The following is a 451,339-nucleotide window of genomic DNA, read 5'->3' on the forward strand; positions in this document are numbered from 1 at the left end:
TTCCTAGGAATAAACCTAAACAAGGAGATTAAAGATCCTTCCAGTAGAAATTTGAAAACACTGAAGAAAGAAATTGAAATAAACACTAGTAGGTGGAAAAACATCTCACATTTATGTATCAACAGAAGTAATATTGTGAAACTAGCTTCATGGTCACAGCGACCTACAGATTCAGTGCAATACACATCAAAATCCCATAGACGTTCTTGCAGAACTGGGAAAACAGTCCAAAAATTCACATGAAAGTAAAAGCACCAAGTAGCCTAAGCAGTTCCTAAGAAAAGGGGCAATATTTGTGCTACCACAGTGCCTGATTTCAGATAATACTGCAAGACAACACTGTGTGAACATGAAAACAGACATGAGCTATCATGGCAGAACAGAAGACCTTGAAATATACCTGCACTGATGCTGCCATCTGATTTTTTTTTTTTTTTTTTTTACAATGGTACCAAAGAATCACTGACTGAAAAAAAGACAGCTTCTTCAATAAATGTTGCTAGGAAACTGAACATCCACGTGTAGAAGAAAAACATTAGACCCCTTTCTCTCATCCAGTGCAAATGTCAATGTACAAACTTTAATATAAGATTCCAAACTCTGAAACTGCTGGAAACCATAGGGATGACACAGCAAGGACTTCCTGAAAAGAACATTTGAGCATTGATTAGTGGTGATGTGTGAGACCAAAAAGAAGTGTATGTGTAGCAAAATAAATAATTGCCAGAATGAGGAGGCAGGCCAGGGAAAGAGACAACTGTTGCCAGCTGTACACCTAGCAGGAGATATATATATATATATATATATATATATATATATATATATATATATATATATATCCTGAATACTAATTTAAATCATCCAATTGATAAATAGACAAATCAATTGGAAAGACAGTTCTTAAAAAAAAAAAATTGTAGCTGGGCTGTGATGAAACATGACTTTAATCCCAGCACTCGGAAGACAGAGGCAGATATTTCTGAGTTCAAGGCCAGCCTGGTCTACAGAGCAAGATGCAGGACAGCTAGGGCTACACAGAGAAACCCTGTCTCAAACCACAAAAACAAAACAACAACAAAAAAGCTCTGACTCGCCCCATACATGCAAACACACACATGCTATAGTTTTTTAATTGCCAAAAAGAAAAAGAAATATGAAAAAGCAATGCACTATCTTTAGCAATCAGAGAAATACAAACAAAATCAACACTGAAATTATATCTCACTTTAGTCAGAGCGGCTACCATCAATAAATCAAAACAACAAAAACAAAGACTCATAAGAATGTTCAGAAAAAAGAATCCTATTCACTGCTGATGGCAATGCAAACAGCTACAATAGAAATAAATCTGGGTGTTCAAAAAAATACTAAAAATGAAAACACTATGTGATGCAGTTATACTACCTCTGGGCATGTATTGGGGGGAATACAAGTAACATTCCACAGAATGTTTACTGGCACATCCATTTTTATTGGGGCACCATTTACAATGGTTAAAATATGGACCCTACCTAGATGTCCATTGACAGATGACAGATAAACAGACAAACTGTGATACATACTTGCAATTGTGTTTTATTTAGCCATAAATAAATATGAAATAATTTCATTTGCAGGGAAATTGATAGAACTAAAAATCTTCCTGTTACACAGAATAAACCAGACTCAGAAAGATAATTATCTTTTTTCTTTCATATATGGAATCTAGATTGATGTATATATTTAAAAAAAGAACAAAGAGAGAGAGACCAGACTCAAACAATTACCACCACCTTTTTTTTCATATATGGAATCTAGGTTTTTTGTATATATAAAGGGAATTGTGTGTGTGTGTGTGTGTGTGTGTGTGTGTGTGTGTGTGAGAGAGAGAGAGAGAGAGAGAGAGAGAGAGAGAGAGAGAGAGAGAGAGTGTTAGAGACAGAGACAGAGGATTTCTTTATGTCCAACTTGTAAGTTTTGGAGTGACTTCCAGTTCTAATGTCCGAGTCTGAAGATATGGAAGGGAATCAGTTAAGTCTTCCCTGCTGTTTAGGTTTATGCTGAGCCCCAGGCTGGTCAAGTATAAGGCTGCCAGGGTTGTCTTCATTATAGCAATGTCCTTCTTCACACACCAGGAGCTCCTACTGACCACCCTTAGCTTTACAACCTACAGGTCAGATCACATCTCCCATGTTCCAGAAGCTCTCCCATTTGTATGCCATAAGTTGACTAATATAGCAAAGGCTATCTCCCTCCCAAGTACATTAGGGAATGGGAGACTAAAGCAAATCACTGAGAGCTATACTGACCAGTTTCAGTGCTTACAAATCTATGAATTATTAAATACCCACTAGGAGGGAAGAAGCTGCAGCAAGTGACCTGAGTGTTGACGTTTGGATGTGGCACATGGTAGACAGGGGTCTCAAATATTTGGGTCACACACATTGCTTGTGCTTCGGGCTTTCAGTTCTCATAGTTATCCTTAAATGATGGCACCTGGCTCTGAAAACCTGGGATGGAGATACTGATCACTATCCCCTTTAATGCTCATGTCCTATTTTCTTAATGTCACAGTATGTCCCCTTCCAGCTTTCTGCCTCTCTGTAACCATTAGCCACAGCTATTTCCCATCCAGGAGCTGTGTCAAGTTTCCCACAGGCTTCTTCCCTTCTTCCCAGGCCCAAGGGTAGCTCAGCTTTAAACAGGCTTCCTGTTAGGATGATCCCCACAACCACTGCCTCTGAGATGTGAGAGGAGCCCAAACTGACCTCCACTGCTGACCCATGTCACATTCTCACCACGTCCCTAGCTGGACCCAAGGATTGATTGTAAGAACTGTGGGTTCCTCCTGTGGAATTGCCAGGCTCTTTGCTACAGCTGTCTCAATTAGCTTAATGGAGCCTCTGCAGCTGGAGCAGGGTGCAACCCCATCCTTTATTCTGCATTGCCTTCCTGTTTACCGGCACCTTTCAACCACCCCCTTGGTGGTTGCTGGTACTCTTTCAGCCTCTGCCTCTTTGGGCTAGAGAGTTCCATATTTTGACCTTGCATCCTATGAAGATCACTTCTAATCTGCTACCTTACCTCAAACATTAGTTGAGGTTTTTTAAGTGAGTTGTCTTCAGCACTGAGTAAACCTGTGTATAAAGACATCACCAAGCTGGGGGTGGGGTAGGGTGTATATGACCACACATTTGAACACCAGTGACTACATTCAACTGCATGAGACCAGAAAGCCCTGCTCAACAAGATGACATCCCACTAAGGCTTTGGCCTTCTCTTTTTGCCCAATGGATGACAATCTATAGACATGAAGTAACTTAATTAAAATGTGGCTATTGTTACACAGTGATGATTATCTCCCTTTTCTACTTACCTCTTACTATTTTGTTATACAAATTATACAAAACTGATCATGTTTTGTATAATCTTTACCAATGGGCAGGACAGTTTATACCTTTAATTACAACAATTTAGAGATAGAGGCAGGAGATCAGTAGTTCAAGGCCAACATCTGATACATAGCAAGTTTGGGGCCAGCCCAGGCTACATGAAACCCTGCCTCAAACATAAGTAAATGATTAGCACCTGTGTTCATGCGAGTAAATTCAGTGGCTCAATTAAATAAAAATTAGACAGGAGACATGATCAGAAGAAAGACTCTGGCAGGAGAGGGAAGAAGTATGAGAGACAGTGGAAACAATCAAAATTCCTTAAGCACATGTATGAAACTGTCAAAGAATAAAAATGAATAAAGTTTCTAAAGGCAATCTAGAATTCCATAACCCAAGTATCTTTTGTGAGATAAAAAGAAAAAAACTGAACTAATTCATCACCAGCAAACTTCTACTATGAGCAATATTAAAGAAAGTCCTTCAAGCAAAAGGCAAGGGATGGTACTGAGAAACTGTAATTGCACAAAGGACAAACCAGCATGGTAAGTTAATATGTTGTTAAAGCAAGCCACTTCTAAAATGCTGTCATTCCATCTTCTTCAAAAGTAACTGTTAGCTCTAATAGTCTGTTGTCAAATCTGTTACTTATTTGAAGATGAATTATAAAGTAAAACAGCATGCAGACTACATAATGGAGGTAGACATATACCATTAGTTAAGTTCTTACACTGGATAATAATGTTTTTCTTCTAAGGCTGTAAAGATAAAGCCAGGCACTATAAACAAGGGTCAGCAAACTGCATCTTGCAGGCAAAATGCTACCTGACACTTCTTTCTGTAAATAACATTTTATCAGAACAGGAGTACATCCATTTATTTACAACTATGTGTTTATTTATTTATTGTCTGTGGCTCCTTTTCCAGGTTATGATATCAGAGTTTAGTAGCTTTAATAGAAATCAAAGTCCACAAACTCTAAAATATTTACTATCTTCCTTTTTACAAAAATTATTATCCCTGCTACAAATTTTAACCAACTCCTAAATACCAAGTGATTATGAACAACAAATAAAATCAAATGAAGGTATATTTAAATATCAAATTATGCAAAAGAAATTCTAAGAAGACATTCAGTTTGTAAAGTGCTTGCTGTGTGTTATAGCTAGTTTTCATTGTCAGCTTGGCTCAATTTAGAATCATCTGGGAAGTAAGTCCCAATGGGGACTTGTGTAAAATAGGTTGGCCAGTAAATGTACCCAATAGTTTTTTTTTTTTTTTTTTTAATGAATTGATTGAGGTAGTAGTATCTGTCTGTATGATAGCCTGCATCATTTCATGGGCTGCACCCTGGATTGAATGAAAAGGAAAGAACGAGTGGAGTATATGCATAAATTAGTTCATTGTCTTCTGATCATCTCTCTGTATGTAACATGATCATTTTCTTCAAGTTCCTGCCACTTTAACTTCCAAGCAATGATAGGCTAGGTCTGGTATTGTGAGCCAAATAAACTCTATCTTAAATTGATTTTGTCAGGATATTCTTAACACAGTAGCAGGAAAGGAAACTGAGACATAGTGTAAACATGAGGGCCTGGATTCAGCTCCCCAGAACTCACACAAAAATATCCATGTAGCAGCGCACATCAGTAGTTCTAGTACTGACACTAGCTGATCAATGGCACGCACTAGCAAGCCACCCTAGGTTAAGCAGTGAGTTCCAGGTTTAGTGAGAGACCCTGTCTCAAAACGAAGTGAAGAGTGCCAGGAGAAGATAACCAAGGAAAGAACAGATATAATAAAGAAGAAAAATTATAGAACTTAACCACAATAATTACACTAAATATAAATGGTCTATGCATTCCAAGTAAAAACAAAGATTATATGGATAGGTTCAAAAAGAGTAAGATTCACTTCTTTAGAGATCTGAAGAGATTCTCTGTAAATATAAGTACAGAACTAAGTGTACAGAAGCAAATGAGCCATGTTAAGACAAGTATCAAAATATCAATATAAAATTAAGACTTTATAGCCAAGAATACTACTATGGATAAATAGGACTTCTTACTGCATGAAATGAGTCAACTCTCAAAAGAGAGCTGGTGATGCCAAATCTGTGCATATTATAATGGAGCTTTAGAATTCATGAAAAGAAATTTATGAGGACTTGGATAATACTACCATTCAATATATAACAATTGATATTTACATAGCACTGCAATGCAGTACAAAATTAACTTACTTAGCACATAAATATAATAGCATACACAGTATATCATGAAATCTCAATACATTATAAAAATCTTTATGTAAGACATAAGTATCTTCTTTAATGAGGTTAAAAGCATTAATAAAAAGATATGAAGAAAAAACAAAAGAATGAAAAATAAATTATTAAAATATAATTTGAACCTATTTAGAAAATGAAATTATATATGTATATATATTTATAAAGATACAGATAATTTGTGCTACACAAGTGAGAAGTACTCTCCAAGTTATAGCACTATTGTTTTGCATTAAAACTAAAGAAACATCTCAAATCAACAACCACATTAAGAAAAAGAAGAGCCAATTAAACTTTGCATTAAGCAGGAAAAAAAAACCAAACACAAAAGGGAGAAATCAATGAAATAGAAAACAGAAAATCAATAAAGAAGATTGATGTAACCCAAATCTAGTTATGTGAGAAGATCAATAAAATTCATAAACCTCTAGCAAGACTAATCAGGAAAAGAATAAAAGACAAATTGCCAATATCAAATGACAGGTGCTATCACTACAACTTCAACATGTTCTAAAAGGGGAAGAAGAGAATATTGTGAATATCCTTATACTAGAAATTTTAGTGGTATCCATGAAAATAATGAATTACCTAAAAGACAAACCACTAAAGTACACTCAAGATGTAACTGATGTCCTTAGAAACTATACATCAAAGAAATTAAATTTTATAATTAATAGGTTTTCCACTCATTCCCTTCTTCCACAAAAGACATGCTAACTCCAAGAAGTATTCAACAGTATATCAAACATTTATAGTTGACAGCCAGGAGCACTGACTTACACCTGTAATGCCACCACTTGAAAGGTTCAGACCACCAGGAGGACCACTGTGACTTAAAGGTCCTTGAGTTACATGGGAAGTTTCAGGTCAGCTTAGGCTGCAGAGTGAGAACCTTCTCAAACAATTAAAATATTTAAAATTGGAATGATATTGATTCCACACAAAGTCTTAAAGAAAATTTAAGAACAGATATTTCTTGCCATTTTCTACAAGTTCAGCATTATCTTTTTATCACCTCTAGATAAAGATGCTGCAAACTAAGAAAGCCATAGAACTATACCTCATAACACTGATATAAATGTTCTAATTGATTTTGGGAAATTGAATATAATAAAACATATAAGAGTGTTACACTATTAACAAGTTAACAAGATCCCCAAAATGCAATGCTGGTATCCATTGGAAAACAGTCATTATGATTCATTATACTAACTAACAGAAGAATAACAAGAGCTGGAGACAAGGCTCAAGGGTCACACACACTTCCTCCTCCTCCAAAAGACATGAGTTTTGTTTCCAGCAGCTCACAACACCCTGTGACCCCAGTTCTAGGGGACCTGATGTCCCCTTCGGCTTTCATAACTATCTACACACAGAGACTACATTTGTGTAAATACACATAAATAAATTAATTAATTTTAAATCTTTTTAAAAGAATAACAATGTGGCCATGTCACAAGATGAAGAAAAAAATGGCAAAACCCAGCATCCATTATTACTTTACAAATAAAAAGACACTGACTCCCAGGGTAAAAATGGAAGACTGGAGGTTTCTGCCACATGAATCTTCAAATGAAGCCAGGACAACAAAGGATATATAATATTCTGAAGAGATAGAAGGAGAAATAGAGCAGTAATGAGGGAGGCAAGGGGCACAGGAAAAGTGGAAAGATGCTGTAGAAACAAAAATCACCCTACATTTCTAATCTTGAACACATGAGAGTTAGGAAACAAGATGGCACAGCCACAGTCAGCCTTGAGAGGTCAGGCATCCCTGGTGGTGGAATGAGAGTCCTTGACCCAGGAGAATCTGAGTTCTGTAAAGTCTTCAGATCAGCCAAAGGAGTTGGTCTGACTGTGACTTCTTCTCCATGGCGGGCTACCATTAGAAAAAAATGTCCATATTACCAAAAGCAATACACAGATTCAAAGTAATCCGCAACAAAATTCCAATATGTTCTTCACAAAAATATAACATTGATATAGACACACAGAGCCAAACAAACAAACAAAAAAAAGGCCAAAACAATAGAACAAAGAACCAAGTCCTACAATACTTCATTTCAAATTACATTGCAGAGCCATAGTGATGAAACCAGGGTACCGGCAAAAACAGATAAACTGACCAGTGGAAGAGACTAAAGGTTGCAGAGATGAACTTCAAACATCTGGTTTTCAACAAAAGGACAAAATCCATAACTTAAATAAAAAAGACTAACAAATAAAGCTAGGAAAACTCAACATCTATGGTTGAAGACTTAAAAACCAGGTTCCTACCTCTAACACTGTACAAAAATCAACTCAAAATGTAGCAAAGACTGAGACTTTGACAACACTGGAGGAAAGCAATTCAATATATAGAAACAGGTAACAACTCTCTGAGTAAGACTCCAATAGCCCAAGAAATACTAGTATATAGAGGAAATCAGTATTTCATCAGTATTTGTGTAAATGCTACTACACAATCAAAGGAAACAATCCACAGATTACAGAACATTGTTGCCAATTATTTACCTGACAAGGACTTAATGTTAAGGACATATGAATGACAAAAAAAAAAAAACCAAAACACTGAAACTGTAAGTTATCTAACCAATATATAGACCAATGAATTAAACAGACAATTCCTGAAAGAAACAAATATGGTCAACAAATACACGAAAATTTTTTGCATCCTTCACAACCAGTAAAATAGAAATCAAAACTGCACGGAGATTCCATCTCACCTCATCTAGAATGGCTGAAAACACACAGCAACAACTGTTAACAAAGAAGAGCAGGAAAGGGACCCTCACACACAGGAAGGCTCACAAAACAACAACGAAAATCAAAACAACAACAACTCTAAAATCAGACTCACTGTGTGATCCTGCCATGCCACTCCTGCAGACATAGCCCAAAGGGGCTAAATCAGCACACGATACTGATACCTGTTCACTCACACTTGTCATCGCATTGGTTACAGTTGGTAAGTTATGGTCCAGCCTAGATGTTCATTGACACATGAAGGGGTGAAACACTATAGCATGTAGAATCTAACTGGGCCATAAAGAAGAAGAAAATCATATCAGTTTCAGGAAAACCAATGGAACTACAGAGCCTCACGCTAAGTGAGATAAGCCAGAGACAAGTGTCACATACTTTCTCTCAGAAACATGGAATCTAGAATCAAGAAAGTAGGATGGAGATAATTAGGGGTTGAAAAGGGGATCGGAGGCGAGAACTGGGAGTATGATAGATGACTACGACTCAAAGCACATTAAGTGTATATGAAGCTGCCGTGTCTAAGACCCAGGATTTTGTAAAAATTACATATAGTTATTCAAAAATTAAAAATAAATATGCTCCCAAAAAATTAAGCAAAAAATAGAAGGAATGTCATCAACCACCCAAGAGGGTCTCAGAGACAGTTACAATGAAAGCATATTTGCTAATAAAAGACTGAATGTTTTTGCTTTCAGAAAAATAAGGCACAGTCTCTAATGCCCGCAATCCCGCATTTAGAATTAGAAGTAGGAGGATTGTGAATTTCAAAACCAGCTTGTGCTGCATAGTAATTTTTAAAGGAGTAATAATATCTAATTTCTGTACCTCAGTATCTTCTCAGAGATCTTAGACAATAAATCCATGAGAAAACAAGATCCAAATTGAAGGAGAAATGAAACTTTCGGTATTGACAGATGGCATCTACACTGAAAAACCTATGTCTTATACAAAAGAGTTACAACTCATAACTATTGGCAAGGCTTCAAGATAGATTCATAAATAAAATCAAATTTTATTTGCATATAATAACAGCAATCAGAAATAGAAATGTGAGAATTTTAATATAGGCACCAAAAATATACTTATATATATACTTTTATATATAAGAAATAGAAATGTGAAAATTTTAATATAGCACCAAAGATATACTTAAAGATAAACTTAGCAAAGAGTTCTTAAAACTTACACAGTAGAAACAGAAAAAAAAAAAAGTACTGCTAGATCCCAGAAGGAAGGCACAAGGAAATGGAGATACAAAGTATACTCATGGTTCTAAAAGACACAGTATCATTAACAAATCTGTTTTCTCCTAGATGGCTTTTAATAAAGTGTCTGCCACATAAGCAGGAGTGCACGAGTTTGCATCACCATTATCTACATAAAAGCTGGGTACTGTGAATCACAACCTCCACATGCACATGTGAACTCAAACACACGTTTATCACAGTGACAGAAAGGGGAAAAGAGCAGAGAGGAACCTACTCTCCCAGACTGATGTGTACATTCAGATCTTCAGTAAAACTTTGTAGGCTTCTTTTTCTCGTTTTCTGGCTCTAAAATTTATATACAATGAAAAATATCTAGAACGATTAAAACAACATTGAAAAAGAGGTGGCACATCTGATGTCAATGCTGGTTATGAAGGTACAAGGATCTAGTCAGGACAGTAAGAGTATAAACGTGAGCTCAGGCTAGAAAGATGACTAGGTGGTTACGAGTATGCACTGCTCTTGAAAAGGCCCAGGGTTTGGTTCCCAGAAGACCTGTCACGCCTCCATAGCTATCTATAACTCACATTCTAGGAGGATGTTACCTCTGGCCTCCAAAGGGACAGGGCACATATCCACACACAGGCATGCCCAACCACACATATTAAAATAATAATATTTTAAAGTAGAAACTTAAATAAATGGATAGTTTAAATAAGTAGAGCACACAGTGATAGATGCACACACATACAGACGATTATTTTTCTACAGTTTTCAAGCCAATGCAGTGGGGGGAAAATATCTGTCAACACATGATGTAGGACAGCTCAAAAGCAATATTCAGGGAAAGAACCCCAACCATATCTTACTCACAGGTGTAAACAAATACTCATAGGTCTAAACGTAAGAATCAAGACTGGCGGAATCTATGATTAGTGACAGAGCACGTGTGTAACCCCAGCACTCTGGAGGCTGAGTCAAGAGGATAATGAGTTTGAGGCCACCCTGAGCTAAATAGGATGAGGATCTCAAAAAGTAAATAAGTAAACAGACAATGAAACTCTTAGGAGGAAACACTATTGCCTAAAAGTTTGTTAACGTTTTCTTAGATATCAATTTTGGTAACTTAGGTTTCATCACAAGTAAAAACCTTTATTCTTCAAATTACACAGTAACAGAAATGAAAAGGCAATGTCACAAAGTGTGTGAACACATTTACAAGTGTATCTGAGGGATAAACAAAAATTACATAAAGTCCTATAGCTCAATAAGGGTGAAACAAATGACCCAATTTAAAACTGGTCAAAGATTTAAACAGATAGTTCACTGAAGAAAACACACAGAGAGCACCTGGACATAAAATTGAACAATCAACATCATTAGTTACTGGAATAATACGAATCAAGACTATGAGGTCTCATTACACAGATTCCCGACTGGCTAACATTTACCAATTGCTGTTAAGAGGGACGGACAGATGAAATGGAAAACTAAACAATCGCTTTGGCAAACAGGTTGGCAATTTCTCCTAAGTTAAATAAACCCCTACCACATACGTTATTCACTCTCCTGCTAGGAATTTACCAAAGTGGAATGTATATTTTCACAAAAATACTTATACATGAATATCTATGTTTGTAGTGAGCAAAAACTGGAAATTATTCAAACACCCAAGAGCAGATGAACAGATCATGGTTAATATCCATGTGGTCGAATACTATCCAGTTACACAAAGAAATGAACTGCAGGACCATGCAACAACACAGATATAGCTCAGGATAATTATACTGAATTTTTGTAAAGTTGATACACATATGATTACATTTATCCAATGTTCTAGAAAATGCCATGGAATCCATTATAACCTAAAGCTGCCGAGAGTGGAGAGTGCAACACAGAGGAGGAGCAAACAAGAATTACTAAGGGCGGATGGAACTTTGGAAAGTGGTGAGTACATCAGGATCCTGAGTGTTGCCATGACATTGTGAGTATATACATTTGGTAAATTTACTGTAATTCTGCACCTCAAACAGTATGCACTTTGTATACACTGTATAGAGTTCACTGTTTAAAAGTATTAATTATACATCAATAAAATCTGAAAGCATATACTTTTAAAAATACATAACCACACATACCACCTCCAAATATGTATGGGCATTCCTTATTCCTTCATTTTAAGCATTTTTGTCCAACTGATGAGCAAAAGTAAAGCTATCTCACTGTCATTTAAAATTACCTGTATGTGATAACAAATGAAATTTGAAATATTTGCTTTTCTTTCCTCATGATTCTTTCGAGGAGTCCTGGACTTGGATGCTTTTGCCCATTTCTTTCGGCTTGCCTGTTTTTCCCTGTTTATTTCTTATGTGATTATGCAAGTATATCTTTCCAGAGTTTCCTATGCAAATACACATACTTCTCTTAAACAAAAACAGGATCATACTTTATCTTGTATTGTGAAACCTACTTTACACTAACATAATGCAACTCTCTCTCCGTGTGGAGAAATGTGCAACCCTGTCCCCGTCTTAACGGTTAGAAAAGCAATTCTTAATCCTGCTTCCTAGCTTAAATCATATTCCAGTTCCAGGAGAGGGAATGAGGCCTCCCCTTAGTTCTAAGGGAGTAGAGAGTAACATCGTAAATCACTTTTTTATTTGCTCCAGCATCATAGAAATTAGAACAGATTCCTCTCTAGGTGACAGTCAATATCCCTCAGCCTGAAAGGGAGCTTTGTGGAGTCAACTAACTTTCTCTGTAATCCCCCTAGAACAATGCTATCCGACAGTGACATTTTCAGTCAGCCACACTTCGCTTGACAAATTCTGAAAGGATCAATTTTTTCCCATTACTCTCTTCCTCATTAATATCCAGAATGATGCTCACTCAGTAAATAGTGAACAACCTTTGGCTCTGCTAGGGATGTCTCTTTGTCAAGGTCTTACGAGGAGTAAATAAGTACATTTTCCTTAAGGTTCAAAAGAAACTTTGATTGGAATTAAAAACTGCTCCTCTCAAAGGTCATGCAAAAAAAAAATCTGGTGTTGTCCTGTGAGAAATAAAATTATTATTCATTTAATGCAACGCATTGCAGTGACATGGGGACTGTGAATTTCAAAGTGGCACAGCTTCGGAATGGAAAGTTACGGTTTACCTAGCAATAGTCATCTATCTTCTTTGCAAGTTACCTCTGAGTGACACTTAATATCCAGGCTCCGTCAACCATTGGTCTGAAAGGCCTCCTCAAATTGGGATCAGTAGAACTGTGCGTAAATTCATCAGTCTGCTCCCTTCTGGACTGTGCTTTGAACAAGCCAACCATACAAAAGAGGAAATATTCAGTCTGAAGGTCAGACTGCCTGACTGACCACACTGGCTAAGATTTTTATGTTTTGAAACCACTGATCAGAAACAAAGCCTTGTTTTTGAAAGGGGAAAAAAAAACCCATCATGAATCAGGCTGAAGTAACCAGTCCATAGCAGTCTAAGCCCTGCCCCAGCACATCCACCTCTGTTTGCCTTTATCCGGTCTCCACACACCCCACTCACGATCAGAAAGCCACCGAGCATTCAGTAAACATCAGGGGCCTCTCTGTGCCCCACACAATCTGGGTACTGGTAAGAATGTGAAATTAGACACACCATCATCCACAGAGTGGACGCAGAGATGTAAAGGTGGACAGTTTGCTCCCTGCTGAAGTTGATAAGGGGGTGAATACATTGAAAAAGATTCCACTGAAAGCTTAGTAGTACAGTGGCTGACTGACAGATGGGAGAAGTTCTGTGAAGGGCTGCCTTTCAGCATGAGAGCAGAGGAAGCATGGCTATTCAAATCTACCCAGGTCTCCACTTCCCTGTGCATAACATCAATGCCAGCAATGACTGTGGTAAGGAGTGGTTTTAAATCCTGATGGTAGATATAATAAATCAAAGGGGGGGATAGAGTGTTTTTCTGATAATACCCTTTTTTCATAAAGGTGATAAAAGGCGCTTACGCCTCTGTGAGAAAGCTCTCAGTTTGTCTATGCATGTTTCCTTCCCCAATTTAACATTGTATCAAGCACCCTACAAATGTTAGATGTTCCAAATACACTAGAAACTTCCAGCTCATTTGAGAGTGAGAGGAGTCCCCTGGACAGCATGACCTGCCTGTGAGGAAACCACAGATGCATAAGGACTAGGAAGCCCTCTGAGCCAGCATCCAGAAATGTGCATGGATGAGAAAAACCAGCCATATCCTAAAGAGCCATCCTTGGAACCAAAGACAGGTGCTCTGTAGGAAACAAAGCCATGGAGTTGAGGCTAAGAGATGGACTGAGAGGCTGGAATGGGCTTATAGATGCAATCAAGGGTGCAGTCAGTCTGGACACTGGAAACAATTTGGGATTAGGGAATTGGAGTCTTGGGATTGGGAGCTGGGTGACCCTCCCAGAGAGCTGAGTTGGAAGGAAAGTGGTATCAGGGAAGGGAATAGAAACAAAGAACTAAGGATATAGCAAGATCTGCCCAAGGGCCTCATGGCAGTGCTGAACACCTGGTGTGAAATCTCCAGCTGGCTTCCTATGGGAGGGCTGGTCCCTCTCAAACCAACAGGATGATGCCCTGGACTGACAGTATTTGGCACTATTTGCCAGGTATCCTTCAGAGACTGTGGAGCTTACAAAAAGAGACAAGAAAGTTGTCTAGGGGGTGTCTAGGACAAATATATTAAACTATGCTTTGTCAAAATGATACTAATAGACCAAGAGATAATTTGTATAATTCAAATAGAGACACGAGTAACTAAGAAAATTAAAGATCTATTACAGGCTGGACTTATTGGTCAATGGTAGAGACTCACCTAACATAAAAAGTACTGGGTTTTAGTTTAATCTCCAGCTTCACAAACTACAAACATGTGCGCGCGCACACACACACACACACACACACACACACACACCCCTAATCTTAGCCAAACGGCCAAGAAGTGATACACATACACAAACATGCATACATGTTCACACAATGCACTCCAAGAAATTTTTCTAAATGAAGGAAGAATTGAATTTTTGCATCAGAAGAACATTCTACATAGATCATGTTATAGTAAGCTCAATTAGAATAAAAATTGAAAGACAGGTCCTAGAACATTGTTGAGCAGAAGAAAGAAGGGAGGGGGAGAGAGAATTCTTCAGTTATTTAAAAAGAGGAAACAACAACAGAAGTATTTAAAAAGCAGAAAATAAGACTTTCCTCATGCTTCTCTATAGCAACATTAGAAGCTAGACCTAAAATGGAATGGCATCTGCAAGCTTCTGGGGAGAAAAATAAAAGCGCAAAACAAAAATCATGGGCCCAACGAGGGGTTATTCAAGTATAAAGGTGTCAGACATGTATTTGCAGACCCGTGAGTACTCAGAAAACGCAACACCCTTTAGTCCCTGATAGGGAAAAGGAAAGATAAAGAAAAGGAAAAAAAAAAAAAACCAAAAAACCAATGGCCAAATCTAGCCATTTAAGAATGAAGGGAGATGGGATAAAAGAACCCCCCTAGCAGCACTGAACTTGGGTGTTTCTGTGACTTGGAAGTCAATTTGGCCTTAGAATACCCATCTTAAACCTTGTTTCTGGGTGTGTCTGTGAGGGTGTCCCAGGCTATGGTCAGCATTTGAGTTGTGGGGTCTATAAAGTAGATAGCCCTCCCTACTGTGGGTAAGTACTCTTCAATCCTCCGAGGGTCCAAATGAAAAATGGGAAGAGAAACAATTTGCTGCTCTGGCCTCCTGCCTGTCTCCTGAGCTAGGACAGCTCAGCTCATCCTCTCCTGCCCAGAGACTGGGATTTACACCAGCAGCTCCCTTGGTTCTCAGGCCTTCAGATTCAGGCCTGATTTACAGCCTCAGCTCTTCTCTTGGGCTTCCAGCTTGCAGAAAGCAAATCATGACACTTCTCAGCATCCACAATCACATGTGCTAATTCCTCTCCTCTGCTTCCCCTCTCCCTATTCAGTGTGTGTGGGGGGAGGGTGCAGGTTCTATGCACACACTGTGTACATAAACATAGCCATATACATACCTAATTGCTCTTTTTCTCTGAAGAATGCCAGAGAAGCTTTTTTTTTTTTTTTTTTTTTTTTTTTTTTTTTTTTTTTTTTTTTTTTTTTTTAATAAACATACACACAGGTTTGGATGAGTACTAAAAAGAAAATCAGCAGGATGAGTCATGCAGCTAGTAGTGTAGTAGTGATTACCTTTAAAGGTGCAGGTAAACAAAATGGAAGCAGCAAGCTTGCGTAGCATTTTTGTCTGCCACAATATTTTTAATTTGGATGTAATAAACGTGTAATAAATACACAGATTTTAAGCTTATTGCTTGACTTACTGCTATCAGTTCTAATAATTGCACAAACCTATGTAATCACTGCCCCAAGCAAATGACAGACACTTTCTCTGTACCCAAAAATTTCCTTCCCTCTTCCCATTAACTATGTAGACCTCAGAGGCAAGCTGTGCTGATTTCATCACATCCCCCAGAAGTTTACATAAGTGTAAAAGATTCATGTACATTATTATACATGTGTGACTTGATTTTACTGTGAGTAACACTCTATAGATGTATGGTGTGTTCACATGTTCTCCTGTTGGCTTGTCTACAGAAAAAGCATTTGATTGATTGATTGATCGATCGATCGATAGGTTGATTGATTGATTTTTCTAATGCTAAAGCAACCTTGCATCCTTAACATATGTCCCAGTTTGTCCTTTTATTTATACCCTTATATGAAACCACCTAATAGATTTAGTAGTACCATGTGACTGTGCTAGAATTCTACAAGCTCGATGACCCTTCTCATCGCTATTAGATTCCTTAACTTGAACCATTCCACCTGCCGCAATTTTATGGTGTCTTATTAGTGCTGAGTTTTCTAGCCTTATGTGTTTATTGGCCACCCATGTTTCTTCATTAGAGAAAAGAAATCATGCAATTCTGTTTCACAAATCCTTCAAATTTATGCCAGGCTGTTGCTCTTTCTGAATGTTAATGAATATATATAATGTTAATGAATATATAATGAATATATTATTTTTCTCACTGATACAGAATTTTTTTTTGGTCCATTCAATAATTTGTCCTTGTTGTGAGGACAAGAAGGTAGAACATGATGACTTTACCACGTGCATTTTAGGTACACAGGCATCGAGAAGAGTTTGCTGTTGTGGAATGAGTTAGGCTTTAAAGTATATACGGTGTTTTTAATATGACTACCCAGTTGTCCTGATATTGTTTATTGAAAGAAGTTCTCCTCTCTGTAAAGTCCTATTATCATTGTTGGGCACCAAATGGGCATGTTCATATACAATTGAGATTTTTAAAATCTATACTACCGGTCCTTTTGTCTATAAGAACATCTTAGCATAACTTCAATTCCACCAACTTTATAAAGTCCTGAAATCAAATAGAGTAAGTCTTTCAATTTTGTTCTAGATTTTTTTAAACATTTTTATTCTCACTTTCTATAAAACTTCCAAATGAGCTTATCAATTTACTTTTTAAGGCGGATGTAACTTGGATTTATTTATGTTGAAGTGATTTTAGAAAAAGCATTTTTAGTAACTTTGGGCCTTTGAGTGTATCACCATGGCCAGCAGCACACTGGGCCTTCCTTTAACTTGTCCCATATTATACAGAAGACAGTATGAAAATCTAGCACTTTTGTGTAAAGGCTACTTTGATGTATTTTGCCTTTAGTTTTGTGTAAAATGGTATTTTATTCTATTTCATGTTTTTCATTATTTGTTGACAAGCCACAGAAGTGTAACTAAGTTTTGTATGTAGAACTTTCATGGGGTAGAATTGCTAAATTCCCTTATTGCTCTATAGGTTTTATAAAATTTATAAAATTCCCTATATACATTATTATATCATCTAAACCCAAGTTTTATTTCTTCCTTCCCAAACTTTCTATTTTTTTTTTTTTTAAAGTGATTGTCTAGGATCCGTTCAGTAAGGAAGCAAGGAGGTACGGGCAGACAGCTTGCCACTGCTCTTGGAGACAAGCAAGTGCTCCTGGTTTAGTGTATGATATTCAATGTTTAATGTATGACATTAGCTGTTGATTCTCCACAGATTCTTTTCATCACACTACAACATTCTTATCAATTTCTAATTTGTCACCAGTTCTTATCATGAGCAGCTTCTCATTTTCTGCCTCTCTGGAGAGGATCATGTGAGATTTTTTTTTTTCCTCAGATGACATAGCCAGCCACATCGATTGGTTTGCTGCTGCTAAACAAGCCTTGCGTTCTTGGGATAAGTCACAATTGGTACTTTTATACATTCCTGTATTTGCTTTCTGAGTAACTGGCTGATACCGTTTATCTCCCTGTTTGTAGGGATACTGCTCTGTAATTTTCTTATTTTGTCCCTATTAGGTTTGGACCCTCAGCTCATCATTACTGCTTGTCTTCTGTGGTGTCAATGTCTGTTTTTTCTCTTTTCCTAGCCTTTCATCTTAGTTTGGTGTAGATTTGCTTTTTTCTTTCTTTCTTTCTTTCTTTCTTTCTTTCTTTCTTTTTTTCTTTCTTTTTTTTAGTGTTCCCTGAGCCAAAGCTGAAATCATTGATTTTAAACACTTTGATTTCCAACACGGACATTGAGAGTTGCAGATTCCCCCACTGAATGACCTCAGCTCCCATGCTCACACAGCTCCCATGCTCGTACTGCCAACTTGTGTTTTTATGCTCACTTTTTTTTGATACGCTTTCCTATTTCTCCTGTTATTTTTTCCTCAAGGTTTTTAAAGTATAATCTTAGTTCTAAGTTCAAGTAATGAGGCTCTCGACACATTTAATTTCAAACCTTTGGAATTAGTCTTATTGTACAGACCAAGACATGGACTAGTGAAAATTCAAATTCACTTGAAGAATATGGAGACATTTTTCCATGATTTGTGAGATGAGGTAAATTTGGATAACACTGTTGGTTTAAGCATTCTATATCTTAACTAAACTTTTGATTGCTTCATTCTATCAATACATCAACTATAAGTGTTTAAAAGATCCAATTTATAGCTTAGATTTGTTATATTTCACTTTCTGTTTTCTCAACTTTGGCTCAGGTATTTTTGTTTTCAGATTAACCAATAGTAACTTGTTTCTTTTATAGCCTTATTGTGGTATAATTAATAAATAGCAACCATAATATACTTAATGCATAAAACTTGATAATTGTTGAAACATCTATGCGTGTGAACTCATCACCAGAATCAGGACAGTTAATGCATGCATCGTCACCAAAGACTTTTGAGATCTCTTTGTGCCTGGATTTCCTCACTCTTTCTTCATCTCTGGATATGCATGGATCCTCCTCATTCTATTTCATAAATATGTCACAGTTTACCCAACTATCTACCTTCTATATACATTTAGGTTATTTCTATATTTGAACTATAGCAAACAAAATGACTACAGTCTTGAAAAAGCCTCTGTGCGACTTGGGGGTACACAAAAAGGAACTGGAATAGCCACTTAACTTGAAACAAGATTTCCAAATTCATAAGGCCTTGGGTTTAAACTGCCAATTTTTTTCCTCAAATGTTTATATAATTTTACATTCTTACCAACAGTTATCAGAATTCTAGTATTTTCTTTTCCTCCCCAAGAATTAGTAGTTGGTTTTTATTTTTAGCTTTTATGGTGACTATATTACAAAACGCCATCATGGCTCTAAGCCGCCTTTCCTAATGACTGGCTGATGTTGCCAGGCATCTTGTTAAGGACTCATCTGACATCCATGTATACTCTTTGGGAAAGATACTGTATAATCATTGAGACACATATCTTTTATAATTAAGAGTGGGAAGTTTTCACAGACCCAACATAAAATCCTTTGTAAGATACACATTTTGCAAATAGTTTCTTAGAGTATAATACTTTGCATGGCTTGCTTTCATTTTTATGAGTAGATTTTTATTTATAGTTTGTTTCTATTTTAGAAATATTTTAGAAATATTTGCCAAACTCAAAGTTACAGGGTTTTTTTTTTTTTTTTTTTTTTTCATATGTTTTCCAAAAGTTTGTACTTCGGTGCTTGAATTTAGGTCTATGATCTACTTCAGATTTATTTTGGTATAGAGCATGAAGAAGGTGTCAACATTCATTTCTGTTCATATTGCAATTGTTCTGGATAGATGGCTCAGTGGTTAGGAGCACTGGCTTCTTTTCCAGAGGAACTGAGTTCAGTTCCCAGAACCCACAAAACAGCTTAGAGCAATCTAACTCCAGTTGCAGGGGAATCTGATGCCCTCTTCTGGCCTCTAGAGGCAATGCACACAAGTGATACACACACCCTCAGGCAAAATACTAATGCACATAAAATAGCAAAATAATTAAAATGAGTTAATAAATTGCTTATTTATTTGCATAAAGCTATTAACATATCAACACAATACATATCTGGGAGCAGTGAAAGTAGGTCTCACTGTGTAGACCAGACTTTGACCTGGCTGCAATCCTTCAGCTTCTGCCTCCTAAGTTCTGAAAGGCTAGGTGTGTGCCCCAATACCCAGCTCTATATGGTACTTTGATGTTTCCAGCTTGTGCTTTACACCCTTTATGCTCTACATGGTTTGCAGACTGTTAATTTTACTAAAGAATCATAGTATATTTTCATTATCTTTGTTAGTTTTGTTTTTCTCTTCCATTTGTTTTTGGCCTCTGTGAGCTTTCATTTGTTTTTTATTTTATTATTTTATTCTATTTTTAGATTGTCATGAAAGGTTAAGGAATAAATTACTATTTTAGGTTTTGATATGCATACCTCTAATCAACTTTGTTCTTATTCTGTGAAAACAGCTACAACTAATACATAAATGAATGAACATGGACTTGCCAAAAATTTGGCATTGGACTTGACTTACCTACTACAGTTTGAAGCCCCTTACAGGATTACTTCCCTCTTTTCCAATATAAATACTTAGGACTATAAATTTTCCTCTAAATTTTGTTTTAGCTGCATTCAAAAAGTTTTGATATGTCAAATTTTAATTTAAACCTTGCTTCTTCGTTGTCTAAAGAAATATTTTTAAATGTACCATTTTGTTCCTAAATATCTGGCTATTTTTCCAGATGCCTTGATACAACTGAGTTCTAGTTTAAGCCCGTTCTGTTTGCAGAATGTTGACATAATTTGTATTCTCTTAAATACTTTGGGATTTGTTTTATGAGCAAGAACATAAATTTGTTGGACTTTGTCTTCTAGTTTACCTTGGTAAGTGTGCCCAGGGCACCTGAGATGAATCTCTTCTCCGCTCTCACTGAGTGGTGTGCTCTGTAAGTGTCAGTTAGATGGCTGATTGGCAGGTCATTCAATTCCTCTATGCTGTTCTTGACTTTATGCCCGTGTTTCCTATCAATGACAACAAGGGTTGTAAAATACCAAACTATAATAGCTGATTCACTTGGAGTGTTGGATTCTAAAAGTATTTGATTCGCCTATGTTAAAATATTTTCTTTTAGATGCATGGATGCTGCTGTTGCTGTTGCCTGTTGCTCCAATTACCTCTTTCTCCTCAAAAATGACCCCACTTATCCACGATGATGTTGCTTGCTTCTTCCACTTGGCACTGTGGAAAACGGCCATTTCCTCTTTCTTTTGATCATTGTTAGTTAGCCTGACATCTATTTTCCTAAATTTTGCTTTAAACTACTTTCTATGATTTCTAGGAGAATACGCTTTCTCCTATTCACAGTTCTGCCTCTTAGTAAGCTGTGGCCTTCTTTTTAGAATAATCTCTTTCCATTTTGTAGTGTACACCCTTAATTTGTTACAGCCTTCGAGTGACATTATTACTTCGTTTACTTTACAGATAATGTAAGAATGCTTCCCTCCTCTCCTGGGTGTGGTACTATTTAATGTCTACATTATAACCTTCCCGTCCCCTGCCTCCTCATATTGTTCATTGCTTTTACATTAACCAGTTACTCTTTAAAACTATGATTTAAATAATAAAAAGCCTTTTCATTGTGCCTACACAGTTTTCACTTCCTACAGTCTTCATTGCTCTTTGTAGATTCAGATTTTCAAAATCACCTGGAGGATGTTTTTTTTTTTTTCAATTAATTTATTAATCCATCCACTTTACATCCTGCTCACAACAGCTGCTCCTTCCTCTCCTCCCAGTCCCACCCTCACAAATCCCTCCCCCACTTCCCCATTCTCCTTATCTTCAGAAAAGGAGAAGTGCCCTCTTGGGTACCACCCCATTCTGGGACATCAAGTCACAACAGGACTGACTGCATCTTCTCCTGCTGAGGCCAGACTAGGCAGTCCAGTTACAGGAAGAGGATCCAAAGGCAGGCAACAGAGTCAGAGACAGGCCCCTTTCTGATTGCTAGGAGACCCACATGAAGACCGAGCTGCATATTTGCCTGGAGGACTTTTTTACACAGCAGTAATTCAGCTAGTGATGATGATGTCTCTTCTCTCTAGTCAGACTTTTGTGTGCCTACATAAGTATCCGGACTTCATTTTGGAAACAAATTATTGCAGGGTATATAAGTCTAAGCTGATCTCTTTTTTCATTTTACTACTTGAAAAATATCGAGTTACTGTGATTTAGATTGAATTGCCCCCACTAAGACGTCTATTCCAGTTTAATTTGAGTTCTTTGTAGGTAATGAGCCTTTTGTCTCTTGCTATCTTAAAGATATTCTTCTACATTGATTCTCAAGACCACACAAAAATGACATTCTTTGTTACTGGTTCTGAATACTTGATTTTATGCACTGTGGTATAGTTTTTCTTGGTGTTCTCTGGATTTATGGTTCATTAATATTCTTGAAACTGTCTCCTTACTATTTTCCTTAATCAAACTTAATAAGGTTTATTTATTATTATTATTATTATTATTATTATTATTATTATTATTATTTTAAAATACTTTTCTGAGATCCACATCTTTCAGAGGATCCAGGCATTTGTGTGATAGCTCCTTCAAGTCATTACACCTTTGATGGTGTTCAGAGACTTTTCTCAGCCACTGTGTTGTTGTGTTGCATTGTGGGTACTGGGTGTGATTCTGTCTTCAAGTACTGTTGCCTTCTCTTCTGCAGTTATATTTACTATAAGCCCATATCACCAAGATCAACTTATAAATAAATGTGTTCTGTCACACTTTCTCTCATGAGTCTTTTTTTTAAATATAGAAGAAGGAAGAGAAAGCAGAGTAGGAGGAAGGAGGAGAAAGAGGAGGAGTCTTTGTTCTTAGTGCTCATATCATATGAAAGCAGACTCCAACTGTTTGTCCAAGAATGCTCATTGAGTGCATGTTGAGAATGAGCAGGTTATGTTTGGGAATATATGTGTATATACATATATGTGTGGCCATATGCATATACAACATATACATCCATATATACATGCAACGGCAATTAAAAGAGAGAGAGGACATGAATCTGAAACAGAACAAGGAGAGATATATGAAAGGGTTTAGAAGGAGGAAAAGGAGGGAAGAAATTATGTAATTATATTAATCTCAAAAAGAAAAGTGAGAAAAGTGGGGAGATGTAATATAAAGAAAAATAAAAATTTTAAAAAAGCAGGCTCCAGGCTTGATTTGGCTCACAGGCCTTTTTAAATAATCTTTACTCTTCTTAACCATATGACATGATTATATATATATATATATATATATATATATATATATATATATATGTATAATCACTCCTTGGTAGTGATGCTGAGGCTCAAATCCAGAACTTTCCTTGCATCCTGGATGACCTGGCTGCACCCAGTGGTAGATGGATCTCTAACAGTGATCCTTTGCACCTCATTCATTCTGTGGTCTGTTGTTTCTGGGTCTGTTTATATTGACTGTCTGATTAATGGATTTCTTCATTGTGATCTGATTTATTTATTGGTTAATTGATCCACTGATTTCTTAACTGTGGTCATGATTTCCTTATTACTTAAATACAAGATAATATAGAGGTTAAGTTGTTGAAAACATGAATTTTGCCTTGCTTTATACTTGATATATATATATTTTTTTAACATTCTTAAGCATTTTGTGAAGACCCGGTTAAGTTATTTAGGAACAACTTGTTCCTTTTGAGGCTCTCTCTCTTTAAGGCAGAGCCAGGTAGCTTAAGCAAGAGATAGTCTGGGTATACCAAGGAGGAAATAACTAGATATTTGGCAAGCTGAGTGTTCTATTTGATGTCTACATATTGTGATGTTTCTACACTCTGACAAGAATACTATCTACTTTTACTCCTTGTGATCAAAGCTCATCCCTTCCACTCTCTCCAATGCTTCTGTTTGGAGCCATATGTAGATCTTACTATGCGAGGCCCCTCAGGAGAATTCCCTAAATGACTCTCAAAGTCTCCTTCCACGTGCTTTCTCAGTTTTATGCTATCCCAGCTTCCCTCAGATTCTTCTAAACATCTCAGTTGTCTCAGTGTCTACAAAGTCTGAATTCTACCTCCTCAACTCCAGACCTTTCTGCCATCTTTGAGAACCTTCTCTCCCTACAACTGTGGCAGAAGCCTGACAGTCATAACACTGCCTTCAACACTTCTCTTCACTCAAGGTCAGTACCCCAGACTGACTATTAGACAGTGTCTGAAAACTACAATTCTGTGTTTGTCCCCTTCTGTTCAAGAAGGATGCTATATCTGGTCTACTTTACTCGATCCTGGCCAGTAGCAAAGTCCTGCTTTGTGTATTCTGAGGTAGAGATGGAAACAGCCTGTACTGATGCACATACTTTCGTGATTCCACACTATGTCTTATTCATGCATCTCTTTGACTTTTCTTTGGAAAAATCTAGAAAAGATTGCCTGGCTGTTGGTATCATGGGTAATATTTCTAGCACGTAAAAAGTTGGATGAGTTGAAAGGTGACCTCTCTGTTAGATAGTTCTATTATATTATTTGCAAATATTTTGCCATTCAATAAATGAACAAAACATACGAGCTGGTTATGGAATTTGGGAGGTCTCAATCTGTTGCTCACAAGTGCAGGCTGCTTTCTCTTCTCTCCTTAGACCCTCCTGGAGCAACTCCCAATCTATTGTCATTAGCAGTGCAATTGAGAAGCTTGAGAAGAAATGTCTCATGTTCTTCCACATCTCACTGGACAATACATCTATCCTTATTTAGACTTTAATGATTGCCACAGCACCCAGTGGTGAGACCTACCCTAGTGCTTTTGAGCCTTCTTTGCATTAACAGACACTAATATCTAGGATCTGCCATGGCAAGAGTAAGTCCTGTTGTATTTGGGGACTTGATTAATATTCTCAACCTCAAAGAACTGTTGTCTTCCTCAGATTTCACTTTTTCTGTAAAGAAACAAGAGTCCTGTGTCATACTGTTTTTTGACCAATTCCTGACACAGTTCTCATTCTAAAAGGCATGTGTGCTTGTACTGTGTCCTGACCCGCCAAACTTGGAGAGCCTTCCCGATCTTATTTGCATGTACATGGTCAGTAGACTCTCCAGAACACTGGAACCTAAGCTATACATGTCACCTTATTTCTCTAAATCACATTTAACCTGATTCATGTCGTCAACTAACCAGGATAGCTGTCATTTTTAAGAGGTGTCTATGCCCCATTAAGGTTGTACTTAAACTCTTGGAACTTCTGGAGTGTTTGGAAAATGACGAGTGTCTAGTGCCTACCATTCTCAATCACTGCCACATTTATGCCTCTGTGTTATTCCTCTCTGCATTTCGCTAAGTGATAGAGGCCACATTAGACACACTTTGTCACTCGTGACTAGGCTGCTGTATCAGACCCTCTTTGGATCCTGAATGTGAACCTTTGTCAGTTTCCATGGTTTTCACAGAAATCCCAGACTGCTTTTGAAGTTTCCCTTCTACGACCGTGCCTCTTCTAGGAGACATTTAATATCATCAGTCACTAACATGAAACATAAAATGCCATTTGCATAGACCAGAAGATAGATGGAATGGATAGCAAGGATGCATTTGTTTGTGTTTGTGTGGAAGCAGGCATCAAACCAGAGTGAAACATGCAAAAGATCTGCAGGAGAAAGCAGAAAAGTGGGGCAATCTTGTCCTGGATCTGATGTATCTGAAAGAAGAGAAAGAAAAGCCCCAGACAAGAGTACAGTCTTCAAAGCAGCTTGCTAAAGCCATTGGAGAGCTTTGAAGTCCAAGTCATACATGAGAGTCATTCTGCCTCTTGCTAGAATGAGCTGCCTCAGCGCCCACCCTGCACTCATTCCTTGTACGGGAGAACCTTTAGGAAGACTGCCTTTGTGTTGGTCCAGAAAGTCCTCAGAAGAAAATTTACCAACATTACCCACAGTCTCTAAATTAATCTTGTTAATCAAGAAAATAGATGGGGGAAAGATCTGTAGTGTTACCTTCAGTTGATTTTTGGCGGCCATCGTCATCAAAATGCAGCCTCGCTACTCCTCCTATGAGCCACCAATGCCAATGGTATCATCATACAACACTACAAAGAACCCCTCGCTTTCCCAGGCCTGCCCTCCATGTCTATGATCCCTGACAAACAATACTTGCCATACATACCTTTTTGCTCTGAAACAAATTGCACAAAACTATAACTTTGCAGCATTTTAGTGGCAGTTCCTAAGTGTGCTTTCAGGCACATTCTCACTAGAACAGAGTGGTGTCTACTCTCAGATGCATGGTAGCTATGGATTTCTATGTTGCCCAGCAATGAGAGGCACTGGAGCATCAAGAATGCAACCTTTCAGTGATACAGAGGTATGGGTTCTGTGTCTGCTTGGATGGAAAACTAGGTTGAGTAATACAGGTCCTTGAAGGTGCTGTAGTGTCTGAGTGTTTGTGTTTTACCCAAACTCATGTTTTGAATCCTCTTCTCTAAAATGATGGGATTAAGAGGTGGATTTGGGGAGACGATCAGGTGATGAGAGCAGAGCCTAGGTAAATCAGATTAGTACCCTCATAAAGATGCCCCAGAGCATTAATTAGCTTGCCCCTTTCACCACATGAGGCCACACAGGAAGGCACCATCTAAGAAGCAAAGAGTGAACCCTTACCAGACACTAAATCTGCTAGCAGCTTGGTCTTAGATTTCCCAGCTTCAAAGAATAAATAATGATACAAGCTACTCTGTTTCTGGTTTTTGTTGTTGTTGTTGTTGTTGTTGTTTTGTTTTTTGTTTTGGTTTTTGTTTTGGTTTTTTTTTTTTTGTTTTTTTGTTTGGGTTTTTTTGTTTGTTTGTTTTGCTACTCCAACCCAAATGGACTAAAACAAGATGCAGAACTGATTTAGCCCAGTGGAGTTTCTAGTCTATACCAAGAGTTAGGACAGCGAAAGTGGCAGGATCCAAACCAGCCAGAGGCCAGGCACCCATCCATGCACTTATTAAGAAACATTTCTCATGTACTCCAGGAAACCTCCTAGATTCTATAGCTTATTAGGTAAACTAAGACAGGAAAGTGACGCTGAAAGCATATGGCATTCTTTCTGCACTCCCTGCCCTCCTGAAGGGAACTACTGGACCACACTGCTGGCTCTTTCAGCAGCACTGTTGTTAATCTGCCTTGCAACAAACATCACTGAAGACCTAGCTTATCTCCACTTCCAATACTGAACTCTGCCTCCTGGTCATTCAAATGCTCTAATAGCACCTTTCCATCTTTCAAATCTCTCTGGTTCTCCAGCTGTGCATCCTTGGCCTGCAACTAGCCTCTCCTAAGGTGAAGGGTAGAGACGGTATGGACATACCTATCCATACAGATTAGCCCAGGGCTCTGACCAACTCCTGGCAAAAGCCACAGGTCAGAATTGATTCAATAATCCCCAAGGTTACTTCTCAGTGGCATACCTCACAGGCATTTTAACAACCTTCAGAAGTTACAACAGAATATTTTCAAGACTAGCTTTTCTACTTTTTAATTGATTCCTGTAGTCATCATATACCAGTTGGAAGTCCTCCTGCTCAGTGCCAAACCCTCCCCTGGGCACTCAGATTACATGAACCAAACAAACAAGGCACTGTTAAATAGTTTTAGATCTTGGTTCTGAGTGGGTTCTATGAAATGGAAAGGGAAGGGAAGCTGTATGGGTATGGGTGGGTTAAAGAGATAATTGGGACTATTGAAACTCAACCATCTTTGAGCTTGTGTGTCAGGCAGGGTCAACTACATAACTCATGTGATGGGTGGGGCCTCTTGCCACATAAAAATGTGAGGTTCATCTTTTCAGAAGCAGAAATGGTTCTTCCTCTTCCTAACTCTGTCTGCTCACCTCTTGGGACTTCAGCACGTTTACCAAGTGCCAGAGGATAGCTTCTTCCTATTAGAATGTAACTACCTTAGAAACACTAAGAGATGAGGCCAAACTCTTTTGATGTTTTGATCCCTGCCATGAGGCTCTACGTCATCCCTTTACTGAGGTTCTTACCGAGCCAAGGAAGGGGCAGAAATCTCAAGGTCAAACAAGAAGAGTAGACATGTGTAAACATTAAAGACTCCATCCCTGATAATTTGGTAAGAGGGTGGGCCCCCACCACATGCACCATTACCACCTACAGGACTTCGTGGCAAAGACAGGTATGGAGGTAGTTTTATTAAGACTAGCAGGTCAACCACTACAGAGCATGAAATCCCAGTTGCAGTGTGTACTTCTTGAATACAGCCTTTTGCTGCCAGACTGCTCTCATGACCATGAAGCAGGCTCTGATGCCGGCCACTGGGTTGGACATCCTGAGGAAATAATAAGTGAAGTTCAGTTCCCACTGGTCCCTGGGACCAACAAGTAAATATTAGAATATTCTGGTGACTTGAAGAGAGCTTTGACAGAAGATACAGATCTAATTTGTGAACTTTTATCAGCTACGGAATGAAAATGGAGGTGGCAGGGTTTGGGGGAACCATCCTGTAGGAGGAATTGCATGTGGAATGGTCCCTGGAAGAGCAAGAGAAAGCAGATCTGGGGAACTTTCCACTGCTATAACTCAAAGCAATTGTAAAAATGAGACAGACGATAAAGGACATGAAAAACATGCTGTGGATTGTTTGATGTATTCCAAAAGCAAGAGAGGGAAGCACTATGGTGCTGAGATTAAGATCATGAGCAAATGGCACTGTAGAAAGATCAGTGTGTCACTGTACAGCTGGATCCTAACTGAGCAGGGTGGGTGTCAAGGAAACTGATGTAAAACTCCAGGCAAATGATCTGATAGAAGGAAACTGCCAGGGTAAGACAGAGGAAGAATGTTACACCATGGAGCTGATGGAAGTGTTTCCTGGTCCAGGGACCACAGAGCAAGGAACAGACTAGAAAGAAGGAAGGGATGAGCTGAGTTTCTCCATGTTTGAGGGAACTGCTCAGAAGACATTCTATGGAGAAAACCTAGCAAGAAGCACCAGGATGGAGGGCACTGGACATAGAGGGAGGGGTATATTTCAGCATCATGGGGCTGAGTATTTCCAGCATACCTTTGGTGATGAGTGTGAGTAGGATTATGTCCCTCTTCACAAAAGACACTGACATCGAATTCCTCAGATCCAATGAATGTGACTTTCTTAAGGCTTTGCAGATAGACAGTTAAGGTGGGGTCATTAGAGTAGCCCAGAGCCCGTAAACACGTCCTGGTTAAACTAGAAAATTCTGTCACAAAGACAGACTGCACACAAGTAGAAGACCCTGTAAAGAGGAAGGTGGAGATGGGGTGATATAGCTACAAATCAAGAAATGCTAGGTACCAGCAAACCACCAGATGCTGGGCAGTCCAAGAAATTAGCATCCTAAGGAAGCATGGGCATGACGTCTTCCTCAGAATCCAAACATTACCCTGAGAAGATGTCCACTTCTCACCCAGAGAGCTATAGCCTCTTGGTATGAGAAACATCATCACTGATCCTTTAAAAGTAATGCTGGGGGGGGGCACATGACTTGAAGAGGCAATACTACAAAACTGCTAAAACTTCAGTGAAGCTTGAAAGGTACCAGCCTTCTCTACTGTCTACTTCATATTTTCCTTTTATGCTGCAAGAAAGTTCAATACAACTCTAGAATCAGATATTGAATTACAAAGGCATCTGGAATACATTTCCAAGAAGACCTCATATCTCAAGTGATGTGCTGGGGCTTCTCTTAGGAACTTGGATCCCTCTCCTGTCATCTTCTTCCATCTTCTTTATACCCTCACATTCTGATCTCTCAGCTGCCACCTCCCTCCTTCCAGCCTGGCTGCCCTCCTTCCTGCCTGCCCTGGTAATTCTCATCATACATCTCCGTGACTGATGAATAGGAAGTTAATCAGAGTGCAGCCGGCTGTTCCTTCAACTCATGGACTCATTTTGAGGTGTCTTAATTGAACCGTCTCGCAAGGAAAGCTGAACTGTAGATAACCATCGGAAAGGCTTGTGAAAAGGGTAAAGAGATGAGCCTTCTAAAAGGAATATATGTCAAAGCCAGGTGACAGGAGCCTTCAGTTCACCAAAAATCATTCAATTGGACAGTCATTCACTCAGCAAATGTTTACCATGGGCCCCCTCTGTGTTAGAACTGCTAGAGCTAAGACAGGGAGTTGTCACTACTCTCAAGCTTTCATCTCTGTGCTTTCTGGAGAAATCTAAGGACCATTCAGGTGAGCTTATCTGGGATGGGTGGTTCCTCTAACATCATAGAAAGAAATGACAGACTGAGAAAGTGGTCCAGGTTTTAAAGAGTAAAAGAGACTACAACCCACCCTAGCCAAGTGACTTTCCAAATTGATTCTCCCTTTGTCAAACTGGGCTGTCAGGCTACATTTGCAACTTCTGTATACAGTTCTGTCTATATAAGTCCTGGCCATCGAGAATACAAATAGAAACAATAGATACTCCTCTAAACCAAATCCAGAAAGCCTTCCATGAAATCTTTCTGCCTCTTTCCCTATTCTGCTGTTATAGTCAGAGACAAGACTAGAAATGACTTAAGACTATCAAAGAACAGCCCTCATGCCATCTCAAGCCACTGGTGACTCCATGTTGGATGTAGAATGTCAAGCCTTTGACATCCAACTCACAAAGGTGGGGGGAGCTGCCCCTTGAACATTGGCATACAGAAACTCAATAGCAGTGGTGCCAGGTAGATTAAGGTCAACCTTCCCCCAATAAGGGAGAAGCCAGAAAGTGTATGACCTACACAGAGAGGTTGTCAACATGCAATGCCTTCTATTCATCCACAGAACTATGCCCAGATAAAGCCAAGCTCTGGGCTTTCGGCTGCATTTCCAACCATTTCAGAAAGCAAAAGTCTAATCTACTTCCCATTTTTAAAATCAGGGTCTGCAGTCCTTGGAGATAGCAGCCCTCTCAGACTCTCTATTTCCTGATCAGAAGTCTGGTCATCCAAAATCAGATGGGGACAGAGGCCAGATTTAATTAAAGGTAAATTCCGGTCAGTATCTGCTCAAGAAGAATAATTAGTGGAAGCAATCAGATTCTGTTTATTCTTCTATCACAAGGACAAACCACTGGTTACTTTCAGTGACTCTGTGAACCCCCATTGTAGATTTCAGTCCCATAGAGCAATCATTTAGCCTGGGACCCTGCTATGAAAAGCAAGCCCGCTGATATTCAAACATGCATAAACATCATCATTTGCTAATAGTAGCTAATGGCTTTAATCACAGAATAAAACAAATCAATAATTAACCTTAGCTGTAGCAGTGCAAGTTGAATTCAAAAATAATGAATTCACTAATGGTTCTCACTGCCATTAGTACATATATGTCAAGGTAAATATGCAGGAATGTGCCCATTTGCAAGTAGCTAATCTGTTCATAAATGATCAGATTATGACTCAAATTGGGTTGTGTCTTAAAAGAGGGCAATAAGTAACACATCCACTGAGTTATCTCTGACTTATTAAGAAGACTATAAGAGTATATATAAAACCACTTGCTAGCCATCCCTACCCCATTATGTTTCTGGTTCAGGCAAGAAACACACAGCAGATAGTCACAAAGCCATTTGGCTGGTTCAGATACCTACTTTCTAGGATGTTGGGTTATTACAGCAAGACACAATGATGGTTCTAGTGGAGGGGTACTTGGATGCTGGGACTGAATGCACATAAAAAGCATATGACCTGCCTGGGGAAGCCTAAAAAATACTAGTTTGTCTTTTTAAATATTTTTAATTTATTCTTAGAAAATTCATAATTTAATCGTATCCATCAACCTCCTTCTAAATACAACATTGCCTCTGGTCTTGAAGAATGACTAAAAGGTACAGACACACAGAGATCAAAGGTCAAAGAACAAAAATAAAGACACAATGTGCCTCATAGCTTGAAAGTGTATCTACGTGGCTACAAATGAAGGGACTCCCAGGAGCAGGAGGTGCTGTGCTGGGGAGACAGAGAAAGTTCAGTCATCCATGGCTTCAGTGTTTCACTGATATTCTTAGGTTGGTTTTGTTTGTTTCTAATAGACAATGAAAGCACTGAAGGGTTGGCTCATGTGTAATCAGAAGACCCACCAGGGCTAAGAGCTTTAGTGCTATGCCTTTATGATGGGTAAAAGTAGGCTTTATGTAAGCAAATGTGTTTGTTTATCTCTGATCATAAGCGATTACCCTGAAGGCTCAAATGACTGAATAATTTTCAAGAGTTGGAAAGTGCTGAGCTGGAAAACCTCTATGATAAATGCAGAGGGTTTTTTTTTTCCACCTAAAGGCTAGCCCACATTTGGATCATAGTTCGATTTACATGTAAATATGATGTTTTTTATTTGTCTTTAACATAAAATTTGAATAGGTATGATGTCTTTGCAGATAATATGGAACCATCTCTCTCCCTTTTATGAGAGATTCTAAAGCAGATATCTGCAATTACCTACCTAGTGGCCGTCCTCTTCCTTCATGCTTGGAAAGCCTTGATTTTATTCCAGTGCTTATTTTCTCTCCTTTAGATGCAAATAAATCCTTATTGGTTAAACCTAACATGAAGCCTACATTATCCTTTGCTAGTGTCTCCTGTATATAGTCTTGTATCCAGTTTCTGACCAGATACATAAGATAAAATCTACTGGAGTTACTGGGTAAAGTATTTTTCTTTCTGAGAGGAATAAACACATCTTCTCTTTCTCTGTCTTAAGAACTGCTGTGAGGCTGTCTTGAGAGGAACAAACTGAAGATAATGCCAGATCCTACAGCAAGAAATGGGAGAATGAGATGAGTCTGCATTCTGCATTATAAAGCCAAGTGCCCGAACTTACTAGCTAGGAAGGATCCTATCTTCAAACCTCTTGTCTAGAATAATAAATAAAAACTAAACTAAAATGAAATCCTTTCTTGTTTAAGACAGCTGGATAAGAGTCCTCACTGGTTGCCTAAAACATCTTCACTATCGTAGGTGGCTTTGGGTAGTAGTGGGTGAGTGACTATATATGCAGAACCACCATGCTGGTTTTCTGCTTTTCTGATGAATCAGAATCTTCCCTTACTCCTTGTCTAGGGGACTTACAGGAATCTCTTGACTCATGAGCTCACATGAGCATCTGAGTTGAGTGTTTCCAGTTGACCACAAATTTTAGTTTATTACAGTTTTGAAGAAAAGTTGTAAGGAATCATAGATTCATTTATTAAAAAGCTCTTGGGCACATATTTCATATTAACCATCATTCTGAGTGCTAACGAAGACGTCTAGATATTTCCCTTCTGATATCGGACAGTTTATTAACACAAACAGGATAACAATGAAAAGAAAGCAAACATGCCACAGACCTTCAAGGACAATCCTACGGAAAGATTCAATGTTGAATTCAGTCTTGACTATTGAAGAACTAATTGATGAAGGACTTGCCAGAGTTCTCCTTCGTATATTCTGGATACAAAGAGAAAGATGGAGAAGATCAATACAAGTACTAACAACTAGCATAGACCAGGCATTTTAGTGAGAATACTAACAACTAATAAGTACTAGGTACTCAGTGGAGGTCAGACGGTTTTCTCAGACCTCTGTGTAAAAACCTCTTCAATTTTCACCCTGTCACATGAGGTAGGTATAATTGTTCATGCCATTTACAGTTTAAAGAGAAATGAAATCAAGAGGTAATTTACTTAACATCAGAAATCCCTCAGATTATGAAGCTAATATACACATTCATGCATCCTGGTGCAGGCACCTACCTTCTTCACCATCACAGAGAAGTGGGCATATCTGATGGTGAGCATAGCTTGAACAGAGCTTCAAAGCAAAGGACCAAGATATGGAAAATCTAAAGAGAAGTTCTGAGAGATGGGTGTTAAAAACTCATCAGAGCTAAATCCTGAGAATCCAGGATAAGAATGTGAGGTTTTAATGTGCATAGGAAAATAAAACATCCTGCTAACTTTCAGATCTTGGAAGAACATTATCAATCTGTTTTATCATGATCTATCTGGCCAGAGGTCTGAGAAGGGATTTCCAAAGGCCATCACTGGAAGCAGAAAACCCACATGCTTCTTACAGGAACAGTGGGAGTGGAGAACAGGAAACAGGCTAGAACAATTAGAAAGTGAGACCCTAAGTCTCGGCTGGATGGATGGGTGGCCAAGAGACAATTTAAACACACTCCTGAATGCACCTTGGAAGACATTTCCAAGGAGGAGGAGCTGAGGTGGGAGAACCCACCCTGAATGTAATATCACTAAGCAAAGCTGACATAAATAGGGAAGCAGAAGCCCAGTTCACACTGCATGCATTCTTGCTCCACTTCTAGACTCTCATGATTTGATCTATTTTTCCCTGCCGTTCCCTCCCCACCATCATGTATTGAGACCTCTAAAACCATGAGCCAGAATAAATCTTTCTTCTCACGTTGTTTATATCAGGTATCCTGGGATAGCAGTGAAAACTGATTGCTGCTCTCTGTGACTCATTGGGTATAGGGAACAGGAACAATGGAGTGACTGAGATCACCATCAAGTCTGAAGCTGGGGAGAAGGTTCAAAATGGTACCAATAATATATACTACTTAAGGAGTCAAGAACATGTGACTCAGCGAGGAAGGAAGGAAGAAAGGAAGGAAGGAAAGAAGAAAGGAAGGAAGGAAGGAAGGAAGGAAGGAAGGAAGGAAGGAAAGAAGGAAAGAAGGAAAGAAGGAAAGAAGGAAAGAAGGAAAGAAGGAAAGAAGGAAAGAAGGAAAGAAGGAAAGGTACATTTTGAGGACCTTGCAAACCTGGTTGGTTAGAGGAAGTGACTAATAGGATGCTGTTCCATCAATGCTATAATAGATGAGCTACACAGAATTGACCTGGAGCTGATCTGTGGAGCCACTGGAAAACAAATTGTATACAATCACAAAAGATTTGCATTTCTTTAAAAAAAAAAATCCTCACAGTTGATACTGAGAACTCTCTCAGGTTAGTGGTGTTCATGATGGTATTAGGTATTACCATTATCCAGTCCCATACTGCCATTGAGTTAGCAGCCAGAAGGGATTCTCTTAGCTCTTATAGAATAACGACCAATGGTTGTTGTTGTTTTAAACCATTTTTCAACCTTTTGTTAATATGGCATTTACAGTGTGCCAAGCATGCTTCTAAGAATTTCCATGTTCTTAGTCATAATTTCTTTCTGGGTACCTATCCGTCTTACTATGAGGAAGAAATATTATTCCCATTTTATGAGTGAATAAAATGAGGCACGGGAAATCCTATAATTGGTAGATGATGACAGAATTCAAACCCAAGCATTCTGCCCTTCTAGATCCGTGTTTCTTATTTATCCCAGCCAAGCTCTTAACAGCTACACAGGTGCTGCCTCTTCATCTAGTACATGTCCAACCATGAATAAAGTAACCCATCTCAAACTGGTTTAAATGTTCAAAGGACACTAGAAGCCTCCATAAGTTAGTAGATTATAGCTACAGTCAAAGCTTGAGTAAGAGGGGTGTAAAATGAACGTTATTCTCACTCATGGTATCTAATTATCTGTCCTGTCTTTGACTTTGTCCTCTGATGTCATTGCCTGGTTCTTGTCATTTTGCATCCCATTACTCCAGACATGCTTCTGGATTTTAGTCCAGTAGAACAGAGAGGTCCTCAAGTCTGATCTCAAATTGGTTTTGTGGTTGACATTGCTGGTTCTTAATGACTTGACTTGTCTCAGGAATCTTGCTTAGACTTAGACTTATGTAAACTTGGAGGATGATGTAAATCTTTGGGATTCACTGATCCAGTGATTCTATGGCTGACACCTACATCTAGGGAAAGAGGAATTAAAAAAACCTATAACCATTGTAATTTTTCATTTGGCAGAAGAAAGACAGTGGCAAAGCTTGGGGTAGAAACAATCAGCCATCTTACTGTCTTATCTGCAACTCCTAGATTAGGACATTGCAGAGAGTAAATGCTCAGGATGTGCTTCCTTAATGGATTGAGGGATTAATGGGTGGGATGGATGGATGAATGGATGGATGGATGGATGGATGGATGGATGGATGGATGGATGGAGAGATGGATGAGTGGGTGAGAGGGTGGATGGGTGGATTAATAGGTGTATAATTCATAAGGGCAGAGAAGCCACACTAGAACAATCTCAAATGTAAGAGACTCCAAGTAAGTTTCCAGAAAGAGTCATGTGGGCATAAAACAGAAGGAGGATGAGGTGGCTGAGGTAACCTGACTGAATGAGACATAGTCACCCCCAAGAACTACATTTTGACTGTAGTCTTTAGTAATCACATAATTAGGCTGTTGACTTGGGCAACCATTCTTGACTTTTACATTATAAATAGAGATATTTATTTGCATGTTCCTAAGGTTCATAGTGTATATAATCCAACACCTGAAAATGAGAGTTGAGGATCATTCTGAAGAAGCCCTACATGTATATTCTTTGGGTGTCACCAGGTCTCCACCTAGACTTAACAACCTTTGGGGTTTGGAGTAAGTGGCTATTAAATGATTCTCCTGGGTGTGTTTCACTCTGGGGCACATAGAAGTTTCTCAAGGAGAAATAGTATTAAGGGAAAATGTTCTTCCCTATTTTTCAGCTTGGTAAAAGGTAATCAGGTGTCCTCCATGCCAACCCTGTGAACTAATCCTGGCAAATTGGTCCCTGGACTAATCACAAGTTTTATATTATATAAATTATGTATTTATATAAATTATAGTTTAGACATGGAAATTTATTATAGTGACTCTGGTTCCTCGTTGTCTTTCTTCCATGTCCCAGTTATGTGACATGCTGTACTCTGAATCCCATGATTTTCATGAAGTAGTTAATTATGGGACACATATTTGGGCTTACCTTTCAGCTTTGGTACTGGATAGCCTACAAGACATGATTTTTCATAGTAAAGTCTCTATTCCTTGTTTACCACAGGCCCAGAGAAATTAAAATCTGGTAGATAACTGATTTATAATCCCTCCATCATACTAGAGTACATCAAAATGATGGAATGAAAGGTAGATGGAATCACAGACAGACAGATCTTTAAAATTATATTGTTAAGCATCAATTAGTACAATGGAGAAACACAAAATTCAAAGAAGGAAGCAACTTATCCAGGTCCACTAGATTAAAATAAGAACTGAGAGAAAAGCTTCCCATCCCCAGGCCAGGACTTTGCCATATATAATGCTGCATGTTCTTGCAAAATAGCTACATGGCCACCTTGTGTTATGCTGAATACCTCACACAGATCCTTTGTTCTCGCTGCCTCTCTCCTTTTCTCCTTTTCTCCACCTTTCCCTCTCTCCCCCTCTTTCCCTCTCCCTCTCCCTCTGTCCCTCTCACCCCTCTTTTTCTCCCTCTTTTCCTCTGCCCTTCTTCCTCTCCCTCTCTGTGGATATGGGTAATGGGGAGTGAAGGATGGAGGGGGTGGTGGTATGTGTACGTACATGCAGCAGAAAAGCATGAAACAGAGAGAAAAGATAAAAATCTTCAGAGGACAGCTTCAGAGGACATTTTCAGGACAGTACCAGCATCCCTCCCACCTGGCGATTCCCACCTACTCCAAGATCAGAGAGAACTGAAATTATGACAGCCTACCACTGGGCACAAGGACACAAAGCTGTTTCTACAGAAAACCCAAAGGAATCCAACACTCAGATTCCAGAATTCAGCTTCTGAAATTCCCTCCCCATCTCCTGGAGACATGCCTCCTGCCCTCCTCTCCCCAACCAGGAACACTCAAGTGGTCACACAAGCAAGGACTAGTGGCTAATGGCTAGGGAGAAAAGGTGAAAATCTGTCATGGCCTCTTTCCCAGTGTCTCTGCCCTTATTTAAAAGCTATTTCATTACATTAAAAGACCCAAGACACTTGTAACTGTATTGAAAATCAAAGTCACTTAGGAACAAAGAAAGCAGAGATGGCTAGAATCTGGTTTAGAGAAAGTTACAAGAACAAAACAAGTTACAAGTAGGAAACATAGTCCCTATATCCAGAAACTAAGGAGTTGTGCTGTTGTTTGGTTGTTGCTGTTGTTATTTTGTTGCTGTTTTGTTGGGCTGGGTTTGGGTTCTCTGTTTTGGTCATCTCTGTCAGTAGTGGCTATAAATTGAGAGTTTCAAGAAGCCCAGTAACACCCCTAGAACCACCTTACCCTCACACAGAAAGAAACAAAGGGCTGTGGCTTTCTGGACAGTGACAGACACCTCAACTCGAAATCTCCAGAGCATGCCCCGCCCTGGACTAATGTTTTCTGTTCTGCATAAACCTCTTCCTCCTTATTTGACTGTAAAATCCCTTGAGGCTATAATGAGAAATTCTTCTCTCTTTCCCCTTCCTATTCGTGCCCTGAAAATGGCTTTAGCCAGGTCGGGTGCGCAGGAGACATTGGATGGCCATGCATTGTCTGAGGGTCTGGGGTGGGGCATGGGTTCTTTCAGTTCTTTTCTACTCGAGGGAAAGAATTTAGTTGAGAGGCACAGCCTGTCAAGCAGAATTTTATTTAGCAACACAAATCATGCATATCAAGGAAAGACTGGAGTGGGCTGTCCTAAGAAAGGAAGCAGCCAGGTGGGATGTACAGTGTGGGCTTTAAATACAGTTTCATGAATACTTATGAGATTGGGAATGTGTTCATTGGGGTAAAGTAACCCACCTCCTACAGCCATGATAGTCTGGACCTCACTTTGTGCTTATTGCTTCCCATAATCATCAGGAAAAGCCCACAAATGGTAGGAAGAGGTCAGAATCACAAGGTGACTATGAAACCAGGGTCTTTGGAGAATACAGACCGTTTGTTAGCATGCATGTGTGGCAATTGGTACCTTCATCTCCAGTGGAGTAACAATAGCTTAACTTCTGTCTCAAGGATGTTTAAACATGTCCATTTTCACCATCAGAAGACACAGTGACCCAACATAGAGATGCAGCTACCCCACCTTCCCCATGTCTTACTCCATGCTTATCCAGTATTCGTATGACACAGAAGACCCAAGCAAAGGAACGAACAACTGCAGTTTTGTTCTCAGTGGAGGGCCCCCTTTCATGTGCCCTGTGTATAGCAGATATGTAGTAGGTTTTTTGTTTTGGTTTGGTTTTTTTTTTTTTTTTTTTTTTTTTTTTTTTGGTTTGTTTGTTTGGTTTTTTTGGCAAAAGTCACTTCTTTCCGAAAGCCACCTGGTGGATGGTTGTTTTCACTTACTCAGAGGCGCATAGTGTGACTTTGAAACTCTGCAATAAGAGGTAACAGAATCCAGTGAGAACCCTCTATATAGAAGAGACAGTGGATCTTTCCAAGTGCAAGAAGGGGGGAAAAAGTAATTTCCGGTCAACTCTAAAGCACCATCAGGCAATTAAACTCAAGGGGCCTGCTCTAAGGTCAGAAGTGAGTAAAGCCAGATTTCCAAACAAAGTTGGAATCCATTTAAAGGAACAATGTGTAGCAGCTCCAATGATGACAATAAATTACTGAAGAATGAAGCTTCAGAAACCCAGATTTAACTCGGCAAGGGGCAGTTCTGCAAGAGGAGCTGAAAGCCAGGCAATGAGGCAAGGCGATGAGCTCATGCTCTGGCCACCCACAGCTGCTGACCCCGCCTGCTGAGGCCAGAAGAGGTGGACACATAGACCAGCTTTTAAAAGGTGAAAGAAATGAATGTCACTCAGCTGATCCCAGGTCCAGAGGAAAGACTTACTTGATATAGCTAATGCCACTGGTTCTGAATAAGACAAGATTTTTAAGGTGGGTTTGTTTACAAAGGAGGCTTTTTCTAAAAAAAAAAAAAAAAAAAAAAAAAAAAAAAGGACAGAAATACAATTTTTAAAAATATTTGCATTGTGATAAAAATCAAATACAGTTTGGCTGAGTGACAGCTTGAAATTTCATCAGTCCTAGGAACCATCTCCAGAGTGGAGGGGAAGGGGCTGGGTTTTATCATGTCCAAAATAAATAAATAAAGCAATTTGGGAAAGATAAAAAACTGTCCTGCACTTGGGGCAGAGCCAAGCTGACATTTCAGCCCAAGATACATTCCTTTTAAGGGCCAGGATTTTAAAGAATGTGCTTTTCAGTCTCTTGCACAAGCTCACACAGGCAAAGCTGAGCAGAAGGAGCCATGTGTGCAGTGAGATGTGTTTTTCTCATTACTCTCAGATGCCTTCCAAGCTTTGTCCGTGGACTCCTCCTTCTTGGCACCTTTCCCAGATAGAGGGGCTTGGCTAGAGGTCTGCAGAGGGGAGCACTTTGCAAAGAAAGGTGAAAGAAAATGTTTTCGGGTCTAGCTATTCCGGGCACTTAACACAGTGGCATCTGAGCAGGTTTCTGACACACTTAGAAATCAAGGGCTGCCTACTGCCTGGCCTCAGCATGCCACTGATCTTCCCCACAACTGTCAAAAGGCTAAAGTCTGAATACTCCTCTAGGTGAGCGGAAAGACATCCATCCACTCCTCACTCATTCACTTGAGAAGTATCTCTCAAAACCTTCTCTTTACCAAATACTCACAGAAGATGTATATTTATGCCAGCCCTGGAACTGCTTCTCTGGTTCAAAGCAATCCTTGTGATGGTCTGAGCATGGGCTTACAGGGGTTTGCTGTGCTTTGTCATGGCTTCTTCTTGGAGTGAAAGGAAGAAAATGGATATCTATAAGGGGAAGAGTGGTGGTGGCCAATATCAAAGATGCTCTCAGCCAATTAAGCAGTAGATATAGATCTACCTGTCACCTAGGAGTTTATGAAATATAATACATCCCTAGAAATCTGATGTCAATATTTTAGATTTTTACATTGAAGATACATTGGACAAGCCTATCTCAGTGCACATTACTGGTGGTCAACTAACCAAAGACAGGTAGAATAGTGATTGCTATCAGTTGGGAAGAGGTGAGGGAGGGTCAGAAGTGGATAGGAAGAGACTAGATTTGATCAGTGCACCCCATATGTGCATTGAAATACTGCACTGAACCCCCATTCATGGGCAATCATTGATGCGTATTAATCTAATTTTTTTTTTCTTTTTAGAAACCAGTCATCCCAACCCTTCCAAGCACAGCAGACACTCAGAGTCGGTTTATTGGTGAGCTTTGGCTGTTACTCCTCACTTGAAGCTGAACTTTTTCATTATAACAATAGGGGTCCTTTTTTGCTTGCAGGCTTTGAAAATATTCAGCTGCTAAAAGGAAAACATCTCCAGGTAATTTGACAAGTGATTTCTGCATTGGCACCAAAATTACAGATAAAGCTAAAGTCTAAGAAAGCCACAAGCCAAATGTCCTAGAACTCGTCCTCCCACTTCTGAGGTACAGTATCGTGTGTGTGTGTGTGTGTGTGTGTGTGTGTGTGTGTGTGTGTGTGTTACAGTCTCTGACTTACGCTGCAAACATTATTCTCATTTGGCAAGTGTAACATCCCCACACAAAGCCTTTGAAACAGAAACTACATATTTGTTAGTGTCTATCAACAGACTTTTGGATACTGAAAGACATACACCATGTGACACATCTGGCAAAAATCAGTCCTCATGAGAACACACACACACACAAAATAAAAAAAAAAAAAAAAAGGAAATCATCAGAATCAGAAAGACCATTGTGGCCCCTTCCAATAACCTCTACCAGGTCCAGGCTATCCTCCATGTTTCTAAAATGGTTTTAATAGGTGCAAGATAGTAAGAGGTGTAAAGGCATTAAGACATTAATAAGCTTTCTGCCATACAAGTTTGGAAAATGGCACATTAAGCCAAGGTAAACAAGTCAGGCTTTTGTGTTTGTCTGGATATCTATTTATTTTTACTGCTAGTTTCCAGAACAGCTTCAATGGCAAACATTGGCTGTGAATTCCAGGAACTACACATTGCTTCACTACCATCCTTTTTTTTTTTTTTAAACAAAGGATAACACATTTTCTTCTGTGGGAATCACTTGTATAGAAGACAATTATCTTATTCATGAATATTTAAAAAATCATCCTGGCTCTGTGGAATTCTGTTTGACCCATCCATGTAAAATTGATCATTCTCTTATTGGAGTGCTCATAGCACTCTCCATGAATTACTCTGAAAACTGAATATTCTGCTTTATATACATTGCCTATATTTACACATCCAAATTTACATGTATGTATGTATGTATGTATGTACAATATGCATAGCCATCTCTCCTGTATCAGAATGCAATCTCTTTAAAGAAATAATGGTGTGTAATCGGTTCCTGGAACCTGCTTTCCATCATTACTCCTAGTGGAAACCACATGTAAACAAGTGGACAGACCTACAATGAGAAAAACAGCCAACTTCACTGAAGCTTCTGGTTTGTCAGATTCTCTCTATTACCTCACCTGGTATGTGGTTAATACTGACCAATTCATCTTACTATGTTCTCTTCTGTGACTTAGCATTCATGCTGGGTCATATACAGCTCTTTATCAGGTGTTACATGATAAAATAATATCCTTTCTGGTTGTTCTAGAGGCTCCCTGTGTCCTGACACCAGCTCCTCTGAGGTGGTAACTTTCCCCCACTTGTTTCATAGATCCTTCACACAGCATGATTCCATCACTCCTCAAGCTCTGTTTCTGAGTCTTATCCGTCCTGCTCTCTCCATCCACAGCCTTTTCACAAATGTCCACTAAGATCTGGACATGTTGCAATGCACTGAAGTTACAAAGACCAATGACTGCTATTTTCAAGAAAGTCATAGTAGCCACCAGAATAAGAAACGTACCATGTGATGTGACATGTGCCAGGACTGTTGAGGTATGAGGAACCAGTATAGCAAAGACAAACAGAAGTGATTTAGATAGGACCTTCATCGAACTGTATTTTGCTACTTGTTGGGTGTAATTATTGCCTCCTCTACTTTATTTCCATACAGTAGTTAACTATAAAGATAATGGGCATTGTTTTAGTTATGGTTTTTCTGCTGTGAGCAGACACCATGACCAAGGCAAGTCTTATAAAGGACAATATTTAATTGGAGCTGACTACAGGTTCAGAGGTTCAGTCCATTATAATCAAAGTGGGAGCATGGCAGCATCCAGGCAGGCATGATGCAGGCAGAGCTGAGCGTTCTACATCTTCATCTGAAGGCTGTTAGTGGAAGATTGGCTTCTGGGCAGCTAAGATGAGAGTATTAAAGCCCACACCCACAGTGATACATCTATTTCAACAAACCCACATCTCTTAATAGTGCCATTCCCTGGGCCAAGCAAATACAAACTATCACACAGCCTCATCCATGCATCTAATTCGCTGAGTTATACCTTAGACTGTTCTATTCATGGTAACTGTCTGAGACCAGAAGGGAAGGGAGTGGATTACCAGGTAGCCTAGTGCTGTATAAGTGATGGCATCGTGAACCATCATCAAACAATGTTTAAGTCATGACATGGTCATTACCCATACTTTAATATACCTGATTGCTGGTCTAATGGCAAGATTAGATGACTGCATACTTTGGTCTTGCATCCAACAAGCTTTTACAATGAGATGAATATGAATGTTGAGTTCTTACTCAGGAGACCAAGAGAGCTTCCTCTCTAGGGCATATCAGTGGGGCTCAGGGCTTGTAAAGAAAACCAGAGATCAGGAGGATATGTTGATGATGTTATGGCAAGCGTCACTACAAGGATGACCAACCAAGCCAAAGACTCATATAAAGAGTTGTCATGGGAAGAATAAACATCCCAGCCAACTTATTTCATTTATATGTTCATTTTAATATATGCAGATCAGGCTAAATATACATTAAAGAGCTTTTCCAATCAGCATAAAATAATACTTCTAAGTTTTAAAGCTCTATGGCGTAGTTTAATTGGCAATATTTTTCCCCCTTAGAGGTACATGAAACTAAAGGATCTTAAATTCAGTAGCATCCTAGATGCTCTGAGATACAGCATCTTCCCTGATTATCCAGTTAACCCACTGAATCCTGAGTGTAATTAAGTTTTCTCTTTACGTATCGCTCCAGTTGAGTTGAAAGCTTCTCCAGTCCATTAACTATCCACCTGAGCTCCCGAAAATATGTCAGTGTTCTTTGTGTTCTCTGAAAGAAAACAGCAAAATGTGAAGAAAAAAAAGGGACCTTAATATTTAATGCTGAGCTGTTATGCTCATTCCTGTGTTGGGAATTAGATAGGAATGGCTTCATTGCTCTGCAGGCAGTGGTATTGACGGAATGGGCTTCATTCTGTGCAACAGATGTGCTCCTGCAGAAGATGTGTTTAATTTAAATTTTCAAATTCAATTGTGTTTCTACAGAAAAACAGTTTGCTTAAGACATCACACACACACACACACACACACACACACACACACTACTCTCACACATACTTAGGCATACACACACAAACACATAGGCACACACACACACACACACACACACACAAACACATAGGCACACAGACACACACACACACACACTTTTCGCTTTGAAAAGCTTATAGATAAGGGTACCACAGGTAGTTAGCATGGCCCAGATCTCAAAGCCAGGATTCCTGCCCTGGTTCCCACTCCCGCTGTTTTGAAGGCAGTTACCTCTTTAGATTTACAAACTCAGAAAGATTGCCAACTTTTTCCATGTTACCTCTTCAACGTGGAGCCACACAGTGTTACTAACAAGTATGTAATTCATGTATCTACAAGCCGTTGCTATAGGCTTTTGTGTCAAGAAGTAGAAGGGGAAAAAAGAAACACGGATATTTGACCTCAAGGAGAGATTGCAATTGATGGGATATGAAAAAATGAGAAAATGGTGCAAAGTTCAAGGAAATGGTGTTCGGTCACAGTACCCTAAGAGTGTTCACTGGGAGGATTGTTCTCCTCCTGTCATTCTGAGAACATTAATGGATTTGAAATGATTCACTGAGCAATGCCATTGAAGAAGAAAAGAAATGTCAAGACCCTGGATTTCCAGCTATGCCTTTGAGGTCCAGACTGAAATGCACTTCAGTACTTTGAATGTTAAATATGTTTCTGAATAATAATAATAATAATAATAATAATAATAATAATAATAATAATTTCACCAGTCTTTCCAAGCACAGGTCATGTCCCACATGTCACAGAAGGTCCTTCCTTATGGAATGCAGAAGGTGAGGCTGACCTAGTTCCTGTTCTTAGGAAGCCAAACATGAGTATATGGGTCTCAGCTTCAGACTCCAGCTAAGGGAGAGCTGGAGTCAACACAGAAACCTAGGTTGTAATTGGTGCAAGACTACAAGGAGGATATGTCTGATATTCTCCTTCCACTGTGCACAAACACTTACTCCATGGAGGATGACCAGAAGCAAGTTGGCAAGTGAACATATGCAAAGAACAGGAGCAGGATCTATTCGCTGGCCCCCTGACATCTATGAAATCCCCTTAGAGCACCCCCTGTCATGCTCAGTGTTGCCGGTGATGAGTCTTCCTGCTGCCCTGACAGGCATTAGATACCTACATGTCCTCTCTCCCTTCACTGATTAACTCTCACCACCTTTCTGAAGACTTCTGATTGCCACTGATGTCACTATTTACACCAGGTGAGCACTGGTTCGAATCTGAGTGTGGGCTGGTAAGCCATGCCAGGAAACTTGGTAGGCTGAATGGGTTCGGAGTACCCTGAGACGGTAGGAGGGTCCCTGCTCTCTGCCAGACTCCTGGCCTGGAACCCATGCCACACTTCACACATAGGAAATGTGTCCTGTGGTCATGTAGCCCAGAACAGAGTTCTCCATGCTAATGAGGTACCTAGAAGCTCTAAGGGTTTAATCAGTAAACTTCCTTTCCTGGACATTCCTCCCTGCAAAGGGTATTTGATCTCTGAGGAGTTGATATGCATCCATTTTCCATGATGAACAGTCAATAAACGGTATAGACTGTCTCTTTCATCAAGAACTGCTGCCAGGGGGAACACGGAGAAGGCCTCTGCTTATAGAGCTGGAGCCTAAGTCCCCCGCAGAAGGACTCTCTGCGCTCCCAGACAACAGTCACTACTGATCTAAAGCCTTTTTGCTGATGAGCTAAGCCAGAGCTCCAATTCCTTCCCCGCACCTCCCCCCAAACTAGTCACTGTCCTCAGCCTCCCTCCCAACTCTGGTCCAGCTTTTGCCTGCACCTCTGCACCTGACAGAGGCGCAGGGTAAGCGCAGTGTAGCGCTCCCTGTGTTTTGCCTTGAAACTTTGGAGCCTGTGTAAAACTCATTTTATGAAAATAAACTCGAACAGTCATTAAAATGAATAGTTGTTTTAAACAAGACTCTAACTCCACGGACGTGCCACGGAATTTTAGATGCCTCCTTTATGGGCTTTGTTTTGAGTTCAACTCTGCATTTACTAAGACAAAATCAGGGCCCCAGAGCTAACTCTTAGCTCATAATTGGGAACCAAATGTATGATTCCAATGGTAGATTAGTAGAGGCTGTAAGAAATTGCAAAAGCTTGTACAGTGTTTATGTCCAAATAACAACACAAGTAAATAATCCTACTGCTCAGGGTTTTGTTTGGTTAGGTTTGGTTTGGTTGGTTGATTTGGTTTAGTTTGGTTTTGCTTTTGGGTTTTTTTGGTTGGTTGGTTGGTTGGTTGGTTGGTTGGTTGGTTGGTTGCATTAGTTTTTGTTTTGGTTTGGTTTTTGTATCTGAAACATTCTTTCTTATCGCCTAGATTATAAATGTTTAGTGTCCAGGGCATTGTTGATATCATAGCTGCAAGTCAGACTGCAGATGTCTTAAAGTTAATAATGAGCTGCCAAATTTCTTCCTTGTTGTGTCTTTTTTCCCCCTTATTGAAAATAGACTCTTTTCACACATACTATATCCAGACTACAGTTTCCCTCTCCTTCCTTATAATGGGGTGATGGGGTGAGGCGGGGAATCACCTTGCTGAAAACTCAGGCAAACTCTACAGGAAACAAGAATGTTACCCACCAAGGCTGAGATTCAGGTCAGTGCTCAGAAGTTAATCATGGACCTCGGCGTAAAGCTGGAAGGAAGTTGGAGTATTGAATCTCTCTGCATGCATCTACAGGGCCCCCTCTTCTTCCCTCTCTTGCAGGCTTTCATTTAAGTAACTGTAAGATCCCACTGCAAAGAAAGCATAGCCTTAAGGTCAGAATAAATACTCAAGACTTAGAGGAGAGATACCATGAGTGTGGTGCAGAGAAGAGAAGGGCATTTTCCTGAGGACTGGGGACCAAGCTTTCAGGTTCCAACCACAGAAGAATGTTAATTCCCTACCTGCTCCAGATCAAAAACTAAATTTACATTCCTCTAAGGTGTTGTTTTAAAACACCTTCTCAAAAATAGTGGACAGGCAAAAGCACAGCCTACCCAGAATAAAGCTCTCTGACCCAAATCTTCTCCCCTGTTGCTACAATCAACTCTATGGACTCCTCAGACACCAAGGGGGGAAATCCAGTTACAGGTTCTTATGCTGATGAACCCCAGTAAAGTACATTGTTTCAGCTCAAAAAGTACATTGTTTTAGCTCATTGTCTCAGCTAAAAAAGCCTCATCTCTGGACTCTTCCTAAAATGTGGAGAGTTTTAAGCTAGAGATATCCCATGTGACTTGCAGAGGATGAGAAAGCAGGGGTCATCCCTCCCATTTCTAACTTATACTTTGCCCAGGGAGTGTCCCGATCTGAAGCCAAAGTTTCATCAGCCTCTTGGTCTGAGGCCAAGCAACATTTCCTACTAATGTACTGGATTTCCCCCCCCAAAATAGGATTACTTACTTGTGAAGTTATGTGGACCTAAACACCATACAAGCTTTTTCAATTTATTACATCCCCTACTAATCTACCATTTTATTATACATCTGGTTCCCAATTATGAGCTAAGAGTTAGCTCTGGGGCCCTGATATTGTCTTAGTAAATGCAGAGTTGAACTCAAAACAAAGCCCATAAAGGAGGCATCTAAAATTCCGTGGCACTTCCGTGGAGTTAGAGTCTTGTTTAAAACAACTATTCATTTTAATGACTGTTCAAGTTTATTTTCATAAAATGTGCTTTTACATAAGCTCTCAAGTTTCATATACAATTAATTCCTTTCACAAAGAAATAGTGTTTCAAATCCAGAATGGTCATGCTGGTCCCCGGGACCGTGGAGCTTGTTCCTTTCAAGTTGGAGTTGCCTTTTTAACACTGTAATTAAGCTTGGGGGAAAAATCATAATGCAAACCAAATAAATCCTGCCCTTCATACAATTATGTATGGTATGTGGTGAGGGAAAAAAGTGATCTATGCTTTGTTCATCTTAAAATACACTTGGCAGCCACTTCACTTAATAAGCTCCTTTCTCTTTCTGAGAACAAGAGAGTCGTGAAGTCCAAGCAATAATGGAAAGATGCCGGCAACTCCAGAGAGAAGCGTCAGCGTCCCACAGCACACGCCCATTTGCAGGGGCTCAGAACACTGCTCCAGACTAGCTGATCCTCAACCAAGGTTTGTCTTGTCTTGAAGCACATCTCTCTGATTCTACCTTTCTTGTTTCCACCCTTGGTAGAACTCCACTGCCATCTGAGGAAGCAAGACCCATCAGAGCACTCACAAATTCCTCGTCCTCCATAAGTCTCCTGGACTTCTCTGGGCTATAACGGGCCTGTTCACACCTCACCCTTCAAACTTCACCATGTTGGATCTGCCATGATATCTGGTCCCACTAATCTTCACATCCCATGAGCTTCTTTTATACACACCCTGTCTGATCTCAAGTTCAATGCCTCTGTCTTTCTTCCCCTCCTGTGTTCACAGTCCTAGGAGCATTTGTGAAAAGTCCTGAGATGAGGCCACGCCCTAGAATCTATGCACCTGGTCCTACCTGGCTGTCACTGCTCAATGTCAGAAGTCCTAATATGGAATGCCCCATAGCTGCCCAATGTGTTTACCATCTCCAAGTTCTGTTCCCTCTACTCAATAGCACTGATCAGAATGGTTATTCTAAAGCATCTATTAGGTCAAACTACATCTTAGCAATTTTCACATTCACCCTGGTGACCAAAATGAGGGCAGACTGCTACAATGACATTCAAGAGCCTAGACTTAATGTTTTTGTATCTTTCCTCTTATACAGTGTATAGACAAATTAGACTGCTCACTAATCCCTGGAAGTAGTGTGATTCTCCTGTCTCTAGAGAGTCGTTTATGATTCTGTTCCCTTTTCTTGCAAGGCCAAGACAATATCTGTTTATTTGTATCCTCTTCATTATTCAAGGCTTAGCTCAAATACCACTTCCTCCCCTAAACAAATTTTCCTTCATCGTATGGACCCTATAAAGCTATAACACGGCTTGCTTAGAGCTTTTACCTGCTTCAACAACAGCAACAAGCATACTAGTCATGGTCTGGCATCTCTGCTATTTATGAGTCTGCCTTGCCTGGCATACCAATCCTTGGGGCAGAAGTCACTTCCTATTAATCTTTATATTTCTTCTGCATAGTAAAGTAGCTTGCATCTAATAGGCATTAAATATATATTTGTTGACTGAATAACTGAATGAAAGACTTCCCTGGAGTTCTGATTTGTACAGGAGAATGTGAGAGAGAGGAGAGGAAATAAGGCTACCTAATTTTATCTAGAATTTTTTGGCACTTATCATACTGAGGTAGGTAACCATTGTTGAAGTGTGTCAGGTTAAATGTCATTTCTGGCACATAAAGAGAGGCCTGCTGTTTCCCCTAGACTAGATGTAATTCTTTTCTTGTGCAACGAATCACACACACACACACACACACACACACACACGTATGCATACATGAATGCACACACGCACCTGTTGTGAGTAGTCATACCAGAGGAGCTGAAAAAGATATTTCTTTCCCACACTGGTTTTTCTCCAAGTGAAGTGTAAATGGAACAGCCTCATAGTCTCAACCTCTCCCCATGCCCACTCGTGTTTATTGCATTTATAGTCATCGTGATCTTGGCCTGGGTCAGAGTATTGTGGGGTCTCCTTCTCTTCCCTTTGTCATTGAAAAAGTTTCCATGAAACAAGCCCCTCTAACACATAGCTGTTCTTTTAGGCTGTGGGTTTTTAATCTAGATACAAGTCCTGCTGCATGGGACAGCCCTGCCCAAGCTGTCTAGGGAACAGTAGCTGAGTGGGATGGACTATGGGAGTCAGTATGAGGTAACCAACATACCTAAGACATAAGCTCAATCCTCCCATAGCCTCTTGGGTAATGTGAGCACTGATTGGATCCCCACTTGGAAGTCATTTTATCTCCTTCTCAGTTGCCTTGGGACCGTCAAGACATGCAGAAGCAATATTCTCTGGGCCTTCTGCAGACCATTCAATCTTCTCTTCTGATCCATGTGATGTCACCATCCATGTTCTTCTCTTGATTTCTGGCTCTGTGAAGCCAAGATCATCTCTCCTCGGTGTCCCCCAAGTCAAGCAATGACCAACTTATTGAATATTCATCCTCAATAACTATTAGTTTAGAGTGATATTTAATTAACCATGCTAGTGAAAAGTTGGAAGAATGAAACAGGGGAAGAGAGAAGGAAAGAATAGCTATGCTACATGATGCTACATGAAAGACTAGGGAGGAAGAAGAGGAGGAGGAAGAAACAGAGGCAGTAACAGAGGAAGAGAGAAATGAAAGAGAAAGGGGGGTCAAAGAGGAAAATGGTAAGAGAAGGGTAACCCATAAGACAAAAGGAGGATGCCCAGGGTCAACCCTGTCAGCTATAAAGCCAGTAAATAGAAAGGAGGACCTAGGTGCACCCCTCTTGGCTCTATCCTTTTCTTGTGCAATGAATCACATGCACATACACACAGAGAGAGAGAGAGAGAGAGAGAGAGAGAGAGAGAGAGAGAGAGAGAGAGAGATACATACACGCAAATGCACATGCACACACACACATCTGTCCTCCGCTAAAAAGCCAGTGAATATGAAAAGAGGACCTAGGTACTACACCCCTGGCCCTATCCCTTCACTATCTTGGCATCTATCACCCATCAGTGAGCAGTCACTTATCGCACCTCTGTCAGTGGGGTTCCTGGGACAAGGACAGGATGAATACAGATGAGAGTGTTTTGGAGGGAGGGAGCCTCACACAAGAGAAGGGTTGACCATGTCCAGAAAACATGAGTCCCTTGGGCAAAAGGTTATCTCTACATTGTGACCCTGAAAAATCAGACTACCCAGCAAGCTTAGAAAGCAGCAAAACAGCAGCTACCAGCTCCTCCTGCCTCACCTTCCCCAAGGCCATCCTGTCATCTCCCAGGCACAGACTCCCAGTCTCCTGCTGTTCACTTCTCATTATCTTTCTATTTATCCAGTAGAGCTGGGTACTTGATCAAAGCTATTGGCTCTGTAAGTCACTCAAATGCATCAAAAACTGAGACGTTTATGATGGTTCCCGGATATATATCTGTGTGATCTATCTCCTTGGTGAGGTGGCAGGAGGCTCCCCTGGAATCCAGAAACATCTCCTTTCCAAATGTGCATGAAAGAAGGAGCCTGAGGTCTGCTGTAGCTCTGCCTCCTAGCAATTCATCTCCCTGAGCCTGGTGACAAAGGACAAAGGGCACTAGAAGTCCTTGGAGCATACACAGGTAAAATAAGGTAAGCTATTTTCTGTTAGCCTGACGTATAGATGAACTAGCATGGTCAGGCAGCACTCGGTGATGAATATTGCCAGAGCCAGGTACAGATTTTCAAAAGAAATGCAGCTCTCCTGATAAGAAAGAAGCCATCTTGTCTCAGCCACAAGGTGTTTTCACCACAAAATGTCCTCTGAACATTTATAGCAATGAAGTTGATTGCAATGAAGATTAACATTGCTATTATTACATTTTTAATGTTCTTCTCTGTGCTTCAAGTGACACAAGTAGCTTGTTGCACTGGTTTTTCTGGGGACATCACAGAAGTAGTACAGATTGGCCAGCTTAAACAGAAATTTTCCTCCTCGTTGGAGAAGGCTAAGGTGTTACCACAGTTGGCTTCTGAGGCCTTTCTCCTTAGCTGGTAGATGGTTGTGTTCATATTGTGTTCCTACAGTTTTCCCACTCTTTGTTTCTCTGTCCTAATCACTTCTTTTTACAACAGCACCGTCAAAATTTCTTTATAGATACTACCACATTCTTAGGTAGTAGGATTTAGGGCTTTAACACTCAAATGGGCGGGGGGGGGGGGGGAGCAATAATTCATTCCATTATATAACTGTCTCCATTATTTCCCTCAACACAAAATAAAGGTATAGCTTTCAGTTTTTTCCACAAACATGGCAACAGTTCACACAGGTTAAGAACACAGCCATAGCCAGTCCCTCCCATGGTCATACCCACTGGCCTTTAGCGCAATTAAGTTGAACCAACTGCCCGTTGAACTAGGAGCCTGTCCAGCTGTAAGGCACTGAGAAGGAAGGGATAGCTACCACCAAAGGTGTTACCTTAGCAGCTCAAGGTGCTGCAGGCAATGTAAGAACACAGTGGGGAAAGAGCTCTAGAGCCCCAATGAGGTGCTCAACAGCCCTGACTCTCAGTCTTCTCATATGAAAGGATTATCTGTACTGTAGCTCATGGAGAGGACATAAGCATACCCTCATCTGCTTGACATAGTGCCTGGCACTGGGCTCAAGCTCACTGGCTCCAATAACAGTGATGGCGGCAGATGGTGGCAGTCTGGGGTTTTGTTAGCCTCCAAACCAACTGTAGCTCTGCCCTTTTTCATGGTCTTGTTCAGATCTTCCTGTCCATACCATATAGACACTGCGTTGAGGGCCGGTTCAAGTTTCCTTTTTCCCCCCTCCATTTTCTATAACTTTCTAATACAAACCATCTCTCTGAGCTGCAATGACTCAAGCCAGCAATGTGCATCTCTGGCCAAGAACACATGCCATACATGCAGGTCTTGGGCACTAACTTAAAGTATCTTATTCCAAGCTTCTTGCAGCTGAAACCCCACATCCCCATCTTGTTGTCTTCTCCATGCACTTTATCTTCCCACACACCCTGTGATACACCCTGTGCTCTTCTGACAGTGCAATCTGATGCAAAGCCTGACATCCTGGACATAAAAGTAGCTTCCACCAGCGTTGGCAGACCCAGGCAACATCCCAAGAACCTCAGCCCCTTTGGCAACCATGGTTTCCATCACTGAATTTTTGTTGTATCAAGAAATGTGACAGTGGCCTTACATGCACTGGGTCCTGTGCTCACCTTGTGATAAATATAAGTACCCCATTCTATAAGTGAGAAACGAAGGCTCCCATGTTAACTAACATGAGGAGAAAAAGTGGTGATTTTGAATGCATACCTCCAACCATACCAGTGATCCCAAAGGAGTAAATAGATACATCATAGTGGGGCTTTCTATATGCTGGAATATTACAGGAGCATGAAGAAGAATTGACCACAGACTGTTCACAACTTCTCATGCTTCAACCCACACACTCTGACTTACGATGGTGCAAAAGAGAAACATACTCAGTAGAATTTTTACTTTTCCAATCCTGTTAATATAATGTATAATTGTCTCTATCTGGGCACAGACAGGCAGTGAGGCAGTGAACTGTAGCTTCCAGCAAGTCACATGACCTCGGGGGAACAACTGGACACTGCAAAGTTACCATTGCTTAGTTCCAGTAATGGGGTTTAAGAGAACAAAGTTCACGTTCATTAGGATATTTTCAACACAAAGGGAGTTCTGAGAAGGGTCCCCCATTGTAAGAAGAAGAATCATCTATATACTCTATGCTGAAACCCATAGTGGAGTTAAGGAAGCCAGACAAACCATACCTTTGTGTATGTGAAGCTCAAGGGCAGACAAAAAAAAGTTGCATAGATATAAATCAGAATCAGTAATATTACATATGAATGGGGTCAGGATACGACTGACTTGGAAGGACAGTGGCAAAGCCTCTTGAGGTGTTAAAAACCTTTCTTAGCTATCTGGGTGGTGTTCAATCAAATGCATGTTGTGAGGAAATCCACTATATCATATGTGAATGTTATACCTCAAAAAGATTTTTAAACATCTCAGGGAGGACATCTGTAGGTTTTTTAAAATACACTCAATATTATAATTTCATATTTGGAAACCAAAAAAAAAATTAAAAACACTCCTATTCCTTTTGAAACACAAACTTTAAAAGAACTTTCAAGATGTATGTTTCTCCAAAAGAGACATATGTTAAAAACGACTGAGCCGCTGCACTGCAGAACACACATTCTGCCTCCACTCTCTCCATTCCTCTGGCTGTTTCACAGATTTAGGCATCTTTGAGGCACAGTAATGTGTTTCTATAGCCACAGGATAAATCTGCTTGATACACACTAGAAGAATCTAGAAGGTGGCAGCCACATGAATATCAGACATTGACTAGATGGCCATCTCGACCCTTCAGAACTCATAGCAGAACCAAAGAATCCAGGTCCTGGAATGTTTGCTCAGTCCTGCCCATCATTCAGCAGCATTTGCAGCTCAGTAAGAGAAGAAAACAGCTGCTGTGAAAAGTCTTTCCTGGAAACAGGGGTGGCTGTTCAGTGGGCCTGGAAGGGCACTGGGCTGCTGAGGGTCTGATCCCACCCCAATAATCATATAAAATTTCCCTAGACGATACCCCAGCCCGCTGTGGGTAGTTCACTCTGCATGTTGATTCCAGGCTCGGGAAGCTGCTGGAAGTTGCTCTTGTAGGCAAGGGTCTTTGCTGTTCTTAAAACAAAGCCTTTAATTTGTCTGGTGGGAGGCTTAGCATTTTCACACTGTCATTCCCATCAGGAATTCTCAGGGGCAGAGGGTGAGCCTGAACCTTCAGTATTTGCACACACAGCACATAAGGATTCTACAACATGAAGGTTTTACTGCAGAGTGAATGCTCACTCCTCCATTGTCATGAGAGAAATCCATAATTTAAAAAAAAAAAAAAGATGACATGCCCAGGATTTGGGATGTGCAGTTGGCCAAGACATAGATTTCCCTGGAGAACAAGCTCTATGTCATGGGAGCTGTCAAGAGGATGAAGAGTCAAGAGTCTCTAGTGGGACATATCCAAGGCTAGTGAGAAGCTGTGCCATGCTGAGCACTCAAGAATGCTCAAGCTGCTTGGCTGTCTTCTAACGGGGCACCGCATAGGTCTATAGCCCCATGACGTGGGTCTCCTTTTGTTTCAGATCTCATCAGATCTCCAGGAAGATGCTGCCCAGCTATCAGCTTTAAATTTTAGGTAGACAATAAGGCATTCCTGAGTTAATGGAGCTCTCTACAGTGCAGGCTCTTGCCTTCCAAACAGATACTCTGGTCTGCCAGAGTTTAGAATATTCACAGGTTTCTCCTTATTACTTTGTATGACTCTTTCAGAGAAGAGTGACAATCACAAAGTGATTAGAGGCACATTATGATCTCAAAGCTGAGGATCTCTAATCTTTCTTCCTTTGGGCCAGGTGGGCCTCTGTATATCCCAGGAGAAGCTGTGTGCAGTCAAGTGACTGAGTGGTAGGTAGAGAAGGAGATGGTAGACCAGAAGGCCCTATCTGGAGAGACTCGAAATGTGTATAGTGGACAGTCTTTAAGCAGTTTCTAGCCAATCCTCTTCTCCCAGAGCAGGGCAGTAGTGAATACTTTCCCAGAAATCTCCAGGTAGGAATGGACATAAGTCTAGGTCTAGTTTGACCCAAAGCCCAAATCTAAGAGCCAATCACAGAGTACCTTCTCCCTGAATAAAACTGTTTCCCCAGTTCTGTCTATTGAGCTCTGCTGTGCAATATTCAGAGGGAGTTCCTCGGTTCTCATCCAGATAAAAATAAATGTGGAGGCCTGGGTAATCTTCACTCCCACCTCAGGTTCACAAGCATGCTATAGAAGTTGCCTCTGCTGCTAAAAGATCTGAGGCCACCTGGCTAGCAGAGACAGTTCTCATAATTCTTAGAAGCAATTTTCATGTCAGGGTAAATATAAATCCTGCTCATATTCATCTATGATTATATGGAGACATCTCTAGTGGATGAGATAACCAGAAAACTGTAGAGGTAAAGTACATGTCTTCTCTGCCCACAGAATTTGTATTTGATAAGCAAAGCATGAGACAAGATCTTTCTGAGACATTGCTGAACCTAAGCAGAGAATGTGTGTGTGTGTGTGTGTGTGTGTGTGTGTGTGTGTGTGTGTGTGTGTATTGATTGGGACTAGGCTCTACAATCCTGCATTTTGATTGGTTGTGGTTTTCTGTAGTGGTCTCTATTGTAAAGAGAAGTTTCCTTGATAAGAAGTGAAAAGTACAGCTATCTGTGAGAATAAGGACAGATACTTATAAACCGTTGTTAGGGAATGGGCTCATTTAGTAAAAGAGTGGTTACAGATTCTCCTCCAATATCTACAACTTTACTAGCATGTAGTAGTTAGCTTTGATTCCAGAACCATGCATGCCTTCCCTCTTGTTGAGCAGGTCTCAAGTCCAATTAGAAAGCTGTTGGTTACCATCATGTCTTGGCAGTAATCAAAACACTGTTGTTATTACACAGGAGCTTAGAGCTATGCAATAAAAAGTTATCAAGGAGCATGATTGAGGCCAGAATAATAGGAGTTTTAGGAGTGGTTTGAATTTATTTCACCTTCAGAAGAAAGATCTAAAAGCTTTAGAATCATGGGCAGAAAATATGAAACCCCCATCTCAGAGGTCTCTGCTACCTTTCCAGGTTTTCACAATCTCCATCATTTCATGTTGTCTTCAGTGTATGTATCCAAACCCACCCCCGACCCTTTGGTTCTTTCCCCTCAGATCACAAGCACTCAAGTCTATCACTTATATTAAGAAAATCAAAGTACATAGACTTCTCATTCTCCCACCCCTTTCTTACACAAGTAAGCTTCTGAAAATAATATCAAATCTCCAAAATTTAAAAAAATGAATGATTTTGTAAACATTCCACTTCTAAACCATTGGGGAATTCATAACATGATTTGTTGGAGTGGGGATAAAAATATTCAAATCTTAACTTTTATTTATCTAAAAATGTATGAGTTAAATTATGTTTTAATAATTCAGTAGAGCTGTGCCATAATTCATAAGCTGATGCCAAAAAAGTCATTCATATAAAATTCAGAGTGGTGTTCTTATAAGTTTAATGAAAAATAAAATTAGCAGGTCACTTTGTACTACTTACTAAGAAGCATAGTAGTACCAATTGAAAAGGTGTGTTTCCTGAGGAGAATATCACCAAACTTGCTACCAGAGACTGTAGGAGGGAGAGGACAATAGAATATCATTTTCAAAGAGCTTCAATAAAAAAAAGTGATTGTTCACACAGAATTCTATACCTTTCTAACTTATCACTTGTACAAAGAAGTACCAAATTTAAATAATTTTTATTAGCCTGTTAAGGAATCTGTTAAAAGAATCATTTCTTCCTCTAAATATAAACAATAAAAATTAAGACAAGAGAAGTTGAAGCCAGAATAGTAAAGTGTAAGAGGAAAAGGCAGGAAAAAAAAGATGAGCAGAGAGCTAGAGACACAGTAAGGAGCATTGGAGTTAAACTTTAATGTTAAACATTTATGACTTTGTTTATTGGGAGGTTGTTCAATAGGAATGCTGGAAACAGAGAGAGTGGGGGGGGAGGGCTGATGTGTGACAGCTTACACAGCTTCCTCTGCTAAATTAAGTTTTTTAATCATGTCGTCCAAACTTATAGTGACTAATACATCCATTGCTGAGAGAAGTGCCTCTGACCTCTACTGACGCTCTTAATAATTTTCTGATACTCATTGTGTATGACTCTAGACAATATAATATCGAAGATGTGACTAATGTCAGAGTAGAACCGTAAGTACTGAGCAAAATGATGTGGAACTTTTTTTTCAGCTTTCTAAGTTCTCTATTTTGTTCATGATAATTATAGAACTATTGATTAATGTTGTTGGTCGAGGCTTATGTAGAATAGTTCTTAGGTAGTCATTTGTAAACGTGACATGAATAGGTGACTTTGAATCAGTAAAGGGCACAGAAGTAATAAATACTTTACATATACATAGGAAGAATTTCAAGTGAGGAAAAAGTGACAGCATAAATCCAAATATAACAGTAAGTACACAAAATTTACTGGTTAAATTCAGCCATTAAAATCCAGATTGTCAGACTGGATAGAAAAGCTAACCGTGACTATAAGCTGTGCACAAGAGGCAACCTCAAAACAGAGCTGTTGTGTGTTGGAAGGTGGGGGAAAGTTACTTCGGATAAATACCAACCCGTCAAAATAAACCTAAGAAAATGATATTTCAGGGGAAAGCATTCTTAGAAGCAAAGATGCTCACTACCAAACCCAAATGAAATGAAGAAGGTACAGTAATTCTGTGATTGTTCTCACTTGATAACAAAATGCAAGATTTGTAAAGCAAAGATGAAATTTCTATGCAAAACTGTGAGACCAGGTATCATTAATGGGATCTCCAGGAGTCTCTCTCTCTCTCTATCTATCTATCTCTATCTCTATCTCTATCTCTATCTCTATCTCTATCTCTATCTCTATCTCTCTCTTCCCTCCCAATCTATGTGTCTTTCTCTCAATCTATGTGTCTGTCTCTTTCTCAGACACACACAGTCTTTGTGTGTATACACATGCATACACTCATATGTGTGTGCATGTAAGTACACACATGTAGACGTGAATGTGTGTGCATGTGTTTCAACCTCCCCATATCCAGCATTGCCTTCAAGTGTTTAGCTGCATCTAGTCATGCAGTATCTGTCTTCGTCCCAGCTCATCCTCCCCTGACATATTCATGGCAAGTACATCTCACATTATACATTCTTATCTTCTCTACAAGTTTAAGGGAGAAGGGTTTTCTTAGGAGCTTCCCAGTTGCAACTTCAGCCCAAAGTGACCATCCTGAATAAACATCAGGCATTGTAGATGGATACAGTCTGTGAGACGTGGGGTGGTGACAATCTTACCCTAAATCCAAGACAGGAACCATGGGTACATAACTCATCTCCACAGACTGCTCAGTGCTCACCTATGGTAAGTATCTGACTGAATGTACACTAAGCTCCACGTATCCTCTGAATGACTCCAGAAATTGTCTTTTGAGGGTCAAAAAAGTAACTTCATGTAGGGCTTCAAACTAAGGCAAGTGCTCTAGTCCAAACAATAGCCAAGGTTATGGTCAAAGTGATCAATGCAAAGCAATGCTCTTACCCTGAAGCCCTAGACAAAGCCACTCTTAGAAAATCACATGACTATGCCTGTAAACTCAGAGTGCTGCCTTTACCACTGAGTGTGTATGCATTCTTTCCTGCCTCTCCTCTCCCTCCTTCCACACACATACATCTAAGAAGACCACCGGTCCCCAAGAGTCCAAGTCATGGGCATTTGGGGCACAAGTCACTGCAGACCAGAGGGAACGGTCTTCTGGCAAAGCAAAACGGCCATTTTTCATAGACATTTCATAAGTACATAAGCCAAACTCCAGGTTTCTGAAATATCTGTCTCCTGTCCTTTCGAATTCCTGCGGCAATAGAAGTTCATTTTCTCATCATATACTGTAAATTACACGCTGAAAAGGTGGGTCGAGTCTGACTTTAGACTATAAATAGCTGATCTTCCTTGTCCTCCTCAGAGGGGCCATACTTGACAGTGGCTTAGCTCAATGCATCCCAGCAGAGGGACAACATTGCAGGAATAAAAATCAAATCTCCCTCCAGTGAGCCCGGGGGCAGGACCCAGACTTCTCCATGCTTCCGAATTGGAGAAGCCCCTACCCAGTGCACACATATTTTTCTATGAGACAACACCTGGGTAAATCCACTTGTAGTCTCTCTTCATCTCTCTCACGCATCCCTTCTGCAAATAGCTCCCAGCACTGCCCTGGCATCTTGTAAAATAAAAATCAAAGCTGAGCAAATAATTTAAGACTCATGTTTAAACCTTTCCCAGGTCCCTGAATTCATTGCCTCTTAAAGTGAAAATGCCTGAGCCAGAGGCTCCTTCAACTGTTTGGGGGATTACAGCACTCTCCCTCCCACCCAGGAAGGATTTGGGGTTGGCATTTAAGGAGCGCCTCACAGGGCCCACGCAAGTCAGTTTCTAATCAATCAAATATTATTTATTACTAGCCTCGCACCCACCACTAAATAGATGTAAAGGAGAATGAAAGCCAGGACTTCTGTCCACAAGAGGCACACAGTCAAGCAGAGTAGACACAATACACTGGGCAAAACGGCAGTGAACACAAGAGAAGCAGGGATTAAGTGTTCAACCAAGTGGAACAGACGGGAAGCATGTTAGGCGTTGGACAAGCACGGGCTATGAAGACAGAAGGCTCCGTGCGGGTGGGGATGGAGCTGGCAGGCAGTGGAGAGGCAGGGGAGATTAAAGGAAGTGTGTACAGCTAGGGGAAAGGCACAAACAAGTGCATGGAATCCAAACAAAGATCATGTTCAAGATGTGTCACCTCCAGAGAAAATATATGGGCCACAGAAAGGGCTTAAATTGTTCCTCCCCTAAAACATCCATATGCCAAAGCCCTAAGCATCACCACTTGGGAATGTAGCTTTATTTGAAGATGAAGGCACTTGAAATATGAGATCACAGGTGGCCTCTAATCCAGTGTGACTACTGACTCCATATAGGAAGGGGAGATGAGGACAGATATGAAAGGAAGGGAGACTGTGAGGCAACAGAAAGGTGACCATCTGCAAACCAAGAAGAGAGATTGCAGACAAACAACCCTGCCAATATTTTTATTCTAGACATCTAGCCTCCAAGAGAGTGAGAAAACTAATTTCTGTTATTTAAACCACCCCACATTTACAGTGTTTTTTAATGGAGGCTCTAGTAAACACCAGGTTCTCCTGGAAGGAATTCCCCATGCAGTAAGGCAACAAGGTACAAGGCTGTGCTGGCCCAAGAGTAGGCAGAAGTGGTGAGAATGTAAATAGGCCTATGACAATGTTAGAGGCAGTACAGTCCATCCTAGACACAGGTCACATGCATCGTCGAAGGAAGTAGTGGAGGTAGGAGCCCTTTGAAACCCATGGAAGAGGGGTGTAGTTTTTTCTAAATGTTTATTTTTGTTCTTCAAATCCTTTATTTTATTGTTTAATGACTACCATGTTTGTGGGTTTTCTTTTATCTGTCTCCTAATAATGTCTTCTCTGGCTCAGCTCAGCTTCTCCTAGCTCAACTCTCACCAACTGTCCTCTCAATCTGCTAGCCCAATTTGCTTTCAACTGTCTCTTATTTTCACTCTGCTCAATCTCTCTTCTCCTCTCCTCTCCTCTCCTCTCCTCTCCTCTCCTCTCCTCTCCTCTCCTCTCCTCTCCTCTCCTCTCCTCTCCTCTCCTCTCCTTTCCTCTCCTCTCCTCTCCTTTAGCCCTACTCAATCTTCTTTCTTCCTACACCAACCATCTTCTCTGACCATACTCTTACCTCTTCCGTCTCCTGGACCCTACTTCTACTACTCCCCAATCCTACTACTCCCTCTCCTCCTCCTCCTTCTCCTCCTCCTCCTCCTCCTCCTCTTCCTCCTCCTTCTTTTTCCTCTCTCTCTCTCTCTCTCTCTCTCTCTCTCTCTCTCTCTCTCTCTCCTCTCTCCACCCTCACTCTCAGATTCTGCTGGCTTATATACCCTTTCCTGTTCCCAGAAGTCCAAGAGTCAACTGTCACTGAAAAACACAGAGTCATTTGAAAGGCCAAGAACATAAAATATTTCATACTACAGAAGGAGCCTTGGAAAGCGGGCCATTGCTTCGGTTCTCATGAATGACCTCCTTGTAAAATAGATGCCCTTTCACAACCTCTAACCTTTTACAAAATGAGATGTGTTTGGCTACATCGATACCAACAGACGGTCTACAGCACTTCACATTCCATGCAGGCCCCCCACTTGAAGCATCATGTTAGGAGAAAGCCCTAAGTCCTAACCATGTACCCACTATGTTATTTCCCTGAACAGCTCTGAGCTGGGCACAAAGTCAGGAGAGAAACATTTGTTGGGAACCAGTTGTGGAAAGCACTGTCTACTTTCCATTCATTCCCTAGAGCCCTGAACTCCCCAGCCACCCAGTTCTGAGGATTCCAGCTGTAGCCATGAATCACTCTAACCTCCTGATACCACAACTTTTGCTGGAAACAGGGAATCAGCAAATAGGTTTGACACTTTTTGGAGAAAAGTAGCATCCAGGGGCATCACTGACATTTTAAGACCTCTAATAAGCCAAAAGGTGTTATACTCTGTTTTGGTTCTAAGTAACTATATTAATTTTTAAATTTTATTTAATTCTCCAAACAGCTCTGATACCAAGTGAAAGCTATATCACCAACACCATGCCACTCTGTGCCCACAAGAAAAGCTGCCATCAAAGAAAAATGTCCCAGGTGTTGGTATAGACATGAACAGGTAAAACCTGCCTCATCATTAGTTGTAAAAGCTAAAAAGCCAGCAATACTCACTAACAATGAATATATGTATGCCTTATGATCTATCAATTCCATTTCTACAGAGATAGAGATATATACAATATAATGTGTGCATGAGTGCACCACAATACACATATGATAGTAGTACCGTTATACCAGAAAGTTCTGAATAAATAAGTAATTACAAAGTATATACTACAATAATCTGGAGGAATCTCATGACCTTAGTGTTGAAAAATAAAACAGAAGACTACACATTATATGATTATACCCATGAAGTTCACAGTCCAAGCTAATATCTGTGGATTTGAAGTCAAGTGGGTGAGAGGTCTGACAAGGTCTTTGGGATGCACCTGATAACGTGTCTCTTAAAACATGGAGCTTGGCAGCTGTCTTATGCTACCTCCTTAAAAAAAAGGAAAGTATTCTGGAACATGTCTGTACTGACTCCAGTACAAACCCCATAAAGCCCAAATCACATGCTTTATAGACATGCAGCACAGGGCTTGTGTGGACTAAATCCCACCAGGCATCACCTTCGATGGGTAACATAATGGCCAGTGTATAAGAGCCATATCATAAAGACAGACAGGAACATTTCTATCATGGATTCAGAATAGACCAGACCAAGTCTGGGTTGCCTCCAGGTTGAATTGAACACTTTGCTCTGAAGCAGATGATGGACTCCCCTTCCAGGGACCCTGGCAAATCTATTTCATCCTGGCATTTAGAAAGATATATCCAGGCCTCAGGGACCAACTCACAGGTTAGGAGGCTGCTTGGAGGATTTTGAACACATAATACGGGACGTAGAAGCCAGTAGAAATCAAATTGCATGATTTTTTTCTCCAGAAAAGCAAGCATCTGACTTCAGTCCATTCGCTTACACTCTCGGTCATTTACAAAGCAGTGGTTTCACGCACTGGTACACAGAGGTGGATAAGACACAGTCTGTGCCTGCCACAAGCTCAGGCAATGCAGAGGACTCGGATGGAAAGCCAAGTACTTGACCTCTGTGAGCCTCCGGAAGCTCTCACCTTGCCCTACCTGCTCAGGCAATCAGCGGTGCGTAGAGAAGAGGATTGATACATAGTAAGCCCTCTATCATTGGTGGCCGCTTCTCCCGTTAACAATTACATGTCCCAGAAGCGTGTGTGGGCTTTAATGAGAATTCAGATGAGACGGTGGTCAATCGGAGTGGAGTAGAATAATCAGAAAATATCTCACAGATCGGATGCCCCTGGCGCATTTCAAGGGCATAGACAAGCATGAGGAGAGTTCTGTCTGAAGATTCATTCCCCGCCCCTGCCCTGGGTCTTACACTTGCTCAGTCCACGGAAAACAAGGGAAACTAGAGCCCAAAGCTACAGTTAGTATTTAGCCTTTCATCAGAGGCTCCGCCCCCAGTGGCTGTGTTCTTCAGAGAGCATCAGTATTCACTGTCCCCACCCCATTGAAGGCTACCAAAGAGAGCCTGTACCTGCTTCTTTGACTTTGAAGAATCAAACACCGGTTTCTGCTGAGAGGCTGGTATAGAACAAACCAAGCTCCAAAGAAGGCATGCTGTCTCAAACCCCTGTTTGATGGGGAGGAGGAACCCAGTAAGGAAGGGAGATAAAATAGGGGAAGGGGAGATAAGAGTGGAGCATGAAAACAAACGTATAGGACCCCTGTTCCCACTGCCGAGTTCCCCTAAAGCCCAACACTAGCTCCTTTGCAGTTGTCCCGTGACCCAGAGAGGCTTTGGGCTGGGATACAATCTTGAGCACATGCAGAGTCTAGGAAGCCTGTCAACACCCACTCTGAGTTTTCCCAGGGGGAGAAAAAAAGTACCTGTCAGAAATGTGATAGACTTGTCAAAAGGACATCAGAATGGCTATATACATAGTGTAAAAATAACAAGATTTCCATCAAGATGAAAAAGAAAGACGAAGAAAGGCCCCTCTGCAGTATTTGAAAGGAATATCTAAACAAAACCCTCAGTTGTTTCCTCCTGAGCAATCTCCTAAATAGGGCGGCTGCTACTCACATCCAGTTCTCTCCTCTCTTCTCTTCCCCGTGCTCCACCATCACTCCTCTCTTCTCTTCCCCGTGCTCCACCATCACCCCCACTTCTTTTCTCCTTTCCTTTCCTTCTTTCTCTTCTGCTTGGGGCCTTTCTTGTCACTCTTTCTTTTTTCTTTGAATATATTCATATATAACATTCTGTTTACTTTTCACCTCCTTCACCCTCTGTTATCTTCCTTCCCTCTATTTTATCCCCTCTCCCTACCGGTTATCATGCTGTTCTCATATTAATGCCATTTTTTTTTTCATAGAAGTGTCCTGTTTAGGAATAAACCCATCATTTATCATAAACAAGATTTTTCATATATTTACTTATTTAGTGTGTGATATGTGGGCATTTGTATCGTGGCACACATGTGAAGGTCAGGGGACAAGTTTCAGGAGTTGGTTCTCTCCGTCTATCCTGTGAGTTCCAGGAATTAACTCAGTTCTTCAGCTTTGACTGCAATCACGTTTATCCACTGAACCATGTCACCAGCCCAGCTTAGGACATTTCCATACATGGTACAGAAAGAACAAGAGATCATAATCCCTTGGGCCTAAGACCAAATCAGAAAAATTCCCAGACTTTCCTTCAGCTCAGCTTCTATTGTACACACTTGTAATACACCATCCATGGCCAACACTGGACCCTCAAACCAGGAGAGTTCATATTAAAGTTGGTCTAAAAGAAAATTGTGATAGAAGAGACACCTCTGCAAGCCATTAATAGAAAATTCTCTCTTTATTATCTACCGTACCATTGGTTATCCACGGCATTCTGTTTACCCTCTAAGTTTGTGAATTCCACAGTTCTTCAAACTCCATCCTCCACACCCAATCCAATTGCTTCCCAAAGGAACAAAGAGCTCAGCAAAGTTCTACTGACTAAACAGATAACCACAGCTGGTATAAATGCTTGTGTGTGTCATCGATACATAATGCCTCCATCACAGGAAGGAAAGTGATTATAATATTTATCTTCAACTGGTGCTTATTTGTACTTTGATATGATTGTCAATAATGCATTGCATATATGATCTAAAATAATCTTGCATGTAAAGGAAGACAAGGCCCTCTTGTGCCTTCTGCCCTCCTCCAGTGCTGCCCTGAAGGCACAGACAACTATTGCCTTTGTTTACCTATTTCTTCTGAAGTCTACCTTTGAACACCTCAATTTATCCCTTTTAGACTTTATATGTTTGTTCCTGATTATACTGTACAAGGATTAAATGCTCATAAATACAGAATCCTTGGTTTTCCTCTTCCCATATTTCCAATGCGTTTACATAGTATTCAATTTTATTTTGACAGTATTTACATTATTTGTAAATAGTCCCTGCTGCTAAGACAATGAATCATGATTGTAAAGAGTGAATGACAGTACTCAAACTTCATATATGACTGTCAACCAACTCCTATTTTCAGACCCCTGTGGTCTTTCATTTCCAGCTCTTGGACATTTTTTTTTTCCAGAAGAATAAACCAACCCACATCTTACAGCTATCACCCTCTGCAAGCCCTTAAAATTATAACTCCTCTGCCTAGGTAAATTAGCTGCCAGGCCACTCTATTTTTTGTTTTCCGCATGTCTGTTGTAATCATTCATCCACTATTGTCTCCATTTCTATTCTTCTTCTTACAACATTCTCATTGCCTTACTCCCTCGCTCCTGCTGCCATAGTGTTTCATGGATGAAGGGAAGTGTATGGGAATACAGTTACATTTAAGTTAAAGCTAAATAGCATGCTACAGACTGTGTAGCTGCATGGTCAATAGAGAACAGCTCAAATCTTCTCCAACAGAACCCCAGTTCCTTTCTGTTCTGTCAGCAACCATGGATGGAATCTGCAGGATCTCTGCATTTCTGCACATAAAATGGCACACTAATAAGACCACTGTTTGATGTGTGCAATGACAAGAAAACAAGAGTGGATGAATAGTAGTCTAATGACATCTTCTCAATAAAAAAAAAAAAATTCAGGACCTTTTGGTCCTGATTTGGGGGATATGATGACTCAGGTCTCATATCCCCAGCCCTTTCACTAAACAAAAAGATTGTTCCCACAAGTGAAGACCACGCAGCTTTGTGTTCATATAGCAACAAGTCACCAAAAAGAAAGGCTGGTAGAGAAAGCATACCTCAGAGAAAGGGACGTACCTCAATGCTCCAAGACTATGACACAGCCCAAGTTGACACTAATACACAGGGAGCTGAGGTGGAGTCATGAGTCCTTGTTAGAGCAGAAAAGACAACACATAAAGTCTGCAATGCATAGAGCTATGGCATGTGCCCCTGGCATTCTACAGAAAGCCCATGTCCTTGCACTAAAGAATGACACTCCATTTTAAAACTAATACCTGCTCTAAGACAGAGTGTGACCCTGGGGCACAAGAAGGCCAGGAACCCAAACCATAAATCAGACTCTGTCAATTCCTTCAAGTCAGGTAGGTCTAACAGTAATTCATGGTGAGATCTGATTGTACCATCAAACTTCATGAAGAAAAGACTCAAATTCCATTGGCCTACATATATAGAAGTCAAAAGTGTCTGAGTTCTATTTATAGAAAGATCAGCTTGCTTTGTGAGTGTTAGGCACAAATGGACAGCTACCACAGCGAATCTTTCCGCGGGGCAGTCCTCACTGAGAATTCTCACCCTTGGCAAGGCTGACTGGTAAAAAAATGCCCAGATAGTACTTATGTCTTCAAGTTGCAATACCTCAGACTGCACTGAGAAAATGTAAGTTCTGGTAAGAAGACCTAAGAGCTCTACTAAACCCTCTGAAAATTGAAACTGGACTTCAAATAGTGCCCAGGGATACTAATTCACCCAAAGGCAGCACTTCAAATCTATTCTACCTGTGCTACACGTAAACCCAGGCTCGACAAGGCAGCAGAGTCTCTGCTTTCCATAGTTTTGAGGCTGCCTCACCATAGGCTCAAAATGGTGTCGCTGTTTGGAAGCTCAAGTTCTCATGATGGGAAAAAAGGAGAAATGGGCCAAAGGAGAAACTTCTTCTGACCTCCATCAACACACCCCCAGTGGATGCCTGAAACCAAGCATAGTACCAAGCCCTATGTAAACTATATCATATATGTGTGTGTGTATGTATATATATGCACATATATATACATATATATGTGTGTGTGTATATATGTATATATATTAGATATATAGACTATATATACATGTATGTCTTACTATACATATATGTGTATAAATATAAACTTAAGCATAGTAATTAGGAACACTAATAATAAAATATGTAAATATAATAAAATAAAACTATAACAATATGACTATAACAGAAGTTATAAGAATGAAGTCTCTTGCCTTTTAGGATATCTTATTATACTATGCTTACCCTTCTCTTTGTAATGTGAGGTGACCCAGTGCTTACATGATCAAATGAAGTAAGGTGTATAACACAAGCATTATGATATCATGTCAAGCTACTATATAGTGGTTACTTGATTCAGTATAATAACCAAGTCAGCTTGGAAGTGATTAATGGGTGAGTGGTGTATACATCATGGAACATACATAGAGGGACAAAGGTCACTTTAGGCAGAATGAAGCAAAGTGGTATGAACTGTTACACTACTCAGAACCACAAGCAATTTTAAGACTTAGGCATTATTAAACATTTGATCATGGCAGAGTTTGTTAACTACAATTTAATAAAACTTTAAAAAGTAAACACAAAGCTAAGGAGAGACCACTGTGGCAGACTTTCAGTTTTGGACATACTGTACAGATCAATTGGGAAATTTATCTATAATCCTTAGGTAAGAAATAGCATAATTGTTCGCATCCCTCTTCCCCTTCTACAGCAGCCATGGAGGTCATGTGTAAAACAAGACAGCATGAGAAGGTCGAAGTCTGGAGCCTTAGTCACTACTGACAGTAGTGTGGCTCTGGGAGGTTCCCAACACATAGGAAACTGTGACAGGAAAAGGAAATGAACTGTAAGTCATGCCCCCAAGATCAGAAGTGTACCAGTGCTACAGCAAAGTATAGCATTTCCTGAGTTACACAGACCTTCCCATCATGCCTGGATGACTCCCATCAACAGTAAACATTCCATCACAGCAGAGTTTGAGTTTGGCCTGGCTAAAGCATAATAGGACTTCAGAGTACATGAAACCCAACCATAAACCCAGATTTTACTAGCCAGCCACCCTCTTGGCTCAACTATAAAATAAGAGCAGTGAAGACGTTCATAAGAATGAAGTCCTACTTTGTTTACCAAAGTGTGGTCTACATTTGACAATGGAATATCTATGGTTTGTGTTAAATTGTAGCTATGTTTTTGATGGTTTGTTTTATGTTAAGTTGTATTTGGGCATGTGCATTTATTTGGAAAAAGTTTTCTAGACTATTACTGCATGCTGTGTGGCATATAACCAGGCACAGACTCATGTCACTCTGAGAATAGCTGCTGCAGCGTCTCTCCCTATGAACATGCTTCTAAGACTAACATTAAAATCAATCAGTCCCTGTGGAACTCTAGTCATGCTCTGCCTGAAACACACACACACACACAGAGCTTCATCCACATTTCTATTCAGAATGCACACTTCTATTCATTAGGTATAGTAGTAATTAATGACACATTTTGCAAGCAGTTAAGATGAATTAAAAATGTACCTATAATCTAACATTTGAGAGATCACAACAAGCCCAGAAATTTGGGTTCAGACACATAAGCCACAGGAAGAAGAAATAGGTGAGGTCTGGCAAGGTCAGAGACACTGACCCAGAGCATGAAGATTGTGCAGAAGCCAGTATGAACAGCAAAATACTCATTATACCACAGTAGCCAAAATAAACCACATGCATTGTATTCCCAGTTATGGGCTGGCTGAGTAAAGCAATTAGATCACAAGTTGGGGTAATGGAGGCTACCACTATGCCATAGGGAAATACTCAGAACTTTTATCTGCCATCACAGGAAGGCAGCTCACATGCCTACACAGAATGTCTGAGAATGGTGGGTAGGACAAGGGGGTATTTAACAAAGAAAAAGAGGAGCTTAATATCTAGATAGGGAGGAGAGAGAGAGAGAGAAAGAGAGAGACAGAGAGAGAGAGAGAGAGAGAGAGAGAGAGAGAGAGAGAGAGAGAGTGAGTTGTAAGGAAGAGGCAAGCATATAGAGACCTAAAACTAAGACCCAACTGCCGGACCACAAAGAGCAAGAGATGAGAATGAAAAATGTGTGCATAACTAAAGTCCATGAGGACTTCACAGTTAAGCACAGGGACTCCACCCTGCATCTGAGAGTAAATTAAGGGTGCCACCTTCCCACCTAATCTGTGTGAAAAAGTCTCATGGTCAGTTTCCATTAATCTTAGAGTCAGAGGCATGAAGAGAAATTAGCAAACAAACTAGGCTGCCTTCACCGTATGTGAAAGGAGGAGCTCTGGGTGACTTGGTGAACATCTTCCCCTGCACAATCCAAGTAAATGAGAAGTTTACTGAGATTCTGACAAAGTCGTACTAGCATACTAAAGAGATTATAATCCTAGCCTTTAAATAATGTATGAATCCCAAACTACTGTCAACACTTGTCTTTACACCATAAAGAGAAAATCAAGAACAAATGCCCCTTAGAAGTGTCAGTAGAAGATGGGGGAAGAGGGTGGGAATCTTCCAGATTACAGAGTCTAGGAGCAGGGGCAAGGTACACAAGAGGATTTCTCCCACAAAACAGACTTGGGATATTGAAGGAACATAATGTCTACTCCATGACATTCACTGGGTTGATGGAAAAGAGAGAGGGTCCAAGGCTTCTGATTCTCTGCTCATGGAGACACGGTGAGCCATACCCAGACCTGATGGCTCAGACTCTGGGATTTAGAGCTAGATGTGTGAACTGGAGCTGTATGGGAGTGCCCTAAAATGTAGAAGGCAGGATGTGATTCTCCAGGAGCATGGTGTAGTGATGGCAACTAGCTGTCTACCAAGTCTTGCTACTGAATGGAGCTGCCACTAGGAGGCAGCCATCATGACAGGGATTACATTTTCCATCTGACCCGTGCCTCCTTGCATTTCAGTGTGGTCACTCTTGTCAAAGCAATGTTCATGGAAGTGTTGCATGTCACATCCAAGCCAGGTTTCTTTTCAGTGTGTGTTTTCATCCCTAGTGTCCTTCTGGGTGCAGAAGATGGATGTCTTAACTAGTGGTGGAAATTAACAATGAAAAACATCCTCCTAAACCACCCTTTGGAGGAACTTCATTTGCCAATAAGAAATATCCCAAGTCGACTGTTGCATAGGTGAGACATAAACCTATTATATTAGGCCATTGACATTTGGGTAATCACTGTCAAGAGCTATAGTCACCCTAACCAATAGGCTGGCAGACTATCTGAAGTGGTATCTGTCCTCAGATTTGAGCACTTGTGGCACATTTTCAAATGGTAGAGTTTTCCCAGAACAATTGAAGTGACCACATTCCATACAAATGATCTCACTCTTCCCTTTAGCTCCATGTCACTGCCTGAACAAGTTGATTTACTTACTCCATTCCGTGCAAAGAAGAAAAAGTTCTCTTTAGCAGGAGCAGCCTCTGTCCCTTTGGCCCAGATGTGTAGTGATGCTGTCACTCCTGCAAGACATTCTTTCTCCCCTACCACATCCCATGGCCCATGCAGCTCATCAGAAAGGGTTGTCATGAATGTTAATTTTACGGACTGTTCAATATTTTGAGTTTACACCTGTAAGGATCCATGGCCCCCCCGCTCTGTTGTCCCTTGACACACTAGCTGAGACTAGCAATTTCCAAGGTTGTAAATAACAAGCAGAAGTCTAAGCATTCCCTCGAAGAGATTCTTCAAGTCCAAGGGGCAGGGTCTCAAGTAATTTGATCTGGGGTAATTCTAACTTCCACATACTTGTGAAATATTTCTGTGAAGTTCAGTTTTGCTTCATGGTTCAGGATGAAGAGGGGTTAAAATCTCTATTGCTATTTCTGAGGGGTAGGTGCCCTGGGGTGATGGGAGAATGGGAGAGCAGTTGCTAGACCCACAGCTAAGATGAAACAGGCACTAGCCTGTGGTGATGGAAGTTCAAAAATCAACACACATCAAAAAGATGAATGAAAATAACTAAAGGCATAAATAACTAAACATATTCATGCTAAGAATCAAACCAGACATAGGATTCACACTAAAATGACTTCACCTTCCAGAATATTCTTGCCCAAGGAAGTGAACTTTGTTCAAACCAGGAGCATATTGTAAGATTTATTGATTCTTGAGTAGAAAACAGCACATGGCAGTTTGTGTCCTAAGACCTTGGAATTCTTCCCCTCCCTCTTCTCAAGGCATTTTCATTGTCTCCAGAGGAAATGTGTCAGATCATGACTCTTGCTTAGTTCTAACCCACCTTCCACCTTGAGAAGTCCACCATGGCACTGATTTTTTTCCTTGGTAAATATGCCAGCTTAGCTCCTCCCTACTTGGCCAAGCTCTTGTTCTCTTACCACGACGCCACAGACTGCATGTCTGGGTCCCACTGAAATTCTTATGGGTGTCTAACGGCTTGTGTGACGGGCTATGAGGTGTCAGCTTAGAAGGTGTACATAATGAAGCAAGGCCTTTGGAAAAGGATGAGCACCTGATATGAAGAGGCCAGGGAGAGCTAGCTTAGCTTTTTCTTTCTCTACTCTCTTTCATTTGCAGACACAATGATAAGACAGCCACCTGCAAACCCAGAAGCACACCTTCAACACCTCGATCAGGAATGTATGGTCTTCAGAATTATAAAAACAAATGCTTTCTATTTAGGGATCAGGTATGGGATGTAGACAGGAGAAAGGCCAAAGGGCCAGGAGAATGAATGGAAATATGCAGCTGCTGAGGGTGAAGGGATGGGGGGAACCTCTAGAAAGTCCCAGAGACATGGGACATGAGAGGATCCCAGGAATCAATGGGGGTGGCCTTAGATGAAATGCCCAACAGTGGGGAGGTAGAACCTGAAGAACCACCTCCAGTAGATAGACAGGGCCCCCAGTGGAAAGATGGGGTCACCAATGCACCTTCAAATTTTTTGACCCAGAATTGTTCCTGTCTAAAGGAAATGATGGGACAAAAATGGAACAGACTGATGGAAAGGCCATCCAGTGACTGGCTCAACTTGGGATCCATCCCCCATGGGTGGGCACCAAACCCTGACACTATTACTGATGCTATGTTGTGCTTGCAGATAAGAGCCTAGCATGGCTGTCCTCTGAGAGGCTCTACCAGCACCTAACTGAGACAGATGCAGATACTCACAGCCAACCATTGGACTGAGGTCAGGGACCCCTATAGAAGAGTTAGGGGAAGGATTGAAGGAGCTGAGGGGGATGGCAAACCCATAGGAAGAGCAACAATGTCAGGTAACCCAGACCCCTAGGAACTCCCAGAGACTAAGCCACCAACCAAAGAGCATACATGGGCTGGTCCAAGGCCTCTGTCACATATGTATCAGAGGACTGCCTTTTCTGGCCTCAGTGGAAGAGGATGCACCTAATCCTGGCAATACTTGATGCCCCCAGGGAAAGGGGATGCCCAGAGAAAGAAGGGGGAGTACCCTCTCAGAGTCGAAGGAGAGGGGATAATAAAAAAACTAAAAACAACAACAAAAATTAGTCTATTGTATTATTAATGGTATTCATTAAAGCACAGTTTCCTGGTTAGTTAGTTTGGTGTTTGTTTGTCTGTTTGTTTTGTTTTGTTTTTAAGCTAGAGTCATCTGGAAAGTAGGAACCCAGTTGAGAAAATGTTTCTATCGTATTGGCCCATAGGCAGGACTACGGGGCATTTTCTTGATTAATAATTGGTAGGGGAGGGTCCAGCCAACTGGACAGGTGCTTCTGAGTGATTTAAGAAAGGCTGAGCAAGCCATGGGGAGCAAGCCAGTTAGTGGCTTCGGTTCCTGCCTCCAGGTTCCTGCCTTGAGTTCCTGCCCTGACTTCCCTCAATGATGGAACCTGATCTGAGAGCTGTAAGATGAGATAAGCCTTTCCTCCCAAAGCTGACTTTTATCCTGGTGCCTTATCACAGCCCTAGAAGCCTAACGAAGAACACAATCCAAACTGATTCAGTTGGTTGTTACTGTAATGCCTGGGGGAGGCAGTATGTGGTAACACTTAGACACATACATTCTGGTCCAGCTTCTATGACTGACTTACTGGCTATTTCAGGGAGAGTATCTTAACCTCTCTGTTGACTTGAAAGATATCTGGGGATGCTTCATAAACAAATCCTCCTTTAGCTATCTCAGACAGGACTAAGCATGACATACCGTGGCCAGAAGCAAAATTAAAAGAATAACCTGTCAGCAGCACAGGCATATGGCTAATACCACTCACTGAATGGTTAGATGATACTTAGAAGCACCATTGCAAAGCAGACCTATGCAGACTCTGGTCAATTAGAAAACAAAAGCCATTTAAACAGAAAAGGAGTTTTGAAACACAAAGACTAAAGGATTAGGAGTTATGTTAAGATGAGAAATCTGGAATATCGGAGCTGGAGAGAAGGGATTTATTTGAACAGTTTTATAAACTCAGTTATCATTTTTCTTCCCACAGCCAGCATGCTGCAGCTAATGGTATCAACATTAATTTATCATGAGATTTTAAAGATCTCTCTTGTCAGTAATGAAACAAACACGTGACAGGGTAGCCAGACGGTTATTGTTTGTACGGAGGTCATTATAATAATTAAGATTAATAGCAATCAGTTGTCATGTTTGTAGATTTTTTTTCCTTGAGAAATAATGGTGGTTATATTAAATAACTAATTAACACATCTCCATGACTGGCTAAGAATGCACAGATTCACAAAATCCTCTATATCCTCTGCCTTTGCAGAAACAAGTAAATAAAGGAATAAACACTGTAAATCCACTGTTCATATTTTAAAAAGAAACTTGGAAATTAAACCAGTTTCTAGATGGCACCCAAAGCAAAAACTGGGGCTTTTTCCTCTCTTTTCCTTCCAGGACCTTGTCAACCCCACTCACAAATAGCCAAATGGAACCTTCAGGTCTCATTGCTTAGGTATGCATTTATGTATGTGTTCACACACAGAAAAGTCTATCTCCGGTCTCATACATGTTGTGAATTGAAATTTGTAATTTTTTTTAAATTTTCGTACATATATACAGGGTATCTTGACTGTGCCCATCTCCCAGTCCCTCACGCCAGGTCCCCCCACTTTTCCCAATATATCTCCCATTTCCACCCAACTTCATATCTGTTTTTAAATAATCCACCAAATTCAATTAGTGTTGCCCATACAAGCATGTCAGGGTCATCCACTGAGGCATGAGAAAGTGACTCTCCCTCTGCAGCCATCAGCTGCCATCAGCTCCTCAGCCAGGGGTGAGGCGTCCTAAAGACCCTCCCCTATCCATGCTAAAAACTTTCATTTTTCCTGGTCTTGTGGGAATAGTGTGTGGCTAGCCAAAGCTTCCGTGAGTTTATGTGTGTACTCGCCATATCATGTTATAGGACAGCCGGCAGAGCGGCCCTTCCCCCACCCTCCAACTCTTGCATTCTTGCCTCATCTTCTTCCCTTATCGTACAAAATATTTTCGTCCATGTTTTTACTCCTCAGTCACAGCACGATACAGGAAATCATGGCAGTAATATTGCCATTCCTTCCCAGCCCTCCTTCCTTCCCGGTTGTACTCAATAAACCTTTTTCTTCCTGTGGGGGAGAGGCATCTCAGTGTTTCAAGTATTAAAACCTTAAAGCCATTTTTATTGAACATTTTCCAGAACAACATGAAAATAAATGAGAACCTCACATCAGAGTTCTTTGTTGTCTGTTTGCTTGCTTGTTTGAATTCTTTTATTTTATTTTATTTTATTTATTTATTTATTTATTTAGCAAGGGAGGCCTTGCCACTTACACAGCTTCCAGCTGCAAGAGAAGAAGGAGGTCAATGGATTCACTCATCTGTACCCCAAGAGGAAAGCCTCTACCAGGAAACACTTATGGTCATGGCAGCATCTTAGGGGACACAGAGAAGACAGGGCTACACATGGTACTGTAACCTGCTGCTGAAAAAAAAAGCAGAATATGTTAATAAAAACATGTTGGTGATGATCTCTCCTACTTGCCAAAATTAATCTCCATCACAACCTGAGGACTCAGAATGGTACACAGGGTCTGAAGGGCAGAGACAAGCCGAATAGTGAGAGTCTGTGTTGTCCATCAAGATGTGTCCCTTGACAGGTGGCCATTGACTTCATTCCTAAGGCATCTCTTTTCTCCTCCGTCTCACACACAAACATAGAATCACCACCTGAAAAAGCACACACATTTGATTTCTCCCAGAACTCTCATTTTCAAACAGGTAAATTATATTCATTCCACAGCAAGTGTGTGTTTATGTAGATGGGTGTGGGGAGAGAAAGGGAAGATGGAAGAAGATGAAGGGTATTTGGGGACCCTGCTGAGAGAGCCTCTGCTCCCCGCTTTGGGCTTAGGTAAAGGTGATAAAGATATAATTCCTGTTCTCTAAGAAGCTCTGAGACTGTCCAGGCAGACACAGTAAGAGTGGCAGCCTCTCAGGGGACACCACCAAGCTCTAAGCATGTTCTCTGAACAAGAGTCCTGAGAGGGGTCTGATGTGAAACCAAACCTCTCTCTGGCCTCATCACTTGAAGTGTACCAGGAGCTATTGGTGGCCCACACCTCAAGGTGAGCAAACACTCCCCTGGGGTTCTTAAATCTGAAAAACAACTCACTACACTCTGACAGAGTAAGGAAGTAGATATTGTGAGAGATGGGAAACCTTTGGCAGCCTTGGGATCAAGTCTTCTCCTTACCTAGTTGGTTCAGTCTCAAGACACAGAAACCCTGGACCACTCCAGCTCTCTAGCTTTGGCCTGGAACACCTATTTCACAGGCCTGCCTGAGTTTCTTGCTTCCAACATGCTTTGTATTACTGGTTCTTTAAAAACCTCAAAACTAAAATAAACGCATTCTATGAATCACTTGGGGGACAGGCAGTTTCTTGGAAGGTTTCCCCCTCACAGAATCATGAGAAGGAGACATGGTTTAGGATAAAACTCATTCTTTACATCTGTGAAATGAGCTGATACTTAAATTATCACACTGTCCTAGAGCCTTAACCAGCACAGCCCTTGTAGCAATGAGACATGAAGAACAGGGCTCATTTCCAAGGGAATATACAGCTGTAACAAGCCAACTCGAGTGGTGGCTGTGTAGATCAAAGGAAGGACCAGCTTCTAGGGAAAGCTGATACTGATGTCTTTGGACCTAAGGAATTCGATAAGAAGAGATGTTGTTAAGTTAACAAAAAAAGGGGGTGGAGAACGGGAGATAGCCAGGCCATGGTCCATGCCTTTAATTCCAGCACTCTGACAACAAATGCAGTTGAATCTCTGAGTTTGAGGCCAGCCTGGTTTATAGGGGAGGGGGAGGAAGGGAGGGATGGAGGGACAGAGAGACGGATGGAGGGAGATCAAGAATAGCCAGGACTACACAGAGAAACTCTCAATTATTTTTTTTTTTACTTTGTTATTGGTTCTTTTTGAATTTCACATTATGCACCCCAATCCCACTCATCTCCTCATCCCCTTATGCCTGCCTTCCACGTTGCAATCACTCCCCAAAACAACTCATTGTGGAAACTGTAGTGTGTCATAGTGTGTCTCACAATATACCGTTCTGTCCACACTTCTTTGCTTGCAAATGTTCATTGCAATGACTTGTTGATCTGTCACAAGGCCTCTGCCTTCTGCTAGACTCTCAGTACTGGAACCTCACTGGGACTCCTCTCAGATAACCTGCTGTTGCCCTGTGTCAGGGAAATCTTGTAGTTTTGGATCTGCAGGGCTGGCCCCTTCACACACCACAGCAGTTTATAGATGTTGGGGTGGTCCAATTCAAAGTCCTAGATCTTGGCCTGAGAGGTATCTGAACTGGTCAGCCCACCAGCTCTCCCACACCCACACCACCAGGATGAGCTCTCTTGCCCTGCTCAGGCTGGCCCATCTAATGCTGTAGCCAGCAAGGGGCAGAGCCAGCTCTCCCAGTCATATGTCCTTGGAACTGATTCATCCATGCCCACACCATCAATGTCAGCTCACTGTGCTATCCAGATGAGATGCAGGGCCTGCTCTCACAAATGATGCAGTGGGGGGGGGGGGGCAGCGAGCCCTCTGCCTCTCATGCCCTCAGGGCTACCTCACTGGCAATTCCTGAAACCAGGGGGCCAGCTCTACTGTGCTGCCATATATGGTGCAGCCCAGGCAAGGTTCAGAGATGCTCTCTGGAGTATTGCAGCAGGTGAAGGACATGGCCAGTTCTCCTATTCTCATTTCCCCAGGCCAGGTCTTCTGCCTGCCATAGGTAGCAAGGAATGAGGGAGAGTATCTCTCCCTTGTCCATGCCACCTCTGCAAGGGAGACAAGTGGCAGCTGGGCCAGCTCTCCCAAGCTCAGACCCTCAGGCTGGCTCACCAACAACCCCATATCCAAGGCCAGCTCTACTGTGCTGCTCAAGCAAGGTGCAGGGCCTGCTCTCCTCAGTGCTGCAGCTGGTGAGGGACAAGGACAGCTCTCCTGCTCTCATGACCCCAGGATAGGTCTCCTGCCTGCTACAAGTGGCAAGGGGGAAGGAGGGTATTTATCTCTCCCATGTCCATGTCAGGGAAGACAGAGGGCAGTCAGGCCAGTTCCCCCACACTCATACCCTTGGGGCCAGTTCACTTGCAACTCTAACAACCAGGGCCAGCTTCCTGGGCCTGCTTCCTAGGCCATATGCATGTACTCTCCTTAGTACTACAGCTGACTAGGGGTAGTGTCAGCTTTCTCTCACACCACTATGGCTAGTTCTCCCAAGATGTCCAGGTGAGGAGTGGGGCTGGTTCTGTACAGCCTTCAGACATTGATATGTCCCCAGAGTCACCCCAGACCAGGGACATCTGCTTGGCATTTGTGTCAATAAAACCCCTGCTACAGGTCAATGGACCAAGACATGGCCTCCAGTGGTAGTAGCACAGGGCAGGAGCCCACCATGGTCCCAGGTCACATCAGGCTGTCGTCCCTCAATAACCTGGAGTCTCCAATTCTATCTCTCTTCATGGTGCCCACATCCTTCTGTTTCTCTTTTTCTTTCATTTCTCCACCACTTATCTGCTTCTCTTAGTGGCACCCAGGGTCTCTGAGTGTCCGGGGTCATCTCTGGAGTGGTCTCAAGAGGGCAATACCCTATGTCCCGCCTTTACATTATGGCACCAGGCTAGGGTCATCTCAGGCATGGTCTGCCCCCACCCACACAACCCAAGGTCTGTGTGGCCCAGACTGGTAGTCATCTCAGGCTAGCTCCCTATCTGGTACCTCCTGGTACTAAACTGGTAGTCATCTTGAGCTTGCTCTTGGTCTAGGCGTGCCCACATGGCCCCATGCAGGGGTTCATCTGTTTCAGGCTTACTCCCAGCCAGGGCCTACAGTTCCTGGAGGGTTTCTTCTAGTCTCCAGCTCTTTCAACTGGCCTTAACGTTTTTCTAAAGGGAAAGATGGGGGATTAAGAAGTAAGGGATGGGGACAGAACTACAAGAGGTAATAAGAATCTACAAAGAAGTCTCCACAGAGACTTGGCAAGCTAGTGAGAACAGAAGAGAGGCATACTACAATGAGTTGATCATAAAATTAAGCTCTAAGCCCTTCATGGTGGCTCTCTGATGGAAACTCTACCTTCTTAAGGTTCTTGAGGAAATAGGACAGGTCCATGCACAGACTCATGCTCAAAGGATGGCACAGGCAGGAGGGACAGGAGGCGCTCATGTCAGCTACGTAGGTGAGCAGTTGGGACTGTGAATATGGCTGAGGTCACCACGAAGAAGACAAAGCCAGGTGAGTATTTATCAGAAGATGAACCCCAGAGAAGTATTGGGGCAGGCAGTGAGAATGGATGAGGACTCTGGGTGACAGGACAAGTAGGTGGCTAAGCAGCTTTAATGACTTAACAGAAGCAAGCAAGAAGTCATATTTGGGTATAACTAGTTCCTGTTCCTCTCCTCAATACATCCTCCAATCAGATGTCATATTAACCCTCCGGACCTGAGATTGTGACACCCGCTTGCAAAGCCTGCCTCAAAAGACCCTCCACCCAGACTCTCCATTATGGGCTGATGGTCTAGTCCCTGTGAATTAGTCTTTGCAGAACTCTCTCCACTTCCATCCTTCCAGCTCCTCCTTACTCCAGCTAAATCATAGCCTGCTACTTCTTCATCTCCCCAATGATCTGTTTTACTGTGATGTTCCACTTGAAGGACTGTCTTTCCTGCTTCACATTTTACCTACTGAAGATGTTAGTAAGCATGCTCCCTTCAGTCTATCTTGTGAGTTCATCCAGAGTTGCCTAGAAGCTAACATGTGTGTACTTTATACCATAATAAGGGCAGACATGGTCAGATGAATCAGCCTTTCCTCTGGTCCCTTTGGTTCGACTGATTGTGACTAGGAGAAAGGCCATGGGCATGACATGAAATAGCACAGACACTCATAAATGTGTGAGTATGAGATTATGCCTGACAACCATGGTCATTTAGGTGCTTGCTTCAGCCCCAGAACAATGACTCCCAGCAGCTATTAAACATCCTGCTGGCTCCTCTCTGGGTCTTCATTGTCTCTCTGGGCAAGAGAAGCCTATTTGGCATTTGCAATAGCTGGCTTGTGGCTCCTCCAGCTATTGCCTGGAGAAATCAGAGCTCCCCTACAGAGCACTTGGAGATCTCCCAAGGCGAGGCCCAGTCCTAGAATTAATAAAAAGCGTGTGTGACTGCGTTGCTTTCAGCCCTGACACAGTCTGGGAATCCTCATCAAACAAACACCAGCCCGGGAGGAGAGGTCACTGTGGATATTCCAGTGCTAACATTCGAACGCTAATAACTTTACCACATAGATTAATTTTAAATGTCAGACCATGTTGCTGTGTAAAGCTAAGGAGCTTGGGAAATAAGGTATATTTAGAGGCTTCCCGATGATCCCAGCACATGTAGTGTTTGATCACTGGTAGGCTGTGCAGGGTATAGGACCGTGTTTCTTTAACAGTTGCTACTCCTGTCTTGCAAACACGAGGTATAAACAGCATTTGAAAGCATGCACCGTCTAGTTTCTCAACCAGGAAAATGGCCGAAGTGACAGTAATGAGATTTTGCACAGAACCGCGAGGCTGTGCAGTCTGAGACCTTGCCCAGAAGGCTGGGTTCCAAGCCCACACAAATGTGTATGACTTGGTTAGAAGCCCCTGGAAAATAGCATTTGTAATGGAAACCCTGATAATGCACAGCTGCTGACCCCACCCTGGGGCAGAAAGCAGGGCTGGGTCCTGCCGCTGAGGGAAGCGCATTGCAGGGAATGAGAAAGAGGGGGAGAAAGGGGGCAGCCCTAGCCCAGGAAAAGGCTAGAGAGGGAAGGAGAGGCAAAGCAGAGACTGCAGAGGGACAAGGAGGAAGGGGCAGATGCTCACGCAAAACCCACCCCAGGCTGCCAAGATCACAATTAAAAATTCACATATTTTGGACTGAAATTCTCATATTTTAAAAGAACTTAGGCAAAACCCTCCTCCCACCAATATTAGCAATGCAAAACCAGCAGTCAAGACAGACCCAAATTATCATCCATTTTGCAAAAAGGATGAAAATTGTATAGCATGGAGTCCAAAATTCTTCAATGAAAACAATCATTAGAGTGCACCTGGCAGCCGTTGGTGTCACCCGCCCCTCACCCCCAGCCACCAGGGACCTGGGATAAAGTGCCTGCCTGCTCCCCCAAGAGTCCTGAGCTCCAGATCTGGCACTGTCAGAGTAGCCACCAATCACCAGAGGCATTCCCTGCTCTTCTGGTTGAGAAGTCAGCCTCTTGTGTATACAGGTACCTCTTGAATGGAAGAGAGAGAAAGGTGAGGGTACAGTAAATCAAAGGGATAGCACAGAACCTTGGATGCCCACAACCCTGAGCTAGACCAAAACTTGATGCACCTGGATTGGGCTTCTAATGTTTAAGCCATCAAATGGAGTGGGAACGGGGTAGGGGGACAACCAGAAATAAAAAGAGCAGGATTCAGACCTCAAAGAGTGAAACTTTCAACCACTGTGTCCTCATGGGGCTGAGAACATAACTGGCAAGAAGTGTGTGCTGAAGGACGCCTCATGTTGTGGTCCTTCATCCAAAGGGAATCTTAACCGCATCTTCCTGCCGCCTCTTCCTTACCTTCGCTCTTTCTACCTCCACCTTCTTCCTCACTGCTCTAGAGTAATCTTCCACAAATACCCATCTCATAATTTCATCTCTGTGCTTCAAAGATTCACACGGGGCACAAGAGAGATGGCTCAGAAGTTAAGAGCACTGGCTGCTCTCACAAAGCCCCAGTGTTTGGTTCCCTGCACCTCAGCACGCACATAGTCATTCACAATCAGCTGTAACTCCAGTTCTACAGGAATCAGAAGCACTGTTCTGGGCTTTTCAGGCATCAGACACATACATGGTATGTTGACATACATGCAGGGAAAATACCTGTACACATAAAGTAAAAGCAAATAAATCCCTTTGTAAAGCACTTGATGTGGTCCCCACTACAAACAGAATCCACTCTCATCTCTAGCCAGGCTCTCAGGAAGCAGATCCATGGGATTCTTCCTGCAGAAACAGTTGTAACTAAAGTGAGCTATGTGATCAGGGGAAAACAGTCATACAAAATACATAAGATAAATATATACATAAGTATTTATATATGTAAAGATTATGTCTATTAAGGATTATAAATACAATATTAATATGCATGGGTCTGAATTACAGGAGCCATGTTGTAAAGTCATTTACTCTTAGGACCCAAAGCAGGAAAGCTGCAGCAAAGCCTATATATCCTGATGTAAGGCATAGGAGCTGGAATGGCAACAGGATTGACATCATGTTCCTGTCTCCCTTACTGGGTTATCTTTCTCCTACAACAGTGGTTCTCAACCTATGGGTTGTGTTTTCTTCGGGGGGGGGGGGTGCTTAATGACCTTTTATAAGGGTCACATAAGACTACTGAAAAACAGATATTTACATTATAATGTAATGCAACAAAATTACAGTATAGCTCTAGGTCACCACATCATGAGGAACTATATTAAAGGGTCACAGCATTGAGAAGGTTGAGAACCACTGTTTTTTAAGGTAGTTGAAGAGACAGGGGAATGGAAAGCTTCCAGCTGCTGGCCCTAAATTCATGTACCTAAGTTTTAAACCCAGCCTAACACCCCCATCTACAAGACATCACCCATGTTACTTATTCTCTCTGATCCTATAAGATACCTTAAAAATAGTCCTTATTTGGGGAACTTGGGAGATGGTTCAGCAATAAGAAACACTTGTTTCTTTTTCAGGGTGTTCAAGTTCTGTTCCAAGCCTCTATACAGTAGCTGACACCAATTTGTAGCTTCAGTTCCAGAGGATCTGATGCCTTCTTTTGACCTCTACAGATTCCAAGAACACACTTACATCTGCACACACACACACACACACACACACACACACACACACACACATACACACACACACACACACATACACACACACACACACACTGCAGACAAAACACTCGTACACATAAAATAAAATAAATAATGGAAAAACAATAGCTACTTTGTAGGTTTGCTGGGAGATTTAAACAAGATAACCCACTAAAGTATTTAGTATACTGTCTCAGACCCAATCAATGCTTTTTATATTTTCATAATTAAAATATTGCCATCAAAAGGAAAGAGAATATTATTCAAGGTCACTTGAAACACTAGTAACTCGGCAAGGCTCACAATCTTGACTCCAGATTTCCCATCCTGGCTCGTCCTCTTTGCTGCAAAGGCTGCAGCAGAAACATTACATTAGGAGCCAGAAGATAATAAAGCTAATTGTGCCATTAGGACCAGTCACTTCCCTCTACATTGAGCCTTGGGGGGATGTTATGGGTGATCAATATAATAAATAACACTGCCTAGTCTGAGGCAGCTCTCAAGGGAGCATCTTGGAAACCAGGAAGAAAAGAAGATCAAGATTATAACAAGAGATTGGGATGAAAAGCATGACCTCAGAGTATTCCTGAGTTTCTCCCTTCCCTGCCCTGCATCATTCTATGTCAGACACAGGGACATGGGAGTGCCAAAGGTGGAGGTCACACAACCCAGTACTTCAGGTTCTATAATGGAAGACAGACAACCTGGGTGCCCTGAGTTCTTTAGTTCAGAGCTGTTCAAGATGCTGCTCACAGCCCAGGCACACCACTGGTGGTCAGGCATAGTCCCATGGCTTAGGAGACCTCAGCCTTGAACAAAGGTTTTCTTCTGTCTAGGAAGGTATGGTTTGAATGGGAAGCATACTGCCACAGGCTCATGTGTCTTAAAGACTTCCCATCCTTAGCTAGAAGCACTGGTTTGGGCTTGCAAATGTGGAGACTTAGTGGAGACAAGTAAGGCACTGTGGTAAGCCTTAAGGTTTTATAGTTTGGCCCAAGTCACTGTCCTTTTTTCTCTCACTGACTGTAGGCATGAGACCATATGCCTCACACATCTGCTACACATGCCTTACCATGACAGACTGCATAGTGTCTTATACTATAGGTGAAAATAAGCCTTTCATGCCTTAAGTTATTCTCAGGGATTTGGTAACAACAACAAGAAGAAAAATAACTAAACAACAAGACCACAGATTGTAGTAGGTGGTTCTGAGGTTCTGTTCCCCAATTGGTTCTTGATCGATCAATAAAGATGCCAGGAGCCAATTGCTAGGTGAAAGGAATGAGGTGGAACTTCCGGGTCCCCACAAGAGGCTAAGGGAAGCAGGAAGAGAAGAAGGATTTCACCATGCTTTGAAGGGAGAAAAAGTGACCAGCCTTGTAAGTTCTAGGGTGGAGTAGCCATTGGCCACTTCCCCAACTGGGCCTGGGGCAGCAGGTGAGATACTAGAAGCATAATTAAGCTGAGGGTAGACTTAGGGTGCTGAGCTGGGAGTGAAAAGAAGAGCACAATATAGCTAAGGAAGGCTTAGAAGAGTCCAGCAATTGAGCCAATAAGGCAGCTTGAAAAATAAGCTTGTGTGTGTGTGTGTGTGTGTGTGTGTGTGTGTGTGTGTGTGTGTGTGTTTCATCCACAGATCTGAGGGAATCTGGGCAGGGCTAGTAGTACGGTCCACCTGGAGCTTAAAGCAGGGTAGCAAAAACTACACATTACATTGGATGCCTGAGAAGCCCCACAGAGTCTAGGCACTCCTTTCAGTGTTACCCCTCATCCACAACACATGCCTGCACTCACTGGTATTCAAAACATGTCCTGAATAAACATTTCTCTAGTTACCTAGAATAACTCTGACCTCAAAAAAACATAATAACTTTTAGAACCACTTTAGAGTTGAGAAAAGATCCTCTTGGAATCCCTAACAAAACAAGGATCTGTCCCATGTACCAGAGAGGCAGAAGTACCCACCATTTCCTTGTAAAAGTTATTTGAGGCATGGCCACATGAACATAAAGGAAGGAAGCCCTTGTGAAACCCAATCACATCTTCCCAGATGATCCTAGAGGGCCTAAGTTTAAGTAGTAGTAGAAGTCATGTTTCCTAAGACATTCATGCTGCATATGTCTGCCAAAGGAAGACCGTCATGTGGGCTTAGTCTCCTGTGGATAGATTACTAGCGTACAGGTATTCATCATATGAACAGGGTCTTCTGGTGTGGCACATTTGGATAACTCCCTAGCTAGCAGGGATGTCCAAAACCAAAGTGGACAGATAATAGCCAAATACAAAGCTCCTTGACAGTATACAAGCAAACGTTGAGGGCACGGAGCCTTTCAGCAAGTACAGAACCAGCAAGAGAACCACCTCTGGGTCAAAATGGTAAAGTCCAGAGCTGGCCAGATGGGAACAGTGCTGGAATACCCCAGACAGGTGGAGTTTTCTTTTTCAAGATTTATTTTTATTTTATGTGTACGTTTGCCTTCGTATATAAATGTGCACCATGTGTATGCCTGATGTCTGTAGAGACCAGAAGAGGGCATGGGGTCCCCTCTGATTAGAGTTATGGATGGTTGTGAACTGCCATGTGAATTCTGAGAACCAAACCCCAGTCCTCTGCCAGAACAGCAAGTTCTCTTAATTGTTAAGCCACCCCTGTGCCCCCTAAAGTGGGGAAATTTTAACTAGATCAGAGCAGAGATTGGTGTATTAGCAAATCAGTAATGACCCGGGGACCTAATAGAAGAATCTTTCCTATTCTGGCTTACTGTCCCTTGACATCATCACTTGCCATGCTACTCTTCTTACTGTCAGGTAGCCATTAATGATTCTTTCTCGTGGAAGCTTTCTCCACAAGTCTTATCGGCACCTTCATGGAAAATACTTCTCTACCCACTCACCATTGACAAACCTGCAGTTGGCATGACTTCTGACGTCACTCCAGGACTGGGTCTCAGGCTGGGAAAAGCCAGAAAAGTAGCCTGCTTGAATAACTTGGTCACGAAGGCTTTCTGTCTGAAAGCCCTTTATTATCCACTCACCAAGAGTAGTACATCGTGACAAAGTATACACACAAACCTGTGAGAAATCTCACCCAGATCTTACCTCAGCCCTTCTGACACTCTAGAGCACAGGTTCTCAAACTTCCTAATGCTGCAACCCTTTAATACAGCTCCTCATGTTGTGGTGACACCCAGCCATGAAATTATTCTCATTGGCTACTTGATAACTGTAATTTTGCTGCTGTTATAAATTGTAATGTAAATATTTGTGCTTTCCAATGGTCTGAGGTGACCTCTGTGCAAAGGTTATTAGACCATCAATGGGCTTGTGACCTACAGGTTGAGAACCGCTGCTCTAGAGTGTCATATGAACCACAAATAGCAGTCTGCCATCTTTAGTTCCTACTTGATGGAGCACACTAAGTCACAAATCCCAAGGGCAAGACAAGAAGACCTTAAAGTACTGAATTCCATTGGTGTTCCCAGCACTGAACTTCAAGCTTCTGAAACACCTTCTTCAAAGAGCACCAGGCAGGAAAGCCTAGAAAAGTGAGGTTGCTGTATATAAAACTGGTTGATCCATATGTCAATCAATCTGAGGCTTTGTCTGCACTTTTTCTCATGGCAGTGAGGCCAGTCCAAGTGCATACCTGCCTCCAGCCCTGTTCTCTGTCCCCACAACCTGTGCCATTGTGCTCCGAGTTTCAAACTACCTAAGACTGGCTGTTTCTGTGATCCTGCCCCTGACTTCCCAAGTCTGGAGCTTGTCTTTGCATAATTGCTGCCTGTTCCTGGAATTATGATTGTTTGATTATACTTGTGGTCACTTCCATTTTAACTGTCTTGGTGACTGTTTCCTGCCATTGTGATTATACCTGTCTACAGAGGTGACTGTCAGAATATTTAACAACTGATCCAGCAGTGACCAATCAGAAAAAAATCCCTATCGTGAACAACTGGTGTGGCTATCTCAGGCAATTTCTGCAGGCTCTCGCAGCCTGTTAATCAGTCTCTCACAAATATGCTTGATTTTTTCCACCTACTTTCTTCACCTCTGTTCTATCAACCCCCTCCCTGTTTCTCAACAATATCTTGAGTGGATCTCTTTGCTTTCTGATCACGCTCTATTATAGATGGTCTAGTCTATCCCTTGGGCCCTCATCTGATTATAACCAACAATAGATAAGCTGATGTCCCCTGAAAAGAGAAAGCGCAGGTCTTTCACTCTTCTGCCAATATCTCCTGGAACAGAAATTAGGGAAGGGGCATGGCAGAGATGGCATGCACCCTCACAGAGAGCTGTGACCTGTGCTGGTTGGAAGGTCCATTTATTTTTGTCCACCTGGAGATAGTAGTCACCACGACAGGAGTCACCACAGTTCCCTAATTGCCAAGAGCACTTCCCTTTGTCCCTGATGGCAGTCATCCCATCCGCCTACCACCACGAAATTATAGTGCCAGTCATCTTGGCATCCCCATGGCTGATGAGTCCCACCCAGGTAGCTATAGAACCATTGAAGCTCCTTCCTTGTCCCATCCGAAAAAGAATAGACCTCAAATTCACATCCTCTTCTGCCAGCCATGCTCCAAGTCTCTTCCTATGAGGACACAGAAGGTCTGGACTGCCTACGTGAATGCTGACAGCCAACACTGGAGAGTACTGAGTCATTACAAATGTTAATCAGAGGAGTCAACACCCCTACACAGATGCTTAAAGAGATGCTTGCCTATTGAGAAATTCAAGAGACTAGACAAGAGTGTTGTTGAGCCAACATGGAGTAATGGTGTGTTGGTTTGAGTTAAGAATGGCCCTCGTAGGCTTATATATTTGAATGTTTTGTCCCAGTTGGCAAAAACTATTTGGGAAGGACTAGGAAGTGTGGGCTTGATAGAGGAGATATGTCCCTCTTTCTCTCCCTGTCTTTCTTCCTCCCTCCCTCCCTCTCTCCCTTTCTCTTCCTTTCTCTCCCTTCTTCCCCCTCCCTATCCCTAACTCTCTCTCTGCCTCCTGCTCATGCCTGTGGATCAGCTGCTGCCCCAGCACCATGCCTGCTTGCCCCTGCTGTGCTCCCTGCCATGCCATTGATCCCCCAAATAAATGTTGCCTTTTGTAAGTTGCCTTGTCATGTGTTTGCCACAGCAGTAAAAAAAGTACGTAACAAGAAAGCCTGGAGAAAAGTTGGGACCAAGACCCCAGTCTAGAGCCACTATGGACTCATTTTTCCACTCTTTGGGACCAGTCTTATTCCCACTCACTGTTGTATGGTAACTGTACCAGTACCCCACCTATAACATCTATAGCACCCACCCTTCTCACTTTTTTCATAAAGCAGAGGCTTTTTTCTTTTTTCATTGTATGTGCTGTACGTGTGTGTGTGTGTGTGTGTGTGTATGTGTGTTTACATGCTTGTGCACATGTACATGTGAATATCTAAGGCTGGTGTCAGGAATTATCCTTAACTGATCCCCTATCTTATTCATTGGGTCAATGTCTTACAATAAAACCCAGGGGTAGAGCCAGGTGGTGGTGTTACGCACCTTTAATCCCAGGACTCAGAAGGCACAAGCAGGCATATCTCTGTGAGTCTGAGGCAAGCTTGGTCTACAGAGCGAGTTCTAGAACACTCTGGGCTACATAGAGAAACCCTGTCTCAAAAAACCCAAAATGAAATAAACTCAGGGATGGTAGATATGGCTACTCTTGCTATCCATCTTGCTCTGAGGAAACCGTCTCTGTCTTCTGAGACTGGCAGGCAACTCCAATCACCTGCATTTCCACAGGTTTCTCAAGATCCAAACTTGGATCCTTATGCTTAGTAACTAAGCCTTCTCTTTATGCACCAGAGTTGGGGCTTACTAATAATAGTCTAATAACAGGCTTAAGTTTGAAGAAGAAAAAAATGAAACATTCAAAAAGATAAGACACATATCTGAGAGTATGGAGATGGGCATCTCTAAGGGAAATCCACAGAAAATAAGACACATCAAACTGCGTGTGCAGCCATAGACTCGAGAGACAGAGAGTCACACCTTCATGTTTTTAAACCTTACCTTCCAAAGATGACTTTAGGGACAGCTACTTCCAAGTCCTGTGTTCTTCCTGGATGCCCCTTCTCTAAACCCAGACTCTGAAATTATAAAACAGACCTCCAAGATACTCTGGCGCTTCAAGAGTACAGTCTGTTCTGTGAGACTAGTGCTATTCATAGATGCACATGAAGGGACACATGCCTCCTGTCTGATAAGTTTCAGGTAGACAGTAAACCTTGGGATCCTGGTATAGACAACCTGCCAATGCTTGCTGATTTGCAGGATAAAGGCTGACTTTAAAGCTAGTTCTAATCATTTCAGGGCTCTTGGCAGGAATGGCTCATGTGGACATAGCAAGGGAAAGTGATAAACTAGGTTGCACAGCGCATGACTGGCCTCCCAGAACAGGGTGAAGGCAATCCTCTGACCACCACCTAAGAGGGAAATAGCCCCCAACACCCACCAACTGCATTGTAACTGCATGGACCGTAAGGGAAGATGCGGCAAAATCAGCTCAACGAGTAGATCTTTCTGTCCCTTTCATGGCTCTACAGCCTTTTTTTGACTTAAGAAAAAGGTAATATGGCCCTTCCCTTCCTTTAGTTTACAAAGATTTTATTCCTAAATGAATTATGAATAATTAAAAACTCCACTCCATTTGTTCTATATTGTTGTTAATTGAAAAAATTAAAGATGCATGGGCTGTAACCTCCAAGGTGGCCCTGGAGAAGCCAGAGGATACCTGGGAGGGGGTGGGCAGAGACATGCCCTGATGTCTCCCAGGCCTGCTGCCAGCACTACCTTTACCAGGGTCCCTGCTGACTGCCCGGATCACCTCTCTTCCCTGTCCCCACCGTTTTTCATCAAGCTCACTGAGAGCATAATGTCACTTATTTTCTTAATGCACATTTCTCCTGTGCTTGTGTAAAAGCCATAAGGTGAGAGGTGTACAGTCATCATTTGAGAACTGGAGGGAGCTGCCCTCGTTTCTCTCCAGTAGCCTCTCAGGGTACACAGAGGCCCCAGATGCCAAAGTGACCTGCTGGGTGTGAGATGGGACCAAGTCTGAAGTATGAGGGCCAGACTGTCACACTGCCTGGCCCCTGCTACCCTCAAAAGGCAGATATAAACCTAGAGCTGCAGAAAGCAAGGGCCATTATTCCTCCAATCTGCACCAGTGTGGAAACACACTCAGTAGGGTCCACCTCTACCCTTGTGATCTTAACTTTTCTATCTGTAGTTCCCTCTGCTAATATCTGGTTGGGCTCACCTAGCTGCCCCATATTTTGTTTAGCATTTAGCTATTTGTACCTATTAGGCATGATAAACTAACAGTGCGACAAACAACCCATAATCCCAGTGGCCTGAAACAGTAAACACTCCTCAATTACGCCCAGTGCAACAGCCCAACTGTTCTCTGGGTGGCTTTCAAATATCAGCTCAGATGTCCAGGACCCTCTCTCTTCTTGTAACCTCTTTAATCCCTGCTAGTTCCTGGAAGCATTCTCTATCCAACTGGTGAATTGAAACGGTTGCAGAGATACTCTGACGTGTTCAGCCTGCCTTTCTATTCTCTCCTCTTCCTAGAGAGAACTGTGGACTCACACTGCCCTCCAAGATCCCAGGAACTGGCCTACTGCTCTGCTCTGCTCTGCTCAGCACCGATGATGCCCAGCCTCCAAGGAGTGTCGCAGAATGATCTCGTGCTACTTCAGGGATGTTCTTCTCAGGATTTTCCAGTTTGCTCCACCTTAGCCTGCTACCTATGGTATGAGATAAGTTGTTGCCACTGATAGGACCCCTACCACTTAAGAGGGAACTGGGCTGCGACTCAGGATGACCTTTTGGCAGAGACTCCATTATCTTGGCTGGAGTTCTTCATTGAGAGAAAGAAAAGAAAACAAAAAGGCCTTCCCTAACTATCCTGTACCAAAATGAGGCTTACATTCCACTACAAACGTGGGCAGCCCCTTCCCAGGCAAGTGTACAACAAGTGGGACCAGAAAACATGATTACTTCCCCCAGGACAATTGCCCAATGGGAGTTTTGTTTCCTTCTGCACTTTTGGCAGTCCTGGGAGGGAGAGAGTTGGAACTCACATCCAGGAGCCCAGGGAGAGCCACAGTCTAATTAGTTGCTTTTCTGCTTGGTTGGTGAGCAGCGCTTGCTCAAGGTTGTGCCTTGCTGTGAGTTCTGCTTTATGCATTTCACTCCTCCACCTTTAATGTTCCCGTGATCCAATTTCCTTTGCAACAAATAAATAAATAAAATTAAATGTTTTAGCAGAATACAAACCCACTCGCTGCAAGAGGCCTGGATGGCGCATTAAACTATGAAAGATTCTTTTTCTTCGTTAAAGTGGCCAGCCCTTAATCTCCACATTTTCTGCCTCCCCATAGTCTGGCTTGCTCATATGAAAATAAAATCCCAGCCTCCTCTGAGAGAGCTCAGTCTCATGGATTCAGACACTCTGAGTCTCACAGCCAGCCCAGGGCATAGAGATAAACAAGCAGAGGATAGGAACAGAGCTTCTAGAAGCTTCTCCCCAGAGTTTGTTTTTCTGTATATCTCTGTACCAGGAGGCTCCACGGGATGCACGATGCTATCTATACAGAGGAAGCAGAAAGCAGACCAGGATATGAGTCCTGGGTTCACTGCACCTGCTTGGAATGTCAACCTGCATAGCCTTGTGATGCTGCTATGAGCATTGCCTTATGACAACCCCACCTCCAGCATTTCTTCAACACAGCTTCCAGAACATTCTTTATAGGTTCCAGGGAGGCTGTGGCTTCACCCCAAAGGCCTGTCTCTCACTCCCACACTAGCAATATTGTCACCTGCTGCCAATTTAATAAGTGGATGGATACCAAGCTGCCTTGGATGGGATGCTTTTCAGGAGAACTCAGAAGTGCCTCCTGCCTCCTTCAGAGAACTGAGTGTTTGGATGAAAGAAAGGGTTTGGTTAATAATTATCACTGTTCTGTTCAGTGAAAACCCACCAGGCTTGGCTAATCAAGGCTGAATTTGAACTATTTGCAAGGTTGCCTTAATTAAACTGTGTAAGTCTTATTGACCTGAATCAATTAACCACCTGTTGGTGACTGTGTGTGCTAGGCCTAGCCCACCTAAGAAGGGGGAAGAATCCAGATGAAGCTGCTCCTCTTCCTTCTGAGAGCTCAGTTTAGCTGAGTGGACCAGACACATAATTGAAGAACAAGACGAAATGGGAGCAATTTAAGGCCAAATGAGAAGTTTAAAAGAAGGCAGAAAAAAAATTACAGCAATAGCAATTCCCAAACGCAGTCCCACTTTATGTCTCCGCGACCTTTAATCGTCACAAACAACCTTCTGAACTCAGGAGTAGCGCTAGCCCTGCATCACAGTGAACCTCAGGCCTAGAGATGTTATGTAATTTTACTGAGGCCACACAGCTAATGGGTGAGAAATGGGGCATTTTAATTCCACACAGTGGATTGCAAAACCCACACACCTAGTCACCACGCAGCTCAAAGGACAAATACCAGGGGACTACAGTTTCAGGAGTAGCTTCAGGTGACAATGACTCTTTAAAAAAAATGTACTTGTGTGTATGAGTGTGGGGATGTGAGAGTGTATCAGGAGAATATCAGGTTCCCTGGAACTAGAGTGATAGTTTTGGACCAGCTCACACGCATACTATAAAAAGAACTCAGGCCCTCTGCAAGAGCAGGACACTCAGTACTACCCAGCCCTAAGGACCCATTTTTTAAAAAGCATATTTTTACACATATTTATTATCTTTGTGTGTATGAACACCCTGGTCCTCACATGGAGGTCAAAGAACAACTTGAAGGAGTCAGTTCTCTCCTTCCACTATGAGGACTCTGGGAACTGGACCCAGGTCATCAAACATACAGGCAAGGGCCTTTATCGACTGAGTCATCTGGCCAGCCTAAGGACAGTCTAGGTTTTTGTTTGTTTGTTTGTTTGTTTGTTTTTTGTTTGTTAATGTTGTTGTTTAAGTTACCTCACAAATAGTCATGGGTGTGTTGTTACATTTTCTTACATATGTCATTTGCTTTGTTCTTTTTGCCCTTCCCACAGCCCTCTCTCCCCCTCCCCTACCTGCTGGTCCCTGGCCTGCCCCCAACTGTTCTTCTTCTGCTTTTATACCACCTAACCTCCATTATCCTCTCTTCCCCTTCTCTTTAGATACCTTCCCTCTTGCATAGTCTTGCATATGTATAACAGACAGAGATTATATAGACTAGAAATATATATTTGCTTTAAAAGTATATATATATATATATATATATACATATATATATTTGTAATATATATATATATATATATATATATATATATATATATATATATAAATGTTTTGTCTTTCTAAGTCTGCTTTACTTCACCTAACATGATCATCTCCAGTTCTATCTATTTTCCTATGAATGTTGTTCATTCTCCTTTATAGACAAATGCTATTTCACTGTGTTTATTTACCAAATTTGTAACCCATTCTAAACAATTCTTTATGTGTAGGTAGGAGAGTAATGAACATGGATGTGCAGGTATCTCTGTGGTGTGCTGACTTAGCATCCTTTGGGTATATACCTGTCACAGATCTATCTTCCTTCCTTCCTTCCTTCCTTCCTTTCTGATGAGCTTCCATCCTTACTTCCACAGGATGCACTAGTTTACACACCCACCAGCAGTGTGCAAGGATTTTTCTTTACCTACATTTTTACCAGCATTCATAGTCATTTGTTTTTCTTGATGGTGGCCTTTCTGACCTGGGTTTTCATTTTCCTGCTGGAGAAAGATCGTGAGCATTGTTTTCCAAGTATTCTTTGGCCCTTTTCATTTCTTCCTTTGAATACTATCTATATGGATTCATTGGCCCATTTGCAGATTAGATATAACAAAAAAGAAAACTATAGACCAATTTCCTTGAGGAATAGAGATGCAAACTGTTCAATAAAATTCTCGAAAGTCAAACTCAGCAACATATTGAGATCATACTTCAGAAAGCCATTGCTAACGCCCAGGATCCCAACAACGAAATAGGCTGTATGTGGAATAAAAAAGGAGCTCAGAGCCTGTGAAGTCCCCTAGCAAGTGAAGAGGAATCCAGCCTAAAAGGAGACTGGGCAAACTCATTCAAATGAAGATATGTCACTGTTAGAGACAGAACGTGACAGGCCCAAAGTAAGGAAAAGTAGACTGATTGGCGACAATGTAGAATAGAGATGTGTTTGTTTGGCAAAGCTGATGGGCTAAGTTAACCAAATCTCCCTCACAATGGGCAAGACCTAGCAAGATGCTGAGGTTAGGCTAAAAGATCTGGTTATGGAAATAGCTTGAAAACTTAGAAAGGAAGGGGAATGTGGGGAGAAATGCATGTTGCATCCTTGAGAGAGCCACAGCACAAAGAATCTCAGTATTCAAGGCCATCTGCTCACAGAAACAAAAGATCTGGTCAGCATGGAATTAGAAACAAGTTAATAAGAGGCAGGCTGGGGTCCTTGGAAATGCTGCTGCCTTCAGTATCTATTCTGTGGTCTTCCTGCAGCCATGTGGTTTGCAGGTACAGGGTTGAGAGACATACAGTATCACAAGTGGTGGATTCCCTTTATGCAGTGGTCTTACAATACAGGAGACAGATGACCCGAGAGATGCCTCCACCCACGGCACAGCAGAACCCTGGAATGATGAATAGACAATCAGGCTCAGAGACCAGAATGCCCAGCACAGCACAGAGCATGGTGACATGGCTCCTGTCCCAGAACATCCATCTGGGCAGAGACAAGGAAATTGCAGGCCTGAATCTGCTCTTTGCCATTTTCTAGAAAATGGCTTCGCTGGTTCACTTAGAAAAAGAAGGAAAGGAAGGAATACCGGCCAATTCCGAAGGCTAATTGCCTTTGCTCTCAATGACTGCCCATGCTTTTTCCAGCAAACATTCTCCCCTGTCACTGTGCCGCCAGGACCACTCTCTGTTTCCAATCAGCCCTGAAAATAGTCCTTGATAGAGATAATAGGAAGAACAAAGAGAAATTTGGAGGAGCAGAGAGAGGCGAGCAAGCCCATGTCTAACTGGCGTATAGGGCTTGCTTTCATAAGAGCTCTTCAGTTAGGCCCTGGTACATCTCCAACCACAAGGTAATAAGTAAACCCCAAGAAGCAGGCTTGGACTGAGATCAAGGGAACGTTGCATTTTTTTTTTTTAGGTCATTGGCTCTTTGGAGAATCTAGAAAAGCCATAGACCCTTTCTTGTTCATCAGGACAAAAATGCACGTTCACACACATATGTTCAACATATTAATTCAGAGCTCATGGATGCCCTGGAAGCCCAATCACAAACTGGTTAGAAAGCCAGGACATACACAATCTTTCCTAAAAGCTGTGTGTGTGTGTGTGTGTGTGTGACTATGTATCTCTATGTTCATGTGTATGAATATGTCTCTGTCTATATGTATGTACATGTGTTTGTCTCTGTGTATATGTATGCATATGTATATGTCTGTGTATGTATGTATGTGTATGCGTGTTTATATGTATGTGTATTGAATGTGTCTATATGTGCATATATCTGTATATGTATGAGTATGTGTGCAATGTGTGCTTAGGTATGTGTGTGTTTGTGTCTGTCTTTGTATATGTGTGAATGTTTATGCATATGTGTGTTTATGCTTGTGTATGTTTGTATGTGTGTAGTTGTGTCTGTATGTTTATGTGTGTGCATATCTGTATATCTATGTTACATGTATTTGTATTTATGTTTGTGTGTGTCTATATGTATGAATACATATATGTGTGTTTATATTTGTGTGTCTCTGGGTATGTAGAGTTGTATTTATCTCTGTATGTGTGTATCTGTGTTTATGTGTGTGTATGTATCTGTGTGTTTGTATATGTTGTATGTGCATGCATGTTTATGCTTATCTGTCTATGTATGTGTGTAGCTTGTTTGCATCTGTGTGTTATAAGAGAAAGGCTGAGTTTCATTTCTTCAAGCTATCTAGTGGCCACAGAAGCACTAAAAGCCTTTTTGCAAATAAATGAATGTGAAAGTCCAAGAAACACCAAGGACATTTGTTCCAAACTCAGCAGCTGCAGACACAAACAGTCAACCTGAGGCCTGGTACTCTAACAGGAGCCTATAGCCCTGACTGTCTCACTCACAGGCCTAAGCAAGAACAGGTGGTCCACTGAACAAGTAACGAGGACCATAGGCTATGAAAGAACTAAAAGAGCTTCAATCCCCCCATCTGATGAAAGGCTGTGATAGGGCTTGAAACTTCCTGCATGTAGGTGCACATGTTTAATGCAGAGGGTATAATTCAGCCCGGACTGGGGTTGCAGTCTTGTCTTTCCAACCAGCTCCTGGTTGATGTTGGTGCTACCTGGATCAACGGGAACCTATGCGATGATCAGGTCTAGCCAGAAGCCCCAGCAGAGAGACCTTGAACTTTTGTCCTAGCAGAACTCTCTCAGGATGCTACAGATAGAAATGTTTCTTCAGATAGGTGTAGTGCTGTGAAAACCCCTAATGTGTCCCCATCCAAGGATGAGACATCTTTCTTAGCCAAGCAGGTGTCTTAGTTAGCATTACTGTTATTGTAATGAAATACCATAACTAAAAGCAGTTTGGGGAGGAAAAGGTATATTTGGCTTACATGTCCTGAATCCATAGTTCACTGAGGGAAGTCAAGGCAGGAACTCAAGGAGTTCAGGCATCTAAAGGCAGGAGCTGATGCAGAGGCCATGGAGGAGTGCTGCTTACTGGCTTGATCCTCATGGCTTGCTCAGCCTGCTTTCTTAAAGGATCCAGGACCAACCCAGGGGTTGCACCACCCACAAAGGGCTGGGCCCTCCCCCATCAATCTCTAATTAAGATAATGCCCTACAAGCTTGGCTACAGCCTCATTTTACAGATGTTTAGGGTTCCCTTCTCTCAGATGTCTCTACTTTCTGTCAGGCTGACATAAAACTAACCAGTGTGGTGGTATCATGAGTTGTCTACAAGCTCCCTACAGTACTGAACTTCTGAGAGGAGGGCAGCTAAGGGTCTGCTCAGTCTCAGAAGTCTGACCTGGGGGCAAAGTACTATCCAGTAAGTCTCATTTTACCAGGCACCAATTGTGCAATCAATTCTGTTCTAGGATATGGGAGATGGGTGAAGAGTAAGAAGAAACCAGAAGTCCATTTGAAAATTCTGTAGCCCAATCTAGTCATTTTACAGATGGAAGGTACTGAAGCCCAGAAGGACATTTAAGACCTCATAGTTGGCTGACAGCTGAGCTAGGACCAAACACAGGTCTCTTGACCCCTTCTAATCTCTATCCTCTTCTGGGATCAGCTAAAGTGTACATAGTGGTTCTTAATGAAGGCAAAATGGCAGTTTAAACAAACTAAGCCTGGGGTGCCTGGGGTCATAGGTCATGTATCATTCATGACACCCTGCCAGAGTAGCCTGTGGCAGACAAGACTAAAGCTAAGATAGCTCAGATGGCCCTGATATGGCTGGGGTGTAGAGCATCTATTCACCAGAGGTGATCTGCCTGGAATTAGAGCCCTCTGTTGCCAAGCAGGTCTCCTCTCTAAAGCCTGAGGTCATGGAAGACAACTCCTGTCTCAGTTTGGCTGCCAAGCAGTCCCTACTCAGTCTGGCACAAGCCCCAGCGCATTGTGGGTGTCAGGGAGCATCCTGGATGCAACAGAATAGGGACAGAAGAGATGCTGACCCAGGAGCAGCATTGACACAGGCCTCTCTAGACACATTACAGACTGTCAGCCTATTAGGCCAGCCGCCAAGCGCCTGGGGGAAGATCAGCTCCAATCAGGCCACTATCTGTGGCCATCAGACAAACCCACAGTGAAGACAGAAGATCTAGCTTTGCAGTGAGAGTCAGCCTGGCCCTCCTGCTCCCTCAAACAAGCTCCGTTCCAGAAATGAGTAAGAAAAATGAAAATTGGATTTTCCCCACAACCAGTAAAAGAGCCTCTCTTTCACATTTTCTGTCCAAAAACAGCCTTTGGAAGATAACTGAAGGCTTGGCTCCCTTAAGACACTGAGATGCTCAAATATCAGTAAACCCCTAGCCAGTGTGGTCCAGGCTCAAACTCTTGACCTATGCCCAGGGGCCTCAGAGCCACAACCACAATCACAGCCCCTGCATGAATAGGCAAGTTTCTTATGAAAACAGAAGATAGTTGGCCACCCCTGAGATCTCAGATCACAGACACCTAATTAAAAGGAACATATGAAGAAACCAGGCAGGTTGGCGCATGTCCATAATGCCAGCACTGGGGTGGATGAGGCAGGAGGATTGTGATTTCAAAGCCACCCTGAGCTATATACTGACAATCTACGTAAACAAACAACAAAAGGGATCTTGAGAAATGTGGGTGGAGACAGGGACAGAGAAGAGCCGCTGACTTCTAAAACAGACTCAGAGGCAAGCGTATATCCCTAAGTAGTGAGCCCAATTAGTTCACAAATGCTTAACAGTGCCACACTGTGTCCTGCCTGGGCAGTCCCAAAGCTGACACAGCTTGCCTGAGCTGGTCTTCTCCGACGCAAATTGGAAGAATCTGAAGCTAAGCTGCCTTGCTTTCTATACCCAAAACATACTGCGAGGAACTTGACTGATGTGGCTGCTACATTTCAAAAGAACAGCCTCCTTAGCCTTTCAAAGGTGTGCACGAAATCCTTCAGAAACTTTCAGCGAGCCACTCTGTATCAGCCTCTTCCCCTGAAAACCATCTTTACCATCACTTCTTACTTTCAGCTTTGATCACACCCCCCCCCCTTCTCTTCGAATGCAAAAGTGATTAGTCCTACTCATAATCCCCCAAAGTCTTAGTTTCCTGGGGGGGGGGGGTGACTGGCACCTACACATTGGGACTGGTGTGAACACACACTTAACATGGGAACAGGACTGAGAAAACCCTCGTTAAATGTCAGCCACATTGTCAAAAAGATGAGAGGTAGCAAGCGACAGTAAAGATGTAGGGGAAAGGGAACTCCATACACTGGTGAAAACCAAAATGATAGTGGGCTGACGGGTTAGCTTTACTGATTCGCTTATTCTACAGTGAATAACCTCACATTGTACTCCATAAATAAATAAATAAATAAATAAATAAATAAATAAATAAAATAAATAAATAGTAGCTACGGCTGTTGTCCTAATGGATGCTGTTGAATGGAGCAGAGGTAGATGCAGACCCTAGCCCCTCATTTCCCTCTTCCTTTTCCATTATTTCCAGGAGTAAGAAATACAGAGAGTCAAGTCAGAACTAGAAGCCACTGGATCACATTCCAGATCCACCCTGAATTTTGGAATATACCATCCCAAGAATGACACCTCTCCCCACTCCAGAGGGGGAAACCAGCTCAGAGGAGTACCCTGGGAGGAGGAGACCTTGGGACAGGCCCCAGCCCTGTGATTGAGTTGCCACAGTTTGCTGGAGTATGTGATGTGCTCAGCTTTATTAAAACACAACAGAAAATGACTTTATCAATCACCTCCCGGGGAAGGGGCCCTGGCAGAACTCTAAGACTTCAGTGGCGCTGTTTTCAGAGCCTTGTCTTTTACACAGACTATTTTTAGCATAAATAATGTGTTCTCCATGTATTGTCAAACTGACAGATGAGCGTGTGTCTGGCACCCACAGACCACTCATTCACTCATGCTAGAGAGAACATTCAATAGGCTGCTGACGACTGTGCTGTATCCTGAGCACCACAACCTCTGAACTTCTACCAGGGACCTCTGCCCTAGGTGCCATGACCTTTGAACTCCGCAGCAGGGATTGAGAGCCTCAACCTAGCCGGAAGAAGGCAACTCCAGGAACTCCGGGCAGATAATACATTGTCAGAAGAGTGTCTTATAGAATAAAGAGGATATTATTAATTCTCCCCTGTCCTCATGGATCTGTGTGGCTCCATCACACAGAGTTGGATCACCTCCTTGGATTCAGCCACTAGTTAAGGTTAGTTAGAGAGCAAGCAACTTTGCTGAAGACATTAGCGCTTTTCTCAGATCCTGTTGAAATAAATGCTCTCTTTTCCTCTTTGATTAGTTGATGATATCATTTCTGTTTTCTCTTCCCTCTTCTCATTATAGTCCTTCAAACTACATACTCAAATTATAGAACCAAGTAGGCTATATCATGCCCAGAATGCCGCCCCCACCTCGCGCCCTCCAACCCAGGCTCACCCACTCTCCTCACTCTTTAGAGCTCTACAGGAATGTCACCTCTGCAACGTGGCTATACCTGGCCACCTAACCTAAAGTAGAACCTTTGAGTATTCACTCCCAGAGCACCCTGCAAAGCCTGATAGCAGTTTGCATTTATTTCTCTTGAATCTCCCTCATTAGCATGTGAGTTCCCCAAGAGCAGAGATACATTTGTTCTGTTCAACATGGGCTACCATCTCCCAGCACAGGCTAGCAGAGGCTCCATTGTGAAGCATGGATCCACTGAGTGACATTCACTGAGATGAATGAATGAATGAATGAATGAGTGAGTGAACAAATGAAAAGGGAAGACCAAAGTAGTCTAAGCTAAAAGTCTCAGTCTTTCCAGAATTCATCACATTGCTTAACCCATTTCATATCCACTTCTGCCGTCTATAACAGCTGAAATGTTAGAATGCAATTATCTATACTTGGAATGACGGAGAAAAAGCCCAAAGATGTGAAGACCTGAAACTGTTTCTGTAGACATTGAGGGATACAAGCAGATCCAGGGAAGACTACCTTAGGCTTATCACACAGTCTGCTTTCAACCAGATCTCCATAGACTATGCCTCCTCCAGACGCACACACACAGAATACTGAGAACCCCTCCTGGCTGCCACAGGTCTGCTGACCTCATCTCTTCTGGGCAACTTTCACACTTCACTGTGTTATAGTGGGGACTGGTCTCGCTGCACTTCTGCACTGTAGACCAGTAAAAGATGAACTCTGAGGACTATCCATTGTGACCTTAACTGGGCAGGGGGATGAGAAGCTCATCAAGGTTTGTTAGTTTATTGGTGAAATATCTGTTGAGGGACAGAAAGGAAAAATTCAAGTTCTCAATAACATTAAAGAATTAAAAATGTAAACCAGAAACAAAGAGCAGAAACTAGAGACAGTCCTTTCTGGCCACCTCTGTCAGCACAGATTCACATCTGGTCTCATTTTACTTGTTTATTTGAATCACAGTGTGTCCCCACTGCAGATCTGGAGACTGAGTCGGGGGAAGGCAAAATGCAGGTGGTGGGGCACAGGTAAGCAGGGTAAGAATCTGCCTGGAAGGGGCCCCAGTCTAGTTAGTGATACAATAGACATTGATGCTACAACATTTGGAGACAGGTTGGAGAGCCAGGGAAAATAGTGAATGTGTCTCACACATAGTAGAAGTCTCCAATGAGTGCACCTTCCATGGGGGCACCCCGGAACACTCCTTTCTTCCTGAGGGATAATCAGTCTGAAAATTATCAAATAGGAGGTGTAAGCTGGGCATGAGGGCAAATGAAAAGTCACAGATGGAATGAAAGAGGAGAAAAAACACAGGGCCACACCTGCTAGAGAGAGGAGAGGGAGAAACCAGACCCAGAGGAATTCATGCAAACTGTTTCTTGAACATCAGAGACATCTAAAATAGGTTAGAATCCAAAGACCCCTATTCCAAGATATAGCCCAGAGATGTAGAAAACACTAACAGGAAGATATAGAAGACAGGCCAGAAGAGAAAAAAAAGGGAGATGGAGCCAGAGACATGGCATGAGAGCTCACTGAAAGCTATTGCACGTGCCATTACCAGGCATGACAATGGCTTCCTACACATGAACAGAATCTTGCCCTCAGTTCTGGACAGCATTGAGCTCCTTTGATAGAGTTCACTGTGGAGGACTGTAAAGGAAAGAAAGGGTTCTATACATTATCCTATTTATAACATCAATACTCACAGACCATCAAGCAACAGGGTTGTGGCATTTTATGGATTCCTCATGCCTACTGAAATCCCGGATGGCCATGAGGCAGATCAAAGGACAGAATGTTGCACACACTGGGTTTGCTTCCCAGTTGAATGGCCTCGGGGTTAGGAAACCAAACCCTATCTAAATGAACAGGCACTTACTTGACTTTGGCTCTGAAGAAGACACAGTAAAATAAAGCACCCGCTTAACCCAGAGGAAGACGCTGTCTCTGTCCTTCAAGGCTGTTTGCTATGTAAATATCCCAGAAGAAATTATGTGGAACAAAGGTCCTCATTGCCTCTGCTTACAGGTGTGCAGACATACAAAAAAAGTCTATGCAGTAATGTCTCTCATATTTACTTGCCACAAAGAGAGAGGTCTACCTAACTCTGCACCTTCTCTAGGTCAGCACAAGGATGGAGAAACTAAGGATGCTGGGAGAAAAGAAAGTCCAGGAGCTCGAGCAGGAAGAGTAGCAGAGACACCTCTCATACTGGGACAGCTCCCATTATGTCTCCTCTGAGTTCCCCTCTAGAGCATGGGTCAGCAGAATGCAAGAGCAAGGGCCAGCAGAAGCAAATGAAATCCCTGACTTCCCCAGAGAGTAAGATATTCTGGGATTTATTTTAGGATTGCCTAGAATCTGAAGCATGTTTAAAATCATTCTTTGGGCACTGAATGAGCAACTCCTTGGAGACCCTGGTCTCTTTGCACTCTGGCTTTGGCAAAGCTCACTTCCATTGCCCAAGCATTCCAGCTATCTAGAGAAAGCCATAAGCATCCTGCTTGCCAGCCTTGTGGGCAGCCAGAGAGAGAGATGCAGCAAATGTGCCTGCCTCTCACGGAGAGTGAGTGCTAGTGTCAAATATAGACTCCTTCCACCGCCACTACCCACCTCCTTTTCTTTGAGACAGGGTTTCTCTGTGTGGTCCTGGCTGTCCAGAAACTCATTCTGTACACTAGGCTGGCCACAAACTAGGAGATCTACCAGTCCCTGCCTCCCAAGTGCTAGGATCAAAGGTGCCACCAATAACCCTGCAAATGCAAACCTATCAAATCTAGAGTTGCTTGCCTTCTCATCTAGACACTCCTCAGCCAGTGTTAGCTCACAGACTGCACTCTTAGAAGGCAGCTAGGAAGCCACGACAACGATTCTCTCATCTATCTGTCTTTTCCTTTGTGTCCTACCCAGAATCCAAATCCTGAGGCCACTCCTCTGATCTCCACATTCTAGGCCAGGAGACTCTGCCCAGCCCCCAGCCTTCACTGAGTTCACAGCAGGGAGTCTACAAGGCCCTAATCTTCTCTCCTGCTCTCCCTAGCATCCCTTAAATAAACGTTATATGATCAGTTACAGCATTGCCCTATTTAATTGATTTATATGCACTTTAAAAAGCTTTACACTGCACGGCAAATACATCTATCATAATGCTTGATTGAACTGAAGAAAGGAGAAAGGAAAGAGGGGATTAAAATTTATTGAGTGCTTACTATGTGCCAGGTAATGCACAAGGCACTTTTATGTGTGTTACTGACTTTAGTCTGCACCATAGTCCATCAGCCGGGTATTTCTCCCATACAATAAAATGAAGACACTGAAACCAGCAGAGGAGAAGGGACTTGGCCATGACAGAGCTACTAGCTCCAAGAAGGATTTACTAGCAGGCCAGCTTTGAAGCCTCTAGAAGAAAGACCACATAAGCCACAGTACTAATATTAAGTATCTCTATAAAATGGAGTAATACAAAGAGAGGCTAAGGAGATAGCTCCAGAGGTAACAGACCTGCTATACGAGCATGGGGACCTGAGTTTGGATCTCTAACACCCACATAAAAGCTAGGTATGGTGGTGGACATTTACAACCCCAACACTGGAGTTGCCAGAGACAGGCAAATCTCTGGACCTTACTAGTTAGCCAGTATAGCATAATGTCCAGCTATAGGTTTAATGAGAGACCTTATTTCTAAAACATACAGTAGAGATCAATAAAGGAAGACACCCAGCATTGACGTCTGGCCTATGCACATATATGCATCGCAGTAAACATGCATGCACACATAAGAAAATGTACACACATACACACTATAATCATATACTTATGTATATATCACATAAACAAAAAAAGCATGGTATACATAAAGAATGCACCCTGTATTAGTCAGGGTTCTCTCGGGCCAAGGAACTTGTAGAATGAATATGAAATTTATTGGAGTGACTTAAGGCTACAGTTCAACTAATCCAACAATGTCTAGCTGTGAAAACAATGCCCAAGATTCTAGTAGTTTCTCAGTCCCACAAGGCTGGGTGCCTCAGTTTGTCTGCTGCATATGCTACAATGGATGTGCTAGCAAGGTGAGGGCAAGCAGGCAGAGAGCAAAACCTTCCTTGTTCCAAGTCTTTATTTAGGCTTCTAGCAGAAGGTGTGACCCAGATTAAAAACATGTGTCTTCCCACCTCAAGACCTGGATTAGAGGTGTGTCTTCCTACCTCAAAGGTCTGGACTAGAAGTGGATTCACCAACTTCAAACCAAGCAGAGTATCTTCCACAGGTGTGTCCTCCATATCTGGATTGTAGTTCATTCTAGATATAGTCAAGTTGAAAACCAAGAGTAGCCATCACACACATCCCTTGTCAGAAAGTTTCATTGAGGAGGAAGATGTGACTTTCACTGATTCTTCAGCCCATATCTGTGCCTGTGACTAAATGTTTCTGAGTATACCGTTTGACCATGAAGGGACATAGATGGAGTGGGGGGATGAATTATAGACATTTCCAAAGCATGAGAGTTTTCTCTCTAAATAGTAACATTTCCACAAAATTTTAGCTACCAAAACAAAATCTTGGGGCCGAGGATATTGTTCAGTGCTTACTGTGAAAGCAAGAGACCTGAGTTTAAATCCCCAGCACCCACTTTTTCAAAAGCTGGGCACAGTTACTTATGCCTCAAACCCCAGCACTGTGATACTGAGACGAGAGAATCCTGGGGTAAAAACTTATGCTTCAAACCCCAGCACTGGAGAGCAAAGTCAAGAGGATTTAGGAGCTACCTGGCTAGTCAGCCTAGCCAAAATGGTGAACTTCAGGTTCAGTAAAAAGACTTTGTCTTAAAAAATAAAATGGAGAAAAACAGAAGATGACTCCTGATCCTCTCCTCTCATCTCCATCTGTGTGTGCATAGGCACATACACCAGCAACCACACACACAAACATACATACACATACACACAAATATACATACCACATATATATATATATATATATATATATATATATATATATATATATACAAACACGCACATACTATATACACCCACTACACATAAACACATACACACATACATACTACACACATACTATATACATATTACACTCAAACACATACATACAAATACACATACACTACACACAAACATACACACATACACACATACCAACACACATACAGATACACACACCCCAACCTCCTAAACAATTTATAGCCAATACTGCTGTGAAAAGGTAGAGAAAACACTGTTTTTGATCTGTTTATGAAAGACAGTTTGCACAGTGTGGGTACAATAATCAGCTATCTGAGGCCCTGCAAAGTTGGCATTCTAGAGCTGGAGAGACACACCATAACTATAGCAGAGAGCTAGGCAGGGGGCAAATGAGCAGGGGGGTGGGGACAGTGCTGGGCAACAAAGCAGAGTGGCCTTCACTCATGACACAGGGCGAGCACCTCAAATTCTTCCTCAAACAAAGCAATGCTTGCCACCTATTTGGCCCTTGTGCTGAAAAGAAATGAACTGCAGATTACGAAGACGAAATATACCACCGAGGAAATCGGATGGTCTAGCATTGTTTTTCTGTAATAGCCATGATGTTACTCATCTCTGCAACCGAATGCCTAATTTAAAGATAATTTTTTTAAAAAAGAATTGAAAAAGCAACATAAGGAAAGAGGAATTGATTTTGACTCCAGGTAACAATTCATCCTGGCGGAGAAGGCGTGGCCGAGGGAGTGGCTCACTGCTGTGGTAGCTAGAGTGGGAGGCTACCCCTCACAGCTCAGTGGACAACAAAGTGGAAAAAATAAAGCAAAGGGGGCCTACAAACATCAAGACCCACTCCCCGTGGCCTACTTCCTGCAGGTAGGCCCCTCCTCCGGCAGGTTTCACAACTTGCCAAAATGGCAGCACCTGTGCTCAGACAGCAAGCCAGAGGAGGCCATTTTATCTTCAAACATAATGGCTGTCTCCTAACACATCTGAGACTCTGCCTTTTAGTGTCTGTGCTTCTGATTGGAATCTGGTAACTCTAGATGTCCCTGCCCTGCACATACAGGAACCTTTCTTCAATTCAAATTCACTCTGGGTTTTCAAGAAGGAGCACTGTCCCTGGGATCATAGAATCTTGTCCATAGGCCTGCGAGTAAGATGAACAAATGCCTAAGATCCATAAGAAAAACCTATGTGGTCATCTGTTTATCTTCTCAGGGGATACTTTGCTTCTATCCTGATTCTTAGACCTATGATGTAGGGGGAAAACTGTTCTAGCTTGCTTTCTGTTCCTATGCTAAACACTATGACTAAAGCAAGCTGGGGAGGAAAGGGTTTATTTCATCTAACACTTCCGGGTCATAGCCTGTCACTGAGAGAAGTCAGGACAGGAATCTGGAGGCAGGAACCATAAAGAAAAGCTGTTTCCAGGCTTGTTCCTCCTGGTGTATGCTCACCCTGCTTTCTTAATTTAACCCAGGAACACTTGCCCAGGGATGGCTCAGTCCACATCAATCAACAATCGAGAAAATGACCCACATACCCACAAGCCAACCCGACAGAGGAAATTCCTGAGTTAAGACTCCCCCAGATAACTCTGGGTCATGTCAAGGTGGCAGTTGAAGCTAACCAGGAGAAGAGGTTTCTGACTCTAAGAAGGCTTTTTGTATCGGGATGAATCAAAACAAAAGTAGTGTAACAACATAGGGATAACTCTTTGGTGCAGATGTGTCTACCACTTCAGGTGGTAGGAACCCAAAATGGAGCAAATGTGAAATCAGCCACATAGAACTGACACCCTCATACCCCTGAGCTTTCGTTTATTTAATTTACCCCAGAAAGAATTAACCTGTTCTCAAGTCAACAGAAGGAATGTCCTCTGTGATTTCCCATTAGACTGCCAGACAGGTTTCACTAAAGAGTTTCCTGAAACAGTGGGTTTTTACTTTCATAAAAAGATCAGTACATCCGGTCCTTAACGCAAGAAGTGTCGTCCACCTCCCTGCTTGGCACCATTTTGTCAAGTGCGAGTGTCAAATTCTTCACAGCTTCAATTTAGCAGCACGGGAGCTGCGACTCCACTGTTTGTTTGTTTAAAGAAAAAAAAAAAAACAGCCGAGATTTTTTCTTTGTGTTTGTTTAAGCTTCATTTAATTCGGGCTCCAATCTGCCCGTCTTTGATTGCATTTCCAAATCCTAAAGAAAAATGATAACTCTTTCTGCCAATTGTAACAAACCAGTGGTGTCATTTATTGCTTTGGGGGAAGAAGAAGAAAAAAAAAAGCAAGAGGGAGAAAAAAAAGACAGAGAGAGAAAAAGAAAATCTTTTAATACTCAGCTGACAGCTTTATCCAAAAGCGGGGAGAAAACCCTGGCTTTTCAAAACCACCCGATATATTTGTAACAACCTCTTTACTGAGTACATGTATCTTCTTTATTGTTCTTCATAAACAGCCTATTGGATCTCTCGAGCTTGCAATGTGAAAAATGAAAGAATTTCCTCCCATCCGTGCCTCTCTTATCTCATAATTGTTTTGTTCTGAGAGGTAAGGGAGACCTGTATAAATGTGTCTGCTGTTTTATTTTGTCCTCTCCAAGCCCATTCAGCCCTTTCTCTGGGGCTTTGACTCCTTCCTTCAGTTCTGTTTCTGCCTGAATCTGAATCTCAACCTACTGTTCTCCACATCACACCGCCTTCAGCTGTTAAGAGATTTCATTTTAGAGAGTGAGGCAGGGGCAGTAAGAGGCAAGGGCGTTGGAAAGGCCCCGCCCCGCCTATCTGTGATAGGTAGGACGAAGGACGGTTGTGTTTACTTGGTATCCACCTCACATCACAAAGTATACCCCAGTTTGGGTGTGCAGTTCCTCACCTACCATCCTGGTGAGCATGCAGCCGCGCCTTGCTCTCTGAGGAGGCCCAACCAACCGAGTGTCTCTGTGCTTTGTTGCACCTTCAAAGAACCCTCATCTCTCTGAATTCCACTTGCTCAGTGTTGCAGTAAACCTGATGGCTTCACAGCATAAGCAAAGCCCTTGTCAGCCACAGATAGGACTGAGAGGCTAGAAGTGGCTCCATGGGAGGAGGTGGAATCTTGCAAATGTGGTGGATTATCTCGTGGGTCTGAACAATGCATACTTCAGGGAAAGGTCATGGAAGGAGTTCTACATGGAAAAAAAAAAATGGAAACCATTTCCTAAATCTCAATGGCTTGAAACAAAGCAATTATTCCTGCCTGACACCCTCCAACAAAGGTCTAGGCAATGCAGTCCATGCAAAAGACATTATAGCATGCCCATCAGTTCGTTTTTCTATGATAATGTTGTCTATCAGATAATCCCCAAGTCTTGGAGCCTTACAGTGAAATATTTTCTTTTCATTTGTGAGTTTGCAGAGTTTCTGGGGTTGGCTGCACTGGGTTGAGCTTGTGTTGGGTCCATTGCTTGAGTCTTTTCCTTCTGCAACTCTAGCGTATCCAGATTATCTCATGCTGACAGGAGAAGCACAAGAATGCAGACACCAGCAGCCCGAGCCTAGGCACACTCTCTCCTCCATACACTGTTCTCAGGGTGACAGGGATACTCCATCCTGGGGAAGAAGAAAGGGGAAACACTGAGTGGTTTTTTACTCAATAATAATCCAGTCTATAAATAGGACAGTCACCCAGCTGTGTAAACAAAAGGACCTGAGTTCGATTCTAACACCCATGCAAGAGGCCAGGCATAGTGGCACACAATCGTAATAACAGCTATGGGGAAGCAAAGACAGAAGGATCCCGGAGTTCACCCACTGCTCAGTGTATATCTCCAGCTCCCAGTGTCAGGCCCACCTCTCAAAACACAATGTAGACAATTCCGAAGAAACATCTGATGTTGACCCATATATACATGCACAAACATGTGTACACACACACACACATGAACACACATATACACAAAAAGTAGTGACCCTATCTGTTAAAGTTTTCTGAGGTATATATGTGTTTGGGGGGGGGCGGTTCTAAAAGACAAGAAGTAATAAATCTCTGAAGTGGGACTTTCTGATCTTCCTACGTTTCCCTGCTGATTGAAACTACCCTCCAAAGACATTTTAGAATCATTTTTGGATGTGCAGACATTTCAATCTGATAGAAGCTTCAAAGGTCATCCAGCCCCATTGCTTCCCCAAAGGAAATTTCTAGTATCATCTCCACTGATGAGATTACTTCCTTTAAGGACTTCCTTTAAGGACGCACACACACACACACACACACACACACACACACACACACACACACTGATCTCTTTGTACAATACGACAATGCTCCAGCATCTATGGGCAGCTGTTAGGGATCCCAAGCCTTCTGTCTAGTTACCCTTGCCAGCTGGACACAGCCTAGACTCATCTAAGAGGAAAGAATAAATCAGATTGGCTTGTGAGCATATCTGTGGAGAGTTGTCTTGACTGTTAATTGAGGTAGGGGGGCCCAACCCACGGTGGATGACATCATCCCTGGACAGGTGGTCCTGAGTTATATAACAATATATCTTGCAATAGTTTGGGGAGATACAGTAGTAAATATGTCGAATGTGGTCCAATTCAAATGAAGGCTACTTGGAGACATAGATAATAGGTTGGTTTGCTTGCTGTTTTTCTAAGTAACATGGGGAGGTGGATACCATAGCTAGGAAAGACTTCTCTAAAGAGGCAACATCTTGGCTGAGACCTGAAGCACAGAAAGGAAGCTGACCAAGGGGGTAGTAGAATGTAGGACATTCAGGGACATCTGGCTGAACAGCACTGGATCTTTAGCATGGGAAAGAGCCTGGGATATTCAGACACTGAAGCAGGATGAGCAGAGATGAGCACCACAATGAGAAGATGGGGAGCCATAGATAAGTCTGGCTGTGGGAAGAGCCCAAACTGTATTCTGTGCACAATGGGAAGTCATTGGCGTTAATGAAATAAGTAAGGGTATGACATCACCCAGATCCACATTTTCTGTACATGTATCCATGCTGGTGAGAAAGCCTACTCAAAGAATATGATAAATTTAGACCCCATTAATCCAGTCTGTTAGCCAGCAAGCACTACCTCCCCCTCAAGACACACATGGTAGCCACGTTTGCTCCATGACTTTACACAAAGAGAAGGCATGACCATAAAGAAGTGAGCAACTGTGCTCTTAGGAGAGAGAGGGGGGGGAGTAGAACAGTCTTATGGGAGAACTGAAAGGCAGAGTCTTCAGGGCTATGATTTTCAGGGCCAAGCAGTTCATCTTCTCAACTGGCCAGTCCATAGAGGCTGGGAATAAATCATAGGTGATGAGAACTGAGTATGCAAAGGTGCACACTCAGGAACCCAATAATGAGGTCATCTGTTCTGGTGGGCCATGCACAGCTGCTGCTTTCTCCCATCAAGCACCTCTGGATTATGGTCTTGCCCAGTCCAGGAGGTCCAGCCTTGCGCTGTGCTTCTCATCCAGGCCTCACCAGCATGTTGGTCAAGACAACCTGCTTGGTGGCCAGGGTTATACAAAGATGCTTCTAACTTCTGCCCCCTGTAACTGTCACTGCCACTCTTGTCACTGGCCACAATGCAGGCCTTGATGATCTAGAAAGAATGTGTGACATCAACAGTCCTTAAAGTTTAGACCATCAGCTAAGGAGACTCGGAATTCAGACAATAGAAGAATTATTAGCACATGTAAAACAGGCCAAGGAAGCGCTGAACATAACTACAGGCATAAGTGCAACAAGAAGGAACTCTGTATAGACAAGGAGACACCAGGAAGCCTTCGGAAGCCAAGCTGACAGGTATAAACCTGGATGCAGATAGAAAATAGACAGACATAGATAGATAGGTAGATAGATAGATAGATAGATAGATAGATACATACATACATACATACATACATACATATAAATACAGATGACAAATATATGGATTATATAGGTGTAGATATATATGTAGATATACATACATATATATATACATACATACATGATAGATAGATAGATAGATAGATAGATAGATAGATAGATAGATAGATACTAGGTGACAGATAGATGGATGATAGATAGATATCTTCTCTAATAATTCTATTTTGTTGTTGGACTATGGCCTCAAGAATCAAGGAACTCTGGGAAGTGGCTACCATACTCAGGAGCCACACCAAGGGACAGGCATAGCTTTTGCAGAGGTGGGGATTGCCCTGTGTAGTGGGACAGTACTGTCACTGTCACTCTGTTCCTTTCTTTGGCTCCACTCCTACTCAGCCCAGAGTGGCTCTGTCATAGCCCCAGTTCTCGTCATTCCCTTCCTGTGTTTTGGTTATGAGCCATCGCTCTAGCCTACCACTCCTCTCCTGACCTTAGTTCAAAGATGCACAGACTTCTGAGAATAAAACTCAAACTACGAGGTAGTATTTCTATTGATCAGTTTCACCATATTATATTCTTCAAAGAAGGGAAACAAGTTTCCTCTGTGTGTGTGTGTAGGTGTGTATGTGTAATGTATAGTAGATATATAATACAGTAAAGAGATTTTATATGGCACTGAGTTATACGTATGCACATATATGTCACATATGTATGTTACATAGAGTGGGTGAAAGGTGACAGGTATTTCTAACTTTTTGAGTGAATCTATCCACTTCCACAATCATGGGAACCTTCTATACTGGGCACAGCATAGAGTCTATGTGCCAAATATTGTTTGGCTTATACAACTGACTTGATGGTTTTTATTCTATTTTTTCTGCATAACTTTTCTTATTCTTTGAACATATAATGACAGTGTATCAAAAACAGAAAAAAGGGACAGCGTTGAAGCTGACCTTCTTGGCCTGGGGTGAACTCTGCACCTAGCACCCTGAGCTTCTGCCACTGAACAACACTCTTTTGTGACAAACAACCTTTAGCTTTCTACTGTTGTGCCAGAGCCTCAGCTTCTGGCTCCACCATTCTCCACTGATCTCACCATGCCTGTTCATTGCTCCCACGATGCCCCTCCTCTCTTAGGCTCTAGAACTCCCAGGGCTGGGGGTTAGACAGTTATGAAGAGCCCCATGTTTTCACAGAGCCAATGGAGCTCCTGGATCACCCAGCAATGAAGAGACAGCAAAAGTACTAGATGGAATTTCTGCTCCATGCGTTGATGCTGATAATAAACAAGGCTTTTTCTCTAAAGACCTGAAATCTGTCTGCTCATTCCAATACACAAAATTATTCATTTAAGAAATCCTCCTCGTTGACATAAAGTAGATACGGACTTACTAATTATTAACCCCATTTTGCAGACTGGAAAACCAAGATCTAGAACTGGAGCTCGTAAGCACTGGCAGTGCAGGTGTTTTGCATACCTGGACAGCATCCAACTTAGGGAGAGGGCAATCATAGCCCCCATGCTAGCATAGTAAACGAAGAACAGGAGACCTCCTCTAGGTCCCCAGGAATCTGTATTGAATCTATAGGGAGCTCTGTGACCACCTATCTTATCTCACTGTGAACTCACTGAGGACCAGTCCCTGCCTCAATCCTTCCCTCTTCTCAGTTCTCCTAGGACCTAGCAGAACAAGAAAAGGACCCCTGGCTTGTGGATCATCTGAACCCTTGTAAAATATCTTCTCTAATCCAGAATCTCCTGGCCCAGTGAGGTTTCCAGGCCATCTTCTCCTGTTCTGCCTCCAACTGTCAGAGCTCCCAGTCTCCAGGTAACCATGGCAATCACCAACATTCACAAGAGCAGTGACAGGAGCCTCAGCAGGCCCATTCTGACCTGCTCTGCTGCAGATGGGGTACCATCTTCCTGAAGCTTCCGTGGAGAGCAGTGGGTGGGCACATATACAGCATCTACTCCCTATACACCTGCTGCCCGTGTTCAGTGGATGCTAAGAGAATCTGCCTCCCAGATTCAAGAGCCAGTGCAGGAAGAAGATGGGCTTTGAGTCTCCTACTGTTGGAGTGGGGCTTCGGTCCTATGAGAGCTAGGATGTGGTTCAAGAGCATAGTGGTCATCTAGGTAGGAACCAAGAATGAAGGCTTTTGCTCTGAACACCTACCACTTCCAGTCTTAGCCGTGCTTCCAGAAGGGTCAGTCACCATGGGAGGCTAGCTCAACTGAATTGGGGGGGGGGGGGGGGCATCATGCCAAAAAACAGGGGCATGCACTAGCTATCCCATGAGCCTCTTACCCAAGCTTAAAAAGCCAAAGTAGAGCTACCTGACAAGCTGTAGGTGCTTGTCCCATAGCCGCCACAGAGTCTGCAGTAGCTCTACAACCAGGATGGTGCAGCCTGCTAAAAGCTACTGCAACCCCCTAGCTCCACGCCCCTCCCCACTTTCAGTTTTTCAACCTGTTCTCCAAGTCCTTTCCAGTTCTCTCACACTGGCAGGACATCTACCAGTCTGACCTCACTTTACTTCTTTGTGTACCCTCTTCCTATTACCACTCCAGGGTTACACAGGCCTCAGCAGGCATCCCATACCCAAGGTCCACAAAATGGGGGCGTGGGGCAGGGAGGTGCTCAAAGAACCCTGACAAAAACTAAGGATTTTCGGGTCCAGTTTCTTCTGAGAAATCTTTAAATGGGAAAGAGCAAAGGTGAAGAAAATGCGTTTCTTAAGAACATCCCCTCCCCCCTGTTGCCAAAGCCCTGGCTTCTGGCCAGTCGGCTTGGCTTCGCAGCCTAGAGAGCCCAGTGCGGGCGATGTAGAACGTCACAGTGCTCCCTCTAGCGGTGAATGTCTCGCACAGAGTCTGCCATAGCTCTACCTCCAGGAGCATGCAGCCTGCTAAAAGGTACTGCAACCTCTAGCGTGAGAAATACAATCATTTGCCACAAATCAGGCGTTTTCAGCTAGATCCTCTGCCTAGGAGAGGACTCCGCTCTATTCTACCCTGATCAGGCAAGTCAGGAATGAGAAAATCTACCCAGCCAGCCTCAAACTGAGTTGCCAACCAAACAAAAACATCTGAGCTACCTCACTGAGCCAACTATCTAGTCTGCTGGCTTGTTTTGTTTGTTTGGTTAATTGTTTTTTTGGTTGGTTGGTTGCTTGCTTGACTGATTGATTGATTGATTGATTGCTTTATCTAACATTAACAGGACGTTCTCCTGGAAAAGGCCCCACCCATATCCCAGACTTCTGGCACCTGTACATCATTGCTGTGTGCCCCACCCCCAGCACTAGAGAGGCCCTTTTGTCTCTAACCTCATTCATCCATAGAGTGGGTGTCTGCTGAAGTCACATAAGAATTCTTTTATCATATTTGCTGTGACTGAAGATGTTCCTAAACCCACATTCTCCTCTTGCTGAGCCTCCAGAATGCCCACTGGGCAGCATCCTATCTCTACCCCTTACGAAACTCTTTGCCACTCTGCGGCCACACCTCAGCTCAGCTCTTGAAAGATAACTCCCCCCACCCACCTGACCCATCTCTGGGTCCAGGTTCCAAAAGATTTAAATGTAAGACGGAAGGGAGGAGAGAGGGAAGGAGGAAGGGGTGATCAATTATCCACATCTAATCAAAGCTGGCATTTGACACAAAGCCCCACTCACTCCCTGCTCAGTCATGCTGTCATCAGAGCACCAGGCTGCTCTCACATTAATTCAATAAATTAATTAATTCGAACGGCTTTATTGAAATATAATTCACATACCATTAGAATTCACCCAGAAAATATAATTCTGTACTTTTTAGTATATTTGAAAAGTTGAGCATCTATCACCACCATCCATTTTAGAACATTTTCATTACTCCAAATAGAAATGCCACATCCATTAGTAGTGTCTCCAAATTCCCTCCAGACTCCATAGCCCAGGGCTAGGAGTGGTCGACTTTCTGTCTACTTCCAACTGCAGCATAGCCCGGCATCCTACATGGCTGACTTCTTTCCCACCATGTTTCAGGGTCCATCGATGTTGCGATATGTATCAACATCTCTTTTTTTTTTTTTTTTTTTTTTTTGCTAAATGCTATTCTATGGTGTGGATTCAATGCTATATACATATTATTCATGCATTCATCAGTTGATATATAATTGGGTTATTTCTACTTTGGGCTATTAGGAGCCAAATTAATATACATAACGATGAATAATCAAATGAGTATTTTTATCGTATTAAGAACACATGCTTTCCCTTCTCCCTCCAAGGATAAGAGGCAGTCTACCATGAAAAATGGTCAGGATATGGTAAAATATAAGAGTATTGCAGGACATTTGTATTTAATTTTGGACTTCTCTGTAAAAGGTGGGATGCTAAGTATTTTTAGATAACATCTATTTCTAACAGAAAACTTTGTGTTATTTTTTTTATGACAATTGAGTCCATGTTTATCTTTAAACAACTGAGACAAAAACACAGAATAAGCATAAGAAATTTTAAGTAACAAACTTGCCCACTGTCAGCCCTGTGGGGCTGCAGCCACATCCAGAACTAGGCCAGCAAGGGCGTCTTGTGTTTTCCCTCGATCTTAGCACTTCTTCCCAAATGTCACCAGCACCTGCTTGCTTCAATTTATGGGCTCAAAATTCATGGCGCTGTTTTTGGCACGATAAGGAGATACATACAGCATTGCCCTCATGGATCTCATGGGTCAGGCAGGGAGCCAGGCCATGGGGAAATGGACAAGCAGGTTGTTCCACAATGTGGAGCACTGTGAGTAATACACAAGGAATCTATGTCTGGTCTATCACAGTGGCCAGAGAAGAAACTCCCAGGGAGTGGCCAGGACAGACATACGAAGGATATATTGCCAGGGGAAGGATGATGCTCACTGCAGAGAAGGCCACAGGCAAGCAAATGCAGTTCAAACAGATGGAAGCCATTAGAATTCTCCCACTGAGAACATAGTTCAGGGCTAAGACTGTTTGCCTAGCAGGCATGAGGCTCTGGAATCCATTTCCAGTATAGTAAAGGAGGTGAGAGAGAGGTGGGATCATGTAACCAAGAACACAAAAGGGCCACTGAGGAGGGAGAGGAAGGGAAAAGGAGCACAGGACAGGGTCTCAGAGATGCTCAAGAGCCTTGCAGAGCTCTACACAGAAATCAGAGAGTATTCTAAACATAACAGGAATCCAATGATGAGTTTTGGCAAGGTGAATGTTCTGGTCCAACTTCGGTTATAAGAAGACTTCCATATAGAGAATGAAGCAGAGAGTAGATTCTGGAAGCAGAATCAACAGGATTTCCAGGTGTGTTGGCATACACCTGTAATCTCAGCATCTGGGAGGTGTGTGTGTGTGTGTGTGTGTGTGTGTGTGTGTGTGTGTCTGTCTGTCTGTCTGTCTGTCTGTGTCTGTCTGTGTGTGTGTGGTGGGTGGAGTCTTTCAGCTACAATGGGAAGTTTGAGGCCACACTGGGCTACATGAGACTCTGTCTCAATAAAATGAAATAAACAGAAGAATATTAGCAAAAGAACTGGCTAATGGATGGACCGAAGGGAATGGGGCAGAATCAGGAGGGAAGGGCTACAGACAGCTTCTAGATTCTGGCCTATGGAGCCAATGCTTTGAGGGGACATCCAGAGCTCTGTTAACAGAGATGGTGTTTTAAGAGCTGGTGCAGCAATCATGCGGAGACTCCAAGTGTGGCTGCATGCAGGAGTCAGGAGCACTGAGAGGAAGCTTTCCTGGAGAGGGAACTCGAGGGGGTTGGGGGAGCGAGTCAGGATGAGGTACATTTTAGGCATGGCTACAGATGAGATTTCCTCAAGAGAGATCACTGAAGCTCCTGAAGCTCTTTCTGTATCCCTCAGGTAGAGCAATGAGCCACCCCCATTCGTTTAGTGGAGGTGGGAGCATGGGGGGGGAGGGGGGGACTCACAGATGACTCTGACTGCTTGATGTCATGTAAATCTCACAGTCAGTTTTTCTTCAGCCAGTCATAAGCATCTTTCAATACAGGACACATAAAACATTCCCATTCCCTGGCCAGATGATAGTGAAACAGGGACTTGGCAGCTGGCCTGACTCCAGACAGCATGTAGGCTTGCCCCCAACATGGGGAGAAAAAAAATGTCCTATCATAGTTAGATGGCATTTCAACAGGTTACCACAGCAACAGAGAAGTTATCACAACACAACCATGGCTAACCAGCCTCGCAGATCAGGATGACACGTTTGAGACAATGGGAAAACAAGACTAAAATTCCATGTGTCATTACTCCATCGTGAAAGAGAAAACAGGTCCAGCCAGTTCTGACCACACACTCACCAGCACGCCCACCACCACCATCATCACTGTGGCTATTAATCTTGTAACAGAAGAGATCACACACACACACACACACACACACACACCCCTATGGAAAGATCATTTGCCCTGGCTTCACTGAGGAAAGATGGAATACTGTTATATTTCTGAGACATGGTCACAGTCTTTGCATTAGTTTCCCTTACTGTCTATAAGCAGGATGACCCAGCAGCCTCTCAGCCACGGAGACCCTGCCTGGGAGGGAGCAAGGCAGTAAATACAAGCTGAGCTGGAAGAAAAAGAATTAGCTGGGTCACGTCCCAATTTGGCTTCGTCCAATCAGTCTTTGAATGATGAGGGTGATTCAGATATAAGCGAACTAGTGTCAGTTGGGTTTTAGTTTATGGAGGGAAAGAAAGACGCCATCCATCACCCAGATGTCAGTTATTGATCTCCATGATGGACTGAGACCCAAGGTGGATGACAGAGGGACGGGGAAGAGAGAAATGTGATGGCCTACTCATCAGGAAATCAAAGAACACTAGAGGTGAGGGCAAGGCCCAAGTCCTCCATAGAGCGGGTGGTCGATCCCACTGCATGTGCTCAAAGTTCGGTCCTTCTGGATCTCAAATGGTAATGTACTGAGGGCAGAGATTACACCTTCTGGGACAGAGTTAGCAGCCCTGAGCTGCTGAGAACCTGGATTTGGAAGGCACTTTTAAGATGACTCAGAAAATGGGAGGTGGCTCCCCACGAGCAGGGAAGAGATTAGAACACAGTTCCACAGTCCTTTAACTCCACAGCTGGAAGCTGAGGCTGGGTTTGGGGAAAGCATCAGAAAAATCATCATGAGTAGAAGGGAAGGGAGCCCAGAAGGCCAAGTGATAAGGGGGGGTTCCCAGAGGAAGGACAAAAAAAAAAACAAACTCTGCATTCAGATGGGGTCTAATCGCCTGTTTCATTCTGTGATTCACTCTGTCCCCCAGGAGCTCCACAGTGGCCTGTTCTAGCTCCACATTCCTCCTCCAAACCTAGGCGGGTAGCCATTGCCAGTCTGAACCATGATGCAATTTGTCAAAAGGCATATCTGACCCTCTTCTGCTAAGCTCTGTAATTGCAGGTGCCAGGAATGAGGAAGCAGCTTGACGGATTTATGTTTCTATCCCAAAGTAAAACAAGAACTCCTCTGCCAGCCCTGCTTCTGTGATAACAGATTCTTATAGAACCATTGCGTGTATCCCTCCCACGATCCCTGCTCATGTGTAAAGACCGTAATGATTTACCAAGCTACGGGGCACAGACCACCTCTAGGGCTGCTTGTTTTCTAAAGGCCTGACCAAAAATGAACAAAAGCTTGTTATTTTGTTTAAAAAGAAACATATATAAGGAGGACACTTCCAGAATATTCTTATTTAGATGTAAGCAAAGAGACACCAGAAATTAGACAGTAAATGTGAAATCTTCGACATATATCAAAATTCCACTCTGGCATTACTCAAAAGCACAAAATTTGGGCAGCCATTTCTCTATTAAGCGGGATGTGCCCATAAAGAAACTGGGGCTGGAAGGGTAGTCTGTGGACTTGGTCTTGGCTGCAAGGCCTTCTGTGAACATGTAGGAAGGGTACATGTCTTAGCCAACCAGGTCTGGAGCTATAGGAAACAGCCTCAAAGGTGACTAAATGACCATGTCCAAGGGGCTCTTCCATCTATTCTGTCACTGACACGACAAAATACCATGGCATTTGGGAAATGACAGAGGGAACAAAAAGAAATTACATTTTGGAAATTAAATTTCACCAAGCCAGTTTCAGGGTTTTCATTTTTTTTTCTTTTCCCTGCATCCCTTCTGCTGGTCTAGATTAAAGAGTTTGTTGCCTATTGGAAGAAGAGGGAGGCACAGAACATGCAGGCAGCATGTGGCATAGATGTACCCCCAGTGAATTTAAAAATGAAAGTGAGCATCCTTGCCATGACAGCAGAACCAGGACAAGAAGAACAAAGATAAAGAATTCCAGGGTCCTTCTAGTACTTGGAAGTTCTTGGGTAGAATGAAAACTTGACAGTCAGCCTAACAGCTTCACTAGGAAATCCCAGCACAGAGCTAGGGAACTCCTGGACTCCCTGACATAGGCTAGGAAAAATCAGTACGCTGTGCCAGGTGTCCAGCATGGTAGAGAATGGTAAATTAGAAGAGGTTGGGGAGGGGGCTCTAAACAATCAAAGACACCATCTCCTCCTCATCTTCTCCTATCTTGAGTACTAGGTAGGAACTAAGAAGTTACCTGACACCAAAGGACTTGAGATCATTCACCAGGCTCAGCTTCAGTCAAGAAAATGGGCTACAAGGTTTCCATCAGCTGTGGCCAAGCAATCTAAGAGAAGAGGTGGACACGGATGCCCTGGGACAAGTAGGCACAGCACAGGAAGTGGAGCAGATGCACCAAATAAAGTCAGGAGACATCTTTTCAGGACAGGTGGGTGGAGGAGGTGGGGGAAAGCAAAAGCCTGCTTGAGAAGGGAGTCACAGATCAAAAGGGGAGGCCATGAACTGCCACTGACTTATTTCTCTGGGACCTTTTGAACTAGAAGAGATCTGGTTAATTGGCCTAGGTGGTGAGAACAGTTGGCATGGAGGGCATCTTTGCTGTCACTGCCATTTTTCCTACTGTCCTGAGAAAGCAAGATCAAACCAGTCCTGACAGTTTCCTAAAGCTTCATTCGCTTCCATCAGTCTTACCCTTGAAGCTTATTCCTTCCACCACCACCTACAATAGTCTAGAGCATCCATTACAGGCAGGATGCGCACCACCACAAGAAATTCAAGATTGTGCCAACTGGCAAAGTCCCCTTGGTGACAGCAGCTTTACTCCAGTGCAAGTCCAGCTTTGTGGAAAGAGAACTCTAGCATCAGCCACAGGCACGGGACAGGACCTAGACTTTAGCAGAACCAGGCGCAAAGTCCAGCCAAGCACTCGGCGCAGTGAGGAATGAAGACCCAGGCTGGAAATCAGCATAGACAACCTGTAGAAAACAGGAATGGCAGTCTAGAGAGACATGCTGGGGGTTCCAAGAAAAGGCAGTGTTGGGGGTGTGGGGAGAGGCACTGTCTTCTACTATATGTCCTCACCGAGAGTAACTTGAGTACCCACTTCTGGTAGCACACCACCCACCTTACAGGGCTTGACTCCTAGAGAAACAAAACTAGATAGTTCAGTCCCCGAAGAAGCCAGCCTCCCTGTTCTCACTCCTTCCATCTCCCACAGCACACGATGAGAGGAGATAATGGATTCAAAAGTGCAGTACAAACAGCATAAACTTCCAAGTGCCGTACAAAAGCTAGCATAATTATTAATATTAGCAGTGGGTATTTTCCCCCCAAGACACAGAGATGCCAGCACGCACGTGTTGATGAAACCATAAAAAGATGTTCTGCCTGGGCCTCTCTTCCTTTCCTTCTGTCTTCCTGTGACCTATGAAGTCCTCAGTGAATAATTCTAGTGTGTAATTTTTTTTTCTTATACTAAATGAAGAGTTACCCATCTCAGAGGCCCAGACCACAGGAGGCCTTTGATCCAGACAAGGGGAACTAAATAAAACCACCCCTGAGGTAGTATGGGAAAGCCTGGGCAAGCATCATGATAACCTTAGCCAACACTACCTGAAGCCTCGGGCAGGACATGGATATGAACCTTATCTCTGCAGTAATTCCTCAGGACAGTACCTCTCAACCCACCAGTGCCAATGCCCAGACATCAGGTACATACACACATCACAGATATCACAGGGGAGACATGGGGCTAAGGGAGATGTGTCATAGCTCTGGTTCTTAACTGCCAGAGATAATACGTAACTTCAGATAAACCCCCTCTGTTCTCTGAACTTCAATGTCTTCATCCCTAAACTTAAGAAAGTGAGCAACAGAACTGCTGTTGTGTGAACTCACATCCTAGGATCTCCTCTATGCCCCTAATCTCCTGGGTAATGCAAACAAAACAAAACCCAGCAAAATAATCTCCACAATTTAGAAGAAAAAAAAAAAAAAAAAAAAAAAAAAAGAGCAGCCCTCCTCTTAATGAGATTCCAATGAGGTTAAGGCTGGCTTTTATTAGATTCTGCAATTGTTTAATGCTATTAGAATATTGTTTGCAGAATGATTAAAATTATGAATAAAATGTAAATAAATGATTCATTGAAATCCGAATACAAAGAGGCGAGAGAGCCACAGAGGACCCAGAGTGTGGTCTATTAGGGAAGGCAGGAGGATGGTATGTCCAGGGCATGCAGGGCTGGCTCACCATGAGACTCACCTGCAGCCTCAAGAACGAACACAAAGAGAAGGAAAGGCATCTGGCCCCTTTCCCAGGTGTTTTTTAGTCAGAATTTACAACAAAATGTTAAATCACACTTGGCATATTTTGAGCCTTTGGTGATTAGAAATCTTCAAAGTTGATAATATTGTCACACACACACACACACACACACACACCACATCTAAAAATATTTGGAAATTTTGGTCTTAAGATATGGAAGAACTAAGTAACTAACCCTTGACTTCAGTTCTTACCTACATTAAGCCATAAGAAGCCATCATCAAGGGTCCACAGTGTGATGGGTGCTCAACAGATGCTAACAAGGAGACAGAGGAGAAGGAAGGAGAAGGAAAGGATGACAGGATAGTGACTGAAGTAACAGAAAAAGTACAAGACATTCAAAACAAGAAGATTAAGCCCAGATTAGAAGCCAATGATACTTCCTGGAGGAAGTGACAATTTGACCAAGCTAAGTAGAAAGAAGCCTTCCACTTCCACACACACACAGGAAAGGGTGGCTGTTAGCTGGCTGCCAGAAAAGCTTTTCAGTGATGTCACTTTAATCCGGTCACTGAGTGTCCCTCCTAGCAACCCCATATCCAAGCTTTGGACTTCAGCCCTTCCTGCTTTATTTCCAGGCTCACTCACTTCCAGCCTGTCTCACTGCACCCCTAGAAGCTGCTTTCAGAAATGAACCTTTGGTGTGAGTTTGTTTCCTGGGCATTTGTCTCTTTATCTACTCATGCATCATTGTCGCTGAGTCTGAGCACATTAGAAATGACATGAGCTGATGAACTGGGTGTTCCTCTGTGGAATAGGAAAATGAGGCACAGACTGGCTTAGCCAACTCTGTTGTTCCCTAGCTCACTCTATTGTCCCCTACCCAGCTCCCCGTCCTAGTTCAACACATCTTAGGCAAAGAATCCAAGGCTGTCCTGCCCACAAAGCTGTGACCTCTACAAGGTCACAAACATGACCTTTCTTGTCCACAGCTATATATATATATATCCTTTAGCACAATCCTCAGCTAGAGTATCCATCCATGTTTCAATAAATATTTGTTAGATGAAGAAATAATACTGTTTATCTTGGGAAGTGATAAAGGAATGGGGGGAAATGTGTTTCAGGGACGCTTATATTACATATGGATGAACATAAAAGATATCGTAAATATAGTATTCCAGTGGCTAAGCCAATCAAAATCTAAATAGGAAAGCAACAGCCCTCTAGGTACCCAAACAGAACATGCTGAACAGTGCTGATGGCTACTACACATGGTAAAGAAGTTGGGAAAGAACAGAGGTCACAGATGCTGTGGAGGTGAGCACAGTCCAAATCTACTGGTATCTTAAGATTGGAGGAATAAGAAAAGCCATGGGGTTTCTTGAGCTAGGATTCAAATCACCCAGTAATGTTCAGAATATCACTAGTCCATCTTGCAAGAGACAGGAGCATAGAAGTTGCAGCTTTTGCTGAGGACTAGGTGGGGAAGAGGGAAGACACATTGACTTCCCATTGCTTCCTGTTCTTCATCTCTTTCCAGTACTCCTTAGCTAAATCCAGCCAAGAACCACTTGAAAGGCAGCTTTGATCTGCCAACTTCCTGCACCGTGAAACTGAGCAGGGGAAAAGGAGCATCTCTGATGCAATGCCATGGCTGACTCCAAACCCAAGACTTGAACATGGGTTAGTATTTGGGGGGTGTGGGGGGAGTCTTCTTCTAACACAATGTATAAAAGACATCAAGAGGAAGATTCTTTAAACGAAGTTGGAAGTAGCCACTCCTGGATATGAGATTCCCTCAGAACTGGTTGAATGATGAAGTTTGGGGACCCGATGCTACATGAGGTGTTTATTATTCTCACAGGAGTCCCTCTGAGACCCACTGGCATGTTACATATCCCCTTTCCTCACTGATAACAGACCCCACAGTCACAAGGCCAGCCAATTTAAGAGAATAAGTTTCATGGCCCTAAGAACCATTAAAGTATCCTGTTGTTCACCAAGTTTCTTCCACCCAAATAGTAAAAACAGACTCATCAACAGAGCCAGAAGGACCCCATGAGTGTGGCTCATTGCCCGCTTCCTCTCCATCACCCCTGTTTCCAATAAGGACGCTGACAGCCAGGGACTAGAAGAGTCTTCATTGTGATCAAGAAGAATCAATGTTGACTGAAGTCAATGTTCCCACTGGAGGAAGAGGGTTAAGTGTATGTATACATGTGTGTTTGTGTGTGTATATGTTTCAAACTAAATGCTTCACAGTACTAGAAAAGAAAAGACTTTAGACTCTGTCTGAGGTGAGTTGTAAAGAAGGTGTTGGAGAAAAGCAAGCAATCCTGTGAAGCATAGTCATACCTCGGCATATCAATCTCAATTTTAAAGCACTGCTTGCAAATCCCACTCAGTGGTACTTACTAAGATGTGTTGTTGATGGCACTGAGGACACCAAAAGACCTTGCCAGCCCCCTGCTGGGGATGCCTCCCATAGATTCAGAAGATATAGCTGAATGTGCATGGCCTCAGGACATGTCCTGAAAACCACTTTTAAAAATAAATCTCTGGAGACTTTGCTTTCTGTCTGTGACAGAGTAGCTTGTGTCAGGTTAACTGTCCTGCAGAGAACAACTATAAAAGCTAAATATATTGCAGAAAACAGCTGTTAGGAGTCATCAGAGAGTCATAAAAGCAAGCAGGACTTTAGGGACCAAGATGCTGAAGCGGAGGGAAGCACAGTGAGAGAGCCTTCCATTCCCCTCACAGCTTCCCCTCCAGCTCCCAAGAGGTGTCACGAGACTGCAAGGAAATGATGGCCTAGGGCTACAGCACTTGTGACAGGACAAAACCTAGAGTTCATGGCCACAAAGAGGACCCTGACTCTGGAGAAAGAGATCAAGCAATTGTCTTTGATTTCCTCTCAAAGAATCTTCTGACTCCTGATTATTGCATGGATGACAGAAACCAGGAAACAAGCAGCAAGAAGTCTCTAGAAGGCTGGAAAGGTGGGTTGGAAGCACTCACAAAGTGATGGGGAGAAAGCTGGGGACACAAGAGGAGGAAGGGCACTGGTGACTAACCCAGGAGACAGCAGAAGGGTTATATGCCAAGAGAGAAGACAAGCCAGATGCAGCCCAGCCCCAAATAAGCCCCAAACCCAAAACCAGGCTCCAAATCTCTCACTTCCTGATTGGATCAAGGTGATCTATCATTTCTTAACCCCCAGCTAGGAAAAAGAAAAGACAGGAGGAGAAAAAAAGCCCTCTGTGAATGGAGGCAGCATCTAGGGGCTCAACAATTTTTCATTTGCAATGCCTAAGTTTCAGCAAGGCATGACCCAGCCTGACAGGAGACATAAAATGAAAGTGAGTTTTGAAAAATACACTAGAAAGAGACATATAGTTGAACCACCAGATACCTTAAATGCCTATGATGAATAAACTGTTAATATTAAATAAATATTTTCATCCAAACAAAATGAGAGGATGCAGAAAAGAAATATGAGTTCTGGAGCTGAGAAAAAAATAACTAGCTAATAATTCAGTAGATGTGTTTAACAGCAGAAGACAAGGTTTCTAAGCTGGAAATTAGGTCAGTAGAAAAACAGCGAGATAGAAGGAGAGGGTAAAGGACCAAACAGCAGGTCTATACTACAGAAATGGAGAGAGGAGAGGAAGAGGGGAAGAGGGAGGGAGGGAGGGGAGAGAGGAGGGAAGGTCAGAGAAGGTGAGGGAAGAAAAGGAATGAAGAGAGGAAGAGGGAGAGAAAGAGATAGGAAAGGAGGGAGGGAGGAAGGAAGAATGGGAGGGAGGAAAGGAGGAAGAATGGGAGGGAGAGAGGGAGGGAGGGAGAGAGGGAGGGAGGGAGAGAGGGAGGGAGGAGGGAGGGAGGGAGGGAAGCAACAGATATGGAATCCAGCAGGATAGAAGGACAGAGGGGAGAAAATGGTGCAGACAAAATATTTGACAAAAGGTCAAGAGCAGTATCAATCTACAAGTTCAAGGAACTGTAAGAGCAAGCACTTACAAAGAGGACCCTCCAGAGACTGTGTAGTTAGCACAACAAAAGCAAAGGAAAGCTGAGGAGCTGACCAGTAAGCAGTGACCTTCCCAACACAGCACCAGTAAGCAGTGACCTTCCCAACACAGCAGGCAACAGGAGAGGGAGAGGAAGAAATTTTATACCCAGTGAAAATATCCTTAAAAGCATATCTGGGCAAGTTGGCACATGCCTTTAACCCCAGTACTCACTGGCAGAGGCAGGCAGATCTCTGTGAGTTCAAGGCCAGCCTGATCTACAGAGCCAGTGCCAGGCCCCCTAAAATTATATTTTTTAAAATTGGTTTGAAGAGAATAAAAAACAAAGAAATGTGTTATTAATATTTTACACACTGAGGGGGAAAAGGCAGGAAAATAGTTACTTTGAAAGAAGAAGACATTTAGCAGAAATGGGAAGGGCAATAGAGGAGAAGGGGGGTGGATATATTATGAAGATGGGGAGGGGAGGGAAGGGGAGGGGAGGGGAGGGGAGAGGAGAGGAGAGGAGAGGAGAGGAGAGGAGAGGAGAGGAGAGGAGAGGAGAGGAGAGGAGAGGAGAGGAGAGGAGAGGAGAGGAGAGGAGAAGGAGAGAAAGAGAGAAAGGGAGGAAGAAGAGAGGAAGGGGGAAAGAGAGAGGATATGAAATAGTAGAGAAAGGGGGGAAGCAGGCCAAGGTGGAGATGGAGAAGGAGGGAAAGGAGCTAGGGGTTGCCTGTGGTCATCAAAGCTTATAGATAAATCATCAAAAATAATAAATAAATAAAATAAGGACATAGAATGAACTAAAAAAAACATCTGGAATTCATTTGATTTAAGTGGCCTCAACATCCAATTAAAATAGATTGTCAGACCACAAAGAAAAGCAAACAAACCAGCTACATGATATCTGAGACACAAAGTTCTTTTAAAAAATTAAGTGAAAAGATATAAAACAATATGTCATGAAGACACTAACCCAGAGAAAGCTGGCTTAGCTCAGCCGCTATCAGTGGAAACAAGGCTGTGAAGCAGAAAAGGCAAAGAAAAAGAAAAGTATTCCCGCAGATAAAGAGGAAGCGCTCGCAATGACAAAAAGTCAAATCAGCAGGGAGATTGGATCATCTGAAGCCCTTGCGTATCTAAGACATGCAAAGCAAAGGAAAGGCAAATCAATTATCATAGGTGATGATTTCCAACACATCCTTCAGTGACTGACAGAAAAGCTTACAGACAATAAGTCCAGAAAGATAAAGACTTGAGCTACATGATAAACAAACTTGACCTCCATGACATATGTAACAGGAAGCTCAACAACAATTGGGCTGCATTCTTTTCAAGTGTGTGTGTAACATCCCACAAAGGAAATTTCAAAGCCAATTTCAAAGGACTGAACTCAAAGTGTGTCCTCTGACAAGAAAGAAAATACACTGGAAATCAATAGGAAGTACTTTTAAAGCCCCCAAATGCTTGAAAAATGACTAAGTACTTCCAAGTAATCTATGTTTCAAAATTAGTTAATTAATTAATTTTTTAATTAAAAAATAGAAATGTCAACTGAAGTTAGAAAAACCATTTCTGGATGGAATGATAATGAACAAACATTTTCAGGTTGTGGGGATGGCTCGGTGCTGTGGAGTTCCTATGTAAAGGCAGGGAAGAGAAGCACCTAATCTCAGCCCTAAGGAGTGGAACCAGATTGAGCCCAGGGGCTTGTTGACTAATCAGTCTAGTCAGTGACGGAATGTCTCAAAAAAACAAAGTTGAAAGAAATAGAAAAAGACATCCAACATCAACCTCTGACCTTCATGCATGGGCATTTGGCAAAAACCCAAAAGAACCTACAGGATAAAACTGATACCCTTAAGCCAGGATGGGTAGGCTAACTAACACCTGTGATCCCACAATTAAAGAAGGAGGACTGTCAACAACCCGGGCTACAGAGTGAACTCCAGAGCAGCCTGGGCCACTAAGTGAGACCCTATCTCAAAGCAAGCAAACAAACAAAAAGAACTCTGCTCCCAAACATATATTGGAGACAGGAGGGAAGAATAAGAGAAAGGCAAGGAGCTGGAAAAGCACACCAAATTTAAGGCAAATAGATTGGATAGAAATAAACAGTAAATATATAAGCAGAAAAAGGAACTAGAAAAAAACAACATGAAATGAGAACAACAGTCAACATAGTCAAAACTTGGTTCTTTAAATCTAATGAAATTTACAAATCCCTAGGAAAGAGAAAAAGAAAACTATGAATAAAAATAATGAAGGAACTGCAGTCCCTAGAAACACAGATAGTAAACAGTTAGTGAGATAACATTATGAACCGATTTGTACCACTAATAAAATAGGCAATTGAGATGAAGTGCACATTTCCTATCATGCTCCGGTTTGATGTGTAATAGACTCATAAGCTCGTGTTTGAACACTAGTCCTCAACTGCTGCTTGGGAAGATTGGGAAATCTTCAGAAGATGGAAACAAGTTGGAAGAAGTGAGTTACTAGGGACTGATCTTGAGATTTTACAGTCCACTCCCACCCTTCATCTGCTCTGGGCCAATGTGGCCAGCTACTTCACGTGTCTGCAGCTACTTCACATGTCTGCAGCTACTTCACATGTCTGCAGCTACTTCACATGTCTGAAGCTACTTCACATGTCTGCAGCTACTTCACGTGTCTACTGCTGTGCCCTTCTCACCATGATGGGCTGCATCCCAGCATCCCTTTGTAAATTTAAAATAAGCCCTGCCTCCTCTCTTCAAATAGCTTCTTGTCAGCTATTTGGTCACAACGCAAGGAAAATAACCCATACAAGCCCATGGGTTCACAGACCATATACTACTATGTTAAAGAGGCCATTGAACAGGTAAAAGGCTTCAGATTACCCAAATGGCTAGCAAGAGAAGGAAGGCGTGCTTCTACAATGCAAAACCATACAATAATGCAAAACTGAGCTATTGCCAGCATGGTGGCACACAGTTATAATTCTAACACTCAGGAGGCAGAGGTAAAAGGATTATGTCAAATTCAAGTCCTACTTAGAGAGTTCTCGGCCAGCCAGGGCTACACAAACCCTGTCTCAGAAAAATTAAAACAAAGACCAACTGTTGTAGGGAATAGCAGGATGAGTTTTGCAGACACTGGGATTCAGTGAAAACAATCCCTTTTTTTTTTTTTTTTTAATTCATGCTGTGTGATTCTATTTATACTCCAAAAAATAAATCAGTTTTGATAGGAAACAGATGTTGGCGATTATCCAGAGGCAATGATTGGGCTGGACATCAGAGAAGTTGGGAGATATATTTGCTTCCTACCTTGATGTGAGTTTGTTCACAGTGTAAAAAATGCATTAGGCTGTCCCTTTAAGGTAGTGAACCTTTTTGACTGTGTGATAAACTTAGTTTTTGACTTTAAAAGAAGTAAGTATGAGAAGCAAGTTTAGTTTAGGGTATCTGTGTCTTTCTCATTTAAAGTAGACATTAGCACAATGTCCACTCTCCATATCCTCAGAGGCAGGACTTCAGTGCATCAGAAGGGTTTTTAACATAAGATGATGTGTTTTGCTTTGTTTTCTCAACTTTGATAGGAAAACTGATTCTGTGTCACCTAGGGGACAGGTTTCATATTTCATGAATAATCTATAGTCTAACAACAGAGAAAGCAAATGAAGGACAGGGATGTGGTTCTCTCTCTCTCTCTCTCTCTCTCTCTCTCTCTCTCTCTCTCTCTCTCTCTCTCTCTCTCTCTCTCTCTCTCTTAGGGTTTCCATTGCTGTGAAGAGACATCATGACCAAGGTAACTCTTATAAAGGAAAACATTTAATTGGGACTGGCTTACAGGTTCTGAGGTTCAATCCTTTATCTTCATGGCAGGAAGCATGGCAGCCTCCAGGCAGGCATAGTGTAGGAGGAGCTGAGAGTTCTACATCTTCATCTGAAGGCCACTAGGAGAAGACTGGCTCCCATGTGCTTAGGATGAGGGTCTCATTGCCTACCCCCACAGCAATACACTTCCTCAACAAGGCCATACCTCCTAATAGTACCACTCCCTGGGCCAAGCATATTCAAACCACCATACTTTCTCTGTGTCTTTCCTTCTTCCCTCCCTCCCTCCCTCCTTCCTTCCCACCCTTCCTTCTTCACTCCCTCCCTCCCTCCCTCTTTCCTTTCCTCACACCAGGGTTTGAATCCAGGTTCACGCATACCATACAAATGCTCTACCCCTGGGATATATTCCCAGTCCTCATTTTTTTTCTCAGTTTGAAGTAGGGTTTCCCTACCTTGAACCTGCTCTGTAGCCCAGGCAGGACTTGTACTTGTGACCCTCCTGCCTCAACCTTCTAAATAACTAAGATTACAGGACCATACCACAAAGCTGGACTTTCTATTGAGTTTTCTAAAATGTGTGTGTACAGTAGAAACTACGGGAGTGCCCACAATTCAGTTCTCTCTTCCCTCCTGAGGGCCTGGGTGACGACATGTCACCTTTCCTACTGTGAGTGGCCAATTTCACAGAGGTTTGGAATTGGGGTGCTTCTCACCCAAACAAGTCTTGCACCCAAATAGTCACTTCTGGAGAGGAAGAAAAATCTGACTGGAAATAAATACATGAAATTAAAAAGATTTTTAAAAGAAGAAAGAAAGAAAAGGAAAGGTAAAGCTGTTTTTACCATGGTAACGAAGGTTTGCCCAGACCTGCATCTCCTTCATTGACGAGAGTGGTTTTGTGGGTGTAAGTGATTTTTGAAGAGCAAATTAAAAAGACTTCTTATATGTCCCAATAGGCAACAACACAGCACTGGCTAATGGCACTTCCCATCTCTAAAATAATTACTTTTGTAATAATCTGTTTATTAATGAAGTGTTCCACAAAATAGATAATGATGTCTTAAGACTTTAAGCACACAATTTTACTCATTTCTCCCCCAAAGCATGCCATGATGTAACTACTCAAAATACACCAGCACATTTTCCTGGGTGTGACCATTTTCAGTAACATGTGTTCAAGTAACCCCAGCGAGCCCCCAACCACAGTTCTGTGCCCTTAAATTATTCTCTCTGATCACTGAAATGTTCTGAAACTGGATATGAAGGCAGTTGCACATTTCTATAAACTTGCTAGAATTCATTTCATTTCAAACTTAAAATGGCTGGATTTTATGGTATATGAATTATAGCTTAATAAAGTATTTTGTAAAGAAAATCAATTCAATAGCTTTAAAAGTTATTTCGTGTTCTTCCATCTTATCACACACATGCCGACTGTCAGGATGGGATCCTTCCAGGGAATGATGGTGATCGGGAAAAAAAGCTGATTAGACCCACACAGAGGAAGATTAAAGAGTCCTAGAGGGAAGAATGCATTACTACTACTATTTTGCTAAATGGATGTAGGATCAAACCGCCTTCTACATACCTATCCTTATACCCATAGTCTTGTAACTCTCACCCCTCATCAGAGAAGTTTCTTATAGTAGATGGTGGTTGTCACGGAAACTCACAACTGGTCAAAGCACAGAGAATAAATGCCTGTGGGGTGCTCATCCCTAAGTGGGCTGTCTCAAACTCTGCCCTTGCTCACGGCGTAGGGAACATTGCAGAAGAAGGACCATACACATAAAGAGCCAGAGGTCCAAGAGTGCCAGGCCCAAGGCCATCTACCAGACATGGCAGGACTGTTGCCTTCATAAACTCACAGTAGATGTGTTTGCCTGCACAAGATAGGCAAAAGATCAAGCCAGATAACATGTCAGCATGTTGGGGGTGGGGGTGGGACTCATTGACCTTGGAAAGGGAGAGTCATTTTTTTCAAGTGTGTGGCCAATGGTAGGTTGCCCATATTCCAGTAGCTAGCCCAATACCTATGCACATATGACAGGCAGTAATTGGATTCATTGGATTCAGAAAAGGGGGGGGAGAAGGAGAGAGGAAGAAAGAAAGGGAGGGAGAGAGAGAAGGAGAAGGAGGAGGAAGAAGAAGAAGAGAGGAAGGAAGGGAGGGAGACAGGGAGAGAGGGAGGATTTAAGGTAGTCTAGAAAGGGCTTAGAGGGGTGGTTAAATGAGGGATGGGTACAATCTAAATACATTTTATACATGTGTGTGTTGGGGCAACAGCGCAACTGAATATAAATCCATCAGTGGAAACGGCAGGAGGGTTTGAATCTTAAATGGAGTTCCCTTGGCAGATGAGTTCTAAAAGTGTCACCTCTGGGTTAGGGTGTGCGTAGCTCAGTGGCAGAGCATTTGCTAGCACGTGTGGTTCTAGGTTCTAGCTGCTGCAGTATGTGTGTGGCAGGAGGGTGTGTGGGTGTATGTGTGTATTTGTTCCCGCCATAGCCTTAATATCCCAGTGCTGGCATAAAAATAGAGGCGTGATACTCCCCAACACAGGTCTCCTCCACTTACTCCTTGTTGCTCTTGCTGTATCCTTTATCGTCACTGAAAAAATACCCTGTCCAGTTCCTGTGTTGTCTGAGGTCACAGCTTTAGGCTTCTGAAGCTTAGTCTATCTGAGTGAGCTGCCTTGTGTTCTTGCCTGTAACCAGAATCAGTGACAGTGAGTGTCACAAAATAGGTAGCCGGGAAGGACAGTTTCTGTCCTAACCCTGGGTCTGGAATTTAAAAATAAATAAAAAAAAAAAAAAATATATATATATATATATATATATATATATATATATATATATAAATGTTACCTTCCTTCCTAGAATCTGGGGCCCTCCATCAATGGCAGAGCTCGTGCTTGACAAATGCTCCGTGGCAGTGGATGGGAAGCCTGTCAACCGTCCTTCCCCACCGTAGTGGACACAGCCCCTAACTCGAAACTATCCCTTTCTGCGTTCTATGAACTCTTTCACTCGCTTGCTCGATGCTGGCAGACACTTCCTGATATCCTGCCCACCCACCCCCAGCTCGTATATGTGCACAAGGCCTTTCTCCATCCATATGCAATTGGGCACAGTCCGTATGCAATTGTGCTTTGTTCCAGGACCCAGGATAGCACAACATAGGCCAGATCGGGGCTGTGGGTAAATGATGAAGCCACTAGTAGTCAAAGTGGAACATGCTGCAAAGAAGACCAGAGAAAGGATGGAACACACTCTCTGTCCTGGGGACAGACTAGAACCCAGGTTCCTGAACTTGCCTCACTCTCTACCCTGAGTCAGATATGTAAGCAGCTGGGGTTTGAGCCTCCGGGTTCCATCTGTAGAATGGGACCCTCACTTTATCCTTTCTGCCTTTGCATGAAAGTAAACCAGGCCACTGACATTCAGATGTGGGAATAATTGTCCAGCCCTGGGAGCCTGAACAGCACTGCCTACCTCTGCAGGGCTTGAGTACCTGGGTAGGAAAAGCAGGAGCTTCCACTGGATGCTGGGATTTCCGATCCCCTACTCCAGCATGTGGTGATAGCATTGCTACTGTTGCCTGCCCTAAAGAATCTCAAGGCTTTTAACCAGCATTTCTGGAACCCTTGTAAACACACCCTGACAACTCTATTACTTTGGGTTAAAAACAAACTTAGGCAGCTGTGTAACCTTTAGTCCGCAAAGACTGTCAGATCCTAACTCAGAAAATAGCACTGCTCCAAACTCCTGTAGCTGAGAAGACCCAAGGTGACAAAATCCTGGAAGGGAAGAAGCTGATAGCTGACAGCAAGAGGAGACCAGTTAAATTTAATATTAGCCAGACATGTATGACTTGCGCTACAGTTCAGAAAAATAAACCACAATAATGTCACAAATAAATTAATACTACTAAAGAAGCACTATTATTAATGCTTGACATTTCTGGTTGAGCACAGGATAACTCAGTGATACAACTCTCCGTGGTTCAGGGCCTGACACTTAGCTAGAACCAGGTTCAAATTTCAGCCACACCTGAGCATGGCACTGGTGGGTCTACTAACCTTCCCTGAACTGTTTCTCTGTTGAAATGGAAATGATTCAAATCTAATGAGAGCTTAAATTAAATAAATCAAGATACAAAGGGCTAGAGTAGAAAGAATAATGGTTCTCTGAATTATAGTGTTAATTCCTAATTCTCCAAAGCTGTGAACGTCTTACTTTATATGAAAAAGGAACTACCCAGCGATGGTTCAAGGCCCTGAAAATTAATGGTAAATTGTGACTATCCAGACAGATCCACACAATACCAAGAATCCTTCTGATAGAGGGCTGGATGATCAGAATCTGAGACAGCAAAATTGAGATATGTGTTGCTGTGGGCCTGGAAGACACAGGAAGGACGAGGAACCACTGAATGGAGAAAGACACCTAAAAGTTTGAAGAGCAAGAGAAAGGATTCTCTCCTGGAGTACGCTGAAGGAACGATCCTGCAAATGCTGTAAGTTCTGAGTTCCCAATGCAATAATACATTTACAGTGTGTCAAGACAATGGTCCCATGGTAATTTGCCACACAACACTAGAAAACAAGTCAGAGCATTTGAGCCTGTCCTAAGTAATGCTGGACACACGTTACATTCTTGTAAATGGCAACCAGTAATGGCAGCTACTGATACCAGGAAGGATGTTGGATATTTTTCTCTTCTAAGTCACCACACAAGGGGACCACCTACTCCCTGTTCTCTCCATGAGCTATCTCTATGGTTAGCTGATAGATAGTTATATAGAATTCATTTCTCAGAAGCACCTCCATTGGCTACTAGGCCATTTTTTTAAGCGCCACTGCTTCTGACACCCCTTCAGATAAGTATGTACAGGTCTCTAGTGACCCCAGAGGCTTCCCTTAAACTCTGCATTTCCTAGATATTAGATCCACTTTGCTCAGTTCTTTAGATATTTTTCAAGTGTAAAGATTCCGACACCCACCAACATATCTCCACCAGGTGAAGCTCTGGTAGGCATTCTCTGAACATCTTAAGCATCTTACACAGGGGAAGAATAACTAATTCCAAATTCCAAGTAGAGCATGATAGAAGCTAAACAACATGGCTGACTAATCCCATGATACCATGTGCTGTGATCTCTTGTATTGAGGTGATGTCTTCTCTTGTATTGTAACTGATTGCTCTCAACCTAACCTTGCAGGGGAGTCTTTAAGGCTTGGATATCCAATAATACCATTTCTTTGTTGCATCTTATATGATTAGATTTAGCTTAATACGCTAGTCTCTTCTTTGGGTCTTGTAATGTTGATAAAAGTATTTTCTGTGTTTTATTTGAAAATCTGTTGAGTATGAACTAAGTTATCTATGTCTGTAATGCTAATAAGAATAACAATTGTAGTTTTTTACAGTGGTATTGGTCAGCATATTTGGGTATGGTCATAACCCAACTCTAAATTTACCTAATGGGTATTCAGGCATGCAGTTAAAATTACAATTGTTGTCTGCTGCTGTCCTGGGAAGTATTCTTGTATGTCCTGGGAAGGACCTCTGCAAATAACCCAAGAATGCTCAAATTTCTTATGTGCATTGCTACATACCATCCATGCACATGCCTCTATGTATGGTGTATTGTTTCTAGATCACTTATAATACCTAAAGCAATGAAAATGAAATAAAAATAGTCATTCTGTGATAATATTTAGGAAATAACAACCAAAAGCATTAATCCACTTATGTTCAACATAGATGTAATCCCCCCCCCAAGAGTTATGATTCTCTGTTTGTTCGACTTACAAATGTGGAAGGCCCACTGTTCTTGATCTTATGCACAGACTCCTTGTGAGATACTGTAACAAATATCCAGCCTTGGGATGTTTTATGTCTACCTACCTAAAACAGCTCCATGACATAATAATCTAGCAAGCTGTCCTTGTTTGCTTTCTACTGATGTAGAAACTAAGTTATCTATGTCTGTAGATAATGCTAGTAAGAATAACAATTGTAGGTTTTTTAACTTAGTTCATGGTGTTTGGTTCATAAAACACTATGACCAAAAGCAATGTGGGGAGGAAGGGTTTATTTAGATTACACTTCCCAATCACAGTCCATCATTGGCAGAAGCCAAGGCAAGAACTCAAGAAGAACAGGAGTGTAGAGTCAGGCACTGAAGGAGGAATGCTGTTTACTGGCTTGCCCCACCCCAACATGGCTTGCCCAGCCTGATTTGTTTATACAATCTAGGATCACCTGCCTGGGATGTCACTACCTACAATCTTTGTGCCTAAAGCACCTAATACTTTGTTGGAGCTTTGCTTTTCACTTCTAGAGAGTTCTGTTCCATTTTTTTTAATGGAGCTCATAAATTATTCTCAATAATATGATCTGGGAATTTAATGAGAATGGATAGGAGAAACTTGCCTCTTTAGTTGCAAGCTCTTTTCCCATCTTTAAAAACCAGAGCTGTTTTTGCCATCTCTAGCATTCCAGATTCTTTTGGGCTCTACATTCCTTAAACATCACCAGTGGAAGATCCATACATCTTCCGTGGTGAGCTCTCTCTACTCTCTGGGGTATAATTTGTCCTGGCCAAGAGACTTGAGCTCGATTACAGCAGCTTGGTGCTGTTAGAATATCTTTACTCATCTCAAACTTCAATTTTCTCTTACCCACGTTCTCTTTTCTTTTTCAGTCAGATTGTTCTCTTTGGCAAAGATAAGAAGGCAAAAATTCTTCTCTTTCCTCCCCATCCTACAAGGCTGATAGCATTGTGTTACTTGATCTGCCATAAATCTGCAAAGGCCTGGGTCTGCTTTGCCTCCAGCACTGATTCTCTCCTGGGGTACTTGCCAAAAAATGTATTATATAAACAAATAGTTCTCCAACTCTTTTCTCGGAGGCTGAGTCAATCGCTGTGTTAAGGGAAGAGTAGGTGTTAAAACTCATCCCAATGTGCATGGTATCTCAGTAACAGAATTTATTCTTCATTCTCATAGAGTACACAAATGAATGAACTAGATCAGTGGGCAGCCATTTCCAAAGGTTTCTCCAAATTTGATGATCTGCCAGTCTTCAGCACTGAACTTCTAAAGTACCTGCATTTGTCTACAACATGAAAAATGAGGAGGAGGAAGAGGAGGAAATGGAGAAGGTGAAGGTCAAATTTTAATGGATCAGATCAGGAGATGGCACAGGTTACTTCCACTTGCAGGTCATTGGCTAGCTCTCAGTCACATGAGTACACCTAACTGTAAAGTAGGCTATAGGAAATAGCTGCAAAGGTTGGTGGAAAATGTAGTCTAACTGCAAAGGAGCCTGGGAAATGTAGTCTAGCTACCCTAGAGCCTGGGGAGGGTAGTGTTTATAGGAAGAGAATTATGGTGAAGAAGCTGCTAACGTGGCTGAGAGGTTAGACTTAGGAATCTGTGTTTTCAGGATTCCCACTTGATCCTTAAAAGGTTCTAAGAATGTTTTGTACAGCTCTGCTCTGCCCATTCTAAACTCTGTTCAGTTTCCCAGGGATTTTTACAGAGTCCTCCTTGTCACTCTCAAACCTGTGATTAACATGCTGTAACCATACAAAGCTCCAGCAGCTCCCCAAGCTCATGTGTTCTGTTCTACCTACATGTTGGATGGCTCTTGTTTTCTCTGCCTTTCTTCCTTCTGACTGCTTGGAAATTCGTACTCTCTAAGATTCCTGGGCAAAGTCCTTCTATGATTCACCTGCCCCTGGAGGGCCCTGATGGAGCCTCTCCCTGGTCTACCTGGACTGCATCTCATTATGGTATTGATCATGCTGAGTGGCATTCATTTAAGTCTGCTATCCCATTAGAAAGGGAGATCCTCAAGGGCAGTGTCCTTTTCTTAATTATCTCTGTATCCTCAGCACCTGGCACCTTGCCTGGTACATGGTGGCACTCAGTAAGAGTTTGCTCTGCAGAAATCCTTACCATTAGACAACTTTCTGCAATCACTTATCTGTTTCTTTTATTTTCTACTCATGCCAAATAAGAAAAGGTTTTCATTGTGCTTACAATATCGCTGCCTTGATTAACCTAATTAGCAAAGGTTTATGTGACTCTGTTATATTTATGGCCCTTCATCCCCCCCAACCCCCACTGCCATTTCTACTCTACCCAAAGGTGACCTTCTACATGAGCCACTATGATCTCAACAATAGGCACTCCAAGACTAGTAATTACACAGTAAGAATTTTATTAAGAGCTGGAGAGATGCCTGAGCGGTTAAGAGCACTGGCTGCTCTTTCAGAGGTCTTGAGTTCAGTTCCCAGCATCCACATGGCAGCTCACAACTGTCTGTAACTCTAGTTCCAGGGGATCCTACACCCTCATACAGATATAAATTCAGATAAAACATCAAAAAAAACAAGAAATAAAGATTAATAGTAATAATAACAAGAAGAAGAAGAAGAAGAAGAAGAAGAAGAAGAAGAAGAAGAAGAAGAAGAAGAAGAAGAAGAAGAAGAAGAAGAAGAAGAAGAAGAATTTTATTAAAATAACCCCTGCTTTCTTGAGCCATCTTCATTTTCAAGTTTAACATTCCCTAATTTTTTGAAGACCTTTAAAATCCCGAATTCTTGAGATCCAGGAAGTACATCTTAGCTTATTCTTAACTGAATGCTTAGTCTTTAACTGAATGGATACAATGGAATCTAAGATAACTGTTGAAATGTCCAGCCTCCCTCTCTCTCTCTCTCTCTCTCTCTCTCTCTCTCTCTCTCTCTCTCTCTCTCCTCTCTCTCTCTCTCTCTCTCTCTCTCTCTCTCTCTCTCTCTCTCACACACACACACACACACTTGGTTCTACACCTTGAAGTAGCCATGTAAAGTCATATTCACTGACAAGGGTCTAAGGCCTACAGCCAACAGTCTTATGAATGAACTTGGAAATGAACCCTTTGACTCAGTCCAGCCTTAAGAGTTTAGAATCTCTGGTCAAGTGATGTGGCTCAGGGTATAAAGTTGATGTCCTGATTTTCATCCCTGGAACCCACATTGTAGGAGAGAACTGACCCTCCTCTAACTTCTAGAAATGTGTCATGACATGTGCATGCTCACTAACACACATAACACAAGTATACATATTCATATACAAAATAAATAAATGTTTGAAGAAAAGAGTTGAGAATCCCTGCATATCATCTCAAGGGCTGAATATCTCAATGTTCTTAAATTCTGTGAGCCCATGACTGGAAGACTGGGCATGGTACAGTACAGAGTTCTTCCTAGATTTCAGAAATACTGATTTTACAACTCCAGCTGATATCCAACTACAACTTTATCACCATCCCTAAGCCCCAAACCACCCATCTATGCTCTGGGATTCCTGGTACTATGGAAGACAATGACTATTTGCTATTTTAAGGATTTTTGGTGATGTCTAATAGGACTGAGACTCTTATATATACATTGTCACATTAATTTCCAAATTTTAGGTCATACTTCAGCAGCATCAGAGATACAACCATCATCCAAGAGCATCCAGAGGTTACCTGGGACAAGGTACAGTCCAACTTTCATTTATGGGTTTGAGATTTGTATCTACAAGGAACTAACCACATCCTCTACCTGTTGGATGGCTCAGACTCCCTGGTCATGGTAGGCTATGGTTCTTCTCTCTGTGTATCTGCACTGAAAATTTTATACTCAGAATTCATTGATTTCCACATGTTTTCATGTAAGGATTAAAAGGAAGAAATAAAAAGGAATTTTGAACAGTATCTGACATATAGTAAGTGCTAAATGAATGCCTGTTGTTATTGGCATTTCCATCATTGCTACATCTTTATTTTATATCCTTCTACCTCAACTCACAGGTCTGCTGCCTTTGAATAACACATACACATGTATCGCTGCATGTCACTGTTCCTAATAGAAGACAGTCTTGATCATTATAAGATCCTGTCTGCCACCATTTTAAAATCTTAAGTTCTGTTGAATTGAATTTATCCTGTAGATCATTGTACAAAGTTTCCAAAAACCAAACAATATTCAGTTTTTGAGACTTATGTCCAAGCTGTTCTAATCCCATCTATTTTGGGGTTTAAATTCTAATTGTTTCTATAAAACATTTATATAATCCAGAACTCTCAAGATAATCTTGAAATTGTGTAAAACTATGCCGACATGATTGAGGGCTTCAATACCACTGAGAAGATATCTGTGGCTGTCTAGGAAGATGCACAACCATCTACAGGAAGTGCATCTCATTTGCCCCATTCCCTGAATTGGCACCAGGACAATCTATAAAGGATCAAGGTCTTTTAATGAAAACCCTCTGATAAATATCGTTCAAAGCTTTGAGAGTCATGAAGAATGTGAAAGTGCAGGGTTGTGATAGCATGATTCTTTCTTTCCAGAAGGCTAGAGCTGAAACCTTTTTATCTCAAGAATACTTCATTCTTCCAGTGACAATAGTATCATGTTTAAGTAGTTTCCACTCAGAGCATTTTATGTCATGATAAAAAAAAATGTGCCTTCCTTTATATAATCAGATGATGTGGCATGCCTGCCCTTGTTTTCCAATACAGCCTAATTGTGATGGTTCTTATACTTTGACCTGAGGCTTCGCCTCCATCTTTTCCTTTTAGGTGCCATCTACTCTGCTTCAATCTTGAAGACCTCCTTTCACCGTGTGTCTTAACCTGAGTTGCTTCAGACTTCTTAGAAGTCGGTAAGTGGTAGGTCATAAATAAATAAAAATAACGTGTTTCTGAGCAGTTGTACATGAGTGAGATTTTCAGTAAAACGACCACTGATGGAGTATCCACGAGAATAGTCTCCCTTGGCAAGGGAAGCTCATGCATCCGCTGGGCATGCAAGCTAGCAGAGTTTCTGCTTTATCATTTAGAATTTCCATCTCATGTTTTCTTATAGCAAGGTACTCTTAGACCAGATGGTGGCTGGTTTCACAGATTTGGGGCTATTTTAAGACACTTGGTAGGATGCAGTGGACACTCAACGGTCTTTTTATGAGGCTAAATAAGTCATTTCTCCTCTTACTTGTCACCCTTGTTCCCCCGAGTGGAGCCTCTGTGCAACATTGTTGATGCGTATCTTTCCACTGTCCATGGACTCAGGACTTCTTCTTCTCAGGTTCCTCAGAACAGAAAATGTATGGTGCAGCTTCAGAAATTCTGAGAGAGATCAATATGAAGATGAAGAGAAAATTTACATATTCCCAAAGATCCCAAGTAGCTGAAACCATTAGGTAGATGCTTGGCACTGCAAAAACAGATGTATCTCAAAATTCCATCGACTGTTAGTCATCTCATGCTCAGCCTTTCCATTTGTGGGGAAAATAAAGGATCTGTTTCCTAGAGGAAGGACTGCCTGTTACTTATGTATCCCACAGGATACCTCTGCTTTGGGGATGCAGACAAACAGTAACTCCTTGGCCCAGGCTCAACTGTTAAATGACTGATAGAAATGAGATTTGTTGCTTAAAGCTGGACACTATGTCCTCCTACCTCTGCCTATTATTCCCCCAAAACACATAGGGACTGTGGCCTATAGTCAGACTGCCTGAATCCTAGTGAAGACCAGGGAACATGGCAATAAAGGAGTGGTTTTCAACCTGTGGGTTGCAACCCCTTAGGGGTCAAGACTCTCTTGGAAGTCCAATGACCTTTTCCCAGGGGTTGCCTCTCAGATATTAACATTGGGATTCACAATGGTAGCAAACTTGCAGTTATAAAGTAGTAAAGGAAATAATTTTATGGCTGAGGGGGGGTCATCCCGACACAAGGAACTGTATTAAAGGGTCTTAGCATTAAGAAGGCTGAGAACCACTGTTTTATTGAGTAGAAAGAGCAAAGAGACTCCAAGAGCTGAGGGATGGGAAAGTGTGGTGTGAACTCTGTCTTCTGAACAGGCATAGCCATTTCACCAACTCCCGACAGGACAGACAGCTGTGGTTACCTGCACAAGACCCACACAAGATTGGGGCCTGTTAACACTCCAGAACAGATTGGGGGATGGACTCCTGAGGGCCTGCACTTCCCAGAGCCAATATTGGCAATTGATGGCTGCCGGGAGGCATGAGTCGTTTTTCTTCCATGCTTTAGCCACTGCTTAGTTACCCATGCTCCAGAAAATAACCTCCCACTTGTGCAAACAACCCTAATTAAACCCAGTGGGCCACCAAAATCAAAACAAACAAACAAATGCCATGCGTGAAGGACGGGGACTCGGAAAGAAAGAGTTAAGTAGGAAAGGGTACATGGGAACGAAGGATAAAAATGAGCAAATTGTATTATGCACAGTTATTAAATTGTCAAAGGGTAATAAATAAGTGGATAAATAAATAAATAAGACAAGGAACAATCTGGGTCCCTGTTCTAGATAGGAAGCCACAGCCCTGCCTCTGGTCTAATTCAAGGCTTCAAAATGACCAGTCATGACAGGATCCCAGCCTTCAGCCCTGCCAAAAACCCAGAGGGAGTTGACAAACAGTGGCATCAATGGACTGGGGAACACAGCAGGGGTCAGGCAAGCTCATTGCCTCTTTATTCTTAAAAACAGCTCAGAAATGTCAGTAGCCATTGGGGCTCAATCCTCTCTCTCAAAAGTCTCTTGAATTTTATCCTCACTGTAGAGGCTTCAGTGAGTAAAACAATCCTCTAAAAGGCAATTAAATTCCCTTTCCCCATCCTACCAATCATTCGGGTTTTATTTTTATACTCCCTTATAAACACTGGCCTCTTCTTAAACATTGAAAAGTAAAGTTGAAGTTTGATCACTATAAATAATTCATCCCCCAATAACTGGGTTCTGAGCTGCATCCCTCCAACACCCCGCCTCCCCCAGTGGATGCGGCAAGGCATTGATGAGGACTGATCTCTGAGGCACACAGACCATGTCTCCTGCCAGTCTGGGAGTCAGAGCCACCCAGGAAAACTGTTGGTGGCTCTGTTTAATTAGCACTCCTGCCACCTGCAAACAAGTGGTACTAAAAAAGGTGCTGAATTCTTGCCATTGAGGATCCAAAAAAAAAAAAAAAAAAAAAAAAAAACCAAGACAGCATTAGCTCGGTTCTGAGCTTCAGAATCCAATATCTCACTGATTTAGGCAACTGAGGAGTTACACTTTCATTTGCAGACACCCCCATACACAAATTTTAACAATGCTTTATGCTTCAGAAACTGTCTCCAGAATCAGCCCCTAATCCAATGCTCCTACCATCCCTGATTTGCTAAATCCTCCCCTTCTGAGAAGTCATCCTGACCAGCCTTGCTCTTGGAGATATCCATGACCCCCCTTGAAGACTCTCCCCCACATCTGAGCACTAAGTTAACACTGTGGTTATTCTAACCCCCAGAATGAACAAGTCAAAAAATGTTCCCGAGTTGCCTTAATCCCTTTGGGTACGTAAGCAGGGCGAGAATGATGATAATTGAACAATCTGATGCCACTCAAGGTCCCCAGCTTAACTGGTTGGCATGTGCCTTGGTGTCACATGACAGAGTAAGGTAGCCCGAGAACAATTCAGCAACTGTGACTTACTTCCTTTTCAATCAGTGGTGTGGGTAGGATTGCAGGACACACAGTAGGTGCTAAACAGACTTTTATAGATTGATTTAGCCACTGGAAGAACAGTTGGTTAAGTAGGATTTATTAATGCTTTTGATGCCAAGCAGGGGTCATTTTAGTGGAGCACTGTTAGGAAAAAAACAGGTTGTGATGGAAGCACAGACTCCAGCTAGCACAAAGGCTGGCAGCTGCTCTCTTTATATCCACCATGATGCTGGAGACAGAAGTCCTGTCAAACCTGAGGGCTCTGGCAAGGCTTCTGCCCTTCCAAGTAACCCATGAGTTCACAAATCCAAGAGACGCTTACCCCTTGTCTACATGAGTGCTCCGTATTCTACAACTGTTTCTAGTTGTGAGTTCAGAACCGACTATGAATAAAGGCAAGAATCAGCATCCACAGAGTCCTCAGCAAGGGGAAGATGCTGAGCTAATGGCAAAAGAAATTGCATTGGTATTTTCAGTGGAATGAAAGAAAAAAACAAACAAACAAAACACCACCACCACCACCACAACAACAACAACAGCTTTGGAAGTAAGCAGGCTAAAATTCCAGTTCTGTTACCTGTGTGCTGTGTGACTACAGGAGCTCATCCTACCCTCCCTGGAATTAGCCAGTTGATCATAACAGTTCCATAGGTTGCCATGGCCATTGAAGTAGCATTAGTAAGAGACAGTGGTAGCCTTGGTATGCAATAAGTGTTTATGCTGCTGAAATTGTTGCTCTACATACAAATCAAATCAAATCAAAAGAAAAGTCTATCCTGGCACAAGAAGGTATATGTGACTCCCTGGTCATCCTGATGGTGACTTCCTATAGATAAGAGCAGGGGATTTCCAGCACAAAGCCCTTGTCTGCTTGGCTGCACAAAGAACGTCATCCACTCAGAGTAGGAAATGAATAGTTTAGAGGGTTCCAATGTACTTCCAGGAGTATTATGAGTCCCTTCTTTCCTATCCCACCCACTTGATGAGTGTGTATTAATCCTGACCCTAGAATCCAGCTTGTGACTCAGCACAGGAAGGGCTCTCTATGGGAATGCAGGCCTTGAAGACAACTGAGAAGTCCTCAACTATGACCAGAGAGGTCCCTGTGCAAAACCAACAGCTCCCAAGTCCCATGCAGAGAGCTCCATGGCAAATGTGGAGCTTGTCCCAGGGACCAAAGAACGAGGGAATGAACGACCCAGAAGAGATCTACACAGAAGTGACATTTATGACAGCAGGTAAGAGGTCTCTCTTACTGCATGGACACAAGCCCCCAGGTGCATTGGGTGTATTGGAATGAACTGTAGTGACCCAGATGAATGGAGTTCATGAGTGGACCAGGGCTGTTCTACTCTGCTTTCTATTGATGTGATAAACACAATAGGCAAAAGAAACCTGGAGAGGAAAGGGTTTTCTTCATCTTACAGCTAACAACACTCCATCGTGAAGGGAAATCAGGGCAAGATCTCCAGGCAGAAACTGAAAAGACACTACAGGAATGCAGCTTACTGGCTTGCTTCCCATGTCTTGCTCAGCCTGCTTTATTATAAAATTCAGGTCCACCTGCCCAGGGATAGCACCACTTACAATGGACTGAGTTCTCTAACATTAATCACTGCTCAAGAAAATCCACCACAGACTTGCCTGGAGGCCAATCTGACGGAGGCATTTTCTCAGTTAAGGGTCTCCTTCTTCCCAAATGACTCTAGCTTGTGTCAAGTTGAAAAAAAAAAAAAAACCAAAACAGCACAATTGATCTCTTGTCAATCTGAAACACAAACATACCACCATTAAACCGATAACCTTTTCTTTCTGATATATTCCAAGATCTCCTGCTAATATCACAATGTAAAACTCAGTATAACCATTTTTTTTTTAATTTTAAAAGTCCAAGTTCTCCATAAAAGCCCAATGTCTCTTGAAACTCACAGCCTTTTAATTGTGGATTTCTAGAAAATAGTAATAATTTTAAAGACATTAATACTTTCATACTGCAAGAAGGAAGAGTAGGGCATTGCCACAATCAAAGCAAAGCAAAACCAAACTGCAACATTGTAAATAACTCAGTGTTCAACCTCCTGACCTCTAACATTGTAAATAACTCTGTTTATCCTGAACTCACAATCTTTAGAGCTCCAAATGACTACTGACTTAGATAGACCCAGTCTCCAGCTCTGCCACCCACAGTACATGTAGCTTTTCTCCTAGGCTTAAGCCAGTCTACGCTACGTGTACCACTGTCCTTGGTAGTTATCCCCTGGTCCTGGGCTCTCCACTGTGACAGAGCTGCAAATTCACCAATAGCCTCTCCTGGACTCTCTAAAGACTCTGAGCCTGCCACATGTGACAAGACACAGACTTTCCTACTGATCATCTAGGTGGAAGTATTTTCTCAATCAAGGTTCCCTCTTAACAAGTGACTCTAGCTTGTGTCAAGTCAACAGCAGCAGCAACAACAACAACAACAAAACCTAACCAGCCCAAGGGCAGACCTTTGTATAAACAGTAAGCTTCACAGCAAATAGTTAGCAGCTAGACATAGTTCCACAAAAGTCGATGTGGTTTCTCGAAATCCTATTTGCATTCATGAGGGTAGGGTGAGAAAAATGTGGACACACCCTCTGGGATTCTAATCTCTGTAGCTCATCTCTTTTCCCCTGACATTTTGACCCCATTGCTATTACCAAAGAAAGCCTTCCTCTGGGTGGGCATTCCAGTCTGCTCCTCTTCTCCAACAATGCTTAGCAAGCCAACTGGGAGAATGTTTCTATCCTGACCTAAAGGGAGCCAAGAAAGGATTCCTGGAGTTCACTGCCCCTTCATTCACTTGAGGATCATTCAAAAACAATTGGTCAGAAGCTACACACATCCTAATAGCCAGGTTTTAACCTCTTCTAGACCCTACAGACATTAGCCATACCCTGTATTTCCTACAGCCATCATATAGGAAACTGCTCAGAATATAGCTGGTGGACTCCCTGTTCGCTCCTGGTAAGCACAGAGATTACCTCAGAGGATGGCTTTCCATGGAACTGGCATGTCTGTCGTTTTGTTTTTCTTCTCTTTGCACTGGGTTGCCTGAGATATTGCCTATGTGTCTATTTTAAACCCCAAGAGATCCCTGCCTCGCTTCCCTATTCTCTATACACTTCTGGTACCTTGTTCACCATCTTGCCAACTTAGTATTCAAACCACACTTAGTATTCAAACCAGTTCGCCTTCAGGTGTAGTTTGAGGACCCCTGGGGGCTGTTTTTCCCCCAACTGCCACCCTATCTCCCTTTGAGGAGCCTCTGTGCCTGTCTTAATGTCACACTGGCTGTCCTGCTGTCCTGTCGTGGTGGTAGATTCCTCTGGGATGCAAGCACTGTGCATTCCTAATCCACATCTCAAGCTTTCCTACACTAAAACTTCATCCGATTTTATTTTTCCAGGAAACTCAGTTACTCTAACACCAACAGCCCATCTCCCTGCTGTCTTCATCCCTCTTCACTGACAGTTCTCCTGCTACCCTCAGTAGATTATTATTATTTATTATTTATCAGCCATGATACTGTACTGTGCTTCCTACAAGATATTAAAGGATACACAACCCCTGCACTGAGTTTACAGCCAATACAGCAGAGCTGTGGATCGGACATCACAGGAGGCCCCTGAGAGAAAGGATCTCTGGCAAAGTCCTCCCTCCTCTCTGGCAAAGACATGAGTGGAGCCTAGTAAAGCCTTCCCAGGACAGCCCGCCCAGATTGGCCCTAAGAACCAGCTACATCCCTCCCCTATTACCTACCCATCCACCCCACCTCCACCCCCAGTTTGAAATAGGCCCCAGGGTATTTTCCTGGATGGGGGCGAGGGGATAATGGGTGAAGAGGAATGAAGAAGGAACTCACTGACCGTAAACTTCAGACTTTAACCTTCAGACTTGCCTGAAAGATGGAGGGGAACAGAGCCACAAGCTTTTCCTCTGAACCTCAAAACAGGTGAAGGGGTCTGGGAATAAGAAACAGACGTGCAGAGTTAGCAACCCAAGGAAGACAGGCACAGAAAAGAAGTGTTCTGGAGAGATGAAAAAGCTCACACCCACACCGAGTAGCCACAGGTCTCCAGCCAAAGTTTCCTCTTAGTGTTCCAGTTAGGGTCTGCGTAGACAGCATGCATAGGAAGAAGGGAAGGCTTGGTCAGTGTGGACCTTGGGAGGGTTGGCTGCAGCTGGAGTGTCAAAGCAGGCAGACAGGCCTGTGTGCTCTGAGCAACCCTGGGAGGTCAGTGATAACAAGAAAGTTCGCATATGCTCAGGAGTCAGGGCAGATGCAAGAAGACAGGACTTGTGTGGCTCGCGGTGGTCTTTCGGAGATGTGGACATTTCCTACTCCTTCTCGAGGCTGGAGTGTCATAGTGAGGGCGGAAGCTGAAAGACGATTAGACTTTTCTTTCTCAAACTTTTCCACCAGTTTCCTCAGGTGTTGAGAGCAGAAGGGAAGCTCCCTTCAGTCCGGATCCTTCAAGCCTGGGCTCTTGGAATCCGGAGGCCATGGCCCAGCAGCCCGGCCACGCGCCGTGAGTCTACCCGGCGCGGCCACAGAGCCGGGCGAGCCGGGAGTCATCGCAGGGGGCGGGAGCGGCGGACCGACCGTGGACACACCCGCTGGCACTGAGCCTGGGGCCCGGCGCGCGGCAGCCGGGGATCCCTGGGGCCCCAGGAGCCAAGCGCTGAGCCGGGCCGGGGGCGCCCCGCCTCCCCCACCCTCCGCCCCCGCCTACTCGGGCGTCTGTGATTGGCTCCGCCCGCCCCTGGCTGCGCGCCGAAGCCCGCCTCCCTCGCAGCTAAAGCAGACGGTACCCGGAGAGGAGCGAGCCAGAAGGGAGCATGGTCCCCGCGCCGCGGCCGCGCCAACCCCCGCGCCGCCGCCGCCGTCGCCGCTGTCCCTGCCACCGCCGATCTAGCCGCAGCTCCAACCCCGGCGCCGGCTACTCAGCGCACGTCCGCAGCCCCAGCCATCGCCGAGCCTGAGCTCAGCCCCCGCCCGGAGCCCGAGCCCGGAGCCCGGAGCCAGCCCCAGCCCCGCGGCCGCCGCGGCTGCGGGGAGAGGGCGGGGGCGATGCTGCCGGAGCCGCCGCCGCTGCCGCCGCCTCGATGAGAGCCGCGCCGCACCGCGCATAGCCGCGCAGGCTGACAGGCAAAAGGACTGACTTCCCTCTCCCGGGCATCCTCCCTGGGCTGCCGGGAGGCGGCGGCGGCGGGGGAGGAGGAGGGAAAGGGGGAGAAGGCGGAGAGCAGGAACGCGAGGAGGTGGACCTGGATCCGTTTCTCCCGGCCAGGACGCGAGCGGCCCCAGCTACCGCTATCCGCCGGCGCCGTCCCTTATCCATCAACCCTCCTGCACCCATCCGCGACCCTGGGCTCTCTGCGCGTCGGGCCGGGGCCGGAGCGGCGCGGCCGCAGGTAAGAGCCGGGTCAGGTTGGGGCTCTTGGGATGGCGAGCGGGGCGGAGGGGAGGGGGTAAGGGTTCCCTGGGTCCTGTTAGCTTCTGGGCCAGGCAGGACTTGGGAGTGGGGCCCAGAGCCTGGAACGCTGGGCTCGGCTCTGGCGGTGGCGGCGACTGGAGCTGGAGCCTCCCGCGTCTGGGCTCGCAAGCCTGCAGAAGCCCTTGCGCCTGCGCTGCTCCGGGGATGAAAAAAAAGGGGGAAAAAAACTTCCTGCCCCCGGGTGTGTTATGCAGGGAATGCCTAGGGGAACTATCGCGGTGGTCGAAGGTGCTGGAAGCAAATATGACACCGGAGCCGGGTAGCGCTGGGCCGGGCCGAGCCGTGTGCGCCCCTCTCCTGGACACCTCCCCCTGCGCGGCCCAGGGCCCCAGCAGTGCGGGGAGACCCAGAAAGCACTGGAAAGCTGGTCCCCAGGGCGGCCGTGTGCCCTGCGGGTTGGGGAGGTGCGCGCCTGTGTACCAAGGGAGGCTAGATGACGGGTTCTGCCCCTCGCGTTCTCAGACCCAGCATTTGGGGACCGGGTTTCTTCACTGGATCCCAAGTAACTTTCGAGGTGGAAGAGCTTGAAAATCATCTTGAATGGAACCCACACAGACCGTGTTGTGACCTCCCCCTTCATTCCCTTGACACCTTGTGGTTTCCAGCGGGGGTTGGAGGTGGGAGGACAGCTTCAGGGATGCGAAGGGCGGGGAGGTAGTGGCGAGTGGGGAGGGGTTGTTTATGTGTGGGATAGTGGACCCGGAGACACGTAGGTGGGAGTGTGGCCGCGCGCCCAGACTGCCACGGGCGTTGCGGGCTGACCGCGGGCTCACGTCCGGGTCTCCGTGGCCTGGAGCTGGCCGAAAGCAGGAGGGTTATCTGCGGTCGCACGCTGGTGCCCTCGCCGGGCAGTGTCGGCCCCAGGCCCCAGGGGAGAGAGGCGTGCTCGCTCCAGCCCAGATCTCGGAACCCGCAGCCCAGTTTCGTTCCGAGGCTGCTCCTGGGGCAGGTTCGGTGTGCGTTGCCTGGGGAAGGTGGAGACGCACTGCCTGCCTGCGGCTGTTCTCAGAGGAGCGGGCGACTGCAAAGCGCGTCTTGGATGCCTGGGTCCGCCTGCTGAGAAGCCCATTCTCTCTCATCGCTGGCCTCTGGAACCGAAAGGCAGCAGCGGTCAGTTGACAGATCTCCCGCGGGTCCCCAGGGATGATGATGGGTGAGAAGCAGCCGGTGCTGCTACACGCGCGGCTCTGCGAAGCGTATCCTCTCTCCCTGTGGTGTTTGCGACGCGGCGCGCCCGGGGCGAATCGTGAACGCAGATATTTATGTAGCATTAGGCGAGACCTCTTCGCCGGAGGGACTAGACGTGGAGGACGCTGGGCTGCGGCTGCCGAGAAACTTCCACTCCTCAGTTCTGGGACATTCATGCTCCGCCACTGCAGGCTCCAGTCATCAGCTGAGCAACACTAGGATTTGGACTCCTCTTGCAGTGACAGATCTGTCCTGGTTGCAGCTGTATTTATCCTCATTTCATTCTCTTTAAAGCCATTTGTCTAGTCGCTACTGAGTTTCTCCCCTGTCGTGGTCTCACTGCTAACTCAGCCCGGGGAGGGAGGGCAGATTTAAGAAATTCTTTCCGTTCAGGATGAGTGATAGCACGTTTAATTAGCCCACCTCATTCTTGACTTTTTAAATTTAAATTAAGTGTAGGGGAAGGTGGGGAGAGCTAACTTTCTAATTATTTTTCACTGGGGGGGGGTGGTGTTTAACAATTGTATAGATTGTTCATACTGACACTTAGAGAAAAAACGTATGTGGTAAGCACAGGGTAATTTAAGAGTTCGTTGTCATGCATGCATTTGATAGTCTGCCTGTTCCTACATGTTTGGAGCAGTGGGCCACAGTGTCTATGTTCCCATATATTGTTCTGGGGTGCATTGGATTTACCCTATTGCTACAAGTCAGGAAATCACTAGCATGTGTGCCTTTAAACCCTATATGAATCTTATAATGTTTAACTTGGCTTATGGGCTGATGCATTTAGCCAATTTTAATAGCTCTTCTGCACAGGGATCTTACGAGTCCACAATTAAGAAAAACATTGTCTTTGGTCCAGTCTTCCCATTTCTACTATAGTTGTGGAAATGAGTAGCTCTCCAACTTTCATTTGTGAGCCACAATCCAAACGAAATACCTAAGAGTTTTAGTGAAATAAAATATCCTATGGTAGCCATGGAAACAAATAGATTAAGGGTTATTGGTTTCTTCTGTATGTGGTGGGGGTGGGGTCCTAATGTTGGGTCTTTTGAGTTATGTTTCTAATGAATGGTGGTCACACTCCAAATACTCAGTATGGGAGATAAGCTGTACCAGAATTCAGTTTTGTCAGGGGTTTATTAGAACAAAGACTACCGAGAAGCCCGGGAGAATGACTTGTGCTAACTGCAGCTCCTCACATCCAGAACGCAAATGCATAAAGCCATTTTTGTTTTGTGCTCTTTCAAGTAGATGAGAATTGAGTCTGTATTTTTTTTTTTTTAAGACTGGGAGATGTAGTTTGCTTGCAAGCTATTACTAAAGGAATCCTTAAGTCCAGCCCCTATTTTCTAGGAATAAAGATGTTAAAGTGTAGACATTGGTGTGGATGGAGTGTGTCACGGTTACTATCAAGACCTGTCAGTCTAAGTGAGGCAACTCATTAGTCTATTCAAATCTTGCCTATTTCAATATTCATACATTTCCATGGTGATCCATTCTGGTTTTGTTTACTTAATCAACCTTATAAATCTTTGGCATCTATTTCTGTTGTGCCATCTTTCCCCCCTTCCATTTATCATTGGATTTGGCTGCAGCTCCTTCTATTTGAAAGCATTTCTCTATCTCCCTTAACTAGTTTCTAAAAGTTTATGTGAGTCTCAGTAACACAGAGATAAAAGAGTTAATTCAGACAACACCATCAGAATCTCATTTGTTACGGCTGTGGTATGTGTGTGTGTGTGTGTGTGTGTGTGTGTGTGTGTGTGTGTGTGTGTTTGTGTGTGTTTCTTTTTCCTCCCACAGACTTACTATAAAGCCTTCTTATTTAATGGCCAGGAGATGTCAGTTTTAATCTAACAGAATTGACTAAAGTTCTTCCTGCCCACTTTTTCTCCTTTTCCTCCTTCCTCCTTTCCTCTCTTCCCATTCCCTCCCCGCCCCCTTTTGTGGCATTAGGATTCTTTTGTGTCGTTAGCTCTATCAGGCTTGAAGAGCCATCAAAGCTGTGTATTAGAGTCGGCTTGTCCGACTGTAAGATCTTTTCTCTTCAAGTAATGGATCGAGGCGGAAGGTTCCGGAATATCAGAGGATTTTTTTCCGAATATAACATATATTTAGCCGTAGCACAGCGTCGCTGGGATCACAGTAACATTGTAAGTCCTCAGAACAGGCCGTTTTACTTAACTGCAAGTGATGATTCTGCTCATCCACTTTCAACTTTGCTTTCTTAATGATGCAATCCCATGCTAATCGCAGCCCTGTATATTTCAGAAATATCAAGGCAAGCATTTGCACGCTACTGACTTATTAGGATCAGGCAAAGTAATTGGAACACTTAAGTTCAAAGTCAGAAGGAGAAATGGAATTATAGCCAACCTTATGATTCTATAATCAGCCAACTAAGCGCCTACTTGGGGGTAGGAGGAGGAAGAAACACAAGGAATAAGGAATCCAGCCTTTGACGGCTGTGGATGAAGCCAAATTGATGTAGTTGCAGTGTAAGGTGACTAGAGAAAGAGACATCCCTGAAACAGATATACCCCCAAAGACCTTTCTTAGTGTTAGGCACATCTCAACAGAAATGTTTAAAAACTCAGGAAATACTTCTACTTGATACAGAAGAGTCATTTTTATTACTCAAAAACATGTCTCAGATCCTCTCATAGTATTTGTAAACAATTAGGTAGTATGATCCCTGCAAAGTATTTCACATGCAATGACTTTTACCCTAGAAAATGGATATAATAATTTTGGTTAGTAATTTTGGAGAGGTATAGATTAGAATTCTTCACTAGAATCTAGGATCAAAAATGTTTGCGATCACAGCCATCCTAAAATCAAACTCTAAAGCACTTCCTCCAACAGCTGCCCACTTGCTCTCCTCAGGTCTGGGGTCAGAAAGGCAGACCCTACTGTCTTCAAGGAAACCATCTGAAGCCAGGAGAATTGAAGCTTCAAATTAGGAAGAGGCCAGTCGATCATCCGATAACAGCTGCAAAAGAGGTGCTAGTGAAATGAACTTCATTGTTCAGGGGCATTTCCACCTTGGATGAGAAGAGTTTTCTCCTGTGAGACAGAGTAGCTTTCTGAAATTCAGATGGTCCCGAGACTCCATGCTGCAGCTTCACAGATGACTCGGATGCCTAAGCAGAACCCTGGAGCATGAGCACGGCAGGGCATCTGGGTTAGGTGAAAAAGACAAAGCTGCAGACATTAAAGGCTACTACTGGCCCTACAGGTGTCTCTTTTTAGCATGCGTGTTATGAAGTACTGTCAACATTTAAACCACTGACCAATTTGAGATAAGTAAATATACACACATACACATATATAGAGAGACATGTATTTGTCTTTATACACACACAAATATACTCTGCCTTTTAAAAAATACAGTTTAAAACATTAACAGAATGTACCGTCTTCGCCATTTTTATGTGAACACTGTAGTGGTATTCCTACTTACATTATTGAGCAATGGGTCTTGGAAACTTACTCATCTCGTCGTGTGGAAATCTGAAATGCCAATGTTTATTCTCTCCCTCTGCTGGGCAGCCACCATTCTATTTTGTGTTACAATAAACTTGACCGTTTTAGATGCCACATGTAAATGAAATAAAACATTTATCATTTCAGAATTAGCTCATTTTATTTAGCATCACACAGTCACGTTTCCATCCGTGCAGTTTCATATTGTCAGAATTTCCTTCCCTTTGAAGACGGGTTAATATTCCATCGAGTGTATGTATATTTTGTTTGTTCATCTGCTGGCGACTGCACGGGTCGTTTCCACCTCTTGGCTACTGTGAGTAATGCTGCAGTGTATTTGATTGTGTAGATATCATTTGAAATGAGGGTTTCCATACTTTGACAGCATATACCCGGAAATAAGATCACTGCATTCTGACACTTTGGCACTAACAAATGTAGATCTCTCATTTTAAGAATTTGGTAGGAATGCAGTCAGTTGAACAATGTCAAATATCGAATGCAGTATATATCACTGACATTTGTCTTGATGTGTGCATTTTGTCGAAAGCGTCTCCAGTTTCCCATGCTTTGCTTTGGAGGTTTCACTGAATTTTGGTGATTGTACAGAATGGGTGACTGCAAAATGGGTGGCTACGAGGGCTTCCTGTAGAAGTTAGAGTCCAGTCTCTGTGTAACATTGGGAAGAACCTTCATTTCACAAGGCCTCTGCTTATAAAAATGGAGAACATGGTAGCTGTCTGGGGCTAGAAGAAGGGACCCCCTCGCCCATTGGTCTGATGAGATGGCTTAGTGAAATACTTCTCAACAGGGGTCACATATCAGATATTTACATTACAATGAATAATATTAGCAAAATTTCAGTCATGAAGTGGCAATGAAAATAATTTTATGATTTGGGGTCACCACAACATGAGGAACAGTATTAAAGGGTTGCAGCACTAGGAAGGTTGAGAAACGCTGACTTAGTGAGTAAGGACACTTGCCGCCAAGTCTGACAACCTGAGTTAGATCCTCGGAATCCGCTGGTGGAAAGAGAGTTCCAAATCCGGCTGCGATGTGCCACGTGCATACACAATTAATATTTTAAAAAAGGCTCACATACACATAAAGCAAGTTAGCTTAAAATATTCTTTTGCAAAATGAAGAGGGAACCCTGCTAAAACATGGCCCACACAGAAATGCCCCACATAGCAGATCGCTGCAGCATGAGAGATGACAGCAAGTCATGGGGCTGATTGAGGTGGGTCCCCGAGCCCTCCAGTGTTAATCTTAAGTATTTTAACGATAAGTCAGGGTGTGTCTATGCTGCAGTGTGTGAGCCTCATATGATAATATGAATTCTGAAATGCATAAGATGATTTGCATCACAATTCCAATGGTTCAAAATACTTTTCATGGATTTGATGTATGAACTTTTAATTCCATTTTTAGCATCATAATTTTAGCATTGTCGTGGATTTCAGAGGTCAGCTAATCTACCTATTATTCAATCAGCAAACCTTTCTCAAACCCCAATAATAAAATAATAATAGCTTCCAGTTATAGCTGCCCACAATATTTTAGTTCTTTACATATATTATCTCTAATCCTCATATCAACACCACGAAGTAGGGATTATCCACACTTGACAAATGATGAAGAAGCTCGGAGGTAATCAACTGGCCTGTACTCACAAGCCTAGACATCTCATACTGCTGAGTTCGAACACAGAACCCTCAGCTACTAATTCTTGTGTGTGTGTGTGTGTGTGTGTGTGTATGTATGTGTGTGTGTACATGCATGTGCATGCATGAGCTACTAAGCTGGCTTATCTGGTGCTGAGGATGAAACCCAGGGCTTCATGCAAGGTAAACTTGTCTTAATTAGACCACATCCCCAGCCCTGTGTGCGTTTCTGATGGTATACACACAGGCTGTGTACTTGTCCTTGTTTCTGTTGCCTTTCCTGTATGGGGAGGTACCTCATTGTGTATGGCAGTTCACTTACTTTTCCCTCCTTTTGACACAATGTCTTCACTATGTGACCCTGACTAGCATAGAACTATCTATGAAGACCAGGCTGGTCTTGAACTCACAGAGTTCCTCCTCTCACCTCTGTCTCACGAGTACTGGGATTAAAGGCATGGGCTACCATGCCCCACTCTTGCTAATTAATATTTTATGTAAAATAATAACATTAGAAGGAATGTGAGTTTAAGACTGTTAATGTGGTCTTGCCAACATTCGTTGTCAGGCTTCTTCTTCGGATCGGTCTACCTGTTTCCATTTAACTCCTGGAAGACTAATGAGAACAACTTTCATATGCTTGAATGGGACCTGTTTCCATCATGAATCTGCGCAGAAAAAAAAATAGTTACAAAGAAAAATAAATAAAGAGTTAAAGATATACTTAGACCTTCTAAAGGCTAACTGGACTTAACTTTTTTTTTTTTTTTTTTTTTTTTTTTTGGCATGTCAGGATCATCTTGTACAGTGTCTGGCATTAAATTCCTCTATGAAAATGTTCGTCTGTGTGCATTTCCACCCAGAGAAGGAAGGTATCGGGTGATAAACATCAAAGCCTACATTTCAGATTTTCTTTTCACTCAGTGACTGTGTAGTTACACGTTCGGAGTTTGTCATTGTGTGGAATTTTAGATGCTATATTTGGGGGCTATATCTATTAAATATGCTTGTTGATGAATTCTAAGTCATCTAAATGGAATCTTGGAGGATTTATGACTTGAGACTTTGAAGACTAATTTTCTCTTGGAACTGCATCATTCCAGTGATAACTGGATCTATGTGGGACTTTGGAGAGCACACACAGAGTCTAGTCTTTCATATTGGGCTCACTTACAAAGTGTCTTCCCTGTGCAGATTTTTATAATTTGCGATGTTTCAAAACCAGTATTGTTTTAAAGAAAAATAAAACCGCTACAAATCACAGAGAGAGTGATGGGAGGCGGGGAGCACTGCATCTGCCATCGGTGTCTGTCCTGCTTTTTACTCTTCGCATTCGTCATCTTCTGTGAGACAGGAAAGGGTGTGAACAGAGTCTCCAGCACACACCGCAGAATTGTCTCTATTTCCTCTTTTAAAGCTTCCACCTCAGGGGCATGCAGGCAGACTGGAAGAGAGGCATTCATTCCAGACCTGAGAAAGCCATAATATAGGCAGTGCTAAGCAAGGGTGGCCACTGCAAGAGCTGTCCATCTCTGAGCTGGCAGGCCACTCCTATATGCCTTTCCAGTAGTCACCATGCCACCTGTGCATTCCTCCCTTCTCTGCATGTAGAACAGTGGTTTTCAACCTTCCGGATGCTGTAACCCTTTAATACCCCTCAACCATGAAGTTATTTTTGTTGATACTGAATAACTGTAATGTTACTACTGTTATGAATTGTAATGTAAATATCTGATATCTGATAGGTGATCCCTGTGAAAGGATCATCTAACCCCCAAAGGGGTCACGACCCACAGGTTGAGAACGACTGTTATAGCTGGCGCCTCTTTATTCTTAAGGCGTCCAAGTTTGAAAAGAAGGCTGAGGAGATCACACAGCAGGGTGCTGTGGATGTTTTTGAAAACCAAAAGCTAGTCACAGGCTTTGGATGAATCAAAGACTTAACAGCTTCTTTTTTGGTCATTTAGTAACATTGACAAGTAAGTGCCCAGGAATCTTGAAGCTTGGCATTGAGAAAAATGATACAATGTTACCTTTCTCTTTCACTTTCTGTGTTCACTTCCAGCCAGAGACACTTGCTTCTGAATCACAATTGCTAGTAAACCACTGAGAGAATTCTTACTGGTACATGTTTGGTACCTTGAAGGTAGATACAGTTCCTATTTGCAGAGAGTCACCAAGAGTGAATCCTCCTTGTCCTGTGGTACCTCATCCTGTTGCTCACCTGTGGTGTGTGTGGTGTCCTTCCCATTTTGTACATGAACTAGAAAGGCAGACATGTGACCACGGTCAGATCTAGTATGGAAGATAGGTATGAGCTATCCAGGCCTGTAGTCTACACAATTGCTTGCCTATAGAGAAAGGAGAAGGGCAGTGTGCCTTCTATAAGGACTATAAATGACCTATTGTATAACAAAAGTCCTCCTATGTTTAACCACATTGCCTGCTAATTACTACAGGTAATATCATAAGTTGCAGTTCAGTTAATTTTCTCTTCAAGTATGACATAAACTCAAAAAAACAGAGACCTACTATGTAAATTCAAATACTATCACACATAAACTTATTACCATTATCTTTAAATTTGAGAAAAAGTTTGAGTACAAGGTTACATCTGATGCTTAGGTCCCCCTGGTGCCTATTCTTTGAAGCCAGAGGCCCCTGGCATGCTCACTTGAATATATGAAAATTGAAGATTTTAGGATTAATAAATTCTTATTTGCAAAGTACTTAGTAGCAGCATATACCAAATATTGGAAATAAGATGTTGTTTCTGGATAGATAGAGTTTGTGGTCCTAAAGGGACAAAGGGTGCTTTTGTCATTAGATTTAGGTTTGGCCTGGCATGGCTTGATGTTTATTGGTCAGCTACACTGTAGAATCTTTGATCTACTTGGAAATGGAGATTCAGTGTTGCTCTGACCCCTGGAGTCCATTCTTGTACCATGCAAGTACAAGGACCTGAGTTCTGATCCATAGTCCTCATGTCAAAAGCTGGGTCTTGCCATATGTTCCCCAGTGCTGGAGAAGGGGTGGAGTGAGGACAGGAGGCTTCTTCAGCTTCTAGCTGCTAATTTAGCTGAAGACGATACACTCCGGGATTGTCGAGAGACCCTGTCTTCAGAGAGAAGACAGAAATGAATAAAGGATGATACCTACATCCCCCCACCCTGATACACTCAGTGAACACATGGAACTCAGTGCACATAGAAACACAGTGCACACATGCACACACACATGATTAAAGAGACCAGAAAGATGGCACATTAAGTAAGAGTACCAGCCATTCTTCCAGAGAACACAGGTTTGATTCTCAGCATTCACATAATGTCTCACAAGTGTCTCTAACTCCAGTCCCAGGGCATGCAGTTCCTTCTTCTGGCCTCTGAGGGCACCTGACATATATAAGGTCCACAGGTACGGAGTCAGAAAAATGCCCTTACACACAAAATGAATACATTCTGTAAATAAAAATTAAAAATTTAAAAATCCCCCACACCTGGTTATCACTGATAGAGATATAGAGCAACATAGAAACCTAAATATAGTTGTTTGGTTAGAGCATGGGCAAGATTTTTAGACCACTTGGAACATGGAATCCCTTATGATTGAAGCCAGGTTTTCCACCACGGGGGGTAACAACAGGTGGGCTGACTTCCGCCTAGTCCACTAGTGCCCAATTTAGCAGGGGCAGCTGCCTCCTGTCCTCTGCCTAACACATGACTACCATTCCTGGTAACTGCAAGGAGGACGTGTGCCCTGCCTTCCTGTGCATGCTCGGTAGTCTCTCTAATGTGACCCTGAGGCTCCTAGCTCAGGCACCTTGTACTGTACCCACCCACTTCCACATTGAAGCCATTTCATTAAAACACCTTGTCTTGAACTGGTGGCGTAAAGGAGGATTACTTTGTCATTGTATTTGCGTCTTGGAGTGATAGACAGAAATTACTCGGACCTTACTCAGAGAGCCTGAATCAGTTTTCTGAGCAAAACGCAAGGGCCACGGAGTTTGGGAGGTACAAGGGCCACATTTAGAAACTGGGCTCGTTAGACCAGGAAGCCTCGTGCAGTGGCATAGCTAGCCCATTCTTTTAGTGAAGAGCTTTCTGTGAGTGGAATGCTATAATCTATTTGGTTCATGCTGTTCCAACCAGCTTTAATCATCAAAACTGGAAAAATATTCCAACTGCGAAAGGAGCACAGCTCTTGCCGAAGCCTCGATGTGCCTGCCACAGGGACACGCCAGAGCTCTCAATCCTCCAGTGCACGCAGCATCCTATCGAAAAAGAGTGTGTGGATCAGTTCATGTGGTGTGAGGCAGCTGGCTTTTTCCACAGTGAAATGGCACAAAGGTTTAACAGCTCCTCTTCCCCCCCAGAGGAGAAAAATGGTTTTCCTGGAAACCATGTTTGAAGAAGTCACATTTTGCTCTATACAATCTTCATCTCTCTCGTGACAGGGAGGGAGATTTCCTCACCAGCCCCAGGTGTCTGGCTAGGTCTGCTCTGGCAGCCCCAGTGTCAGATGGTACAGTAGACAGAGCTCCCAGGAGAGAAGAGATTTGGCTGTGAGGCTGGTAGGCACTGTGGACGAGGGCACAGAAAAGAAGGAAGAAGGCAGACCAGTATACCCAAAGCAGCCCTTGCCGCTGTCTGGCTGACATAAAGATGCATCATCTCCATGCTGGCTGTGAGCTGTGTCCTCAGGCAAGGTTTTGCAGCCCTGGGTTCTAGCTGAGGGAGGTGATGAGCTTCTTGTCTTTTGACTGCTGCTCCTGACAAACTCTCCTTCCAATGCATGAGAGACCATGGTGGGCTCTCCTTACAATCCATGAAGGGGGGGGGGGGGTGGTGACGACAGGGCATTCCAGAGCCCTGGCCCTGATCTGCTTCTCACCTAAGAATTTACAATTGCAATTCAATATAGCAGAAACCACACAAAAAAGGCTGACTTTAGGAATCCCAGGGGAGGCTCCGGAGGTGGGTGGCATTCACTGAACTTCGAAGTCCCAATTCAAGGGCTTGACATTGTTCATATTCTTGGTTTGCCTCCCAGAATGTCTGGTCTCCAGACACTTTCTTTTTCCTTTTACTATCTAGAAGAGGCACCTGGGCCACTTGACTCTCCCTGGTCCTAAGAAAAAGGAAAAGCAGTTTACCACCTGGTGCTTGTTTCTGTGCTAGATGTGACCCATGGGATCAAGAACAGGGTAAGAAGGAATAGGGACAGAAAATTATTGTCTAGAGACTGAGCATGGGACAGGAGGGAGGATTCTGTCCTCATGACTTCCTGGTAACAATGAAACATTTTTTCAACTCAACAACAATATGATTAAAGGATGAACTAAGGATTTGACTGCACATTTCTCCAGAGAAGATAGGTCAGTATCCACTAAGCGCACAAAAATATCCAACATTGCAATGATGAGGGAAATTCATGTCAGAAACACAGGGAGATGTCACTTGATGCACATTAGGCTAACTGTTATCAAACAAACAAAACTGGAACAAGTGTAGGGAAGAATGTGGAGAAACTGCAAGCCTTGTGCACTGCTGGTACGAATGCATAATGGGCAGCCACTGTGGAAAACACAGTGGTTCCTCAAAAAAAGGTAAACATAGAATCACCATGTGATGTAGCACTTGCACTTCTGAGCAGCATGTACCACAAAGAAGTGAAAACTGAAACTGAACGGTGGTCCTGTACACCAGTGTGGCTCACAGCATAAGTAGCCATGATCCCCAAAGGTAGCAGTAGACAAGCCCATCAGTAGATGTTGTACCAGCATAGAGAGGAATAGCATCCAGGATATAGTACCTGCAAAGAGAGAAATAGCATCCAGGATGCAGTACCTGGATAGAGATGAATAGCATCTAGGATGTAGTACCTGCATAGTGAGTGAGGAATAGCATTCAGGATGCAGTACCTGCATAGTGAGGAATAGCATTCAGGATGCAGTACCTGCATGGTAAGGGATAGCTTCCAGGATGCAGTACCTGCATGGTGAAGAATAGCATCCAGGATGCAGTACCAGCATAGAGAAGAATAGCATCCAAGATGCAGTACCTGCATAGTGAGGAATAGCATTCAGGATGCAGTACCTGCATGGTGAGGAATAGCATCTGGCCTTGGGAAGGAAGGGAATCATGTGTGAAATGTAGGGGCATTATGATAAGTGGAATGCACCAGTCACCAAAGGGCAAGTGCTGTGTGTGTCCACTTACGTGAGGTACGTAAATTGCCATATGCACAGGAAGAGAGACAGAATGGTGGCAGCCAGGAAGCTACTATCTGATGGATTTACTCCATTTGGAGAACTGAATGTTCTGTGTAGAGGGCTGGTAGTAACCCTTACCCAGCAAAGAGACTATACAGAAGGTCACAGAACTGTACATTGAAAGATAGCTGAAAAGCTAGATTATTTTTATTGTGATGAAAACAGGCTTCTAAATATTCTCAACTGCTTGGTTTATAATTTTTATTTTTTAATTTTATGGGTGTTTCGTCTGCATGTGTACTGTGCACCACCTGCATGCAGTGCTCAAGGAGGCCAGAAGAGGGCCTTTGTCCCTCTGGGACTGGAATGTACATATAGTGATGAGCTTGGCTGGAAGTCAATCCCAAGTTCTCTGGAAGAGCAGCCACTGCTTCTAACCATTGAACTCTCCCCCCAGCTCACCCCCCCCAGATTAATACCTTAATTGCATTATTTTCAGAATTCATAAATTCAAGAGTTCAAGAACGTTTATATGTATACCCCATCCCAATCCCATGCTGGACATGTATTTATTTGATTTATTTTGTAACAGTTGAGGCAATATAATGAAATTCATAGATCTGGATGTTCATTACACCGAGTTTCAATAATTGCAAGTGCCTACATGATCATCATTCAAAACAATGAAAGATTCTCACTACTCCACAAGTTCTTTTGTGACCTCGCCAATCAATCTTTCTTCCTGGCCCAAACACTTCTGTACTTGACTTATCGGACTGCCTGCACAGTCAGCTAAAGGCATTTTGTTGCTATTTCTCTCTAGAAGGATAGCAACCAGAGGGCTAGACACTTGTGTTGTTGCTGGGCAGACGTCACCTCACAGGAAGCTACTAAAGCACACTCGGGAGGCTACCTAGTGACCACGCTGGAGATAAGGACTTAGTGGGTAGCCTCCATGTTGATCTCCCTGAACTGTAATAGTCTGATATACCCATTTATCCCTAGATAATTCTGACTGTTACCCACAAAACCAACCAGACAGACACTCGTGTCCGCTAGGTAGCCAGTTTCCGGCTCAGCATCTTGTTTTATGGCTTGAATCCTTGGGCCTGGTTGATACATTCCTTAGCGTTGTTGATGCCTTTAGTCTGGGAATGAAGCACAGAGCCCAGATCTGTAAGCCTAGGCCTGGATACAGGGTACCCATGGCAGGAAAAAAAAAAAAAAAAAAAAAAAACAAAAAAAACACCCACTTTTTTAAGAGATTTGCTTTCTTGGAGCAAATTGACCTCTGGCTAGCTCACTAAAGTAACTCAGTTCCACCTCACCTGCCCTCCCCTGCTCTCCCCCTTTTCTGCTATCCTGTTAGCCTGTTCAAGTCCTGCTCACCCTTCTAGGCTGGTGACTCTGATACAGGTGGCTGCTTCCCTGCTGGAAGCCTTCTGCTGGCTGGCTTGCCTTCTGCTCCTGGGGTAAAATGGTGACCTCATCTTTTGTGTATATTCCTTTGTTGTTTTTCTCTAAAGATCTAGGCCAATGCTTGTGTATTATAGTTTGGACACACAAGGCATAGAAAAGGCTGTCACTCTAAGATGGGCTAGGTAGAGCCAGAACCAGTCCCACCAAGCTAGCTCACACAAGAGCCAGGAACGGCCAGGCCTTATCTCCTGACTTCTCGGCAGTGCTTCCAGCTGTCCTGGGTGGAAAAGTGCAAACCCAGTAGAATCTCCTCTCTGACCATGTAAGCTGTTGTCACATGCTAGTAAAGGTGATTTCATAAAATGTGTGACTTGATAAGGGGTCCCTTCAGCAGGGTGCAAAATGACTCTGCATCCAAATCAGACCCAGGAAAGATAATCATTGGTCCATTTTTCCACAGGCTGGCTAACCTCAGGTTGGGAAGTCCTTGGAGTCCCTTGTAAAAGTCTAGCCTGTGTTTGTCTGTGTCCCCATCTGGTCTCTATCTTGAGATATGTCTCTCTCGAATCCACCAATACACCATTCTGCCTGATCATGGATCATAAAGCCTGGCTTATCATGGGAAGAACTTGTTCTTTTTCAGGAATTGGGGTACAGAGGTGAGGTTTTAAAAAGTAGCAGGATGAGGGGGGATGGGATAGGGGGTTCCTGGGTGGTGGGGGGAATGGGGTAAGGGGATAAAATCTGAAATGTAAATATAATATCCAATAAAAAAAAGAAAAAGTAGCATGAAATTTTTTCTCTAGGAGTCCTAAGAAAAACAGAAAGCGCTTCCTTGAAAATTGAGAATGAAGTTTCTAACGTGACTTTATCATATGTTTGGCCGAAAGAATAGTTTTTTAATTATGATGGAAACTTGGTTAATTAAAAGAAATCAGAAACATAATTACCTGTATACTGTGATGAAACTAAAGCACATACACCAAAAAAGCCTGAAAATACAATGTAATGCTAATACCAACTATCTCCCCATTTAAAAAACTTCCAGTTATTAAGATAGTCCTCATATTTTTTTATACTGAAGGGAAAACTTACCCAACCCTGGAATGAATTGTTGCCAGAAGAGTGAGGAAAATATTGCCACTTCTTTGTCCCTAGAGAGATCAATAAGTGGCTGTGCCCACATTAACACTAACAGAAACCGGGAAATACCAGCTCATAGTATAAGAGAAAAATTTAAACAGCCAGTTTTTTTTTTTTTTAAGGGAGGACCAATCAGCTTCATATAATCTACTGCAAAGAATATGTTCATCACAGCTATCATAGACTTCCCTTAAAAACTAAACCTCCAGATGTTTTTCCATTTTCGGGCTCTTAATAAGAGTCAGGTTTGTGGACTCTCTTAACTGTAGCTAAACAAGCTTCAAATCTGAGGCACCTGACTCTCACAACCATGGCGGTGTTCTCAAATAACTGTGCCCCCGAAGTGGTCACAGCGACCTGTAAATAATAGCCAGCACAAAAAGGTTGCAGTTAACCAGGTGTTGGATTGCAGAGTCTGCAATTTAATAGTCATAATGAAAATAGCAATACAGCAAAATGGGGTGAGGAAGTAAAAAGAAGAAGGAAGAACCCCCCCTCTTTGTATGTTTGTTTGGTATGTGTGTGCGTGTATGTGTGAACGTGTGCCTGTGTTTGTGTATATGTATGTGTGTGTCAAAGATGGTGAAAGGGAAGAATTGTCTCGATGTTTTCCTTCCTGTGGCTTATAAAAAAGATTTGTAAAAAAAAGGTCTCTCTCTCTCTCTGTCTCTCTCTCTCTCTCTCTCTCTCTCTGTGTGTGTGTGTGTGTGTGTGTGTGAATTGTCTCAATGTTTTTCTTCTTGTGGCTCCTCATAAAAAGGATGGTTTTGTGTGTGTGTCTGTGTGTGTCTGTGTGTCTGTCTGTCTGTCTGTCTGTCCATGTGCAGAAGTGTGGGACTGGCCAGCCGAGCTGGGGTAGGTATAGGCAAAGCCCTACCTAGAATCAGGAGGCTGCATCCTTTCTTGGGAGCATCCTTGGTGCCTTTGACAAACTGCTTCTCTGCAGCAATGGCTCCATGATAGTCTCCTTGGCAGTCTGCCAGAGGCTGTGAGCGCACCGAGAATTGTGTTTTAATAGAAGGCTTTACCTCTGATACAGATTTAAAATGAGGAAGAAACTTTCTGTTCCTCCGCCGGAGCAAAATGCATTTTGCTTCTTGTGAAATGCAGGTGATTACAAGCTCATCTTACATAATTTTATTATTTTCAATTGCTGCCTGTCAATCTCAGGTGATGGGTTCCTGGGAGCAGAAAGGAGGCAGATTCTGGGCGATGATTAGAGGGAGAAAAAAAAGTCACCCAGTCATTATCAAATTGCACAGAAGTTTAGAAAAGAGAATAATTATCTTTGTGACGACGCAGATCAGCAGAACTTGCTAAGTTAGACACGGCAGACATGAACTGAGGATCATTTAATAGCTTCTTGCAAAATGTATTTGCACTTCAACAAAGGGTTGGTATTTGAGAATTAAAAAAAATAATAATAATACATGTTCAAACCAAATGATGAAATTCTCTTGAACGACCAGATTTTTTTTTTTTTCAGAAATCTGTGACACTGTCGAGGTGGTCCACTGTCACGCCCACAAGAGGGCATTTTCTCATCAACTACTGTAAAAGAGATTTGTTTTCAAAGAGAAGCAGAGTCTGGGGTGAGGCGAGTGTTAATCAGAGAGAGAAGGGGGCTGGAGGGAGGCATGTGTCGGCCTCCGCTTACCGTGTCTTGCTGTGTGCAAGCCAGTGCTACCAGCCAGACATGCTCTCTGTTATATATTCACTCCTTCTCAAATGCCTTAGTCCTACAGAAACTGGGATCTGAAGGAATCCTTTACAAGAGTTATCTCTAGCCCAAAATCCCAGGGGCTCCTCCATAGCTAAACCCATCAGTGTGTTTACCACCGAATTTGACTCTCTACTATTTTAAGATTCTGGTCAAAGACTATCAGTCCTGTGAGCCTTCACCCTCTCCAGCTTCCAGTTCCTTCTCTATTTATTTAACACATATTTATCAAGTATCTACCCCACGTCAATATTAAGCCCAAATAAACTTATCTGCATGGAACGTATGCTTTCCATAGGGAGACTTGACATTAAAAAGAAAGAAAAATAAATAGATACCAATCAGAGTGCAATTTAGATGATTGTAAATGTTACAAGAAAATATAATTGGCAAAAGAAAAATAATAAGGCGTATTGTATTGAGGAGATAGGGATGCATCTTTGATGAATAACTAATATTCCAGTTCTGTTTAATTGGCACTAATATTTGCTTGCAAAGGTAATAAATTATTTTAAACTCCTTTCCATTAAAAAAAAAGTTAGCCTTAATATTTATTCTTTTATGAAACCGGAAACATGGAAAATAATAGAAGCAACGTGATTGCAAGGTATCAGTTTGATAAATAATGCTAAAAATTTCCCCTCTATACCTTATTATTTAAAAATCACAGTGTGTATTTATCACCAAGGCCCAGAGTTTAAGTAATTTTAGTGTTTTTAAAAATTCACTGTATTGCCTGGAATTTTCTCATCTTTCAGTTTTGTTTGTGGTTTCATCCTGGATAGGCAGGCTGTGATCAGCAGCCAACGTTCAGGTCCACAGCTTCTGCTCATGATATCATCTCTGCCGTCCCCTACCATGAGGACCAGACCACACTCAGCAATGGCATTCTGTGGGCGCCAGTTCTGCCAGCTTGCCGAGTTCACAGCCACAACATAGCAGGCTCCAGGGAACGTCTAGGGTTTGGTAGGGAGTTCAGTCCAAAAGCCACGATGTCGTGAGAGACACATAAGAGAGTTTCTGAAGCCACAAGTCAAAGCTTCACTTTGCTGTTGTCTTGGATATTTGTTCTTTGTTTGGGTGAGCACGGGCATGCCTTGGTGCATGTGTGGGACCCAGGGGACACCTTTCATGAGTCAGTCTCGCCTTCTACCATCTGGGTACCAAACTCAGGTTGTCAGGCTTGGCAGCAAATACCTTTAAACCGGTGGAACCATCAGTCCAGTCCCAAAGCTTCACTTGGAACTTCCTGGTCTGAACAAATCAAGGAGTGCTTCATGGAAGAAGTAAACCTGGAACTTGACCTTAGGGCATTTGTTAGAGATCAGGAAGAGAGGTGTGGGACTAAATAAATACTCACCATTTAAAATTAGTGTGGAACATATTTTGACACTTAAAAGTGATACCAATTATGTATGTAAATTTTCAGGTCTGAAGTCATAATGTCTAGTAAACTTGTTGTCTGGACATAGCTATTATTAATATATTGCATTATATTTTCTTCCAGCCTACTGGTTTACATTTTCAACAGTGCCATATTTGCATATGAATTTTTGCATTTTTTAAAATCAGTATAAGATAAATATCATTCCATCATTAAATCTAATTTCCACATATCCTTGTTGAACAGCTGTATGCTATTCTACCACGCCTCCCCATGCAGTTACGCAGCCATTTCCATAGAATATATATGGTTTTTGTTCCTGTGACACTATGGTGGATATTCTTATATATTGTTTTGGTTCAAAATTTTGGTAACAGGCAGATCAGCCAAGGCCCAGTTTTGAGGGCAATATTTGGCTTACCACATTAAGCTCCAAGATCTCTGATCATACATGTTAACTATGAAAATATTAAGACCAGGCTATGGGATTGTTGAGTATTAAATGACATCATATTTGGATGGAATTCTAGAAATAGAATCACCAAGATTTGATCTTCTGAAAATTATGTAACTTTCTAATTATAGAAGCAGTGTTCTTTATGGGAGAATTTGACAGAAAGAAAACCCAAATATAGTCTTATCACTCAGAGATAAAAACAATTAACATTTTACAATCTACTATGTTTCACCCTCAGCAGAATTAGGGTGAAACTATGTATCATTTTCTAGCCCGCTTTCTTTTTTTCTGCATCTTGTATTGATTTCACCTTGTCATTCATTACTCATGCAGAAAAAAATTTATCGTAGAAGGCTGTATTTCCTTATATATTTCACTATGCTATTGTGTAATGCTTTATTTAATTTTCTATTGTTGTATATTCAGATCATAGGGTTATTTAATACTATGAAAATTTACTACGAAGTACACTGCAGTAAGACAGCGTTGAACAAATATCTGTGGACACCAGCGTATCTCTTTAGGATTAAATCCTGGAAATAACAGTCACCACTGCAGAGATAGGCATACACTGAAGATCTGTATTACCATATTGCCCCGGAAGAACTGGACTCGTTCATCCCCTATCCCTACCCCCGTAAGCAGTGTGAACACCCTCTTTGCCCCACTCCTGCCTTTTGTAATTTTTAAGTTAGGTGAGTAATGGTTTCTCGTGGTCTCATGTAATACTTCCTTAATTACCAGTGAGCTGGAGCACTTTCTCTCGGCATTTATTGACATCCTTGTCCTTTGCATTTTTCTATTTATATTTATCCTTCTTTCCCCTATTGATTTATAAGAACTCTTTATGCATAAGAGGATATTAACCTTTTGGTGTAACGCTAGAATATTTCTCGGGTTTGTCATTTGTCTTTCCAATTCATTTATGGCTTCTTGGGTGCACTGAAGGCCTTGTTTGCTTCGTCCTATTCATCAGCTTTGTGTGCCGTGTGCCGGGTTTTCTCGTTTTTTAGCTTACAGGATCCTTCCCAGTCCTGGCTTTAGATATCTGCTCATTTGCATTTTCTTCTACTTGTTGGAGGATTCATTTTGCACGTTCAACTTTTTGTCCTGGTTTCTCATTTTGTTCTCAGACATAAGAGAAATTTAACTTTTTCTTAATAGCTAATTCTTCCAGCTCTGATTAGGAAAGGAATTTTTTTGTTGGCCCTGCTGATTTAAATCGCTGCCTCTCTTGCACTAAATTCTTGTAGGCAAGCATGTATTTTTAGCCCATTTATTCCTTCCAGTCTGACCAAGTACTAAACCACATTGTTTTAATTATAGAATTTTTATTTGTATATTAAAATCTGGTAGTGCAGACTATCTCTGTCAGTATTATTTTTCCAGAAATAATGGTTGGCTACTGTATCTGACACAACTAGAAGACCAGTTGAACTTTGGAGTCATTTTTTTTTTCAGACTGAAAAACAGTTTGTTGAGTTAGCATTACATGATGTCTGCCTGAGTTAGATGGTAGCTATAAATTGATTTATAAAGAATTGACATCCTACTGACAATATTGAGTCTTCTCCTTCAGAAATGTGCTCTTCCATTTACTCTGTTTATATGAATCTGCTTTCATATGCTCAGTAAACATCTGTGAGTTTCCTCATATGAGCTCTGCCCTGTTCTTTAAAAACCTCATCCCTAGACGTTGCATAGAGTGAGGGATCTGTCTGTCTCATCTCACCTTGTTCTCTAATGATTCCTTACAGACAAATATGAAAGCTGTTATATTTCTTTTGTTACTGAAGTTTCTTTTGGCTAGGCTAGGCTTTTTTTTCCCCTTGGGAAAGTTGGTTTTTCAAGACAGGATTTCTCTGTGTGGCCCTGACTGTTCCAGAACTCACTCTGTAGACTAGGCTGGCCTCAAACTCATAGATCTGCCTACCTCTGCCTCCCAAGTGCTGGGATTAAAGGTGTGTGCCATCACTTCCTGTCAGATGACTAGACTTTTTCAAGGCTCTGGAAAGATGCTAATAATATTGTTGTAGATTCAATCTATGATATATAGGAAAGCTGGTATTAATAGTTTTTAAGGATCTATATTTCTTTGAAGGCTAATGGTCTCTTGTTATGTCTTGTTATGTACACATTTCAGTGTAGTTTCTTTCTGACTCTAGACCCAAGCCCTAGAAATGCATTTTTCGGGACATACCATCTCATCATGAATCATACTTGCTTTTAGGCCTCCCTTCCAGTAGATAGCCACAGTGACTCTGACGGGCTGAAAGGGGGAAATCTTCACATAGGTGTTTGGGGTTCACAACCCTGCTTTGTGAGAGTAGAAAGAACTGATCATAAAGAATCATCTGGGGGCTGGTTCTAGATGTATGTATGAGTAGACAGAGCCTACTTACTGATGTTAGCATTGGGTTTCACTACACAGATGCTCACAGCCAGACAAACTGGAATGTGAAAAGACAGTCAGATATCCCTTGCTCCTCGAGTTGATTCCCAGTGGATACTCAAAATTGCCATCCACAGCATAAAGGGAACCAAACCCCTTGAAGGGAGCAACAGAGAGAAGAGATAGCCAGGAACGTGACTGTATTATCAATAGCACTTCATTCCCAGCCTCTTTCCCAGGCTCGCTTGGTACTGTCACCTTCACCACATTAAGACCTCCTCTCTCAAGAGGAGAAAGAGAATTTCTCCTACCCCGATTCTCCCTGGCATATGGCTTTGGGTGGGGGCGGAATCTCCCCACATCCCACACAGACGGCTCGCGAATGTTCCGATCATGTGCATTTCCTCTGTTGGACGAACAACTCATCTTTTACTCTTTGCTTTCTATGCCAGTGTGGGAAGGTTGTTTTTCTCCCACTTGAAAATCTTCCTTGGAAGGAATATGTTGCCATCAGCAATGCCTCTGTGTTGTAACTATCTCCTATGAAGCCAGACTGCAAGGCAGCATGTCGTCCCTCAATAGAAACCCAAATCCATTATTTCAAGCCTCAACAAATATCCGAGTGCCTTCTGGGTGCCCAACATTGTGTGTGGTACTAGATATGGACAAATAACACAAGGAGAGCTGGTCCTGTCACTGGAGGATAGTGGTTCTCAACCTGTGGGTCACAAAATACTTTTTTTTTTTTTTACAAGGGTTGCCTAAGGCCATTGGAAAACAGATTTTTACATTACAAATCATAACAGTAGCAAAATTACAGTAATGAAGTAGCAACAAAAATAATTTTATGTTATGGCTGGGGGATCACCGCAGTATGAAGAACTGTATTAAAGGGTCACGGCATTAGGAAGGTTGAGACCCACTAGTCTAGGTGCTTAGAGTTTGCTCGGGAAATATGTTTATCAGACAGCACCGGCAACATTGACGCCAGGAAAGAAGGTACTCTGAGCTGTTACAGGGAGCTTTTGCCTCGTCTCAGATTCAGAGAGTGGGTGGTGACTGATCTGAGACTTTAAAGAGCTGCTAACCTTGATTTAACTGTTACGGCTGAGTTTTAAAGGGTGGATGTGCTGGAACAGTGGTCCTCAACCTTCCTCATGCTGTGACCCTTTAATGCAGTTCCTAATGTTGGGGTGACTACCTACCTCCAATCATAAAATTATTTTCTTGCTACTTTGTAACTGTGAATTTGCTAGTGGTATGAATCATAATGTAAATCTCTGATATGCAGGAAATCTGATATGCAACCCCAGAAAAAGATCATTTGGTTCCAAAGGGGTTACGACCCACCGATTGAGAACTCTGTGCATGAGGTAGGGTAGTGATAGTGGACTAATCAGAGGGACCCATGCATGGGAGAGACTATGACTTTTAAGCAAAAGAAAGGCAGCCACTGGTGCTAAGCTAAGAAAGCAAGGAATTAATCTGACAGGGAGTGTGGGGCAGGGAGACGCCATTGTGGAGTCTTGCTGGCCACCTAAAACATGATCTGTCTTAATTGTAGGGATGTGGACTGACTTTGCTGGCTTTTAAGAGTGTGTCACTTTTGGCAGGTAAGATGGCTCAGCGGTAAAGGCATCTGTCTCTAATAGACCTAGCGACCTAAGTTCAATCTCTAGGTCCCACAATGGTGCTAGGAGAGAAATAGGTTTTTACTAAGGATGGAGCTAGGAGAGCCCTAAAATTCACAGTGAGCAGTCAGATGTTTGATCCGACTCACTCAGAGTGAGCAGGGTCAGAGACAGACATTTGGATAGATCATCCATGCAGTTTGGGGGTGCGGTGGGGGGGCAGACATGCTATTGGTCCCCGGTCTGCCAATGACTGGTCACTCTCTAATTTTCAGAGGCGATACTTTCCTAGGTATAGAAGAGGAAATTTCCTGTGTTCCATCAGCATGTGCTGCTTCAGCAAAGCTTAAGATAACACAGAAAGTACATTAGCTAGAGAACCCTGGCTACCACCTCTTGGTCACTTGCGCCCCCCCCACTGCACCCCCATACTGCATGGATGATCTAAATGTCTGTCTCTGACCCTACTCACTCTGAGTGAGTCGGATCAAACATCTGACTGCTCACCGTGAATTTTAGGGCTCTCCTAGCTCCATCCTAAGACTCCTAAGTCCTCTCTTAAAGTATATTCCAGGGTTCAGAGAGGAAAACCAGGGAACTTTTCTTTCTCTTCCTCTCATCTGTCTTAAGTTCACCCTCCCCCAGGGCCCAGTCCAGAACCATGAACTTTAAAATGTATTGAATATATTTAAATATATTCAGAATATATCATGTTACCTAGGCCAAGAAGAAAATTACATTTTCTTAAATATGAGATCACTTATACATTGGACATTCAATAAATACTCATTTAACAAAGCTGATGGGATTAGAATATTAATGTGACAAATACTGAAAAGGAAGGATATCCAAAATTCCTTGTGAGAACAGGCAAGGAAGTTACCATTCAGCTGAGCAGGAGGTAGCTGAGGATGTGTGTGATTAAGAAGGAGCCAGGGGTTAGGGTGGGGGCATGTGAGCTCAGGCAGAAGAAGCAGGAGGTACTGGGGGAACATGGTATCTGTGGCTGCGGTGTATCATGTCTCCTGGAAAGGGGTGTGTCAAGAAGAGAAGCAGAGGGCCAGGTAACCATCCATGGAGAGGATACAGGGGTGTGGGGTATGGTGTCTAAGTAGCCAAGGTGAACGGCATCCAGTTAAAGCAAGATCTCAAGAAGAGAGCCATGAGGCCAGCCCGATTTCCTTCTGTTACATATGCCAGAAGAGTTTGCTCAGTCTCATCCCTTCCTGCTGTCAGGAGATGAAACAAGACAAAAATATCCTTGTTCTCCCTGCACTGGGGCATGAAGGCTTGGGCTAGGATTTTAATAGATACTGATAACATCTGATGTCACTGTCCCCAGATGTGAAAGTGGCAGCTCCCAGGTGTCAGCAATGTTGAGTGATTGACTCTGAGGGTCTCCTAGGGCTCTTTTGGCAACGTGCAGATAGATTCTAGTCTGAATCACTTAAGCTAGTGCACGGGCCCAGTCTAGTAACCAACAAACTTGGGAAGGGCCAACATTTTAGTCATGGATGTTTTCTGACTCACAGTAACATTGGCATGACCTTCAGTTCCTTTAGGCTTCTTAGGAAATGTCACCGGGCTCTGACCTAGGACAATTAGATCTGGCCTTCCTCCAGCACTCTGAATGATGCTAGGGCATGCAAGGGCTGTTGAGTCACCATGTCATGCCTGGTTCTGTTCAGAGACTGTCGATGGTTGAGGAATTTTAGAGTTAATGCAAACAAGTCCACAACGTTCTTCTGAATCCGTGTTCCTACAGAGTTGATGCATCCTGGACCACAGAGGACAGCAGTAGGAGTCTGCTAACTGATGCTGATAGGTAGGTTAGTATTGCTTCATGGGTCACTCTCCAAAGCTGGGAAGAGGCAAGAAGATTAGAGTCTTGAAAGAAAGAAAGACCCAGAATTCTTAGAGATACTGTAGAGTTAAGAGAGTCAGGGGCATTGAACAGCACTGTAAATGGGAGGCATCTTGGAAAGTTTCCCAAACACCTGGGCCTGGACAAAAAGCATTTCACAGTTCCTTTAAAATGTGAATCATCCTGCATTCATCAGATGGGAAAGAAGGACGTAGGTGCCAGCATCAAGCCAATGCAGGGGTGAAAGGTCAGTACTGTAAAAGTTCCCTTCCAGGCTGGCCAGGCTGGCCCACACGAGGTTCTGAGGATCACTTGTCTCTCTTCAGGTAGCTTGCAACCCAGGTATCCATTTACAAATGGGAAAATAGCCAGTGTTGGGCCTGTCATGGGGGATGGCAGGTTTGGGCTGGCCCAGGTACCCTTTTCTCTCTCTTTCTGACTGGTTGTCTGTTTCTAAGTCACCTTTAAATGTTGTAAACAACTGCTTGTCACCTTGCCAAATTCCCATGCTCTTACTTAAAAGTGATTCACACACTAGATGTTTTTGACATTTGAAGATTGCTTGCTTCTTTGGGCAATTTTCTTGTTTGCCATCAGGAAAATGCCTGTAGTTCTCTATTCATTTGGGGGAAAGGTGAGGTGCAGGATGAGTGGAAGAAACTAGTAGGAGTAGGAAGGGGTCAGGACAAGTGACTTGTGGGCTGTACGTAAGGTATAAGATTCTTGCTAATACAAGGATTACAGTGACTTCTTGACGTCACGTTAGGGACCATTCATCTACAGAATCATGCTGACGTTGGCTTGGCCACATAAAGCCCATCTCTCTGAAGAAGCGAACCATGGGATGGGTCCATGGATGGAGAAGCAGTAAGGGATGGGTACCAGGCCTACCATTTCTACTCTAACAATGCTCCAATGCTGTGTGACCATATTTCTCTAGACCTTGTTGCTCCAGATCCATGACCATGGTTGCTGGGATATTATCATTTCCACTCTACTGAACTGGGATGATGTTAGTTAAGAACTATAGCTGGAGAACTGACCAGTGCGTAAAGCACTTCCCACACAAGCACAAGTGGCAAGTTTAAGTCTTCAGAACCCACATGATCTGGGCTGGATAGCACATGTCTACAATCACAGTACATCTACAAGAACTTGAGAGAAAGCCCCTGGAGAATCCCCAGATGCTCACAGGCCAGCTACCCTGGTAGGTATAGCTGTAAACAGCAAAACGACTGTCACAAACCAAGGTACAAGGCAAGGACCGACATCTGAGGTTATCTTTTGACCTCTACACATGTGCCTTGGCAAGACACTTAAGAGTGTATATGCAAGAATCCACTCACGCATTAAGGTCCCCCTTTCTATCCTTCTCTAAATCTAGACACAGGAGGGAACAAGAGAAGAATGACATGGCTCCCGACTTTTATTTAAGAAACCAGAGCAACTAGTGACATAGGGGTGAAAACCCTAGCTTCCTGGCTAAGTGGTTTTATCCCAAAATGTCACCTATTCCTTCTCCTCATCAATTCCCTGTTTATGCTTGCATTTCTTCCCACAAAATGCAGTGTTGAGCTTGGTATTGGAGGCTCTTGTTTTGTTCCTGGCTATCCATCCTCCCCTGGAGTTGATCCTCCTCCGTCATGGGTTCAGTGGGACAAGGTGCTCTGCCATGGAGCAGGGTATTATCAGGCCAAGAGATGGTAAGCTGAGGCTGGTTTTACTCAAAAGCAATGTCATTGCACCCAACAAATGGTGTGAGAAGAGGCTGCTCTTCTTGAAGATTCCTGTAAACCCTGTTCCAGGCCTCCTCAGCTCTCCTGGCTATGTTGTTCCCAGATGGAGTCCATTCCATAAAAGGACCAGAAAATAGAACTGTTGAGGACAGGATAAAGGGTTAGGGATAATTTCATTTTGAAAGAAACAGGCTGAGGAGGGACTTAATTGTCTTTGAAGGATCCTCCTGCAAAAGACAGAGATGGGTTGTTCTCCATCTCACCGAGACAAAAGACAAAGTGGATCTCAAATGGATGGGTAAAGCCTCCAGTCTCTTTCATGGAAAGCTCAGGAAGACTGGATAGACGAGGAGGCTGGTTCTGAGCCAGGATTTTATTGGAATGAAAACAATTTAAAGCAAGGAATTTGTACAGAGGGCAAGGCTGGAATACCTCAGGAGCTGGAGAGAACCTCAGGGGCACAGGCAGTGGGTGTGGAGAAGACTGTTAGTACTAGTAAAATGTGGGTTTGTGCTGACTGTCCTACAAAGAGTGGAAACTCCCTCAGATAAAGGATAGGATGGGAGGCAGGGTGTGGGGGGAATACATAGGGCTACAGAAGCCAGCTGAAGCCTCTACCATAAACACGACAGACACTGGTAATGCTTTACCCACTATGGTAAATGCTTTACCCTTGGTCTGACTTATAAGCCGGATCCTTTTGGGGAGGCAGACTAGGACTACTGTCCCAAGCTGCAGAACCTGGCCCGTCTCAGATGGGTCTGCAGCCAAAGGAGAAAAATGCAGACACAGCAATTTTGGTAAAACTGAATGCACTCCACTTGAAGTGCTGGCCGTTGTTCTGACGGTGGCCCGTCAGTCAGGACTCTTTGTTGCAAGCAACAGAAATGGATTCTAGCTAACTGAAGCAGAAAGGAGAATTAAAAGGACCTTAGGCAGTCCAGAGTCTTGAGGAAGGTAAAAACATCAGGCTCACTGGCCATGTGGCCAAGAATGACTGACACCCACTCACACCCAGATCTGGCCCAGTAAAAATCCCTTTGCTGCCCCTCCCCCAACCAACCAGCATGTTCCCAGATAGTGGCTGCTACTACCACAATCATGCCACAGACTTCACACTCCTTTGTATCATTGGCATTGGCTCAAAAGTGTGCCTGTGTGTCAAGTTGGTAGAACAGGGGAAGCAAGCTGACTTGCTGTTTGCGTTTGCAAGTCTAAGTGTTCAAAATGTTCTTTCTCCTGTTAAGATGACTGATTAGCCCAGAATTGTTACCCAGGACAGCCACTTATGAGAACAGGATTCTCTGAGTAACACAGCATCCTTCAGTCCCATTTCCCATCTGCAAATAATACTCACTGCTCAGGATCACAGTGAGCAGTGAATAAGAAAACATCAATAAAGTGTGGATAACCAGCAACCGGGAAGAGATTGCTGGGGACTGAGGATTGAAACTGATCAGACTAACTCTCTGGAGACAGACCCCAAATCATGCAGGACACCCATGAACCGGTTCTTGTGCCTGCTAGAGATATACCATTGCAGTTATTGGTCCTTAGGGACATCCAGAGTCCCCAAGGGAGCACACTTATTTCTTCTCTTCTTCTACCTGTAGGCTAGAAAGAAGCTGTTCTATTCTCAAATACTGTAGATCATCTCAGGTTCAGAAACTTTAACCCAAGAGACAGAGGGTCTCCCAGTGAGTGAATTGATGACAGAGTCCAGTCTCAAGCCCAGGCTTGTCCTGGCTGGAGGGCTCCAGGCTTCTTTGATCTGTGAGGTTCATGTTGTGTTGTTTAAGATACTTCCAATCTTCTGTCAGTAGGTCTACTGCCAAGATATGTATAGAAATCCCTCCTATAGCAGCTATTTAATACTCTGCTGTCTTTCCAATCCAGTAATTATCTGGATAGGTTGCCAGCTTCATGGTCCTCAACCTCCTGGCCAGCTTGACTTTCCTTTCCCTTCTGGGACCCCCATCTTTGTTCTTTTTACTCTGCATATTTTTCTTGAGCTTTATTCATGCTCAAAAGACAAGTTGTTCTCAAGTCTTCCTCTTTAGTGGACCTCACTATTAACTGTAAGATTTGTCACACTAGCCTGGAAGGGTCATCTCCCCAGGAGATTCCCATAAGTATCTCCATTTCAACTTTCACATAGCTCGACTTCTCCTCCTAGCTTCATGCCCTCCTTCATACCTAAGTCCCTATTGCATAGTCCAGCAGAAAACCCTGGAGTCTTCTGGAACTTTCCCACATCCAGCACCCCTCAGACAATGCATTCTTCTTACTCCTGCATCTGTCCTTTCTTCTCTGGTTCCTGCACAGGTATAGGCTCCATCTTCTTCCCTTGGGTTTGGAACAGCCCCGCCTCCGCATTTGTCCCTTCTCATTGGCTTGTGGCCAAAATCATTCATCAGGGACGTAAAAAATTATTTGGACATCTCTCTGTACCAGCCGTAGCTTTGAGATACCATTGGAGAACAACTCATTGGCATAGCCCTCATGTGAGAAACATGCAGACTACTTTCCCGTCTTTTGGACTGTGAATTAATAGAGGACAAGATATGCTCTGTTCATTTCTATAACACTCAACCCCAGCACACTCCTGGCTCATATGGACACACCAAGAGAGCCCACTAAAGAGGAGAATAATCCATATCCTCTACTGTATGACCTTGCCTGCTACCACAGCAGTGGGTTTCCCAAACTGGAGACCTTGCCCTTGCAGCCCCACTCCTGTCTGAGCTTTCTTCCCATCTTACCTATTCTTTTCAATAAACTAGGGCCCGATCCCTACTTTAGGTAGATTGGACAAGGCCTCTGTTGTGTCCTCCCACTTTGGAAGGGAATAATATCTGGTAGTTGGCGGTCCTCAACTGGGTCTCTGAGTGAATCCCTTCCAATCTTCTGCCTCCCCATTTTCCGCCTCCCCTTCCCCCCCAGCAGCAACCTGTGACCTACAGACAGGCCTCATGGGAAGCTGCCAGGAGCCAGCAGACCAGGAGCTTTGCTTTGGAAATGTTAGGCCTCGGTATGATTTAGTGGCCTGGCATTTCTGGGCTGGTTTACAGTAATCAGGCATTTGTTAATGCTCACCTTCTTCTCCACGGACTGTTGCTGACACAGGAACTTTCTTTGTTGTTTAGATTTCAGCCTCTGCTAAACAGTAACCAGTGCTGGGTAGTACAGACCCCAACAGCTGCCGCAATGTGCAGATGGATTGTGGGTGCTGCCACTGCCCTCACTAACTTTGTTAGCAGCTTAACCCTGAGGTCCCAGCTTTTTCATCAGTGAGACAGACAGTCACACCTTCTACCTTAGCGGTAGTAAGAAGATTAAAAGAGGAAGAAACACTCAAAGCTTGGATCATAGAAGTTCTTTTAAACTCCAGATCCCCATTTCCTTTAATGGTCACGCTAGGTCTGACTTATTGGAACGATAGCGACCGAGTGAGTCAACATTCTGTTCCCTAACATGGTACTACCTGAAATAATCAAGTTAGAAAGAAAAATGGCGTGTTGACTCAGAGCCCCAGAGATTTCAGTCGGTCTTCTTGTGTTTGGGTCTGTGAGTAAGTATTAGATCGTAAGATGGAGCGTTTGCTGTAACGACGTTTCCCTAATGACTGGAAAGGAAGATGGAGAGGAAGATGAGGGTCTCAGATCCCACCGTACCCTGAAACAGCATGTCTTTGGAGACCTGAAGAGCAACCACCTGCTATGTCCCACTTCTGAAAGCTTCCTGAAAGAAGTAACTTAGCTGGAGACTAAGCCTTCACAGGGATATTTAGAACACAGTTCAAATCCAAACTCTAGCAGAGTGAATAAGGGAATCTGTAGGTTATGAAGGAATTTTCAGTCTTGTCCCACTGACTATCAGGGGCTTTTTTGATCTATACTTTTAGATAGGAAAGACTGGTAAACTGTCTTACCAACTGAAAGTGAATCCAGTCAGGTAGTCTGGCTTCTAGGTTCCCAGTGATGTGACTCACTGCCAACAGAGAGCTAGGAGTCCAGTCTGTGACTTGAAGTTCCCCTCTGTGCAGATATCAGCTCCACCCTCCACCCTGCTGAGAAATATCTCACAACTTTCTCTCATTTTTGTTGTTGTTGTTGTTTCTCTTGCACTCTGTACATTGTTCTTGTTGCATCACAGAACCAGTAAAAGTGGAGTCCAGCATGTCCCGGACACCATGTCCCTAGTGACACTGGCCCTGGCTGGAGAATCCCAGTTAGGGTGCAGACAACTACAACCTGACTGCTTGTCCAGCGTTTTCACAGAGCCTCACCTGGGACAGCGTGGCTGCATGGGCCGCAGGGCTCCCGCTGTCCTTGTCTATCTCAGACCATGCTTGATTTATCCTTTAATCACTCTGGGACTTGGGTGTTTTATGTTATTTTTCATGATGTCTGCTCAATTCCTTTCTGAAAGTATGTCTTTACTGCATTCAGAATAGATTTTTAATTGCCCTTTCCCTGAAAAATGTTGAACAAAGTGACTATTCAGGATAACAGTAACCTTAATGAGGAGCCCAGGGCTTAGTTTAGCACCTTCCAGCCCTGCTGTAAAGCTTCAGGCAGGCTGTACTTTGAGGAGTGGCCAGGGTTTGTTTTTTTTTCCTATTATTAGTGCGTGTGTGTGTGTGTGTGTGTGTGTGTGTGTGTGCATTACCTCAGTTCCAGGAATTCTGTAACTAGCTTATGACTACTTTATTGAGAGAAAAGGGGTTGGGCTAATTCCTTTGCTTAGAGTTGGAATACCTATGCAAGCTTAGTCTTTGTGTGGCTGGGTACCTTTCACATCTTCTTTCTCAGCCTCAGAGACCTTATAGACAATGCCCAAGGGAGGTGAGATGTGTGTTTGTTGATTTTTTTTAAATTCTTATATGCAGGATATTTTCCCATACCTGGGAATCCAGGCTCCCCGTGGGACAAGCCTGGATTATCTCGATGCTCAGGCACTGAGGAGATGAGGTCGGCACCGGGTACCCCGCAGTTTCAATCACTGTGGGACTCTCTGGACTACATGCCTTTGAAGACACTGCTTAGTCCATGTCCTCTCCTGTCTAATTCTACCCATTGACCCTCAGTGACTCACCCCATGATCCATCACATAAACTTGGTTCATAGCTGTGCATCACTGGAATTTACTCAGCGCTGCTTGGCCCCCAACTGATCCCTTGCCCTTCCTCCAAACTCTCCACATCCCTGCCACCTCTCACCTGTAATTCTCACCATAAGGGGTTCCAGTTGACAATGGAGTCAAGATCCACATAAGTTATCCAGAGAAAAGAGTGTGTTCTGTGGACTACTGGGTTCCAGCAGGGACGAGAGCCTGCTCCCTCCAAGGACCAGATCCTGATGTTGGTCCCCTTTGCTGGATACAGGCATTATGTATCTTTATCCCAGTGTTGTGTAGACAGGCATCTATGCTCTCAGCCCAGCCTTTCATCTCATGCCTTGCTTGTATAGTTACTGCTGCCAGCTCGTGTATAGTAGTTTAGTTAATTACTGCTACTCCTCAGGGTGGAGTCCATTGTGCAAGGGCCTCTTCTCGGTGTGGCCCAACGATGGTCCCTCCTTGTCTACCCCTCATGGCAGCAATGCACTGCTGTCCCCTCTTCCTCAGTGGAGCCTCTAGTTAGGGCAAGCATGAATAGCCGTATGTATAACATGCGTTCTCTAGTTAGCCCTTTACTTAAGCCCTACCTGCTTAATGGATCAGAACAGAATGGATTCTGGGCCCACAATGATCTGTCCAGTTTGGCTGTCACCTTTGACTGAGGCCATAAACAGTGAGCTGAGTGCAGGCTAGGTGTATTCCTTGAGGCTGTGTGTCATGTTCTTTTCATCTTATGTTGAGTCCTTTGGACCATTCAGTCTTAGTTATCTATTCAGTGAAACCAAGGATGCTTTAGGCTGTCCTGTATCTCCTAGATGCCTGGGTCTTAGGGGTCTGTAGTTCATCTACTGCTGGAAGGTAAATGGGGGTCAAGTTCTAGGCAATCTTGATTCTCTCATCCTCTGCCTGCTTGCTAACTTGTAGAAGGAAGAAGAGATTTCTGCTTCAAAGTGTGCTCTGTTTGTCCAAAGTGTTTGAAATAAAGCTTTATTAGATGATACTGTCTATCTGTGTGTGTGTGTGTGTGTGTGTGTGTGTGTGTGCGCGCGCGCGCACGCGTGTGCCTGCATGCGTGCCTGCATACATGCGTACATGTCTTAATTAAAGTTTATATTGCTGTGAGGAAAAACTATGGCCAGAAAGCAAGTTGGGGAGGAAAGGGTTTATTTGGGTTACACTTATGCACTGTAGTCCATCACTCAAGAAAATCGTGGAGGGATACTGCTTACTGACTTGCTCTTGTGACTTGCTTAGCCTGCTTTCTTATAAAACTCAGGACCACCAAGCCCGGGGATGGTACCACTCACAATGGGCTGGGCCCTCCCTCATCAAACAGAAAATTTCCTACAGCTGGATCTTATGGAGGTATTTTCTCAATTGATGTTCTCTCCTTTTAGATAACTCTAGGTCATAGCAAGTTGACATAACACAGCCAGCACAGTACATAAACCAAGTTGTATGGTGTTTATGTATGACTGTGTCTCTGAACATATGTGTGTGTCTGTATGACCATTCCTGTGTTTCTCTGTGTATTTATAAGTATCGCGTATATCTGTGTACATGTATATTCATGTGTATGAATCTCTCTCTCTCTTTCTCTGTGTGTGTGTATTAGTATGAGTATATCTGTTCTCTATGTATGTGTTCATATATATATGAGTATTTTTATCTATGTATGTCTGTGTGTTTCATGAGTGTCTGTGTGTATATATGAGTGTGCCTGTGTAAATGTATGAGCGGGCAGGCAGGGCCTGGTTCCTAAATTCCACTGATGATGCCTTGCCCCTTCAGGAGCCTCTAATTTTCTGTTTGCACTGTGCCAGGCCTGTGAGGGATCCAGTCACTCGCCCACGCCTCTGTCTGTAAAATGCCAACCAGCCATTTATGTTCCAGTTTCTTAGAAAATGAAAAACTCCAGTCATTCAGCAAAGGCAGCCTGTGAATGGGCCCTACTGACTTGCCTTTCAGGGCCTTGAGGGCCAGCATCTGAGAATGAGACTCAGCTAGGCCCCAGGCCACAACTGCGTGGGGAAGCAAAGCATGCTGGGGCCTGAAGGCCTGTAGATGGATCTGGACGTGGGTGTGTGTTGAGAGCAGAATGTCTCAACTTCTGGTGCTTGGCTTGTGTTGGACTGTACACAAGGGTGGGAGGACCTGAGAAGAACTGGGTCAGGCTGAACCTTAGCTGGATTAGGCTCTACCTTCAGAGACAGTGGGAGTCTAGATCCTTGCTCAGAAGGGGCCCACACTGAATCCCAAGGAGTGATGATGTGTTTTGGGGTGACTGAGGGGAAGGAGATTGTTTGATGACTCTGGTTCTATTGTAGCACTGTCCAAGTGGGGAATCTCCTAGGGGACCTTAGTAAGGGAAAAGGCATGGGCAAAAAGAACTGTGATCACAGCCTATTGTGAGCCACCGGCCTCAGCTGGGTCCCTAGAGAAGATGTTCTGAGGTTCTTTCCCACCTGCATACTCTTCCTATTCTTTCTGGAATGCCAGAGGCTACTATGCTGGGCTAGGATGAACAGACCTCCACTAGGGACATAAGAGGTGACTGCCAGCTGCCACAGCTCACCCTAGCCACAAGACCTCAGGGACAGGCCAGCTTCTGTCCTGACCTACAGCTGCTCAGGTGCTTCATTTCACATCCTCTCTGAGAACTTCCTAAGCTGCTGTACCACAATAGTGTTCCCTCCCATACTTTGGGGACATCTAAAGACCTAACCCTAATCCTAATCTTAACCCAAGCCCTCTAGTCTGGTGTCTTGTTCAGAGAGAAGCAGCCTCTCATTTCTTCTATATTTGATCCCTGCTACACTCTTCAGGCTATGTTGATGGTGACTAGATTAGCCACAGAAGTTTGGCCTTGGTGTCTGGGGACACCACGGATGTAGCTTCCAGTGTGCCCTTTACTAGCTTGGGTATGTGGGAGTTAGCTGTTCGAAGCAGTGCTCAAGTCCTGCCCTCTTTTCCTGGAGCATCCTAGCTATGGAGCCCCCACACTGTCCCTTCAGCACCCAGGCTCTAGCAGGGATGCATAGGACACAACAGAAGTACATGTTTCTCTTTGAGGAAAAATGCAGAGCTTTTTTAAAAGGGCTGCAGCCAGCTCTACCTATCATATTATCACACTGCATCCAGAGTCCCATTGGAGGTTCTCTCTTGCACATTTTCTAGACTGTATCACAGCTCAAACCCTTCCTAGACCCTGCTTGTCATCTACAGTGATGTAGCTAATGGCTCTACCCCCTATCCCCTCCCCCAACACACACACACACACACACACACACACACACACACACACACTCCATTTCTTTGCCCAGATCTCCATACCTCTCACCTACCACAGGCCTGACAACATCACTCTCCTTGCTCTTCCTTTTATAAATGACAGTACCACCCATTTCTTCTCCAGCCAAGGAAGGATAGATGCAGCACTTAAAGAACAGATGCTTGGAGCTTGCTGTTTAGAAAGGTGGGGAGTGCACCAGATCCAAAGTATTATTAAAATCCACTAAATGGATCAGTATGATTGCACCTAAAATTGAATTTGGATGGCCTCTATGCCTAGCTGTGTGTGTGTGTGTGTGTGTGTGTGTGTGTGTGTGTGTGCACATACATTGTGAACAAGTGCACAGCTAGTGGCAATCAGACCCAGCCTCCAAATTAGTTTCTCACTTTGGTTCATTTTGGTTGCCATAAGCTGTTAAGCTTTCCTCATTATTTGTTGGATATGGTTTGTTTGTAACCAATATAGACCAGTTCGCCAATAAAAAGTGACAAAAGACAGGAAACATAAAGAGTTTATGTTGAGCCACCCCTAAGTTAATGAGGAGCTGAGGAATGAGAATTCTGCAAATTCACCTCAAGGTTATTTTTACCAGCTCCATAAGTTGGGATCACCTGATCCAAGTCCTTATGTAGGTCATTGAAATGTCTATAGTACATCAAATGAGAAAAGAGGCTGGGTGGGGGAGGAGCAGACAGGTAATGCACAGATCACTTGATTTGATTTGCCTTTTTATTGATTGAAAAAAAATAACCCGATGATTGATGTGAGCATTTGGAAGGATATATGACTGCCTCTGAATCTTGTATTATCTCTTCATTTAGATAGCATGAATGTTGCAAAAATAAATAAATAAATGAATGAATAAATAAATAAATCGTGGCTGAACTTTCTGAAACACAAGATGCACAGATTCTAAAGACCAGGTCACAAAACAGTTTACAAATTTACTTTTGAAACTGATGTATAATTAAGTTTTAATTATGTTTTATATATATATCTCTGTCCCAGAAACAAGAGTGTCATTTAAAAAAAAAAAGCATCAACAAATTCATCCTTTCTTACACAACTAGCTTAAAGGAAATGGGATGTTGTGTGTAACTTATTAAATGGAAAATGTTGAAATATGCCCCTATGCAATGAACTTTATTAAAAATAGCCTTTTAATGCTCATTTAATACAATCTTTGAGTAATATACTCATATAAAATATTTAACTTAAAATCTTTTTTTAACATAAGCCGTGCAAAAGTGAGAAAATGATTTTTTTAATTGTAGGGGTTTATAAAATTATAGATGACTGGGAAAGGAGCTCATTAGTTAGAATCGGTATTAGAAATAGGAAACCTGGGACGCCCAGTAGCAAGTGGAGACAAGGAAAAAAGGGTGAGGACAGAAGAAATACCACACCTGCATGGCATGAACAGGAATACTTCCTCCCTAGACTCTGACAAATGCCTGTCACCCACCAACCACCCTACCCAGACCCAGCAACAAATGCAACAGCTAAGCAGAGGCAAGGACATTTATAATGTTGTCTTTACCACATTTCCTCAAAGCAGATCACAATGAAATGTGCATCTTTAGAAGAGTTCAGCCCCCAGGGATAACACAGAGCCAGGTCCTATGTTCTGCCCCGTTTTAAGGGTGGAGAGTGAGCTACAGTCACAGATAAGATGAAGCTATCCCACACACAGCAGTCGGGAAGGAGCATCCTCCTGCTGGTCCCAGATAAGCTGCTTTGCCAGCCTGCCTTAGATTTCTTCGGGAATACCCAGGGCAGGCAAAGTCATTTCTGAGAACTGCCTATCACATGACTTGGCAGGACAATAGCATCCGGGCAGGGTTTCATCCCCTGCACTGTTTGTGCAAGTGGGAAAGAACCGCAGGACACTGGTCACTGAAGCAAGTTCTCTCCGTTTTATAAGAAACAAATCAAAGCTTTGAGGTGAGAAGACGTTGCCCAGGGCCTTAAACAAAATCCAATAGCATCCCAAATGTGCCTTCTTCCAGGAAACCTTCAAGAGTGGCCTAGGGCAGGAATGCCTGTCATTTAAAGAGTTCTAATCATTGAGGATGATGGTGCCCTTCCTGTGGCCTGGAAATGCTTTGAGGTGACCTTGGGGTCATGGGAAAGGCTCTTAGGAGACACAGCCCAGACCCTGCTAGACAGCCTGGAAGTGGGAAGCAGGCTGTGCTCAGGACAGAGGATTTTTCTCAGCAGCTGCAGGCACTCCTGTGGTCAGCGCTCTGTACGTATTTTGTGGCCCATCCTGAGGGAACATTTATTTGTATCTATTCCAGTTGGTTGACCTGCCACAGCCCATCCTCAAATGTATCAATCCAAGGTACCATTATTTATAGAATCATTGACTCACGAGCTCCCTATAGGCACTCCTGCCAAGTGACTTCCCCACCTCTGCTGGTCACCTCCAGGGACGAGAGCAAGCTGCCTGGCTGTCCATTCCTGCGGATCCAGTCCGAAGGAGGGGAAGTCTTCTCGTCCACTTGTCCTCTCTACTTCTGGTTCTTTCTGCCCCAGGGATCACCTCCCGTACATCAGATCGCCTTTCAGACCTATATAGACAGTGCCAGTGTCCTCCCCACTACTACAAATAAATGCCAAGGCTGCAGTACTGCCTCCTTCCTGCTCATCACACTGAGCTTTCATGTCCTCTTAGCATCCTCGTCACGGGTCTCTAGATGGCCCCTAGTTTGTAGATATCCTATGGAGCACATGGGCCTGAGAAGCAAATGTAGCTGGAGCAGCCACCAGGACAGCAAAAGGCAGCCTTGCCAGGTCCCTGTGCCAAGATCTCAGAGCACAGCTGGTCCCAGCTACAGCTGACGGCTCTTCTGGAGGCTTCTGTGTTCTAGCAGAGGTAATACAAATTGCTATGAGGGTGACGGGTACCATGGGGGTTATTAATCCCTCTAATGACTAAATCTGATGTTCAGAAAGACAGTTGTTTTAACCAAGACCATTTTCTTTTCTATCTTAACTTTATTGGGTTTGTTTGTTTGTTTGTTTGTTTGCAGTGTGGTATGGACTTGAGTTGTTTCTCTATTTATAAAATCATACTCAGGTCTTTTGATCTGAGGTTTTGTATGTCAGGTGACCACAAAGTACGCCTACTCTCTTTCCCAAACTGAGGACTTATTTGGAGCCCAGGTCCCCTGAAATGTTACAAAAATGGATAGCTTCAGGAGCTGCTTCTAAAAGACCCCTCTGAAGGACTATGCCAAGTTGGATATTATTATAGCACACTATGGTTACACCAAAATGGAGGTGAATGAAACCATATGGCTATTACCACAGGAAATGAATAAATCTGTTTAAAAAAAAAATCTCTTTTTTGAATGGCTTTGATCTGGGGTGCCAAAAAAGTCTGCCACAGAGGGAAGGCCTGATTTAAATGATGTGTCCTAAAGAAAAACTGATAGTGGTATAAATAATATTTTTAAAATTTATAGATATTGACAATAACTTTGCACTTTTTACAAGAAGGTTTGGGGGTGGGGGAGCACTACATGTCTATATGTCCACTTCCATGTTTGTGACTTTTTTTCCATGTTTGTGAACCTTTTGCTGTGACTCTCAATCATCAGAGCAAAATTGCAACCTTTCAGGGCCTGTGGACAGCCGGGTTAAAATGGTTTTGAGGGAGCGATGGCTCATGTGGTCAGGCAGTTTGATGTCACACTCAATTGGCTAAACACAGTCATTTTGGGTTCTATTATTGACTAATTTGGGTAATTCACCTACTGGGAAATATTTAAAGATAAAAATATAAAATCCTGTCAGTGTACGAGCGAGGTCCTCGCTGTCAATTTTGTGACATATTTTTAAACACGAGCAACTGTTCTGAGGGATATTCTGTCGTGTTGTAGTTAACTGAAACAGTGTTGGAAAGCCCATCAGCTGTCTGTCTGCCCCTCTCTCTGAGCTGACACAGGTTTCTATCAGGGTGGCTATTTTACACCTGGGCGGCTCTGGTTTAATGGAGAATGCCATTAACAAGTGTGCCAGAGTGTGTCCCCGTCTGCAGCCTTGATTAGCCATCGGCATGCTTGCAAGCTCATTTCTTGATTGGTGTTGAAATATGTCACACCCTGACAGAGCGTTGCAGGCTGTGACTGCTGATGGATTCATGACAGAGCACCTGCTGTACCTCCTCATGACAGCCACGGCCCCAGAGAAGTGCCTGGCCGCAGGGTTTCATGGCACTGTGCGAGGGCTCTACTTTGGCTTTCAGAGTACGTGACTACTTCAGCAAAAGTTTTAGATCTAGAAACGCAGGGAAGGAACCAGCGGCCGTGCCTCTGCTCCTACAGCTACTGCTATCGCGTATTGGTCTCCTTCTGGCGACTCTCTGATTTAGAAAGACTTCCTTGGTACTTGGCACAGGCACTCGATGTAGATCAGCTACTGGGATCAAACACCCCGAGGAGCCTCCTGGATAGGAACTAATGATGCCCATGTTATAGACGAGAAAAGCAATTCCATGGTGAGTTCTCAGGTATGTCCAGCTGCTAGATCTTGGATTTGAACCCCCTGTGCCATGTGACTATACAGCCGCCTTTCCTTCCACTAAGGTTGTGTCATAGTATGTCATATTATGGTCACCTTGAAGGCTTGTTAGTCAAATATTGCTTGCTCTTTTTTTGGTTTTGGTTATGGTTTGGGTTTTATTTTTGAGATAGAGTGTGTACCCCGTGCAGTCTTGGAACCCACTCTGTAGACTAGGCTGGCTTTGAACTCAAAGAGATCCTCCTACCTCTGCCCCCCAAGTACTAGGATTAAAGGTTTGAGCCACCACTGCCCAGCTGTTGCTGGGTTTCTAATTCAGTAGATATGGATCTGAGACTAGTTTATAGCCTCTGCAACGCCTGCCATACAGTTAGCATGGAAACCTCACATGGAGAAACCCTGGGCTCACCCACACTGCTTGTATAGGCTTGTTTCTATATCCTGATATCCCCACCCCTACCCACCCCACCCCTGCTTATTCTGAAAGAGTCCCTGATGCTGGTATTTGGCAGCACAGACATTGCTTTTGGCAGCCGCCTGGTGTGGCTCAGACTCTGTAGAATTATCTCCTATTGATAATTTGGAGCTTCGGGATTCACAGGCCTGCCCTCAGCTTGGAGCCCTAGGAAACCATCCATGGCCAAAGCCTGTCTTGAAAAGGAGTGGATGAAAATTACCCAATACCATCCTCAGCCATCTTAACATCATGGAGTGGTCACCTTGTCGGGAAGCCCACCCTGCTCAGACCAGCCCACAGGTATCTCATTTATAGCTGAGCTCCTGGTAGCTGTGCTGAGGCAGCTGATAGTCTAACTTAGCACCTCGAAAGTAGCTTTTTGTCTTCAAGAGTGTAATTCTCCAGTCCTGGAGCAGCAGCCTGTCAACACCACAAAACCTTTCCTCCAATGGCTTCGCTTGATCAATGGTGAAACTAAAGTGCAGAAACAAGGTATTACACCAGATTCCACAGTGCATGGTCCATTTTAAATTAATTCATGATAACCATAGATTTCGTCTTTGTCCTTCTGGGTGATTTTCACTTACTGCTGAAAGGCTTTCTAGATAACTCAGCACCCGATGAATGGAGATTTGACATAGTCCACAGTCGGCCGCTCTCATCCCCTCCCTGGCATGTGAACTGGAAACTGTCCCCAGAGCCACTGGTGAGGTCTTAGGCAGGATCTCATTCTGGATGTTTATGAGGTGTCCAATGGATTCAAGGCCCCATCAGCTCTCCCCAGGATTAGAGCTGAGTCCAGGTGCCGAGTGCTGACAAATGGATCCCTCCTCTAAGCATGGAGCCCAGTGTTCGGAGCTGGAGGAGAAAAACATCAGAGAATAACATGGAAGGAAGCCACTGCTAGTGCCTCTCCATGGGAAGAAACATGCCCGGGGGCTTCTGCTCTTCTTATCTAACAAGTATATTTTCTCTGAGGTCAGCTCAAAACAGGAAGCAACTTGTCACTCCAACAGTTCCATCCAGGGACTGACTATCTTAAGAGGCTCTTTGTGGGCCCAGCCCCTCCTCCACCCCACCTCCCACTCCTCCTCAGTGGCGGGAGGGGAGTCTGCATGGCCCATTCCTCTCCCTTCCTCTGCACTTTTGCTTTTCCTTATTATGAAAGCAATATGCATTCATTATTTAAAAATCAGAAAATACGAACAAAAGAAATCAATTGAAATACATCATACCACCCTTCTCAGAAGTAAACACAGCTATGGGGCTCGAGCTCTGGTCATTCTTCCTTGCTCTCATCTAAGTTTTTGAAAAAAAAAAAATATATATGTGCATTATTAATATTAGAAGGTTTTTTTTAAAGCCGTCAATGAATCATGCCTATGCATACTCTAACCTGCTTTTGTTATAATATCTTGGGCATCTTTCCACACCAGTGCTTGAATAACTAGCTCATCCATGCTAAATAGCATTCAATAATTAATCATGCCAAAGCCCTGATTGACATGCGCCCTCTTTTGTTGGCTATTTAAATTATTATCTTTTCTTCCCCCCAGGAACAATCCTGGCTGGCATATGTGCCCTTGCCCAGTTACCTCAAGTTATTTCTCAGGTTCTTTGTCAAATGTTGGGACTTATTTATTCATTTATGAAAGCAAATATTTACTGAGCATCTGCCACGTGCCAGCCACAGCGGCGCATGCCGGGGATACGGTAGGGCGCACAAGAGCCCTGTCCTTTTGCTTCTGGAAAGGAGACATGGGTCTTAAATAAGAAGTACATCACTTTAAAAGCTCATTTTAGATGGTGATGAATCACAGTAAAACTTCACAGGCATGATGAAAACTTCAATGTCATGATGGGGGTCATTAGGGGAGGAGGTGGGGGCTTACTGGGGACAAGGTTTGTGGGGAACCTTGCTGAAGAAGATGTTGGAGCTGAGACCTGCAGGGAAAGAAGCTGGTGTGGCCAGGGACGAAGACAGCATGGAGTGGGAGGTAGTGGGGTGGCTTCAGCCTTCAGCCTAAGAAGAGGGTGCAATTGACTGACATCAGAGTGACACCCAGTGTGATGGCTAATTTTTTGTCACCAGGACAGAAGCTAGAGTCATCTAGGAAGGGGGGACCTCAGTTAAGAAAATGCCCCATCAGATTAACGCCTTGGTAAGTCTGTGAGGCCTTGTCTTGCTTGATTAATGATTAATATGAGAGGGCCCTGCCCACTATGGACAAGGCCACCTCTGAACAGCTGCTCCTGATTGTGTAAGAAAGCAAGTTTAGTGAGCCTGGAGGAGCGAGCCAGTAAAGCATCCTTCCGTGATCTCTGCCTCAGTTCAGGCCTCCAGGTTCTTGCCTTGAGTTTCTTCCCTGGCTTCCCTCAGAGGTGGGCTGGGCTGTGATCTGAATGCTTAAGTCAGATTAACCCTTTCCTCCAGGAACAATCAGTGGTGGACTAATGTAGAAAAATGGGAGAGGACTGGCGGGGATTGTAAAAGTGACAGACATGGCTAAAGGGATGGCAGCTGGCTCACTGCTTTCCAGAATTGTGGCCTGAGTTGTCACGGTGGCTATAGAGATGGTCTACCACCCCAGTGAGTGCCTGTTTGTGTGTCTCAGGATCTCACTTCACATGTCTGCCCCTATAGGGCTTCCAGAGCAGATAGCTCAGCAAAGAGAAACCCCTGGAAATCATCCTTTTACACTGTTATCAGAGCGCCTATATAATGGTGGCTGCAGCCCCAGTAGGAACCTTCATCAGAGAGAGAGAGAGAGGAGGCTCTTTCTCTGATTCTTTTTGCCCGTGTCCAGGACTGGGGCAGGCAGCAGACACAAAGGACGCAGGCACAAACCCAACCTGGCAGTGCTGTCTAGGTAACCCATCACCCACTGAACAGAGGACTGGAAAAACTTCATCTCGAAGGGCAGCTGGTAGGAGAAGTGTGTTGAGAGAGGACACTTCTTGCAAGGGGACAGAGTCCCTGCATGCAATTCTCACTCAACGTAACTCTTCCCCTCTGAATGGCGTGGGTCATTGGGAGTGTTCAGGGTCATTTAAAGGACCCGTGGTTGAGCCAGGATGCTAGTGTAAGTCTCTACTGTCTACACTCCAGAGGTTGAAGCAGGGAGCTCACAAATCCAAAGCTAGCCTGAGCTACACAGAAAGAACAGCTCTCAAGGCAAACAAGGACCGAGCTGGGTGGCAAAGCACGGCTTCTCTACGTGGTAGAGCTTGTTCCTGTTCAGATTTCCCCTGGGGTTAGGATACCAGTAAGGAATGTAACCCTAATTAAACCCCCAGGTGGTCAGCAACCCCCAGAGTCGATTAATGACTAATATTCTCCCAGTTTCCTGCTTGGGCCTTTCAGACAGGAGTAAAGAAATGGGAAGATTAAGATTCTTCCCCCAGGCCATTTCTGGTGAGCCAGTTATGGGTATTTTATATACACATTTTGTACAGAAGGACAAATATTTGGGTCAGATGAAGTGTCTTTGCAGGGGGCCTGGGTTTTGACATGCTATAAATGGTTCTCCATAATGGGGTAAGACCAGCTTTGCTTATCCTTGGCTAGAATTAAGTTCTTCTCCTGAGGCCTGTTGGCCATCAGTCTAGCTGTGAACAGAGCACCACTTCCTGGCATCACTCAGTTGAGTCAGGCTATGCCTGTCCAAGCCTGGGGAAGGGCAGTCAGTATCAGTGGTTGTCTTACCTCCTGCCAAAGCCTCCACTGGGCCTGGCTGAAGATACTGATGGCATTGGCAGTGACAAGACACTGCTTCCCCTCACACACAGGCACAAAAATGATGGGAAGTACCATCTCACAACTCTGCATACTCAGGATTGTATGAAACAGACTGGGTGTGATGGAGAGGTGAAGAGTAAGTGAGAATTTCCTGGGGGTTGGGGGGGATACCTAAAAAGTAACAGCATCCTGAACTGGGGAGATGGCTCAGCCAATAAAGTGTTGGGTATGCAAGTGTGGGCTCCTGCATTCAGATTCTCCAAACTCACATAAAGCTGGACATGGTGGCACATGTGTGCAATTCCGGTGTTTGGCAGGATGATAGGAGGTGAAGACAGGAGATCCCCTGGGAGCTCATAAGCCAAGCTGGCACACACAGCTACCAACAACAAAGAGACTCTGTCCCAGATGAGGAAGAAGGCAAGGGCCAACACACAAGGTTATCTTCTGATCTCCAGATTGGTACCATGACATATCCTTGGTCTCCTCTGCTATCATACACGAACACACACACACACACACACACACACACGGACATGTACACACACACATATGTACACACTAGAGAAAAGGAGAAAAAGTAGCCTTCAGAATCAGCACCTACCTGTTTTGAGCAAGAAACTCGATGGCGGGGTGGAAGTATTAGATGAACTAGTGATGCCAGGTTTTAAATGACCTGGAGGCTATTCTGAAGTGTATCTCCTTCAGATTACAGGGAGTCCTTGGGGCTATGTACCAGCACTGGGCTATAGGTTCACCCTAAAAAATAATTCTGTCACACGAAGCCCACGCTAGACTTGACAAGGCTAGTGGAGGCCACAGTATCTATAGACATGATTATCCAAGTGATTAGAACAAAGAGTTCCCAGGCCTTGAGACGTGATGGGGAAGTTAAGTTCAAACCCCAAGCTTTGGAAATGAGCTTCTGTTGCAGATAAATCAGCTTCCTACTCCACTAAGTTTATGCATTCATGTGCCCAAACTTAGAGGAACTCTGTTTTGGATGGCACGTTTTCTAAATAGTGACCACTGGATACCATTTCCTGCCTGTTTTAAACAATGGATATAGAACATGCCAGGACCACAGGACATTGCTATGAATAGTCTGTAACTATACTCACTGCCCTCCTTGAGTTGCCTCAAGGCCTGTGGAGATGTTTGGGTTCCTCTGCCCCATACTTAATGGCCCCAGGCTATTGTACTTGGCTGGGTCAGTGGCTTCTATTTAAGACAGCAAAACTATTGCTTGCCTCCCAGCTCTGACTTCCTTCGCAGTCAGGTGTCATTTCATTTCATGATTCATCCTCCTGCTATTTCTAATCTTCGGCTCCAAGCTTCTCAGATGGGTACCTTTTCTTAAAACACAGCCCATAGCTATTGCGGTGTTTATTCCCTTCATTAGCTGGTGAGTTTCTTACCAGTATTTCCACTTCCATGGCTATATTTAAGAAGACTGGGCACTGAGAGTATGGAGCTGTTTCTGTATTTCTTTGGAGTTACCCACAATGCCTAGAACTGAGCACACTGTCCATTCTCAGAAACATCTGTGGATTCAGGTTTATTTTTCTCTTCTAAGGAACCTACCGTGAGTCCCTTGAAAGTTGCCATTTCAGAGCCATATGTATGCAAGTTTTCACTGTGCTTAAATGCGGTGTTAACAGTATGGCAGTAGCCTGAGTCACTGCATGGCTGGGCTTCAGGATCCAGACAACTCTGACTTCTTCCTGTCTGTGGGTTTAGACACCGTGGAGATGAGTCCCAGGTGCGGATCTGCCAGGCAGCTCTCACAGTGAGCTGTACAAAGCCACAGGTGTTCATTCAATGCTGCAAAGCAAGATGAGATGGCTGAGCGAAGGTGTGGGTCTAGGTCAAGTTAGTTACACGAAGACTTGAAAATGGTTCAGAGAGAAAATGCTGCCAGTCATCTGCAGCCACGGAGAAATGAGAATGATTCTGCTGTTTGCTATCAGGGCACCATTTAAGCCCATGTCTTGCTAGGTCAACGTTTTCATGCCCTGAGCTATGAATTAAAAAGATGACTTAGACTTGGGTGCTGCTTCCCCGATTTGAAACTCTGTCCATTTATTCCCAGGCAGCTGCTAGAAGCATTGTAGACCCAGAAGGAAGGGAATGGAGGATGAGTGATTTTAAGCATATTTTCCAAGAATAATGAAACCACAAACACGTTCTCATAGCAGAGAAAAGAACTGGTTTCCTTCCAGTGGCATAGCAAAAGCTCATGGTAAGATCAAGACCCTGAAAATCAATCCCCTGGGCTATGGGTTAGTTGAGCCAGTGGCTTAATGGAAGCCCCAGCTCAGCAGAATATATGGGCAGAGTGTAACAAGCAGGCCAAGCTAACATCTGAATCACACTTAAAACAATAGCCCTGGGTGGAATCAACAACCATGCTCATCCCAGTGACCTGGGAGAAGTCATCTATCTCACAGAACTACATTTAGTGGCAGGGAGATAGAGGCAGGCCTCCTGATCTATGAGCTTGTGACTTCCTGAGGTATTCTAGCCCTCCTGCATTATAATATCATTGTTGATTTTATCCTCCTTTTAGAAGACTTAGAGGCTTTCCTCTTGCTAAAGTTTGAGGAAGAAAGACATTGTCTTCTAATGGGTAGTCTAACTTTGTGTTCATGACCCTGAAAGGGTTTAATAGATAATGGGCTCGCCTTTGTAATTATTAGCATAGTCAGGGGTTGACGGTAATGACGCAAAGCCAAACTTAACATGCTTAGTCTATGTTCTCTGATGTTTCACTGGTTTAAAGCAAACAACCATCTCAATTTTGGATGTTAGCATTTTAAAAAAGCAATCTACCTCAAAATACAGTAGCGTAAGAGAACCAGTCTTTCACTTCCTTGTGATCTGGGAAGGGCTCAGCAGCACGGCCACCTGCACTGACTGGACCAGAAGTGCTTTTCCAAGATGGCATGCTTGCTCGTCTATATCCTGGCAAGTCCTGCTGGGTGCCTAACAGGGCCTATTGCCCCAAGTCTTACTTATTGTCATGTGGCCTTTCCACTGCCTGATTTGGCTTCTTCACTGCATGGCAGCTGGGTTCTAAAAGAGGATCCTAATGGGAAAACATTGAAGAGGGAGTGTGAATAGTTATCAAGCCTCTGCTCGTATCTCACTGACCGTCACAGTCATCTGTCCGAGCACAGTGGATCCCAAAGATGTTGGCACCCTAATCGTAACTGTGGCACCTTTAGAGAGTGGGTATTTTGCAGTTTTCATCCTGCAGAGTCTCAAGATGGATGTTATTACACAGGCCCTTGTAAGTCAGAGTCAGGAGAATCTGGTCACAGAGAAAGATGTAGTAGTAGTAGCATTGGTTTTAAAGATGGAAGAAGGGAGGATAAGCCGAAGAGAGCAGACAACTTTTCAAGGCTAAAAATGGCCAGAAATGTGCTTCCCCCAGAGACTCTGGAAGGGACCTCACTCACTTCTGGCATTTTGAGTTTATCTTCAGAGGATTCACTTCAAAATCTCCACTTTGAAAAGCATAACGTAATAACTCTTTAATGTGAAAAGCCACTAAGTTTGTGACAATTCATTACAGCAACAAGAGGAAACTCATAGACATGACCAGCCCCGTGTACAGTGTGTAGGCGCTGCCCTGGTATGGGGAGACCTGGGATGTCACCAAAGTCACAGTTTCTACCCAAATCAGAATATCATCTTCAGAAAGTAATTTTCCACAGATGTACATATTTTGTGAGTGTCTTGGAGGATTTTTTCTACTACATAAGCAATTACCTATTCTCTGTAGTAATTTCAAGCTAACATTTGTCCCTACTTGTGAAATGTGACATCATTTTAGCCCTTGGACCAGGACCATTCTAAGAGTTGTCTTCCCCTCTGTAAAACTTGAGGCAGGGGCTGACTGTGTAACTAAGCTGGCTTTTAAAAAAATCTGCCCCAGCCTCCCAAGTGCTGGGTGCGCACCAAGTCACCCAGTTCTTTTTCTAAGTTTTTGTTAGGAAAAAAAAAAGCAATTTAACTTTTTAGGTATAGTTTCTACTTACAGTTCCATTACTCAGGAGGCAAAGGCAGGAGATTCAAAAGTTTGAGGCCAGCCTGGATTTCATAGTAATACTTTGTCTCAAGGGAAAAAAAAAATCAAATATTAAGAAAACCTTAAGAATACTACAAGGCTAAAGACAGAGCTCAGGATGGAATATTTGCCTGGTGTGTGATCCCAAGACTGCATTTAAAGAAGAAGAAAAAAATGATATGACAAAGTGCCAGACAGCAGCCACCTAGATTCAATAGCTGCTAATATTTGCCATATTGGCCTAATTTATATGTGCATGCACACACATGTAAATGAAGGAAGTATGGCTCACTCTGGGTGTGGACTGCTGAACTGTTCAAAGTGTCAGGTGTCGAGCATCTTAAATTCTTTAGCATGCCACATAACCACCGAGATGTTCCACTCTGTCACCATACTGCTCCATAACAGCTAAGAACATTAATAATTCATTTCACATAGATCTAGATTCAGACTTCCCCATGAGCCCAAAGTCCTTTGGTTCATTGTGTATCTGTTTGTCTAGATCACTGACCTGTTATCTCTCTGATTCTTGCTCTAAAGCATCCCGCTACCTTGTTTTCCCTTTGCGTGGCCATTGACTTCCCCAGGGAAGTCCGTCTGCCCCTGACCCTACATTTTTGTGGTCAATCATGTCTCAGACCAAATTTAACACATTAAGTGTTTCCTCAAAAGTTTTTAGCTTTTAAGTATTTTTTGTGTCATATCTTTTCCAACTGGAATTTTGATTCTCGTGTATGAATATGTTTATATGAAGATTCTCACATAAAATAGCTTCAAACTGATAACTCAAATATTGCTACCAACAATAAAATGACCAAGTGCAATTTTTTTTCATTGTGATTTGTGTTTGTGTGTCTTTAGGGTATATCCCACTTTAGACACGGAGCTGGGATTAACCGTGTGTCTTTATTCATTTCTTTGTGCGTTCATATTATCAATCTGATATACAGGTCCTTTTGAAGATTTATTTTTTAGTTGTGTATATGCATGCATGTCTCTCTGTGGGAGTATGCATGCTAGTGAAATAAAAGGGTGTCAAACCTCCTGGAGCAGGAGTGTCAGCCTGTTGTGAACCACTTGACATGGTGCTGAACATAGATGCTCTTAACTGCTGAGTCATGGCTCCAGTTCCAGGGTGTGTGTGTGTGTGTGTGTGTGTGTGTGTGTGTGTAGATGAAATGTATATTATCTATTTGTAATTGTTAGGTCCCTTTCCCCAAATGAATTTAGTTCTTTTGGACAATGTAAAGTATTTCCATGACCTAACTACACGATATAATGACTTCATAGGAATCGGAATCCACCTGTCCTTTTACTCCCCCCTCCCCGACATGAGTATGTGTTCTGTTCCCTTGTGTTTAGTCTTTGTCTTCCTGTAAAGTAAACATGCTTCATGTCCATTCTTGTTTCCCTTTCTCTCAGACAGGGCAAGCATACCCTGTGTGCCTTCTTCCCCATACACTGGCTGCTTTTCAGGACAGCCAGGAAATCATTCCTTAGCCACCATGAAGGCTGTCTTCTTTCTCTTCCGTGTGTAATGGTTCACTGGGTGGGTGGATGTGAGTGGATTCAGCCAGCCCTCTACCGGTTGATTCCTGGGTTCTTTCTTATCTTGTATTTGACAGACAGTGCTGCAATGAGCCATCTTGAGAACCATACCATATCGGCACCCATGAAGGTATATCTTCAAGTGCAAATGATGATTGAAAAGATGAAAATTGGTGGGGGGTTTGTTTTGTTTGTTTGTTTTTGTTTTGTGTGACTCAGTTCTCCATCCAGGGGTGACAGAGCTTGGTGCTTTCCCAATCTTGAGAATTTGTGGTCATGTCTGTGTGTTCATGGACAAAATGCTTTTCAGAATGTTGGTTCTTTGTTAATATGGTAAGTGAAAAATAATATTTCGATTTAGTTTTATGTTTATTCTGTTATCAAAAGTTGTATGGTTTGTCTTAAGTACGGAGGGGCATTTCTTTCCTCTTACAGTAAATGATACACATCTTTTATGTATCTTTGTGTTATGCTTTAGCCTTTTTTTATTCTCCATTACAATAGCTTTTCCTAATATTAGTGATATTAAACTCTTGTTTCAGACATAAATTGCAAAAGATTTTCCATCTTAGTTTGGCTTTGTCTTTTGACTTTTCTTAAGAGTCTTCTCTTTGCTGTGCATTCATTTTATTTTATTTTACTTTTGAGTAGATGGTTTTATCAGTCTTGTGAACAAATTTATCGATCTTGCATAGCAAATCATAGTTTCAAGTTTTTTTTCTCACTTCTGTGTTATTAAGGACTTACCCATGATGCCAACTAAGACGTGCTTGATTTTGTTGTCTTCTTAATATCCAGTACATTTGAAGGTTTTTCTGATGAGTGCCATGATAGTTGGATTGGATTTGATGCTATTCTAAAAAGACCACCCATCCTCCCACACACTCACACATAAACACCCCACGCAGGAAAATTTAGATATCAAATTTCTACCTGTTTGTCAATTTCCTGTTCCGTCCACTGATCCATCAGACCTGAGATTTTTAAGATTGCCTTGGTGTATCTGTAGGTAGAGGGACAGACACCTTTCCATGCTCTCTAGAGCTGGAACCAACCCAGCATAATGGAGCACTTAGCTTGTATTGCAGAGTAGCCGTGGTCTATACTATTAAACCTGTAATTGACATCATACCAGACTCTGCCATCCACATCTACCAACAGATTCATCAAAGGCAGCAGGATCTTCAGAAGGAGCCTGGGGACAGCTGGCACATCCTTTCCTCAAAGGTAGATGCTCTAAGAGCTCTTCCTGAAGCATGCTGGGCTCTCTGGGTACCATGAGCTAGTCTACACTCTTTGGCTCCCTGTGGAATTGCTTTTGATGAGCAATAGTATAGTGACAGGGTCAGGGTTCTATATTGAGAGATGTGCTAAGAAAAAACCCTGTGAAACTCAAGAGTGCTGAGAACTCATTAGATCATTCTTCTGCTCCCGGTTTTATCTTATTTCTTCTATATTTATCCTGATTTCCTTACATTACTTTCCCATTTCTTATTTATATACATCTTCGCAAGCTGTTTTGGAGTACGAGAATGCATTCTTGTGGGAGGAGGCGAGGAAGCAAGGGAATCACACAAGACTGGCGGCTTCATGATGCCGAAATATTTGAACAATGCATGGTCCTTGGTTTCAAGCTAGATTTACTGGACCCTTCAAAGCAGCTACCACTGGACACGTTTAGTTCATGTAGAAAAATACCTTTGTTTCAGGTCAAGTGGGTTTCATCCTTTAAATCTAACTGTTTTACACAGGGTGGGAATGGGTGCAGAAGGATGTTTAAAGTCTACCCAGGTGCCAATGGGGACTTTAGCGACCAGTCAACATGGGCATTGGCTTTGATTTTGTTGAACACATCTGCATCTTGGCTTGCCTCTGTTACCATGCAGGTGTGTTTGAGTTAAAGCTGTTTCTTCCCTGAGATCAAACGATCTTTCTGCCCAGCCTTCACCACACACTCTCCAGCCTCCTGGTTTTGTGAAGGATGCGTGTCTTTCTCTCCACTGGACATTTTGATGACCTAACAGCCCTCCTAACCTGTGCCTGGGCCTCAGGAGAGATCGTTGCTTGCCTTTGCCCTTATGTTTACAGCCCTTTGGGGAGTTTCTGCACTCTTGCATTTGAGCAAACATGCTTGGGGACGTAAAAAGGTAACCCTCCCCTAAATCAGCCCAAACATGTCCCCAACACCGATAATGGCTTTGTTTGGGGCCGAAGTGAGATCCTTCATAAATGACTCTGCTTCTCTCCATCTCAGCACTTAACACTACCATGTTCTTGGTCCTTATCTAAAGGGCCTACTTCACAGAGCTCTGAAATAGAATAAACTTTGAGCACAGGAAGCATGACCACGCTGCCATAGGAAAGTGTTTACTGCAGTGGAGGCCGTTGCCTCTGCCTTTGCTGAAGACATATCACTGTGGTGCTGGGCTGCCAAATGGCATTCGTCATCTGAATTCCAGGACAAATCTGGTTCCAAGCTCTAGAATAATGGACTGTGGTTCTGAAGAAAACCAGAGCTTCAAGATACCTGTCAGCTGACTTAATGAGACTGTCAAGATGGCTTCTTCATAGAATTAGTCTGGGAAGAATGTGACACTTAAGACTGAAAATACTCGGGCCTTGTTAGCATAGGAGGACTTCACTTCCCTAGAAGATCCAGGGCAGGCATGAAGCCCAGGAGAAGTGTCTGAAACTCAGAACGAATGTTCTTCAGTCGAGAGTTCACTTTGATCCCAGAGTGCCCTGACACCAGCTGTTCTTTAGATTTACAAACCTAAACAGTAAGATCTCGGCCATTTTTCTGTGTGTCAGGCACTGCTGCAAGTAGTTTATACTGTTAACCCAATCAGATCTTTAGGCAACAGTTCTTTGAGGCAGTTGACCTCTGCGTCCCTTTACAGGATAAGGAACCAGAGGTGTGTGGAGGTGAAGGGAATCCATTACAGTTCACCAGGAAACAGAAACTCCTCGGCGGTGACGTAAGCAGAGATAATGAAGAGCCTGGGAATTTCCCTAATGATCAGATGACTCTGTAGAACTAGACCACAGGGATGCTCCACTTCCACACTGGGAGTGGTAGGAGTCAAAATTGCACCATGAGAACTATGAGTTGTAGGGGCCATTCACCTCAGCCAACATCTAGGATTCTGGAGGGGTTGCTATGTCTGTTTGCATATTTATATCACTTAGGTGGGGTCTCTAGTGCTTTTCAACATACCCATAAAACTAGTAGCTGGTCTTCTTGCCTCTGCTTGCCAGAGAACTGAAAATCCTGCCGCTATGTGGTTTTTCTCATGCCCGTAGACCCTCAGACCTACTTCCGTGCATCTGCTAGGTAGATCTAAAATCACATCTAGAGCCTGGCAGTTCCAGGTATTAGGCTGCTATTGCTTTCTCCAAATCACTAGGAAGATGGTGTAATAGACATTGAGTGAGCCTGTCTGCAGAGCTACATGTTAGGTACATCTCACCTCCAGTAACAGTCCTACAATGTTGTACCAGGATTTGAAGCCAGGGTCTGAGCTTGGCAACCTGCTCTGCCTCTCCCATCTCAGATGCTCAGGACTACAGGCTGACTAGGATATGTATTATTTCCATTTTCCTCCTTCAGCAGGTCTGCAGTTGGTCATTATATGCTATCTCCCTGTGAGTCTGGAGCTAGCCTCAGAATCCTGTGTAGGGCTGGGATTGATGATTTCCACCTAATATCAATTGGTCAAGTGTACCAGTCACTTACTGGTATAATGGTGCTTCGGGATAAGCATCCCTAAACTCAAAACAACAAACGTAGATGTGGGGTCTTTTTTTCTTCCTTCTGTAGATTAGGTAGGCCTTTGTCCTCGCCTGGTTTCATTCATGCACATGTGGCCAGCTGTCGGTGATTAGGTAGTCTTGGTTTTTCTTGCCTGGGGTCTCTCAGATACTCGGAGCGAGTTGACCAGATCTTGTACTAGGTAAGTTAGTCTCTCCCCAGTCCTGGCCTGAGAGGCAGAAAAAAGAAGTAGAAGGTTACACACGTTTCTCCCAAGGCAAGTTCACTGGTCATACTCAAGGTCAAGGGAGGAAGAGCCTGCAAACTCACAGAGTAAAAGGTGAGGCACAAGGAGTCATTTCACAACTTACCATCACTGTAAGCATTGACTTTATTAACCACAGTATTCAACTGAGTGCCTTAGAAGACATGAAAGGTCACACACGGGGAAAATCCAATGCAGACTCAGCACCCAGGGGCTACCCAGCAAGGCTCTGTATAGGCCTTTTCTGTCTGGCTCTGAGCTGTGTTCAAGCCTGGGCTTTACCAAACCCCCACCCCCCTCAACTCAGGGACATAGCCATTAACTGGCGGGGCCTCTGCTTAACAGGGCTGCTCCTCAGCAGTTTGACATCGCAAGCGACACACTCGATTGCCAATTAAAAGGCCCATGTCCTCAATGTGACAAATACCAGGGGAAACAATTCTACAATTCAGAACACAATCAGGAGAACATGAAGCAAGTTCATCACAACCCCAGCGCTGGCCTTGTACCGCAGCTTTCATCTGCCTCTGGGAGAGACAGAACATGACACTCCCAGGATTTCAAGGGTCGACTCAATCAGCTGGGCAAGAGTTGGCGCTGCCAATCACAGAGTGCTTGCCCCAGCCTCTCAGGATCGTGTGAGGGGTCAGGATTGTTTTCCTGTAGCTTAGACATCGGCTTGCCCATCTGATGTTTTCTTAGTTCATATGTAATTACTAGCTGTCCCCTAAGAAAGCAGGGGAAGATGACCTGCATGAAACCTGATCCTCTGCAGAGTATGGGGGGCTGCCTGTAGTCCCCAGAACTGGGAGAAGGGGCAATTAGCAGCTCTGGTACTGAAAGGATCTAAAAAGAAAGTAGACATTTCTCTGGCTCTTCTTTTGCAGCCATTTCTCTCGAAGTAAAGTTGTCTACCCTGGCCCTCACACGACTGTCATCTCAGATTTGTTTTAAGTAAAATGATTGATGTTGATGATGATGGTGATGATGGTGATGATGATGGTGATAATGATGATGATGAGGAGGATGGTGATAATGATGACTGTTTCACTGAGATGCAGTTTACACTCTATATAATCCATCCACTTGAAGTTTACAATTGAGTGCTTTTTAAAAATATATTCACATATATGTACAACATCACAGACATGGCAGCCAGCCTGGGAATATTTTCATCTCCTCAAAAAGCAACCTCGTCCCCATTACAAGTTATCCCACCCCACCCCACCCCCATTTCCCTGGCAACCACTAATCTACTTTCATCTCTGTGATTTCCCTATTGTGGATCGATGGTGTGAAAGGAATCATATAACATGGGATCTTTTGTTGACTGTATTTTTGTGAACCACAAACTAGGTAACGTTTTAAAATTTTATTAGCATGTATATGTGGTATGTATGCATGTTTGAAAGTATATGGGTATATGTGTGTGCAGAGGTGTGTATGTGTGGTGTGTGTGTGTGTGTGTGTGTGTGTGTATACAACTTGCATGTACACACTAGAGGTTGATATCAGGTAACTTCCTTGATCATTCACCACCTTTTATGAGGCATAGTCTCTAACTTTAACTGGGAACTGGGAGGTTCTGCTGACAGCTTGCTCCAGGAGTCTTCTGTCTTTTCCTCATGGATGAATGGATTATAGACAGGTGTCCTGCCTGCCCAGCATTTATGTGGGTGCTGGGGACAGACACCCCAATCCTGCTTGTGTGGCAAGCTCTTTTCTAACTTGTCTCCCTGCCCCTTGAGTAATACTTTTTTTAATGCTATGCTATGCTATGAATCCTGGCTTCACAACCAATTGGCTACGTAGTTTTAAGGAAATGACTTTTATCTTTACTGTGCTTTTTTTTTTTTCACTGTAATACAGGAAAAGTTCTGATGTTCATTCCAACAGGGCTCCTGGGGCTTCAGGCTGTACCTGGAACATGGAAAGGGCCTAGGAAGAGACGTTCACTGTTTTTCTGATAGTAGCTTTTTCTGGAGCCCTCTCTCTGTGTATGTGTCTGGCTCTATCTTTCTGTCTCTCTGTGTCTTTCTCTGTCTATATCTGTCTATCTCCATGTCTGTCTGTCTGTTTCTCTCTCTCTCTCTCTCTCTCTCTCTCTCTCTCTCTCTCTCTCTCTCTCTCATATGTGTGTGTGTGCGTGCGTGCGTGCGTGTGTGTGTGTGTGTGTGTGTGTGTGTGTGTGTGTGTGTGTGTGTAAAACCCTCTCTGTGTGTTTTCATCTTTCCAAGCAAACATTTCCAGCAGTTTACAGATTTTCCCATATGGACCGCACTATGTTCTAGACATAAAGGAGTCTTGTGCATACCTTGTAAACTCTCACTTGTTAGAGCCTTCTGCACACATACCCTCTCTCCTAGGGCAATCTCCTGGACCCTTTTTGACTCTGGAGTTCTGCTGTTGAAAACATAGGGAAAAAATGTCCTGTGATCCCCAATGAAAGCACCTGCTCTTTGCTCTGGCCTATGTGGCTGGCCTAATGGCAGCTGATGCCCCTGATTGTGGTCCCTAGGATGAGGGGAGAGGTTTGGGGCTGACTCTCTGTCATCCTCCCTGTGTTGTGTCTATAGGAAGAGTAGAGGGGATGTCTGTAACTTGGAAAACCTGTCTGTTGTTCTGCAGGCTGCTGGTGGGTGGGAAGTAGGGAAAAAAATCTCAGCTGATCCTGAAATAGTTGTGGGGACATTGGCTGGAAATGGAGCTGAGTCCATTCAGGCTGTTGACCACTGACTGTGTCCTCAAGGCTGAGGTTGTGAGAAGGGCAAGTGTGACCGCAGCCCTGCTGAAAGGAGCCTTTATCACACCATACTTCCTCTTGGCAGCATCTCACAGTGGCTGGTGACCTACAGTGATGGGCTGGCCATTAACATCAACTGTGAAAGTGACACCAACTCATTTAGGAAAGTCAGAGGCTAGAAGAAAGGGAAATACACCCTTCAACCCAACACACTCGCTGGCCTCACATTTGAGCGTCCTTCCTGTGTGTAGCCCAGCAAAGCATTGTGACAGTCAGTGGAGTCCACTGGGGTACTCAGAACTGAGACCCGGAGAGCTAGCTCAGGGCTTCTGAGTGAAGCACTCAGTTTACACTGACTGTGTGCTTTCCTTGTGCATTTTTAAATGTCTTTTCTCTGGCTTTGTCTCCCCTGAGAGATTGATTGTAAACTTGTACAGACCAAGAACTGTGTTATGTCCTTTTATAGGAGTGTGCATTTTGTCAGAAACAAGTAGATTTTTAAAAAATGTTTATGCCTACACTGTACTTTTATTGACTTGTGGATACAGATGTCTCTGGAAACTGTCTGGCAAATGCCTGTGGACCCCACCTTATTGGCCCCAAGGAAACTCAGCTGCAACCAAAGCAGTTTCTGTGGCTATCCCTGCTCCCTGGGACTTCCGACATCTGTGTGATGGGACAGAAAACCTGTCCATGTATTTTAGGGTTGAGGAGCAAGAACTCTGCAGTTTCTAGGCATTGCTGGGCTCTGGCTCCCATGGTGGGACTTCAGATACAGTGTTGAAGCACAAAGAAGGATCTCCCTTCTGTGTGGGGATTCTGGAGAAAGAAGCCACCGAGCAGAGCCATCCTTGCCTGGAGTGGGAGCCTCCCTCCATGATGCCTGTGACTCTTGCCTCTCTGAACACTCTGAGAAATGGAATCCAGAATGCCTGATATGGAAAGACACTGTTTCAGTTAAGCTAGAGAAACTCGATATATGTATGACCAGCATGTTTTCTGTCACAGGTGGTGGCTTGAAAAAGTCAGCTTATATAAATATTTGGAGAAAGAAAAAAAAAAGACCATAAAATAAGAAGAACTTGGTATTTTGCTTGTTGTGGTGTTTTTGTTTTAATTCCTATGAGGAGGAAAATCGAGGCACACTGGTAACTTATGACTAACAAGCCCCAGCACCTGTTACTTCAATTACCATTAGACTTTTCAAAGGAAGCTCTCGGGAAACTCGTGTGATCAGACCTTCTATGTGGAAGGATTTAACAGTGTTGGGACCCAGGTCAGTGAGATCTATACTTGCTACGCCTGTTTCTTGACCGATTATACCCACAGAAAGACTGAGTTATGAGTACAGGCCCGCTTTTAAAGTGACCAGTCCACGCTTAATTGTTCTATATTCGTTTCAGCGTGGCTCTTGTTTTGTTAGGGCCTTTTAACCTGTGAGTCATCTTTGGAAATACAGATGTGATTGAATCAGCTCTCCTTTTGAGACTTCTGTTGGTTCCCCTTTGCCCAAAGATGAAGCCCAGGATCTTCGACGTTGTGTCAGACTCTGTAAGCACTGGATGCTACCTTTCTTATTAGCCTCCAAGCTCTGTCTCCCTCCTCCCTCACCCCCCCCCCCCCCCCCGCCAATCCTGTCCCTAAAGTAGCGAGACTCAGTGGATTATGCTGTAGGATGAGCTTAGGAAAAGATTAAGCCGGTATGTTTATTCTTTATTTCATATAGTAATTGTTTTCTTTTAAAAAAAAAAAAAGAATCCTATTTCTATGCTTAGTAGAATGGATTTTACTTAAACCTCCAGGCAGACTCCGTTTAAATTTGTCTAGAAAATGTATAGTCTTGATGTTTTGTGGAACCTTGATATATGTTCTTTACAAAATCCTGGTTTTAGTTTTTAAAAAGATGCAGATTATACATTTTAAAGCAGTTATTTAGTCAGTGCTTTCTGATTCTTCCTATAATCATATCAGAAAACAGAATAATGATTTTGTTATTTTGCTTGCAGTCTCCCGTGCCTGCCAGAAGGCCCCTCTTGTAGGTTCTGTGTCATTTTTGCCATTTCTCCGTTTTGCTGGGGTTTTTTTCTAACCCCTCCCTAACCCAGATCTCTTTTATGGTAATTTATTTTAAACAACAGATATCTCTTGGTGCCTCTAGCTTGTCTGACTTGTGCCACGTTGTGTGCAGATCAAACAACCATACCAGCCACCCCTGGCACGTGGCACCCAGCTGCCTCTTGATTAAAGAGCCTGGGGAGCTTTGTGTCGAGTTTGACAATGAAGAGTAACAGGAGCTGGATCGGGGGACATACTTACTTCTTCTCTTGTACCAAACCATTGTGCAATGAATTTGAAGCCTTTAAAGCTACATCGGTAATGAATTAAAAACTACCCTTCACTACTTGAATGATGGTTCTTTTCAAACCTGACTCATGCTTCGGCTGGTGACGTCAGTCTCTTATATAAACAGTAGCAACAACATATATAGTTAGCTATGGTTCACTCACAAAATTGGATCACATGGTCCATGAGTTCTTGGGACTGATTTAAAGTTCTGTTTAAAGAAAGTTAGCTGAAAATATATTTTTAATGTTAATTGACTTTTATTTGTGTGTGTTTATATCTGGGGGTGTCTGTATGTGTGTGTGCATGTGTCTGTATGTGTGAGTGTGTGTGTGTGTGTGTGTGTGTGTGTGTGTGTGTGTGTGTGTGTAGAGACATGAGTGCAAGTACTTCTATAGCCCAGAAGAGGGTCTACCATATCCCGGAGCTGCTTAAGGCAGGTCCTGAAAAATAAACTACAATCCTTTGCAACAGCAGCAAACACTCTTAACTGGTGAGTCCCTGGGTTTTTGTTTTTATTTTTTAAAAAATGTTATGCATTGTTATTGAGAGTTTCATTTTGAGTCTAATGTTTTTTCAAACGTAACCAACTTGAAGACCGTGGTTTTGCTCAATTGGGTTGGTTGCTGGTGACTGTTAAGAGTTAACTCAGTGAGTGCTGTCATCAACCTTGGTTTGTCTGGTTTGCATGAAGGCCTGCCTGTGTTGAGAGAAAACTAGGAATGGAAATGCATGAATTTAAGATATTTGAAGCTTGGAGTTTGTTCAACTTTCTGCTGAAGAACTTCCTGAGGGCAGGCAGAAGTTTGCTATTGTACAGTGAAAAGCCGATGTAGACCTGTTAGTGTTGCCATGACATGGGCAAGCATGACCAGGCTCTTCTGACTCAGCAATGGTCACAAGATGTATCATCTCCCCAGACGTATACTCTCCAAAGGCCTCCTGGCCAAATACAGTCACTTAGATATGTCATATGAAAGCATTCCAGTCCACCTGACTAGAACATTATAGAAAGAAGACTCAGAGGGACAGCAGACAGAAGACCAAGTGAAGTTACAAGGAGACAGTAACTATCTGCAAACTGTGGAGAGGGCACTCCAGGAGAAAGCCAACTGGCTGACATTCATCTTGGACTCAACAACTATGAGGAAAACTATTGCTGTTGTTTAAATGACTAAGCCCGGGGTAGTTTGTTATGGCAGTGCCAGCAAACTCCTGAAGCCAGCCTGCCCATCTTAAAAGAGACCCCCTTCTTAGCAGCTTCCTGTGTAGTAAAGGGGGCCAGCTTCCTCCCTTCTTCATAGCTCAAAAAGCCAAGACAGATAAGACTCCGGGGCCTTTGACACTTGGGCAGTGCTAGCCACAGACTGATTGGGAGCCATTTCCACAGAAGCCAGCCAGGTCCCACAGGTAGAATGCCCATGGAGCTATGCGGATGACCTGGGAAGAAGCAAGTGGAAGCATTTGTCAGGGATCCTAGGAGCAGGGAACCAGCCTTTGTTCTAGAGGACTCTGTCTCCCTCTCCTCTATGGATCCTAACATCTGAGAGCTAATTCTGAGACTTCCCCTAGTAAAACTGAGTGATGTGTGTCTAGCACCCACGAGTGAGGAGCGGAAACGTTCCTCTGCCAGTTGGGCAGGTTTTTGGCAATTTGTGCTCAAGTTGCATTTTCCGATCCTGCCACACTGCACGCTTCCGCCACACTGCACGCTTCCGCCACATGCAGCTTTGCCACCGCTATTGAGGCCCTTTGACGACTTATGAGTGTTAAGATGTTGGAGTCTGCCCCTGCTGTAAAATACAGGAGAGGAGGCTACTTCTCAGTTTTGAAAGTTTCCCAGGATGGCATCTCAGAAGTAACCTTAACAAATGCCAGTTCTCTTCAGGGCAGGCTATAGATGAGGCTTTCCTTGTGATCCACATCCGCTTCCAAATGTGCTGAAGGGCTCTGGGGAAAACCAGAATGGGTGAAGTCAGAAAGCAGACACATATGCAAAAGCAACTGCAGAAGCAGGCAGGAAAAGAAGGAATAGCACACATGCCCAGGGCAGAAGAGCATGTGACAAAGTGCATTCAAGATTCTTCCCCAGGCATCTGCTGAGCCCCTGTTTAATGCCTAGCTCGATGCCACGCTGATCCAGGTTTGAAACCAGAGAGAATTCATACCAGTCTCTGGGGGAAGACAGAGTAGGATCTGAGGGAGAGAACACAGGAGAGATGGTAACCCTGTGTAGGGTGTCCATAGCAGATAGATCATCTAGGATGAACTGATGTGGGCTCTGAACAAGGAATGGCCAGGTCTTTGGGGCTAGAATGCCTCTTTTCCTGTGGGAAGCAGGGCTGTGAATGCATGCAGACCTGAAGGAAAGGTGCTCAGGGTTTGCTATTTCTTCCCTCTCCCCTTCCTTCCCCTTGATTCCTCTTCACCCTGAGGGTAAAAGTCCTGGGTTGCTTTTTCATTTAGAGCCCTTTCTGCAGAGTCAAGACTAACCAAGAACCACACATTCTCCCCAAGCTGGGTGTAACTTTAGGACTGTCACAAGAACTGTGACAAGTCCCACACCAGCCTCTTCCGACAAGAGTTTCCAAACTCTGACAGAGATAATAAGGTCTCCATAGTCAAATGGAAGATTTGAAAGAGCCACCTCCCAGTGAGCTGAGAAATCAAAGAAAATTCTAGGATTCCCATTCCTGGGGAAGAGGAAGGGCAGTGCTATGGTTTGATTAGAAGCTCCTCAGCATGGGTCCTTTTGTTGAAGACCAGGTCGCTAACTGGTGGTGGCACCATTCTGGGGAAGTTGGTCACTGGAGAGTCCTCCCTGAATTCCCATTGGTTTCCTGTGTTCTTCACCCTGCCTTCTGCCTGCTCCCATCAGCTCTCCACCTTAGGCTCTGCCTTACCATGCGCAAGCCCAGAAGCAATGGAACCACATGACTGCAGAATGTTTATATTGGGAATTTTACTGCGGCAAGAAACAGCTGAACAGCACTATTGGCGGCTGTGCCCACAGATCCAGTACTGTGCAGGTGGCCAGCATCACCTGAGAGATGCGACAGTGAAGTCTCTTACACTGCAGACTCTAAGGATCTACTTGAAGCTCCTATCTCCAGCTTGTTTCTTTAAGCATTCATTTACCAAGCACACACTGAATGCCTGCTTCCTGGTAGGCACTGTTGGTCCAGACCAAAACAGAATTGGAAGACTTCTTTTGCAAGTCAGTATTTTGGGTTTTGAGGACCGTATCATGTCCATCACAGCTACTCACGTTGCATATGTTAAAAGCAGACATACGTAGTACATACATGTATGCCTGAATATAGCTTTGGTTTCTGTTTGGTTTGTTTTTGGTTTGGGTTTGGGTTTTAGGTTTTTAAGACCTGGTTTTTCAATGTAGCCTTGGCTGTCCTGGAATTCACTCTGTAGACCAGACTAGCCTCAAACTCTTAGAGATCCACCTGCCTCTTGCCCCCTGAGTGCTGGGATTAAAGTCATGGCCACCACTGCCCTAGGCCTTAGTATGATTTTGGCCAACAGGATTGTTTACTGACCTCTGAGCTAGAAATAGATATAAACAAAAGAGGACATTATCTGGATGGAGCTTGAACTTGAGGAAGGAACTGATCAGAAGCAATCATCACTTATAATCAGGAACACATTTCATGGCTCTCCAGGGAGGTTTAATAGTCTCAGGTCAAGAAGGGTTTGATACCTGAGTTAGAATCTGAATCAGTGTTAGTCAGATGAAAAGAAAGAGCAGACACTGTGTGGGCATGTTTTGTGCATGACTATAGAGCACCTACGAGCCACAAGAAGGCCAATGGAAATAGTGGTGAGTAATTCAGAGAGGCCTGAGATGCTCAATGTGAGAAGCAGTGGCCTGTCTGTGCACAGTCTTGGCACAGTCCGTACCTCCCGTCTTCATCTGCATCTCGTGGGAAAAGCTAAAAGCAGAGAGTAAATGGGATTGAGTTGCAGTTTGAGCTAACAAATCTCTGCCATGACAACATGACAGCCAGTTGGGGAAAGAGGACAGGGTCAGAGAGATGAAGTAAAGGGATCGTTGCAAAGAAGAAAGTGGTGTGGAAGATGAAGAAAGGAAGATGTGACCCAAAAGGGTAATAGTGGCTGGATATGGAAGACATGAGTCTGCAGGATGGCTGTAGGTATTGGGTTGGCAATTAGGTGGTTGGTGGTGCTGACCAGCAAGACAGGAGGTGCTGGGGAAGCCCATGCCTCTTTAATTTTGTTCATTTGGTGTGTGTGTGTGTGTGTGTGTGTGTGTGTGTGTGTGTGTGTGTGTGTGTTCATGGGGGTGACTCACAGGTGTATTCAGGTTCATGTGCACATGTGTATATGCACATGCAGCCCAAAGTTGATGTCATGTGTTTTTCTATATCATTCTCCACATTATTACTTGACACATGGCACTTCACTGAGCCCGGGGCTCACCAATCCTGTCTACTGTAGTTAGTCAACTCGCCTGAGGAATTATCTGTCTCTGCCGCCCTCCTTAAGGCTGGGATTACATGTGGCCACCACATGCTTGGTTCTTACATGGGGGTAAGTGCTTTATCCAGTTAGCCATCTCTCCAACCTGCTTTTTTTAGTGTGTGTGTGTGTGTGTGTGTGTGTGTGTGTGTGTGTGTGTGTGTGCACGCACACACACATGGTTGTGCACACACAAGCTATGGTATATGCATGTGTATGTGTTCATGTGTGTGCATGCAGGAGTGGACACGTGATTGGGGTGTGTGTGTGTGTGTGTGTGTGTGTGTGTGTGTGTGTGTGTGTGTGTAGATTAGAGGGATCTTCTCACTTTCCATCTCATGTTTTGAGACAGTCTCTCATTGAACCTGGAGCTCACTGATAGCTAGACTAGCTGGCCAGTGAGTGTCAGAGATCCTCCTGTTTCTGTCTCCCAGCACTAAGATTACAGATGCAGACCATCACACTCCTTTTTATCACATGGGTGCTGGATTAGAACTCAGATCTTCTTGCTAGTTCAGCAAGCACCTTTGCTATCTGAGCCCAGCTCTGCTTCTTTGTTTTGAGATGTTTGAATCAGTGAAGGCCACAATAGGCTTGATTCACCTTTGAGACATAGCATAGAGGTATCACATAAGCAGGTCAGATGCACAGCTGTGGCAGTTGGGAGTGGGGTTGGAGATGACATGTTTGGTAGGTCATCAATCTATGGTGGGCAGTTATTAAACCCTGATCAGAAGTTAGAGCCTGAGGAGGAGAATAACAGAGTTTAGAATAGAAAAGGGATTAAGGAAACATCCTGAAGGCCCTGATGCTCAATAACAAGGACAGAAGCTGCACTGTGGTAGACCAAGAGGGTCACACTGGTGATGGAGAGCAGGCACAGTGGGAGGGCTAAGGATTCCCAGGACCATTCTCACTGGCAAGGGTTTCCCCAGAGTGAGTCTCTGGCCATTGCCAGTCATTGGGCATTTCGGGTTATTCTTCTACTTTCAAGAATGGGCCCCAGGATCAGAGGATTCTTGGGATAGCAGACAAGCTGAAGAGCAAAAACTGTCCGATAACTTAACAACATGGAGAGGCCTGCAGATCTCAGCAAGAGAATGACGGGAGGCAAGGAAGCAGACAGGAAGCCCAGACAATACTGCCAGAAGTCTCACTGTGGTGTGGAGGAGCCACATAGGACAAGTAGAGGGGGAGTTGGAGGGGACCATGGGGTTAGAAAGCATTCCATTTTAAAATAATGGGAAACTGACAGTTAAGTATTTATTCAGAATGCTCGTCGTACATTTTTTCATTCTGCAAACTCTGTATCTCACTTATCTCTTCTAAACCACCCATCGCACTCTTGAGCAGTGTGTTTCTTATGGTCACTACTCAGTTTTAGTTCATTCCTTCCTCTCCTTATGAGCAGGCATTTATTGAGCATTTACTTTATACCAATCATAAAGCAAGTTCCCAGAGACAGACATGGATTAGGTATAGCCTGTAAGTTTGTGAAGCATATGGTTTAGCTTCCTTCACTGGTTCTCCGACAGAGATGGCCTTATTCTCCTCTTCACCTTTAGGGACATGGAGCCAAGTCAGGAGATGTTTTTGATTTCTCTGACTCAGAGGGGAAGAAGTACACTGGCACCTAGTGGGTAAAGGCCGGAAATGCTGATAAACATCTCCAGGGCTTGGGATGAGGAGTGTCCATGACCATGAATACACAATGCGTGTGGTTATCTACAGGGGTCAGAGAGTAGGCACTTGGATGCGGCTAGAGAAGCTGAAGGTGAAGAGCTGATGGGAAAGAGGGGGACACGGGTGTGTACAGATGTGATGTGACCCTGTGTGACCCAAGCCAGGAGCCTCCAGGAAGTCAGAATAGAGGCGCCATCGCTGGTAAGGGCAGAAGTATGGATGTAGCCCTAGAAACCATGCTTTGCATTTTGTCTGACAAGTGAGGGACGACTATAAAATTCCACACAAGAGGAACCAGATCCACATCCTTAAGAATGGTATTTTTTAAAAAATCTTAATAATAATTGTTTATTTTATAGTGTATGTGTGTGTGTGAGTGTGCGTGTGTGTGTTATGTGCTAGTAACTGAAGGAGAAGAGTCTTGACTTCAAGATGAAGTTTATAAACAAACCTGAGCTAGCCTGTGGTTTCTCTCTGCATCTCCTTTGGATCTTGGCCCCAGACCAGCTGTGAGCATCCACAAGGCCTCAGTTTATAACTCTTATGTACCAGAGCTTCCTGTGGACGTTCCAAAGAGTCTGTGCCTCCAGATTTCAGAGCCGTGGCCTTCAGGCAGCCACGTCAATTCCTCCTGACTGAGAGTTCTCACATAGCCGTTAAGGTTTAAACACTCTGGCTGCAGTGACCCTTGCACGGAGAAATGCTTCAGGGAAGTATGCTTATGGGAAGTCACAGTCACTGCTGCCTTGATCTCTGTGTGAACCAGTGTCCTCCAGTGACCCCTGTACTATGTGCACCATGTTCTGCCTTCTCCAGAAGATGCCCTAACCCCCCACCACCACCACCACCACCACCATCCAGTGCATCTCTTCTCCTTCATTCCAGGGAGAAAGATGACTTTGCATAGTAAATAAAATTTAAAGGAGGCTTTGGTCCTCAAATCTGTATCCAGTACAGGTCACACTTTCAAGCTGCCCTTCCTGTTAGGAGGCTATGACAGTCTCTCGTTGCCCAGGGACCAAATGGGAGAGGCCAAGACTTGCAGGTAGAAGGGACTGGAGTTAAGAGGGATCAAAGTTTTATCTGAGTTTCCATTGGTCAGGGAAGCCGGGGGGTGAGTGACAGGTGAGACAGTCCCACCTGGAAAGTCTCCTTGCTAATTCTCCTGTCAGGAGAGAAGCAGGGAGACACATATGCTTCTTCAATAGACACATCTTAGTTCTCTGTATAAGCAAGAGCAGGATTTGGATAGGACCTAGGAAACACTACCTGTTCTATGGTGGGGAAGGAGCAACTTCCTAAAGAAAATACAGGCACCCTGGCACATCAGTGGTTAGCAGAGCTCCCTGCAGGTGGAGTCTATGAAACTTGCTTAATGCTTTGAGTCCACAGCCTAGGATTATCCCTATCTGGAAATGAAGAAAAGCCATAGGCCAGGAACTTGAGCTAGATCTGATTGTCAATACTTTCTTCTGTCTTCTTCCCATAGCGACTTCATTATAGGGTACAGAATTCTCTGGGTTTCAGTTTCCCCGTATGCAAAATGAAGGGATTGTCAAACTAAAGAACTTCTGGTGTTCCTGATGGCTTTGACCTATATATTAAATTCCATCTTGTCCAGGGTATCAGTCACCCACCTGTAGAACTAAGAAAATTAATTTTATACCCAACTTCTCCTTTTACTGAAAGAAAAGGTCTCAAAAAATTTAATAACCCAAATGTATAGGGTTTTTTTTTGCAATACAGATAGAATTTTAACATTTTATTTGTACTACTTAATTAATTCCTTGTATTGCAGATGTTTAAAGTTATAAATTATATAAACTGTTAACTTACAAATCCTGCCTTTTCCACTTAACATTTCACGAGCCATTAGCCACACTTCTCCTTCCCAGATTCACCTCCAGTATATGTGGTTCTGTGTATTTTCTTAATCACTGGGCAGCTTCTGGATTCCTCTCACAATTTCCCACAGCTTCACTATCCTCAGAGAGACAGCACTTTCTGAATGTGGGAGTTAGCTAGTCCTTCCTTGAAATTTTTACTGCAAACAGTAGGTCTCAACTCCCTAAAGTGACTTTTTTGTATGTTTGTTCATTTGGGGGCTGTCTTAGAGATGAGTATTTGCAATCTCTTGTAGCAATTAACCTCTGGTTGGGTTGCTTTTTAAATGATCTGAAAGATTTGTTCGTAGGTGTGGAGAGGTGACTCAGTATGACTGCTGCTCTTTCGGAGGATTGGAGTTCAGTTTCTAGCACCCAGGTTGGGTGGTTACAACCCCTTTGACTCCAGCTCCATGGGATACAGCACCCCTCTTGTGGTCTTTGTTGGCACACATATGTGTATACACCTATACACACAAATGAAAATAAAATAAATTTCAAAGAAAGACTTCTTCATATAAAGTAAATTATATACTTGTGTGAAAATGACCTTATGTAACCTGGCACAATATAATTAATAAAGAAAGAAATAAGAAAAAAATATGTATAGTTATAACAAAATGGTGAGGTCGTAATACCAAGACTAATTACTATGGCTATGTCAAATAAATTAATTACTGAGTCCTTTTTACTTTTATACGTTCTGTTAATTGATATAATTGCCTATATTAAATAAAAGGCATCATACTTTTTTGAGGGATAATAAGGGATGGCAGAAAGATGATTGTGTATATAGACATAGACAAAAGTGTTAATATGTAGACTTCTCTCTTAAAGCACATTAGCTTGTTATATGGCACACGGGTGCATTTCTTATTGGCCCCTTGGTCACTGATGCCTGTGAAATAGGTCTCTAAGGAAGCCAAGGGACAGAGCAGGCTGTGTTTGCTGGGCCCCCTGTGAACTCGGGTCCATGTTTCCCCCATTCCAAATACCAGGAACTGTGAGACCCTTCTGACCCCCTTTCTGTGGACCCACCACTGGGCTTTTGTGTCAGTTAATGAGCTCAGAGTCATTTGGAAATATGCACTGTGCTCTACAAAAGGAAATAGTAATATAATCAGAAATGATTACACTTCCACACTTCAGCACTATTGCGACTATTAACGTCCATTATCAGTATATTACCTGAAATGTGTTTAACAATCACAGTCACTAATCAGGGTGCCTGTCCTGGAAAATGTGCATTCTCTCCGTCTGGATCACACTAGGTATTGTGCCATTTTACTGTTTTAAATGTTTTTCAGATAATTGGAACCTGCTACCTCAGACTTTGAAAAGTAATGTAGCGGGTGAAGCCCTGAGAGGTTCAAAGCCAGTACTTCCATCAGAGAAATTATGCAGTTTTCATGCAAAATGATTATAATATTATTCCATGATTACACGGGGGCTGGGGGGGTACTCTGGTTTTGTTAGACTTTTGAAAGTAGCAAATTGAATCCCATCCAAGTAATCAGAGGTTATGAATCCTCAGCGCAGCGTGTTTGCACTTGTTAGAGGCTCTGTCTCCAGAGTCCTTGAACCCTTTGCTGACCACTTGGGGCAGACATGGAGTGCCAAGGACTTCATTCCCTGCCAGTAACCCTCAGCCAAGGACAAATGGAAGTTGAACACAATGTTCCAACTTCCTGGCCTCTGAGAAGAGACAAGAGGAAGATGTACTCTCCTTTGCTCTCAGAGGCTCCCGGTGGGATTCCCTCACTCACCCACACTCTATCGTGTTCAGCTATGGTAATTCCCATTGGCTCCCTTCCCTTTCTGCCTTACGTCCCTAAAGCCCTTCTGGAGCATCAAATAAGGCACTTGCCTCCCATCCCTTCTCCAGTTCTGCCTGACTGGAGAGCCCACCTGACCTCCCCACTCTCCGTTCTCTCTTTCGGGAGGCATCTAGCGTCTTATGTTCCCGACCCTGTTTGTGGAGGACCTTGGCAATACCTGGACGTTTTGGCATTTTAAGTCATCATCTTGAAAAATGAAAACACACAGTGTTTCTTTGGGTCTGGCAGGTGGCAGGCATAATTTCTTTTTCCCACCTCTTCTCTTAAACGTCACTACTCCATTCAAGTGAGGCAAGATGAATTAATCCAGACCGTATGTAAAATGCCCAAGATCAATGCCCTCCTTCTGAACATGTATCCATGTACTCTTAGATAATTTATGTATAATTTTAATAGATTTGTCAACACCGGCCCTTCTTCATCTAAACAGGCTGCTTGCAGACAGACCACTTAATTTGCTCCTCAATGGTATTTTTCATACATGGTTGCTGCTCGGCCGACAGATACCAGATGATCCCATTATAAACACATTTGACATGGCTTCCGCTGAGGGGATGGGCATACTCAAGGTCTGCTAGAACTGTGTAGAGCAGTTCACCCCCCTCACATAATAGTCTGAGAACAGGCACTGAGGCTGTAGTCACTACCAGTGCACATATTACTTGATGAGAGCTGAAGTTTGCCACTGGAACTGAGGGAGTGGTCACCTGCTAGCAACTCCCTCTTCTTACCTGTCTCTGCACGAGGATGTTTAGGCCACCCTCCTAGCCCACAGCCTAGCCTTGGGGCAGGCTAGGGGGATGGGGTGGAGCACTGTGTAGGTGGAACACGGTGAGAATTATCCTGGTGGGAATTATCCTCATGTCTTGGTGGACAGGTCTGAGGTGCTCCCCAGAGCCTTTTAGAGGATCCCCTGTAGGACTAAGTCCAGCTTGCCCACAATGGTAACCTGCTTGCTAATATAGTCACCGTTATTTTCTCCTGTTCTTTCTTACATCCCCATTTGCTCGTGGTGCTTCCTGAATTAACTCCCAAGGAGAGAATTGAAATATAAATCCTTATTTCAGGACACAGTTCCTTCTGAGTAACTCCCTTTAAGTCTGTTCTTCCAGGCTCTCTGAGCCTCCAGTGACCAGACTGGATTGGCATAATTCCTTCTTGGTCCCTCTAGCCCAGAGCTCTCCCACCACCAACCACAGTCAGTCCAGCTAGCAAATTGGATGGAGGTGGGTCAAAAATTGGGGCAGAGGCCAGCTGGACCTACTTCCAGCTGACTCAAATGTTTGACGCAGAGGTGAGGGAGCTCCGTCCAGGTCATCAATTTGGACTGAAGACTAGAAACGGAAGGTGATAGCTAGGTAGTGCCAAGAGTACACTCTTTAGAGGGAGTGATGCTCTGTTCCTTCCAAAGATTAACAGGGGTGCAAATGAGTGGCTTGAACCATTTCTGTCCATTGTGGCAATTGCAAGATGTTGCCCAGTATTCCAAAGGAAAAAAACTCTTTGGATATGGCAATCTTTGCCATGCTTCCTTGTGACAGAGGGAGCAGCATCACCTTCTAAATTTTCTCAATGGAGTACGATGTGTGTAATGTGTAATAAAACATAAATAGGCCTTTCAGAAGCATCTATGTGTTTCGTTTTATCAACCTTTAGATGCGTTAAAGCCAAGTACAGTTTTATATGAATTCTAGATGATATGTAGTATTTTTATTTGCTACTTCATTGCTAAATGTTTCATATAAAACTGAAGAGGGAAAAAATACACAGTCCCACATACAAAAGAAGAAGCAGATGGCTAAATGTGACCGTTGGAAGAGGCAGAGAATTAAGGGCCCCTCCTTGCTGGGGAGGGACGGAAGTAGAGTAATTCACTCATTAGCTGTTTGCTTTCACTGTTTTGGAAGTAGACTATTAGTATTCGTAAGAATCTACAGGTGTCTTTGTTATTTTTTTTATCCTTTAAATGTACATATACATGAGTATGTATTATTTATAGATGTCTTTGAATTTAGAAACATCAAGCTTAAAAAGAAATACAGCAAGGAATATTTGATTTAATGCTCACTGGAAAATGGAGAAGGGGCTTTCTGCAGGAAGGCTGTGCTGTTGTCTAACCTTTGCAAGGGACTTTTGCAAGGGACTTTTGGCAACAGTTCAAGTGTAGAAAGATTCTCAGGTGGAAGAAAACACAGGAGCCAGGGAACTAGGAGAGCCGGGTTCACAGTGCATCTTTTCTCCTGGCTAGTCATGTGACCATGAGCCTATGCTGCACATTTTCTTGCAGTTGTTTTTCTTGCCTGCATCAAGACACCATTCATGGCAATCTATGGTCTTGACACTGGGTGCATTCCCACAGGCTGCCCTGGGCATGGCCTGACTCACAGTCAGTACTTTAGTTTGCACAAGAGCAGTGAGATTGGTGAGCCATAGTGGGGTGGTGTGTGTGTGTCTGTGTGTGTGTGTGTGTGTGTGTGTCTGTGTGTGTGTGTGTGCGTGTCTGTGTCTGTGTGTGTGTCTGTGTGCGTGTCTGTGTCTGTGTCTGTGTGTTTTTGTGTGTGTCTGTGTGTGTGTCTGTCTGTCTGTGTGTCTGTGTGTGTCTCTCTGTGTGTGTGTCTCTCTGTGTGTGTGTCTGTGTGTGTCTGTGTGTGTCTGTGTGTGTATTCTATATGTCTGTGTGTGTCTGTGTGTGTGTTCTGTGTGTGTCTGTGTGTCTATGTGTGTATGTCTGTGTGTGTGTCTGTGTGTCTGTGTGTGTGTGTGTGTCTGTGTGTGTGTGTATCTGTGTGTCTGTGTGTGTCTGTGTCTGTCTGTCTGTCTGTGTGTTTGTGTCTGTGTGTCTGTGCCTGTCTGTCTGTCTGTGTGTTTGTGTCTGTGTGTCTGTGTCTGTCTGTCTGTCTGTCTGTGTGTTTGTGACTGTGTGTGTGTGTGTGTGTGTGTGTGTATGGCCCTATCCCTGTCTGCACATGTACATGTATAATATAGAAGATTCAACACAGGGTATTATGCATGCTGAGCAAGCACTCAACCACTGAACCACACCCCCCAGCCTGGCTCTATGGTTTTCAGAAGAACCATGAAGCCCTGGTACATCTAAGCCACTTACCTACACATGTTGGTAGCGATCAGGAAAACCCGAGTCAGCCTCTCGTTCTGTTTTCATTTCCTCGGCAGCTTCTACATTGGCCAAGAAAAACAGCATACTTACAGAAATTCCTGGTAATAACTGCTTTCTGCTTGAGTATGGAGAAACATGCCTGTCTGTGGTTTATTTTTTTGAATGGATAATTCATCATATCTGGATAAAAAATCTCATAATCTCCATAGACTTTCTTTCACAATTTTGTTTCCTTTGAGAGTATAGGAACAACCTCAGATCCATTCAAGCAAAATGGCTCTTTAGTGGCTGAGAAAGCAATGCCTCCCAGGTCCATTTGAAGCTATGGGGGTGGGGGGGATCCTCAACTGCTGGCCTTAGAGGATTGAGCTCTGGGCCTGGACTTTGATTTACCAGTTGCTGGGATGGGATGGGATGGGGCCAGAGACCCAACCTGAACATTAATGAACTCTTACAACAACCTTGATATTTACTGCTATTGTCTCTTTCAGAAAGATGAGACTCAGGCGAGTGGGAAAGGAGGTAGGTGGTGGCATCACCTGCTGCTAAGTAACAGATCTAAGACTTAGACCCAGGAGTCTTAGAGCAGGGGTTCTCAATCTTCCAAATGCTGACATTAATACAGTCTCTCATGTTGTGCTGACCCCCAACCATAAACTTATTTTCATTACTACTTCATAACTATAGCTTTGCTGCTGTTATGAATCTTAATGTAAATATCTGTGTCTGCCAATGGTCTTAGGTGACCCCTGTGAAAGGGGTCGTGACCCATAGGTTAAGAATAACTGCCTTAGGTGGTAAATCTTCTACCTATAATACAGACTGAGCTAACTTCCCAAACCAGTGTATCTGAGACATGGAACTCCAATTGTGCCATGCAACCCATGAACCCGACTCTAGACCCTACACTTAGAGAAGGACCCAGGCCTCTCTTTATCTCTTTGAGAATGCAGAAATGTACAGAGCCTGAAGCCTCCCTGGCAGTACCCCGAAAGTCTCCTTTCTGCCAACATTCCTCTTCAAAACTCTTAAGAAGTCAAGGCCTAGGGAGGCAGGGAATGCTGGGGGATCCTGAACAGTACCAGGTACAGCTGAACCAAGGTAACCCAATCCAGACCCTGGAAGTGGGCTGGAAGGTCACCTAGCCCTTCTGTTTCTGATATTGTCTCCAGCCCCCTGACACACCCAGATGTGCTCCTGGAGCTTTCTGATGGATGCACTGGCAACTCGAGTGTTTGAGGTGTGGATTGCAGGCACCCCTAAATTACCAGGCAAGTATTCCCTGGAAAAAAATAAGCTTTGGATGAGAAGAGGCAGCTGATCTACGTCATGCTTTTGGCTGGATGTGAGTTCCCCTGGGACTGACACCTGGTGCTGAGGTGCACCTACTGCTGAGGTATGGCTGTCCTGCAAAGCTAAGCTGAGGCTAGCCAGAGCCAGGGTCCCCTGAGAATAGGCTAGAGGCCAGCTTGCCTACCTGTGGGTTGCTAGCCTTCCATGGCTTCCCCCCTGCCTCCTGGCCTATTGTTTGGTTTCATTCCCCAAGACTCTTCAGCAAGTCTTGATTAAATGTTATAGCCTGGCCCCAGGAGCTGTCAGGGGGAATCCAGAGGAGAAACTTATCTACAGTTGAGTCAGAGCTTTAAAGAGACGGCATCCCTGAGAGCTTCGTGAAACAGGAATGGGCATGGCCACTGCACATGTCTACCTAGATGGGGCTGGACAAAGGGGTGCCATGTGTCTCCCTACACAAGAAAAGAGAGGAACTCACACCCACCCTGGTCTGCTTGATGCAGCAGCAGCTGGCCTGCCTGTCCATGCTACCCCGCCTCTCAGGGCACTTGAGGCAGTCTAATGAGGCAGAGGAGATGCAGAAACGCTCCAAACAGTCCACAGTGCCAGGCAAATGTGAGGCGTCATCATGAAAAGCTTAAATTTATGGGTCTGAAGGAGAAGCAACATCTGGGAAGGAATTATTGCAATTTAAAGGGAGGATGTGAGCCTGTTTATAAGTGCAGAATCTGGAAGCGATGTCTGGTTTTTTTTTTTTTTTTTCACAAACTAATTTGTATTCCAGTCAGAAAACTATGGTGTGACTATCTTCCAGATGTTCAAAAGAAAATTGTAGAAGATGAGTTACATCTTGGATGCATTTTCTGTCTTTCAATAGGCTTCACTGAGCATCTACTATATGCCAGGTGTACCCCCTCTGCTGACATCTTTGATGCCACCATGGTGGGCAAGTCAGGCTGTAATAAGTCCAGTCAGTGGTTTCAGTATCCCCTTACCATGCAGACTTTAGGAAGTACAAAGGTCCTGCCCCAGTGACAGAAACATCTATATAACCGTGTGGTGGGGACAGAGGTTGTGTGCTGCCATTGAGGGATATGACTGAGTTGGGTGCATCATTGTTCATTTCTAAAGGGGAATAGTAGTTTGGGTGTGATCTGCAAACTTTATTTCCTGAAATGCTTCAGTCTAGATTTCTGGCAGTTTATGGTAACATAATAGGATCCATTCAAGCCCTTATTCTCCTTGTCTCTACATTCTTTTCACCCCAAGACAATGAGGAGTCTAAGGGATGGATCCATTGATTCCAGGTTGGCCTGTTTGGAAGGCTTTGTGGGTGGCACACATGCTGATATTGTGACATTCTCCAGTGTTTGCAGGCCAAGTGTCCATGCTCCATACTGTTCTGGGAAACTCCTAGAGGGAGGGGCAGACGAATGTCCAGTTACAGAGAAGAGCTGGGGAGTCTCAGATCAGGACACCAGGAAAAGCTTCATTTGTCTGGACTCGCCAAGGTCCCAGGACCTGGGACTGCAACAAAAGCTCCTCTTTGTTGAGAAACTCTGTGACTAGCCTCAGGGTTTAGCACAATCCTGTAACAGCAACAAAGAAAGCTACCTGGGGGGGGGGGGGAGCCTGTTGTTGTCACGAGGCAAGTGTGACTTGGCTCAAGCTGATATTACAGAATGCCACAGTCTGGAAAGCTTCACCATTGAAAATGACGTCATGGTTCTGCAAGCTGGAGAGTCCCAGAGCAGTCCTCAGTATCTCCTGGCCTCAAGCTGAAACCTTCTTCCTGTGTCCTCTTGGGGAGGTGTCAAGAGAGGCTTGTTAATGACGCTCTATCTTTTGTGAAGGTACCAGTTCAAACATTGTGTCAGGTTGGATCCACAGTTATAACTACTGCTGTGCAGTTCCCACCTTCAAATGCAGCCGTGTAAGGCATTAAGCTTTCAACATAGATACGTCTGGGAACACACAAATCAATCTGTATAGTAAGATGAGAGATGAAGTAGCCAGATTCAAGCATCAGTAGTATAAGTCAATGATAACTAATGTCTCTGCTTAGCATTGTGAACAGTGAGTGTTCTGTGTGTCACAGAGGAGAGAGGGAGAGGTTTTCATGAAAGATGGGTGGCGAAAGTCGAGCCCTGAAATAAGAATCCAGGAATAGTGGGAATTTTTTGTTTTGTTTTGTTTTGGGGTTTTTTGTTTTGTTTTGTTTTGTTTTGGGGTTTTTTGTTTTGTTTTGTTTTGTTTTGGGGTTTTTTGTTTTGTTTTGTTTTGTTGGTTTTTTTTTTTTTTTGATAGACAGTCCATGCATGTCATTGTCATCATTGTCTTAATGGAGAGAGAGAAAGACAGAGAGTTGACACAAGAATGAGTAAAAAAATTGGTCCCTGGAGTTAGGAGAGGGTGAAAAAATTCTTACCCATCAATGGCTTCTGGCTCCGAAACTCTCTGACAAAAAATCTTCCTCTTCAGAACTTAATCCCTCTTATTAGGAAGAATTTAAATGTCATTTAACTCCACTTTTGTCTTGTGGGGCGGAGGATGATAATGAAGAGACCGAGTTGGGTTAATCATCTTACTGATTGCAAAGAACTGAAGAGAGTTGCTCACTGTGGACAAGCCAGAGGCAGGTACAGGAGGGGAGCTTTGAAGCAGGGCCAGGTCACCTGACCCAACCAGGCTGTTTGGAGGCTAAGTGGGGTGTAGATTCTCTGGGGCTGATTGAAATGAGGGTGGTCTCTCACACCTTTACTCTCCTGTTATTCAGTCTACATGGTGACTATGTAGCAAGCATAGGACCCCTCTAAGATCCTTAGTGTCAGGCCCATCCTCATCAAGAACAAAGGTGTATAGAAACACCCAGAGTTCCAGTGCTGTCTCCCTGTTGACTTTCTGTGGGACTTGGGATGCTTCTTATTTGCCAAGAGCCTCTGTTTCCTCACTTGTAAAATAGGAGATAATAAAAGTACTCAGTTCATCAACTTGTTAGAAAAGGTAAAGGAGACAAAGTGTGCGGGAACTGGATTTTGCAAACCTAGAGCATCGTGGGAATTTTATTTCTCTAAACAGGCAGCATGGCCCCAGCAGACACAAGCTTGCTTTGAGGAATATATGTCTACAATAGAGCCTGCCAGGCAGGGCCTTGCCAGCAGTTGAAAACAAGTCATGGATCACATCAGTGGCCAACTCTGGACCTTAATGGAAATGGGAAATCTCTGTGTGGTGCCGGGTGAACTTTCAGAACGTGCTCTGTCTTTGCATCCCCACTCTCCGTTTTAAAAGCAGAGCCTTCCGGACCCCTCGGCCCAGTGAACTGTTGTGAACTTAATGGATAAACCTGACGCTTATTTTTGTATTGGCAAGATGCCTGCAGGCTTTGGTGAGCCCATGGTTGATATTATTAATGGATGGCCTGTTTTTCTGTCTTCTTGCAAGAAAGCAAGTATGAATGAGTGTTCCCTCTACGGGATGTGTTTGGAGTGGATGTCTGAGCCTCATGCCAAGGCTGCTGGGGAACCCTGCATCCAGGCTGGCAGGAGGGAGGCTTGAGGCTAGTTTTCTCCTTTCAGCTTATAGCCTCCAGCTCCTTTCCTTTGCTTTCCAAGAAAGAGGGAATCTCTGTTCCCTAGCCAGCCAAGGGGTGTTGGACTGCTGAGTGCTAGAACCGTAATTGGGGTGTATGGTCAAGAGTCAGGCATAGCTGCTTTCTGATCCTATATCAAACTGGAGACTCCCTAATTGGTTTCTTTTCTCTGCAGGCAGTTTTTCTCCAGAAAAAAAAAAGTTTTTTTTTTTCCAGGAAAAAAATGGTGTCTTTTATAGAGATGTTAAAAACTCCTAGGGTACTTGTTTATAATTCTCTCGGCTATCAGTTTGGTTCATGTCAGGAATCATCTGTACTCACAGATTTTGAGTTGAAATGGCTCTCTGACTTAGATTTTTTAAATCTCTCAGCATTTAACCCAAACAGCCCATTCTGGTTTCTTGTTTCCATAATGGTCTTTGTCTTGTCAAAGTCAGTCTCTTCTGTGAAGCACCCTGAGAGGTGACGGTTATATAGTTCTCATTTACAAGCACTGACATTACCCAGTGTGATCTTTAAAGAGAATTCTTCTGTTCTTTTGTTTTTTAATGTCATTTTTGTTAAGATTGGAAATTGTCCCCACAGTAATTCAATTAATAGAAGAGAAAGGATCAGTTTGACCTGAAATAACCGGAATCAAGTCCCCAAGTGAGGTATTATTATCCTGCACCGTGCGGCTTCTTAGAGTCCATCCTGAGACATTTCCAGGCCATGATCCTCTGAAACTGAAGGGTTTACAATGTTGCTTTTGGATCCTAATTATTACCAGAGCCAGACATGGCGATGCACTTCTTGAAACCCAGCACTCAAGAAGCAGAGACAGGAGGATCTCCGTGAGTTCGAGTCCAGCTAGGTCTACATAGCAAGCTCTAGGACAGCTATGTGTGGAGAGACCCTGTTTAAAACAACAAAATATTACTAGAAAAGGGTTATTTGCTTTTTATTGAGTTTTTATTTTTTAATTAAAATCTCATCACATTATTTTCTTCCTTCCCTTTCACTCCTCCACTCCCTGTCAATACCAAGGCCTCCTTTAAACACAAGCACAGGATGCCTAAATATATAAATGCAGCCTGCTCCACCCATTTGCCATTACTTATATGTATATGATATTACAGCTGAGCATGTGACATTGGATAACCAATTAGGGGGCTCATCCCTGGAAAAGACTTCGTCTCCTGGTTTGCATTCCTTAGTTGCCTGTAGTTCTTTGTCTATGAGTGGGGCCCTGTGGGATTTCTCCCTTTACATGTTAGCATGTCTGTTGGGGTGTCATTGTTCAGGTTTTGTTTAAGCAGCCGTATTGTTGAGGTGTTGTGAGCTAAGCTTCCCTGTCATTCCTAGAAGACACAATCTCACAACAGACTTCCTGGTCCTCATGACGTCTCTGCCTCCTCTTCTGTAAAGCTCCCCAAGCCTTAGGGTCAGGCACTGTGTTGGTCATGTGTCAGACAGGCCGAGCACTCGACGCTTGCTTGTTCTCTGCATTTTAACCAGTTGTGGTTTTCCATCACTGTCTCCCTATGGTGCGATGAGAAATTTCTTTGATGAGGGGTGAGAGCTAGACTTCCCAGTGGTCTGAGGATACACACTTAGAGTGCAGTTAGGAGTTATACTTGTTGAGTAAGGTGGCAGTAGTAGGCTCTCCTCTAAGACTCCCCAGCCTTACTAGCTCAGGTTAGTTGGCTAGATTTCTAGTACCAGCCATGCTTTCCCTCTCGTCATGTACCATTGGCTAGTGCCAAGAGATGAACATCACCATCGCACCCTTGGGGCTATTCACACCACGCTGGCCGTCATTGTGGTCCCTAAGCATAGAAATAGCTTTCTGATCACTGAAACTGGGTTTCTAATAACTTAAAATCATTTTCTATGCCAAGTAACTCATTAAGGCAGAGTGTGCATGGGTGAGTGGGTGTAATCTGTAGACCATCTAAGAAGAAAAGCTGATGCGTCACGATCTATTGTGCGATGCCGTGAGAGTCAAGTATTAAGATACTATCTGTTTTCAGCCCCAGATCTGACTGCAAGGAATAGAGGTTGGATGGGAGGAAAAACAGCAAGAGAGGAAAGATATGACAAGATAAATAAAACCACTGAAGCAGATTGGGGCTAGATGCAATGGAAGAGCACCGGGTGGGAATTAGCCAAAGATGCATTGTGACTTGGGAGCTCCTTGCTGGGGACATGGAATGACTGGTAGACTGGTAGCCCTATCGAGAGGGGACAGTGCTGACGAGACATACAAGGGCTCAGGAAGCATGTTCTCTAGTTTGAGAAATAAGAAGTGGCTTCTTAGGAATTAAGTAACTTACTTGGTATCATGAAACCATGAGGTTATGTAAGAATCCCTGTTGTAAAGTCCTTTGTTTAATCCTCTCCAAAAGTAACAAATAAGTTCAAATGTGTCATTTGAAGAGAGTCAAACAAAAGAGCAAATCACAGAAGCATAGGTCAGGTTTAAAGATACAATAGTACAATATCCCAACCCTAAGAGTGAACATAGAGGTAATTACTGCCTATAAGCTGCAGGCAGTGTGGGGAGGCAGCTATTACTGTAACCTAGTGGGGAGAGAGGGATGCCTGCTCCTGCATGTAGCACTGGCCCCTTCATCTGAGGAAAACAGACAGCATTTGGAAAAAAAAAACAGGGTCAAGGCTAACCCATACCCAGTCTCCTCCTGATACCCACATAGGTTGAACTTAGCCAGAAGTCAGAGGATGTCAGAACCATAGTGATACCCAATATAGATCAGGCGTGCTTCAAAGGACACAGAGCAGGTGGTAGGGTAAAAAGCTGACCTGGATGGAGAGAATGGTTCCTGCACACTAGCAAATGGGTCCTTTCCTATCAGGAAAAGAAGCCTGGCTTTGCATGTGGCTTAATCCTTTCAGAACTCTTACTGTGATCTCCTCACTAGTGGTGTCTAACACAATAAGACTAGGAACATAAGGCCATTGTTGTAAGAGTAAGTCATAGACTGTTCTGTAAGCCTTCCCCCACCACTGCCCTGTTAACTTGTGCCTGTCCTGTGCCATATTCATTCAGGTCCAACCTAGGACAGGGGTATTGTCCAACTGGAGAGATAAGAACCTACCTGGGTCAAGGAGAAGAAAAGCAGATAACCTAACTTAGATTTCTGAGTGATTTTTCTCAGATGTCTGGTAGCCAGGATCCTCGTGCTTTTAATTAACAGCCTTTCCAGTGGCCTACAAGTCCCTCCATAATCAGAGTAGCCAAGAGTCGAGCTTCATCTTCTGGAATGTCCCAGAAGATGTTTGGAATGTCCCAGCCACAGAAACTTTCTCATTGATCTTAGAACGATGTCCCAATTCCCAAAGCCCTTTATACTGGCTCTTCCCTCTGTCCTAGACTCCTGTGTGACCCGTTCCCCACTCCCTTCCAATATGTACATAATGTCACACTCTATGATGTTGACCTCACACACACTCAGCAGTCACCAAATATCAACATGTTCTACTCCATCCCTACAAATGGTACCCACCTTCTTCTAATACAGTCTTCTTCACCTATTAAGTTCATTGTTTCTTGTTTGTTTCTTCCCACTAGACTGTGGACTCCACAGTGATATTTGTTTTGTTCATTCATGCATTTCCATTGCCTTGAGCATGACCTAACATGCTGTAGATACTCGGTAGTAATTGAATGAATGAGAAATGAATGAATGGATGGATGGATGGACGGATGGACGGACGGATGGGATGGATGGATGGATGGATGAGGTTCTTGAGAACCTAAAATCAGTGTGACCACTGCCTTTTAGACTTTTCTCTTCACCAATACCTATCTGCTGAGGATCTTTCCCAGAAATTCATTGATCTTCCGATCATCATTGTTGCCAATATCTTGTGGCTGGGATGATCGATGTCTCCGCATGCGTCACACTGGCTTGGTGGAGGAAATGTATTCACAACTTTGGCTCAGTGTCAAAATTAAATGGTGACCTTGGCTCACTTTGCCTCCCCACAGAGGTTATTTCTTAATCATAAAGGGAACACTCTGTCCTTGGGAAAAGTAATATTTCTGCCACCTTCAGCTTTCAAATGGCTATTTGATATGGCTCACGGGTGTCCCTGTCAGAGCCAGCTGAAAAAGCTTAGGTAAAGAGGATCAGCAAACGACCTGTCGTGTCGTCAGATGCTGGCCATGAGGTGAGATTCGTTTACAATAACTTATTTACCTGTCCAAATCCTTCATACCACATTAAAGCTTTCTTCTGCTAGCTAGGACCCTGGAGTGCTAAGAGGAAAAAGGAAAATCAATTGCTAATGATATATTCCATTAAAAAAATATATTGATTCCCAGGTAATGACAGTCCTGTGCTTTTGCAGGGAGGATGCCATTTCCCATCATGGCGATGACTTTCTCATATATTACGTTTGAAAGAGTGAACAAGGGATCACTCTTCCTTCCCATAACAGATAGCCTCCTTCTAGTAGGTATTAAATCTATGTTTAAAACGTTTCTCTCCAGGGATTCCATTCTTCGCCTCCTCAAGGTCTTCTTCCCCCTTGTCTAAAAGAAGTAATGATTTGTTATTGTAATTCTGGACTTTATGGTCTTTTTCAGCATTAGATTAAAGACTGAATTTCTTGGGGTCTTCCATCTTGAACTGCTTTGTATGGATTGGGTGGGCAACAATGCCATCATTCTTATTCTTATTTGCTGCTAAAGGCTCAGTGATGGAGGTTAGAGCTAGTCTGCTTGGAAGATGGAGAAGATGATGGGGTACTGCTTATTGTACCATATCATCCAGGTGTGCTATGATAGGGTTTGGTACTCTTGTTTAAGAGAATCCACAGGAGGAGGGAGGGGTCAGCATCATGGTCAGCATGTCTCTACCTAAGGTAGAGACAAGTGTCCATTAAGGAGGAGGGTGTCATCCATGAACTCAAAATAGATAGTTCGAAAAAGGAGAGTTGTTCTTCCCCCCCCCCAACCTCATTCTTTCCCCCTTCTCTCTCTCCAGACCGTCTGGCTTCCCCGCTATGCCCATGCTTTGCTAAGTGCTGGTGGCCATCGAAGTTTTTGCATCCTGGGGACGAATCCTGAGCTTACCAGAGACGGACGGCGCAAAGTAGGTCTCTGCTTAACACATCTGGAATGAGGGAGGATCTCATAGGGACACAGCTGTCTTCTCTCATTCTGAAGGGCTAGGGAAGAGGGAAATGGAACTGATCACTTACTGAATGGTTGATGAGAGTTTTACCATGAATTACAGGTGCCCCGGCCTCCCTCAGCCATCTTGGCCTCAACCAGTTCTTAAGTGCCTGGTAGGGAGAAAGATCTAGAGATGACCAGCAGCTACATAACCTTAAAATACCTCAAAACTGGTGTTTCTTACAATTCAGCTTTTTGTTATTAAAATGTACTAGGCATCATGAAAATATTATGTTTTAAAAGATCATCTCTAAGAGCTGAGGGCAGCTCAGTGGCAGAAGGAAGTCTTAGAATACACAAGCCCCCAGATTCAACCTCCAACACCAAAAAATCTGTATGTATATGTACATACTCATATAGCAAAAAACCTAAAATCATGTAAATGATAGTTATATTTTACAGACATTAACATTTTGCTGTCTCTTTTTTCTCATATACATACATAAAAGGTGCACATATGTCTATGTACACACATACATGGGATCACACTGTACCCACTACTACTTAGTAAATGTTGTTTTGACTCAACAGTATGTTAAGGTTGCATTTTATCTCAGTAATTAGAAATCTGTATATCATTTATCAAAGCTTCTCATGTTAGGGATATAATAATTATATGTATACACATATAATACATATACATAGCCTACTTAATACCCTAGAGGTAGACTTCTAAGATATTTTGAATCATCTACTATAGCAGTACTACAAAATACATTTCTGAAAATGTACTTTGCATAGCCATTTATGTCCTGATGTTAAATTTAGAGAGATCTGGCCTAACATTTAGATTCAGGACTGTCAGTCCAGGAGAGAGTAGGGTGGGGATTGGGCAAGCAGTATATGTGTGTCTGTGTGGGGGGAGGGGGGTGACCTTCCTGACAAGAGCATAAAGCTTATGAAAAGCAACTACAGCACTGTTCTGCCACCTTCCAGCAAGCCAGACAGCCATATGTCTACACCAGTAATGGAGCCTGCAACTGGACTTGCCAACGCTCACACATTTACTACCACTAAAGGGGAAGACCCTGGCTGCAATGAAGGAGGATGAGGATGGGGTGGCAATGCAGGGTTTCAGGAAGGCTAAGGCTCAGCTGACCCCTGACTGGGAACCTTACAGCATCTGCCTAGGATCTGCAGATACTCTGCACTTACCTTCCAGCATCAGGCCAGCAAGGGTTCCATCTATAGCTGGATTCTCTGTTGGTCAGAGAGCCTTGTCTTGGCTCTCAGTGACAGTGCAATTGAAGATAATAGAGTATTCTGGGATTCTTCACAGAGGCAGATAAAAGCCTTTGCTTCTGTGATCCCAGGTTATAGGGAGCAGATATTGCAATCAGGAAGTTAGAGGAAGCTACAGGCTGGGCCTGGATCAGATGCCACCATAAAGGTACCCACCACCCAACTATGCCTCTAGCAGCTGCCTCCTAGCATGGAGAAGGACTGATGGGCTCCTGACCCAGACAGCTGGTGGGCTATTGCCATGAATCTAGTACCATTTCTGACTCGGAGTTGGGGTGGAGAGACTGTCTTATTCATAGTCCTATACCTTGAGGGATGTTTTACTTCTGTGGCTGTTGGGTCAGTAAAGTGTGGGGTTTGGGAACCATCTCCTTCCTAGCAAACAGAAGGATAAAGAAGAAATTTGGAGGTGCACTTCACTGTAAGACAGATTTTATTGGGTTATTCCACACTGCTCATGTGCCAGGAAAGAGGTGTTTGAGGAGGCCCTGGAGTAATGATTTGGGTTCCTAAAATAACTGCCCTTAGTTTGGTTTTTATTATACCCTGTTGCTGTTACAGGTTGGCATGGAACTCAGATTTGTCCCAACTTTGGGAAATCATGCATAGATTTGGGATGGGTGCAGAGGCTGATCTGACAGTTCTCACTAGGCATACCAGATAGAGAACACTTTTTAGGGCTTTAGTGTCTGCATGCCCCAGACTGGTGTCCCTATAGTGGCTATTTGCCTGGCCTACCATTGGTGTATTCCTGAGGGGTAGGAACTGTCTAATGCCATTCTGAATTATGTCTGTCCACATCCCATCAACACCAACTCTGCAAACCAGCTACGACTGTCCCTCTGAGTAGCCATCATATATGGGTCCAGAACTGGATATGGTCTTTATTCCTGGTCAGGATACTCACTCATACTCTCAGATGATAGGAGAAGATGATGAAGCTCACTATGGCCCCTGTTGATCAGTAGAAACATTCTTGGACCAGTTTACTGAGTCCTGTTACAAAGCAGACCAGTTCAGGAACAATGTGTGGAGAGCTTCTGCCTGCCCTCTGAAGTTGGATGGAAATTGCCCAAGTAATAAAAAAGTCCTCGAAGCAGTGAGAGAGAAATCTGACTTCTGTGCTGCCAGGGGTGATGAGCTGGAGACTCAAGACTGTGAAGAACTGAAGACTGGGTTAATTAAGAGTGGTCTGAGCTCTGGAGCAGTTAGAAAGCCAATGCCAGTCTCATTGGCACTGAGAACAACCCTGCACTGCACCCTGTGCCTCTGTCACTGGGACTATGCAACTCCCTCATACAGTTAGTCCCTTATAGTACTTTTCCCCCAACAAGCAAACTCCCTGTACATCCTACACCCTCAAGACCACAACTGGTGCCTCCTGAGTGAGTGGGAGCTGTTCAAGTGCAGGCTCTGGGTGTCTACACTTACTACAGCTTCACTTCTGAGTTGATTGTATAGACGTCCTTTGATGCACTTGGCCCTCTGCCAGCCTCCGCTCCCCACTTAAGGGAGCTTCATTTCCCTGAGGTACCCTGTTCCTCCTCTCCTGTTCTGGCTCCTTATCCAGCTCTGCTAGACCTCTGTGATCCCTACCTCACGGATGGGCCATGAAGACACCCCAGTACTGCTCTGTCCACCATATATGTCCAGTCATTTCCATTTGTTCGTGCTACTTTTCCATCTCCATAACCCACCTCCTCCACTAGATATCTGAGTACTCAGTCCCTTGAAAAAGCAACGTGCCTATGGCCACCATCTGGACACAATTCCTTACCTAGGCCTTGACCCTGGCTGGTATGTTCTTGCACATCCTCTTTCTAGGACCCTTTATGTGTTTCCGTCAAAAGTTTCTTCAAGACCTTGGTGGCTTCCTTCCTGTCTTTATGGAGTCATACAGCCTTGCCCTCCTTTGCTGTGTGAACTGAAAATATCTGGCTCTTCTTCCTCCCATCCTCTACGGCAGTGATTCCCACCATTCCTAATGCTGAGACCCTTTAATACCGCTCCTCATGTTGTGGTGATCCCCAACCATAACATTATTTTTGTTGCTATTTCATAACTGAAGGTTTGCTACTGCTGTGAATCATAGTGTAAATATCTGATGTGGGACCCCCCAAAGGGGTCAAGACCCACAGGTTGAAAGCCAATGCCCTAGGCTTTCCCCCAGTTCTCCATCTCTCTAGTATCCTCTGTTCTTTCTTTTCCACCTGTGCCTTGGACTGGACACTCAGCTGAGTCCTTTTGAATTAAGAGTCCAGAGTCCTTCTTGAATTAAGCCTGGCCAAAAAAAAAAAAAAAAAAAAAAAAAAAAAAAAAAAAAAAAAAAAAGTACCTTTGTTCCTATTTCCTGTGGCCTTACCAGGAGATTCCTTGACACTCCACATTCCCTGGCTATGTCTGTATCCTCTGTCTTGGGGTCTCATCTTCCTGCTCTGACCATTAATTTCTAGAGAGCAGGGTCTATCCTTTTCTCCACAGTACCGTAACAGGGCTGAGTCAATACATGAGGATATAATATCATGTTCCGCCAGATTCTACAGAACTACACACCTTATCCTCATAGGCAGTGTGATGGAGAGGACCCTGGAATTGAAGACAGCCCACCAGCTTCAAGCCCACTGTACCAGTAACTGTGAGAGCCATCTATCAGAATGAGACTAACCCTGAACTCCTGTGAGGAGACTGGGGGAAGGTGAGGGGAGAGTAGGGGGACAATGGGAAGAAATTAAGGAGATACTGTAAGGGGACACAGAGGGAAGGAGTCAGTTATGCCACCTGGCCAGCGTGCCCAGCATCAGGGAACAGGGTCATGGCCCAGATAGCTTTGCCAGAGGCCTGGGTCTGTCCACCAGGACTTCTAATTGAATTGTTCTTACTAGATGATATCTAGCTTGAATTGCTGCTCCCAATTTAAACTGTCAACTAATACCTGGGCCATCAGAAGGCAGGAGATACCCTGGAGGGACCCAGGGAGCTCAGAGCCTGTATGTGCATAGGAATTCCACTTAGCTGGTGACAGGCAGGGCGAAAGGTACATCCCAGTTCCTTCTGTCTTCAAAACCTTGTTTGTCACCTAGGCTAGAAATAGCTTCTCTGAAAACCCCAGAGTTTGTTTTTGTGTCAAAGTTTAACTTTCTATATGGCCTGCCTTACCTTGTAGTCATCCTTGCTGGTAGCCAAGACTGCTGGGAACAGTTGGGAATGTGTCTTCTCTGTGAAGACAGCCAGGTGTAAAGCATGGAGGTTAACCCCAGCCTGAACTCTGTGAAGTGCTTCGGGTGGAACACCTTTTAAAAAAAGAAGGGGGGAGGGGGCTCATAATGGTCTTGCCAGCAGTGCCCTAGTAGAGGACCACGCGTGCATTTCTGAGTGACCATGCTCTTAAACTTGTGGGTCTTCATCCATTACAGACAGTCTCACTTGCCCACAATTAAAAACTGTTTGAAAGTATTTTTAATCCATTTTGTTGCTATATGCCGATAAGCCCAGTACTAAGGTAGCAGAGAAAAGTGGATCTTGAGTTGAGAGTCAGCCTGGGCTGCATATTGAGATACTGTCTCATTAAGACAAATAAAATATTCTTTTAAGCTTTTATCTTATCATCCTGAATTTCTCTCTGCTCCCTCCACCATGACCTCTGCCTGGAACCGACAGTGCCAAAACCGGTGAGGGCTGCAGGATGCATACTCAGCACAGTGTGAAGCAAAAGGTTGCTGCAGCGCTCGCTCCTCCATTCCTCGAAGCATTTATTGGCAGACACACTATGTATTATGCCACATCTGCTATCCAGATAGCTTCGACCAGTGCTCTGTCTTTAACAAGCTTTCCAGTAGGAAGACCAGCATCCAAACAGACTGTGATAGCATCTGAAGGATGCAACAAGAATTTACCTTAAGTGCTTCTCTTATGGGAAAACATGCTTAGCAAATGTCTCTTAAGCAGTTTCTATAAGGTTGGGTACCACCACACCAAGCACTGGGAATAATTGCAGGAACCGCATGAGAAGCATCCCCAACCCAAAGCCTGCACTGGAAGCAGAAGTACCATCGCAGCCTGCAGACTATGCCGCTTGCTTCTGGATCCTCCTCCAATCTAGGCCACTTGGAAGCTCACCCGTTACAGCTGCTAATCGGTATTTTTACTCACACTTATGAGCAAGCTGGATGCGAGAGGATGGAGATATTTAAGCCTCATTCACAGAGCTGAAGCTTGCCTTCCCCACCCATGTGAGACTGAAGCAGCCTAGCAACCCTCGTGGGCCCTTCCTTTGATTTGTAGCAACTCATTTAGATAAAAGCATCTGGATTGTAAGGTAGCAGCAACAAAAAAGAAATCATTAAAGCGTATTTCTGCTTTTACACAGTAAACTAATAACAGCACGGAGGTAACAATTAATCCACCCCCGCCCCTTCCCCAGGTACCCAGGCAGATGCTGACCATGGGAAATAAAATCAGAACATGCAGAGAGTCTTCAGAAGGCCTCTTCTGGAGCTCCATGCTCAGGGATGTGCGTGCATGAGGCAGCCCAGATGAAGGTGGAGCCCCACCCTCCCATTAGCACATAGAGTGGTACCCTGCCTTTCCATCCCAGAATAAATAGTGTGATTATTTATTTAACACCAGTTCTGAGGCTTTCTAACATGCATTTGGAGTGCTCTGCCATCTCACATAGGCACGCGCTTAGGTGCAGCTGCTGACACATTTGGATCCAATGAGAGAAATCTGCCTCGTGCCAGCATCTTGACCGCCGGGCTAATGTACTCCTTGGAGCACTTTGTCCTCTTAAACCTAAGTGTCTCATCTTCCCTAGCACTGTGCTTCTGTGAGAACTCTCTCCTCTAGTGAAGCCCCGAGGCTGGGACACTCCCAACGCCAGTTCAGCCCAGGCTCCTCTCAGCCCTGCTATGGGCTTTCTACTGTTTCCTGTGTATCTGATTCCTCACCTAGCTGTTGGCCTCCTCTAGGCATGTGAGGGTGGCCCTGCAGAGCTGAGCCAGAGCCCACACACCAGGAACTGCTGGCTGAGTACAGACACACTCATCAGTACTGGGCCCTGGTCCCACCCCATCATAGAACTGAGAGCAGTGGCTGGAACTCCATCTCTGGGACACTCCCTGAGGTGTGTCACAAAGAAGACTTGGAAATATGGTTTATGGCTTAGGAGTTAGGAAGATCTCCCCAACGTTTGCTGGAACCCAGACCTTTATAAACCATGTCACATTCAAGCCACACTTGGAAATGTACATTCAATAGCCACACGTGCCATCCATGACTAGGCACATTTCTAGTAAGATGCAGAGGTTCAAAGCAGAGTTGCCAGCATCAGACTGCCTGGATTCAAATACCAGAATTACCTCCTTCCCAATACAGGGTATAACCCCCAAGTCTTGCTAACTTCCGCTGCAAGTAAGGGTTCTGAAAATGTTTACTTAACATTATAAAGTATTATCAGGGATAATGCCTAAAGTATGGCACTGTATAGAGATTTACTGATAGTCTATAGGACAAGGGCCCCAGCAGAGAATGGGAGCTTAACTCTTGCTCTCTTCAGGACCAAACACACCTTCAGAGATGTCCTGGCTGTGCCTACCCACAGGCCTCCACTACTCCGTTATTCTGCTGACATGGCTTACCGAACACACCAGTCAGCAGGTGACCTCTCTGTCTAGGAGGTGAGAGTGGACCACCTCCACACAGAAGCATCCCAGACAGCCACCAAGGTGTATCCAGTTCCATTTCCCATGGAAACACATCCCTTTGAACTGATTGAAGCCTATTTTCTTTACCTATATAATGGGGGGTGGGAAGTTGGATTCACTGTGGATCCCCAAGGGCCTGTCAGGCTGTCCCCAGGAGTGACACTGGATATACCCCCATGAGAGCTTCTGGGACTCCACCACAATTAGCACTATGGCTTTAGAAGATATGTCAGCATGTCCTTGGGGCATCTCTCATTAACAATTATGAAGTCATTATCTGGTAAATAATTCATAACCCGAGAGATGGAATAAGCTGCCAATAAACAATAATCCATTTAAATGAGGCTTGGCAGGGTGAGGGTGTGGCCACAAGGAAGTTCTGAAGGGCAGTCCCCTGCTCACCTCCAATGTAATTTGCCTGTCCCTAAGAGTTCTGCACAGGCAGGCCTGGCCTCCTCCCTGAAATCACCGTTTGCTACCCACCCAAAGGTGCTGCCTCCCCCTGGGCTCAGCCAGGAGACAGTCTGTGGTGAAGAAAGGCTCCATGTAAAGTGCTGTATTTGCCCCTGGGTCCCACACCATTGTCATCCCACCCCCACCCCATCAGTAAGACAGAGCAATAAATTTGGGTCCAGGTGAAGTGTTGTAACTTGTCACAGTCACTTTAGTAGAACCCTGGGTCTGGAATCCAGGTTTCTCTGACATGAGAGCTGTCAGGATTAGCCAGTGTCTCGCTCCCTTCTGTGAGTCTCACTCTCTCATCATTTGTCTAATCCTTGTCTCTGTGTGACCTGTGACTCTCCAGTAAAACAGTAAGCATGGGAGGACCATGTTCCCTTCCAGTTTCCTAACTGGGTTAGCCCTCCAGAGGTGCCTGCTTAGACTAACCCGCCTGGTTGTGTAATTAGGTAGTTAGGGATCTTAGTGGTATTTGAAGGCCAACTACGGGTACCCAAGAGACAGCAGGAGATTTCTTCAGGACACTAAGCTTAGATGTTGATCTTCTAACAGACTTTTTAGTTTCTACCCACTAGGGCAGAGATTGCAGTGTCTGGCTGTGCTCAGAGCCAACAGTCTTATATACCATCTACCTTAGTTCTGGCTGGAAGTTGGTGATTTAGAGCAGGTTAGCTCTATGGAAAGTTCCCTCTCCTGCCTGATCCATCATCCTACTTACAGAGCCGGCTCTACCCTCTGTCTGCAGGGCCACTTCAGAGACATGCCAGAGGTCCTTAAGGTTCTAACTTCACTGCTAACAGAGTCCATTCTTCCTTCTCCTTCTCCTGAAGGAGCAGATGGCATCCTTTCCAAAGCGCCTGGACTTATGAAACATTCTCTCCAGGCTTCTCAAGCAACTGGAGTCTTGAGCTGTTTGCTCCAGGGAACAGGGCAGGGTGGCAGATATGTAATTGTCACACATCTGGAATGCTGTACAGACCTCTGTGGTCAGGCTCTGTGGTAAAGGTGGCCACAGTGGTTTTCAGACTTGCTTATTTCTCCATAGCCACACTAACCAGCTCCGGGCGAGGTTCCTCCTGGCCTTTTAACCTCTCCTCCTGCAGCCAGCAGGGTGGTCAGGCGAATAAGGGCATGAGGGCAGGCAAATGGGTCACTTGTTTCTTTCTAGAAGAGCTTAAAGCAGCTGGAGCCCTCACCCCCATCCCTTCACCCCGACCTTTGAGCTGTGTTGGCTCTCAGGAGGCACTGGCCCTGACTTAATTAATGGTTATGCTACCACAGTGGCATATACTCTGCTTGGTGCTAAGCCCCTTACTTTCAGGATTGAGAGTCAGCTCTACCTAGACATCCATCTTTTGCCTCTCTCTCAATGACCAATTCAAATTGACTGCAATTTTCCACAATGAGTATCCTAGAAAGGAAGCTGTTACCTTCATTCCTGGGGCCTGGAAAGGCTGAACCCAGGCCCTTAGACAAGGAAGAGCATGAAGCACTGACCCCTCCCCCACCTATCCCCTGCTTAGTTCTAGAAAAGAATTCAGGGGACACAGAGGGACCCACTAAGGCATCATAAATCAAGACAGGAGTGAGAACAGGTATAAGATAATCTATGGAGCAAAGATTGTCACCTACATGAAGATCGATAGATAGATAGATAGATAGATAGATAGATAGATAGATAGATAGATAGATAGATAGATAGATAGATTTTATACACACACACACACACATATACATATATATACCCATATATGGGCTATAGACTGCCACAAACCTGCCTCCAGGCCTTCTTTGAAATAGCCTGCAATTCTGGTGATGAATGTGAAACCTTCTACCTGTTTCTTGCTATCCAGAAGAGAGAGTGTACCTCCAAAAATGTGTGCTCAGAGGCTTGCTCCAGATAAGTGCTCTCTCTCCTTCTCAAGCTTGGCTGGTCCTGTGGAGGCTGGGGAGTTGTCACTCCAGCCCACTGAACTGGGTCTTTATGTGCTTTGGCTGGGGATAGATGGATGGGGAAGGCAACTGTATTGCTGGCAAGGGCAAGGACGAAGTTAACCCCAGTAATATGAATGAGAGAAACTGGCTTTTGTCACAAGGCAGAGAGCCTGGCATTTCTGTGGGATACAGCAAAGATATCCTGATAGCCCCAGGGTCTGATGTTCGATGGCAGACATGTTCACGTACAACATGTCTTCTCAGTGAGGGGTCCTCTGGGCTGCTAAGTGGTGTTCCTGAAGAAGCCTGCTCAGAGGTCAACCCTCCTCCCCCTCATCCTCCTCCTCAATCTACAGCAAGCCCTGGGGATAGATTGTCTCTGACACTAAAGCCTCTGCCCAGAGATCTCCAGGGAAGGAAATTCCATCAGCTCCCAAAGACCCGTTCCAGTGGCTCCTGCAGGCTTTTCTTCTATCTGACCTAAATCTCCCTTGCTGCAATTTAAGCCCATTTTCCCTTGTTTTGTTTTGAGTGGAAATAGAGAACAGCTAGTCCCCAGATGCCTCTGAAGGCAGGGTGAATGAGGAGCTCTACTGTATCTCCCGCCACACTCAAGTGTGTTCAGAATCCTGCTGAATCGGTCTCTGTGGCGCCTCCAGGGAGAATAGTATCCACAGTAATGACTAGGTCTCCTGGTAGGGTGCAGGGAGAATAGGGGTGAGTGTAGCAAGTGCTGAGGTGCCCACAAGCAAGGGTGTAGTTCCTGTAGGGCCAGGAAGACAGGCCTGTGGCCAGAGTGGGATTGTTGAAAGTTGAGTCTGGTTAAGCAGCCAGGTCTTCCTCAGAAGGGTGTGTTATGGGATGCCAAGCTGTAGAGATGTTTGGAGTCCTCTGTGCTCTAATGCTTAGGTGGGCACTCCCAGCTCTCCACAGCTGATGCACGTCCCAAGGTTTGCATACCACAGATCACTCACTCATTGGCTTGGTGAGGTCTGTGGAAAAGGGGTGCCTCGGGCAAGGAGATCAACATATTTTCTTTAGAGGTTTCTGCTGATCCCTTGGCCTCCTCGACCACTCAGTTTCTCTCTTGTTTTTTGTATCTTTTGATTTTCTTTTTAACTTCTGGGAGTAACTAACCTCCACTTGTTTGGTCTAAAAGATTAGCAATTTTGTAAGCCATTGGAGGCAGTTCCTGGAAGAGCTGGGTTCATAGTGTGTTTGTTTACTCTGATTGGGAAGCAGCAGATCACCAGGCAGCAGCTATGTCTAAAAAGCAACAAGGATGAATAGCCCTGTCCTTACTCAGATAGCTCATAATGAATGCAAGAGAAGCATCTTTATTTTTCCTAGGCCAATGGAATCCAAGCCTTCCTCCTCTACAGGAGGAACAGACAGAAACCGAATCCTTTTTCCTACATGGTTTATCTTGCTGCAGTCCTGAGACGTGAGCAAGACCATTGGACACTTTTTTTCCCATTGCTTGGTCAAAAGTCCCCCCGCCCCCCTAACTTGGCTTCAGTACAACAGAGGAGGGGGTGCAGTCTACATTGATTGAATTAAATAATGGAATTGCCATTAATATCTTCCATAAAAGATGATTGATTCTGACTTGGATTTATGGGAAGTTGGGGCTTATGAAAGTAAACAGAGTGGCAGTCGTTCAATACAAAGGCTGGTTTATGCACCAGCTCCCCCTCAGGGCTGGTTAAAAGGATGGGCTCCCAGCCTAACCTCCCCTATGCCAGCAGCTGGGTCATGAGTGTCCCTACAGGCTTTGGAAGGCTGCCTAGGCTAATCCAGGAGACAGGCTGAGCACTGCCCCTCCCTCCTTCCTTACTTCAGCAAAACCCTCTGACTTTGTTCCCAGGGAGAACAGCTTCTGTCCCTGTTGTATGGAAGCCTGTTGTCCACTGCATGGCAGAGGATCCCTAGTGGCACAGAACATTTTTTCCCTGCTCCTTTTACACGGTCCTTCACTGCACAGATGCCCCAAGCCCCGTGACAGGTGGGTGCATGGGTAATAGCATCTCCTGAGCTTTTTTTTTTTTTTTTTCTAGAACCTGAGAGTTCACAATGTGCACTGGCTTTTCCTATAGGTATTAGAAATCAGGAACTTCCCCAGCCTGCCCTCTACAACTCAGTGGCAGCAGCCAGGTCACCCACAGCCATGGGCACATGTACCTTTTCAAAGCGCAACCCCATCAGGACCCACTTGTTTGCTCCCCCATTCTCTTGCTCTCTCACTCTGTCTGTCTGTCTCTCATGATCCTACTCTGAGATGACCTTTTGGTCACTCCCACTCCCCGCGGTGACACTCTTGCATGAGTTCTGTTGTGTGTTGTGATCATAATGCCATACCTTGGCTCCGACTCACCAAGCCACACTGCCACAGAACCCTGACAAATAGGGACTTTGGTGCTGCTTGGTGACCCAGAACAAGTTTCTCTAGCCATTTGCCTCCTACTTGGAAAAAAATCCCCCCAAGAAAGGAGTACGGGGGTCCCGAGGAACTTTGGTGATTTCAATGCATTAAGTTTTTGAACCCCAGAGTCTCAGACTGGTAGCTTGTGCAGGTGTAAGGCTCTCCAGCACAGGCCATCAGCCCCTAATCCTCTTACTCTCAGGTGGCCTCTTTTATCCCTGCAGGTCTGGATTTCTTATCACTCTCTTCCAGCCTTCCAAGTACCATTGATCTCCTGTCCCTCACCTATAAACTGGCAACTCCCAAACCTGTCCCTCAGCGCCTGCCCCACATGTCCATCCATCCTCCCCCCACCAAAGTGCCCTTTAAGTGCCATAGACTTACCTGGACTCACCTCTGTCCTAAGCCCCTCCTAGGAATGGCAGCATCACCTCCTGAGACCTAGGTCACCTAGGCATACTCCAGCTTTCCCTCCTTAGGCCACACACAGACTCTTGGTTGTCTCCTACCTGTGCCTCATGTCTCCTTCCTCTCCACTCTCTGCTGATCTTGACTTTCTCTACAGGCCCTTGCCAATTCTAGCCTAAATAACCACTGAGCTCCCCAGCCTCTACCAGCTCATCCCACTCACTGACCCCGTCACACGATTAGATTCCCTTATTGCCTGTAGGCCAAGACAAATGCACTTGCTTCTCTTGTGCTGAAAACACACCAGAGGGTCAGGTGCTCCTTGCCACCATGCCGCTCACTTACTGTTTTCTCTGCTCAGAACTTTGCTTCTGCCACCTCATTGGATGGGCCATTCCCTCCCTTTGCTCCGCTGGCCACACTTCTAGGTGCCTCCTCCATTGTATATGACTAGCGCCTCCAGCCTTGCCCACCCCACCCCATAGTACAGCTGCACCCACCCAGTACCAGCTGTTGGTGGCAGGTCATGATCTCAGCAGACTGGGCCTGATATCTGAGTTAAAGGAGTCCCCTCAGTTCCTAGCAACACAAGATAGTCCTGGGTGTAAGAAATAAGCTGGACCAATGGGATTTCTGGAATGGGAATGGCAAGCTAAGAGGACCAGAGAGGTCTACCGAGGCTTTCTATGGAAATGCTTGTACAAGACTCTAAGGGATATCCCAGAATTACATGGATAGCACATTTGTAACTCACAGGCTGATTGTCAGGGAAATTGATGTCCCAAAGGAAGAGGTGTGTTGATCAAAAGGAGCAAACCCCTCTGCCAAGCTCTCTGTGGTCTTCCCAGGCCTTGCACTGCCTCCTTTAATATGAGCTGCTGTGAATGCATTCCCTGTGGTGAAACCCAAAGATCTCTGTATAACCTTCACTGCTGTGTTTTGTTTTGTTTTGGTTTTGGCAGGGTTTCACTGAGTAGTTCTGGCTGGCCTAGAACTCACTGTGTAGACCAGGCTACCCTCAAACTCAGAGATCAACCTGCCTCTGCTCTCTGGGTGTTGGGAATAACCTCTTGAGTCCTCATATAACCTTTGAGTGCCTTGAGGTAACGCTGCCAAGTTGGGATTGCTCCTGTTCTCACAGATGAGTCAAAAGGAGCTGAAAAATATTAGATGACATGTTCAGTGTCACAAAGTGGGTGCTAAAGCCATGTGCACACCAGTCTTTGATTTGAAACAAACGCTCCCTTTTCAGCACTGAGAAGTCCCCATGTTCCCGCTCTCTTCCCCTCTTCAAAGGCACTGAACTTTAGTCTATGTGCCTGTCCCATTTGGTCACCACAGGTCCTGGCAAAATGCAGGCACTCATGTACCTGATGGGACTGTTGCAGTCTGTAGAAATGGCATTAGATCCTGAGCCCACAAACCAGAACTCTAGCCCAGGCCTCTCTTGGATGTGTTGTGTAACCTTGAAAAGTGAGTTACTTCCTCTCTTTCCTGCCGTGATGGAAACAGTCCAAGGCATAATGGGCCATCCGACAAGATGCTCTCTAAGGTTCTTTTCTGCTTCAGCATCTCATAGCTCAGTCATCTTGCCCTGCCTTGCCCCCATAATGGCAGGAAGTGCTGCACAAGTGTGGAGCTAAGTTTGTCCCAACCTGGTCCCACTAGCAGCACTATCTCTTTACTACCAGCAAAGCTCCCAGGAGGCCCCGGGCCAGGGGTTTTGCTATCTCTGCCTCTTGGTATACCAAGGCTAGGCAAACCATGATTTTCATATACCCCCGATGGCATTTATCTAATGAGAATGAGATGCTTACACATATTTTCATTTTAAAAAAATCGGCTATTAATTTGTCAGAATTATTCATATTTTACTGATGATATTTTCCATGTATCTAATCAAGGAGCTCATGAATAGAAATGAAACTATTTAAATACAGAGATGGTGTACATTGTAAGATCTTGTTTTCTCAAGCTGTTCATAATGCAGCGAATACATTTATTTCTTCTAAAAACAGGTTTTGCAACCATCCAAAAAAACATTTTTGAAATCCTTGTTTAAATACGACTCTATTCAAATATGCTAAATTAGCGTGAGCAGTGGATACGAGCGGGTGTGTGTGTGTGTGTGTGTGTGTGTGTGTGTGTGTGTGTGTGTGCGTGCGCGCGTGCACACATGTATGTGTCTGTGTGGCACTAGAAGCAAGTGCTTTGTCTTCTGGCCTTCTTGCTGAGGACTGGAGATTGTTTTCTGTTGAGAAAACCAAAAAGGAAGCACACACATGCAATTCTGGATCAAATCTTAAGGACAGATAGATGGCAAAGTAGAGGTACAAATTAAAATTGGACTGAATAATATTCAAGATAATTATTGGAACAATGTAGACTTTTCAACTGCTCAGAATTCCGGCAGCACTTACCTACATTGAAGGAGGGTTAGAATCATTAAACAAAGCCAGATATTAAATATACTACTGCTATCTCTCGAAACATTAGCAAGTAATGTAAAACACATGGCGTCTACTCAATGGAAAAATCTGAGAATACAAATTATAATAGTTGTCTTAAAAGACCTCTGGGAAGCTTGAGCTAAATTGCTTAATTCCATTAATAACAAACTATTACTGTAGCTATTAAAGTAACACAAGGTAATAGAGATCATGTCGAGAGATTGTGCCGAGGCTCTTTCTTCACCTAGCACAAATTTATTCAGGGGCATTGATAGATTTTAATTGACTATGGCAACTGAATAGCAACAAAGGAAATTGAACATCTTTTTGAAAAGCTCCACGTTTTGTAGAAGCAAATAGCAACACCAAAATGAGGGTTTGGGGGAGCTGGGATAGGCGGGAAAGGATGCTGGGAACATCTGTTCCAGCTGTTCCTCCGAGAGAACGCCTTCTTGTGACCCTAAGGAGAGGCTGTGTGGCAGCAGGCCCATCACAGCCAAGTTTCCCTTTCAGATCTAAGCATACCAACTCAAGCTGCCGTGAAGCATGTGACTTCTCATGAATACCCCTTGGGCACTTTTCCAAGAGTCAGGACTGAAGGGGAAGTACTGAGCTCTCTCTAAAGAACCGTCCTTCCTTACGGCTTGACAGTGGTGTAGATGACCCCTCACTGTAAGCCTAGTGATAGAGTGAATGACCCTGGCGGTACCTTGGTGATGCAGTAATACAGTGGGTAGCACGTAGTGGTAACTCTGGAGCTAGAGGAGGGGCTTGTCATTCTAGATGCCCTCCACTCCATCTACATACTAGTGTCTAAAGACAAGTCACTACTTTGTTTCTCCATTTTTGGTCTTCTCCCCATGCCCAACTACAGCCATGGAGTCTTTTGTGTCTGTCTCCTGTCGGCCCATCACCACCCTCCTTCTAGGGAAAAGAGGGAGTACCTGTTTCATCCTGTGAGGTTCTGGCCTCCTTCCCCACAGACCTTAACCTCAGGCTCCTCTGACTAGTTACAGGCCACTAGACTACTGGGCCACTGTTGGAAACTCATTTTTAAAGGAAACTGGAAGTTGTCCCTTAAGGGTGGTCACAGGAAGTCATAGGACTCCCCAGTCATACCTTGCTTTGCTATTACTGGGAGTAGGGGGTTTCTGGACATTGCTGTCACTGGTCCTGGGGCAGGTGACAGTGCTGCTGGTGAGGTTTGGGTTTGTCTTCTGTTGTCTACTGAATTTTCCCCTTTGCTTTTGCGAGCATCCTGAGTAGCATCTCACATAAAGCTGTCCAGTGTTCTTCATCTCTCTGCCCTGGCTGGAAGTATTGAGTGTGATATATTCTCCTGTGTCTCTGGACTTTTCTTTCTCCCATTCTCCACTGGTTTCAGCTTCTCACAAGGCATCAGGAAAAGGCATTGGGAATCTAGCTCACACTGCATGCCCTCTCCGCTGGCCTCAGTGGTAGCCCTTTTTCTACTGTGTCAGATCCAGAGCTCTGGGGTGTGCCGCTCAGAAGCAGGCTCTGACTTGCGGACACCTACTTCACTGGCGCTGAGAGGATCTAATCCCAACATGCCTGCCACACTCGCATGTGTTTGAAAACCTCCTTGGCAGGCAGGACCTCCTAATTTTTTTCCACTTCTTGTGATTAGCGTTGCAGACTAATCCTAGCACCAGACTCAACACCAGCTGTTCTTCCCCCAAAGCTTGTTCTTACTTATAAACCAAATCCTGGAGCCGCTGCCTGTTTCCTGTGCCCAACTGCAGCCAGTCACCTATGGTGTGGACTATGGTGAGTGCTCTTTCCGCCTGGATGCCTTCACTGCGCCTGCCAGGTCTTGGGGTATAAGAGGGGCACACTCATTGCAAAGAGGGTGTCAGCTTCTCCTATATGCTAAGCTGCATAGCTAAGTGAGAACAATCTTAACATTAGGATTTTTGCTTCCCTGCATACCACAGAAAATTTTTACAAGACGTATTTGAAATAATATGCGCAACATTTAGATGCATTTTTCTAAAATAACAATGATATGCACAGACATGATCTCGTCCTACCTCTGAATTTAAGACCCAGAACATTACTGGATTGTTAAAATTACCAGTTTTCCTCCTCTGTTCTTTGCAAGTCCTCTTAAATTTAGAAATAGGCATGAAGAAACTCCCCAGCCCGGTACCCATGCACCATCCCCCTTCCCAAAGTATGGCAACAAACCCCTCTCCCAGCATTCATTAAGATCTGGGCCTTGGAGTATCTTGAAAGCAGAAGGAGGGGCTATGTTGTAGAAGGAGGTCCAGGACAGGGCCAGGGAGCTCTTGGTGCTTTCCTAGTATCTTCCCCTCTTGCCCAGTTTTCCTGGCACTTCTGGGTAGAGATAGCTATTTACTGAACATGGACAAGTGGGCTGTTGTTCCTGCACCCGCTCCATGCACTGTTATATTTCTAGAAGTGTCTCTAATACCCATCAAGCCTGACAAACCAATCAGGGAGTGTGGAAGATGGAACTTTGGCCCTCCCAACACTCCAGCATCAAGGAGAATTGTTCACTGTCAGAAATACCATACCTCTGTTGGAAGCATGTGAAGTCATCCCTGTAAACTGGGAAAAGGAAGTCACATTTATATTTATTCTGGAACCACATAAGAATCACGAGTTTCTCATACTGTAGAGGGGAAAAAAACAAGCTGCAGGCCCTTTCTAATGACGTAATGTCCAGTCATAGTCACTCCTCCCCAGTGCCGTTTCTCTGGGCAGGGAACCTTGGCTCCCATCAGGCCTGGTATTTTGGGAGAGTGTATTTTCTTCTTGGCAGCTGTGATCACTTGGACACAGGATGAAAGAGAATCATTCCTTTTTCTGTCTGGCAGTCTGTCCATGTTTTGCCTCTCCAGCACACTGTCCATTTGGTCTCTCATTCCCTCCTTCCCTTACTTGGTGCAGAGGCTCCACTGCAGGGCCAGAACAGGAATCCAGGGCTTCTCAGGACAGAGCAGTCATCTGTCTCTCGGGCAGTGCACATGGGCTTGAATAGACCTGAAAGCATTTGGATGTACAGACTTACAGGAGGTACCCCCAGACAGGGTTAACCTGTGGACCCAGTTTACAAAATAAGTAGGGAACTTACTCTCTCTGCCAGGAGTCACAGGTACTGCACACACTTAGAAGAGGGGCTGGCACAGAGGACTGGGGTGTCTGGGAAAGTCCCTGCACCCCAGAGTGTCTTCCAGTGGGTCCTAAAGGTATAAAACCTTGAGCCCCATGAAAAAGAGGAAAAATATAAGCTATCCCAAAAGAGTGGCTGGACCAAGGCTGACATGTGTCCAGACATGAGGTATACCTGAGCTGATATGCAACGTGGTAAAGGGTGGGAGCTTAGACTACTATAATGATGCCCAGCTATAGAACACTGGCAGAGTAGATTGGACCTTAAAGGGGGAAGCCAGCTCAAGATTTTAGACTAGTATCTTAGTATTTTCCCCCCAATTTAAAGTATACAAAACCTTTTGATATACTTGTGCATAGTGAAATGGTTGTTGTAATCAAGCAAATTTATGTATGACAGATATGGAATACATAGGTACCCTTTTGTGTACCTGATACGAGCTGAAAAATCTGCATCCTTAGCAGATTTACAGTACGTAATATAGTAATTATATGCTAGCATTGAACAAGATCCTATAAGTTCTCAATCTCAAATATTGAGTGGAAAGGGTTTGTTGTCATTCTGGATGCAAAAATCATCACTGAAAAATCTCGTATAGTGGTCTGAATAAGAACGGCCTCCACAGGCTCACACGTTTGAATGCTGAGTCATCAGGGAGGGGCCCTATTTGAAACGATCACCGTTAGGAGGAGTGGCCTTATTAATGTAGGGCCTTGTGGGAGGGAATGTGTCACTGGGCTTTGAGGTTTCAAAAGCTCATGCCAGGTCTGTCTGTCTGTCTCTCTCTTCACCAATCTTTATCTAAGGCCTATGGGGCAGAGGGAAGCCCCTCAGCTGGGGCGCAGAAATGGCTACAAAGTTGGGGAGCAAACTGGAAAGAGAACTTAACCCTGCTATGGCCAGCATCTAGATTTCTTCATGCTTTAGGCAAATCTAGAAAAACAAATCAGGAACATTCTGGAACATTTCCCTCCACAGCCCAGAACCTTCGGTGGTTATTGAGCTGTTCTATACCATGCTCCTAAGTGCTACCAAAAGGCCTGGATGTGGTTCATGACTGGGGACATTGGCTTGTGACTACTGTATTAGGCACAATTTCCCTGGAAGACCCAAGGCAGGGCCCTAGTGAGGATAAAGACTATAGACATAAGATCTTTTTGCTTGTCATTTTCTATTGTTTAAAGTGACACAGCATACAGAGCCCTCAGAGAAATTTCCTGAAAAATCATACTGAATGAACCAAACATGCACAGGCCCCTGCCATCCAGCCTATTCCTACAGTGGCAGAGAGTCACATCAGGCTTAGACTTCATGCCAGATTTTCCCAAAAACCCTTCTCTCCTGCTGCATGAAGCTTCCTCTTACTGCAGCTGCCGGAGGAAAGCAGTTTGCAAGGCTTTAATATGTGTGTGTTTTGTGGTGCATCTGCTGAAGTTGAACCCGACTACAACTTGCCATTTGGTTTCTGGCTGCTTGGTGTTTGCTCAGGCACGGGGTGGCAGGATCTCACGCGGCCAGCTAGGCAGTGACATTAATGTTGCTCCCTCACACTGCTCCGTTTCTTCTTGGGGTAACTGGGAGGGACTTATAGGATCCATGACCACCACTCGTGGAGAATTTGCAAACGGGAGTCATTTTAACAAGGATTCCACACACGGGCCTGTCTCTTCCAGTGTAAATTGAGACTTCCAGGCTTGGGGTTGATTTTCTTCCTCCACAGTTGTCAGACAGCTGTAGCTGGAAGGTCTGATGATGTGCCCGGGGCTCTGGGGTAATCAAAATTATCCAATCTGAGAAATCCAACTCCTTGGAGGGGCTCAGAAAATGGTTTGGTGGATAAAGATCTTGCTCCACAAGCATGAGGACCTAAGTAAGATATGGTCTTCAAAACCCACATAAAGCTGAGGACAGTGGCACGTATCTATAATCCCAGAACTCCTACAAGGAGACGGGAGGCAGAGATGTGAGAATTTTTAGAAGCACACAGGTCAGCTGGCCTGCTTCTATGCAACAACAAAACAAGAGACCCTGTGTCAAGCAAGGTAGAAGCCAAGAAAGGGCATCTGAGTTATTTTCTAAACACACATGTTCTGTGTGATGTGTGTGTCTATACTTTCACATGAGTTTACACACAGAGAAACACACACACACACACACCTACATCCTTAGAATTGGACAGGGTCTCACTGTGTAGGCCAAGCAGGTTTCAAACTTATGAAAATCCCCTGCTTCCTGTTCAGTCTCCTAGATGCCAGGGTTACAAGGGTGCCATATCCATATCCAGGAAGATACGGATCTTCAGGCATCAGGGACTTGGAGCAGAACTTATATGTCCCTAAGCCTATGAATGCCAAAGGTGGCTCTGATATCCTGACTCTACAGAACTCTGACCATTTCCTAGTAGGTAAGGGTACAAGTGCAGTGTAGCAACCTTGCTGTGATTGTGACACAGCTTTTCCCATGTGCTGCTCCTAGATGACTTATTGAGATTCAGAGAGCACATGAACAGGGCACATTGGCTCTCCTAGGGACGACAGCCTACTGGTTTGTTGAGTGCATTTATTCTGGGCTCAGCACTATAAGAGTCTTGCTTTATATGATGCTCTTGTACCTGTAAATTCTTGTCGCTGCCCCCTTCAACAATCAGCCGAGCATGAGCTTTCCACCAAAGAGTTAACAGTGATTGAGAGTCTCTCTTTGTAGCATTTCCCAGCATGGCCAGGGAAGGAGAAAGGAAGGAGATGGTACTTAAACAGTGCACCAGCAAGGAAGGACATGGTGAGATACAGTTGTGGTAGACAAGGATGCCCAGAGGCAGGTGCCCGGGATGACTTCAGGGAAGAGGGAGAAACGAGGTAAGCAGCAGACGTCTGAAGCCTAGAAAGAATGTGAAGAACTCTTAACTCATCAGAAGAAAGGGTAGAGAGAATAAAGCTGCAGGTTAAGTACTGTGAGCTACAAAGAACATTTTGCTACCTAATGTGGTTTCTACTTATCTCGGTGCATGTGATGCTTTATGCTTTGTGAATTTACACTTCCACCTGGTTGCATTTTATTAAGTCCTAGCTTTGTGTTTCTGACAGCTGCAATCAGCGTCAGGAAAACCATGTCCTCACCACTTAGAGACCACTAATTATCACCCATCATCTTCTCCTTCCCGATCCCCCACTTTCCCCCATGAAAGTTGAAGAAATGTCCAACAGTGATGACGCGCTCCTGATGTGTTAGACAACAGCTGTGACTTGGGAGTCCCTTTAACATAATTTTTCTGATTTAAAAACCTAGTCAGTATTTTGGGAATTGTTGTCTGTGTTTATTTTTTGCTTTAAAAACTGGGCACTTACAGGTTTGGAAGCATAATTTTTAAAAACCTAATTTCTCCAACCCTATATCTTTTTCCATCAATTTGGAAGGGGGGGGGGGGGAAGATCCAGATCTTAAATCACGAGTGTGGCGTAAAAAGCCTTTCTAAGTTCATTGCACGAGGTTGCACTCTGACACGCTTCACGAGATTTGAATATTTTGATAAATCATGATTATGCCACTTTTTTCCTGAGAACAGAAGTGGAACTGGCATCTGCTTGTCTGCTACAGTGCATCTCCGGGCCTGGGCGTGCTGTGACCATCTTGATGAGCTCAAATTGCTTCCTGTACCAGTTTAGGGGCAGCAGTCCTGGGATGAACTGGGTCATCTTGGAGATCTGGGATGCAGAAGTCACTCTGCCTCTCAGACAGCCTGCTGGTCCAGATACATGCCACAAATACCTGGAACCTCCCCATATTGTCACCTGAGCCAGCTTTTATTTGCAGCCTGGATGGGGATCTTGGGTTCTGTTTCTTGATGGGCCGTGTGCTCCTCTGGGTCTGTAGTTGGGAGTCATCCACATTGATGGAACCTAGCTTGGAGGCACTGTGGGACTTGCTGGTTGTGAGGATGAGGATGGACCAGCATAGGCAGACTCTATGAGGTGAGGGCTGGCAGCATGGAAATGCTCCCCAGTGTGAACAGGCGGGACACCACCCAGGATCAAACTCATTCCGTTCATTAACTGCTCAGCACTGTTCCTGATGTTCGGGGTTGAAAGCATGGATTGACAAAATAATTTAAATAATTAGATCTTTTTTTAATTTACTAAGCGTTTACGTTATCCTTTCCAAGTAGTAAAACTATTTTTTAAGTCTTTACGATGTTGCTATTCTTATCCAGAAAGTTCTCTGACCTGCATCTCTTACCTTACCATGGCAGATGGCCTGAAACTCCTCTTCTAAACAGAATTCTTTTTATAACTTTTATACCAAAAAAAAGTCCAAATCTGAGGCATGCAATTCAATCAGTCTTGCACAGACCTGTGCCAACCCCTGTTGCATACATCCCTGTCAGGAAAAGGAATATTTCCATCAACCGCCTTTGAGACCAACATCCCAAACCAGAAGCAGTGAGTGATTTGTTTTGAACCCGCCTTTTAGTGTGGTGCCTTTTAAAACATCACCTGTATTTTGAAACCAAACATCCTCCTCTGAGGACAAGACTACTGCTCACTCTTGGGCACCGGGTTCTATAGTTGTAGACAGATCAGGACATTCTTTCCATGTTGTGGGTCCCCTGGCTGGGACTCGGAGGTCCTGATGTCTAGTCAGTGTCATGCCTCTACCTGGAACTGCAGGCATTCGAAATGCCTCCAGAACAACGGATGGCATTCTGTTTCCAGGATCGTTTGTCTACGATTGTGCCCGCTGAGTAGGACTCCAGATTAGAGGGAAAAATGAGAGAGGCCCACTCATCGGCCTGCATAATCAACACTGAACAGATTTCTGCTCCAACAAAGAGAACAGTGTGTTCCCGAGACTCTGCTGTGCATGCTGAGGCTCGCTGGTGGGCGGTTCTCCTGTGAGGGAATCGAGATTTTCAGCACCACCACCACCCCCCCCCATCATCCACTATTTCCCTTTGTGTTGGCCCCAGACTTTCTGGCTCCTGAGACATGGTTATTGAGGTGAGGTCTGGAGAGGGCAGAGGTGGCTCTAGTTTTTGTGCCTCTTTATCCCAACTTTCTATACATACCCCCACACACACGCACACACACACAACACACACACCTAAGAAAGCAAAGCCCCATTATTCCATCAGGTTACTGGGTGATCAGTGAGTATTCAAACCACCATCTGACCCCTTTGCTTGCTTGCCTTTTATTCTCATGCTGATATGCTGATGGCCACTCCATACGTTTACAAGGACTGTGTTCCAACTGCACCCTTTGTGACACCCCCTCCCCAAGGAAATCCTAATCTGTGCTGTCCTGGGTGTTGTGTGTGAACACTTCTAGATAACACTGTCAAGACACCAAGAAAGAACAGCCAGACTGCCATGTGATTTTAGGCCCTCTCGTCTGTGACCCTCTGCAGGTGATTCTTTCAGTCTGGTTCAAATGGTTAAAATCCCATTGGAACTCAGGGCTGTTTGGACTAGCCAAGATTGTGTGTGTGTGTGTGTGTGTGTGTGTGTGTGTGTGTGTGTGTGTGTCTTGCAATTGTTATTTTCCTCTTTAATCAAAGGGATTTAAATGGCCTGAGAATGTATGTGCTTTTTTTGAATGTCAGAGTTGTGCCCTTTGTAAAATTACCCCAGGGTATGAGAAGAGAAAGTGTAAGCAATTAAAATGCACAGGACAGCAGCAGGGGAGAGCAATGCAGAAGCTGCTGCCTGCCTGGAGGACCCAAGGGGCCTGAGCCCTGGGCTGGGGGATAAAGGAGGCACAACCCACCCCTTGCTCTCTTGCTAGGGCTCTAGTGTGGTGCTGACCTTTGACAAACTGCCTGCTCCTCAGTGACCCCATCTGAATGCAGACACTGGACTAATGGTCACTTAAGATACATGTTCCTTTAGCTGTTGGCTGTGATCACTGCCAATTAGACCGGAAATGCTTAGGTTTTAGATACTCAGACTGGCCATAGATGTTCCCTTCCAGTCATCAGTGGTGTGGGATTCATGCACATCCATCATCATGTCATTGTCACTGGCCTTGGGAACCAAACCAAGGCTGTCAAAGCCCTATTATCCACACTACAGCACTGTGGGCTCATGGCCCCTTTATTTGGTTAGGGACCATCCTCACATGTATCCCAGCTCCCATCAAGCTCCTGAGAGAAAAAGGCCACAGCAGGTACCAGTGAGGAGGGAGGAAAAAGACAAGATCTTTGAGCCCAGCTTCCAGGCCTGAGTCTTCAAAAGCTCCAGACTCTGCCCACATTGCTATCTCTGTTTATGTTGGAAGGGGCAGGACCATATGAATTACAGACTGCCATGCTCTGCCCACCAACACCGCCCGCCCCCCACCTCCGTCTTCTTAGGATCATTTTGTTCTAGTCCATTACCTGTGAAGGTCACAGAAAATCACTCTTGGAGCTAGCCAAAGATGGTGGAGCAGGGGTCATTCAGCCTTTGTGGTGATTCCTGGTAGCCTGGTCAGAGGCTGCTCAAGTTCAGAGTAGCTGAGGCAGTGAAAGCGTTCTTTGGAACAATCTGTGGTCATATAAGTCTAACGCATTTTAGAAGTGGTTTTCATTCAAAACTTACAGAAACTTTTTTAATGAATATTCAATTTGTAAAGAGACAAATGCCAAGGAACTATACAACCTCTCATTTGGACAAAGCTGGGGCAGGATGAAGCAGGTGCTCTGTGGCTATCAGCCACAGTCCTCCAGAGCAGAGAGAGCCCAAGGCACAAGAGTCGTTGTGACTATGTAGCTAGCTGTCTTCACTAGCTCTAACTGTTGTATGGCCACCCTGTGGTTTCCATGGTTAAGGTCAGAATGTTTATGTTCATGAAAGCTGGGGGTCAGGAGATGATGGGCTGGGTATAGGACAGAGGCCCAGCCTTCACTTAAAATGATCATGGCTCCTGCTTGCAATTGGAGCTAGAGACATAGGTGCTAGTGGAGCTGGTCACAGATTCCACCTGTCCACTGCCAGATTAAATTCGAAGTTCTGACATTCTGGAGGAGGGCTCTCTTCGAGCCAGCAGGTGACTGGGAACCTCTACTGATGGCCACTGCCATCTGTTCCCCCAAGCAGCTAACTCAAAACCTCTCCGGGCTATGCATCTTCAATGTGCCACCACCACCACCACCCCCCAATTCTCAGGGCATCATTTGTCTTCTGCCTTACCTGGGAACAGACACCCCCATTCCTCTCCCTCCTCTTTCCCCCAAAAGCCCTTCTTTTCTCTTATTATGGACTTCCAGGGGCTAAGGGTGAACATTTCTTACCTCTCAAGGTAGTTTGCCGTTGTTCCTTTTATTCTGTGGTTTACACGAGCCCTCTCAAGTGGAAAATCTAAGGTCCTGTGGGATTCTGGGGAGACAGTTGAGGCCCTAATATTCAGGGGGTTCATAAACACTGTCCCCTGTGTCCCCCAGTCCCATAGACTCTTTGCTTCTCCTACCTCCAGGAGGTGTCCCTAGAATTGTACTTAGAGATTCCCTCTGCTTAGATGGGATAATGGAACCCAGCAGTACCCTGATTCCCAGACTCACTCTGCCCCTTCAGTGTCCTCAGCAGCTCCCTTTCATCAAATAGGGTGTGTGCTGCCGCCCCTACCATTCCACTCTCCTGCCCATACCTGGCTCCATCCATCTACTCTCAAGGGACACATTTTAGTCACATTGTCTGAGCAACTCTCAGTACAACAAAGCACACTGGGAGCCCTATTACTGCATCCTCAATGGAATCTCAAAACCCTGTTATTCAAATCACCCTAAACACTCGCAGAGAGCAGCTTGTACACGGGCTCTCTGTGTGATTCAGAAGAGAGACCAGAGAGGGACGGAGACTTTGGATCTAGCTATGCTCCTGGTTCACATCCCGAATGTCTGGGCTTCACAAGTCTGTTCAGAAGCCACACCCCAGGCCTGGAAGTCTCTGAAAAGATATTCCCTTTGTCACCACAGTCACCAGGCAGCTCTAGGCATAGCTAATTAGGTCAGCTTCTCCCTCCTCATGCAGCCTGTGGCTGACCATAAGGACCAGTCTCCAGAGTAAGGAAAGGGCTTACTTCATTACTGATATGGAGACACCAGTTCTCCCAACAACAGGGTGCTTTGAGCCAAGAGTCCCTGGAATTCTTTTGTCTTTCCTTTCAAGAAATCAATGAGAAAACGGGCCAACTCTTCCAGGATTGGTGGGCAGGTCCAGCTAGATTCCTGATGGTCATAATTTGGTTACTTTCTCCCACAGGCTTTTGTTCAAGGGTCTTCCATTACTGAATATGATGAACTGGCATTTCTTAGTGACATCGGGGGCGTAGGAAGCCTTGCATCCTGCCCCTTCGACCGTGCAGGCCTGTCACCATGATGTCTTTGCCTCACACCTCCTATGTTCCTCAGTGAAATAAGGCCCTCCACCTCCAGTTTGCAATGAAGACAATCCCCACATGAAGGATGGCCACAGGAATTATATCTCATAGTCGGTAATTTGTGTCACTCCATTTCTTTGCCAAAGACTCCTTTTAATACACTGGCCTAAGTGGCAGGTTCTGGATTCTAGCTCCTTCTCAATAGCTGCTGATATGATGGTAGGATGTACAAAGCAGCACCCTCAAAGGTCAGAGAGGGAGGCAGGAAACTGAACACAGAATATCACACAACCAGGTGTCTGGCTCCTCCTGCATGCATGTTTCCCCTATAGCCAGCTCCTGCTTCTGGGGTCCAGTGTTTACTGGATACTGATGGTATCCAGAAGGTTAGAGCTTGGGTATGAAGCATCTCCCCCAAATAATCCCATAAGTGAAGGCTCGATCCCCTGCTGGAAGTGGTATTTTGGGGGAGACAGTGTACAATTTAAAAGGATCTAGCTGGAGGAAGTAGATTATTGAGGGTGGTCTTTTGGAGGCATCGTCCCTGGTCCATTTTCTGTCCCTGTCTCTCTGCATCCTGTCTGGCATGAGATAAACAGCCCTCCCCATAGCCTCCCAATGTTAACGGTATTGTCCCTAAGCAGATGGGACAAGCAACCACAGACTAAAACCATGAGCCAAAATAAATCTTTATTTGTTTCTGTCAGGTATTTTTGTTACCATGACTGTCTCAGTAAGAGTTTTATTGCTGTGAAGAGACACCATGACCACAGTAACTCTTATAAAGGAAAAAGATCTAACTAAGGCTGGCTTACAGTTCAGAGATTTAGTCCATTATTTAGTCCATGGCAGGAAACATGGACAGCATGCAGGCAGACATGGTGCTGGAGAAGGGGCTGAGAGTTTTACACCTTGAGCCTCAAGCAGCAAAAGGAGACTGTGTCACTGGGCATGGCTTGAACATATATGAGACCTCAAAGCCCACTTTCACAGTGACACCCTTCCTCTAACAAGGCCACACTTACTGCAACAAAGCCAAACCTCCTAATAGTGCCACTCCCTATGGGTCAGGCATTCAAACACATGAATCTTATGTGGGTCACTTTATTCAAACCACCACAATGACACTGAAGGCATTGGCACACGAGCACCCTCATTGCTGGGGCTACGCTGAATCTCCATCAGTGCTGTCCACTGCCCACTTAAAGGGAGCTAAGAGCCTAGTTGGCAGGTGACAGATGACAGATCAGGTCTGTGCCACTTTTCACAGGATGGCTTCAGAGTCAAGCCCTGTCACTTAAACTTTGTTGTTCAGCTTATTCACAAATCAAAGAACAGAGAACATAGACTTTGCTCCTTGCTGGGCATGGGGTGACCACAGAGTTGTAAAATGACCCCAGGTTATAGCCTGACACAGCAACTCTCCTGCAGATCCACCTTGTAGATGAAAGCCGAGGCCTTGGCAAGGAGCCGTGTGAGTCTTTGGTGTGCAGATCCCTTGAGTGTGACCACACTGGGGTTCCCACCTGGGTTTCTATAGTCCACGGACTCAGCTCAAGCCATTCAGCAAGCATTTCTCAGTCACTTTTTTCCCTACATCTCAAATGGAATTACTGGTTCTAGTCTTGGATATGTTCCCTACCGATTCACTTTGAACAGGTTACCAAAACTCCCTGTGCCTCTGATCCCTTCTCTGAAGAATGTAAATAGTGAGAATAATACCCCAACTACGAGAATCAAATGAGCCTTGGGATATGTCTAAAACAGTATGTCGCATGTGATTCTTCTTACCCAAATATGGGTCTGTCACTTCTTTAGGTCTAGAGTGTGTGCTAGTCAGTGCTCAGAGTATTTGCTCAAAGATCCAGGGCAGGAAGAAGCTGTGGTAACATCCATGGGCTGGTGGAGTCTTGAGGACATAGGTCGTTTCTGACTCTGTGCTGCAAAGACTCGTCTTTAATGAGAACATCAAATCGCTCCCGCTTGGGCCATGATGTGCAATAGTGTCTGTGTGTGTGAGGTAGAGAATACGTGTGGTGAGACTAGCTGCCAAGGTCTTGCATAGAATTACAAGATAGAGACTCTCTCTCTCTCTCTCTCTCTCTCTCTCTCTCTCTCTCTCTCTCTCTCTCTGTGTGTGTGTGTGTGTGTGTGTGTGTGTGTGTGTGTGTGTGTGTTCACAACTTATCTTCATCCATGGATTTGAGAGGGTGTAAGAGAGAAGCCAATGATGTCTTTAATTAAATATTGCCACTCCCTTCTCCTTAGGGTCATTACAGTCGATAAGGGGGAGGAGAAATATCTCTTTAGAAGGCCTTTCAAATGAAAAGGGAAATGAACCACTGAATGCAAAACCATCCTTATCTCACCAGCATCCTTCCTTCAGCTGTGATCTGCTGTGATTTAATATGTGCCTAGTGCCATACAGAAATACAAAGCAGCTTGGGAAAAAGTCTCAGCCCTAAGAATCTTACAGTGTTAAAACTCAAGTAATCCCACACAAAGGAAAAATACAGTAAGGCCTGAGGCCAGCTCCTACAGACCTGAACACCCGAGCCCCCTGTAACCCAGGGGCCGGGGGACACCTCCAAAGTCACTGCAAGCTACTTTTGACAGCTGAATTTTATTAACTGTTTATTTTTTTTCATTACTCCTGACAGACTTGGCAATGAACTCTTATCAGTGTATTGTGGCTAGTACAAGTCAATTAATTTCTTTTAAATAACTTCAACTGGAAATCTTACTTGATTTATATTCCAAAAATGATTTCCGTTCCGTTCCTTCCCGAGATTATAGTCCCAGTGAAGTTAATCATCCTGGCTACACAACCACCCATACCCCAGGGAGAAAACAGGATCAAGGGAAGGAGGAAATGAGGAAGAGGAAAAGCTGAGAGTGTCCTAAAGACCCTTTATGTAGCATGAGGCCTTGTGACAGTGACAGAGGAGAAGGTTTAACTCGTGCTTTCCAAAAGCTTAACTCTAGCCCTTGTGCCCGAGGATGAACTGAGTCGTGTTCAGAACAAGGAGAACAAGCCAGTAACCAGTGACCAACACCTGCTATGATTGCTATAATTTGATATGGAGTCTCTTTCTTGTTTGGTACCCAGAGTTTAATGTATGGCCCTAGGAACCTTTTGCTTGACAACGCCTGGCTCTGAGCACCTATGCTGTTGAAAGCCTGCTGTGTACGGCAACCCTAGGCAAAGTGTGAGTGACTGTGGACTGGACTGTCACTCTGAGCAGCTTTGCCATGGCTCTCACCACCTCCCAGACACAAGCAGAGACAAGCAAAGATGTCACCTTCTTGAAAGTCTGCCCTCAGGGCCCTGATTGCCACCAGCCTAGCCTTATAGGTGATAATACTGGGCTTATCTAGCAGGGAGGAAAGGCAGCCACACCCTGTCCAAGGAGGTGGCATGAACAACGGGATGTAGTAAGTGCTGGGTGTTGAAAGGTTGGAGCTCCAGCAGGAGAATGGCTTCTGCCCTCAGGGAGAAGTCAGTGGCTGAAACCCGAGGTGGGCAGGAATGCAGCTGATGAGAGACACCGTGTCAAACCATCTTCTGTGCCAACATCAGGGTGCCATATAGAGTCTGTCAGACTGCTGAGCACAGCGGGGCAGTAGAAAACTCCAGTGAAGGACATGGTCAGTTAAATAGCTTGGCGAGGCTGAGCTTGGAACCAAAAAGAAAAATGTATATATCTGCTGTGGATGGTGGATTCATTTACTAGAGTTGTCACTGCAAAGAAGGACAGGCTAGAGCGCCAACTCAACAGAAAGGTGTCATCTCGTGATCCTCCAGAGCAGATAAACAAGATCAAGATGGCAGCGTGACTACTTCCTTCTGAAGGTTAACACAGTGCCAATCTCAGAAGCTTCTAGAGCATGCAATATATAGAGATGTGAGTTCTAAAGACACATACCCCAAATACAAAGTCTCTGGCTGGAGAGACAGCTTGGCTGTTAAAGGCTAGGCTCACAACTAAAAACATTTTTAAAAATGAATAAATAAAATAAACCACTCTAAGAGGGATTGTAGAGATGTCTCCAAGGTAAAGCACTTTCTGTATGAACATGAAGACCTGAGTTTAAATCTCTGTCACCTGTGTAAAGAGTTGGGCATTATCACGCTCATACTTATAACCCTAGTATTATAGGAGCCTGATAGGAGAGACACTGGGGATTGCTGCCTGCGGGCCTAGCTCTAGATTCAGGGAGGGACTCTGTCTCAAACAGTAAAGGACGAATGCTAGCAGGTAATCCAGCATCTTCCTGTGGCCTTCACAGAGGTGTGCATGGGCATACACACATGCACACATAAACTCCACACACATACAGTGCAGCACACACATGAATGGAGAAGAAAAAGAAAAACTCATAAGAATGTAGACACAATTTAACATCTTCCTGGGAAATTGAAGTGTTCACAGAGGTTCTGCTCCCTGGATGAGGAAACAAGCCCTGTGAGACAAGTAAAGAAAACAGAAGACTTCCTGTACTGGAGTGGTCAGTGGATGCATGACAGAGACACAGCAGCTTGGAAATAGGGAAGAAGGTCACCAGAGGAGCTGGGAAGGTTAGAGAAGCCATGTTCCTCAAGTGTCTACGTAGGAAGGAGTCAAGGCTGAAGGTTAGAAACATTTGTGGACAGGGATGCTGTTGTCTTTATCAAAAAAGCAAATTTTGTATTTTCTGAAATTGGTGTTTGCTGTCTGGGGGCATGCTATCAGAGCATGACACATCAGTGCCTGTCAAGGGGCTGCCACCTTTATGGTTTCAGATGTTCTGCGTGACTCAGACTCTGACCAGCCTTTATCTCAAGAGGGAGAGAGTTGGCTGGGAGGATATGGGAAGACCAGTGAACAGTGTCCAGCCACGGTTTGAATGTTGACAATGACTAGTGACTCTGGCAGATGAAGAACATCAATGCTGTTGTTTTAAGTGGCATTTGTCCTATCTTCGTATACATGTATCGATCCAGCCACCACAGACCTGAAGAGACCTCACAGAGAGAAAACTGGCAGGGCTCACAATGGAAAAGAATGCGTGTAGATAGGTAGAAAGCAGACCAAGTTCTGTGGGCTTGAGAGCTGAGTTCACAGCAACTTCAGCACACAAACTAACTTCCTTGTGACTCAGTTTCCCCATCTTTATTATAGGCATTCACCTAATGTAAGATCAGCTGTCACCCAGCATGAGGAGGGTTAAACCAGTTAATTGTGAAAGGAGTTTAAAATAGTACCTAGAATATACATCTTCAGTAAATGTTAACAATCAATACGTTTTCTTTTTCCACCTAGACAAGTGATGTTCAGAGAATTTACTGCAAGCAAGATATCATGACTGTTCTCGGAGGACTGGGCAGTCACTAACAAATCCATTTTTCTTATCGGGATCTGTATAGTTCAGTGATCTTTCTGCTCTCTGCTCCAAGCTAAGAACAGAGAGCTTCGCCTCCCAGCCTGAAATTACATGTCAGATGGTACAGAGCTATGTGTGTTCCTTTCAATCCCCAGAGCCCACAGCACTGGTGTTGGTTAAAGGGGGTCTCTTTTAAGGTCCCCAGAGATTCCAGGAGATGTAGCTTCAGTGCCCATGTGGAAGCACTGCTTCTTAGGGAGACGCCTCCAGATGCACTCCTTACCTTCAGTTTACCTTCAAATCAAGTACCAGAGTTATGGCCAGAGTAGCTTGGAGCAGGTTAGCCACTGTCACCCCTATTGGGCCTCAAACACAGTGATTTCTAAGAAGATGGGGACAAGAGCGTCAGAGTGTTCTGACCTCAGAGTCTCATCTCTGTGCTGCTAAAATCAGGGAGAGATGTTGAATTCAGTGGAGGAGGGGGTAGGTCAGAAGCAGAATTTACTGGCTTTTATTAGAAGATTAATTCTAATCTTTCCCCAAACAATCTTATGGAAACAAACTACTGGCAATAAATAGAAAACAGCTCCCTACGTGAAGCAGATATGGCCTTTTCAGGGGTCACTAAAATGCCCATATATGATCCTTAGATTTCTCAGAATCCAGCTTGAGAATATCTACTTTGATCTGGGAATTGTCCTTGCTTCCTAATCTCATGCCCTGCTGCTGGGCCTCTCTCTGTTCCTTGAACAGTGGATAGAGTTGCAAGAGTCAAGAAGTCAAGGGTCACTTAGGCCTGATAAAGCAAGCTTTTTGGGGGGAGACGGGGAGGGGGGTCACTGCAGACCTCACAGTTCAAAATGTGCTGTTTCAACTTAGATTTTTGACTCTGCCAGAATCTAGCTCCCAAAGCCAACTGAGGCCAGAGTGGGTACATTGCACAGCTTGATGCGATAAGCCAGACTGTCACTCAGCCCACTCCAATTAGCAGTCTCCTCCTCCTCCATCCACATCGCTAAGGAGAAGAGTGGGCATCCGGAAGTGAGAATTCACTTAGGAAGCATGAGGCAGAAGCCCAGGCCCTATCTTTGGAGCTTCACATCAGCCTACAGATACCCCAAATTTTCTATTATTATTGTCTTAACACCACAACGGCCCTATTTTTAAAATCTGCTGCGTTTGAGCAATTTTGTCTGACGTCAGCTGGCTGCCAGCAACTCTGGCTTGAAAATAAGAATAACCAAATCTTTTAAAGAGTAATGCCGAATCTGCTTGAAACACAATAAATCACACACACACACACACACACACACACACACACACGTTGTTTACAATAAGTGGTATCTTATTGCTGTTAGAACCTGTGTTTATTGCTTTTGTGCATTATGGTCTGTTGTAATTTGGACAGCCAGGAATTGTATTCCTTTCTGCAGTGCGTAGGAAGGGTTTGTAAGGATGGAGACATTTGTAATTATGCTACCAGGGAGTGGGGCTGGGGAGTCTCCAGGGAGCATGAAATGCAATTGCCTGATTGCCATCTGAGGAGCTTTGCACTATGCTCTCCACTTTCCCCATTCTTGAAACCCTCCAGGTACCTCCAAGAGACCTGGGCAAGGGACAACAACAACAAGAAGGAAGTCTTGGAGCCAGGAATTCCTGATCTGAGAAGCCTTAAGTAGATTCAGGAAGTAGAGCATGAGGTAGGCCAGCAAGAAGCTAGAATGATGGTTTTCCTTGGAAGTTGCCTGCAAGACCCTGCAAGTGTCTTCCTTCGTGCCAGCCTATCCCGAAAGGTACTCGTTGGGCTTTGCAGGTGAGGGCTGAGAGCAAGAATCTGAGAACAGATGATGGCAGCAATTTGGCCCCTCTCTCTGCAAACTTTGCGAAGCTACTTGACAACATAACATGCACGGCCATCATTGACTAATGAAGAGATGTCACTGAATATCTTTCAGGGACTATGAAACACATGGAGGGCAGTGCTTGAGGCTCTTGTCTGTGTTGACAATGACTCAAGGCCCCTAGACTCTGAAAATAGGATCTCGTCTTTCTGTTTGGCAGAGGCTCTTTGGCCACAGGCCTCTGTTCTTACTGTTTTTCCTTACTTGGTTCTCCAGTGTGAAATGTTCATGCTTCAAGCTCCTGCACACTCACTAAAGACTCCCCTGAAGTCCCTCCCCTAACATCCTCATCTCTTGGCCATTCCGATCCCAGCTCTCTGGTCTCTCAAACCTACAAGCTAGGGTTCACCTTTGGTGGGTCACTACTTCCAATCCATGCAGTAGCCTGGCAGGCGTAGGACCTTCAAGAACTATTTGATGAACCAATGAATGAACTTGAGAGCCAATCAGTTGCCAAGGCTCAACCAAAATTACTTCTGGATATTTCTCCAGAATATCAATCTCCCCATTCTGACCATCTTGGCCCTGGGGAGGGTTCTTATTGGTTCTCAGTATCCTGAGATACTCATCAATGCCCTCCCATCTCCCCTGGCTCTCTGATTGTGTAGTTTAGGCATGGCCCTGTTTGTTTTGTTCATTTAGTTAAGCCCCTTGCAGATCCTAAGTGGTAACTCTCACCTCCATCTTCATCACTAAGGACATCTTTTCTGCACTGGATGCCCCTCCCCCTCCTCACCTTGCTGAACTCAGGCTTCACCTCCTCCAAGAAGCTTGTTCCCATCTGTGACTATAGGCCTTCAGGACATTTTGTCCCTGTCCTATAACACCCATGTTTCTCTGTAATTATTCTTATCACAATTGCAACAAGCCCCTAAAAGCCCCCTGGAAAGGTCTGAATACTGTGCTGTTTGTTCCATCTTGACAGTCCCTGGACCCAACACGATGACGGATGGAAGAAGGTCTCCCATGAATGAAGTCATAAGTAGAACCGACAGCAGCTCTCAAACGGCGTGCAAAGGGCAGGGTGCAGCTCAGCATGGCATTGTTTTCAATCGTGTGCTGGCTTAGAACAAGTTCATAGGCAGCTAGCCAACAGAACAGGCCCTCTCCATAAAGGCAATAACGCCTCATCGAGCCCATCAGTGGCCCCAGTACCGCCTGTCTTCCCCAAGGACTTCAGCCTTCCTTTAGAACAAGGAGGAAGTATTGCCTTCAAAATTACAGCTCCAGGCAGCGTCAAACCCAGAGTTCGTTTTCTTTAGCGGCTCCATGAGCAAGTGCATCTGACAGGCTGATTAACAGGTATCCCAGCCTGGAACCAGACCTGTGTGCTTTATTAAATTAATTCATTTTATTTAATAAGTAAGTAAAACAGTTCTATAACTCAGAAGCTGTGGGTTCTAGTCAAATCACCTAAGCCCTGGCATTAATTAGACTCTGAGCTGAGTAGCAGGGTCTCTTATCCCACCTTAGTGCTGAGAAGGGTTCTCTGGCGCTCCTAAATTTGAGCTTCAGCAGGACATGATGGACACCCACACCCAGCTTAGTCTCTGTAGCTGAGCTGAGCAGTAAGGGACATGTAGAAAGAAGCCAAGGCAGGATTCCACTTCCAATGCTCCAAGGTATGTTGGAGGGGAAGGTTTCTATTGTAGATATAAAAATGAGTATAACCAGAGGCATCTGGAAGAATCCAGAGCAGGGAGAGAAAGCAGTAGACGAAACATGATGAGCAGATTGGACCAGAGGAGAAGGGTGTAGAGCAAAAGAAGAGATAGAAGAGAGAAAACAGAAGAGGTGGGGACCAAGAAAAGAAGGCTAAGACATGGAGTCAGTTCCCTTCTCCCACCTCTACCCTGGTTCCGGGAACCAAACGCATTGAGACATTGACCTGCTTTCTCTCCCTCTTCCTACCTATACTACAGACACTTTTCTTGCGCCATGGCTCAGCAAGCTAGACTGCAGCTATATCCACCTCCTCAGTCAAGTCAGGCACCTCGTGACCAGAGTCGGCCTTGTTTCCACAGCAAAGAATCATCTGAGTTACAGACAGCTGGCTGCCTGGCAGAGGATTTAGAGTGCATGCTGTTTATAAGCAAGGGCTTGGGAAGTAGACCCTTAGGCCAGTTGGACAACCAGCAAATCCGCTGCCATTCCAGTCCTGGCCTGGTCTAGGAGCTGGGGAGACAACGGGGGAATCAGTGAGCAGACCCCAGCTTGCCGTATACTACTAGGCTGATTAGGGGTGGCATGGGCATAGAAGGACCTCATTGTCAGCATCCACACCAAGGTTCCAAGGCTGGATCTAGGGAAGGAGAGGCAGGGGAGCCTCCATTTGACTGGTAACAGCCATCCTGAGAACAGGAACCTCTCCACCAAGCCTGCCTATTGCACAGATCAGTTACTTCATAGCACAAAGGCCTCACAGTCCACAGAGAAGCTTCATCCAAAAAAACCATATTCTTCCCAGGCTGCTGTGGACACGATGAGAAGAATAGAACCCTGTCTCGGTTGCTCTCCTCTAGCCTGGAGCCAGCCATCTGCCGCCTTTTTTTTCCTTGAAACTTAGACATATAAACAATTTGGTGGGTTTTTTTTTTTTTTAAGAACCTAATTAATATGAACTTAGGAGTTAGCGGCCATCCAGACTCTTTGCCCATCTTTCCAACAGAGCAGATACTGGGTTGTTGTGTAAGCTTTGGTTTTTCTCCTAATGAGACGCTACGTTCATGTTTCCAATGTGTCATCAGGACCAGGTGGCTGGATGGCCATTAAGGACCCTTCATCTCTAGCTTATGCACCACCTCTTTATGTAAAAGATGCTGGCCCCACTCCCACCACTTGAAAAACACACTGTTAACAATATCTTTCCCAAAATGCTCCTGTGTTCCAGTCTTTGAGCCTTAAGAAGTATCTAGCCGTCAGGTCCAAAACAAACTATTTCTCCAAATTCCAGAAGGCAGAAGGGACAAATGGCTAGCTGCGATGTCTATTAGCATTCCCACATGCAGGCAGGCCACCCTGGCCTCCCTGGCCTCCCAGCTTCCCCAGTATCCTAATCCCACCTCACCTCCTCCCTTATCCTAAGCTCCTCCAGCTAAGGGGTTCCCCTCCCCCACCCCAGCCACTCATTATAACCCTGCTATTTCAGCTCTGCTCTTCTCTTTGTCATCCTACCCCTCTCTCTGTCTCCCTCCTCCCCCTGTCTCTACTCTCCTGTGCTCCCCCTCTCTTTGTCTCTCTGCTCTGCTCCTGCTTCTCTCATGGCCAGGTCCAGTCTGCTGGCCATGTTCAGTCTATTGTTTCTCTCTCTGCTCTGGACACACATACATACATACATGTATTTATATATATATTTTAGATATACATATACATGTATATATGTTTATTATATATATGTGTGGTACGTGTGTGTGCGTGTGTGCGTGTGTGCGTGTGTGCGTGTGTGCGTGTGTGCGTGTGTGCGTGTGTGTGTGTGTGTGTGTGTGTGTGTGTGTGTGTAAAAACAATATCATGGAGCAGATTAGATGTCAGTAGATAGAAGAGTGAAGTTGGCACATTTTTTCCCCCCTCAGGTTATATAGGTTCAAAACTTGACCCCCTGGGCTACTTCATAAAAAAAAAAAATCATTTGTTATCTCTAATTCTATTTTCTTAGCTACAAAATGGTGACACTGGGAATACCTATCTCAGAGTATTTAATCCCAGGGATCAATGAGATCATATATGTCACATGAAAAATGTTCAAAGGAGGTTAGTATAGACATACTAGTTGTGATTCTGACTTTCAGTAGCTGCAGTAATACTGAAATGCAGTTTTGTGAGCTAAGAACTTACTTTCCCATCACATCCACAATCTTCAGGAACACATACTTAACTGTTGTAGACCCTGGACTTAGCCTAGAAACTCTCTTCCTCAGCAACTGTGTGCTGACCCCAAGTGGAGAAGCCATTAAAGGCGGCCCATGACTCCTTTCTGTTTTGTGTAACACTGCCTCTGACCCTTGAGGCAAAATGGTGAACCCTGGTTCTGAGTTCCTTCCTTGAGGGGCTGTATAATATTCTTTGTGGGAGGGAGACTGTGGAGACGTTTTCCATTTTTATTTTTCTTACTTAGAAATAAAGACAAGCTGTGCCTGCCACATGTCACAGGTAGCTGGTATTAGAACACAGTGGTTCTCTGGGAGGCTCAGTGTCTGGGAGGCACAGAGCTTAGGGAACACAAACAAGGCTATAAAGAACTGGGGAGCTGCTTTCTGCAAAGGCTTGGGTATCCCCCTGTCTGCCACACCCCACTGTCTTACTCAGACCTGTGCTTATGACCTCTTGTTGGCCTGGAAAGACAGCCTGGACACCCTGCCAATGCTTGGGCCCTGCCATCTCTCTGAAGATGGCTACATATTTCCTTCATCCTGGGGAAGGCTTCCTGCAGCCTGGTCCCCACTGACACCCCTCCTGCTGTGCCATGCCTGGTCCCTCAACACTGTCAGATCTGCATCGAGGCCAAGAACATCTCTCAGCCCTCTGTGACATCCTATCTGTGCTCAGCTGTGGTCCTCACTGGGCACACACCACAGCTGCACACCTAACACACAACCCTGGTTCTGAGTTCCATCCAGCTCCTAACCACCAAGCTCCCACAGTCACTCTAAGCTCCGCTCCTGATGAATCAGGTGACATACCAAAATGTGGTTGAGGGAACCTTGTCCAAGCATCAGAGGCAGGTGGCATCTCCATGGAGTCCTTTGGGAGACACTCTGGGGTAGTGACTTCCTGTGGGCAGTCCTAATGACAGGGAAAGACTGAGCCCATTTAGATGCCAATCAGTTCCAAAGAACTAGCTCTGGGATCCTGCATCAACTGCTGCCTAAAGTGTGCTCTCCAGATCAGGGTTCTTCTCAAACCTATATCCGTACAGTCTCTAAACTCCTACCTAGGGCCGTTTCACAACTAAAGTCCAGCTCCTTTTTGTCAGCCTTTGAGACTCTCCAGGACCCCTGCCACACAGCCCCTCACTTGCCCCCCCCCAGGGCTCTCCCACCCCCAAGCTCAGTCCCACACTACCAACCTCTATGGTATCTGATAATTTCTGCTGGCCAGGGCAGAACAGACAGCCTCCAGACAGCTGAAAGAGCACCACCAGTTCAAGCCTACCCAGAAGAGCAAGGTATGAACTCAGCCCTGATATGTCACCCCATGTGGAATCTGTCATCAGAGAGGGTGACAATATTAACCCCCTCGTGATTTCCCCTACCCAGCCTAGGAAAAAAGCCAGGCAAAGAAGTAAAAGAAAGACCAGAATAAGCCAAAAAAAACCTCCCAGTCCCACTGAAGGTGAACATCCCAAAAGAGAGTGATGCCTCATTAGACAGACTGCTGTCCATCCATCTCTTTAAGGTAGTGGTTCTCAACTTTTCTAATGTGCAGCCCTTTAATACAGTTCCTCATGGTGTGGTGACCCCCCCCCCACCAACCATAAAATTATTTCATTGTTACTTACTTTATACTGTAATTTTGCTACTGTTATGAACCATAATGTAAATATCTGCTATGCAGGAAAGCTGATAACAGACCCTCTAAGTTGAGAACTGCTAAACTCCTCTTAGAGTCTAAATGGAGTACCCTGAGGGATGTGTGCTGTGTTCATTTACCCACTTTGGCCTCCTCAGTTTCAAGGGACCTGGGACAAGCACCTGCAGTTGCTTGTGCAGGTCTGTGGAGTGGGAACATTGCAGGGAGAGGAGTTGAGGGACCTTTCTGTCTAGCCTTCTGGGTTCACTGTCTACTGTCAACCCAGCAGGGCCTCCTGGGAGAAGGAAGGCATTGAGAACAGAGCATATTGTGCTGGACCATATGAGTGGATTCCTGGAACTCCCCCTCTAGTGAGAGGCCAAGGTTCAGGCCACTGCCTTGGCCTTTGTTTCCTGGGCCCTGAGACTGTGGTACCAACAGAACGCTCTGGCAGAAGCAAGAGCTGGTGATTAATGCCAGGCATCTTGTCCTTCAGGAGACTGGTTACATACCCCACACTTCAGCTGAGTCACAGCCGCATGAAAGTTTTCCTTTGTTGAAGGCTGCTTTTTCATAAACTTCTTATTATGACAAGTTCCTATCATAGATATCTCTGTTGTAGCAAAAGGAACTTTAGCCACAGTATTAAGACACCCCTCACGCCCCAAATAAAGTTCTGTTCATTTGCATCTTTTCCCTCTCTGAATATTATGGCTGCTACAAATGTTACATTATCATCCACCGAAGCTGAGGTAGCAAAGAGGGCTTCAACAATGGTTCTTTGTTTCCACATAACAAATTCTGCTGCAGCCCGGTCTCCCTCACTCAGATGTTTCCATCTTCGCTGCACGATTTCTTCACTGCCCGTAAGTTAGAGTCGACAACTAGATGGCTAGAAGAAATGTATATGGTGGTATCCTGTGTGTTTCTTCCGATTCCTTCTGCCTGGAACATGGGGCAAGAGCCTGTGATGAGTCACGTGCAGATTAAACGGCAGGGGGTGGATGCATGTGACTCCCTTAGGGGACTCTATAGCAATCAAGAAGGACTCTCAGAAGGCCCTGGGCCCAATCCCTCCTGGCTGGCCTACCTGTAGAAAATGGAGATGGGTGTGCAGTATGCAGAGCTTTTGGAAGTAGGGTTCATGCACTGGAAGTTTTCAGGCTCTTCTCTTTCAACCATGTAAGAAAACTTCCAATAAGACCAATGCTGTGGCTTCCCCCAGGGGTCTCAAAATCCCCACCTGCCCCCCTGCCCCCAGTATACTGGAGCTGCAACTGTAGCTTACCCTTTAGGCTCACTTACTGGCATTAGAGCCAGCTGATCAGGCATGCACTCACTCCTGAGCCTGCTCAGGCTGGGCTGCTCTTCTTGCTGCTGATCTAGCTTTAGAGTAGATAATTCAGTGTGTGAAGCCTGGTTGTGAGCTGTGTAGCCTTGAGAGAGCCCCTTCGCTCTTGTGCAAGATCCATCATCAGTCAATAGTTTTTACAGCTGCAGCAGAGCTTGGAGGACAGTTAGATCAAACCATGCCAGGCCCCTCACTGAGTGCTTGGAATCTGGGATGGGTCTCCGGAAGGTAGAGGAGGAGGATGCGCCTCTCTTGCCTCCCCACCCCCACACTTGCATCTTCTGGCTTCTCCTTACTTTGTCATCTTTACTCCCGTTAAAGAACCAAAGTTTTAGTTTAGCCATACTGGGGACATGTTTTAGGAAGAGGACTAGCTATCTGCTTACCTCATCCTTGGTACTTTGTGTACAGAGTATAGCTTCTATAGGATCCAGGCAGTCAGCATCTTCTAGTACCCTACTTCCCCCCACCTAAGAGAAGGAACAGCTTCATTCCCCATTTCTTGAGATGAAACAAGCTCAAATGGTTTAAGCAAAAAGGCACGCACAGATAATAAATATCTGAGTCTAGATACAAAGGCTATTCAGAAGTCCACATTCTTACAGGACCATTGCCTTACTAGAAGCATTTGTTATACATTGGTGTGTAGATTCTCTGGAGTCTGGAGAGACAGTTAGCCCATTGGCCCCTGAACCAAATGGCAAACGCTGGCTATGCTTGCTGAACTACATGCCTGCTCTTCAAAGACTTTCCGAATCTTTTCTCTCTGTATCCTTTAAACTTGCTATGGCCATTGTTGTCATTTGAAGCAACAGCTTCTCACAGTTTCTCCAGACCTGCTCTCTGGAGTTCTGTGCAGACACCTCCCAGGGTGTGAGTAATCAGGAGAGGCTTTCCTAGGGACACAGGCTGAGCTGCCGTACTAGAATGTCATGACATCCTTTGGTAGCTTCTTCTAGGGCTTTGGCTGATGGCTCCTTGACTTTGGGGTATCGAATAAACAAAGGAGGCTTTTCAGCTCTTTTCTCAGTTCTGGGTATCCAGCTCAGGGCCTCACATGTGGTAGGCAGGCTTTCTACCATTAAGTTATATCCCTATCTGTAAAGTGGCTATTTTTCATTTTGAACATATTAGATACTTGGTAGGGGGCGGGGTGGGGGGAGAAGAAGGTTCTCAAGACAGTCTAGCCCTGACTAACCTGGAACTCACTCTGTAGATGAGGCTGACCTCAAACTCAGAGATCCGCCTGTCTCTGTCTCTCAGGTGCTGGGATTGAAGGCGTGTGCAACCACCCTCCGGATACATTTTTCTTTTTAAAGGCTTAATCAAAAAATAATTAGGAGCCTGGTCACAGGTTAGAGAGTCATTCAAGTTGACAAGAGGACAGATTAACCTGATGTTCTTCACTCCTAAGGCTCAGTGGCCAGCCTCTGGGGAGGGAGCCTTGCCTCTTCCAGCTCAAGCTTGACTTTATTAGGTAGTTCTTCTGCATGGTGATGGAGACAACTCTCTCCATATAGAGTAAAGCCCTCAGCTGTCATCCCGTCAAATGGTCATACTTCCCAGAGCAGCCACCAAAGTTTACACAGGGTGAGCCCACCCTGCAGACGGGACAAGCTGCATGGAGATGTGTGGGTTTGACTTGTCATCCTGAGGATTGTCATTCCTGTATGCCAATGACATGCCGAAGCGTTGGAGCCGTCCCTAGAGAACAGAGTGAGAATTCCGTGCCTGCCCTCTGGTGTTTATAGGCACTTGGAGGAGATCAGGGATTTGGGATAGCACAGGCCCTCTGAACTGCCTGGTATTCTGACATCCACTGACTCCTTTACCTGTATCAATCTCCATGTTGTTCAGAAAACCCCAACACCTGGTTGCCAGCCATGGCAGCACACACACATCTGTGAGCAGGAGACCCATGTCCCACAGGGAGAGCAGACAGGGAACAGAGTGTCCGAAGAATAAGTAATTTTCCAAGCCGTCTATGATCCTTCCTCCATGCTAAAGCAGAGGACATACGGGCTAACTCAGGCCCTTGCCAACGCTAATGAGAAAAACCAGAGAACACAGGAGTCTTATTTTTAAAATCCCAAAATTTTAGTCTTATCACCAATGCAACATAATACAGTAAGTACGTTAATTCTAATCTCCCTGGGCTCCCCCAGAATCCTTTTCAACCAAGGCTGGCAAGAATGAGCCGCCCACTTGCTGCAGACAGAAGCCAAGTCTGATTTGGATTCTGTCCCTCGCCTAGGCTTCAAATAGGGACTGTCTAGTTTGAGTGGACATGGCTTTGCCCCCTTGGCTACCTTTGCAGTTATTCAGTCCCACAATCAGTAGAAGCCTACTGTGTGCAAGGCACCGTCTTAGACACTAGAAAATGTCAGAGTCCAACCGAGTTCATCTCTCAGTGTGAGCCAGTAAGCCGAGGAGGGCATAGTGATTTATAGGCCAAGCCTGCCAGCCGACCTTGTCCCCAGCAAAGACTCATTTCTGCAAGCCTCTCTTCCAAGCGATTATTCGCTGTTTGTGCTGCTTGGGGCTTGGCATGCTTCTGCAATTCCTTTGACCAAAGAGAAAACGGGAACCTTGAAGTAAGTACTTATCTCAAAGAGAGAAAGCTGGTGGAGGCAGAGCTGTGCCTCTTGTTGGGGAGCCTGCCTGGCCACCGTCAGTGCTGTACTGTAATGATAATGGATTTCTTCAGTTAAAGCTTTACTCTGAAGAAACCCTTCCTCACTCAGGGTTTTTTTTCCCCCCTCCTCCTCACCTCTCTGAGGCAAGTAAAGGGAAGCCTTGCCAGGCCAGGGAGGTGGTTGTCTGTGTTGTTCGAGGGCGTAGCAGAGCCCGCCCAAACTGGAGTGCTCAGCTTTTTATCTGCATCTCTTTCCACTACACCAAACCCAGAGCTGGCAAGAGGGTAGAAGAGACACAGGCCCGGTGCCTGCTTCACCAGCTATGAGCACCGGGGAAGATGGGAGGTGTCTGACCCTGAAGTGATGTGCCGAGCCGCCCTGGATCAGGAGGTGCCAAGGGGACGAGAAGCCGTGAGTCACGGTGATGGATGTTCACGGCTCATGGGTGGGTAACCGTGCACACACTGGTGCCAGTGTGGCCCAGGACTGGCAGAAGAGGGCGGGTGTCCCGTTTCGGCAATATGATCTCAGTATAGTCCGAGAAAGGAGGAACGTGCAATCTGGTGTTTGTGGCCTTCGACTCAGAGAGGGGCTAGAGCAGGTGGAGGGACCAAGACACAGGAGGGACATTGTTGCTGCTAGCTGGTAGCATGATAGCCCTGAGGACAAGAATTGCTGTGCATCCCTCCCAATGTCCCAATAAGAAGACTGGCTTCAGAAGTCTTTTGAGGGACTTCACAGTACAAAGAGCAAGTGTGGCCTGCAAATATTACAAGAAGACAGCTTCTCCATTCCCTAGCTTCTAAGCAGAACCAGCAGGCATGCTCCATGGGGTGGGGAGAGAATGGGGGGGGGCATTTAGATTCGTTACAGATGTAGTTTAAAAGTAAGTTCTCCCCTGTGATTTTTATCCAGACTTGTGGTTCTTGGCTTGATGACTTAGTGCTCGGGTAAGAATTCATACCATTACTTCAAGAGCATGCTTTGTTTTTATGATATTTCCCTGAGCTGGCCAAGTGACCCAGGTACAGCCACACATCTGGCACTCAAGCCAAATCCATGACTGACTTTTAAGTGCTGAGAGCTAAGTATTCTTGTCTAGACACCTAGAAAGGAAGAAAGGGCTGGAAGAAGCCTGGCCCCTGAAGCTTCAAGCCTGAGCCAAGCCTGAGCCTGGGAGAGAGGTCCCCCTTTGTTCTATTGCCCACTGTTTTTCCTGAGGCCGCAGTCTGGAGGGCAGTGGAGATGGTGGGGGTTGGCCTTGAAGACGCCTTCCTTCTTTTCTGCTTCACCACGTGACCTCAGAGCATGGCATTTCTATTTGATGCTGTCAGTGCCTTGGTCTGAGGAGAACGTCTGTGTTCCCAGGTCCCTTGGCCAAGAAGCGCTGCCCAGAACTCACTGGCATCTGTTCATGCCCTGTTCCTTCTCTCTCCCACATGACCCAGCAGCCAAGGGACAGTTCCTTTGGCCTATGCAGTAGGACGCTGCTAAAAGAGAGGAGATTCAGGGCCAGTTCCCAAAGCCCATCCAGAGCTTTTATGAGGGGCAGTATCTGCTTTGTCTGTTAAAAGGAAGGTACTGGAACAAAGACTTGTCTCCCTCCTCTAAAACCTAGGAAGAAGCCATGGAACCTTGGCCCTGCTCAGAGGGAGCCTGCAGAGCCAGGGCCCCTGGCTATTTTTAGAAAGCGATCAGGTACACAGTACCCAGTTGTCTTTTCCACCTGTTGGGCTCATTACAGTGATCCAGTGTCTATGTCCCAGTCCCTGCCAGGTTTGCTGGAGAGTTCAGCTGCAGCTTAGGTCAGCATGTGTGAGAAGACAAAGCCTCTCCATTCCCTGGTGTCTAAGCAGAACCAGGAGGCGTGTAACTCTGACATCTTTTTGGCCCCATCTGGCCATGCAAGTGACATCACCAAGATTCTTAGGAAAATGGTTATTTTGTCCTTAAGCACGATATTGACACCGATGTTCAGCTTCCTCTGCTTTGACAGGCAGGGAAAGGCCAGGAGGTAAAGACATTTCCGGAAGATTCTTGAATTAGAAGTCTACCATAAGGAGTGTTGAGTCACGAAGCAGAAGGTTCCAGAGTCTTTGTTTTATATCAAGAAAATGAAGAGTATACAGAGAAACTGAGACATGCCTGTGAGTACTGTGGGGTTCATTACCTACAAATGCAGGGTATTGTGAGTATTTAGAAAGTTATAAAGAAAGGGGTACAGAGTGTGCCCTGGAAGGACACTGGGCAGTGGCAGGAACTGCAGGAAGGCCAGCAGAGAGCTTGCAAAAGCTACACTCATGGCCAGGAAAATCACGACCAGGACCTTGGAAAAAAAGAGATGCAAGTCTCTGGTGTGGAGAGCCCCTCGGAGACTCAGTTTCTATTGCTGGGATGAAAACTCTGACCTAAAGCAAGCTGGAGACAAAAAGGTTTATTTGGCTCACACTTCCGTGTCTATCCATTGAAGGAAGCTAGCACACAGATTCAAACAGGGCTGGAACCTGGAGGCAGGAGCTGATACAGAGGCCATGAAAAGGTGCTACTTACTGGATTGCTCAGCCTGCTTTCTTATAGAACCCAGGACCACCAGCCAGGGATAGCACCACTCACAATGGGCTGGGCCTCCCCCCATCAATAGCTAATTTTCAAAATGCATCACAGCAGGACCTTATGGAGGTGTGAGGCTCCCTCCTTTCAGATAACTCTAGTTTGTGTGTCAAGTTCACATAAGATTGCCCAGCACAGAGACATAACAAGTGTGAAAATCCAGGAATTCTAGGGAAGGTTGTAGAATTCAGGAGATGCCTCTGGGGGTCAATGCAGAGACACAAGGGGCAGGATAGCTGGTGGCTGCTCTGCTCCCTACCCTCCAGAATGCCCTGGGATCCTCTCAGTTGCAGCAGCATCAAGCTTAGAGAACGTCTTCACCCCTGCACGAAGTTCATGGGTGAGTCTCTCAAGTGTCGTGAGCTAGAACTGGGAGTGGAGCTGGCCGGACTGGCTTCTGTGAGCTCATTGTTAATGACTCCGCCCAACTTCACATTGGTCCTTCAACATTACCACAGTGGGAGTGTTTATGCAACACAGGCAAGTGAACACTACTAAACAGGGGTAGAGTGGGTTTTGTTTGTCTGTGTTCCTGTCACCACCACAGCTGGGTGTTAAATGTTTGCCAGTACAGCTCCGGGAATGGAGAGCCCAAGGGGGTTTTATGCTGAGGGCTTACCTGATTGGATCACAGCAACCATAAACACTGGTATAGTGTGTTTGGGGAGATCTGTGAGACTTGACTCCCTGTTGATGAGTCTGGAGGATGGGAGTAGGGTTGGGGCATTGGTCATTTGTTGCTCTGTCATTCTGAGGCCGAACTTCTTAGCATTGACTCCTAGATCAGACACTAGACATACACACACACACAGAGAGAGACAGACAGACAGACAGACAGACAGACAGACAGACACTGACTGTACTTGCCTTTCTACTCCCTTATCTGAGTACACTTTGCCCCAGCCACATGAAAATTCTTTCAGCTCCTTAAATGTGACTTGCTATTGACAGGTGGATACAGGGGCAGCAACTGGGGTGCTGTCCAGACCCATGCACGATATCAGTAGCTCCCCTGTTTCGTGAATACAGGGCAGAAGAGTCTGCAGGCTTAGAGAAGGTCAGCAGGTCTTAGGGGCTGCTGGACTTTTGAGCACAGAACTGGTGTGTGGGGGCAATGAGTGTAGTTAGTGCTGACTACCAGGTAAAGGCAGCAGGATTTGTTCAGTGATTTTTAAACTACAAAACAGCCCTCAATAACCTTGTACAGTGAGAAGGGCCCCCATTGTAAAGATAAGGAAATTGATGGTGCACACACGGTAAGCTTTCATGCCAAGGCTTCGTGAGAGAATTAGATAGACCTCAGGCCTCAAACCTGACTCCTGGGATCTCAAATCCTAAATTGGTTCCCTACACTGAGTGCTGTATGTGATTGGTCCAGAAAAACCCAGACACCAGAAGCCAGCAATTGTCTGCAGACTGTGCCAGCACCATCCCTGTAGGACTTGCTTCTCAAAACTGGACATTAACCAGCTATAATGAATACACTGTTGCGTTTTGTTGCTCTTTTGGAAAAAAGAAAACCTGGCTTCTTAGAGCTGTTGTATTTTATTTTTCTATAAAGAAGGAATTAATTTTAGTCTTTCTTTTTGGTTTAAAATGTTGTTCTTTGCTTTTTTCCGCCCTACAATTTAAAAGGAAACATTTGTCTGTTGAGAAAAGAAATGATAATTATAGACTAAAAATTGTTTCTATTCTGATTTGAAAAAGTGACAAAAAAAAATTCTATTGCACAGATGGGGCCTTGCTGACAGAGGGTGTTTAGCAATGAGGCCCTGGGCCAGTTTGGGGCTCAGAATGGCACTCAAGGGGACTTTGGACTTGGTGTATTGTTGGGCCAAGGGTCTGTTTTCAGGGCTGTGGTCCTTCCTGTGGACCTGTGAAAATGTATCACCCTCCTGTGGTTTACTAGGAAGAGAATCGTGTCTATGGAGAGGTCCTCTGGGAGGCATGGCCCATGTCAAGTGATGAGCTGTGTGCAAGAAAAGCCAGGAGCTTTCTTGCCTGTGTCTGAGCCAGTAGAACCACCGGCTTTACTCCTTCAGCCTGGAGCTTTGCCTTTCAGCCTCACACAATTACAATTACTCCGAGTCTTTCAATCGATATAGCAGGAAACTGATTAGACTGTGAAATTAAACTAATAATGCCTCACTATTAACCTTCAATCAATGGGGAATGAGCTCAGAGGGAAGGCTATTTCCTGGATCCATATCAACCTCTAGATATATGTATGTGCTATTTTGAAGAAACTTCAAGGTGTGCACGCACTCTGACCACCTTTCTAGTCTGCAGAGGTGTCGTGGTTCACAGTGCTGTCTCTGGCCACCCTGGTGAGGCTGATAGCATGGAATGTTACATAGGGGTCAAGACAGGAAGACACAGATCTGAAGGTTGGCTGCATCAGGGCAGACTGGGCTTTGGGATGACTGGGGACTTTTCTGAAAGCATCTGCTATGGGAGAGATCCCCACGGGCGGGCCACTGCCCAACCTTGGCTGCCCCTTATCACTAGAGACTTGGTTTTGAGATCAAAACCAGGCTTCTCTTTTTGTGATGCTGTGATTATATATATATATATATATATATATATATATATATATATATATATATATGTTTTATATATATATATATGTTATATGTATATATTTTATGTGTGTGTATTAATACTTCATATGTGTATATATACTATATAATTACATATGTGTGTATATGTGTACATATATGTACATAATATATTATATAGTGTCTCAGCATATATATAAGTGTATACATACACATACATATATATGTATGTGTGTGATGTATATATTATATAATACACATGCATGTGTGCACGCTCTCTCTCTCTCTCACACACACACACACATATATAGTTCTGGAAACTGGGAAATCCAGTATCAAGGTACCAGGTGTCAGGTGAGGACCTCTGTGCTGTGTCATCCTATGGCATAAGGCAGAAGGGCAAGAAAGCCTGCACCAGGGAGATGGGAGAGCAGAAAGGTATTATTTTATCTCATAATGATTAGCCCACTGCAGCAATGATGTCATTAACTCCCTCCTAAGAGTGAAGGAGAGGATTAATGACCCAAATACATCTCAGTAGGTTCCATGTCCCAACACATTGGTGCATAAATGTCCAGCATCCAAACTTTAGCACCTTTAAACTATAGCTTTGGGTCACCTGTTAACCTAAGTATGGACCCAAGTATATGGGGTTCTGCACGGGTAGGGGAATTGGGTCATGGCAGTGTCTTCTTCCCAAAGAACACTTTGTGTTCCGCTTCAGGAAATGGCAGTGTTAAGTCCTCCTCACATTCCTCCCCTTTCTCCCTTTCTCCCTTTCTCCCTTTCTCCCTTTCTCCCTTTCTCCCTTTCTCCCTTTCTCCCTTTCTCCCTTTCTCCCTTTCTCCCTTTCTCCCTTTCTCCCTTTCTCCCTCAGCTGTCCGTCTATCCCAGGTGTACCTTGGGTAATGGAGAGAACAAGCAGTTGAGAGCAAGGGAGGGTACTGTGGCTGTTACCTGATAGTCACGGCTCACCACTGAGATGTAACGTAGGAAACCATGTACGGCTGATCCAAACTCCCAGTACTCATCTTGGACCAGCCTCCCACTCTGAGCCTGCCTCTGGAGCTCAATGGGATCCCTTGGGCCAGGCCCCAGCCCTGAGCTAATGCCCTTTCAGTCAGGACATAGACAACCTGAGTGGGGCCATCACTTGCACACTACCAATGACACCTAACACAGCCTCAGGGACGGCATCTCAGGCATTCCTGTGTCCTGAAAGGCCACTGTTCGTCACTCCATAGTAGCAAGGAAGGATCTCTGAGCCCTGGCCAAGCATCAAGACCAGCTGAGCCACAGGATGGTAGCCCTGCGCTTCTTTTCATTTGCTCTATAGTTCATAGCCTCATCCCAGTGGATCACTGAGGGCAGTTGCTAACCCCAGTAAATAGAGTTAACTAGGGGGATGAGCAGCGAGTTAGTAGTTCGGTTGCCTAGATTCTCTCAAGGGCTAGCCTTGAATTTGCATGGCTTTTGTCTTCTTCTGGCCAGGACTTTCAGAAGGAGGGACGAGGGGCTATCACGACTCTGCAGCAAGCCCTCCCCCGCCCCCCAGGTCTCCCAGCCATTCTATCAGTTCCATTACGGTGGAGTATTGCCAGGGATCAGACCCCCACTCTAAAAGTGGTGATGGTATTTAATAACTAATTACTCTAATGATCCTGCAGAAATGCTGGAGACCTGTTTTAGGAGAGATGTCAATTAGAGCCATCTGCACGGTGAATAAAGGAGCCCTACCCCAGCTGTACTGTTGAAACATGTTAGCGTTTTCCTACCAGCGGCCATATGGTACTTAACGAAAGTGAATTGTTCACACTGCACAGCCCGCGCCTCCTGATGAATACTAGCATTTTGTTTTGGAAAATAGTTCCTCCATCGCGTGGAATATTTTTCAATGCAGTAAACAGCAAGTTGGAAGCTGGCAAGCCCCAGAATGGAAAAAAAAAAAAAGGAAGAAGAAGAAGGTTTCCCATTACCTTAAGATGCCCCTACTTCAAACCCAGCCCTGCCGGCCTGCCTCGCCCAGCTTGTACACCCCACCTGGACCCAATTCTAAGCATCTGTTTCTGAATCTGTTCTGGGAGCAGGGGCCACGGAAGGTTCTTACCCTACCAGTCTCTGCTTTTCTCCTCTCAGGAAGTCAGGAGCAGGAGGTCTGCAGCTGTGTAGAGTTGGAACCCCACGTTCCATCTGGAAGGGCACAGACCTTGGTCAAGGGTCCCTCCGCCAGAGCCAAAAAGTAGAAAAAATGTTTTACTGTTTGTGTAGCTTGGGAGAAGGTATATCTCTATATGGGATCTGCTCACTGTCAGAAGTGCCAAGCAGGCAGGGGAGGTGGCTCAGGAATAAATCACTTGCCTACAGGTTCTACGACTGGACTTTAAATCCTAGAACCCATGTAAATGCCAGGCAGGCGTGGAAGAGACAGGGGATTCTTGGGGCAAGCTGGCTCTCTAGACTGTAGAATCAGTGAAGTTCAATCATTCAGTAAATAAACTGAAGAGTGACTGAAGAAAACACTCACAGTCAATGTTGGGCCTCTACATGGACATGCACATGTGCCCCACACCTCCCCCAACACACACTTTAAACAATAATCAAAGAAAAGTGCAGATTGACAACAGGACGCAAAGTGAGACTTAGAGAGTCGGAACTGTTACTAGTGAGGCAGGAGAGTGGCTGGAAGCCTTCTCTTCCTCCTTACTAGTGTTGACAAACTTCAAAGCCATGGTGGACAAGAGCCACATACATGCCAGGCAGCTGGGGCAAGATATGGCCACTCTCTGAACTGAAGAGATACATGTTGAGGTTTTGTCATGTTTCAGTGTTAACTCAGGCCTGTTTCCTTCTGCTGGTCCATGCTTTGTGCACAATAAAGAAGCTGGCCAGGGTGCCCTGTCTGGTACTTTGCCCTGCTGTCAGACAGTGCTGAGTAAGGGTATTTATCAACCCCTCCCAGAATTCCATGGCCTCCATAAACAGAAGGGCCTGCTACCATAGCCTCGTGAAAGGAGATGTTTTAGTGCAACCTGCTCTAGGACCAGCAAGATCTCAGTCCACAGCGATAACTGTTCTGGAGCTTTCCCTGACACCAAAGTCACTTATTACAGCTTAATAAACACCAAGATTGGCTGTGGTTGACAGTAGAGAGGGACTGCTGCAGGTTGGATACCTGAGACATTCTTCACATAACTTTGGGTCCATAAATCTCACTTACTTTCAGTTCAGCGGCAACTGATCCCACATTATAGAAATGTCCATAGGTTCTACTACACAGGTCTTCAAAGGAAATCCTTTGGGGTTTTTTAAAAAATTCAGAAACATGTTCTCATGTGCCCCTCATCCATAGGTTACACCATCTAGTTTCATGTCTGTGTCCAAGGTATTTTCCCATGCCCTATAGATGTGTCCTGAAATAACCACATCACCAAGACTCCTGGTTAACTTCTCTCCAGGGCACCTCAGCAAAGCCAACAAGGCACCTCTGCCCTTGTCCATGGGAGGTGCATCTCAAAAATATCATCCACTTTCCTTTATTTAGGAAAAATAGAATCCCATCGACAAGAACCAGCCATACATATTTGGCCAGGCCTAGCAATTAAGAAGAGTTAACCTTTCGTAAACTGGGGGATGCCAGGGCCAATGTGACATATGCTGCCTGGCCTGAACTTGAGAACTATGTTCAGACACTGATTGTGATTAATTGTATTATAAAATTTAAAAAAGAAAATTGAAAGTCAACTTCCTACACTGGCCTCCTGGAGCACAAAGGCAGTGTGGCTCTCTGATAGGGGTGGGAAACATTCCATCTTGCAGGGTGCTTGGCTTTGCAGCGTGGAGGCTAAGGGAGCAGGGACAGTAGCGAGTGGCAGGCTACACCCCTTCTGCACATTTCCCTGTCACCCATACCCAGGGCACAACTGATATGCCTGGGTGGGATGCTGGTCACCAAGAGCAGATGTGATCTCACGCTGGCGCTCAAATCTAAATTTGTTTTCCTTTTGAGGTTGAAACACTTCCTTCAAAAATGAACCGCAGAAGCCGAGCCAGCCAGCTGCTTGAGAAGTTGAGTCGGGAGGGTCCCAAAGCCAAGGCTTGCCTGGGCTACAGAGTGAACTCAAAGTCAGCCTGGCCATGTTAGCAAGACCCTATCTTAAAAATAAAAGGTAATACTAGTAGTCTAAGGATGTATCTGAGTGGTGGGGCGCTCACCCGGCATTTTGGAGGTACTAGATTGGATCCCCGGTGCTGGGAAAGGGAGAGGCAACCACAGGAGTGACAAGTCTATAGTATTTTCTTAATTTGAAGAGGTTGGGGAGCCTGGAGACACTAGTGGCCTGTGGTCTGTGGGTTGGCACATGAGTGTCAGGCTGAACAAGGCTGGGTCACCCACACTTGAGAAGAGGGGCCAGAGCAGGGCTTCTGCAAACCGAGAAACATTTAGAGAATGAAGATTATTGGCTCAGCGCCAGGCCACCAACTGCAGAGGGACAGACTCTTGTTGGGAGGGGAGACGGCCCTGCAGCTGTGTGGGCACATGGGCTGAGAGACGGGGCTCAGCTGGCAGCAGGAAGACTCTCAGGGGATGAGAGGAGAGCCCCCTGTCTGTGCCTGCAGCTCAGCAAACCCTGAGCTATGGAGTAAAGGATTCTGCCTGGCTGACCTTTGGGAGAGTTCAGATTTGCTGCCTACCAGGAGGGACTGCCCAGGCCTTCTCATGCAGGAAGTATGTTGTGGAGATGTTTAGGAAGGAAATACATGTCTATAAGGCTGGATGTCCATAGAGAGCAAAGAAGCCATGTATCCATGATTGTGTATGTTGAAGGGGAGGGTGCATAGATATGTGCATATACTAGTAACTGAATCCCCTTTCTGACGTTTTCTGAAGCTGTCAGTTAGCATGGATCTAGGAACTGGCTTTGTGGGAACAAAAAGTGTCTTTCAAATCAGTAAAGACTCATTTAAGGGGCTCCTTTACAGTTGGTGTCTTCCTGCTTTAAGGCTAGGATAAACTGGGTTAGGGTACTGAGGAGACTCAGAGCCCCCAGCCCAGGACATGATGCTTATGGCATCAGAGGAGATATACACACACATACATACATTTATCTCGGGTGTCAGACAGCTGATGCAACCCAAGAAGCTCTGAATAAGGGTACCACCTCACATAGACTCTAGTCTTGACAATAGGTAGTAGCCAGGTAGACTTTAGGGCACCTTCTTGGGTGGGGCATCCAGGGTGGATGGAGAAATGATGTCTGTAATAGTTTGAGGACTACCCCAAAGGATGAACAGTATTAATAGGAATTAAGTTTTGTAGGAATGGGAAGAACTGAATCTCTTAGTGGTTACCCACTGTCTGTACTCTCGGACAGTCAGAATACTAATTACAAAAGCTAGCTATGCCTGCAACCTCTGTGAACCTGTTTGGAGCTATTTTGCATAAATAAGACTGCTCTTAGTACAAAAACAATTTTACTAATTAACTTTATTTTAAATATACAAGTTTTCCAGTGGAGTTTTACAAAGAAGTATGTCTGGATAGAATGTCGGCTTCATACAACTCTTTTGTGGCTTTTTGTATCATTCCTATCATTTGTAACTGCAGTTTGAGCCAAGTGAGGAATCAAAAGTTATAAAGTCTTCATTTGATGTGGTAGGTCGGTTATAGTTGGGTGGGGTTTGTTTTATTTTGTTTTGTAGGTAGCTGAGGATGACCTTGAACTTCTGACCCTCTAGTACTAGGATCACAGGTGTGTCCCACCAATCTTGGCTTTATGTGTACTACGCAAGTGCTGTACCAACTGAGCCATATCCTCTGTCCTGTAACTCCCCAGTTTTCAGGACACCATTCAAGGAAGACAACCGTTCCTTTCCTCATTGCCCACATCAGCACCGCGAGCATCTGATGCTTCAAGTTCAGCATTCCTTTTCCCACAAGGCAGAAAACAGAACTGCCTGGAGTACCAAAGCCACCCTGACCTCTCTCAGATTCCAGTGTGACCTTCTGTGAACCCAGGAAGTCACTGGCTGAAATGCACTGACAAGATTTACAATGTCAGATACTCCATACCATGACCATTTTACTTAAAAAAACAAACAAACAAAAACAAAAAACCCACACCTTTTCAACCCCTTCTCCTGTGCCTATTCCTTCACAGGTGTGCATTAAATGATGTTCTCACATTGTGTCCCTCTCACCCTTTTCACTGAAATTTTAGGCATTCTTTTTAAAAAGGAGCTGCTTTGAATACCCCTGTCTCTGAAAACGCCTTCAATATTTGCCTTAGTCTTTAAAGCATTGCAAGATTCCAGCTTGTGTTCCAGCCCAGATGGCTCTCTTCCTCTGCTTCCGTCTCCCCAACTGAACTCGGCGTCTTGTCTCATGTTTACCTGTTTCCCACTATAGCAATGCCCAGTCCTATGCCTTGACACAGAGTTCACTGAAGACAGACTTGAGGAGTGGGTGCATGCTGAATTATTGAGTGAATTGGGGAACTCCATCTATTTAGGGCTTGAGGGCTTCAAAATGTCCCTTGCCAGGCAACCGCAGGTGGCTAATCAGTTGCAGAATTTAAAAATAAAAAAGTGCCATTTGTGGTTACTTGGTGCTGAAGGCATCATCCGTGTTACAGCTAGATCTCCCACCAGGCTTCGCCAGCCCCTCTGCCCATTTCAGCTGCAGTGAACTTCTGGCTCTAAGAGGCTGTGGAAAGAAAGTACAGCCTGGCAGAAGAAACCTAGGCTAATGGAAATGACCCATATCCTGACTGGGGTGGTGGTCAGACAAATGCAGACATTTGTCAGAACTCATCAAATTATACACTTCAGATGTCAATAGTTACTTTATGGAAATTATACCTCCATAAAATCGGCTAATTAAAAAAAAATATGGCCAGACTAGATAGGGCAGGTACACAGCGGCCTCTCTCTGGTCTTCCTTCTGTGATCTTGCCTCTGCCGAGGAAGAGATGGCATTAAGAAGTGTAGCTAAAGCTAGCATGTCACAGGATTGCTCTGGAGGGAAAGGACAGAGGAGCTTCTGTGTTTGTGGAACTGTAATCCTTTAAGTCATGAACTAGGGCTCCGTGCACAGGCACCTCCCATCCTCTCCAAAGACCTTGTCCTCACCTGCCCCAAAGTCCTTAGAGCCAAAAGCCTCAGACAATTTTGAGCAGGATGTACCTCCCCCAGAGTGGGGTGGCTTTGAATTCATGTAAAACCCAAGGGGCCTCTGACAGAGATGGAATGCCATGCTCCCAGAAGCACCACTCATAACAGACAACAGGTAAAAAGGTAAACATCAACCCAGGGTGTCCATCCGCAGAGAAGTTCATAAATAATGTGTGACTGGCACACACCCTGGAGTAGTATCCAGCCATAATAGGAAAAGACACTTCAGGTTGGGAAAATGGCTCAGTGGATAGTGTGTGCTGTACTGGGGTTCAGATCATCAGCACCCATATAACAACTAGCTGGACATAACCACTTGTCTGTAACCCCAGTTCTTGGGAAATGGAAAGAGGGAATCCATGGGGCAAGCTGGCCAGCTAGACTCTCCAAAACTGTGACCTCTAGATTCAGACTGAGATATTGCCTCAGTATGTAAGGTGGAGAAAGATCAAGGAAGATACCTGACATCAAAAACACACACATGCCTGCACACACACACTCACTCATACACATATGCATGCATGCATGCACACTCACTCATACACACACATGCCTGCACACACACACTCACTCATACACATATGCATGCATGCATGCATTCCACTCACTCATACACACACACATGCATGCATGTGCACATGAGATTTCTAAGGTACCATTTAATGAACAAATGTCTATGGAAAGATAAAACATTCTGGAAATGGATAGTGTTGTAAACACAATACTGAGTGTGTGTGTGTGTTGTGTGTGTGTGTGTGTGTGTGTGTATGTGTGTGTGTGTGTTTAGTCCCTGAACATTTAAGATGGACTGGAATGTAACTTTTATGTATCTCCACAATAAAAATCCAAGGTCTGAGCCCACTTTCTGGTTGTCTAAAATTCTGATATCCCACAGGTCAAAGCCACTGTTTGACTAGAGATTTCAGTTTCCAGGGCTAAAAAACACAGGGTAGAAAACAAAGATTGTGATTGTCAGTGCCTTTCTTCAAATCAGAATGATGCCCCTTTAGCCAGAAAGGAGCCCTTCCTAAACACCCAGGGCCCTTTAATTGAGACAAAAGCATACTGTTACACCCCAGCTAACTTGATTTCCTCGGGTTGACTAGCTTAGGCTATGTGAGGCCTCAACCTGACAACCGAGGGGTGGATTATATTTTATCGCTCTGGCAACTTACAGCATCATAATTGGGGTGACCCCATGCTTAAGACCCAAGGGGCTCTAAGCTGATGTAAAAATTAGAGCACATTCTGTAGACAGCAGCCTGGCTGTCAGGGTAGGTTGGATGGTGCCCTGTAATGCAGAGTGACATGCAAGCTCTTGTCACAGCAGGAAGTCTGATGCTGGTACAGTTGATGTCCTGCTGGGCACTCTTTGGGTACAGCTTAGAGGGTTTAAAGAAGGCCACTCTCCCACCTTTGCACGGGCTAGTATTTTGATGTGTTCTCGATGTGAGTAACCTGCACCCCTCCACACCAGCTCTGCAGCTGCACTTTGCATGCTCAGAGGAGAGAAAACCTCAGGGGCAGGAAGTTGGAGGGGGCTCGCTGACCTTTGTGTTTGCAAAACAAAACTGGATTTCTCAGTCCCAATATCAATCCATAAGAAGCTTGTTGCATTTAGGCCTTTATAGAACAAAGTGGACCTATGGAAAATCGCTAAGCCCGTTCTACAGGAGACAGCACACTCTTTACCCTAGGGTTGATGTACATAAGAGTGTTGTGTACACAAGAAAGAACAGTATATTCCGAGATGACTTCTAGTTTCTCTTCCCCAGTGAGATGGTGAAAAATGGAACACACACAGGCATACAAACACACACACACACACACACACACACGCATGCACACACGCACCATGCACACAGCTTCCCTTCTAGACTACATGTCTGGACTGTGCGATACCTGATTGGTATTCGCCTTCTGTCTGCCTTTTCCCTCTTCTCTGAAAAGACTTGACATATTTACATTATGCTTGTCCCATGCCAGCCCATCTCTGGATGCCCCTCTCCCGAAACGTGGCTTCCTTATCTGCTTTGGCTCTGAGTTCTTTCTGAAGTCCAGAACTCAGGTTCAGTTGGTGATTCCTACTGCAGGCATGGGATCAGCGCTGCGCCCGACCTGCCTCTGGCTTCTTGGACACCCTGTGGCCTCAAAGGAGATGTGTATCCACCCCTTTTCCTTTTCATTATACCACTGTGAAAGAAAGGACATTTAAAGGCCTTTAAGGTCGTGGCCAGAGGCAAGCATGAACAAAGTACATGAAAACGTCATAATGAAACTCATTATTTTATAATGGTAGTTCTAAAAATGCTGTAAAAAAATAATAGTTATAAAGGCCTATAGCTAGCATAACTAACTCTCAACTGGGTTGGACCTGTATAGTGGACAGAACACATGCGCTCTGTGATCCTTTCTGTGGAAAGCAGAGGGAGAGAAGGTGTCCCCTGAATCCTATATAACCACCTGCTTTCTACTTTGTCTTGTTGCGTTAGTTTAGTGCTTGGAAGTCAAAGTTGGACCCATGTGGTACACCAGCAGCTATTGGCCAAACATGGGGCACAGAGCAGTAAGGCTAAAGAAAGTCGGAGGGCTCCCAGAGTACTCAGTACAGGATAGTCTGTGGGCTCCTTTCTGAGCTTCAGGGCAGTTAAAGTTTGTCTGGCTCAGAGAAACTTTGTGTTGAAGGACAACTAAAGAGTCAGGACAGGGACTCAGAGGAGCTGGCCCTATAGACCAGGGAAGGAGAGAAGGGTTGGCCTCTCATGACTTGTAGTGCAACTTGGTTTGATATTACTGGGTGCAGGAGACCGGAATGTGTCTAGACACTGTTAGAATTCATTCTTGAACCTTTATGATGTACCACAAGTTTCCCATAGTGAAGGAAAGGAAATGTAGCCTGCAAAGGAAGGTTGCCCTGGAGAAGCTGAATGCCTAAGGACATGGCATCAACGAGGAGGACGTGGGTGGGTCTTGGGCTGATTGTGTTGGCCCCCAACTAACACTGGAAAAGATAGGAGCCAGGAATGAGAAAGAACATTTCCAAGTGCGTCCCACCAGTGGACACGCGAGACAGAACCCCTGCTCAGTGGATCCTGTGTTTCTAACCAGCTCTCAGCCAAAGGACTTGCTGTGGGAAGTAGAACCACACATTGAGAAAACAAAGATGCATGACATCAAGGTTCATTCACAGGGAGGCCAGGTACACTTTAGTGCAAGGCTGGACTTCCCAGTTCTCCATGATCACCCAGCTGCCCCTCTCTGCTGTGCTGATATGTTCAAAACCACTTAACCCCAACCCTCCACAAGGAAACCGTCCTTGCTGCCCAGGCCCCATGCTCCCTCTTTGATGTGCAGGAAACAGGATTCATGACCAAATTGTGTGTCCAGTCAGTTCCTGGAGGACTTTGCTTGTGGCTTTGTGGATGGTGAATGTGAGGAATGATCTTTGTGGCAGGGGATGTGATGCAGAGTGTGTTGCTGTGTCAGTCGTCTGGACATAAGTACAGTCTGCCCTTCACATTGGTGACTGTCTGTACCGCTGATCTCTTTAGAACTCATCTATGTTGAAGTGCTGGAGGCTCTGACCATTCCACCAAGTCTGACTGGTCTTGAATTTTCTCTCGAAGCTTAGGAGTCCAGCTTGAGCAAGGGCAGATGGCACCTCTAAGAGAGTAGCCATTCGAGTAGGAATCATGGCATGTGTACTCCTCTTCTTTCTTCATCAGCCATCCCTCAGGATTTAATTCAGAGTTGTTCTTAAAAGAAAAAGATCAGTTGACTATAAGATTGATGATCTGGATTATAGATCCGAAGCAAACTGTGCCAATGTCTGACCTTGGCAAGGGTAAAGAGGAAGCGATTGGAAAAGATAACAGTAACGAGAAACTTCCTGAAGCTTGGCCTACTGCATTTCGTCTTGCTGTAACCAAATACCACAGGCTGGATGCTCTATAAAGAAAAGAAGTTCACTTTAGCTCATGATCTCATAGTTCTGAAGTCTGGGGAGTCCAAGAACATGATGCTGGCATCTTGGCTTCTGATGAGAAACCACATGTTGTGTCAAAATATGGCAGAAGAAAAGAAAGACCAGTGGGTCTGTGCAGAAGAGAGAGAAAAAACAGGGTCAGACTTAATTTACAACTGCTCTCATGATGCCGAATCCTGTCCCACAGGAAAGGTGCTGTTCTTCCTAAGGAGTTAATCACCCTCCCAAAATCCCACCTCCCAGGACACAGCAGTTAAATTCCAACATGACAAGGGCAGACCTCATTCACACCAGGGCAAAGCTAACCGGAAGTAAAACTATTGAAAAGCTGAAAACCCAGAACACATACAGGAGCTCACAGCCACTGAGGCTGTTTAGCATAGGGACACAGACTCCATCAGCCCCAGCTTTTGTTTTTACATTCAATTCTTTTCCATGTATCAGGAAGCACATAGAAGAACCTGTCCTTTAAACGAATCAAATGCCTCCTCCTTAAGATCCAACACTGAAAGAAATACATTTCGGAGATCTCAAAAACATGTCAGCACATGAGAAAGCTGTCACCATCCTTGATTGGGTTGTCCCTCCCTTGTTCCATCTCCTGAGTCCTTCACATGTGCCCCGCCCCCACCAGCCCCTTCATATTAGTATTCTCCACAGTGCTAGCCGTCGCTGTACTTTCCTTTCTTTAGTGTGACCAAGACTGAACCCCTAATGATCCCAAAAAATGTGTATCTCTGGGCTTCTGCTACCTGTCTTGGTGTCCTCCCACTCAACTATGTCTGAATACAGACAACACACACACACACACACACACACACACACACCATGCACACTTCTTTCTCAAACCTGCAAACCATTTTTCATCCCTGATCTATGGGTAGGTTGCCAGCTGTGGACCTAAGAGTGAACTCATCTGACCTCTCTCTTTGTAATGTCTCATTTCCTGTCCCTCCTGATCTTCTCCACAACACAATGCCTCCTTGATTTTTTTCCCCTGGCTCATTTTCACCCATGTTCAAATATCCTCCAGTTTCCAGCTTTCAGTCCTCCAGAGAGGCTCCAACCAACCTTCCCCGGCTCCTGAGAGGTGCCAGGTCCTCCCACCTCTTCTCCGTACTTGGGCAAGCTAATATAGTAGCCACTAGCCAGGTGTTTCTAGTTAATGTACTTAAAAATAAATCAAGTTTAAAACTCCCTTCCTCAGTCACACAAGTCAGTTTTCTGGTTGTTTTGTTCTGTGGTACCAGGGTGCCATACAGGGCTCCACCATTGGGCTACTCAACCCTTTGAGTCAGTTTTTAAGCTCTCAACAACCACATGTGGCTCATGGCCACCAATTGGATACTGCTTATTATTGGCTACCTTATTATCACAGAAGTTATACTGGGGATAAAAGTGGTGGTCCACTTTTCATTTGTCTTCAGCAATCTCTCTGTCCCTGGGCTTCTCTCTGAAGCCTCCCTCTTTCCCAGAGTCACAAATGTGCAACCTCATACTCCAGACCTCATCTCCAGCAGCACAGGACTTGCTATGTCTCTGAGGATATATTAGAACATTGAATGCTTTGCGGCACAGCATTTAGATGGAAAGGCGGCTCACACTAACTGAAGCAAAAAAAAAAAAAAAAAAAAAAAAAAAAAGGATATATGTTGGCTCTTGTCACTGAAAATTCCAGCGGAAGCTTTTGCACAGCTAGATCCAGTAGTTCATATGACCGTAAAACTGCTAGTCTCTCATCTGCTTCTCTTCTAGGCTGGCTTTACACTCTGCCCTGCATGTAGCTTCCTCCCAACTAGGTGAGGAGAGGTAGCTAGAGAGTAGGCCCAATCTTCAGCATCCTTGATTTTGAAGAAAGAACATTATCTAAGTTCATACATCAGATGCAGGGATTTGGATCCATTTGAGGACTGGACCTCAAATCACTGATTATGGCCAGAAGATAAAATACATTAATGAGCCTGGCTAAGCACGGCTTTTCCCTGATGGTGAGTCAGAACAGCCAAACTATATCCCACAGGCTCCACATAGGGGCGTCCAATGAAGGGAGAAGGGATATTAGATAATACAAAGCCCACCAATGATTTATGCTGGGCTCTTTCTTGCCTTCTTCATCTGACCATAATCTGCATGTCTGACGAAGTATCTAACCAGATGGCCCGTGTCTGCTGTGCTAATGGGTGAGAAGTGAGCTGATGGGCAGGTGGTGAGTGAGTGGGCGGGTGGACAGATAGGTGGCCGGGCGAGTGAGTAGACGCGTAGATGAATGGGTAGAATAACATGGATGTGGGTGGATGGTGAAGTGATGGATAGCCAGTTATAGGTAGATGAATACGACAGTGAATCGCTGTGTAGAAGACTGGGCAGTTATCTCCCTACCTTCCTGTAAGGAAGGCAAAAGAAGGCAAGGCTTCAAGGGAGTCATACCAGTGCCTAGCAGAAGACACTGATCTTGTGGCCCAGAGTTTCCCCTAAAACAGTGGTCCTCAACCTTCCTAATGCTGCCAGCCTTTAATACAGTTCCTCATGGTGTGCTGACCCCCCACCATAAAATTATTTCATTTATATTTCATAACTGTAATTTTGCTACTGTTATGAATTGTAATATAAATATTTGATATGCAGGATATCTGATATGTAAGCCCCAAAGGGGTCTCAACCCAAGTTGAAAACCACTGCCCTAACGAATGGTCCAGCCCTGCCAGATAGAGCAGCCTTTAGCCAGCTTAGCTCTGCCCCTCACGGCCCCCAACACAGAGCGGAGGACCCAGCCAGGCCTGGCTAGAGAGGACTGGAAGCCTAGCCAAAGCTCTGTGCACATCTTTGTTTTAGCTGAACAGTAGAAGCTAGTCAGCAGAGGAGTGGGGATTCTTGGTGTCTGAGGCAGCCACTCTCCCAGGACTCGTGTTCTCTAATGCACACTTAACCATTCTGACTCAAGTCCCTAGCAATTAAAAACATGTTCTTAAGAAAGTAAGGGGGGGGGGAGAAAGTTGTAGCCTAAGAAACCACATAATTGGTGCTCTCAGAGGAAGCAACAAGGCTAGAGCCTCTATGTGCAGGAGGATTTGCAGATTCTGGCCCTGGGTCCAGATCCTGGGAAACAGTAGGTGTGTCTTTCTTCCAGAAGCCCTTGTTTCTGGCAGTGGCTAGCTGCTGGAACTGTCTAGCAAGCTGCAAAATTAATCCTGGGAGGTAATTAGCACTCCTGGGAGGGGTGGGCTGTGGACCGCCTGTTGTTATGGCATTGTCTTCCCACTGGTGGCCTTGGGAGACAGCATCCAGGCGCCTGAAGGGCTCAGGCAGGCACCTGGGGTGGTGGTGTTTCCTTTTGTTTTGTTTTAATTTCCATCCCTGTAATCTCTTGTCTAAAATAGCCTCTCAGAATTTGGCAATCTCGTTTTCTTCCCTGGTTAGTCCCTCTTTCCATCCTCGCTTTAATTGCGTCTTTTGCCGTGCATGTGTTTATTAAGGAACAAAAATGAGCTAGGCATTTAGAGGACTTATTTCAGTCTCATTAGACCCGCCCGACTGGAAGATTGGATGCCCAGGGCAGCTTCTGCAGATGAGAGGGCACAGTCTGTGCAGGGATTAGCCCCTGGGCTGTCATCTGGTCTGATGGGGGTGGTTGTCCTTCCTTAGACTCACTGTTTCTCCAGGCTAAGCTCTTGGTCGGTTTCTGTGGGGTATGTGCGTGCTACTTGGGGTGGCCTTCTCAGGGTTAGGCTATTTGAGGAACCGCTGAGCCTCCTGCTTTCTGGTCTTGACCTTTGCTGCAGAGCACGTGCTGTCCTTGGGGCTTGTCAGCATTTGGAAGGAGCCTGTCCCCAGGGAGCCAGAATCCAGCTTCTGTCCTTCCTGCTTTTCTCCCCAGAGTGGAGTCAGAGAAAGGACAGGTCTTGCAGGGACATTCCTGGCTGCATCTTTAGTGTTCCCGCCTGACCCGCCTGACCCACCTATGAGTTGCTCAGCCCGAAGGAATTTAACTTGGAAAATGGACTAAAAACAGCTTTATAAACCTTGTATTTGGGACGCTTCAGGTGGAACCAGGTCTAGTTAACATAACATTTATTTAAGTGAATCCGGGGTTTTGTGACCTTGGCCAAGTGACTTCCAACTCTGGATCTGTGTTTTTTTTCCACCTGATAAAAATTAAGCTTGTCTGAGCTGGTACAGGTTAGTCACTAGAGTACCAACACAGAGCTGAATTGGCTTCCTCACAATGGGGAACTTATTTCTTTCCCAGGTCAGTTTGGGGTGGGCTGATGAGAGGTGGTGCACCAGGAGCCCAGCAGAGACGAAGGTTCCTGCTGTGATTTATCCTTGCCATCCCATGTCATTCTTCTCTGCAATGAGTGGGGAAAGAGAGGAAACCAGCCAAGCCTGGGGGGACCCAATTCACCTGCACACAGGAGCATAACCCCAGACACAGACAAAGCTAACACATGTAAACCAGCTGCAGTCGCCAAGATAAAAGAGGGCAAAAACACAGAGCTCCAGTGGCCTCTATCTCAGAGATGGTGACAGCAATGCAGAGTGTGTGTGGTTGAATGGCTATAGGTGTGTATTCATGTGCACTAGGTATATATGTGCATAGACATGCATATCTGCTGCTTGCAAGGGTAAAATGTAAAATGCATTCATTCTTCAGGTAGGATGCCTGGCCCCCCAGTAGACAGGCAGATTTTGCTATTTTTTTGTCTTGCCCCTACTGGTTATTCTCTTGAGGTATATGCAAATAACAGAGCAAAGCAAGAAATTAAATACACGTTTCTCACCTCTGAAGTTCCTTATTTCCATGTTCCTCACTGTGTAACATTCCATTAGACCTTCCAGATGGGGAGAGAACAAGCTGATGAAAACTCAGACAGCACCTACAAGCTGCTCCATCGGTTTGGGGAATGGCTAGAGCTTCAGAGCATCTTGGTGGGTGTAGCTGTGTTTTAATAAAGGTCTGACTAAGTCATTGTCCTAGAGAGACTTGCACAATGGATGTGTGTGCCCCTGGAAAGAGAAGGATGCTCACTCCAAGTGTTCTTGGTTCCCGTGCATTAAGGACAGGATGGTTGGGTGCTAGTGGTTTTAACACCCAGATCCTAGGTCTCAGGCTTTCCAGAGCTCAAGGGAACACAGCACAGGAAAGGTTGAGTGGGAGCCTGAATGGACCTGTGTGAGCCTTAGACCCAGTTCAAAAGGACATGTTCTATCCAACTTGAATCAACTCTGCTCTATGACCAAGATCAAAAAGAGCTACCATGAAACTCAAAGAAGAATCTATTCCTTTCACTCTCCTTGACTATGGCTGCTCCCATCAGAGGTGGGCAGCCTGGTCACTGGGATGAGCTAGGAGAGACAGCAGAAAGTCTGGCCAGCCTATCTCCTTCTGTCAGAGAAGATAGGCAGGGAGCCATGATGGTATAGAATTACAGCATTCATTAACCATCTTTACTGATTCCTCCAAGGAGCTAGGGACTGTCTGAGCCCTGACACACAGTGAGTAGTGGTGACAGGGATCATAGTGAGAGAACTCAAGAGTTTCATTGCCTTGGTGCAGGTCCTGTCTGCTGCTTTCTAGCTGAATGACTGGTCAAGTCGAATACAGTGGCACATGCCTGTCATCTCAGAACCAGAAGGACCAGGAGTTCAAGGAGTTCAAGGTTGGCCTCAGCTGTACAGTTCAAGGCCATTCTGAGCTACGTGATATTGAGATCTGATCTCATGAAAGAAACAAAATAAATAGAATGGCCAGAAATGGCCTTGCTGATCTGAGAAAGAGGCCTGAAGGAAATGAAGGTGCTAACCACTTGGATAACCAGCAGAGGATTAGTACGTTGCATGGAGTTTTAAGTTAAGAGGGGTCCTGTGTGGGAAAACCTGGAGGAGGCCAGTCTGCTGGAGGAGAGTTGGCAAGGGAACCAAAGGTCAAGATGAGAAAATGGACATCACAGACTTTTGAAGCTTTAAGGGTTTGACTCTCCGTTGATTTGGAAACCACTGCAGGACTTGGGAAACATGAGATGGTCTGAGTCACTCTTGGCTATATTATGGAAGATGCGTAGGCAGGACGGAGGGAGACCAGTTAGAAGACTGGCAGAAATCCAGGGGAGAGGCTCAGGTGAGGGTGGTCAAGGTAGAGGTCAATGAGAAACGTGATTGGAGTCGCAAGGTCACCCACATCTGTTAGCCATGGGCTTGATCTATAAGGAGCGTGTTTGTCAGAGGGTGGCAGGTCTGCAAGCCAGGCCAGCAGGAAGCTACAGCAAGATGTGGCGTAGAAAGAGCCCCCATGTGGAAGTTAAGCTTTCTTCCTGAGACTAACACTTACTCCTTCATGGCCGCTGGACACCAGCCATCTAATCTCAGAGCCTCCATAAAGTGTAACCAGTGCTGTCCCTCATACTGTAGTGAATATAGTTCTTGACTGGTGTGCGTGCAAGAGCTGTCCTGTAGATGTTTCCTGCCTGTTCTACCTTTGCCTTCTTGCTCTGGTATGAAGCACACAGCGGAGAGCAGCACCAGGTCAGGAGATGGACACCAGAAAAGGTCAGGGGTGTGGAGAAGGACAGCAATAAAAAGAGGGGGGTCTCCCTTCTAATGTCATCGTGAGATTTCCCCTTTCTATGAGGGTATACCATGAGGACCATGGTATATCTAAATGAGTAGACCAGAATGCACTCCCCTAGTAAGTAGAGTCACTTCCTGTGTGTCTGGGAACAGGGCACCAGGCCCAGCATGTTCTTTGAGAAAAGGGCACTGCTAGCTCCTAGGCCATCCTAATGGTACCTGGCTAGTGAACACCCTCCTATCTAAAGCCCAACGTCTGAAGCACCTTTATTAAACTCATTAGACTCCTGGCCTAGCCCTGCCATGGCTACTGGCTGTAAACGGATGCTGAGAGTACAGATGGAGCCAGGCTAAGCCAGGAACAGATGGGCCTACTGCATGCAGTTGAGTCTATTGTCTTGTTTGTAGCTCCCCAGAGCACACTCTGTGGCCCTGACCTTACATCCCCAGTTCTCTATGGGGCCTGGTTCTCTTGTACTCAGGAGACCCTAGATCTGCACACAAGTAGCTCTGGAAGGAGATGTGGGTGAGGCTGTACCCAGGACTTCCCCTCAGGAAACTGGCAGAGCTGGCAATATTATGTGACTTCAGAGTGTGGCATGTGATAAGGCACATAGGACCCTCCGGAGTGAGGGCTGGAAAGGTTAGGGGACACAGGATAGGGACACAGAGCATCATAGAGTCACCAGGCCTCTTAGAGGAGAGGATAAGTAGAAAGTGAAGGTGGACTTAGTTGAAGCAGGGTGTTAACTAAGGCCATCCTCTGTGCAGAAATCTCAACTGAGACACAGGCTTAACATGAAGTCTGTAAGAGCCGAATTGGCAACTTTAGGGCCCCTCAGAGCTCCCCCTGAGGTTGATCATGCATGGTGAGGTCTGACTATAATCCCAGTATTTCCAGAGGCCAAGACAAAAAGATCACAAGCTCCAGGAAAACCTGGGCTAATTGTAGCTAGCCTGGGCTACAGAGGAAAAAAAAAAAAAAAGATGTAGGAAGAAGGAAAAAAGAAAAGGGGAAGAAAAATAGTTAAACTACAAAAAAAAGGAAGTTGTGCACAGAGTTGGGAGGGAATGTGTGCTGCCCTCCCCACGGGAGGAACTCCTGCCTGGTACCCCTCACCACAACACTTGATCCTTTAAGTATATAAGCCTGTCCGTGCCTCAGCTTAATAAAAGCACCCTCCTCAGAGGTTTGGTCCTCTGAGGAAGGAGCTGATGCAATGTTGAGCCCACAGTTCAATGCCAGCTGCAGTTTACTTTCAGTTCAGCGTGGGCTTTCTGAGGCAGCTATAGTTACAGCAGCACAAGATATGACTAGGGTGCCCAATAGTTACCCCAAGGGTAGTTTGGATCAGACAGTACCCTGTCTGTTGAGATGTAAATAATGGGAGAAAGAAGAAAAAAAACGTGACAGCTGCCAGCATCCACTACATGAGTAGAGCTGGGTGAAGGACTGGTTATGTAACCATTGTGTCACAGGGTCTGCACTCAGAGTGGGGCTGAGCTAGGGAGACCTGACACCACTGGCCTTATAGGCTGGGTATTCAAGGTGAGCTTCTGGGAAGAGGGTCACTGGAGTAAGGCCCAAGCAGTACAGAGGTTGTAGGTTGTGATACCTTGAGGGAAGGACACAGTCCAAGGTCCTTCTCATTCACATCTCTCCCACAGGCCAGGGCAGCTCAGTGGAGTTTCTGTAGGATGCCAGGGCAGGCCCCGAGGGCCATGAGATGAGAGGCTCTGCCTTCAATGGTGTGGCAGCTCTGCTGGGCTAAAGACAACGGTCCCAGAGAGCCAATGTGGTGGGATTGTATTTCTCCATTTCAAGTTAGACACAGCCGTGTGACTTACTTTGGCCAACGACAAAAATTAATGAAGAAGCCAGTGAGTGAATGGCCAAGCCATCTTTCCCTTTGCCCCAGTGACCGGCAGTACCCTGGTGGCACTCTGGTAGCTGGAGTCCTGGACAGAGTCCTGGCTGCCCTTGAGCAGGGCCTGTGCTGACCTACTAAGACATTCACTGTCAAATATTTGTTATAGCCTTATTGAGGTTGATGGCACTCTAGCGGCTTTGACATACATGCAGGAAGATAAAGCAAGATGATGCTGAGACTAGCTAGTCTAGGCTATATTATATTTTTTTAAAAAGTGATAAAATTAAATACGAATTAAAGGAACCCTTAAAATGGCCAAAGAAGAGCCTGTTTGAATCTTCTTTCTAAGTTTTGGATCTTGCTTTATTTTAGTCTCCTTGTCCCAGGCATGAATGGATGCTCCTGGTCTCTTTGTGGGTCAGCACCAGGTTGAAAAGAGTAGATATCTACCTGGTCTCTGCTCACCCTGTCTCCCAGCGACGCTATGAAAGTCTAGCAAGGCAGTGGAGTCTTCAGAAACCTGGAAAGTGGGAGACAGCCTCATTCCTCAGCTTCCTTGTCTGGAGCCCTGGGTCACAAGGATGATCACAGTGAAGGCCACTACTGCCAGGAGTCAGACACAGGAAAGTCCAGAGGGAAGACCCTGAGGACACAGGATGCTAGTGTACATGAGGCCAGCAGTCCTGGGCTTGCCCGATGGGTTCCAAATGGCAGCCGAGAAGCCAAGTGTCCCTGCTTGGTTAATCTAAAAATAAACAGAAAGGCAACAAAAATCTATGTTTCAATTACTGCACACAAGCTGTTCAAACAGCCAGCTCCGCACTGGAGATGTGAACTTGTCAACGGAGGCCGCCTCGTTTGCATGCTTCGGTGGTGAGAGAGCCCAACCTCGCAACAGGCTGCCCTCTGCTCTCGGCCGCTGCATGTTTTTTTAATTTAATTAAAAACATGGACATAGAGTCGAGACAAGGAAAACTCATAGGCAAGTATACCAGGGTGATGGCTTCTAAGCAAAGACAAAGAAGACCGTGTGGTCTGACAGAAGCTTGGGGCTGGCATGGAGATCGGCCACAGGGTGGAGAAAACAGGTGGCCAGTGGCCAGGACAAACGACAGAAATCTCTCCCATGTGGCCACAAGCTCTTTTTCCTTGAGACTCATTGTAGATCCTAAGGAAGCATGGGCCTTGGGTTCCTAAAGCCAGTGTGATGGCCATTGAGCACATGGGGGTCATTCTCTGTTCAGGAGAGAGATCTCATCAGGGTACATGACTGACAGGCAAAGCCAGGGCTTCTGTCCCCAGCCACACTATATTCACGAACATGCAGCTCTAAGGAAGACATAGTCTTCTCTCCAGGGTGAACAGACTCCAGCTCAACTGCCTAGGTCTGGCTTAGGCTGGCTGCTAACTCCCCGGAGCCATAAAGGTTTTCTGCCTTGCATCTGCACTGTGTTTCTAGTAGCAGTATACCTCTGTAGACAGGAACCAGTGGGACCCTGCTCTTACCTGCCTCTCAGTGTCTTTCAGTGAACCAAATGTGATGGGAAAGAAAGAGAGCAGTGTCTCCTGGGGATTTGGCTAGCAAAAGGGAAGTACATAGGCTCACCCACAACATGCATTGGGATTTGAACAAGAGGGAAAGGGTGCAAGGTTCCAACTCATGGAAGAGAAAATCACATTCTCCAGGAAGGATTTGTGTAAGCAGGACACCTCCACCTCAGGTCCCACCAGAGAGAGGAGCGTAGGAAACCAGGCACACGTACACGCACTTAACTCTGGTAAAGGTGCCACAAATCCTGTGTGCTGAAGGAGCTGTCGGTTCCGCATTCACTCTGGACAGGGATTTTAATGTCCCCAGCCCTCGGAGCAATTCTGCAGCCATCAGCCCAGACGCTAGTTACTTGGTGAAATAAAAGAGCAGTCGAGTCTTTCCCAAGGAAGATAATATCCTGTCATAGGCAGTATGATCTGCCGGCCATGTGACGGCTGTTCCCTAATGTTTCCAAATAGACTTTTGAATAGACTCTTGTCTAGAAGAAAGCAAATTGCAAGAGCATTTTTGGCAGCCAAATAGAGCACACGCATCAGTCTTTTTTCTCTGCAACTGGCTGCTGGGTCTGGTTCCAGGCACCGAGTAGGATCCATTCATCAGCCTGGGTCACTGATGGACACCATTTCCTGTGGAGCGCTAGCATGTTGAATTAGTCAATTCTCCAAGATTCCGAATAATCAGGCCTGCCTGAGAGGCAGCCAGGAGCAAGTGGGAGGGCCCACTCAGAGAAGGGAAGTAACTGCAGAATTCTGCTCCAAAGACCTCTATCAGGGCTTTGCAAGACTGTGGGGGGGAAACAGGGATCCAATTTCAGGCTTCCATCCTCTGCAGAGCCACAAGAACATGAATAAGAAGGGGAGCCAAGATGGTTATTCCTAATGAGAACACTAGTTAATCCTCCCAGACCAGCCATAGCTCCCTCATCGATCCTCGTGTTTACAAGCGTCTAATTTATCTGCGCCTCCCCTCTCCCCTCATTTTATGCTGATATTATGTTGCTAACTGTCATTTCCAATATCTTTTTTATTTTTCATTATCACCATTAAAATGATTTACACCAGAAGCGATAGCACAAATGCCTAGTCAATTAGTCCCATGAGAAAAGTCTCTGAATCATGTATGCTTTTTAGGGGGGGGAAAATCACTACTACATCAAAACCAACAGCCAGAATCTCTCAAACCAAAGGTGCACACAGGAAGGGAGGGACCGAGAGACTGCTCTTCCGATACTGCTCACCTGAAGCCGGCACTGGGTACAGCCTCTCCAATTGCTTTTTTTTTTTTTTTTAAATAAAAAATTGGGCTTAGGAAAAAGGAATCTGTGGCATTTTCCCTCAAACCTAGCATCAGAAAAGCATTTTGAACATGTGTCATTTTAGGTCATATATTAAGCCCTGTAATTATAGAATGTGGGTTTTCCCAAAAGTACCTCACTCTCCCCAACACCACAAGGCCATCCAGAGTACTGAAAGCCCAGCCCTAGGGCTGAATCCTGTCTGGCTAACCCAGAAGATTCATAGGCTGGTGTATGCTACCTACAACCTGTTAAAACGTGTGATTCTGAGAGGCACTGCTAGTGAGCTCTGAGATGCTGGGTTTTGTTTGTTTGTTTGTTTTGTTTTGTTTTGTTTAGTGTTGTTTTTGTTTTGTTTAGTTTTTTTGGGACAGGATTTCTATGGATAGCCCTAGCTATCCTGAAACACAAACTGAGACCAGGCTGGCCCCAAACTCACAGGAGCTTCTCCCTCCTGAATGCTGCATTTAAAGGTGTACGTCACCACCAACCAGCTAATGCTGTGTTTCAGCACCCCAGTGATGGGCAGCTACTGACTGCCCAGTAACAGACTCACTGAAAGAGGACTGAGGCCCTGTCTCCAGCCATAGGTTTCCCCCTCTTCCTCACTTAAAAAATTCCAAGGTGAATGCTACCCTACCTCCACCATTGGGGAGGCTGTGAAGAAAATGTGGTGGCTCTGAAAGAAGCTTGTGTTGGGTCCGGGGGGGGGGGGGGGACCCGTAGAAGTCAATGCAAATGCACTGTGCTTTGTCACAAGTGCTAGGACCCATTGGATCACCACCTGCATACCTGAGATCCATGTAGCCTTTGACCAGGTTTACATGTACTTAGCACAAGAGGAAGAAGGGGGAACCGTCAGAATGGGCTTTTGAAGGTGATGGCCACTTTTGTGGACAGGATAGCTGTGACATCCTGATGGGTTCTGGGATACACATCCAATCACATCAAGTTGTCTACATTAAGTATCTGCATCTCCTTCTATGTCAGCCATACCTCATAGCAATTTAAAAGAATTATGCCCTTGAAAGGGAGTCACAGATGTGGTTCCATAAGGCCAGGCTACTGTCATAGTAACCCAATGGGCATTTAAGCAGGGCTACCCTCCTACTTGCTGGCGCCTGTCTCATCTACCACCTGCTACTAAGAAAGCTTTCAGTTTTCTGGATGGGCTGGGGTCAGGAAGATGTTGCAGGATTAGCTGGCATTGGCAAGAACAGGCTCTGCCCATCTTCAAATAACAAAGACAATGCTCTGAAATTCTCTGTTACAGAGAATCGCGCCACCTGGGGTCCAGGAGTAGACTCAGAGGTCACAGGTCATGGCTCTGGCTTCTAATTGGATTTGTAGCATCCCCTGCTGCCCTCTCCACTGCCCTCTGCCCCAACCTCAGGGCACTAAGGGAGGCTGCTTAGCTAGGTTCAGACCCTGTAACCTATAGTAGGGTTTGCTAGAACTTCCTAGATACTAAGCCTCAGGGAAAGGGTGAGCCATTTCAGCCTGGTGCCAGGCTAACTATTCTCCAGATGGGCTCTTAGTGGGTGAGGCCTTAAAGAAGAGGAATCACATTGGCTCCTCTTAACTGGGCAAGGCATGGGAAAAGAAAAAAATATTTCTCAGAACACAGGTTACATATAACAGCAATATCATATATGGTTTATCTTGAGCTCTGCTATTTTAAGTAAAAAGAACTAAAAAGGCCACTGCCCCTCAAGTTCCCCACCCCTCAGATGGATGAGAGAGGCTGGGTAATGTAGAGTTGCCCTGGCTTCTGTTTATACGGAGGATTTGAATGTGTCAGCTGTCCTAGATAGGCATCTACATGTGACCCCCATGACTCATGTCCACGTAGAGTCCCTGACACCTGCTCTCCCTGAGGAACATATCAACCTTGGTGTAGAGTCCAGGACCAAGAATGGAGCCTTGCTCATTACACAGAATATGGGGTACCCCTGTCCAGGCTTTGTAAGTGAAAGTGGACCCCAAAAGCAAGGCACATTCAAATCTCGGCACCAGGTGCCTTCCTCATCTCTAACCCTTGTCCCTGCCCTCCTCCCCAGTGCTCCGTGGTAAAACAAACAAACAAACAAACAAAAACACTTGTCACTTTAGTCTGGAATCTCCTAGTCCATGCCCTTGGATGCCCAGCCATGTAAACTATCAGCTGAAGTAAAGGAAACAGGGGAGAGACAGCCCTGACCGCAGAGTGATGCCAGAACTTATGTGGGAAGAAGAGCATGCCAGTCCCTCCCTGAGGTATATGCCTGGTGGCCTGGACTCTGGCTCTGTGAGTAGAGGTCTGGCCAGAGGAAGCAGGAGGGAGCAGCAAGAGGCCCACCCCAGCCCCAAGCAGACATGAATCTTTTAGTTACTGGGGTTGCTTAGTGGGCGTGAGGGTCTCTGCCCTCGTTGAATTGGAAGTACTTCCAGGAAGTACGAAGGCATTTTCCAGAGGCATCCTCAGCATCCCACCAACATCCACAGCAAGCTGTGGCCAAGCTGGCTCCTGGAAAGGCACCCAGAGAATTCCTTTGTGTTGCATCCGACAAGATGGTGTTCTGGCTGCTGTGTAATGTTTTGTTCCAGAAGAAAAGCTAAAAGATGCAGAGAGGAAGACGAAAATAATAAAGATGGGCACAGGCTGTTCCAATTGACTTGGCAGCACGTCTTCCCCAAATGAGGCAATCATCCATTTTCCAATCGGGCTGGACGTCCATGGCTCATTCCTCAGCCAGCCACCTTGGCTCCCCGAGTCTGGAGGCAGCAAGGGCTCCCCTGCCTTCCTGTGGATTAATCACGCCTTTAGGGCTCTCGCGGCCAGCGGCCCACTCCTTCGGCGTGTCTTAATGATAAGAATGAGGAAAGGGTCATTAGCCACCTGTGATCCTGTGTGCAGTGTGTATACACCATGAATGTTAATATGTGAGGGCCAGTGCCGACATCCAGAAAACACAGGGAGCCACTGGACACAGACCACAGCTATCCTGCTTGTGTATTCAAGTAGGCACAGCATACTGGTCCTGAACTGGATTTTAAGGGGCCAGTGCCCAGAACTCAAGAGACACTACTCTCTGGGCTCCAGCCCTACATGGGCAACACACACACACACACACACACACACACACACACACACACGGTGACACATGGCAATCCTTAATTATTTACTGATGAATAATTCATGATGCAGGCTTTCTAGGCAAATCTGTGTAGCAGAGCTGCTGATCTGGTATCTAGCAAGTGTCTAACAAGTGTCCAGGAGGCGGAGCCCAGCCAGCAGCTGCTAAGAAGGCACCAGGGCTGAGTATAGATGTCAGCTGATTCCTCTCTGATGTCCATCCTTCGCCTCCCAGGCCTTCTCAGAACTGTTGTAGTTCTCCCTGGGCTACAGGAAAGAGACCATCCATCAAGGCAGTTCCTGGGACTAGGGACACTATTCCAACACCATGGACATTAGCTAAAGATAACCTTCCTCCTATCAGCAATCTGTCGCCTCCCTGTGGCCCTGGGTGAGACCACCCTAAGGTTTCCCAGCTGCCTTGCACAGGAGGTCTTAGTATCTGTGTGCATTTACAGACACCATTTACAGCCTCAAGACTGACAGTTTCCTGTGAACTCAGTGCAGCAGCCTGCCAGTTCCTGCTGCCCTTGAGGCTGCAGGAACATCCTCCCTACCTTAACTATGGCTAGGACCATCCCCCAATGATGGGCTCTTTCTCACATACAGAGGCCCACAGGATGCATTTGTCCATCCTCACATAGTTCAGAGAAAGGGGCTGTTTGTCTGATGTTAGAGAGCAGAGGGGATAGGAGGACCCCAGGGACAGGTGACAAGTGATTTGGGGAGAGTAGAAGTCAAGGACTGAGGTCACTTTGATTTCCTCAATTTGATCCTTAATGATAGATAGTTGGTGTCTCCAAGAGAAGGGCACAAAGCCATTTCTCCTCCATTCCTGAATGTTTCAATACTATCAGATGCTCTGGCTTCTGTCATCAGGAAGCAAGCCACTTGTTTCTATCCTCTCCCAATGAATGGAGAGCCTAGAAGGAGGTAGATTCATGGAGCCAGCAAGTCAAGCAATGTACTTTTGCCGGAAGAAGAAGAACAGCCCTTAGTCCTCTCCAAGCAAGGGTCAATGGAAGAGAAAAGACCCTTCCCATTGTGCTAATGACACCCCAAAGTTGACCTTTGTACTGAGTCATGGGGGAGCTGCATTTTACGTCCTGGTTTTCCTAAGAACTGGTTAGTGAGACTTGGTCCTTGCATTGGGCATGCTCCTGTGCATGAGACACAGTGACACAGGTAGTTATGGTCTAGGGGCTGGATTGCTAGCAATGACCACATTTTTCAGAACAGAGCTTCTTCCTATTTGCTGTGATGCTATAGGAAGTACTCTTCCCTAGGGAAGGAGAGGATATCAAAAAGAAGAGAGTGGAAAGAAAACTGAAAGCCTGACCCAGCTTCCCAAGCTGTGCACAGAGCCTAGGCTCCAAGTCCTGAGCTGGATGTGGTACTGGGAAGCAGCCAGCAGGGTACCCACATATGCCGTGCTATAAAGACCTGCAGGCAAAATCATGGAGGTGCATGCTTGTTCTGGAGCAGTGGATTCTATAAATAAGAAGCATCAGTGAAAGAAAGGGTTTCCTCTATGCCTCACCCCAGGAGGTGGTCTGGCCTTCTTCCCTCCTCTCCTGGCTCAGCATTCCTGGGATAATTCAAAGACAGTACCTCGGTGGGGAAAGAGTTTGGCAAGATCCAGAGCCGAGTTCATGAATTAACTTGTTTGTCACTGAGCTTTCAGAATTAACCCAGGGCATGAACAAACTGTGGTCTCCGACCTGGGCCTCAGTGTGACCTTTCTCCACTGACTGATAGATGATTTCTTAGACTCTCCAGCTCCTTCCTGTGCTTCTGTTCTTTCCTTTCAAGACAAAGTCTTAAGCGATAGCCCTGGCTGACTTTGAACTCCCTATGTAGCCAGGGCTGGACTCAATCCCCTGGCAATCCCACCTCAGCCTCTCCACTGCTGGGATTATGAGGATGAACTGCCACTCTCTACCTCAGAGCGTTTCATCACAAGTATATGTCACACAAACAGGTGCTGGCAAAACTCCCTCACGCAGGCATAAGGCCTGGATCCTCTGCACACTGTCCCCTCCACACCAAAGGCAAGACAGCGGCTCCTCACACCCTCCCTTCTCGGTGCAGGGCCCCGTGCCAGGCTCCACCACTGCACAGGCACCCTGCCAGGAAAGGGCACTCTCTCAACAAGGAAGCATTTTTCTGTGTTTTGTCTGGAATTGCTTAACCAGTCTGCTCTGAGGTACCTCGTCCATTCGGGGGGCCTTCTTCCTCTGCTCAGACACTTCCTGTGCTCCCCACACCACTGTTCAGGTACACGTGGATGTGCACATGAGACCCCTGTGACATGCTGGCTCTGTGCCCAGCAGGAAATACTTACATTGCCACCTCTGGAGCTGGCCCTCAGCCGACTGGCTCCGAGTAAACTGCACCACGTTTCTTTCATTCGTTTGAAAGGGGAAATTACACTGAGGAATGAGGTCTGACCTGAGTGCTTGCATGCAAATAGTTGACCTTTGTTTTGAATACACTTAATGAGACTGAAACCAGATTGTGTGGCCTCCAGCTGCCTGAGTCTCCACCTCCTCCCTGGCATTTGAAGGAGACTGAAAGAGGTAGCAGAAGGCTGAGGAGGGTAGGAGGTGTAGATTGTGTGTCTTGTTTTTCTCTTACACACTGGAACTATGGGGCCTAGCACATGGCCCCCTGAGGTAAGCAGCTAGCTACATCCAAAGACATCCCTTTGACCTGATCCCAAGTTGCTCAGATGCCTTGAGACACATCTTGGTACAGAAATCCTGACCTCCCCAAACCTCTATGCTCCCTGAGAGGAAATGATTTCCTTGTCAATATATGAAGGCTTTGTTGTCCTATGGAAATGTAGGGGCTGGTTGAATGTATTAGTTGAGCTAGATGAGGTTTTGTTAAAGTAACAAGAAGACTTCCACTATCAACATATGATTTATGCTCTGATCACATGATGCCCCGTGCAAGCAGGGTGGCCTCTGGCAGGGAACAGCTGCACTCTCTTGAAGGTAGGACTTCCAAAGTTGTCAGATAGCAAAGTAAACTGTGGAGTCACGGGAAATATTTCAGAGTGGAAGCTAAGGAGATACTGCAGTTGGTAAAGTGTTTGCCTTTCAACAGAAGACCTAAACTCAACCCTGCTAACCATGAACTCGCTGCCCTGTAATCCCACTGCTGGGAGGCAGATGTTCACTTGCTGCCTGGCCAGTCTGCCTAGTGGTGAGCTTCAGCCTAGTGAGAGGCCCTGTCTCAGTAGAGGTGGATGTCATTCCTGAAGACAAGATGTCACCTGTGGAGGTCAGAGGATAACTTTCTAGAGTCATTTCTCTCCTTCCACCAAGTGGGACCCAAGGATTGAGTCCAGGTCATCAGGCATGGCACCAATTGCTTTTACCCAATGAGTTAGCTTGCTGGTCCAAAGGAAGATAATGTGTTTATTTAACCAAGTCTGGAAACCATCTTTATTGCCAGCCCACTCTTTTTATCTGCCAGATCCTGATAAAACAACAACCTAAGCTTCTGAGAGAGATCTTCCTGGGTGCTTAGAATGAATACCAAGGACACGGTGTGGCAGATACATAGCATAGACTCTGCCTACTTAGGACCCAGCCAATGGAAGCAAAAACCTGAGACTATGGCCATTGGTAGACAAAAATGGGGAGACAGGAGCCCAGACTATGAGGTCCAAATGTACCCCCAAAATGCAGATTAGCCTATAAAACTCCCCTTGGAGGCTCAAGTCCTACTTGCTAGAAAGGTAGGCCATTGTTTTAATGTAGTGCCTCCAAATTGCCAGTTCAGAGGCAAGAGGATTAATGTCTAAAGTCTCCCCCTTCCACACGGATGTGTCTGTCAAGTGTAGAAATGTTCAGTTACAAAAGAGTAAGTACTGGGGATGGTGTCAGACCAGTTACTGCATGTTGGATGGATGAGCACTGCCTCTGCATTGGGAGTAAGAAAAGATTCTAGAACAGTGGGGCAACCCGAACTCTCCAGTATCTCCTGAGCCATCAGGGAGAGTTAGGTCCTTATTCTAAAGTATGGGCCTTATTCGTGGAAAAGTAAAGAATTGTAAACAGATTTGTGCTTTTAAAACAGTTGGGTGGAAAAAAGTAGGCAATAGGTCCACATTTGAGGTCAGCTTGGGCTACATAAAATTCTAGGCCAGCCTGAGCTACAGAGAATTCTAGGCTTGCCTGAGAAGTCAGGGGAGACCCTGTGGAATGATAACATAGAGGAAGTGGCCAGGAGATGGGGGCAGATTTGACAGCCTGTAGGACAGCAGAATCTCGGACACTACTGTGACAAGATGGCTATCTCTGAGGCAGGACATTCCTGAGAATGGGCATTTAGGCTAAAGAATAGTGACTGGAATACAGCTAGGTGCTCTAAGGTAGGCTCAAGGAAGACAGCAAGGTACTCGGGAGAGCTGGAGAAGTAGCTTTGAGTGCCATGGATAAAAGGGAGCTGTCAAGTGAGATCATCCAAGGAGAGCCAATTCCACAGCTGGGGAGCAGGGATGAACCCCAAAAGAGAAAGGTCGGTGGTACATCATGTGAAAGAACATAAGGAATGACATGACCGTGCGTTGGATTTAACAAACAGGCCATCTGTGACCTGAGCAAGAGCATGTTCCCCTGGGGTAGGCACACAAGAGCCATATGGGAGCAGGTTCCAGGGCAAACAGGAATCAAGAAAATAGAACTGAGTTTAGACGACTTTCCCATAAGCCTCCAGTGGAAAATGTGAGGGATGGCCAAAGGGTGAAGAGCAATTTTTTTTTTCACTGTGCAATACTGAGTCAATATTTTAAATGAATTCTTGTGACATTTTATAAATCTGGATGCACAATGATGAACTGAACAGGGAACCAACATCCATCCTCAAAGGTACCAGTCATCTCTGCCACAGGTCGGGGCAGGTTCAGCTCAGGCTGCACTTAGTCTGTTCTGTGTACCTTACAGAACAACTCCCAGAGCTGGGCCACCACATAAGCAGAACATGGCTGCAGGTTTCCTGGGCTGGGTACAGGCTCTGGCTCCCAAACACAAGTCCTAGGCAATGAAAGCAGATATGCAAAGACCAGAGGAGGCTCAGGTTTTATAGACATCTTAAAAATAAGTGGCCTGTCTAGTAGCCAGCAGCTTCAGAACTGGGCTGGCAGGATAGAAGATGGAGCCTATAACCGAGACCAGGAGTGGGTGGCAAACAGAATAGGATCAGACATCACTAACTAAAGTTCTTAAGCAGCATCCAGGACTGTGTGTGTGAAGTGTAGAGCAAACTCTCACCTACAGCCATTTGTCTCTACCCTGGCATTCCCATGCCCTCTGCCTTTGCCTCTCCCCGCCCTCTACAGCCTTGTGTCTTTCCTGACTGGAGTAACTGGTCCCTGCCAGAGTAGGAGCCAGCCCTATCAGTGATGTTCAGCCAAATACAGTTCTTGGTGACTCACAAGGCCCTTCCCATACCATGGTGCGTCTAGTCTCCATGACAACCCTGAAAGGCCTTCTGTTCAGATACTCGGGAAGCCGCGTGGGAGATGCAGGGTGTGGAGGCCAGACTACTCAGGTCCCAGAAGTGTAGCTTTGAATCCTGGGGTTGGGGTTTTGAAGGAGGACCTGAACCCCAGAAGCTAACATCTTTTGGAGACATAGTGACCTTTTTCACCTGTTAGCTCCCTGCCTTCAGCGGGGATCACTTGTTCTCTGTGAGTCTCCTTGTCTGTAATTGGTGACCAAGTGTGCATTCCCACCTCACAGGTACTATATGGAACAGATAAGATTTCGGTTAAGGCTGTGTCCACTGTGAAGTGAGTGTACATGTGGGTCACATGACCTGTGCTTGAAGAATTCGAAGTCAGAGGTCTTCTGTCATGGTGGGGGTGGGATGTACACCTCACGTTGCTCAGGGCGGGGAGGCACAGCAGAACTAAAAATTACTACTTGAGTGTATGTGGGTTCAAATCCTGCTTATCACATTCCACAGTGTGTTCTTCATCAGCTGAGAAGTGGGACTGATAAAGCATGGAGGATTCACCAACTTGCTGAAATTCTGTGACTGGAGTATTTGAAAACCCATTACTGAACCCAGAGCAGGGACTGAACATATGCTGCTGCTGCTGGTTCCCACCTCCCTGTAGCCAGGCAGAGCTACTCTTTGCTTAAACCACCCTCCTGTGTTCTGTGCTCACAGGTCCGGGCTCTGGTTCCCTGTGAGAAGCTGCCACGGCCCACCGAGATGTCCAGGCACCATAGCCGCTTCGAAAGAGATTACCGCGTAGGCTGGGACCGCCGTGAGTGGAGCGTCAATGGGACCCATGGGGCCACCAGCGTCTGCAGCGTCACCTCCGGTGCTGGTGGTGGCACAGCCAGCAGTCTCAGCGCACGACCGGGTCTCCTACCGCTCCCTGTGGTACCCTCCCGGCTGCCCACACCCGCCACAGCTCCTGCTCCCTGCACGACCGGCAGCAGTGAAGCCATCACCAGTCTCGTGGCCAGTTCGGCCTCGGCAGTCACCACCAAGGTAAGACCTGCTATCCTTTCTGGGAAGGGGCCAGGCAACAACTCGGAGCCATGGCCTCCATGGAGTGCATTGCAGTTGTTTCTGAAGGTTAAAATGGCCCTTTTTACCAGATAGACTCTATCTGTAACCAACTTTTAGGAAGACAAGCAGATGCCAATGCCACGCGTGTGCTGATTAAAAGCTACCGCATGAGTGAAGAAGGGGCATTGCCAAGTTGGCAATACTCATGTCCCTAAATAGGAGAACTAAAAACATCTAAGTCCTCCAGGGGTCATCAGTGGCTGGAGTTTGCAGCCCTACTAGTCACACAGGGTCAAGAGCCCATTCTGGTGTCATCACCAGGGTGAGTTTTCTCATGTCTACAGTCCCTGCGAGCCTCACAGCGAGCCTGTAAGGTCAGTACATACATGCCTGCCTGATTGCTGAGGGTCCCCAGACATACTAGTTATAGTAGCTGCTGTAAGGACCCAGAACTCATCCCAGCAATGACTGCAGGAGTATTAGCTCCCCTAATGAATATACTTTTTTTTTTTAAAGAGACAGTTTCTCAGGAATGGAGGCAGAAGCCAGTCTGTATAAAATGGAATGTGGAAATTAATGTCCCCAAGGCTCTTAGCTGTCTTTGGGCTGGACGAAGGGACTCTGAAGCCCCCTCTTGCCTGTTGTACAGAGCCCTTCAGGCAGACTGAGCCACAGAGGGACAGCTGGTGGCCAAGGCAAGAAACACATTCAACCCTTCGTTCCCCTCAGCCAAGCAGAGGCTCTGCAGGCTGCCTTTGCCTCTGCCAGCCATTCAGAACCACTTCCCAGGAGCCCTCTCAGGGCCTGCATGTGTGCGTGTGTGCGTGTGTATGTGTGTGCTGCTTGTGTGCACGCGCGCTTTTCTTTTCCTGCTTTCATAAAGGTTGCAGGAGAAATTAAAGGCGGGAAGCCCCAGGCTGGCCATTGTGAGGTAGCTGCGGTGGTGGACGATGCTCTCCAGGTGCTCTGTGCCTTTGTCTCTACGATTTTCAAAACTCCCTTTCAGCCCTGCTTCCCATTAATAACAGCACTGCTGGCCGCAGAGCCCGGCGGAGACCCGAGACAATGGAGCTATTGGAGACCAGCTTGCAGCACGCTGACATCTTGCTGCAGTGTCTTATTGATTTTATTTTCCTGTTATGAAAACACCACCCCACCAAGGCAGGCAAGGAAGTAACCCTAGACAAGAGCAGAGATGGAGGATTATTCAGGCACACTTCCCAGGCCAGCCAAACACATTCCTGCCCTGGGCACCAGGCCCTGGCCACTCTGAATTGGTGACCTCTATCCAGGACAGCCTGCTTGCCAGCCATGCTGGCCACATCTGGCAGGCAATTGTCAAGGCCAGCTGTTTGCCATCTGGAGAATGGCGGCCTCTGGTGCCAACAGCCAGGGCTCCAGGTGAGAGAGAGAGAAACTGGACCTGCAGGTCTATTTGATGACTTTCATCCCTTCAGGATCAGTACCTGAGAGCCAGTATTGAGCTGCTTCTGGGGATATAACCTAGGCTTCTGCCAGGTAAAAGACAGTGCCCATGGCTCTCTGAAGGGATACCCTGCCTCTGCCCTGGACACATGGCACCTGGTTTGCTCCAAAATAGCTCAGTATTCGCTAGCCCTTCTCTCTAGCCAGACCCCAAACCACAGCCACACGAGAGGAAAAAGAACAAGCCGCAAACAGAAAACCACAGCTGGGACAAGGGCTGAGCCAGGGCCCAACCAGTAGTGGGAGAAAGGACGAAAGTTCAGGCCTGCCGGGAAGACCAGCTCCATGGCATGCAGCAGCGGGGAGACTACGTGCCACCTCTGCTGTGAACAACTCAGCCCAGTTTCATGCCTGTATGCTTCAGTTAGGGTCTGGTTAGGGTCTGAATTCTTTGGGTTGCTAGAAAATGGTGTGCAGAGAAAGGGTCGGACAGTAGCAGTGTACCTGGTGGTTTCTAGCGAGGGCACTGGTCTTCGATGTAAGCCAGCTATTCTCAGCCTGTGTGTCACGCCTTTCACATGGGGTCACATATCAGACATTCTGTATATCAGATATTTATATTGTAATTCATACAGTAACAAAATTATAGTTATGAGGCAGCAATGAAAATAATTTTGTGTTTGGGGGTCACCACAACATGAAGGACTATATTGAAGGGTTGTAGCATTAGGCAAGTTGAGAACCTCCGTTGAGGGCAATGGTGTTTCCTGTTACTCTGGCCTTGCTGCTGCTGGCTCAGATGCCTGTCCTCTAGCCTGTATGTCTACCTCTATGCCTTGATCACATCAGTGGACACCCAAGCCAAACCCGGGTGTCAATAGTACTTTCCCTGGTCAACCAGCCAGGTCTTCACCAAACAGCCACTAAAGAGCTGGCTCTTGCCATCGGGGAAATCATAGGCCAGTATGTAAATGAATGTGTGAGCATACAAGTCAGTATCTCTCCCATTGGAGTTATTGGTGACTCAGTGGAATAGATAAAATGAGACTTCAAAGTCTGTCTAGGTTTTAATTCCAATCAATCTCTTGCTGAGTGATGCTGGCCCCCTAGACCTCTGTTCTAGGATTAGTGCTTGATTACCAGGCTCACCACGAGGACCTTATGTGTAGAATCCCATGAAAAGTGCTCGGAATAGAACAGGTGCTGGCTGGTGGTTCATCATCTAGACAATGAGGTCACCCCTTCACCGCTGCCATCAGGCACTGAGCCTGGAAGAACAAGGCCGCCCTACTGTGAGGAGAGGTGCTTACTTCACTATCACCCAGAATAAAAGGCAGTGGAGGGATGTCTTCAGATGAACCGCAAAAGCTGGAGCCCTAACCAGGTGGGGAAGAAAATTATTTGGGTGTTTGGGATTCTAGGTGACCCCGGAAGTAAGACTAGAGCTAAGAGGGGAGAAGAAAGAGAAGAGGCTATGGAAGAGGGTGGCTTCTTGATCCCAACCTGAAACTGAATCAGTGTAACCAGCAAGCAGGTGCTCGAGGCAGAGGATGTGAAAGCTTTTATCAGCCCAGCCAGACGGCTTTTTCCTCAAAGGAAAGTATAGACCCCAGCATCCCAGAAGGCAAGGGAAAGGGGGTGCACCAATACAATCAGAGCGGGACTGAATTCCTGCTGCCCCAAGTGTGTGGGGGCTGCTGGAAGTCACTGACCTGACGCTGGGTGCAGAGGACCAGAGCCACTACTCAGGGGCCAGGACCACCCCTAGGAACCCAAGCGTGCTGACTCAGAGATAAGGGATAGCTCTCAGGCCTTTGGGGACATCCTTTTTTTGTCAGACAGGAAGCAGGTTGAACATTCCAAGCTCTGGTACTCAGGGCACCCTGACACTTTCTATGCCACAGGTCCAGTGCTAGGGTCTGCCCCTGCTCAGCCAGGACTGAGGCTCTGGGCTCCTGTCTGGAAAGACATTTATGCTCCCAGAGACTGGGTAGCAAGATGATGACAATTCTTTCTGTCGTGGCTACCTTCAGGCCTGATTTGACTTTTCTGTGTCTTCAGTTGCCCGTAGCCTAAAGAATCCCTGCATATTTTGATGATATGCAGGCCAGTTGGGTGAGCATGGACTCCTGGGCTACTGAGATACCAGGAGGGTCTAGCAGGCTATGCCTTCCCTCTCCTCAACACATAGGCGTTGCTCTCTAACCTCCAGGGCATGAGTCGCCAGAGCTGGAGGAAAGCTTTCTCCGAGACCACCCGACCTGTTTTTGCATCTAAGACTAGTAGCACTCAGAGAAAATACAATGTAACTATTTCCCGAGACAGAACCAGCCTGGGCCAGCTCTCTCCACCCCAGGCTGCATAGCAGCATCCACTCACCATGGAAACCTTGATTGCAAGAGAATGACAGCAGCTTTGCCATCGCCAGTCCACCTAGTGACCACCAATTCTGAATCTCAGGCTAGAAAATGGGCACGTTTGCTACTCGTGTCATAGAAGGGGGAGAAATGTTAAGTCAAAGATTACGTCACCTCTCACTGCACAGCTGGCAAGAGCCTCTGGATCAGACAGACCGGAATTGAATCCTGCCATTAGCAAGTGAGGCTTCAGTTTCTATGTCTACAAAATGAAAATGATAATAGTATCTTTTAACACAGGGGTCATGTAAATTAATATACGGAGCAAACTCTAAAAGGATATGTGCCACTGAGTAAGCATTCAATCAAAGTTCGCATTAAGGCTGGGATAAAATGCCTACTGTGGACCTGAGCTTCCCTGGCACCCACATGAAAAAGCCAGACATGCAGCATGTGCCTGTGAACCCCAGTGTTAGGTGGGCAAAGACAGGTAGATCCCTGGGGCTTATTGGCCAGCCAGTTCAGCCAAATGGATGAGCTATAGGCTCAGTGAGGAAATCTATCTCAAAAAAAACCAAGAGGAAGAATGATGGAGGAAGACACCTCATGTCAATGTATGACCTCTGTATGTATCTGCACACACACACACACACACACACACACACACACACACACACACACACATGTATATACCCCTCCACACACACAGACAACTAGCAAGTGGGTCTGAAAAGCTCTTCGTCTGGGCAGTCAGCCTGGTGGTTGTTGCTTGGAGATCGAAGAGCTGTCCTGTCCCCCTCTGATGTGACAGGAGGTGAAACTGAGAAGCTGGGCTAGCACCACATTCCTACACCCCCCCCCCCAACATCCCCACCCACACCCCCATCCCACTATCTGGGCACTAGGGGAGGGCACTGTCAAAGAGGAAGCATGGCACCATGCCAGGCCTGTTTGTGCGAATAGAAGGGAGGCACCAATGCCCTGCAGTTGCTGCTGCATGAAATTTAAATTATTCTCAGCAAACCTGCCTGACAGGAAAGGGACGGCTTCATAAAATGCAATTCTGTTACTGAAAGAATAAACTGGAGAATCCTCGCAGATGCCTGCAAAATAAATGTATGAGAGGCCTCTTTTTCCTTGTGGTCGGGGGCATTCAGGCTGAGACATTCCCATCACCCCTTGGAGCTCAGCCTTTGAACATAAATCTGGCTAAGAAACAACAAAGTAGCCTGTGTTGGAAGCCTGAGGAACGCTTAGAGGGGCTGGGAAATTGGTGTTCAGAGTACCAAGCACCTGGGGCTTGGCATTTATGAGCACTGGAGGCTGTTGGGCTTGGAAACTACTCATAAAGAATGTGTACACCTCAGCTTCCCAGGGAATGTTTCTCTTGTGGGGTATGACCTGGGGTCTCCGTGGATATCGTGGGAGCAACCATCAAGCCTAATGCACAGCCCCTGTTATCTTGCGGTTGCAGGATCTGGGAATGATGGTGGAAAAGCCTTTTCAGGTCTCCTGTCTGTCCCTTGTGTTCATGCTAGACATCAAGGCTACAGAGCAGTGTGCTTGGGAGAGTGGTTCCAACCCTTTTCATAGCACAGCTCCCGACTGTGGGTGATTTTCAGCTCCAAGGCCGTGGCTCGATCCACCAAGTAGTCTTGATTTCCCTCGTGATAAATTATCAGGTCAGATAAAGCATTGTGAGACAGCTTGCGCATGTTAGTGCTGAGCTTTCTGCCGGCACCTTAAGTCACGTTTACACTGTGGATTGTAGCTTCATCGACTTAAAACCCATCTGTCGGTCACAAAGGTGTGTACAGAAATGAGAAATGTCACCTCTCCAAAACACCCATTTCAAGGCTACCTTTTGGAGAGGGCAAACCTGAGTGGTTTGAACTTCAGTTTTTGACTAAAGAAGAAGATGTCGTGTTTTACCTCATTTCTAAGAGATAAACCATAAGTCAGGACAAAAGGCAGTGAGGAATTTACAAAGTAGACACACAATGGACAGAAGTCGGCTGGGCGTACCAGTTAGTTTTGTTGCATAACAATGACCTTTAGACTTTGTGGCTTGATCTCCTGACAACTTTGAGGGTATAGTCCCAGCTGATAAGGTTCCAGTGATAAGGTTGTCCTACCCCCACATCTATGGTCAGGCCAGGGACCTGGTTCTCCATGGCTTCCATCTGTTTGGCTCAGCCTCATTCACAGGGTGGTTTGGAGCTTCAAAAGCATCGAGAAGGCAAGGCTAATATGAAGGTGCTATTCTAGCCTTGGCTTGGAGCTAAAACCCCATTAGTCAAAGCCAGAGTCCAGGAAAGAGGGAGAGACACTACAGAATCACGTTGCTATGACAAAAGCAGGCATCATGGATGACTAGACTTGTGATCACTTTCATGGTGTAACCGAGGTCCCCAGCACATCTTTCTGTTAACATAATATTTTTATTGATTCTTTGGGAAGTTTACATCATACACCCTGATCACACCCACTTCCAAATCCTTCCATGTCTACCCCGCTACACATGTGACAACCCCTTCCTCCAAAATTAAAATTAAAAAATAAAAGAAATCCAATTTGTGTTCTCTATATACTTACTAGAGTATGGCCAAACTCTCAATGACCTGCCCCTTAAATAGAGCTGAGTCCTTCCCCCTCCTGCCCCCTCTCCAGAAGCCATCAATGTGAGAGCTATACACTTCGATAGCTTCCTGTTTAGGCTGTTACTTTGTGGAGGGGAGGGTTGTCACAGAAGACTTCCATGTCTCTCTCAACTGCCCAGGATATTTATTTAGGTATGGTTATCTGCCCTCTAGCTTTTGTGCCCCAGTCAGAGAGCTAGAACTTACTTAATACTCCCACCACCTAGCCTAAGATAGAGTATCAAGCTAAGATCCTCAGGACTTAGACATTCTAATTTATACCCCGTCTACACAGGACACTGCTGAAGAAGTTTCAGACCCACAGAAAGGACTATGCTGCTTAGAAACAGGCTGGCCCCTTGGTTCCTAGGGTACAGACCTTGAAGGAGCATTTACCACAAGAGCCCACAGCTGGGCCAAGATTTTGCCCCTTATTCAGAAGGCCATATTTGACACAGTCACTGTCTCCAGAGTTAGAGAGACACAGGAATACTTTTGTCCCCAGGACATAGACCAATTTGGGGGTGTTGATATTGATACTATTTTTGTTGGTTCGTTTCTTTTCTCTTTTTTTTCTTTTTTCTTTTTTTTTCTTTCTTTCTTTCTTTCCTTTTTTTTCTTTTTTCTTTCTTTCTTTCTTTCTTTCTTTCTTTCTTTTTTTTTTTTTTTTTTTGCTTGCTTGCTTGTTTGTTGAGATAGGGCCTCAATCTGAAGCTCAGGCCAGCCTGAGTCTCACTGTATGGTTCAGACTGGCCTCAAAGTCGTGGCAGTTTTCTTGCCTCGGCCACCTAAGAGCTAAGAATTAACAGACATGTACCTCCATTCCTAGCCTGCTGATTTTAAATTAAAATAAAAACCACCGAAGGAGATGCCCTTCACGGGCTTGTCCCTATGAAAACTCACAGAGGGAAACATTCTTTCAGGGAGATTTTGAGAGGAGAGTGAAGTCAGGAAAGCCAGCTCCCAACGTGACACAAATGTTCAGCAGCCAAAAATTCAGACAGTCTGATGCCACTCTCCCCTGATAGAATAGATCTGATACATTCCTTCACCACCACCACCACCACCCCCTACCCCCAGCAGGGCCCCTTCATCCAGTAGGAGTTTGGGAACAGCATCTTTCAAGATCCACAGGTCTATTTCTTATTCGGCTCTCATGCTTTTCTGTTTCATTTAATTACATTGCAATTAAACATTTTTCCTTCTCACTGTACAAGGACAGCAGTTTAGCTACATTACAGGTCAAATGGGCTTTGGAGAACTAACCTGGAAGTCTCATCGCCGTTTGTCACATTAAGTTTTTTCATAGGGAAACTATGCTGCAAAATCTGAACAGCCAAAGCACAGATGAACTTTGAGAGTCCAGCCCATTTGTTACAGGGAGCTGTCTGCAGGGCCAAAAATAACCCAGGGAAACGAATACCAGGATGGCTTCTGACACTTAGATGTCATTTCTTCTCAGCTGGCCCCACAGAGTCCCCTCCATTTCAGTGAGGGAAACATGGTGTGTTGACTTGTAGTGTGACTTCACCTTTCTGGAATCTATGGGTCAGAACTTCATTTTCCTCTGGTAAATACGGAGCCTTAAGAACTGGGCAAGGCATGTGGGCAGGGCACCAGGATGTACCCCACACCCCTCCTCTGCTTCCTAGAGCAAGTAGGTGAATACTATGTAGCCCTCAGCGCCATGAGGAGGAGGCTATGCAGCTGGGGCTGAAGCTAGATGCATATGTGGGAGGCAGAAACCAAACTGTCCCTGAGCCCAGACTCAAAATGCAATCTGCTGGCTACTGCCCACCTGTGGGAAACTGCTCCTACTGGCCACCCTCACCTGCTCCTGAGGCTCCAAGTGTCTTGAGTTACTCAAACACCTTGTCCCCTGATTCGTGTCCTCTTTTGTTCGGGGGGCTGGGGGGTGGGGGTGGGGATGGGGGCAGAGCACAGGGTAGCTGTGTTTCCCATGTGTTTCCCATGTCTATGCAAGGTGGGTCAGTGCCTCCCATGCTCAAGATGAACATTTTGGACAAGAGGATGTAACCAGAGTTCCCAGGGTATCTATCTAGCCCTGGGCCACAGCACTGACATCTATATAGCTATCCATGCCAGTTTAGAAGAGCTTCAGACTTGAGGTTCACCTGACTAAGGACCACACCAGCACAGAACATAATCTCAGTTCTTGACCTACTACTTAAAGAATACTAGCTTCAGGTCAGAAGTGGCCCTCTGGCAAGAGGAAGAGATAGAAGTTGGGCGTGATATGGTAACAGGCTCAGGGGTAAGCAGAGCTAGACACAATTCTGGGCCTGAAAAGACATTGTCCTCGTCTGTGGCAGATGTTGTTGGTCACCTGCCTATCATCTATTCTCTCTCCTTCTACCTTCCTGATGGAACTCCTTCTGCCTCAGCTTCTAATGCCTAGGTCTCAGATCAACAAATTCTAGACGCAGCTGGGATGACAGTGACTCCGAAGTAGGTATGTGATCCTATTGTTGATGGCCATTATTGAGTTCTGAGAGAGTCGTGTGACCCAATTCTGGCCAATAGATCCTGAGGGATTCTGGGAGAGCTTTTCTTGCCTCTAAGGAAGAGTCCCAAGAAAAATTAAAAAAAAAAAATAACTCCTACTTCTGGATCATGTCACTTCTGGATGTGATATCTTGGCTTGCTGTAGCCATCATTATCATAAGCCTGAGGATGGAGCCAACACACAGGAAGGGAAAATGGCAGGAGCATTCCAAACCTGACACTAGAGCCATGGTGCCGCACAGCATACCTCAGGGATTCTTGTATACATAGGCTAAGAAATGAATAGGTGGAAACCACCTCTGTTGTAGGGGCATAAGGAACAGTTAGCGGTACACCCCTTCATCTCCCAGACCTCACCTGGCTCCTGGGTCCCTAAAACAGCTGCAGCAACCACTGTGAGCACTCTCTCTCTATTATCCATCCACAAGTTCCTACTGCTACATGCAGGAACTTTGCTCCCAGATGCTTCCCACAATGCCAATGGCTATACTATGGTTTTGCTGTTCTCTTCATGCACACACACACACACACACACACACACACACACACACCCCAAACTACAATTCTACAATTCCTTGGCCCTATGCAGATCTCTCACACCCCAGGGACTTTGCACTTGCCAGCCCTTCTTCCTAGAACCATAATCCCTCCACTTGTCTGCCCAGATTTCTTATTCTTTCTACAATTGGCAACCTAAGTATGACCATATCAGTGTTGGGAAAATTTGCTGGTATTACTCTCATTCCCGTAACGGTGTTGCTATGGTACTATTAGAATGACTATATAATGCATGTCCTCTGTCTCCTTACCAAACGTAAGCTCCGGGTGAAACTCGGCATGTAGAAGTTCTCAATCCCTGTTTGAGAGCAGGATGAATGAATTTATACATGCATTTATTCACTCATATGCCTCTACTCTTGGGTGAGAGAGGATGGTTTTGTTGTTTTTTTTTTTTACATCATCTTCACCTATCTGTTAATCAAAGGACTGTGGTGGAGCAGCCATCTTTCAAACAGAGAGTAGTTTCTGGGGATGCTCATGATGAGGATAAAGAGGGCAGAACCACTTGTTGAGCTGCTTGTCTCAGGGTGAGTACCTGCATTCAGATGATGAGGTGATGTTAGCAGTATGGATTTTCTACCACTGATCTCTCTCTTTTTTAGGTCCCCTATTTCTCCCACAGCACATAGGATGCTGGTGATATAATCTTTTCCTTTAAACATTTACATTTTCTTCTGATGGTTTCCTGCTTGCTCACAGATCACTGCAGCTTTGTAAATCTCTTTCTATTTGTGGTGTGTGTGTGTGTGCACTCGTGTGTGTGTACATACATGTGTGTGTGCCTATACATGCCACTGTACATGTATAGAGATCAGAGGGCAATTTTGGGCGTCAGTCCTTACCTTCTACCTTAAGCCATGGTCTCTTGTTGTTTTCGGGGACATATACCAGACTAGCTGGGCTGTGATCTTCCAGGGACTGTGCTATCTCACCACAGGAATACTAACATTACAGATGAATTGTCATCCCGTCTAGCTTTACACGTGTTCTGAAGATCCCAAACACAGGTCTTCATTTCTGTGTGGGAAGCTCTCTATCTACTGGGCCATCCCCACCCTTGATGCATCTTTTCACATGTAGTCTTGTTAGGGCCCTCACGCAATAGTCACTTTGTTCCAAGCACTTTGCCAACACCCTCCCCTTTAGTCCCCACTCTAACCCTCAACATCATCATTGCCTTTACTTGAGGGAGGAGACAAACTATGTTTCTTGCCCACAATCACCCAAGAGAACAGACACATCCCCAGGCAGTCCCACTCAGTTGCCGAGACCCAGCCCAGTGCAAAACACAGGGAAATGTGGTGAGAGCAGCTAAATGAATAAACCCTTGATGACACTCTTCCTCCAGGACTGAGAACATCATTTAAAAGCTGAGCTCCAAGTTCATCACAGCAGGTCTGCATCACAGTGATCTGAAGCAAGGCTACATATGGGAAGACCAAAATGTGGATGAGATTCTGTGGTCCAGCCCCATAACTATACTCCTAGATACCAGCTACAGGTCTCTGAAGAGAGCTTGTCTGATCAGATTACACCTTTTCCTTATACATAACTCACATGCAGCAGCCTAGACACTGATCAGGTATAGGATGCCCTTATGAAGTGTGTGTGTGTGTGTGTGTGTGTGTGTGTGTGTGTGTGTGTGTGTGTGTTTGAGAGAGAGAGAGAGAGAGAGAGAGAGAGAGAGAGAGAGAGAGAGAGAGAGGAGAGAGAGAGAGGAGAGAGAGAGAGAGAGAGAGAATGTGTGAGTGTGTGTCTATGTGTCTGTGTCAGTATATATTTTGCTCCAAGATGTTACTCAAGGTTGGCTGGCCAGATGTTATGCTTCCGGGCTTCAGTAGCTTGGTTCCACCATGAGTTAGTAGCTTGAAATATAGGGAAGCACTCCTGAGGAGTGGGCTTGAAGATGGCCCAGCCAGGGGGAGCCTCCTGGGCAATTGTCAGATGGATGTCCTCCATGAGGAAGCTCCCTGACTCTGCAGGTGATATTCCAGAGGAGGAAATATCTCAGCTCTCCCATTTGCTCTTCCCCAACCATAGCCACCCAAGAGGCACTTGGCTCCCACTCACAGTTGCACAGTAGGAAAACCAGGCCATGAATCAGGAGTGTTTGCGAGAATGCTGGAGTCATCGAGGACTAAAGAACTATGTTCAGAGGCAATATCTCTAGCCCTGCCAAGGGCCTCAGCTGTACTGTGTGTGGGGGTGGCTACAACCTCACTGTCTTCCAGAGGCTCCCTGGCAGTGAGCATATGGACCCCAAGCTCTTCCAAACCATCTTAGGAACTAATTAAGAGTACCACCCAACCAGCCAAGTCCCAAAATGTGCCCGCGGGTTTGTTCCGTTGTTGTCTTCTCTGTCACGGGTGTTTGAGTGCTTGTTATGAGCTAGCCATGGTTCTCAGAGATTTTGCCTTTTGTCTCTGTGTCCTCACAACTATATGAGGTCAGTGCCATAATTGTTCTTATATAATCTCTGGGACTTCACTTAATATCCAGGGTTACATGGCCAGCAAGGGGGCGCCTAAGATTTCCATATCTGAGTCCTGCATTTGAGGTCAGGATACAAGGACTTCTCTGCTGAGGGTAGAATCTTCCCATTCTGATGATGAGAAGAGGGAACAGAGGAGGGAAGAGACAATATCCAGGTACTAGAATCTTGCCCTCTAAACAGCATACATATCTCCACACCCAGCCAGGATTACCTAACCTGACAAAGGAACCAACTTCCTGCCCCATCATCACCTCCTCCATCAAAAATATGCTGAAGGGTGTGCTTTTCATTCCCTCAAAATATTAGGCTGAGGAAATTATATTGGGCAAAATATATTGCACCCGTAATTCATATTAATGGGAATTCAATAGTGGCAACTTGTCATCTGCTAGGATTAGGGGAGAATGTTGAGAATATTGTATTATAAAGGCATTAAAGCACATTGTGATTAGACTTCATTACGGCACATCGCGTTCCTTGTAAATAATTGAGGAAGTTAACCGGTGTTCGAAATTTGGGATGATCCATTTTGGAGACCCCAGCAGTTTCCCCCACCAGGCTGACAAAGTCTGTTGATCTGACAGTCCTGCAGGGAAGATGTGCACCTGGCAGGTCTGCAGGCTCTGCAAAATGAGCGTTTAGCTTCCTCCCAGCAGAAATTATTAACTGCCACGTCCAACACGAGACTATCTGTTTCTCTTGCCAAATCTTCCCAAGTCCAGATATCCCATGTCCCTTGCCGCCCATCCTAGAACAACATTAGTTTCACGGTTGGCATCCAGGTGGGCTCTGGGAGCATCACAGAGTTAGCAGCTGCCTCTCTACCGCATGCTCACTTCTGGGCCCGTGAGTTACAAAGACCTGAGATCCAACAAACCCACAGGCAGGCTATCAATCATATACCAGCAGCTTCTACATCCCTGGTGGATGGACCCTGGCTGGCCAACACCCACTCGGGGTGTTGCTCTCCATCCCTGCTATCCCAGCCTGCTAAACCACTGCTGTCTGTCTGTGTGCTATGATCCCACAGGCTCTGACTGAAAGGTGGCCTGGAGTTTCTCAGGATGTTCCACTGGGGTCCTCAAGTTTAGCTCGGGCTCCATAAAAGATACCACATGAATCCATACAAGATAATCCTAGCTCCCTGGATGGGGCCAGATTCTATCATTTATTATCAAGTCCAAGAACTTGGCTTGGAGCAGAAGTGTCCCATGGACAATCTGAGTGGAGATTAGGAGATGGAGTCGTGGGTATGTGCCCATTACAGTCTTTGGTTTTGACTGTTCAGAATATACTCTATGATTGACATCCTCATCCAGGGGCTCCAAGAGATCCTGAGTCTACTCTGAAACAGCAGGGCACTGGTAAATGTCACATTTCCACCTTGTCATGTTGGTTGTTCCACAATTTCCCCTTTGACTTCTGTCTGATGGTGTGCCTGACGGCTACAAAAGAAAGAATAAGAAGAGGAGGTGGTGGAGGAGGAGGAGGAGGAGGAGGAGGAGGAGGAGGAGGAGGAGGAGGCAGAACAGGAGAGGAAGCTGATGTCTGGAAGGCAGTCAGGTCCAACAAGTTATCTGTACACACAGTGTGAAAGGCTAGCCCACCACAGCAGCCAGTCCCGGTGGGGATACCAATTGCACACCAGTTGTAAACATAATTAGCATACCTCTGTCTGCACAGTGATGGGTTAGCAGCCCTGACCAAACAGATGACCCAAGTCTGAATCCTCATTCTTCGTCCTCACTGTGTGACTTTAGCCTGTTAATTTCCTCTCTCAGCTCCTCCGTTTCCTCTCTTGTATAAAATGAGATCATGGTCCCGTTCTTACATAATTTAAAGCTGTGACAATGGTGTCTAAGATGCACTCTGTACTCTCTTATTTTGACCAGGGCCTTCTTTGTGTGACCTTCTCCTCTCTACTCATCTGTCTCCCTCCAGAATGTAGGTCCTTGAGACAAAAGACCTTGTCTTCCTAGGTTTTTGAATTGCTCATACCTCACGCTTGCCTGCTATGTGCTCAGTAAATATGTGTTGAATGATCACGTTGAATTGTGGGTAGAAGGTGTAGTCATGGAAATCCATTAGACTCACTCACACACACACACGCACACACACACACACACACACACACAACTAGCTATGCACTTCTGAAATCTTATTCAGCCTTTCCTCAGTAGTGGTCTCATTTCTGAGCAGCTCCATGGCTGCCTCTTTGTGACATCATCTCCTTGTAACATCATGGTAGTGGCAGCCAATTTTCTACAGATAAGTCAAATCCATACTAAAATGCACATACCACCTCCCTGATTAAAGGAATCCCAAACTAAGGCATTTTGCTAAGCAGCTGCTATGCTCCCATGAAATGAGATATCACCCACTCTCTCCCCATATCTCAAATCCAGAACCTGCATCCTCAGTAATCCTGAGTTCTGTGTTAGTGGTTGTGATTATAGTAGTGTGTTCTTCTTTTCTTCTATCTTGTTATGTAAAAGCATTTACCCAGACAGGTACTGTGTCAAGAACTTTACACATTTTTATCTGAGATCTTACAACAAACCATGTGGTAAGTGCCCTCATTAACACTGGAAAACCAAGTCTCAGAAAGCCCGGGTGTTTATTCAGTGTTGTAGCTTATAAGACATGGGACATGAAGTTTGAACTCCAAGTAAGTCCCTCAGACCTCATGATTCTAGTTTTAAATTATTTTCCCTGAAGGCCATCCAAAATAAAATGCCCATAGTCCAGCTCTATGTCTCACCCTACACCTAAGGTTTCCCACTGTGTGCCTGGCTCAGGGACCAGGCCTGCTACCCACCTGGCTATGTAATCTGAAAGGCATCTCACCTTGACTCCTCCCCCTCCCTCTCTATCCTCACTACTGCCCATTCACTATGAAAGGACAACCACCTGCTATTTCAACAGTCTATCGTCCATCCCGTTTCTCCTGCTGCATAGCTCAGGTCCCCAGTGCATCTCACCAGAGGGACAGAGAGAGTCTCCCAGCTTCACATCTTCTATCAATCTTCTTTATATGCCAATTAATGTATTTGTACTAACATCCCCAAGCCTTGTCTCTCACCTCTGCATGCGCACACACACACACACACACACACACACACACACACACACACACAGAGAGAGAGAGAGAGAGAGAGAGAGAGAGAGAGAGAGAGAGAGAGAGAGAGTCCCAGCTGGGTATCAGTTGCACACATCAGCTCTTGGCACAGGTGAGCTATAGCAAATGTGTCCAACAGAAAGGTGTGAGGCATAGCATATGCCAAGAAAAACATAGGCCATTAGGTCAGGAAGCCTGGGGTTCCTGCCATTGGTTAGGTGCTTTACTACCCTGTAGCTTTATCTTGTTCATTTCTAAACTGAGAACAGCAAAACACTACCTCTCAGGAAGTTTGGGTATATTCAGGAAATGCCAAGCAAAAAGTCTAGTGTATCCCTAGACCAACAGTAAGTAGACAGTGACTGTCAGTGCTGGTAGTGACTGTATATGAACCACAAGTCTTACCTTATGGATAAATTCCCTTGAAAATGGAAGGCGTCAACATTTAATGACTTGCTCATTTTTCCTGTTCTTAGGATGGCATCAACTATCTCTTGTGCTATGGTACAGCCTGAGCCAGCTTTGGCACTGCCCAGTTTATGACTGATCTTCACTGTGGTCTTCATCTCCCAGCTCACCCTGTCTTTTCTTCCACCATCTTGGATGGATCCTCTGTGTGTGTGTGTGTGTGTGTGTGTGTGTGTGTGTGTGTGTGTGTGTGTGATTTCAACCAGCCTTCATATTTACATCATTTGGCAGGTTCTCACAACTGACCTGTTTGAGTGGGGCTTGTATAAATTATCTTTAATAATAGAGAATGACTTGATTTGTAACAAGGAAACACTTCACACAGTGGGGACACACGTACACACCTATGGTACCGTTCCTTGGTGCCAGTGTTCACCAATGGCCTCACCCAGGAGTGATTCTGCCTCTTCTGCCTCCTCCAGCCTTCCCACTCCAGGAGTTTGTTATCCAAGCAGACCACAAAATGAGGAAGAAAAATCTTTTTAGACTGGAAAAATAGGGCTGCTGCTGTTTTATGGTGGGGTGGTTTATGGTTTTCAAACATTTTAATTAGTTTCATTTTTTAATATAAATGCACCCTGGTGTTTTGTGCAGGAAGGGCACCATTCTTAAAGTCTCCAAAATAAAGTAGGAAAGTGATGGATTGGCTATTAAAGCGTCACACTCAGATGTGTTATTATTATTATTGTTATTTAACATTTCTAAGCCCCAGCACTGAGCAAAGAGTAGGTGAGAAGGCCCAAGGTTTTTACAGTTCAGGGAATGGAGTGGGAGGCTTGGTGGGCTAGCAACAGCTTTGTCAGCTACCCAGGTTGTTTCCCGACATGGGGACCTTCTCGGAATGCTGATGAAAGGAAGTTACATCTGTCTCCACCTCACTTGTGAGTTCGTTGAGGTTTCTCAGTGCCCAATCTCACTCAGCTATAGAACAGAGCTGTATCTTAGGATGGGCCCCTTTCAAAGAGATTTGACTCTTCTCTCTAGTATTTGAATGAATGACAAAGCAGAGTGTGGGTACTCTCCATATAATAAACGGCCACATTGTAGTAGATTAAGTATTACCCCCTCGACTTTCATCCACCTAGGTTCTGTTAGCTATGATCTTAGTACATCTACCCTACTTACCTGGCTCAGTGGTCAGGCCCATCTTCCTCTTAGCTTTAAAAGCCAGAAGGGCTCTCCCTCCCACCTTCCCCCTTCCCCCTCCTCCCCCCCCCCCCAGGACTGTCCATCACCTATCAAAGGGTCGCTTTCAGATATTTCTGCTGGAGCTGGGGTATGGTCTAATGGAAGGATAGGCTTTCAAAAAAAATACCAGTTGATGTATTAGCTAATGGAAGATGCCACGTAAAGCCATAGGCAAAGGTTGGAGTGGGGCCATCAAAAGTCCAGGAACTTCTGGAAGTGCTAGAAGCCAGTAGAAGGAAAGTATTCTTCTAGGAATCTAGCCTAGCCAACTCCTTGACTTTGTACTTCTGGTCCCAAAGCCATAAGAGAACAAACCTCTGCTCTTTGAGGTATCCATCCTGTGGTCCTTCATTGCCCAAGGTCCTCCTGAGTGGGGCTGCGAGTTCAGGCTCAGAGCAGATGACCTGCAGGCCCGCCTACTGCTGTGTGGAAAGGAAACACCTTCAACCTTTCTCTCCACGTAGAATGTTTTCACTGGCTTCCTACAGACTGTGTGCCTGTTTCCTGGAACATATGGACTGCAGTTTGGCAGCCTTCCAAAGGGCAATTAAAACAGAAATCTGCACCACTAGCACATACCCCTCGCTACCCACAGCAGTGTCCCTCAGAAAATGCCGAGGGCTTGTACACCACCTCCGTGTGTACAGAGTCTGCAAAAGGTCCGGAGTCGGGAGTCAAGGGTGAGATTTCATCATGGCCTCCATTGACAGCAAGCTGTCAGTGGGATTTCTTGCTGTGTCAGAGAAAGAAAAATGAACATGGCTAGTCTCTGATGCCCATTCAAATAGGGAGAGCCACCAAGGAAGTTCTTGAAATCAAACACCACACAGGGCAAACAAAAGCTTCAAATACTCACCATTCTCCTCTTGTTACCATGGTCATTCTCAAGAACATTCTTTGTCACCATCTCTGCTTCTCTATATCATTGGAATGAAATATATATATATATATATATATATATATATATATATATATATAAATGAAAATATATATGTATATATATGTATATATATATACACACACACATACACACATACACACACACACACATATATATATATATATAGGATCTGTGGATGTGACACTCTTCCCATTAGAGTTTGTTCCTGAGTAGGCTGTTTCCAGCTGCTTACTGCACAGTTACCACAGGAAGTATGTTCATGATCCAGAGTGAGCTCTCTGTGGTGCCGAAGGCCTTGGCACACCCACATACCTGCCTAGAGGAAACTGGACCCAAATGTCAGCCAAGGCTTACAGGCCTATGGCAGAAGATGTGGGATTCCAAGCAGACGTCTGCCGACCCCTAGCATCTGTGAGGCGGCTTTACCCAGTGGCCCTGAAGTCTGGGCATGGAATTAGACTGCAGTTGACTTGTTTACCCAGCTGCTGCTGAACCCAGTGCCGTAGTAGGGCAGCCATCACCGTCACTCAAAGGGTATTTGTTCTTTAGTCACTCAGGGATAGCCAGCAGAGCTGTGCACAGTGCCCTGAAGGAAGGCATCACACACATACACACCTGCTTTGCCCACTAGGGGTTAGAATGCAGAAGCCCAGGATATAGGGAGGCCTGCATTTACATAGCATTGGTGCTTCTCAGTGTACACACTAATAATTTAAGTAATGTAATGACTTGGGTTTCTTTGGGGGGAAGATATGCATAGTGAGTTTTGTCCAAATCTTTATGACATTGTTCATTCCAAGCTGAACAAACTGAAGCAAAGCTTTCAATGTACTGTGGGCACAGAGGCCAGAAGAGTTACTGGGGTTAGGGGATAGATACGAACGTGAGAAAAGAACATTTTGTCTAGAAAGTAGACTGGGGCCATGGTTCAGTCAATAACATATTTGCTTTGCAAGGTTGTGGACTTGAGTTAGGTCCCCAGAACCCACATTAAAAAAAAAAAAAAAAAAAAAAAAAGGACATAGTGGCACACACCTGTGACCCTAAGCACCAGAGATAAGAAACAGGAAGAACAATCCCTGGGGCTTGGGGACCAGCTAACTTCACCTACATGGCAAGATCCAGGTCATGAGATCTTCTGTCTCCAAAACCAAGGAAGGCAGTGCTTGAGAAAGACTTCCTGAGGTTGTCCTCTGACATGCACATACATGCTTACACATATATGTGCCTCTGTGTGCATACATGTGCACATGTGTGCACACCACACACACACATCAAAAAAATATATACCCCAAAACATATGCACACAGCAACACAAATATACTGACATATACACACCACCACCACCAAAAATGTTACTCCCAACCTTTGAAACAATGCAATTAAGTCTGGTACCAGACTCAACAAAGGATATGACCATGACAGGAATACACATGTGCCAAAGATGCCGAGCAGGCCCTCAGCAAAGCTCAAGAATGAGGGAATAACTGGGTTTAGTCGGCCTAATCGGCAAGCAGCTGCTCTGGGAGAGGAGCCCGGAAAGGTCAGGGCGGTTCTCCCAAGCGCTCAGCAACATGGCAGCTGAGATGGGCAGAAGAAAGGAGATAGATGGCAGGAAGCAGAATCCCTTCCTGAAAGATTCTTGGAGTCCAGTGGTGATAGCTGCAGCTCACTGCTAACCAGGAGATTTATGTGACAAGATTATCGATGGTATTAAGCACATTTAGAAGAGAGGATTAGACCTACTTCTGGGTCACTTCGATGCCACCAGGGCCCAGTCTGGCCAGTGTGTTAACAGATGGATTGCCGGCTGCTGGCTGCTGGCTGCATGAAGGTGAAGCTAACATTTGCACAGTCACAGGAAGGGGCAGCTCATAGGAGTTCAAGGCAGGGGGTAGGAGATGGCTAAGTTCAAACCCAAGGGAAGGATCTAGCCTCTGATGCTCTGTCTCTTCCATCCCTCCCTCTCTTCTCTCAAGCTTCTCACTCCTTACCCCACCCCTGCCAGCCTGCCCAGATTTTTGGCTTAGTGAACTCCCTCACCAAGGGGAGGGGCCCATATGTAAGAGGTAGCAAAATGTTGGGGGGGGCGGCATTTGGGAGGCTTCAAGGGGTGACAGGAAGGAGACAGTGCCAAGCCACCAGCCACCCTCCCAGAAATGAACTTCTGAGCAATTGCAGCCCCTACTCGGGAGGCGGAGCGGCTTTGCCGTGGGAAAGAGTTTAAAATTAGACCGAGCAGAGCTTGAGAGGATGTGCTGCTGAGAGCCATGCCTGGTGGCCTTCGGAGGCAATGGCTGACATGTGACTCCCATAGGCTTCTTCAATCCTTTGGCCAGCTAAGAGACAGAACTTTGTGGGACTGGATGGGGACAACTGACCTTTCTAGGGACACTCCACCCCCTAACACGACTTGGGGATTGCTGGAAGAACTCATGGAGTGACTGACTGTTAAGGAGGACTGTCACGGACAGCGACCTCAGGAAGCCTTGGCTTTATTTTCAGTTATGCTAAACTGCACGTCAAATAATTCGGCATGGTTAGAACTGCCATACGACTGTGCAACCGTTACTGCTGCCTAGTTCTGAATGATCTTTCTCCCCCTCCCCTGAAAAGGAAATTCTATCCCCAGAGTGCAGCTTTTCCCCAGATGCTACCTCATCCAAAGGGTTGTTGCTGTCAAAAAGTGTTATGTGGGCCTGGGGGCAGCTCAGTGGAAAAAGTGGTTACCCCACATGCACGAGTACCTGAGTTTGACCCCCAGAATTCATGGTGATGCATCTGCCTGAACTACCAATGACAGAGACAGGAGACTCTTGGGGCTATACCTGGCTAATTAGCCTAGTCTAAATGGCCAACTTCAACTAATCAGAGAACCTGTCTCAAAAAAAAACAATAAACAAAAAAACAACAACAACAACAACAAAATGTGTTCCAAGAAACCCCTCCCAAGATTGACTTCAAGCTCTACACATGATTGCACCATACGCGTGTACAAATGCTTGCGCTCACACACACAAATGCGCGCTCACACACATACACACAAAGGATCATGGACTAACCTCAGAAAATATTCACTTAGCCAATATGATGAGGGGGGAATAGTATCCTGTGCTTGGTGCATCTGCTCCTCTCAGTGCCCTCCAGCCAATTGGCCAGAAGGAACCTCTCTCTCTCTCTCTCTCTCTCTCTCTCTCTCTCTCTCTCTCTCTCTCTCTCTCTCAGCACACATGGTAATCTCTCTCTTAGCACACATGGTAATCTCTACATTTATTCTAAACTTCACCCTCTTCTTCCTCCCTGTAACCCCAGTCCCTAAAGCCACACCTACAACAATTAGCCTCGGCCACATCCACTGGACAGAAGGACACTGGACCACTAATTTGGTGGCTGCTCTGCCACTTCTCAATGTTTGGGGATATAACTCCTTGTCACATGTTTGATTCCCTGCACTGAAAGATGTAAAACTCAGACTCAGAAAGAAAAGGCCTTTCATGTCACTCCTTTTAATTAACCGCCCTGTTAAACGGCAGTTTTGCATGGTGCTTCCCTCTCAGCGTGCTGAGACTCTCCAATGCTGCTCCTAACCGAAGCCGTCAGGAGCCAGTCGCTTGCTTCTCTCCCCTCTTCTTTCTCAAAGGCCAATTTGCTCCTTTTTTTTTTTTTCTAAGACATTTTCCTTTTCCTGCTCTGCAGTTTGGAAAGATTTGTGTATATAACAATGCTGTGTTCACCAAGGTTAGTGTGTGGTGTGTGGAGGTGGGGGCCACTAATCACTGATGGGGGGGGGAGGAGACTGGAAGGATCCATGACTCTACCTCATGGTCTGAAGAAATCCCTCCTCCTCTCACTCTCTTATAAGGAGACAGAAGCATGAAGACCTCTCCCTCTCCTGCAGCCTCCCTGCCTTCACCCCCATCCACCCTCTGCTCCCTGGTGGGACCTGGAAAGATCAAAGGGACAGATGACAGTGCTTGGTGCCCATTTGTCACTCCATTGGAGGGAACCAGTCGCAGTGTTAACCGTCAGGCCCGGTCCCATGTTTCATGAATATTTTAGACTGTTTGCTGGCAGAATTCTAACTGCGCCGTGTCCTCGGCAGCCTACGTGTCCCCCATATTCCAGAGTTTAATCGGAGCTCTGGGGGAAGGAAACATTCACCATTAGCTTCCTTTATTATCCTAAAACATGCCGGCTAAGCTCTTCCGTGTCCAGGGTCTGCAAGTCTGTGTGGTCCTCCCCAGTGCTGCTCTTCCTGAATCCTGGCACATGGGCAGGGAAAGTGGCTTTTGTTTGTATTGACTGATAATTTAGGGGCTCAGGATGGAACAGCCTGTATGCTATATACACACCCCAAACCACACACACACACACACACACACACACACACACACACGCACACACACGAACATGCACACACATGAACATGCACACATATACTGATATCCTTCATCACCCCTGGGATTCCAGCCCCCTCCCCACCTCAGATGGTTTCTAGCAGGCTTTTTTTTTTTTTCTGGATTTGTTTTCTAAAATGGCTCCTGACCTGCCCTCTGCACCCCAACCATGCCTATCCAACATATCCTGTAGTGGCCCACGCAGTCTATCAGTATCACAGTGATCTCTTACAATTAGACCCCCACTCCTAAGAGTGCCCTGACATCCTGAACACAGAACCCCAATGCCAGAATGCACCCCCAACATCTTCCTGTCACGGTCTCTATACTAGTCAGAAACAAAGTCCAGAGAAACTGACTTAGCAAAAAGCCAAATGAGATTAATGTGTTTCCCCTCTTTGTCCGAGGGGAAAGCACCCTGGCACAGTTGGTGATAGGCCTCAGTACCACAGTGGCCTCTACTTGTCCCCCCTGCTCCACTGGGATACCCACCCACTTGGGGTCTTGTGGGCATCCCGTGGGGCACTTAGGCCTCGGAGCCATGTGCTCCACCGACAAGGCAGTCTGTTGTCCTGTGTGTGGCTTTCTCTTCACACAGAGATAGTGGTTCTCTCAGCTTCTCCACAGATTTCTGCCCCAGATGTCCTAGTTGAGCACTGTACCTTCCAACCTGTGATCCAAGGACTCCCAGGCCCCTGAAGGGTTCATCTCATAGGCAGACCCTCAGACCTACACCCGCCTTTATTGATTCTACATCTCCGGGACTGTGGCCAAGGTTTGTATCTTTAACCTGCTCCCCCAGGACCTTTTATGCACTGAGGTTTATATTCAGAGCTTGTCCAGGCCACACTGGCAGAGGCAGAGAGATCGTAAACCCCCCCTTCCCTCACCCCCCCCTCCAACACACACACAAACACATAGCATGGAACACACCACCCACCTCCCACCTCCAGGGAAGCTGGCTCACTAAGAATGCCCTGGGTAGGCGTGCAGAAGGAGAAGGCTGTGCCTAGAGACAGGTACTTCAGGCTCTGGGTCTCCAGCCATATCCTAACTGCCCACTTCCATGTACTCTGTGGCAGTTAGTCTATAGCTTTGTCTCCTGGTGTCCACCTTCTGGTTACATGTGAACTCCCAGACTCAAGGTGGGTCTCAGTCACCCTTGTCCTCTCCTGGCCTTGCTGGCTTTGAAACATTGAAAGTTTGTGGTAAATGTGTGCTAAATTTAATGTGATCAAATGCTGGGTTGAGGTAGAAAGTGTGTGTACTGGTGGCCTTTGGTTCCCCACTCCCCAGGCTCAGGTCTGGGCCAGGAGAAGACCCTACACCTCCCCTAGTGAAAGAAATATTGATTCTTCTGTTTGTTTTGCAAGGAAGCTGTCCCCACAGGGACAGCCAGATCTGGTGCAAGTGAAATGGAAACTCTGAAGAAGGCTGGGCTTGTAGCTGAGCTATTAATAGGACTGCCTGGGCACTGCAGGGCCAAGAAGAGCCTGTGTCTGTATGATGCCCCTTGAGTGGTGGCTTGAGGAGCCAGAGTTGCTGGGGGTCCTGCCCTCCACGACTGTTCACCTCAGTTCTGTTCTACTCTACATTGTAACTTCCTTGACAGGATGCTTTTAAGAGAAGCCCAGGACCCCTGGCAAGAGTTCCTGCCACCTGTTGGCATATAAGAAGGGTCAGCAGTTGGAAGGCACATTTGGGATCTGGAGGCAGCCAGGGTTGGGAAGCAGGCTTTTTTTACTCTGTGTCAGAGGAAATTCTGAGTTCAGCAAAGATGGGCCAACTCAAACACCTATGAATGCTGCACAGTGCAGATGTTAACTCTGCTACCCCAGGTACCCAGAGGGATTCTCGGAAGAGTTTACCCCAGTTTAAGACTCAATGATCTTTGAAGGGAGTGCTGATGTTGTCTAAGAACAGGACAGGAGAGGCTGCCAGGTACAGCTGTCTAACGCCATGCAGTTAACAGCTCTCAACAGCCATTCTAGTCTCTACCACGTTATGTTATGGCAGTTTGCAAAGGCACACAGCTGACAGTGGGAAAACCCAGCTGGTTCTGCTGAAGGGAGGCTCCCTGTTTAAACCCCTCCCTTTAAAGGAACAGAAGCCTCTATGCCAGTGGTTCCCAAACTTCCTAACGCTGAGACCTTTAATTCAGCTCCTCACGGTGTAGTAACCCCCAACCATAAAATTATTTTGTTGCTACTTCATAACTTTAATTTTGCTACTATTATGAGCCATAATGTAAATATCTGATTTGTGGCCCTGTGGTCGTTACACCTCACAGGTTGAGAGCCGTTGCTATACAGAAAGCAGGAAACACATACGGCATCTGTGGAGTGTCTGGGTAACTGAGCCAAGTCTTACACCTTTTCTATCCTGTATTTCCCTTATATTTTTACCTGCCCTGGCACCAGTGAGGTAGCTCCTATTCCGAAGTTGGAATGGAATGTTCTAGGCTCTGGTTTCTCTAGAAGGCCCTGGGTTGGCTTGGACCTTCTTCCTGCTCTGTTTGTCCAGGCTCTGGCCTGTGTATTTTTTGCATTTCAGGCTCTGCCTCCAGCTCTCTCCAAATTATTTCCTGTAGGTTTTGATTTGGGTGTTTTTTTTATATCTACCTACCCCCTACAAAAGTATGCGAGCTGCTACTCAAGACCTTAAAACTCAGGAAGGCTTGGGTGCAGTGAATTCCATCCACACTCCAGGCACGTCGCCCAGACTCCACATTCCTCTCCATTAGAAGGTCTGAATGTGGCCAACCATAAGCTGAGATTCCCAACCCACAAAGAGGCCAGACTGTCTCTCTAGGCCTGGACTTCAGGGGCAGCATCTGCTGTTAGCCCTCCAGCAGCCCAGTGCCCCTCTTGACCCTCATGTCTTCAGTGGCCTATGCCCAGAGCCAGGCTAGCAGGGTGCCCACGAGTAATGGGCAGTAAACATAGTGTTCTTCATCTGGGGAAGGCTGAGTGGGGCAATAGGAGAATCTTCATTTATTTATGCAGACTCCGTTAAGTGTTTCTTTAGTACTGCCTGTGTACTGGGCATTAAGAACTGGAATGGAACCAGACCTCTTCCTCTGTACTTTCTTGATAATACACAGAGACAGATATGATTTAAAAACTAAAACAATGTCTATCTGGTTAAAAATGCATACTGCATAGCTGGGCATGGCGGTACATGCCTTTCATCCCAACATTCAGGAGGCAGAGACAGATGGACCTCTAAGTTCCAGGACAGCCAGAGCTGCACAGAGAAGCCCTGTCAAAAAAAAAAAAAAAAAAAAAAAAAAAAAAAAAAAAAGCAAAAAAGAACATGTTGTTCTTGCAGAAGATCCAAGTTCAGACCCCAACACCCACACTGGATAGCTCATAACTGCCTGGAACTCCAATTCTGGACCCAACACCTTCTTCTGGACTCTGAGGGTACCTGCACTCACATGTGCACATACAAACATATGCATATGTTTTAAAAAAAAACAAAAATAAGTATTAAAAAAAAAAACAAAAAAAAAACAAGAACTCTCAGGAAGATGAAATTAACCCAGAAAAGGAAGTTAGAGATGCCAAGATGAGGAGGTTAGTTTGGGATTTAACAAATAGCAGAGGTATCCTGATATCTGGGTGTGTTAGCCCTACCCTGGTGCACTGGCATAATACCTTAGCCTGGATCACTTGAAAATGGCATATGTTTATTGCTCAAGCTTCTAGAAACTGGAGAGACCAAGATCAGGACATTAGCACAGCCCTTTCCTAAGCCTGGCGTAGGGTCCTGATCCCCTTCACCAGGTCTCTACATTCCTGACATAGTCACCTCCAAAAGTCCCCACCTTTACATACTATCACCTTAGGTAGGTTTTTAAAGGCTTACTCCTGAGGGGAAGCAGTCAGCCCCAATGAGAGCATGTTAGGCTGTGCCAGGCTGTCTGCTGAAAGACACAAGGACAAGGCTGGACCTCCGTTCCTGGATCTCACATCCTTCCTCTCTGTCATCCCAGCCCTCTCTGGGATCCACACTCTGCTCTCTGGGCAAAGCATGGGGTTCAAGAGCACTTGCCTTACTTCTCCCACATGACCCCATGACCCTTTATATCCCAATACTCCTGCTACTCTTTCCCACTCTTCACCCAGGCATTGTTTCTGGGTCCCTCTTCCTACCCCTCCTACAGAAAAGTAGATGTTCTCCCTGCTCACAGCTTGGTCTGGAAGTTTGGCTCTTGACCCAAAAGATACCCTTCTCCCTCCCCCTCACTCTCTACTTCCCCTTCCCCTCCTCTCCCTCCTCTCCCCTCCCTTCCCCCTCCCCTTCTCCTTTTCCCTGTTATTCTCTCCCTTCCATCCTCTCTCCTCTCTCCCTTTCTCTCTCTATGTCTCTTTATCTCTGTCTGTGTGTCTGTCTGTCTGTCTGTCTGTCTCTACATGTCTGTGTGTCTGTCTATCTATCTGTCTCTGTGTGTGGACATATGTGTGCATGTGCATGCATGTGTAGACCAGAGCTCAACCTCTCCTGTATCATCCCTCTGGTACTACCCACCTTGCTTCTTGAAAGACAGGGTCTCTCACTGGCCTGAAACTTACCAAGCAAGATATGCTGGCTGGCAGTGAGCCCCGGGGGTGTGCCTCCCTCTCCTTCCCAGGCACTAGAATTACAAGCATTGGCCACCAAACCTGTCTTATTTTTTACATCAGTTCTGGGGCTCAAACTGAGAAACATTTTATGGACTAAGCTGTCTTCCCACCAGCCCCTAGCCCCAAAAAGCCTGTGTGTGTGTGTGTGTGTGTGTGTGTGTGAGAGAGAGAGAGAGAGAGAGAGAGAGAGAGAGAGAGAGAGAAAGAAAGAAAGAAAGAAAGAAAGGGAGGGAGGTGGGGGGTGTTACATTTAAAGTCCTCTTGATTCTTTAGGGACATTGTTTTTCCAAAGCTAGAACTGTGGCCTTTGGGTTCATTGTGGAATCACACAGAAATGACCAGGTAGAAGCAGGCAAGGACATTTAACACCCCAAATTTGGAACTTACTTCAGATTTCTGGTGGAAGGGGATTTCCAGGAGTCCTTGGCTGGACAAAAAAACATTCCAATCCCCAGGGAACCTCAGATGGAGGCTTTCTGGACTGGTCAGTGGTTTCCACTCTCAGATTCAAAAATGCAGAAAATCAGTCAAGGCCCTGAGTTTTCACAACAAACCTGTCTTATTCAGACATGGGGCGGGGGGGACTTGGGTTAGATTTCTTCCACTTTTTTCCACCTAAAAAAACTGGCAGGTCACAACAAGAGAAGAACGTGGTCCTTATTGAGTGGTTATACAACCCTTCCCTCTCCCTGAGGTCCTGTCTCCCCAACATGCTGGAGTGATCCTGGGTCCCCTTGAAGAGCATAGTTTGGGGTCTCTATTTCTTAGGGTAGGGTGGTGAAAAAAAATAAAGTGTATTTTTCCTCCCAGCCCCTGCTCCCAGAATGATGACTCTGAGACTAATTATATATTATTAAATGCCTAGGTCATAGGCTTTGGCTTACTTTCCCTGACTAGCTCATAACTTATTTAACCTGTTCAAACTATTCTATGTCTACCACTTGGTTAGTTACTTCTCCTTCAGTCCAGCCTGCTTCTTTTTTCGCGTCTCCTCTCTTTGTGTCTCCTCAGTGTCTCCCTCGAATCCTTAGTCTCTTCTCTGTTCTATCCCAAGTTCAGCTCTCTGCTGGTTTATGTCCATCTCCCCATTGTTCCTGAGTGAATCTCTTATACTTCATTTCCCAGAATCCTCTCTCTTCCTGCCAGTGTCCCACCTCCTATTTCCTGCCTCAGCTCATTGGCCATCAGCTTTTTTATTGACAGGTGGTGCTTATAAGAGCTTCTCAGGGTGTTATGTCCCACTGTTCCTTTTTGGCAGTCGTGAGAGGGAAAGGTGCTATGAGGGCACTAGGAGACAGGAGGCCAGGACCAGGATGGTCCAGGGAGTCTGCTGCCTGTAAAGTTCCATCAACACACAAAACTCAGACTTTGAAACACAATGAAAAGGGCTCTGTGGTGCTTGTCTCAAGGAGTGGCACTATTAAGAGGTGTGGCCTTGTTGGAGTAGGTGTGTCACTGTAGGCATGGGCTTTAAAACCTTCATCCTAGCTGCCTGGAAGCCAGTCTTCTGTTTGCTTTTAGAACAAGAGGTAGAACTCTCAGCTCCTCCAGCACCATGCCTGCTTGAATGCTGCCATGCCCCCCACCTTAATGATAATGGACTGAACCTCTGAACCTGAAAGCCAGCCTCAATTAAATGTTGTCCTTCTAAGAGTTGCCTTGGTAGTGGTATCTCTTCAGAGCAGTAAAACCCTAAGACAGGCTCCATGTGCCATTTTTCCTACTTAGTTTAGAAATACTGAATTCCAGGAAAGGAGCCTCGGTTTACATATAAGAGACAGGAGAACCAGGCTTCACCTGAGACACACATAATCACTTAAATGCTTATTGTCCATAAGCCTTCCTTTCACGGTCCTAAAGTCTCTACTTTAGAAGTCTCAGATTAAGGAGAACTCTGGCCTGATACAAGGCCATTGCCTTCCCTACCACTTCCTCAACTGTGGGCTCAGTGCCTCAGTTTCCCTAACTGTAGGCAAATAACTACCTCTGCCCTACCTCACAAGGTAGCTATAAGATTGGAATGAAAGGCTATATGTAGCAGCCCTTGGAGGAGAGTCCAAAGGAAAAGCCTGCAGGTAAGTACCTCAGTGGCATCGACAGGGTCTGAGCCTTCCACCAGGCACAAGTAACCATAACCCTGCTCCTACACTAGCCTGACCTAGAGAGGGTGGAGCTTTAAGAGCCAGCTTCATGGAACACACAGCAGTTCTACTATGTAACGGGGTAGTCAGCTGTCAGAGGAGGGGGCATCTCCATCTGGAACCTATTGGTATTCCCAAAATTAAGACTTCCTGCCCTGGAACCACTCTCAGCCTGGACCCTAGACCAGGGACATTTCATTCCAGCTGGATGGTCAGTATTCCAAGTTCTCCAGAACTCACAGCAGCCGGCTCTCTGCCAAGCGGTGCCAATATCGTTTCTCTGTAAACACGTCAAAAAAAATTGCCTTCCAATCCTCCGTTCTCCGCCTGCCTCTCCTGCCGTGTTCTGGCCTCCCCTGATTTCAGCCTCCAGGAGTGAAGTTCTTCCTGCTGCTCTCCATGAGGAATTGGTGGAACAGAAAATGCAGGAAATTAATGTCCCAGCCTCGAGGCTCCACACAGCATTAGATGGAATTAGAGGAGAGTAATGAGTTGATACTCATACAATGCTGTTGTTCTTTGATTTTTCCTTTCAAAATTCATGGAGTGAACACTCTTGCCATTCCACACTGTCGTGGGCTGGGAGCCTTGCTAGCGTCCTGAATGAATTTACATACCAAATGGGTTTTAATTTTATATTTTCGCTTAAGGTCAAGACATTTATTTATTATCATTATTTATTACTGAAGCACGAGTGGTTTTAATTATTTTACTGTCCCTCCTACAAAGCAGGATCGCTGCTAGCTACAGAACATTTTCCGTTTCCGCTCACATAAATAATATAGTTTTTAATTTCATGAAGATTTAGTATTCGTCTGCTTTGTAAATTAAAGTCATCGTTTACCATAACAGAGACGGAGTGTTTGGTATGTCCCGGTGGACTTGCTCTGCCCATCACTTTTCCTAACTTTGGTTTGCTAATGCCAATGTCACCCAGCGCAGGGCATTCATTCAGATGTGCTGGAGTCATTCGGCCTCATGAGCTCTGACATCATGGACTCCTCTGCTCTGGCTCTCCATTCCTTCCCATTTTGCCTTCCCATCTCATGTCTGTTGGGAAGGGAGTCATTCCAGTAAGTTATGAGTTCTTGGATCATGCCAAGATCATGCCCCAATCATATGGTGATTCCATGACTGTCCGTCACCTTCCTTGCCTCCATGTGACTTTCCTGAGGTAGCTTCCGCCACAGACGCACCAGTGAGATGCTCGCATGCTTGATGTTGTTTGTCACGAGGACATTGCTTCGTGCCACTGGGTTCATATCTGCTGCCAGCATAGCCTCTGGAACATACAGGCTGTTTGTGGTTGCCATGGAGAAGCGGAGCTGATTGGTGTTTTAAACTGTGCTATGTGTATGATAGAATGCCCTCACCCACCAGCCGGGCAGCAAGCCTGTGGCAGGGCAGCAGTATCACACTCAGGGGCACTCCCTGAACTTCCTCTGCTTGGACACACTCAAGAAGCTGTCCCCTAGGGCTAACATCCAATTAAAAGCATATTATATCTAAATGACACCAGCTTCATTCTGCAGAGGTTTTCTTGAGTTCTCTTCCAGTTACCAATGAGCCCCTGGGAGACTCAGTCTCCAAGCAGAAGGCCTGTTTCCTAGTAGCTGTGTCCCCAGGGAGAGGATGAGACATCCTTATCACCTGAACACCATCCTGCTCATGTCAGAGAACAGCAGACAGAGTTACTGGCAGCCTCCTGGGGCTCTGTCAAGGGCCATACCAACTGTCCTTGAACACACCAAAGCTTATATATAAACAGAAAACAGGCCTCCTCATGCTGAGTCATCCTTCTGCAACACAGAGAAGATGAGATGTGTTAATGGATGCGTTCAGGGAGGCACACTGTAGTCAGGCATCTCCTTCTGAATGAACAAGGCAGCAAGAGCAGTCCATAGGGGGCAGAGCATTTCCCATGCACAATAGCAAGACCTGTCCCAGAATCCAGCTTCCTAGGAGGATGTAAAGAAAGAAGAAATTGCAGGTGCATAGTTTAGTCCTTTTGCAGATTTCCTGCCTTCTTACCTTGGCGCTGACATACTTGTGGACTGGATCAGCCATCTAGAAGCCTGGGGACATAGGAGGTCTCTACGATGTGTTTAGAAACCAGCAGAACTATGAGCAAGAGTCTCTTCCCACTGAAACAAGACGTGAAATACCATTTAGAGTTGGCTAGCTCACTCAGTTGTACAGATTCTACTTTGGGAAGATGGGGTCCTTGTGAAGCGCAGAAGCAGATTTAAAGTAGTCAGAAGACACTTTTCAAAAAATAAAATAATATGCAATCAGGCATCTGTAGGCCATTTTCTCTGTAGATCAGATGAGGAGGTTGACATCACTTAGCTGGGAAGAGACAGCGCCCCCTACTGCACTCTCAAGGGTACTATTTTTGCCACTCTGCCTAGCACCTCAAAGACCCTGTAATTTTGCCATATAGACAAGCCACAACAAAGGTCAGAGCAAGATGACATATGATGACATCATATGGACCTATAGCTATGGTGACAGCTCCAGCAGACATCACAGCTATCCTGAAGGCGTCTGGGAAGGCAGAGACTCAGAGGCAGACAGAGGAGCAGAGGGACAGCATGACAGCTGGAAAAAAAATCTACCAAGCAAGCGGGAGCAGAGGGTACTGCCCTCTGAGAGAGGATGAGACTGTGTAAATGAGTGAGGGGGAAAGGACTGGGGCTCCAAAGTCCTGGAGGAGATTTGGACCCCAACTCAGCAAGGGAATCTCCATTAGGGAAAGCAAGAGATGAAGAGCTAGAGCCCTGGAACTCTTCCAGGCTGGGTCTCAAGCTCACCATGATCTATTACCCATTTCTAAAATGAGAATCTACAAGGTTCCATCTAGCCCTGACCTAAGATGGATGGATAGGTAGGTAGGTGGGTGGATAGGTAGGTAGGTAGGTAGGTAGGTGGGTAGGTTCTTCTATAGACCGGAGTCTTCTTTCTGCTTCTTCTACGCCCCTGCAGTACAGCTCAGGGCTTTGTCTCCTCTCTGGAATAGTTCTTGCCTGGGTTCTGAGCTGCAGAATGATACTCTTATCAGTGAGAGATGAGGCTGGGCCGCTCCAAAGGACACAGATCTGGAAAGAGCATCAGCGGCAATGATTAGCACCAGATTGTGCGAGCGAAGCTGTAAGTAAGAGCAGCCGTGACGGTGGTTGGCATTTGTTGAGTCTTTACTACCTGCTAGGTGTGAGTAAGTGCCTTGCACATATTTGCATCAAATCCTGTGGGCCAGGTTATTAGCATCACTATTTTAAGATAAAAACTGAGGGTTAGGGAATTTTTTTTAAGCCCAGGTTATCCGTAAGGTAAATGCCCTTACAAGATTTTTGAACTCAGTTCTGACCAGACAAAGTGCAAATGCTTATCGCAATCAAAAATACAAATGGCATTCGCTGTACTGTAAGAACATGCACACATACTTACACATGCCATGCACAAGCACACATACCCCTTCCTTGCTTGTTCTCACATCCCATGATGCACAGTACCTCTGCAGCCAAGCATGGCTATCTGAGAGCCATCATCATCACACAATTGCAGAAAACAAAGCTCACTGCTCCTCTCTGGTGTCATCGACTGTAACAGCATCTGCAACAGAGATGACTCTGGAGACCCATGAAGGGCAGCAGCTTGCAAATCCATGGGAAGACTTCAGCTTTGTTGTTTTGATATTTTAGACAGGGTCCCATCATGTAATCCAGGCTGGCTTTGATCTCATGATCCTCCTGCCTCAGCCTCCCAAGTGCTAAGCTAATAAGCTTGCACCAGTATGCCTAAATAAATTGGGGCTTCTCACCATTCTGAACACCTGGGCTGCCCTACTTGCAGTATGGGTATGGGGAACCTGCTCGATCACAATGGTTAATCCTGACCACTACAAGGTTCCATTTTGTGTCTGGTGGATCATGGGACAGGAAGGGGGACCGGTAGCATGGACACGGAGAAGCCAGGTGTGACATGACACCCCTCAGGAGCTGCCACCATCCACCCACCGAGCTTGCTTAGAGTAGGGTCCTGAGAAACGTTGGCTTTTATCCCAAGCATCCCTTCTGGTGGTTCCAGGATTGCTCATTCCTGAAGCTGAGACCCTGAAGCAGGTGGAGGCAGAAAAAGGCAATGTTGATTTCCATTTGAAAGAACAGAGAAGCTGGCAGCAGGGACTCTGGCCTGGCCTTCCAGCTGCAAGTTCAGGGCCACAGGCGCCCCTACTTTGCCTGTGTCTTTTAGTATATTCTTAGCCGCTTATCATTTTCTATTAAGTGAAGAAAATAAAATGGACCTCACAAAGAGCTACAAAAAAATGTCAAGGAGCCCTTCAAATGAGGAAGCCAGGGCCTTTTTCATCAATACTAACAAAGAGGACAAGTCATGGGAGGGGGTGTTTGCTTCTTTAGTCAACTTCAATTATCCTTGACTCCTAAAACAATAGCATAGCCTTCATATATAATATTTATATTATGACTTAATATATATTTTATATGTTTAAAATACGAAGAAAACCATTTTATACATCATATTGTAAATGATCATTATATCTAACAAACACTATTGATTTTTACGTTGTGACAAATAATTGATTGTATAATAAACTCCGTGTGTGTGTGTGTGTGTGTGTGTGTGTGTGTGTGTGTGTGTGTGTACACAGACATAAACAGTGCATTTTGGAAAAGCACTATATATGAGCACCGGAACTCCTCTCAATGGCAGGTATGCTTTTCCTCTGGTACCCTCTATTCTGTCACCAGAGAGTGTGTAGGGAGAGTGCCATTAAAAAAAAAAAAAAAAAACAGGGTCCTGGCCTCTGTGCCCAGCATCTAGGTTCCATGTCCCTCCCTTGTGCTTCCCTTCCCCCCCCCCCGCCACGTGGCAGCTGCCTAACTCTGTATTCTGCCTCAGCTACCCAGGGGCCTCATTCCGTGGCCTTCCTTTTTGGTCGCCCACAGGTGCCATTCTGTCTTACATTCTGCACTCGTGTACCACTTCAGGCAAGGCATCACGCTCAGCCGGAGGTTTTCTCCTATTTTAAGTGCAGGGTTAGGGGAGAGCTGAGGAGGGAATTTGTTCTCACATCTTAGCTGGAATGCAGCCTGAGCTGGAGGTCGGTGACACTGGAATAATTGGAGGTAAAAGCTGTGGGGCCATTAAGATAAATTTTTGACATAAAAATGTAGGCTGGTTCATAAAAGGTTGCAATGACAATAGGTTATAGTGACAACTTTTCAACAGTTGTATAAGCCTCCAGATGGAGGGGAATTTGGCAAGATGAATTATGGGCAATTGGGATAACATAGCATCCTTTTATAGGCGTGGATGTAAGGAGGAAACAAGGTTATTCAGACTGCCCATGTTAACTAACATCATCGGGAAAGCATGGGGTGGAGAAAGAGTGAGCACGTTGCAGGCTTAGGGAGTCTTCCAACCTGAGCTCCCAGCTCAGTTCTCTGGTCTAATGAGCATCTTTGTCGGCCAAATACCCAGGCTGAACCTCCACACCCTGCTGTCAGGCTTCAGGGCCTTCCAAACAAGGAGGTCCTGTTCCACCCCCCAGTCTGGCTGTTGTGCAGTTCTGTCCATTGGGTTAAATAGCCTCTCTTGACTCCCAGGCAGGACACATGGGACCCTTCTTAAGTAAAGTGCTCTCTGGATAAGAGACTCCTGCCCAGAGCAAAGGAAGCTTCTTGAAGGAGGACAGAGGAAGATATGTCTCCCATGAAGTCCACCCACCTTCAGGTCAGCTTTTTGCTCTAAGTGAACTAGTAGAAGTCACCAATGCCCCCGACCATCTCTACTAAGAATATGAACGACTATATGGTGGCCATCACTGTTTACTCACAGTGGATCCAAGACTTTTGTAAGCACTTCTTGGCATCTTGTCGAAGCTCACAACAATCCTAATGTAGATATTATTACTTCATTTTACAGCTGAGAACATTGAGCCCTAGAGAAGTTAACCTAGAGCAAGCAAGACACAAATTGTTGAAGAGTTCAGACTGGAGTCTGTGCAAGCCCCTGACCGCTCATTATGCTACAGTGACCTGTGAACACTTACACATACACACACACACACACACACACACACACACATACACACCAAGGAGGAGGGAGGAGGAGGAAGAGGAAGAGGATGACAATGAGGAAGAGGGGGAGGGAGGGGAGGAGGAGAGGAAGAAGAGGAAGAGGAAGAAGAAGAAGAAAGAATGGTAACATCCACAGGCCTAAAGCACACATGTACACCTAGGACTATTGAGGGGTTCAGCAAATGGGAATACAAGATTTGTTCAACTGATAAAGTTCATTTTGAATAGGCTTTGAATAGGAAGAAACTGAGTATCTGCATTCAATGAGTGTGCTCTGGGTGTGTGAATTTATCTGTGAATGATTTGCTAATGGTAGTTATGGGAGATGAAGTCATCTATGGGGCTATAAGAGAGGAAAGTCCCACTCAGAAATGGCATATTAGCATATATTGTATGTATATATGTGTGTGTGTACATATATACATATCTTTCCAGCTCCCTAATCTGTGTTTGCCACGGGAAAACATGCAAGTTTGGGGTTATAATAAGCCAGGCTTGTGATGTTGAGGGATCCTCAGGTCCCTGCCTAAGATGAGAGCAGACTCTTTAGGAACCACTTTGAGCCCCAGGGTGGGAGTTGAAGACCCAGTTGGAGTCTGTGAAAGCTGACCCACTTTCCCTACCTTGTGATTGCCTTCCACCTTCTATGGTTCTGGAAGAACAGAGGAGACCATGTGGGGGTACTCTGGACTCTAAGACAAGGAGTGGAAAGCCTGGGCTTACCTTCCCACTAAAGCATCTCAGTAGTTAGCTTCTCATGCAGACCTACTAAGCTAGCTGACATGGTCTAACCTGATGAGACCCAGGGTCACTTTTCTATGGTATCATGCCTCGTGAACTCCAAGTCTTCCAGAGTCTAGGACATATATGGGGTTCAGTTAATCACTGCTGCTTCCATATAAAGCACTGCAAGAAGCTGTCAAGGTCAAGGCCCTGCAACCAGAAAAGGGTAAATTTCTAGAGTAGAAAAGCAGAATCCAGTGACCACGACTAACATCTCTGGAAAACACACACACACAATTAAGGGGCTAGAGCAAGGGATCCCAAGTGTGTTCCTGGTCCTCTGTACCTAGACAAGCAAAAAAAAAAAAAAAAAAAAAAAAAAAAAAAAAAAAAAGCCCCTATTCTAGGGGTCCCAGTCTGTATCCTACCTCCTCACAATCAAAAGCAACCAGAGCCCAGGGCCTCTTTATCCTGACAAACTAGAGGACAGCTGTACACCCGGTCAGTGAGACCTGACATCCTCCCCAAGTCTCCAGGATCTCCTGAGTCATACCCTACCCCCAGCCTCCGGGGCCTATGCAAGGCAGGCAGGCATGTGCTGTCTTTATCCTTGGGCTTTTCTTAGTAACAGCAGTGGCCGAACTGCTCATGGCCTCCTGAAGACTGTCTGTCCTGGACAGCTGAAGGCTGAGCCTGAGTCAGCGAGTCCACCCAACCTACCAGCTCCTCACCCCCTGCTGCCCTGGATCCCACGTGAGGTCACTAAGCTGCCAGAAAAGTAGGAAAGCCAAATCTATGACTTAAAAGCAAGGAACCTCTCAAGACAGCTATACTAAATGAATACATTTATTTAGACTCTGGGTTCTTTCCTCCCAGTGGTCTGGTTCCTGGAGGGAAGAGTATGAGGCTGGGTCTCATCGGGTCCCCGGGCTGAGCTGGGTGGCCAAGGATGGGGCATTCCATTGACTCAGAACAGCTGATAAATGAGAGCTGTCCTCCCAGCCTGGACCAGGGCAAGCTTGCCAGCAATTCTGCAGTGGCTGGAGCGCTCTGATTTCTGAAGAAAGGCATTGCAGCTTTTGCCAAGCTGGAATGAGTCACTGAGTGTGGAGACAGCTGCCCCTATGCCTGCCCTGATAGTAGGGAATCAGGTAAGGTCACAGATCAAGACAGTGTCTTTCCTCAAGACTGTGACTGAGTCTCTCCCCCAAGGCTTCAACAAAGGATGGAGAAAGCAGGCCCAAGGTCACAGAGAGTTGGCCAAAATTCTCAGGACCCTAGAACCGTGGGTTATACCCAGCCTATGGCTGTTTCTATGGCCATTAGGAGCCAAGAGACCTGCCAGAGATGCGGCCTCTGTCAGTAAGTTCTCCTTGACCCATTGGGATTGGCCAGGCTAGCTGCTCTCACCAGCCACCAAAGAGCTTTTGAGCTATGTCCTGAAGCCTGGGACAGAGAATGTCTATCCAACAGCCTGGCTCAGTACCCTTGAGTTCTCAGGGACCTCTAGCTGGCTTTGAGCTCTGCCAGGGGAGACCCCCCCCCTGGTGCTGCCGGCCCTGCTGCTGACACCCATGGAAGCTATAACTGAGTCAAAAATCCACTCACTCGCTTCCAGGCAAAGCATCACTGTGCCCATCCCTGTCCTGATAGGATGCAGCTTCAAGCACAGTCCAGAGGGAAAAGGTGCACCCATTTGGTTTATCACTGAGCTAAGCACAGAAGCTTCAGGGGTCTCCCTGGCCACCTAATGTTATCCTCATCATCCATCCTGAAGGACTGTACCCAGAGGTATCCAGGGGACTTATAAGGAGGTAGCTGCTGACCTATGAAGTCAGTTCCATGGGTTCAGGCCCAGGCATGTAAAGGGCAGTCCTAATGTAGCCAGGTCCTTAATACCCAAGGGCTGGCATAGCCCCAGAGGGGATTCCATGGCTATCCAGCATGAAGTGCCCTAGACCAAGGATGCCTGGATAGTTGGAGATAATTCCTGCTTTAAGACTGAGGCAGGTGCTGCTGGTAACGGGGCTTGCTGATAAGTGGTCCCACTGGGACATGAGTGTCACCAGAGAAAAGAACTGATGTGATAAAAGTGGCAGATTTCACGGGAGACAGCATCCCTTGCAGGCAGCAGCAGGAGCCCTGGAGGTGGACACAGGGACCTGTTCCTTCTCGTTCTGACACTGAATGTACCCTGAGGTCTCAGGCCCTGGGAGCTGATGTCCATCTGCCAATAGAAAGCCCAAGTGACTTTGGGGCATTTTGGCTAATGTTCATATATACAAGCAAGAAGTGGGAACAACACTCAAGGTCTAGGTCTAAATTCCACTCCAGCCCTCTGATGCTCCAGGGGGGCACCACTCCCCTCTCCCAGGCAAGCTCTCTACTCCATGGCTGGCCGCCTTGACTCATGCATGCCCTCTGTCCTCACCCAGGCTGTCATCAGGGCCTAGTGAGCAAACGCCTTCTCACCAATGATAGGACAAAGGCCAGGCCTCTCTGATGGAGAAGGGCCTATGGGCTGGTCACCCAAGCACCCTCATTGATTCACTTGCTCCTGTTGTCTGGAGTGAGGCCTGACTTAGTCTCTAGACTGTTGCTCTTTAAGACCCTGGAGGAAGTCCCCCAGTATATGGAGGGCAGCATAATGTTCCCAGTGGATGACTCCTACTCTGGGTTTGTTGTCATTGCTATAGGTGGTCCCCAGAGGACCAGGCCAGACCTGTACAAAACAGGGAAGAGCCCTGGATCCCTGTCAGAGGCTGTGTTGTGAAGGACAGGACAAAGGAATTCTGTCCCTTCCTCCTTCCATTTGTCTGTTTCGGTCCTATTTGCAGAGCATGTAAATCCGTACTGATTGAACTACCCATGAAAACTGACACATATCCTAGCCTCTGGGCCTGAAGAAAGAGGATTATAATGAAAGTAGGAGTTATATACAAACCTCTGTCTTCTCGGAACTGTGGCACTGCAGAATCTTCTCCATCTTCAGCAAACTGCACACCTTTCATAAAAGAAAAAATATTTCAGTATACAGGAGTGAGAGCCAACCTGTGATGGGGAAGGGGGGGGGGGGAGAGAATGGCTGGTTCCAAAACATTCTTTTGTGTGGGTGTGCCCAGCTGTGCATATCTGTGACAGAGGATGTGCACATGTGTGCGCACATACATGTAGAGGTCAGAGTGCAACCTCAGGTGCCATTGCTTAGGTACAGTCACTTTGTTGGGAGACACGGTCTCTTGCTGATCTTAAGCTTGCCAGGTAAGCTACACTGCCTAGCCATCAAGCCCCAAGGACCCACTTGTCTCCAATTCCCCAGCACCAGAGTGACCAGCCTGTACCCAGTGCCCAGCCTTTTATAGGGGACCTGAGAATCAAATCAGAGTCCTTGAGCTTGTGAAACAGTTACGCATTAGATTGAGATGTCTCCCCAGCCATGCCTCCTCTTTTTGTAGATGCTGGAGATTGATCCCCAAGACTTCTGCTAAGTGGGTATTCTACCACAGAGCTACATCCCTATCCCCCAGATAGTCTTTAGACACATGTGTGCTGCAAACAGAGGCTTCCCTCCTTTTCAGAACTGGATCTTGCACAGAGCAGGTGTTTGGGGAGGCTGGGAATCCTGTCCCTGGTCAGCCTTGACGGAGGTGAAGAAGCCTCTTGATGTCATTTTATGAAGGTCTCTTGTGCGATTGTGAGTGCCTTTCCTGTGGCTCCCTCTGCCTCTGCCTTTTCTGCCAGATGATTCTCAATTCCCCATAGCCAGTAGATCTGAGGCCCGGTGTTAGGTACTGCCTGCAAGCATCTTGAGGGAAATGCCCAAAATTCTGTATTCATCCTGACCAATTTAACAATTAAATGTTCGCTTTATGAAATTCCTTTTCTTATAAAACGCAATTAGCAGTTTTAACCTCCGGAGGGAACAAATCATTCACAGCTTGGTGTGAGTTGGTTTTATCAGAGTTCTTCTTCTGAAGCTAAACTGAAAGGAGAGCAGAGAGGAAGGAGGGAATCTTTTCTAGGAGTATGGGTAAGCAGACAACCATGGGTGTGTCAGCAAAGACAGCAGCCTGGCACCTGCTGAGCTGACACCAGGGGCCAGCACTCTCTCTCCTAGTGCCTTTGAAGCTCCCCAAAGTCCTAAGGGTTGGTCTCAATCTCTTGTAGTTGCTATAACAGAAGTCCATAAACTAAATGTTCCCAAACAATATAAATGCCAAAGGTCAAGATGCCTTTACAAGGCTTGGTGTTTGGCAGGGCTACTTCCTGGTTCATGGATATTGTCCTTTCTGTCATCCCTTAGCAGAAGTGGTGGCTTTTGGATTCTCAAGGCCTATTATGAAGTCTCCACTCTCATGACTGCAGACACCCCACCTCCTAATTCCTTCACACTGGGATTTGGTTTTCAGCACAGGGATGTTGATGGTGTCACACCATTCACGTCACAGCAGAGCATGGCCACTCAACAAGTAAGGAGACAGGGCCAGCAGACCACGCAGAGAACACAGGAAATCAGAGATGGACCAAAGAGCTTCAAGGTCATTCTGACCCCACACTAGAATCTCTTCCCTCTAGGCTGTTTAAGAGGTGCCAAGAAGACTGGAGTAGGCATGAGAAACTCTTGGGAAGTCCAAGGGGATACACAACCTGTTCCAAGTGTTTCCGTCTTGGGCCAAATGAGGTCTTTTTTTTTTTTAAATTGAATATCTGAAATCAAATTTCAGCCTATCTACACACTCTGTGTCTCATTCCTGTGTGTGGACATGTGCACACATGCACACGTCTGTATGTGTTCATGTGCATGCATGTGTGTGGATACACATGCCTTTGTGTGTGAAGCCTTATGTTGACAGCAAGTGTCCTCCTCTACTGCTGCCTACCATTGTTTTTGGAAAGAGTCTCTCTCTGAACCTGGAGCTCACCCATTCAGCAAGATTATCTGGACAGTGAACCCTAGGAATAGACCTGTCTCTGCTCTGTGCCTCGCCCAGTGCTGGGGTTACACATTCCACTGCCACATCCAGCTTGTTCCTGGGTGACAGGTATCCAAGTTCAGGTCCCTAGCAAGAGTTTTGCCAACTGATCTATCTCCTTAGCTATAGCATCTCAGTCATTAAAGGGATCTGGACTCACTTCTTATGTGAGCAAGGCCCTGTCCTTGTGAGAATCATCATGCCTTCAATCTATCCCTTCAGTCAATTTAGATTCTCAAACACCTGCAGGGCTCCAGGTAATTTGAGTTGACCCATGACAAGAAAGGAGGAGAGGGGGAGGAACTGAAGATTCAACCAACAGGTTATCAGTAACTGCCTCAAAATGTCACCTTTTAGTATCCACACAAAGGCAGCAAATCCATATACATCTCTGGGATGGAGCAGAAGTGAAAGGCAAGACATGAAAACCATCTGGCCAGTGTTCCTGTAAGAGGGAAGTAAGCCTGTGCCTGTAAGTGTGGAAACTGCAGCATAGCCCTGGGGTCTCCCCTGGTGGCTCGAATGCCTTTGCCATACTTCTTTTGTGTAGTCTCCTTCTCCAGCAAAACACAGTGCTCCTTGGAGGTGGGGCTCAGTCCCCTTCCTCTTTGTCTTATCTTCAATGCCTGCTGTATCATAGGAGCTCAGAAAGAAATGTTTGTTGTTTTGTTTTCATTCAAAGTTAGAGCTATAATTCACAAAATACACACCTCACATTTGCTCTGGTAAATTCATCCTTTAATTGAAATGCATTCATTTGGAGAACGCGATGCTGATAGGAACCAGATAGCTACGAGACTTGATGGTTTTCTGAGAGCGGTGGGCCCCTTAGGGTGTAAATTACAATATGGAGCATTTAGATACCAAACCCATTGGGGTGACACTGAAGGCTAATCCATCCTCAAACAGAACACTCGCTACAAACCCCCAACTCATAGTAATTAAAAATTCTAAATCACACGATTGGTTTTTTTTCCTGCAAATACTTTTATGTTGTTTTATTTATCACCATCAATAATAACAATAATGATGATAACAATAATAATAAAACCACTGTGTGATTAAGGTGTAGATAAGCAATTAGGAAACAAAATATTTTTGGAGAGCCCTTTGGCAGAATGGAAATAGAACAACACAAAAAGAATCAGTATGGTGTGGTGGTTAGAATATTCTTGGCCCAGGGACTGATACTATTAGGACAGGTGACCTTGTTGGAGTCGGTGTGGCCATGTTGGAGTAATTTTGTGTAATTTTGGAGATGTGTTTTGAGACACTCCTTCTAGCCACCTGGAAGACAGTCTGCTCCTGGCTTCCTTTGGATGAAGATGTAGAACTCTCAGCTCCTCCAGCACCATGCCTGCCTAGATGCTGCAATGTTTCCTGCCATGATGATAATGGATTGAACCTATAAGCCAGCCCCAATTAAATGCTGTCCTTTATAAGTGTTGCCTTGGTCATGATGTCTTTTCACAGCAATGGAAACCTTACATAAGACAGTATGAATACTGGTTCCAGAAGGTCTGACAACTGAGAGGTGAAGTCAAGCACTGGGTTCTATTTGTCTGTGATCTCACCAACCACTCTCATGGATCATTTAGTCATTTGTTCATTTGACAAGTGTGTGTTAGGTGTCATGAGTATCTCAGACAGTGTGCCAGATGCTGAGTGTATAGAAGCTAAGTTGAGTCACCCTCACTCACGTGCACGATCTGACAATATCACAGCAAGGCAGCCGTGATCTGCAGTGACCACGGGAAGCACTGCATGCCTGTTCCTGTGGGTGTTACATCTAAGCCAGTGATTCTCAACCTGGGGGTCACAACCCCTATGCGTATCAGATATTTATATCACAATGCATGACAGTAGCAAAATTACAGTTACAAAGTAGCAACAAAATAACTTTTATGGTTGGTAGTCACCACTGCAGGAGGAACTGTATAAAAGGGTTGCAGCATTGGGAAGGTTGAGAAACACTGGTAGGCTGAGGCCTGTAGCTGTAAGTAGCTGGATGAAGATGAACCAGTGGAGGCAGGAGAGCGCCCAGAGAGGCCCAATGATGAAAAGAAGTTTAGTTCCTTTGAGGACCGAGAAGTAGCTCATTCACTTCCTGGGAGCCAGTAACAACCCTAGAGGAGCAGCCGTTGTGACGTGTACCCAAGGGCCGTGGAAAGTCACACAAAGCCTTCCTTGGCACAGCAATCTCAGAATCCTCTCTCTGGATGGTCAGGAAGGCAGACAGGAAGCTGGAACACCAGCATGGAGACACATGCAGAAAGCCAAGATGCAGGTAGCCTAGATAATCTGTAATACCAGTGGGAAAGGGGGAAGTGGGAGAATTTGAGACATTCAAGCCGAGCAGTGATAACAATGATGAGGACAAATGCTTCCTAGATTCACAGCTCCTGCCAAGACCAAGACCTAAAGCAGATACTTGGCCTGGTCACTTGAAAGTCTTTAAATGAAACCTGGAGGGAGTGTCTCTTATCTATATTTATGGCTGTGGAAACAGAGACCCAAAGCAGTTAAAGGAGTACAACACTGTGCCATTAACATATGTGACAGGTATGAATCAGACTCCTGGTTGGATTTGAACTCAGACCCTCGATGGACCCCAGAGCCTACAGGTAGAACCTACTCTATAAGTTACCTTGCTTTTTGCTAGAATGTAATAATGGACTTAGAAGGAACTTAAGAGAGACGTGCAGCATCCTAACAGTCCAGCCTTATACTGAAGAGAATGAGAAAGTTAGCAGTGTGTGACAACCATGGCATTGAAGGCTCTGGAGAGCTGATGGGATGGTAAGATGCATTCAGATCAGGGGAAGCAGTGAGGCCCATATCAGGGATGGGGTGGGTGGGTAATATGTCATAGCCAGGTTCTGAAGCAGGAACTGTCAGTTCTGATTAGACCCCCAAAAGCTTAGCAGGGCTCGTGACAACAGTCTGGCAGAGGGCAGGGATTTAAATCCAGAGTGAGCCAAGAGAGCCAGTGGGTATGATGACCCCTCTGCAGGCTCTGAAAGTTAGGTGGGACTTTGAAAGCCTCACCTGGGCTCCCTCAAGGGCTGCCTTTTGACTTCGAATCATCTTGAACTGAGATGATTCCATGTTGCTAGTCTGCCCAGATGTCCAGCTGAAGCAAGCAGTGTTGGGAGGAATATGGCATCCTAGGCCTCAGGGTATTTTTGAATGTGGTATACAAAGACAGAATCCAGAACACAATTGCTGGATATAGGAAAACAACATTATCACCTGTCTCTAGACCAGAAGCATCAAAATATTAAGAGAGAGACAGTGGGGTTTCAGATACACTGAAGTTACCAGATTATTGTTATGCCACATTCAAAGGATTAAAAGACAAATTTGGAGTATTTTTTTTTTTAGCTACAAACAAGCAACTGTATGTTTTCTTAGAAGTAAATTGCAAGTAACTCCATAATACTTCAGACTAAGACTCCAATGGTGACTTTGACAGACACAACCAGAAGCAAAATTACCAACCAAAAGATTGATCTTTTAAAAAAATAATCAGAAGTTCAGAATTTCTGGTGCACATTTTAATACCAGCACTCAGGAGGCAGAGACAGCCAGGTTTCTGTGAACTCAAGGCTAGCCTGGTCCACACAGCCAGTTCCAGGCCAGCCAGGCCTACATACTATAACCCTGTCTCAAATAAATAATAGATAAACCAGATTTTTTAAAAATGCAGCATTAAGAAGAGAGACACAAAGGGAAAAATAAAAAGGTGAGAGACATTGGTGTTACAGTAAAAATGTCTAACATATGTAGACGGTGACTCTGAGGAGTAGAGAAAGTTAGTCAGAGGCAGTATTTCAAGAGAGAATGGGGGACGCCATCCCTAAACTGTTTAAGACTCCAAGTCACAAATGCAAGAAACACTAAAATTCCAGGAAGGATAACCAAAGAGAAGCTGCAGCAAGGCACTCATAGTAAAACTGCCGACAATGAAAATCAATCAATCAATCAATCAACCAATCAATCAATAAAAGCATGTACAAAGAGCCGGCTTACATTTTAAAGATACAGTGAATGGACACATAGCTGACTTCCCAGCAGAGGCACCCAAAGACATGTCACCTTTAAAGTGCCAGAATGGCCAGCTTAGAATTTTATGCCCACTGAAAACTTCCTTAGAACAAATAATATGGGTCAAAATTTTTAAAGTAGTGGATAAATAAAACATATTTAACAATCTACAGCTAAAAGGTGGGCTAATGTGTTCTGAAAACAAGAGAAAATGAAATCAAGAGAAGAGTCTGAGCAATAAAAACAAGGGGAAAGTAAGCCCCTGCCTGCATAAATACTGACCGTACTAGGCAATTTAAAATACTCTTCTTGGGAAACAGAGTATTCAGGGACAGAAAATGGGTGCAAAGAAGCTTGAAAATGGGGAAATGCAGTTAAATTATTTTGAGGCTTTTGAGTTGGCAAGGAACCAAGGTAGGTATTTTGAGACTTTGGTAGATCCAGGGTAATTAGAAGAAAATAATGCAATATTACAATAAAATAATACAAAACACATAACCCACAGGCAGGAAAAGACAAAGGAAGGGAGGCGAGGGGAACATAGAGCGGGTGAACAGAAGGCAGTAAGTAAAAGGATGGCTTTAAACCTGAAGGTTTACATATGCTGACCCATTAAACAGAAAGGGCTGCAGAAAGATTAAAGGTAGCATAGTAAACGTTATCTTTGATATGTTTTCTATATCTAACTTCTTTGATTTCTAATTTAAAATCAAATTAGAATTTTTTTCTTAAAGTAGGTTTTATTATTTTGGACAGTTTCACATTTAATTTTTGCTATCATGAGTGTGTGTGTGTGTGTGTGTGTGTGTGTGTGTGTGTGTGTGTGTTTGTGTATGTGTGTGTATGAGTGCCTGTCTGTGTATGTATGAGTGTGTGAATATGCATATCACAGCATGTGTGTAAAACTCACCACACCTTTTGGGAATCAGTTTTCTGTTCCCACCATGTGTTCCAGGGATCAAACCTGGGCTCACATGGCAGGGGCCTTTACCCACTGAGCTGGCTTGCTGGCCCTAATACTGAGGCTAGAAAGAATGTTTCATGGTTGTTGTTATTGTTGGGTTGTTTGTTTGTTTGTTTTTTAGCAGCTCTAGCTCCCAAGATCAAAAAAGAATGGAAGGAAGGAATTAATCTACAGGTACCTTAGTTAACCTGGAAATTATAGTTGCTTGCATCCAAGACTATAGAACATAGCCTTGAAATAAATTAAGTGAAAACTAATGGAATTCAAGGGATTTTTTGTTTAATTAATAATCATTAGGATGTTTTAATATACTCTCTAAATAACAGAACGAGCAGACAAAAACGATAAGAAAGGCACCAAAGATTTGAAAGCACAATAACTGTGACTTACGGATACATAGAGAATATTGTATACAAAGTCTAGAGAACGCCTGCCCTTTGGAATCACACAGTGTTTATAAGTGCAACTAGATAAAGCAAGCATGTGATGTTGGATGTAAGGGGGTATCCTGTTCTGTTTGTACATCTGAGGCAGGGTCTCCAGTAGCTCAAATCGGCCTTGAATTATGTAGCCCAGGAAACCCTTGAATTCATCATCTTTCTCTTCAGTTCTGTAATTATAGGCATGCAACACCACACCCTATTTGGGTGTAAGATTTTAAAGAATGAGATAAAGAGGCTGCCACATTGGTGTAACCTAAGGACTTCCCACACTTAGTAGAGGGAAGGACTTTACAGGCTCAGGGCTGAGGCAGGGGCAGACTGGTGAGCAGAGGGAAGGAGCCTTAGAATGCACAGAACCCACCAGGGTGAGAAACTGCCCCTGGGCAGGCGAGAGGTGCCTGGACACAGACATTGACAGAGAGAGTCAGAACCCAGTGTTTCTTGCATAGCAAAGCCAGCTGGGCCTCCATCCAAACAGGATTCCTCCAAAATTCTGCTCAAACCATCAGATGTCCCTGGAGCGTGTCCTCCCTCTCCCTCTTGTCCCACTGCCACTTGTCCAGGGAGTGGCAGCATCTGGTGTTTTAAAAAAAAAAAAAAAAAAAAAACAGTCTGACTGAGACTGCTGCTAGCCTGCGGTGTAACCAGCCCTCACCTGTGCTTCAAAATGTCCTCATGGACCTAGGAATAGATGCTACTATCTCCATTTCTCAGGTGGAAAACCTGCCTCTGACAACACAAAACCTCCTTGCACCTTCTGCCCTGACACCAGCCTCTGCTGCTACGTTCCTTGTACCTCCATGCTATACATAGCCTGCTAAATATCCTGCATCCTCCTGCACTCAGCTCTGTGGATGACCCAGAGAACAGTATGTGTGTGCTTGTGGAGGTGTCCAGCTCTGAGAGCTCCAGCCTTCTTCCTCTCACAGAGGGTGGTGGGCGTGGAAGCCTTTGCATGAAGGGGTTGCTGAGGTAGCAGCTTCCATGACTGCCACCATCTCTGACCCTTTATTCCAGTCTAGGTGGCTTCACATCCTCAGGACCCACAGACACATTCCTCGTTTGCAGCTGGGTGGCCATGCGTTTGTCAGGGTCACCGAGCAGGCAGCACTTGTACTGAGGACGCTGAATTCAAATGACCACGTCAGCACAGTTCAGCAGCACCAGCCATGGAGCGTTGCATCTTCACTGCCCTCTCTGTTCAGAAAAGGCCATAGCTGGTTCTTGTTCCCTGTCAGCAGACACTTTATCATTTGTCCTAAGGTCTGGTAGGACCCACTCTGCTTCTGTCCTGGGAACTGGGCTTCTTATGGCCTCCAGCTCTTGCAGGCCATGTATTTACAATTTCTCCTCTAACCCACATGTCAGTAGTCCCCTTGAACATGCATGGCCTTACTGGGTTTGTAGGACCCAGGTGGTGGTGTGGCCCTTTAAGCCCTATGCACAATGCCACACTCCTAGTACCGTGCCTTCTCCCAGTTACAGCCCCACACGGGCTCCAGTCACCTCCTGCCCAGGCAGCAGGGACCAGTCTGTCAGTCCCCTGTTCTATTAGGGTGCCCTGAAGGTCACATCCAGCCTGGGGCTCCTGTGACTCTTCAATGAATGTAGCAGGAAGGCTACAGAGGTTGACAGGACCTGGTATTTTCATCTCTTCCAAGTAGCCTTTCTTGCAAGGGAAGTAAGAAAAAGATAAAGTCGAAGACACAAACACGGCAATGTACGACGTACGCTAGCGGGAGAGATGGAGCAAGTCTCTAAATATTATCTTCCACACACTCCCGAGGTAGCGAGGTAGCGTGCCCTCGGGCCCTTTTTAAATCAAGATTTTATTAAAAAGAAACATGGTTGCAATCATCAAGCAAACAATTCACAAAGACATTTTCTAGAGTGATAAGAATAAGAGAAGCTATTATTTGAGGGATGGGGAACAGAACTTTGGATGCCAGACCCAGGATGTGGTTTTTCACAGCCATTATTCTGTGTGTGTGATGTTGTGTATGTGGCTGTGCACGTGTGTGTGTGCATGCATATGTGTGTGTACATATGTCAATTTAATTAGCATATATTAATTATAAAATGACGGGCTATATTATAAAGTGTTCAGACATGTCATGTATATAATGTCCTCTGATTACAACCTCCCTTTTGTCTTCCTGTTTTGCCTTCCCATTTATGGCCCCCTCCCCCCCCCTTTCTTTCCTGTCTTTTTTTTGTTGCTGTTGTGGTTAAAATCTAGACTCCATGTGTGATGGGAAATGCGGTATTTGTCTTTCTGGGTTTGAGTTATTTCTCCAGTTTCATCTGCTTTCCTGCAACCGACATGATGTTCTTTGTGACTGGATAATACTCAACTGTGTACACATGCCTCACTCTCTTCAGCTCTCCGCCCATTGGCAGATACCTAGCCTGATTTCCATCCCTTAGATATTGTGACTAGTGCTGTAATAAGCATGAATGCACAGGTATCTCTGCTGTCGGCTGGCTTAGATTCCTCCAGTGTGTACCCAAGAGTGGTATAGCTGGATTATGTGCAAACTCTATCTTAATTACCTGAGGAACTTCCATGCCGATTCCCACAATATTACCACCATCACTGTGGGATGATCCACAGCCTCCCCGCCATCTCGTTTGCTCTCTTGATGCTAGCCATTCTGACTGCAGTGAGACTGGATCTCAGTGTGGTTTTGTTTTGCATTCTCCCAGGTCATCTCCTATTCCATCCTTCCCTTAAAAGGTAAGGAACTGGGTTCAGAGAAGTCTTCCAATCCACCCAAAGACACAGAGCACCTGAAATGTGGCTTTAAGGATTCTACTGTATCACTGTCTCTAGTAGGTCATGGCAGGGTCCACTCAGAGCTGGGCAAGAGGCAAGAAAATCACATAGAAACGTCTGGTTTCCAAAGCTAAGGGGGAGCCTACACTGTGCTCCTGCTGCCTGTGCCTGCCTGGGCTTTCTCTCCCTCCGTATTAGAGCAGAGACCATATCTCAGGCTATTTGCCTGGCCAGTTTAAACTGTAAGATGAAGAAATGGGAATATCCTGCAGACAGAGGAATGCCATCCACTTGTCAGAGGTAAAGGGAGTATCTCAGAGCTCTATTTCCAGCCTTTTGTCCCCTCCTCTCTGCTTGCATTAGTCACCCATAATGCTAACCTTCAGAAAGAAATGAGGGTAAATACAGCAAGTTGAAGTGTCTCGTTCCTTCCTTTTCATGCTCCTCTGGCCAGGTGTGGCACCTGTCACAATCCCAAAGGGAGTCACCTGCCGGTCTCTGCACACTCTTATACCCCAGTGCATGATGGTATTTGGTTATCACCATGCTCATACGTAATCCAATGAGCTCTCCCTGTGTCTGGCTGGCTTTTGCAGTGCAAAGACTCAGTCACAAGTCTTTGCTCTCAGCTCCACCATGTTGAGGGGAGAAAGCAGAGAAATGCTTTCTATACAAGGGCATGTTAGTGCTTGAGACAGGCGGTGTTATTTTCAGGGATATCGTGTTAATAAGGGAAGGCTGTCTCTTGAAAAAATCATTGCCTTTGAGTTGTATGACTCCGTGCAGGTTCTATAAAAGCACTTTAGGCAAATACTCAGACAGGCAGCCACTTCCTCCAGCGGTGGGTGGAAGGGTCCTAGACCTGGGGTGGCAGCCACAGCCAGGAGGAATAGGAACTGGCTGCGGTTGCCTTCCTACCCAGCCCACAGCCTGGGTAATATCAGCAATACTAAAGGTTACAGCTTTTCCTGTGATGTATCGCTTCTTCAGAGAGTATTAAAGATGTTTTGAATCTATTTTTTAGGAATCTTGAAACCGCCAGTGGAACATTTTTGATGCTGTAGTAATGCTTCAAGCTGCAGAGTGGGAAGGCTGGGCCCCCTGAGCCACCCTAGGGATCTGGAATGGAAGGAGCTGCCTGCCCCTTGTAGTTTTAGCAGTTAGGAGGCGAGCTAGGCGGAGCATATGCCAAGGTGTGGGAGCAGATGTGCTGGGGACTGTATTCTTTCTTTCCTTTGCCAGGGGGTGGAAGAAAGTCACACAGTGTCTCCAAGGACTGGGGGTGGGGCGTGGGCAGGATTTATTAGGAGGGAGAGTCAAAGGAAAAGTTGCATCCTCTCATTGTCGAAAGAATTCTCCAGCCCTGCTTAGGATTCTTATCGTTTCTCCCCTGAACCCACCCCTCACCTAGACCCTTCTTACCCAGAGTACAGATTCAAATAAAAATTCAACCAAAGGCAATATAATTGTGGCGGTTGTCGGAGATGGTATGATGGTTAATTTTATATGTCAACTTGATGGGCCTCCCAGATATTTGGCCCAACATCTTTCTGCGGATGTCTGCGGCAGTGTCTGGGGAGGAGATTAACGTTGAATCTGTAATCAGTAATCAGAAGAAAGCAGGTAGCTGGTCCCAATGTCCCTTCAGACCAGTCATCACAAGGGCTAAGTGGAACACCAAGCTGGCCCTACCTTGACTAAGGGGGGAGGGGGCTCCTTCAAAGCTGTGTGTGTGTGTGTGTGTGTGTGTGTGTGTGTGTGTGTGTGTGTGTGTGTGTATGCCTTCAACTGAACGAAAACACCAGCTCCTCTTGGGTTTCCAGGCTGCTAGCTTTCAAAGTGGAGTTTACACCTGAGGCTCTCCTGGGTCTCAGGCACTTGGACTTAGACAAGAATCCTGTGGTCCTACTAGTCTCCCCTTTATAATATGTCAAACACATATAGATGACAATGATTGTGGCAGGGAGTGAAAGCCTAAAGCCTTTCCTGAGCCCATGGTCTGGCCTTGGGAAAGGAGTGAGTCACCAAATCCCAAAGGAGGCAGTGAGGCTGGTATCTTAGAAAGTGCTTCAGCTTTTCCTCTCTGCTGAGAGAAATGGAAGCCCCTGGAATGGTGTGAATAAAGATGAGGGTGCTTGTTAGGATATCGTCTTCACAGGCAAGTACTGCTTCTTCCAGGAGGCCAGTAGTGCACACACCACTGCTGTCTCTCCTCTGGTGCAGCCAGATACAAGCCCAGGAGCCACAGGCTACTCAGCCAGGAAAAGGCAGCATGTCTGTGGTGGGGAGACGGGGTGTTCTAGCACTAGTGCCTGTTATGGAAGCTTGATGACCACCCCTCTGATCCCTCCCTGCTAGAAAACAAGGGGAAATGTGAATGAAGCTTAGTTACCAATAGGTAGGTGTGCACATTTGTGTGTGTAAATGTGGATGCACACATGCCACAGAGTATGTGCCAAGGTCAGAAGACAACCTTAAACGCCAGTCATCACCTCCCTTGAGACAGAGTCTTGTTGGTTTTCCACAGCATACACCATCTAGCTGGCCTTCAAGCTTGCTTCCAGGATTCTTCCATCTCCCTGCAAGAATGCTAGAATTACAGACCCTCAAGCTATAGCATCCTGTTGGTTTTTGTGTGGTCACTGGGGTTTCGAACTCAGGTCTTCATGTTTGCACAGCAGGTGCTCTTACCCACTGAGCCACTGAGCCAGTGCCTAAATGATGTGGTTTTTAAATAATAAACCCATGGCAGTTTACAGAAGGCTCAGAACCTAACTAACCGACAGAACCAAGGTTGGGGTGGAGAGCATCTGTAGAGTTAAGCTGAGAGCTTATTTCCTTTGCAGTGCTAAGGTCTTGCTTCAGACCTGGGCCACTGGGGCTACTGTAAGGGTGCTGGCTGTTTCCCAGAGGAGCCTAGGACCTCAGAATGACTGAATGGGAAAAGGAAAAAGACAAAGAACCAGATGCAAGGTCAATTCACACAGTCTTAGCTGTGGATTCTTTCCAGTCTGAGACCCAGAGTGAAACACTAGTGCTGATTGTAGACCAGGTCCCAGTGGGACTGAAGCAAATAGGGGTCTTTAGTGACAGAAGAGATTAAGGTCTAAAAGCAGGGACTGGCCATCATGATGAGGAACATGAGAGAAGTCTCCACTCAGAAAAATCAATGTCTGCTGTCCGGGCTCCGTTCTGACAGCTTGATTAGAAAGAAAGGACTCAAAACTTCTTTTGCCCTGGAATGACACCAGGCAGGGACATGGGGGTGTGGCTGAGACACTGGTGAAGCCATCAACCACAAGAATCTAGACTGGCGGCCCCACCCTCAGAGCACCATGGAGAGAGAACTCCCCAGTTAGGGCCCAGTTCCGTCCTCCACGTCACTCACTCAACATCAACAACAGCTTGTCCCCCATCCTGGAGACACAGGACAGTTGTAGGGGTGATATCTAGAAAACGGCACCCAGTCCGGCTTGTTCCTGGACAGCCACCATGTTCCTGACTGGGGCTCTGGCTAGCTAGATGCGCAGGCCCTGGCACCCACAAGACACCATCGTGGGGGATGGCTTTGCCAATCCCCAACGCTGCATCCACAAAGCTTGGCTGAACCCCAAACAATATCTGCCATCCTTGCAGTACCCAGTAGAAATGAGACTCTGAAAGCTTAATGATTATCTAAAGGATTTATATATTTAGAAATGCACAATCAACAAGATACCAAGACAGTTAGAGTTGTTACCCAGTATCTAACCTTTTGATAGAAGTTGCTACCCAGGACAGCTTTCGACCCAACGGTGGTTCTCCATGGCTGATAGCTTCCTCCTTCTCCTCCCCTTCCTCTCTTTCTCCCCTCCCCTTCCTCTCTTTCTCTCCCAGTTCCACCTCCTCTCTACTGCCTAATCACTGAGCTCCACTGCAAATACAGTGTAGCAGAATAAGTATCCTGCTACAGACAGTCTCTACTTTGAGGAACTCATGTCTTGGAAAGAAAGAAGGTGAGCATATAGGAATTCAGATTTAATGGCACATCTGAGCTCAAGAAATTGTCCACTGTAGAAAAGATGCTCTACCCTGCACAGGGGAAGGCTTCTCTAAGAATATTCAGATTGACTAAATCCTCAAGGATGGTGGGGAGCAACGCCTGCTAAAGGGGACTCTAGTGGATGGACACACAGTAGATAAGGCCTTGCAAAACATACAGACTACCTATGCAGGCTGGTAGAAATGAAGTCCCAGGCTGGAGTTGGACATGGTGCCAAGGTCCAGCAGACTGAAGGTGGAGAGGAGTTCCAGCTTGCCCTTAGACTACAGGATTAGAAGAGCTGGGAAGGGAAATTATATGTCCATTTTATATTTTAGAGAAGTAGCTACTTTTCAGAGTAGAGAGCAGGGAAGCCCCCCACCCACCCACCCACCCAGGTAACTGTTATGGGAATCAAAGAAAGGGCAGAGGCACAAGACAGGTACGGAGATAAGGGCTGGGTGATCAGACTGCTGGAATAAACCATAGGTGGCTACGGCAAGGTGGAGGCAATTAAAGCCAGCTTCTAAATTCCTGCTCTGGTATAGGAATGGCAGTAGTCTAGGGTATATCACATAACAGAGAGTGCAGGCCTGGGCTGGGAGGGAGATGGGGACAAGCCGAGTCCATGGTGCAGGCATAAAACCAATGGGGAGATGGGGAACAGGCCTTTTAAACACATGAGGTCAAGAATGTACAGGTGACAGAGCTGAGAATAGAGCAGGAAGTCCAGCTGCATAAGCACGGGCTGAGAGGGGAGGCAGAGCTCACAGAACCTTGAGAAACCCCATCCTTTAAAGGATGGAGACCACGCCACTAAGACAGATGTCTGTTCTGATGAGCGTCTTCTACTAGAGCAAACAGTAAGCCACATCCAGGATCCCAGGGGGATGATGAGTGAGCCCAGTACTTGGATTGGCAGCTAAATGCCCACTCCCATGGCAGGAGCAACCCTAATGGATCTGAGTGTTCCGAACCCTGCCTCCTGGTTCATGGCATGTGCATGTGAAGGGATTGATCTTTCAAAGCATCAAATCTGTGTTCTCAGTTCTCACCCAGTAGCCAAAGCTGGGAACCTAACAGCTCAGTCTTCAGGCCTGCTTGACCTCCCTGAAGGAGGTGCTTTGTGGGAGCAGTTGGATAGTCCAGCCATGGCAAGGCTCACTAATGCTTTCCAGCTGCCATTATTTGTTTCGGGTGAGCCCTTCACTCCATCCCCAGATAAGCTGTGTTCCAGGCTAGCCTGGGTCTCTTCACTCTCTCTCTGCTGCCTTCTGGGAGCTTGGCAATGGCTGTGGCAGAGACTAATGAAGGGCTGCCAACTGTGGCTTCCTGGAGCACCTAGGAGAAAGAGCAAGGAAGGGAAGAGGTGGGTGAGAGAGAGAGGAGATAAAAGAAAGAAGGGTGGGGAGAGGAGGAGAGAGAAGAGATGGTGAGGAAAAGAAAGGAGGGAAAATCAAGAGAGAGAAGGAGAGTATCTTAGTTAGGGTTTTACTGCTGTGAGCAGACACCATGACCAAGGCACCTCTTATAAGGACAACATTTAATTGAGGTTGGCTTACAGATTCCGAGGTTCAGTCCAGTATCATCAAGCCAGGAACATGGCAGCATCCAGGCAGGCATGGCACTGGAGGAGCTGAGAGTTCTACATCTTCATCTGCAGACTGCTAGTGGAAGACTGACTTCCAAGCAGCTAGAATGAGGGTCTTAAAGCCCACACCCACAGTGACACACCTACTCCAATAGGGCCACACCTACTCCAACAAGGCCACACCTACTCCAACAAGGCCACACCCTCTAATAGTGCCACTCCCTGGGCATATATAAACCATTGCAGGGAGGGAAGAAGAAATAAAGAGTCAGAGTAGATGGTACCCCTCACCACTTTGGGAGTGCTTCCAGAGGGGTTGAGATGCATGCTGGTGTAAGGCAGCCCTTGATGGAGTGAGGAAGGGAGAGAGTCCTACATCCTGGAGCTGCCCCAACTTGCTTCTGTCTGACACTCCCAATAAGCCTGGAATGATACTCCTCTGGGGCAGCTACAGCATCCCCCAAAGCTAGGAGCTTGCCAGAGAGCCTGCCAAGGGTGAAAGCCAGAACCAGATGTCACATGCTGAGGTTCATGGAGAGACTTGTGTGTGAACATGTGCAGACATCTGTGGTCACAGGCGTGTTGAAGGCCGTTCCTGCTGCATGAGGGTTGTGTGAGAATGTGTCAAGGAACACAGTGATGTTCAGAAGAATCTGGTCCAAAAGGCAGGTGTACACCAGCAGCCTGCAGTAAGTCCTGGGCTGTCCTAGGAATCAATGGGATACAACCCTCCGAGTGTCCCCAGGTTGAGTGATAATTGACTGTAATTCTCAGTGTGCCTATGAGGAAACAGACTCGGCCATTACATCTTTGCCTGAGCAGTTATGTAATGAAAGAATGGGGTAAGCCCCTCATTACTGTGCCCTGCTTTTGTGATCCCGCTAAAAAGCAATGTGCATCCTTGCCCAGAGGGGCATGCCATTTCCAGCTCTTGTGTCCACACCCTTATTCCTGACAACCCGCCCAGACACCTGACAGATAGGGACCAATCACAGCCCTGGGCCTCCTTGGACTTCATTTGTTTTCTTGGCTGATTCACTGCCCTTTTGACGTGCTGGAGGGCAAAGCCCTCATCTGACCTTTACCATAAAAGATGGGCATTTGGCAAATTGAATAGGAGGGAGGGTGGTAAACTCTAACTCGGGACTCTGGACACTGGCCATCTACTCTCAGACCCCACCCTCCAGCCCCCAACTCCAACACCAGGACTCATCTTCTCAGCTTTGATCAGTGTGCATCGCCACTGCCTCCATGACCAGCTGGAGCCTGCCTCCTCAGCCCTCCGCTTGGCAAGCTTCTAGGCCTGTTTACTGAGCACCAGACATGAAGCTGGCCATCTGCACGGGGAGTAGCTGCCATCAGAGCTTCAGCACACAGCACCCACTGTGCTCTGGGTGTGGTGTTGGTTCTTCTGCACACATTAATTCACAGTCATGTGAGGAGGGGACTTGAAATAGTGCATCTTAGGGGTGAGGCAGGGACGGCACCCAGCAATAGTTCACCCCAGTCCTCCCCACTCATAAATGGCAGCAGCCCTTGTGCTTGGACCAGCAGCCTCATTCCAGAGCCCAGCTCTTAACTGCCATCCCAACCGAGAGAATAAGCCATGCCCTTGGGAGCTCATGGCCTGGTACGTGACATAGTGTCATGAGGCAGTAGAAAGGGCTGGCCATGGCTAGTATGCAGGGGATGTAGCCAGCACCCCTATTCTTGGACCTGTGGTGATGAGGTGCCATATTCATTTATGATGGCCTAGAATGTTCAGGAACAGGTTTTCTTCCCTCCCGGGAGAACCGCCAGGTCCAAACTTCCAATGGACTTGCTTCAAGGTGCCCTGTAACCCTTGTGACCCCTGTAGTGCTAGCCTGACCCTGGAAGCAGGGGTGGCCCCCAAGAGAGCCCCATGCCCACGTTTACACAGGAGTAGCTGGAAAGACAACCGCTGTCTGGAGGAAAAATATGTTCACATGCCCCTGGTAGAGGGAGCGAGCTCTGTGTTCTCCCTCCTGTAATTGTTACCATCTGTTTCCCTGCATAGTGTTTGTTGATGTTTTCTTGTTTTAAAACTGAAATGAGTCAGATTGGAAGCTGATTTAGGAAAAAGTATCAGGGAGGGAAACTCAAAGCGGCCATGGGAGAATCTGCGGAGCTATTGAAGCAGGAAAGTTCCTGGGGACAGACTGAGAGTCTGCCAGATGATCCTGCCCTATGAGGCTACAGGCCCTGCAGCCCAAGCAAGCTAGCAGGCTAGAGGAATGTGAGTGTGAGTGTGTGTGTGTGTGTGTGTGTGTGTGTGTGTGTGTGTCCCTAGGTGTTTGTCATTCTAAGGCTGTGGCTTTCAGATTCAGTAGCTGCTGGATGGATGGGCCAACAGTCTCAGCCTGCATCTCTGTTAACATATGTATATGTATAGTCGATTTATAGGTTAACTCTCTAAGAATAATAGCAAGGAGCTTCACTGCCACTACTAAAGCCCCATGAAGATGAGTAAGGCTTATTCCAGACACTTAAACCCCAGTTTCTAGAGGTGATAACACTGAGGGGATCCCCAACTTCTAGTAAGAAGCCATGTGACCCCAAGTGCTAGGCTCTGATAAAAATACACTGTCTATCGCTGGGGCACTGAGGACTAAAGTTCTTAAACCAACATTTTTCTGGCCCTTCCTGTTTCAGGAGGGTCAAACATGCAGCAAGACAGGAGCTGATTTCCCAAGGCCAATAAAAACACACTGATAGGGCCACTCACCCCCAGTCCCATGCCAGTGTCTCCATGTCGCCTGGACTCTCACTCTCCTAGTTTTGGTTATTTAAGCAAAAGGAAGGTGACCTGCTATGTTGCTTCTGGTCACTGGATCACCTAGATCAATACATGGCCTATATTTTTCATGTAATTTAGTTTAGCCACAGAGGCCACCATGCCCTGGCTGTGACCTGGTACCCTAAAAGCTTGACCTCCCAGACATCTGGAATGTAGATCCGACCTGTTTTCTACTCCTCTATCCTTCCCTGATGAGCCACAGCCTTCAGAAGATTCTTGGGCCTCAGCAACCCAGAGAAAATTGATCCAGAAGGATCACTAGTGTTTAGAGTGTCTTCCTTCTAGTAAAATGTCCTTAACATTTGCATGTTTCTTGTATCCCCCCACCCTATGGCAATGACTGCTGCCACCTGCTGGCATCCTCTTCCTCCACCACCACCACCACCTCTTTTTTGTCCCTAGTAGCAGGGGGGTGTCTGCTTTTCACTGAAATATGTCTTTCAGGGAAGAAATCTCATGACTGTTTTATAGATGACATTACCAGCCTTCCTGAACGCAGTGAACTGACAGAGAGGAGAAGGTTATCTTGGCTCACGATTTTCCAAGTTCCCATTCACCATCAGCTGTCCTGCTGCCTTGGACTTTGCACAGTACACCATGGTAGGAGCCAAGGATGAAGCAAACCCACTCACCTTCTGGCAGCCAGGAACAAAACTCTAAAAGAAACTACATCTCTGTAATCTACCTAAAACCTCTCACTAGGTCCCCACGCCAAGCTGGGGTGCCCAAGCTTTTAACACATGGGTTTGGGGGAGACATTTCAGATCCAGTCTATTCCATAGAGGAAAGGGGGAAAGCAGGGTCTTAGAGAGGTGAAGTGTCCTAGGGAGCTCTGGGCACTGTGAAGGCAATGGGGCAGGGCTTGACTCAACAAGACCCATGATGCCACGAGCCAGGCTGGGGAAGTTTTCACCAAGACATGTGTGGGTCCTGGTTGTGCCCTTGAACTTTTCCTTCAGAGTTTCTTTCCAGGGAGCCACAGGATCTGAGCTCAGCCCTACAGCGCAAGGCGAGATGTGGAACTCATTTTACTTAAAGTAGTGTTTAGGCACAAGCAAAGGAAACTTCTCGTGTCTGCATATTTAAGCACTTTTATTAAGTGGAACAAGCTATTTCTGAACACGAGAGTGGCCAACAGCCTTAGAGGAAATTAAAATGAACCATGACAATGGAAAATTGCACAGGGGCACGGCGGATTCTACCGAGATAAATACAACAACCCTTTCAACAGCATTCGGGAAAGACTAGAGATCTGGAGATTATGTTGTTTCAGGGGTGGAGGGAGCTAAGGGGGAAGCTATGTAAAAACTAGAGCTCTGGCTGGTGGGGGTGCTGATTGACATGCTAGTCAGGTCTGAGGGTAACTCTCCCCATTAAACATACCCCCAAGGGTCTGCTGGGCAAGGCGGAACCAGAAAAAACAACAGATAGATTGATAGAGACCGTGTTTCTGAACACCCACTGCGTGTATGCTGTGGACTTATTCCATCCCTCACAATCCATGGGTTGAAGCCTTTGTCCTAATTGTGATGGTTTTTTTGAGTCCAGAACCTTCAGGAGATATTACAGCTTAGATGAGGTCATAGGAGTGAGGCCCTCCTGGTATAGTGCCCTTATTCTCTTGTGATGAGAAATAGGGGGCCAGAATTCTCTGTCTCCCTTCATATCAAAACACAGGCAGAAAGGCAGCTGGATGTCTGTAAGCCAGGAAGAGGAATCTCATCCAAACAGACCATGGTGGCACCCTGATTTCAAGTAGGCCAGCCTCTAGAACAGTGAGGGGGAAATGTTTGCTGTCTAAGCTACAGTTACATACTAGGTGTGTAATATACCGTTATGCTATGGAAGCTTGAGCTAAGACAGTGAGGAACAGAGAGGGACAACCAGATCTTAGCCTTAAAGAACTCTCCAGCCTTGAGCGCTTGAAAGCTACCCTGTTTACAGGTCCACTTGATACAGCTGTTAGGACAGTGATTGGATTGTACTCTCTGAGGCCAGAGGCTGCTCAAGACTAGGTCTCCAGCATAGGTTAGTTTCTTATGTAGATAAGCACAAAATAAATGGGTGGGTAGGTGGATGGATGGATGGATGGATGGGTGGATGGATGGATGGGTGGATGGATGATGAATGGGTGGATGGATGATGGATGAGTGGGCGGGTGGGTAGATGGATGGATGGGTAGATGATGGATGAGTGGATGGATGGATGATGGATGGATGGAAGAGAAGAGTATATAAGTGGGTTGATTGGTAGGTGGATACGTGGATAAGTAACTAGGTAGGTGGATTGGTGGATAGCTGGTTGAATGTCTGGCTGGATGGCTGGGTGGATGGGAAGCTGGCTGGCTCAGAGGCTGGGTGAGTGGGTGGGTTGGTGGATGGATGGGTGGATATTGAATGAAAGGAGGGTTACACATGGATGTTTACTCACCCCACTTTTTAGTGTAAATCTTGAGGAAAGACAGTCTTTCTGTATACACCAAGGCAGAATTGCTATTCCCCTGTACTTCTTGCCCCTTCCATGACCTCTTAAGCCTTTACCCATGTCAATCATAGCCCTGGAGCTGGGACAGACTCAGATATATCCTGAGCATGGGTAGACTCAATCTACCCAGCAAGAGAAGCATAGCTTAAAGAGATGAGTCAATGCTGAAAGAGTTTTCCTTTATAAATAAACAAAAAACAAATCACTTTTAACTGCTTCCATTCTGAACCAAGAAAGCTGAGCTGGACTGAGGCAAAAGGAGTAAGTACCTACCATCATTACAGAGACTGCAGGCAAAAACCCAATGAAAGAACCCCAGGGAGCAGACAAATATAAATTGAGTCCACAGCACATGCTTCTGGAATGTCCATATTGGGGAATCCCACTGAGTTGAAGCCCCATGATGTGGTCAATTGTAAACTTGGGTTCTGAGTCTTGAAGTCCCTCAGATAAGGCTCTCTCTACTTCTGTTGTGCTCCCTGTCTGAGGAGCCACCTCACAAGGATATTTGTGCTGTGTTGTTTTGTTTCTTTGTCCTGTGTGCCTCTCAGTGTGACTGTGCCACAGTCCTCTCTCTTGTTAGGCCTCTAATGAGGTCGCTGAAGACGTCTGCACCAGGATTGTGTCTCCTGGCATTGAGTCCTGTGCTCAGTCAACGATCCGCTCTCATGCAGGGGGTTGAGATGTGACGATAGTTCTTTCTGCAGAGCAAGTATTTGTAATGTTTAAAAGACTGATCATAATGATTTGTTGCAGCTACCACTAGAAAAATGGGAGTGGCTTAAAAAGTCAGTAGATGTGTTAGTAGGGTCTAAAGAAGGGGCTGTAACTCAGTTTAGGGGCACTTCGTGCTAGAATTGGCTTAGTTGATTCTAGAATGTTCTCTGGGAAGGAAGTGGGAGGCCTTAGTGGGCAACAGGCAAGGCCAGGTCACAACCAAACCATTCTAAAGTCTCTCCTGTCTCCCCTGGGTAGCTGGGAGACCCATAAGCCTGGTTCAGAATTCATATTAAGCACATGGAGTCTAGGCCTAGGAGGACCTGGCCAAATTAGCAGGTGGTCTAGTCAGGGAGCCTGTGAGCCAACTCCAGGGCCAGGTTTGGCACAATTGCCCAGGACTGTCCTTCACCAAATTTGCCACGATGTTAAATCTGAACTTAACAAAGGCTTTCCTCTTGGAAGTGAGTATGGGCAGCTGTGTGTGTCTGCGCATCAGAAGCCAACCCCAGGGAGGGCAAGAAGTGTGGTCCTGCGCTTGCTGCCTGCAGGGCTGGCATTTGGGAAATGTCCCGTCAAAGGCCAGCGTAGGGGCTGTTCCAGCCACCTCCCTTCCCGCCCACTGTGGTGACAAGAATGAAGGCAGTCTTCAGGGTGTGCTGGAAAAGGAACTAGCCAATGCCCAGGTGAACGGGAACCCGCAGAGCAAGACAGGCAGGTTACAAGGAGCAGCCGTTGGGGGCGCTGTGAGGACTGATTGAATAGGGGGATGAAAGGCCTAGCGCAGCTCGACAGCAGCTGCTCCTTGCTCCCCCTCATCTGTGTGTCCGTCTGGGCCACTGGCTCCCTCACATCACAGGCATCCACTGAGGGCCAGGCCTGCCCTACACCTTCTGTAAAATGAAAGGGAATGGTATCAGAGGGGAGCTGAAGCACAGGAAAGGGCCTCTTTCTTTTCAAAGACTTTCATTTGTGATAGGTTTTTTTTTTTTTCCTAGGTGATCTTATTTCAAAGCCCCTTTGAAAATTTTGTGGGTTTTGTAATGGATGAAAAGTTACTTGGAAATAGGGCTAAGAAGTTTTCGGTTGAAAGTTGTTAGAGGAAAGTTGAAAGCACGGAGTTGTAAGGTTCTGCCAGATTTATCATGTCTTTTGTCCACGAGACCCACCGTGGAAGGGGGTTTAGTGCAAGGGGCCCAGGGAGATCTGGACAGGGCATGTGCAAGACCGTAGTGCAAAAGCCAGCCTGTCCACAGTTGCTTTACGTCTGCAAAGGAGGCTGTCTCTGCTGAACTCTGAGCATATACATCTCCGAGGAATAGACTTTGATGTTGGGAGAGGAAAAGCAAATGTACTTCCTGAGCACTGTAGAAAGCTGGGCTCTGGAATAGACAAAGGGCTGCCGCACAAGTGTTTTCTATGAGGGATAGAACTGTTAAAGAAGAGGGGGCCCAAACAGGACCTGTGAGAAAGAGAGCAGGCCTAGGGCCTAGTGTAGGCACTGGGCGTGACCCAGGGTCAGGAACTGAGGGCAGAAGAGACAAGTAACTGCACAGAGAAGGGGCTGCGTGAAGTTAAGTAAAGGAAAATATGGAAGACAGAAAGAGTGGGGAAGAGAATTTCAAGAAGAAAAAGAACCTGATGTTGAGGCTCGGAGGGGAAGGACAGGCAATGCTGCAGGGATGGGCAGTGGCAGGGTGATCGTCTGAGACAAGGGTTGGTTCTCTGAAGCTGAAGAAGTGAGTGTGGAAGCTGAGAACCAGCAGAGAGGAGAACCAGGTGTTTCCAGCCCTGGGCTGAGCAAATAACCATGGACTAGGAAGGGGCAGGAGGCCCATGGAAGATGAGATGCAAGAAGAAAGGGCCAGATTTTTTTCCTCAGCCTAACGTTGAGAAGCTAAAGGAAAGAGGATGGTAAGAGGAGGAGGGAGAATGAGGAAGTCTGAATAGAAAGGATGTATGTACCTGAAGAGGCAGATGTGTCCAGATGAGCAGACCCAATCTGAGATGGAGGAACTGGATCCCACCCAGGAAGACCCATACCACACTGGTAGAGGCTAAGGGGGATGTCGGGGATGGGTTGGGCCTAAGGTTTGAGGGAAGAGGACAGATGATGGGAGCCAATGAACCAGGCCTTCTGGCACTAGTATATACAATGGCCAGAGGAGAAGGCACAGTTGGACATAGTGGAGGAAAGATAGACTGTAGCCATCATCCTGCAGGTGCCTAGGAAGAGCCCAGAATGTTACCCAACAGTGTGGTGTGTATGGCTGCAGACTCTACAGCCCATACTTAGATGGCTAAGCCTGTTGATGAGGATGCCAACCCCTAAGAGGTGACCTGGGAATATTCTGAGTATCCCAAAACATTGTAAAGGTCTTAGGACTTGCACTTCTAAGACTCTGGGACCCAGTAGAAAATAATTGGGCCATAGTGATTCTACCTTCAAGACAGAAGTAGGTCAGGTTCAGGGCTAACACATTAGTCACCCTGGATTGGTCTGGTGAGCCTGACCATTATCAAAATGGTGAGTCTGGTCTGGCCCAGGTTCTAGCTTCTTGTTCAACCATATGACATTTCCTGTCTTTGTAATCAGGGTACCATGGGGACATCTCCAGAACTTAGCAGGTTGCAGGCACCCATGGAACAGTAACTGTTGTTCACTTCCTTTTATTATAATGTGTACCCCATCTCAGGTAGTTTCTTTAAAAAAAAAAAGAGAGAGGTTATTCCATTCATTTATTCATCTGGTGGGGCTGGAATAGACAAAGAGCTATTCTAAAGCACTCATGTGGAAGTCAAAGGACAACTTTGAAAAGTCAGAACTGTCCTGCCACCATCTGGATCAACCCCCTAGAACTCAGGTCAGCAGGCGCATGCCTTACCCACCAAGCCGTATAACTGGCCCTCAGATGGTTTGCTTAAGGCAAAATAGATTAAGACAGGTAGAGTTAGTGACAGGTTAGAGTCCGAAGTCTCACACCCTCTAAGTGTTATTGAACTTTGCTAGACCATATGACCCTTATCAGTAAGTTGGTGAGAAGAATACAGAACTCTTCCTGGAGAGAAATGAGCTATGCCCACCATTGGCAGGTGGGAGGCGGTGAGATGTGAGCTGTTAGGGCGGAGACTGACCCAGCAGCCCCATTTCATCTAACGTTCACTTACAGGCCAGTTCACACCATGAAGCATGACAAAAGGCATTTACAGGTGGCCCTCAGGACTGCACACAAAGTCGGGGGATCACAGAGCAGGGTCCCAACCAAGATAGGCCTCTGAAGTTCTGTCTTCTACCTCAGCCGAGCCTGTCTCTGAGGTCTCTCCCTCCTTGCTAAGCCCCTCCCCACCACCCACTCGCTTGCATCCTCTGTACCCACCCAGGCTCCTAGCGGGGTCATTTACCCGCCAGAGACATCATCATATTCTGTAATATGATTGGAATCTGAATATATATTTAAAATGACAAGATGGAAATTAAAATTTAAATAAAGAATTACTTTTCTATAAGTTTCTCTGAAAGCAGTAATTTAGCAGCAAATTGATAGAGAAAGGTAAGCGCTGGTCCTTTAAACCAGCGTGCGGGGGTTTCCGGCGGCCGAGCCAGAAGTGTCTCAATTTAACACATCATTGGTTAGTATTATTAGAAATTTCATCAGGGCTCTGCAGTGCGTTCTGGTGGGGCTCAGAAGGGGAGGCCAGTGGCACAGACCTGGGGCCGAGAGAGGCCACCCTGGTTAGAGAGGGTAAGGGGGTCACAGGAGACCCACCCCCCAGCATCAAGTGGGGCTTTAACTGTGTGCTTCTTGTTTGTCGGCCAATCGCAATCAGAAGTAAGAGCTGAGGCACTCTTAGGTGCCATTAGCTCTTCTCACGGGATTGCAGGTCCACACATCCTCTAACCCACTGGTTCCCAACCTTCCCAATGCTGAGACCGATTAATATAATTCCTCATGTTGTGGCGACCCCCAACTATAAAATTATTTTGTTGCCACTTCATAACTGTAATTTTGCTACTGTTATGAATCTTAATGTAAATATCTGTGTTTTCCAATGGTCTCAGGCAGCCCCGTGAAGGGGTCTCTCAACCCCCAAAGGGGTCATGACCCACAGGTTGAGAACTGCTGCTGTAACTCCTGGAAACCTAGGCACAAAGCAGGAGTCTTTGACAGTGGCCTACCCAAGAAGCTGGCTCTTGTGAACCACATGAGCAAGGCCCTTAAATCCATCCCAGTCAGGATCCAACAAGCAGCTATAGCCACTAGAACCCCAGACTCGGGGGACACAGACCCCCCAGGGTGGGGCTAAATCAGCAACACTGTAAGTTTACTAAAGCGGCACATTTCGGTGATCCCTTGCTCCAGAGCTACAGAATCAGAACTTCTAGGACTATGGTCCATTTCTAGGAACCCCCCAGATGTATCTCATATGCCTCGTGTTGGAGATCACTACAGTGGTGGCAGCTGGACAGCTGTACCACTATACTCTGGAATGAAAAGCCCTAGCAGTCTTGAAACATGCTCATGGGCTCAGTCTACAAGCACCCAGGCACCAAAAGATCTCACACCCATACAAGACTCCCATCAATAGTACACCATTCCTTTAACTAAGACTTGCCTTCCTGAGGTCTCACAACTGTGTATGTGATTTTGCTAACTATATGAATCACAATATAAATATCTGGGAAATGGGCACACTCTGTCCTCAGTCCCCACCACTTCCCACAGAAAGTGGGATGCTGGAAGGAAAGGAAAAGTGAGCCATTTGCAAAGAAAGGCTGTCCCACCGATGCTCAGCCCTGGAGCTGACAGCTGCTGTCTTGTGATTGATTTCCCAGAGCAACCCAAGGGCTGGTGGTCAGAGGTGCCTGAATCCTACCCACTCTGCCACCTGCAGACACCAGTTCCTGCTGTTCTCAGAGAAGCAATGGGAGTGATAACCTCCAGGTGTAAAAACAAAAATGAAATGACAGCTTTCTCTACTCCCAAACTCGTGAGCTTTCGAGTCCATGGGTCTCTACCACCTCTCCGTGTAGTGTTCGGACTCAGAGCTGTAGGAGCCTCTCAGGATGACTCAAACTTCCAGACCATACTTTTATTTGCAAGGCGGGTCAAATTAATCTGCCCTGACTGATAGGGAAGCTACCAATCAAGGTTTCAGAGGAAGAGTGTTTAAAAATGTACAGGGCAGTCAGAAAACATGGCTCTATCCACGGTGGAGCCCAAGCCATTAAATATGTATCACCACCTACAGTAATCTAGAGCTAAGAGCTACAGGAGTGGGCCCACCAAACCTGTCTTTTCCAGATTGGGTGGTTACTTCAGAGAGTCCTGAGGTGAGAACAGGGCGGCAGATCAAGGTCACAGTGTTGCAAGTTCCGGGTTCACTGCTGGTATTTTCTTGCCCGTGGCTTCTCAGCTTTTCATCCAAGGCCGCTTTACTCCCACCACCCATCTGGGGCAGCTCCAAGGGAGGCTGCATGTCCTTGTTTTCGTAGTTACAGGGTAACAGCCCCTTCTGTGTTTATGCTGCCCCGAGTCCTCTGTGAAATGCTGGAGGATGCTGATAACACGGGATGCATTTGCCAAGAGCAGCACACAAGTGACTTTCAGTCTCTTGTATTTTACAATATCCACAGTAAAGTGTATATCTCAGGGTTTTTTCTTTTCTTTTCTTTTCTTTTCTTTTCTTTTCTTTCTTTCTGTTAGTTTGTTGTTAGTAGCTTAACAGTATTTTTTTTTAATATCTCACAAATTTGTGTGGGGGGATGCAGAAAGACTGGTTGGGACCATTCTTCAGTACCTATGTTTATGCCAATCACCAGGTAGTACTCATTGATCAGGTATCTGGCCTACAGGGCAGAAGCTGTGAGTGTTCCTAAAACCAAGAGCTGGAGGGTGGGGAGATAGCTCAGTCAGTCAAGTGCTTGCTGGTCAAGCTTCCAGATCTGAGTTCAGACACCCAGCACTCACATTTAAGGAAATAAAAGCAGAGAGTGTACAACAAACGTCACACTCCTGTAATCCCAGCGCTGAAGACTCAGATACTGAGGGGTCCCTGGGGCTTGCTGCTCTGATGATCAGCCAGGCTAGGTGAACCAACGAGAGACACTGTCTCAAAAACAAGACGGAAAGTGATTGAGGAAGACATCCAACATCAACCTCTGGCTTCCACATGTGTGTGCACATACAACATACACACAGAGACAGACTCAGGGTGGATGTAATGGCAAATCCCTATGCTCTGTCAGCAGCTCTAGGCCTACGTTTTCTTTTTTTTTTCAATTTGAATTATGTAGTGCATTGCCATGTTGAAGGCTAAGAGGCCTCTTGGCCTACACAGCTGCCATTTTCCCTGTGTATTTTTGATTCTCCATTATCTCTGGCAGAGGCAGGTAGATTCCTGAGTTTGAGGCCAGCCTGGTCTACAAAGCTAGGACAACCAGACTACACAGAGAGACCCCCTCTTCAAAACAAAACAAAAGACAACTTGCAAGAATCAGTTCTCTCTCCCTACCATGAGGGTCCCAGGGATCAAGCCCAGGTCATCAAGCTTAGTGACAAGCACCTTTACCCTCTGAGCCATTTCACTAGCCAAGTGATGTTGACCTTCTGATTCTCCTGCCTGCACTTTTCTGAGGTCTGGGATTGCAGGAGTGGATCTCCACACTCAATTTTATATGGTGCTGGGGATCAAACTTAATAGCTACATGCATGCTAGGCAAGGGCTCTACCAACTGAGCTGCGTCCTTAACACTTCTGTTCTTTGTTGGTTGGTGGGTGGATTTGGGTTTGTTTGTGTTGTGTTCTGTTGTGTTGTGTTGTGTTGTGTTGTGTTGTTCTTGAGACAAATCTTGCTATGTAGCTCTAGCTGACATGCAGTTTTTTAAATAACCTGAACTCACAACGGTCCTCCTACCTCAGACTCCTGAATGCTGGGAGTACAAGCATAAGCCATTATACCTGGCTGTTGTGCCTTTTCTTAGCTGTGGCATGAGCGCTGCCATTAACAAAAATAGGAGTCAGTTATCATGTGGACCAGAGTAAGAACAAAAGCAAACTGAGGAATTGGGGGATCGGACTCCGGGCACTCTTCCAGGAAGGGGATTCTCACACATTAGGGGAATAGCACTGACATGGGGTATACCATGCTCAGTGACACTCAGGAGATGCAGCCACACCAGCTGTATGTTCCACCCGGTGACAAGGCATCTAGGCCTGCAAGTTCTAGTCTGGAAATAGGTCTGTAAGATGCAGGTGTCATCATCAGCCACGTGAACTGAGAAATGGGGCATGTGAAGGGATGAACTGGGACCCAACCTGTGTCAAGGAGAGAAGCGTGCTGGTTGACCAAGGTCTCTTGAGGGGAATTTCTCAATCCTGCTGAACTTTTGTGATCCACTGCCAGCCCATCTATTCTGGAAGCTTTCCAGAGTTTTCTGGCTCTTCTGATTTCTTTGGGAAGAGTGGATGTTACTGTGTTTGGAATTTCTCGGGATATACTCACGTCTTTAGCGAGAATCGGCCTCAACTTCCTACCCCTCTACCACATCCAGGTGCTCAGGGAGGCGTGAGGAGAGAGGATGATCAGTAGCTTCTGAACACTGTTAGTGGATTAGGTTTGTCAAGCCTCTGAGTAGCCTCCATGGCTATGGAGTCAGCCAGTGGTCCCTAGCAAGGAGAAGCAGACTATCCATGGCTCTGCCTCATGACCTGCGTATGCCATGCTCCTTCCTGAAGCACGCTCTTCAGATTCATTCATTCCTTAACTGAGTAGTGATGTCACTGCTTTTGTCCTGTGGACAGCTTTGCCAGGCATAGCACCTGCTGGGCCAGACATAACACTGAGCATCTGGCTTCACGGAGTTTGCCTGGCAGGACTGGGTCAACAGGACCTTCGGGCACTGTGCAGAGCACTGTGGTCATGCAGAGAGGTGAGATAGGACTCTGAGTCCCCATCATCTCTCAAACCTTCCTGACCACTTGGTCGCTGCAAATCTTTGTGGTATTTTTATGCAAAGCAGAGAGAAGTCCTCTCTCTGGTTAGACTGACCAGCAGAAAACAGGCTCTCCGGCTACTGTAGACTTGTGAATGTACAGTTTAAGCAGAAGATCCTCTGTGGGAGTTCAAGTACCTCTGCCTCCCAGCTGGGTCGCATCTCCATTGACCCCTCTTCCAGGGATCTTTGTATTCTGAGAGCAACGCTGTGGATCCTGTGAAACTGTGTACCTGGTCTCCCCAGGCTGGAAGAGGGTGACCCTCCTGCTCTGGGAAGCTGCTGGGGGCTGCGGGAGGACAGCCCAATGCCAGCAGGCGCCTTCAGCCTGTGCAGCCACCTCACAGAGTTTCGGCCATAAAGGACCCGGGTCTTTAGTGTTCTTCAGTCTCTGAAAGAAGCAGGATGCTGTCAGCCACCGTAAAAATGTGACCTTTGAAAATTTACAAGAGCCGAGGTTTTAAAAGCCGCTGTGTTAATGATGCATCCCATTAGCATCTCATTAAAGAGAAGCTGAGAGAAACCAGCGCAAGCCCAGTGATGGGCAGATAGGGCCAGTCTGCAGAGCTAGCAAGGGAAGGCTATAATGGCAGACCTCTCCTGATGAGTACCACCATGCTACTGGAACAGAAGCCAGGGCCAGGGAAAGGTGGCTTCCTAGATGTCCCAGAGAATGGCAGCGCGAGGAAATGAGAAGTGAAGGAGGCCCTGCCCATCCCAGTTCTTCAGGGAAGCTGGTCTTTCTTGTACTGGCAGCCCACCCTCTACCCCCACCACACCCCAGCCCTGCATTCCTTCTCTAAGGCAAGCCCGGATTGCTCCTTGGGATCCTGGATGTGTGAGAATTCAAGACCAGGAGGGAAATTCAGAGCTAGAGTCACAGACCCATACAGGGCCCCAGACACCTTCAGAGTCTGCATCTGCATGCACTTATTTGGGGGGGGGGGGGTCTAGAAGCCTTGACGGGAAGAGAGGCCCCCTGGTTAGTCTCCCTGCCTCACATACTACTGGTCAATCCACAGAAGGGAGCCACAGGGCTTCTCAGCAAAGGGCACACACTCTTGCATCTAAGTTGTTTGTTGACAGAATCAAGAAAGGAATATTCACTTGACTACTTTAATAAAATAAAAATTCCTGAACTGCAAATTGCTTGCAGTTTAAGATGTTGCTAGCACAGAGCAGAAAGAATGTGAGTGGTTTTATTTATCATTCCTAAAGGGGCGGGGAGTGAACTTCAGAGCGCCTTTCTTCACTCTAAGAAATGCTTGTACTGATCATAATAGACACAGAGACAAACAGCTGGGTAGTCCTCTACCTCCCACCCCCACCCCCGGCTCTAGATAAGCCTATGCATACCCAGAGTACCCAGCTTCTGTTTGGGGTACATAGGAGTTTACATCGTGCACAGCATTCACCGTTCCATGTGAGAGCAAGGCCTGGGTCTGAATAGCATGACCCACCTCACCACTCTCCTGGCCAGTTCATAAAACAAGACCTCAGCCCAATAGTTATTTGCCAAAAAAAAACCAAACCAAGACTGCATAAGTTTATTTGTCGGGGGAAGTGTGCAATTTTTCAAGTTCAGAAACTCCCCTAATTTCGGGGCAAACATTAGAACTCCGGAAGTTTTATAGCACAAAACCTGATGACCCCAAACTTTAGAAAACTGAGATCCAGCAGTGCAGGGAGAGGACTCAGAAATCTTGAGCGAAGATTTCCTATCTGGGAAACCGCTGGGTTGTAGGCAGCAGAGAGGGGCTGCAGCGCCCCCTCCTGACAGAAAAGGTTTCCACATTGTCAGCCAACAGGCTTGCTGGCAAGGAAGCTGGAGAATGGGGGTGGGGGTCACAGCATTCAAATGCGCCCTGTGAACAAGCCTCTTGAATAGGACATAGCATAGCCTTCTTCCTGCTCAGATGCCTCTGATTTCAAGAGCAATTTCTGTGTCTCAAAAACCACCACAATCCTGGAACCTGGAAACAGAGAAAGGACCGCAGCTTGCTAGATAGCTTCTGCCTCCAGAGCACATGTTGAAAGTTGCCTCTTAAGAGAATTCTGAGAAAGCCTCCCCAGTATTTCCTGTGCCTCATCAGATTGTGGCTCTCTTCCAATGTGGCTATATTCCCCTTTTGTATATTACTTCTCACTTTCACTCTCTCATCCAAGCAAGAGTAGGGCCTCTGATCGGGATGCTTGTCTGAAGAACTGTTCTTTTTTTCTTTGGGAGACTCTTCCTCTGTTCATGGCCTGCATTTGAAGTACAGGCCAGAGGTAAAGTGGACCCTAATGTAATTAGCTCAGCATTAACCGCCCCCCCCCTCCCGCTTCAGTGCTGCCTGCCTCCTAGGAGCTCACTCAGCAGGCCCTGCTACAGGCACTGTGTGCCAAACTGTGATACAGCAAAAACCTCCAGAAGCCCTGCCCAGTCTACTGACCACATCCCTGTTATGTGCCTGGCCTAGAACCCAGGGAATCACCCTGTTCAAAGGCCCCACAGGGAGCTCTGCCTCCAGCTTCATCACTGAGTCAGGCATTCATCAGAAGACACTACAAGAAATGAGGCTTTCACCTGAAGATACGTCTGCGGGTGTCCCTGGAGAACTTCTGCCCCTCATCCCAACTCACATGCTACCACAGGCATGACTGGATTTCTAGGAGCTGTTATTGCTCGTCTCAAAGCCAACTCCACTGAGACCCTCACCTCCTTTGCATCCCAGTTTCCTTCTTATCCCAGCCTCTACAATATGTTTAGGAGTTTTAGATTATTTATAAATAGTGGCCATCATAGAAAATTTGGTATTTAGATGTGGTGATACATAGCTGCAATCCTAGCACTTAGTAGTGAGAGATAGGAAAGTCATGGGTTCAAGAACAGCCTGGAATACAAACCCTTTAAAAAAAAAAAAAAAAAAAAAAAAGCTGTGGATGGGGTCGGTGGTAGAACACCCACAAAACTGGTACAACACCCTGAGTTCGAGTCCCAGAGCCATTGATTTTGAGAAATGCATATGCAAGAAGTCACCCAGAATCCTCTCATCCAAGGATAACATCTCACCCACATTTCGGTCATTCATCTCTCACACATGTTGTTCAATACCAGGACGGTTCATAAGAAGATCACATGGGTCTAATCTTGTGGTCCGCTTTTCCCATCAAAATTACAGTGGGAACACTGTGCCGTCTCATTATAAATTTCTAGAAAGTATACTTCTTAGAAACCAATGTTCTCTCAGGAACTGTAGCCGGGGGAGGGCAGTGTCACCTGATGTTTGCTTACATTCTGAGGACCTTTTTCTTGCACATCTATACAGCTAAGTCAGAAAGTGAGTTCACACAGGACGCTCTGAGAAGCCCTGGGTTCTTCCTATCTGGGGACATAACCTGACCTGCCCAACCAACTCCTGTAACTCCCTCCCTTTCTCCAGGGGATGCCTGGGTCTCAAGAACATCTGTAAGAGCAATGTGGGAAGCATGCAGTGGCCCTCGCTTGCCACCTGATGGTAGTGTTCTGCAGAGTGAACATTTGCCACCTCATTTGGAATTCTCAGTCAACAGCCACAAGTAAAAGTCCTGGTAGACTGAGAATAACTAGGTACCATCAGTGCTCTTAGCACAGACCCTGGATTATTGGGTAGTATTTGGGTTATCGTGGGTTATTGACAATCTGATGGCCAAGGCATCTCTCAAACCAGAATACAGTATTCTATCAGTTATAGTAGGCCCTGGGATAGGCTGCTCTAGAGATACATGATAAGACACTAGCTTGGAGTTCCTGGAGGCCAGGAGCTCAGTCTCTCTCTCGCTCTCTCTCTCTCTCTCTCTCTCTCTCTCTCTCTCTCTCTGTCTCGCTCGTTCTCTCTCATATGCTCTCTCTCGCTCTTTCACATGTTCTCTCACTCGCTCTCTTACTCTCTCACTCTCTCATTCTCTCTCACTTTCTCTCTCACTCTCGCTCTGCCTATGAACCCAGTAGATAAAGCTCAAGTGTTAAGGATATTGCTGAAGGAACATGTTCCAGACATGGTCCTAGGACAGTCTGTGCTTACCATTCTCATCTGCTTCCCACAGGCTCCAGGCATCTCCAAAGCTGACAATCAGTCCCAGGGACTCACGACCAGCATCAGATGGGGACAGACGCCTGTCAATCAGTCCACACCCTGGGACACTGATGAGCCACCCTCCAAACAGATGAGGGAGAGCGACAATCCAGGTTCGTGTTCATCAGCTGGCAGAGACACACCTACTTGCTGGGTGCTCTGTTCTTCTCCAGAGACCCTGACCCATGAGTCTGCAGAAGCCCAGATATCTGGCTTAGGATGTGTGGAACCCTAAGTTTCTCAAGTCACAGTTCCAGGGAGATATTATTGGCTTATGCGTAGTTACAAGAGCATCAGGATGCTCTAGTCCCAGGACTGAGATTTCTTCCACAGCATCTTTGTCCCCCTGCTGACAGCTCTGACCTCCCACTGCTCCTGGAGCTCCCTATCCCCACTTTGGTACAGATACCTGAAGACACCCCAAGCTCAATATCTTCTGCCAGATAAACACCCTAAGCTCATCAGTCTTAAGACCCCTGAATTCCAGTCCCTTCACTTTCCAGACAATTACTCCACATCCTTCTAGAGTGCTAAGCCACAACTTGGTGCTAACAGCCTACATCCTGCCTGATCAGTGTTCTTCCTTCAGCACCTCCACATTGGTCATTACAGCCCTCACTCATGGCTATTCAACCCACAGGCATACCATATCCTGCCCCAGCAATGAGACTCAAGATCCTCACGAAGCCACCTCTTCATAATGGGCTCAGGCATCTGGGTTTGGGGACACAAGAGCAAATCTCTCCAATCTCTACCAAATAGGGCCACTGTAATCTGAGGTGCTATTTTGTTTTGGATTCTTTTCTTTTCCTTTTTCTGTGCTCTGTCCCCAGTTTGCCCCAAATTGTCCTCTGTATCCCATCCTGGTAGCTCCCAAGTAATTGATTAAAAACAGTGGTCAGGGCTTACAGTAAGTGACTAGAGGCCTCTCTGTAGGTCTCCAGCCTCTTTCCCGCATTCATCTCCTCAAAAATAAACCGTCTTCATAACGTAGCATCTTGAAGCTGTCTGGGGCCTTGTCAGCCAGGCTCTGACATTTTGATGCGTGTTTCCAGGTCTCCTAGCTATTCCCAGGGAGCACTGAGTTTGGGGTGACTTAACCTTGAGACATCCGGCCATACTGGCTCATGGTGATCTTACCTCCCCTGTTTAGCTTGGACATGGTCCCCCTCAGCAGCCTATTCTAGAATCTAGCCAGCAGTGCTTTGCCAATGTTTCTTGGCTTGCAGGCTCCCTCCCTCATTACGCAAACCATAAATATTTCTTGCACATTATTGTGTGCCTTGTTCTGCATGTGATCAGAAGGCTTGCAGCCGTCCTACATGCTGGTATTATGTGCCTGCGGCAGATGAGGAAACTAACGTGAGATAGATGTATGTGTCACTTACCTGGAACCAGAACCAGGACTCAGAGCCTTCTGACCTCTCATCCTCAGCCAGTGCCCTACTGGTTTGACTGTCACTGTACCAATCTGGGCTCCCATCCTTCCTCCTCATCTCATGTCTGAGAGAAAACTCCCAGCCTTTCCTTCTAGCCTCCGGAGCTCCCAGTCTCCTGCCTCAGTCTCCTCATTCTCAGCCTATACCCTAACCTCAGAGGAATCATGAAAACTAAGGTTGAACTGGGCAATGGAGATCCCAAGCAAAGGTTAATTAAGTCAGAGGTGACCCAGACTAGATTTCTCTGTCGGTGTATCTTTCAATTTCTTCACAAGTCCCCTAAGTCACCTCCATGTCAATGAAGCTCCAGGTAGACAAAGGCCCTGCACCGCCTGACCTGGGCCCAACCGGCCTCTCATCTTGCATTACATCCTAAGATGGGTGTCTGGACTTCCTCATCCTCCTAAAATTACCCAAAGAGCTAAACTGAGCTTCTCTGTTTCCAACAGGGCTGGCTATGTGAAGGGTATTTGAAACAAAGCCTAGAGTCCCCTTAAATCTCTTCCAAGATTTTCCAGATTCCATGCACCTCTTCCCCGTGCCTGGAAATGCCTTGACACGGTTGAGCTTCCCTGTGTTCACCTGAAACCCCAGCAAACAATGTCCAGTGCCTGCCTCCTCTTTGACTCTCATCCACCGCAATTCTCCAGCAAACGAGGCGGTACAACATAAATGTAGCATCTACCATGTCTGTCCAACACATTGTTGCTTTTACTTTTGTTTGCTCACAGATGCACTTTCTGGGTTCTGTTCTCAGTCCAGATGAACAGATAAAAAGAATGATACTCAGAGAACCAAGGCTCTCTTTGCCAGGGCTCTTAGCTCACAGGTAGAAGAGCTGACGTGAGCTGAGGTCTCTTTGACCGCCTCTGGTTATTTCCTTCTACTTTCTTGTTTCTCATTTCCCCAAAACAGATCTTTTTTCCCTCTCTGGACCCCCACAGTCATTTGTTACTTGTTTATATCCTGTAAAGTACCTAGTCCCACAACTGTCACTACACATTCTTTGTTTTGTATTGTTTTAGGGCAAAGTCTTACTATATGGCCTTGGTTGGTCTAGAACCCGCTATGTAAACCAGGCTAACCTCAAACTCAGAGCTCTGCTTGCCCCAGCCTGCATGAGAATGCTGAGATTAAAGGCATGTGCCCCTATACCCTGCTTTATCACATTCTTAAACTGCTAAGTGCTCGGACATGAGCCTATTAACCAGATGTTACTCCAGGTCCCAGCCCAAGGCCTGGGACAGTCGGTGTTTGTTGAATGACTATAACTGACAGAATAACATTTTTTTCCATCTCCCTTACAGGCACAGGGCCATGGGTGACCACGGTGGCCGCCGGGAACCAGCCTTCCCTGATCGCACACTCCTATGGAGTGGCCCAGCCTCCCACCTTCAGTCCGGCTGTGAACGTCCAGGCCCCGGTCATCGGGGTGACTCCCTCACTGCCTCCCCATGTGGGACCCCAGCTCCCGCTGATACCAGGCCACTACTCACTCCCACAGCCGCCCTCCCAGCCACTGAGTAGTGTGGTGGTGAACATGCCTGCTCAGGCCCTGTATGCCAGCCCTCAGCCCCTGGCGGTATCTGCTTTGCCTGGAGTGGGACAGGTAGCCCGCCCGGGCCCCACTGCTGTGGGCAATGGCCACATGGCAGGGCCCCTGCTGCCTCCACCTCCGCCAGCCCAGCCATCTGCCGCTCTCCCCAGTAGTGTTCCTGCCACCAATGGGCCCCCCACCACAGACTCGGCCCATGGGCTACAAATGCTTCGGACCATTGGAGTTGGGAAGTATGAGTTCACCGACCCAGGGCACCCTAAAGGTAAGTTCTGCTGTCACACACGACCCACTGTGTGCCTGGTCTGTACCTCTGTACCTCCCTGTGTGGTCACTCCAACACAGTGATGTCAGGAGTGTGTTTTGTGGTTACTCTTTTCGTTGACCTCATTTAACTGTGACAGGAACTCCCTATTTAGTCGGGGGTAATTGAGGCAGAAAGCCAGTGAGGAGGCTGAGACAAGCAACAGCAGGATTCATGGGGGGGGGGGGGGGGGGGGGGAGAAGGGAAGGAAGAGGAAAGGAAAGAGGAGCCTGAAAGTCCAGAGCCCAGGCCATATTCACCTCTGACTCCCAGGCTAGACCAAGAGTTACCCACTCCTCTTAGAAGCCACTAAAGTAGTTCATGGAGGCCTTTTCCATTTTCCATCCATAAAGATATTCAAAACACTATCTGTGCCTGTGGTCAAGCCTTCTCCACCAAACTATCAACAAGAGCGGGACCAGGGCTTGGACTCGGTCCTACCACCCTGAGCCACTTAAGGTTTGGAGTTTTAAGGGCTGAAAGGAGTCTCTGTGAGTCCCTGGGAAGAACAGCTCTGGACTGGCCTTCACAGGACACCAACCCCCAATCCCAAGGGAGTTTCCTTGCAAAGCTCTCAGAGGTGGTTCCTTGGGACCAGAAGCTTGGGAAGGAAGAAAACTGTATCATGGTTCTCAGCACAAGCTCCAGCCTAAGCAGGACAGGAGGGTCAGCAGGGGGCTTTGAGACAATCTGTGTCTTTCCCTAATGCAGGAACATCCCCAGACAGGCCAGTATTTGATCCTGAGATGTGCAGAGAGGAGGTTATCAGGCCTCAGCCAGGGCTAGGCAGCTCCAGGGACAGGAGGAGGCAAGATAGACCCTGTCAAGCACTCTGGGCTGCTGGGGTGTTCATGCTTCCTTCAAATGTGCCAGTAGGTGGCGCTAGAGAGTATACACCACTAGCCATCGCTTTTCCACAGAATCCCTCAAAGTTCATCTCAGGGTCCCTGCCTCCTAGCAGAGTAACACTGCAGTTAGCCATTCTCCGCCCACTGTTCTCCAGACATTTGTCCCCGTCCTTCTGAGCCATTCTCCAGTTTTGCTAAGCACTGCAGCCTCAAAGCCCATGCCTAGCTCGCTGTGGGGTTCCATGTACCTGTGTGTGCTGTGGCTGCCTTTGTTTGGGAAATCAGCACTAGTTTTAGATGACAAAATTATAGAAAATTACATCTAAAATCTGGTAATCTCTTGCTTTGTTTAAAATTTATTTTTTACAAGGAGACTAAATTGATTTCTTTTTTTGAACTATTCTGGTTTAGCAACCGAGAGAGAGAGAGAGAGAGAGAGAGAGAGAGAGAGAGAGAGAGAGAGAGAGAGACTGCCAAAAGAATAAAAGCATGCATGCACTTGTGCAAGCACACATAAAACTCTCACTCCCATTTTATGAGCTATCAACTCTGACACAAAAGGCTGTGGGGTCCCAGCTGTCCAAGGTTATTCCAAAGCTAGAAACACTAAGCAGCTTCAGTGTCCCTACAGCAAGAGCCTTCGAATGCTAATGAAAAAGTCTTGCTGGCCTTTCAAGTTTAAGACATATATCTATAGAAAAGGAATTGTTCTGTACAGAAGCAAACAGCGTAGCTGGCCCTAGGCTTCCCTGGCCTAGGCTCCATCTCTCTAAACACTGCTGGGAACAGGCTATCCCTGAACACCTTCACCCCTGATGTGGGGCAACGCAGGATAGTAAGGTCAGGCTACTGAGCCTGCCAGGTCGGTGAGCCGTGACAGCACTGCTCCCAGGACAACTGTGAGAGACCAAAGTGTGCGGCCTGACCTCTGTGGTTCCGAGCCTTATAGGTGGAAAAAGACAAGAGGAGCCTGTGCCATTTGTTATATAAATCCCTACAGGGTAGACTGGGTCTGAGGGAGAAACAGGAAGCAGAGTCCAGAAACGCCTCCTGCCCCATCTCCTGGGAGGCTTTGGGGTCCTCCAGCCAGTGACCATGGGTGACCTGTCCAGCACACTGCTCCCGTTGGTGTTCACCAGGCCAGTTGTTCATCCGGAGATTTCACTAATTCACCTGTCTGTTTATGGCCCTTGCTGGCGGGCAGATCTCCTCGTATTTGTGACAGAAGACAAAGAACTGTACACGTACAAAATGCTCAGCTCTCAAACCTGGGTGGGTTTTGTTTTTTAAAGTAAATTCTCTCCTTTCATTTCTAATCTTAAAAGCCTTTATTGCTGAAGCTGTAATTTATCTGTCAGGTCTAATGTCAAACAACTACATTTAAGGGGAAAAAAAAAATAAGAAACCCAAATTTTGAAACCAAATCTTTGCAACTTGCCATGGGAAAGTCGTAATCCTCCTGACATCACCTCCAGGGTTTGGATCTGGGTCACTTTTAATTTTGCCCCCAAGGGATTTTTACATCCCTGAAACCCAGTTGACTTCACACTCCTAAATGACAGACAGCTGGCTCCAGGCGGGAACAGGAGGCACCACATGATGTTATCAACACAAATCAGAACTCTGCTTAAGAAAAAAAATAAAAGGAAAGAAGAAAAAGAAAAGAATTTTTCTTTTCTCCTAGTCTCTGTTTGAAACCTTGCCCAGCGTTATAATAAGATCCACCATGCACTGTCTAGCTCATTACAGCCCTATGATTTTTGCCTTACTATTGTTTGGTGAGACAACCTGGCCTCTCGTGGGGTTGAGTAATTATGCAGAGAGATCCCCCTCCATGAAGAACAGGTCTTGCCAGCCAGAGGGATGGGCCACTGGTATTTTTAGACTTCATTAGTGCCCTGATTTAAAATTTCACATTTTGTTTCTTGTAATTATCTTCCGATCGACTGCACGAAATTTTCAGTCGAGGCTCTATTAGTCCGCCTTCCCAAAAAGGGCGTTGGGACTTTAATTTAAAACTTAACCAATTGAAAAAGAAAGGTGGTGTGCAAAATGCCTTTTGATTTGCAGTAGGTCAAGTGATTGTCTCTCATCTGTGACTGGAGACGCCAGCATGCCTGTGGTTTGCTTTAATGAGTGTTATTTAAATGCATTGAGCACATATAGATTTTCTTAAGAAACTTACAAGATAAATCTTTCTTTCTCTAAGAACAATTTGAGGGTGGGAACAAGCTGTGGAATTTTTTTTTTTTTAGATTATATATTGAAAGGTAATTAAAAATAGATTTCGTGTGTGCAAAGTGATAAGGGAGGAACACGGAATTAGTTCCGTCTTAGTCTTTATAAAAGACCTAGTGTGCTTGGCTTGTCGTTAGATGGGGACAGACCTCTGGGCTGATCCTCTGGGAGAAGAACAGCTGAACCCAGGTCTATGTAAAGACTGAGGTCTAATGACCCCCGTTGCTAGCGATCACAAGGAGGTCACAGCAGAGGTGCAGGCTGGGAGCAAGTTGATTTCTGTCATCTTTCATCAGGGATTGTTAGTGGCTTAGACCAAGGTTAGAGGCCTCTAAAATCCCCAGACCCTGGATCCACAGGTGAGCTTCAGAAAGACTGTCTTGTTTTCTACCTGAGTGGAGAGAAAAGCACTAAGGGCACCTGGTCCCTTTCCTCCAGAGGGACACATGTCTGTTCTGGTGTACAGAGTGTTGTGGGTATGGTGTAGGGATGTGACGATCCATCTGCAGAGTTGGGCTTCTCAGCCTCAGGACCAAGGAGCTACATGATGATGAATTGCTCCACATCCTTCTGTGGTTACAGTTTCTCTCCTCCACCCTAACCCTAGACCTCCAGACCAGGGAGCTCTGTCCATCCTTGCAGCTGTGTCCTACATGAGCCACAGCTCCTCCAACTTTAGCAGCAGCAAAGACAGCATCTTTGGATATGCTCTATGGGATATATCTCAGGATATATGCGAGTGGAATAGTGTTGTGACCGGAGTAAGCCTCCTGCTATCTCAGAGACTCTGTTTCCTTCACTTGTAACTTGATGCCTGTCATCCTAGTATTCAGGGTGACTGAGGCAGGAAGACTGCTGTTTGAGGCCAAACTGAGCTACATTGTGGGTTCCGTCCAATTCAGCCTGGGCTACAGAGTGAGACCCTGCCATACATACATACATACATACATACATACATACATACACACACACATATATATGGTATATATATATGGTGTATATATTTGTTGTATCTACAATATATAAAATAAGGATGTTTATACTGTCCTCCTGGAGTCCAGAAGAACCAGTGGGAATTGTGGATGTGACTGCCCCTCACCCGTTGTCTGCTCACTATCACTGGAATCTAGCCCAGTTGTCCTGTCCAGGGAGTTTAGCAGCCGAGCCTGCCCAGACAGTGCTCCCCTGACACACAGCTCTGTGTTTGAGCCACTTTCTGAGAGATGGCATAGGGTAGTGTTTAGCAGAGGATGAGACACTATTCTCCCAGCTAAGGCATATCTCATCCCTCCTTGCCTCACAACCAGACAAATCCAGAGCACCCTGCTCTTTCTATAATGCATGACAAAGCTGTTTGCCCACACACCACCCATGCTGTAGTAACCCTCCCTGTGCTATCCCAGAAATGTCACCCCAAGTCCATCCAGGGTTCAAACTCAGAGCTGCCACTTGTCCTTTACCAGCCTAAGAGTGTCCCTTGAGCACAAGCTCCAAGAATCAGCCAGGGTGGTCTTTAAAATGCAGACATTGACCTGCTACACCCCCTCAAGTGCTCTGGGGTCTGATGGTCACTCCTAACACCTCGGTCCCTGACACCCACTGGCCTCGCACTTCATCCTTTATGGGTCTGTGCATAGGCTGAGTTCTTATGTTCTCTATTTGAGACCTATGCTTTGAATCATTCAGCTATAGGCAGGCAGTTTGTCTGCGCTTCTTCCCTCCTCAGACTGTGAGCCTCCAGGGTGGGGTGGGTAAGCACTTCACTGGAATCCCATTCTAACCGAAGAGCGTGTGATGGATGAAGGCACAAAGCAAGGCCTCTCTGTGACTTGTCTTTTTTCTCAAAAACAGTCAGTATCCTTGGGCATCCTGGTATGCAAAAAAAACCTCTCAGTGAAGTCATTCTGCAGTCTCCACACCTGTCCCACACTAAAATTCTATCCATTCAGGCTTCTTCCCACACCCAGGTACCTCCACACCCCAGAACAGATGGGGTCTGAAATTCTACCCCAGCTCCGTCATCTTTAATATAGTAATGGCAGAGCTGCTTCTTTGGTTGCTGTGAGGACTGACTTATTTTATATTTGCAGCCCTTAGCACAGTGCCTAGTATAACCGCTATAAAAGTGTGCATGGTCTCTCTTTCCACCAACTGTGCCACCATTCAGCACCCATAGCCTTTTAGGAGTTCAGGTTAATATGACGAATCAAAGACCAGCTTGCTTTCCAGAGTCTTAGGAGAACGTGTTAACATCATGATGTCTGACGGCCTGGTTCCCAGGGGTCCCCTTTGAATGGCAGAAAATTGCCTTCTCTCATTGTAACATTTTACAATCCTCCACCATCACCATAACAACCAGAAGAAACCAACCTGTTGCTGGCACCTTCCCCCAAATCCAAGAACTGTTCATTTTGAGGGGAGGGTGTTCCTCCTCTATGGGGGGGGGGGGGTCAGCATCCTGTGACCTTCTTCTTGATATCAGGGAGCCAAGGCCACACAGGCAGGATTAGATACACATTCATGTATGCAGCAATAGATCAAGCAACTAGTGTTGTCTGAGTCCTATGGCCAAGGCAAGGTCCGGCAAGTATGGCTGGCAGCAGTGAAGGTAGTCAGTAGCCCAGATCAGCTGCTTGGCTAGACTTCCCAATCCGTCCACACACTAACCCAGCAGACTTGTGCTGGTAAGTGGGACCCTACCTCGGTTTTCAAGTCTGTAATCCAGACCAGCTTAGAAGGTTAGATAACATTAAGTCTAAACACCATGCCTAGTGCACAGTAGGCTCACAGTAATGTTACCTACGCTGGTTCCCACTAGGGAAGAAAAGCAGTTGATCTCCACTGCTTTTGTCTCAGGAGCCAATCCCATCATCCTTACCTTACCCAGTAGGTCCCCACATCCTGCCCACACACCCCCTCACAGGAGGCCGATGTAGCTCAGGTTTGTCCACACCCACAAGATATTTCTTCTTCACTAGACTAGAACCTGCCCTAGCCCACTATGACGCCTTCCTTTCCTCCCAGGGCTCTGTCCTCAGGGCTTTGTTCTTTATTAATTGGAGAGTTGTCCAGGGCTTAATGGTTTGGTTAACAGATCATTTGGCTGTGAGTGAACAGGCACGCAGCCTACTGCAGTAAAGGCAGCCAGACCACCCAAAGACACTGTCATCCTCCTAACAGGAGGTGACTCAGCCACACACCCACCTGCTCAACAGCACACAGGCAGGTTGAGGGCTCTGTGCTCTCTTGTGCTGCTGGAAAAACACACTGACTTTCAGCCTCTAATATACGCCTAGCATCCTCAAAGTCAGAGATCCTGCCCCACCCACCAGTAGGGCTCGAAGTCAAAATGCTTTTAAGAATTTGAGGGAACAAAAGGAGAAGACATTTCCCAGCCCTTTCCAAAATGGCACTGACCCACAGGACAGAAGCAGCTGCCCTGACCTAAGTAAGCCCTGTCATCACTCAAGGTCAGCAAGCTAGATCAGGCAACGGCAAATGACTGGCGAAGCATGTCAGTGACACTCAGGGGCCATGGGAAAGCTGGAGACATGTCACCTCTCTCCCTGATGCTCCACTGGGTATTTACTGAGCAACTCATCTGTGTTCTGAGACTCCAACTCTGTGCAGAGCCCATAGGTGGCTTCTCCCATAAGCCAAACAAAAAGGCATAGCCAGCATACTTAGCTGTGTGCCCCATGCAATCTCCGCTTCTACCAAGCAGGAGGCCCTGGGTGATTCCAAGTGTCCCAGGCATGGGATCAGGCCTTCGGAGAACGGTATGGGTTGGCAGTGGGAACGGCTGAACTTCACTGGAAGACATAAGAAGGTAGTAGCAATAGGAACAGCAGAGGCTGGGAAGCCAGAGGGCAGTAGAGATGGAAACCCTAAGAGCAGTCAAGGGACTGAAAGGTAGAGGGATGGAAGGATGTTTGATGGAAGTACCTAATACAGAACTGACATTCAAAGGTCTGTCTATAACAGACACACACACACACACACACACACACACACACACTATTCCTACTGCTGCTCCTACCACTACTACTACTCAATTGGTCCACAAAGAAAGCCATCCTGATTTGAGACTGGGTTGCCTAGTGATTTTCAGGAAGCCTATCTCTCAGAGCACCAGGCTACTTACTGGCTGGCCTTCTGTTTGGTAGGTAATAACCTGTGGTAAAAATCCATCAATCTCCAGGCCTTCATGGTCTTAGAAGGTGAAAGTTTCTTTCATCATCATAGACTTGAACCTAGGGATGAGACACCTGGACCACCATTAATCCCTGAAAAGGGAAATCAGGAACACACCCAAAATCCAAATGTTTACTGTGTGTCTTTCTCTCTCCTGGTGTGACGGAAGTTGAATGGCAACGTGCCTGTGCCTAACCGTCATCTGAACATCGGCTTCACCTGCCAATGGATGTTACTTGTAAAGGCATGAAGAGTCAGAGCTGGTTCCAGAACTTTCCTCTCCAGAGGCTGGCATCAGTTCTAAGCATGATGTTTAGATAGAGCACGTGGGGTGCCGGCTGCTTGCCCCTGCATGATGCAGAGGGCCTGGATAAATGGCATATACCATATCATGAAGTAGAACTGAAGAACACATGGCACAAAACCAGTTCGATGAAAAGCAATTTGGTTGAAATCCCATTCCATCCAGGAGCACGCTCGCTATTCTAGAAATGTAAACGGTAAAAATAATACAAGTGTAGTATTTCAGGAACACAAAACATCGTGCAATTTGCTTGAAGAAAAAAAAAAAAATGGCCAAAAGGTGGCCATCTATTGAAATAGTTGTCATTGCCTGTTTTCTTGGTGTTACAACTCTCTTCTTGAAGAGGAAAAATAAAAAGTGTGATGTGTGTTTGTGTATGTTTACGTATGTTTGTGCATGTATGTGTTACACTCACCTCGGGGAGAAGCTCAAAATGTTCACTATATCATCAGGCAAATTTTCTTTACCCTCCTAGTTTCCCAGGAGCATAGTGGACGACCCCACACAGACCTGTGAGCTGCCTCTTTTCTAAATGACTTTCCTCGCCATTCATTGTCCAGTGCTTCAGGTGCAGTCTACAGACAAGGCCAGTGCATATGTGCTTTTCCTCAGCTTGGGCAAGGTCAGTTCATGACAGGCAGCTCTGCCTGGGCAGCTGTCATCTCAAGACACTGCAGACAGGGTGGCTTCAACATCAGAATGTGTTTCCTTACAGCTGCAGGAGCTGGGAATGTAAGTCAGCGTGAAGGCAGGGTCGCTGTCTCCTGGTACCTCTCTCCTTGATGCTGTGTTTCCGCAAGGTCTTTGCTGAATGGAGGTGTATCTGTGTTGTGCCTTCTTCTTAAAGGGGTATCACCCCTGTAGCCTCCTTAAAGGCTGATCTCCAGGTGGGTTGGTATGGCTTTGAAGGGATTTAATTCAGTCTGTAAATAAGAAACAGACTTGGCTGTCCTGGGACTCATAAAGATCCTCTTGCCTGTGTCTCCCAAGTTCTGGGACTAAAGGGATATGCTACCATGCCAGGCTATAATAATAGTCTTTAAATCCATCTAATTGTCAAACAGAAAGGGCAGCCCCTCACCACAGCACAGTCTCCATGCACTTACCTCTAGTTCATCTCTGTAAAGTCAGGATCAAGTTAACCTTTCCACTGAGATCCTAAAATTGTTTCTTTACATTGTTGTGGCTAGTTGTGTCTCAATACAACCACCTCCCATCATTCCTAACCTGGTTCAAGTGCTCTCTGAAAAGCTTCTCACCTCCCTCTCTTCAAGTCAGAATCTTCTTCTGGGAGACAAGCCATTCATAATTTGCAACTCACTCCCCATGACCATCATAGAGGATAGCAGGAGAGGGTATTTCCTGACCCATCTTTTAACAAAAATACTTCCTATCACAGGCTGGGGCAATGTTAAAGGTACCATCAAAGTGTCACATCATTCCCAGGAATGAACTAGAAAATTCTCAGAGAATCCACCCTCATTGCCTAGGTGGCCTAGGCGATCACCTCTCCTGCTGCTGGGAGTCTTCCATCTTGACAGGCTTCTGTCCTACAGATGGAAGCACAGAGATAAACCCAGGACCTGCATGCCTGTGACCTGCAGCAGGGACTGAGTCATGCACCCCATAGAAGTTGTATGTTCTCAAAGGCAGGTTCATACTCTCACACAAGGCTTCGTCCTCTGTGGTACCACATGGAATAGGTCAGCAGTGGCCCCTGAACATATCACTAGGGGGACACTCATCCCAAAAAGAAAGGAAAAGATGGCCTGGGCAAACCCTAACTCAGGGACATTGGGACCCTCGCCCTATCAAGTCTCATGGGTCGATGTCATCTTTGGAAACGCCTGCTTAGTGAACATGGTCTCCTAGGAATATTGAGTGAATAAATGAAATACTCATTTATTGTTGCCGAGAGTACCTTCAGGGGCCAGTCTCCAGGGCCCAAGATGCCTTGCTATCTGTTCAAATTTGTGCCCCAGAGCCTTAGAAAAGCCTGATTTGGGTGTCATCTTGTAATTCTGAAAGCTTCTGATCTCCCTAGCCATTTGAACAGGCAGGTTCTAGAAGTTATTTTCAATCCAGAAATAATTCCTGTATTTTTTGTCTTTCTTTATATTTGTGTGTGTGTGCGCGCGCACATGTGCAAGAGAGAGAGAATGTGTGTGACTATGGTTACATGTGTGTAATGTATGTGCACATGATGGGTACACACACTTGTACATAGATGTGGAGGCCAGAGGATTATCTTCTATTGTTTTCCACCTTATTAAGTCTTTGAGGCATGGTCTCTTGTTGAACCAGGAGCTTGAGTTTCTTTGGCTAGACTAATGGCCGGCAAGCACTGAAACCATCCCGGGCTTGTCCTCTCTCTGCTGGAGTTACAGCTGTGCCACTTGTTATGTGGGCCCTGGGATCTGAACTCCAGTCCTCACGCTTGGATTGGAATGGAAGAGCTCTCACCAGAGAGCTGTCTCTCCAGGTCTTTGTTCTGTATGAGAACATTCATTACCTTTAGGTTTTCCAGTGTCAGTGTCACTGGTCCAACAAAGCAGTTAAGTAGACATATGACCTCCTTGCAAGGTCTTTCTAGTAATGATACCTAGCAAGGAAACGAAGCTGACTTTGTGGAGTTGTCTCAAATCATGGTCAGGGACTACCATTCCAGACAAGGTGTGGGGTTGAGCTGAAAAATGTAGCCTTGTTTTCCAGAAGGGTGCGTAACAGGACAATGGCTGCCACATACTTACCTATCACTGTGTGTTCATTACCTCTCTACTCACTATTTGTGTATTCCTTGCAGTTGTCCCATTTAGACAGATTTCTAGATTAAAAAAATGAAGGCTCAGACAAGGAAGATACAAGGGGTTGGTGCCATAATGAGAGTAGCTCTCCAGTGACTATATCCCTGCTCCCATACTATACCTGCAGGCCCTGTTGTATGGTCACTGGGGCTAATGGCAGGTAAGTCCCATGATGGTTGCTCTATATATTCTAGCATCATGTGACTGATAGACTCTTGGGGTTCTTTGCTCATGGATGGATAGACATACGGATAAGGTAGATGTATAGAATTTCCAAAATCGGTCCGTACAGTGCACTAGGTTGTTTGAGGATACTGCAGACAGAGCACTGGCCACAGGATCCACTGGGGCTTGAGAGGCAGGCGGCCCTGGGAATTCTTCCCTGTTGCTACGTCTCCCATGCCTTACTCAAAGTATTGCCAATGCAATAAAGTTAATGGAGCCAGTCATCCTATGAAGGAGCCAATTCTGAGCAAAGATGATACATCTTTGAAGTTAATGAGGTCTATTAATTGAGCTTATGCCCTTTTAAATGAATGAAAGGCTTGAAATCTACTAAACAGCAGCACATCCATTTAGAAGTCGTTATTGATGCCTCAAGTCTCTGTCACCAATGGATGAGGAGCCACCAGGGCAGAGCTATAGGAATTGGCTTCCTGCCGACATTTAGCACAGTCTTCAACTTCTGGTAAGCTCAACGGACGCCATGTTTGGCCGGTCATTCATGTCTTTAGCAAAGTCTTCCATTCAGCCCTTTACAGCATAGAGGTCAGATACCTCCATGATGAATAGCCCATTAGCTGATCTGTGTAGCTGGAAGATGCTGAAGAGTGTGGTCCAACAGCCAACACCACAGAAATGGCCACTGAACCGTGGAACTACTCTTGGGCAGTCCCTGGGCTGCACAAGTATAAAAGAACTGACTGAACAGACTCGAGCGTGGCTTCAGCCTGCACGGGAACCAGCATGCCATGACCCCTGTGCCCCCACCCCCACCCCAAATATGCACCAAAGCCCCATTTCCGGCTCCTTCCCAGTTACCACCATTCACAGTTGCTTAAGAGCACAAAGTGGCACTTGTTGTGCCCACAGAACATCTGTTAAAGACAAACTTGTGCTTTATAGCGCTTCACTTCAAAAGACTGGCCGTGTTATAAAAAGAAGGGGACCATCTGTCCCTCTTCTGGACCCCCAGCGCCTCTTGGAAGAGATCACTGTGCAAGAAGGCAAGAGAGAAGCCAGCGTCAACTTCACAAAAACTATTTTGGAGCCTGAAAAGAATACTGCTTTCCCGCCGAAGGAATGGGGCCCACACACGAGGGCCAGCTTGCAGGGGAACATGTGTTGACAGCTGCTGAGCAGAAGGAGACCACCTGGGGTCCAGCGGAGATCTCCAACATCACAGAGACTCTGCAGCAAATGACAGATAAGGAGAACTGTGAGATACAAGGGAAGAGGAAAGGGGGGGCGGGACATGAGGTGTGGCAGCCCCAGGGGAAGCAGAAGCCACCTCCTAGGTAGTTTGCTGCTGTATACAGTCAGATGTCTCTCCATCTGCATCCCTCCACCCAGTTTGGAGTCCTAGGCCTTGAAAGCATCACTTCCACAATGCAGAAGTGGCCCAAAGGTACGTGAAGCCTGCTGGGGGGGTGGGGGTGGGGTTGTCTGTCTTATGTCCTCTAGCAGAAGCTACAAAAAAAGTCATATGAAGCCAGACATGGTGGTACATACCAGTAATCCTAGCACTTTGGAAGCTGAGAGTGGAAATCATGAGTTTAAGACCATCCTGGGTGGCATAAAGAGACTCTTACCTAACAAAAGACAGAAAAATGAAAATTTCTATTAAATCCAGAAAAGGCTAGGTAAGGGCTGAAGCATGGGGGTTTAACACAGATCAAACTTGCAGAGAAAGAACATGAACTTCTAAGGAATAGAATCTTGCAGACGATTCCTGGCCAGAGTCTTGATGAAGAAGAACCCCTGGATCCCATGCCTACCCTGGTGTTCCTACACATGAACTCTAGACACCCATACCATCCCCTGGACCTCCAACCCTCCACATCAAGAAAAACTTTGTTTAGTGCCATGACCTGCAGATGCCAAGAAGCTTTTGTCAGTGGACCCAGATCTGGGATTTCCTTTATTTCTGATGAAAATCCATTTCTGACACAGGTAGAAATTGAGAAATGAGGATGGAGGCCAGAACTGGGGTCCTCTGGTCCCTCACTCTCGTGCCCTGTTGGTCTCTGACAGGACACCCCTGCTCCTCCTCCTGGCCTGTGAATTAACAGCTTTGTCTTGACCTAGAGAAGGTGTTTAAGTTTTTGTTCACATCTTAAATGTTCCAAATTCCACCCACTTGAGCGCTTACTCGAATTTAGATTCTGAGGACAAAGGCAGTTCCTGGCATCGTGTATTCAGGGCTCTAAAAATCCTGAAAGGTCACACCCCTTTTATCCTTGCCTCTTTTCAGTTCTGTGCTTATCGATTCCTTCTAGCACACAAGAAAAACATGGTAGGCCAAGCCCACTATTTCCGTAGAAATAAAACATTCTGCAGTCAAGCCACACACCATAAAGGAATAACTGCAGTCTGTATATATTGCTAATGGACATCTCTCAGCAATTCCCTGTCTCATAAGCTTTAAACACAGACATTAGTATAAATATGCAGAAATCCCCATTCGGGCAAATTACTCTGCATTTCAGAGCGAAAGGAAGATTAACCATGTGCCGATATCTTTGCCGGAGCTCAGCAGAGTAGAAAAAAAAAATCCCTTGGTCCTCCTTGGGAGGGAGGCTTGAGACTCCTTCCGTGGGAACTTGGTACAGAGCTGGAGGCCTGAGCAGTTCTCCTAAGCAGGCGCTCTTCTGGAGGAGTAATGGCACAGCTTCAGGAAGAAGATTGAGCCGCCGCCTCTTCTTCCTCCTCCTCCTCCTCTTCCTTCTTATCCTTCCCATTGGATCACTGTTGCTTGAAGAGGCTAGTTGGTCACTCCTGTTTCTTGAGCCTTCCTGGCTCCAGAAAGGGACTCAGGGGCAGGTGATGATGTATTTTTTTCCCCTGACCTCTTGGCTGCCTGACAGAAGCCTCTAGGATGGCTCCCGCCACTGAACTATATGCTCCCTGAGGAGTCTAGAACCTGCCGATGGTAAGCCCCAAGCCTGGAGGTTCTCAATCACCTGAACCCAGCACATTCTCATTCCCTGGTCTCCTACTCTCTCACCCTCCCCCGCCCCACAGTTCTCTTTCCTACCTGTTCTTCACCCCTCTCCCCCTATTAGCCTTCTCTTCCAGGCTTCCTCCCACTGAGAACCCTGTGTTCCCAATCTAGATCAGCACAGATCTAGCTATCTTGCCTTCCAGGGCTCCCTCTGCTGATTATGAAGAAGGCCCTTCCCTTTTTCACAAACACCTTTAACCCCAGAACACAGCAGTGGTGAGGCCGTCTCATTAGAACATGTTGCCCAGTCTGGAGTGACAAGATCTAGTGACCGCTGATGAGGGAGCAGGCAGCAGAGGTGGAGGAAGCAGTCTAACTCTGGGGTCCGCTGTGAAGTTCACAGAAGTCTCCATGTTCCTGCACATGCTACGCATAGGCTGTTGGGTCCCTTTTAGGGATGCTGGCCTCTGTGCCTCCCTCCAGGGGAGGGGGTTGGCGTGAAGATTGCCTCAGGAGCTGGGAGCCTCCTGATAGCCTACATAGCACATGAGGTAAATTATGAGCTAGTCCAGAGTCACAGCTCAGGCAGGAAGTGTGGCACGAAGAGATCTGGGTATTTATTTTGTATTCAGTGCCTGCCTTTTCCACGGGGGACTGAACACACAGAGAGAATCTCTATACTGATAACCTGAGCAAAGAGACTTGGGGCCTCTAAGGGCTGCAGCCCCGTCTATCTCCGACTGGGGACTATTGGAAGGTCTGAGAGCAAGGTTTCTCTCATTCTGTAGCATTGCTTTCTAGTGGGAATTCTGAGGCAGCAGGCTCAGCACGGGAGCGCAAGCCCTCTCCTCAGCTAACCCTCAGGGACACGTGCAGACTCCACCCTCCCTCCCTGCCAGAGCATCTTGACAGTCTATTTTCATGTCTGTCTCCCCCACCCAACTGTGAATGACTTTAGAACACCCCCGCCTCTGGCCAATTTAGCAACTTTATGTGATATGTAAAAAGGTATCCTTTTCTCAAGACCCTTGCCTGCCACCTACCAGAAAACTGTGAGAGTAATTCAAAAAAAACCCTGAGGACTCTGAGGTGAATTATGCCCCCTGCAGCTGTACAGAGTGACTTGACTGACCTCTGAGCTTCAGCCCCCAGGGCTATGGAGGCTATTTCCCTCCAGAATGTTCTTCCAAGCTCAGTATGCAGAGTGACCTATCTAATCTTTACATCTATGAAATAGGGGTTATCATGACCCCCATCTACAGATGAAGCTATGGCTCAGAAACATGACATTACTATCCTGTATTTATGGAACTGGTCAGGGACAGAGTAGAAATGGAAAGAAAGCATCCTTTATCCCAAAGCCTAGACTTTAACCTGCATTTACATTATACCTGTCTGGCTCCAGGAACGGCTATGGGGGTGTTCAGCATGGCTTTGTCTCATGTGACACCACAAAGGAGCCCAACTCCATTCCTGATAAATATGCTTTGAATTGATAAGAGATGTCCTCATAGAAGCCCAGAGTGGTGGCCAGCCATGAGAGGCCTACTCACCCATGAGGACACCTGGCCTGTTCATTCTTCCACATGAGGCCCTTCAACTGAGCCTTCACTGAGCAGCCTCCTCTACCCTCCTCACAGCCTAGTCAGCCTCTTCACCGTCCCAGCCTCTCTGAGTAGCTGCCTCACTTCTGCTGCTTCCTGCTTCCCGCTGTGACACAGGGGTCCCAGTGAATTCCATCAGGTTCTCCTCTGCTCAGATCCTCCAGAAGTCCTCTTGGCAAGCCACTCCTGGCTTCTGCCCTCTCTACCAATCAGCTCCTCAGGACGTCTGTGTGACAGTCACTGCTCTTGCTTAAGCTGACATCCCCATCATACCCTCATCCTGCCTTTTGCCAGCCCTTCCTCCAGAAGCCTTCCTGAACCCCACACAGAACGACCCAGACTAGATGACAGCCTAAGGCAGGCCTGACCCCTCTGGCATCCATTCTCTCCAAACAGGGACTCCTGGAAAGAGAGCCAGGGAAGTGGTGTGTCATCCTTTGAGTACCCCAGTTGGGAGCATGCGATAAGATCACACCCAAGCTACCAGAGATCGCTCTGCCCAACTCGCCCTGGCTCACACGTCCCTCATCCCTGCTGATTGCTGTTCTCCCACAATCCAATGGGGGTTGCCTACCCTCCATAGGGAATTAGAAGGGCATCCTCAAGAGTTCTCTAACTATGATTTCAGAACCCCTGCAGCTTCCCACCAAAATCTCTATAGGAAGCTGTGGGAAATATGCATCCGTGCTTTTCAGAAGTCAGAAGAGTTTCTATGTGCAATCAGCAAGAGCTGGTTCTCATAGCCAGGAGTGGACAGATGTCCAGAAAATCACACCCCAGCCCTCAACTGTGAGCCACCAGAACTCTGAGACTCCAACTGGTGTCTTGGGGCAGTGACCCCTGTTGACAAGAACCAGTCAGAGGCACCATGCAGGCATCTCCTACCACTCTGAGGCAATGAGAGAAGCTCTGATAGAAGGTTCCATACAGCCAAGAGACTGTTAGCCAGACTGCCTCGTAATACAGTATATGATCTCCACTGCCTTCCTTACTGACCAAGCCTGGCTTTGCCATGCTACAGCTGGGATGTGGCTTAGAGCACTGGAGAAGGGACAGGAGTGTATTCCATTTCCTAGGAAGAGCTCATTTAAACAGAACAGCATGATCTTACCCAGTGCGGAGTTCAAGTACCCCACTAACTCTAATTCTCTGAGGAGCGTTGGCTGCTGGGAGAAAGGAGGAGCAACAATATGGCTACTGAGCCCCATGGCTCTTGTAGGCCATCTGCCCAGATCTCAGGGTCTAACTACAGCCAATGCCTTAAGTGAAGACACCACCTGCTCCCCCACCCCTCCGCATCACTACTCTGCCCTCCTGAACTAGCTAAGTTGCCCAGCCCTAGAAAAAAAAAGGGAGCACATTTTGTGGGTCACCAGATACCCTGGAGTGAGAAGTCCGCTGCAAAGCAGACTGACTACCCATCTGTTTTGTTCCATGCTGTATTCCCAGCATTGGCACATAGCCTTTACTCAGTAAACACTTGTTGGATGCAGGAGTGCATGCACAGAAGACTGTGTGGACAGAGGGATGTGGTCAGGACTGCCCACAGAAGCAGAGGTGGGCACTAGTAAAGCATCTGGGCAAAAGTCACCCTCAAATCATTGCAATCATTTCTGTAGGTTTTTCTGATTTCATTCAAATGTTTTGCCCACCCTTTCTCTCCTTACCCTTTTTTTTTTTTTTTTTTTTACATTCTCCTTTGCATGGATCTCTGCCTTGTGCTGAGCCACTCCATGAACACAACAAAGTTCAAATGTTCTTCCTTCTCCTAAGGTGGTTTAGTGCAACATTAGAGGCTGTAGAGAAGATAAACAAGCCCTGGGCCACTAAGGCTTTGGCTGTTTCTGGGCAATGGGCAATGGGTTCACCAGTTGTCCCTGGGATTCCACAAGCCTCTCCCAGTGAATAGTGTTGTCCCTTCCTCCTTAAGGCTTAACATCCCCTCTGCAACTCAAGGGTAGCCTAACCAGACCTGGCTGGCTCCAGACCCCTTAGGCTTACCTTCCCTCTTCTCAGAGATCCTCTTCTCCCTGGCCCCTCACCCCCACCCCGCGTGTCCCACCCCCATCCCCGGGTCCCACCAGCCAACCCTACCCCATGCCTCCAAGCCATCTAAATCCATCTAAATCCAGCCAGACACACACACACACACCCCAGACAGCCCCTTCCTTTGCTGTACGCTACAGACTTCAAGCTTCTTATTCCCAAATGAACCCTAAACTTTCCTGGGCTGTTGCACCTGCTCTGCTCTAAGAAAAGTGTCCAGGAAACAGCAAGATGCAGACGTTTAAATGCTCGATTTTTTGTAAGCACAGCTTGATCCTGGTTCTGTGGCTCACTAACTGTGAGGTCTTGGACAGTTTCTTTTCTCTGGAAGCTTTGTTTTCCTACAGACCTTAGGGTTAACCCTGGGGGATAAAGGAGATAAGATAATGGCCAGTCTCACAAGGCGATACAGGAAGAAAACAGGCCTCCGAAGGCAGGCTCTTCTAGGTCCAGGATACAGATAAACGCCCCGTTGCGTGACGCAAGTGTCATTCTAGATGGCCTCTTTCCTTCATTGGGGCTTTTCACACCCGAGCCCTGCCCTCTAACCAGCCTGGGGCCCCAGCCTAAACTGGCTATGGATCGCGCAGGCGCATTATGCAGCACAGGCGTAGCCCCTCCCGGGTGACAGTGAGGCACCGCCCACCTCGCCCCAGTCGCCGCCATCACGTGCTGCAAGTCCCCACCCGGAGGTTCCCGCGCTCCGAGTGGTAGCGCGTCTGCCGAGTTCCTATTTGCATATGCGCACGCCAGATATTTATATCTTCTCCTCAGCCAGTCCAAGTTATTGATGTCTTAAAGTGACTTTAATCTGAGCCTTCTCTTCTTCAAATGGGCTTTTGATTTCCGGAGTGATATTATACATGGCTGTAAGCTATTGACTGAGCGATTGCGTTGTGTTCTCAATGTGCTGATGCTGGGAATCTGCGATATAAATAAACTTCCTCTGGTAGAATCATTATAAAGCACAAGCAGCAGAAATTTATGGAAAGAACAGATTAAATGCTTAGACTTAAATTCTTCAGCGTGCGCCTTGCCCTAAACTGCTGTGTCTGGAATTTGGGCTGCTGATTCAGGTGGAAAAAATCAAACGGACACATCGCTTGTCGGTGCATTTTTACTATGATCTATTGTGTTGCCAAAAGAGAAAGCTCAAAAGCTGCCATTGATAATCCTGGTTAAAACTTGGAGCATAAATTATTAAGACATGTAGTTTCTTTTCGGAGTGGTTGGGGATTGGGGCGGTAGCGCAGTAAAGAAATACAACATCAATATGTGCTTATGCATTGTAATGCGGGACATTTTTATGCCCATAATAAAACATTCCGCCTACAACTATGTTTATGAAAGCAACAGATAGGAAGATCCATAATGCCACTTAATAGAGTTAATCACCTCCCATCGGAACGTTTTAAAAGGCTTTTTATTGCACGTTGAGAAGCTCTGACCATAATTAATACCCTGCACACTGTCAGGTGTCAGTCAGAGAACTGGAAGCAGAAAAGGGGACTTCATAGCACCATGGGGCTGAGAACATTCTCCAGACTGCTTCCAGCTGTCTACACTCCCAGGTTTTAAAACAGGAGGCCAGCCTCTGGGGCTAGACTGTGTCAAGTCCTGTTCTTTCTGTGGGGCATGGACCTTTGAGTTTAAAGTTGTGGGCCCTAGATATAAATTCTACACTTTGTTCTTACGGTTTCTAAGGTTTGGACTGGTCTGAACTCTTGACAGTAGTTCCCCAAATGACCTTCCTAGAGTCCTGGGATCCTAAGTAAGGTAGCCTCATTGCTCAAAGACTGGCCGGACTTTTAGTTCATTGTCAGCATAGTGACAGCTATTAACTACAGAAATTGACACATGGCACTCAGCATTCCTCAGAGGTGGCCTGTCTTTGGTCAAGCAGTGGGCAAGGTCGAGTCATACCTCAGGCCCGTTGGGAGGGTCCTCAGTCAATCAGGCTGCAGGCTTTCGAGACGAGAACTTTCCTTCCCTTCCCTTCTAGAGGAGGGACCTTATCTCCTGTCTTCTTTATCACTTAAAAGCTATGAAACTGGAGGCAGCCAACCTCAACAGCCCAGAAAAGCTGGAGATGTGATGGGTCAGCCTAAAATAATTAAAGAATAGAATTGCCCTTTAAAGCTGGATTTAAGCCAGCCAGAGAAAGTAATGGGGAGAGAGACAGTACCCTTAGAGGCATGGGCCTTCCCAGAGGCTAGGCAACTGACAGGTGGTAGAGCTGGATCTAGCTGGTCCTCTGGAAACTTATTTCTAGTGCATAAAGGCTGCTTTCTTCATGGAAAATGTTGAGCCAACAAGAACTAAGAATGTGGGGTCAGCAAGGCTTCGTTGTCTTACAACCTAACATGCTCTAGAAACATGGAGTGTCTTAGTTAGGGTTCATGACCATGGCAATTCTTAGAAAGGAAAACATTGAATCAGGGCTGGCTTGGACTTTCAGAGGTCTGGTCCATTATCATCATGGTACAAAGCATAGTGGCACGGAGGCAGACATGGCGCTGGAGGCGTAGCTTAAGGGGTCTACATCAGGATCTGCAGTCAGCGAGAAGAGAATTAGACTCACTAGGCCTGGCTTGAGCTTCTGAGACCTCAAAGCCCACCCCCAGTGCCTCACTTCTTCCAACAAAGCCACACCTCCCAATAGTACCAGCCTTCGGGACCATTCTCATTCAAACCACCACAGAGGTTTGTTTTGTCAGGGGTGGATGAGTAGTTGTCACAGGGATCCAGAAAGGTTGTTGAAATAGCTCTTGGAGCCAGGCAGTGGTGGCGCACGCCTTTAATCCCAGCACTTGGGAGGCAGAGGCAGGCGGATTTCTGAGTTCAAGGCCAGCCTGGTCTACAGAGTGAGTTCCAGGATAGCCAGGACTATACAGAGAAACCCTGTCTCGAAAAAAATAAATAAATAAAAAGAAAGAAAGAAAGAAAGAAAGAAAGAAAGAAAGAAAGAAAGAAAGAAAGAAAGAAAGAAAGAGGTATTGGCTGATGCAGAATCATACTTGAATTCTGAACTGAGTTCTGCTTTCTACATTAGTTACAGAGACATTAGTTACAGAGACCCTATCCAGGCTATATGGCTTGAGAGTGCTCTGCCTCTCCCTGATATAAGCCCTGCAGCCTATCTGTCCTCTTCTCTCCTAAATGCCAGAATAGTCAGCCTACATTGTGCCCTCCCCAGGTTATATGTGTAAGAGCTAAGAAGGTGGTAAGGCATGGTTGGATGAAGTAAATGCTTCCTCCTGTCAGTCAACAGGGATGTATTAAACACCTACTGTATACCAAGACAGACTCCTGCCTTTGGGAACCTTACCTTTCATATCCTGAAGCCTTGCAAAGACTTGTGGCATCTCCCTCCCAGATGCAGCATCTGGAGAAATAACAGATTGCATATGACATTCCAGAACTGTGTCAAGCAGCCTGATCTAGGATTCCTAAAGGCCAGGACAGGGCACTCAAGTGGCTTTAGATTCACCTGGTAATTCTCCCTCCTACTCAGCTCCCCTACCTCGGGCAGCACTAGGGTGAGGGTTGGGGGGTAATGTGCAGAGGTGTGCTACCTCAGATGGAGAAGTAGATGCGCAGCAGGGTACCAGGCTGTGATCTCGTCGAGACCGTGTTTTGAGACAAATGAGCCGTAGGGTACCATCACATAGACAACATGAGTGAGACACACTGCCTCAGCCCACCAGACTGGCACTGAGCTAAAGCCGGCCAGTCCTCACAGTATCTTTCAGGCACCCATCTGCTGCCTTAGCTGGTTTCTCTGACCACAGCCTGGTGGCCTTGGACTGTCCGTTGGGCATTTGTTCTTGCTTCTCCCGTCACCTGCACCCTTGAGTGAGCAGTGGGGTCTGTGTGCCTAGGGAGATGCTGAGAAGGACAGAGCTGTTCAGTGTTGTTCTCCAGGACTTGGGAAATGAGTTTGCTAATAGATACATCATTCTGGGAGGTCATGATACCACTTGTCATTAACCCAGGCCCCCTGCCTGGAGTTCTCACCAAGAAATTGTAGGTGGCTGCTTGCAGGCAAGTGAGTGATTTGCAGGACCACAGGAATATTTGCATAAACATATGTATGAAAGTGTGTATTTATTTGCATTCATTTGCATGAATTTCTGCCTCTTGGAGCTGTCGAGCTGTCGTTCCTTAATTTTATTTTATTTTATTTTTTTCAGTAAATGTCTTTGCGCTCTGAGAGCAGCTCTGGACACACAGGGAGTGAAAATAAAAAAGGCAAAACCAACAGCCGTTCATGGCCGTGAAAGCAGAGGTTCTAATTTTGTTGTTCATTAGAGTCCCCCGAGGGATTAGAAAGCCTGTGGGGTTGGGGAAATGGCACACGGGTAAAGCACTTGCCGTTCAAACCTGAGGAGCAGAGTTCAAATCCACAGAACTCACATAAAAGTCCAGATGAGCATGGCACCCTCCCAGTGATTCCAAAGCAAGGGAGAGCGAGACAGGGGATCGTCTACACAAGCTGACCAGTCAAACTAGTCAAATGCTGAGCTCCGGTCTTCTGGTAAATATTAACTGGTAGTTTCTACACTACCTTAGATCATTTAGTTCCCAAATAAAAACACAAACCTTTTATATTTATAATAAGCTTTAAAAGCACTAGAGCTGGGCAGATATCAACTCTCTATGCTATTTTGTCTACTTCCCTGGAGCTTGCTATGTAGACCGCACTGGTCTAAAACTCACAGAGATCTACCGGCTTCTGCCTCATGTTCTGGGATTAAAGGCGTGTGTAGCCACACCCAGCATCAGCCTTTTTTTTTTTTTTTTTTAAGTTTCCAAGTGAGTCTCATGCCCAGGTCCATCTTGTGCCATGGCTCTGAGAACACTGGCTCCCTTCTCTTCACTTCCATGCCATGGGCCAATCTGTGTCTTCCCCTCACACAGACTCCAGCTCAGAGTGCCGCTTTACAATAGCTGTGCGACCCGTGTATACCTTGGCTCGTCTTTCTGAACACAGGTGGTGCCGTCTACTGTGTGCAGGCTCTGCCCACCCTCAGCTAACTGGACACGGTGGCCAGGCCCTAGGGTGGCTACTATGCAGCTAGCCCACCCTACGAGAGGCCCTCAGAGCCATATACATAGGTATGTGTACAAGCCTGGGCCCACTGACAAAGACTAGCAACTATTAAGTATCTATAAGCCATGAATGTGTAAACGGTAGATGTGTGAATTTAGCAGAGAGTTTGGTAAGTTCAGCTTCCCAAGAAAAGCTGATGGCCAAGAATGAGCTGAGCAGAAAGAGCTATGATTAAATCCAGTACTAACGGGAAACCATACCGGGCTAAGGAAATTGATCCAGAGGGCCCAAGCGCACAGGCTGTGTACCCAAACAGGCCTCCCTCCTTGTGCCTGGGGTCTTTAACAGTAGGTTGCCACTTGGAGCAAATCATCTGCAGCTGTGTCCAGAATGGCTTTGGGGACCAGTGATTGCAGGTATATAACAAAAGTCAGCATTTCCACCCATCGTGCTTGCCCAGAAGACAGAAATGAATGGAAGACAGGATTGACATAGGGCACTGGGAAAAGGGCAAAATCAAGGTTGGAAGACTGAGGGAGTGTCAACACAGCCCCTTGCTGACCTTTCCAACCCCAGCTACCTCATCATGTGATAAAAACACTGTGGATTGTAGCCAGTATAATGGGTGGGATGGGTGCACTGGCACACAGACTGAGCTGTTCCATCCCCAGCTAACGAGGTACTGGCTCTTCATCTACCATTGTTCTGTCCCATTGACTAGTGTCCTGACCTCTACATTCTGCAGGGCCTAAGCCACTGGAGACACAACCCCACTTTCTTCTTTGTGCTTATTAAGATCCACTAATTTTCCTGGGATAACAGCAGATATGACTTGTATGCTATAAAAGACTGTTAGCTTTGTGAAAAACTAGAAAAGATCCCAGGTTTTCACCTCCTGAAAGGTCAGGATTCAGTTGTGGTTCTCAGACCTGATCTGCCCACAAATAGCAAGAGATGTGGACAGGGATAGAGAACCAGGGATAGACAGTCTACTAGGAGACTGTGGAGGACACAGGTGGGCAGGAAACAGTCCTTATGCTTCAGCCACACACTCTCTCCCCTATCTCCTAACCCCACAGTTTGCCAGGCTGCTGTGAATTCCCTGGCCATAGCATCTGGAGTTGCCATTAGTCCCTGGCATCCAGGGTTTCTGTTTCATTTCCCTGTTTACTTGGGTACTTGAACTAATTGTACTCTCACTAATTCTTGCAAATCCTTTAAAACTATTGATTTATTTGCTGGGATGGCAGCTGTCAGAATGCTTTGGAAATAATGACTTGGGCTAAAGCAGATGGAAGAGACCCATGGAAGAATTTACCTTTTCCTTCCATCTCTCCTCTGTCTGATCCCAACCCCATCTCTGAGCTATCTTGGCAGCTGTCCTATTACTGGAATATGTCACTGCCTTTCCCAAACCTAAGTGGCCAGATCTTTGAGGAACCAGATTCCCCCAAAAGAATCTAACAAATTTTTTTTTTTAGTTTTGTGGGACATAGCACGAGAATTTAAATTCTGAAACTGGGTTCCTGCTTGTTGGGCTATTTGTCCCTCAGGCAGGGACACTGTTTCCTCATCCAGGTCTTTGTTATTCTTCTATTTCTAACCTATTCTTGGGGTCTGCATTATGAGCAGACCCTGGAGATCTTCACCTACTCCTCTCCATGCATACAGCTGTGTTGGAATCTAGTAGACAGTCAGATGAGGGGCCTTGGATTAGAAAGAGGGATGGCGTGTTTAACAATGACTGAGGAACCCAGGGACATAAAGAGGAAGCTGAGCTCCTTACAGGCCTCCTCTGCCCAAGGTTGCTGTCCAGTTACTGTGTCCCAGGCAGGAGAAACAGACTGCCTGCTTTCAGCTCTGAGTTGGAAGCCCATTATCTCCAGAGGCTGTGCTGTACTGGAGAATGTGGTGGCTATGCCAACTCCCCACTGTACTTTGGGAAAAGACGTTTAAACTTGCCAGAGAAGGAGACCGACGTCATGGTCTTCTTAACCTCCTGGGGCAAAGCTCTACACCAAATCTGGAAGTCCTCTGACTCTGCTCCCCAGAGTCTCCTTCTGTAGCCTCCAGAGTCTAGACCAGGCTTCTTCCTCACTGTTCTCTCATGTTGCTGGCAGGAGTCACTACTAGAAGGTTTTCCAGCTCTCCAGTCATATAGCTTCCAGTCCTCCCACTATCTGTTCCCAAAGGTCATCCATATAACTTTTCTTAATTCCATCTCTAGGTTTAAGATCTATGAGTTTTTGGGGCTCTAAAGATGTCTCAGTGGTTAAGAGAGCTTACTGCTCTTACAGAGACTCAAGTTCAGTTCCTAGAACACAAAGGTTGGGTCTTCCATAACCACCTGTACCTTCAACACCACAGTATCTGACACTCTCTGGATTTATTAGACACCTGCACTCATGTTTGTACATATACACAACACACACACACAAACATCTAAAGATTTATAGGTTCCCTAGTATGGCTTATTTAACCTTTCCTAGAAGCATCAACTTATATCACTAGCCTCAATTCTTACCGTCCACTTCACCAACTGTCCATACTTGGAATACAGTCCTGCATGGCCCTGGGCCTTTGCACCTGCAGGTCACTAAGAAAGTCCCCTCTCTTCTACCTGTAATAAGTTCCACTCTGAAGACCAAGTGAAACCTCCCGTTCTTTGTAACTGCAAACACCCATTTGCATACCTGTGTTCTTCCAGCATCCATAGGCTTTACTGTAAGTAGCACGTCAGTACACCACTGCCACCTCAGGTAGTAAGACTGCATGTCTGCAGTCTAAAGCCTAGGACGCAGCCACAGAATCCAGTTCTGACAAAATAGCAAGGAAGGCATTGGCTGGAGCCCAGGTTGGGGATTAGGGGGAAAAAAATGAAGGCCACACATCTAGATCAACCATAATGCCAGTCCTTTGGAGACCCCACAGTGGCATATAATGGGCAATTTTAATGATATAACCTAGATCCCTTTTCCTCCGAGAACTAGCCCAGAGCAGGCCCCATGAGTGCACCTCAGGCCAGAGTGAGTCAGTTGTGAGCATCCCCTTGTGTGCCAGGGCTATATTTATTGTAAACAAAGGCTGTAGCACTGGGCCACATCTTCAGTTACCTTATGTACAATTAGCTCTCCATTTGACACAGGCAGCAGTTATGTCTTTGATTCCTGGCCACCCTTCCCTAGGTCCCCTGCCCACAAAAGCCACCAATGATCTCATTGTCTCATGGGATAGCATGGGCCCTTTCAAACCTTGGAGTCGTCTCAATTTACACTAGAGCTACCTGGGGTGCTTCTGCTTTGCTTCCCTATGAGTCTTTACTAGACGAGCACCCCACTGTGGTGCTTCTCTGGTCCCCTCAGGCAGAACCAGCTGTCTTCTCCTCTGCTCAATGCTTTTCCCTATTGGCATAGTTATATCAGTGTCTCTCCCAATAAACCTTGCACTGCTCCAGGGCTGCATGTATGATCATTCATTCACTCAAGTCCCTGGCACACACCCAGTACCCCCAGTTTCAGCACACAGGAGACCAGTTTCATGAAGACACCACTGGGTACTTGTACCATCTCAAGTTCCTGGAACTCAGAGTCTCAGTCAGCCCCTGAAGGAGCTGTGAGTCCCCTAGCCTCATCCACAGCCCTGGGTGTGTTAAGTTGTTCCAGGCTGCTCCTTAGCTATCTCACTACCTTCTGCCTGGACTACTGGGTATGTGTAGCTCTCCAAGGTTCTGAACTTGGCTCTTTCTCTTGGCCCCAAATAACTGCCATGACTTCTTAACTGCAGTCCCTCCAGTGAAGAACTATCCCTCACCTCCCAAAAGTCTAACTACCAGTGAGAAAGAAATATAAACTCTGAGTTAATACACTGAAGACCAAATGGTTTCATAATGTAAGAGCATTTGCAAAAAAAAAAAAAAAAAAAAAAAAAAAGAGTAAGGTTCCCACCCCCACTCAACTTAATCCCTGGGATCATAGCGGAGTCTCACACTCCCTTTGTCATTAGGACTTGTGTCCTTTGAGATACCACCCTCCCTTGCTACCAAACTGTATTCTTAGAGAGGCCATATAAGGATTATAGGGACTCTACTTCCTAAGTCCCCATTGGCTGCTGCTAGCCCCCCTGCCCCAGTCTCCACCTGGATCTTTCCCCTCTCTACATGCATGTTTTCAAACCCCACCCCCATAGCCTCCCAGTGTCCCAATTTGGCTCATCCGTCAGTTCATTACAGTGTAGTTCTTCTCCACACTCCAGGAGGTCATGCCTGAGTCCCACCTCTCTTCTGTAGACTCCTTCACACCTCTAATTTTTGACTTCACATCTCACCCAACTTCTCCCAAGCTTTGGCCTTCTTCAGATGTCTCTCAGCGCAGAACCTTCATAGCATTTCCCTCCTCTCATCTCAGAGTTTCACCTTCTCAGATTCTACCCTCCAGGCAGAACAAGAATCCAAATGAAAGCATCTTTAGCTGGGGGTGTGTTCCTTTAATCCTAGAACTTGGGAGGTACAGGTAGGTCTCTGAGTTCAAGGCCAGCCTGGTCTACATGGTGAGGTCCAGGACAGTGAAGGCTACACAAAGAAACCCTGTCTTGAAAGAGCAAAGGGGGATGGAGAGAGGGATAGAGGGAGAGAGTGAGCAAGCGAGCATCATTAGTAAAGGCTGGAAGGTCTAGCTGCTGCTAATATTATCCTAGCCAGGCACTTCTTCTCATTGCAGCCTTGGGGGTTGCCCAGTAGCCATCTTCGCTCAGCCAAGGGTCTATCTTACCACCCTGTGGTGGAAGCCACCATCTGACCAGGTTCCCTGATCTGGATCTGGATCATTACATTTGTGGTGGTTTGAATGGGAAATGTCTCCCGTAGGCTTGTGTGTTCAAACATGTGCTCCTAGGTTGGTGATGCTGTTTAAGAATATTATGGAAACTTTCAGGAGGTAGAAATTTGCTGGTGGAAGTACATCATCAGAGATGGCCTTTAAAGGTATATAGCCTGGCCACACCACCCCCTCTGCTTCCTGTGTACAGATGAAAAGCGATCAGTCTGCTCCCTGACTGCCATCACTGCCTCACACTCCAACTGCCATAACTTGTCCACCATGATGGATTAGATCCCCTCTGAAAAGCTTTTGGTCAGCATATTTTATCACATCAACAGAGAGTGACTAATACAAACCTCTGCCCTTGCCTTCCCCTAATCCCTTCCCAAATGAAGAATGCCCACCCTGATCCCTCCAGGCATGATCTGTTGATGCATGCAACTGGTTGTTGGATTACATTTGGGTAAACCTTGCCATCTAGACAGCTAGAAGCTGAAGTGTTAAAAGGATGGCTTCTCTCTAGCCACCGTGTGTCAAGGCCACAGGCTGCAGCTATACCTCAGTGTCAGCTGAGGTAGTTAGTCCTTCCTGCAAAGGTCATTTATGGCTCTTCTAAACAACTGGAGCAGAACAGGATGATTCAGTCTCTTCCCCCAAAGATCTAAGTCATGAATGGGGCAGTGCTTTAGCAATATACATCACTCAGATTGTGGAGCTACCACAGTTGTTGTTAGCAATGATATCTCCTAGACTTAGAGGAGGCTTCACTTCTACAACCAGTCCATCTACTTCTACATAGCTAGAAATTTCTACTAGCTCCATTTAATCATGTTTAAGGACATTCTGACTGCTTCCCACACCTCTCCATGTGTTCTGTAATCCACCTGAATTCCAATCATAAAACAGGTGTGTGTGTGCACACACACACATACAACACACACACACACATGCAAAATATAATGCCATTTACTCCAGAACCACAGAGACAAGCCATTCATCTCACAGCCTGGAGAGGAGATAGGTAGTCAACAGGTAGAGTCCTCTAAAATGAGGCAGCCAATAGTCTCTATCTGATATTGAGACACCAACAAAGTCTCATGGGAGCACAGGAGAGGGCAAAGCATGATGTGACTGAGGTGACTCTGAGACTCCTTAGAGGATGCTAGGATGCTGCTAAGCTGAGGACTTGTGAGATCTTAAGTATAAGAAATAACTTGGTCAAAAGAGCAGGAAGTGCTGGGCATAAACTCAGAGGGTAGGAATGTACAGGAATGATGGAGCTGTAAACAGAAGAGCAGACCCAGGAAGGCTCTGTGGGTCCTCAGAAAGGAGCTGAGCAGTAAGGACCGAGTCTCCCCTAGAGGAGGAGAGGGTCCTCATGGTAGCAGACCGAAGGGACTCAGCGATGACATCAGGTTTTTCCAGTTCTGCCCTCTACAGGCACAAACTGGTAATTCCTGGGCAATCCTGTAAGAAGAGCTTGCTCCAGGCACTTCATGACTGTACAAAGCATCCACTGAGAAGGCTATTTGTGCAAAGCTCTCATTTGTCCCCACGGTGTCAGCACACATCCAGCGTCCCTGCTCCCAGATGAATTACCCTCTGGGTGTGCATGACACAGTCTTCACTGGGCTTTCTCAGTGTATTTCTCAACTGTTCTGAGTGCATAATGTTTTCCGGTCCTTTATCATGTATGTGTCATAAATACCAATGGGACCAGGAACATTTATCACCTAGCTGGGTTCCTGCTTGAGCTCTGAAAAAAAAATTATTTGGCTATGCAACCTTTCTCAGGGCTCTGATTTAATGGGCTTCTCTACCGCAGAGACACTGGAATGCTTTACCTTTTAATATTTGACACCCCTTTCTCTTTATTACTGCATCGGACAGCCCTTCTAGACCAGCTGGAACGAGCCTATTAGTCTGTGACAAATAACTTGTGTCATTTGGTGAAAAATATGCAGAAGTTTAGCTGCAGCTTTATCTCCAGTCTTGGTTCTGTCTGTGGTCTCATTCTCCTCTAAAGAAGCATGCAGCTCCAGGCAGACCCTCTTAGCATCCCCTCGTCCCTTGCATTCCCTGGAAGCTGGGTCTACGCGGTTATTTCATTCTAACCAATTATAATGGAGCTGAAGACTGGAGTGGCTAGAGATACCCATAACTGGGTGGAAGATTAGGCTGGGAGCATCAGTCACAACAGCTGAAAAGCATCTACCCACAGATGAATGGATTTTAAAATGACATCTACTTACCATAGGATGTAAGTTGGGAGGAAATTCTGACATACGGTACAATGAAGACAAACCTTGAAGGCATTCAAGTAAAATAAGCCAATCCCAGGAGGACAAGTGTATATGGTTTCACTTACACTACAATGTCTCCAGAGGAGTCAAACTCATAGAGATGGAAGTGGAATGTCGGCCAGGGGCTGGCGGAGGAAGAGTAAGGGGGGTTCGTTGTTTCCTAGATTCACAGTTCCAGTTTGGAAAGAAAGTCCAGCAATTGGTTGTAAAACTGTGTTCGTGTGCTTACCAGCACTGACACTTGAGAAATGGGTGTGATGGAATGTTTGCACATTTAAAAAATTAACCTCACATCAAATTAACAAAGGGAAAAACTGACGGAGGCAAGTTCTCTGAGTTCATGAACCTGTCATTTATTCCTGACTTCCAAATCAAGTGGCTCTTGTCAAGCTAACCAGCAACTCTCAAACATACTGGCTTAAAAGGTAACTCACTTATATAGGCTGTGGTTCTGGTTAGGCAATGTGTGGGTAAGGTCAGGCTGATACTGGCAGAGGCTGGCTAGTCTACATGACAATCTGGGATAGCTCATCTTTGCTCCATGCTGCCTCTCATCCTCCAGCAAGCAGGCTATCCCCAGTGGGATCTCCTGAGGTAGCAAAAACAAGCAGATCCCCCTTGATGCTGTGGCTGACACCCATCTAAGGTCCTTTTTGCTGGATTCTATGCTCCAAAGTGAGTTAAGGCCACAATTCAATAACCTCTGCCTCTTGATAATAGAGAAGTTTTGCAACTTACTGTGTGGGTTGAACACATGTCAGGCCTGAGTTGAGAATTGCAGGGAGATAGAGATAGATAGATAGATAGATAGATAGATAGATAGATAGATAGATAGAGAGAGAGAAAGAGAGATAGAGAGAGATAGAATATAGTCTGGTGCAGGAGGCAGATGTGTAAATGAATAAATACAAGGCTGTAAAGAAAGCAGCTCAGGATGCTAGAAGAACATGCATGGGGAGACAGGGGACTGTAGGAAAAAACGAGGCACTGAGGCCTGGACCAGATGATATCAGGATTGCAAAGGAAAACCAATGATGAGCAGCCAAATGAAGAATGAGGAGGGACTTGGCAGAGGGGAGCATGTTTGTAAACAGAATGCTGTCTAGGGCACGAGGGAGGCTTCACTAGAAGGAGAAAGTGAAAGAGACGCTAGGATCAAGGACACCTTACTGCCTTTGCTCACCCTTGAAGGGGGCTCATTTAACCAAAGGCCAGTGGCTGGATACGGTTAGGAGCTGTGCTCTGGAGATGGCTCGGAAGAAGGCAGGCTGGAAACTGGGAAGCACTCTCTGGACCTGTCCTTTCTGCCAGGTGGTCTTATGGGAGAGAAATCGCTGATGTGGAGTGGGGCAGCAAGGCACAGGGCAGCCAATTCTGTACACATGGGAGTGGGGCATTCCCCTCAAAGCTAAGACCAGGAAATGCCCCAAGATGCCAGCCAGCAGGGATGGAGGCCAAAGCTATGGCTCTCCACGTGGGCTCAGGCTATCAGCCTCCTCAGTAATGTGTAATGAGTCTTTCCTGGGGGTGTGGGGGGAGGGGTCTAAGGGCCTCTGGCCCATTCTAAATCGTAGAAATGCAGGGTGCTGCCAGGAGCCCTGACACCCACCCTTAGTCTAGATTCCAGCCAAACCCCACAGCCCTCCCTATCCCAGGCCCTCCTTTTTGGACTGTTTCCAAGAGACATCTCAAAAATCCAGGAGAGTTATTCTGCTCTGAGACAGGGTGAGGAATCCAAGCATCTTCCACCCAGGAAGTAAGTCCTGGCTTCCTCCTGTGGATCCAGGGTGTGTTCCTGACAAGTATAAACCGTGGTGCCCACTGTCCCCACCAGCACGCTGCAGGCAGTGGCAAGCACATACCAACTGATCAATACTTGGAATGTGCTGTGCCTGCTGTGCGAAGGAATCCCCTGGTGAGCACTTTCATAAATTGAAAAATTCTTCTGGAAGTGAATAATCGTCCCCAGCTATTACGTCAGATTTCCGAAAAGGTGTCGATGAATCCCAGGCACGTGAGGTTCCTGATGCAGCCAGTGTTGCTGCTGGGACTAAGGCTATGGCTAAAGTCTTTTTCAGAACCTTGACCTGTGAAGAAAACCTTTGAAACATCAGAACACAGTGAGTGGGTCCAGGAGTGGGATGTTGGCCTGGTCCCAGCACTACCTAACTCCACAAGCACACAGAGCTGGGTCTACTTTCCAACACACATATGATGACCAGGGAGCCACAGAGCTATTTTATCCTACAGGAATTGGAGGCCCCACAGGCTGGGGTAACTCACCCAAGGCCACCTAACTATCCTGTGACAAATCAAGATTAAGAACTAGAGACCCAGGAGCTAGAGAGACAGGTGGGCGGCTGAGAATATACACAGCTCTTCCAGAAGATCTGTATTCAGTTCCCAGCACCATGTCAGGTGGCTCACACTACCTGTAACTCTCGCTATTGGTGATCTGATACCTTCTTCTGGTCTCTGAAGGTACCTGCACTCATGTGTACACACACACACACACACTTCTACATTTTAAAAATATTGTAAAGCTCTAAGTTTGGAATCCTCACCTGGAATTCCCCCAACTCTTACCTCCACCCCTCTCTTAAATGACATAAGCCACCAGGTTCACTCAGCTGCAGGCTCTGTGGGCATCCAAAAATCACAATTTACATGAGCCCAGAGATCCCCCCCCCCTTAGCCCCATAGGCTCACCTCCACCCCAAGCCTCTGAAAAATCAAGGTCTCTGAAGATCAGGGGTCTTCCTGTCTCCCACTGGGTTTCCTAAAACCCTCTCCTTCTTCCTCTCTGTCAAATCACTGGAAAACAAGCCCAACCTCTCCACTTCCTACACACAGTCCCCTGCAGCCCCTTGGCATGATTCTCAGGATCTAGTGTCACCCACCAACTATGCCATTCCTGTTGCTCCCCAACTCTCTACTCACCTATAACATGCCCCCTACCCTGAGCCCACACCCTCTAGCCTTGTCTCTGTTGGAGAGCCTGACCAGAGTATTCTACATGCAGAACACTAAAGGCATTCTCCCTTAGTGCGAGTCAGCCTAACATATGGTGAGGGGGTCCATGGCTTAGCATAGCCTGTGGCTCTGGAGACAGTTCCACCACCTCAGTCCCCACATGCAGCATGTTTTCCAGGACCCATATCCTCCATCTTTAGCAGAGCCAGTGTATCTTTGTGGCGGAGGGAGGGCCTGCTGGCTGCCAAGGCCCACTAATCCTATCATCATCCGTGAGCTGGACTAGATCAAGTGACCCACTGATCTCTGCACACAGAAGTCGGAGCCTCTGCTCCTTGTTGACAGATATAAATATAGAGACTCAGAGAGGCATAGAGGACCTGCCACAGGCTGAGATGAGCCCAGGGCCACCTAACTACCCTGTGACAAATCCAGAATAAGAACTAGGGCTAGGGGACACTCAGCATTTAACTTGTACTGAACCTACGATTAGGCTTGCAGTAGGGAACACCAGACCAGAGAGTAATTCTAGAAAATCAGCTTCACTTAACATAGACCTGGAGAGCTTGGGATGATGGCACAAGGCCTTACCTCTCATTGTCTCCCTTTACCTGTCTAATGACATTCTAGGTCACCTGACACAAGGATCTAGGCCTCTGATGTGATGAGCAGCCACTACAGGGAAAGGATAAGGAGTCCTGGATGCAGCCAGGTGTGCTGGAGTAGTGAGGAATAGTGCCTAACTTCAGCAAAGAGGAAAGGACACCTTAATTAAATGGGCTAGCTGGTAGGCTCCTCTCTCCTCCTCCCTTCTAGCCCTCGGGGTGGGTCTGGGAGAAGATGTTGACCTCCCTAGGTCTGGAGCCCACAGGCCTGGATTCTGTCTATGCCAGCCCCAGTGGCCAAGACTCCGGGCAAAGGTAGGTATACATTGGGGCAGGACACTGTCACCTCCCACTCCAAGCCTCTTTCTAAGACCTGCAGAGGATGCAAACCAGCTTCTCATTGTCAAATGCACAAGCAAGGCTGGGCGTCCTGGAAAGCCAGTCTAGAAAATAGGGCTGACGAAAAGAAACACCCCACCCAACCCCATCCCACCCCTTGTTTACTTGCTTACCCCAGAAGTCTGTGAAAGCATGAGATGGAAGGAGGCCCTTGCCAAGCCCTCGTTGGGTCCTTCTGCTCTCTGGCTGCCCTACCCAGGAAACTCGTTCCACGCTATGGCTTGGGTGTCTTAACAGAAGGGATGCTGTTTCTACAGGGTCTGTGGGTTTTGCTCCTCTGAACCATGTCCCGCCCATCCTGCATCACAATGCCATGCTTTACTTGATACATCGGCACCATTGGCATCTGGAGACCTTTTTGGTTCTTGGATAGATTTTTTTTTTTAATGCTGTTTGTGGTAATGTATTTTCTGTTTCCAATTGTCAGTATGGGAATCTTTCCCCAGCCTACTCCCCAATCTTTCAGTATCTGGGTTTGATATTTTTTTAATCATATTTGGGTTTGGTTTGGTTTTGTTATTTTGCTTTTTTAAGTTGTTACTCCCTTGGTTATGTAGCCCTTCCCAGTGGCTGCTTGTTTATGCTTGTTTGTGACCTCTTTTGACTGTCAGTGTTCAGCCAGCCTTGCCAAGAAAGAATATCAAGTATTTTCTATCTCTCTACTTCTTGAAAAAAATTAATTAAAAATAAAAATTAAAAACCTCTTAATGGGAACCTGGCCCTGTCTGTCTTCTCTATTCTGCAGAAATGTTGAAGGAATTGAACCAGCAACGCAGAGCGAAAGCGTTTACAGACCTGAAAATTGTTGTTGAAGGCAGAGAGTTTGAAGTCCACCAAAATGTTCTAGCTTCCTGCAGCTTGTATTTCAAGGACCTGATTCAAAGGTTTGCCTTCCTTCCAGCTGTGGTCGGGTCTGTTCCTTCGTAGGACGCTTTTGTGTCGCTTTTCTCCCCCCTCTCTTGCAGGTTCCTGAAGTGTGACTCCCTGTCACAGAGCCAGTAGCCATCTCTCCTCCCCCTCCCCAGTGCCCTCACACACACACACACACACACACACACACACACATCCATCCATACACACACACAAACACACACACACTCAGCCTCAGAGCAGCCCCTGCCCCTGCTCCCACACACGGCCTCACTAGCCACCAGGGGCTAGCCCATAGTAGGCTCCTCCCCACACCCCCAAACCCCATGTCCTTAGCAGATTACAAGCCCTCCCTGAGACTAAAAGGACCATAGACTCCATTTTAAGGGACCACTACACACTACTCCATCCCTCAGGGTCCCCAGATCCATCCTCGCCACTGTTGATGGTGAATTTAGTGCCAGGAAAGCATACTGAGCAGATCATCCCCTGAGGGACACCAGGCACCCCAGGGACTGGCCCCAGCCTGAGTCAGGGAGACAAGTGTGTAGGCCAAGCCTCATGCTTGAACACTGGGCACTGAGTGCAGACCAGGTGTGTCCTAAACACGGTCTCTCAGCCTTCAAACCCCCCCCCCCAGCCCACCCTGGCTCCACCTGGCCATTTCTACCTAGATCAATCAGCGTTAATGGTGCCTGGGTATCTTTGTTTTTCCATTTTGTTGATTTAAAAAAAAATTGTTTGGGGCTGTTTCATACCCTTGCAAAGCTGTCAGGGCCACCTCCTAGCTCCTTAGGGAGGGAGAGCAGCCGAGGGGCCAGCCCAGGGTAACGCTCACATTTCTCTCACCCATCAGAACATTAATGTCGCTGCTCATTTTGCCTTGCAGCCTCTCCGGGGCGGACGCTGAGCCTGGACAGAGCTCAGAGTAGGAGGACAGGACCTCTGCTTGCTTCCCAATGCTGTGTTTGGACTTGCCAACTAACCCCAGAGCGACTGTGTTTTGTTTCAGGATGGCACACTGGCTGGCATCTCCTTTCCTATCCCCTGTGTCCTTTGGCATAGAGCCAGGCCGCCGGCTGTGTGTGAGGTCCCACTCAGCCTTACTGGCCCTGTGCCACACAGGAGGGGCAGGCTCTTTGTGACATCCCATTTCCTGGACAACTCCGTCTCCTGCCCTCATGCTTAGGTTCTCTGGGTCTGAGGGCAAGGATTAGAGGCATAAGTCTCGGGGAGAGAGGCATGTCCAGGGGCTTCTTCCGCCCAGGGGGTTCTTTTTAGGAAATTCTGTGGAGCAGTGGCTAGCACCTGGCTGCAGGGACACAGCTAAATAATCTGGGACCTTGGACCCTGATCCAGATGAGCTACAGAGCGTGAGGTTAACGTAGAGCAGTGGTCCACCCTTGGGCTAAAAGTCTGTAACTGCCTTTGAAGATAAATCACAGCCTAACTCCAGCTCACAATAGGAGAGAGGACCCCCGATAGGGGGGAACCCTCTTGGACAGGCAAAGGAGGAGGAGAAAGACCCTTCCAGACAAGGAGGGTAGGGACACAAACAGGTATGAACCAAGGACAGGAATAGGTTGCCTCCCCAGAAGCAGATATGAGCAGGCCCTGACTCCCCACTGAGCTCTTGGACTTGTTATAAGGGTGAAGGGGGAGCCCACACACCTTAGTAGCCCTGCTGAGTAGGATGGGCCCTTCATCCAAGTAGTTTCTGGGAGAGAGAGCATCCTTGGGAGCCAGGAGACCTGGGTCCTACACTTGACCTGCCACTCATTCTGTGACTCCACTCTGGCCAGACCCTCACCCTCAGGCCTCGGGCTTTATCATTTGTAAGCCAGAAGTTGATCAAATGATGGTGAAGGTGACAGTCAGTGGATAGCAAGACCAGACTGGAGAGGCTTGACAAGTCTGCCAAGATGGGAGAAACAAAGGTGTCAAGGTCATAAAAGGGAAGAGAGCGGCTAAACAGGCCAGTATCAGGGGTTAGCCGGGGAAAGTAGCCAGTAGAACAAATGACATGACATGCTTTCAGGGCTTAAAGGGTGCTCGAGTCCCCTGGTGGTAGTCAGACAGGCAGATGAATCTTACTGAGTCAGGTGAGATCTAGGGCCTTCAGCATGTATGGAGCACCTTCAGGAATCAAAGGAGAAGCTGAAGCTGGGTTTGTGTGTAGCCATTTTGAATTTCCTTTCTCTGTCTTGGCCCTGAGGTACATGTTGCCATTCATAATGACGGCTGCAAACAAATGCTTTTGAAGGAGTGAAGCAAGAAGGAAGATGATGTATCTCCACAGCAAGATGCTATATCTTTATGAGCCACATGGCCGTAAATTCTTCATGGTCAGAAAGCAGCTAATGTCACCATGTTTCAGCCCCCATCACATCAAGCCCTCGGATAAAGTGGCCCAGGGGCTCCTTTTCAGGGGCTGTTGTCTTGTGAGGTTGAGGAAATAGGGCCGATCTATTTCTCAGAGCCTATATGAGTCAGTACTGACCTGCCCTGGCTGATCATTCATTGCCAGACCTACCCCCTTTCTGAACCAGCACCCCAGACTTGGAAATTCAAGCTAAATTCCTTTCTGCCAACAACCTAGGTCATGTGTCTACTGCTCCATCCCCATTCTCAGTGCGATTGTCTTTCCTGGAGCCATGGGAGGAGCATATAAGAAGCTAAATCACTTGCTTTCCTCTCTGCAAACAGGCAGGGTCTCTCCTGGGCCAGAGCCTACCCAAAGTCCTCAGAGAGAAACAGTACATGGGTTCAGAAAAGGGAAGCATTAAACAGACACCACATACACACACACACACACACACACACACACACACACACACACACACACACACAAAATCAGTGTGAGACTGAGCAGAAAAAATGGATCTGCCCAGTATGGCCTTGCAGACAGCAGTCAAGTCCGTACAAACTCCACTGCTTGACGACATTCCCAAGGCCCTACACTATCCAGCCTTTCCTCATGGGCTTCCATAGATGAGCTGGTTCCTTTAAGCCATCCTTCTTCGACCACTTCCTTTCTTGACAATATTGCCACCTGGTGATAAGAAGCTTTATAGATATGTTAGCTTAAGGCGCTTGTGCAGTTAGAATCCCCCATTTTACAGATGAGGATCTTGAAGTTTCAGACATTTAAGTAACATATACATACTGTCTGATATGGAAGTGTCCATTCTTTAACTTAGAAAAAGAAACTGCTTTCTGTTTGTAGGCAAAGTCAGTGAGGGAGAAAGGGGAAGTCTCTGAGCGGACACTGGGTATAAGTAGGGAATGTGCACATGCCGCATGTGTGTGTGTGTATGTGTGTGTGTGTGTGTGTGTGTGTGTGTATGTGTGTGTGTGTGTGTGTGTTCTACATGTGATAATAGGAACAGTGGCCACAAGACCTGCTGAGAAGAACAGAATTCCCCTTTAAGAGAGGTACTTTAAGATAGGCACTTGTGTGCAGACCTGCTAGGGGGACTGGACCCTCTACATGAGGCCTGGAGGTCAAGAAGCCCTTGGACATGAGTGCAGGAGGCCAGCAGCAAGCCAGGGCAAAACAGAACCACAAGCCTGTTCTGCTTGACCTTTGTTTGGCCAGCTTGCATTCCACAGGGTGATCAGAAGGGAAACTGAGAGACAAGGGATGAGGACACTGCTTCTGGACAGTGAGTGAGGAGAGACAAAGGGCTGAGCCACTGCCCCGGCTGATGAATGGAGCACTCATTCTTCTCTTATCTGCTCACACACCGGACCCTTTGGGTTGGAGTCCCAGGCCTAGAGCTGTATCTTACCCCTAGGCTGTACTGTCTGCCCTGGCTTTTCTTCTCCGGTCCATGGCAAAATCCCTTCATTTACCCTCTGGGCACCGAAAATTTTTCAAGATGCACAAGTGCCATAGAGACATTAATCAAGGCCAGTCACTTCCACTTAATGGTTGTCTGGCCAGGCTACAGCCTGATCGTAGAGGCCATGACCATCTTTCTTAAAAGATGGCAGTCATGTCTCCTGCCCTCACTGACACTTCCCTGCATGTCTCTGTTCAAGGTGAACAGCACCTGAGAAAAGCTGTTCCTCACCATAACAAAAAGGACAGAGACCTGAGCATGGCAGGCACCTCTCTAGCAGAAGTCCCCCATCCCACAAAGTCAGTACTGGGACAGGTACTGGACATGTGAATTCCAGTCTTTTTTGCATTGAACGAAAAAATGAATGAAGTCACTGAATTTCTCAACTTGATTCTCACCAAGCCTGATACTCTAAGCTCTGTGCTTTCATTCCATCTTCAGACTCCATTGAGTCACCAACTGACAGGGTGCTTCTCATATACCAGTACCTCTTTCCCCAAGAGCCTGTCCCCTTTCTCACCTAGAATACACATCTGTGCCTTGAAAACAAGCCAACAAAGAGGGATTGACAGCTCTTGGGTGTCAACAGAATGATAGAGACTAGACCTCCTCCCAGAGAGTGGTCCAAAGCCTGCCAAAGATCACAGGACACAGTGGGACCTGGATGTACCCAACCACAGTGCTCCGAAGCTAGTAACATGGGTCAGGTTAGAAATCATTTCAGATGGATAGGACAGGGTGCCAGCTGTATGTCACTCACCGCTGTCCTACACTTCCAGACAGTGCCAAGTTCCAGTGTTCATTGTGCAAACATCTGGCCACACAGGCGAGTCAGGGAGAGAGCAAGTTAGCACAGGGAGTTCTCTGCTGAAGGAGTGTTCTCCAAGATCCTACTAGTCCACGCTAGGCATCTCTGACACATCTGTAGACCCCTCCCTGCCGAGCAGCAACTGTGCATAGGAACCTGAATTCTCCTGGGTAGCTCCACTTGGGAGAAAGTAACTTCATACAGTGTCCAGTCTCAGACACTGTGTGGGCTAGGGTACCACATTTCTGCCATCTCCCCAAGCATGAGAATCACAGGCAGCATGATATTGTCTATTTCTGTGGTTCTGTACAGCCTTGTACCATGGTGTCATGACCCTCAGGGCCAGGCAAGAACCAGCTTAGAACAGGATGGAGGACAAAACATTCTTCACACCTGTGAAAAATGCAGCATTATAGCTGTTACCAATCAAGTGAGGCATCCCCTAGGGGGCCTCTGTTCAGAGTGAAGAGATCTAAGGAGTACTAGGTAGAGCCACAATGATCTAATGATTGGAGACAGAGATGTTGCCAGCCTTTTACAGCCCTTACATTTCTCAAAGCTACACATGAACCATCCTGTAGGTGCCACCTATGTGCCAGGGGGATATCCAACCTCCTATGCCTCCATGAAACCTTGAACTAGGTTGCTAATAAAGGCTTAACACTGCCTCATGTTCCTGTGTAGCCAAGTGGAAGGGGTTAGCTCTTCCAGTCCTGGGAGCCTCCAGCATTCCCTGCAGACAGCCATGGGCATGCATTCTATGGCCAAGGTCCTCTCTGATTTAACTGCATTACCACGCTCTTCAGCTCCTGTGCTTAGCCTCTCATTCCAGATGGGCTTCATCAGTACAGGCAGCTCTGTCTCCGAAACCCTCTCCCAGGCTCAGCCTTGAGAAGCAACAGGTAGTTGTCAGCAGTGTAGCAACATCAGCCCTTTATAGCCATTATTCCAGCACTGGGTTGGCCAAGGGTATGTGCATGTGTGCGTGTGCGTGTGCGTGCACGTGTGCCTGTGTATCTGTGTGTGCATGTGCATGTGTATTCTCTGAAGACCTACCTCAGCTCTTTTGAATTCCTCTGTCTGAGGACTCGGGGATACACTGGGCTGGCAATTATTAGTGGCAACAGTGAAAGGTACCTTGAGAAAGGTGAGCAGCCCACATTGACCCCAGCAGCCCTGCCACACAGTGACCCAGCATGACTTCCACAGTCCTGAGGAAATACAGAGGAAAGGCCAAGCCATTAAGAGGAACACAGAGGCAGCAAAGACTTGGAGCAAGAAGTTGATCAGATAGCCTCAGAGGCCTAGGATAACCAGGGTTTATGGAGTCTCTAGGAGGTACTTGAGAGCTATTTTTATACTTAACCAAGGCACACAAGCCTGCGAATCCATCTTGACAGCAAAACACATGTGTGTGAAGTAACTTTAGCATGTGTGGGCTTAAATGACCTCAACCCAGACCCTCTATATGGCCAGTACTTTGGCTTGCTCAGGCCATAGAAGTCAAAGGCCTTAGGGCCTCTGGTCACATAAGCCATCTGTGGGAAAGGTGCTTGAAAGCATTGACTGGGCCTCGGGGTCCCAGTGAAACCTGCACACTCGGCCTTGAAGGCCTTAAGCTTTCAAAGTCTAGTGGTAGAAGTGCAAACACTGTTGTGCAGAAGAGTCTCCTGGGAAGGGCGCTCTCCAACACTGCGCCTCAGCAGAACTGTAGGCCTCATCTACTTCCAATTTGTTTTGCAGAATAGGAGGCTGGGGTCCCGAGGCTTAGGATATCTGCCTGTCAGTGAAGCAGGGTACCCAGGTCCGTTTGCTCCCTGCTGGTGCTTTGTCCTCTCACCCAGCAACTGCCCCAGCATCTTTAGCCAAGCTACTTGTCTTACCAAGCACTGGCACACCTCTACTCCTGCCCCAGGTGCACCCAAGGGACCAGTGTCAAGAGTCTTGGCCCCTGGCTTTTGCAGAAATCTGTGGGTGGGCAGCGGAGTTCACTTCCTTGCCACAACCCCAGTCAGGCCAGACTCAATGAGAGAAGCTGGCCCCGGTGAGAGTAGCCAGGCCGGGGTGGTCAAGTCGATGGCCTCTGAGAAACCTGCCTCCTGACTTAACGCTCTGGGTGTTTTTGTTTTTGTTTTTGTTTTTTTTTTCCCTCCCGGCCTCACTTCTGTATTGGTGTGTTCTCAGTTCATCTGATCTGTTTCCTTCTAGGTCCAGCTGTAGGGAGCGGCTGCCAGGCCTTAGGAGCCTTTGCAATGATTTTGTATTTCTGTAGACACCAGATATAAACATACTGATATATTTGTGTCCCTCCCCTGCTCTCCCACCCCAGTTCACAAGCCCGATGCACACTCTACACGCAGGCCACTCTGACCTCTGACCCCGTGTTCCATGTGGCAGGAGGGCCCCCCCGTCCTGGGCCAGGCCCCAGGTCATGGCTGCTGGCTGTCTGTGGCGGAAGTCCTTGGTTGTTCCCCTCTCACCTTCCCAGCTCTAACCATTCTGTCCGTCTATCTCGTCTTGTCTTCAGTTTCAAAGCAATGTCATGAAGGGCTTCCCTTCCATGCCTAAAAGGAAACAATATGATTTTTGGAAAGTTTGGGGTTTCAGGGGGCGTGGGGGGAGCCTACTTCCTGGGCAGCCTTCCAAGGCTCTGGGTCTTCAAGATGTGCTCAGAGGAAGTCTCCTGATTGGCTAGAATGCCCGCTAATCAGAATCTTCAACCTGGAGGAGATTCTGCCTTGTGAGGCAGTGCTTGTTTCTGCTTGTCAGGGCTTGCCGGTACCATTTGGTGTAGACACCAGGTCCAGCAAGGAGCTAGCTAAACCATATTGTTTCCCTTTGTGGCCAGTCCTGGTCCTCGTCCCCATCTACGGCTCATGCTTTTTGATTTGCATCTTTTTTGCATGGACATGCCAAGTAGTGATAAGCAGGCTTTTCTGTTCTCTGGGGCACCTCTGGTCAGACCCTTCTCTTTCAGATCCTGTGTCAGGTCATTAGGTTCAGGTGTGTCATTGCTGTGTCCTTTGAGTCCTAAGATGAAGGTCATGACTGAGGTATACAGGGAGATCTGGCCCTGTGAGGAAGCGGCAGTGGCCGCAGGGGTGGCAGGTGAGGACAGCCTGGTCTCTGTGCCTTAGGTCGGTGCAGGACGGCAGCCAGGGCAGCCGGGAGAAGCTGGAGCTGGTGCTGTCCAACCTGCAGGCTGATGTTCTGGAGCTTCTGCTAGAGTTCGTCTACACGGGGTCGCTGGTCATCGACTCAGCCAACGCCAAGACTCTGCTCGAGGCGGCTAGCAAGTTCCAGTTTCACACCTTCTGCAAAGTCTGTGTGTCCTTTCTTGGTGAGCTGACTGGTGTTTCCCCCAGATTGTACCAGGATATCTAGATTTCATCAGAGCATGTGATGGAACAGCATTCACTGAAGGGGGTCACTGTGTCCTTGCCAGAACCAATGGCCACTAGGATGTGTAAATAGCCTGTGTGTGTGGCAGGGGTTTGGGGGTGGAGGGACCTCACCACTCTGTCCTGCCCTCTAATCCCTGAATGAATGGACCACACAGTCTGTTCCCCTTTAACACATTCATTCCCAGATGCATGCACAGACCAGAGCATCTGATCTAACCCTTGGAAGCCCAGAGCTGTTTTATAAGAGATGGATCTTGGTGTGGGGTTCACACACACACACACCCACACACACACATACACACCAGACTCCCTGCTCAGAGCAGGCTCACTTTATACAACTTAGTACTGCTCAGCTGGGCTGGGAGTTGTGGAGCAGGGGAACAAGGAGAGCATCACAAAAAACAACACAGCCTGGGGTGTGGTATGCAGAAAGAAAAGCCAGACACTGGGAAGATATCAGATGAGAACTGCTAGAGGAGTTAATCTATCCAAACGAGTCAGGAGCCATAGCGGCAGAAGGTGGCACATACGCAGTTCCAGCCTGAAAGAGCTATTAGCCAGATTTCAAAAGAGCCAGTTAGTCAGACCCCAGGTTCTAGATGGTAGACTAGGGGATTCTGGGGGTCATGGGAAACAATGGATTGATACATGAGGGCTGTTGTTTACAAGACTTAAAGAAGGTGTCTGTGATATCGGGCATCTTTGCCATGATGGAAGATACCATAAGTCTCAGTGTGTCCACTACCCGCAGACCAGGATCAAACCCCGAAGCCCCAGCCCTCCCTCCACGGGTAAGGGGGGAAGCTCACTCCATCCATTAGAGCTTTGGTGTTTCTGCTGTGGTTTGCAGGGACAGAACCAGAACAGGCCCTGGGAGGTCCACATGAATCAGGGCAGAGAAAAAACTAGGAAATGAATCTGAGGCTCAGGGTCACAGGAGGTAGACCAATGACAACCATGGATGCTGGATACAGGGTCTCAAGGAAATGGGTGGTGTTCAGAGGAAGATGCAGGGATGGTAATGGGAACAAGAGGTGAGCCGTTCAGGACTCCTGGGTCAGTGACCATTCACTCTTACCTTCAGAGAAGCAGCTGACCGCCAGCAACTGTCTGGGAGTGCTGGCCATGGCTGAGGCCATGCAGTGCAGTGAGCTCTACCACATGGCCAAGGCCTTCGCACTGCAGATCTTCCCCGAGGTGGCCGCCCAGGAGGAGATTCTCAGCATCTCTAAGGACGACTTTATCGCCTACGTCTCCAATGACAGCCTCAACACCAAGGCCGAGGAGCTGGTCTACGAAACTGTTATCAAGTGGATCAAGAAGGACCCAGCCACACGTGCACAGGTATGCCTGCTCCACTTGGTCCCTGCAGGGGTGGGATCTGCTACAAGGCTGAAGGTGAAGTGGGCAGGGCTGCAAGGATTGTAGCAGAGTACACACACACACACACAGAGAGAGAGAGAGAGAGAGAGAGAGAGAGAGAGAGAGAGAGAGAGAGAGAGAGAGAGAGAAGGAGTAAAGATGAGACTCAGTCTCCAGAGGGCTCTTAAGGACTTCCACTCCACCTAAACTAAGTGTCCAAGTTTGCCAAAGGGACATAGGGTCTGAGCCCTTCACAGAAAAGTGGGTACCTAAGGCATATGGGGGCCCAGGAGGTCAGAGTATATACTCTGGCTATTAAATGTGTAGAGAGCAAACCGAAGCCATTCTGGATATGGGAAACCACAACATGTGTGACAAGAGAGAAAATGAATACCAAAGGAGGCAGGAAAGCCAGAGTAAGCACCCCCATGAGGAAAGGAAACTCACTATCCCCAGATAGTCACCCCAGTCTCTGGGACCTCATCAGCCCATTCGTACCCAGAAAGCTCCAAAGGGAGCCCTTGTCCAGAAAGGGACTGCCATTGGCTATTGTGGTAAGGAGCCTGAAGGTTAGGGCAGCGGCAGGAAGCCCTTGGAAGAATCAGAATATAAAACAACAACTGGGGGCAATGGTGGAGGAGCCTAAGCAGATAAGACAGAGCCAGGAAGGCAAGTGCTGGGTCAGAAGTGCTATCACATTTCACTGGGCATAAAAAGGTGACACATGCTTGTAATCCCAGCACTTGGGAGGTAGAGTTAGGAGGACTAGGAGTTCAAGGCCAGAGTTGACTACAGAGTGAGCTTCGGCCTGGGCTACAAGACCCTGACTCAAGGGAAGGGATGGGGAGGGGGGAAGAAAAGGAAGGCAGAGAGGGGGAGAGGAAGGAAGGGGAAGTTTGGAGACAAAGATGAGAGATACAGAATACAGAGATAGCTCCCTGCCCCGCCTCAACCCCACCACTGAGTCCTTAAGAGTCCAGGAGAAGTGGGTTCCTCCCCTGACCAGCTTGTTCCAGAAGGCAAGTATTATTTTCACAGAAAGGAGTTGAGGTTGTGTAGACAGACACAGTAACTGCCACAGTTCTCTATAACACATCCACATCCATAACCCAGAATGTGGTATGAGCTTGGTTCAGCCAGGCTTGCCCAGAGATCCTGGTCTCCCTGTTTCCCATCTGCTAAGTGCTGCACCCCTCCAAAATGGCCCTTTGTGCCCAAGAATAAACCCCATATAGTTCCCCAAGTGTCAAGTCCCTTTCCACTCTACCATGCCTCTGTATGTCTTCCCCACGCCCCCCCACCCGCACCCGTCCCCACTACCTTAGAGAAGTCTCCAACTCCTCCACCTTGAACATCATCTTCCCTGTGACACTTCTCACATCTGCACCTTCCACAGCCCTAGCTATCACCCAGAAAACTGTGAACACTTTTTAGATCAGAGGCCGGATCTCATCAGCCTGTGCAGCTCTGGTAACAAGCTTAACATATGGTATAGAGTGGCTACCAATTACTCCTGCCACTCAGCCTCTGGACGAAACAAACGTGGGTGGAGCGGCGAAAAGCCTTGACTGAAGGATGAGAGCATCCAGAAGCTGGGATGGGACAAGGTGACACTACTCAGAAGCTGTAGTATTAGGGACACACAGGTGTCACAGTTACCTTACAGCTGACAGTCATCATCTCATTTAAGCTCTTCTGGGTCTTCCCACCTGTTCCCGTCACTCTCACACCTCTGCTAGACAAAAGGCTCTCCCGGTTCCAGCCACCTGGCAGTCTGATGTGCAGTCAGGCTCCGCGGCACAGATGGCGTGTGGAGACGAGAGGCTGGAGGGGTAGTGGGATACGTTACTCTGGGGCCGGCTACAGCTGCTAGGTCTCCACTTAGTGTTCCATGCCTTCCCATTGTCTAGTATGCCAGGCTGGGCACTGTGCACTTCTAAGACACACCCAGATGGGGAGTCCTTCTCCATTCAACTCATAAGAAGTAGCTTCCTCTCAGCAGAATCCCACTCCTTCTGTTCATCCCACAGTATGCAGCAGAGCTGCTGGCTGCCGTCCGCCTCCCATTCATCCACCCCAGTTATCTGCTCAATGTGGTGGACAACGAAGAGCTGATCAAGTCATCAGAAGCATGTCGGGACCTGGTCAATGAAGCTAAACGCTACCACATGCTACCCCATGCCCGGCAGGAGATGCAGACACCTCGAACCCGGCCCCGCCTCTCTGCAGGTATCAAGGGACATGCCCAGATCCCCAAATTGCAACTGTGATGGAGTCAGCTGGCTCCAGAGGGTCCCACCCAGCGAGGATCCAGACACAGATGCTGACGGTGTCAGGGTGTGTCCCAAGGGTACCCATCCATGTCCCTACAGGTGTGGCCGAGGTCATCGTTTTGGTTGGGGGCCGTCAGATGGTTGGGATGACCCAGCGCTCACTGGTGGCTGTCACCTGCTGGAACCCACAGAACAACAAGTGGTACCCCTTGGCCTCGCTGCCTTTCTATGACCGCGAGTTCTTCAGTGTAGTGAGTGCTGGGGACAACATCTACCTCTCAGGTGAGGCTCCCGAGGGCTGGGTGGGAACTGGGATGGGCTTCCCAAAGGCCCCTCTGCTTAAACACTGGGTTGAGGAAGGTCAAGGCCCCAGAGTATCTGCTTTACAAATAAAGCCTCCTGCTTCTGTCCTTGGAGCTGGGCATCCTGTCCTCAGCCCCTTTCTCAACCCCTTCTACTCTATGTACCCCCATACTGTCCACAGGTGGTATGGAATCAGGGGTGACGCTGGCTGATGTCTGGTGCTACATGTCCCTGTTGGATAACTGGAACCTGGTCTCCAGAATGACTGTCCCTCGCTGTCGCCACAATAGTCTTGTCTATGATGGGAAGATTTATACTCTTGGGGGACTTGGAGTGGCAGGCAACGTGGATCACGTGGAGAGGTAAGGCAGCCACAATCCCTGAGCTGGCATCTCTAGCACTGTACGCTAACATCACATCATTCCTCCCTCTGCCCCTACAACAACACCTACCAGATACCCATGCATGGCCTATAGTCTGGCCCATTCCAGGTTTATCATACATAACAAAAGGAAGTGAACATAAGATGCAAGCTCATGAGTCACTGAGGACATTTTAACATAAGATGGTGGCCCAAGGTCCAATCACAGAAAGACATGAGAGAGCTTGGCTAGGGTTACACAGTAGATTGCAAGTACCAGCCCAGAGTCATATTAGAATTCAGGAGCTTAAACCAATGCCCCAAATATGGACCATGCCAGTGGTTATGCCACTTTGTCCAACCACATCCTTCCTGCATCCCACACATGCCAGGTAATTGGTAGTGATGCCAGGAAGAGAAACCACCCACTAACTAAGCAATGTAGGGGCACAGTCTGGCCAGCCCTCCAAAGGAAAACTGTAAGCCAATGAGCCCAGGATTAAAGGGTAGCCTGCACTTGGTTACAAGTCCCAGACTGTCTTCTACCCTACCCCACCCTGGCTGTTGAGGATGAGGTATAAGTGAGGCAGAGGCCTGAGGGCCAGAGGCTAGAGCAGGTACTGCCCTGGGATGGAAAATGCCAAGATACTTTCCTCCTGAGCCAGTGAGACTGCTCTTGTAAGAGAATGGGTGGGTCACCTCAAAGAAGATGCTCAGAATCTCTGGGAGGGGACCACCAGTTAGCAGAGCAGAAAGACTTCATTGTTGCTTCAAGAGAAACTAGTGCCCCAGAGAGTGGCACATGAGGCTGGCCTGTCCCCAGGGTATAGCCCCAGTTACGATGAATCGAGTTCCTCTTCACTCTTTCCCTACCCTGGCCCACACCATTAGCTGCCACCAGAAAGCACACTTTGCAGTGTGACATCCTTTCTGCCTGTGAAGCCACCCATACCTCTCGATTTGATTTTTTTCTTCCCCCGGGTAGCTAATTGGACACTTGATGAATGTTCCAGCGAGGATGGTTTTAGAGTGAGACAGGTTCTGAATGTTCACTGTGGGCTTTTAACTCCCCCAAGTGGAGCCAGAGACGGCTTGGTAACAACATTTAATTGTCATATTGATTTGATGATACTGAGAAACCCCTGGGTGATTATGAGCATATTAATTCCGTGCTTGGACTCAGACCAGCCCTAACACTGGGGGGGGGGGTTCTTCAGCATAACCTGCTGCATGTCCATGTGTACCCCAAAGGTCCCCTGGAAGCATTAGCTCCCAGTCATTTGTCACCCAATAATAAACACACAAGCAAGGAGACCTTGCTATGTAGGAGTCTGCTGAGCTGGATGTCATCTTGCTTTGCCTCTGTCAGCTATTTTTAATCTCCTAAAATGCTGATTATTCATTTTGCAAAGTTCTACTTGTTGATAGATACAGGGATTTGTTGAAGGATCAGACGTACATGATGGAGAGGTAGAGACAATCTCTACTCCTTCCTGATTCTCTTGGGCCCTGAAGCAGTTCTCCAAGGCCCCAGGGGGCTGCCTGTACCCTGCCTTAGCCTTCCCCATGGAGCCCGGCCTTCCAGCTGGCTGGAAAATAAATGTCAGCTCAAAGCACCTGAGAGGAAGACCACCCCCAGGAGGCTCAGTGAATGGAAGAGCAGCTGGGGATCCCAGAGAAACCTGAGGGACCCCGAGTGCTCCCTTAGCCCATGAAGATCTGTCATCTGTCCCTGTAGGATGGGACAAAGACTGGAAGAGCCCTAAGTGATACCCATGAGAGGGAGTGGAGGGTGTGGGGGAAGAGGCACCCACTGCTACCCAAGGAGCAGTCCCCTTTGGGTAAGTCAGTCTCTGCCACATGGCCACAGTGATGAGAATTCAGGGTGACAGGAAGGTCAGTCTAATGGGGATAGACATGAGGGCGCTTTGTTCCCCAGGAAGCACTAATGGCAGAAATTGCTATTATATTGATAATGAATGAGATATATGGTGTATTATAATTATATTACATTACTGTGTTACAGGAATAGAGCAAGATTACATAATTATAGATTAAAACAACAGCGCCATAGACAAACCTGTATTATATCATTATATAAATAACTGGGTCTAATATTTTATAGCAATATATTGCAGGAGCTGTGGTTACTGCATAAATGATAGCGGAACGCCTCACTCGGCTGGGTCATTTGCATGTCATTAGCATATCCTTCTCAAGCAGGAAGCTGACAGATTGAGCTGACGGGAGAGCTCATGGCTTGGCAATCAGCCACCTGGAATAACAAACTCTCAGGAAATTTGTGTTTGGTGGAATGTGTCATTATGCCGAAAGACTGAGGACTAACAGCCACATAATCTTTCTCATCTCCCAGCTCTTTCTGTGGAAGCTCTTTGGCTCACTGCCATAATGGCTTAAAAAACAGATATCTGAACTTCTGACACGGCCCTGAAAAGACACTTACTCCATTGCCTGTTAGCTGTATATCATCCATCCACAACTGAACGGCATCAGTCATAGCTGCCCCGTAAGAGGGTTCGGCTTCTTATACCCAAGACCAGAAGCAGATGTCACATGGCATCCCCTCCCCATACACTCAAGAACCAGAGCACAGTGTATATAAGAGTTTCTTCCCAGAGTACCTAGCGCTGTCTAAAGGAGACTCACAGGGAGAACATGGGAGCCGTATGCTGTTCATGACTATGTGTTGACCGATCTCCCTGGTGTCACAGCGAGCAGTCTCAGGCCCTTGCTTTGGGTGCAGGCACACATGGAGCAAGATAAGCATGCTAGTAAGTCTACAGTAAGTGTAGGGCAGCTGCAGTCAGGCAGGAGCGTTGAGGGGCAGCTAGCTCCTGGGAACACTGAACAGAAGTGCTAGTGAGTAGTGAGTGGGAGGATGGCACTGTCCTTCCTTGGCCAGATCCACTTCTGCTCGTCCCAGCAGCCGTCCCTGCCTCCTTTCCCTCAGCGTGTCTGGACTTCTCCATTCTCTCACATCGTTCCTTCAGTCTGAACTGTGTGTGAAGCAGATCTGTTTAGCATTACTCTCTGCCTTCCCCTCTCCCTGGGACTGGTAAGGGAAATCCTCAAATCCTTCAGACTGGTCCTACTATGCACTGGAGAGTCAGGCCTCCAGCCAGCCCCGGATGCTGCAAGGCACTCTTGGGTCTGCCCTGTCAGTCATTGCTTCTCAAAAGCAAGCATCTCTCTTCAACCACACACAGGCTCTCCTGTCCACCGCACCTCCTGCTCCCCATAGTAAATGGGGCCATGGATTGAGAACTCAACTGCTCCAGGGGTTCAGTATTTACTTAGAATGAAGGTAGCCAAGCATTTCATCCCTAGCACTACACAAAGTAGGGGTGGTTGTCCACACTTGTAAGCTCAGCACTTGAGAGATCTCAGAGGTCACATTCATCCTTGGCTATTTAGAAATTACAGATGGACCTGGGATACATGAATCCCTCTCTCAAGAAAAACAACAAACTTTCTCCTCTCTCTGCTAACTCCAGCAACGTGCCTGCAGCTGTGGCATTCTTGACTTCTACTCACAACTCCTTTTGCTTTAGTTAGCATCTGTAATATCTATCAGAAACCATACAGGACCCAGGAGCCTTTGCCCTGCAAGGACAAACATCAGATTCCCATAGGCTGGGGGTGGTGGGTTGGGGAGGGTTCAGAGCTCTTCAGAGTTCCCTGTGGTCCTCAACTGTGTGTTCTCTCCCTTCTAGCCTCTCTCACTACTCTCTCTGTCACTCTCTCTGGCTCTCCCCCATCCCACCCCACCCCCTCCTCTCACTCCCTCCCATCTCTCAGTAGGATTACCCAGGCTGGCCTTGAGCTCCTGGGTCAACATCTGAGTGCTGGGCTCAGTCATATGCCATCCTTTCTTGCCTATACCATAAAGTCCCCTTGGTACCCACAGGGGACTAGTTCCAGGATGCCTGGAGACCCACACCTGCAAGTTCTCAAGTCCTCATATAAAACGGCACAGTATCCACATCCACATACCTGTGCACATCCTGCAATGGAGTCTAGATGCTTCCAGTCATTTCACATACCACTTACAATACCTTTACAGTGCATTAATACAATGCAGATGCTGTGTAAGAGCTGTTATACTGTATTGTTTTGGAAATAACGGAAAATCTAGACATGTTCAACACAGATACAATGTTTCAGCTTTTTCCTATCTGCAACTGATGGCTTCTATGGCTGCAGAATGCACAGATTTGGATCCTGGCTGTTTAGTTAACTTTCATTCAAGCCTTTGAACTTTTTCCTATCTATAAAAAAATGTACTTAACACCCCCAACCATTAAAACAAAACCAGCGTTGTACCAGAGTTTATTTCCGTGGGCTCAGGAAAAGCCGCTGATAACATTTGGAGAACTGTGTGACCCAGTTATTATGAAAAATTAGAATTCTGTATTAAAACACAGATAATCCATTCCTCAGAACCCAAGCTTTTTGGCTAGCCACCGTATTTTTCTGCTCTCTAACTGAGGTCTTACATGACTCTTGGAGCTGCCTGTGGAGAGAGAGTAGACAAAGGTAACCACAGTACAGACCGACTCCTAGATCCTGCTGATATACTATGTTACCAAGATGTTTTTCTCACAGAGGTGGTAAACACTGACGAGGAGGGGTTCTACTTAAAAAGCCCCCTCAGGATCCCATGTCTACGTACTCTGGTCTCTGCTTGCTTCAGGGCTCAGCTTCCTCAGGAGAAGTCTGTGTCTGCTGTCTCTGTCTTCACTATGCACACAATACCTTCTGTACCTCTCAGTTCACCCACAGCAATGTCGCCCTCAAGAACACCTTGATCTGCCCAAGACTCCATGTGGTTCTCCACCTCTCACAGCCCACCCTCCCCAGAGCTCGCCTTAGCCTGAGGGCTACCTGTACTCCCCAGCTCTCATTTCCATCTTTGTGTTGGTCACCCGAAAGCTAACTTCAACCCAGAGCTATGTACCCAACTGCCCACTGCACAACCCTGACATGGGCCCACAGACACCGATTAAAACTGGATGCATCCTTATCCACTGGCTTCCTCCCTAGTCCTTCCATGACCCCAAGGTACCCTATGTAGCCCTGTCCCTCTCAGCTACAGCATCCCTGCAGCAGATGTACCTCACCTCTCCAGGGCCCAGTTCCTCACACTTCTCTCACTAAGCTTCCTGTGGGTGACTAGTCTAACTGGTCTCCCTGAGTTGGCCTCCCTGCCCTGCAGCCACAGTGACCTCTCTCTAGTCTGATGGTATTATTTCCCTGCTTAAACCTTCAGGGCTTGCCCACTGTTCAGGATACAAAGCCCAAGCCCCTGAGCTTGGCACTTACACTTACGGTTTTCTAACCCACCCAAACCTCCAGCCTCTATGAACTACACCTGGTACCCCTCAAACACCAGTGGGCCCACGTTTGCCTCTTCACCTTCAGTGAGCTTCCTGACCCCATTTGTTCATTAATAGCTCATTCACCCCTCCAGGCCCAGCCCCAAATCACTCTCCAGAGAGGGTTAGCCCCACCTCTGAGAGAAAGCTGGCTGTCGTACTGTGTGCTTATTGGCCCTTCTTCCTCATCATCATGACCCACCATCCTTCACTACTATTGGATTTTGTACATCTTTCCCACTGGGCCAGGAACAACTTGAAGGCAAAAATGGCACTTTGCTCACCCTGGTCTCCCCGAGTGGACGCTGGCAGGAACCGTCACCCTGAAGATGCTTACTATGTAAGCAAGGGCAGGATCTACACAGAGGTTGACAGGCAGCAAAAGGCCCAGTGCAGCTCTAGAGAAAGCCTACAGCACCGGTTTGGAGAACCACCGGAAATGGCTCAAGCCTGTGTCCCGATCTGAGGGCTTAGGCTATGCCATAGAAGGCAGAAAGCGGGTGCTGGATTCCCCATGTGCTGCTGCCCTGGGCTGAGGCCTGCCTTACACAAGGCCTATCTCTCTGTCCTCTTCACAGGTACGACACTATCACTAACCAATGGGAGGCAGTAGCCCCTCTGCCTAAGGCAGTACATTCGGCAGCAGCCACTGTATGTGGCGGCAAAATCTACGTGTTTGGTGGAGTGAATGAGGCAGGCAGAGCGGCTGGCGTCCTTCAGTCCTACGTGCCACAGACCAACACGTGGAGCTTCATCGAGTCCCCAATGATAGGTAAGAATCTAGTATCCCCCAGTTCAGGCCAGTGGTGCCCCATAGTCCCATATCTAGGTGTGGGCAGTAGGTAACACCAAAAAAGCCCAGGTGTGATGGGAACCATAGTACCTAGAGAGGGACAAGCCAGTCAAGGCTTAGGCTGCTCCTGTTCCCTATCCTGTCCTCCCGGAAATCAGTGACACGCTGCTATTGGAAACACTGGAGGGAAAGAAAGAGATGGGACCATCCATCCATAGGCTTTGACCACCTGCTCTGCCATTCTCACAGACAACAAGTATGCACCTGCTGTCACCCTTAATGGCTTTGTGTTCATTCTGGGAGGAGCTTATGCCAGAGCCACCACCATCTACGACCCAGACAAAGGCAACATCAAGGCGGGACCGAACATGAACCACTCTCGGCAGTTCTGCAGGTGAAGAGGGTACCTCAGCTGGGGTTGTGAAGGAGTGAGGCACGGGAGGGATGCGTGGGTAACCACAGCGGGAGAAACATGACCACAGGACCTACTACCTCCCCAAACCAAAGCAATGGCAAACCTGGAGAGATGGCCCTCCCTCCTAACTACCCACAGAAATGGATGCCAGGGCTAGAGCACATCATGGGGCCCTGAGAGCACCCGTGAGAGCATCCTGTGATGGAAGCTGGTCCAGGATCCTCACACTATGGCTCCTTACGACCTTATCTCACACCGGAAGAGACATCAAAGCCATCCTCCTTTCCGTGAGAAGCAAGGCCAGCTTTCTCTCACGGTGCCTTGCAGAGGCATGTAAGGACAACTGGCCTCTGAGGGAAATGCTTTGGTAATGTGTGAGCTCCATGATGGACCAGGTGAGAGTACAAGACACATGTGTTCTAGAGTCTCATAGGTGTACTGACTGGACAAAAGCACACGGAGGAGGAAGGGATGAAATACAGATTGGTTCCTAGGACACTGACCCCAGGTCAGTGAGATGCCCGGTCCTTGCTCTTCTGGCCTCCTCCTTTACTGATCGAAGAAGAAAAAAGAACAAGAAGGGTCCCAGGAGGAAGATGGGACTCTTAGATCCCCAGACTGCAGCAAAGCTCCCCATCAGAGGTCTGCTACTTGGGTAGATCTAACTCCTGTTCTGTTTCTTGACATTTTGAGTTATGTTCCCAACAGTCAGCAGACTCTGTATGCACAGTAGAAAAAGAGGCCCGCTAAAAGCCCAGAGATGGGCAGAGGCAACCCCTTCATAGCTGCCCTCAGTTTCTCAGCGTCGTCGGGAGGGAAAGCTAATAAGGAGCATCTCTCTCCACAGAATAGCATTGTGTGGTATCCTTAATGTTCCTGTAGGGAAAATGTTCTAGTTGTTGTGTGGAGAGAATCTCTTATAAACATCACCTGCCAATAAAAAAGCCAGTGGCCAATGAGCTGAGGCAAGAAACAGTAGGTGGGACACTGACAGGAAGAGAGAGAATTCTGGGAAACAGTGAGAGCATTAAAAAAAAAAAAAAGAAAAGAAAGAAATTCAAGAGAAATACAGGGGAGATGGACTGAGGAGACAGATGTAAACCAGCACACAGATGAACTCAGGGAGAAGCTGAGAGAGATGCAGAAGAAAGCTGCAGTCTGGGCCTCAAGAGAGGTTACTAACCAAGTGCTAGACACAAAATAGTTTAAATGGGTTAAATAAGTTACAAGCCGGTCAGGGAATGAGCCAAAGCTTATGACGAATGCATTTAGTAATAAATAATTAGTCTCAGAGTCATCCTTCCGGGAGCCAAGGCTGGGGGAGAATAACTTGAAGTTAAATGTTTTCTTTACGTTGTTGTTTATTGGTCCAGGTTAGGGGGCTAAAAAGAACAAGATCACACACAACCTGTTCAAGAGGGTCCACGGGCCCCATAGCCAGCACCTTGTTGGGATTTGTCTCCAGAACCAATATGGAGATTCACTCTCCTGATATGGGGCCTAACTCTCTGCCCCACTTTCTCTCTTATAGTGCTGTGGTGCTCGATGGTAAAATTTATGCAACCGGAGGCATCGTGAGCAGTGAAGGACCAGCCCTGGGCAACATGGAAGCCTACGAGCCCACAACCAACACATGGACCCTCCTACCCCACATGCCCTGTCCTGTCTTCAGACACGGCTGTGTCGTAATAAAGAAGTATATTCAAAGCGGCTGACATCAGCAGAAAGCCCAAGACAAGTCTATGGGACAAGTCCTGTGAGGCGTATGCCACACACCATGGTTATCTTTCAACACCAACGAGAGGCCCACAAAACACAATCAAGAAACTCACTGCGCTAACATTTCGAATATTCTCTACATTGAATGTAGAAAATCATCCTCGCCTTTTGGGTGAAGTGGGGCACAGTGCTCCGGGCAGCAGGAACCTGGAATGCACGGAGGCCGGGCTCGCTGGCCAGCCGAGGCACTTGCTCTGAACAGAGGGCGCTCACTCTGCCCGGTGCAATAGTTTCACATATTTTTCAACTGGGAGAGAAGCTGTTTTTTTCCTTCTTGCAGAGCAAGCTTGATCCCTAAACCACCATAGATCAGTTATCCTGTGACAATTTGGGGCATCACGCTCTTTTGGAATAAGGTCAAAGTGTCCTTATCACTTTGATTCCTACTTTTGTTTTTTGGGGTTTCTTCTTTTTTTTTTTAACCTATCTACACTTTCAAGTGGCCGAGAGAAAAAGGAGGGATGGGACTGCACAGCACCAAGGCCTAGGAGAGGGGCTGGTTGCCACCAGACAGGATAGAGGGCCAGCTGCATGTGCAGAGCCTGGGCTGGCAGCCGCAGGGGTCGCTGGGAAGAGCCGCCTATCCTTCATGGATTTTTCTACCATGTTTTTGCTGCAAAAGGACATGGTGGGCATGCTAGCTTTCTCTTAGCCAGTATGAATTATTTAGATTTCCAAGGCATTTTCTTGATACACAAAAAGGCTATTTTTAAGTACCGAGAGAAGGCCACAAGAGGGACAACGCTGTGGGACTTCGCAAAGCTCTTTGTAGGTAGTGCCAGAGGTAGGGCACTTGCTCTCATTTTTCTATGTGCAGAATAGAGGATCTCTCCTGAGGTGGGCCATGCCCCCCACTTTATTTTTGGAAAAAGTTAACTCCCAGACAGTCCTGGAAGACCATGCCTTGCGGAGGCATTGTCAGAGGGATAGGGTCTATTCTAGAAGAACATAGTTCTGGCTTCTGACACCAGTCCAGCTCCCTCCATGAGGTAAAGCTGAGGACCCCCGGGAAAGGGACTGAGGGAGGGAGGGAGAAGAAATGTCTACAAAGCACAGGAGACTATTTTTGATATTTATAGCTATATATTCAAGGCACCTGCCACGAGAGCTCTCAGGATGGGGACAGCCTTCTTAGACGAGCCATGACAGCCACGGCCTGAGGGGGCACAAGCAGAAACACTCTTCTTGTTGCCTTGCTGCATAGTAACCTGAGAAAGGGGAAGCCAGGAGAGGTCCCAGCGAGGCTCAAAAGAGAAAGGCCTTCCCATTAGTCCTTAGACCCTCAAACCTCACCCGGTCATCAGTTTCCATTCCAGGGCAGGAAGAAGGCCGCCGCCACCGTGCTGTTTAGTTGAAGTTAGTACCAAATACACACCATTTTTCTACCTGGAAAGTCAGCTTGCCATCCTTCATGACAAGAACCATGACAGAGAGAAAGAGACACTACATGCTTTTCATCATTCAGTATTGGATGACCCAAAATTCCAGTCCTAACGACGGGCATCAACTTCTAGCATTACAAGTGTGGCTCCCACTTGACAAGATACCGAGCTTCGTTATGCAGTTTTTAATATTATTTATTATTTTAAAAAGTAATAAGCACAAAACTACATACATTGTATGTCATTTAAAGTATTTATGTCAAACAGGGTGCAAGTGTGAACCCAAGGACTGGAGCACAAATTTCTAACTGCCTGGGGCAGGGCGAATATGAGCATTGGTGTGCGTCTGCCTCCAAGGGAGGTGTTAGCGGTGAAGACTCCGTGGATGACACTGAAATTCCGTTTCTCTCCTCATCTATCACACTGGAGCAAAACTGGCTATTTCTGTGAATGATATAAAACAGGGTTCTCTGTAATGGTATTGTATATAGTATATGTTTATTGTTAAGTTGTTATATTATAATAAATATATTTATAGATCTAGACTTGGAAGCCAATGCAATGTCTTTGTGTGCCATTGTCTTTGCCTCAGTGACACTACACTCCTGTTCTTCCTCTTGGTCACCAAGAGTGTGTGTCCTCTTACAGATGTCCGTGTAGGTTTTGATGATTAGAGAGGACCCTTTTGCAAGGAGACAGAGACAGATAAACAGTAACCTCTAATAAGGAACAGCTGAAAATCAAAAGCTGACTTAGAGACTTAGCGATACCACGGAATTGACCCAGCCTGTTCCTTTAGCTCCTATGCTCTTCTTATCACAGCATCTAAAAGCTCCATAGCTCACCTTGGCCCCCTTCACTTCTGCCCAGGGGCCACATTTTTTATTTTCTCAATTCATCAGCTTAGCAGGAGATACAAGACACTTCCTCCAGGAAGAAAATCAAGTGTGACTTTCATACTAAGACCCAGGCAGGGTGGCCTCTCTGCTTCCTCAGCTGTGCCTGAAGGGATCTCAGGTCTATCACACACACCAGGACACCTAGGCAAGGCTACTTAGCATGAAATATGGAAATGCCTCTGTCAGGAAGGAAATTTAGGAAAAGAGGGGGGATTTTTCCAACATAGTTATCCACATGACGCCTCCATGTCCTTAATCCCTAAATCTTACCAAGACCTAGTGTTTCCTTGAAAGCAAAAGCTTAATAAGGGGAACAGGAGGGGTTCTCCTGAAAATTTGGTTGAAACCTTAGGATGAGTGGACCATACTCCTGACAAATGAATAGTTCCCTAGGAACAGCTGTCCTGCAAGGAAGGACAGAGACTGTCTAGAAGAAATAAACCATGAAGAGGAAGGTGATAACCTGTGATAAACGCAGGCTGTTGGCTCCATTCTTAACTATTCCATTTGTTTAAATGAAGGAGCATGTTCCTGTGGCCCATGAAGAGTCTCTGTGTTTTATACCTAACTGTGCGTGGTAAATAGATTCCATTGTACCATAAAAAGGCAGATGAGTCCATTGGATTAGGAGACTCAACATGAGAACTGTCAAGGCACAACTGCCTGAGCTTACAAAGCTGATGAGAAGACACTGCACATTGTGTGCATAGATTTCTTTTTCTAAATAACTTCAAAATAAGAGGGCAATCAGGAGAAGGATCTACCGCCTGTGTTATAAACAGTATCTTCATTAGAGAAATTAGATGATGTAATTGGAAAATGTTAGTTAAGAAGAAATAGGTGCTCGACCTAAAAGAACAATTAGATAAATAAAAGGTGCTGGCAAATGGAATCCAAAAGTAAAAAACAAAGTTTGACACTAATCAGGAAACACCTCATAGCTACTGACTAAGTTAGCTCCTTAAACCTTAGGGGGGCTGTGTTAAGGAGGAGCGTGAGATTCTGACGTAGTCCTGAGGGCTCTGTAGGGAGACACGCAGCAAGACAGCAGGCATCTTATATCATGAGCTGGAGGAGCACTGAGAAATCACTTCTAGACAGCCATAAAGAAATGACATGAACTCTGGGAAAATAATGCCAACTGTTTTATCACAATGGCTCGTGAGAGTGACCATTACTTGTCGACACTAATGAGGCCCTGACCACTATGCCAAGCTCTCAAAGCCCTGGATCCTCAAGATCCAGGTACAAAAGACAAACACAGAGACACACACAGACACACACAGACACACACAGACATATACACAGACACATACAGACACACACACACAGACACACACCAAGATTCATATGTGTACAAGATTGTAGCTTAAGATATGCAGTTATTGTGGAAGATATATATGCCTGTATATAAATGTACATAGAAGAACCTCCTTCTCAAGACTGCCTAAAGATGCTTAGCTCTAACATCTCCAAGACCAGGGTCCTTCTTCCTCCCCAAGCTACCTCAGAAACCCTTATGTTTATACAAGATAACCAAGTGTACAGTCCTGTCATTGTACTCATGGGATTGCAAGCATTTATTATTTCCTCTTTTCAAGAATTTATATAACTATAAGTAATTATATAATTACTTCTGTAATAAAAAGGTAGATATGCTATGCATATGGGTTTCTTTTTCTTTGTTTCATTTTCTTTTTCTGCAGTGCTAGGGAATGAATCACACCCAGGGTTGCACGTTAAGTCACTGAACTACACCCCCAATCCTTGGACATGTCTTGTAATGAGCAACAGAAAGTAATGTTTCCCTGAATTTCAGTCTAAGAAATTCTCTCTCTCTCTCTCTCTCTCTCTCTCTCTCTCTCTCTCTCTCTCTCTCTCTCTCTCTCTCTCTTTTGAGTCAGGTCTTATTATGTCGCCAAGGCTGGCCTTGAACATAAAATCCTTGTGCCTCAACCTCCTGAGTGCAGTTAGAGACCTGCACCACTAGGCCAGCATGTGAAGGTCTGAGATAGATGCTCACCTGCCTTCTCAGCCACCTCAGCAGCACAGGGGAGCATCTCCACCTTTGATGAAGGGAGTAATCAGCACATAGGAGAGCAGAGATGATGAATAGAATGGGAATTTGGTCTTGACATAGTCCTGAAAAGGCTACTCAGGTAATCCCACCAGGCTCAGAGGCTTCAACAACTCCGTCTGTGGCCTGTCAGTATCCAGGGCCAGCTCAGTGACATGAGAACCCTGGCTAAGCACATGACTTCCAAAGCAGTCCTTGCTTTGCTCTTGATTTCAAGACCAAGCCTCCTTCCTTTCATTTACCTGTATTTAAATTCAAAAATGTTCACAGAAATTCTAGCAGGTAAACATAAAAACATTCTATTTCATACATGTCTTGACATGAATATTTGTGTTAGCCACAATATTAGTTACAATAAAAGTTACAGCCAGCCCTAGGATGAAACCTGGGGACTGTGGGGATGAGAGCTTTCTAATAATCTAATTCTTTTTTCATTTGTTTGTTTCTGAGAACAACTAAGTTCAATCAATGTGGAAATCAGTGCAGCAACATTGATCTGCAATGGAGATTTAACTGTGTGATAGGCAATTGCTTTCTTTCAATGCCTTTCTATTCAATGCCTTTAGTGATGCATGTGGCAAACTACAAAGCCACCAGACAAACTGATCTGATGCTCCCTTTTAACTGCATGGAGGGCTGGAGAGATGGCTCAGTGGTTAAGAGCATTGACTGCTCTTCCAGAGGTCCTGAGTTCAATTCCTAGCAACCACTTGGTGGCTCACAACCATCTGTAATAGAGATCCGATGCCCTCTTCTGGTGTGTCTGAAGAGAGTGACAGTGTACTCACATATATGAAAGAAAGAGAGAGAGAAAGAGAGAAAGAGAGAGAGAGAGAGAGAGAGAGGAGAGAAGAATTATATTAAATGCATGGAAGAATTTCAAACTCCTTACCCCAAATAACCTTTATTTCAGTGACATACCAAGTGTAATGTTACATAGTACTCTTTTTAATTTTTTTTAAAAGGCAGATCTTTATACATCCCAGCCTGCCCTCAAAACTACTATGCAGCCAAAGCTGGTCTTGAATTTCCCTGCCACCACCCAAGTGGTGGGATTATGGGCACCTGCTACCAAATTGAGCTCTTAACATTTATTAAAATTCTAAAATAAACAAAAAAGTAAATTAATGTTCAAGACTTTCTCAGGGAACCTTAAGCTATAAACAAAGTAACTATTCAGTGTTTAAAAATACTAAAATCTCACACTAAACTTGATTTTAATTTTTGCCACAATGAGAACATTGGAAAAGGCCCTGCTACAATAGCCACTGAAACATAATGCAGTCGTTCATGTGCTTTGATGGAGCTCAGAGTTTCTCAGGACTGTGTTTTTCTCTGTGGCTTTTGGACTCCAACCACACACAATTTCAGAGCAATGTTTATTGATTTATCATTGCTTGAGGAATTAGGAGCTCATGGCATTTTATAATTTAGGTCAAATATATTAAATAATACTTCATTGGGCATCTCTTTCATTATTATCTGAATCAGTTACACCTATGAAATCATAACACCACACTTGGGTGTATCCCATTCTGGCCTCTAATTTTTACACAGTGAAGCGTGAGGGTGATCTTGAACATCTTATTCTTCAGTTTACCTCCGAGTCCTGGGGTCACCAGCATGGGCCAACCATGCATGCTATGCCCAGCTACACCCCCAGCCCCTGTATTCCCTCTTTAAGCCATAACATTCAGTCCTTGGTGCTTTCCAATTTAGCAGCCACACCTCGAGTTCATGTCTCAGAAAAGCACCCCTCCTCTTGACAGGTACCTCTACCTTCTAACACCCAAGTCCTTCCACCAGATCCAAAAGACAAACTACAGTCCTAACAGTCTACACCCCGGCCTCTTCTGCAGCTTCTTTTGGGTAGAGCCGCAGGGCAGAGGGAACCGAGTTTGCATTGATGACTCAAGTGCCTCATTCTGTCCTGTTTCCATCCATGTCTACCCTGAACCCACACTTCTACCCTACATATGTCCTGTCTCACCACATCCTCGTCCTTGGCAGCCAAGCTTATCATCAGACTGAGGGAGGGTGGAGAGTGGGGGTGGGTAGAGCTGGAAAGATCAAATTTGCATTTGAATATCCAGCATCCACCTAAAACAAAACAAAAACAACAACAACAACAAAAAAAAAAAAAAAAAAAAAACCAAAAAAAAAAAAAAAAAAAAAAAAACCCTGGCTTGACTCTGAAGGCCTGTGACCCCAGCACTTAAGAACAGAGACGGAATTCTGTACCTTCCAACTCGGTCTTTGGGGCAGCCAGAACCCCAGAAGAAAAATTCTCAGTAGACTGTCCAGACTTAACGTCAGGTGAGTTCCAGGAATGAACTGTTTCCTACAGCAGCAGTGTCCATAAGAGAAACTGGATATTCTCTATCCACATGAAATGCTGAGCTGTACATGTGAAGAACTGGCCAGAATCAAATGCACAGCTCCAGGTCTTAACTCCAATGCTGGCCACCACCAGGTCCCTCTGGGTATGCATGTGGCTCAGCTTCAAAGCTCGAATAAGCCTTGCAGCTTATGATAATACATGTGTTGTCTTATGGTTCTGAACATTGTTAATCTGAACTGGGATCTGGGGGGCTAAAACAAGGTGTATGAATTCCTATATCCCTCCTGGAGGCTGTAGGAAGAATCTAATTTTCCTGTGTCCATGTAGTAAGACCCACTGTAGTTATATCAGACCCCACAACAACCCCCAGTAACCTCCCCATCCTCGTGTTAATCATGTCTTCAGTGTCCCTTTACCACGTAAGGTAACATATGTGGGGGGGGGGGCAATTTCAGCTTACCAAAGGGATAGAACATGAAAGTACTACCAAGCTACAGAAATGTGACTTTGATAATGGAAATGCAGGCTCAGAAACAACCCTGCACTGAACATAACCAGGTTGACTGTGTGCTTAAAGAAGAAGAAGAAAAAAAGCCCTCTCCACAAGGCAACTAGCCTAGCACCTCACAGATGATATTCAAAATGCCCAAGAAACAGTTCAAGATCACTTGACATCAAGAACTAGGAATACATCAAGCAACTCTCAAGAGAAAAAGCAATTAACAGACAAACATCAATCATGAGGCTGCACAGATGCTGAAATGATAAGAAATAAAAATAAAAATCCTCAAGATTGAAGAATAGGAAGAAAAAAAAAAATCTTTATTCAAATGCATGGAGGGGCCAAAGAGGTGGCTCAGTGGTTAAAATTAGAGCCCTTGTTGAGTGTCATGAGGACTGAAAAGTACAGATCCTAGCAACTTGGTAAGAAGCTGACATTCTGCAAACAGCTGACCAGACTTTGGGCACTGTCAGGGTGTCGAGGAGCTAGGGAGCAGTGTCTTGAGTGGCAGTGAGTACAACCTAGGAAACTGTTTTGGTTTTTTCTTTTTTTCTTATTTTGGGGTTTTGGTTTGGTTTGGTTTGGTTTGGTTTGGTTTGGTTTGGTTTGGTTTGGTTTGGTTTGGTTTGGTTTGGTTTTTTTGAGACAGGATTTCTCTGTGTATCTCTGGCTGTCCTGGAACTCACTCTATAGTGGCTGGCAACTCCAAAATCTGCCTGCCTCTGCCTCTTAAGTGCTGGGATTAAAGGCGTGCGCTACCACTGCCCAGCAAGGAAACTGTTTGGGAAGACAGCTTGTTTATTGAAACAGTGGGGCTAGCTTATATAGCCCAAGTCAGTGGGGAGGAGAGGAAAAAGGGCCGGGAAACACATCGACTAGATTAGCAGATTGCCAGTCACATGGTTCCTGAGAACCTAACTGGCTTTATCATAATGAGGCCTTTGTCCTATAGAGTTAAGCCTGATTTGGGCAGGGAGTGGCCACACTCCTACCATGCTCTCTGAGACATGTCCTGGGTATGGGCAATGGTCTACCATCCCTTATCCAGCTTGGGAGCCCACAACCCATAACCCCAATGCCAAGGGGGCAGAGACAGGAGATCATTGGGGATTTCCAACTTCCAGCCTAATGGAGAAAACACCAGTCCTGTATTCAGGGAGAGACTCTACATCATGGGAGTAAGTAGAAAGTGACAGAGAACACCTGACCTGGTCTCTGCATGTGCACATAGACATGCACACCCATATAGATACATGTGAATACACTTAAACACACATAAATAAACAATCTCTTTAAAATGAATAGCAGGATCCTGCAGAGTTAATACTGAAAGTTCTCCGAAACCCCAATAGAAGAGGAGAAAGATAGTGGTACAGACAGAGAACTGAAAGAAATGATGGCTAAAAACATCCCAAACCCAACAGAGTACCTAAACTTACAGATCAAAAGATGAGTTAAGTCCCAAACTGAATAACCTCAAAGAAATTCATGTCCAGATATGATGCTTGAAAGTCAAGGTAAAGAAAAAAAAAGTCTTTAAAAGTAACCAGAGAAAACAATATATTACACATAAAACACAATTCAAATAACAATTTGAAAAAAGAAAATCATAATTGAAAGATCATTTCAAAGCCAGGCCACCTGGTGATACACACCTGCAATTCAAGCACTTGGGAGGTGACAAACTTAGGAGTTTAAGGTCAGACCTGGCAAGCTTGAGGCCAGTCTAGGCTAGCTGAGTCCCTGTCTCCAAAAAGCCAACCAAACAAGGAACACTTGAAAACGGCCTCAGGAGACCATTAAAGGATCAGGAGTTACATGCTGTCACCATGACAGGGAATATAAAGTTTGGAACCGGACCAAACTCCCAAACCAATCAGCGTCCCATAGTGAATGCTGCAGCTGGAACTGTCACAGATAATTCTTTTCCCTAGTAAAGTCTTAGTGATCAATAATGTAGGAGCCACTGTGATAGTTCCAACTGTCAGCTTGATTGCATTAAGAAATACCTCTGGTGTTAATGGGGCACATCACTGGGTATGCCTGTTGATGGTATTTGCAGAGAGGTTTACCAGAGGCCCATTCTGAATTTTGTATGTGGCATCCCACAGGCTAGAGTTCCATACTGAATAAAAAGGGGGAAAGGAAGAGGCCATCATAGCATAGATACTGTCCTTCCTCCCCTCCCGGGCAGCATTAAGAACTGAGCCACTCCCAACATTCATCCTTCTCACCAAGGTGGACTTTGAACTGTGAGCTAAGATACCTCTCTCTGCCCTTTGCTTTTTGTTAGGTGTTTGGTTATAGCAAAGAGAAAAGGAACTAATATATATATATATATATATATATATATATATATATATATATAGTGACAACCTACCTGATTCATGGCCCACGGAAAGAAGTGCAGGACGGAACTGTAAAATTAAAGCATGGTGAGATTTCTTCCGTAGCACCACTGTACAGTGCTCAGGTAGAACGTTATAGATGTATCTGGTAACAATGCCCAGAGGCTGGACACATATGCTGCGCTAACGTGTCTATGTCAATCACTTTCCTTTTACAAACACCCTGAACAAGCTACCTTTGTCCTCTAGTCCTGGCTTACTTCATGAGCCCTGCACAATCCCAGTTTCCCTGGGCTACTCTGATTCTGTATTTCTCAAACTGCAATTCCCAGGACTCCAAACAAAGTTCTACTATGGTTTCTGAACTATATTAACGTGGTATATTCCTTATAGGAAGCCATGGGGTCTGTAAAGGCCCTGAAGTAACATTTGAAAATGCTGAAAGAAAAAAACTGTCAACCCCAAATTCTCCATCCAATGAACACTTCTTCAGAAACAGTGAGACTATTGGATAAAGGAAAACTAGGAAATTGCCCTTACTAGACTTACTTCAAAGAAACCCTGAAGACGAATGTCTTTAAATTGCATTTACTTGTTTATGCATTTATTTTTCTGTGTGAGTGCTTGGTTGCTCACACACACACACACACACACACACACACACACACACACACACAGAGCACACCATGTACACATGCACTATAGTGCACATGTGGAGGTCATATGACAACTTGCAGGACTCAGCTCTCTCCTTCCATGTAGGTTCCAGGGATCAAGCTCAGGTCATCAGCCTTGGTGACAAGTGCCTTTACCTGATGTTCCATCTCATTGTCCCTAATGGACATTTTTCAGAATAAGAAAATGTGGGACTACAGTACTAAAGGAAAAACAATAAATATCTGTTTAAATGTAACAAATTATTTTTACCCTTAAGTTCCTAAAAGTATTTGTGATACTTTTAGATGGTATTTGTGAT

The 451,339-nt window shown here is 45.4% G+C and overlaps 1 protein-coding gene and 2 long non-coding RNA genes across 7 annotated transcripts; 1 reads left to right on the forward strand and 2 right to left on the reverse strand.

Annotated features, from left to right (window-relative positions):
* Positions 1–106,712: 106,712 nt before the first annotated feature.
* Positions 106,713–147,785, reverse strand: LOC117717150 (uncharacterized). 3 transcript variants are annotated; one of them, XR_013113215.1, is made up of 4 exons: positions 147,137–147,785; positions 146,947–147,042; positions 140,540–140,673; positions 106,713–108,759 (listed from the first exon to the last, which is right to left on the reverse strand). It is a non-coding gene; the product is annotated as an uncharacterized LOC117717150 (long non-coding RNA). The 3 variants fall into 3 exon arrangements; XR_013113216.1 differs by having other exon boundaries at positions 106,714–108,759; positions 146,979–147,042; XR_004607866.2 differs by lacking the exon at positions 140,540–140,673 and having other exon boundaries at positions 106,715–108,759.
* A 434-nt stretch (positions 147,786–148,219) lies between these two features.
* Klhl29 (kelch like family member 29) lies at positions 148,220–442,741 on the forward strand. Of its 3 annotated transcripts, none has more exons than XM_034514405.2 (14): positions 148,220–148,495; positions 229,636–229,743; positions 309,618–309,947; positions 382,531–382,672; positions 385,306–385,818; positions 419,951–420,089; positions 427,866–428,068; positions 429,217–429,476; positions 431,525–431,723; positions 431,867–432,049; positions 432,252–432,432; positions 438,406–438,599; positions 438,870–439,014; positions 440,567–442,741. In XM_034514405.2, the coding sequence occupies exons 3-14, from the start codon at positions 309,663–309,665 to the stop codon at positions 440,748–440,750; spliced, it is 2,628 nt and encodes an 875-aa protein (XP_034370296.1). In that variant the 5' UTR covers positions 148,220–148,495; positions 229,636–229,743; positions 309,618–309,662; the 3' UTR covers positions 440,751–442,741. The 3 variants fall into 3 exon arrangements, with proteins under 3 accessions (XP_034370296.1, XP_076798253.1, XP_076798252.1); XM_076942138.1 differs by lacking the exon at positions 148,220–148,495 and adding an exon at positions 281,887–282,046 and having other exon boundaries at positions 229,635–229,743; XM_076942137.1 differs by lacking the exons at positions 148,220–148,495; positions 229,636–229,743 and adding exons at positions 272,602–272,670; positions 272,984–273,157.
* On the reverse strand, positions 297,785–305,843 carry LOC143443885 (uncharacterized). The gene is made up of 3 exons (XR_013113217.1): positions 305,776–305,843; positions 299,234–303,158; positions 297,785–298,215 (listed from the first exon to the last, which is right to left on the reverse strand). It is a non-coding gene; the product is annotated as an uncharacterized LOC143443885 (long non-coding RNA).
* Positions 442,742–451,339: the final 8,598 nt, after the last annotated feature.

The sequence above is a fragment of the Arvicanthis niloticus genome, chromosome 11 (assembly GCF_011762505.2).
Source record: "Arvicanthis niloticus isolate mArvNil1 chromosome 11, mArvNil1.pat.X, whole genome shotgun sequence".
NCBI classification, from domain to species: domain Eukaryota; kingdom Metazoa; phylum Chordata; class Mammalia; order Rodentia; family Muridae; genus Arvicanthis; species Arvicanthis niloticus.

What these genes read in the sequence shown, in the direction of transcription:
- Klhl29 (XM_076942137.1), top strand. Translation starts at nt 273,137, where the DNA reads ATGGATGTTCACGGCTCATGG. An exon ending in CGACCCAGGGCACCCTAAAG is followed by an intron (nt 385,819 to 419,950) that starts GTAAGTTCTGCT and finishes TCTATTCTGCAG; the next exon opens with AAATGTTGAAGGAATTGAAC. An exon ending in ACCCAGCCACACGTGCACAG is followed by an intron (nt 429,477 to 431,524) that starts GTATGCCTGCTC and finishes TTCATCCCACAG; the next exon opens with TATGCAGCAGAGCTGCTGGC.